Raw genomic sequence first — 532,650 nt, 5'->3', positions numbered from 1 at the left:
TTACCTCAGTATAATATATAACAACCAATCACAGCGCAGCTTTCATGTTACCTCAGCGGTATAATATATAGCAACCAATCACACTGCAGCTTTCATGTTATCTCAGCGGTATAATATATAACAACCAATCACAGCACAGCTTTCATGTTACCTCAGCGGTATAATATATAACAACCAATCGCAGCGCAGCTTTCATGTTACCTCAGTATAATATATAACAACCAATCACAGCGCAGCTTTCATGTTACCTCAGCGGTATAATATACAACAACCAATCACAGCACAGCTTTCATGTTACCTCAGTGGTATAATATATAACAACCAATCGCAGCGCAGCTTTCATGTTACCTCAGTATAATATACAACAACCAATCACAGCGCAGCTTTCATGTTACCTCAGCAGTATAATATATAACAACCAATCACAGAGCAGCTTTCATGTTACCTCAGCGGTTTAATATATAACAACCAATCACACCGCAGCTTTCATGTTATCTCAGCAGTATAATATATAGCAACCAATCACAGCGCAGCTTTCATGTTACCTCAGTATAATATATAACAACCAATCACAGCACAGCTTTCATGTTACCTCAGCGGTATAATATACAACAACTAATCACAGTGCAGCTTTCATGTTACCTCAGCAGTGTAATATATAACAACCAATCATAGCACAGCTTTCATGTTACCTCAGCAGTATAATATATAACAACCAATCACAGCGCAGCTTTCATGTTACCTCAGCGGTATAATATACAACAACTAATCACAGTGCAGCTTTCATGTTACCTCAGCGGTATAATATATAGCAACCAATCACAGCACAGCTTTCATGTTACCTAAGTATAATATATAACAACCAATCACAGCGCAGCTTTCATGTTACCTCAGCGGTATAATATATAACAACCAATCACAGCACAGCTTTCATGTTACCTCAGCAGTATAATATATAACAACCAATCCCAGCGCAGCTTTCATGTTACCTCAGTGGAATAATATATAACAACCAATCACAGTGCAGCTTTCATGTTACCTCAGCAGTATAATATATACCAACCAATCACAGCGCAGCTTTCATGTTACCTCAGCGGTATAATGTATAACAAGGCAGATGTTTCACAGTATTTAGAGCCACAAACATTTAGAGGCGCCCAACAGGGTACTAGAGCCCCCATACTCTCCCCACCCCACCCCCCACCCATATCACCAGCGGCAGATGTGTGATAACAAAGATCTTCCATGAGTGGCGGGATGATGCGGGCATTTAGATGCAATGTCTGCTGAAGTCACTGCCAGCACTCTCCTCGGAGTATGCCAGTAGTCGTCTGGCATCGCAGGCGGCCATATTCCTTCATACCCGCGTGCAGTTACACGTATGTCCGGGGGAATCTTCCACCACGCCCATCTGATATGTCGCTCCTCCAACACTTCATGAAGATATGGCAGACGGTTGTGATTAATGATGCCCAGAGTCTAATGGTCAATATACTGTAATGATATGGAATATCCTACCATCTTATAACGTCTACAGCGCCGTTATATCGCCTGACAGTTTATCAGCAGCCGCTCCCACGCATCAAGGGCCTATATAAACCCCCGCCTTCCTGCAGCGCCATTGTCACCACATAACCCATCTTCATCTGTCATTGGTTCTCATGTTACGGCCGGTCAGTATATATCTCACCCTCCAGAGCTCCGCAGACGTCTTCTAAGGACTTCTATAAGACGCCGACACTCATCTGATACCCAACAGAATTAGCGCCATATCTCTCTTTCGGGGTAGTTGGATGACTCTCCCGTCACACTGGATTCATAATGGTTAATTCTGCTCTCAGGAAATCCTCGGCCGCAGGAAGTTGGCTTTAGGTGTCCGGACAAAGGAGGCATTGATATCTGCTGATACATTGTAATGCCACTCGGTACTGATGAATGGGGCGGGGGCAGATTGTCCGCTGCAGCCGGACTGTGCCCAGAATATTACTCCTCCGAGGCCTACAGGATCCAGACATTGACTAATCCTTGCATCAGATACAACAGAAGCTCTAGAACTCGCCTTGTATCCCCGATGTCTGTGGCTCAGAGCTGAGGACACTCTGGTCAGCATTGGGACTTCTGGGCCCTCACAAACCTAAAAATGTGGTCAACTATTAGATGTTGGGTCAACGGGGATCGAATCCCTGGGGGTCTGCCATCTCCATGTCTCCCTCAGCGTTCTATGCACTTCATACATAGTAACATAGTATGTTAGGCTGAATGAGGGCAATGTCCATCTAGTTCAGCCTGTTTCAACATCCAGCCCCTTGTTGGTCCAGAGGAAGGCAACCCCCCCCCCCCCCCCCAAAAAAAAAACCCAATAAACCAATTTAGCTCATTTGGAGGAAAAAAAAACCTCCTTCCCGACTCCATAATGGCAGTCAGAATAATCCCTGGATCAACGTTTGAAAGTTTCTACCTGAATGTATGACCCGGATCAACAACCCCGCTGGTCACTTAAAGGGGTTGTCCCGCGCCGAAACGGGGGTTTTTTTTTTTCAATAGCCCCCCTGTTCGGCGCGAGACAAACCCGATGCATGTGTTGAAAAAAAAAACGGCTAGTACTTACCCGAATCCTCGCGCTCCGGTGACTTCTTACTTACCTTGCGAAGATGGCCGCCGGGATCTTCACCCTCGGTGGACCGCAGGTCTTCTGTGCGGTCCATTGCCGATTCCAGCCTCCTGATTGGCTGGAATCGGCACACGTGACGGGGCGGAGCTACGAGGAGCAGCTCTCCAGCACGAGCGGCCCCATTCAGCAAAGGAGAAGACCGGACTGCGCAAGCGCGTCTAATCGGGCGATTAGACACTGAAAATTAGACGGCACCATGGAGACGGGGACGCCAGCAACGGAACAGGTAAGTGAATAACTTCTGTATGGCTCATAATTAATGCACAATGTACATTACAAAGTGCATTAATATGGCCATACAGAAGTGTATAGACCCACTTTGTTTCGCGGGACAACCCCTTTAATGTCTATATCCTGTAATATCCTTCCGCTCGAGAAAGATATCTAATCCCCTCTTAAACTCCTCTATGGATTTTGCCATCACCACTTCCTCAGGCAGAGAGTTCCACAGTCTCACTGCTCTTACAGTAAGGAACCCCCTTCTGTGTCGGCTATGGAACCTGCTTTCTTCTAGACGTAGCAGATGCCCTCTTGTAACCGTCGCAGTCCTGGGTATAAACAGATCACGGGAGAGATCCTTGTATCGTCCCCTCATGTATTTATACATAGTTATTTGGTCGCCCCTTAGCTGTCTTTTTTCCAGGGTAAATAATCCCAGTTTTGGTGCCTCTCTGGGTATTCCAGTCCCCTCATTCCATGTATTAGTTTAGTTGCCCTTCTTTGAACCCCCTCCAGCACTGTAACATCCTTCCTGAGCACCGGTGTCCAGAATTGTACACAGTATTCCATGTGGGGCCTGACAAGTGCCTTATATAGTGGGAGGATAGTATTCTCGTCCCTCGCCCCTATACCTCTTTTAATGCACCCCAAGACTTTATTAGCTTTTGCAGCAGCTGACTGGCATTGGTTGCTCCAGTTAAGTCTACAGTCCACTAGTACCCCCCATATCACTTTTCAGTGTATATTGGTGACATCCGTTTCTCCTGCCCATGTGCAGAACCTTACATTTATCAACATTGAACTTCATTGCCCATTACCCCCCCCCCCCCCCCCCCAGCCCCCGGCTTATCTCGGTCTATTTGTAGCCGCACATTGTCCTCCGTTGTATTAATTACTTTGTATAGTTTTGTGTTGTCTGCAAATATACAACTCCTCTCATTGGGAGAACAGGCTGAAGTCATCCATTTAGCAATCAACGGGGATCTCAATGGTCACACAGTCACCCAGCCCACCTGTCCCATAAATATATGTTTTACACGAAGGTTGATAAAAGTATTACTCGGTTGGCAGATTTATCACCAACAGAACATGTCTGGGACCATCTGGGATGACAACTTCAGGAGTCTACAAGTTGGCACAATTTAGAGGATTATTTACAGTAAATGTAGAGTGGTATGCCACAGTATACCATACAGAACCTGTATGCCTCCATGCCGGCCCGTATCACATCGTGTATACAAGCTAGAGTCAGCCCAACAGGGTACTAGAACCTCCATGCCCCCCATATTACACCTTGTATCAAAGCTAGAGGCGGTACAACAGGGTACTAGAGCCTCCATGCCAGCCTGTATCACATCATGTATCCAAGCTAAAGGTGGCACAACAGGATACTAGAGCATCCATGCCTGCCTGTATCAGATCTTGTATCCAAGCTAGAGGCAGTACAACAGGGTACTAGAGCCTCCATGCCAGTCTGTATCACATCATGTATCCAAGCTAAAGGTGGCACAACAGGATACTAGAGCATCCATGCCTGCCTGTATCAGATCTTGTATCCAAGCTAGAGGCGGTACAACAGGGTACTAGAGCCTCCATGCCAGCCTGTATCACATCATGTATCCAAGCTAAAGGTGGCACAACAGGATACTAGAGCATCCATGCCTGCCTGTATCAGATCTTGTATCCAAGCTAGAGGCGGTACAACAGGGTACTAGAGCATCCATGCCCTCTGTATCACATCTTGTATCCAAGCTAGAGGTGGTACAACAGGGTACTAGAGCCTCCATGCCCACCTGTATCACATCTTGTATCCAAGCTAGAGGCGGTACAACAGGGTACTAGAGCATCCATGCCTGTCTGTATCAGATCTTGTATCCAAGCTAGAGGTGGTACAATAGGGTACTAGAGCCTCCATACCTGCGCGTATCACATCTTGTATCCAAGCTAGAAGCAGTACAACAGGGTACTAGAGCCTCCATGCCCGCCTGTATCACATCTTATATCCAAGCTAGAGGCAGTACAACAGGGTACTAGAGCCTCCATGGCCCCCGTATCACATCTTGTATCCAAGCTAGAGGCAGTACAACAGGGAACTAGAGCCTCCATGCCCCCCCTTATCACATCTTGTATCCAAGCTAGAGGCGGTACAACAGGGCACTAGAGTCTCTATGCCCCCCGTTATCACATCTTGTATCTAAGCTAGAGGCGGTACAACAGGGCACTAGAGTCTCTATGCCCCCCGTTATCACATCTTGTATCTAAGCTAGAGGTGGTACAACAGGGCACTAGAGTCTCTATGCCCCCCGTTATCACATCTTGTATCTAAGCTAGAGGCGGTACAACAGGGTAGGTGACAGTTTTTATGCGATGTGCATGCAATTTTGAAATTGTTACGTCCATTTTCTATCCGGATGTCTTTTCTGGGTCTCTTTATTTTATTTTAGTGTCCCCATCATTAGATGCATGAATACGGATCAAATCGCATCGTGATGTAATGCCCCAGAACATCATCCGGGTCCCTCCATAATTGTCATATGTCTGTCTTATGTGGATGCACTGTGCAAATCTGTCATGTCTATTTTCTGTATGTGTGTTGGACAGCTGCAGCATCTGAAGGGTTAACTCCATTAATATCATTGCCTGTCAGCTCTGCCGCATGCTGAATGTATCTATTCTTAGGCCTCCTGTCCACGGGTGTAGCAATATCCCATGGCGGATCTCCACCGCGGGAGCCGCCGCCGGGGAGCAGGGGAGAGCAGACAGTTCTCCGTGCTGAGCCTATCTGACAGATGGGCTCACTGCAGAGAATCGCGGCTAATCGCAGCATGCTGCGATTTAAAACCCATGATTGGAGAATCACTATGATTCTCCACTCATGGACAGCGGGGCTGTGCTTTCCATGATAGTCTACAGAAAGCGTTCAATGCATTTTCTGTGGCCGGATTATCGCCGCGGGAAACACAGTGAAGAATCGCCCATGGACAGGCAGCCTTACAGTGTCATGTGGTACAAGTGAGGTGATAAAAGTGAGTGTCTAAGAGCAGGAAGAGGGTCTTCTTCTTTCTGTGTTGGAGCAGAGTTCCATCTTACCTGCTGCTCGGAGCTAACACAGAGCCGCATGAGAGCACCTTTAGCTTCCATGTTGGTGAAGATGGAAGAGGAGAAAGGGAGAAAGGGAGAAAGGGAGAAAGGGAGAAAGGGAGAAAGGGAGAAAGGGAGAAAGGGAGAAAGGGAGAAAGGGAGAAAGGGAGAAAGAGAGAAAGAGAGAAAGAGAGAAAGAGAGAAAGAGAGAAAGAGAGAAAGAGAGAGAGAAAGAGAGAAAGAGAGAGAGAAAGAGAGAAAGAGAGAAAGAGAGAGAGAGAAAGAGAGAGAGAGAAAGAGAGAGAGAGAGAGAGAGAGAGAAAGAGAGAGAGAGAGAAAGAGAGAGAGAGAAAGAGAGAGAGAGAGAGAGAGATCCAAATTGCTACTGAACCAGGTACCGTTCACATTGCGGCACTTATTTTTCCTCTGTGACCGTCCGCCAATGGGATCACCCAAACAGAAGGACCTGATTTTCACACCCACGTGGATAATATGCGGGGTGCATTTAACCTCAAAGTCTTCTGCTAAGTAATTTTGTCTTGCCAGAGAGTATGTGGAGAGGATCTTGTCTTTTTGCCTCCTCCGGAGTATATATATGTGTAATGTCCGGGACCGGTGACATATAGATAACGTGGACCATAGGCTCCGGTGTATTTGTGCCTCCCAACCTCTGAGCCTCTGCCTATACCTGCTGCCGTGAATCTACCTGTAATTACCTGTTTTGAAAAGTTAAACTAAGTAAAACTAGTTTTACTGGGCCTCAACTGTTCCGGAGGACCCGAGGTATGATACACATGTCCACTGTTTATTAATCCGCTGTGTATGAATGCCGGTGTGTCATGAACTGACAACAACTCCCCCCTCATCCTGAGGACTACTGGCCCTATCCTCTGCTGCGGTACCTCCCTCCGGGACCAGGAGTTGGTAAGTGCCACCGTGACACGTCCCCAGACTGCACCCTTCCAACTCCAGCCTGGGTGTTGCAATGACATTTCAATCTGTTTTTTTAATCATCCATTTAGTTGTTTTGCGTCAGAATGTTGCACAAAAACTGGACATCAAATTTTTAAAAAACACGTAAATATCCCCTGAAATTAATGGGTTCTATCTTTGCGAATTCGCACACGCCTGCGTGAAGATACCCTTATACTATTCCCTTCCACCTGTGCACCAATCACAGCCTTCTTCAGATCGACGCCCGGGTTCGCCAACCGCCTTCGTTTTTCTAAACAGAACAGACGACCAACATTTTTTATGGACAAATTGGAAAACCGCAATGAATAGTGCCGATCAGAAGTAATCCGTGCGAATAGCTGTGCAGCGTGCCGATATACATCGTACATCCCGGGGCCTCACCCCCAGGTCAATGGCGCACAGGATCGGACATGCGTCTACTATATGCTGCTGGTGACAATGGCTCACTCAGTCCCAACTGAACACACGGACACTGGAGGATAAGTCCTCGGGTTTTACAGACTGTCCAGGAATTGGGGGTTGATGGGAGCGCCCGTTCACCACCTCATCCATTCTGTCTGTGGACATCGGTGGTCTCGGTGCGCCTGAATCCGGTCCAGTCTCTGAATAGTAATGTCCTCCTGGCCTGCAGCAATATATGAATAATTGAGGGGCAGATCCTTCCAAAATCCATCTCTAGCTGTCACTGTGACGGCCATGATCCTCGACGAGAGACAATGCCTGCTGTAGCTCCGGGGTACAGAACATTACTCGTGCGCCTATGAGAACATATACCGGTGTAGTCACCAACCCCGATCCGGCACCGTACCTCATACTGGGTCCTATAGTGAAATAACAGTAGTGTACCTGAATAGGAAGGTATGGATGTGCTACATGATGGTATGGCGCACGGCCCCTGGGGGGGGGGCCCGGGATATGGATTTAAATTTTGCTTTGTGGCCCCTGTAAAAGATGAGTAAAACCTAATTGCAGAATTGAAGAGCAGCGTGTGAGAGGCAGAAATCCACTTTCCGTGTCTCGCTAAGTTCGGTGGGACGGCTGCAGTGACTGAAGTACAGAAAGCATTCTGGAAGTGGCTCCTCCTGCTACGACACACGCATGGAGCCATTCCACAGTGAGTCCAGGGCCGACGCCATCATTGTGGGTCTGTGATACTGAAGGCGAAGCGCCATTCAGTGCAGATTACTAATAAGACCAATCAGAAGACAATGCATATTTCAGCATGAACGTGTGGGCTGGAGTTTGGCGCGGTTGCCTCGTCGGACCTGTGTTCCTTCCGAGGACTTAATGCGGATCGTACCTGAATCTCCTGCAGACGACGGCGAATGATGATCAGCCCCTGTTGTAGTAGGGGGAGACCACTTCCAGTACACTTTCCTTACTTCAGTCATCGCAGCAGCCGCACGGGACATAAAGAGACGCGAAAAGCAGATTTCTGCTTCTTACATTCCACTCTTCAACTTCACTATTTACTTTCTACCTCTTACAGGGGCCACAACACAAAACTAAGACCCATGTTTAGCCTTGCGCCATACCATTGTGTAGCGCAGTGTTTCCCAACTCCAGTCCTCAGGGACCCCCAACAGGTCCTGTTTTCAGGATATCCTATGGTAAGAACACCTGTGGCAATGTCTGAGGCTCCGACAATAATTATATCACCTGTGCAATACTGATAACATGGCCTGTTGGGCTCCCTGAGGACTGGAGTTGAGTGTAGCACCTCCATTCCTTCCTGTTTAGGTACACTATTGTTATATCCCTATAGGACCAGATTCGGGGCCCCAATGTAAAACCTGTAACAGGGCCCCCAACTATAATGCTTTATTCATAACACAGGGCTCCCTATATGCAGAAGGGTGGCCTTATGGGCCCCCTAAGGCTCCTGGGCCCGGGTGCAACCACATGCCCTGCATCCCCTATAGTCACGCCCCTGCCCAGTACTGAGATGGATGCTGGATCCGGGTTTTTGACTGCACCCTGTGGAATTACTTTACATCAGTGTTTCCCAACTCCAGTCCTCAGCGTCTCCAACAGGTCATGTTTTCAGGATATGCTGTAGTAAGAACACCTGTGGTACGCTGAATGCACACGGACGGAAATTCCGTGGCGGGATTTCCTGCAGAATTTCCGCCCGTGCCCGCTGCCATAGGATTGCATTAGATAATGCAATCCTATGCAGACAGCCACGATTTGACTGGAGGCCCGCACAGAAATGTCATTAGTGACGCGCCAGCCGTCTGAGGGACAGACAATAATTACATCACCTGTGCAATACTGAGGAAATCCTGAAAACACGGCCTGTTGGGGGTTCGTGAGGACCGGAGTTGGGGAACTGCACTATATAGAAAGTTTAATCGCATTGTAAATACACTGCATTACTGACCCGCAGTTGCAGCACCTCCTGCTTATTCAGTGGCTGCACAATGCTGCCTTGTGATTTGTGTCTGCTGTCTTTACTTCAGGCACCTATGTGCAGTAGGAAAAACTTTGGCCCAGTTCATTATTTAAAGAGGACCCATCCGCCCTCCTGATGTGTCTCTCTTAGTGCTTATATTCACCATTAAATCACAATTCTGCAGCATCTCTTCTTATTCTCTACATTTCGCCGTTCATCTATTATTCCTTCTTAAAAAAATGTTTGGCCCGGTGTGAGGCAGAAGAGCAAAGTGTGATTGTTCCCAGCAAGAGAAACCAAGTCATCTTGTAGATATGAGACCTTTTAATGGCAAAAATATGTGATGTTAATGCGAGCTTCCGAACCAACGCAGGGCTCTTCTTCAGGCTTAAATGAAATAGATCCGAAGAGGCATGAATATATATATATATATATATACACACACATACATACTTATGACAAGGCAGATACCACTGGATCTGCTTCAGCCCAACAGACAAAGAGGAACATCTATATCATCTTAAAAGGACATTTTTAAATCAGGGCTACCATCCTGCCTCAATTGATGAACAAATCACCAGAGCCACCAGGATACCCAGAAATCACCAGAGCCACCAGGACCTCCAGGAATCACCAGAACCACTAGGATACCCAGGAATCATCAGAGCCACCAGGATACCCAGAAATCACCAGAGCCACCAGGACCTCCAGGAATCACCAGAGCCACTAGGATACCCAGGAATCACCAGAGCCACCAGGATACCCAGAAATCACCAGAGCCTCCAGGACCCCCAGGAATCACCAGAGCCACTAGGATATCCAGACATCACCAGACCCACCAGGACCTCCAGGAATCACCAGAGCCACTAGGATACCCAGGAATCACCAGAGCCACCAGGACCTCCAGGAATCACCAGAGCCACTAGGATATCCAGACATCACCAGAGCCACCAGGACCCCCAGGAATCACCAGAGCCACTAGGATATCCAGACATCACCAGAGCCACAAGGACCCCCAGGAATCACCAGAGCCACCAGGACCCCCAGGAATCAACAGAGCCACCAGGACCCGCAGGAAGGAAACAATCGTGCATCACTAGTAGTGACCTACAATCCACAGCTAGAGGTACTAAGGAAAACCGCAAAGAAACTCCATCATACCTACACAAGGATGACCGTCTGACCACCATATTCCTGGACGCTCCCCTTCTGTGTTACAGGCAACCCCTAAACTTGAAGAACTTTATAATCAGGAGTGCATTGCCCTCCGACACACACAAAGTAACTTATCCCTGTAATGTAAGGAGCTGTAAGAGCTGCTGACATGTACGGACCGCAGACAGGATACAGATCCCCAACACACAGCAGGACTATAATATCCCGGGACATTCACATATTCCACGTCTGATGTTGTGTACCTGATCCGGGGCAGTAAGTGTCTTGTTGGGGACCTTTATGTTGGAGAAACAGGACAAAAACAGAGCCAGGATGAGATCTCATCACCACATGATTAAACAGAGAAAGACAAAATTCCCTGTGGCTGAGCACTTTTCTTGTCACTGACACAACATAGAAGATATGAACGTTATGATACTGAAAGGTGGTTTCAGGTCACAAAGCCATTGAAGAATTTAGGAATATAAATTTATAACAACTTTTGACACTTTCAATAGGAGGTTAAATTGTTCATGAGGATTCATGTGTGAATGGTAGGTATGAGAAATCTATAGCACAGATAAGACTGCTGGCCTGGTGACCCCCCAACACTAATTCAGGGCCTATAAAACTTTATCAGTGTCTAGTTAAAAATGTTTGTGTTTCTGTTGCAGTATTCCTTTAAGTGCGAACCAATCACATCTATGCCTTGTCATAAGTATGTGTGTGTGTGTATATATATGTGTATATACATGCCTCTTCGGATCTATTTCATTTAAGCCTGAAGAAGAGCCCTGCGTTGGTTCAGGAGCTCGCTATAACATCATGCATCTTTGTTAGCCATTAAAAGGTATCATATCTACAAGATGACTTGGTTTTCCTGCTGGGAACAGTCACATTTTCAAGCTTGAAAAAGACCCGGTCAGAGTTGAAACGTTGCTGACGCTTAGGACCATGGACTTAATAAAGTTCACATACTGATTATTTATCACTGTGCAGAGTGCTGCCTTTACCATCTATCTTTCCTGGAATCACATGGGATTTGGGATCCAGTCCCTCCTGAGGCGTGCACCAATTACTATATACGTATTTGGAAGTGTGGTGAGTGCTGTTGACAGAAGTACATTTTTGGAAATACTGTCCAAATTACTGGGTGAAAAAGTCCTGCATGCAGGATCCGTGGGGGCAGAGCCCTAATCAGATGAGTGAGTATACAGTGACCAACGGTCCTTTTAGTAGGGATTCTCTGGGATCAAGGGAAAAACAGGCAGAGGGGGAGGAAAGACATGAGACAACGACTAGTACCCACTAAATCCTCTGCTCCCTATCTTTTGTGCTGCAGTGATGATGTCACTTCTTGCTGTACACCGCTAAGACCAGTGATTGGCTGCAACAGTCATGTGTCCACGTGATGTCATTGCTGCAGTGTAAGGGGCGGAGTCTACATTGTTTTATACTGCAATCATTACTATGGAACAGAGATGTCCCACCAACTGCCCGCAGAACACACGCGGCCCAGGAGGGCTATGAATGCGGCCCAACACAAGGTTGTAAATTTACTCAAAACATTATGGGCTCAGAGGGGAGGGCGGCTCGCATGGGCTGAATCTGGAGGCGGCAAGGCCACAGGCAGTCCCTGGCGGCGGCAGGCTCATACAGATGACGAGGCACTGGGCGGCACTTGCAACTCTGTGACTGTCTGACTCACTCAGTCACTCCGGGTCCAGCCTGCGGCGGCCATTCTCCTTCCTGTTCTCCCAAATTCTGACTGTTTCTATCCATATGGCCTGGCCGTGGCAGGGGTTGTTTGGATGATGAAGGGGGTTGTTTGGGGGCACAGTGGAGGACAATGGGGGTTGTTTGGAGGACTGTAGAGGATGATGGGAGTTCTGTGGAGGATGATGGGAATTGTTTGGAGGCACAGTCGCACAGACCTTTTCTTTTGCTTATCAGCTTTCTTTAGTGTATATGTACTTAATGTGCGGCCCAAGACAGCTCTTCTTCCAATGTGGCCCATAGACACCAAAAGGTTGGACCCCGTGCTATACAACATGGATAGTGGAGTGTGTCTGTAGGAGGGGCGGATCAGAGGAATGAGCGTTTTGGGTTGTGAAGAAGCAGGAAGTGAATGTAAGACAGGAGTAACAAATTGTAGCTTCTCCCGGTACACCGCTGTGCGGCAATTGCGTTACTTGGTCCTCAGGATTGTTTGCCAATGAGACTGGAGGAAGAGGACAGTTCCATGCAGATGGCTAAGATGGAAAAAGGGACTTCTGTGTTTAAAGAATTATTGCCGTTACTTGGGGCCCGACCGCACCGTCTTCTGCACCATCTACCATCCATTTAACTCACGGAGGGCAGAAGTATGTGATGCTCCACATTTGGGTCCAGAGACCCACGGACTAGTCAGGACATTGTGGTCGGGTCCTAAGCAACAGCAATGATTCTTCACACACGGGAGTCCTGCTCCTACCGACATACTCTGGGCAACCGGGACCGCAAGTTTAAGTTCTGGTTTGTTAAGAACTGTTATGGCTATTTGCAGTAATTGGTTTATTGGTTTTCAATATGGTCTCATGTCCGGTGTAGGAAAGAATTCCCGACTCACCAGCGCCTTCTTCCTATGCTGGCCTCCGGCAGACTCGGCGTGGCCCGACCCGGTCTAGTGAAGATGAGACATCAGCGCTGCCTGCCACCAGCTCCTCTACAGTAAACAAAGACCAGCGGGGAGCACCAGAATGGGGGTCACGGAGCTGGCGATGGATTTAACAGGTAAGTAACAGTTCTTTTATTTTCTTATGACATTTCCTCCCATTTTTCCTACTTTTAGTTGATCCCTGACGACCCCTTTAGATGTTTTCATACACGATCTACTTAAAAAAAAAAGCCACAGCAGTTTTTAACGCATCTTTTACGCTGAATCCAGAAGTGGGTCAGGCAGCAGGAGAAGCAGACGTCCTTCTTTTGTATTTTCTATTCCTTTTCAATCCACTTTGGGCTTCGGCTCAAAAAATGACACCAAAAACGGTCATAAAATTGTGGTCCATTTTTTTTTTTCCCCCCAAAACCGTTATGCATTAACCCCCCCCCCCCAATGTAGTTCGAGGCAGCAGCTTCAGTCTGCAGCGACCGGACTTATTTATCCAACAGACACCATAAATCCATCCTAGTTTTGCCAGCCGGGTGACTGGACAAATCACACATTTTTGCAGTTTCTCATTCCCTGGATCGAGCAGCAGGGACTACAGGAGCGTGATGAGATTTTGGAACTTGAGCCTTTCCAAATGCTGTGAAGACGGGTTTGGGCTTTGTGCATCAGATGGACAGCAGCGGGATGAGGATTTGGAAGGAATTAGAGAACTTAGGCAAAAGTGCACCTGCATTCAGATACTGAAGAACCACATTGTGAGCAATTCCCTAATGCACTTCTATTGATCCAACTTGTTCCCTTAAAGGGATATCCCTAGCGATATACCATCGGGTATAGAGGAGAGCAACAGCAAGTTATCCACATATTGCCCATTATTGGATGATATTGATGGCAGCCTGGATTCTGCAAATGAAGCAAGCAGAGAGGTTGTGGGAGCAGAGCGCCGTCGGAGCGGCCCCTACTCTCTATAGACTACCAAGAGATCGACTCTCCTCTGTTATCCTCACTTCTTGCTTTCTAAGGGGGCTGATCAGGGTCATAGAAGTATATTAATTACCCACAATACATTTCCCGATTATACAACCTTCTCATCGCCACGTGCCGGGTCCGTGGTCTCCAACTTGTGGCTCTCCAGCTATTAAAAAACTACAACTCCCAGCTAAACAACTGTGGATTTATTTGTGGAACATAAGCCAGATGTTCATCAGATTCTACAACATGGATCTGCGGGTCCTTCCCACTGGAGATGACTACATCCTTCCCCTCTCCAGGGATCTGCAGAGAATTGTCATGTTCCCGCCAGCTGGGAAAAGAACTACAGGAGCATTTCACTGCCCGAGGCGGAAACTGAAGGGTCCCTATACATTCCCATATAGAACTGTTCCAAAATGTAGCGGTATAGCTGATCTCCCTTGTTTATCTTCTCTTTCTCCTCTCTCTTTTCTCTCCTACTCTCTCCTCTCTCTCTTCTTTCTCTCCTCTACTTTCTCTTCTCAACCACTTTCTCATCTTTATCTTCTCTCTCCTTTCTCCCTTGTGTCTCTTCTCCTCTCTATTCTTTCCCTTTTCTATCACTCCTCTCTATCTAATCTCTCTCCTCTCTCCCTTCTCTCTATCCATTATAGTCTTCTCTCTCTCTCATTTTACTCTCTCTCTCTTCTGTCTCTTTCTCCCTCTTGCTCCTTTCTCCCTTCTCTCCCTTTTTTTCTTCTCTATGTTCCTCTAGCTCTTTTCCCCCTTCTTTCTATTCTCTCTTTTCTCTTTCTATCTTCTCCTCTCTCCCTTCTGTCTCCTCTCTCTTTTCTCCTTTCTCTATCTATACTTCTCTCTCCTCTCTTCTTCTCTCTCCCTTCACTCTCTCTCTTCTTTCTCCCTTCTTTTTCTTCTCCTCTCTTTACCTTTCTTCTCTTTATCTTCTTTCCTTTCTCTTCTCTCTCTTCTTTGTATCTTATCTCTCTCTCTCTCTTCCCTGTTTTTTTTCTCTTCTTCTCTATCCCCTTTCTCCCTTCTCTCTGTTTTCCTCCCCTTCTCCCTTCTGTCTCTTCTCCTCCCTCTCCTTTCTCTTCTCTATACCTTCTCTTTCTCATCCTATCTCTTCTTTCTCTGCCTTCTCTCTCCTTTTTACCTTCTGTCTCTTCTCCTGTCTCTATCCTCTTTCTCTCTTTTTACTTTCTCTTTATCTTTTCTCTCTCCTCTCTCCCTTCTTTCTCCATCTTCTTCCCTCTCCTCTCTTTCTCCTTTCTCCTTTCTCTTTTCTCCTCTCTCTTCTCTCTCATTGTTAGAGCGCATTTACATGCGTGAGTGCAATATCTCACTTGCATATGTGCAACTTTTTATGCGAGTGCAACACATTTTGAGAGAAAAACACAATGCATTGCCGCACTTGCGGTTTTCGCACATGTGAAACAAGCGCATGCAAATAAACCTTCATTCCCTATTTCATATGGCAGTTGCATGAAACTTGCTTGTACATGCGAGCGTGATGCATTTTTTTCACATAGGGAATAGTGGGGGATTCTTAAACAGAATCACACAAAAACTGCAATCTTTCTCTCTTGCAATATGGCTCATGTAAATAGACCAATTTAAAATAATGGATTCTTTTCGCACACAATTTCTGTGCATCTCGCAATGCACAGAAATCATGGAAGAATATCACCCATATAAATGCACCCTTACACTGCAACAGCCATAAAATAACCCATTTATAGCCGAACTACTTGGAATTCGTAGTCCTGTTGCTTGTAGAGTAATTCCTGCATTACAGATAGTGGGATACTCGCATCTATCATAATAACCAGTAAAGTCATGCCCACCAGCTCCTTCTCAAGGGTCCACTGTGACCATTGTGACCACTACGCCTGTAAATAAAGCCCCCTGTACTTTTCCTTGTAGCCCCCTTTTTCATGCAATTTCTCTGATTTCAATGGACATCCTCAGGACACAGGGCTTCTAGAAAGACAGAAGTTCTTTGGTCAGTTGTCCAAGCCATGTATGATGAGAGACCCACCAAGGGGCATTGATTAGCTGACCATAGATGATGGTCATCACCGATAACTAGAGGGGATCCTAAAATCGGGCACATCTCCAGACAGAGACAAATAATTCAGATGCAGGTTTATTAGAAAGGCTTCCACCATTCCGGCATTCAGTCACAGTGACTTTACTACAATGATTGTCCCATGGGGAGATGTGGAAATCCCTGCAGCAGCAGCTCCGTCTTGAGGTCTTAGCATTTGTCTCGGCTTCTATAGTTTGCTTTAGTGATTGTATTATAAAGGTGAGACCCTCTCTAGGATGCCAGATATATACCCGCTGTACCCCGGACTGCAATATGGCACTGCAAGCTTCTGCATGGCCTGCGATGCATCCTGACCATACATGCTGGAACTTGTAGTCTTATAAAAGGCTAAAGAACAAGTAGGCTGCATATTGATACAAGGGTCACCCTAGAAAGACGCAATAGGATGATGCAAAATTGCATCTACTTCTTTGCCATTGCCTGGATTGGGAGTATACGATGCATTGGCTGTGTCTATAATATGGTGGAGCAACCCAAAATTCCTAACCCCAGAGATATGGAGATGTGTATTACAGGGGTGACTGGTTACAATGTATCACATTCTAGGCACTGGGAGTTCCTACATTACTCTTATATTATATGGACCCATCATCGCAGAGGAGATGTCCCCGGATCCGGGCAGATCTCATAGTTTTACAGCCTTCACAGTAATATTAGAGATCCCCACGTAATAGTTATTAGTCGCGAAGATCCATTTCAGCGGACACAATCACAAGTCTTCCATCCTGCTCTCTGGAATATTGTTGAGCTCCCGACCCATTAATTTCCATTTCCCCCCAATACAGGATGGTGGGATCTGCAAACCAAGACCCCGCCGGCCACAAAGACCAACATACTCCATAACACAATGTGACAACTTGTTTCAATGCTGTCAATAACTGTTGCTTATGTGCCAAAATCTGCGTTACCCATTACCATAGCCAAGCCATAGGGGGATTCCATAGGTGATGAGATTGAGAAAGGGGCATTATTTGTGCGGTTTACAGAGTTAGGGCTCATATACATAGGTGTATTCTCGGTCCGTTTTATGTGCATATGTTTTATGGACAGCATACCCCCAATTGACTTGCAGTGCGGTGCTCTCACATGCCTAAAAAAACTATGGACCAAAATCACCCATGCAAGTCTATGGGAGCGTTAATAATATGCAGTGAATATGCATATTATACATGTATATTGACTGCTGCTTATGCAGGAAGGCAGGAGAAATCAATCGGTTCTTCTTGCGTTTTTTTGGCGCTCGTGAAAAACGCTGTGAATGCGCACAAAAAAAACACAAGAAGGACCAAATATGTACAAATACACACAGTGAACACGCTGTGCATTTGGTGGGCTGTATACATATATATCCGAGTGAATGAGCCCTTATGGAATAAATCAATACTTCGCATAGGTCAATATTGGCTACAATAGAGAAAAAGTGCAGCAAGAAGAGTTGTAGACTTCTCCACTAGAGGGCAGTCTAAGACCAAGCAGACAATGTTGTATTGTAGCTTGTTGACAAGGGAGTAGTAATAGAGGAATATGGAATACATTGGGGTATATATATATGTGTGTGTCTCAGATCAGTGCAATCCCATTAGCCTGGGGCATGGGGGGTACTATGGAACGCCCAATGTCACCCTGTAAGCACTAGGGCAGTTGTGATGGCAGGTATATATATATGTGGTAAATACGCCAGGGTCAGGTCCTAACTGATATACACCGTATACTAACTTGTAGAGCATCAATGACTATCTGCATGCTCCTGATATAATGCACCTAGAGAGCTTTACAAAGACCCCCATACTGACACTTCAGGGTCTTACCTTCTAAGATGAAGTAGACTTTCTCCAGGATCATGATGCTGATGGGAAGATGATGATGAGGAGGGTTAATCCTGAATACTGATGAAGCTTGTAGGTAGAATGCCCGGTCAGAAATCCAATCTGAGGGGTCTTCCCATCACATCCACAGCAGGCAGAGGCTCAGGGGGTCTTGGATCTCTATAGGTTGGCTGTCAGATCCTTCAGCACCCTGGAGAGCTCCTTACAGCCCCTGCAAACTTGGACCCCTGGGCAGGCTGGGGGTCTGTGCTGGGCGACCCTCCTGGAGATCTGCAGCAATACACAAAGCTGCTCGGCAGCTCCCCAATCCATCAGGATCCCCTTCTTTCCTTATCCCTTTGCACCCCCAAAAGTAGATGTTGTCCAGGGGTCTCAGCTGTGCCCTGGGGATGGATGCTGGGGGTCCATGCTGCCAGGCAGGAAGGGAGATCTGGGTGCAGGAGCTCAGCAGGGTGGGCTCACAGCTCAAATGAAGAGTTGCCAACAATGAGGCTTATTTAGGATGAGGCTGAATGAGGAGCCAGTGCGCATGCGTCATTCCAACTCTCCATCCTACATAGGGAGCCTTCCCCTCCTCTGCCTGCATGTGCTTCATACCTGCATGCATGTGCAGACTAAATGGGGGCTCATATGGGGTGCACATGGGATGCTGCTGCCCCCCAATACCTGTAGAGCTGTGCAGCTCTGGATTAACCCCTTGCCCTCTGTGCATTCCGTGCTGAGGGATCGGGGTGTGCAGGAATGTGTGCAGCTGTAGATTAACCCATTGCATGCTTCAGTGCATAGATGCATCTCCCCTCCCCCCATGCACTTGTTGGGGGGTTGCTATTTCGGATCTGACATTCCCCATCCTGCTTTATTGGTGCAGATCTGTCTCTTGGCAGCAACTTGACCTGCACGTTAACCCCTTATAGTCACTATGTCATTGTGTAGCTCCAGCATCTCCATCCCTGTGCATTAACCCCCTCAGCGCTGGACTGCTGATTATGCACTGCACACATATCACCTCTTGGCTGGACACCCTATAGCTTTAAGAGGGATTAACCCATTCATCGCTACAGTAGATATCACTGAGGGCAGATCTGTTCCTCCATAGGAAGACGGGATGTAAAGACCTTCATCAGCTCCTATATTACACTGCAATCTATCATTCACCCTTGAGGGATTCTAGAAGACATAAACCATCTCTCACTTCATTAACTCCTTTGGAGCCGGAGGGAATCGCACTGACTGCCAGAAGAGGGGTAAAAAGCTGCAAGTATAAGTGATATTGTCTGTATACACATGGATGTAGCAGAGCTGATTCTGTGGTTTCATGGTGTCTTTTGTGTACATTAATGTAGCAGGTTTACCTATTTAAAACCCCAGATAATACATGCTTATGTCATGGTGAGTCCGGGTTGCTTTAGATAGAATGACTGTTGGACAAATAATTGCCTGAGAGAGTGACCGTCCACGAGAGTCTTTATTTGTAAACACCGCCAGTAACAATCAGACGAGCAATAAATCACTCACTAGTTGCTGCATTTCAGCTCACCAAAAAAATAGTCGTTGTTTGATCTAAACTTGCCCCCTGTCTCTGGATGGCAGATAATGAAACAGTTGGAGCTGCTTATGCTTGTAGGATGATCAGACGCTCCTCTCTACTGGTGGCCTGTAGGGGGCGTCCTGAGCCCAGTCACCTTGTGTGCCCCTGTCCACTGGTCCCAACACCTCCTAACAGTCTGGTCAGATGCTCCTCTCTACTGGTGGTCTGTATTGGGCGTCCTGAGCCCGGTCACCTTGTGTGCCCCCATCCACTGGTCCCAACACCTCCTAACAGTGTGGTCAGATGCTCCTCTCTACTGGTGGTCTGTAGGAGGCGTCCTGAACCCGGTCACCTTGTGTGCCCCTATCCACTGGTCCCAACACCTCCTAACAGTCTGGTCAGACGCTCCTCTCTACTGGTGGTCTGTAGGGGGCGTCCTGAGCCTGGTCGCCTTGTGTGCCCTCACACATCCACTAGTCCCAACACCTCCTAACAGTGTGGTCAGACGTTCCTCTCTACTGGTGGTCTGTATTGGGCGTCCTGAGCCCGGTCACCTTGTGTGCCCCCATCCACTGGTCCCAACACCTCCTAACAGTGTGGTCAAATGCTCCTCTCTACTGGTGGTCTGTCGAGTATTCTCAGCCCGGTCACCTTGTGTGCCCCAATCCACTGTTCCCAACACCTCCTGACAGTCTGGTCAGACAATCCTCTCTACTGGTGCTCTGTAGGGGGCGTCCTGAGCATGGTCACCTTGTGTGCCCCCATCCACTGGTCCTAACACCTCCTGACAGTCTGGTCAGGCGCTCCTCTCCACTCGTGGTCTGTAGGGGGCATCCTGAGCCCAGTCACCTTGTGTGTCCTCACACATCCACTGGTCCCAACACCTCCTAACAGTCTGGTCAGGTGCTCCTCTCCACTCGTGGTCTGTAGGGGGCATCCTGAGCCCAGTCACCTTGTGTGTCCTCACACATCCACTAGTCCCAACACCTCCTAACAGGCTGGTCAGACACTCCGCTCTACTGGTGGTCTGTAGGGGGCGTCCTGAGCCCAGTCATCTTGTGTGTCCTCACACATCCACTGGTCCAAACACCTCCTAACAGTCTGGTCAGACGCTCCTCTCTACTCGTGGTCTGTAGGGGGCATCCTGAGCCCGGTCACCTTGTGTGTCCTCACACATCCACTAGTCCTAACACCTCCTAACAGTCTGGTCAGATGCTCCTCTCTACTGGTGGTCTGTAGGGGGCGTCCTGAGCCCGGTCACCTTCTGTGCCCGCATCCACTGGTCCCAACACCCCCTAACAGTCTGGTCAGAACGGCTGGTGGGGGACAATTCATCGATACGACCATCCAGCTTGTCTCATCCCAATAATGCGCCCCTCTCAGACTCTGGTAACGGGGTGACATCTCTTCCCTACGTCGTAGAGGCGTATAGTGGTCAACAAGCTTTACAAGCAGGAGAAGAGGGAACTTTACACAAGGAGTCTCTGAGAGCCTCTTATAGACCAAGGGGGAAACCACTTTTATGGCCTCCGGTGACAGGACCGTCCATCTAATCACCACAACTCTCATCATTTACAGATCTGCCCTAGCGGGAACTGCAGGACGAGATTTGCTGCAATCCGACATCACTATCTGGGTGCATTATGTTATGTCCATGAATCTGTTTATCCACCCATCAATCCCGTGTGTCTTCCGGAACTGTCCTTTCAGCACCACATTCATGTTACAGTAATCAGATATCATCACTCCTTAGGGAGAGCACCAAGAAAGTGAGTGCGGAGACTTATAAGGCCATCCATGCTCCTCTGGGTAATAGGCAAATAAGGAAGAAGGAACAATACCTCTGCAGCGCCACCTATTGGATGCCAGCATTCCTTCCAATCAATGCTTGACGTTTTATACAGGTCTGTATCATTGTTCTACAGAACTGTATAAAGGGTCAAGTATTGATTTGAAGGAGTGCTGCCATCCATTAGTTGGCGCAGCAGAGGTTTTGTTCCTTCTTCCTTATTTACATGTAATTCTGTGCTGCTCCACTGGGGCCAGAATAGTGTTTTCTACAGTCCACTAGATGGCATGCAAGGAAGAGAGCTAATGATACCCGTACAGTAGGACGTCACTACTATTGGCTGGTGATCCACCGGAGACATTGCCATACCAAGGAGAACATTGCTATAATGGCATTATGGCGATGCTCTCATCACTCCCTGGCTATAGGCATTATTTGATAAAGAGCAACAGGCCCTTTCATTGTTCCTGCTATCTATGTGAGCCTGATGCTAACACCCATCTCATTCCACAAGCTGCCCTCACCTCCTCATCTACTTGTATCCCGGACAAAAGACCTCCATAATGTACAAGATGAGCAAACGTACAAGACAACCCTGCAGCAGCTCTAGGTAACCCCCTGAGTGCAAACGGCCAGAAGTGATATGTAATTAAAACTGTGAAATAGGGAATAATGCTGATAACGCAAAGAGTGGGACGGGAAGGTACTGCAAGTGGGGTACTCATTTTACCGGCAACGGGAGGATGGAAGGCCGAGTCAACCGTGAACGGGCTACCTGGCCCAAGTGGGGATTGAAACTGCAACCTTCAGGTTGTGAGCGAGAGCTTTGGATTGCATTCAGCTGCCTTAACACTCTGCGCCACACAAGGTGGAAAAAATACAATAGGGACAGTATTATAGTAGTTATATACTTGCACATAGGGGGCAGTATTATAGTAGTTATATTCTTGTACATAGGGGGCAGGATTATAGTAGTTATATTCTTGTACATAGGGGACAGTATGATAGTAGTTATATTCTTGTACATAGGAGGCAGTATTATAGTAGTTATATTCTTGTACATAGGGGGCAGTATTATAGTAGTTATATTCTTGTACATAGGGGCCAGTATTATAGTAGTTATATTCTTGTACATAGGGGGCAGTATTATAGTAGTTATATTCTTATACATAGAAGGCAGTATTATAGTAGTTATATTCTTATACATAGAAGGCAGTATTATAGTAGTTATATTCTTATACATAGAAGGCAGTATTATAGTAGTTATATTCTTGTACATAGGAGCAGTATTATAGTAGTTATATACTTGCACATAGGGGGCAGTATTATAGTAGTTATATTCTTGTACATAGGGGCCAGTATTATAGTAGTTATATTCTTGTACATAGGGGACAGTATTATAGTAGTTATATTCTTATACATAGAAGGCAGTATTATAGTAGTTATATTCTTATACATAGAAGGCAGTATTATAGTAGTTATATTCTTGTACATAGGAGCAGTATTATAGTAGTTATATACTTGCACATAGGGGGCAGTATTATAGTAGTTATATTCTTGTACATAGGAGCAGTACTATAGTAGTTATATTCTTGTACATAGGGGGCAGTATTATAGTAGTTATATTCTGGCACATAGGAGCAGTAGTATAGTAGTTATATTCTTGTACATAGAAAGCAGTATTATAGTAGTTATATTCTTGTACATAGGAAGCAGTATTATAGTAGTTATATTCTTGTACATTGGGGTAAGTATTATAGTAGTTATATTCTTGTACATAGGAGGCAGTATTATAGTAGTTATATTCTGGCACATAGGAGCAGTAGTATAGTAGTTATATTCTTGTACATGGCGGTCAGTAGTATAGTAGTTATATTCTTGTACATGGCGGTCAGTAGTATAGTAGTTATATTCTTGTACATGGCGGTCAGTAGTATAGTAGTTATATTCTTGTACATGGCGGTCAGTAGTATAGTAGTTATATTCTTGTACATAGGAGCAGTATTATAGTAGTTATATTCTTGTACATACAGGGGGCAGTATTATAGTAGTTATATTCTTGTACATAGGAGCAGTATTATAGTAGTTATATTCTTGTACATAGGGGGCAGTATTAGAATAGTTATATTATTGTACATAGGGGGCAGTATTATAGTAGTTATATTCTTGTACATAGGGGGAAGTATTATAGTAGTTATATTCTTGTACATAGGAGGCAGTATTATAGTAGTTATATTCTTCTACATAGTGGAGCAGTATTATAGTAGTTATATTCTTGTACATAGGGGGCAGTATTATAGTAGTTATATTCTTGTACATAGGGAGCAGTGTTATAGTAGTTATTCTTGTAATAGGGGGCAATGTCATAGTAGTTATATTCTTGTACATAGTGGCCAGTATTATAGTAGTTATACTCTTGGATATAGGAGGCAGTATTATAGTAGTTATATTCTTGTACATAGGGGCAGTATTATAGTAGTTATATTCTTGTACATAGGAGGCAGTATTATAGCAGTTATATTCTTGTACACAGGGGGCAGTATTAAAGTAGTTACATTCTTGTACATCAGGGGCAGTCTTACAGTAGTTATATTCTTGTACATAGAGGGCAGTATTATAGTAGTTATATTCTTGTACATAGAGGGCAGTATTATAGTAGATATATTCTTGTACAGCGAGGTCAGTGTTGTAGTAGTTATATTATTGTAAATAGGGGACAGCATTATAGTAGTTATATTCTTGTATATAGGAGCAGGAATATAGTAGTTATATTCCTGCACAGCGTGGGCAGTATTATAGTAGTTATTTTCTTGTACATAGGGGGCAGTATTATAGTAGTTATATTCTGGCACATAGGAGCAGTAGTATAGTAGTTAAATTCTTGTACATCGGGGGCAGTATTACAGTAGTTATATTCTTGTACATAGCGGTCAGTAGTATAGTAGTTACATTTTTGTACATAGGGGGCAGTATTATAGTAGTTATATTCTTGTACATAAGTGGGCAGTATTATAGTATATTCTTTTACATAGGAGCAGTATTATAGCTGTTATATTCTTGTACAGCGGGGACAGTATTATAGTAGTTATATTCTTGTACATTGGGGACAGTTTTAAAGTAGTTATATTCTTGCACTTAGGAGCAGTATTATAGTAGTTTTATTCTTGTACATAGGGGGCAGTATTATAGTAGTTATATTCTTGTACATAGGAGCAGTATTATAGTAGTTATATTCTTGTACATAGGAGGCAGTATTATAGTAGTTATATTCTTGTACATAGGGGGCAGTATTATAGTAGTTATATTCTTGTATTTAGGGGACAGTATTATAGTAGTTATATTCTTGTACATAGGAGCAGTATTATAATAGTTATATTCTTGTATATAGGAGCAGTATTATAGTAGTTATATTCTTGTAAATAGGGGGCAGTATTGTAGTAGTTATATTCTTGTAAACACGGGACAGTATTATAGTAGTTATATTTTTCAACATAGGGGCAGTATTATAGTAGTTATATTCTTGTACATAAGGGCAGTATTATAGTAGATATATTCTTGTACATGGGGGGCAGTATTATTGTAGTTATAATCTTGTACATAGAGGGCAGTATTATAGTAGTTCTATTCTTGTACATAGGGGGCAATATTATAGTAGTTATATTCTTGTACATAGGGGGCAATATTATAGTAGTTATATTCTTGTACATAGGAGCAGTAGTATAGTAGTTATATTCTTGTACATAGGAGCAGTAGTATAGTAGTTATATGCTTGTACAGAGGAGCAGTATTATAGTAGATATATTCTTGTACATAGGGAGCAGTATTATAGTAGTTATATTCTTGTACATAGGGGGCAGTATTATAGTAGTTATATTCTTGTACATAGGGGGCAGTATTATAGTAGTTATATTCTTGTACATAGCGGGCAGTATTATAGTAGTTATATTCTTGTACAGAGAAGCAGTATTATAGTAGTTATATTCTTGTACATAGGGAGCAGTATTATAGTACTTATGTTCTTCCACATAGGGGCAGTATTATAGTAGTTATGTTCTTGTACATAGGGGGCAGTATTATAGTAGTTATATTCTTGTACATAGGGGCAGTATTATAGTAGTTATATTCTTGTACATAGGGGGCAGTATTATAGTAGTTATATTCTTGTACATAGGGGGCAGTATTATAGTAGTTATATTCTTGTACATAGGAGCAGTATTATAGTAGTAATATTCTTGTACATAGGGGGCAGTATTATAGTAGTTATATTCTTGTACATAGGAGCAGTAGTATAGTAGTTATATTCTTGTACAGAGGAGCAGTATTATAGTAGTTATATTCTTGTACATAGGGAGCAGTATTATAGTAGTTATGTTCTTGTACATAGGGGGCAGTATTATAGAAGTTATATTCTTGTACATAGGGGGCAGTATTATAGTAGTTATATTCTTGTACATAGGGGGCAGTATTATAGTAGTTATATTCTTGTACATAGGAGCAGTATTATAGTAGTAATATTCTTGTACATAGGGGGCAGTATTATAGTAGTTATATTCTTGTACATAGGAGCAGTAGTATAGTAGTTATATTCTTGTACAGAGGAGCAGTATTATAGTAGTTATATTCTTGTACATAGGGAGCAGTATTATAGTAGTTATGTTCTTGTACATAGGGGCAGTATTATAGTAGTTATGTTCTTGTACATAGGGGGCAGTATTATAGTAGTCATATTCTTGTACATAGAGGGCAGTGGTATAGTAGTTATATTATTGTACAGAGGTACAGTATTATAGTAGTTATATTCATTAAATAGGGGGCAGTATTATAGTAGTTATATTCTTGTACATAGGGAGCAGGATTATAGTAGTTATATTCTTGTAAATAGGGGACAGTACTATAGTAGTTATATTCTTGTACAAAGGGGCAGTATTATAGTAGTTATATTCTTGTACATAGGGGCAGTATTATAGTAGTTATATTCTTGTACATAGGGGCAGTATTATAGTAGTTATATTCTTGTACATAGGGGAAGTATTATAGTAGTTATTATCTTGTACATAGGAGCAGTATTATAGTAGTTATATTCTTGTACAGAGGGGGCAGTATTATAGTAGTTATTATCTTGTATATAGGAGCAGTATTATAATAGTTATATTCTTCTACATAGGGGGCAGTATTATAGTAGTTATATTCTTGTACATAGGGGGCAGTATTATAGTAGTTATACTTTTGTACATAGGAGCAGTATTATAGTAGTTAAATTCTTGTACATAGGGGGCAGTATTATAGTAGTTATATTCTTGTACATAGGAAGTAGTATTATAGTAGATATATTCTTGTACATAGGAGGCAGTATTATAGTAGATATATTCTTGTACATAGGGGACAGTATTATAGTAGTTATATTCTTGTACATAGGGGGCAGTATTACTGTAGTTATAATCTTGTACATAGAGGGCAGTATTATAGTAGATATATTCTTGTACAGAGGAGCAGTTTTATAGTAGTTATATTCTTATACATAGGGAGCAGTATTGTAGTAGTTTTATTCTTGTACATAGGGGCAGTATTATAGTAGTCATATTCTTGTACATAGAGGCAGTATTATAGTAGTCATATTCTTGTACATAGAGGGCAGTAGTATAGTAGTTATATTCTTGTACAGAGGAACAGTATTATAGTAGTTATATTCATTAAATAGGGGGGCAGTATTATAGTAGTTATATTTTTGTCCATAGCGGGCAGTATTATAGTAGTTATATTCTTGTAAATAGGGGACAGTACTATAGTAGTTATATTCTTGTAGATAGGGAGCAGTATTATAGTAGCAATATTCTTGTACCTAGGATGCAGACTTATAGTATTTATATTCTTCTACATAGGGAGAAGTATTATAGTAGTTATATTCTTCTACATAGGAGGCCGTATTATAGTAGTTATATTCTTGGTCATAGGAGGCAGTATTATAGTAGTTATATTCTTGTACATAGGGGGCAGTATTATATTAGATATATATTGTACATAGGGGGCAGTATTATAGTAGTTATATTCTTGTACATAGGGAGCAGTATTATAGTAGCTATATTCTTGTACATAGGAGCATTATTATAGTAGTTATATTCTTGTACATAGGAGCAGTATTATAGTAGTTATATTCTTGTACATATGGGACAGAATTATAGTAGTGTTATTCTTGCACATAGGAGCAGTATTATAGTAGTTATATTCTTGTACATAGGGGGCAGTATTATAGTAGTTATATTCTTGTACATAGGGGCAGTATTATAGCAGCTATATTCTTGTACATAGGAGGCAGTATTATAGTAGCTATATTCTTGTACATAGGAGGCAGTATTATAGTAGTTATATTCTTCTACACAGGGAGCAGTATTATAGTAGTTATATTCTTGTACATAGGAGGCAGTATTATAGTAGCTATATTCTTGTACATAGGAGCAGTATTATAGTAGGTATATTCTTGTACATAGGGAGCAGTATTATAGTAGCTATATTCTTGTACATCGGAGCAGTATTATAGTAGTTATATTCTTGTACATCGGAGCAGTATTATAGTAGTTATATTCTTGTACATCGGAGCAGTATTATAGTAGTTAAATTCTTGTACATAGGGGGCAGTATTATAGTAGTTATATTCTTGTACATAGGGGGCAGTATTATAGTAGTTATATTCTTGTACATAGGGAGCAGCATTATAGTAGATATATTCATGTACATAGGAGGCAGTATTATAGTAGATATATTCTTGCACATAGGGGACAGTATTATAGTAGTTATATTCTTGTACATAGGGGGCAGTATTATTGTAGTTATAATCTTGTACATAGAGGGCAGTATTATTGTAGTTATAATCTTGTACATAGAGGGCAGTAGTATTGCAGTTATATTCTTGTACAGAGGAACAGTTTTATAGTAGTTATATTCTTGTAGATAGGGAGCAGTATTATAGTAGTTATATTCTTGTACATAGGGAGCAGTATTATAGTAGTTATATTCTTGTACACAGGGAGCAGTATTATAGTAGTTATATTCTTGTACATAGGGGGCAGTATTATATTAGATATATATTGTACATAGGGGGCAGTATTATAGTAGTTATATTCTTGTACATAGGAGTAGTATTATAGTAGTTATATTCATGTACATAGGGAGCAGTATTATAGTAGTTATATTCTTGAACATAGGGGCAATATTATAGTAGTTATATTCATTACATAGGGGGCAGTATTATAGTAGTTATATTCTTGTACATAGGGAGCAGTATTATAGTACTTATATTCTTGTACATAGGAGCAGTATTATAGTACTTATATTCTTGTACATAGGAGCAGTATTATAGTAGTTATATTCTTCTACATAAGGGCAGTATTATAGCAGTTATATTCTTGTACATAAGGGCAGTATTATGGTAGTTATATTCTTCTACATAGGGGGCAGTATTAGAGTAGTTATATTCTTCTACATAGGGGGCAGTATTATAGCAGTTATATTCTTGTACATACAGAGCAGTATTATAGTAGTTATATTCTTGTACATAGGGGCAGTATTATAGTAGTTATATTCTTGTACATAAGGGCAGTATTATAGTAGTTATATTCTTGTACATAGGGGGCAGTATTATAGTAGATATATTCTTGTACATAGGAGGCAGTATTATAGTAGTTATATTCTTGTACATAGGGAGCAGTATTATAGTAGTTATATTCTTGTACATGGGGCAGTATTATAGTAGTTATATTCTTGTACATAGGTGCAGTATTATAGTAGTTATATTCTTGTACATAGGGAGCAGTATTATAGTAGTTATATTCTTGTACATGGGGCAGTATTATAGTAGTTATATTCTTGTACATAGGGGCAGTATTATAGTAGTTAAATTCACTACATAGGGGGCAGTATTATAGTAGTTATATTCTTGTACATAGGGAGCAGTATTATAGTACTTATATTCTTGTACATAGGAGCAGTATTATAGTAGTTGTATTCTTGTACATAGAGAGCAGTATTATAGTAGTTATATTCTTCTACATAGGGGGCAGTATTATAGTAGTTATATTCTTCTACGACCGGGGCAGTATTATAGCAGTTATATTCTTGTACATAGGGGCAGTATTATGGTAGTTATATTCTTGTACATAGCAGCAGTATCAGAGTAGTTATTTTCTTGTACATATGGGGCAGTATTATAGTAGTTATATTCTTGTACATAAGGGACAGTATTATAGTAGTTATATTCTTGCACATAGGAGCACTATTATAGTAGTTATATTCTTGTACATAGGGGCAGTATTATAGTAGTTATATTCTTGTACATAGGAGCAGTATTATAGTCGTTATATTCCTTTACATAGAGGGCAGTATTATAGTAGTTATATTTTTCTACATAGGGGGCAGTTTTATAGTAGTTATATTCTTGTACATAGGGGGCAGTATTATAGTAGTTATATTCTTGTACATAGGAGCAGTATTACAGTAGTTATATTCTTGTACATAGAGAGCAGTATTATAGTAGTTATATTCTTCTACATAGGGGCAGTATTATAGTAGTTATGTTCTTCTACATAGGGGGCAGTATTATAGTAGTTATATTCTTGTACATAGGGGCAGTATTATGGTAGTTATATTCTTGTACATAGGGAGCAGTATTATAGTAGTTAAATTCTTGTACATAGGGGCAGTATTATAGTAGTTATATTCTTGTTCATAGGAGCAGTATTGTAGTAGTTAAATTCTTGTACATAGTGGGCAGTATTATAGTAGTTATATTCTTGTACATAGGGAGCAGTATTAGGCCTTAGTCACACGGGCGTTTTTTCACGCGATTTGCAGATCGCATGACGGATGCGCATCCGCAAATCGCGTGACCGGTGCGCGCAAATCGCCCGAAAATCTGCTCCTAGCCGCGTTTCATTAGAAACGGGCCGGAGCTGTCCAGCGCATTGCATTCAATGGACCCGGCAATACAGCCGGCTCCATTGAATGCAAGCGCTGCGGGCGAGTGTGGAATGAATTGTCGGGAAGGGGTTAAATATATAACCCCTTCCCTGCAATGCATCCTGAAATGTGAAAAAATTAAAAAAAAATGTATACTCACCTTTCCGCTGCAGCCGGAGTTCTGCCGCGGCCGTCGGCAGTTCTCCTGAACTGCTTCTGTATAGTATTCAGCAGCCGGGGGTTTAAAATCCCCGCCTGCTGAATGATCTGCCTCTAATTGGTCACAGCCTGACCAATCAGAGGCAGCCATAACTCACATACCCATTCATGAATTCATGAATGGGTGAGTGTCTGCTGCCTCTCATTGGCTCAGCGGGACCAATCAGATTGGTCCCTGCGCTGAGCCAATGAGAGGCAGCAGACACTCACCCATTCATGAATTCATGAATGGGTGTGTGAGTTATGGCTGCCTCTGATTGGTCAGGCTGTGACCAGTTAGAGGCAGATCATTCAGCAGGCGGGGATTTTAAACCCCCGGCTGCTGAATACTATACAGAAGCAGTTCAGGAGAACTGCCGACGGCCGCGGCAGAACTCCGGCTGCAGCGGAAAGGTGAGTATACATTTTTTTATTTTTTTTTCACATTTCAGGATGCATTGCAGGGAAGGGGTTATATATTTAACCCCTTCCCGACAATTCATCCCGCGCACGCCGGCAGCCCATTGCTTTCAATGGAGCGGCTGTATTGCCGCTCCATTGAATTCAATGGGCAAACATCGTTCTTCTCTGTCACAGCTGTTACAGCTGTGGCAGAGAAGAATGATTTGTCTTCTATATGTTCTCAATGGGGTCGGCACTGCTGCCGCCGGCCCCATTGAGCGCGTATACAGAAGAGAACAGGAATCGCAGATCTCAGATAGGTGCGATATGCGATTTTTTGTTCTATAATTTATCGGACGAGCGCATAAAAAGCGCTCATGTGTCCGATACCATTGCAAAGCAATGGTTTTAAAAAATCGGCGGACGCATGCGCCAGCGCAAATCGCGGCTAAAAACGCCCGTCTGACTAAGGCCTTATAGTAGTTATATTCTTGTACATAGGGGCAGTATTATAGTAGTTATATTCTTGTACATAGGAGGAAGTATTAAAGTAGTTATATTCTTGTACATAGGGGCAGTATTATAGTAGTTATTATCTTGTACATAGGAGCAGTATTTTAGTAGTTATATTCTTGTACATAGGGGCAGTATTATAGTAGTTATATTCTTGTACATAGGAGGAAGTATTAAAGTAGTTATATTCTTGTACATAGGGGCAGTATTATAGTAGTTATTATCTTGTACATAGGAGCAGTATTTTAGTAGTTATATTCTTGTACATAGGGGGCAGTATTATAGTAGTTATATTCTTGTACATAGAGAGCAATATTATAGTAGTTATATTCTTCTACATAGGGGGCAGTACTATCGTAGTTATATTCTTCTACATAGGAGCAGTATTATAGCAGTTATATTCTTGTACTTAGCGGCAGTATTATGGTAGTTATATTCTTGTACATAGGGAGCAGTATTATAGTAGTTATATTCTTGTACATAGGAGCAGTATCAGAGTAGTTATTTTCTTGTACATATGGAGCAGTATTATAGTAGTTATATTCTTGTACATAAGGGACAGTATTATAGTAGTTATATTCTTGCACATAGGAGCACTATTATAGTAGTTATATTCTTGTACATAGGGAGCAGTATTATATTAGTTATATTCTTGCACATAGGAGCAGTATTATGGTAGTTATATTCTTGTACATAGGGAGCAGTATTATAGTAGTTATATTCTTGTACATAGGAGCAGTATCAGAGTAGTTATTTTCTTGTACATATGGGGCAGTATTATAGTAGTTATATTCTTGTACATAAGGGACAGTATTATAGTAGTTATATTCTTGCACATAGGAGCACTATTATAGTAGTTATATTCTTGTACATAGGGAGCAGTATTATATTAGTTATATTCTTGTACATAGGAGCAGTATTATAGTAGTTATATTCCTTTACATAGAGGGCAGTATTATAGTAGTTATATTCTTCTACATAGGGGGCAGTATTATAGTAGTTATATTCTTGTACATAGGGAGCAGTATTATAGTAGTTATATTCTTGTGCAGAAGAGCAGTATTATAGCAGTTATATTCATTACATAGGGGGCAGTATTATAGTAGTTATATTCTTCTACATAGGGGCAGTATTATAGTAGTTATATTTATATTCTTGCACATAGGAGCAGTATTATAGTAGTTATATTCGGGTACATAGGGGGCAGTATTATAGTAGTTATATTCTTGTACATAGGAGGCAGTATTATAGTAGTTACATTCTTGTATATAGGAGCAGTATTATAGTAGTTATAGTCTTGTACATAGGATGCAGTATTATAGTATATTCTTGTACATAAAAGCAGTATTATAGTAGTTATATTCTTGTACATAGGGGGCAGTATTATAGTAGTCATATTCTTGTACATTGGAGGCAGTATTATAGTAGTTATATTCTTGTACATAAAAGCAGTATTATAGTAGTTATATTCTTGTACATAGGGGGCAGTATTATAGTAGTTATATTCTTGTATATAGGGGGCAGTATTATAGTAGTTATATTCTTTTACATAGGAGCCATATTATAGTAGTTATATTCTTGTACATAGGGGGCAGTATTATAGTAGTTATATTCTTGTACATAGGAGCAGTATTATAGTAGTTATATTCTTGTACTTAGGAGGCAGTATTATAGTAGTTATATTCTTGTACATACAGTAGGAGGCAGTATTATAGTAGTTATATTCTTGTACATAGGGGGCAGTATTATAGTAGTTATATTCTTGTACATAGGAGGCAGTATTATAGTAGTTATATTCTTGTACATAGGGGGCAGTATTATAGTAGTTATATTCTTGTACATAGGAGGTAGTATTACAGTAGCTATATTCTTGTACACAGGAGGCAGTATTATAGTAATTATATTCTTGTACATAGGAGGCAGTATTATAGTAGTTATATTCTTCTACATAGGGGGCAGTATTATAGTAGTTATATTCTTGTACATAGCCGGCAGTATTATAGTAGTTATATTTCTTGTGCATAGGTGTATTCTTTTTTTTCTTTCATTTTTTTTACCTTTAATATTATATTGTGACTTATCACTTCTAATCTTTCTCCTGATTGTACTCTGGTTGGAGTTCTGATGGTTTACAATGGCATAGGGTGCACATTTGGGTAATACAACATACTGTTAAGTACAGCTACTGCTTGAAATGCATTATATGCATAGACCTTTGTGTGGTTTTTACTCCTATTAGCTTTATAGAGCTTTTTCATATGATTCTTGATGCGCTGGCCTTTCTCCATGTAGGGGGCTATTTTATAGCTTTGTGTTTGTGTTGTAAAGATGTTAACAACTACTTGTTCTTTTAGCGCCCCAGCACTATCCTGGAATATAGGATGCTTCAGTGCCTGTCTTGGAGACTCTGAGTAACCAGTTTCCAGACGTGGGAGACGTCTCAGTAATTAGCAGCCGCACATTAATGCTCTTCTCAGATGAACCAGTAGAGTTTGATGCATGTTGGGATGAGATTTAGTGCAGAAGACTGGGCAGCCAAGGCGGTGAGGACTGAACCGACAACATGGGAGCCCGCTGCTCCATGGTTATGAATGAATCCGTATGTCCAAGTTCCGGATGGCTGGGCAGCATTGTTATGCCAGCGCGTTTTTAGCTCTGATTATTATTTTCTGGGGGATCTGTCCAACTCTATGAAATTGACAGAACTCTTTTATTGTCTGCCAGGATGAGGAATAATAGTATTGGCAGCGAACGGCAATTATCTGCAGATCATCACCGTTGTTAGTGTGTTCTGGAGATCCTTGTCAGGAATTGAATGCATTGTACCAGTTCTAGCCCAGCCTTGCCGATGATGAGAAGGAACAGTGCTGCCATTTATGTGGCATTTTACTGACTCTACTGCAGAAGATGAAGGTTTTTGCAATTGCTAAAAATCAACTTCACTTTTTTTTTTTTGGAAAAATTTTGCAGTTTTTTGAGCCAAACTCTGAAGCGATTTTCAAACGGAATTGGAAATATAAAGAAAGGATTGATATTACTTTTTTCTGGCTTTGCTTCTAAACACTGCAACAAAAAAACTGGAGTGCTGTTTTTTTTTAAAGAACGCTGCGTGAAATCACCCTAAAGGGGTTTTTTGCTTCCTTATGAGAATTGCAAGCTCAAAATTAATGATGTCCATAAAGTTACCATCCATTGTAATGATATATTACAGAAGAAAATACTATTTTGTGGTGGCTTTACCTGCTGCAGACTGATCTCACCTTCAAGTACCATCTCATTCCAGTCCAGGGGGGTCCACCCTTTTGGTGTCTCTTGGAAGAAGAGGAGTTGTCTTGTCATTAACGGCATGTGACATGTCAATTCTTGGCGGCAATCCATGCGGAAACATGTCGGAATTCTGCACGTGGATTTTGCTTATAGACAAGTCTAAATTCAGGTGTGGATCCACGGCGAAAACCACCTAAGAAAGCCATGGATTTGTCCCCAGTTTTTAGATACGAAATTTACATGGTTAATTTCAAACGTTCGCCCAAAGTTCAAATAATTAATACCCACCTGAGACACAAACTTAATGAAGTGGCTGGCCTAGATGTAGTGCGGGCCAAGACAGACGCAGTAATCTGAGGATGGGGGGGATTCACAGTGCCAGGTGCTTGCCGCTGCTCTACTGTGTATGTCCGGCCGATGCCTCCAGGCCAACAATGTCCCATGATCAGCACAGCCTGGAGTTGGACTACTAAGAGGTGAACCAATTAGGAGGTTCACTGGCTCAGACTCGGTCAGCAGCATGGCTCCATAGTGACTGGCCTGCTGGTGCCACCTACAGGAGGGAGCAGCTGCAGCTGAACACCAAGTCCACCTCACAGCTCCTTCTGCTTGAGTGTGAGTGCTGAACTCAAGTTAGTCAACTACAGTCAGTAGTTGGGCAAGCGGGATGGTGCGGTTCTTCTACACATAGCCCGCTGCATCTAGTTAAGTTGTCAATGACAGAGGATGGCCTCCACCCTTGTGGGCCACATTCATAGCCATTCAGTTCTGTATGCGGCCTGCGGGTTGGACACCCTTGTTCTATTCTATGGATGTCTTCTGTTCCCTTGGCCAGAGCCATGTGAATTATCGTGTGCTTGGTCTTGGATTTATTTGTCATCCATATGAGTCAATCCCTGGCCCACCGATTGGGTAAATACAGAGTAGGGATCATATGTTGTAAAAAGGAAATATCTAAATGAACTGTTTTCAGTGGATATAAAAAGTCTGCACCCCCCTGTAAAATGCCAGGTTATCATCATGTTAAATGGGAAATGATTCATCTTGATCAGAGTTTTTATTTCCACCTTCAGTGTGACCCGTTATCGGGACAATTCCAGTGGAAAACAAACAAATATTTTAGTGTGGAAAAATTAAAACAAACAAAAACTAAGATAAAGTGGTTGCATAAGTGTGAATACCCTAAAACTAATCCTCTGTTGATGTACCCTGTGACGTTAGGACGGCATTCAGTCTCTTTAGGTTGGCATCTATCAGCATGGCACATCGTGACTTGGCAATATTTTGCCCACTCTTCCTTGTGAAAACACTCCGAATCTGTCAGAGTGTGAGGGCATCTCATGTATAGCGCCCTCTTCAGGTCACACACAGATCTTCAATGGGATTCAGGTCTGGGCTCTGGCTGGTACATTCGAAAATGTTGATCTTCCTCTGGTGATTTGGCGGTCTGCTTTGGGTCGTCGTCACGCTGAAAAGTGACCTTCCTCTTCATCTTCAGCATTTTAGCTGATGCATGAAGGTTTTGGGCCAAAATGGACTGATATTTCGGACTGTTCGTAATTCTCTCCCCATTGACTAAAGCCCCAGTTCCAGCACCATAACAGTCCCCACATAATGCTCCTCCATCCTTTTCACCGTTGGTCCGGAGGTCTTCTGGTGATGGCAGTGTTGGCTTTACACCAAACATCCCTTCTGGAATTCTGGCCAACAAGTCCCTCTCGGTCTCATCAGACAGAACACGTTTCTCACAGACTTCTGGCAGATGGGATGGAGGTTTTGGCAAACCATGGCCGGGCTTGGATGTTCATCTTTGTTAGACAAGGCTTCCATCTTGCACTCCACCCCCACAGCACAGACACATGAAGAATACGGAAGATGGTTGTCACATGACCACACACCCAGGACTTGCCAGAAACTCCTGCAGCTCCTTTAATGTTGCTGTCGGCCTCTTGGCCTCCCGGACCAATCTTATTCTGGACATCTTATCAATTTTTGCGAGACATCCAGTTCTTGGTGATGTCACTGTTGGGCCATTAATCCCCTTCTTGTTGACGTCTTCACTGTGCCCCATGATGTATGTAATGTCTTGGAGATGTCTTGCTCCCCTCCTCCAGACTGACATCTTCCAACAATCAGATCCCTTTGATGTTCTGTAAGATCTTCACGGACCAACTAAGAAAATGTCAGGAAAATCCTCCTAGAAGAGACGAACTTTATATGGGGGGGGACCAAGAAACACTGTAGGCAGCGGAGTGCAGACTACTAGTTATCAGGAGGTTACATGTGATTGGCTAATGCTGAACACAACCGCACCCCCAATATAAGAGGGTGTGAACACTTATGCAACCCAATTATTGTAGCTTTTATATTTTTCCACCCTAAAATAGTTTGTTTTCCAGTGGGATTGTACAGATATCGGGTCACATGGAGGGGCAATAACATGACACAAACCTGGCGCTCTAAAGGGGTGTGCAGACTTTTTATATGCACTGACCATTTCTAGCTTCGGCATCTTCAGTGAAGCACCAGGTTGCGGCCCATTTCAGAGTGAAAATCTCATTGCTCAGAACAGTCGTTGGCAGCCGGCGCCCGGTGAAGCGCTGCCTCCGTCCAGCCGCCCGTGGCGATCACTTTGGCAGCAGTTTTCCTGGATGAAATCTTCAGATGTCTGTATTTTTCTGGAAGATGCGATTTAGAGGACTGCCGGACCGAGGTTAAGTGTCCATTTTTATGATGTGTTGTCGGCTGATAGATAAACAGTCCGAGCTCGCAGGAACTGCAGGAGACACGGGCCGCCCGCTCCAGATGCCTCCGCCGCGCCATTCTTCTCATGTCCTGCGCTTCCCACTACATTTGTTACTGTCAAACAAAGGCAGATTGTTGGAGCTCGATGACTAAAGTTCTGCAGTTTCTATAGAAATGCTGACACGTTCACATCCAGCTTCCCTTCTGTTCCTGGGGTGAGTTATTGCCCCCCTTTGTCATGTCTGACTCCCCTGCGTTGTTCTGCGAGCCGCTAGAAGTGTTTAATTGGCAGAATAAAAGTGACAAATCGTTATGGATCCTGATGACGGCACCTTCTCCTTGACAAGATCCTATTCACAGAGACTCGCTGCGAATGTCTTCTTTTTTATGTTAATTTTTATTTCAGAAGTGAATACTGTGCAGTTTTCAGCAGGTTGGAAGCGGCGGGGACGGACCGCGTGAACCGCGTAGACGCCTGTTGTAAGGCTTGTCGAAGTGTGTGGGTGGGGGAGGTCAGAAGACGTGCAGGTCTATTGTATATACCGCACCTCCAAGACATAATGAGGTTTCGGATCTGATTGTTCGCTTCAGATGTAGTTCATGCTACGTAGACCCCGCGCCAATTTAGCATAGCATTGAGGCCAATGGGAGTTTGTGCTGTAGTGCGTCGTGTGCAGATTGAAATTTGCATCACGTAAAAAAACAGACCTGTCAATCCTTAACATGGAATCGGTATCGGATAATGCGAACATCCGATAGTTCCGTGGAATGTGGGGGTGTCATGCGCACATGTGAACCGGCTCTGCGTGTGCACACAGATCTACTTCATCAAACTTGTACACTGTGCAAATACGTTGCGTTGAGGCATGTGTAATTGTGCATACAGTCATCTGAAGCTACCTTAAGGCTAACTGCAGACGGGTGAGTGCGATATGGGGCCGTGAATCCCGCCCCGATATTGCGCTCCCAACCATGTGAATTCCCCAGGGATGCGGCGTGTTTTCATGTAAAACCAGCCTCACATTACTTCGGGGATGCAGGGATCCTCCAGCACCGCTGTCACCGCTGCAGTAGAGGTTCATGGAGTTCTCCCATTGCTTTCAATGGGGCCGGCGATGCTGCTGCTGGGCCCATTGAGAACAGTGGGCGGTGCGATGCGAGAGCACGCGGGAAGATAGAACAAGCCGCAATTGGCTTCGCACATCACATCGTAGTGACCTGCAGGAAGCCATCGCTCGTGTATGACCCCATTCAAAAGATATTTGTGCATCTAGCAACACACAAATCTCGCGTGAGCTTATCGCCCTTGTGAAGCCGCCCTTAGCCGGCAGCTTTCTGACACAGATTTCCATTGAAACTCGCGCTGCATTTTTCCACTGTGGCTTTAATATGGTGACGGCGCCAAATCACATGCCAAATGCCAGTTTAATACAGTCACTGGAAGAGCCGTTAGCCAGGGTCCTCAAGTAGCAGCCAGTAATAGTCGGGATGAAGATGGAGGACCCAGTGAGGAGCCGAGGACCGGGGGCGCCGGAGGTCTTACAGATGACTTGGCATTGATTCTATACCAGCCTTCCTGTGAATGGGCCACGATAACGTGAAGAGATCCGCTTCAAAGTTCTGTGGAAAACCGCCTCAGAAATCCACAAATTTGCATTCCTAATTCACTGCAGACGTCGAGAAATTATGTGATGTCGCTTCATCTTATCTGCACGTCAATTTCAAATCCAGTTGCAGTAAAACAAAAACATATCGGCCCCATATAGACTACAGCGCACGTTGGCATTCCAATGAATGGGGCATCTAAAACGATCCTGCAAGACAAGACAAACCATGATGGCTACAGCAGCTGTACGACTACCCGATGCTTGCTGTGCGTTGGTAGTCTATGGCCTTACGTTCTGCTCTGATTGGCCAGGAATTCAGAGGTGGTCAGAGAAGCGATGCCGCCATCTTGGTTTGTCCAGGACTGGAGGGTCACTTTAAAAAAAAAAAAATTCTTTATTTAAAACTTTTTCAAGTACTGCATATGCCAAAGAAATCCCTCCTGTGGAGACAACAATAAGACAATCTTTGAACTAAGATTTTAAGTGTTAACATCTCTATTTTGGTCTAGTGTGAATGATGGTATAGGGGCGAGGGGCGAGAACATTATCCTCCCACTACATAAGGCACTTGTCAGGCCTCACATGGAATACTGCGCACAGTTCTGGTCACCGGGGCTCAGGAAAGATGTTACAGTGCTGGAGGGGGTTCAAAGAAGGGCAACTAAACTAATACATGGAATGACGGGACTGGAATACCCAGAGAGGCACCAAAACTGGGATTATTCACCCCGGAAAACAGACGGTTAAGGGGCGACCAAATAACTCTGTATAAATACATGAGGGGACAATACAAGGATCTCTCCCATGATCTGTTTATACCCAGGACTGCGACGGTAACAAGAGGGCATCCGCTACGTCTAGAGGAAAGCAGGTTTCATCACCAACACAGAATCGGTTCTTTACTGTAAGAGCAGTGAGACTGTGGAACTCTCTGCCCGAGGAAGTGGTGATGGCAAAATCCATAGAGGAGTTTAAGAGGGACTAGAGGTCTTTCTAGAGCGCTATGATATTACAGGATATAGACATTAGGTGAACAGCGGGTTGGTGATCTCAAATGTTGATCCTAGGATTACTCTAGCTGCCATTATGGAGTCAGGAAGGAATTATTTTCCTCCAAATGAGCTAAATGGCTGCTTGTTTGTTTTTCCGCCTTCCTCTGGATCAACTAGGGGTTAAAACAGGCTGAACTAGATGGACATTGTCTGCATTCAGCCTAACATACTATGTATTCCTCTGCAAGTTGCCCTTCCATAGTCCGAGGTTAGTCTGTCTGATTCACCGTCTGCTCCAGCGGGTCTCTTGCATGGACCATTATAATCACATCGAGCATCGCAAGGTTTCTTAACATTATAAACTCTTTGAGAAAAGGATAGAAGGTAGGGAGGAAAGAAGCGGTCATCCTACCCAAAACTGATTTTAGCGAGGAGGGGGGGGGGGGGGGGGGGGGGCGGACAACCAAAAATTTGACACACAGATTGTAGGGAAGGGAGGGGGAATGAATAAATAAGAAAAAAAAGGGTGTAGGGGAGAAGCCCAGATCCCATCCGGCCACCACAATAGTGTGCGAGTCTCTTTTGTGACCCGTCTTAATCCTCACTTCTTGCTACCATCACTTTCGCACTTTCCCAGATACGCTAACTGGGGTCCATGATTGCCCGGTGAAAACTAACCCATGGGGACCAGGCCTCATGTCGGACCTGAAGGGAGGCCGTGAGTTCCTCCAACCACTGGATCTTCTCTACCCTCTGCACCCATTAGGCAAGGGAGGGGGGTGTTGGGGACTTCCAGAGCACCGGGATTCCTGCACGTGCTGCGTTAATGTGGAGGGTCACTTTAAAGAGATTTAGTCTCCAGAATCTGAAAAATTAGCAGCTGCATAACAACTTCATAAAATGTCACTTTTATGTTTTGGTGCCCTTTATGCAAAATGACCCGCCTTGAGTCATAGAGGCAGGACATCAGCGCCTTGAGTCATGGAGGCGGGCCCTCAGCACCCCGAGTCATGGAGGCGGGCCCTCAGCACCCCGAGTCATGGAGGCGGGCCCTCAGCACCCCGAGTCATGGAGGCGGGCCCTCCGCACCCCGAGTCACATGGTTTTGCTTAGTTCACACCTTTCCCTTGCTCTGTCGCCTTCTCTAATTGCTGATGTCAGCATAAGTGGCTGTGATATACCACACTTGCTCAGTATGGCACACGACCCTAGGCAGGAGTGGACATGCACCCTCAACTTTAGTGATGCCTTGCACATGTGCCAGATCCTTTGGGAGAGAGCGCTCAAGGGAGCTGCACGGCACAGGCTTTCACTGCTGCTTGCGCTGGCGGTAGTGGCCATTGGAAGCGGCCGAGCAAAGGATTGGGCATGAACAAAGGCAGGACCATGTGACCTGGGGCTCTGGCAGCCCGCCTCTGTGACTCTAGACGGGTCTTTTACATAACTTTAAAAACTGACTTTTATGTTATTATCCAGCTTTCCCTCTTTACAGATACGTGCACGTTGTGAGCCGCCTGCTAATATACCGTATTGTGCTGACAGCATCCCTTTAACTGATGTGGATTTGATGCAGATTGCATGTCAGATCTGCAGCGAAATCCACCATGTGAACGGGGCCCAAGGGCTCATGCAAATTAATATATAATCACTCCATACAGGTTCCAAGACGTAAGCTGCCATAACATGGTCCTAGGAGAAATCTATCCCTTCATACGCCTACAGCCTCATATGGACGCCTCTGCTCATGGACTCATTCGGAATGTAAGAGAGAAGAATCCGTTGACCGGTCCGCCAGATGCCGTACTGCGGTGGTAATCTTCGCTAGAAGCACTGCGTTGAAAAAAATAACACACATGGGCATAAAGGCGCCGGTGCGAATGAAGATTTAGTTGTATCAAACTCTGTTCTGCTACATCTGTAAGTAAAAGCACGCTTGCATCTTCACTCCTGCCGAATCCCAGATCCCCCGGCTGTCAGTCAGCAGAGGTAGATCACGGATTTGAAAGGCTTGTATAGAAAAAGCTCGATCGATGCAAAGTCATCTGCAAAACCTCCGGCGCCCCCAGTCCCCGGCTCCTCACTGGATCCTTCCTCTTCATCCCGACTATTACTGGATGCTACTTGAGGATCCGAGCGACGCTATTCCAACGACTGCATTAAACTGGCATTTGGCATGTGATTTGGCGCCGTCAGCGGGACAGATGCAGCGAGCGGACGGCGCAGGAGGTTGTGGTTAGAAGCAGATCTGCTACATCCATTATCCAAGAATTAATTTCTATAGTGTTTTCTCAGGGTTTTTACTGCATCGGTTCGCGTATTCGGAAGGTCACATTTGGTTTGTTGTTGGTTTCGGTTTCAAAATGCCGAAAATGACCGCAGGCTTTAAAGTGCGAATCAAAGATCACTTTGGTCTCTTTGAAGAGGCTTTCATCCCCTTTTGTCTTTCTAGGTGGATAGAAAAGCAAACTCAACCCCTGTGTTCCTATTCTGCTGAGAGTTCAGGCCTGTAAACCAGCAGCTAGGCCGGGGCGGGCGTTCATCCGTATTACGGACACATATATACGCCTGTAATACGCTCAGCTTTACACGGAATTTCAACCCTTGAACCACCTTTTCTTTTTGCACACGGCGTCCCAAAATAAAGGAAATGCCCATATAAAGTGACATTGGCTTGGTGGATGCTGATTCAACTTTAGGCAGAACCTGTGGAGGAAGGGGGGAGCGGTTAGGCCAGCTCACCAACGTGACGACCATCTTGGATTCAACCTCCGTTTTCCAAATGTTAAGGCAGATGTGTGATATATCAAGCGGCTGGAGAACATCACCAGAAAGACAACGGTGCGCGGCGTGATAGCGGAACTTTGTTCATGTTTGTGTTGTAAAAGTGATTCTGCTTCTGTACAGGCGATGTGAATGCTGGCAGAAGGTGTGGAGATTAATCTCCGGTGAATGAAGCACACGTTTGGGTTGCATTGGGCGAAATTTTCTTTGATGACAAACTGCCTCCCATCATTCACAGCGCAGCTGCCAAATGTTGAGAATTATGTTCTGTCGCCAGTAAACCGAAAGCTGGATGACCCCAAACTGCTATAGATATGGCAAGAGCAACTGCTGATCTGGCCTCCTTCAGCAGGAACCCTCAGCGCTCGCACACAGGACGCAGAGACCGCGCTCGCGCACAGGACGCAGAGACCGCGCTCGCACACAGGACGCAGAGACCGCGCTCGCACGCAGGACGCAGAGACCGCGCTCGCACGCAGGACGCAGAGACCGCGCTCGCACGCAGGACGCAGAGACCCCGCTCGCACGCAGGACGCAGAGACCCCGCTCGCACGCAGGACGCAGAGACCCCGCTCGCACGCAGGACGCAGAGACCGCGCTCGCACGCAGGACGCAGAGACCACGCTCGCACGCAGGACGCAGAGACCCCGCTCGCACGCAGGACCCCGCTCGCACGCAGGACGCAGAGACCCCGCTCGCACGCAGGACGCAGAGACCCCGCTCGCACGCAGGACGCAGAGACCCCGCTCGCACGCAGGACGCAGAGACCCCGCTCGCACGCAGGACGCAGAGACCCCGCTCGCACACAGGACGCAGAGACCCCGCTCGCACACAGGACGCAGAGACCCCGCTCGCACACAGGACGCAGAGACCCCGCTCGCACACAGGACGCAGAGACCCCGCTCGCACACAGGACGCAGAGACCCCGCTCGCACACAGGACGCAGAGACCCCGCTCGCACACAGGACGCAGAGACCCCGCTCGCACACAGGACGCAGAGACCCCGCTCGCACACAGGACGCAGAGACCCCGCTCGCACACAGGACGCAGAGACCCCGCTCGCACACAGGACGCAGAGACCCCGCTCGCACACAGGACGCAGAGACCCCGCTCGCACACAGGACGCAGAGACCCCGCTCGCACACAGGACGCAGAGACCCCGCTCGCACACAGGACGCAGAGACCCCGCTCGCACACAGGACGCAGAGACCCCGCTCGCACACAGGACGCAGAGACCGCGCTCGCACACAGGACGCAGATTCTGAAAAGTCACCTCTTGTTTAATCACAGATCAGTTAGGAATACATGGTTTCATCAGTTCATGGGACAAGACACAGCAGTGTAGTGTTTGGCGGCATTATTTCTACTAGTGGTATTAACAGAACGAAGCAGAAACATCTTCCTGGAAATGACATCAAAGGCCGAGCAGAATAACCTCAACACATCTCAGGAGCCCACTGAGCAGCGTACAGGCCTTGTATGGGCCCCTCTATAGCAGCTGCAGGGAATTCTGGGAGTTGTAGTTTTGCAGCAGCTGGGGAAGCACAGGTTAGAGGTCATCGCTTTACATCATCACTGACTTGGAATAGCATTATAATGTACATCAGGCGCTGCTTCCCTGAATGAGCTGAATGCAGTGAACCCAACATTCAGGTCTTACAGCAGGGGGCAGTGCCCTCCTGTACTGCATTGGGGGGAGGGGGTGGAGGTTGCTAAAATATGGAGCTTATACTTAAAGGGGTTGTTCTGCCTCTAATGCTTTTGTTGCAGGAAGCAGATAGCTCCGCACAATGCATAGTGGCCTGGGTTCGTACTGCAGGCTGAGTCCTATTGAGGTGAATGAGACAGCCTGCAGTGCCAACACAGGCCACTATGCAATGTACAGAGCTGTCTGCTTCCTGCAACAAAACAGCTAGAAGTGGAAAAACACCTTTTACATTCGTAATCAAACATAACAACAAAACGTACCCATCAACCTGCAAAACCCTTCATTATCTGAAGCAAAAACGATGAACGATCCTTCCTGACGACCCGCAACGTAAGTGCAATTGCTGTAGGGAGTTTGTCAGTAACCAAGAGTTGTCAGAAATCAGCAGAGTTGGGGGTCCTTTTACAATTTTACCCATTACTTCGATGGAGTCCGCAGCACTCTGCAATTTTTCCTTCGCTCGCGAAAGACGCAATTAGTTTCCGTGAGTGTGAAGGAAAAGGCCAAAGTACATACCTTTCAATGTGCGCGATTTGCTGCAAATCCTCCGTGCGGATGCCAACCGCGGATTCCGCAATAAGAATCCGTTCGTGTGAAACCGGCCTAAGGCAGGTGCAAGAATGCAAGTTGCAACCTGATGGCGGTTGCGAGATGCTACGAGGCACGGTGGACCTTGCAGCCGCTCTGTGCAGTCACTTCGGGTAGTAGGACCCCCTTACCCCCTGATTGATGAGGTCCGCGGCGCCTCCGACCTCATGAGGCTTTCAGGAAGTTGCATTTATACATCTTTGTATAGGAAACGGATTCTGTAAAATCAAAGCTTTTCCAGCAACTAATTATCTCGCCCCAATAATGTCGCCGCCGCTTCCCCGCATCAACGTCATAAATAAAAAGTCCAGTTTATTTTCCGTCAATCTTGTGCAAAACATGCAAAATCACAGAAAAGTAACAGCGAAACCCTGGGAAACTCTCTAATGGATGATGGCAGTCACACGTAAACATGAAGGCTGCAGCCCGTGGCAACCAATCAATTAAGGAAAGGAAACAAAGTATCTGACTGGTTGCCGGGGCGACCGCGCCAGGATTCTAAATGCCCCCCCACTGAGCTTGTGATCACATAATCCCCGGACATTCACGTGATACGGTCCCTTCCAATAAATTATACAGCACAGGACATAACATACAGCGGCATCAGACGCCCTCGCGTTGGGTTCGCCGGATGTCCGTAAATCGTCGGGAGTTCAAGGCGCACCAATAAATTAAAACGGAATGCAATATATACAGAAACGTCATTTCCCTGTCGTCCTTCGGGATAAACGCGGCGTATCCAGTGAGCCGCTGGGAATCACATTGCGTCGAAATGGAAGCGATGAGCTTCTTGTCGCTTCTCCCGGTCGTCCGCTTTCTGAAACACAGAGAAGAGGGGGAGGGGCGGCGCGTGAGGAGGTCATTAGTGAGATCCCGGAAGCATCGCTCTATCATTCGCTAACAGCGTCCGGTATGGAACGGGAATAATTCCGTATTAATGACCCAAAATGTTCTATCCCTCCTGATCAAACAAGTCATTAACTGCTAACGAGCTGCGGCCTCGCTCTGCGCGCAGCTTCTGCGTTCGCGACCTCGCACTTAAATATGTGGAAAGAGAAACAACGTGTCCGCTGATATTTTATGGCCGCACAGCGATATTCATTCCTTCCGGATTCCAAATCAGTTAATGTGGATTTGTGGGCAAATACAATGTATATGGTTTCCAGGGCATCGCGCTCCCATTGGGTGTGGGAAAGACCCAAGTGCCTGATGGGCGGAGCCACTGCTGAAAGTGATCTGCGATGTCGGAGGAGTCTTATGCAAGAGAATAGGAGTTATGTACAAGACTCCTCAGGTGTTCTACAGTAGCCTCAGCATGTGATTGGACGGGAGAGCGACCTTACAGAGACTATTTAAATAACAGCGTACCCCATCTGTGGCAGTTTTTGTCATAAACCACTATTCTGCTTGTGGAGTCACTGTGTACATACATTACTTATACTGTACAGGATGTAACTCAGGAGCAGTACACGATAAGTAACGTATGTACACAATGACTCCACCAGCAGAATAGTGAGTGCAGCTCTGCAGTATAATACAAGATGTAACGAAGCATCAGTACAGGATAAGTAATGTCTGTACACAGTGACTCCACCAGCAGAATAGTGAGTGCAGCTCTGGGGTATAATACAGGATGTAACTCAGGATCAATAGAGGATAAGTAATGTATGTACACAGTGACTCCACCAGCAGAATAGTGAGTGCAGCTCTGGAGTATAATACAGGATGTAACTCAGGATCAATAGAGGATAAGTAATGTATGTACACAGTGACTCCAGCAGAATAGTGAGTGCAGCTCTGGAATATTATACAGGATGTAACTCAGGATCAGTACAGGATAAGTAATGTATGTACACAATGACTCCACAAGCAGAATAGTGAGTGCAGCTCTGGGGTATAATACAGGATGTAACTCAGGATCAGTACAGGATAAGTAATGTATGTACACAGTGACTCCACCAGCAGAATAGTGAGTGCAGCTCAGGGAGCAGTACAGGATAAGTAATGTATGTACACAGTGACTCCACCAGCAGAATAGTGAGTGCAGCTCTGGGGTATAATACAGGATGCAACTCAGGATCAGTACAGGATAAGTAATGTATGTACACAGTGACTCCACAAGCAGAATAGTGAGTGCAGCTCTGGAGTATAATACAGGATGTAACTCAGGATCAGTAAGGATAAGTAATGTATGTACACAGTGACTCCACCAGCAGAATAGTGAGTGCAGCTCTGGGGTATAATACAGGATGTAACTCAGGATCAGTACAGGATAAGTAATGTATGTACACAGTGACTCCACCAGCAGAATAGTGAGTGCAGCTCTGGGGTATAATACAGGATGTAACTCAGGATCAGTACAGGATAAGTAATGTATGTACACAGTGACTCCACCAGCAGAATAGTGAGTGCAGCTCTGGGGTATAATACAGGATGTAACTCAGAATCAGGATAAGCAATGAAATAGAGTATATTTTCCTCCGTAGAAATTAGAAAAAAAGAACAACTTGAAGAAGCGCTCTTGGTGCCCTAATTCTTAGCAATCTGATCATACTACCAAAATAGTCTGAGACCAGTCATGCCATCCAGGTATTTTAGTCTGAAGCAGCCTGCAGTCTCGCTGTTATCTGCCCTACTTTCCATGATGGTGAGTGTGGGGCAGCCTAAGGCTATAATCATCGTGAATGGGGGAAAAAATGGAGCAAACCAGACGAGCCGACGCTAGTAGAAATAAGAAGCTGCAGGAACCCTCCACCACCCTGTACATTCAGTCCGGGGCGAACGCGGTTTCTGGACCGCTGGATCCGTGCAGGCCTTCTGAATTACAAACGGCACCAACATTATCTGTATCTCAGCGCATGAAGCCGCTAAATGTCCGGCTCGGCGCCTGCGAACGGCCAACTATCTAGCGTGCAGGGGCTCTGCAAAAGAAAGAAATTGCTTTTTTGGCATAAAACTGCAGGAAGCCAAAACCTTATTACAGAAGAGACACGTTATTAACCCCGATGTCATAAAATCTCAGGATCCTTATTATTATGGACCCCGAGTCCTGCAGCCGCCTCTTATTACATGCAGACTGCTGCGAGGATGGCTGTCCCTGTATACGAGACCCTCCAGGGCCCTGCGCACAAATATCACCCAAATAGTCACTCGATAGAGCAAGTGCAAGCCACAGTACCGCGTAAACACGACCACCGACCGGGCGGCGAGTGAGAAGTTGTTCATTACTCGCTTCGTTTTTAGCTCACCTAAAAATAGTCGCTGGTTGACTAATTATTATCCGATGTAAACAGGTAATTGTTGTCTTTCAATGACTAGCCGACAACCTGGCAGGGCGGCGTGCGCTTGTTTGGCGCACACCCCGATTGACTTGAACCTTTTGCTCTCCCACTTAACGCTCATTGGTTCCCAAAACATGCCAATACATGCTGAACTTTGCAAGGACATGGACTGCTGCGGTCTCTTGCTGGTTTGTACTCCGATGGAACACTTAGTGCGGCGGCGCCTCGCAGGGCGCGTTCACTCGAAGACCGCTCACATGTATTTATGTCCGTTCAGTGGACTCGGAAACTAATGAACGTTCTACAGGATAGCGTAGCGGCCAACCCAAGCGCAGTATATTGGCCTCTATCCGGCTAATGGAGCGCCATGGGTAGGCTTAGTGTGTACAGAGCCAGGCCAGAAGTGTTATCTGTGCTATAGATGTCTCATACCTCCCCATTCACACATTAAAATAATTTAACCCTTTATTGAGTTAATATAAATTGATATTCCCACATTCTTTTATGGCTTTGTGACTTGAAACGCCTCTTCTGTATCATAACTCCCATATCTTCCATAAACGATTGTCTGGTAAACGAGTGTGTGATGTAGGTCCGATTTGCACTTGCCTAAGTGATCACAGCCTTACATGTGTGGCTGCGGGTGTAAGAGCCCAATGTACAGCATTGAAGGATCCCTATGATGCTGTGATTTCACCTCCGTAGACCCGCAATTGTCCGGGACGCTCGTCCATAATACAAGCGCACACATGTCCGTGTGATACAGTCATGTGAAACCGGCCTCTGCCTTGATAACCACAACAAAAAGTGCTCAAAAGCCGTGCGTGTAAACGCATCCTAAAGCCTAATTCACACAAGCGGTTTTACACGGCTAATTTAGCCGCATAAAAAACCCCGCAAGCATCTGAAGCATTTTATTCCGATGCGTTCGTTTAGATGAGCGATTTTCCAGTTGTGTAAAAACGTTGCGCCAAGAATTATAGGACGTCGTCAAACGAAAACGCTGACCGATTTTATACGCGGCTGGAAAAGATAGGTCTTGCCCTATCTTTGGCCGAGTTACGCTGGTGGCTCCCATAGACTCCTATGGGAGCTTGAAAAAAAAGTGAGTGGGAGGGAGTTTAGCCTCGTCCAACATGGGGAAAAGATTACAGGTTCCTCTATTTAACCATTACAGGTCATTGCGAGGATTTATGCCGACCAAGGGATTGCTGTGCTGCAGCGCTCATTTTTGGTAATAAATGGATGAGAAAATGCTAATTTTGGCCCCGATTCGATAGCAGCTTTTTCCATTTAACGCTTTATCTGCCCGCAATGTGGCCAGCATGAAAGTGCTATGTAGCAGGCCTTATGGTGTATACACGCGGGGTAACTGGACGCAGTTTACCCACAATCACAAAAATTATGACAGTGACTCCCATAACTGAGGATTCTGAGCCAACCGGAAATCAGTGAACTCTACGAAATATCCATCTACTCTACATATAATTCTTCCTTGCGTCCTGCGCTATTTAACTCCTGGCGCTTTCCACTATAGTCTGGCGCTGCCACGTTTACATAAGCTTTGGGGAACTCACCTTCTCTTGCCAGTGCAGGATGCCAATGATGGCCAGGATGAAGACGCACACCCCGATGAGGGCGATGGCGGTCAGCAGGACGATGTTACTGGGGGTCAGGTAGAGTTTGGCGCTCCAGCTGTGGGGGAACAAGATGGAAAGCAGTAAAGGGTTAAGCACTGAGTATTGCTGTGTGGGCCGATACATTGTATCTCCTGAGGAGTCATAAGGACACACAGCTGCCAGGTGTTACACTGTTGTGTCTGGAGGGTTCACAATAGGCAGCCGGAAACCATCGCTTTTGGGGCGCAATTACATGGTGGAAGGCTGATGACATCCCAGAGGGAGCGCCGCCCTCTGTGAACCCTTTACATGCCTCGATCAACATCGATTGTGGCATGTAAGGGGTTTACAGTCCCAGCGCCTCCTGCTGCGGATGGCACGGGTTTAGCTTCTGAGCCGACACCATCCACAGGACATAAATCTATGTTCATTTGTAAGAACTGCTTCCCACGCAGGGCGTACAGATACGTTCTGGGGTGGAAGGGCCTAAACATCTGTGGTAGGTGGGCTTCAAAAATGTGCGACACAATAGTACTACAAGTCTCAGCATTTCCATGACTACGGAAATCCGGCCTCTCCTCCTATGATTTGGTTTACAGAACACTCTGTATATGTGATCGTCGCGCTGTAAATGTAAGCGGGAGATATGGCGCTACCTCTCCGCGCCATGTGATATATCAGGAGCCTAAGTGCTTCTCGGGAGCCGAGCGACAGAACAGGAGATGCAAGATCTGATATTAGTAGGAAGATAAATGGAATGAGATGCTTCCTGTCGTCTTCCATATCCTGAAGAGAGAGAGAGACGATGACCCCGCCGCTGGCTAGAAATATCACCCGCCGCTGGCTAGAAATATCACCCGCCAATGCCTTTTTTTTATTGGCGTCAGGATAATGTAAAAATCCATATAAATCGCTGTTCGCACCTTTGTGTTTACCGGCCGCACTATTTACTCCTACACAGTGTTACAGAACTGGCATCCCGCTTTGGGGACCCCGCGCCCCCCCTCCCCCCTCCCCCCTAATAGCCCAATAAATAAGCGCTTGGATTCTGCCCCTGGGCAGTGTAAAAAAAAGTGCCAACCTCTGAACGCTGATTGACAACAGCGAGGGGCGATTAATTGACTGCCGGCTCCAGCAATTAATTTGTATGGAAACGCGGTATGATGAGTGACCCACATTTCAGCATCCGCAGCCGTCGCTGTCACTCCCGGCCTGCGGAGACTGATGGAAAACTGGCTCCTTGCTTGGCATTAATTTACCTGCAGCTTGCGGCTCGCAGCTTTACCGATGAAGTTTGTTGCAGTGGCTGAAGTGATCAGCTGGCACGCGGACGGGCGCACAGGCCGGGTGCCCACAAGTGAGGAGGCTATTTATACTCTGCAGATTAATGCAGCTCTTGGATAACCGTGACGAGGACTGTAGGCAGCACCACTGTATAGTCTGGGGTCACGCGGGGACTTCTGCCGGGCAGCATCACTGCGCCATTACCTGGTTGGGTGATGCCCACATGGGGAGGTTAAAGTAACTACTAACATCATAGCAATCAGAACAGGGCTGTACAGCTGCACATAATGGCGTCATACACAGATGTGCCAGAAGCTCTGGGATAGCGGTATGTGGATGATTATGAAGTGGCGTTACCTCGGGGGGCCGGCTGGGATCGCCCACACCTGTATGTTTGAGCTGTTATTGTGCGAGTGACATTGAACCCCGGCCAGCGCGCTCATGGCGAGGCGATGTGGATTATCGGAGTTGAAATGAGGCGTGATAGCGAGTGCCAGACGGATGGGACGATCCATTTCTGAACTTGTGCGGCATTTAACATTCCTAGATCCACAATCTTATGTGTACTGGGAATACATCATAGAAGGCCGCACCAGCCATAGTGGGCAGCGCAGGGGGCGCTGACGGGTACTTCATGATCGCAGCTGTGAGAACAGACAAGCAACTGCAGCGGAAATCAGATTCAGCGCAGGAGGCCGCACACGTATATCCTGCAGGTCAGCGCAAGAGGCCGTACACGTATATCCCGCAGATCAGCGCAGGAGGCCGCACACGTACATCCCGCAGGTCAGCGCAGGAGGCCGCACACGTATATCCCGCAGGTCAGCGCAGGAGGCCGCACACGTATATCCCGCAGGTCAGCGCAGGAGGCCGCACACGTATATCCCGCAGGTCAGCGCAGGAGGCCGCACACGTATATCCCGCAGGTCAGCGCCGGAGGCCGCAAACGTATATCCCGCAGGTCAGCGCAGGAGGCCGCACACGTATATTACGCAGGTCAGCGCTGGAGGCCGCACTCGTCTATCCCACAGGTCAGCGCAGGGGGCCGCACACGTCTATCCCGCAGGTCAGCGCAGGGGGATGCACACGTATATCCCGCAGGTCGCTGCACACGTATATCCCGCAGGTCAGCGCAAGAGGCCGTACACGTATATCCCGCAGATCAGCGCAGGAGGCCGCACACGTACATCCCGCAGGTCAGCGCAGGAGGCCGCACACGTATATCCCGCAGGTCAGCGCAGGAGGCCGCACACCGCCTTGAGGACCAACAACATGTGGCAAGGTCTGATGAGTTATGGACTCAATTGTTTTGGGTTTAGTTAGGGTTCATGTGTGAAGGAGACCCAATGAAGCCATGGACCCCAGTTGTCAACAAGACGCTCTGCAGGCCGTTTGCTGCTCCATGTGGGTGTGGGATTCTCAAGGCATGGGTTGGGTATTCCAGCAGGATAACGCTCCGTGCCATCTGGCCTAAGTTGTCCATAACTGGTTGGAGGAACATTATGCAGAGTTCCCATGAATGGAGCGGCCGGCACGATTACCCGACATGAGTCCAATCGACCATTTATGGCATGTGGTGGAGAGGTTCATTCGCACCTGAGGATACCCCAAGCTATGGGGGAAATCCAGATGGCTCAACAACCCTCCAGACATCTTCGTCCAGTTGTGGAATCGATGTCATGATGAGATGCTGGACTAGAGGGGTCCTACACAATATGACTTCCTGTCCCGTGACTTTTGGCACATCAGTGTATATGTGTCTCAGTGACTGGAGAAGGGATATCTAGAACCCCTGAAACGAATTATCCATTATACATGGACAACATGTATAATGCCTCAGTCGCTGCAGTGAACAGAAGCATTTAGTGGGCAGGCAAGAACACTGATAACTGGTGAGATCTGCCCGAGGAATAGGGGGTTGTAATGCTCGATCAGCAGAGTGGCACGTGAAGCAACAGGCAGCATATGGGGACTGCGGTTGTAGGGACTACCAAATTCCCTGGAGTTGCCCGTTACTATGCCAGCAGATGGGCTAACACTGACGGGTGGTGGGTGCCATGCTCCACATCTTGTTCTCACTTGGAGTAGGATCAGTTTCATAAATAGCAATTAATGGTGAAGAAAGTCCATGTTTAAAGGCACACACCCTAATGGTGCATATACAGGTAAGGGGTTACACAGAAACTCACTGGTTATAATGGCCGCAGGTCTAATCTCAGGGCTGATGATAATAGCAAAGCGCTGGCAGTAATAGAGGATTAGGCAGCACCCATGACCTGTAGCTGCAGGGACCGGCTCCCCCAAAGTGGAAAACGCCATAAAAGCCAAATAGTAATGCAATCAGTCACTGGCTGGGAATACTAAACCAGCAGCCGGTCTGGGGGAGGAAGGGTTAACACGGCGGCTGGATGTCAGTGCCGGGCTGCTGCTTGACGCATTACTGCTTGCAGGCAGAGGATTTCGCACACCCGCTTATTATCTGGTAGGAGAAAGGAGCGCACAATGACGGGGACCGTCCAACATTATTCCGCAGTGATTGCAGGAAAAGGAGAAGGTGTAATCTTCCGGCCATCTGTTGTTGTGTGTAATCCAGATGCACTCGGGAGACGCGTGGAACGGGGAGCTATCAACAGTTCTTCTTCGAAGTGGGTACTTGAGCGCAGTCACAAAGGCTTGTATGTGGGATAAACGCCTTCCACTGCTACATATCTTACCCACAGCAGAGAGGAAGACGAGTGCAAGAGGGATGCCAGTCCCTGCCAACATGTGTGCAAAGCATTCACTACACACCTATGAATGTCCCTCCAGGACACCTGTAGAAGGGTGTGCAGAAACTATATTGCCCACTAAGAGGAGCTTTTACTGATGCTCACAGTCGCCCCCTGCTGAGTAATGCACGAAAAAGCAAGAGCAAAAAGGAAAGGAAAGGAGAAATAAGACAGAAATATTATAATACTGCCCCCTATGTATAAGAATATAACTACTATAATACTGCCTCCTATGTACACGAATATAACTACTATAATACTGCCCCCTATGTACAAGAATATAACTACTATAATACTGCCTCCTATGTATAAGAATATAACTACTATAATACTGCCCGCTATGTACAAGAATATAACTACTATAATACTGCCCCCTCTGTACAAGAATATAACTACTATAATACTGCCCCCTCTGTACAAGAATATAACTACTATAATACTGCCCCCTCTGTACAAGAATATAACTACTATAATACTGCCCCCTCTGTACAAGAATATAACTACTATAATACTGCTCCTATGTACAAGAATATAACGACTATAATACTGCCCACTATGTACAAGAATATAACTACTATAAATACTGCCTCCTATGTACAAGAATATAACTACTATAATACTGCCCCCTATGTACAAGAATATAACTACTATAATACTGCACCCTATGCACAAGAATATAACTACTATAATACTGCCCCCTATGTACAAGAATATAACTACTATAATACTGCCTCCTATGTACAAGAATATAACTACTATAATACTGCCTCCTATGTACAAGAATATAACTACTATAATACTGCTCCTATGTACAAGAATATAACTACTATAATACTGCCCCCTATGTACAAGAATATAACTACTATAATACGGCCCCCTATGTACAAGAATATAACTACTATAACACTGCCCCCTATGTACAAGAAGATAACTACTATAATACTGCCCCTTATGTACAAGAATAGAACTACTATAATACTGCCCTCTATGTACAAGAATATAACTACTATAATACTGCCCTCTATGTACAAGAATATAACCACTATAATACTGCCCCCTATGTACAAGAAGAAAACTACTATAATACTGCCTCTATGTACAAGAATATAACTACTATAACACTGCCCCCTATGTACAAGAAGAAAACTACTATAATACTGCTCCTATGTACAAGAATATAACTACTATAATACTGCCCCTATGTACAAGAATATAACTACTATAATACTGCTCCCTATGTACAAGAATATAACTACTATAATACTGCTCCCTATGTACAAGAATATAACTACTATAATACTGCCCCCTGTGTACAAGAATATAACTACTATAATACTGCCCCCTATGTACAAGAATATAACTACTATAATACTGCCTCCTGTGTACAAGAATATAACTACTATAATACTGCCCCTATGTACAAGAATTTAACTACTATAATACTGCCTCCTATGTACAAGAATATAACTACTATAATACTGCCCTCTATGTTCCAAGATATAACTACTATAATACTGCTCCCTATGTACAAGAATATAACTACTATATTACTGCCCCCTATGTACAAGAATATAACTACTATAATACTGCCTCCTATGTACAAGAATATAACTACTATAATACTGCTTCCTATGTACAAGAATATAACTACTATGATACTGCCCCCTATGTACAAGAATATTACTATAATACTGCCCCCCTATGTACAATAATATAACTACTATAATACTGCCCCCTGTGTACAAGAATATAACTACTATAATACTGCCTCCTATGTACAGGAATATAACTACTATAATACTGCCTCCTATGTACAAGAATATAACTACTATGATACTGCCCCCTATGTACAAGAATATAACTACTATAATACTGCCCCCTATGTACAAGAATATAACTACTATAATACTGCCTCCTGTGTACAAGAATATAACTACTATAATACTGCCCCCTATGTACAAGAATATAACTACTATAATACTGCCTCCTGTGTACAAGAATATAACTACTATAATACTACCCCTATGTACAAGAATATAACTACTATAATACTGCCCCCTATGTACAAGAATATAGCTACTATAATACTGCCGCCTATGTACAAGGATATAACTACTATAATACTGCCCCTCTGTACAAGGATATAACTACTATATTACTGCCCCCTATGTACAAGAATATATCTACTATAATACTGCCCCTATGTACAAGAATATAACTACTATAATATTGTCCCCTATGTACAAGGATATAACTACTATAATACTGCTCCCTCTGTACAAGGATATACCTACTATAATACTGCCCTCTATGTACAAGAACATAACTACTATAATACCGCCCCCTCTGTACAAGAATATAACTACTATAATACCGCCCTCTATGTAGAAGAATATAACTACTATAATACCACCTCCTATGCACAAGAATATAACTACTATAATACTGCTCCTATGTACAAGAATATAACTACTATAATACTGCCCCCTACGTACAAGAATATAACTACTATAATACTGCCCCCTATGTACAAGAATATAACTACTATAATACTGCCCCTATGTACAAGAATATAACTACTATAATACTGCTCCCTATGTACAAGAATATAACTACTATAATACTGCTCCCTATGTACAAGAATATAACTACTATAATACTGCCCCCTGTGTACAAGAATATAACTACTATAATACTGCCCCCTATGTACAAGAATATAACTACTATAATACTGCCTCCTGTGTACAAGAATATAACTACTATAATACTGCCCCTATGTACAAGAATTTAACTACTATAATACTGCCTCCTATGTACAAGAATATAACTACTATAATACTGCCCCCTATGTACAAGAAGAAAACTACTATAATACTGCCTCTATGTACAAGAATATAACTACTATAATACTGCCCCCTATGTACAAGAATATAGCTACTATAATACTGCCGCCTATGTACAAGAAAATAACTACTATAAAACTGCCCCCTATGTACAAGGATATAACTACTATAATACTGCCCCTCTGTACAAGGATATGACTACTATATTACTGCCCCCTATGTACAAGAATATATCTACTATAATACTGCCAGTATGTACAAGAATATAACTACTATAATATTGTCCCCTATGTACAAGGATATAACTACTATAATACTGCTCCCTCTGTACAAGGATATACCTACTATAATACTGCCCTCTATGTACAAGAACATAACTACTATAATACCGCCCCCTCTGTACAAGAATATAACTACTATAAAACCGCCCTCTATGTACAAGAATATAACTACTATAATACCACCTCCTATGTACAAGAATATAACTACTATAATACTGCTCCTATGTACAAGAATATAACTACTATAATACTGCCCCCTACGTACAAGAATATAACTACTATAATACTGCCCCCTATGTACAAGAATATAACTACTATAATACTGCCCCCTATGTACAAGAATATAACTACTATAATACTGCCCCCTATGTACAAGAATACAACTACTATAATACTGCCCCCTATGTACAAGGATATAACTACTATAATACTGCCCCTCTGTACAAGGATATAACTACTATAATACTGCCCCCTATGTACAAGAATATAACTACTATAATATTGTCCCCTATGTACAAGGATATAGCTACTATAATACTGCCCCCTCTGTACAAGGATATACCTACTATAATACTGCCCCCTATGTACAAGAATATAACTACTATAATACTGCTCCTATGTACAAGAATATAACTACTATAATACTGCCCCTATGTACAAGAATATAACTACTATAATACTGCCTCCTGTGTACAAGAATATAACTACTATAATACTGCCCCTATGTACAAGAATGTAACTACTATAATACCGCCCTCTATGTACAAGAATATAACTATTATAATACTGCCCCTATGTACAAGAATATAACTACTATAATACTGCTCCCTATGTCCAAGAATATAACTACTATAATACCGCCCTCTATGTCCAAGAATATAACTACTATAATACCGCCCTCTATGTACAAGACTATAACTACTATAATACCGCCCTCTATGTACAAGAATATAACTACTATAATACCACCCTCTATGTACAAGAATATAACTACTATAATACTGCTCCTATGTACAAGAATATAACTACTATAATACCACCCCCTATGTACAAGAATATAACTACTATAATACCGCCCTCTATGTACAAGAATATAACTACTATAATACTGCCCCCTATGTACAAGGATATACCTACTATAATACTGCCCCCTATGTACAAGAATATAACTACTATAATACTGCTCCTATGTACAAGAATATAACTACTATAATACTGCCCCTATGTACAAGAATATAACTACTATAATACTGCCTCCTGTGTACAAGAATATAACTACTATAATACTGCCCCTATGTATAAGAATGTAACTACTATAATACCGCCCTCTATGTACAAGAATATAACTATTATAATACTGCCCCTATGTACAAGAATATAACTACTATAATACTGCTCCCTATGTCCAAGAATATAACTACTATAATACCGCCCTCTATGTCCAAGAATATAACTACTATAATACCGCCCTCTATGTACAAGACTATAACTACTATAATACCGCCCTCTATGTACAAGAATATAACTACTATAATACCACCCTCTATGTACAAGAATATAACTACTATAATACTGCTCCTATGTACAAGAATATAACTACTATAATACCACCCCCTATGTACAAGAATATAACTACTATATTACTGCCCCCTATGTACAAGAATATAACTACTATAATACTGCCTCCTATGTACAAGAATATAACTACTATAATACTGCTTCCTATGTACAAGAATATAACTACTATGATACTGCCCCCTATGTACAAGAATATTACTATAATACTGCCCCCCTATGTACAATAATATAACTACTATAATACTGCCCCCTGTGTACAAGAATATAACTACTATAATACTGCCTCCTATGTACAGGAATATAACTACTATAATACTGCCTCCTATGTACAAGAATATAACTACTATGATACTGCCCCCTATGTACAAGAATATAACTACTATAATACTGCCCCCTATGTACAAGAATATAACTACTATAATACTGCCTCCTGTGTACAAGAATATAACTACTATAATACTGCCCCCTATGTACAAGAATATAACTACTATAATACTGCCTCCTGTGTACAAGAATATAACTACTATAATACTACCCCTATGTACAAGAATATAACTACTATAATACTGCCCCCTATGTACAAGAATATAGCTACTATAATACTGCCGCCTATGTACAAGGATATAACTACTATAATACTGCCCCTCTGTACAAGGATATAACTACTATATTACTGCCCCCTATGTACAAGAATATATCTACTATAATACTGCCCCTATGTACAAGAATATAACTACTATAATATTGTCCCCTATGTACAAGGATATAACTACTATAATACTGCTCCCTCTGTACAAGGATATACCTACTATAATACTGCCCTCTATGTACAAGAACATAACTACTATAATACCGCCCCCTCTGTACAAGAATATAACTACTATAATACCGCCCTCTATGTACAAGAATATAACTACTATAATACCACCTCCTATGCACAAGAATATAACTACTATAATACTGCTCCTATGTACAAGAATATAACTACTATAATACTGCCCCCTACGTACAAGAATATAACTACTATAATACTGCCCCCTATGTACAAGAATATAACTACTATAATACTGCCCCTATGTACAAGAATATAACTACTATAATACTGCTCCCTATGTACAAGAATATAACTACTATAATACTGCTCCCTATGTACAAGAATATAACTACTATAATACTGCCCCCTGTGTACAAGAATATAACTACTATAATACTGCCCCCTATGTACAAGAATATAACTACTATAATACTGCCTCCTGTGTACAAGAATATAACTACTATAATACTGCCCCTATGTACAAGAATTTAACTACTATAATACTGCCTCCTATGTACAAGAATATAACTACTATAATACTGCCCCCTATGTACAAGAAGAAAACTACTATAATACTGCCTCTATGTACAAGAATATAACTACTATAATACTGCCCCCTATGTACAAGAATATAGCTACTATAATACTGCCGCCTATGTACAAGAAAATAACTACTATAAAACTGCCCCCTATGTACAAGGATATAACTACTATAATACTGCCCCTCTGTACAAGGATATGACTACTATATTACTGCCCCCTATGTACAAGAATATATCTACTATAATACTGCCAGTATGTACAAGAATATAACTACTATAATATTGTCCCCTATGTACAAGGATATAACTACTATAATACTGCTCCCTCTGTACAAGGATATACCTACTATAATACTGCCCTCTATGTACAAGAACATAACTACTATAATACCGCCCCCTCTGTACAAGAATATAACTACTATAAAACCGCCCTCTATGTACAAGAATATAACTACTATAATACCACCTCCTATGTACAAGAATATAACTACTATAATACTGCTCCTATGTACAAGAATATAACTACTATAATACTGCCCCCTACGTACAAGAATATAACTACTATAATACTGCCCCCTATGTACAAGAATATAACTACTATAATACTGCCCCCTATGTACAAGAATATAACTACAATAATACTGCCCCCTATGTACAAGAATACAACTACTATAATACTGCCCCCTATGTACAAGGATATAACTACTATAATACTGCCCCTCTGTACAAGGATATAACTACTATAATACTGCCCCCTATGTACAAGAATATAACTACTATAATATTGTCCCCTATGTACAAGGATATAGCTACTATAATACTGCCCCCTCTGTACAAGGATATACCTACTATAATACTGCCCCCTATGTACAAGAATATAACTACTATAATACTGCTCCTATGTACAAGAATATAACTACTATAATACTGCCCCTATGTACAAGAATATAACTACTATAATACTGCCTCCTGTGTACAAGAATATAACTACTATAATACTGCCCCTATGTACAAGAATGTAACTACTATAATACCGCCCTCTATGTACAAGAATATAACTATTATAATACTGCCCCTATGTACAAGAATATAACTACTATAATACTGCTCCCTATGTCCAAGAATATAACTACTATAATACCGCCCTCTATGTCCAAGAATATAACTACTATAATACCGCCCTCTATGTACAAGACTATAACTACTATAATACCGCCCTCTATGTACAAGAATATAACTACTATAATACCACCCTCTATGTACAAGAATATAACTACTATAATACTGCTCCTATGTACAAGAATATAACTACTATAATACCACCCCCTATGTACAAGAATATAACTACTATAATACCGCCCTCTATGTACAAGAATATAACTACTATAATACTGCCCCCTATGTACAAGAATATAACTACTATAATAGTGCTCCTCTGTACAAGAATATAACTACTATGATACTGCCCCCTATGTACAAGAATATAACTACTATAATACTGCCGCCTATGTACAAGAATATAACTACTATAATACTGCCCCCTATGTACAAGAATATAACTACTATAATAGTGCTCCTCTGTACAAGAATATAACTACTATGATACTGCCCCCTATGTACAAGAATATAACTACTATAATACTGCCCCCTATGTACAAGAATATAACTACTATAATACTGCTCCCTATGTACAAGAATATAACTACTATAATACTGCCCCCTCTGTACAAGAATAGAACTACTATAATACTGCCCCCTATGTACAAGAATATAACTACTATAATAGTGCTCCTCTGTACAAGAATATTACTACTATGATACTGCCCCCTATGTACAAGAATATAACTACTATAATACTGCTCCTATGTACAAGAATATAACTACTATAATACTGCTTCCTATGTACAAGAACATAACTACTATAATACTGCCCCCTATGTACAAGAATATAAATACTATAATACTGCTCCTATGTACAAGAATATAACTACTATAATACTGCCTCCTATATACAAGAACATAACTACTATAATACTGCCCCATATGTACAAGAATATAACTACTGTAATACTGCCCCTATGTAAAAGAATATAAGTACTATAATACTGCCTCCTATGTACAAGAATATAAATACTATAATACTGCCTCCTATGTACAAGAATATAACTACTATAATACTGCCCCCTATGTACAGAATATAACTACTATAATACTGCCCCCTATGTACAAGAATATAACTACTATAATACTGCCCCCTATGTACAAGAATATAACTACTATAATACTGCTCCTATGTGCAAGAATATAACTACTATAATACTGCCCCCTATGTACAAGAATATAACCACTATAATACTGCTCCTATGTACAAGAATATAACTACTATAATACTGCTCCCTATGTACAAGAATATAACCACTATAATACTGCTCCTATGTACAAGAATATAACTACTATAATACTGCCTCCTATGTACAAGAATATAACAACTATAATACTGCCCTCTATGTACAAGAATATAACTACTATACTACTGCATCCTATGTACAAGAATATAACTACTATAATACTGCTCCTATGTACAAGAATATAACTACTATAATACTGCCCCCTATGTAGAAGAATATAACTACTATAATACTGCCCCCTATATACAAGAATATAACTACTATAATACTGCCCCCTACGTACAAGGATATAACTACTATAATACTGCCCCTCTGTACAAGGATATAACTACTATAATACTGCCTCCTATGTACAAGAATATAACTACTATGATACTGACCCCTATGTACAAGAATATAACTACTATAATACTGCCCCCTATGTACAATAATATAACTACTATAACACTGCCCCCTGTCTACAAGAATATAACTACTATAATACTGCCTCCTATGTACAGGAATATAACTACTATAATACTGCTCCTATGTACAAGAATATAACTACTATAATACCGCCCCCTGTGTACAAGAATATAACTACTATAATACTGCCCCCTATGTACAAGAATATAGCTACTATAATACTGCTCCCTATGTATAAGAATATAAATACTATAATACCGTCCCCTCTGTACAAGAATATAACTACTATAATACTGCCTCCTATGTACAAGAATATAACTACTATAATACTGCCCTCTATGTACATGAATATAACTACTATAATACTGCCCCCTATGTACAAGAAGATAACTACTATACTACTGCATCCTATGTACAAGAATATAACTACTATAATACTGCTCCTATGTACAAGAATATAACTACTATAATACTGCCCCCTATGTACAAGAATATAACTACTATAATACTGCCCCCTATGTACAACAATATAACTACTATAATACTGCCCCCCTATGTACAAGAATATAACTACAATAATACTACCTCCTGTGTACAAGAATATAACTACTATAATACTGCCCCTATGTACAAGAATATAACTACTATAATACTGCCTCCTATGTACAAGAATATAACTACTATAATACTGCCCCTATGGACAAGAATATAACTACTATAATACCGCCTCCAATGTACAAGAATATAATTACTATAATACTGCCCTCTATGTACAAGAATATAACTACTATAATACTGTCCCCTATGTATAAGAAAATAACTACTATAATACTGCCCCCTATGTACAAGGATATAACTACTATAATACTGCCCCTCTGTACAAGAATATAACTACTATAATACCGCCTCCTATGTACAAGAATATAACTACTATAATACTTACCTCTATGTACAAGAATATAACTACTATAATACCGCCCTCTATGTACAATATAACTACTATAATACCGCCCTCTATGTACAAGAATATAATTACTATAATACTGCACCCTATGTACAAGAATATAACTACTATAATACTGTCCCCTATGTACAAGAATATAACTACTATAATACTGCTTCCTATGTACAAGAATATAACTACTATAATACCGCCCCCTCTGTACAAGAATATAACTACTATAAAACCGCCCTCTATGTACAAGAATATAACTACTATAATACCACCTCCTATGTACAAGAATATAACTACTATAATACTGCTCCTATGTACAAGAATATAACTACTATAATACTGCCCCCTACGTACAAGAATATAACTACTATAATACTGCCCCCTATGTACAAGAATATAACTACTATAATACTGCCCCCTATGTACAAGAATATAACTACTATAATACTGCCCCCTATGTACAAGAATATAATTACTATAATACTGCCCCCTATGTACAAGAATACAACTACTATAATACTGCCCCCTATGTACAAGGATATAACTACTATAATACTGCCCCTCTGTACAAGGATATAACTACTATAATACTGCCCCCTATGTACAAGAATATAACTACTATAATATTGTCCCCTATGTACAAGGATATAGCTACTATAATACTGCCCCCTCTGTACAAGGATATACCTACTATAATACTGCCCCCTATGTACAAGAATATAACTACTATAATACTGCTCCTATGTACAAGAATATAACTACTATAATACTGCCCCTATGTACAAGAATGTAACTACTATAATACCGCCCTCTATGTACAAGAATATAACTATTATAATACTGCCCCTATGTACAAGAATATAACTACTATAATACTGCTCCCTATGTCCAAGAATATAACTACTATAATACCGCCCTCTATGTCCAAGAATATAACTACTATAATACCGCCCTCTATGTACAAGAATATAACTACTATAATACCGCCCTCTATGTACAAGAATATAACTACTATAATACCACCCTCTATGTACAAGAATATAACTACTATAATACTGCTCCTATGTACAAGAATATAACTACTATAATACCACCCCCTATGTACAAGAATATAACTACTATAATACCGCCCTCTATGTACAAGAATATAACTACTATAATACTGCCCCCTATGTACAAGAATATAACTACTATAATACTGCCCCCTATGTACAAGAATATAACTACTATAATAGTGCTCCTCTGTACAAGAATATAACTACTATGATACTGCCCCCTATGTACAAGAATATAACTACTATAATACTGCCGCCTATGTACAAGAATATAACTACTATAATACTGCCCCCTATGTACAAGAATATAACTACTATAATAGTGCTCCTCTGTACAAGAATATAACTACTATGATACTGCCCCCTATGTACAAGAATATAACTACTATAATACTGCCCCCTATGTACAAGAATATAACTACTATAATACTGCTCCCTATGTACAAGAATATAACTACTATAATACTGCCCCCTCTGTACAAGAATAGAACTACTATAATACTGCCCCCTATGTACAAGAATATAACTACTATAATAGTGCTCCTCTGTACAAGAATATTACTACTATGATACTGCCCCCTATGTACAAGAATATAACTACTATAATACTGCTCCTATGTACAAGAATATAACTACTATAATACTGCTTCCTATGTACAAGAACATAACTACTATAATACTGCCCCCTATGTACAAGAATATAAATACTATAATACTGCTCCTATGTACAAGAATATAACTACTATAATACTGCCTCCTATATACAAGAACATAACTACTATAATACTGCCCCATATGTACAAGAATATAACTACTGTAATACTGCCCCTATGTAAAAGAATATAAGTACTATAATACTGCCTCCTATGTACAAGAATATAACTACAATAATACTACCTCCTGTGTACAAGAATATAACTACTATAATACTGCCCCTATGTACAAGAATATAACTACTATAATACTGCCTCCTATGTACAAGAATATAACTACTATAATACTGCCCCTATGGACAAGAATATAACTACTATAATACCGCCTCCAATGTACAAGAATATAATTACTATAATACTGCCCTCTATGTACAAGAATATAACTACTATAATACTGTCCCCTATGTATAAGAAAATAACTACTATAATACTGCCCCCTATGTACAAGGATATAACTACTATAATACTGCCCCTCTGTACAAGAATATAACTACTATAATACCGCCTCCTATGTACAAGAATATAACTACTATAATACTGCCCCTATGTACAAGAATGTAACTACTATAATACCGCCCTCTATGTACAAGAATATAACTATTATAATACTGCCCCTATGTACAAGAATATAACTACTATAATACTGCTCCCTATGTCCAAGAATATAACTACTATAATACTGTCCCCTATGTATAAGAAAATAACTACTATAATACTGCCCCCTATGTACAAGAATATAACTACTATAATACTGCCCCTCTGTACAAGAATATAACTACTATAATACCGCCTCCTATGTACAAGAATATAACTACTATAATACTTACCTCTATGTACAAGAATATAACTACTATAATACCGCCCTCTATGTACAATATAACTACTATAATACCGCCCTCTATGTACAATATAACTACTATAATACCGCCCTCTATGTACAAGAATATAACTACTATAATACTGCACCCTATGTACAAGAATATAACTACTATAATACTGTCCCCTATGTACAAGAATATAACTACTATAATACTGCTTCCTATGTACAAGAATATAACTACTGTAATACTGACCCCTATGTACAAGAATATAACTACTATAATACTGCCCCCTATGTACAAGAATATAACTACTATAATACTGCCCCCTATGTACAAGAATATAACTACTATAATACTGACCCCTATGTACAAGAATATAACTACTATAATACTGCCCCCTATGTACAAGAATATAACTACTATAATACTGCCCTCTATGTACAAGAATATAACTACTATAATACTGACCCCTATGTACAAGAATATAACTACTATAATACTGCCCCCTATGTACAAGAATATAACTACTATAATACTGCCCCCTATGTACAAGAATATAACTACTATAATACTGCCCCCTATGTACAAGAAAATAACTACTATAATACTGACCCCTGTGTACAAGAAAATAACTACTATAATATTGCCCCTATGTACAAGAATATAACTACTATAATACTGCCCCTATGTACAAGAATATAACTACTATAATACTGCCCCCTATGTACAAGAATATAACTACTATAATACTGCCCCCTATGTACAAGAATATAACTACTATAATACTGCCCCCTATGTACAAGAATATAACTACTATAATACTGCCCCCTATGTACAGGAATATAACTACTATAATACTGCCCCCTATGTACAAGAATATAACTACTATAATACTGCCCCCTATGTACAAGAATATAACTACTATAATACTGCCCCCTATGTACAAGAATATAACTACTATAATACTGCCCCTATGTACAAGAATATAACTACTATAATACTGCTCCCTATGTACAAGAATATAACTACTATAATACTGCCCCCTATGTACAAGAATATAACTACTATAATACTGCCTCCTATGTACAAGAATATAACTACTATAATACTTCCCCCTATGTACAAGAATATAACTACTATAATACTGCCCCCTATGTACAAGAATATAACTACTATAATACTGCCCCCTATGTACAAGAATATAACTACTATAATACTGCCTCCTATGTACAAGAATATAACTACTATAATACTGCCCCCTATGTACAAGAATATAACTACTATAATACTGCCCCCTATGTACAAGAATATAACTACTATAATACTGCCCCCTATGTACAGTATAATACTGCGACTTTGAACGCAGCGTTTTTACAGGCGCCGGTGTTAGGAGGGCCTTAAGGAGGGGATTCTCCCGTGTATCTGCAGTCGCTCCTTCTACATACACTGAGGCAGCCGGCGTGTAACAATGTGCGCTGCAGGGCTGCCGGCGGTTGTGTGCGCGTCGCCATCTATCTTCCTCCTCATCAGTAACAAAACCAATAACCACTTATTAATTGCTGCATTAGCAGACGCTGAACTCCGTCCTCTCCCCGATGGTGCAGCATCCGGCGAGGACGGCGACTAAACTGTCCTCCGTTATGATAAAGATTTACGGGCTAATTGCCGGCGCTCTGACTTCAGGCTTCCCCGTCTCATTCCCAAAATAACTTGGAACACACCGAAGAGTAAAATCGATAGCTCCTTATTAAGCCAGATACATTTGGAGAGAAAGTGCCGAGTTCCAGTAAGGGGAGCGCGGCGGGGGGCCTCTCCAACAAGATGGGTTAACCCTTCCCTATCTGGAGGAGGTTTGCTGTAGACTCAAAGATGGTTTTGAGCAGCAAGAACACTAAGAATGTCCTGAGCCGGGCGGACTATCGGGAACGGTGGCACGTGCCCACTGTGGGCGATGTCCCTGGCAGAGAGTTACCTTTTGGGGTTCTCGTGGGGGTGCGGGATGACAATGAGCTGGGAGTTGGGGATGATGGCGGTCCACTCCTGTCTCCGTATTTGCTGTAAAACAGAAGAAGATGCTGAGTAACGAGACATCAGTATGCGCCGCCACGCTCGCAGCTCGTTAATAATCCGCCGCGCCCGTCATTCCTAGGAAAATAAATTCATTTATAAATCTCTACTGTAATAGGATTCCTGACTGACCGTTTAGATGATTCATAAACGAGTGCAAGTCCTGACTAATGACTGACGGCGGGAGGAGATTTACAGCTCCAGCAGGCGAAGAGGGACCGGCGAGGGACGTATTTATGCACAACCGTGTATTTGTGGAGGTCTCGTTCCCCTCCGCTGCCCTAAAAGTGGCATCAGCAGGCAGCAGCACCATCTACGGCAGCCCGCATGCGCTCTCACCGTCCGCGGCGGGCCCGCACACTCTCAACGCCCACAGCAGTCTGTATTCTCTTCACAAACTGTACTGAGAGGCTATCCTACAGACTGCCACGGGGAGCGCCGGGGCACAGACTGCCACGGGGAGCGCCGGGGCACAGACTGCCACGGGGAGCGCCGGGGCACAGACTGCCACGGGGAGCGCCGGGCCACAGACTGCCACGGGGAGCGCCGGGCCACAGACTGCCACGGGGAGCGCCGGGCCACAGACTGCCACGGGGAGCGCCGGGCCACAGACTGCCACGGGGAGCGCCGGGCCACAGACTGCCACGGGGAGCGCCGGGCCACAGACTGCCACGGGGAGCGCCGGGCCACAGACTGCCACGGGGAGCGCCGGGCCACAGACTGCCACGGGGAGCGCCGGGCCACAGACTGCCACGGGGAGCGCCGGGCCACAGACTGCCACGGGGAGCGCCGGGCCACAGACTGCCACGGGGAGCGCCGGGCCACAGACTGCCACGGAGACTATCTTAGGGAGGAGATGTACATACATTATATTAGGCTTACTCAGTATTTGGCCAAGATGCCTGAATCATCCTGGGAAAGCAGAGGGGTGGGCACTCCAAGATTGCTCACTGCTGATTGGACCAGAGACAGTGCAAAGCAGCATGAAAAGTAAGGGCAAGGAAGTACAGGACAGTGAACTACTGACAGAATGCTAGACTTACTACATACTCCCTCACTGAAAGTGGATTGTAAACAGAAAAGCAAGAGAAAAATGGGACAGACCAACTGAAAATCAGAGCGTCCAGACAGGAAACACGGTGCAAACAGCAGCAAACAAGAGGGTAAGGAGAGCCTGGTCTATTACAGAAAACTTGGGTTAGCATTAATTGCTGGGCTGCACCTGCGCTTGCGTGGTCAACCCAGTAATTGCTGTAAAACCACGAGCGCTCATGAAATAGCAACCTTAGGAAGTGACTGTAAATCCATTACACTTGCGTTGGTATTAATGAAACAAGAGTGCCGGAGAGGTGACAGCAAGACACCCCAATTGGGAGACAATTTCTTTCTCCTTCTCCTTCCCTAGTTCTACATTTCGTTGGTGCCCTTGTCACTACCGGTACATGAGCCGCTACCTGCCGCCCAATCAGGTTGTAAAGGTAGTGCTGCTCCTCCAGGATGGCACATCCATACATACTGGAGCAAGGTGGTTTACTACTGTGCTTCCTAGCACAAGAGCATGGAGAGGGTACCAGGACATGGCCATTACACAAGGAGACCTGGACAGCAGGGCATCAACCCAACATGAGGACTGGAGGGACTAAGGGGAGGGGGCTGCGGGAGCCCTACAAAATGACCTCCAGCAGCAGCTGACCAACCTGTTCTACACAGGCTCCATGAGGGTCCGACACCCTGTAGTGGCACCTACCCTCACAGCCCAGCACTGGGCAGCTTCATTGGCATTCACCAGAGAGCACCAGAATTGGTAGGTAAGCCATTGGCACCCCATTCTCTTCCCTGACAAGAGCAGGTTCTCGCTGGGCATGTGTAACAGACAGGAAAACGTTTCGAGACCCTGTGGGGAATCTTGGGCTGCCACATCATAAAGCATGATCAGTTTGGCGGTGGGTCAGTGATGGTCCGGGGGGCATATCCTTGGAGGATCACACTCCACACAATGACTAACGGTACCCCAAATGCCGTTACATATCGGGATGAGATTCTCAGAGCCACTGGCAGACCATAGGCTGGTGTTGGGCCCTCGGTCCTTCCTAAGGCAGGACAATGTCCGAGCCCATGTGGTCAGCATGTGTAGGCATTTCCTGGTTGGGGAAGACATTGATGAGAGCTCACCATCTCCAGATCTCAATCAATATAGAACTGCAGGGACAATCTGTATGAGTGCATCCAACACTGCCAAGTCGTGCCACACACAGGAGCTCACCGATGCCCTGATCCAGGTCTGGGAGGAGATCCCCCCCCAAGGACGCCATCCGGCATCTCATCAGGACCTGCGGAAACGCTGAGCACACAGACAGGTGGAGGTCACGCGCCACAAAGTCACATGATCAGCTGCGGCGATTAAATTAACGCACGTTGATTATCTGCATGATTTGGATTCCTTCGGCTGGTTGATGATTTCGGTTTTCTTTGACCGTTGATGCTATATATGTATGTATGTCACACACAGACCCAGTAACATGCATGCTGTGCACATTGGGCAGCACTCACCTTCTCTCCGGGGGGTCGTGGGATTCCTACGTACAGATGATCAAGGAAGTTGGCGCTGCGCCCTAATCCCAGGACGTTGTACGGCAGCTGGAGCGCCATGTGTGCAGACTGACTCAGCTGCCCGGCTGAAATGGAAGAGACAATCCGTGTTACAAATACACAGCGGACACCACATAGGAGGATGCCGCAGCTAATCAGCGCGCCCTACAATATAGAATAACGTTTATGCACCATATACACAGAAGCCCCCCTGCAGACATACAGTATAGCCACACCGCCAGGCAATAAGTGCAGATTAGGCCCTGGGCCTGGGCATAGCCTTTACACTACAGCCCATGGCATCTATCATTAATATTAGACCGCCGGCATAGAGCCAACTAGCAGAGCAGAGTCCAGCTGCGGTCTGTCAGACACCATTGTCAGCTCTACACCTGGTGACATCCCCCCACCAGACCCCGTTGTCAGCTCTACATCTGGTGACATCCCCCAACCAGACCCTGTTGTCAGCTCTACACCTGGTGACATCCCACCACCAGACCCCGTTGTCAGCTCTACATCTGGTGACATTCTACCACCAGAGCCAGTTGTCAGCTCTACACCTGGTGACATGCCCCACCAGACCCCATTGTCAGGTCTTCACCTGGTAACATCCCACTGCTAGACCCCGTTGTCAGCTCTCCACCTGGTGACATTCCCCCCACCAGACCCCGTTGTCAGCTCTACACCTGGTGACATCCCCCCACCAGACCCCGTTGTCAGCTCTACACCTGGTGACATTCCCCCACCAGACCCAGTTGTCAGCTCTACACCTGGTGACATCCCCCCCACCAGACCCCGTTGTCAGCTCTACACCTGGTGACATTCCCCCACCAGACCCCGTTGTCAGCTCTACACCTGGTGACATTCCCCCACCAGACCCCGTTGTCCGCTCTACACCTGGTGACATCCCACTGCTAGACCCCGTTCTCAGCTCTACACCTGCTGACATCCCCCCACCAGACCCCATTGTCAGCTCTACACCTGGTGACCTCCATCAACCAGACCCCGTTATGAGATCCATACCTGGTGACATCCCACTGCTAGACCACGTTGTCAGCTCTACACCTGGTGACATCCCCCACCGGACCCCATTGTCAGCTCTACACCTGGTGACATCCCCACACCAGACCCCTTTGTCAAATCCACACCTGGTGACATCCCCCCCACCAGACCCCGTTGTCAGCTCTACACCTGGTGACATCCCCCCACTAGACCCCGTTGTCAGCTCTACACCTGGTGACATCCCGCCACCAGACCCCGTTGTCAGCTCTACACCTGGTGACATCCCGCCACCAGACCCCGTTGTCAGCTCTACACCTGGTGACATCCCGCCACCAGACCCCGTTGTCAGCTCTACACCTGGTGACATCCCGCCACCAGACCCCGTTGTCAGCTCTACACCTGGTGACATCCCGCCACCAGACCCCATTGTCAGGTCTACACCTGGTAACATCCCACTGCTAGATCCCGTTGTCAGCTCTCCACCTGGTGACATCCCACCACCAGACCCTGTAGTCAGCTCTCCACCTGGTGACATCCCACCACCAGACCCCGTAGTCAGCTCTCCACCTGGTGACATCCCACCACCAGACCCCGTAGTCAGCTCTACACCTGATGACATCCCCCCACCAGAACCCATTGTCAGCTCTACACCTGGTGACATCCCCCCACCACAACCCATTGTCAGCTCTCCACCTGGTGACATCCCCCCACCAGACCCCGTTGTCAGCTCTCCACCTGGTGACATCCCCCCACCAGACCCCGTTGTCAGCTCTCCACCTGGTGACATCCCACCACCAGACCCCGTTGTCAGCTCTACACCTGATGACATCCCCCCACCAGGACCCATTGTCAGCTCTACACCTGGTGACATCCCTCCACCAGACCCCGTTGTCAGCTCTCCACCTGGTGACATCCCACCACCAGACCCCGTAGTCAGCTCTACACCTGATGACATCCCCCCACCAGAACCCATTGTCAGCTCTACACCTGGTGACATACCCCCACCAGAACCCATTGTCAGCTCTACACCTGGTGACATCCCCCCACCAGATCCCGTTGTCAGCTCTCCACCTGGTGACATCCCACCACCAGACCCCGTTGTCAGCTCTACACCTGATGACATCCCCCCACCAGGACCCATTGTCAGCTCTACACCTGGTGACATCCCCCCACCAGAACCCATTGTCAGCTCTACACCTGGTGACATCCCCCACCAGACCCCATTGTCAGCTCTACACCTGGTGACATCCCCCCACCAGACCCCGTTGACAGCTCTACACCTGGTGACATTCCCTGACCAGATCCCGTTGTCAGCTCTACACCTGGTGACATTCCCCCACCAGACCCCGTTGTCAGCTCTACACCTGGTGAAATCCCACTGCTAGACCCCGTTGTCAGCTCTACACTTGGTGACATCCCACTGCTAGACCCCGTTGTCAGCTCTACACCTGGTGACATCCCATTGCTAGACCCCGTTGTCAGCTCTACACCTGCTGACATCCCCCCCACCAGACCCCATTGTCAGCTCTACACCTGGTGACCTCCATCAACCAGACCCCGTTATCAGATCCATACCTGGTGACATCCCACTGCTAGACCACGTTGTCAGCTCTACACCTGGTGACATCCCTCCCTCCCCACCAGACCCCTTTGTCAAATCTACACCTGGTGACATCCCCCCACCAGACCCCGTTGTCAGCTCTACACCTGGTGACATCCCGCCACCAGACCCCGTTGTCAGCTCTACACCTGGTGACATCCCGCCACCAGACCCCGTTGTCAGCTCTACACCTGGTGACATCCCGCCACCAGACCCCATTGTCAGGTCTACACCTGGTGACATCCCGCCACCAGACCCCATTGTCAGGTCTACACCTGGTAACATCCCACTGCTAGATCCCGTTGTCAGCTCTCCACCTGGTGACATCCCACCACCAGACCCTGTAGTCAGCTCTCCACCTGGTGACATCCCACCACCAGACCCCGTAGTCAGCTCTCCACCTGGTGACATCCCACCACCAGACCCCGTAGTCAGCTCTACACCTGATGACATCCCCCCACCAGAACCCATTGTCAGCTCTACACCTGGTGACATCCCCCCACCACAACCCATTGTCAGCTCTCCACCTGGTGACATCCCCCCACCAGACCCCGTTGTCAGCTCTCCACCTGGTGACATCCCCCCACCAGACCCCGTTGTCAGCTCTCCACCTGGTGACATCCCACCACCAGACCCCGTTGTCAGCTCTACACCTGATGACATCCCCCCACCAGGACCCATTGTCAGCTCTACACCTGGTGACATCCCTCCACCAGACCCCGTTGTCAGCTCTCCACCTGGTGACATCCCACCACCAGACCCCGTAGTCAGCTCTACACCTGATGACATCCCCCCACCAGAACCCATTGTCAGCTCTACACCTGGTGACATACCCCCACCAGAACCCATTGTCAGCTCTACACCTGGTGACATCCCCCCACCAGATCCCGTTGTCAGCTCTCCACCTGGTGACATCCCACCACCAGACCCCGTTGTCAGCTCTACACCTGATGACATCCCCCCACCAGGACCCATTGTCAGCTCTACACCTGGTGACATCCCCCCACCAGAACCCATTGTCAGCTCTACACCTGGTGACATCCCCCACCAGACCCCATTGTCAGCTCTACACCTGGTGACATCCCCCCACCAGACCCCGTTGACAGCTCTACACCTGGTGACATTCCCCGACCAGATCCCGTTGTCAGCTCTACACCTGGTGACATTCCCCCACCAGACCCCGTTGTCAGCTCTACACCTGGTGAAATCCCACTGCTAGACCCCGTTGTCAGCTCTACACTTGGTGACATCCCACTGCTAGACCCCGTTGTCAGCTCTACACCTGGTGACATCCCATTGCTAGACCCCGTTGTCAGCTCTACACCTGCTGACATCCCCCCCACCAGACCCCATTGTCAGCTCTACACCTGGTGACCTCCATCAACCAGACCCCGTTATCAGATCCATACCTGGTGACATCCCACTGCTAGACCACGTTGTCAGCTCTACACCTGGTGACATCCCTCCCTCCCCACCAGACCCCTTTGTCAAATCTACACCTGGTGACATCCCCCCACCAGACCCCGTTGTCAGCTCTACACCTGGTGACATCCCGCCACCAGACCCCGTTGTCAGCTCTACACATGGTGACATCCCACCACCAGACCCCATTGTCAGCTCTACACCTGGTGACATCCCGCCACCAGACCCCGTTGTCAGCTCTACACCTGGTGACATCCCCCCACCAGACCCCGTTGTCAGCTCTACACCTGGTGACATCCCGCCACCAGACCCCGTTGTCAGCTCTACACCTGGTGACATCCCGCCACCAGACCCCGTTGTCAGCTCTACACCTGGTGACATTCCCCCACCAGACCCCGTTGTCAGCTCTACACCTGGTGACCTCCCCCAACAGACCCCATTGTCAGCTCTACACCTGGTGACATCCCACCGCTAGACCCCGTTGTCAGCTCTACACCTGGTGACATCCCACCACCAGACCCCGTTGTCAGCTCTACACCTGGGGGCATCTGATTGTTTCTGTACTGGGGTCTCCTGTCTGACCCTCTCTCCTTTATACCTGAAGCTCCCACATCCCTGGACCGCACCGGACTGCTGGGGGGCCAATACTCCTGTCAGCATGGTGTACACCTATGCCCCTCAGAGGACAAATAATAGCAGAGTTCCCCTTTAAGAAAGGACAGACTTCAGTGCTGCAACCAAACAGATTTAATTCCTTCAGCCAAATCATCATCTATAAAACTAATAACACTTAAAAGGCTGATATCAGAGATCACCCGTCCGTCTCCCCCGATGTCCCCTGACGTCTTCTGTTCTGTCTGGGCTCAGAAGAAGCAATTATTTCTCTCTTTGTACTCGGTGATGCCAGCGCACGGCGGCGGGCCGGTTGGAGCATTCACTCTGCTCAGCTGTATACACACAGTATATAGGTGTGAGCCCCCCTACAGCGCTCCTCTGGGGGTCCGTCGCCAGTGACAGCAGAGGACACCATATTCGCTCTGGCTGCATTCGATCGTTAAGCAGCGGCCGCCGAGTGAAGCGAATGCTCCTTGGTGGGACATTATTTTTATGACTAGTTAATAGAGAAAACGGCGGCGGCGAACGGAAAGTCGTTATTTCCTGGCAATAGTTTGATTACAAAGAGACAAAAAATACAGAAGTGGCCGATTACAAGACGGCACTTAATACAAAAGAAATTGTAAAAACACTTAATGGGCCAGTAAAGCTAAAGTCCTGGAGCGTTATAGGAGGAGCGTCTGATATCAGTCACATATATGATACCCCTGGAGGTTATATCAGTACTGGAGCGTTATAGGAGGAGCGTCTGATATCAGTCACATATATGATACCCCTGGAGGTTATATTAGTACTGGAGCGTTATAGGAGGAGCGTCTGATATCAGTCACATATATGATACCCCTGGAGGTCATACCAGTACTGGAGCGTTATAGGAGGAGCGTCTGATATCAGTCACATATATGATACCCCTGGAGGTTATATCAGTACTGGAGCGTTATAGGAGGAGCGTCTGATATCAGTCACATATGATACCCCTGGAGGTTATATCAGTACTGGAGCGTTATAGGAGGAGCGTCTGATATCAGTCACATATATGATACCCCTGGAGGTTATATCAGTACTGGAGCGTTATAGGAGGAGCGTCTGATATCAGTCACATATATGATACCCCTGGAGGTTATATCAGTACTGGAGCGTTATAGGAGGAGCGTCTGATATCAGTCACATATATGATACCCCTGGAGGTCATATCAGTACTGGAGCGTTATAAGAGAAGCGTCTGATATCAGTCACATATATGATACCCCTGGAGGTTATATCAGTACTGGAGCGTTATAAGTGGAGCGGCTGATATCTGTCACATATATGATGTCTCTGGAGGTCGTATCAGTACTGGAGCGTTACAAGAGGAACCACTGATATCACCTCCAGTAATGTCCTATGTGAGTGATATCACTACTGGAGGGTTACAGATGGAGCGGCTGATATCTGTCACATATAGGATGTCTCTGGAGGTCATATCAGTACTGGAGCGTTATAAGAAGAACCACTGATATCAGTCACATATATGTCGTCTCCTCTGGAGATTATATCAGTACTGGAACATTATAAGACGACCAGCTGATATCAATCACATATATGACATCACTGGAGGTTATATCAATACTGGAATGTTATATGAAGAGCAAAAATGTTGTCTCTGGGGGTTATATTACTACTGTGATATCAGTCACAGATTATGTAAATGTCTGGTTATTATCAGTGCTGTTTGGTTATAAAAAGAGCAGCGGATATCAGTCACATATATGATATCACTGGAGGTTATATCACTACTGGAGGGTTATAAGTATAGTGTCTGGTATCAGTCACATATATGAGGTCTATGGAGGTTATATCAGTACTGGAGCATATAAGAGAAAACACTGATATCAGTCTCATATATGATGTCTCCTCTGGAGGTTATATCAGTATCGGAGCGTCATAAAAGGAGCAGTTAATATCAGTTACATATATGATACCCCTGAAGGTCATATCAGTACTGGAGCATTATAGGAGGAACCACTGATATCAGTCACATATATGTAGTCTCCTCTGGAGGTTATATCAGTACTGGAACGTTATAAGACGACCAGCTGATATCAGTCACATATATGATGTCTCTGGAGGCTATATCCGTGCTGTGATATCGGTCACAGATGATGTAAATGTCTGGTTATTCTATCAGTACTGGAGTGTTATAAGAGGAGCAGCTGATATTAGTCATGTATATAGTAACATAGTAACATAGTATGTAAGGCCGAATGAAGACATTGTCCATCTAGTCCAGCCTGTCTATCCTACTGTGTTGATCCAGAGGAAGGCAAAAAACCCCAAGGCCAGAAGTCAATTGGCTCTTTTGGGGAAAAAATTCCTTCCCGACTCCCTAATGGCAATCAGACTGTTCCCTGGATCAACCCCTAATAGTTCCTACCTGCCTATATACCAGGATTGACACTTAAACTAAAATTTATATCCTGTAATATCCTTCTCCAGAAAGACATCAAGTCCCCTTTTAAACTCCTCTATGGATTTTGCCATCACCACTTCCTCCGGTAGAGAGTTCCACAGTCTAACTGCTCTTACAGTAAAGAACCCCTTTCTGTGTTGGTGATGAAACCTACTTTCCTCTAATCGTAGCGGATGTCCTCTTGTTACCGTCGTGGTCCTGGGTGTAAACAGATCGCGGGAGAGATCCATGTGTTGTCCCCTCATGTACTTATACATGGTTATTTGGTCGCCTCTTAACCTTCTTTTTTCTAGAGTAAATAGTCCCAATTTGGACAGCCTCTCTGGGTATTCCAGTCCCGTCATTCCATGTATTAGTTTAGTTGCCCTTCTTTGAACCCCCTCAAGCACTGTAACATCTTTCCTGAGCACCGGTGTCCAGAATTGTATGCAGTATTCCATGTGAGGCCTGACAAGTGCCTTATATAATGGAAGGATAATGTTCTCGTCCTTCGCCCCTATACCTCTTTTAATGCACCCCAAGACTTTATTTGCCTTTGCAGCGGCTGACTTGCATTGGTTACTCCAGTTTAGTCTATTATCCACTAATACCCCCAGATCCTTTTCCATATCACTTTTCCCTAGTGGTACCCCATTAAAGTGAATATTTGTGACATCCGTTCCTCCTGCCCATGTGCATAGTCTTACATTTTTCAACATTGAACTTCATTTGCCATTTTTCTGCCCAAGCCCCCAGCTTATCCAGGTCCGTTTGTAGCCACACATTGTCCTCCGTTGCATTAATTATATTGTATAATTTTGTGTCATCTGCAAATATTGATATTTTGCTGTGCAGCCCCTCTATCAGGTCATTGATAAATATGTTGAACAGAGTGGGGCCCAATACTGAACCCTGTGGCACCCCGCTAGCGACTGTGGTCCAATCAGAGTACGAACCATTTATTACCACCCTCTGCTTTCTATCATTGAGCCAATGTTTTACCCACTTACACACGTTTTCGCCTAGTCCGAGCTGCCTCATTTTGTATATTAGCCTATTATGAGGCACGGTGTCAAAGGCTTTAGAGAAGTCCAGATATACAAGATCAATAGATTCTCCCTGGTCCAGCTTAGAGCTTACTTCATCGTAGAAACTGATCAGATTTGTCTGACATGAGCGACCCTTCATGAATCCATGTTGGTGAGGAGTTATTCCCTTAATCTCCTTGAGGTACTCATCGATGGCGTCTCTCAGAATCCCCTCGAAAATTTTTCCCGTTACTGAAGTGAGACTTACTGGCCTGTAGTTACCAGGCTCACTTTTGCTCCCTTTTTTGTAAATTGGGACCACGTTGGCAATGCGCCAGTCCAATGGTACTACTCCGGTCTTAATAGTGTCTAGAAATATTAGGTATAGCGGCCTAGCTATCTCGTCACTTAGTTCCTTTAGTATCCTTGGGTGTAATCCATCTGGGCCCGGTGATTTATCAATTTTAGTTTTCTTTAGACGCTTCCGCACCTCCTCCTGCGTTAGGTATGAGATATTTTGTGAGGGGTTCGTTTTATTCCCCTGCATCTCGTATGGCATTCTGATGTACATTTCCCTGGAAGTATCTGCAATAAGCCCTGGAGTAGTCGTAGACCACAGTATCTATGTATATCATGTATAATATGCGGCAAGGTGAGGTGTGAGGCCTCCGGTGATTATTAGTCACCGCGGCTCGCGCACCAGGACTCGGTCAGCATTTCCATTTTCTGTACTTGCAAAGTCAGCAGCTTTGTGGAATTCACCCTGAGAAGCAGCAGAACAAGAAGTATGGAGCCGCGGAAGGCCAGCAACCTCTCTATTGTGTCGTGGTCATTAGAGAAAGTAAGTGCCCCCCACGTCATTACCAGGGATATTACGGGGGTTTTCTGGTTCTGTCATCTGCTGGAAGGGATGATAGGATGGGTTCTCCGGCCCGGGACCCCTTCTAGTCGGAGCGGAGTTCAGCTGCAAAACAAGTTACTTTCCTGGCTTTGGTTCCTGAAAGAGGTGGGGGGGGGGAAGATATGGAAAAACAGCTCCCGGATATACAGACATATTAGAGAACTGCACCTCATCCCAAATGAGTGCTGGACCCGCTCATGTATCCATAACGCCCCCTTTATTAGATCCCCATCCCTCTCATGATTAGCTGCTCCCTGTATGGAAATTATCCCCGTGACCCCGGAGTGGAAAACATCCAGTGAAAGGGGATCATGTGGATGGAAACAGCTCATCACGGGAAGGGGTCGGAGGAGGTTGTCAGGAATCGTTCTGACCAACAGGCCGCACCGTCAGCTGAATACAACGCTGGAGCTCCATCTAACGCGTCCGAACGCACAACTCGCCGTTCCTCCGCACGGATGGGATATAACAGCAGACCAGTTCCAGCTCCATTGTGTCTAAGAGAAACAGAAAGACGAGACTCCAGTGGGCAAAAGAGCAGTCCAGATTTCTGTTGCCCCGTGCCGATAGGAGGTCATAATTTGGCGCAAGCAGCATGAATCGCTGACCCCTTCCTGTCAGCCGGTCAGGCATCACCATCTAATCTGCAGCAAGAAGAAGCTTCCTGTCCGCAGGGGCCGATATTCCTGCGGGACGATGTCATCACCGAGTGGAATCTACACCATGATGAATTACTGCAGATCTGAAGACCAGAGGAGCCCAACGCCAGTAGATGGGGGTCCTGGAGTATTAGACTGGTCCCTTTTGGCACGGAATTCGGACCCTCCTACCGCTGTGCGCCATGTAGTCAGCTGGACGTCTGGTGCAGCACAATGTCTCCGTAAGGTCTGACGATCCAGTATTACTTTGGTCCTAAGCCTGCCGGATCATTGGAATGTTTTTGTATGCTATGGGCCACATCTCCACTTTTCCTTTTGCGCACATTTGGCCCTCTTCGTATTGCGGTGAGCAATCTCCACCACCACTTTGCTGTCCGTGTTTTTCCTGTGCTCCATCACACGGAGTCATTAGCGGGGTGGATGGATTCGCCGCCGCAGCTTTTAATTGCTGGGCTATTAATAAACGCTAAAAGCCTGTGTGTCTCCTGTGGACCTTCAGCTGAGCACTCAGAATATGGCGGAGCATGCGAGCTTTCCCATCGGAGACGCGGTTTTCTGGAAGGTGTCCAGGACGCGCTCTGGTAACGAGGCATTTACAGGAGAAGAGATGAAATTACCCATGTGCGGGTCCTAACCCTGCGCGCACGCTGCCAGGCGGCCCGCCATGTCTAACATCTGCTTAGGCTATTAATTTGGCGGGAAGGAGGGGAAACTTTGCGGCTAAAAAGAGATATCCGGTCGTGGTGCGAGGCCTGACCACGCTGCTGCGCAGGGGACGGCGGAAACGTGTGAAGTCATTTAAATCTGTCTATTGAAGCAGGGACGGCGCTGCTATCTGGATACCAACTGCACCATGCGGTCGCACGTTATTAGCACGGACGCGGGCGGCGTTCTGTTTTTTCGACCGCGCTAGATGTCGATCTGCAGAGAACTTCACCCTATGACATTTCACAAGTTAAAATGGAAGCTGCGTGCGTCGCCTAATTACTGTCCCCTCCAGCCGGAACCGCTGTGGAGTCCGCAATGTAAGCGATGGCGCACGGCGATACAAATTAAAGTCTGTCAAGAACAACATGTAACGTTTATAGGAAGAGGTGGAAGATTTCGGGGGGAGATCCGTCCCTTATTATGGGATCACTTTATAACTCAAGGGATGCTGCGTTATTGGATTGGTTCAGACGCCTGCGGACGGCGTGAATAGGATTTCTCCACAAAGTCCGGTCTCATCTTGCAAGCCATTCACATCTCCTATTACGCCCCCTGCTGGTTCAGTGTCTGTAAAGAGCAGGCTGGATGTAATGCAGTGAGTTTAGGATCTTGCGGCACTGTGGAGGGTATGGTGGGTGATGCCAGGATCACGTCCCAGTATTGTCCTGCTGGTTCAGTATCTGTTAAGAGCATACTGCATTGTGGGAGATATAGCGGTGTACATCGGGCACATCTCCTATTACCCCCCCTGCTGGTTCAGTGTCTGTAAAGTATAGCGCCAACTTATTCCGCACACTTAATATATGGTATATCTTGACTTTAGTAAAGCAATTAACAAAGTATCTCAGACATCCATATTCCTCATATGGGACTGCCAAGGCCAGTGTTACGGCCCCTTACACGGGGCGATGATCGCTCAGACCACAGGGACGGCTTTGAGCGATTATTTTGCATAAACTATTAGGTAGCTACTCAATAGCTTATTAGCATGCAAATTAAGCCTTTAGCTTAATGCAGTTAATAGCCGGAGGGCTCTTCTCCCCATGAAGTTACCGATCAGCTAACAGCGCACGAGGGCCGCGCGTTTAGACGCAATGACTATCGCTTTTTAGCTATTTTTGAGCGATCATCGCTCTGTGTAAATAGGCCTTTAGGTGGCTTCACAACTGGCTGAGTGATCGTACTCAAATTAGGTCACCTCCAGACCCGCCAATGAAGTCACCTGCAGCCACACCCCCAATGAGGTCACCTCCAGCCACACCCCCAATGAGGTCACATCCAGACCCGCCAATGAAGTCCCCTCCAGCCACACCCCCAATGAGGTCACATCCAGACCCGCCAATGAAGTCACCTCCAGACCCGCCAATGAAGTCACCTCCAGCCACACCCCCAATGAGGTCACCTCCAGACCCGCCAATGAAGTCACCTCCAGACCCGCCAATGAAGTCACCTCCAGCCAAGCCCCCAATGAGGTCTCCTCCAGCCACACCCCCAATGAGGTCCCCTGTAGCCACACCCCCAATGAAGTCACCTCCAGCCACACCCCCAATGAGGTCACCTCCAGCCACACCCCCAATGAGGTCACCTCCAGCCACACCCCCAATGAGGTCACCTCCAGCCACACCCCCAATGAGGTCACCTCCAGCCACACCCCCAATGAGGTCACATCCAGACCCGCCAATGAAGTCACCTCCAGCACTGCCAATGAAGTCACCTCCAGCCACACCCCCAATGAAGTCACCTCCAGCCACACCCCCAATGAGGTCACCTCCAGACCCGCCAATGAAGTCACCTCCAGCCACACCCCCAATGAAGTCACCTCCAGCCACACCCTCAATGAGGTCACCTCCAGACCAGCCAATGAAGTCTCCTCCAGACCAGCCAATGAAGTCCCCTGCAGCCACACCCCCAATGAAGTCCCCTCCAGCCACACCCCCAATGAAGTCACCTCCAGCCACACCCCAATGAAGTCACCTCCAGCCACACCCCCAATGAGGTCACCTCCAGCCACACCCCCAATGAGGTCACCTCCAGCCACACCCCCAATGAAGTCACCTCCAGTCACACCCCCAATGAAGTCACCTCCAGTCACACCCCCAATGAAGTCACCTCCAGCCACACCCCCAATGAGGTCACCTCCAGACCCGCCAATGAAGTCACCTCCAGCCACACCCCCAATGAAGTCCCCTGCAGCCACACCCCCAATGAGGTTACCTCAAGCCCCTCCCACAGTAGCTTTAACATCCCCCCACATGCAGCGTCAGTAGTGCTCCGGGCTCTTCTGCCTTTCAGCTCAAGCAGCAAGAATCTTCATATGTTAAGAAGTAAACAATTATGTGCCCCCGACTCCAGCATTAAGCCCCTCCTCCTCCGCAGCGGCGCCCGTCTTGCTGCTAATGGCTTTGCCCTAGAAAGTGTCAACAGGTGCCAGGCTTAATCCAGATCGATCGTCCGAGTTCATTCTGCTCCCACGGCTGGTTACAGCGACCTCGGACGACCTCCTTCAAAGCGTTTAACTGGTCTGCGTGCGGAGATGAAACCGCACGGACCGATGCGACAGCTGACCCCGCATGGGAGGGGGCTGGGGTACCCAACTATCTATCCACTGCTACAATGTATCAGTGCAGGAAACATGCAGCTGCAGACTGGATACAAATGTAGCAAACACTCAGCTGCGAGGTGTATTTGATCTCTATCGCTTTTTGGTCCCTGCCTCTAAACCAAAAAGCTGCCATTCACTGACAGCAAGCAGAGACTATGAAAATGGTTAGAAATAGATCCACAAAGGATATTAAAAATGTTCGAACTTTTTATTACACAGAGATTAAAGGGATTTTATTACCAAAGACCTTTATCGGCAGGAGAGGGGGTAAATGTCTGACCGCTGGGACCCTCAGGGACCCCCCAGGTGCAGATCCATGTGCTTCACAATCTCTCTCTGTCCCACAGAAGTGAATGGGGTGTGGTAACATGCGGGCCACCGCTCTATTCCCGTGGGGCATTCAGGGGTATCTTTCCCAGGCTCGCTGGATTTCCCACTGGTCGGACCCCCAGCGATCAGACATTTACCCCCTATTCTGTGGATAGGGAATAAATGTTTCATAGGAAAACTCCTTTGTCCCCCATGAAGTACATAGATGTGACATGTGGGCGGGGTTAGCACGAAATGCCGGGAGCCAGCTGTGACTGTACAATGGCGGGGATCGGCAAGAACACCGATCCCCCCCATCCCTTTGTTAACACCTTACAAGCCACAATCAGTAGCATATATGTGGTTAATAGGGGGAAGCAGCTTCTTTTCTGATGTCATTGTGGATGGCCAATACATTGCCATGGCAACTAGAGGCCTAAACAGTAGCCCCCGATGTCGGTCATGGCAATCATTTGCATATAAATCACCTAATACACTGCAGTATAGAAATACTGCAGCGCATTATTTAGGCGATCAAAAAAGTCACAAGTTCAACAAAAAAAAAATTGAAAATGGCAAAAAAAAATTAAAAACCCCTTTTTGGTACATTTTACCTTTTAACATAAATAAATAACATGTTTGGCATCGTCGCATCCGGAACCGCTCATAGAATACATTAAACATACTTTCATCCTGTACGGCAAATGCTACAAAAAATCTGAGCCTAAACGCTTTTTTCGTTTCTTCGCCTCCCAAAAAACATGATGAAAGTTATCAAAAAAGTCACATGCATTCCAACAGGTGGAAAACTAGAGAGCTTGTACCAGAAAACACGAAACAAGCCCTCATACGGATGACGGATACATGGAGAGGCTTTGGATGCTGCGACGCCCAAAAACTATTTCCCAAAAAAGAGGATTTATATCGTACAAAAGGGGAAAAACGTAAACAAATGCTATCATTTTGGTGCTGCCCTGACTGTACCATAGAAAAGAGTTATGTCATGTATACCACACAGGGAATGGAGAAAAATGGAGGTATTCATGGATCTTGTTTCTCCCTGCTCTTCAAAAAAAAAAAGAAAGAAAGAAAGATATATAAAACAAGCCCTCGGACGGCCGCGTCAACGGAAAAAGAACGCTCTGGAAAAGTGCAGATGAAAATCCCCAAAAATTGTCATGTGCTTAAAGGGTTAAGTGCTACTTGCCCAAGACTGGATGACTCCCTTAGATAAACAGGCCTTAAGGCGGCTGTCCCACAAAAAGGTGTTATCAGATACGGTACAACTAATTGAATGGTGAGGGTCCAACTGCGGATCGTAAAAAAAGGTTCCCGAAGGGAGGGGGGGGGGATCCCCCATGCGCAGAACACTGCATTAATGGGAGTGTTGTAGAAGGCTGAGCGTTTGTTCTCCACTGTCTCCTGGACCCCCTGGAGGGAAGGGTTCAAGGGCCGCAGAGGCCTCTTTCCAATATCTCAAATAACTAAGCAGAGTTCCCTTTAACCCCTTCAGTGGTAGGTTTATTATTACCATTTCATGCCTCACAGGGCAGTTTTTTTAAATGAGTCAACAATGCAACAAAAACCCCAGAAGATTTCAGATGACAGCTCGGTGCTCTGCACATTTCAGCACTAGAGCTGTCCACAGAAATCTTCCAGGGTTTAACTGCATGTTCAGTGCACCAAGCCTCCGAGATTTTCCGGGCGTGCCACTACAGGGGTTGTCCAAGATTGGAAGCGCATGGCAGCTTTCTTTCTGAAACAGCGCCACCCCTGTCCATCAGGCTGCAATACCAGAAACAATCACAGACAAGGGTGGCGCTGTTTTCTCAGAAGCAAGCAGCTATGTTTATCTCCTTCTCGAGAATCCCTTTAAGATCAGGAGTTCCCAATCCTCATCTATATGGCTTCTTGCACCCAGCCAGTCCATCCTCTGCGGTTCCTAAGGAATGAATGTGCCCCCCATGTCACAACCCACGTCCCATGAACTAAACACGAGGGGTGAGTCTACGAGGTGGCGGCTCCTCCGGTGTGTAATGCAACTGGCTGCAATTAATCTTCCTAAAAAACTGTATATATTTTTGCTGGATCTCGCGGGGCACTAAATCCGGCCGTTTGCAATCTGCGCTCGCCGTGCGCCTGGCTCGTGGAGCGCTGCTGGAGGAAGAGGTTTTTTTCTTTTCTTGCTCGGATGAAGAATCATTCATTTGGCTGATGAAGCTGAAGTGCCACCGGACAAAAACAACAGCTTGTGAGGCGGCTGCAACGTCAGGGAGCGTTCACGACTTCTAGGCAAGTGCTGCCAGGGCGCCATCTACAGGTCATCAGCAGGAAGGCGGACGGAAGTGGGTGTGGGGCAGAAGAGGCAAACATATCAAACGTTATGTCGTATTGTAACTGCTGTGAAATGGAAGGGGTCTTGGGAGTTTATATTGATGACTGGTCCTGAGGATAGCTCATCAATATATGGGGGTCCGCCTCCCGGACCCCCGCCAATCAGCAGAAGAGGCTGCGGCACTCCGTTTGAGGCGGTGCCTGGTAGAGTGGCTCAATCCCATTCATTTGAATGGGATGGAGTTGTTGAAAGACCGCATAATGAATGAACATGGCGTCACGGACCTGGGGGGAGGCGGTGGGGTGGTCCCGCGGTCTCGTCATACAAACACTTGATTGGCGGGGCTTCCCCACTGATCCGATGTTGATAACCAACAGCTCCTCACATCTTACCTGCCTAGTGGCCCCTACAAGCAGCTCCCAGGGCTGCGGTGAGTACGGCTTGCGGAGAGTGGAGCAGGCGGTAATCCCCGGGCTGGCTGATATAACCCGCCAGGTGTCGTACACTGGCTACATTATGAGCTTCAGTGCAGGAATCCACAGCAGCTCATTATGTGAGTGTGACAGCGCCGGCAGACGAGCGGCCTCATCTGTCTCCGCGCCGCGGTAATGATGCCGCAGATTTCTGCTTTCACAGCAGTAGAAGAGAAATCAGTGCTGAGAGGCAACACCGGCGTGTCAGGGGCATCACCGCCAACGCCATCTCCAGTGCCACAAAGACATCTACCAGCTGTGTGTGCGACATCTTATCATGCCACTAACACGGGCGTCACCCAGCTCTCCTCCGGTGCTGAGCGCTGATCTGCCCAAGTGGATGACAGGATGCCGTGATGGAGGAGGTGCCCATACTGGTTGGCAGCTTGCTTTCCCAAAAGTAGCAGAGTAGACGGTGCTCAATGACTTGGCATATTTCGGGTTTATTCACATTGGGTGCCAAGCTGGGCAGTTCACATTTTCATTCCTTTAAAAGTCTAGTAACAAAATTCAGTACAAGAAGAGTCCAGGGGCAAATAGAGTGGGTGGCATCAGTGAGTCAGACCTGTGGGGGGGTGCCCTGTGCCCAGACACTGAGCCAGACGGGCAGCTTATTACACATGGAAAACATAAATGGTCCAAATATCAACTTCTGTGAGTCACATAGAGGGACTAGTACTCAAGAAGAGCAGCCAATGCCTGGGTGTAGTGATCAGAAGAGTGGGAGGTGCCCAGGTGTGGTGATGAGAAGGGCGGGCAGTGCCCGGGTGTGGTGATGAGAAGGGCGGGCAGTGCCCGGGTCTGGTGATGAGAAGGGCGGGCAGTGCCCGAGTGTGGTGATGAGAAGAGCAGCTGATGCCCAAGCGTGCTGATGAGAAGAGCAGGCAGTCCCCGGGTGGGGTGACGAGGAGAGCAGCTGATGCCCAAGTGTGCTGATGAGAAGAGCAGGCATTGCTCAGGTGTGGCGACAAGAGAAGCGTCCGATGCTTGAGTGTGGCGATGAAAAAAGCGAGCAATGCAAGTGTATGGTGACGAGAAGAACAGGCACTGCTCAGGTGTGGCGAAGAGTAGAGTGGCCGATGCCCGGGTGTAGCGACGAGAAGAGTGTCCGATGCCTGGGTGTGGTGATGAGAAGAAGAGCGTCTAGTGCCCGGGTGTGACAATAAGAAGAGCAGCCGATGCTTGGGTGTGGCGATGAGAAGAGCGGTGGGTGCCCGGATGTGGCGACGAGAAGAGTGGCCGGTGCTCAGGTGTGGCTACGAGAAGAGCAGGCAGTGCCCGGGTGTGGCTACGAGAAGAGCAGGCAGTGCCCGGGTGTGGCTACGAGAAGAGCAGGCAGTGCCCGGGTGTGGCTACGAGAAGAGCAGGCAGTGCCCGGGTGTGGCTACGAGAAGAGCAGGCAGTGCCCGGGTGTGGTGACAAGAAGAGCAGGCAGTGCCCGGGTGTGGTGACAAGAAGAGCAGGCAGTGCCCGGGTGTGGCTACGAGAAGAGCAGGCAGTGCCCAGGTGTGGCTACGAGAAGAGCAGGCAGTGCCCGGGTGTGGCTACGAGAAGAGCGGGCAGTGCCCAGGTGTGGCAACGAGAAGAGCGGGCAGTACCAGGACATGGTGACGCGAAGAGCGGGCAGTGCCCGGGTGTGGTGACAAGAAGAGCGAACAGTGCCAGGCTGTGGTGACAAGAAAAGCGAGCAGTGCCCGGGTGTGGTGACAAGAAAAACGAGCAGTGCCAGGCTGTGGTGACAAGAAGAGCGAGCAGTGCCAGGCTGTGGTGACAACAGTGGCTGATGCTCGGGTGTGGGAACGAGGAGCATATGTGGTGACCAGAGGAGCGGTCAGTGCCCGTACGTGGTGACAAAGAGTAGTGCACAGTGGGTTGCTTGGGTTTTGAGTCACATATCTGACAAGCAGCAGTAATGCTGTCTGTTTTCAGCAGACGTGTGGGAGCAGCTCTGGCTGTGAGTGGAGTACAGTAGACCTGTGATGGTTAATAAAGCCCGATTCCAGCAGCAGGAGTGCAGGAATAACCTGTATACCGCCAGCGCCTGGCGTACAAGCTGTGCCACTTCCCCGTCGGCCCCTTCTGCTCTGCGGTGCCTAGTTATTAGGATGGGACGACTCGCTCTGCCAGCAATCGCCGCTGTAAAGCGCTTACTCTTTAATCCTTCTACGCCTGGAGCAGGACTTTATCTGCAGGAGCTGCAAGATGTCGCTGCCTTTTCCCATGCTAATGAGCGCCATGACTGCGGGGCTTCCCCTCGCCGCCACGAGAAAGCAAAAAGCGGCTAAAAATCCCTTTTGAAATAAATAATAAGAGAAGAATGGCGGTTTGTGCGCGCGGCGGCGGCGTCGGGCTCATCCTACTGGGACAAGTGGCGGCCGCTGTGAAGTTCCCTGCCTTGTTCTCTAGGATCCGGGCCGACCTGTCAATCTCCGCCGTCTTCATCTCCTTCCACGGAGCAGAGTCTTGGAGAGTTGAGGAGGATTAAGGCGTGCGCAAGGGGCTTAGCTGAAATTATACAGCAACCGCCGCCTTTAACTCTTTCCGTCCCTGGGGGGTGAAAGGTTGTGCGTTGATCGCTGAGTGCCGACGCAACCGCCCTCTGCCAATCAGGGACAAGAGAGACGGAAGATCCTGCGCACTACTGAGGATCGCACATGCCTCTTATCTGCTAACAAACCCCCATCCTTTACACTGCAGCACCTTTTGCTTTGATTGAACATGTCAGATGGAAGGAGGTCCAACGTGCTACTATGTGGGGGGCTAATAAAGGGGCCGTTCAGTGGTATTGTAGTCTAGTATGGCACTATTATGTCTTCACACTATATGGTGGGATTACATGGGCATTATATGTGCCATTTACCTCCATCCAAAAGCCAGCCCCCAATATTGGCTCAGGGGTCTCCACAGGCCTCGTCCTGGACCCGAAACTGAGGCTTGAAAACAGGATGGGGTCGAAGCAATGAGACTGACGCTGGCTCTGCTGCAGTAGCAATACTGCCCCCCCATGAGTTCCACCGCCATAAACGCCTCTTCATCCTCCGTTTATCTCGGCCCCCATCATTCCTGAAGATGCATCCAATAAATCAATCTCCTTACAAGTGGTGGAGCAACATGACAGATATGGGGGGGGGGGTGGGGGGGATGTTATGTCGCAGCGCAGAATTAGGGTGGATGTCAGCTTTATGCAGAAGACATCTCATCAATCACAGCATTGACAATGAAGGGGAGCAGCAAGGGGAAAGCGGGAGAAATTATGGATTGGCGCGGCCGGTGATTATAATACAGTGACGCAGCACCGTTATTTCACTCATATAATATCACCCAGCAACTGCGCAAACGTGGTATGAAGCCGACTGGTAGAAGACGACTATTGTAATGCGAATGTATCCGGAGATGAGATGCAGATTAGGGTGGCTTAAAGGTATCTCCACACGGGCCGAATGTTGGGTTCATGACCGCCGACAGCCGTGGAACAGACTACCGCCGCTATCATTGCAGCGCTTATACGGGAGCGGAGGGCGGCGCAGTGATTGGTGCGGCGGAGCGGCCGGGGATCATCGTTCTCCGCAGTAAGCAGGAGTCGCTCCAACATGGCGGAGCTCCTGTATAGACGGCCGACAGCTGCTTGGCTTTCCCGCTTAGTGCGGCCGCTTGGACATGGGATGATTATCACCCGAAATGTCGCTGGAAAAGGCGAGGTACTTCTATGCGGAACAACTATCACCAAACAGCTGCTTGATGAGCGAATGTACGCGGCACGAGTTCCGTATAAACCAGGAACGGGAACCCGCTCATTAGTCGCTTCATTTCATCTAACTACAGAATAGTCGCTGCTCGCTTCATCATCGCCCGGCGTTAGCAGGTAGTCGCGGCCTCTCGTCAACCAGCCAGCGGCTTTGCAGGGATCTGCGCACTTCAGCGACCGCAAGCATGAGCAAGCGAACAATCGCTGCGTGTAACCGCAAACAAGCAGTCGTCCGTACAGCAACAACTCGCGGCGGCGACTATCATCGGGTCGTTAGTTGTCCGATGTCAGCCGGCTGATTGGCGGTTTTTAAGGCTGCGCTCACACATGCATGACAATCACCGTGCAAGAAAACCCCACGGTCATTATAAAAACACGAGTACAAATGAGGCCGTTTTCAGGAGCCGCGTTGTAAAAGGAAGCATTTTTAGACATTTCATACATTTTTTGTCCTGAAGTTCACAAACATTAAAGACGCATCTTAAAGAGACTGTTGGCGACCTCCAGCGCCATCAGCTGAGCCCACGGGCCGACAGCAGCTGACCCGCCGGGGAGGGAAGCTTTATACTCACTTTCCCCGATGTCGGCGCTCATACTGGCCACTGAATGCATCGAGATGTGAAAGTAGTCCTCCAGTGCATAGAGTAGGACGACTACTTCAAGCGCACCTCCATGTATTGCAGTGGCGATCTTGATCACTTACACTGGGTAACGGCGGGGAAGGTAAGTCTAAGGGCCGAGTACGGCACTGTGCAGGTTAGCAAATCCGACGAGCGCAGTGGGATTTTATTTTTTTTCTTCAAATTCCCTGGGAATGCGTACGCAATGCCTGCATACGGGCAGCCTATCCTACGGAGCCCATGGGGGGGCGGCGCATCCTACGGTGCCCATGGGGAGGCAGCGCATCCTACGGAGCCCATGGAGGGGCGGCGTATCCTACGGAGCCCATAGAGGGGCAGCGTATCCTACGGAGCCCATGGAGGGGCGGCGTATCCTACAGAGCCCATAGAGGGGCGGCGTATCTTACGGAGCCCATGGGGGGGCGGCGCATCCTACGGAGCCCATGGAGGGGCGGCGCATCCTACGGAGCCCATAGAGGGGCGGCGTATCCTACGGAGCCCACAGAGGGGCGGCGTATCCTACGGAGCCCATAGAAGGGCGGCGTATCCTACGTTTGAGTGCAGCCTTGGCTGCTGGTGTCTCCCCTGTACTTTACACTTCAGCTGATCTCCATCATGGTGATGCTATGATCGATACCCCCCACTTGGCGTCTACTGGGGTAGTCTGAGATCCTCCCTCTGAGCGCCTGTGCCACGTCCCTAATCCACCCCACTCGGCAGTGCGACCCCAGAAGCCGCAGTCAGGCCGCCATATAACGTGCACTTATATCCTACCTGATGCGTTCTTCAGGTAGCCATTCGCGTCCACCGTCATGTACATGATGTACGGGCCCGGCTGATTAACACCAAAAGGCTGAAACAGGAAGATGAGAAGGATTAATAACACTAATGATGGACGATGTAAAACCATGAAGTAGTTACACAGACAGAGCAACGTCCCACCGCAGCACAGAGTATTTCAGGAGAGCTGTGTGCTTGGACAGGCGGGGGGCCGTGACCATCTACCCCGTGATGATGCTCATGAGAAGAGAGCTACAGGTGACATGGGGGAGTCACGATGTGAAGTAGTGGGGTCCCCAGCAGCGCAGAGTATTTCAGGAGAGGACTGGCAGGGGGGACGCGATGTGTTCGTGTATGCGGCGATGTCTACGACAGGGGAAGCGTCCGCACGTGGAAATGGCGAGAAGTGAAAAAAAGGAGTTACTTAATAGATGGAGTAAATAGGGTAAATGTGTCATGAGTGCTGCTGCCGTTTTTCGGTTTCTGCATGTTGCAGCCGTGGTTTAACGGGCACCTATAGACTTCTATTGGGAAGTGCTGACCTATTTTATACTTTCCCCCTATCGGCGGGGTCCCAGCAGTCAAACCTCCAACCATCTATCTTGTTGCGGCTCCATCCATAATAAGACAATCTAATCCTCCTCGGTGATACAATATATCCTCATCCCGCCTGTGACTCTAGCTCTGCTGTCTGACAACCTCTGGAACCTCCTGAATGAGTTGTCTGGATGAGAGTGACGAGGCGGCAGGTCGCTGGCGCGCTGCGCGGCATTCGGATTACTTTTAGTTGTCAGCCCAGAAGCGTCACTCAGTGGTGCAGAAAATAAGAGCCGCTTCTCTTCATCCAGCGAATGTACATGGGATGGAGGGGAGGACGGGCTGATGGACGCAGACAGCCGCCGCCTGAAGGGACTTGATCGGTTCTGTCCGTCAATCTCACGGCTTTACGCGGACGGAACGCTGTGCCGCTCTAATGCCGTCGTTTGCTTGGCAGCATAACGCGCTGTAATCAGGGCTCTGTCATTAGAGGAGCGGCAGGAACACAGGTTGACCTTTGAGGCGTTGAAGGACGCTGCCGCTCCAGAAACGACGGCGGAGAATACACAATGTGCGCGGTTCTAAGCACAAAGCCATTGACTCTCTAACACGACGGAGACGAGGCAGTGCGCTGCCAGGAAGGTCATAATGAGGTGGAGAGACACGTGAAAGGACGGGCGACAACGTGGCACCCTGATCTGCTGCACCGACACCGCGATATAATACGTGCACCTCTACAGATGCAGCAATACAAATCTATAGATTTTTTCTTAAGATGCGACGACTGGGAAAAGGACTTTTTTTGAAATTTCTACTGAAGCCTGCTGGTTGAGACCCCAGCCAATCAGCTGATGGGCGCCTGCCGACAGCGCCGATATACACTGGGGTCGGTGCGTAAGCCACTGCTCCGGTTCCTGTGTAGTGGTCGACGCTTGTATTTGCAGGGACAGCTCCCATTTAGTTCAATGATTGTTGCAGCTGCAGTTACAAGCGCCGGCCTCTACCAATAGTATGTGAATGGAAAACACCTTTAACAGGCTGCCTATTAAAGACCTGACATAGTCCACAGGCACATCTTTAATAGGCAAATGATCATGGCAGCCTTCAGGCGGCCCCAGACTGTCATAACCCCTGGCCAGCACCCCACGATCTTATTGCGGGGAGGCCATTCGGGACATTTAAATGGGGCTATCAGAACTGACAGTGGCATTTAAAGGGTTAACAACTGCGATCAGAGTCATCACGGCTGTTGCGGGTGGGTGTTGGCTGTCAGAGACACCAAAACCCACTGTGTGTGGAGCGGGTTCAGCTCCTGACCCCGCTCCATGCATATCACGGGGCATGTGCAGTTAGGAAGTACATAGTCTGCCATGAAGAGTTAACTTGGCTCTTGGGAAGTTGAGTCTCAATGTAAAGCTTGCTGTGACTGTGAATTTAATTCATTAAATGTCAAGTTAGCGTTTGCTGCATCTGCGGTTCTGGCTTCACTCACGGCAGCCTGGAGAGGGACAACTACATGTCACCGAGGAATGTCTACACTGTAACAAACCTGCAGCTGTAGGACCCTGGAGTCCAAACCGGGAGACCCACACCGATGCTTCACCTCACCGAGGAATGTCTACACTGTAACAAACCTGCAGCTGTAGGAGCCCGGAGTCCGAGCCGGGAGACCTGCACCGATGCTTCACCTCACCGAGGAATGTCTACACTGTAACAAACCTGCAGCTGTAGGACCCTGGAGTCCAAACCGGGAGACCCGCACCGATGCTTCACCTCACCGAGGAATGTCTACACTGTAACAAAGCTGCAGCTGTAGGAGCCCGCAGTCCGAGCTGGGAGACCCGCACCCATGCTTCACCTCCCCGTGGAATGTCTACACTGTAACAAACCTGCAGCTGTAGGAGCCCGCAGTCCGAGCCGGGAGACCTGCACCGATGCTTCCCCTTGCCGACAAATGTCTACACTGTAACAAACCTGCAGCTGTAGGAGCCCGCAGTCCGAGCCGGGAGACCCACACCGATGCTTCACCTCACCGAGGAATGTCTACACTGTAACAAACCTGCAGCTGTAGGAGCCCGCAGTCCGAGCCGGGAGACCCGCACCGATGCTTCCCCTTGCCGACAAATGTCTACACTGTAACAAACCTGCAGCTGTAGGAGCCCGCAGTCCGAGCCGGGAGACCCGCACCGATGCCTCATCTCATCGAGGAATGTCTACACTGTAACAAACCTGCAGCTGTAGGAGCCCAGAGCCCGAGCCGGGAGACCCGCACCGATGCTTCACCTCGCCGAAGAATGTCTACACTGTAACAAACCTGCAGCTGTAGGAGCCCGCAGTCCGAGCCGCGAGACCCGCACCGATGCTTTATCTCACCGAGGAATGTCTACACTGTAACAAACCAGCAGCTGTAGGAGCCCGGAGTCCGAGCCGGGGGACCCGCACCGATGCTTCACCTTGCCGACAAATGTCTACACTGTAACAAACCTGCAGCTGTAGGAGCCCGAAGTGCGAGCCGGGAGACCCGCACCGATGCCTCATCTCATCGAGGAATGTCTACATTGTAACAAACCTGCAGCTGTAGGAGCCCGCAGTCCGAGCCGGGAGACCCACACCGATGCTTCACCTCGCCAAGGAATGTCTACACTGTAACAAACCTGCAGCGAATAGAGATGGCTGCGGGCCGCAGAGATCTCCCCATGAATGTCCCTGATGGAAGACCCGTACAAGTCGCCTCCGATGTATGCTAGAGACTCGCAGAACTTTCCACTACTTGTTATTTACGGAGTCCGGCCGCCCCCGCTGCGCCATTGTACAGCAGAAGCGAGTATCCTGCGGGGTGTGCGTGTTTTGCCTATTTCGGCCGCAGTTAATGAACGCGGTGGCGGAGGTCATCCTTCCCATCTAACGCTCCGCCGCTTATCACGCTGAAAATATTTGTGGATTGACGACTAAGAAAAGAAGGAAACTTCAAAAGCGCGCGGCTCGGCCTCCGAGCGCAGCGCGGCTTATGGCGGACACGCTTTTAAGAAAATCAATGGCTTGACGGCTTTGTAGAGCAGACCTCGGCGACATCCGCTGCACAAAGGAGGATTGCTGAAAGGAGACAGGAACAATACGCAGAGAGAGCGATGCAGATGAGGGGCGGTCACCGACACCGCTGATCCCGCTCCATACCCGCACGCTGCCCCGGGGGAGAAATGCTGCGGGGGTCAGTAATTCACGTCCTGTGTACTGACGTCACGGAGTGTCAGACTCACAAGATCTCCTTACCAGCAGCGGAACAGCATTATGGCGGATGTACATGAAATACACGGATGGATTATAAATGGCGCGGTTCTTACCTTTACGTGATTTGGGCAGTCGTTGGAGCAGATCCCACTGAGCACTAGAAGAAAAAGAGACAGCGAGTGAGCGCCGGTCGCGCTGCGCACATTTATCCGCTTACGTCACGATCTACATTCACGGAAGCTTTCTCCGCGCATACACCAGACTACCCGGGGGGCGCCATTCCCGGGACACGTTTTTAGCATGCGCCTGGGTCACTATATGCCAACACACCATACTGTATCAATAGCATCATTCTAGGTCACCTCTGCTGGCAGTCACTGACTACAGCCCTCTACCAGTCACAGCTGAGGGTTTGTTACAGCGTATCATGACAGGAGACTTGTGCTGCTGATGCCAAGCTCACTGGATACAACTGTGACAAACCCTCAGCTGTGAGCCTTGTTAGCTCTGTACACATGTTCAGCCTCCTGATAACTGACAGCAAGCAGAGATCTTTAGAATGAAGGCGGCTGGAAACAAAGTATAAAACTGCAGAACGATACAATGTTACACATTACAGAGGTGGCGTCATGTGACTCGCTCCACGCCGCGCCGGCCGCCTCGTATCTCCAGGCGCTCACTGATTTTTGGCTGGTCTCTTTAGCTCTGCTACATTAGCGCTGGTCTCTAATGAGTGGTGACAGAAAGCAGAGGTATTAACCTTTACTAAATCGTCCCGGTGAGGGTGACGTCTGTATAGCCGCAAAGCCAAAAACATCCCTTCACTCAGGCCCCAGCGATGACCTTCAAAATCTTCGCCACCTCTAATTTCAGGTTAATGAGGCGCCGTCATGGTAACGAGCGTTACCGAAATACCAAGGAGACAAAAAAATATACATTATCCCTAATTACCGTGGCGTGCGGCTCATTAATAGGAGGACGCGACGGACTGCGAGACGGCGGCGAAAACCATCCAAGACATTCTAGGAAGCAATTAGCAAAATGACGATGCGGAGGGCGTCCTTAACGGGCAGTTACCCATAATGCCCGGGAAATAAACCGCGTCGGTCAGAGGACTAAAAACAACGTTTAAGGGCGGAAGGGGGTAACTTAAAGAAACAGGCCGCACCCACCCCTTAACCCCTTACTGACGCGGCCTATTGTGGCCATAAGGGCGCGACAATTTGGGGGGGATTTTCATCTGCACTTTTCAAAAGCCGTAACTTTATTGTTTTTTCCCCGACGCGGCCGCGGGGGCGGTGTATCTGTTTGGCGCGCGGTCGGACTGTCTTTGGGGTCATATAATGTATAACTTTATTTTGGAGGACAGGAAGAAAAAACATCAATCCCACCACCCTGCAGCAGGAGCGACGGGATACGTGTTTTCTGCCAGTCGGTACAATTATGACTATATCAAAATTATAGATTTTTTTAGTTTTTTTCCACTTTGGCAAAATAAAAACGCTTTTCTTTTAAAAAAAAAATATTTTGCATTGTTTCATTCAAAGTCCCATAACTTTTTTTTTCTCCCATGGACGGCGCTCTGCGGCGGCTTTTTTTTTTTGCGCGACGAGCTTTAGTTTTTATTGGTACTGTTTTGGGGTACATGTGGCTTTTTAAATCACTTTTATTGTGTTTTTGTTGAGGAGGTGAAATGAACAAAAAAAAAAAAAAAAGCATTTTGGCTCAGTTTTTGAAAAACTTTTCCGAGCAGGAAAAAAAGTTTGTTTGACACTCTGCACGAGTCGTTATGGATGCGACGATACCAAATATGGTCTTTTGAATTAAAAAAAAAAATTCTAAACAAGTGGGGAAGTGCACAAAAAGTTTATTTTTCACTTTTTTTTTTAAGGACATTTTTATGTCCCAGTGGGGGACATGAACCTGCAATCCCATGATCGCTCTGAGAATACACTGCAATACTTCTGTACTGCAATGCATTATCACTTACCACAGCGAACACAGGCCATGGTAGACCCAGCCACTATTGATTGGCGTCCAGTTGCAATGTCAACCCATCGGCCCTCCACAGTTACGTGGCGGAGAGCCGATACCGTCACGGAGGAAGCACCCTGTCTCTCTGAACCTTTTACATACTGCAATCAATATTTATCGTGGCATGTAAGCAGTTAACAGCAGGGATCAGTGTTGTCACCGATCCCTGCTGTTGCTGTCTGAGCTGGCTCCCGCTAAGCGTGGTGTCACATGCACATACTTCTTCAGGGAGTGGGGCGACATCTGACCAGTGAATTATTTATTTTTTTTAGTCCCAGAGAACACTTTTAAACAGTCACATCCCTCTTCTTGCTTCTCTCTACTCATGTGTGTGTCAGTCTATACTGCTGTTTTTGCATTCCATTCACAACTCAAAGTATAGTTCTGCCGTTTCTAAGTGCTTTAGCACACTGACACACAGTAAGCTTAAAGCAGTCAATATAATGCTAACGCTCAGCCGAGCAGCGCCCTGATCGGGGCGAGCGCGCCGCTGCATTTGTAGGAAATCCCAGTATGTGGCGGGGTATTTACAGATGGCGGCACTTGGCCAGGACGGAGTTTGCAGCCGCTCCCTGCGTAAGAAATCCTTCTGCCTTTGAAGCGAATGTCAGAGCTTTACACGAGCGGATGACCAATTACCATGTCCCCGACTATTTCTCCAAGACCCCTTAATACTCGCAAACATCTGTTCAGAAGTGCAGTCATCCTCCTGCCAAGACGCGACGCTGCTGGCACGGGCGGAGAGCGGGCGGCGTGATTAAACGGAGCTCCCCTGTAAGTCGCTGCAGTCCCCCCCCCCCCCCCCCCCCCCCCGCCTTTTATATAAAAGCACCAAGTTTCCAAAGCTTTTTTTACCCCTTTTTTTTGTAACGAGGCGCGATGTGGAGCGGCTTCACGTATCCCCCGGAATGATTATAATTAATCCCGTGCGCTTCAATGAAGATGCTAAGCTGTCAAGAGAGCGCCCGCGAGATGAGAGAGTGCGAAATAGCAGGACGCCGAGCATGAGAGAGAGCAGGAGGAGGGGGGGGCTGAGCTAATAAAGACGTAAAGGGCAGCGAAGAGTCAAGGAGGAGGGCGCGCCCGTCGTCTGCCGCCGTCTATACGGAGGGGGTTATTTACTATTTCGCTCCCGGTTAGTTGTATGGCGCCAATTGTTAGGGGACGTTCACACGGAGGCCAAGTCTCCGAGTCCGCACAGATATACGGATTTAGCCTCAGTCAATGGGACAGATCCACGCGTGGCGCCCGACGCCGTTTACGCATCAACAACCGACGCATTAATTCTTCCACGTCCGGCATGTCAAAATCTGTCCCCGTACGAACTACAGTGCGGATCTCTATAGCGTTCAACTGAAACGGTGTGGATTTGGCGCAGAATCCACGCTGAAATACGCAGTGTGAACGGGCCCTTCAAGCTCACATCTGACCCCAGGAGCTCGCTATCTATTTTGCCCATCTTTAACAAAGTATTGCCAAAATCATAGGAAACCGATCAACTCAGTACGATTTTGGAATAGGAAACCCATAGAGGTGACACACTGCACTGTTTGTCCCCTATGCTTTACACTGCAGATCTGCTTGTTCAGAAGGAAGCCAGTACACAAAGAGACGATTTTAACTCCAGCAAGAACTACTGTGAGGGATAAGAGCCCCAATAAAAGAAGACTTAAAGCCAGAAGGGGCTGCATACTCTCCTGCAGTTTATTATTATTCTTCTTAAAGGGGTTCTCCACTTGTAAACTTCTGACGGTCTGTCAGCACGATAGGTCATCATCAGTAGATTGGCAGGGATCCACTGCCAGGAAACCCACTGATCAGCTGTTTGCTAAGCCTTGTGTACTTGGACACTGAGCCGATTTCAGCAGGAAGCAGAGAGCTCTGTTCTTACTGCAGTGGTGAGGCCTGGTATTGCAGGCATTGAAGTATATGGGAACTTTGCCTGTAATACCAAACCTGGCCACTGCAGCGAGAACAGAGCTGTCTCATTATATGAGCTATCTGACCCAGCAGACAACTAATTGGGGGGGCCCCATGTGGTAATCGATTATGGGTGACCTATCATGCAGATAGACCATCAATACTTTACAACTGGACAATCGCTTTAAGAGTATGACAGGCAATAAGTCCCTTTAAAAGAAGTCACAATTATCTTCTTTTTTAGAGCACAGCGACTGGTTGGCATAGAAACCGGCGTTCACACAGACATCATTGTGACAAAGTCTTCCCGGGACTGTGCAGGCTATACTATATACTATATATATTATCGGGGGTAGTGTGCACTCACCTATGACTTTAACAAAGTAAGCGTCAACTTCAAAGTTATTCATTAGGATGTTGATGGCGCCGTCCTCGGGGGTTCTCTTACTTATGACGATGATGTCCAGGATGCCCTGTAAGAACACAAGTCGGTGAGGGCGAGCAGCGCACAGAATCACCTGCATCAACACTTCAGTTCACATCTGCATTTGGGTTTCCGCTTCCGCCCCGCTCCCCTATGATGGGACCGCGCTGATCGGATGCCCCTGACTCTACTGGGCAGTAATGCAGCATGCTGTGCCATCGCATCCAGGGTTCTTGCATAGATCTGTGCTGGAAGAACTAAGGGTGCGGCAGGGATGTGAATGGCGCCCTATTTACTGAGCAGTGAGAAAGGGGCGTAGCTAAGATTTAAAGTGACCCTCCAGTTTTGGGACAGGAGGGGAGGTGTTGTATTACCTACCCTCCAATCCACTGGTTTTGGGCCCAGACATCCAAGATGATGGCCATTTAATAACTACCTAGTGCACACGGTGCACTGCTGTCTGATTGGCCAGCAATGATCCCGTGACCAGCTCTGGCCAATCAGAGAAAAGATATAGCGCATTGGTCACCTAACACTACCAATGCACTGCGGAGGATTAAGCAGCCTGAAAACTGCACCGGAAAAAAGGGACCTGGAACTGAAGGGTCGGAGGGAAGGCAGAAAAGAACAACTGAAGGCACCCTCCGCCGCCCCTTCTGGTTCCAGGGCAGACTTTTGGCTGCTTTAACCCTTTCCAATTCACTGTTTGACCTCTGAAGACATTATGATTTAAGGCTGTACAGCTCCAATGTTGGAAGACGTCCGTCGGGGTTCTCTTACTGTATATAGCCAGCCTGTCTGCTGTCTGTGTCTATCCAACGTGTAACCTCATGCAGTACTGGCTTTAGCCAGCAGATAGCGCCGTTGTATAACGGCAGAAAAAGAGTAAGCCCCCTAGGAAAACCAGAATACAAATTGGATTGGAAAGGGTTAAAATGCTCCAAATTCATTAAAGTAGTATGCCATTTTTTGGCCCAAAATATCAGTGCCCATATGCATACGAGACGTAAGTTGGGGAAAGAAGGAAATAAGTCTATGACTAGCCAACCATCACATATACATGATCCAGGAGAAGAAGGTGGCTACTTCCTCCCTTGCTGAGGTCACCGCTGAACTACACTTCCCAGAATTCCTTTTGAGCTGCACAATGAGGGAGGACAATCTGTGAGAGAGGACAGCCCCATGACGGTTTATATGGCCGACGACCACAGGAAGAGGCGGCGCCGGTCCTACACCGCACCTCGCTCATGATACACTGCCCCCCCACCCCCTGATGACCCCCCACCACTAACGAATCAATTATAATATATGGAATCTGATCAACTCCCCTAATAAACAGCGTAAATTGTTTCTCTGGCAGCAGATTAATCTTCGTTTTTTCCCACGCTCGCACGCTATTGCCAACATCAAAGTAATGAATTCGCCCAGACCGGCGCGGTAAATAATTTAAAATCAGATTTTATTAGAAGTTACACGGATGGGGCCGCGGGCCGGAGTCGCCGCTAATAAATTTATGGCATTAAATATTCACAAAAAACAAGACTTCAAAAAATGGATTCACTTAACCCCTTCCATGCTGCTGGTTATTTGGCCCAAAACTGCGCTGACCGCCGCTCTCCCCTGCCCTACAGGGATAGAGGGGCTCTCATGGCAGCCATATTGGTTCTCACCCAGCCTTCCTTAAGAAAAACATCTACTGGTGGGCGATTTTGTGGGGGTAATAGAAGCTGCGGTGGATCTAGCACAAGCTCGCTGTACTCCTACACGACCCCCAGGGGCACAACTGGCAGACTATGGTGTGAATCCGGACTGCCAGCTATTGGGACCCACAGACCGGCTGTCATAGATGTCTGTCCGCTGCAGAACTGCTATAGTGGATGACTGAATAGATCTTAGGTCTCTGTCCTGGGGGTCTCATTGACTTTATGGGCTGATCTGGGCTCTCGATTCATTTTAGGGGTATGAATAATTTTAGGGTTGAAGTGCAGCTCTCATTGAAATCACTGCGAGCCGTGCCTGCAGTTAGAAGCGCCGGCCACTACACAGACATCGGCGCAGAGACTTCCACTCTGACCTCTGTGTAATTGCAGAGTTGTCAATGATCGCTCAATCAGCTGATCAGTTAGGTCTTTAAAAAAAAACAAAAAGCTTCAGGGGTCTGGTTTGGGTGTCTAAATTCATTTTAAGTTTAAGTGAGTTTCTGATTTGGGGCCTGAATCCATTTTAGGGGTTTAGCTTGGTGTTTGGATTTTGGCATCTTCATCTGGGGTACGGATTCATTTTAGGGGCCTGGCCCGCAGTCTGAATAATTTTAGGGGCCTGGCCCGCAGTCTGAATAAGTTTAGGGGCCTGGCCCGCAGTCTGAATAAGTTTAGGGGCCTGGCCCGCAGTCTGAATAAGTTTAGGGGCCTGGCCCGCAGTCTGAATAAGTTTAGGGGCCTGGCCCGCAGTCTGAATAAGTTTAGGGGCCTGGCCCGCAGTCTGAATAAGTTTAGGGGCCTGGCCCGCAGTCTGAATAAGTTTAGGGGCCTGGCCCGCAGTCTGAATAAGTTTAGGGGCCTGGCCCGCAGTCTGAATAAGTTTAGGGGCCTGGCCCGCAGTCTGAATAAGTTTAGGGGCCTGGCCCGCAGTCTGAATAAGTTTAGGGGCCTGGCCCGCAGTCTGAATAAGTTTAGGGGCCTGGCCCGCAGTCTGAATAAGTTTAGGGGCCTGGCCCGCAGTCTGAATAAGTATAGGGGCCTGGCCCGCAGTCTGAATAAGTATAGGGGCCTGGCCCGCAGTCTGAATAAGTTTAGGGGCCTGGCCCGCAGTCTGAATAAGTTTAGGGGCCTGGCCCGCAGTCTGAATAAGTTTAGGGGCCTGGCCCGCAGTCTGAATAAGTTTAGGGGCCTGGCCCGCAGTCTGAATAAGTTTAGGGGCCTGGCCCGCAGTCTGAATAAGTTTAGGGGCCTGGCCCGCAGTCTGAATAAGTTTAGGGGCCTGGCCCGCAGTCTGAATAAGTTTAGGGGCCTGGCCCGCAGTCTGAATAAGTTTAGGGGCCTGGCCCGCAGTCTGAATAAGTTTAGGGGCCTGGCCCGCAGTCTGAATAAGTTTAGGGGCCTGGCCCGCAGTCTGAATAAGTTTAGGGGCCTGGCCCGCAGTCTGAATAAGTTTAGGGGCCTGGCCCGCAGTCTGAATAAGTTTAGGGGCCTGGCCCGCAGTCTGAATAAGTTTAGGGGCCTGGCCCGCAGTCTGAATAAGTTTAGGGGTCTGGCCCGCAGTCTGAATAAGTTTAGGGGTCTGGCCCGCAGTCTGAATAAGTTTAGGGGTCTGGCCCGCAGTCTGAATAAGTTTAGGGGTCTGGCCCGCAGTCTGAATAAGTTTAGGGGTCTGGCCCGCAGTCTGAATAAGTTTAGGGGTCTGGCCCGCAGTCTGAATAAGTTTAGGGGTCTGGCCCGCAGTCTGAATAAGTTTAGGGGTCTGGCCCGCAGTCTGAATAAGTTTAGGGGTCTGGCCCGCAGTCTGTAGTTATGGGGTCTGGCCCGCAGTCTGTAGTTATGGGGTCTGGTCCGCAGTCTGTAGTTATGGGGTCTGGCCCGCAGTCTGTAGTTATGGGGTCTGGCCCGCAGTCTGTAGTTATGGGGTCTGGCCCGCAGTCTGTAGTTATGGGGTCTGGCCCGCAGTCTGTAGTTATGGGGTCTGGCCCGCAGTCTGTAGTTATGGGGTCTGGCCCGCAGTCTGTAGTTATGGGGTCTGGCCCGCAGTCTGTAGTTATGGGGTCTGGCCCGCAGTCTGTAGTTATGGGGTCTGGCCCGCAGTCTGTAGTTATGGGGTCTGGCCCGCAGTCTGTAGTTATGGGGTCTGGCCCGCAGTCTGTAGTTATGGGTCTGGTTTGGGGGTCTGGACTGCAGTCTCAAGTAAGTTATGGGTCTGGTTTGGGGGTGTGGCCCGCAGTCTGAATGCGTTTAGGGCTGTGCTGTGCAGTCTGAAGTCACTTTTGTGGCCGGGCCCTGGCCTGTAGTCTGAAGGAAGTTATGGGTCTCGTTTGGGGGTCTGGCCTGCAATCTGAATGTGTTTAAGGCTCTACTGTGGAGTCTGAAGTCACTTTTGTGGCCGGGCCCAGAGTCTGAATGAGTTTAGGGGTCTGGCCTGTAGTCTGATGTAAGTTATGGGTCTGGACTGCAGTCTGAAGTTATGGGTCTGGTTTGGGGGTCTGGCCTGCAGTCTGAATGAGTTTAGGGGACTGGCCTGTAGTCTGAAGGAAGTTAAGGGTCTGGTTTGGGGGTCTGGACTGCAGTCTGAATGAGTTTAGGGGTCTGGCCTGTAGTCTGAAGGAAGTTAAAGGGGTTGTCTCGCGAAAGCAAGTGGGGTTAAGTACTTCTGTATGGCCATATTAATGCACTTTGTAATATACATCGTGCATTAAATATGAGCCATACAGAAGTTATTCACTTACCTGCTCCGTTGCTGGCGTCCCCGTCTCCATGGCTCCGTCTAATTTCGGGGTCTTCTTGCTTTTTTAGACGCGCTTGCGCAGATGGGTCTTCTCCCTTCGGCTTGGCTCGGCAGCACCGACGGGTTGGCTCCGCCCCTTGTACGCGTCATCGCGTAGCTCCGCCCCCGTCACATGTGCCGATTCCAGCCAATCAGGAGGCTGGAATCGGCACACATCATGGGGCGGAGCTACGCGATGACGCATACAAGGGGGCGGAGCCAAAACACCGCTGCTGCCGAGCCAAGCCGAAGGGAGAAGACCCAGTGACTATAAAGACAGCAGCAGCACTCACATGGATTCACTCTAGACCAGTCCCAGTCGTTCTGTTGCACAAAGTTCAGTGAAGAGCAGGTAGATGCAGCAGCCTAGCTTGGTCAGGATGACGACCCAATAATCAATAGGAATATACAGCAAAGACCAGGCAGCATCAGATGGATCTTCAATCTTTATTCCTCCAACAAAGGAAAAACCTGCGACGTTTCGGTCAATCGTGACCTTTCTCAAGCATGCTTGAGAAAGGTCACGATTGACCGAAACGTCGCAGGTTTTTCCTTTGTTGGAGGAATAAAGATTGGAAATTGTTTTGAAGATCCATCTGATGCTGCCTGGTCTTTGAAGGGAGAAGACCCATCTGTGCAAGCGCGTCTAAAAAAGCAAGACGACCCCGAAATTAGACGGAGCCATGGAGACGAGGACGCTAGCAACGGAGCAGGTAAGTGAATAACTTCTGTATGGCTCATAATTAATGCACAATGTACATTACAAAGTGCATTAATATGGCCATACAGAAGTGTATAACCCCACTTGCTGCCGCGGGACAACCCCTTTAACCCCTTGAGTGGCACGCCCGGAAATTTTCCAGGGACGAGCTCCACTGCTCATAGCGATACTGCCCGGAAGATTTCCGGGCTATGTATCACTATGGGAGCTGCAGAGCACAATGCCACAAGCTGTGACAGTGTGCTCTGCCTGCACAGACCCACACAGAGCAGTGCAAGGGCTTTGAAAAACCAGCAGAAGATATTGCAGACATGCCGGCAATCTCCTGCACTGGTTTGTTTACAGGTTGCCATAGAGACCATCGGCTTGTCAGAAGCAAGCCGATGGTCTCTGTGGCAGGGAGAGCTTGGCGCTTGGCTGTGAGAGGACAGCTAGGTACCTGCTCTTACAGCAGAGATCAGAGAAAACCTCCGATCTCTGCTGTGTTAACCCCTTACATGCTGCAGTCTATGTGACTGCAGAATGTAAAGGGCTGTCACCATCGGACCCCCGGAATGTGATCAGGGGTCCTGATGGGTCCCTGTGGAAGTCCCCTAAAGGGACAAAAAAAAAAAAAAATTAAAAAAAAAGTTAAAAAATTATAAAAAAAATAATAAAAACACTTGTCTCCCTTTACTTTGTAAAAAAATCAAAAATACAATCACACATGTGGTATCCATGCGTCGTAATGACCCAGAGAAGGAAGTTAATACATTATTTAACCCCTTAATGACATGGCCCCTTTTTTTCTTTTTTCCCCATTTCTTTTTTTCCTCCCCCGTTTAAAAAATCACAACTTGTCCCGCAAAAAACAAGCCCTCATATGGCCGTGTCAATGGAAAAATGAAAAAGTTATGGCTCTTGAGACGCAACTGCAAAATTAGTTGAAATTCAATGATTAGACCATTTTAAAAAACCTGCCCTGGTGGGCACGACAGGGTGGTAGGAAACCCGCCACTCAAGGGGTTAAGGGCCTAGTTTGGGAGTCCGGCCCGCAGTCTGGATGCGTTTATGGCTCTGCTGTGCAGTCTGAAGTCACTTTTGTGGCCGGGCCCAGAGTCTGAATAAGTTGGGGGGTCTATAAAATTCACACAACATTAACAAGACATCATTTTCACTGCTGGCCTTTAACTCGGATGCTCCCGACTGCAGACCTTCACTAAACCTAGCTGAGCACCCCTCTAACTAGCGAACCCGTGCAGATCTGCTTCCTACACCCTAAGAAGTCCTAGCGCTTGCGCTCTGAGCTGGGGCGTGTAGTGCGTCTGCGGCTCTATAACTCCTGCTGGCTCGGCCTCGGTGTCGCTGCCTAATTAAGTCGTTTGCCTTCATTATCTGCTGCGGGTCCTAAAATCTGACACCGGAGAGGAGCCGGCGCAGCGCGTTCAAAGGAAAGCGGCAATTAAAAGTAGCAAAAGCGTTCTCACATCTTCGTAAACGTCAAAGAAAGTCGCCACGGCCGCGTCTTTTATCTGATTGAGGTCGGCAATCTCCCAGTGGACGTCGAACATCCTGGAGCAGCTGCTGTTCTTGCAGGGGACGTTCTCCAGCAGGAAGGCCTGCTGGTTGCTGCGGAGAAACAAGAGACTCGTTAGAAGGCAAGAAGCGGCGGATGGGTCAGGTGCATGCAGCCTGCAATGAGCAGCTCATCCTGTAGGGGGCGCAGTCATGCCCCTGCCACTAACGTCCTGTCAGTCCGATATCAGGAAGGGCTCATTAACAGGGGTGCATGCAATTTCGGGCCTTGAAATGCAATGTTTTTACGAATATATGCGTATTTGGCGTGTTGCCTTTTGTTGCGCACGTATTCATCGCATTTGTCACGTACACAAAAACCACCCAAAAAGCAAGAAGGAACAATTGTAACCTTTTTTTTACATTGTCTTCAGGCTCCATGCATGTAATATGCAGTGAACACGCATGTAACGTGTATTCACTGCGTTTTTTTTTTACGCTCCCATATGGGAGCGTAAATGGGCGATTATGGTCCGTAATCCGGCTCCACATCCCGACTGCGTACCTACATGAGGAGGTTGTGAAACGGTTAATAAGAGAATATCGGGAATCATTTTCTAACATATTTGTGCTTAAATTTCTCACCATTTTCAAGACCTCTGCTTGCTGTCAATTAAATGAACGCATTCTTGTTTAAATCTACAGACTAAAAACCTATTCTGATCGGGTCACAAATGCGCGGCTCAATACAAGAGGCGGATGCTTCGTGTCGGGAGGTAAACAAGAACGCTTCCGTTCACTGACACCAAGCAGAAATATTGCAAATGGTGAGGAATGAAAACACAAGAAAACTAATAGCTTCCATTTTCCAAGACGGCAGCTTCATTGACATGCTACTCGTATGACGGAGCGTGGCGGCCTCCTCGCACACAACATATGCTGCAAGGTTACTGTGCAGCTTGGAAGGTAACCAGTGAAATGTGACATAATGTGATCAGGCCGCGTCGCAGCGCCACCAGACGACACGAACAGCGATTATTTACAATCCTCCTCCGGCTGACAGCTGCGCCGCGTGCAAATAAATCAGACCGCATCAGCGAGGCTGCAAATTCAATTAAATCACAATAATAAAAAAACATGAAGCGCAGCGACCCCAAACAAGGCGCCATCTACACCCGGCGGACGGTAAACGGGCGGATTGATGGGAGGGCGATCCACGGCAGATGAACACTAAGAAATAAGACAGAAGTGTAAGATTTCTGATGAGGCTCTGTATCTGCAGCTTCATTACGAGATGCCATCGTATCAGCCCGCAGGACACCGAGGAGTGCGACTCTGTGATACGCCGGTCTATAGCGCTGACATATTCCGCAACGCTGTACACAGAGTGTCACCACACAGCAATTCACTGCTCCATGGGGGCTTACAACGGAACTCCGAATCAATACGAGAGGCAGCGGCGCAACCCAACAACAGCTGAATACTACATACAGGAGTGTCCCCCCCAAGTGTCAGCGTGTTGTTATCCTGTCCCCCCTCAAGTGTCAGCGGGTCGTTATCCCGCCTCCCCAAGTGTCAGCGGGTCGTTATCCCGCCTCCCCAAGTGTCAGCGGGTCATTATTCAGTCCCCCAAGTGCCAGCGGGTCGTTATCCCGACCACCCTCAAGTGTCAGCAGGTCGTTATCCTGCCCCCCCCCCCCCAAGTGCCTGCGGGTCCTTATCCCGCCTCCCCCCAAGTGTCAGCGGGTCCGTATCCCCCCCCAAATGTCAGCGGGTCCTTAGCCCCCCCACCCCCACCCAAGTGTCAGCGGGTCCTTATCCCGCCCCCCCCAAGTGTCAGCGGGTCCTGATCCCGCCCCCCCAAGTGTCAGCGGGTCCTGATCCCGTCCCCCCCAAGTTTCAGCGGGTCCTGATCCCGTCCCCCCCAAGTGTCAGCGGGTCCTGATCCCGTCCCCCCCAAGTGTCAGCGGGTCCTGATCACGTCCCCCCCAAGTGTCAGCGTGTCGTTATCCCGTCCCCCCCAAGTGTCAGCGGGTCGTTATTCAGCCTCCCCAAGTGTCAGCGTGTCATTATCCCGTCCCCCCCAAGTGACAGCGTGTCATTATCCCGTCCCCCAAGTGTCAGCATGTCATTATCCTGTCCCCCCAAGTGTCAGTGTGTCATTATCCTGTCCCCCAAGTGTCAGCGTGTCATTATCCCGTCCCCCAAGTGTCAGCGTGTCATTATCCCGTCCCCCAAGTGTCAGAGTGTCATTATCCTGTCCCCCAAGTGTCAGAGTGTCATTATCCTGTCCCCCAAGTGTCAGCGTGTCATTATCCCATCCCCCCAAGTGTCAGCCTGTCATTATCCCATCCCCCCAAGTGTCAGCGTGTCATTATCCCGTCCCCCAAGTGTCAGCGTGTCATTATCCCGTCCCCCAAGTGTCAGCCTGCCATTATCCCGTCCCCCAAGTGTCAGTGTGTCATTATCCCGTCCCCCCAGTGTCAGTGTGTCATTATCCCGTCCCCCCAAGTGTCAGCGTGTCATTATCCCGTCCCCCAAGTGTCAGCCTGCCATTATCCCGTCCCCCAAGTGTCAGCGTGTCATTATCCCGTCCCCCAAGTGTCAGCGTGTCATTATCCCGTCCCCCAAGTGTCAGCGTGTCATTATCCCGTCCCCCAAGTGTCAGCGTGTCATTATCCCGTCCCCCAAGTGTCAGCGTGTCATTATCCCGTCCCCCCAGTGTCAGTGTGTCATTATCCCGTCCCCCCAAGTGTCAGCCTGTCATTATCCCGTCCCCCCAAGTGTCAGCCTGTCATTATCCCGTCCCCCAAGTGTCAGCCTGTCATTATCCTGTCCCCCAAGTGTCAGCGTGTCATTATCCTGTCCCCCAAGTGTCAGCGTGTCATTATCCCGTCCCCCCAAGTGTCAGCGTGTCATTATCTCGTCCCCCAAGTATCAGTGTGTCATTATCCTGTCCCCCAAGTGTCAGCGTGTCATTATCTTGTCCCCCAAGTGTCAGCGTGTCATTATCCCGTCCCCCAAGTGTCAGCGTGTCATTATCCTGTCCCCCAAGTGTCAGCGTGTCATTATCCTGTCCCCCAAGTATCAGCGTGTCATTATCCCGTCCCCCCAAGTGTCAGCGTGTCATTATCTTGTCCCCCAAGTGTCAGCGTGTCATTATCCCGTCCCCCCAAGTGTCAGCGTGTCATTATCTTGTCCCCCAAGTGTCAGCGTGTCATTATCTTGTCCCCCAAGTGTCAGCGTGTCATTATCCCGTCCCCCAAGTGTCAGCGTGTCATTATCCTGTCCCCCAAGTGTCAGCGTGTCATTATCCCGTCCCCCAAGTGTCAGCGTGTCATTATCCTGTCCCCCAAGTGTCAGCGTGTCATTATCCCGTCCCCCAAGTGTCAGCATGTCATTATCCCGTCCCCCAAGTGTCAGCCTGTCATTATCCCGTCCCCCAAGTGTCAGCATGTCATTATCCCGTCCCCCAAGTGTCAGCATGTCATTATCCCGTCCCCCAAGTATCAGCGTGTCATTATCCCATCCCCCCAAGTGTCAGCGTGTCATTATCCCGTCCCCCCAAGTGTCAGCGTGTCATTATCTTGTCCCCCAAGTGTCAGCGTGTCATTATCCTGTCCCCCAAGTATCAGCGTGTCATTATTCCGTCCCCCAAGTATCAGCATGTCATTATCCCATCCCCCTAGTGTCAGTGTGTCATTATCCTGTACCCCAAGTGTCAGCGTGTCATTATCTTGTCCCCCAAGTGTCAGCGTGTGATTATCCCGTCCCCCAAGTATCAGCGTGTCATTATCCTGTCCCCCAAGTGTCAGCGTGTCATTATCCTGTCCCCCAAGTATCAGTGTGTCATTATCCTGTCCCCCAAGTATCAGCGTGTCATTATCTTGTCCCCCCAAGTATCAGCGTGTCATTATCCCGTCCCCCCAAGTGTCAGTGTGTCATTATCTTGTCCCCCAAGTGTCAGCGTGTCATTATCTTGTCCCCCAAGTGTCAGCGTGTCATTATCCCGTCCCCCAAGTGTCAGCGTGTCATTATCCCGTCCCCCAAGTGTCAGCGTGTCATTATCCCGTCCCCCAGGTGTCAGCGTGTCATTATCCCGTCCCCCAAGTGTCAGCGTGTCATTATCCCGTCCCCCAAGTGTCAGCGTGTCATTATCCCGTCCCCCAGGTGTCAGCGTGTCATTATCCCGTCCCCCAAGTGTCAGCGTGTCATTATCCCGTCCCCCAAGTGTCAGCGTGTCATTATCCCGTCCCCCAGGTGTCAGCGTGTCATTATCCCATCCCCCAATTGTCAGCGCGTCATTATCCTGTCCCCCAAGTATCAGCGTGTCATTATCCCGTCCCCCAAGTGTCAGCGTGTCATTATCCCGTCCCCCAAGTGTCAGGGTGTCATTATCCCATCCCCCAATTGTCAGCGCGTCATTATCCTGTCCCCCAAGTATCAGCGTGTCATTATCCCGTCCCCCAAGTATCAGCGTGTCATTATCCCGTCCCCCAGGTGTCAGCGTGTCATTATCCCATCCCCCAAGTGTCAGCGTGTCATTATCCCGTCCCCCAAGTGTCAGCGTGTCATTATCCCGTCCCCCAAGTGTCAGGGTGTCATTATCCTGTCCCCCAAGTATCAGCGTGTCATTATCCCGTCCCCCAAGTGTCAGCGTGTCATTATCCCGTCCCCCCAAGTGTCAGGGTGTCATTATCCTGTCCCCCAAGTGTCAGCGTGTCATTATCCCGTCCCCCCAAGTGTCAGGGTGTCATTATCCTGTCCCCCAAGTGTCAGTGTGTCATTATCCCGCCCCCAAGTGTCAGCGGGTCATTATCCTGTCCCCCAAGCATCTGATTGCTGATTGTCATAGTCGGCAGTATCTTCTTGTGTTCCCTGTATTTGATCAATAAACCGCTGAGCGCCATTTCACTACTGGTCACATGACACCCCCCCCCCCCCTTCCTATTCCGACGGGGTTTCCCGCAGGGCGCAGAATGATGGAATCCACTCTGTACATTAGGAAGCTGCAGTTTCAATTCCAGCAGAACAATTTACAATGAAAGCTTTTCGCACATCGCCCCGGGAACGCGGCTCCATCTCCAGCCCCCCATGACGAGGGCAATCATCTCCCCCAGGTAACCCTCTCTGTCAGAGCGGGGGAGGGGCGCCGTATACAAACCTGTATATTGTACTTGCAGCCAATTATGTAACTGAAGCAGAAGGTGGAATGGTTCCTAATGTATCCTGTAAGGAGCCGCCTGGGGCGCAGGACACATTGTATCATCCATTACACCGACTATACACAGACAGGAGACCCTTCCTGAGACCATCTTAAAGGAGAACACACCTAATTCAAAGAGCTCTGGAGCTGATCATAATGCAGCAGAGAGACTGTGTGTCTCCATGGTAACAGACTACATACAAACCCTGTGTAGTCGGGTCCTGCAGTCCCCGCTGCCCCCTCTGCCACATGTAGATCAGCTGGAATAGTGTAACACATCAGACCATAAAGTGTTTGTATGTGGTCTATAACCTCAGGACGGCCTAGGAGCTGTGTACACAAAACGGTGGGGTGTCTTCTAACCACCTCAGGACTGCTAAATATACAAAAGTAAAGGAAAGGTGTATGAGCAGCGCCTTGTATAAATATGATAAAAAAGTGTATGTATATATATATGTATATATACACATACACACGCACGCACGCACGCACAGATAACGGTGCTAGGTGGGTTCACCCGCGCATTAGGGGAACCCGCAGCACCCAGAGTCCAGGTCTGTGTATCAATAAGAATCCCCTTCTTCGATCCATCGGTCCTGAAGAGAGGGACGGCTCACCAGAATCCGGGAGCTTCGCTAAAGGCAACCGGTGGAGAAGTAAAACATTTTTGCGTTCCGCGGGTCGGGAAAAAAGAGCAATTCTATCCCAGGGAGCTGCTGGCTATTCAGACCGCACCGCATGGTGACCAACAGCAACGCGTTTCGGCACCTTTTTAAAGCATAAAATTCTTTACGTTCCGCAAGTATATATAAACAGAAAGCTGCGCTTACATCACGCCATCCGCGCTGGACGCCGGCGTCGTGTATGATGACGTCATCTAATAGTGGGAGGGGCCACCTCCTCGTGAGGTTCACGTATCGCACATGATGTTGTGGAACGCAGCGTGCATTCCGCGTTAGGTTTCGGCCGTTTGGATATGATGTTTTCAATCTGAAAATCCCAAACCTTTCTTTTCTCCGTTATTGAATCGGGTTTTATGTATTCTGTGGGCGGGACTCACAATCCCCTAATATCGTGTGAACGCTGCAAAAAGTAAACCAACCAAAAATGGCGCAATTGCATTTTTTTTTTAAAGCTTTCCTGTACATTAAATGGTGCCATTAAAAATACAACTCATCCCATAATAAGCCCTCCTGCGGTCAATGGAAAATGAAAACGTTGCGGCTCTTCGACAAGGGAACGAAAAAACGATAAAAAATGTAAAATACATTTTTGAAAAAAAGATAAATTTCTAGTTGTGAAAGGGTTAAACAAGAGGTTATGCCAAATACTTCCTTCCTTCCTTGGGATGCTCCGCAGCAAAGTAAACACTGGTTGGAGACGTCTGCACGCCCTTTACATTGTAAACACTGCACGCCCTTTACAATGTAAACCAACTGCAAACATTCCATGCCTTTTTTCCGTCAGTCTATCCCTTACGATGTGATGAGCGTTGCGTTCCGTATGATGGCCGCCGCCGCGTCTCGCACTCCTATATAGAATGACCCCCAGTTCTTTACATCTCATAATTAATTCCATTACTCTGAGATCGACGCTATTGTGCTTGATGTGAACGGCCCCAGAGGGACTCATCTGTTGCCGTTAATCCGGACGGCGGCGCGGCTCTCAGGCAGTTCGCCATCAATTCTCTTCTCCTTGGAGGAGTCTCGGGAATTGTTTAAACAAACCGAGCTCTGAGAGCGAACGCAGATTATACCATGATGGAGTGAACTCAGGGCGACAAGACGGGGAATGGAGAGGATTAACCAGGTCGGCAGCACCAGCGGCGCTCCGCAGGATGAATGCGCCAGGGCCGCGGCCAGATACGGATTACTGCGCCCGCTTCTAAGACTCCAGCCAACATGCATTAATTCAAGTAAACACTTGAGAAATCTATAAGCTTTCTTATAGCAATTAAAGGGGATGTTAAATGTTAGGTTAGAAGTAAACTTCAGGCCTCTGCACTGCTTCCCCTCCATGATTTACACTCCAGCTACACTCCAATAGGGCACAGCTAGTGACCAGCGTAACCACAGAAGTCTGAAACCCATTTTTTGTATTGTTAAAGATGATGGTTCAGGGTTAGAAAAAAAAAGTCTGCTTTCTTCCTAAACCAGCGCCACCCCCATCTGCAGGTTATGTGTGGTATTACAGCCAAGCCCCATACACTTTAAAAAGGCTGTCCAAGGATGCTAAATACTTACACTGGATCACATGATATGCCCCTCTGTGCCCGTCGTATCATTGAGGGGGCTGGCTGTTCGGGCATATCTTCATAACTTAGCCGGCCCACTCAATGAACAGGCGGCCCCTTGATGATAATGATGTGGGGGATGATAATGATGTGGGGGATGATGGGCGTGTTGGACGCACTGATACAACGTTTCAGTTCGTCCCGCAGATGCTGGATGGGACTGAGATCCGGACATTGAGTGGCCAATGAAGTCTGCAGACGTCCTGCTCCCCCCACACTGCGTGCCATATGACATGGCACTCATCATGTTGGTGGAGACATGGAGCTGTACCAGAGTATTACCACAGGGGGGTGATGCCACATTGTCCGGGATGTCTCTGTACCCATTGGTATTGGACTTCACTATAACCAATGGCCCCAGTCCTTCTAGCAGATCCCCCCTTCCCAGACCATAATAGAACCTCCTCCAAATTTCACTGTTGGGGCGATGCGTCTCATAGACACTGTTCTCCAGCCAACCTCCACACCCAAGTACGCCCCTCCGATCAGAAGATGATGTCCTGTGATTCATCCACAGCACTTGCTTCCACTCACTTACAGTCCGTCGCTCCAAGCCCCATCGCAGGCGCCGCTGTGCATTCACTGCTGTGATGTTGGGTGCAGCCGCTTGTCCATGGTAACCCTTCAACATGCCGTTCCCTATGGAGGGTTCTGGTGCTAATGGATGACCCAATGGCCTGTGAAGGCAGACTGTATCTGTGATGTCTTCACAGATCCTACAAGGCTTCGCTGTCCACGTTCTGTCAGTTTACAGGGTCTCCCTGAACGTGGCGGCACCGCATACACCGGATGGGTTCTATCTCCCAATAACATGGCCAATAGGGGGCTCAGGAAGGTCCAGAAGCCGTGATGTCCCACACTGATTGGTTAGTGACACCCCCCGCAACACCCCGTTGTCAGCTCTATACCTGGTAACATCCCATCACCAGACCCTATTGTCAGCTCTACACCTGGTGACATCCCCCTACCAGACCCCGTTGTCAGCTCTACACCTGGTGACATCCCCCTACCAGACCCCGTTGTCAGCTCTACACCTGGTGACATCCCCCTACCAGACCCCGTTGTCAGCTCTACACCTGGTGACATCCCACCACCAGACCCCGTTGTCAGCTCTACACCTGGTGACATCCCTCCACCAGACCCCGTTGTCCGCTCCACACCTGGTGACATCCCCCTACCAGACCCTGTTGTGAGCTCTACACCTGGTGACATCCCCCCCACCAGACCCTGTTGTGAGCTCCACACCTGGTGACATCCCCCCACCAGACCCCGTTGTCCGCTCCACACCTGGTGACATCCCCCCAAGTTGTCAGCTCTACACCTGGTGACATCCGCCTACCAGACAACATTGTCAGCTCTACACCTGGTGACATCCCCCCACCAAACAACGTCGTCAGCTCTACACCTGATGACATCCCACCACCAGATCCCGTTGTCAGCTCTACACCTGGTGACATCCCACCGCCAGACCCGTTGTCAGTTCTACACCTGGTGACATCCCACCGCCAGACCTGTTGTCAGCTCTACACCTGGTGACATCCCCCCACCAGACCCCGTTGTCAGCTCTACACCTGGTGACATCCCCCCACCAGACCCCGTTGTCAGCTCTACACCTGGTGACATCCCCCCACCAGACCCCGTTGTCATCTCTACACCTGGTGACATCCCGCCCCAAGTTGTCAGCTACACACCTGGTGACATCCCCCCCCACCAGACAACGTTGTCAGCTCTATACCTGGTGACATCCCACCACCAGACCCCGTTGTCAGTTCTACACCTGGTGACATCCCAACACCAGACCCCGTTGACAGTTCTACACCATGTGACATCCCCCCACCAGACAACGTTGTCAGCTCTACACCTGGTGACATCCCCCCGCCACACTCCGTTGTCAGCTGTACACTTGGTGACATCCCACCACCAGACCTCGTTGTCGGCTCTACACCTGGTGACATTCCCCCACCAGACCCCGTTATCAGCTCTACACCTGGTGACATCCCTCCGCCAGACCCCGTTGTCCGCTCTACACCTGGTGACATCCCTCCGCCAGACCCCGTTGTCAGCTCTACACCTGGTGACATCCCTCCGCCAGACCCCGTTGTCAGCTCTACACCTGGTGACATCCCTCCGCCAGACCCCGTTGTCAGCTCTACACCTGGTGACATCCCTCCACCAGACCACGTTGTCAGCTCTACACCTGGTAACATCCCTCCACCAGATCCCATTGTCCGCTCTACACCTGGTGACATCCCCCACCAGAGCCCGTTGTCAACTCTACACCTGGTGACATCCCACCACCAGACCATGTTGTCCGCTCTACACCTGGTGACATCCCCCCACCGGAGCCCGTTGTCAGCTCTACACCTGGTGACATCCCCCCACCAGACCCCGTTGTCAGCTCTACACCTGGTGACATCCCCCCACCAGACCACGTTGTCAGATCTACACCTGGTAACATCCCTCCACCAGACCCCGTTGTCAGCTCTACACCTAGTGACATCTCCCCACCAGACCCCGTTGTCCGCTCTACACCTGGTGACATCCCCCCACCAGACCCCGTTGTTAGCTCTACACATAGTGACATACCCCTACCAGACCCCGTTGTCAGCTCTACACCTGGTGACATCCCTCCGCCAGACCCCGTTGTCAGCTCTACACCTGGTAACATCCCTCCGCCAGACCCCGTTGTCAGCTCTACACCTGGTGACATCCCCCCACCAGACCCCGTTGTTAGCTCTACACATAGTGACATACCCCTACCAGACCCCGTTGTCAGCTCTACACCTGGTGACATCCCTCCGCCAGACCCTGTTGTCAGCTCTACACCTGGTGACATCTGATGGTTTCTGTACTGGGATCTCCTGTGTGACCCTCTCCTTTATACCTGATGCTCACACATTCCCGGCCCGCACCGGACTGCTGGGGGGCCGATACTCCTGTCAGCATGGTGTATACAATAACTATGTAGCATGACGTTGGAGACTAGTCACTGAGATCTCAGGCAGGCATGAAGGGGTTACTGCTGATGAGTTCCTCCACTTATTACTTTATTAAGGCGGTATCATTTAATACTGCAGACAGACATATTTAAACCGTCCGTATTTATTGCCGCCGTATTGCTAATTTATCGGTTTCTGAGGATAATGGACATGAAAAGCACTCAACGTGGCAGAGCAATCCTGAGCTGCTGATGGAGATGAATCATCGTTGGCAGCAAGTCATGGCGAGCCGCACAATGCAGGGCGTAGTGATGGGGCGACTACCCTGCACCCCGCCTTATGGGACCCTCTGCAGCTCCTGGAACGGAACTCCCGACCGGGGGCTCCAGAACCACATGGGACATTAATGGAGTCGCCCCTAGCCGATTTCTTCTATAGCAAATAAGACACTCCCCTCCCAACCCCATATTAAAGGGGCTATCCAGTTGTAAGCTACTGCCAGCCTATATTCAGGATAGGTCATCAATAGTAGATCAGCGCAGGTTCATTGTCGGGACCAATCAGCTGTTCACGAGGTCGATGTCTCGTGGACTAAGCTGATTTATGGAGAAAGCAGACAGCTCCGTTCTCACTGCAGTGGCTAAGCTTGGTATTACAGACACTGCTTCTATTCGCTTCAATGTGAACTTAGCCTGCAATACCAACACTGGCCACTGCAGTGAGAACAAAGCCATCTTCCGAAATAAACTTAGTGCACATGAACAGCTGATTGGTGGGGATTGCCGGCGATGGACCTTTGCCGATCTACTACTGATGACCTATCCAGAGTGTAGGTCATTAATATTTAACAACTGGACGACTCCTTGAAGATTCCAAGCCCTATTAAAGTATCTATATAACAGCTCATCTGAGACAACCCCTTTAAAGGGGTTGTCCAGTTCTAAACAATAAATGACCTATCCATAACGATCAATCAGGATCTGCTGTATGGGACCTCCTGCCGATCAGCTCTTCACCAGGTCAGTGCGCTGAGCTGACTTGTGTAGGAGGCAGACAGCTGCATTCCTACTGCTGTGGTTAGGCTTGGTATTGCAGGCCATTCTCTTCAATGGGAACTATGACTGCAATACCAAGACCAGCCACTGCAATGAAAACAGGGCTGTCTGCTTCCTGTAGAAATCAGCTCAGTGCATGAACTCAATGATCTGGTGAACAGCTGATCGACAGGGGTCCCAGGAGATGGACCCCCGCTGATCTACTATTGATTAACTATCCTAAGGATAGGCCTTCCGTAGTTTACAACTGGAAACCCCTTTAATTGATATTTTCGGATCCCCCTTACTTTCCCACACTACATGGAAGCCAGTTTGCTCCTCATTTTTGCAATCTCTCTACCATGTAGTGACTTTCTGAAGACACAGCAGGCCTATAATGGGGTTATGTGCTGTCCGTGGACTAACGGTCCCGGATCCGGTGGGGTGCACATGGCCTAACATGCATTCTGCCCCCCCACCGCCGACAGTAAACTCGTAAGCTCCCGGGACGCTTAGGACAAACGATCAACGCTCAGCATATACTCCTTCACGACTGAAGAGAACGTGTCCTTGTCTCTAGTACACAGACGCCTATCACAGAGATTAGCAGTGCGATCCCCCGACCTCCGGCGCCGCGAGGAATGAAGTCACAAGGACGGGATGCCGCTTATCTCCTTCATCAAGACGATCAATCAGCGGAATGAGATCCAATGAACTTGGTTCAGGGATGGAGGAGGACATTAAACAGCCGTTCTGCCTGAAGGATCGCCGCGGCTCGCTGACATGACCATTACCTGCTGCAAACAGCTGCGCATAAATGGCGCCGACGGTCCTTACTGAAACACGAAGAATTAATGGTGGTGGAAAACCTGTGCTGCAACGCTGGGAGGCGGACAGCGCCGAGTGATAAGGCTGAAAATCTGTACAGACCGAAAACTTCTCACAGCTGGGGGTTCGCTACAGTTTAACAGTCTAGACCCGGGGTGCCAAACGCATTTTCACGGAGAGCCACATCAGAATTCTGGTTGCCATCAGAGGCCGTTTACAGGGGCTCATTCATACGGGCTTATCTGCGCTCCGCATTATGGCAAACCTTTTTTACGTGCGTGAAAAAAAGAATCGCAGTCCGTCCTTATTGGTCGCATTACGGACTGCGAATTGCCCATTAGAGTCAACGGATTTGCGTAAATACACAGTGGATATGCATGGAGGCGGGAGGAGTCTGTGGGACCTTCTGGCGGTTCTTGCACACATGAATACGTACATTTTCGGACAGTGAAAACGCTGCGTCCGCCGGTGTGAATGAGCCCTAAACGTAACTCCTCTTCCACGGCTCTGGGCACTAGGATGGGTTTCTCCCCTTCCACCTCCTTAGCTCAGAGCTTCCTACCGTGGCAGGTGGCTACGGTGCCCGGTAGGGGTGGCAGAACGGTGTGTAGGTGCTCTGGAGCTCAGAATCCAAGATGGCACCTGCTCGCTGTGCTGGCGTCACGTCCCCTTCTGCCAATCGCTGGCTGCGTCCTCTGCGGGTCCTTCTGCGCCCGGAGCTCATTGTGGGCCACATAAAAGTTTAACCTTTTAGTTTAACACATGTGGTCTAGACAATCCTGAAAGGTACATGTTACCTGCACTGATACATTGTAGCAAACTACTGGATCAGCTCAGGAGAGGGATATGTGCTGCCTAATTGTTTTAGGATGGTCTACACTGGATACAACTGTAACAAATCCTCAGCTGTGAGACCCATCAGGCTCTGCTTTCATCTGCATTTAGGGTTTCCATTTCCACAACCCGTCCCCGCTAACTACAATGTAATCCACCCGGCTTCGTCCTGCCCTCCAGCATTTTCCCAGCATGCTGCGCTATTTTATTCAGAGGGATCTGCGCCAAAAGCCCTAAAGCCGCTAGCCAATGAGAACGGAGCCGTAAATATACAGCTGTAGGCCAAACAAACCGCGGCATGTCCTAATTTTCTGCGGGGCACGCACTCACCCGGCCGCCGGCTCCGGGCTGCGCGGCAGCCGGCACATGAAAGAGCCGGGGCCGCCAGGTGCGGGCGAGTACGCGCTCGTCCCTGCAGGCGCTCGGGTCGGATCGCGCGGCGAGAATTCTCGCTGCCGGATCCGACCAGCTCGTCTGCAGGTGGCCTTATGCTGCGGGTTGCGCTTACATCACGGAGGCCTGTCTGCAGTGGATACATTGTAACAAACCCTCAGCTGTGAAAGTAGGTCGTTTATTAGCCGTAATTCTGGGTTTTTCATTCATCGTCACTTGGACAGACTCTTCAGGTTCGAGACCAAATTCTGTACTTGATCTTCTCCTCTGTTGCGCCATTTGTGGGTGGTCAAGAAGGCTGCCGCCATCTTCAGACTACCTGATAACCCATAGTGCATCGGTAGTGTCAGACTATCAATGCACTACACTTACTCTACGATTGGCCAGCGCTGGCCACATGATCATCCCTGACCAATCACAAATAGTGCGCAGTCGGCCACCTTGGTAGCCTGAACCACTACAACCGAGAGAAGGAGAAGAGAGCAGGTGACATACCGCCCTCGCCCTCCACGGACAGGAGGAAGGCCTTAGATTACCCGTTGTCCCGCCAGTTCTGGACCCCGTTTTCACTTGTCCAAGACGGCCTCCACAATCTTCTAACTTAATGCATCTTGTGCGTCAGTAGTCCAGGGCACTTTGCGTTTCTCTCTGATTGGCCGGCGTTGATCACGTGAGCAGCACTGATCAATCAGAGAACATGTGGTGCATCGGTAGTCCAATGCAGCGCCGGAATATTGTGGGGGGCCATCTTGGATGAGCGAAAAAGAGGCCTGGAACCTGTGGATGCACAGAACAATGATGGGTAAAACAGCGCCCCCTCCAGTCACTGGGCGGAACCAGAGAGTTGTCTTGAAAAGCTTTTCTGAGACATAAAAAAAAAGTATAAGAGGGCCCAAAATTATGAAAAAGTGGATACTCCCCGATCCCGCGCTCTAACCCTGGTGTCCACCGCATGGAATCTGGAAGAAGCGGTGGGCGGTCACAGGCGATTCGTCTATGGCCGCCAGAGCCTGTCCGCGCACAATGTATGGCACATACCGGGTTCGGTGCGGCAGCGCTGGATCGGGAGCCGGCAGGACAGGGGAATATTCTATTCCTTTTTATTATAAGTCCCAGAAGACGTCTTCAAGGCTCGAGAGCCTCTGAACGATCCCGGGTCCCGCAGCACATCGCGCCCTCGCAGCTCTGCAGGCGTTTGATGTCAACGATTTTCCGTCCTGACGCGCAGAGCTGTCACCGATCCCAGAGGAGGGCAGAGAAGGGTTAATCCGCGGGGCATCTCCAGGGAAGATAACAAGGAGTAATGACAGCGCTGGAGACATAATTGCATCTTATAAGCAGATAAATCGATAGCGAGAGCGGCGCGGCCGTGCGAACCGCGGGGAATCGGACGCCAAAGCTTCTTCAATTACAAATAGATATTGACCGCCTTATCGCCTAATTTCTGAGATCAGAGAGAGTAATTCCTTCCGAGACGTCCTGATTAGTTCTCTAGTTAGAGACCACCGAGAGCGGAGGGAGCTGGCCGGGGGGGCGCAAGACAAATACATCCGCTTGTGGGAAAGCTGGGTGAAGACCAATATGGCCACAGCAGCTGACATCTGGCATTCCCAGAGCCCTGAATGACAAGTTATAGGTAAGGGTTAACAACGCAAGATCTGTCATTCTGGAGCCTAGGAAAGCTGGGTGAAGACCAATATGGCCACCATTACAGCTAGTAGACCGGCACTGCCATCTAGCATCTCAGCACCCTGAATAGCAAGTTTACAGGAGGTTAAGGACACCTTATTTAGGCATGTTAGTCAATCTGGAGTCTAGGAAAGCTGGGTGAAGACCAATATGGCTGGCATTACAGCTAGTACACAGGCATTGCCACCCATCATAGCGATAACCCTGAATCACAAGTTACAGGAGGCCATTAATTACCTCGTATCTTGGCAGGTTAGTCATTCTGGACTGTAGGAAAGCTGGGTAGCCGCAGTGTTGGTTGTCACTCCTCTTTCCCAAGAGCAGATCAAACTACGAACCACGGAGAGAGGGCAGGTGAAGGACCTTCCCTGGTTTGGAGGGCGACGCAGGGAGGACATAAATCCCGGTAAGACGGAACGCAGAGAACACGATCTGCGATTGCATCTGCCTCCGCTGCGCAGCAGGAAGCGCTGGAATTGGCTCCTGCGGAAACGTTTCACTTGAAGTATCAGATATAAGAGCGCAGGCGGCGGAGACCTGGGACCGCCGGAATCACGGATTTCCAATTACAGACTCTCGCTCCGCAGCGCTCACCTCCTCCAGGTTCTTCTAATTAAAACAAGACAATTAAAAGTACATCGCCGGAGGTCTGAGGAACGTGGAGCGCGGCGGCGCCAAACATGGCGGCTCACAATTCAGCACCGCGGGCAGACCAAAACTCTCTCTGCTGCAACCTGCAAGGATATCTAGATGTATCTGTTCCTGGGAAAGCTGGGTAATCTCCAGCACAGACGTAATCACAGGAGGGATTCCGATGGTTTAGCTCTCGCTCTCTGGAAAAGCTGTGTGATAAACAATATGGCTGCCACTAAAGCTGCTTTCTAGTTCCATCTGTTACGAGGAAAGCTGGGTGAGATAAAGGGGCTACTCTCACAGCGCACTCAGAGGTATTCGCCACTCAGGCTTCTGGTAAAGCTGGGTGACATATCACAGCGCATACAGGGGGCATCACCCAGCAAACTACCAAGAGTGCTACCTGCAAAGTGTCCGCAGGGAGGTCACCCAGCTCTCTCAGGGTCCTGTACGGCAACTAGCTAAGCAATATAGGAGTATCAATGCCTCACTAGGATGACCCTTTAGGACGCCATGTGGACAATGTAAAGGTACTTATACTGGTTACAATCCAGCTTTCCCAGGAACAGACAGTCCTTACAAACGCCTATGAGAGCATCAAACATGCAGATGCAACAGACAGGATCTATTTACAAAGGAGTTGAAATTGCGCGAGTTCTGTGGATTTGCGTGAAACCCGCTCGATGTATTCAATGGGTTAATTTACGCAAACGGTTTTCCTCTCGCACCAGCGGTGTGAAACGGAAAACCGGAGCGCGTCCTGTATACGTGCGTTTCACGAGGACATATAATGTGCAGTGCGGGGTCTTGCACGTGGCACAGAAGGGGCGTCCGTGTTTTGTGCAATGCAAGCTTCCCCTCAGGTTCTCGGGCACAACTCACAACCGCCTGCGTAAATCCAGCCTTGTGTCTCGCCAGACGGGCGTTTTTATACGGGCGAGTTTCCCATGTTTTGTATATTACGGGACGTCCAAAACTTGCATGTAAACGGACCCCATTAATAATCGCACTGGCGTGTAGCTGCGGGCATCATGCGGACGCGAGGTGCTTTATACATCATCCTATTGGGAAAGTATGTGATAACTGAATGTGTAACGGCGCGATACGATTTTATTATAAGCCGCTCGGACTCGCATAGAAAATTGCACTTTCATAACGGACATCGCGCTCGCCCGTGCGAATCTATCCTCCGGCACCCGCCCATCTGCAGCCGCCATAACATCCAACTTCCCAACGCTCTACAATTATAGCCTATTAGGCAGCTGCGAGTAATTATGGCGGCAGCGCCAGTGAAGTGGGTGCTGATGAAACGTAGGCTATGTCACTTATCTGGAGGCGGGGCGCCAACACTTCGGCAACATGTGATTATTTGCATTAGATGTGACTAATATTAGACCGCACAGGGGAACGCTGGAGAGGACTGGGGGCGCGTCGGCGAAGTCAGGATGACGGGTGCAGCGGGACTCTGCTAAATATATTACTTACAATCTACCCAGAAACCCAACGCTACAGAGATGAAGGATGGGCACAATCCACCCAGAAACCCAACATTATAGAGATGAAGGATGGGCACAATCTACCCAGAACCCCAACATTATAGAGATGAAGGATGGGCACAATCCACTCAGGACCCCGACAGAGAGATGAAGGATGGGCACAATCCACCCAGGACCCCGACATTAGAGAGATGAAGGATGGGCACAATCTATCCAGAAACCCAACATTAGAGAGATGAAGGATGGGCACAATCTACCCAGAAACCCAACATTAGAGAGATGAAGGATGGGCACAATCTACCCAGAAACCCAACATTAGAGAGATGAAGGATGGGCACAGTCTACCCAGAAACCCAACATTATAGAGATGAAGGATGGGCACAGTCTACCCAGAACCTCAACATTATAGAGATGAAGGATAGACACAATCTACCCAGAAACCCAACATTAGAGAGATGAAGGATGGGCACAATCTACCCAGAAACCCAACATTAGAGAGATGAAGGATGGGCACAATCTACCCAGAAACCCAACATTATAGAGATGAAGGATGGGCACAATCTACCCAGAAAACCAACATTATAGAGATGAAGGATGGGCACAATCTACCTGGAACCCCAACATTATAGAGATGAAAAATGGGCACAATCTACCTGGAACACAAACATTATAGAGAAGAAGGATGGGCACAATCTATCCAGGACCCCAAAATTATAGAGATGAAGCATGAGCACAATCTACCTAGAACCCCAACATTATGGAGATGAAGGATGGGCACAATCTATCCAGGACCCCAAAATTATAGAGATGAAGGATGGGCACAATCTACCTAGAACCCCAACATTATAGAGATGAAGGATGGGCACAATCTACCCAGAACACCAACATTATAGAGAAGAAGGATGGGCACAATCTATCCAGGACCCCAAAATTAGAGAGATGAAGCATGAGCACAATCTACCTAGAACCCCAACATTATAGAGAAGAAGGATGGGCACAATCTATCCAGGACCCCAAAATTAGAGAGATGAAGCATGAGCACAATCTACCTAGAACCCCAACATTATAGAGATGAAGCATGAGCACAATCTATCCAGGACCCCAAAATTATAGAGATGAAGGATGGGCACGATCTACCTAGAACCCCAACGTTATGGAGATGAAGGATGGGCACAATCTATCCAGGACCCCAAAATTATAGAGATGAAGCATGAGCACAATCTACCTAGAACCCCAACATTATAGAGATGAAGGATGGGCACAATCTATCCAGGACCCCAAAATTAGAGAGATGAAGCATGAGCACAATCTACATAGAACCCCAACATTATAGAGAAGAAGGATGGGCACAATCTACCTAGAACCCCTACATTATAGAGATGAAGTTAGATTATAGGTTTGTATACCTCTGATAGTGAATTTATTTTGTGTGCTGCTGCCAATTTTGGTTTCTGCCTCTACTGTGTGTTGCAGCCATGGTTTAGCGTGCACCTATACATTTCTATTGGGATATATTTCCAATTTTTTTGGGTAGTGCTGACCCCCCCTTTTTTCTCTTTCTATACAAATATTGTGAAGCTTTGGCTGCCTTCACTGGGTCGTGCACACCTGCCGCCCATTTACCTCCTGTCCCTCCCATTGAAACATCTATATAGTATCCTACCCTCACCGGTTTTATTTGTAGGCTTAGTCCCAAGAGAGGAGCATTTTGAGAGGTAGGAACTCAGCTTTCCCAGGTTAAGATAGCCACCTGGTATTAATGTTAGGACCCATCTGAGAGCTTGGTCACCTGGACGTTGGTAGATGGGCCAATGTAATTTGATCAAATTATATACTAAGAACCTTGCATTATTTAATGTGGTTAGATTATAGGTTTGTATACCTCTGATAGTGAATTTATTTTGTGTGCTGCTGCCAATTTTGGTTTCTACCTAGAACCCCAAGGTTATGGAGATGAAGGATGGGCACAATCTACCCAGAACACCAACATTATAGAGATGAAGGATGGGCACAATCCACCCAGGACCCCAGCATTAGAAAGATGAAAAATGGACACAATCTACCTAGAACCCCAACATTATAGAGATGAAGGATGGGCACAATCTACCCGGAACACCAACATTATAGGGATGAAGCATGAGCACAATCTACTTGGAACACCAACATTTATAAAGGATGAAGGATGGGCACAACCTACCCAGAACCCCAACATTATAGAGATGAAGGATGGGCACAATCTACCTGGAACCCCAACATTATAAAGATGAAGGATGGGTACCATGCACCCAGGACCCCAACATTATAGAGATGAAGGATGGGCACAGTCTACCCAGAAACCCAACATTATAGAGATGAAGGGTGGTCACAATTTACCTGGAACCCCAACATTATAGAGATGAAGCATGAGCACAATCTACCCAGGACCCCAACATTATAGAAATGAAGCATGAGAACAATCTACTTGGAACCCCAACATTATAGAGATGAAGGATGAGCACAATCTACCTGGAACCCGAACATTATAGAGATGAAGGATGGGCACAATCTACCCAGAACCCCAACATTATAGAGATGAAGGATGGGCACAATCTACCCGGAACCCCAACATTATAGAGATGAAGGATGGGCACAATCTACCCAGAACCCCAACATTATAGAGATGAAGGATGGGCACAATCTACCCAGAACCCCAACATTATAGAGATGAAGGATGGGCACAATCTACCCGGAACCCCAACATTATAGAGATGAAGGATGGGCACAATCTACCCAGAACCCCAACATTATAGAGATGAAGGATGAGCACAATCTACCCGGAACCCCAACATTATAGAGATGAAGGATGGGCACAATCTACCCAGAACCCCAACATTATAGAGATGAAGGATGGGCACAATCTACCCAGAACCCCTACATTATAGAGATGAAGGATGGGCACAATCTACCCAGAACCCCTACATTATAGAAATGAAGGATGGGCACAATCTACCCGAAACCCAACATTATAGAGATGAAGCATGAGCACAATCCACCCGGAACCCCAACATTATAGAGATGAAGGATGGGCACAATCTACCCAGAACCCCAACATTATAGAGATGAAGCGTGAGCACAATCTACCCAGAACCCCAACATTATAGAGATGAAGCGTGAGCACAATCTACCCAGAACCCCAACATTATAGAGATGAAGCGTGAGCACAATCTACCCGAAACACCAACATTATAGAGATGAAGGATGAGCATAATCTACCCAGAACCCCAACATTATAGAGATGAAGGATGGGCACAATCTACCCGAAACACCAACATTATAGAGATGAAGGATGAGCACAATCTACCCAGAACCCCAACATTATAGAGATGAAGCGTGAGCACAATCTACCCAGAACCCCAACATTATAGAGATGAAGGATGGGCACGATCTACCCAGAAACCCTACATTATAGAGATGAGGCATAAGCACAATCTACCCAGAACCCCAACATTATAGAGATGAAGTATGGGCACAATCTACCCTGAACCCCAACATTATACAGATGAAGGATGGGCACAATCTACCCAGAACCCCAACATTATAGAGATGAAGCATGGGCACAATCTACCCGGAACACCAACATTATAGAGATGAAGCATGGGCACAATCTACCCGGAACACCAACATTATAGAGATGAAGCATGAGCACAATCTACCCAGATCCCCTACATTATAGAGATGAAGGATGGGCACAATCTACCCAGATCCCCTACATTATAGAGATGAAGGATGGGCACAATCTACCCAGATTCCCTACATTATAGAGATGAAGGATGGGCACAATCTACCCAGATCCCCTACATTATAGAGATGAAGGATGGGCACAATCTACCCAGATCCCCAACATTATAGAGATGAAGGATGGGCACAATCTACCCAGATCCCCTACATTATAGAGATGAAGGATGGGCACAATCTACCCAGATCCCCTACATTATAGAGATGAAGGATGGGCACAATCTACCCAGATCCCCTACATTATAGAGATGAAGGATGGGCACAATCTACCCAGAACCCTTACATTATAGAGATGAAGGATGGGCACAATCTACCCAGAACCCTTACATTATAGAGATGAAGGATGAGCACAATCTACCCAGATCCCCTACATTATAGAGATGAAGGATGGGCACAATCTACCCAGAACCCCAACATTATAGAGATGAAGGATGGGCACAATGTACCAGGAACACCAACATTATAGAGATGAAGGATGGGCACAATCTACCCAGATCCCCTACATTATAGAGATGAAGGATGGGCACAATCTACCCAGAACCCCAACATTATAGAGATGAAGGATGGGCACAAGGCATATGGTACAAGGTATCTCTAACGTGCATCATCCATTCAGGATCCCAATATACAGTGCTGGGACGTGTATCTCCCCCCATAAACCGCCACCGTCGCATCTAAAAGAAACAGGAATCCACCGCTGACTTACACCAGGCAGAAGCGATGGCTGTATTCCAAGTTTTCCTGCTTCCTTCCAGCACAAAATAAATATCAATTAGCATTCGTGCAGAACGTGACCGCTCGCCGGGGTCTTAAGAAATATATGCATGTCCTCAAGGAGAGCAACTTCTAAGAACATGAGAAAATAGCTGAGCGCAGTAAGAAGTCGTTTCTCGCTGCCCGAAATCCTGTTGTAACATTTTCTAAATGCTCTGTTGGCTGTGCGCCGGGCCCGGCGTCTACTAAAGCGCGACTGGCTGCTATCGGAGATGTGAAGGGGAGAACAGCGGGGATCGGGGATGAAAAACACAGCTGGGGCTCCTCTTTATTTTTTACTTTCAAGCTCCGACTAAAAAGCGCGGCAGCGTCTCCCTGACCGCACGGCCGCAGCCTCCTTGTACAATGCATTCAGGATTTTTTTCCTTTATAGATTGGCTATGGCGCGGCCCCTTGGAAGCAAACTCGCCAAAAAACGGTTATTTGCGTCGTTGCGATTAGGAGCTCCTGCCCGGCCACGACGCATTTCTGGAAGGAAAACAAGTTCCATGGAGTTTTTTTTTCCTTCCTTAGACTTTGTGTGGGTTTTACTTTCCGTCTCCCGCGGTCGTCTCCATCAACGGGCGTAAGTCCGTGCCGCGGGTAACAATTTTCTCTAAAAGGAAACGTATTTTCATGGTACTTAGAGTTGACCGTTCCCGTGCCAAAACCCCCACTAGTCCCCGAGTGTTCTTACAGCCCCCGGAACGCGGTCGGAAGAATCCGGAACAACAAACAGTTACGGCTTCATTATATTCCGCCGCAAATTGTCTGTGACATTTTGATTAAATAATTAGGGGGTAGAGACAATTGGCTGGCAGAACCCGACTGGCGGTGCCAACCAGGAGGAGAGGAATAATTACAGCTTCTGGGGAATTCTTTAAGACAGGCGGATAGTTTTTAGAATTGCGCTCACAAATAAATCCTTCAAGTATGAGAAACACAGATGGGGCTGGTGGAGAACGTGAAGCGCGGGAAGTGCGTCCGGCAGGAGACGGCGCAGCGGAAGCGTTCCTGTGCCATTAAAAGAATAGAACTTTACAGCTGAGGTTAGAACACATTTCATACGCCGCTCACATCCAAAGCTGTATGCAAGACTCTACAGTAGGTATCCCGCTTTACGTCCCCCTGCTGTATGGACAATGCTTCTATACTTCTTGCATAATACGGCATCCCAGGTGGAGAACCCTTTATGATCACCAACCTAATCAGGACCTCCACCAACCTGCACACCAGGCACAGCACCGTACACTTTGTAGTGGCCGTGCCTGGTGTAGCAGCTCATTCCCATTCACTCAAATGGGACAGAGCTGCTGAAAGGCCACAAGACTGAGGAACGTGATGTTTCTAGTCATGGCGTTCATCCAAGCGACAGCGCTTCTTCAATTAGCTGATCAGTAGGGGGTCCTAGAACGCGGACCCCACTGACTGGTACTGATGGCTAATCCTGAGAATAGGTCATCGATATCCTAGTCCCAGAAAACCCGCTTATAGATCTAAGTAATGTATGTGAATGGGATATTTTAAGTGCAGCTCTGGATGTGATTGGAGCATAAGGACTAATTTAATTGGTCCGAGATCACAGACTCTTCTTGGTCCCCAAGGGTGCTTATACACAGGATGACACGTCGGACGCAGACGCTTCATGGATCGCGCCGGCGATGATCCATTGCCTTTACACAAGAATGAACGTCGCTCGGTGAATGGAGGCGGAGCGGCGGGGATCATTCCCAGTGAACAGGCAGTCGCTCATAGAGGATGCTGCCTGTTTACATGAACGATCCGTCCTTCACTCTGAACAAGAAGAAACAATGAACATTCAGACTACATTGTAATCAGACTGAAGGACGCTTGATCAGATCTCCGCTGGATGTGGGATTCTGAACGATTTATCTGCCCCGGGGTCCTTAGGAAGGTGACGGAAGTCCATGTAGACGTATGACAGCTCCTTGGACACCACAGTAAGGCCGGGCTCACATTGGCGTAAGCGTAAACCGCCGCAGGGCTATCGCAACATTTTACAGCTGTGGAGCCGGCTGTGACCGTGCGTACGGCCATTAAATTGTACTGCTAATGACCGTTTACCGAAGCTAATGTGAGTGGAACTGTGTAAGACAATATACTTGATTGTTGTGCGCTACCGCATATCACACGGGCGTCCAGAGCCCGTATAATACGGCATTTAATATGGTCCGGTGCGCCCGGCCTCATGAACTATAACCCCTCCTCTCCATCTGTCCGTTATCCACAAAGCTACAGCAAGGTGTTCCGGTGTAAGGAGCTGCTCTCAATGTATTCGGGGTCCTGCACCAACGAGGGGCCCGATTACACCCCCCCTCCATAATTACTAACGAAGCATAGGGAAAAGATGGCTGCACCCCACCGTGCGCAAAATAAGCACAATCTACAAACACATCAAGAAATAGAGAGAAGAGACCAGCCTCGGTGTAAGAAACATCCGAGGAGATATCGATCCGGAGGCTGCAGTCCTGCCAGTTACCGCTCTCCTGGCGACTCATTAGACAAGCCAACGCTTCCGGCCATGTCCAAATCCCCACAATTGCTTGCAAAGAGAGATCAGCTGGAAGAGGAAGATAAGTAAGAGGACTGCGGTGCACTTACCTCCCCGATGTATTGCGCAGGATGACGAGGGCGTCCGGATAGCCATCCATGTTGTAATCCCCCATGTGGAGAGCGATCGGCAGAGACGGGAAGTGTGGAGAGTCCGGGAGCACAAAAGCCCAAAGCGTGTTGGCGTTGGTAAAATTCTCCAGTACTGGAACCCACTGCAAAGTAAGAGAGAAGCGGTGTCAGGGCGATCAGCGTCGGGTAGGAGGTCACCGCCTGCAAGGGGGCATCACAATAGGCGCGGATGATGAGACTCCGAATGGACCATATTGGCTTACTCTCTAGGCTACGGTTACGGGATGGTGGAACCAAAGAAGGTGAAGCGGCTCTAAGGGAGACGTCACCCCACCGATTGGGTACTGATGGCTATTATGGGGCAATGGCTGGTTTACGGATTAACTGTGAGAAGACACATATTATGCAAGTTGGATACGCCGTATTGACAAACGCCTCAATTACGGTCAACCAGCACCAGCGGTTGCAAGAGATTGACCGGTTGGTCTATCAACAACGACATGGATGCTGAACATGATGTCCAGTGTCGCATCAGGAAGGCGCGGGCGGCTTCCCAATGTCTGTGCCCTATATGGGCCAACGCCTCCCTGCCATTACAAACGAAGATACGACTTCTGATTATCATGATCCTGACTGCACTATACGCTCCGTTTTGCTGGACACATTCTACGCCTCCCTGAGACAAGACTGGCAAGAATCACATGGCATCCAATAAATGGGAAGCATCGGCGAGGAGAGCGAGAGATCACCTGGCGGGGTACATTCAGAGGACTTGTGTACCGCCAACCTTTCATTGGAACTCGCTGCCTTCGATGGCCAACAATAGCATTCTTTTGTCACCCAATGTGCTGAGCGGCGCGGGGAGACCCAAGCCTAAAGTAGTATGCCCTAAGGCTGCCATCCTACGAGCCCCGTTAATGCCTGTGTATTGGCACTAATTGCCGGGCTGCAGATGCATCCTGGCAATTTCAGGAAACCGCAAGCGCTCGTATGGCAGCCTAGTGGTCAGTTGTTAATGGCGGCTGGTTTACCAGTCAGTTATACAGTTACTCTATAGCAGAGCTGCACATTTCTGGCTCCTCCGTCCGCTGGAAGCGCTCCCACGGGATGCAGTAATGGCGGAGGCGTTTATGGCATATCACAAGTTGCTCGCCATAAATGTTCTACTTCACCGACTCCTACGGATCGATAGAACGAGCTTCCCATTCTGCCCCAGCAACACTCCGGCTCTCTCCATTGTAGATGATGGGTGTCGTAGCAGACTAGTATGTCACAAGTGCAGGGACGCAGGTTTTGCAGTGGGGTGGTCGCAGGTTCTGCACTGGGGGTGAGGGGATAGGACGCAGGTTCTGCAGCGGGTGAGGGGGCACAGGACACAGGTCCTGCAGTGGGGGAGCCGCAGGTTTTGAACGGGGAGGGGGGGACAGGTTCTGCAGTGGGGGAACTGCAGGCGCCGCACGGGAAGGGGGTGCAGGTTCTGCAGTGGAGGAGCCGCAGGTTCTGCACAGTGAGGGGGGGGGGGCGCAGGTTCTGCAGCGTGAGGAGGGGGGGGGGGGGCACAGGTTCTGCAGTGGAGGAGCCGCAGGTTCTGCACAGTGAGGGGGGGGGGGGGGGGGCGCAGGTTCTGCAGTGTGGGGGGGGGGGGGGGCGCAGGTTCTGCCCCCCTGCGATACAGTGAAGATAACCTTTGCTGGTTTACGGGTGATGTGAGCGGCTGAGGGTTTATTCTATATATGTTTTATTACTTTTACTAGAACTAGACGATCACCAGTGAACACCGCTCCTCGAATTGTCTTCTGTCATCAGGATGTCACTTCTGACCCGCAGTTCCATCAGCGCTTGTAGTGGACCTTTTTATTACATGACTTAGTATCCCCCTTATTACTCCCTCCTCTTAGTTGTTTTCATGTAGCTTTTCTGCCTTTGGCGTTATTGTATGTTATTGTGTATCTTGGCATTTCCTCCTTACAATCGGCGCGGCGCTCGCTACAATGGACGCCCTTGACTTGTTCTCTTCTTTTATGTTGTTTTGTTTTCGGCCGTGGATTTGTTATTTTTACGTAACTTGTCGCTACAATTGCATCTTATTGTAATAATTAGGATCTATGCACAGGGCTCTCTGGGCTTCACATGGTTGCCTTAGCAACTATGCCACCCAGCGTGCGGCAGCGTAGCTCCGTACCCGATGCCATATCTGGCACAAGAGTGGAATAGCATCTGAAGCGGCACTGTTTACCCTTGTGGAGAACACCAAGTTGTGCAATGCTCCCTGGGAAATACGATATGCAAATTAGAGCTGGTATAATGCCTCAGCAGCGCCACCTATTGCAAGACAGTATCCAGGCTTGTAACATGGCTAAGAATGTAAGTCAAACAAGAGCCTTCTCCAAAAAGGCAGCTGTTTTAGGGTTCATGCCCATCATTAGCCAACGGCCACATGCTAGTAATGTTGTCTGGCATTGGATGCCGTAGGTGGGCGGAGTTTGGAGCGCATGCGGTTACCGCAGTGTAGAATCCAAGCCTCAAGAGTCGCGTACCTGCGAGTTTATCACATGATCAGGACCTGGGAGTAATCAATGAAGGTTCCCATTGCAAGACAGCAAGCAGAGATCTTAAAGAACATAAAGAACTGATACAGAAAGCATATCAGAAAATATTGAATAATGCTTATGATGCAAGAAATACCGCTGATTCCCTAAAACTAGCGCCCGCCCCCTCCCCCCCCCCCCCCTGTCATGGACGCACACGAGGTGGACTTTTCCGCTGCAACCCAATTGCAGATTTCTACGCAGACCGGTCATGTATGTGGATTTCGCCTGCTACACATGTGGACACAATGTAACAATCTGCACCGTAATGCAATTCCCATACAAAGACGATCGGCAGCACGTAGATAAGATTAGTTCATATCTCGTCCACAAAACCAGCGGGGGATTGTCCGTGCGCAAATCTGCAGGGAAGATCTGGAACTCTTCGGGGACTTCTGCAGTTACAAGGCGCTGACAACCACACCAGTGAAGTCAGTGAGACTCCAACATCTCCGAGTGTCCCGATCGCTTCAGTCCGGTGAGGGTCCCAGCGCTCAGCCGCCATCTTGTCACATGACACTGCTGCAGAATACAACGGCGCAGTCTGCATAATGAGAGTTAAATGCAAACAGCCCAACGGATCAGGCGGAAGAACAACCCTCAATATCCGCACACGTTCTGCAGAATGTAAAGGACGACGCTGCGCAGCGGCGAATACATGAGAGTCGGTGGAAGGAGAACATCTCCTACATGAAGGACCTGAGCTCAAAACAAGCAAGGGCAGGAGGACCGCAGAGCACGTCCCCTCATTGTAACGCCGCGCACGCCCCCTCATTGTACCGCCGCGCACGCCCCCTCATTGTACCGCCGCGCACGCCCCCTCATTGTACCGCCGCGCACGCCCCCTCATTGTACCGCCGCGCACGCACCCTCATTGTAACGCTGCGCACGTCCCCTCATTGTAACGCCTCCCCACTGCTCCTCCCTCTCAAAACATGCACAGGGAGAGAAGCTACAGCTGCATCTCCTCTCCTCCCTATTAAGGACATTACTCCCCACTATTCCTCCCTCTCACAGCATGCACAGGAAGAGAAGCTAAAGCTGCATCCTCCTCCTCCCTATTAAGGAAATTATTCCTCACTGCTCCTCCCTCTCACAGCATGCACATAGAGAGAAGCTACAGCTGCATACCCCCTCCTCCATATTAAGGACATTACTCCCCCGCACTGCTCCTCCCTCTCACAGCATGCACAGCGAGAGAAGCTAAAGCTGCATCCTCATCTTCCTCCTCCTCCTCCCTACTAAGGACATTACTCCCCACTGCTCCTCCCTCTCACAACATGCACAGGGAGAGAAGCTAAAGCTGCATCCTCCTCCTCCCTATTAAGGACATTATTCCCCACTGCTCCTCCCTCTCACAGCATGCACAGGGAGGGAAGCTACAGCTGCATACCCCCTCCTCCCTATTAAGGACATTATTCCCCACTGCTCCTCCCTCTCACAGCATGCACAGGGAGGGAAGCTACAGCTGCATACCCCCTCCTCCCTATTAAGGACATTATTGCCCACTGCTCCTCCCTCTCACAGCATGCACAGGGAGGGAAGCTACAGCTGCATACCCCCTCCTCCCTATTAAGGACATTATTCCCCACTGCTCCTCCCTCTCACAGCATGCCCAGGGAGAGAAGCTACAGCTGCATACCCCCTCCTCCCTATTAAGGACATTATTCCCCACTGCTCCTCCCTCTCACAGCATGCACAGCGAGAGAAGCTAAAGCTGCATCTCCTCTCCTCCTTATTAAGGACATTACTCCCCACTGCTCCTCCCTCACAGCATAAGCAGAGAGAAGCTACAGTTGCATCCTCCTCCTCCCTAATAAGGACATTACTCCCCACACTGCTCCTGCTTCTCAAAACATGCACAGGGAGAGAAGCTACAGCTGCATCCCCCTCCTCCCCATTAAGGACATTACTCCCCACTGCTCCTCCCTCTCCTCTCTCACAGCATAAAAAGAGAGAAGCTATAGCTGCATCCCCCTCCTCCCCATTAAGGACATTACTCCCCACTGCTCCTCCCTCTCCTCTCTCACAGCATAAAAAGAGAGAAGCTATAGCTGCATCCCCCTCCTCCCCATTAGAGACAATACTCCCCACTGCTCCTCCCTCTCTTCTCTCACAGCATAAACCAAGAGAAGCTGCAGCTGCATCCTCCTCCTCCTCCTCGCTATTAACATTATTCCCCACTGCTCCTCACAGTATAAACAAAAAAAAAGCTGCAGCAGCATCCCCCTCCTCACTTTTATTAAATGTATTGCTCCCCACAGCTCATCCCTCACCCTCATCCCCCTCCTGTCCATTTTAACTACATTACTGCACACTGCTGCTCCTTGTCCCCTTTCACAGCATACAGAATGAGAGAGGCTGCAGCTGCATCCCCCTCCTCCCCGTGTATTATTAATTACTATACACAGATTTTGGGGGAACTGAAGAACTTTTCATACTTTTACAGAGAGGCTGCATGGAGGGAGAGCGGCAGGAAGTTGAGGACAATGACATTTTTAGGAAGGTTTCACGTCGTCATATGTTAGTAAATGCAAATGGCCATCATTACGGCTCCTACAGTGGTCGTCACCCAGCTGCCCTCAGACCCCGAATGACAGGGTTAAACAGAGATAACATTTTATCATGCGTCCCTCTTACTTATGCGCAACTATCAGTCTTCACTGTAGTTCTGCCATTCTATTCATGAAGCAGGCGGCTCAGGATGGACATTCTTGTATTAGTCATGAATTGATAGGGATGCTCGCAGCAACAAGCAGCAAAATAAAGAGCAAACTAGTCTAAGTTCAGGGAGTTGCAGATCTAGAGGTGAACAAATAGAGGCGGAGTTCCCCTTTAAGGGGCGACAGTGAAGTAGATCACAGGAAATTCATCCACAATGTTGAAGCAGCTAAATATAACCCGGGCTTAAATCTCACAAAGATATGGATGAAAATTCCTTCTTGACCTATTTTATTGCATCTTTAAGTCATAGTTTCAATGCAGCAGATACATGTAAGGAGGGCAGCCGGGCGCCCGCACCCCCAGCAGATACATGTAAGGAGGGCAGCCGGGCGCCCGCATCCCCAGCAGATACATGTAAGGAGGGCAGCCGGGCGCCCGCATCCCCCAGCAGATACATGTAAGGAGGGCAGCCGGGCGCCCGCACCCCCAACAGATACATGTAAGGAGGGCAGCCAGGCGCCCGCACTCCCAACAGATACATGTAAGGAGGGCAGCCGGGCGCCCACATCCACAGCAGATACATGTAAGGAGGGCAGCCGGGCGCCCGCATCCCCCAGCAGATACATGTAAGGAGGGCAGCCGGGCGCCCGCATCCCCCAGCAGATACATGTAAGGAGGGCAGCCGGGCGCCCGCATCCCCAGCAGATACATGTAAGGAGGGCAGCCGGGCGCCCGCATCCCCCAGCAGATACATGTAAGGAGGGCAGCCGGGCGGCCGCATCCCCCAACAGATACATGTAAGGAGGGCAGCCGGGCGGCCGCATCCCCCAGCAGATACATATAAGGAGGGCAGCCAGGCGCCCGCATTCCCCAGCAGATACATGTAAGGAGGGCAGCCGGGCGCCCGCATCCCCCAGCAGATACATGTAAGGAGGGCAGCCGGGCGCCCGCATCCCCCAGCAGATACATGTAAGGAGGGCAGCCGGGCGCCCACATCCTCCAGCAGATACATGTAAGGAGGGCAGCCGGGCGCCCACATCCCTCAACCTGGGCACTGCGATCAGTGACCTGGGTGTAAAGAAGAAGAAATAAGCCAAAAAGAATGAAGCGGCACACTCATCTGGAACGGACCAGAAAGCTGATGGAATTAAGCAGAATCTTAATTGGCAGCATATGTAAATTATCACTCGCTGATCTCGGGCCAAGAAGCCGCAATCATTTCTACACTAATTTCATACTTAAAGTAATGAATATAAAATGAGAAAAGTGGCACCGGTAATGCATCTATTATAAGTAACAGCCGCAGGCCGCCAGCGGGCAACTTATCAATGTTTCCACTCCATTAGAGGAAGCCTCCACGCAGTGGCTCGTGGTGAGCTAGAGGCCACGCTCACTAATATATACACATACACTGTACACTAGTCTAGAGAATACAGAGATGAGGAGGTGGAGATAGACCTGCAGCAGGTAACGGTTCACTGTGTGCTCACCTGTGTACACTGGAGACATACCTGTAGCAGGTAACTGTGCACTGTGTTCTCACCTCTGTACATTGGATATATACCTGCAGCAGGTAATGGAGCACTGTGTTCTCACCTGTGTACACTGGATATATACCTGCAGCAGGTAACGGTCTACTGTGATCTCACCTGTGTACACTGGAGACATACCTGTAGTAGGTAACTGTGCACTGTGTTCTCACCTGTGTACATTGGATATATACCTGCAGCAGGTAATGGAGCACTGTGTTCTCACATGTGTACACTGGATATATACCTGCAGCAGGTAACGATCTACTTTGTTCTCACCTGTGTATACTGGATATATACCTGCAGCAGGTAACAGTCCGCTGTGATCTCACCTGTGTACACTAGATATATACCTGCAGCAGGTAACAGTCCGCTGTGATCTCACATGTGTACACTGGAGACATACCTGTAGCAGGTAACTGTGCACTGTGTTTTTACCTGTGTACACTGGATATATACCTGCAGCAGGTAATGGAGCACTGTGTACACTGGATATATACCTACAGCAGGTAACGGTCTACTGTGTTCTCACCTGTGTACACTGGATACATAGCTGCAGCAGCTAACAGTTTACTGTGTTCTCACCTCTGTACACTGCAGACATACCTGCAGCAGGTAACTGTGCACGGTGTTCCCACCTGTGTACATTGGATATATACCTGCAGCAGGTAATGGAGCACTGTGTTCTCACCTGTGTACACTAGATATATACCTGCAGCAGGTAACGATCTACTGTGTTCTCACCTGTGTATACTGGATATATACCTGCAGCAGGTAACAGTCCACTGTGATCTCACCTGTGTACACTAGATATATACCTGCAGCAGGTAACAGTCCGCTGTGATCTCACGTGTGTACACTGGAGACATACCTGTAGCAGGTAACTGTGCACTGTGTTCTTACCTGTGTACACTGGATATATACCTGCAGCAGGTAATGGAGCACTGTGTACACTGGATATATACCTGCAGCAGGTAACGGTCTACTGTGTTCTCACCTGTGTATACTGGACATATACCTGCAGCACGTAAGGGTGCACTGTGTTCTCACCTGTGTACACTGGATACATAGCTGCAGCAGCTAACAGTTTACTGTGTTCTCACCTCTGTACACTGCAGACATACCTGCAGCAGGTAAAGGTGCACTGTGATCTCACCTGTATATACTGGAGATATATCTGTAGCAGCTAATGGTGCACTGTGTTCTCACCTGTGTACACGGGATATATACTTGCAGCAGGTATCGGTCTACTGTGTTCTCACCTGTGTATACTGGACATATACCTGCAGCAGGTAAGGGTGCACTGTGTTCTCACCTGTGTACACGGGATACATACCTGCAGCAGCTAACCATTTACTGTCTTCTCACCTGTGTATACTGGAGACATACCTGCAGCAGGTAAGGGTGCGCTTTGTTCTCACCTGTGTATACTGGATATATACCAGCAGCAGGTAATGGAGCACTATGATCCCACCTGTGTACCCTGGACATATAACTGCAGCAGGTAACAGAGAATTATGTTCTCACCTGTGTACACTGGATATATACCTGCAGCAGGTAACAGTCTGCTGTGTTCTCACCTGTGTATACTGGATACATACCTGCAGCAGGTAACAGTGCACTGTGATCTCACCTGTGTACAGTGGAGTTATACCTGCAGCAGGTAACAGTGCATTATGTTCTCACCTGTGTGGATCCGTTTTTCATGAGATAAATGACACTCTTCTGGCACTGCTCATCTTTGCAGACTGGCAGCAAATGGTCCTGTAAACCGTCTCCATCTACAAGACACAAAGGAATACGGCTCATCAACACTAGGAGCGCCATGTGCACAGCAGACGCCCCGTATCCTGATGCCAGGGGGATGCCTCCCCTACAAACTATAAGCCTATGCAAGGTTCCTCTCCCTGTGGCACCAGGGGACATATCCCCTCCAAGTCCTCATGTTTGGTGACGCTGCGCCCCCCATGTACCGCCATCAGGGCACCGTCTCTCCCAGCATGTAACTCCACTTAAGGTCACCTTCCTGTAGTTATGGTCTCCATCCCAGGTGCCCGTGGTTTACAGAAGTTGGGGGCACGTGCCCTCCACCTCTTGCACCATGGGACACCTTCCCACCAGCAGGCACAATACAGGCGCCTCGTCTTTGTACATAAGATACCGCGCCCTGCAGCCGTCTGTCCCGCCATTTAATGGGGCCCATTTCACAGTCTCCGAAAGCAGTGCCGTCACCCCTGAAAGGAAACCAATGAATCAATTATGTGCGGAATCCTGCGGATCTCTACTTCTGCTGTCAAGGATCCGCACGTGGATTTCAGCCCCGTGGCTCATTCACACCCGCGTATTCAGTTTCGGTCCGTGAATACGCTGCGGACTGAACGATGTGTATTTAGGCCTCCTGCCCACGGGCGACATTTCATTGCGTTATCCGCAGCAATAATCCGCACGCGGGCGACGCACGAAACGCTTTCATAGGATAACCATGGAAAGCGCAGCACAATGTACACGAGCGGAAAGCAGCCGCGATGTTCTGCTCTCGCGTATGATAGGTTCATGGGGGAAATGGCATTGACTTTAGTGTTCTCCCGTGGCGGAAATCCGCTGCATTAAAACGCAACGCCCGTGGACAGGCCGTCTTAGTGGGCATTTTGACCTTCCTGCATTTTTGCTGCGCGTGTAATAACTGCACATTTCCGTGTGCAAAAAAAAAACCAAGACGATCTAATAGATTTCTCCTTCTTTGACTTCAATGGTTTATTCCGGTCTGTAATACGGACCACAGTAGGGCAGGCTGCGGTTTTTTTTTTCACGCAGGTCTGAATATCCCAATGTAGATCAATGGGGTTTTAGCTTTAAGATAAGCTTGTGCGAATGAGCGCTTATCAGACGCGCCGGATCCGGGTAAGCCGATGGAATCCCCATCAATGACGGAGGCTGTACGCACACGGCGAGGGCGATTTTGGTCGATAAAAAAACGACCATTTCCCATGTGATTTTAGTGCGGCTTTCATCATTTTCATTAGCAGTTTTTCACACGTTTCAAAAATTAATTAATTTAAAAAATTGCAAGGTCCGGCTTCTTTTTCTCTGCGGTTCCCATAGTAACGTACATTAAAAACGGATTGCACTTGTATGATTTGAACGTGTGATCCATTTTTCAAGCTCTCCCGCAGATAATGAGCGATTCCTTGAAAGAATCACACAAAAATAGGACATGCGGAGATTTCCAACCTCAGACAATCGGTCCGAGCGAACAATCACGTGTGACCCATAAACACAGTCAGGCCAATGGACTCTTTCCGTGTGACTTCTGTCCATCTCACGTGCAAATCATCCGTGTGACTACAGGCTGATGCGCCACTTTGTCTCTCCATGACTTGGATGTAAAATCCACGCTGCATTCAAATTAATGGGACACTTTTTGCTGATTTGGCGCAGATTTTGTGTTACGTCTGTGGTGAAATGCACGGCGGGAACAGGATCAGAGGCTTTCTTAAAGGAGACCTCCACGTTATCTACGGACAAGGAATCAATAACAAGAGACCGCCGCTAACAACCCAACCCAAGAACATGCTACTCCACGAAGCGCCATCACATCATCAATTGTTTTGACATCAATGAAAGTTCATTCTTTGTTATGCTTCGTGAGCAGATTTTGGCCTGATCTCACGCGCCATTCTTATGTTACTCAGATGTGAGGACAAACATGGTGGACAGCAAATGCAACCGTTAGGGCTCATTCGCATGAGCGTAAATACGCAGATTACGCACATGCAAAACACAGAAAATGGAGTCAATGAAAGTACCAACAATGAAGACCGTTCTGAGAGACCTCCAGTGGGGACCGTTCCAGGAACTATAGACTCCACTCATGAGACGATTCTGGAAGATCATTCTGCGAGACCTCCAGTGGGGACCGTTCCAGGAACCATAGACGCTATTCATGACCCGATTCTGGAAGACCGTTCTGAGAGACCTCCAGTGGGGACCGTTCCAGAAACCATAGACTCCATCCATGACCCAATTCTGGAAGACCGTTCTGAGAGACCTCCAGTGGGGACCGTTCCAGAAACCATAGACTCCATCCATGACCCAATTCTGGAAGATCGTTCTGAGAGACCTCCAGTGAGGACCGTTCCAGAAACCATAGACATCATCCACGACCAGATTCTGGAAGATCGTTCTGAGAGACCTCCAGTGGGGACCGGTTCCAGGAACCACAGACACTATTGATGACCCGATCCTGGAAACTGACTGCCGAGGCTCTGAACATTGCCAGAGAGAGTAGGGCCATAATTCACGATCATCTGGACATCAGGAAGGTGTCTGCCAAGTAGGTCCCACAATGTTTGTCAGCAGGTCACAAATGTGCCGGAGTGCCAGCTTCCCAGGAAATCACGCAGTGCTCTCGGCCGGACGTTGAGGTGTTCCTGTCTCTCTACGGATGACTATGGATGGGAGGTGGATGTTCATTTATGATCTCACGTCAAAGAGCAGTCAAAAGAACACTGACACAGCGGCTCTCCGAGTCCAAAGAAGTTCAGAAGTTGTCATCCAAAGTGATGACAAAAATGGGATACGGCTTGTGAACAACCCATGGGGTCTACAATCTCGGCTGTGTATTACACAACACTACTGGATACACTAGAGGGGGCACTGAAGACAAAAAGGTGTGGAAAGTTAACCCGTCGTGTTCTTGCCTTGTCCCGCATAGCGGCCAAACCCCCCAAACTGGCAGACCTGGACTTCAAGGTGCTGGTCATCCTTCGTATCCACCTGATCTGGCATCCTCGGATCTATCATTTGTTTTCTACTTGAGGAACCCAATTTGCCTCCATTTTTGATGCACTGCAGGGGGCAACGTCTGGTTTGCTGCCCAACCAAAAGAATTCTATCTGGATGGGTTGAAAAAGTTGCAACACGGCAGTTGGAAATACATTGATGCCCAAGGGGACTAGGTAGAATAACTGCAATACTTCCTTGTTCTATATCAATCTTTTGAGGTCAAAGCCGAGGACTTATCAGCGCCCCCTTGTATGCTGTTAGGGGATTACCAATCACTGTGACCCTGGTCACCACAGCAGAGACACCCATAAACGAAGTAACAGAGGTGAAAGTGACTTCAGGGCGCATATATCTCTATTACTACCCAAATGCACACCATTCGCTACCTGATTGGTTGCTTGGATTTACTCATTCCCATTGGTTATTTGGGTTGCCCGATTCATGGTGATTGGTTGTTTAGGTTGGCTCGGGGAGTAAAAGTGGGGAGTAGAAGTGGGGAGCTTCGAACTCCACTGTGGAGGACAACCCCCACATTGTTTAGAGCAGTCATATCTACATAAAGTCCAGTGAGAGAAGAAATGGTGACGTGTCCCCTTTAAATGCCTTGATGTGAATGTATCCCGACTCGTACGAGACGCTACATGGATATTATGCCTCTTACATGACGTGAACCCCAATCCCCATAGAAACGCCAGCATGTGACGCGTTTCATGCAGGAGAGTGCTGGGAGAAGATCCGTGCCCGGAACCCCAAACATCTCGCTTTAATCACTCGCGCAGCTATTTACGGCAATTTCATGCGGCAGAGTCCGGGGAGGATGAAAGCTTCCTGCTAATGCATCAATGTGCCGCTTAAAACGCACTGCCAGGGAAAAGCTTTCATCAAAGTTGCTGCCAAACAAATATCTGCTGGCGGGGTGCGCAAAATTATGAAAGTGGAAGCGAGGAGGTGACTGCGGCCGCTGCGCATCCGATAATGTCATCCTCCCATTACACCGAAATGTGTTACCCTGAGTCTCAGAAGGATTAACCAGTTCTGTCCCGGCTCATTCCCCATCTCCAAACTAGATGCAACAGGAGAGGGGCAGCGACCGGACCACCGGTGAGGAGAGGAGGAGGGGGCCGCAGGTGACAGGAGAGGGGCAGCGACCGGACCACCAGTGAGGAGAGGAGGAGGGGGCCGCAGGTGACAGGAGAGGGGCAGTGACCGGACCACCGGTGAGGAGAGGAGGGGAGGGGGCCACTGGAGAGGGGCAGCGACCGGACCACCGGTGATAAGGAGGAGGGGGCCGCAGGTGACAGGAGAGGGGCAGTGACCGGACCACCGGTGAGGAGAGGAGGGGAGGGGGCCACTGGAGAGGGGCAGCGACCGGACCACCGGTGAGGAGAGGAGGGGAGGGGGCCACAGGAGAGGGGCAGTGACCGGACCACAGGTGATGAGAGGAGGAGGGGGGCCGCAGGTGACAGGACCACCGGTGATGGGAGGAGGGGGCCGCAAACGGCAGGAGTGGGGCAGCGACAGGACCACAGATGAGGATAGAGAGGAGGAGGTCGCAGGTGAGAGGAGGGGCCACAGGTGACAGGAGAGGGGCAGCGACCGGACCACCAGTGAGGAGAGGAGGGGGCCGCAGGTGACAGGAGAGGGGCAGTGACCGGACCACAGGTGAGGAGAGGAGGAGGGGGCCGCAGGTGACAGGACCACCGGTGATGGGAGGAGGGGGCCGCAAACGGCAGGAGTGGGGCAGCGACAGGGCCACAGATGAGGATAGAGAGGAGGAGGTCGCAGGTGAGAGGAGGGGCCACAGGTGACAGGAGAGGGGCAGCGACCGTACCACCGATGATAAGGAGGAGGGGGCCGCAGCTGACAGGAGAGGGGCAGTGACCGGACCACAGGTGATGGGAGGAGGGGGCCGCAAGCGGCAGGAGCGGGGCGATGACTGGACCACCGGTGACGAGAGGAGGGGGCCGCAAACAGCAGGAGAGGGGCAGCAACAGGACCACAGGTGATGAGAGGAGGGGGCCACAGACAACGTAATTCAATAATCTCAGGGCGGAATAATAAACAGGGACGTAGTTTTGCATCTTCAGGTGTGTGGAGGGTCTACAAGATGCTGCAGCAGGTTCTTCAGTAGTACTTGAGCTCCGCTGTACCGCCTGACATCGCAGACCGGACATCTCTGCACGCCTCTGTGCCGTCCGCCTCCACGACCTCCGCGCTTCCAGGTATTCACTGCCACAAAGTAGACTTAGGGAAATTCTCCTAAGACTTACTGCATGGCCTGAACTAATTATACGGCCGCCATTAATCAGCGAGATAAGGGGAAAGATGGCGGTGAAAATATTCCGCAGCCACAATTCACCATAAATAAAACGTTCCGGCGAGTGAGATGATATCTCCGGAGACCAGAAGGCAATCAGTGCCCTTCAGGATATCTCACCCGCTTCATAAATAACAGCAGCACAGAGGAAAGAGCAAGAAGTCACGTCGTCCGCAGAACCGCCTGCCACAAGTAAAAGGGCATCCATTCAGCGGTTTCTTATAATAATGTCCAGAAAAGCTGTGAGACAACCAACATGGCGGCTGCTGCGCTCATCACGGCCTTTCGCAGGTTCATGTCATGCCTACAACTGATGTGTCTGCTCTTCAGGACTCCAGAGAAGCTGGGTGGCGATGCCTGTATTACGCGGTAATGGCGGTCATAGCGTCACTCCCGCTGGAGTTTCACCTTTCTGTTTCCTAATGGTGCTAGAATTGGTTTTCCACTATTCTAGACCATTCCAGACATTTGCAGGATGGATGGAGGGAAATACCAGCTGAAGTGTCTCAGACATTAGTAGAAAGTAAGCAAAGGAGAGTATTCAATGTCATTAGGGCCAAGGGAGCCCCACTAAGCATCATCATATGGAGATAATGACTACTAATGATCCTTGCTCAGGTGACCAAGGGTGTATATGTGACTTATTATCCAATAGAGAACTAATGGCTGACTGAGGACATACTGTGTGTAAGGTCACATATATCAGACATCAGAGATCCCCCATTCGCTCGTGCAGCCATCGTCGGTCGCGTTCACACTGAACGATTATTGCTCGTTTAAACGACTTGTGGAATCGTTGCGTGTAAAAGAGCCTCATTGGAGACCTGAACTGGTTTAAGAACGGAGAAAGTTGCAATAATGTGGATTGCCATTAACCCCTTGCTCTCTGCTGAGTGTCATCTATTCCCTATAAATCTACGGACGCGTCTTTACGGAATGAATTCAACAATTCCCGAATTCGGAGACGCACGCACCTACAGACCGCGCCCATCGCCTGCTGCCACGGTGGGAGACCGACGGCTACAAGACAAGGTTTCCAAGTGGTGTCAATATTGCTGATGCGTCAGGATGAGAGCACATAAATACATGACCGTAACTTTTTTTTTGGCGAGTTTTCCGAGCGTTTTGCGCCGCGGCGGATAAATCTTCAGCTCTTAATAATCGGCACCTGAGGGCTTTATAATTACTTTTAGGATTTTTCTCGGCTGGCAGTGAGGATTCGGAGCGCGGCGCATACTGATGAATCTAATTGGGAATGTTATTAAGGGCCCGCCGCGCATATATTCAGATTTTACCATATAAATGGCGGCGGCGCTCACATCTCTTCTGTGTTATCGTCCTGATTGCTTCATACACGAAGCTCCGCCCACATGGCGCTTCGAAAAGTTTGGGGTTTTTCTGTTCAAAAATTACCTTGTCGACCATCCAATATCCATAAGTGATAAAGACTTGGGGGCGCTATGCCTAGACGGAAAGCTGCAAATGGCGGCGGTCCGGCTGTCGGGGGACTACAACTTCCAGCAAGTCCTATCTAGAGTTATAGGAAGATAAAGGCAAGACAGTAGGTGGAGGAGATGGTGCCTTGGGTGACCTGTGCCATATATGATGTCAATGAGGACAGCGGCCGTGTCAGAAAAAGGCTGTACCGACCCTGTGGGAACACACGGAAGAGGCGCCGCAGCAGCACCGAGCGTGGTGTTTCATATGAATCAATATCATGAAGCACAACACATGAGCAGCACTGAGGCCGGAGACGGGCACCACCGCCAATCCCAATGTGCAATTGTTTCCTCAATGTGCCGCGTAGGAGAGCGGCGAGGAATCAGACGGCGCTGATAACGGAGACATTGATTTTTTATTTTCGCTCATTCCAGGAGATGGATGGAGAGGAGTTCATCATCTGCAGCAATAAAGTGTAGGGTGTGCTTAATAACAGCCGCCATCTATCAGCGGCCGGGACCTCCGCTATGTTCTGCTCATACTTGTCAAGGTTCAGATTAAAATACAAGGAAGCCGCCATCCGCTGCGGGAGTCACACTTGTAAGTCACCAATGATGTAGTAAATGAAGGGCAGCAACACAGACGGACGGGAATTCAATTGTTACAATGGAGGCCGCAGAGACCGTAGTAATGACTTAAAGGGCACAAACACCAGAATACAGGGTACACATCAGTATATGCCAAGGAAGAACTGTGTACATACATTACGTATCCTGTACTGATCCTGAGTTACATCCTATATTATCCTCCAGAGCTGCACTCACTATTCTGCTGGTGGAGTCACTGTGTACATACATTACTTATCATGTACTGATCCTGAGTTACATCCTATATTATCCTCCAGAGCTGCACTCACTATTCTGCTGGTGGAGTCACTGTGTACATACATTACGTATCCTGTACTGATCCTGAGTTCCATTCTTTATTATACTCCAGAGCTGCACTCACTATTCTGCTGGTGGAGTCACTGTGTACATACATTACTTATCCTGTACTGATCCTGAGTTACATCCTGTATTATACTGCAGAGCTGCACTCACTATTCTGCTGGTGGAGTCACTGTGTACATACATTACTTATCCTGTACTGATCCCGAGTTACATCCTGTATTATACTCCAGAGCTGCACTCACTATTCTGCTGGTGGAGTCACTGTGTACATACATTACTTATCCTGTACTAATCCTGAGTTCCATCCTTTATTATACTCCAGAGCTGCACTCACTGTGTACATACATTACGTATCCTGTACTGATCCCGAGTTACATCCTGTATTATACTCCAGAGCTGCACTCACTATTCTGCTGGTGGAGTCACTGTGTACATACATTACTTATCCTGTACTGATCCTGAGTTACATCCTGTATTATACTCCAGAGCTGCACTCACTATTCTGCTGGTGGAGTCACTGTGTACATACATTACTTATCCTGTACTGATCCTGAGTTACATTCTGTATTATACTCCAGAGCTGCACTCACTATTCTGCTGGTGGAGTCACTGTATACATACATTACTTATCCTGTACTGATCCTGAGTTATATTCTGTATTATACTCCAGAGCTGCACTCACTATTCTGCTGGTGGAGTCACTGTGTACATACATTACTTATCCTGTACTGATGCTGAGTTACATCCTGTATTATACTGCAGAGCTGCACTCACTATTCTGCTGCTGGAGTCACTGTGTACATACATTACTTATCCTGTACTGATCCTGAGGTACATCCTGTATTATACTCCAGAGCTGCACTCACTATTCTGCTGCTGGTGGGGTCACTGTGTACATACATAACTTATCCTGTATTGATCCTGAGTTACATCCTGTGTTATACTCCAGAGCTGCACTCTCTATTCTGCTGGTGGTGGAGTCACTGTGTACATACATTACTTATCCTGTACTGACCCTTAGTTACATCCTGTATTATACTCCAGAGCGGCACTCACTATTCTGCTGGTGGAGTCACTGTGTACATACATTACTTATCCTGTACTGATGCTGAGTTACATCCTGTATTATTCTCCAGAGCTGCACTCACTATTCTGCTGATGGAGTCACTGTGTACACACATTACTTATCCTGTCCTGGTCCTGAGTTACATCCTGTATTATCCTCCAGAGCTGCACTCACTATTCTGCTGGTGGAGTCACTGTGTACATACATTACTTATCCTGTACTGATCCTGAGTTACATCCTGTATTATACTCCGGAGCTGCACTCACTATTCTGCTGGTGGAGTCACTGTGTACATACATTACTTATCCAGTACTGATGCTGAGTTACATCCTGTATTATACTCCAGAGCTGCACTCACTATTCTGCTGGTGGAGTCACTGTGTACATACATTACTTATCCTGTACTGATCCTGAGTTCCATCCTGTATTATACCCCAGAGCTGCACTCACTATTCTGCTGGTGGAGTCACTGTGTACATACATTACTTATCCTGTACTGATGCTGAGTTACATCCTGTATTATACTCCAGAGCTGCACTCACTATTCTGCTGGTGGAGTCGCTGTGTACATACATTACTTATCCTGACTCTGCATTACATCCTGTATTATCCTCTAGAGCTGCACTCACTATTCTGCTGGTGGAGTCACTGTGTACATACATTACTTATCCTGTACTGCTCCTGAGTTACATCCTGTATTATACCCCAGAGCTGCACTCACTATTCTGTTGGTGCTGATAACTGGCAAGGAGAATCCTGTAAAAACTAAACCCATCAAAAATGGCGCAATTGATTTTTTTTCATTTCTCCCCACATAAAACTTTTTTCCATAAATAAGTTAAGTACAACATTATAAAATCCATGTATAAACACCCCCCCCCCCCCCCCTTCCCCGCTCCGTAGAGAGCGAGACCTGGAGAGGAAAATGAAACCGCTATGGCGCTTGGAGGGCAAAGACGAAGAAAAAACAAAAAAAGAAGACTCTCTGGTCCTGAAGGGGTTAAGCACAAGATCGAGCGGGACACAGTGACCCTCAATCTACTCGATCCCCGGATTCCCGTAAGTCTCCTCCCACGACAACACTTCATTAAATAATCCACGCTCCGATATCTGCGCCAAAGATAAAGATCCACCTACCAAAATCGGCCATAACGGACTGTCCGACGATGCTGGCGTCCTTCGGCTTGGCAACGATGGATGTGGCTTCTGTGAAGTTCCCACCCTGAGAAAAGGGGACAGAACAAGGTATTAAAGAGGGAAGACGAGAAAGATGGCGGTCGGCTGACCCGCGTGTCGGTCCGCGGTAACTTCACGTGCAAATCCACAGCAGAGGCGAAACTACGTAAGAATGTATGATGCAGATTCCGACAGGAGAACAGGGCGAATCTGCATGTGGATCTGCCGCAACCGCACGTGAAAATCCACGGCAGAGTACCGCGGCGGCGGATCAGGGGGCGGAGCTTTACGACAAGAGAATATTCACAAGGTGGAATCACAGCACAATCCACATCTTGATTTTTTGGCGCACATTTGCACACGGATTCAGCCCCGTCAATACGGAAATGTACATGCGGAATTCCGACGCAGAAAGAAGTGTCGGCGTTGCGCTCACAGATTTTGCGCGCTGACGGGGCGGAAGCCGCACGCGGATCTGCACCAAAAACAGGGATACAAAGCCGTGGATTTTAACGCAGTTTTACAATTCCGCTGTTTGGACACAGCAGGGCCAATCCACACGGGGATCAGTAGGTAACACACGCGCAAATCCGTGCAGAAAAACGCAGATCGGCCGCCATTCCCTGCCACAGATTATAAGGGGTTTCCATGTCCGATTTTTCCAATGTGGATTCTGGCGTTTGGACTGAACCCCCAAAATCTGACTGGTGAACCCTGAAACTACTTCTGGCAGACTGGGCTGGAAGGCCTTGGTTGCGGTAACACTGCACAATATAGCTCATCTCACTCCCAGCTAGCGCCCTCTACTGTGCAGGGGCATTATAACCTGCCTCAGGGCAGCAAACACCGACGTGCCAAAAGTCATGGGACGGGAACTAATATCATATAGGAGCCCCTCTAGTCCAGCAACTCGATGTGGCACTGATTCCACAAGCGGACGGAAGACGTCTGGATGGATGTGGAGCCGTCTGTATGCCCCCCACAGCCACGGGGTATCTGTAGGGGCAGGATGCCAGGTGTGAACGGACCCTCATTCACATCCCATAAGTGCTGAAATATCCATCCTTGTGGGGGACATGAAGTCCACGAAGGGCTGAAAATAGTCACCAAGCAGTGAAACGTAGCGGGTTTAGGCAGACATGCCTAGGTGGACCAGTGTACCCAACCCATGCCATGAGAGTCGCCATCAGCCTGACAACTGGGGTCCGTGGCTTCATGGGGTCTGCGCCACGCACGAACCATCAGCCTGCCAACTGGGGTCCGAGGCTTCATAGGGTCTGCGCCACGCGTGAACCATCAGCCCGAAACTAGTGGTCCCGTAACTCATCAGACCTCGCCACATGTTGTTGGTCATCTAGGCGCCAGTTAGTAACCCCACAAGCCCAGGTGGGGCGCTGTGCCCGCTGGTGATAACAGAGGCTGCTGGTGTGTCTTCTGCTCCCGTATCCCATGGAAGGTAAAGACGGCTCCGCTGACCTGCGGGATATATACGAGCGCGGCCTCCTGCGCTGAATGTGATTTGCGCCAGAGTCCCTTGAGTATTCGCACAGTTATATACGGGCACTGCCCATTTGCGGTATCCATCCACCTCTTTCAGTGGTCGGCAGCCGCGTCTGACAACGTCTTCTTAGTGATGGAGGCGTCTTGCCGCTATACAAGGTGCTGCAATCACTTGAGTCTCGCAGCCTCCTCACGCTTCCCGCCGCCTGATTAGCGCTCATTCAATCAGGGCGATTCTCCAGAGCAGACGGCCGCGGGGCGACAACTGGTTTACAAGATGAAGTGGATCTTATAAGTGGCGCTGTGGCTTTAAGAAGAAATCTGCACGGCCGTAAGGTGCGTCGCGTGGAAGCAGAGCGCTGGCAGATGCGGCGGCGGCGCTCCCGGAACAGCTGACGCCTCAGCGGGGCCCCTGTTAACAGGAACATTAGGGCAGACTGATTGCCTTAATTGTCAGTCATAGCAACCTGCACGGCGGAATGGATGGCGGCGAGTTACGATTCCTTCAGCGAATCCCAAGAAAAGCAAAATTGGTCCAAAAAAAGACGACTTTAATAACGCAGAAAAACAACAATAATTGGACGGCGCTGGGGGTAAATCTCAGGCGTCGCTCAGAGCCGCACGCATTACACTATATTGTGACAACATTAAAAGAAATTCAGGAGAGGTGAAAAATTATGTTCTGCCGCAGAACTCTGGGGCACGTTATGAGGTTCTGCAGCAGCTGAGGTATATAGTATGATGTTCTGCGACAGCTGAGAAGTGAATTAAGAGGTTCTGTAGCAGCTGAGGTGTGAATTAAGAGGTTCTGTAGCAGCTGAGGTGCAAAATAAGAGGTTCTGTAGCAGCTGAGGTGCGAAATAAGAGGTTCTGCAGCAGCTGAGGTGCGAATTAAGAGGTACTGCAGCAGCTGAGGTATATATTATGATGTTCTGCAACAGCTGAGGTGTGAATTAAGACGTTCTGTAGCAGCTGAGGTGTGAATTAAGAGGTTCTGTAGCAGCTGAGGTGCGAATTAAGAGGTTCTGCAGCAGCTGAGGTATATAATATGATGTTCTGCAGCAGCTGAGGTGTGAATTAAGAGGTTCCGTAGCAGGTGAGGTGTGAATTAAGAGATTCTGTAGCAGCTGATGTGCGAAATAAGAGGTTCTGCAGCAGCTGAGGTGCGATTTAAGAGGTTCTGCAGCAGCTGAGGTGTGAATTTAGAGGTTCTGTAGCAGCTGAGGTGTGAATTTAGAGGTTCTGCAGCAGCTGAGATGCGCATTGAGAGGTCCTGCAGCAGCTGAGGTGTGTGCTTAGAGATCCCGCAGCATTTGAGGTACAAAGAGCTTCTGCAGCAGCTGGGGGTATTTATTATGAAGTTCTGCAACAGCTGAGGTGCATATTTAGAGGTTCTGGGTGTACTATAATGTTCTGCAGCAGCTTACGTGTGTACTAAGAGGTTATTCAGCAGCTGTGGTGTGTATGAAGAGGTTCTGCAGCAGCTGCAGTGTCGTATCACACATCTCCCTTGCTCACCTGATTCTTCCATGTCTCGAACTGAACGCTTTTATCCTCTGCCAGAGTCGTGAGGAACAGATCTGCAAGAGAAAACCAAGAGAACATTGAAGAGCAGAAGACAACAGACATAAGATACCAAGCGGGCTCTACGGATGGACGGAAGGAGCTCAGGAGACGTGTCAGTCTTTACTGCAATTTTGCATTCTATTCATGAATCAGGCTACTTGGGATGCTGCCAGAGACGTGGAGGACAGACAGCGATCAGATCACCAGCTCCCCGGATGACATCAGTAACGCCGCAGAAGGATGTTATATACGACTTGGCGCGGCGGCGCGAGATGAGCTGCTCTTTACAGCGGAGCCGGGTGGCCGCAGCCGGCGGGGGTCAGACGCTCCTCCTCACGGAATTCAATACATCAAAGGAAGCATTTTATTAAATGTACAAAAAAGTTAACTCCGCGTTACCACCTGACATTTGGAAATGTCAAGCAGAAGCTCATTGGAAGCGCAATAGCGGCCGGGCCCGCTGCGCACGAGAGGCGATCAATACATACAGTCACACCATCCATCAAAGCCTAGTTATAGGCAGCTGTGCCCATCAGGAGCCTGGGAAAGCTGGATGACAAGCCCATCTGTAGTCAGCAGGAGACCCAGAGCCTGCATCCCCCTACCGTACCTTAAACTGTAAGGCGGTCTGTATCAACCAAAGAGGTGTACCAAGTGACAAGCACAGCTCTGCTACATCAAAAGAATGGCTACAAACCTGCACAGCGTGTTTGGTTTAGAACATCAGTGGAAGGCGCCGCCTCTCACGGCGGGAGGAACTCTGCGCCTCGCCATTACCATAATAGAAACATAATAGCAATTTGGCTTAATGTAAGGAACGTAAATGAAACTTTCCAGGATGATAAGTGGCTCGGCGTGAATTTTAATGCCGCTTTAATCCTGCGCAATGTTTAATAAGAGGAAGTGAAGATCGGGATTAAGGAATCGGCGTTTGAAGGCTTCAAGAAAGCGGAACATTAATGAGAATCTGGCGTGAAGCGCGGCCGACGAGGCGAAAATCTTCCTCATCAAAGAATGAATTATCATATAGGATGCGAGGGGGAGGGGTCATCGCAGGAGCCGATCTGTTATAAAGGGCGGCGACTAACAGAATGGTATTCAACAAGGAGAAATGCAAAGTCCTTCATCTGGGCAAGAAAAATGAAAAAAGCAAATACAGAATGGGAGGAATTGGGCTAAGCAGCAGCACATGTGAAGAAGACTTGGGTATACTAATAGATCATAGACTGAACATGAGTCAACAATGTGATGCAGCAGCCAAAAAGGCAAACACAATTCTGGGATGTATTAAGAGAAGCATAGAGTCTAGATCACATGAGGTCATTATCCCCTCTACTCTTCCTTAGTCAGACCTCATCTGGAATACTGGGTCCAGTTCTGGGCACCCCACTTTATAACAGACATAGACAAACTGCAGCAAGTTCAGAGAAGAGTTACCAAGATGGTGAGCGGTCTGCAAATCATGTCCTATGAGGAACGGGTAAAGGATCTGGGAATGTTTAGCAGGAGAGAAGGCTGAGAGGAGACTTAATAGCGGTCTACAAATATCTGAAGGGCTGTCACAGTGCAGAGGGATCAGCCCTATTCTCATCTGCACAAGGAAAGACTAGAAGCAATGGGATGAAACTGAAAGGGAGGAGACACAGATTAGATATTAAACAGTGAGGGGGATCAATGAGTGGAACAGGTTGCCACGGGAGGTGGTGAGTTCTCCTACAATGGAAGTGTTCAAACAAAGGCTGGACAGACATCTGTCTGGGATGATTTAGTGAATCCCGCATTGAGCAGGGGGTCGGATCTGATGACCCCAGCGGTCCCTTCCAACTCTACCATTCTGTGTCATACTTCACTTCCTTCTATATATAAGCTTTCTGATATGTGCGACACTTAAAGGGAAACTCCACCATCAGCGCATTTAGTTTATCAACCATATTAATGGCTGGTAAAAAATAGTTTTCAGTTGTGAGCCGGACGGGCAGCGACCCCAAAAGCCATGTACTAACTGTCCACAGCTCGAGATGGGGGACCGCTGTGCTGCTATCAGTTTATGACCCCTGACCTTTCTCCCCAGCGCCTGCAGCTCTGCACACAGATGCCAGCCTGCATACAGCGAAGACGCCATGAAAAGAGGTCAGGGGCGCCCGTAGCCCCCCAAGTTGAGGAGGAGCTCTGCTCCTTCTGTAGGAGAAGGACATTACAGCGTAGGACGAACAGAGCTTACTCTACTTTAAATGGCTTTTGGTGACATTTTAAAGCCAAGATTCTTGTCAGCTGCCCTTACGGCCGCGGAGCTCCAGACATGACGTGTTCGGGAATACAGAACTTACAGCTGTCATTTCAGTGGTGCAGAGGAGAGATGGAGGGGAGATCAGCTGCAGCAGAGAAGATCTGTAATTCTCCTGTATGTCTCCTGTCCCAGAGGAGGGGGGACATTATTATCACCCCCCCAAATCAGAGAACAGACTTCCTCTCTGATTGTCCCATATTAGGTTTTTCCCAGAAAAAGTGAAATGAGAAAGACTTGCTGCGGACATAAGGCCAAAGTCTTACTTCTATATGCAACCCGGCGATCACGTAACCATTGGGTGCCTCCCTGGCACAGCAGAGCTGCAGGGTCCTAGCAGACCCTGATCATCTCTGCCAGTGACTACTGTCACATTAGGGGGAGGTTTTCCCTGTAACGGGGGCTCGTATGGATTTGGCTCCTATGGATGCCCCGGCTACAGGGGGAAAGTGTGAAAACAATGTACAATATGAATGACCCCACAGATGTCTTATATGACGTCAGATGGGACATCGATGGTAAAAAAATGGTTACAAAAATAAGTAAAAAAAAAAAAAAAAAAATACAGAATAAAAATATATATGTATATAGAAAAGAAAATAAACCAAATAAAATACACCATATGCGCCCTGTAATCCCAAACTATACAAAACGTCCGAAACTAAATAAGAACCGGTTCGCATACTTTATTTTAGCGTAAATATACTAATTTAATTTAAAAAAAATACAACTATAAATTTTAATTTTTTTTTAGCTTTTTGCCCCCAATAAAACTAAAAAAGTAAATTAAAAAAAGTGATAAAAAAAAAAAGAGATTTGAAATAATAGCCCTTCACGTCATGACAAAAAAATGCAGCAAAAAATAAAAAAAAAAAAAAAATAGGGCAGTAAAAACCACCAAATGGGTAAAATCCCTGAAAAGTATCTGGTCCCCGAGGTACAGAACAGCCTGGTGCTTAAGGGGTTAAAGGTCCCTGTCAGGCGCTCACGGACTAGCGGTCGTCTATCACTGCTGCGCTTTACACAGGCGCGGTAGTCGTTGGAGTGCACGGACGCGGAGGGGCGAGGACAGTTCCGGGCGCTCAGCTCCATACAATGTAAACATGAGTCACTCAAATATTGCGCGGCTCCTGTTTACACGGCGCCTCGGACAGGTCAGCCATTGGTCGCTCAGTGTCCCTTCAGTGGCCGCTTGGGATGATTATTGCTCGAATGCGCCGTTTCCAGCGAAAATCGCCCGTGTAAGGATCCTTGTAAGGGGCATTTATTTACTAAGTCATCGGCCCCTTTGGCGATCAGCCAACAGATGAGCAACCGCGTCTTCGTATTTCGTACCAGCATAATAACGCTCGCCGATCGACTTCACATCTCCGTAGAAGGGGAAGTCCTGCGCCGAATTATATCTGTACGCAGACGGACAACGATAGCGCCGGTCGCTCATCCCTGCGCTTGTGAGCGTCTGCCTGTGATAAAACGGTTTAACGAGCGCCGGACGACTCGCTACTTGTCTATCGGGCTCGTTACGACAGACGAGAATTGGTTGGTGTAATGGCGTCCTTAGGACGGCCCCGATAGTTAATAATACGGTCGTTCGTCTGATCTGGAGACGTAAATGACGCTGCTAACCCCGTCCCCGTATCTGCCGGCGGCCGCCGCGGGGGGGGGGGGGATTCCTGCAGGTTTTGCGCCCCGGTCATTCCAATTTCATAAAGAAATGTCCTGAGATTTCAGCTCCGGAGTGCCGGCGGTGGCGGTGAATCCGGCCGTGAAGGGATGAATGTGTTTAACCTGCTGCTCAGCGTCTCTTACAGGGAGAAGTCAGGAGGTTGAGCCGCAGAGACGCTTCATATATAATCCCTGATCCGGCGCGGAAACAAATGTACCGTCGGCGCCGAGCGACATCCAAGCAGCGCCAGACAGTACCGCCAAGTGACCGCCACCCCCATATAAGACACGGCGCTACCGATCTGTAATCGTCCTCCAGTGCCCAGCTGCTTATTATCTGTCTGGCTCTGGGAAAGCTGGGTGACCTCCAGTGTGACTCTCAATCCATCACCCAGCTTACCCAGAATCCTCAGCTGTGCAGCCAAACGTACTGAGTAGCATCTGCCCCCACAAGGGAATCGCATTAGAAAGGGTTAATACTTGCAAACCCCCTAAAATGGACCGGGAATGCCCAGTTGTCACATTAAAGATATATTTCCAGGAAGAGTAACAGAGGGACGGGGTAATGACAAGGAAAAGACGCTCCAGAATTGGTAGTTTGTGGGGAATGCAAGTATTTACTAAGTCAGACATGTTGGGGCAGTTGCTCCTCTGTAAGTATGAGGATTCTGGGAAAGCTGGGTGACAGACTTTGTGGCCGTAGCTACTTTATGGGCAACACCCAGGTAAAACCCTTCATGATTTAACCCTTTAGTGCAGAGGTGGGCTTATTATCATTATCTAGAGCGCAGGGTGAGACATTGCTGCATATCAGGGCTCCAGGAAAGCTGAGTGCCAACGCAAGGGGGTGGAGTCCTAGTAGTCGTACTGGAAGTCACCCAGCTTTCCTAGACTTTGGAATGACAAGTCTAGCCGGTAATGCAGTGATGAGAGTGCAGGGGGAGATGTCGCTGCATATCTGGGCTGCAGGAAAGCTGAGTGCCAACCCAAGAGGGCGGGCGGTGTCCTAGTAACCACACCGGACGTCACCCAGCTTTTCCAGATCTGGCACTGAGTTGTCTGTCATCAATTACCCGGACAGCAACGATCCTGACAAACCGCATTCAACATCCACATTACGGAGATGGTAATTTGAGGAGAATAATAGACGCGTTCGCGGCCCCCTCTAAGCTACGCCAATCCTAACGAGCAGACAGCTGGCGCCGCGCACGAAGCGGGCGGCAGTGATTTTATTTTGTTGTTGCACTGAATGGGAAAAGACATCAAATATGGAAAAAGTTCTGATCTCTTCACTTAAAACTGCTGCACCAGCTGGCGAACCGCTGCGCGATGACGGCGCCACAACACGGCGATGACGAGCGCGCCACAAACTGCCTTACATTCAATGTAATGACATACGGAAAAAACTGGCGGCGGCCGCCATGCTGAGTGGCGGAGCGCTAATCCCATCAGTCTAACAGGAATCACTAAGGCCGTATTCGCACCGGTGGTGGAGGTGCGGATAAAACCTTATCAAAATTGCGCCCCCCCCCAAAAAAAAATTGCATGCGATTTTGATGTGGGTTTCAAGACAAAACACATTTTGCGCGCATGCCAACCCCCCAGGGTGAATACTGGCCCAGGCACATGGGGACTTGGGTGAAAAAAGCCCAAAACGCCGTATAAAGGTACATAAATAACCATGGCAACCTGTAAATGTATCACTTCTCTAACCGTCTGTTGCATTATGTCTTGCACTCTAGTCACATCCAAACCTGCATTCAAAATTTTCTGGTTTCCTGTCTCAACAGAACTTTGGGACTCACTGCTGCCGCTACCCATAAATCACTAGTAGATTGGCAGGGCTCCATTACCCGGGACACCCTGCCGATCAACTGTTGGCCAGGCTGATGTGCTTGTGCACTGAACTGAATTCTGCAGGATACAGACAGCTCCATTCTTACTGCAGTGGCCAGGCTTGGTATTGCAGGCAAAGTTCCCATTCATTTCAACACCTGCAATACCAAGCTTGGCCACTGCAGTAAGAACAGAGCTGCTTGCTTCCTGCAGATTCAGTTCAGTAAGGGAGTGCACCAACCTGCAAACAGCTGATCGGCAAGGAGGTCTGGACAACTGACCCCCACCAATCTACTAGTGAGGACTTATCCTGAGAATAGGCCATCCAAAGTTTAAACCCCTTTAATAGCGAACAACTAGCGGTGACGTCACTTGCTTGTGCGCTCGTTTAAAAGAGAATCGTCCTGTGTAAAACGGGGTACAAGTCAGCTTAAAAAGCCTTCCCTTACTGCCAAATGAGGGAGCCAATTACACCGGTGGAGGACACCGATCTCATTATTGGCTCCCTCATGTGGCAGTATGGCTGCCTGCATGCTGAGGTGGTGCACATGTTTACCCCCCATGTCACTAAGTATATCACCATCTCAAGTGATTGTTTTTAGATTTCCCTCTCTGCGATATATTTATATTAGGGTAGGGACTCACAAAAAGTGAGGAGCCTTGACGACTGGCTTGTGAGCTTAAGTATTTTGGCCAAAATCCAACTAATATCTCGCATTTATTATGTATTATTCACATGCAGCGCGGCTTTTTAACATCAGGTGCAAATATAGTTACAGCAGGTTAGCACGGCGGGAGGCAGCTCAGCTCGCTGCAGGCGTGTATCCAGCAGCCAATCCAAAGCTGGGGGTGTTCCCTCTAGCTCCACCAGGCCAGCCCATATCTCCACCCATTACTCTGGTGGAGACAAGATACACCAGTACCGCTTGTCTACATGATGCACGACATGTATCAGGATGGTCTGACACTTTGTATCTACACCTGTGCAGGAGTATACACCAAGCAGCTACCCCCCTCTATATAGGAGGTTGTGTGAGTGGCGGTCTCATCGGTGTAACTGGCTCCCTCATTTGGCTGCCTGCATGCTGAGGTGGTGCACATGTTTGCTCTCCTGTGTTAGTAAGTATATGGCTCTTTTCAGTGATTGTTCGTTTTTATATTTCCCTTTCTGTCATGTCTTACACTCCATTCACATCTAGGTCTGCATTCAAAAATGTAATTGGCTGCTAATTGCAACCCATTAGCACCGTGTAACAGTTGAACCTCAATAAAGCACTGACATCTGCTTTCTGATACATCTCATTTAATGAATCACAGAAGAGAAAAAACTGTACTAGCCAGAAGGGGGCAGCAGAGAGCTCTGCATCCAGGGAGCTAGGCTCTAAATTCAGCTCTGGATGTGACTGGAGTATAAAGTATGGTGTGCTACACATGAGATGATGAGGAGGGGCACAAGGTGAAGACATGAAGTCCTGCACCCGGCTGCTTCATCAACCGATCATTTCATCGTCACGCGGGGAATTAGGCGACTCATCAGAGCGGAGATCAACCGGCGGCAGGAATTCAATCTCCGCAAGAAATGTTGAGAGGCCAACAAAAACTCCTCCACCGCTTCACCAGGGAGTCCAGGAGAGAACACGGACGCTCAAGGCTGTTCTCTGGGACAGAACAAATAAAGTTTATTGAGTGACAAAAGAATATGCTTAAAGGGGGGCTCCACCTATAATCCCCCCTCTTAGCATTGTTCTATTACCGCACAGCTATGATCAGGGAGTCCACCTTAGATAAATGTCTGATAGGCCTGTAGAGGGTCACACAACAGATCTGTTCCTCTCTCATGCTTTACACTGCAGCTCCACTTGCTCTGCGATTAAACACAATCGGAGGAGGAAGTCAAGACGCGTCGAGCGGATCGCTAATGCAGCAAGCAGAGAATATAAACTGCAAGCAACTAAGTCGAAGAGAAGACTGCTGCACACAGACCAAGCCGAGGTGCATGTGAAAGGGGAGGGGAAAGTGAGGGGGAGGAGCCAACGGAGCCACTGTATTTGCAGAATCCAAAAAAAAAAAGGAAAAGGGTTTTTGGATATCCAGAAAACATGCACCGGGGAAGTCAACGGCGTTACAAAAAATGACATCATTACCCAGTCCCTGCTGATACAGGAAGCGATAAAATAATGTTTAACCGCAGCAGCCAATCACTGGCCTCATGCCATTCACGCACACATGACCGCTAAGACCAGCGACTGGCTGCAATATGCCTTACAAGTTACAAGCGATGAACGTGACCTCATCACTTCCTGCATCATTGGGGACCAAAGTGTAGGGGAATGAGTAAGCGGTTGGCACATGGCTGCTAAGGCCAGCGAATGGCAGCAGTGGTCATGTGGGTAATGAACGTGGCGCCATCGCTTCCTGTCTTGGGGGGGGACTGGGTGAGCGGTTGGCATGTGTTTGCTGAGGCCAGTGATTGGCTGCAGCAGTCATGTGAGTGATGCAGGCTAAAACATCAACAGAGACCGATGCGGGGGGCCGGGTTGGCGGCGTTGGACCAGAAGCACCATGAAGAGCTGAGTGAGCGCCATCTTCATTTTTTATCTATTCTCTACCCAGGGAATTCAAAATTAGAAACAAATACACCCCCCCCCCATCTGTGGGCGTACCGTCATATTGCATTGTAGCCTCATTCGCTTATGAGGGGCTGAGCTGCAGTACCGCACACAACCTATGAAGAAGGGTGGCGCTATTTTAGTAGAAAACAGTCATGTTTTTGCAGTGTCATACAATCCCTTTAAATTAACGGCCTGCAGAGCTGCTCAGCTCACGGCCGATCCCAAAAGAGGTCCAAACTGGGCTATGTACAAAAACACCCAGAAATGGTAAGAATGGCGCTACAGAAAATGGAAAGTGTGAAAAGCCCATAAAACAAACCTAAAAATGTTTTTTTTAAAAATCGGCTTTTCCGCGGCGCCTCCTTCGCTTCCCTCCGCAGCGTGAGTGAGTGACACCCCGACCCGAAGAATAAAGGAGCAGCGAAGTAAAGGATAAACAGCCGTAGCCGCAGTGCTTTCCTTCCACTTGGCCTGGCGGTGCGGCTGCGACGGCTCCGCACATAATTGGGAGGGAAAAGTGATTCTCAGCAAGCTAATTACCCGCAATCGCTCAGCACAGCGGAGGCGACCAACGCCGCGCGTTTACTCTGCTCTGCGCAATTCAGCCAGAAGCTGAGAACTCGACTCCAGAGCGACAGAATAAAGAGAGGGGATTGTAGTAGTAAATCTCCGGCGTGGCGGGGCACTTAGAGAGCCGCTGCGGAGGAGTCCTAATGATTTACTGCAAGGAAACAAGTCCCAGCGCTCCTGCATCAGAAGAGGGAAAGTCACTTTACCGCGCACACGTCACCCCCAGCACAGCAGCCGCCGCCCGGTAGACTGGCGGACAGCTAAAGAAATACACCATTAACAGCTCACCAAACATGACAAATCGAGGAACTTGGGATTTAAAGGGGTTGTCGATTTAGAGATTCCATTTTCATACACCTACTAGTAGCAGGGAACCTACATGCAGATCCCAGTATCAGAGCGTAAAGCAGCTCTGGAGGACCCAACACATATGTGTATTCTCTAATATTTTGTAATACTTCATGTCACCTGCGGAGGCGCTGCAGGAATACGTGCTGCAGAGTTCATTTACAGAAAACACAGATTAATTATCAAAGCAATAAAGTGGCTAGAAAACGGGTTACAATAATAGTTATAATGCGACAAATGGAAATATGTTTAGGCCTGTGTGAAGGGGAAGTGAACATTTTTTTCACTACTTGAGTTTTTTTATGAAGCAAACTGGTATCCTTTGTTTTTAAAAAGGACACAAGATCCTCAGAGTCTAAAATAAATAAAATGTTTCACAAGATAAAAATATTTTACATGCAGTACCACTCCTGGCCATATGGTGTGCTGTTACGGAAAACAACACTCAACACAAAGCACTGTCCCTGCAGCTAAATGCCATCTAGTGGTGAAAACATTCAGTGCATTGAACTACACAGCGTAGCAGACATATTGTGAATCCCAGTTCATTCCTGTGTATTATAGTTCCTATTCCAGCATGACTGATGAAGGGACTCACCCCGAAACATGGCTTATTCCTGTTTTTTAATTATTCACAACTAACTCCAGACTCGTCCCTGGAGGTTTGTGCTGAGATGCTTCAGTCTTTACTTGACAACTACACTCACCTAGTTGAGCAGTCACCTGGTTAGCAGCACCTTTACTAGTAGTTATATTCTTACAGTTAAGACTTTTGCCCTGGGATGACGTCCGGGGCCTAGGCCTCTTTTCTCATCTTTAGACTGGCCCTACCGCCCTTTTTTTCTGCCACAAGACCCACAGAGTCTGATGAATACAAAATATTTCACAAAATAAAAATATTTTACATGCAGTACCACTCCTGGGCACATGGTGTGCTGTTACGGAGAGCTGCAGGTTGTACCATCTAGTAGTGAAAGCACTTAGTGCATTGAACCACACAGCTTAGCAGAATTATTGTGAATTCATGTGGATAAACCACAGACATGCAGGTTACATCTGCTACTAAGAAGCGCATCACATGTGTTACATGATGACGGAGGTACGAGTACACGCGACAAATGATTATATCATCAGCTGTATTTCCCTTTACAGGATTCAAATATCATGGCAGCTTCTTACAAAAAACAGCGCTACAGTTCACCAGAGGTTGTCCGTGGTATCACAGCTCCCTCCCATTCACTTCAATGGAGCCAAACTGCAACACCAGACACAATGGGGGGGGGGGGGGGGGGGGGGGCGTGGACTGGGGTAAAGTAGACATGTATTGCTTATTTTTAATAACCCCTTTAAAATGTACAGTCATATAGTGTTGTCTATAGGGGGCGGTACTGCAGCAGTGATAGTTGGACAACAGCTGTACGGCCTTAAAGGGGTTTTCAGTAAATAAACCTTATCCACTACCAAAAATCTACAGTTCTCCTACTCTATAACAGACTGAGCTTTTAAGTTCATCCCCATTTTCAGGTTCTCTGCTTGCTGTCAGGGAATATTCTTGTATACATTCAGAAGTAGTAACTGCTCACATCTGTAATTGGGTTTCAGAGAAGTAAAACGTAAGCCCTGCAGGGAATGGATCCGTCCTATGATGGAAGTAAACAGTCCCGAGCAGACCCTATTGAATATAATGGGGTCTATCGGGCTTCTGTCACGCCCTTTTGCATGAAAGAGTGCAATACGTAGTGCAAATTAATTTGTTTTGTTTTTTTATACACTTAGCCCTGAACAGAGCCTCTGGCGCAGATGTGATTCAAGTCCAAACTGTACATAGCTAGCCCTGCTCTCTGCTGAGAAGTAGATACAACTGTAGACAATGCTCTGTGAGCTCAGACTCCAGACTGACACACAGTACATTACTAGTTCTGCTCTCAGTTGATAATTGGATACAAATGTATCTAGTCTAGACAATACTCTGAGCTAAATAGGCCACAGTCCAGACCAATATATTGTACATACCTTAGTTAGCTCTGCGCTCAGCGAATAAGTGGATACAAATATATCAAGTCTACACAATGCTCTGTGAGCTAAACAGGCCAGACTGCAGAAAGATACATTGTACATGGCTGGTCCTGCTCTCAGCTGAGGGTTGGATGCGATTGTATCCAGTCTATATAATGCTCTATGAGCTCAACAGTCTAGAATCCAGGCTGATACATTGTAGCCAATTACCAGAGACATTTATACAGATGTCACTAATGTGTTTAGCTTACAGAGTATTGTCTAGACTGGCCACAATTGTATCCACTTTTCAGATGAAAGCAGGACTAGTTAAGTGCAGCGTATCAGTCTGGAGCCAGGGCTGTTTAGCTCACAGAGCATTGTCTATGCTGGATACAATCGCAACCACTTCTTATGTCTAATGTAGACAGGACGACAGATGTCTAAATGAGTGCACAAGTGCTGACGTCACCGCTAGCTTGTTAGCGCAATGTGAAGAGCGGAGCGTTTACATTCATGGAGAAGTCAGCGATCCGGCAAGCAGAGATGTTGAAATAGTAGAGGAATTGAAACACTCTCTAGAAAAAAAAGTTGTAGAACTTTTGATCTATACCTTGATTAAACTTTATTTACAAAGAACACCTATAAGGAATGGTGGACACTTCCTTTTCCCCACTCCCTTTGGCAGCTCCAACTGAAGCCGGTAATGCACCAGCAGGTGGTGACAAAGAGCTCGAGGGAAAGTGCCCCCAAATAAACATAGATGCATAATGGGAGGACATTAAAAATGGGTTTGGGATGAAACACAGAAATGACTCCTGTGCTGTGATAGTGATGGGGGTCCCCTTAAAAGAGGTTTCCAAAGTTTGAAACACATGGCTGCGTTCTTCCAAACAAGGCGCCACCCTTGTCCATAGAGCTGAGGATGGTACTGCAGCTTAGCTCAATTAAAATCAATGAGACCAGAGCTGCAATACCAGATACAACCCACGGGTATGGATGGAGCTGTGCTTGGAAGAAGGCAGCCACAAGATGTCAAGAAACAGGCGTGCCGGATCGGCCGATGACGGACCCCAATAACTATATACTGCAGACCGCTTGCTATTTTATTCGGCATTTTGACCCTGATCAGCACTGAAGACCTAGATGTGAGCAGAGCCCTACGGTGCGGCAACATACGAGGCGGCGCGGACGGAGGCGATGTATGAATGTTATTACAGGGATTTGTACACGGCTCACAACGAGACCAGATTACCAGACAATCCCCCCGCGCAGCGCCATACAGCAGGTAATGTTTAATGGGATTAAGGGGATGCAGCTTTGTAATCCCCATTTAACGCCTAGCCCGCCCCGACACTTAATCGATGTTCTGATAGACTTACAGGTTAATTAACCTTTTACAAGAGTATCATGAGCAGCCGGGAAGTGCAGCGCCGCCATAAGAAACACTATTTATAGAGCGCAGATTACTCGCCGCTCACGCCGCAATGTCAGGTTTGACCTTTCCGGTGAATGTCAAAGGTCTGTGCCGGAAAACCGAGCCCCATGTATGCAGCGCTCCATGCCAGGTACTTTGTCAATAGCTGTTTTGTATGAACAAGCAGCCTTTAGCTCTTATTAAGGATTCCTCGCACATATTCCGGGGAAATCCTCCAGCGAGGAGCTCTGCGAGACAGCAAATTAGGAATAAAAGGCTGCAAGCCTGTTTAACCTGTTCACTGCCCAACAAGAATAAACAGGGAGTCTACCGGCAAATGGGGAAACAATAGCAGCATGTAAATTACAAGAGGCTAAGTAAAAGATAGAGTATAACACTATACCAACTATAGTACTGCCTCCTATGTACAAGAATATAACTACTATAATACTGCTCCCTATGTACAAGAATATAACTACTATAATACTGCCCCCTATGTACAAGAATATAACTACTATAATACTGCCCCCTATGTACAAGAATATAACTACTATAATACTACCCCCTATATACAAGAATATAACTACTATAATACTGCCTCCTATGTACAAGAATATAACTACTATAATACTGCCCCCTATGTACAAGAATATAACTACTATAATACTACCTCCTATGTACAAGAATATAACTACTATAATACTGCCCCCTATGTACAAGAATATAACTACTATAATACTGCTCCTATGTACAAGAATATAACTACTATAATACTGCTCCTATGTACAAGAATATAACTACTGTAATACTGCCCCCTATGTACAAGAATATAACTACTATAATACTGCCCCCTATGTACAAGAATATAACTACTATAATACTGCCCCCTATGTATAAGAATATAACTACTATAATACTGCCCCCTATGTACAAGAATATAACTACTATAATACTGCCCCCTATGTACAAGAATATAACTACTATAATACTGCCCCCTATGTATAAGAATATAACTACTATAATACTGCCCCCTATGTACAAGAATATAACTACTATAATACTGCCCCCTATGTACAAGAATATAACTACTATAATACTGCCTCCTATGTACAAGAATATAACTACTATAATACTGCCCCCTATGTATAAGAATATAACTACTATAATACTGCCCCCTATGTACAAGAATATAACTACTATAATACTGCCCCCTATGTACAAGAATATAACTACTATAATACTGCCCCCTATGTACAAGAATATAACTACTATAATACTGCCCCCTATGTACAAGAACATAACTACTATAATACTGCCCTCTATGTACAAGAATATAACTACTATAATACTGCCCCCTATGTACAAGAATATAACTACTATAATACTGCCTCCTATGTACAAGAATATAACTACTATAATACTGCCCCTATGTACAAGAATATAACTACTATAATACTGCCCCTATGTACAAGAATATAACTACTATAATACTGCCCCCTATGTACAAGAACATAACTACTATAATACTGCCTCCTATGTACAAGAATATAACTACTATAATACTGCTCCTATGTACAAGAATATAACTACTATAATACTGCCCCCTATGTACAAGAATATAACTACTATAATACTGCCCCCTATGTACAAGAATATAACTACTATAATACTGCCCCCTGTATACAAGAATATAACTACTATAATACTGCACTCTATGTACAAGAATATAACTACTATAATACTGCCCCCTATGTACAAGAATATAACTACTATAATACTGCTCCTATGTACAAGAATATAACTACTATAATACTGCCCTCTATGTACAAGAATATAACTACTATAATACTGCCTCCTATGTACAAGACTATAACTACTATAATACTGCTTCCTATGTACAAGAATATACCTACTATAATACTGCCCCCTATGTACAAGAATATAACTACTATAATACTGCCCCCTATGTACAAGAATATAACTACTATAATACTGCCCCCTGTATACAAGAATATAACTACTATAATACTGCCTCCTATGTACAAGAATATAACTACTATAATACTGCCCCCTATGTACAAGAATATAACTACTATAATACTGCCCTCTATGTACAAGAATATAACTACTATAATACTGCCCCCTATGTACAAGAATATAACTACTATAATACTGCCCCCTATGTACAAGAATATAACTACTATAATACTGCCCCCCCTATGTACAAGAATATAACTATTATAATACTGCCCCTATGTACAAGAATATAACTACTATAATACTGCCCCCTATGTACAAGAATATAACTACTATAATACTGCTCCTATGTACAAGAATATATCTACTATAATACTGCTCCCTATATACAAGAATATAACTACTATAATACTGCCCCCTATGTACAAGAATATAACTACTATAATACTGCCCCCTATGTACAAGAATATAACTACTATAATACTGCCCCCTATGTACAAGAATATAACTACTATAATACTGCCCCCTGTATACAAGAATATAACTACTATAATACTGCCCCCTATGTACAAGAATATAACTACTATAATACTGCCCCCTATGTACAAGAATATAACTACTATAATACTGCCCCCTATGTACAAGAATATAACTACTATAATACTGCCCCCTATGTACAAGAATATAACTAGTATAATACTGCCCCCTGTGTACAAGAATATAACTACTATAATACTGCCCCCCATGTACAAGAATATAACTACTATAATACTGCCCCTATGTACAAGAATATACCTACTATAACCCTGCCCCCATATGTACAAGAATATAACTACTATAACACTGCCCCCTATGTACAAGTATATAACTACTATAATACTGCCTCCTATGTACAGGAATATAACTACTATAATACTGCCCCCTATGTACAAGAATATAACTACTATAATACTGCCCCCTATGTACAAGAATATAACTAGTATAATACTGCTCCCTATGTACAAGAATATAACTAGTATAATACTGCTCCCTATGTACAAGAATATAACTACTATAATACTGCTCCTATGTACAAGAATATAACTACTATAATACTGCCCTCTATGTACAAGAATATAACTACTATAATACTGCTCCTATGTACAAGAATATAACTACTATAATACTGCCCTCTATGTACAAGGATATAACTACTATAATACTGCCCCTATGTACAAGAATATAACTACTATAATACTGCCCCCTATGTACAGGAATATAACTACTATAATACTGCCCCCTATGTACAGGAATATAACTACTATAATACTGCCCCCTATGTACAGGAATATAACTACTATAATATTGCCCCCTATGTACAAGAATATAACTACTATAATACTGCCCCTATGTACAAGAATATAACTACTATAATACTGCCTCCTATGTACAAGAATATAACTACTATAATACTGCCCTTATGTATAAAAGGAAGTTTGACTACATATTTCCCCCCGCACAGATCTGGCTGTAGTATAACGGTAGGTTTTGTGGATGATTGATATGGAATTCCTAACATATGTCTGTAAATATTTCATAAGCCTCGGCTCGCACTCCTCGGTGATAACTCATGCAGACCTGCAAGCAAATCAATAAGTTTCGGCGTAAACCTGCAGTAAAGGAGTATAGATAGGCTACAGAGGGGCAGGTAGAAGCTCCCGGCCCCCGACCACTGCCTGCTGTATCTACTACTGCAGGCCTCCTATGTGCAAGCTGCCCCCGCTACGGCTACACCACTGTACAGCCATCACCTTTTAAAGGGGCAATCTGATTTAGATAACCTCTTTAAATGTCTTCACTTTTAAAGGGCATCAAGGACAATGTGGCATCTGATAACCGTTGCCATCCTTATACCCAGCTAGGCATGGAGATCCAGAACTGCTGGCACGCGGCTCGGCGATAACTGCATTTATTCCGGTATGAAGCCTTCGGAGATGAGACGTAATCTAATCAAACATGGCGGTGATGAATTCTCTCCAGGGGATAACTGCATTAGGTCTCTCTAGGAGTCAGGGATCAGTCAGCCCTTCCCATCTCACATCTTACTATCAGGAGGCCGCGCTGCATGCTTAATCCACCACTGCTGGCAGCATAGGGATTATTTACAGCCAGTGACAGCGGCGGGCAGCCACAGACCAAATGTAATCAAAGAAGCCCCTGGATGGCAGTAAATACAACCGATCTGTCCCCCTACAGGCAAAACCTACATAGAATGTAGAGTAACATTGCAAACGGTCTTCAGCTTGCATTGATTTGGTCATACTCCAGTCACATCCGAAGCTGCATTCAAAATGGCTTTCACTTACTCCCCTACCCTGTAAAACTAGAAGTCTTGTGGGAGCTTATGTCCTGCAGGCTGGAGGAGAAGGTATTTGTGCAGACACTGAGCCAGCAGGAGTCAGGTGAGAAGTGCGAGACCCTGCAGCTGAGGAAGCAGCAGAAAACTAAATACAGCTTTGGTTGTGACTAGAGTATAAGATACAATGTAACTGAAGATTGCTTCAAGGGGTTTACTACTGATGACTCATCCTCGGGATAGGGCATCAATAGGTGAGTAACTGGGGTCCGCTGTTTAGAATATGGGGCTCGCTGACCATGGGGATAGAGCGGAAAGCTGACAGCTCTATCCCCATTGCAGCAGCTTGGGTTGGTATTGCAGAAGCCGCTCCCATCAATGCAGGCTGCTGCACCAACTCCGCTTGCATTAGCAGCGTGCCCGATGGCTGATTGGCGGGGATCCTGACCGATGACCTGTCCTGAGGATACGTCATCAATAGTAGCAGTAAAGTCCTGGAAAACCCCTGAACCCCTCGGCGATCGGACGATTGTATGCCTTAAGGACCAGGCGAGTTTCATTATCGCACTGCAAGAGCCGTAAGTCGCTAAAAGTCGTATGAGGGCTGCTTGTTTTTGTGGGACAAGTTGTATCTTTCACTGGCCGCACCCCGGGGGCCGTGGGATGGGCTGGAAAACTTTTTTTATTTAATTTTTTTTTTTTTTTTAGAAGGGGACTGGGGTGGTGGGGTGGAAGAGAGGGGGGGAGGGGGAGATGGAACCCCCCCCACACACTTTCCCAGAAATTCCACCATTGTTTTGGGGTTTTATTTTAACAGCATTGAAGGGTCAGTAAAACTAACATCAACACTTTGTCTGATGAGAACAATTAGGCCGGCTGCATAGAACAGATATTAGCTGCGGACTCCGCGGTCGGCGTCCGGACCACAGATCCACAATAAATACAGGGCAGGGATATAAGTGATTGTTAGCGATTGTAGGAGGGGGGCGTGATGTACAGAAGCCCCTCCTAGTAGTAACCGCAGGCGTTAGGGCTTTGGCATCAGCTCCACGGAACAGACCGACCGACGACGCGTTTCTGCGCGGTCCAACGCACCTTTCCCAAGGCAACCCTAGTTTTTACAATTATGTTTACGACGTTCTTCGTGTGATATAGATAATATTACAAGCGTAGTGATATCTACTATGTGCGGCTTTTATAAACATTTTTTTGTATTTTAGCAAGGTTTTGTGTTGAAAAATGTGTTTTGCTCTTGTTCAAACTAGATTTTTTTTATTTCAATTAAGGTTTATTGAACTTTTTGAGCTCATTTTTTAGTCCCTGAAAGAGATTTGAAGATCATTCAATCGCCAGGATAATACACTGCATTACTCATGTAGTGCATTCTACTAGGATAATACACTGCATTACTCATGTAGTGCATTCTACCAGGATAATACACTGCATTACTCATGTAGGGCATTCCACTAGGATAATACACTGCATTACTCATGTTGTACATTCTACTAGGATAATACACTGCATTACTCATGTAGTGCATTCTACTAGGATAATACACTGCACTACTCATGTAGTGCATTCTACTAGGATAATACACTGCATTACTCATGTAGTGCATTCTACCAGGATAATACACTGCATTACTCATGTAGGGCATTCCACTAGGATAATACACTGCATTACTCATGTTGTACATTCTACTAGGATAATACACTGCATTACTCATGTAGTGCATTCTACTAGGATAATACACTGCATTACTCATGTAGTGCATTCTACTAGGATAATACACTGCATTACTCATGTAGTGCATTCTACTAGGATAATACACTGCATTACTCATGTAGTGTATTCTGCTAGGATAATACACTGCATTACTCATGTAGTGCATTCCACTAGGATAATACACTGCATTACTCATGTTGTACATTCTACTAGGATAATACACTGCATTACTCATGTAGTGCATTCTCCTAGGATAATACACTGCATTACTCATGTAGGGCATTCTACTAGGATAATACACTGCATTACTCATGTAGTGCATTCTACTAGTATAATACACTGCATTACTCAAGTAGTGCATTCTACTAGGATAATACACTGCATTATTCATGTAGCGCATTCTACTAGGATAATACACTGCATTACTCATGTAGCGCATTCTACTAGGATAATACACTGCATTACTCATGTAGCGCATTCTACTAGGATAATACACTGCATTACTCATGTAGGGCATTCTACTAGGATAATACACTGCATTACTCATGTAGTGAATTCTACTAGGATAATACTCTGCATTACTCGTGTAGTGCATTCCACTAGGATAATACACTGCATTACTCATGTAGTGCATTCTACTAGGATAATACACTGCATTACTCATGTAGTAGATTCTACTAGGATAATACACTGCATTACTCATGTAGTGCATTCTACTAGGATAATACACTGCATTACTCATGTAGTGCATTCTACTAGGATAATACACTGCATTACTCATGTAGGGCATTCTACTAGGATAATACACTGCATTACTCATGTAGTGAATTCTACTAGGATAATACACTGCATTACTCATGTAGTAGATTCTACTAGGATAATACACTGCATTACTCATGTAGTAGATTCTACTAGGATAATACACTGCATTACTCATGTAGTAGATTCTACTAGGATAATACACTGCATTACTCATGTAGTGAATTCTACTAGGATAATACACTGCATTACTCATGTAGGGCATTCTACTAGGATAATACACTGCATTACTCATGTATTAGCCTATGACAGCAATATACTAGACTGCGCCCAAGTCGGGGTCTAACAGGTGAATGCGGACCCTTCTACACAGACTGATGGGCTCAACCATATCGCTCAGCACACATGCACACACGAATCTGAACGCCCCATCAAGAATTTGTCCACTTCTCGTTAGTCTTCAGTTTCTGCATGCACAAAACTGAATGACGGATCAGTCTGTGTAAACAGGCAGTCGCTCACTTATGAACGACTGCCTGTTTATTGTGAATGGAGATGGGCAGACTGTAAAGACCCCCCGGTCCGCTCCACATCCATTGACAGAGCGATGCTTGCTCCTGTGTAAAAGCACAGGAACTACTATCGCTGGGCAACCTGTTAGACATCTGCGCCCGACAGACCGTCCCATGTAAAAGGGCTCACATGGCAGACATGGAGGGCTTTGTCAGGCCTCCAGCTGTCTCGCAACCCATTGGTATCTTGCAATCACACTGTCGGTCACCGATGGGTGAGCCCCCTCGCTGTCATCTGCTTACCGGCTGCAGGTGCCATTGGTTGTGGCATGCAGGGGGTTAATCTGCCAGGATCTGAGGTCTCTCCTGGTTAGAGCAGGAGCCTCGCTGTCAGTAGTCAGGCAATCCACTGCCTTAACAAGATGTATGTGCAGGTTGAAAGCCCATTAGTCACCACTGTAAGAAGGCACACTGGCCGTCACTACGGGGTTAATTGTTTGCGGAGTTACATTAGATATGAGTGGCAACCGCTAATTGTTACAATAATGTCACTCAGGACAGTGACTACCCAGCTTTCCAGAGACCCTGAGATGCAAATCAAGTCTGCATTAGGAGATACATTTCCCTCTGCTCCTCTCTCGTATCCATTTATACTGCAGTTCTTGCATTTTATTCATGAAGCAGGAAGCCCAGGATGACCTGCAGGAAGACGACTGACAACTATCCAGAGCGGTTTGTACTGCTGGAAGACAGAAGGAAGCGCTAATGAATCCGAAGCCGGTGGAGAAGAATCCTGGGAACGCGGCTCATCAATGATTAAACAGCCCTCGATACAACGCGGAGCGCGAGCGCTGCAGGCGGGGACATACCGCGTCTAGAACAAGGTCACAACACCCCAGCTAACCCAAATCTGGGGTCGCAGAGGACCAGGACGCATATCTTAAAAAGTACTTCACAGCGTCCAAGGAAATCTCAGAGCGACGCACTCAACTAAGTAGGCGAATCGCTACACGGAGAGATTGATTGCCCGCGTGTAGAGAACGCCGGGGATGGTCAACGAGACCAGAGCTGCAATACCAGATACAACCCACGGGTATGGGTGGCGCTGTGCTTGGAAGAAGGCAGCCATGTTCTTAAAACCCTGGAGAACCCCTTTAAGAGGGACATGCACAGTAGCCAAATGTTCCGGAAAGTCAAGATAAGGCCGGCTGCACACGAACAAGCCGGACTCAGCATGTGGGAGCCGCAGCGCATTCTGCACCTTTGACACGGGCCGATAAAGCGCCCAGCATGCCGTCCGCCTGAGCAATGAATGAAAACGTGTTCGCTTCTCATTCGTCATTCGGTTTCTGCATGCAGAAAACGGAACAACTTATCGGCTGTGTAAACAGGCAGTCCTCCATCTACGAACCACTGCCTGTTCACTGTGACTGGAGGCGGGCGGGTGTGAATGATCCCCGGGCCGCACCGCCTCCAATCACTAGCGATGATCGGTCCCGTGTAAAAGCAGAGGAACGATTCATTGGACGACTGGTTTGACATCAGCGTGCGACGGGTCATCCCGCGTAAAATGGCCTTACTAGCTGGAAACCATCAGCAATCAGGCTTGCTGCGGCCGATAAATCTGATTGCCACTTATTACTAATTGCCGTTGCTGGTGCGAATGATACCGGATCTGTATTAGTACATACAGCTAGACAGTCTGACTTATTTACACACTGAATGACCCCTTTATCAGAGCCCCCGGCCCTCTCGCAATTGGCGCTGCCCTGTATGGTAATTCTCCCCCGTGACCCCGGAGTGCGGCATAAAGTCACGGGACAAGTTTTCTGTGGATCAGTTTCAGTGTGAATCCACATTAGATGGAAAATCCAGCGATCGGAGCGACTTCCAGCGAGGCCGGTCATCGGTGCTGGACTAGCGGGGGCTCACTGCCCACTGCGGGGGATTTGTAACAGGGTGGAGAGTACACTGAGAATGGCGCGATCGAGGAAAACACCCAGCAGAAGGGGATCCTGCGGACGGAAACAACTCATCCCTGAAAGGGGTCAGAGGAGGATGTCAGGAATCGTTCTGACCAACAGGCTGCATAGTCAGCTGAATACAACGCTGGAGCTCCAACTAACGTGTCTGAACGCACAACTCGCCGTTCCTCCGCACGGATGGTATAACAGCGGGCGACCAGTTCCAGCGCCGTTGTGACTAAGGTGCAAGGTCCACACGTGGATTTTAATGATAAAATCCGCGTGTTTCTTCTGCGCGGGAAATCCGCAGCTCCAGAAGCCCACAGGGGTGCACTAGCATCAGCAGGGCTAATAAATGCATGCGCATGTGATTTTTTTTCCCCCCGGTGTGCAGGTTGCACGGTTGGGAAGAAATCGCAGCATGCTCAATTTTCCTGCGGATCTCCCGCATGAACGGCTCCAGCGCCTTCCAGTGAAGTCAATGGAAGCCGTCCGGATGTGCGGCACACACGCAGCTGTCATTGAGCTGTGCTGCGGAACCGTGGGAGAGCAGGAGATTTAACAAAAAAAAAGTGGGCATGCGCGCAGCACACTGCTGGCGTGCCGAGCACATCCACTGCGCAGAAGAAAGAAGATCCGGCCGCGATGGAGGGGAGACTCCAGCGGGTAAAAGAGCGCAACAAAATTGTATCACTGAGCAGCGGGAAAACATCCCCTGGTCAGATGGATCCAGATTTCTGTTGCTGATGGGAGGTCAGAATTTGGTGCAAGCAGCATGAATCAATGACCCCTTCCTGTCAGCCGGTCAGAACATATCAGTACCGCCATCGAATCTGCAGCAACTACTAGAAGCTTCCTGTCCGTGGGGGCCGATATTCCTGCAGGACGATGTCATCATCTTGCTGCTGTTCTACCAGATGGGGGTCGTTGGGGGTATACAGCACCTGCTTTGGGTATTAAAGCGTTAATAAGCCGAGCTGCAGGGGGTGATTAGGACTTAATAAGCCAATCAGTGGCATCACAATCAGAATGAGTCACTAATGCATAAATGTGCTAAACCAGGGACAATAAGAAGCAGCAGGTAACCTACTTGATGACTGTTTCCAGGTAACGGAAAATATTTTTCTACTTTGTGTAAAAGAAAAACAAAGTAAACATATAGCGTTACACAACAGCAGAGAGGAGGATACATTATGTTACAAGGATACCACATTGTACTTAATGAGGACTATGTCAGCGAACGGTAATGGAAGGCGGGGCTACAATTTAAAGGGGAACACCACCCATTATCAGTCTGATGCGTTGCCATCTGATATGCTACAAGTGAAATGAATGAAGGTCTCTGCAGTGCTCCTGCTTCACGTTGGGTACCAGTGGAAGGGGTTAAAAGTCAATGGATAAAGCCAAGTATGCGAGCTGGGATGATGGGGGTGGTAGTGTGACCTTAGGAGGGGGCGCCGAGGAACAGAAGAGATCGGGATTTAAAAAAAAATATTTAGGAAGTGAAAAGCGTCGCGCTCCCCGCTGATCAGACTGACTAGAAGAAAATCGTATCCGCGGCGCGAGGTGCTAATTTTCTGCTCCCTGCACACAGTCATTAAGAGCGAGAAGTTAACGGACGTCCGTGAATCCCCTTCACCCCGATCCTCCTGAGTGCGACGCGTTTCATTGTTCTCCGGAGTCACCGATACTTCAGATCAAATTACATTTTGATTTCCGTAAATGAGTCTGAATGAAGCGTCTGGAGCGGTGGACGCGCGCCCCGGCAAAGCCCGGACGGGAATTTCCTTCTAATCTGACAATCCGACTTGTTCTGTCGCCATGGGCAACAGAAAGTGCCAATTTGTGATCAGCAGGTATTTAAAACTCATTATTTTTATGTCTGGCGCGATGCGGGTGAGCTGCCATTGTAGGAGAGTAAATATAATAGAAGCGAGGATTTAACCCACACGGGGCGGGGGGGACGTGTCCGGGCGGCTCGGCGCCAAGGTCTTAAAGGGGACGCGCAGGACCACGGTGGAGTCTTGTTGGAGCCCTCGAATAAGAAACCGAAGTGCGTTCAGATGAGGAGCGGACGCGTCACTGAAGAGAACTGTTACATCATACGGCAAGTACACGTATGTTATATGTTCAACCAGCGAACACGTCTGATCACATCCATAGCATACACTAAACACCGAGCAGGCGCACAACACATGTGGAGAAAACAAGGTGCAGCTCCTCCTACCCCAAGGGGGCACAGTCGTTTCTGGTCTGAGGACTAGCGCCATATGTATGGCACTGCTGCCCCCACCCCCCCACCACCACACACAGACAGACACAATAGCGCCAAATAGACGGGGCCTCAGCCATACCATCACCAGCCATGCAATGCCTCTCCAATGTAATGGCACGATCTTCATATAATGGCGCCAGCCTCATGGAGCGCCCCCCATATAACGGCGCCAGTTACATGGTATTCTCCCCATATAACAGTGCCAGTTACATGGTATTCTCCATATATAACAGCGCCAGCCACACGGGCCGCTCCCCATATAACGGCGCCAGCCACACGGGCCGCTCCCCATATAACGGCGCCAGCCACACGGGCCGCTCCCCATATAACGGCGCCAGCCACACGGGCCGCTCCCCATATAACGGCGCCAGCCACACGGGCAACGCCCCATATATTAGCGCCAGCCACATGGTATTCTCCCCCTATAACGGTGCCAGCCACATGGCGCGCTCCCCATATAATGGCACCAGGCATGTGTAATTCTCCCCATATATGGGCGACAGGCACACGGGGTGCTCCCCAAATAATGCCAGGCACATGGTATTCTCCCTATATAACGGCGCCAGGTATGTGGGGTGCTCCCCATATAACAGCGCCAGCCATGCGGCGTGCTCCCCATATAACAGCCCCAGCCACATGGTGTGCTTCCCATATAATGGCGCGAGGCACATGGGCGCTCCCCACATAATGGCGCCAGGCACACGGGGCGCTCCCCATTACAACATTAGTCACACAGCATGCTCCCCATTACAGTTCTAGGGGTGGAGGCGTTGGGGTGGGGGGCGTTGAGACTTCTGTACCTCCGCAGTACCCTATATACTTTGATTCCACTCCATAAGGCCAAATAAGCATGAACACATAATTTGCTTTTGTCGCATCAGCAAAAAACGGACGCCTTTTCCCTCAGTGCGCGGCTCAGCGGGACACCAGTCTGTCCGCTTCTCACGGCTGTCTGCCACAGAATGTCCACAAAAGAAACACGGAGCAGGTCCCAATACAGGAAATACGGACGGCACCCAAATGGCGACCGTGTGCGGTCCGTTTTATGTTGCATCCCTGATGACCTGCATGGGAGGGTGTTGTCCGCATATCGGGGCAGAACGCGGCTCGCTGGATATCGCTCCAATGTGAATTACGTGTTCCGGTGAAGAACCGCGTGTGTGAATCGGCGCGCTGACTCAGACGGCACAAAGACCTGTTCTGGATCTACGGACACAAGGATGTTTGAGGGGATTTTCATCGGCACTTCGTAAGGCCTAATTCTCTCATCTCTCCCTGGCCGCGAGGGCCGGAGCGTCACACGACCTGCAGGTCTTATTGGATACATATAATGTATTGTGGAACTTTCAGGACTTTTTTTGGAGGTTCGGGAGAAAAAACCCATCAATTCTACCATATTTTTTTTCTTACATTGTTAGGGCTTATTCAACCATCCGTATATCGGCCGGGTTTTCACGCCCGGCCGATATACGCTGTCTCTGTAGGGGGAGGAGGCGGGCTGGGCTGGGAGCAATGCAATGAGCTCCAGCCCTCTCTCCACTATTTTAAATGGGAGAGGGTGGAGGCGGAACTTAGCTCCACCCCTCTGATTGCAGGAGCTCATTGGGCTGCTCCCGGCCCATCCCACCTTCTTGCCCTGCGGAGAGGGACAGCGTATATCTGCAGGGCATGAAAACTCGGCCGATATACGGATGGCTGAATAAGCCGTTAGTCTGGCAGCATAAATGGCCCGATGAGTCGGTAGGATTACAACAATACAAATATTATTTTACACCATAAAAACCCTTTTCTTGGTAAATATATCTTTCTTTTGCATTATTGCATTTCCAGGTACCACAGCTGTTTGCCTGATGAGCTGTAGTTTCTATTGGTATCACTCTGGTCACATATGGCTTTACTGATCACTTTTATTGAGTTTTTTGGGCGCTGAAACGAGAAAAACCCAAAAACTTTTTGGCTCTTTTTTTTTTTTTTTCTTAACTATTTTTAAACAAAGTGGGAGAATTTTTTTTATTTCCCATTTTCTTTTTTATGTCCCTGTAGGGGACTTGAACCTGCGATCGCTATGATAATACACTGAAGTACTTCTGTGTACTGCGCTGTATTATCACTAATAATAGTGATCACAAGCCATGGCAGACCAGGTCGCTGATGTCTGGTATTCGATTGTCATGGCAACCCATCATCCCTCTGCGATTATAGCGAAGGGCCAATGACGCCCCAGAGGGAGCACCCTCCCTCTCTGAATACTTTACATGGCATGATCAACATTGAATGAGTCATGTAAAGGGTTAACAGCAGGGATCAGTACTCTCCCTTGCAGCAGGAGCCCCGCTGTCAGTCACAGCCCGTCAGCTTCTGAGCCCACGCCATTCATAGGACATAAGCTTACATCCATTTGCAGGAACTGTTTCCCACCCAGGATGTAAGTTTATGTCCCGTGCTGGGTAGGGGTTAAAACTGGGGTATATAACGTCCTATATAATAACCGATCCAGGATGATATGAGCTGGTATTATATACACATCTGTCTCACTGTAGTCTGTGTCAGCAGGTACCTAGCAGGAAGCGCACACGCAGCACAAGAGGAGACGAGCCGCCCGATCTGCTCCGCCGGCCGCGCACACAGGACATTGATTGCGGCTGTAAAATCTAATGTTTGTAATAAAGCTGCCAGCGGGACGGCGAGCGATCCGGAGATGTAAATGATGGGAACATGATTTCTATAATTAACTTGTACTCGTCTTCGGTTCCTGCATCACCCGGGGAACACGGCGAGCGCCAGCAGCCGCAACGTATCTCTCCAGTAACGAACTGATAAGATGCAGAGCGGGAGGCGGCGATCAATGATTTCTTCTGGAGCGAAGGAATGTTATGGGACGGCATCGTACCACAAGGCGGAAAACGGACAAGGCGGATGACTGGCAGAGCGCAGAACTGGTCACAGATGCGACATTCCGTCCCCCGATCTGACCATAAAGACCTGCGGCAGTAAAGGGTTACTCCCAACTAAGGCCGGCGGCACATGGCATGCGGGAGTCCACAGCGTAATCCGTCTCTGACCGCGTCTGGCGATCCTCTGTACTCAATCTCCTGTATTGCAGATGACCGCGGACGCTCGCCGTTGGTCATGCGCAATACAATTTTTCTTTAATCTCTATTTTTCCCGCGCCGTCGCTAGGCGATGACGTAGGTACCCGTGGCCTGCCCGCAGTGTCACTTGTGGATGAGCTGTGGGTCGGACGGCTGACATCCCGCTGACGAATAGAACATGCTGCGATTTTAAATACGCTCGCAGATATCGTAATCGCTGTCCGCTCATACGAATGGTCTATTCCTTTAATGGGTGCCGAATACTGCGGATCGTCGGCACGAATGACGACCGCAGATCCCGCAATTTAAATCCGGTCGTGCGAAGTCGGCCTATTAAAGGGGTTGTCTGTTGCTGGGATAAGCCATCCCTTTAGGATCTGTGCAGGTCTGACCTCTGGGACCCCCACCGATCCCGGGATCCCCTTTACTATAGGGCACTCTTACATGGAATGACTGTCCAGCGATCATCGCTCCCTGAGCCTTTACACAAACGCGTTATCCCACACGGATGATGGCGGAGCGGCCGGAGATCTCTCCCCACCTCCATTCACCGTAAACAGGCCGTCATAGATGAATGTCCACCCATGTTTAAACGGGTGTCAGTCGATTCTCACCCGCTCGCCCTGTTGGGTCCCGTGTTTATATCGGGTGACAATCGTCCGTGATTGCTCATTGAGCGATTTTTCAGGCGACTTTTGGCCTCTGTAGATGGGTTCTCTGCGTGGCGGTGCCCGGCCTACCCGGTGCGGCTCCTGCAGGCGACTCTACCCGAGTGTATGGGACAGCTGGGCTGTCGGGGGGCGCTGTGCAGGGAAGGCTTAGAAGACAAGCATTCACTGATATGTGAATGTATCAGCAAACTATTGTTCAGGCTGCAGGAGCGATCGAGCGATCTCTGTCATAGTTCACTCGTGCGAATGATTCATCGCTCCATGTATAAGGAGCCCAAGGCGTGCTGCCCCTGTATTCTCGGGGGTGGTGGGGGTCCGAGGGGTCCGATCTGATCATATAGTGCGAGCAATATGTCATTACGTTACAAGACGGGACACGCATGTGGAAGGGGCGCGCTATATGTACACTGCATGTAAGACTTGTGGAGGACTGTGCTGGCAGCTAGCGTGTGAAATCATATGTACATATACTATAAATACACAAACACCTACAAACTACACCACATACCCACTATACAAAATATACCCACTATACATAATATACCCACTATATATAATATACCCACTATACATAATATACCCACTATACATAATATACCCACTATATATAATATACCCACTATACATAATATACCCACTATACATAATATACCCACTATATATAATATACCCACTATATATAATATACCCACTATACATAATATACCATACTAGGCAACCCACTACATATACAATATGTATCTTATCTGTACACCATGTTGTGTGCGTGTGGCAAATAATGTATCTATAGTCAATATGTGGTATAATATGTATATATAGTGAACATATAATAATGGTATGTAATTATATATATATTATATAGTGTATCTGTCTGTATGGTCGGTATGTAATACAGCATGTATAATATATAGTGTGTATGTATGTATGTATGTATGTATGTATGGTGATAGCTTACCGGCGGTGAAGTCTCCGGTGAGGTCTATGAAGGCATGAGAATGGGGCACAACCATGGGGCGTGTTTTACCCAGGCTGCTCGTCACCGTCAGATCCCTGCGGGAGAAGAAGGAAAGTCTCTAGTTTGGTCAAAGTAAGAACAACATATGGCTTTTATACAACATACAATGTATCAGGGAGGAGGCGCTCCTCATATCTACTCCACCCAACAACCCCTCACCACTGTCAGGACCTCCGCTTGCCCCGCACAGAAATAGAGCATGCCGCGGTTTGTTTGTCGCGCGAGATTTCGCACGGCCGTCTGCATAGGATTGCATTTGTTAACGCAATCCTATGGCAGCTTCCAGCGGCGGAAATCCCACCGCGGAATTTCCGCCCGTCTGCAGGGGGGCCAATGGCAGAGAAACTTTTGTCAACTAAACACATCAGAAGCAGAAACGTCTCTGCTGTGCTGATGGTTTGTTACAATGTATCAGCGCAGGAAACGTGTATCGCTCTGGAGTCCACAGAGGATTGTCTAGACTGGATACAAATGTAACAATCTCCTAACTGGAAGGTCAGTCTCTGCATATAAGCAAAACTGTTGCCATTCATTGACAGCAAGCAGGGGTTTTGAAAATGGTGCAGAACCGAACCACAAAGTATATTATAACACTGGAGAAACGTTCACTTCTTAATGATCCAGAATTATTTGCCTAACTGATGTCGTGGAACCCGTGGGTCAATACAACGCCACTGCGCCAATGTACGGGCGTTAATGCATGCGCAGTTGTACAGGTCAGCGCCGCCCCGCGCTGCCCGATCCCACGCTGACTGCCGCATTTTTAAAAACGCCGGATATAATTAAATAAAAAGGCTTTCTGGCGCTCCCCGGGCGGCTCTTCCCACAGACGCAGCATAATACCTCTATAATGAGCCGCTAACGAGCCGCTGCTTACATCCCCTCCTAGGAAGCGGAATCCCCTCCCGGCGACACACATTCTCTCTCGGAGACGCCGCCGCATGAACGGATTTGATTTATGCTCCGTGTATGGACGACTTCAAAAAGCGCCTCGTGCAGTAAATGTCCCATCAATCTGCGGGAAGAAAGCTTCAGGACGCGACCGGGAGAACAACAAAGCTGCGCGAAGAGCCGCGCCAAAGATGGAACAGGCGGAACCCGTCACAAAAACGTACAGCGCTCGCTCTGCATGAAACGTCAGGACGGGCGATCACTGGAGCCTGCGAACATAAAACGAGGAAGAAATGACAGCGAGGAGAGGGATCGGCAATGGCAGGGCGGCCACCATCCAAACGGACGGCAGAGGAGGGGGGTGCGGACATTCATGCCCTTAGGAAAGCTGGGTGACAAGTGCCATTATACTTAGCATAGGGGATGTCCACCATCTGCTGCAGACCTCTGACAGCTATGTAGCAATGTATCAGTACACTATTGGCATTCAGGAATGCAGAAAGCTGGGTGACAACCATCTATGGGAGCCATATTTAATACGGCAGCAATCAAAACATGTGACTGGGTAGATGAGACCTTCAGGAGTCTGGGAATGTTGGGTGACCCTTAATACATTATAGCAGTCACCCAAATTCTTCCCTGCTGTGTATTAACTAAGCAGATTTTTCAGTGTCTGGATGCTAAATGTGTAGACGATTTAGGCAGCTGAGCAACTAGGGAGATTTGCCATTCAGGAGCCTTAGAAAGCTGGGAGACAGTTGCACGAAATGTAATATGGATCATTCTAGATCCCAGGAAGCCTGTGGAATTGGCAAACTGCTTAGTAACACAGCAAGAAAGAAGCAGGGCATATATAACTATGCAGATCTGCCATTCAGGAACTGTAGAAAGATGGGTGTCAACTTCATGAGCTTTAGTAAAGAGTGCATTAGACTTCAGAAAGACTGCAGAATGGGAAAGCCATTTGTTTCTTTCTTGCATTTAACAAGGCAGATTCACCATTCAGGAGCCTTGGAAAGCTGAGTAGGAACTGCATGAGATATAACAAAGCATTCTGGATGTAAGGAAGACTTCCGAATGGGAAAATGGATTCATTATTTATATATATATATATATATATATACATATACACACACACACACACACACTTTACATCTTTCTTGCATCTTACTTGGCCAATTTGCCATTCAGAATCTTTAGAAAGCTGGATGACAAGTGTGAGCAGTACAACAGATGATATTAGCCATCAGGAAGACTGATGAGTGAAAAAACCTATAGTTAGACTGCAAGAGAGACTCAGGGCGAGTACAACTATGCAGATCTGCATTCAGGAACCTTAGCAAGCTGGGTGAGAAGTGTATGAGAAGTAACATGGAGTATATTAGATGCCAGCGGAATGCAAAAACTGCTTAGACAGACAGCAATAAAGAAGCAGGGCATGCATAACAAGGGAGATCTGCCATTCAGGAGCCTTAGAAAGATGGATGGCAATTATGGGAGCTATAGCACAGAGTCTACTAGACATCAGAAACACTGCTGAATAGGAAAACCGTTCCATTATATACACCTTGTTTCTTTATTGCATTTAACAAAGGATTTTTGCCATTCAGGAGCCTTAAAAAGCTGGGTGATAACTGTATGAGATGCAACATGAAGTATTCTAGATGTGAGGAGGACTGATGAATGGAAAAACTGTTTTGTTATATATGCTTTCCTTTTTATTGCCTGTAACTACGGTAGGTCAATTTGCCGTTCAGGAGCCTTAGAAAGCCGGGTGACAACTGTGTGGGCAGTATGACCGAGCATATAAGTCTTCAGCAATGCCATTTAGTTATATATGCTTTGCTTCGGTATTTCAGACTAACTAGGCAGATTTGCCATTCAGGAGCCTTAGAAAGCTGGATGCGATCTGCAGGCCCTTTAAATCAGAAGCACATCACATAATGTACGCAAAGAGCCTTGGATTGCCATCCTTGAGAGATCTGATTGACTCCTCAGCATCTAATCACCGCCGCAGTAACGAGAAGAAACAAGGGCCCAGGGGAAATATGGCAGACGAGGCGGCGTGTGTGAGCGCAGGACGGGCGGCTGCTGCATACATTATGGAGGAGCTGTCAGAGCGCTCGCGGCGCCCACGGAGCGCAGAACACGCCTCCTCGCTAGGAAAACATGCCGAAGTTAAATGGATTTGCTGGAATTTATTAGGAGAGACAAGCGGCGGCCAATATTCTGCTTATTCCAACAACAGGCGGAGCGCCACATGGCGCGGCGGGAGAACAGAGGAAGCGCGGGCAAACACGGGTAATTATGTCCCTGCGCGAAAAACATGGAGCCTAATCAGATGGAATGACATCCACAACACACACAACCGCCGTCATAACCCATGATCGGGTCTTCAAGGGGGTTTCCAGGTAGTGCCGGCTGTCAGCGCCGGGATACACCGGGGGCGGGCGAACTCCGCGGCTCCCTCAGCTGTGTAGTGGCCAATGCTTGTAATTGCAGGCGCAGATCCCATTTATTTCAATGAGAACCTTAATTACGAGCGCAAACCGATACTAGGGTCCGGCTCAAGTGTGTCCAAGTACTGAAGCGGGCACTGCCTGGAGAGACCCGTTAAAGGGACCTTCCCTCACGGGCGCATATTAAGGGAGCTTCTGAACTCGTGTAATACAAGGTCAATCACTGTATAAAGGAAAGTTCTGCAACATTCTAATATGTCATGTGTTTCCATTCCACAACTTCAGAGCTGAACTCACTGTTCTGCAGTGTTCAGAGCTCTATTTCTGTTAACAGTAACAAACAGCAGAATAGTGAGTGCAGCTCTGGGGTATAATACAGGATGTAAGTCAGGAGCAGTACAGGATCAGTAATGTATGTACACAGTGACTCCACCAGCAGAATAGTGAGTGCAGCTCTGGAGTATAATACAGGATGTAACTCGGGGTCAGTACAGGATAAGTAATGTATGTACACAGTGACTCCACTAGCAGAATAGTGAGTGCAGCTCTGGAGTATAATACAGGATGTAACTCAGGATCAGTACAGGATCAGTAATGTATGTACACAGTGACTCCACCAGCAGAATAGTGAGTGCAGCTCTGGGGTATAATACAGGATGTAACTCAGGAGCAGTACAGGATAAGTAATGTATGTACACAGTGACTCCACCAGCAGAATAGGGAGTGCAGCTCTGGAGTATAATACAGGATGTAACTCAGGATCAGTACAGGATAAGTAATGTATGTACACAGTGACTCCACTAGCAGAATAGTGAGTGCAGCTTCTGGAGTTGGGTGTGTGCTGGTTAAGCTCTGCAACTTCCAGGGTGTGGTCAGAGAAGGAGGTTCTGCTGAGTTTGGATCCCAGAGAAGGTGCACTTTTCTGGGCTTTGTTGGACATGGAGTACCGCACCTCCTCCCCCCGGGGCCACTTGGGGGGAGGGAGGGAAGTGATGGCAATGGCGGCATCAGAGTCTTCCGAAAAAACTTTGCCACGGGTGCCAGAAAAGCCAGCAGCCCGCAAGAAGACAGGAGCTGCTGGAGGTAAGAAGAGACTGGGTCCGGGCCGTGGCTGCAGCAGCGTGGCTCCGTTTGTCAGCACGGCAGCTTCTGACAGCACCGGGAGTGAGATGGTTACGCGCAGCCAGACCCGCAGGAGAGCAGGTGAGCCGCAGATACCGGTAAGCACGGGAATGTGGAGTGACAAAAAGAAGGAGGAATCCGTGATTGAGCTGGCCTCCCGGCTGGCTAAAAACATCACCGACTACAACTTTGCAGGGAAAATGTTGGTGGTACAAAAAGGGAAGCTCCGTGACGCCAAAATGTTACTGGAGCAAAAAGCTTCTAAAGACAAACAGGCAGAAGCCAGGTCAGCGATAAATAAGTGCAAAGACTGCATAAAGATGTGGGAAGCGGTGAGGGCAAAGATCCTGGAGGAGAGCGGGCCCTTTAAAGAAAAAATTCTGAACGACGACCGCTTTGCTAAGATGGCGGCAAGGTGCAGTGACCATGAGTCAAGTGATGGTGAAGCCTCAGATGAAGAGTTTGAGGATGTGCAGGAGTCCCTGGAGCAGCCTGTGTGCTCTCAAGACTTGGCACCAACGCCCAGAGGCACTACAAGTCCCAGAGGCAAGCTACCTGAAGAGATTGCGCTGCCTTCCACCTCAGGGGAATCTGAGGTGGAGGAAAGAACAGGGAGATTGCAGCTACAGAAGACCCCGCAGCCGGAAGCCTCTGTACATATGGAGGGCTTCATGTTTGGCGACGAGTTGCCAGAGCAAGGCACAAAGATAAAGAGAAAGAAAAAGAAACCGGAGAAGCTGCAGGAAAAGCTTGTGTTCGTTCCTGGGAGCTCTGGTCTGGCTGCAAAGTCGGATCAGAGTTCTGACCCCAAAAACCCCCCTGGCTCGGGCTCTGTGGTGGGCCTGGAGCGGGAAGTTGGGGAGAAAAGGGCCCAGCTGGTCAGACCCCCTGTCCCTGTGCTAGTTGGTAACAAGGGCAAGGAGATCAGTAAGAAAGGTGCAGTAAAGGCCAGTACAGATGCAGGTCGCGGTACCGGAAAGGAGGGTGGCAGCGGTGCCACTAATGCAGCAAGTGCTGCCTGTGATGCGGAGGGGGCTGTGGACCTAAAATCTGGGGTCTCCCATAATTTGGGAGCAAGTCAGGCCGGATCCCGCGCCTCCAGTGATGCGGAGGCAAAAAAGAAAAAAAGAAAAAGTAAAAACACAAGCAAAAATCCGGAGGTTTTACCATCTACCTCTGGAGAGGCCAGGACCCATGGACCACATGATCCAACGAAAAAAGTGGTAGATCCGGGGATGAATGTGCGAGAGCGTGCGGCAGATGTAAGGGACAAGGCCGAGGGTACACGTTCCTCTGCAGTTGCTGGGCCTCCGGGCACCTCGGGTACCCCTGGCGGCCAGGAATCTGGAGGCCCAGGGGATAAGGTAGTTAGGCCAGAGGGGTCATGGGGTCCAGTCGCCCCTCCGGCGGCGACAACACCTGGTAGGAGTTATGCCAGTGTCGCCGCTGGAGGGGAGGGGTCCTCCTTGTCTCCAGGCTCTAGGGAGGGCGTTTTGCAACAGCGTCTCCTGGAGGCTTTACGGAAGGGGGAGAGTACAATCACAGTTGGAGGAAGAGAGGTGGATCTATCTCTCTGGAAAGAGAGACATGGCTTGGGTGCCTTCCGAGAGCAAAGGGGGGAGACCGTATGGTCCCTACCGACACCCGGGCAGGACGCAGGTCGTAGGAATGTGGTCCGTCTTCGTTGGAGAGGCAATGATGCATGCCCCCCGAGGGCAAGGGTAGTGGAGCTTCTGCTGAAGATGGGCTTCAGGGCGGTTGACATCTTTGCCCTGATCCATCCCTACGGCACGTCTGAGTTTGACATCAGTTTCGTTCGCCCAGAGGGCCTAGAAATCTTCTGGGGGAATTACGAGCTGGTGAAAAACGAGCCCGGTTGGCGAGACTTTGCCATCCAGGTGGTGTCTCGCCAGAACGGTATCAAGAAGGTGACCGTTTTGACTCGTAATGAGTCACTTTCTTGCTTTGACATCATGACGTGGCTCAGTAGGTACGGAGAGGTGACGGAGATGCCCCAAAAGAACAGGGATGAGCACGGCATATGGTCTGGGGCCTGGACGTTCATGGTCAAGCTGAAGCGTTCAGGTAACTCAGTGGCACACATACCATCTGCAGCCTTCCTCGGCAGGGATCGTATCTTGGCCTTTTACCAGGGGCAGCCGAAGCTCTGCCACAGGTGCGGCGACCCCTCACACTTGAGCGCCGCTTGTAAGACCTTGAAGTGCGCTCTGTGTGGGGGTCTTGGTCATCTAGCCGCCTCCTGTGCAGAGATTAGGTGTAACCTGTGTGGTGACCTCGGTCACCCATTTAGTCGCTGTCCGCGCTCCTTTGCCAATGCGGTCTCAGCACCTACGGATGGGGGTCATGATGTGGCCTCCGGGGGTGAGGGGACCAGCAGAGGTGGAGGAGCTCAGGAGCCAGGGAAGAACCGGCAAAAGACGCCTGCAGAGCAGAGGCGTCAGGAGAAACGCAGACGGAGCAGGGAGCTGACAGGAGCACCCACAGCAGGTGGGTCGATGGTGGCCCCTGTTCCAGAAGCAAATCTCGCGGCTGAGGCTTTGAGGGACAGCGATTTAGATGAGGAGGACAGGAGGATCCAGAGGGAGGAGACCAACTCTGCAGATTCCTCCCACTGTGAAAGTGTGGATGGGGAAGGCAAGAGATGGCTAGAGAAACGGCGTAAGCTAGGTGCCACGAGGAGGAAACGAAGGGGGGATTCAAGATCTTCTCCCACCCCGGGCCAAGTACTGGAAGGAAAAGCCTGCTCACCTCCAGTTGGACTCTCCAATAGGTTCCGAGCCCTCCGAGACATCTCTTCCTCCTCTTCTGAGGGGGAGGCAGAGGGCAAGGTTCCTAGGGCAAAGAAAGGGTCAACAGGGGGCACTGAGTCTCCACCTCGTGAAGGCATAGTTCCTTCCGGGGTGGAGGCTACTCTGGAGCCTGGAAACAAGGACGACGGGGTCGGGGGATCCCTTGCTATGGACACATCTGTGTCCAAAAAAAGAGGCAAGGGGATTTCCTCTGACCCCGAGGAAGCGGGTGTGAGGAAGAAAGCCGTCTAATTTAATCACTCATGATGGCGGCACCCACTCCGCTGACTCTGGCATCAATTAACGTTGCCAGCATTAAGTCTGATACGGCTAGATTTGCGGCCTTTGATTTTCTCGGCCGCGTTGAAGCCGACATTTTATTTTTGCAGGAGACCAGGCTGTCCGATTTGGCAGCCATACATAAGGCAAAAAGGGAGTGGAGGTCAGGCCCTTCCTACTGGTCTCTTGCGGCCGAGCCGTATAGTGGAGTGGCGGTCCTTTTTACCGCAGCGGTTGAATGCCGACGAGTTATTGAATTAGAAATGGGAAGGTGCCTGATCTTAGATGTCCTCATGAAGGGACAAGAATTAAGACTTGTCAACATCTACGGTCCCCAGTCAAAAAAGGACAGGAAGAGTCTCTTTATGAGGATCAAGCCCTACCTTTTTACCAGCCGCCAAGTTGTCTTTGGAGGTGACTTTAATGCAGTCACGAGAGCCCGCGATAGGGGAGGCTCTGGAGACAGGCGGTTGACTTTTGACAGCGTCGCACTTAATAGCATAGCTAGCGAAGCTCGTCTGGTGGATGTCCACATCAGGCACACCCCAGGCCACGAGGGGTTCACCTATTATAGAGGTCAGAGCAGGTCTAGAATAGACAGGTTTTATTTGAAGGAGGAAGCCATCTCTTCACCAGTGTCCGTTGTTGAGGTGGAATTCTCCGATCACTGTCTAATATTGTTTTCTCTGAATGTTGCAGAGACCCCCCGGATGGGCAGAGGTTTTTGGAGACTGAATTCATCACTCCTGGAGGAAGCAGAGATAAGACAGTCCTTTGAGGATTTTCTGCAGAGCCAGGTACCATTACTGGATCTCTGTAGCAGTAAGTCAGAGTGGTGGGAGATGTTCAAGAGGAGGGCGGCAAGGTTCTTCCGAGAGCTCTCCAACCTCAGATGCCTGGACAGGTACCGCCTGTACAACGGCCTGAGGAGGAAACTCGAACATCTCGTTTCGACTGGAGGTAGCCGCGAGGAGATCTCCAGAGTGAAATCTTTGCTCAAGAAGTGCCAGTACGATAGACACGCATCCTTGGTTTTTGAGAGGGATTTCGGGAAGTACCGCTCGCCCGACCCTTACAGAAACTGTAGGATGTCAGTGAATAGTAAAGTGGTCACCGGACTGATCGATAGTACAGGATCCCTGAATCGATCCAGATCAGGGATTCTGGAGGTCGTCAGATCCTACTACTCGCAACTCTTGGGAAAGAGGGATCTAGATTCGGAAGTGATGTCGGCTTTCCTGGCTGAAACTGTCCCTGAGCCGGGGGTAGACACCTCTCTTGATGTTTTGACAGGAGAGATCAGAATAGAGGAAGTTAAACTGGCGATTGATGGGCTCCGGCTCAAAAAATCGCCAGGACCGGATGGACTAACATCCGAGTATTATAAGACCTTCAAGGACCTCTTGAGTCCCCTCTTGACGGAGGTATTAAATGAGTGTCTTTCCTCGGGCACTCTGCCAAAGTCAATGAGGAGGTCAGCTTTGATCCTTCTGGCAAAGGGTAAAGACTCGAGCCGTATTGAGAACTGGCGTCCCATAGCACTTCTCAATACGGACAGGAAGGTTCTGGCAAAAGTGCTGTTTAATCGGTTGGTCAAGTTTGCACCCCAGCTCCTCTCGGGGGCCCAGCATTGCTCTGTTCCAGGCCGTAGCACCTTTAGCGCTGTTCTTGGTGTCCGGGAGGCAGTGGAGCAGGGTAAGGCTGGTCACTGGGAGGGGTACTTGCTGTCCTTGGATCAGGCCAAAGCGTTTGATCGGGTTAATCACGAGTACCTCTGGTCAGTCCTTCTGAGATATGGCCTGCCAGTGGGGTTTGTTGATTGGCTGCGAACATTGTATGCAGGGGCTGAGACTTTCCCGCTGGTGAACGGTTGGCTTGGCCGCCCTTTTGAGGTGGGTTCCGGTGTCCGTCAGGGCTGTCCTCTAAGTCCCCTGTTGTATGTGTTTGCGATAGATCCCTTTCTTAGGAGGGTTGATCGTGGACCTATAGCAGGGGTCGGGATGGACCGGGCGGTGCCGGAGGCTACCCTGAGGGCAGTGGCATACGCCGATGATGTCACGCTCTTCGTATCCTCAAGGGAGGAGGCGGAGTTTGTGGTGTCGGAGGTGGATGCCTACTCAGAGGCATCCGGGTCCAGAGTCAACTGGGATAAGTGCGAAAGTCTCTGGTTAGGAAGGGGGGATCCTGTGTTTGATCTCCCGGACACTCTTCCGGTGCCCCAGACTTCAGCAAAAGTTCTTGGCATCAAATTTGGCCAGGGGGATTACCCCATGCAAAATTGGGTAGACAGGCTGGATGGTGCCACTCAGAAGGTAAACCAGTGGAAGGGTTGGTCTTTGACCCTTCGGGAAAGAGTTAGCCTGATCAAAACATACCTGCTCCCTTTATTCATCTACCTGGGCAGCGTATGCATTTTGCCAGAACCTCTCTGGACCCGGGTCTACAACTTGTTCTTCCTAATGTTGTGGGGGAACAGGTTGAACCTGATCAGGAGAGATGTTACATACCGCACGAGGAGACTAGGGGGGTTATCTATGGTCAACCCCGTGGTGTTTCTTGTAGACACCTTTTTTAAGATTAACATAGGCAACCTCTGGCAAGAAAGGGCTCCTCTGTGGGTCTACTCCTGCCGGGGATGGTTTCGGCCCTTCTTCCAGGAATGGGAGACAGGAGGGCGAGTGAAGGACCTTCGCACGCAGCATGGATATCTCCCGGCTTACGCTACCTTGGTTCTGAAGGTGATACGCCGGTGGGGTCTGGGGATGTGGGAGATCAGGACTCTGACGAGGAGGCTCCTCGACGAAAGAGTCCTGTTGACTCATTTCCAGAAGCCCCTGGCGCTCAAGGACTGCCCAAGTCGGGACCTGGAGGGAGGGTTACGTTTACTGAATTCAACCCGGGTCCCCTTGAAGTTTTGGGACTTGGCTTGGCGCTGCTTTCACGGGAGACTGTATGTAAGGGGTAACTTGAAGAGCAGGCCTCTGATTGACAGGGGTTGCCCCCGTCAGGAGTGCAGCGACGTGCTGGAAAGCATGGAGCATTTCCTGCTTCAGTGCCCCTTTAATACAGAGGTATACCAACGGGTAGGGGTCTCCATAGGCTGGCATCAGCTGGCACACCTCTCCTATGCGGAGTGGGCTTATGGAGCCTTCAGAGGCCTTGGTGGCAGGGACCGCTGCACTTTATTTCTAGTTAGCCTAGTGGTCAGGTTCCACATCTGGAGTGCACGGTGCCTGATTTCGACGGAACTGAAAGTCCTCCCCGTGGATACGGTATGTAGGAACATCCTGGGTGACCTGGTGAAGGTGCGTTCTTTGGAGTATGAGAGGCTGGGCACATCTAAGGCTTCTCTCCTATGGAGAGGGCTTGTATTTCGTTAGGGACAGTCTTTTCTTAATCTTCTAGGGGCAGAGTAGGGAGAGAATAGGGACAGGATAGGGAAAGAGGAGGGATAGGGCAGGGACAGTTTTCCATGAAGGGTCAGACTGAGGGGCAGACTAAGGACAGTCTAGGGCAAATTAGGGAGAGAATAGGGACACCTTTTTAAATTCAAGGGATAGAACATTGTGATGTCTGTGCCCGGCTTATCACCTCCAATCCCGGTGGGGGGCTGTGAGTGCACCATGAAGCTTTTTGTTTTGGTATGGGCAAAATGGAATGAAGTAGGGCTGCAGGAGAGCCGACCTTAGGCTTTCGGGTTATGTATATAGTATATATTATGTATGTTGGTTGGAGTGTATTATGCTTTTGTATATATTGTATATTGTATATATTCACGTTCTGGGTGGTAGGCAGGTTGGGTGGGGAGTTGGGGGGAGAGGGATTCACGCCTCGAGCCGTAGCCTGGCACGTCCCGAACATTGAACTCTGGGCACGGACTGGTGGAGCGGGCATGGCCCCCAGGCTGCGGCAGGCACAGTGTGCTATTTCTAAAAAAAAAAAAAAAAAAAAAAAACCCTGGTGTGGCTTGGCACATCCTGAACTAAGAACTCTGGGCATGGACTGGTGGAGCAGGCTTGGCCCCCAAGCTGCACTGGGGACCCAAAAAAAAAAAAAAAAACCAAGCATATTTTTAGTTAGTTATTTATGCCAGTTGGCTCGGTCTTTCTGTTTGAATTTGCTTATTTATGTTGCTATTTCAGTTATTTATGCTGTTTATGCTATTGCTTACATTTGTTTTGTGTGGGTACAGTGCGGCACGGCTGGACCTGGAGTTATAGTTTACAGGGTTTATGTAGTTATAGTTTCCTTAGTTTTATATTTTAGGTATATACCTGTATATTGTGTTATGGTTGTATATTGTGTTATATGCTGAGTGTGTATGTGTGTGGGTGTGTACGTCGGGGAGGAAACCCGGATATGGACATTTTACTTTGTTTATGGATCACGGACTGTGGGGGAAGGGCCTTATATTGCTTTATATGGTTATTCTTATTGTTACAGTTTGTCTTTGTTGTGTTTTTTACTTTTATAATAAAAGATCTACAGGATGTAACTCAGGATCAGTACAGGATCAGTAATGTATGTACACAGTGACTCCACCAGCAGAATAGTGAGTGCAGCTCTGGGGTATAATACAGGATGTAACTCAGGAGCAGTACAGGATAAGTAATGTATGTACACAGTGACTCCACCAGCAGAATAGGGAGTGCAGCTCTGGAGTATAATACAGGATGTAACTCAGGATCAGTACAGGATAAGTAATGTATGTACACAGTGACTCCACTAGCAGAATAGTGAGTGCAGCTCTGGAGTATAATACAGGATGTAACTCAGGATCAGTACAGGATAAGTAATGTATGTACACAGTGACTCCACCAGCAGAATAGTGAGTGCAGCTCTGGAGTATAATACGGGATGTAACTCAGGATCAGAACAGGATAAGTAATGTATGTACACAACGACTCCACCAGCAGAATAGTGAGTGCAGCTCTGCAGTATAATACAGGATGTAACTCAGGATCAGTACAGGATAAGTAATGTATATACACAGTGACCCCACCAGCAGAATAGTGAGTGCAGCTCTGCAGTATAATACAGGATGTAACTCAGGATCAGTACAGGATAAGTAATGTATGTACACAGTGACTCCACCAGCAGAATAGTGAGTGCAGCTCTGGAGTATAATACAGGATGTAACTCAGGATCAGTACAGGAGAAGTAATGTATGTACACAGTGACTCCACTAGCAGAATAGTGAGTGGAGCTCTGGAGTATAATACAGGATGTAACTCAGGATCAGTACAGGATAAGTAATGTATATACACAACGACTCCACCAGCAGAATAGTGAGTGCAGCTCTGGAGTATAATACAGGATGTAACTCAGGATCCGTACAGGATAAGTAATGTATGTACACAGAGACTCTACCAGCAGAATAGTGAGTGCAGCTCTGGAGTATAATACAGATGTAACTCAGGAGCAGTACTGGATACGTAATGTATGTACACAGTGACTCAACCAGCAGAATAGTGAGTACAGCTCTGGGGTATAATACAGGATATAAGTCAGGATCAGTAATGTGTGTACACAGTGACTCCACCAGCAGAATAGTGAGTGCAGCTCTGGAGTATAATACAGGATGTAACTCAGGAGCAGTACAGGATAAGTAATGTATGTACACAGTGACTCCACCAGCAGAATAGTGAGTAGTGAGTGCAGCTCTGGAGTATAATACAGATGTAACTCAGGAGCAGTACTGGATACGTAATGTATGTACACAGTGACTCAACCAGCAGAATAGTGAGTACAGCTCTGGGGTATAATACAGGATATAAGTCAGGATCAGTAATGTGTGTACACAGTGACTCCACCAGCAGAATAGTGAGTGCAGCTCTGGAGTATAATACTGGATGTAACTCAGGATCAGTACAGGATAAGTAATGTATGTACACAGTGACTCCACCAGCAGAATAGTGAGTGCTGCTCTGGAGTATAATACAGGATATAAGTCAGGATCAGTAATGTGTGTACACAGTGACTCTATGCAGATTACTTCTAGGTATATTATAGTAATGTAATTACAGTTCTGTTTAATCCGTCACAGTCCTTCGGTGCAGTGCAGCCCCCCCGTCCCCCCCCCCCCATCGTAGTCTTGGGGGTGGTTACATCTATTATGTATAAGTGGGGGATATGTCTTCCATTAAATAAGCTCAGCGGTGACATTAAATCCAAAGATCGCAGGTTTCTGTCCTGTTTGGCGCAGAAGAGGCTGAAAGCCGTGTTCGCCCTCGCTGCATTAAGATGTCACTTGCTGTCTGCGCTCTTACCCGCCATATGTGATTAGAGGCGTCAGGCTCCCAGCGGGAACGCCAAAGATATCAGGAACCAGGTCTCCATTAAAGCTGCACGAGGGAGAGACAAAAACAGGCTTTCAGGACATCAGGTAAATCCGACATGACTTACAGGCAAAACACTACTGATGACGCGACCGCAGGATGGGTCATCATTAGCTGATCGGATGGGGTCGTCACCCGGGACCCTGGACGATCAGCTGCTAGGGGGCCCACTGTCAGGGGGCGGAGTGGAAGCTGCTGCCCCGACCCGCTTAGTGGCTGGTGTTTGCAACTGCAGGCGGAGCTCTCATTGAAATCAATGTGAGTAGCACTTGCACTTACAAGCAGCGGCCACTATATGGGGGTCCGACCCCTGTGCTGCCGACAGCGGGTGCCTGATCAGCTGATTGGCCGGGGTCCTGAGCGGCAGACCCCATCTGATCTACTATTGATGACCAGTCCAGTATTTCTGAGCGACTACAATACACAGTCCTGCTAAGACCTCCAGAGCACGAGCTGCTCCTAGCATTGGCTCTAGATTAGAGTGTAAGCTCTTAGGACCAGGGTGTGTATTGTATATAAGGCCACTTTCAGTGAATGAAGGTGAACCGCGCCGAAGATCTCTTCCGCCTGACCGCCTCCATTCACTGTGACAGCGCAGACGGTCATAGAGGAACAACTTCATACTGAGTGAGAAAAGGCTCGACCAGTCGCTTCATTAGTGAGCTGAAACAAGCAGATAACGAGCAATTAACTACTCAGCGCCCTGCTGGGCCCCACTTGTACATGGGGCGACTATAGCTGGCTTACGGAAAGGCACCTTACAGCTTTCAGGACCAGTGCAGCCGGGGGGCCGAAGCTGGGGGGACACCCTAATCTCCCCATAGAAAACCCATGCAGACTCCGCCCAGCCCGTATATGTACCAGGGAGGTATAGGAACAGCTGAATAGTCGGCCCACAGCTAACAGAGCACATATACCCAAGGAGCAGGGTATTAGATTGTAAGCTCTTGGGAGCAGAGTATCTATTGTATATTAGATTGTAAACTCTTGGGCGCAGAGTATCTATTGTACATTAGATTGTAAGCTCTTGGGAGCAGAGTATCTATTGTACATTAGATTGTAAGCTCTTGGGAGCAGAGTATCTATTCTACATTAGATTGTAAGCTCCTAGGAGCAGAGTATCTATTGTATATTAGATTGTAAGCTCCTAGGAGCAGAGTATCTATTGTACATTAGATTGTAAGCTCTTGGGATCAGACTATCTATTGTACATTAGATTGTAAGCTCTTGGGCGCAGAGTATCTATTGTACATTAGATTGTAAGCTCTTGGGAGCAGAGTATCTATTCTACATTAGATTGTAAGCTCTTGGGCGCAGAGTATCTATTGTACATTAGATTGTCAGCTCTTGGGAGCAGAGTATCTATTGTACATTAGATTGTAAGATCCTAGGAGAAGAGTATCTATTGTGTATTAGATTGTTAGCTCTTGGGATCAGACTATCTATTGTACATTAGATTGTCAGCTCTTGGGATCAGGTTGTATGTGTCTTTGCAGCATCGGCTCTCTTGTGCCTGTAATTACATGCACATATATACAACAGGACAGATCCCATCCAGGGTGACAGCCGATTGCCACATCCGGGGTCCGGATGGAATTCTTTGCCCCCTGCAGTAGAACTCTCTAGGGAGTTTTTCGCCTTCCTCTGGCTCTTTGGGTTCAGCGGCTCTCACTGCTGGACTGGTCAGAAGGATAGCAGCAAGTCCTTTGGTCTCCACCGGTCCCCCCCAGAGTCGCTGTGATCATTGTGTCCTTAAAGGGCCGGTAGTATTTCCCTACAATGCTGCTTATTGCTCTTCTGATAAATAATGAATCCTATAATCTACATTGTTGGGTTGTCCGGATTGCTCCTCACATGGCGACCGTGATGAGCGCGATCGCTGCCGCCCAATATTCCACAAGTTATCCTGCACATAATACGGTGACAGCGGCTGCTGGACAGGATCTGCTCGTCATTCTGTCTGAGTGTAATCGGCCATTTACACGGGACGGTTATCGCTCAACCTTCATTCAAACAAACACATGTGAGCGATAATCGTGCCGTGTAAACGGGAAAAAAAATCACTTCGTATCCGTTCGCTGTTCGTTATCGCTGGACTGCAGGATTCTCGTTCCGTCTAAACGCTCCCCGCTTCACATAGAAGGTGAAGCACTGAGCGAGAAGCTGGCGATCCAGCGGTGAACGATGCCTGAACACTCTGCACGAGCGCTAACGACCTTAGCGGTGATCGCAGCGTTCAAGCAGCCATTTAGCCGACTGTCATCCCGTGTAAAAGAGCCATAACTGAAAGACGAGACTCCAGAGAGCAAAAGAGCGCAAAACTTCTATCACCGAGCAGCAGATAAACATCGCCTGTTCAGATGGATCCAGATTTCTGTTGCTGATGGGAGGTCAGAATTTGGCGCGAGCAGCATGAATCGCTGACCCCTTCCTGTCAGCCGGTCAGAACATGTCAGCACTGCCATCTAATCTGCAGCAACTACAAGAAGCTTCCTGTCCGCAGGCGCCGATTTTCCTGCAGAACAGTTTCATCACCTGTTGCTGCAGATCTGAAGGCCCAAGGAGTCCAACGCTACTAGATGGGGCTGATAAAGGGGCGGTCGGTGTATACTCGGAAGTAGACAGCGGATTACTTACTCCATGATGTGAGGCTCGTCGCTGTAGGTGTTATTAAGCTGCGACTTGTGATTGATACCTGGAAGATAAAACATACATGTAAATGTCTCGGCCCTGGAAATATGCAACAACTTATTGACTGGGGGGGGGGGGGGGTGGGTCTACACTTCCTATCACCTATTCCATCCGGGATCACTATAGTCACCCTCTCTCCTGCCTAAAACAGCTGGTAACAGGGAGCAGTAGAACGCATTCAACTGCACAGCAATGTGCACAGATATCCGCAGGCCTCCGATACGCCTCTGCTTCCCTGGGGCATAAAGTGAGCAGACTTGCTGTTTGGGGCCAAGAATACAACCAATATGGCCGCCATCAGACTTCTTACATTGACTGTTAGCTGGACGCCTTTACTGGAGGCTGACCTGGCAGCCTTTAAGGGGTCGTACCAAAACTGAAAGTTATCCCATATCCATAGGACAAGGAATAACTTGCTGATCAGTGGGGGGTCTTACTGCTGTGACCCCCACCAATCTACAGAACGGGACTCCTGTCGGCATGAAGGGTGCGCCATTTACTTCAAGGCGACTGATGGTCATCTCTGTGCAACCAGCTCTCCATCCAGTCTCCCCTCTCACTGCAGGAGGCGCTGTAACCCCACAGTGAGGAGGATGGGGACACAGAAACCCTGTTCTCGAGATCTGCAGGGGTCTCAGCTGGGAGACCCCCACGATCAGCAAGCTGCCCTGTGGATGTCGATAGGGGTAAACTTGCAATTCTGGCACAACGCCTTTAAGTCTTGAGTCAAATTTCTGCTCTTTAGCAACTTAAGGAAGTCTGTTTGTTAATCTTTGCAGAACTTTTGCTAAACTTTTTGTTATGTCGTGTGCAAACATTAGCTGCACGGGGCTGATTAGTCTGTGACTGGCGGTGCCGCGAGACGCTGATCCCTCCAGTCCAGTCAGCAGCACAGATGGCTCAGGCACATCCAAAGTCTCGCTCAAGCCTGCGGGTCAGGGAGGTGCGATTTACAAGCCATCCGGGCCAATCTGACTGCTAAGAGGGGCGCACATACAACTCAGACCTCCCAAACTGGCACTTACTGAGGGTCTGGTTCTGTCCCCAGTAGATAACGACAGACAGCGGGTGGTCCGCTCCATCTTTGGCGCTGGGTATGGTGGTCAGCAGAACGTCCATTTGGGAATCTCCATTGTAATCACCAGGTACCACGCTGGTAATAATCAAACCTTCGCTCCTAGGGGGGAAAGAATACAAAGATGAGCGACAGGAGGGAGAAATACCATAGCAGAGGCTTCCAGCATCACACAGGTCCACAGAACGCCGGGCGCCCACCATCACCCCTGGCAGGAGACGTGGGCGGAGATCATGTAGTAATGTATATCTATATTGGGGGGGCACAACTGGCGTCAGGGGCAGGGGGCTGGTTTTATGGGACCCCTAAATAGCATTATTTTAGAGAGACATCCCTGTAAATGGAACAGAGCGCCACCATTAGGCCTCCTTCCCACGAGCGTGACGGGCTCCGCAGCGTAATATTCCGCTGCGAAGCCCGTCACGGCGCCCCCCAGAGCCCCTATACTTACCTGCGGGAGATAGCGTGAAATCGCTTCCCCGCCCACCGCCGCGCGTCACCGCCCGTCACCGCCCACCGCCCTCGCGTCACCAGCCGTGTCACGTGCACGGCCGGCCGTGTCACGTGACGCGGCCGGACCGCGTCATTTGGCGTCATATGACGCTCGGCGGTGGGCGGGAAAGCGTTTTTTCACGCTATCTCCCGCTGGTTACAGCGGGAGATAGCGTGAATGGACGGCTTCCATTGACTGCAATGGAAGCCGTCAGTGCGTACAGCCCGTCCTCACCCGCAGAAAATAGAGCATGCTGCGGGTGAGGACGGGAGAAATCGCGGTGCGTAATTCCGCGGTGGAATTACGCATCGTGAGCATTGTGCTATTAGGTTCAATAGAACCTAATAGCTGCGGGCAACGCAGCGGATTTTCGCCGCGAATTACGCGGCGGAAATCCGTTCGTGGGAAGGAGGCCTTAGACGTGGCTGAACATAGATATCAGTGTGGCTGCTGTCAGAGAGAAGCGGCTCACCGCGTGGGGACAGGTGAGTGCTAATGGTGAGTTGTGGGGGTGCCACCGCCATGGGTGCAGCACTATGGTGGCACTAATTCTACAAACAGCGCCATAAGGAGCGGTACTGTGTGGACGGCATTGTCACAATAAGGGACACTGCATGGTTGGCAATACCGGGGAAGCGGGATGTGTTACTGGCACCATCATGAGGCACTGGGGCACACTGCATGGTTGGCACTACCAGGGAAGTGGGATGTGTTATGGTCACCATCATGAGGCACTGGGGTACACTGCATGGTTGGCACTACCAGGGAAGTGGGATGTGTTATGGTCACCATCATGAGGCACTGGAGGACAATCATGGTTGGCACTACCAGGGAAGTGGGATGTGTTACTGGCACTATCATGAGGCACTAGGGGACTAGTACTACCAGCTAGTCCTGTTATAGGGGTACTGTAATGAAGGCCACTGGGGGCAGCACTGTCGGGTCACCAATGCTATGGAATGGCACAGTGGGGAATGCCAATGCTACTGGACAGCAATTGGTGGATAACATTGTCATACTAGGAGACTCTGCCCAGCTGGCACACCTGAAGGGGGACTGTATGGCTGGCCCTGTTAAAGGGGCATTGTTATGAGGTCTACTGTCTAGATGGCATTGTCATAATAAGGGGACACCATGGGGTTAGGACTACTAAAAGGAGTGATATTGGCATTTTTTCATGCCAGCTTGTGGCTGGCATTACTGGTGGAGGCACTGTGGCTGGCATTATGAGGGGCACGGTCCACATCCCATCTCTGTACTCTCTTACGCGAGGACGTGTAAAGTTTGTGCCCCCCTGCTCTGTACATCGGACCTCTGGATGCCTTACATGAATAGGAATCAGACTGAAGTATTGCTATATTTTCCCAAAACACGACATTCTAGTACAGCGGCCCATCAGTCGCACCCCGCCGTCCGCAGCGAGCACTCGGCTCCATCGCCTACTTACTCTAATGATAGTTTGACTTTGGGGCTGAAATACGGCGTCGCCTTCAGGTCTGCCAAAAAGATTCTTAATTCATTACCTGAAAGGACAAAATGGTAAAAAGCCAAGTGAGAGAAGCTGCGGTGTAAATCAACTTTACGAGACAGATTTACTAAACTGGGACGTTTCTTGCACAAACTCGCAGACGCACTGTTATTCTTACAGTTTGATACAGAGTGACGGGGGGGGGGCTACAGGCGGACGGTGATCCCCCGGCGGACCAAAAGGCGGACGGTGATCTCCTGGCGGACGGGGGGGGGGGGGGGGCTACAGGCGGACGGTGATCCCCCGGCAGACCAAAAGGCGGACAGGGGGTGCCTATAGGCAGACGGTGATCTCCCGGCGGACAAAAAGGACAGACAGGGGGGCCTACAGGCGGACGGTGATCTCCCGGCGGACCAAAAGGCGGATGGTGATCCCCCGGCGGACCAAAAGGCGGACAGGGGGGCCTACAGGCGGACGGTGATCTCCCGGCAGACGGGTTCGTCTTCCAGATTTTAGTCTATTCGATGCTAGAAAACAGCAGCAAGCGGCCGCTAATAATCAAAGAGGCCGGACGCTCCCCACGCCTCAGGAAAGTGTTTGCTAAAAGCTTTTCCAGTTTGCTTAAGAGGTTTTCCCATCACGGAGGTTTATCCCATACCCACAATACAAGGGATATATGTGCGATTGTGGGGGTCCGATGACTGGGACCCCAAGAATAGCACCCCCGAAGGCCCTATGTGAATGAAGCAGCGGTGCATGTGGTTTACCATGACTTCATTCACTTCTATGGGATGGGATGGACTGCTAAATGCATTGACCCCTGCCTGTCCCATAGAAGTGAATGGAGGGGCGATCAGTTACACACAGCACCCCTCCGCTTACACGGTGCTATCGGAGGCACCATTTTCTGGATCACTGGAGGTTCTGATGCTCAAACCAGCAGGAATCAGACATTTATCCCCTAACCTGTAGATAAGGGATCAAGGTCTTGGTAGTAAAACCCCTTTAAGTGACAATAAGTCTTAAAGGGGTTATCCAGTTGTAAACTATTGATGCTATCTAAGGGCAGACCATCAATAGTAGATAAGCAGGGGTTCCTTGTTAAGGTCATCAGCTTATTTCTACAGGAAGTAGACAGCGCCATTCTTTCTGCGGTGGCCAGGCTTGGTATTACAGGCAAAGCTCCCGAGAAATGAATAAGAAATTGTCAACCAATTTAGCATTTAAGTTTGCAGATTATTGTCTGAACATCTGAAGGGATCTGCTGGGAGTTGAAGTGACTCAGTCACAAGCTGGAGATCCCTGCTTTGTGACGCTTCTTAGGGCCCTTTTACACGGAGCGATCACTGGTCAGATTCTTTCAGAACGACCAACCATAATTTGTTTGTGGTTCAATTTGTCGGGGTGCGACATGCTGGGGGCGACAGTGCCGCCGAGACACCCCCCCCCCCCCCCGGTGAGCGACCGCGGCACCGTCAGGCCGGGACACCCTGGGGGCGACCGCGGCACCGTCAGGCCGGGACACCCTGGGGGCGACCGCGGCACCGTCAGGCCGGGACACCCTGGGGGCGACCGCGGCACCGTCAGGCCAGGACACCCCGGGGGCGACCGCGGCACCGTCAGGCCGGGACACCCCGGGGGCGACCGCGGCACCGTTCTGCAGAGACCTGTACTGTTTGCTAAGAGCTGAAGGCTCGGTTTTCTATTCTATCAACCTCTGTAAAAGTAAACACTCCACCCCACGGCTGGCACTGAGATGGGCGCTGCAGGGTGTGTTGGGCACACAGAGAGCTGGCGCAGCCGATACAGACACCCTACAGCCAGCAGGAATATAAAAGTTGTCTAAGGCCGGGCTCACACGAACAGGTCGGACCCCAACATGTGGAAGACCTGCGATCATTCACGGGGAGTAACTGCGAAGGATCACGGATGTCAGCATTCTCCGCAGGATGTTCGCTATGCACAGCGTACCGTCCGCGCGGAAGAACGATCCCTCCTCTCCGGACGGCATTCTTATCTATTTTCCTCTGAAGCTGCGAGCGTTTCCGCCGCTCACACGCAATGTTAATAGTATATGGGCTAGGGGGCGCTCACACTCATTGACTTTAATGGGGGCTGTCAGCACGGAATCCGCGCTAAATTAAAGCACTCTGCGTGCTCTAACAATACGCAATTTCCTGCCTACGAACGGAAATCCATTGTGATTTTCCGCTTGCGGAGGAGAAATCGCAACATCCTGTGATTTTGTGCGGGCTACGTACGGCCGGTTTCCATTGAAGTCCATGGAAGCCGTTCGTCCCGCGGCCATTCTGCAGTCATCAGGGTCCGTGCGGCCGCTGCCGACTTCCTGCACAGGTACGCAGGGTCCTCAGCCGTGGGCAAGGTGGGATTCCGCTGTGGTCTCCCGCCTGCAGGATCCGACCCACCCGTGGACATTGCGCCTAAGGCCGCCCTCACGCATGGACGCGGTAAAGCGCTGAGATTCCAATTGCGGCACTTTGCTGTGGTTTTAATTTTGTTTTTTCACCGCAGCGCGTTTTGGAGCGTCCCATAATGGTGATGGATGATAAGGTGCGCTAAACGCAGAAAAATAGGGCAGACAGCGCTAGAAAATTGTGGCGCTGTTCCGCGCCGCGATCAAAAGCATGCTGGAGAAACAGGGCAAAAACTGAAGGCCAGGATGAGGTCCCTCCGGTATTTGGTGGAGCATTGCTCTAATCACGGACACAACAAAGAACAGATGAAAGTTATGATACTAAAGGGCAACTTCAAATCTCAGCGTCACAGAAGACGTCGGGAGCAGAAGAGCATAACAAGAGTACAAAGGCGGAAGCGACATCGGAAGCGGCTTCATGCAGGAGAATATGAGAAGAGCCTGGTGACCCCCGAACACCAGTCTACAGACCATAACACACCGCCTGGTGACCATAACACTGGCACATCCCACCCGTCACACCGAGTCACACATGGTGTCTGTATCAAAGTCACAACTATAGACAAACACAATGTAACTAATAACACACAGCTGTACCGCCCGTCATCCACAGTACAGGGGGAAAGTAAGTGACCCCCTATGTAATGTAACTAATAACACACAGCTTTACCGCCCATCATCCACAGTACAGGAGGAAAAGTAAGTGAACCCTTGAATGTAATAACCTGTAGATCTAATTTTGGACCCTTCCTCCCTGAAAGTGTGTTTTAGTTCATTAGTATTTCTGTAATGCCTTGTATACACTGTCCTCTTGACGTCCCCAGCATCTCCACAGGGTTAGAGTCAGGACTGTGACTTGGCCATTCCAAGGTACTGGTGCATCTTGTCTCCACCAGAACTATAGGTAGAGTTATAGGTGTGTCCTGGTGGAGTTTTAGGGAACGCCCAGATCTGCTGATTGGCTATCTTTGCTACGCCTCCGCCACAGCGCCAAGACCACGACCCCCCTCCAAAATAGCCCCAGACCACGACCCCCCTCCAAAATAGCCCCAGACCACGACCCCCCTCCAAAATAGCCCCAGACCACGACCCCCCTTCAAAATAGCCCCAGACCACGACCCCCCTCCAAAATAGCCCCAGACCACGACCCCCCTCCAAAATAGCCCCAGACCACGACCCCCCTCCAAAATAGCCCCAGACCACGACACCCCTCCAAAATAGCCCCAGACCACGACACCCCTCCAAAATAGCCCCAGACCACGACACCCCTCTACCATGATGCCCACTCCACCATACTGCCTCTCCATCAGGCTCCGCAGTTGGATGAGGTCTTAGTGTTGGTTCGCAGCACTCGTCTTCCTCCACGTTATACATTTGCACTAAAACCTTCCACTTTTGTGCCACGCGTCCCTAGAACACCCCCCAGAAGCATTGTGGGACATCCAGCTGGTCTCCGGATAACATGAGATGGCTGCAATGTATTTCTTGGCCAATAGCGGCTTTCTTGGAGTGATTCCAACAGAGCGCCAACTCCTAGAAGGAGCAGCAGAGGTGTAGCTACTGGTGGGGGCGTCTATCCCAGGACCAGCCCCATGGTGAAGTCTATCCAGAGCCCTGGTGAACTCTACACTCAACCATATGGGTGCCAGTAGAAACCTGTGGTCGAGGATGGCGCCACCCACAGGTTCTCATTCTACTACTCTCCGACCTATAGGACTAGCTGTGGCGGTACATCCTACAAGAAGCTAACACCACAGATAGGACCATCTTCCTCCCAGCGCCGGTCATGTGATGATGCCAGGCCGAGGGCAGGCTCTGCACCCATCACGGGGCGGCAAGAATAGTCTTCTATTAACCCATTAATATAAGTTATTGTTTGAGGACCTCAATTCTGCTTGTACCAAGATAGGTAGTCATCCCCATTCCATAAAGCTTTATGATCAGTCCAACCGCTGGGACCCCCATCGATCCTGAGAACGGGGGTCTTGTAGGTGCCCACATAGATGAAGTGGAGGACACATTCATTTCAATGGGAATGTCTGAGGTCGCCCAGTACAAGCGCTCCGCTATCGTTCCCTATGAATGGCGCGGCGGTGCGCATCCTCTGCTGCCTTTATGTGGGGACCTTCAGGACCCCTGTCCTCGGGATGAGTGGTGGCCCCAACGGTCGGACCCGCAGGGACTGTAAAGATATCCCCTATCCTTGGGTGGGGAGGCACGTTTATGGTATAGGCACACGGTAGAACCTGGGGCTAAAAACCATGGCAGAAACCACAGCTGAGCGGCGGCCATAAAGATGTAGGGCTGCAGATTGTCGCACTGTGCGGGCTGCGGCACGGATCGCCAACATACCGGACGCCACGCAGATCTGTCGCAGAATCAACGCGGATTTTAAGTCAAATTCTGCGGCAAAAACCCACCGTATTAACACATACAGCATAACCTGGCACAACCCTGCAGGGGGCACCATTACCACCACAGGGGCACAAGAGGCATTATAGAAGGCACAACCCTGCAGGGGGCACCATTACCATCACAGGGGCACAAGAGGCATTATGGAGGGCACAACCCTGCAGGGGGCACCATTACCACCACAGGGGCACAAGAGGCATTATAGAAGGCACAACCCTGCAGGGGGCACCATTACCATCACAGGGGCACAAGAGGCATTATGGAGGGCGCAACCCTGCAGGGGGCACCATTACCATCACAAGGGCACAAGAGGCATTATAGAAGGCACAACCCTGCAGGGGGCACCATTACCATCACAGGGGCACAAGAGGCATTATGGAGGGCACAACCCTGCAGGGGGCACCATTACCATCACAAGGGCACAAGAGGCATTATAGAAGGCACAACCCTGCAGGGGGCACCATTACCATCACAGGGGCACAAGAGGCATTATGGAGGGCACAACCCTGAGGGGGCAGCACCATTACCATCACAAGAGCACAATAGGCATTATAGAAGGCACAACCCTGCAGGGGGCAGCACCATTACCATCACAGGGGCACAAGAGGCATTATAGCGGGCACAACAGTGGGCATTATTTGGGGTTCACAAGGCGGCACTGCTAAGGTACGCTCACCCGGGGTATTCGTGGCTCTCCCACCGCAGCTCTAGTTAATGGGCAAAATCCCCATCCTGAATTCTGCCGTTTCCTCGTGGATTGCGGTCACGAAGCGGCGAGTAACTTGACGTCTCATCATGCCAGGACTCTGCAGGCGTATGGCGCCCGTTCTCAGGACTACATCCGGATGCGGAGCCGCGGCGAACACCAGCACAGAATTGTGCGGCAAAGGGGAATTGCGCATCGCCACCCTCAGGCCGGGCTCAGACGACCAGATCGTCCGAGCCGCCGGTATTATGCAGGTATTGGAAGGCATGCGGAGTCGAAGTTTCCTTCACACCTGCGGGAACGAACTGCGTATTCTGTGAGCGGAAGAAAAATGGCAGCATGTTGTATGTTAGCGCGGTTTGGCTCCATTGATGTCTGTGAATGTGTGCGAGCCGCAGCCCAGGCGCCATTTACATATACGTACGGGTGGCGGAATCACGGACAACCTGCTAGGAGACCGGGAAGGAGGAGAGAGGATATGTGCCCGCCGGGCCGTCGGACGGAGCAATATTCGGATGTCATACCCCGCGAACGAGCCGCTGTCCATGTGCGGAAAACCGCGTGCGACCATTCACAATTCATTACTGTGAGGCAGAATCTGACCTGTTCGTATGAGATCGGCCTTACAGTGTAGCGTTACTGCGCGGGCCACGCCACGGGCACCTCCACCGCACGCGCACCACACCAGGGGCACCGCTACTGCGCGCACGCTCCACGCCACGGGCACCGCTACTGCGAGCGCCACACCACGGGCACCTCTACTGCGAGCGCGGGCCACACCACGGGCACCTCTCCTGAGTACGGGCCACACCACGGGCACCTCTGCTGCGCCAGCGCCACCCCATGGGCACCTCTGCTGCGCCCGCGCCACCCCATGGGCACCCTTCTTTCCGGACCGCGGCACCCCATGGGCACCCTTCTTTCCGGGCCGCGGCACCCCATGGGCACCCTTCTTTCCGGGCCGCGGCACCCCATGGGCACCCTTCTTTCCGGCCGCGGCACCCCATGGGCACCCTTTTTTTTTGGGCCACAGCACCCCATGGGCACCCTTCTTTCCGGGCCACGGCACCCCATGGGCACCCTTCTTTCCGGGCCGCGGCACCCCATGGGTACCCTTCTTTCCGGGCCGCGGCACCCCATGGGTACCCTTCTTTCCGGGCCGCGGCACCCCATGGGTACCCTTCTTTCCGGGCCGCGGCACCCCATGGGCACCCTTCTTTCCGGGCCGCGGCACCCCATGGGCACCCTTCTTTCCGGGCCGCGGCACCCCATGGGCACCCTTCTTTCCGGGCCGTGGCACCCCATGGGCACCCTTCTTTCCGGGCCGTGGCACCCCATGGGTACCCTTCTTTCCGGGTTGTGGCACCCCATGGGCACCCTTCTTTCCGGGCTGTGGCACCCCATGGGCACCCTTCTTTCCGGGCTGTGGCACCCCATGGGCACCCTTCTTTCCGGGCTGTGGCACCCCATGGGCACCCTTCTTTCCAGGCTGTGGCACCCTTGTTTCCGGGCCACGGCACCCCATGGGCACCCTTCTTTCCGGACCGCGGCATCCCATGGGCACCCTTCTTTCCGGACCGCGGCACCCCATGGGCACCCTTCTTTCCGGACCGCGGCACCCCATGGGCACCCTTCTTTCCGGACCGCGGCACCCCATGGGCACCCTTCTTTCCGGACCGCGGCACCCCATGGGCACCCTTCTTTCCGGACCGCGGCACCCCATGGGCACCCTTCTTTCCGGACCGCGGCACCCCATGGGCACCCTTCTTTCCGGACCGCGGCACCCCATGGGCACCCTTCTTTCCGGACCGCAGCACCCCATGGGCGCCCTTCTTTCCGGACCGCGGCACTATTTCTGAGGCGTAATTCTGCGTGTAACACCAATATTGCGTAGCATCTAGAGGCGCAGTAACCAGGCTCTGGGTGCTTTGTGTAATGGGCACAGCGCTTTCTGAGCTCCATGCTGCCAGTTATCTCTTGGAGCAGTCATTACACTTCTGCACGGAGGGCTTGCCCCAAGAGCTGACAATCTCCTCCCCACCCCCCGCCTCTCTCACCGCTTGCCCCAAGAGCTGACACTCGGCCCCTCTCACCTCCTCTCACGATGAACAGATCCGTCTGTTTATCCGCGTTGAAGTCCCCGAAGGCCGCCAGCCAGCCCCGGGTCTCGGAGCCCAGCACTTCACCGGTGACGTTCTTCAGGGAGGCCCGGAGCGGAGACACAGCGGTGAGCAGGAGAACGAGCAGCGGCCCCGCCAGCGCCATCATCCCGGCTGTCAGCGGCGACACGTCCTGCGCGGCACTTCCGGGGTGTGACGTCACTGCGCGCCGCGGACGGCGGCCGAGAGCGGCCAGAATAGTAGCGCCGCAGAGCTGCCATGGCTCAGGTGCTGGCGGACGTGAGCTGGAAGGTGCTGGGGCTGCGGGCTCGGAACAGGCGTTCAGGTGCGGACTGTGTGCTGTGTGAGGGGCCCCAGCATGGTGGCCCCTGAGTGGGCAGAGCAGGGGTGCCTCCATGTGTGCCCGGCTCCCGGGGGCCCCTGTATGCCCGGCTCCCGGGGGCCCCTGTGTGCCCGGCTCCCGGGGGCCCCTGTGTGTCTTGCTGCCGTTTGGTGACATTTTGGTCCGTTTGACCGCATTATTTTCTCTAGTAGGAAGCGTTCCACAATTGGCGCGGTCACATGACTTCTGTAGATTCTGCAATGGCGGAGCTTATCGCCATAGAAACGTGTTACTGTGATGTCCGTCTCCGGTCCGCTGCGCAAAAACATGTCATATGCGCCGTACCCCCCCGTGGGAACCTGGCGGTCAACGTCTGGCTGCGGCTCCAGTTTTGCGCCAGCCGCAGTTCTTGACAGCGCGATGGCGGATGTTTTGCTGATGAGTTTTGCGCGGTGCTCTTGTCACGTGTAATACCGCGGCCGTTGTGCTCGCCATATTTTGGCGCTCCGCTGCTATGACACCGTAGCAGGAAGTTTGCGGTTTTTGCCGCGCTTCGAAGTCCCGTTTCATAGAGCGACGGCGCTATACGGACCCCCGTTACTGAGGACCCGCCATGTGGAGAGGCCCCCCGCGTCCCGGAGACCCCCTTACAGATCGGCGTATGACAGGCCAGCCTTCGTGAATCCCCCCCCCCCTCCCGGATGTATTCGCGCGCTGTTACATGTAAGGGCAGCGCAGACCCCGTTGTTTCCTGCGTCGGGCGGTCAGAACTGCGTTTGCACACGTGAAAAAAAATCGTGTTTTGGTCGGTATTACGGACTGCGCTGGCTCGTTAACCTCAGCGGGATCGTGTGGGTACGTGCGATACGTGAATATCCCCCCGGCGTATCTGCGCTGCCGATGGTGATCTCACAGAAGATACATTGTAACAAACCCTCAGCTGCGAGGAGTCTTAGGTCTGGGCAGGTTTCAGCCGCTGGATGTGCTGAAAGCAAGCAGAGATCTTATGAATAGTGATGGAGTGAAGCCCAAACGCCGCAGCCCTCGTCTCCGTACGCTGATTGCCCCGACCGGACGTAACTGGCGGGCCGCTCCGGTTTGGTTCCACCCCAAAGAAGATATTTGGAAACCTGTGTAGAGCGGTTTGGCGGTCCTGCAGAGGGCAGTGTCCATGCGGTGCGGCGGTCCACGTGGTGCAGCGGTCCTGCGGAGGGCAGTGTCCATGCGGTGCGGCGGTCCACGTGGTGTGGCGGTCCCATAGAGTGGCGGGCGTCCGCACCTCCTCCTGCCAGTAACGAAAATCTAAAACCCGATGTTTGGATTGTGTATCAGTGGCGACTGCTGTAGCCTCCCCCACCCCTCCATTGTTGTAGGTCCTTCTGTGGTGACCTCCACCCCACCCTGGGTAATCCCAGAGTACACACACAGGGGGCGCTTATCTCTGGCATACAATGAGGTCCTTGGGGCGCGTTCACACCCCGCCGATTAGCTGCAGAATGTCCACAGCTGAAAATCTGCATCAAAACCCACAAGATTTAGACATAGCCCCCTGACTGAGGAGAGGGAGGGGGGAGTCCCAGAGTAAATGGCCATAAAGTGGACAGGCTGCGGCGATAAATTGTTCATAGGATATCAATTTCCCACTTTGCTGCTTCGGTAAACACTGCGGGTCGTCCGTGCTGCGGGTCGTCCGTGCTGCGGGTCGTCCGTGCTGCGGGTCGTCCGTGCTGCGGGTCGTCCGTGCTGCGGGTCGTCCGTGCTGCGGGTCGTCCGTGCTGCGGGGGTCCGTGCTGCGGGTCGTCCGTGCTTCGGGGGTCCGTGCTGCGGGTCGTCCGTGCTTCGGGGGTCCGTGCTGCGGGTCGTCCGTGCTTCGGGGGTCCGTGCTGCGGGTCGTCCGTGCTTCGGGGGTCCGTGCTGCGGGTCGTCCGTGCTTCGGGGGTCCGTGCTGCGGGTCGTCCGTGCTTCGGGGGTCCGTGCTGCGGGTCGTCCGTGCTTCGGGGGTCCGTGCTGTGGGTCGTCCGTGCTGTGGGTCGTCCGTGCTTCGGGGGTCCGTGCTGCGGGGGGTCCGTGCTGCGGGTCGTCCGTGCTTCGGGGGTCCGTGCTGCGGGTCGTCCGTGCTTCGGGGGTCCGTGCTGCGGGCCGTCCGTGCTGCGGGGGTCCGCACAGATCCGCCGCCTGTGAACACGGCCTGAAGTTTATGTCTTCACTGAAAAGTTTTGCAACTTTCTATTGAACTTTGTGATTCGGTTTCTCCCATTTTTGAGCCCTCTGCTTGCTGTCATTGAATGAGAACATTCCTGCCTACATGCAGAGGCTTCACATCTGTGCAGACCCAATACTTCTCACAGCTGACCATCTGTTACAGTTGTATCGGGTCTAGACAATCCTCATTTCTCAGAAGTACAAGACAGTGAACCGTGATCAGCGCCCCAGAGGCTGGGTGTACTGGGAGCATAGGGGTGAAAAGAAGTACATAAAAGATGACCCGCCCGACGTTACCGGGCCGTGCTACGTCACCATCCAGGGTAGCGTGCAATCCCAGATCATATCTGGATAACAGAAGGTGATCCAAACCTCAGATATCATTGAAATTAGGCAAGAGTTGCATCGGTGAGTTAGAAGAGCCACAGGAAAGCGTCATGGGAGAATTCCAGAAGTGAAAAAAGTTCAACCACGGAATTGAGAGCGAAACCAAAGGATAAGGAGAAAATTACCAATAAGGGAGAAAACTAGCAAGATGTAACACTTAGGCTGGGTTCACACAGGGCAGATTTGCTGCGTGGAATTTCGCCGCGGCAAATCCGCCCGCGGCCGCTAATCTCGGGATTAGCCAGCCATGTGAACGAGATTTCTCAGAAATCTCGTCCACACGGGACGGCAAATCTAAGTCAGCCGCGGTTTCAGAATATGCAGCATGTCTGTTTATCTTTTCTTTTCATCGCGGCCGCGCTCTCCTCTATGGGAGCGCCGGCCGCTACGGAAAAGCTAGCGGCCGGGCCGCTTCAAAGCCGCTGGGCCGCTTCAAAGCTGCCGCGGGTTTTTCCGCGGCTGTTCTCCTGGCGGAAATCACGCGGTTTTTGCTCCGGCCAAACTGCAGGATTTCCAGCAGGAATACGCCCCGTGTGAACCCAGCCTAAGGCTGGGTTCACACAGGGCAGATTTGCTGCGGTTTTGCCGCGGATTGCCGTTGCAAAACCGCTGCGTTTGCAGTGCAATGCAGCACAAATAAGATTTGCCAAAAAGCTGTTCTCACACGACGGATTTTTTCCGCACAGCCGCAGTGCAGAAATGCAACTGAGTCGCGGTTTTAAAAGATGCAGCATGTTCATTCTTTGGTCTTTTCCGCAGCGCTTTTTTGTCCATAGACCTCTATGGACGCAGCCAAAACCGCACCAAATACGCGGCCAAAAGTAAAAAAGCGCTGCGGAAAAAAATGCGTGCGGATTTTTCCGCAGAAAAATCCGCAAGCCCAAATTAAGCTTTGAAGCGGTTTTGCCGCAGAAGCAGCTCTTTTGTGGCAAGACTGCAACGGAAAAACCATGGCAAATCTGCCCCGTGTGAACCCAGCCTTACTTTGCAGGGGTGCCGTATCACCTGGCACCCCTGAATCCCGGATGGCAGATAATGTAACGAGCGTGATTAAAACAGAAGTGTTTATTCATCCATAACACATAACATGCAACACGTTTCGGCTTACTTAAGAGCCTTTCTCAAGCAGCCTTGAGATCGGGGGGCCGGTATGGACCACTGGAAGTCCAAATGGGATTTCCGCCCTTCAGTAATATGGAATGTTAGGGGGGTCTTTGAGTCATCGAAGTCCGGTGACTCCAAAAATGGTTGCAGTCTTGCCCATCCTGTGCTCTCCGTCCAACCTGTTTGCCATGCCAGTACATCTCCCAGCCAATCTGGGAGTTGTAGTTCCACGACGGCCGGAGACCACCAGTCCAGATTACAGTGGGCACCTTTAGCGTCTTTAGGACCCCCTATGATGTGTTAGCGCTGCATAGTAGCAGTAAATGGTAAAAATTACTGAAATTGCTAATTGCCGCCATTTTGGTAACAAGAATTGCGCAGCCTTCAGACTGCAGAGAACCCTGAAGTGGCCGCGGAACGTTCCGGATTGTGTGTAATATTAGATCTGTCTTCTGTGAACCGTATTTTGTCATTAACACCAGTGATGTTTTTGCTTTTCTCCCCCCCTGCCGGCTTCTTCTGCTCCTCACTTTTGCGGATTTGCTCTCTAACGCAGCTGCTAACACCTTAATTTCACTGTAATTGCCCGTAACCGCTACTAACCAGTTGCCAGTTTGGTTGAGACGTCTGTGGTTGGTCCCAATGCAGTCAAGTAAAATGGCGCAGCTGGTCGACAAGACCGTATCCATGTCGCCCACGTTCTTGCGAATAGGTGAGTGCTGATAATTCATGTTTGTGCATGTGATACATTGTTGCATGTGATAATGTGATACAATACTGTGGCGTCTGATTCATTGTAACAATTGCCCATCACAGGTCAGTTTTTGGCTTTAGTCTCACCCACATAGGTCCCAATACAACTCACAGAAGGATACTCCAGAGCTGCACTCACTATTCTGCTGGTGGAGTCACTGTGTACATACATTACTTATCCTGTACTGCTCCTGAGTTACATCCTGTATTATACTCTAGAGCTGCACTTACTATTCTGCTGGTGGAGTCACTGTGTACATACATTACTTATCCTGTACTGATCCTGAGTTACATCCTGTATTATACTCCAGAGCTGCACTCACTATTCTGCTGGTGGAGTCACTGTGTACATACATTACTGATCCTGAGTTACATCCTGTATTATACTCCAGAGCTGCACTCACTATTTTGCTGGTGGACTCACTGTGTACATACATTACTTATCCTGTACTGCTCCTGAGTTACATCCTGCATTATACTGCAGAGCTGCACTCACTATTCTGCTGGTGGAGTCACTCTATACATACATTACTTATCCTGTACTGATCCTAAGTTACATCCTGTATTATCCTCCAGAGCTGCGCTCACTATTCTGCTGGTGGAGTCACTATGTACATACATTACTTATCCTGTACTGATCCTGAGTTACATCCTGTATTACACCCCAGAGCTGCACTCACTATTCTGCTGGTGGAGTCACTGTGTACATACATTACTTATCCTGTACTGATCCTGAGTTACATCTTGTATTATACTTCAGAGCTGCACTCAGTATTCTGCTGGCAGAGTCACTGTGTACATACATTACTTATCCTGTACTGATCCTGAGTTACATCTTGTATTATACTCCAGAGCTGCACTCACTATTCTGCTGGTGGAGTCCCTGTGTACATACATTACTTATCCTGTACTGATCCTGAGTTACATCTTGTATTATACTCCAGAGCTGCACTCAGTATTCTGCTGGCAGAGTCACTGTGTACATACATTATTTAAGCCCCATTTAAACGAGACGAATGTCAGGCAAACGATGTCTGACACACCTTTCCGCACATACACTCTCCCCCGCCCCTCTCCATTCACCTAACATAGCAGCCGTTTAGTACTGAATGACTGCTATAGAGGAGAGAAATCTGCTGCACTGCCCTGCCCCCTGCTGGCCACTCTGTAAGGGAGCCAGCACTACTAACTGCGGTACAGGAGGTGAGGACACACAGGGACAAGTGTTGGGCATCGTTTGCCTGACATTCGTCCCATAAACGTTCACATTACCGCATCCAATGGGATTCTGACCAATTATCACGCAGTGTAAAGGCACGCCCCGACTGAATGCTGACCGAGAATTCGATCGCTTCTTGGTCTTTGTTCAGTTTCTGCGTGCATAAAGCTGAACGACTTATCAGCCTGTGTGACTAGTCAGTCGTTCATCTGTGGCCGCCTGCCTGTTGTGAATGACCCCCGACCGCTCCGCCTCTATTGACTGAGCGATGCTCGTTCCCGTGGAAAAGTGGAGTAACAATCCTTGCTGGGACGACCGGTCTTGCATCTGTCCACAACAGGCCGTCCCGTGTACCGGGCCCTTAAAGGACCTCTTACCTGGGACGACCGTCGGGTGCAGGAGCGCCCTGCAGGACTTCTTTTGGGACTGCCGTTCAACGAGCATTCCTGTGCTTTACACAGGAGGGGAACGGCTGGGGATCGTTCCACCGCCCCGCCAGCCCGCCTCCATTCACAGTCATACGGTAAGTGGCTCCTGTTTACGCGGCCAACAGTCACCTGATGTTTGGTACTGCTACCCAGCCCTATTCAAACGAATGAGCCTCAACTGCAGTCCCGCACACCACCTGTGGGTAAGAGCGGCGCTGTTCTGGCCATGTTTTCTTTCCGCTGCGGTTTGTGATGTGTTTAGTGCCTGCAGACCACCCGCCCGTGCGGACCCCCTATACGGTTTGCGCTGCTCTCCTCTGCTGAGGATGTTCAGTCTGTGACTATTTCTGCGCTTCGGACCTCTCATTAATGACGCGTTTCGCTGACGGTCGCTGCTGGTCTTTGATCTCTTCGGCTTGTTTCCTGCTCCTGGGGTCTTCTCGGCCCCCCGGGGTTGATGTCTCGGTGTTATATTAAGCCGCCGTGTTTACATGTCAGTCTGCAGATCAGGAACAGCCAAAAGATCAATATCCTAAAAATAACCCGTGTGAAGTTACAGCGGCCCCCCCGGCCAGCCGGCGAGGAGCGGGGGATGGGGTCTGCACGCAGGGCAGCGCCGCACGGACTGCCATCCATCTCCGACCGCTGGCATCCTTGTTCTCTTCTAGAGCCAAAGTTCACCGTTCCTGCTAGTAATTAGTTTCCTGCGCCGTGCGATCGCGTCCTCCAGGACCGTTCCTAGAAAAGAAGGAAAAATGGCGCAGCCCGCCGCAGTACGTGTTAGTAGTGGCGGTGTGTATAACGTACACTGCGCAACAAAGATTAATGAACACGGATATCGCAGCCTAACATTCGCCGTGGCGTCGCCATTCGCAGTGAACAGGCAGCGCTTCATAAATGGACCGCCTGTTCTCCCGGCCGATCCGTGGCTAAGTGTTCTACATGCAAAAAACTGACCGAATGAGAAGTTAACTAATTCTCGTTCGTCTTTTAGTCGCGGCGTGCGTTTACACTTGACGATTTATCGTGATTTAACAGTAAATGCACGCCTGTCCAAACATCGGCCGACGACGGGACGGATGACGCGGCGCGAGGGGTTTATAACGCGCTACTTTGGGGATCGCATGGAAAAAAAACAACAAGGAAATGTGAAGCGGTGGAAAACGGCGCACACGGAGCATCGCGAAAACGCGTGAAAAATCGCACGCAACCGTGTGAAGATCACCTAAAGCCTTTGTCATTTTCGCGCGCCTCCGCACATCTCTTTTGTGCACTGAATGAGCCTTTTTTGCGCACGTGTCGGCATATATCACAGTACTTTTCCCCCGCAGGGCGTGTTCACTTGTGCACGCGGCAAACAAACGCACCGCTGGAAACGCCTAATCCATGTAATGCGCTCCAGATGTGTTCTTCTTCCAGCAGAATCACGCATATATTAATCACGTATCTGCTGGCGTTTGCGCACTTCTTCATTAACCTCTATGTAGCCTTTTTGCGCAGTTGTGTTACAGTAGAGCGTGTCGTGGTCTTGTTTTTGCGCAACGGAAATGTGCGCCTAAAATACGGAAATGTAAAGGAGCCCATTGAATTAAATGGGTTCTGTTCTCTGCGTATTGTGCGCACGAATACGCCCGTGTGACGGCGGTCCGGGGGGGGGGGGGCAGATACACGCCAGCATTCCTCTACCTATAAACGCAGGGGGGGAAACGCCGTCCGGAACAGAGACTCATAACGGAGGTCGCACTGCCGAGGGGAGCTGCTCAGTGTAGTCACACCCGCGGGGCTCGTGTCCACGGATGCATAAAGCGCTGCGCTGATCATGGGAACCGGCGGTGAGCCGGCTATCTCCACGTACGGCAGCGGTGGCGGCGTATCTCACGCACACTGTCCTGCTCGGTCTCATGGCGGCGTTGCGATGTATTGCGTATGGACAGAGCTGAACACACTACCTGTAGAGAACAATGCGAATGGCTCTATGATCCCGCTCATGGACTGAGCCCTTAGGTTACTTGCACATGGGTGAGCCGATATCGCGCCCGCCAACGTGCGTTTTCACGCCAATGCGAGTTTTTTTTTGGCAAAATATACCTGCCTCCCATCACTTCTTTTAGGCGACTATCGGCCCTTGTACATGACGCATCGTACGCTCGGCTCTGCTACATCTGAGCTGCTCTGTCTATCCTTGTGTACTTCCACATATCGGGGTGTTGTACTTCTCCTTTAAGAGTTGGCGCCTCATACGTTATTCTATAAATTGCGCTGTGTTGCATCCCTGAAGGTCCCGCGTCCGCTCCCCGGGGACTCGTGTCCATTTCTGGGGTAGGCTAATCAGGGCAGGATGTTCTGGCGCTCTCTGCCCGCCGGTGATGTGCGGCTTATAGTAATTACCAGCGAGGAGTTGGCGGTCCGGGCGCACGTGGCGCGGCGTTCACCACACATGACTAAAGTACTTTTGAGCAATTACCGGTTTGCAGACAGTTTCCTGGATTTCGTTAGTTTCCTGTTCTGTTAATGTGCGTTAGTATAATAAGGGGGTCTCTAGTAGCCCGATACCCCAAGGGCAGCCCCGCCTCATGGTGGGTGAATGTGTAATTCAGTGCCCAGCCGGGCTCTTAAAGGGGCCAGGTGACGGTTTGCATCGCTCGTATTCCTGGGCGCGGGTCACATGCATTGAGTTCTGCGATTTTAGTTGATATGACTTTGGCGTAAATTAAAGGGACGCTGCACCTTATTACCTCCATTTACTGGGCCGTTTGAATAGAATCTGCAGAACTCCCATTGACCCCCGAATTGGCTGATAACAGGGAGCAATAAACAACGTAGCACAGTGAGCGGAAAAGGCGTAGCACACTTCGCTGTTGAGTAATGCCCGTTGACTTCTATGGAGTTACGGATAGACCAGCCGCACTCGGCTCTTCCCGTCCTCCAACCACCTCGGAATCAGCAGTGTTCCTATTGCAGCCATCTCTGTCCGAATTGGGCACATCCCTTTAAATCCAGTAATCCAGAAATGCTGATAATCTGTCACTTGGGGACAGTACGGAAAATAGAAGGGGGGCAACCCAAAACGAGAAGAGAAGGTGTGAGCTGCATCCAAGGGGAGGGGGTCGGGATTTACTCTTGAAGGCAGAAAGTCTTTATCTCTCTATAGCGGGTGAAGCCGACCGCAATGACCGACGCAACGTCAAGGCCGGACGCGGGCGGTAGATATCACAGCAGGCAAAAAGGGTAAGTATATAGTGGAAAGCTTAACCTCTCTTCTTATTGTGTAACCAGTGTGTATATATATATATATATATATATATATATATATATATATATATATATATGTATATGTATAGATATATTCTCCAACCCACATCCCCAGCAGATACTGAGGAAGAGGCTTGGGGCCTCGAAACGTTGACACATGCTGGTTGTGCAATAAATGCAGAAGTTAGGTGAACTCTCACTATTTGCATCGAATACCCGACCTTTTGCCTGATTTGATCTCCTCGCATATCTGGGGAATTCAGCAGCGATTCCTCTGCATGATTAATGGAAGCCGCGGAGCTAAACCGCTTTCCAGGGGCACCCAAATCCTGAGTCCCTCTCCGCAGAGGGGGAGGATAACAGGAGAAAACCAGAATGCTGTCCAAAAAAACAGTAAAATGTTTGGGGAGTCATTTTATTAGGGTTTAAACTATGAATTATTGGTAAAAATTGGACTTTCTCGCGTCGCCCCCGGTTGGCCGCGGGCCGCTCTGGCGGTGGCCCCCGGTTGGCCGCGGGCCGCTCTGGCGGTGGCCCCCGGTTGGCCGCGGGCCGCTTTGGCGGTGGCCCCCGGTTGGCCGCGGGCCGCTCTGGCGGTGGCCCCCGGTTGGCCGCGGGCCGCTCTGGCGGTGGCCCCCGGTTGGCCGCGGGCCGCTTTGGCGGCGGCCCCCGGTTGGCCGCGGGCCGCTCTGGCGGTGGCCCCCGGTTGGCCGCGGGCCGCTCTGGCGGCGGCCCCCGGTTGGCCGCGGGCCGCTCTGGCGGCGGCCCCCGGTTGGCCGCGGGCCGCTCTGGCGGCGGCCCCCGGTTGGCCGCGGGCCGCTCTGGCGGCGGCCCCCGGTTGGCCGCGGGCCGCTCTGGCGGCGGCCCCCGGTTGGCCGCGGGCCGCTCTGGCGGCGGCCCCCGGTTGGCCGCGGGCCGCTCTGGCGGCGGCCCCCGGTTGGCCGCGGGCCGCTCTGGCGGCGGCCCCCGGTTGGCCGCGGGCCGCTCTGGCGGCGGCCCCCGGTTGGCCGCGGGCCGCTCTGGCGGCGGCCCCCGGTTGGAAGCGGGCCGCTCTGGCGGCGGCCCCCGGGCTCGCCGCGGGCCGCTCTGGCTGTGGCCTCCGGGCTCGCCGCGGGCCGCTCTGGCTGCCGCCCGCTCACACCAGCTCTTCGGACTACACATTCAATTCCTGTTCCTTATTTTATCGACTTACAGCCCATTGACTCCTCTTACCTAATAATGGCCGTGAAGCGGCGCCCTGATAGGGGGCGCGGGGTCCAGGTGAAGCCATTAATCTGCCGCGCTCCTTGGGTCACCCCGCCATGACATCCCGTATTACGCTGCCATCGCAGAATCTGCTTGCTCAGGGAAATGAGGAAATTGTAAGATTCATGGGACTCGGGATGCTGAAGGTGAAGGAGGGAGAGGAAAGTGCAATTTACTCGTCCTCCGTTCATCACTCCGCTCCAGAGTCTGTAAGGTCACTCAGCTTTCCCAGACTCCTGAATGGCAGGTCTGCCTAGTTGGCTAGTAATGTATCTCATTCACTGACAGCAAGCAGAGCATGAGGTGTTCATTACCGTACACTCCTGTCCCCCCGCATTGTCTGCCTATCAGCAATGAGAGCAGATCTAAGGGGTCTCAGCAGCGGAAGCCTCTAATGAGGGGAGGCCGTGCTTCAAGGGGCTATTCCATCGCTGCTTGTCTATCCACATGATGGGTGATAAATGTAAGACCCCCCCGGGGGTCCGACCACTGGGACTCCGAGTAATGCACCCGAGTCATGACCAGCACTCCATTCACTGCCTATGGAGATGGTCACGCATGCAACTGCCCCTCCGTTCACTAGGGGGCGCCGGCGTGAGCTGTTCTACTGATCCCTGGCGGTCCCTGAGGTTGGACCCTTCCAGCGATCATAAATGTGTCACCTGCGGAAAAATGATACGATGGTCGTGGGATAATTACTTTATATCAGACGCATTGTAAACATCCCCTTTAACAGCCCGTCATGGACATTAAATTAAAGGGGTTTTACTATCCACAGGACAGGGAATAAATGTCTAATCGCTGGGGGCCCGACCTTAGGACCCTCGGAGCCCCCGACGTACCCCAATGCCCCATGTGAATGCAGTGGCGCTGCGGATGTGTGACCGCCATTCACTTCTGTGGTTGGTGATCGCTGAGCCGTTGATCTCCTCCTCTCTCGTAGAAGTGAATGGTGCTGCAGTCCGGCAGTCGGACCCCCACTGCATTCACCGGGGGGCATTGGTCTCAGGATTGCCGAATGATAGGATACCCTATCATGTGGGTACAGGATATGTGTGCTTATTGGAAAAAGCCCTTTAAGTTGCACAATCCTTTACCCTGCAGCTCCACTCTAGGGGGAATCCCTCCAATATGGGGAGCAGCACGCCTTGCAATGTCGGGCATGCTGGGAATTGTAGTTTTGCAGCAGCAGATTTCCCTTTTAAAGGGTTTGTTCGGCATTATAAGTGTTTTTTATTCCTAAGAACGGCACCACTCCTGACCGCAGGTTGCATTCGGTATTGCAGCTGAACTCAAATCAATGCAGTGCAGCCATGGGACAGGTATGGTGCTGTTTCTGGCAGAAGGCAGCCATGTTTAAAGATGGAGATTGCCCAGCAATGTCCGTTATCTCAGCCGCTATATAATGACCCGTACAGATTTTAACCCTTTGCTCGCTCAGAGAATCCTTCATTTGACGGCTGGCGGTGGAGTTCCCCTTTAAGTGTCATCGCTGTACAGTGATACACTGTGTATGATCTGCATCCTATGATGATGGAGGGCAGAACCCTTTGACATCAGCTGGTGTGGTTCTCCACCTTTCGGGGGTCACGGCCCCCCCATGACCTCTTGCGCCCCCTTCTGGCTCCATCACTTCCGCCCTCCCTCATTATGAAACCGTCCGGAACCCAAAGTATCTTCCGAAAATCACCTTTTAGCCGACAACAAAGCAATTATGTGGAGTAAATCCTCGCGCTGACAGGAGATGCGGATCGCGGCGGGCGCACGGGGAAGCGGGGATTAGATGACATTCAATTAGACCGGCGACCTCGCCGCTCGGATGGTTAATAAAGCCGGTGAGTGAGGCTGCGCCGTGCTGCCCGTCATCCCGCGGCCCATCACATTCCTATTATACTCGCACGTTCACCGAGGAAGCCGTCGCAAAATCTGATTTGCATAAATTAGAATTTTTAAAGGGACGGAACGTCAACTTTTTTTGCCCTCAAACGCTGTTGTGTTCTATTATTATTTATGGCCGTTTGAGTTCGGCTTCTGCTTCGCAGCTCCACATCCTCGGCGCGGGTAAAGGGGGCTCATTCACACGGGCGAGCGCAGACTCCGTTCCGTGAATGTGCAGCATAGTCACAGACCGAAGCACTGCGTTTTCTGCGCATGTTTTTCACGCACGCAAAACAAAGCGCAACAACCCCATTGTTCTCCTGCGTGTACCATGTGATCACTGCGGACTGACGTTAAAGGGGTTGTCCATTTGTAGACTATTGTTGGCCTATTCCCAGGGTAGGCCATCAATGGTAGATCAGCGGGGTCTGCCACCTCCACTGATCCGTTCTTCACCAGGCTGCTGTGTTTCGTGCACTGAGCTGATTACTGCAGGAAGTAGACAGCTCTGTTCCCGCTGCAGTGGTAAGGCTTGGTATTACAGGGTATGTTCCTATTCACTTCAATGGCAACTTGGCCTGCAATACTACATCTGGCCACTACAGTGGAAACAGAGCTGTTTACTTCCTGCAGAAATCAGCTCAGGGCATTGGCCTGGCTATCAGTGGAGGTCTCACTGATCTACTATTGATGGCCTATTCTGTGGGTAGAGCAATATAGTTTTCAACTGGACAACCCTCCTAAAAGGGTTGTCTAGGGTCAGAAAAACATGGCTGCTTTCTTCCAAACACAGCGCCACTCTTGTCTGTGGGTTGTGTCTGGTATTGCAGCTCCCCTTCTATTCCCTTCAGTGGAGCTGAGCTGCAGTACAACGCATAACCCACAGACAAGGGTGGCGCTGTGTTTGGAAGAAAGTAGCCATGTTTTTCTAACTCTGAACAACCCCTTTTAAAGGGATTTTTTTAGGACGTAACTATTAGTGGTCAATCCATAGGAGAGTTGATCGGTGGGATCTGCCGCCCCCGGGCCATGCAAAGATAGTGTGTTGCTGGAACCCACAGCTCCGTACACATTGCAGTGGCCTGTGATGGTATTGCAGGCATATTTCCCCTTCAAGTGTTTCCAGCAACCCATTGGCCCCTCAGACTAGCGGACATTTGGCGGTGTTCCCAGGCGATGGGTCCCTTCTGATAACTCTTCTGTCCTCAGGACAGAGATCAGTATTTCAGGCCTGGAAGTCCCTTTAAAGGTGTTACTTTACAGTTGACTTGTGCGGCCAATCAGGAGTAGAGGGGTCTTGTGCCCCCCTTACTTCACCCCCTGCAGTGATGAGGAACTTCAGTGCCGCAGCGGTCAGCGATGCTCATGCGCGGCTGCTGTTATCCCCACTTAAAGATGCAACAGACCCCCGTTTTGGGATTAATTTGGGATCGGGGATCACGTTTTATCCTGGCCCCACCCCTTTAAGTCGAGGCCCTCATTTGGTCGCCTCCTCTCTCTTCATGTCGGTTGTCGCTGTGACTGATGGACAAACATAACTTTTCTTCCATATTTACTACTCCCGTGTCTCTGTGAGCGATGACTCTGTGTTGGTGAAGTGAGCGCCGCGCCGCGTCTCTGCGGGGAGCTGATAATAACTGTTTTATCTCTGTGTGTTTCACGATTCGGGCTTTTCTCATGCATTGAGATGAATAGTCCGTGCTTAGGTGCAGGCTGCTGGGGGGATGCTGCGCGGTCACATGATCCGGCGCCGGCCGCTGCTCTCACCCGAATACTGGAACCTCAGAGCGGTGAAATGTGCTGCAGGAGCTGTAATCTAATGGCGGATCTGTGTGCATCAACTCCAATCTCGGACTGATGCTGAGTTAAAACGTATATGGTGCTTCATAGCTGCATTCATAATTCTGCAACTTCACAGCTGAAATCTCCCAGCCAGCTCTGGAAAGCCATGAAGTCTAATACAGGTTGTAACTCGGCATCCGTACAACTCAGGAGCAGTACAGGATACGTAATGTATGTACACAGTGACTCCACCAGCAGAATAGTGAGTGCAGCTCTGGGGTATAATACAGGATGTAACTCAGGATCACTACAGGATAAATAATGTATGTACACAGTGACTCCACCAGCAGAATAGTGAGTGCAGCTCTGGGGTATAATACAGGATGTAACTCAGGGTCAGTACAGGATAAGTAATGTATGTACACAGTGACTCCACCAGCAGAATAGTGAGTGCAGCTCTGGAGTATAATACAGGATGTAAGTCAGGATCAGTACAGGATAAGTAATGTATGTACACAGTGACTCCACCAGCAGAATAGTGAGTGCAGCTCTGGGGTATAATACAGGCTGTAACTCAGGATCAGTACAGGATAAGTAATGTATGTACACAGTGACTCCACCGGCAGAATAGTGAGTGCAGCTCTGGAGTATAATACAGGATGTAACTCAGGATCAGCACAGGATACGTAATGTATGTACACAGTGACTCCACCAGCAGAATAGTGAGTGCAGCTCTGGGGTATAATACAGGATGTAACTCAGGATCAGCACAGGATACGTAATGTATGTACAGTGACTCCACCAGCAGAATAGTGAGTGCAGCTCTGGAGTATAATACAGGATGTAACTCAGGATCAGTACAGGATAAGTAATGTATGTACACAGTGACTCCACCAGCAGAATAGTAAGTGCAGCTCTGGAGTATAATACAGGATGTAACTCAGGAGCTTTACAAGATAAGTAATGTATGTACACAGTGACTCCACCAGCAGAATAGTGAGTGCAGCTCTGGAGTATAATACAGGATGTAACTCAGGAGCTTTACAAGATAAGTAATGTATGTACACAGTGACTCCACCAGCAGAATAGTGAGTGCAACTCTGGGGTATAACACATGATGTAACTCAGGATCAGTACAGGGTAAGTAATGTGTGTACACAGTGACCCCACCAGCAGAATAGTGAGTGCAGCTCTGGGGTATAATACAGGATGTAACTCAGGATCAGCACAGGATACGTAATGTATGTACACAGTGACTCCACCAGCAGAATAGTGAGTGCAGCTCTGGAGTATAATACAGGATATAACTCAGGATCAATACAGGATAAGTAATGTATGTACAGTGACTCCACCAGCAGAATAGTGAGTGCAGCTCTGGAGTATAATACAGGATGTAACTCAGGAGCTTTACAAGATAAGTAATGTATGTACACAGTGACTCCACCACCAGCAGAATAGTGAGTGCAGCTCTGGAGTATAATACAGGATGTAGCTCAGGATCAGTACAGGATAAGTAATGTATGTACACAGTGACTGCAGCAGCAGAATAGTGAGTGCAGCTCTGGAGTATAATACAGGATGTAACTCAGGATCAGTACAGGATAAGTAATGTATGTACACAGTGACTCCACCAGCAGAATAGTGAGTGCAGCTCTGGAGTATAATACAGCATGTTAGTCAGGATCAGTACAGGATAAGTAATGTATTTTTTCCCTGTAGCAGGATAGTGTGCAGTGTAATTCCCACATCTTCCACACTTTGGTATGAGCACATCATGTCAATCTTTCCTTCAGTCGTTGGAATGTAGTTGCCAAATCAAATCGATTCATCGGAAACATTACATTGTAAAAGGTTGACCTCCTACATGCGGCTCTCCAGCTATGAGATGTGGGGTTTTTTGTAAACTTGGGCCTGCAGCTTTAGCTGTGACTTGAGTATAAGACGCACTACATGGAGCTGCAGCTATTTACAGGCGTCCTCCTTTGGGATGTAGATGGATGTGGAGGACGTGGCAACCGGTTGGCGGAGCTGCTGTAATCCCCCCGGCCGCGCGGTGCTCGGCGCGGTGGAGAGTCGCGGCCGCCCTCTATACCTTGTTGAATTAGTTCCAGGCTTTTTGCCGTCAGCCGGGCGCGGAGTCAAGTTTACTTTAAGCCCTCAGATGTTTGTTGCTAGGAAGCCTGTCTGCGATTTGTGCAGAAATTAAAAAGGCAATTAAAATATTAATAGAAAGGCTTTAATTCCTTCACAGCTAATGAAGCGCCGCATTTTTATTAGGCGAGCGTCTCGGCGAAGGAATATTAATTCACTCCGAGCAGCGAGCGCAGATTTCCCGTACAAATTGAAACAGAAATGTTCTTTACATCATCGGTGGAGGGAAATCATTCCCCGCGTCTCACCGCCACCGCCGCGGGGCGTTTGTTGTTTTTGGTGTTGATACTTTTTTTTTTTTTTCTCTTGCGCTGAGCACTTTTATACTCTAGTCACATCCAGAGCTGCATCCAGGGTTTTGCAGCTCTTCAGTTGCTGGTTTGGCTAATAATATATTGTGGAGGCATTTAGTTCTCACCTCCTTTCTCACAATGGTCTCTAATTTAAACACTATATCACTATGTAATATATCTATCATTAGATTATGGTGAGGCAAAAGTCTGGACACACCCGTTTAACTGGTGGGATAATGGGCAAGTAGACTTCCAATGTGATAAAGTATTAATTTGGAGGGAGGCTGCATTTTTTTTGGTGAAGGATATGCCTTTAATGGCCTTTTTTTGAAGTATGCCATATTGAATACAGCCCCCACCCCTCCTCCAGTGCCGCCATCACACACTTGTACCCCCTGCTGCTTCAGAAGCTGCACAGAGTGTACTTTGTTATGTTACATCCTAAGAGATGTAGTGGAGACAAGCTGCTGTCTGTTTCCCAGGGCAACCAGCAGAATTATGATTTCAGCTCTGGATCAATGAAAGAAGAAAAACCTAAAAATTACTTCAAATTGCTGCAAAAAATAGTGCAGCTTTCTGTGTGGAATTACTTGTAGGGTCCTTGTAACCTGTAAGGGGGGCCGCAGCTTACTAATCTGTGTCTTACTCCGTCTCTTCTCACTTCATCTCCCGCTTCTCATTTCAGGCTCCGTTTATGAACCCATAAAGAGCAGCGACCTCCCGCGGCCGGACAATGAGAGCCTGTGGGACAAGCTGGACCGCTGGTACCGGATCGGTGAGTGGCACTCCTACTTGGGCCTACCAATTAGATATACAGCGGAATTCCGATAATCCGGCACAGAATTGCCCTGTTTTGCAAGGCCTGGAGCGGGCAATGAACAGGGACAACCAATCGGGGGATGGATGGACAGATTTCAGGTTACGTAGATTGTCCGATGAAGGCGCCTCCGTCTGTATACCTTATTAGGGAGAAATTGGGAACCCCGGAGAGACCCCGCATACGGAGCTCCAGTTGTGGCGGACCCCAGACTTGCAGTTCTGCGGCCGGTCTCCTCTGAGAGGCTCTGACGTAATGTTAGGTTTCCTCTGGCCGCAGCTTTCTGTATGACAATTTGCTGTTTGCCAGAATTGGGACTACAGATTTTTTTAAATGTTTTTTTTTTTTTCCGTGTCGTTGCGAATTTCCCCCGTGTGACCGTTCGCTAAGGGGGATGTCTGTGATCAGAAAGCCATGGCTGCTCTCTTCCGAAAATGACTTTCCTCCAAATCGCGGAGAAATAGAACACGCTGCGATATTTGTATCTCACAACATCGCTGCAAGAGCGAGATCGCACATGTGAACGAGCTCCGTGAAAACAATGGGGTCTGCTTCCCTGCGTCTCGCCATGCACAAAACTCGCACGGGACAATTACCCAAGTAAACACGGCCTTAGGCTGCAGGAATACCGACCAGCGTGATATGGCGCTAGTGAAATGGTGTTTTTGTTTTTTTTTTATTCTATGCAAGTGAGGAAACTTTAAGAATCGCACTTGGCTGAAAAGCGCCTATACATACGGGCGCCGCGCCATTTTTAAGTCTCCCAAGGGAAATAATGGGTGAGTTTTCTGTAAAATCTCTGCAGAATAGCAATATCACGCCGGCCCTATCGCATAGCATCGCTGCGAGAGAAAAAGCGTGCGTGTAAATATGCCTATTGAAAACAACGGGCTCGTTTTTTCGTGCGTTTCGCAACACACAAAACTCGCACGGGACACTTGTCCGTGTAAACACGCCCTCAAAGAGAGCAGTTAGTGGGGAGACTCATACGGCCATGCATGGTCCTCTGGGAAATATGCAAATATGGAGCAATGCCTCTACAGCGCCACCTATTGGAAGGCAGCATTACTGCAAGTCAATGTTGGACCTTTTAACGAGACTGTGAATATGAGACGACGCCGGAGACTTAAGGTGAAGATCATTATGTACAGGCAAACCCTTTTGGAGTTTGTGGCCCTCATCAGAGTGCAGCCGGGTGCTGACGTGGGTCCATGCCCGCTCCTCTGCCTGGCACGCTCCGCTTACAATGGCCGTTGCTGCAGGACTCTACGGGGGGCTCCGCCGCGCACAGACCGCCTGTTACTTACAAAGTTTGGCGGCAGTGATAGAAGGCCGCCGAGGTCGTTTGTGACTTTGCAGAAGACAATCCATCAGCGCCCATCTGACGGCACCTGGCACTTTAGCGCGGCAGCCTCTCATTTTCTGCTCAGCACTGAAATTGCCTTTTTATCCTTGGGGTCAGCGTGTTCTGCGGTCACATCGCTCATCGGCGGGCACATTAAATAAATGCATGATTACTATCCCCCAGTAGTTCTGCTCCTCCGCTGAGCGCCGCGCACAACAAATCATTCCCACAAATAAAAATGCATCTTGAAGTGTAATTTCACCTGCCGGTTACTGATGGGCTGCGAGGGCGGGCGGCGCTCGGGCGGATTACTGTCGCTGACCCCAGTGACTGGCAGCTGGTCACTTGTAGGGCCGCTCCACTGATGGCGTAATACGGATTTATCATTAGGCATTGGCCAATTCTGCACGCATTTAATGTTTCCACCAGCTTTAAGGGCTCTGCTTGCTGTCAGTGAATGGAAGATGTAGTCCTGCTGATGGCTTGTTAGAATGTATCTTTGTAGGTGATGTGTTCCCAGATGATTGGCTAGACTGGATAGAAAAAAAGTGTCTGTAGCAACAAATGTGTATTATGAGGTTCTGCAGCAGCTGAGGTGTGTAGTATAAGCCACTGTAGCAATTGAATAAAGTCATATCACAGATTCTGCAGGTGGTGTGTTAGTATGAGGTACTGCAGCAGCTAAGGTGCGTTAGTATGAGGCTCTGCAGCAGCTGAGGGGGTGGATATGAGGTTCTGCAGCAGCTGAAGGGTCTGTGGTATGAGGTTCTGCAGCAGCTGAAGGGTCTGTGGTATGAGGTTCTGCAACAGCTGAAGGGTCTGTGGTATGAGGTTCTTTAGCAGCTGAGGGGTCTGTTGTGTGAGGTTCCGCAGCAGCTGGGGAGTGTATCATGATGATTTGCAGCAGCTGGGCCACACTGCTTTATAATACACCCCACAGCTGCTGAAGAACCTCTTTATATAAATAGAGGGAGCGCTTCTTAACAGGCAGTTATGGTTGGTGTAGTGTGATGAGATGTATCAGTCAGGGATAAGCGGTGACTGGGTGGCGCTGCTCGTCTCTGTGTGATCCTGACAGCAGAATGTGATGCCTATACAGTTAAGGGCGTATTACCCAATGATTGGGGTATCCCTTGATGAGCAGGAGGCCTGTGTATCGTGCCCCCTAAGGAGGCCACACACCCTCCCCCCAAGGGAGTATACAATATAGCCCCTGTGAGGAAGGATGCCGTGTCGCCAGGGTAAGCGGGCACACGCCACGTCCCCCTGTATTTTGCTGTTAGATTGGCGCTGCCTCTAATATCCCTTACATTTAGGGGCGCCTCATGCCTCGCCCCCACTCCCCCGGCCGCGGCTCGCTGCTCGTAAACAAGGCTCTGCCGTCTGGTTAATAACCTGCCTTGCGGTCGGCCTGCAATCAGCGCACATTGTCAGAGTCGCGGGGTTGGCGCTTTAGCTCATTTTGACAACTCATTATCTAGAATTATAAACTGCAATTAAGAACTAATTTGAAGATCGCTCCGTCTTCCCCGCGTTCGGGCCGGCCGCCATGTAAAGCTATAATTGTCGGTTTATTATAATTGTGTTTAAGGGGAAGAGAACGTATCGTGTGTTCCTTGGGGGGCGGGCGTGTAGCGGGTCATCGCCACGGGTCATGTGACGCCGCCTCTTTAAGGGGAAGAGAACGTATCGTGTGTTCCTGGGGGGGGCGGGCGTGTAGCGGGTCATCGCCGCCGGTCATGTGACGCTGCCTCTTTAAGGGGAAGAGAACGTATCGTGTGTTCCTTGGGGGGCGGGTGTGTAGCGGGTCATCGCCGCGGGTCATGTGACGCTGCCTCTTTAAGGGGAAGAGAACGTATCGTGTGTTCCTTGGGGGCGGGCGTGTAGCGGGTCATCGCCGCAGGTCATGTGACGCCGCCTCTTTAAGGGGAAGAGAACGTGTCGTGTGTTCCTTGGGGGGCGGGCGTGTAGCGGGTCATCGCCGCGGGTCATGTGACGCCGCCTCTTTCATCTTCATGACTGAGGGTGGCTTTACGTGGGACAACTATCGCTTGAATAGTCGCTCGAAATAGTCATGGCAACGTACGGACGACTATTGCTGGCGCGCTTTTATGCGGAGCGATTGTTTGCAGTCGCTGAAGCGCACAATTTACCGCGAAGTTATTGACTGGTCGTTAAAAGACAGACGATTACCTGTGTGCAGCGGCGATAATTAGTCAACTAGCGACAATTTGTAGGTGAACTGAAGCAAAGCGACCAGTGAACGAGCTCTTCATGCGGTTGGTGGCCATGATTACACGGAACAAGTGTCGCTTTCATTCACTCTGTCGAACGACTATTTCGACTGTCGTTCCCTGCATTAATCCACCCTAAATCTGCGCCCCTCCAGCCGCACAGTGATGCCCACCAACGTAACAGGGAGGGTCTATATACTGGGGCGTCTAATGCCGACCGAAAAAGAAGTATTTAGAGTTGTCTGAGCATCTGCATCAAGCTCTTAATCGGCATCCCTTTAAGGGGCTGTCCAGGTGTAACGACTGATGGCCTATGTACAGGATACGTCATCAATGTTAGATAAGCAGGGGTCCTCGCTGAGCCATTTTCCTTATGTGCACTGAGCTGATTTCTTCAGGAAACGGACGGCTCCATTCTCATTGCAGTGGTCAGTTTTGGTATTACAAGCAATGATCCAATTGAAGTGAATGGTAATTACCTGTAATACCAACCTTGGCCACCGCAATGAGAATGAAGAGATCAGCTCAGTTCATGAGGACAGTGGGCCAGTGAACAGCTGATCAGAGGGGGTCCCAGGTGTCAGACCCCGCTAATGTACTATCCTGCACATAGGCCATCAGTAGTTTACACCTGGACATCCCCTTTAAGTCCTCTGTCTCTGGCAGATAATCCCCCTTCCGCTGTGTTGGGGAGTGTTCGCAGTTCTGTGTAATTGACAGCCAATCTGCTTTCCGCTCAGTGGGACTCCGTAAGGGACTTGTGGCTCCATGTGGGATCTGCAGATTCTGCACCGGGATGTTCCTGACGGACGAGGGTTGAATCCGCGTGACGTCCGCAGCACAGAGAGCGGCGAATACGCATCTTGGCCGCGAATCTGTGCCGTGGTTTTTGTGACAGAATCTGCCCAAAGAATATCCAACGCATATTCCCCCATATGAACCCCCCCCAACACTCGGTCCGGGACCTCCTACGAGATCTGATCATGTGGCTTCTTACAGACTTGGTGCAGCGGGGAGGACCAGCTCCTTCCTCCTTGTGGCTTCTTACAGACTTGGTGCAGCGAGGAGGACCAGCTCCTTCCTCCCTGTGGCTTCTTACAGACTTGGTGCAGCGGGGAGGACCAGCTCCTTCCTCCGTGTGGCTGTCCGTGTGGCTGTCTGTGTCATTACTGCAATGCTCTGTAAAGGTCCCACCAACGTGACTGCAGGGAGAGACGGGACGCTGGCGCCGCCGCGCTTCAGAAGCCACCAAATTACTACAACAATCAGCTTCAACTTCTCCTTTATTTTGTGATTTAGACAGCCAGCGTTTCGGGATGAGACCCCTTCTTGGATTACATACAGTCCGGACCGCGAGGTCCCGACCCGCAGGAATGAATCCCGGTTTTAATGTCTGAAAAAGGAGAAATTGAACCTAAAGTTGTAGTAATTTGATCGCTTTTGGGTCGCGGCGCCATCCGTTTTTTGTCACTCCATTCACCCACTAATGTGCAGCAGTATCTGGTCGGCAGCACCTCCATAATAACTTGTACACTTCCAATCCAGATACGCTTGCTGTTTCTTTGGGCCACTCATTGTTTTGTTCCCCCTGTTTTTCTGTTCGGCTGGGGTGTGCGTGCGGCTCTGTCTGATCCTCCTGTCTGTCTGTGTGTGCAGACGTTCTGCGGCTCCGCTGTCTGTATGTGTCCGAGTGTGTGTGTGTGTGTGTGTGTGTGTGTGTGTGTGTGTGTGCGCGCTCGCGCGCCACCCTGTGTGTGTGTGTGTACACGCGGCTCTGTCTGTCCGTCCGTCTGTCTGTGTGTGAGCGCAGCCCTGTGTGTGTGTGTGCGCACGGCTCTTTCTTTGTCCGTGTGTGTGCACGTGCGAAACTGTGTGTGGGAGAGAGACAGAGCCACGCAGTGACACACACACTGACGGAGCCGCGCACAGCTCTGTCTGCTTGTCCGTGTGTGTGGGGCTCCAAATGTCTGTCCTTGTGTGTGCGTGTGCGCGCTCTCGCACACGCAGTGGGCTCTGCGTGTGTGTCTGTGTGTGTGCACGCGGCTGTGTCTGTGTGTGCGAGCAGCTTTGTCTCTGTCCGTGTGTGTGTGTCCGCGTGCCTCTGTCTGTCTGTGTCCGCGCAGTTCTGTGTGTCTGTTTGTGTCTGTCCGTGTGTGTGTGTGTCCACGCGGCTCTGTCTGTCCGTACGCAGCTGTGTGTGTGTGCGCGGCTCTGTCTGTGTCCGCGTGGCTCTGTCTTGGTCGGTCCGTCCGTCCGTCTGTCCGTCCGTGTGTGGCTCTGTCGCTGTCCGTCTGTGCATTCGCGGCTCTGTTTGTCTGTCTATGTGCGGCTCTGTCTGTGTGTATGTGCACGCTGCTCTGTGCGTCCGCGTGGCTCTGTCTCTGTGTCTGTCTGTGTGTGTCTGTCTGTGTGTGTGTGTGTGTGTGTGTGTGTGTGTGTGTGTGTGTGTGTGTGTGTGTCCGCGTGGCTCTGTCTTGGTCCGTCCGTCCATGTGTGTGTGGCTCTGTTGCTGTCCGTCTGTGTGCGCGCGGCTCTGTTAGAAGTGGAATGTGCTTGTCTCATAGGAGGTCACGGAGTGTTGCGGGTTGTTCACATGGTGGAATATGCGTTAGATTTTTTTTTCGTGCAGATTCTGTCACAAATTGCGGCAGAGCTTCGCAGCGACAATTGGTGTTCGCCGCCGTCTGCACGTGCGTCTCTGTCTGTCTCTGGGTGTTCGCCGCTGTCTGCACGTGCGACTCTGTCTCTGGGTGTTCGCCGCTGTCTGTCTGCACGTGCGTCTCTGTCTGTCTCTGGGTGTTCGCCGCCGTCTGCATGTGCGTCTCTGTCTGTCTTTGGGTGTTCGCCGCTGTCTGTACGTGCGTCTCTGTCCCTGGGTGTTCGCCGCTGTCTGCACGTGCGTCTGTCTGTCTGTCTCTGGGTGTTCGCCGCTGTCTGCACGTGCGTCTCTGTCTGTCTCTGGGTGTTCGCCGCCGTCTGCACGTGCGTCTCTGGGTGTTCGCCGCCGTCTGCACGTGCGTCTCTGTCTGTCTCTGGGTGTTCGCCGCTGTCTGCACGTGCGTCTCTGTCCCTGGGTGTTCGCCGCTGTCTGCACGTGCGTCTGTCTGTCTCTGGGTGTTCGCCGCCGTCTGCACGTGCGTCTCTGTCTGTCTCTGGGTGTTCGCCGCCGTCTGCACGTGCGTCTCTGTCTGTCTCTGGGTGTTCGCCGCCGTCTGCACGTGCGTCTCTGTCTGTCTCTGGGTGTTCGCCGCTGTCTGCACGTGCGTCTCTGTCTGTCTCTGGGTGTTCGCCGCTGTCTGCACGTGCGTCTCTGTCTGTCTCTGGGTGTTCGCCGCCGTTTGCACGTGCGTCTCTGTCTGTCTCTGGGTGTTCGCCGCCGTCTGCACGTGCGTCTCTGTCTGTCTCTGGGTGTTCGCCGCCGTCTGCACGTGCGTCTCTGTCTGTCTCTGGGTGTTCGCCGCCGTCTGCACGTGCGTCTCTGTCTGTCTCTGGGTGTTCGCCGCCGTCTGCACGTGCGTCTCTGTCTGTCTCTGGGTGTTCGCCGCCGTCTGCACGTGCGTCTCTGTCTGTCTCTGGGTGTTCGCCGCCGTCTGCACGTGCGTCTCTGTCTGTCTCTGGGTGTTCGCCGCCGTCTGCACGTGCCTCTCTGTCTGTCTCTGGGTGTTCGCCGCCGTCTGCACGTGCCTCTCTGTCTGTCTCTGGGTGTTCGCCGCCGTCTGCACGTGCGTCTCTGTCTGTCTCTGGGTGTTCGCCGCCGTCTGCACGTGCGTCTGTCTGTCTCTGGGTGTTCGCCGCCGTCTGCACGTGCGTCTCTGTCTGTCTCTGGGTGTTCGCCGCCGTCTGCACGTGCGTCTCTGTCTGTCTCTGGGTGTTCGCCGCCGTCTGCACGTGCGTCTCTGTACATTTGTCTTCCTCACAATGCAGCACCTACTGAGCAGTGACGGCGCGGTGTAGGATCACACAAACAGCGCTCGTTGGCACGCTAACAACTCGCTGCAGCAACTCTTCGGACGTTGGTCATCCAGCATAAAGCCGCTTTAAGAAGGGACGATGTCAGCTGCCAGAGGGGAAAGGACACTGATTCTCCAGAGTTGCTCCCAGCGACATCAAGGGGGACACATGGAAGCAGAATCTTGCTGAATACTATATATTATGCTATTAACCCTTCGGGACCTCTGGTATGAGAATGATACGGGGTGAACCCCATTAATTGTGACAGTTGTCTGCAGACGATGTATCCCAGCAGTGACACAATGTGGCGGTGACATACGGCTCGTTAATGTCTGAAATAACGAGCTGAGCGGATGGCGTACCGCCGCCTTACTCCACCTGTCAGGAACCTCTTGTCTTACATCAACCTTTTCAGCTTTTCCAGTCGTCTGCGAGGTTTGAAGGACGGGAACTTAAGAAATAATTACATTCATACAGCGCATTAATTTGTTAATCAGCAAGATTGGGACGACCTAATGAAAGCCGTCGAGATGCGATCGTAACGAGGCGCTAATTACCGTGATTAACATTTATTTTTATCTGACACTCCAAATCCTGTTGACTTGTGACAGATCGCGGCCGGCGGCTCCCAGGTGACGTTTATTTACTGTCCCCCCGTAATTTGGGTAGATTGAGAGGCGGAAATTAAACTGTTGAGAAAGTTACTTTGTGATTGACACAAGACGCGGGAAGAATCAGAAGTGCCTGCAGACCCGTGTGCCCCCCCCCATGGCTCCTGCTCAGGGTTGGGCTTGTACCTCTACATGTAGACTACCGCTAGACGGTGTTGTAGACGTACAGGAGTGCGACTCGCCACATCACATTATCCGTACACCCCCTGTGACCATCACATGACCTGGCAGGGAGGTTATCCATTGGAGGTAAGGAATGAAGGCTTCCATTGTATGACAGCAAGCAGAGATTTTGAAATGGCAAGGAATTAATACAGACAGCATAATAAGAATTGATCAGCAGTGATGCGATACAAAGAGCTGTACTGATTGGGTGGATCCGGAGTGAGTACCTCTGTAACCCCTCCTGGAAGCAGCTCTTTCTCCAGCCGTGTTAGCCTCTTGTGGCTCTCGCACGTTCGCTCTTTACAGAAGGGCAGCGGGACACGACGCGTTTTGCTCACAAAGTGCTGACTGTTTTTCCGGCTAATGTTCCCTCCTAAATCTGCAATCTGTTTCTTCTCCAGTTATTCGCACAACGCAAGTTTCCTGCAGGGTGAAGTTTTGGTGTATTATGATTTATGGTGCGGACTGCCCTAGAGGAGGGGAAAACTGACAGGACAATGACGTGCTAACAGTTAGGGGGGACAGGACAATGACGTGCTAACAGTTAGGGGGGACAGGACAATGACGTGCTAACAGTTAGGGGGGACAGGACAATGACGTGCTAACAGTTAGGGGGGACAGGACAATAACATGCTGACACTTAGGGGGGACAGGACAATAACATGCTGACACTTAGGGGGGACAGGACAATAACATGCTGACACTTAGGGGGGACAGGACAATAACATGCTGACACTTAGGGGGGACAGGACAATAACATGCTGACACTTAGGGGGGACAGGACAATAACATGCTGACACTTAGGGGGGACAGGACAATAACATGCTGACACTTAGGGGGGACAGGACAATAACATGCTGACACTTAGGGGGGACAGGACAATGACATGCTGACACTTAGGGGGGACAGGACAATGACATGCTGACACTTAGGGGGGACAGGACAATGACATGCTGACACTTAGGGGGGACAGGACAATGACATGCTGACACTGGGGGGGACAGGACAATGATATGCTAACACTTAGGGGGGACAGGACAATGACCTGCTGACACTTGGGGGGGGGGGGCAGAATAATGGCATACCGACACTTGAGGGGGCAGGATAATGGCATGCTGACACTTAGGGAGGCGACAGGACAATGGACAATGACATACTGGCACTTGGGAGAGACAGGACAATGTCTTGCTGACACTTGGGGGGGGGGGGGTGCAGGACCAAGACATGCTGGCACTTGGGGGGGGGGGCAGGACAATGACATGCTGGCACTTGGGGGGGGGGGGCAGGACAATGACATGCTGGCACTTGGGGAGGGGGCCAAGACAATGACATGCTGGCACTTGGGGAGGGGGCCAAGACAATGACATGCTGGCACTTGGGGAGGGGGCCAAGACAATGACATGCTGGCACTTGGGGAGGGGGCCAAGACAATGACATGCTGGCACTTGGGGAGGGGGCCAAGACAATGACATGCTGGCACTTGGGAGGGACAGGACAATAACATGCTAGCACTTGGCGGGTAGGAGGGACAGGACAATGACATGCTGGCACTTGGCGGGTAGGAGGGACAGGACAATGACATGCTGGCACTTGGCGGGTAGGAGGGACAGGACAATGACATGCTGACACTTGGGGAGGGGACAGGACAATGGACAATGACATGCTGGCACTTGGGGGGGGCAGGGCAATGACATGCTTGCGCTTAGGGGGGGCACAGGACAATGACATGCTGGCACTTGAGGGGGGAGCATAATGATACAGTGAGACTTAGGGGAACAGGACAATGACACACCAACACTTTGGGGGGGAGGGATAATGAGACGTCGACAGTTTAGGGAATGGACTTTGAAACAACACTCGGTGGGGACGTGGCAGCGACTCGCTGGGGATTCAGGTCATTGACGCGCGGACATTAGGGGACAAGATGGCGACCTAGTGACATGGGGGGGTCAGGCGGACAATACACGGACACAACGGCCCTCCCAGTGCAGAACATGGTGCGGATTATCCCCCATGATGGCTGATAACGAGGTGATGATTCACGGCTGTATCTTCCCTTTCACCTGCTGACATTTCGGAGCAGCTTTCGGGCCTCTGTGTCGGTCTGTCTGGCGGTAGACGCGTCTCGCCTGGAGAGCGCATAGAGACGGCGTTTTTTGAAGACAGAGCGGAATAATTAGTGCGTTCACGGCTCAGTAAGCGGCACGAGCTCCCATGACTGATGCCTGAGAGTTGTGCTGAGAGGATGTCTGCAGCCTGGTGGAAGCTTCGGAGCGGCCGCCGCACGGACGGAATACTAATTAAGTGCGTGTCTGCCGCCGATAAATGAGCTGTGATAGCAGTGAACTTTATAATACTCTATTAGCGCAGGCGGCGGATCATCGAGACGCGGAAAGTTTTGCATCTTGTGTGTTTGTGCGGCGCCTTTCTTCTGGGCATCTTGTAAATTAAGCGGCTGACCCCGAGATCCTCGCCGAGCCCTTGAGTCGTCCTCTCGCTGCTTTACACGGATCGCCTGCTCTGGTTCGGAAAAGGCGATGACCAGATACAGCGGCTGGCATCCAGTTTTAGGGGCGAGGAGCTCCTACACGGCTGCCTTGCTGCAGGGTGACCCAATATAAGAGGGGTCTATGGGGTGATACTTTAACCCCTTCATGGCCACTATACGCCTTTTTACTGACCTACCTTGTGGGCTGTAAACCGGCACATGCATCTTCTTAATACGGTGGCTTGACTAACAGCCGGGCTCCTGCTCTAACCGCTAGTAGCGGAGAAGCCTTCGATCCTGGCAGTTTAACCCCTTAAGGCCCATTTACACGTAACAATTGTCTTGCAAACTTCTTCTAAAGAATGAAAATACGCGATAATCGTTACGTCTAAATACAAAGCCGCTGTTAACTATTCGTTTACTTTTCGTGTGCCGTCCGTTTCAGCCAGCATAAAAATCATCGCTGGTTCGCTCACTTCGCGCTGCGCCTAAACGCTCCCCGCTCCGTGTATACATAGAAAGCCAGTTTAAAAAAAATGAAGGGGTTGAATGGCTCCAGTCCTGTCTGCTGGTTGTACCTGGTATTGCATCTTGGCTTCATTGAAGTGAATGAGGCAGTTGCAGTACCAGACACAACCTACAGACAAGTGTAGCGCTGTTTAAAGAACCCTGCCGCCATGTTTTCTGCACCACCCTCTACTAAACCTCCATCCTGCAAGCTGATTTGCAGAAATTGTTGATTAATTTTCCATTTTTCATTTTTTTCTTCTTCTCCACAGTGAAAATCACCGTTCTGAACTTCCAGAGTCCGACCACCGGGTTGTTCCCAACCGAGACAGTTGGCGACTGTAAGCAGGCTAAGATTCATGACAGTCTGTACTGCGCGGCTAGCGCCTGGGCTTTGGCTCTCGCCTACAGGTAAATGCCCTTCCTGAACGACCTTCACCCGAATGTCCATCACCTGATCATTGGCGCGTGCCGCCGTAACAGTCATCGTTGGTAGCACATCTTCCCGTGCAAATGGTGATGAAATGTAATGGGGGTCGGGCGGTTTGCATCGGACTGTGAGAGGCCAGTTAAAGGGGTTTACCACGAAAATACTATGGATGACATATCCTCAGACTAGGTCATCAATAATCCATTGGCTGGGCCCCACCCCCCCACTTGGTGATCGGGTGTCCAATGTCAGTGCCCGTATATGAGGTCAGAGCCGAAGCCGCTGCTCCAACCCCTGTGTAGTGGCCGGTACTTGTAACTGCAGCGCTCATTGAAATAAGTGTTGATCTCCAGCTGATCAAGTATTGATGACCTATGCTAAGGATAGGATTTTTGTGAAAAAGCCCTGTGATGGGACCAAATCCTCCAAGGGATCTACGCCAAAAACCGCTGCAGAAAGACATGGTTTTTAGTGCAAAAATTCTACGGCGACTTTTGCTGTGTCAACATACCCTAAATGAGGAAGGAGAGTTCACAGAGAGGAGTATAGGAGGGTAGAGGGCCCACCGGGGTCATTCTAGAGATGAAGGGGTCCCACCGGGGTCATTCTAGAGATGAAGGGGTCCCACCGGGGTCATTCTAGAGATGAAGGGGTCCCACCGGGGTCATTCTAGAGATGAAGGGGTCCCACCGGGGTCATTCTAGAGATGAAGGGGTCCCACCGGGGTCATTCTAGGGATGAAGGGGTCCCACCGGGGTCATTCTAGGGATGAAGGGGTCCCACCGGGGTCATTCTAGGGATGAAGGGGTCCCACCGGGGTCATTCTAGGGATGAAGGGGTCCCACCGGGGTCATTCTAGGGATGAAGGGGTCCCCCTCAGGATCTTTTACGGGTTTGAAGGGGTCCACCCTGCAGGATCTTTTATACGGTTGAAGGCGTGTGTTTACCCCCCCCCCCCCCAAGATCTTTTATAGGGTTGAAGGGGTCTCTTTTATAGGGTTGAAGGGGTCCCCCAGGATCTTTTATAGGGTTGAAGGGGTCCCCCCCCAGGATCTTTTATAGGGTTGAAGGGCCCCTCCCCCCCAGGTTCAGTATGAGGATAAACAACAAGATCGGTGTGATGGGAGGACGAGGGGGCCGAGCAAGCTCGGTATAGACTCCTGAGTGCAGAATATAAGTGTATTCCTGGGTAACCATATTCATGAGCCGCTGCCTGATAACTGCAACAGTGTGACCTTGTAGTTCAGGTCCAAAGCTGAGCTTTTGCTGCACTGTACTAGGATTGGTTGCAGATCTGTAATTAAGGTTTATACAAATGTGTGTTTTAATAATCCTCCAGAGCGCCACCTATTGGTTGCGTGCAGTCACTTATTTGCATGTATTTTTCCCAGGGAGCATTGCATGACCTGTAAGGCTCCCTGAACCCTTGTGGTGCTCTCCACAAGGAGACGCCTTACCGGCTGCTCTCTGCTTGACTCTAGTAATCTGTTGCATCAGTGAGACGTTGGCTCTTCAATCTTATTTTATTTGCTGCCTCCCTCTCTGGGGACGCTGCAGCCGCTACTCCTGCTCCTCTGTGAGCGGCGCCGAGGAGATAAACAGCCAACATTATCATAGGAGATGGAAGGATAAATGAGGATGTCAGTACAGGAGCGCTACTTATCTGGGAGTAATGTATGTACACAGCGACTCCAGTAACAGAATAGTGAGCGCAGCTCTGGAGGATATTACAGGATGTAACGCAGGATCAGTACAGGATAAGTAATGTATGTACACAGTGACTCCACCAGCAGAATAGTGAGTGCAGCTCTGGAGTATAATACAGGATGTAACTCAGGATCAGTACAGGATAAGTAATGTATGTACACAGTGACTCCACCAGCAGAATAGTGAGTGCAGCTCTGGAGGATATTACAGGATGTAACTCAGGATCAGTACAGGATAAGTAATGTATGTACACAATGACTCCACCAGCAGAATAGTGAGTGCAGCTCTGGAGTATAACATAGGATGTAACTCAGGATCAGCACAGGATAAGTAATGTATGTACACACTGACTCCACCAGCAGAATAGTGAGTGCAGCTCTGGAGGATAATATGGGATGTAACTCAGGATCAGTACAGGATAAGTAATGTATGTACACAGTGACTCCACCAGCAGAATAGTGAGTGCAGCTCTGGAGTATAACGTAGGATGTAACTCAGGATCAACACAGGATAAGTAAAGTATGTACACAGTGACTCCACCAGCAGAATAGGGAGTGCAGCTCTGGAGTATAATACAGGATATAACTCAGGATCAGTACAGGATAAGTAATGTATGTACACAGTGACTCCACCAGCAGCAGAATAGTGAGTGCAGCTCTGGGGTATAATACAGGATGTAACTCAGGATCAGTACAGGATCAGTAATGTATGTATACAGTGACTCCACCAGCAGAATAGTGAGTGCAGCTCTGGAGTATAATACAGGATATAACTCAGGATCAGTACAGGATAAGTAATGTATGTACACAGTGACTCCACCAGCAGAATAGTGAGTGCAGCTCTGGAGTATAATACTGGATGTAACTCAGGATCAGTACAGGATCAGTAATGTATGTATACAGGGACTCCACCAGCAGAATAGTGAGTGCAGCTCTGGAGTATAATACAGGATATAACTCAGGATCAGTACAGGATAAGTAATGTATGTACACAGTGACTCCACCAGCAGAATAGTGAGTGCAGCTCTGGAGTATAATACAGGATGTAACTCAGGATCAGTACAGGATAAGTAATGTATGTACACAGTGACTCCACCAGCAGAATTAGTTCAGCTCTGGAGGATAATACAGGATGTAACTCAGGATCAGTACAGGATAAGTAATGTATGTACACACTGACTCCACCAGCAGAATAGTGAGTGCAGCTCTGGAGTATAATACAGGATATAACTCAGGATCAGTACAGGATAAGTAATGTATGTACACAGTGACTCCACCAGCAGAATAGTGAGTGCAGCTCTGGAGTATAATACAGGATGTAACTCAGGATCAGTACAGGATAAGTAATGTATGTACACAGTGACTCCACCAGCAGAATTAGTTCAGCTCTGGAGGATAATACAGGATGTAACTCAGGATCAGTACAGGATAAGTAATGTATGTACACACTGACTCCACCAGCAGAATAGTGAGTGCAGCTCTGGAGTATAATACAGGATATAACTCAGGATCAGTACAGGATAAGTAATGTATGTACACAGTGACTCCACCAGCAGAATAGTGAGTGCAGCTCTGGAGTATAATACAGGATGTAACTCAGGATCAGTACAGGATAAGTAATGTATGTACACAGTGACTCCACCAGCAGAATAGTGAGTTCAGCTCTGGAGGACAATACACGATGTAGGTTACATACATATATCCTGTAAAATGATTTAAAGGTGAGGTAGCTTTTCATTCTGGGATTATTTGTGATGCTTGTTTTGAGTATATTTGTTCTTTTCCTTTCCTGCCTCTTTAGTGCATTTTATCTGGGTGGCGTTTTTCATGGTTCGCCGTCCGTTGTCATATCCTGGCAGAACACGCTGCTGGCGCCCCCTTGCTGGTGGAGCTGCGGTTATTGATCCGGCCTGTCTGATGGCTCTCGGAGGCTTCAGCCTTCATTAGGACTGATCTGGTGTTTTTCTGGCAGCGGATAGAAGTGAGGCGTAGTTAGGAGCGTTGAGCCGCGGGCGCCGTCATGTGTCACATTACAATAATGTGTTATGTCGCTGCTGACAATGAAATGTTCGGCTCTTCTATCACGCTCGGTGACATAAGGAATTGTCTCGCTCCTGGGAACGCGGGGAAAAGTCATGCAAAGGCGAAACCAGTAATCAGCTGCGGAGATCTGGATCGCATGCCTTCATGACCAATTTAGTGTCCTTCAGGACGAGGAGATCCTCTCTGTACAACACATACAGCTAAGCAGATGGGCCATCATGTACTGGGTGGGGGCAAGCTGCATAACTATGCATCGGCACTGCCTTAGGAGATGATGGCCGATTTTGTATCCTTCCTGGTAAGAGGTGATCCGACTCCCGCCAATCCCAAGAAGGAGGTTGAAGGCCACAGTGCTGCTTTATCACTATAGCACCTCCATCGGGTGCTCCTGGCCACTCGCTGTAGGGGACGTCTGAGAATGAGGCCGGGCGCTAGTTCACTGTGCAGATAAAACCTTTTAAAGGGGCCACATCACAAAAGCAGCGTCATTTGCTTTTAATTCTCAGGATCAGTGCGTGCCTTGCGGGTCTGACACCGGAGCAGGACTCACAAGTAGTAGGTATTTCCATATTTTAATACTTAGTGGGGCTCTTTTGGCCCTAATGACATCGGATACTCTCTGTGGTATATTTCTACTAATGTCTGATACACTTCAGCTGGTATTTCCCTCCATTCATCCTGCAAACCTCTAGTGAGTTCTGTCAAAGAAGATGGACATTGTTCATATTTCCTGACCTGACTTTCCAGATGTTCAGGTCAGGACTCTGTGCAGCCGGCCCAATCGTGGAACATCCATATCCTCAAACCAACCTAAAACAGCGTGGGATGTGTGACAAGGGGCGTTGTCTTGTTGGAAGTATGGCCGACCATTCCCAGAGTATTGCCACATTGTCAGCAGCACATTATTATCTCCTCCGTGTTCAGGGTTCTTACCACTATAGCCAACGGACCAAGACCATGCCACGTAACACATCCTCAGACCATAACGAAACCTCCGCCGTACAACACTCAGGCAGGCGGCGTTCCCCAGAATCCTCCACACCCGGGTACATCCATCTGATGTAAAGATGGAGTAATGTGATCCATCACTCCATAGAACATTCTTCCATCGCTCAGCTGCCCAATGACGACGCTGCTTGCACCAGTGTAGACCGGCCGATGCATGGCGCTTCATGATGGATGGCCTGCTTGCAGCGATAACCTGTATGTCCCATACTTTACAGCTCCCATCACAGACTATGGCTGACCCCTCCGAGGCTCAGCATCCTATGTAGCATGGTTTAGGATATGAGACATGCTAATAAGGCACGATCCATTCTACTGATGGGGGGAGTCCAAATACCTTTGGTAGGATATTGTATATTAAAGTGGTTCGAACTTAGATAAACATGGCCGCATTCTTCCAAGAACAGTCCTGCACATGCCCATGCTGTTTTTTGGACATCTACTCCATTGAAGGGTTAAAGCAGCTGTCCAGGTATAAACTATTCATTATAGTAGATCAGTGGAAGTCTGCCGCCCAGGACCCCCACCGCTCAGCTGTTTACTTGGCACCGAGCTGATGTGTGCAGGAAGCAGACAACTCTGTTCTTACCGCAGTGGCCAGGATTGGAATTGCATGCCAATTACATCAATGGAAACATTGCCTGTAATATCAAGTCTTGCCACCCCAAAGAGAATGGAGCTGTCTATTTCCTGTAACACATCAGCTCCATATGCTGACAGAGGGGCTCAGCAGACAGCTCATCACAGGGGTCCCGGGTGGCAGACTCCTGCTGATCTACTGAGGATAGCTAGTCTTGGCAACTGCTACTGAGCGCCACAACCAGCGTTCATGTGATGCCACTGCTGCATCACATGACTGGTGGCGCTCAGTAGGAGTTGCCGGTGTACGTTGCAATCTGGGTACTGCAGCACAATATGAGGAGGTGAGCGGAGCCGATCTGCAGCTGATTCTTCCAGGGTTTGCGCTCCGTGTGAACATCTCCTAAGGCTCATCACTATTGTGCTTCCTAGCTTGGATGCCAGTGTAGATTACCAGGGGATTCACCGGTTGTATTACACATTTTATGCAATTTTGAGCATTTTTAAGCAAATCTGTTATTTCTTGCCTCTGTCTTCTCTTCGTGGAGGATGATTACTACTTGGAAAGTCTATAATTTTGCTGTATATTTTAGAGTCTTGCGTGAATACATTGTCATCCTCTTCGCCTCTAAATGCCGTTTACCTTAATCGACGAGTAGGTGTTCTTGTATCCGACGCCGACTGGGACCGTGCAACCGCACTTTATATGTTGGAACTTTAAATTCAAGCAATTCTTTCACTTGTCTTACAGGGGTTTTCCAGGCAGCATCGACTGTCCTTGTTGGGATATACCAGGGGTCGGAATGGAAGCCGCTGCTCCGTCCCCTGTGTAGTGGTCGGCACTTGTAACTGCATTCGCAGCTGCTATTGATTTCAATGAGACCCCAGCGTGCAATGACGAGCGCCGGCCACTACTCGGAGGTCGGAGCAGCTGCTTCTATTCCGACCCTGGTATATCCCAGCACTGACGTCACACTCTTCCCTGAAAGCCCCTTTAAGTGCCTTTACTGTAATCCATGAGAAAGCGATGTTCTGCGGCTGCCCAGCAATTACCGCCTTTAACACGAATGTGACTTATTACCATATTACGCCAATTCTTCCTGCTTGCGATGATGGCTTATGGGAAATGTAAAGCGGCGAGGAAGGAGTCTAACCTCGGATCTCCTGTGGTGCCATACCTACGAGGAAAGGATACATCGCATTAGAGGTAGCAGTAATGACCGGTAGGGACCGCGCATTAGGAATCTCTTCATTGGTCACATGGATAAAAAGCTTTCCGACCGTACGTACGGATACAAGCCACTCAATGAGGACTACTACTCCCATCATGGATGTGTCTTCATGAAGATGAGGATAAGGCCTCATTCACACGGGCACATTTGCTCTCTGTATATTGCGCACATTTCTTTACACGTGTCGTACGGACAGCATGAATCCCATTGACTTACATAGGACTGTACAGACAGACAGACACGCACGAGCGTGAAGAAAAATCGCAGCTTGGCCTATTTTGGTTCATAATACAAACCGAAATTACCCATTAAGTCAACGGGATCCCATAAAGACGCGGGATGCGTGCGCACTTAGCGTGTATTTATGCCTGAAGGCGGCGTATATCAGTGGCACCTTCCCATGTTTTTTATGCGCGTGTGAAAAATGCTGTGAAAATGTGCAAAAAAAACCCCAACAAGGACCAAAACGCCGTAAGTACCAGGCCAGAGCAGATATACGGAGGACAGCCGTTCTGTAGGGCGGCCTCATGTATCCGCGCTTCTCGTGTATCCGCGCTTCTCGTGTATCCGCGCTTCTCGTGTATCCGCGCTTCTCGTGTATCCGCACTTCTCGTGTATCCGCACTTCTCATGTTTGTCATGTAGAAAAAGTTCCTTTATTCTGGCATCGCCCGTAAAAAAGTGTCAATTTGAGGCAAAAAATGTATTCTATCTATATAGCGGCAGATATATACTGGCTGACCCCTTTATTACCGCACCCGGCCCTCTCATGATTGGCGCTGCCCTGGATGGTAATTCTCCCCGTGACCCCGCAGCGCAGCATAAAATCACGTGACAAGTTTTCCGTGGATCAGTTTCAGTGTGAATCCACATTAGATGGAAAAATCCAGCGATCGGAGCGACTTCCAACGAGGCCGGTCATCGGTGCTACACTAGCCGGGGGCTCACTGCCGGGCACAGGGCGTTTTATCGTGTAACGGTGTGGAGAGTCTACAGAGAATGGCGCGATGGAGGAAAACATCCAGCGAAAGGGGATCCTGTGGACGGAAACAGCTCATCACTGAAAGGGGTCGGAGGAGGATGTCAGGAATCGCTCTGACCAACAGGCTGCACAGTCAGCTGAATACAACGCTGGAGCTCCAACTAACGTGTCGAACGCACAACTCGCCGTTCCTCCGCACGGATGGGATAACAGCAGACGACCAGTTCCAGCGCCATTGTGTCTAAGAGAAACAGAAAGACGCCAGCGAGCAAAAAAGCGCAAAACTTATATCACCGAGCAGCGGGAAAACCTTGTCCAATCAGATGGATCTTGATTTCTGTTGCCCGGTGCTGATGGGAGGTCAGAATTTGGCGCAAGCAGCATTAATCGTTGACCCCTTCCTGTCAGCCGGTCAGAACATGTCAGCACCGCCATCTAATCTGCGGCAACTGCAAGAAGCTTCCTGTCCGCAGGGGCCGATATTTCTACATGATATCATCACCCAGTGGAATCTCTACACCACGATGAACGGCTGCGGTGCTGAAGACCAAATGAGTCCAACGCTACTAGATGGGGGCTGATGAAGGGGCGGTCGGGGTACCGGTGCTTCTGGGTTCCTGTGGCTCCTACCATCGTGGTCTTTGGGCTTGTACAATTAGTTGTGTTGGGGAATTGTCCCTCATGTTGTCCCTGACTGCGGGGACCCCGCGGACGGCGCTCGCCGTATATATTTGTGAACCCTTTAGAAGTATGAGACGAGCGTCTTTAGGAGGTGTGGGGGGGTTATAGTCGAAGTGTGATGGCTTGTTTGTGGAGCGGCCTGGGGGGGATCGGGGCGTTGGTTTGGGGCGTGGATCGGTGCGGGGGGGGCCGTGTCGTAGAAGGCAGACTTCTATGTACTTCATGCCACGTGGAAGGAACAGAACGGAGAAAGATGGAGGGCATTCTGTATTCCGTTGGCTTCCTAGTGCAGGAACAGAGGAGGGTGGGGGGCTCAGGTCTCCCCCATCCCCCAGCTTTAAGGAGACGCTTGCGGTTCGCTCACGGACGCATGCAGGTGCTCCAGCTTATGATGTGCTGTAGAGGAGAGAACGGCGGCGGCTGATGAATTATTTACAGCCTATTGACAGACTCTATAATACATTGAGATGATAATCGCTCTTCCCTTGCACAAATCTTGCGGCTGCAGGAATGTCGCTTTTCTGCCGCCACAGAACGCCTAATTAGAATGCATTGAATACAGAATATATATTTTCCTTCCTGCTATATAGGAGATTTCTCCCCCTGATAATTGGCGCTGAACGTGCACCTCGGTGGCTGCTTGCATAGCGGGACCGCAGCCGTCACGTAGGTGCCTTAAACAATCCGGGTGTAATAAGCTATATACATCTATATACATGTATCGGGGGTGATGAGCTGTATACAGGTATCGGGGGTGATGAGCTGTATACAGGTATATACAGGTATTGGGGGTGATGAGCTATATACATGTATCAGGGGTGATGGGCTATATACAGGTATCGGGGGTGATGAGCTATATACATGTATCAGGGGTGATGAGCTATATACATATACAGGTATCGGGAGGTGGTGAGCTATATACATCTATATACAGGTATTGGGAGGTGGTGAGTTATGTACATCTATATACATGTATCGGGGGTGATGAGCTATATACATATACAGGTATCGGGAGGTGGTGAGCTATATACATCTATATACAGGTATTGGGAGGTGGTGAGTTATGTACATCTATATACATGTATCGGGGGTGATGAGCTATATACATCTATATACAGGTATCGGGGGGTGATGCGCTGTATACGTCTACATACATGTATCCTGTACTGATCCTGAGTTGCCTCCTGTATTATACTCCACAGCTGCACTCACTATTCTGCTGGTGGAGTCACTGTGTACATGAATTACACATCCTGTATTATACTGCAGAGCTGCACTCATTATTCTGCTGGTGGAGTCACTGTGTACATACATTACTTATCCTGTACTGACCCTGAGTTACATCCTGTATTATACTCCAGAGCTGCACTCACTGTTCTGCTGGTGGGATCACTGTGTACATACATTACTTATCATGCGCTGATCCTGAGTTATATCCTGGTTAATACTGCAGAGCTGCACTCACTATTCTGCTCCTGGAGTCACTGTGTACATACATTACTTATCCTATACCGATCCTGAGTTACATCCTGTATTATACTCCAGAGCTGCACTCACTATTCTGCTGGTGGAGTCACTGTCTACATACATTACTTATCCTATACCGATCCTGAGTTACATCCTGTATTATACTCCAGAGCTGCACTCACTATTCTGCTGGTGGAGTCACTGTCTACATACATTACTTATCCTATACCAATCCTGAGTTATATCCTATATTATACTCCAGAGCTGCGCTCACAATTCTGCTGGTGGAGTCACTGTGTACATACATTACTTATCCTGTACTGATCCTCAGTTACATCCTGTATTATACTCCAGAGCTGCACTCACTATTCTGCTGGTGGAGTCACTGTGTACATGAATTACTAATCCTGTACTGATCCTGAGTTACATCCTGTATTATACTGCAGAGCTGCACTTATTATTCTGCTGGTGGAGTCACTGTGTACATACATTACTTATCCTGTACGTACCCTGAGTTACATCCTGTATTATACTCCAGAGCTGCACTCACTATTCTGCTGGTGGAGTCACTGTGTACATACATTACTGATCCTGAGTTACATCCTGTATTATACTGCAGAGCTGCACTCACTATTCTGCTGGTGGAGTCACTGTGTACATACATTACTTATCCTGTACGTACCCTGAGTTAGATCATGTATTGTACTCCAGAGCTGCACTCACTATTCTGCTGGTGGAGTCACTGTGTACATACATTACTGATCCTGAGTTACATCCTGTATTATACTGCAGAGCTGCACTCACTATTCTGCTGGTGGAGTCACTGTGTACATACATTACTTATCCTGTACTGCTCCTGAGTTACATCCTGTATTATACTCCAGAGCTGCACTCACTATTCTGCTGGTGGAGTCACTGTGTACATACATTACTTATCCTGTACTGATCCTGAGTTACATCCAGTATTATACTCCAGAGCTGTACTCACTATTCTGCTGGTGGAGTCACTGTGTACATACATTACTTATCCTGTACTGATCCTGAGTTACATCCTGTATTATACTCCAGAGCTGCACTCACTATTCTGCTGGTGGAGTCACTGTGTACATACATTACTTATCCTGTACTGATCCTGAGTTAGATCCTGTATTATACCCCAGAGCTGCACTCACTATTCTGCTGGTGGAGTCACTGTGTACATACATTACTTATCCTGTACTGCTCCTGAGTTACATCCTGTATTATACTCCAGAGCTGCACTCACTATTCTGCTGGTGGAATCACTGTGTGTATATACATTACTTATCCTGTACTGATCCTGAGTTACATCCTGTATTATACCCCAGAGCTGCACTCACTATTCTGCTAGTGGAGCCAGATTCTCCACCCATTCAGGTTGTAGTTGTTTTGCATCCTGGAAAATGGCATCTAGAAAAATAAAGTGCCCCTGCTGTAGGATCTTGACATAACCTGCTTTTTAAAAAGTAGCAGAATTGTGAGTGCTGCTCTGGAGTATAAATATAATAACCGTTCTGATACTTTATCCCCACATCAGGTTATATTTTGGCCAGTTCTCCGCAGGTCGCCGCTGCCTTGGTCTTAGCGTTTTCTTCCTACAAGGGTTTATCTGATCCTGCGAGCGGCGCAGATTTCCCAGTGTTTATGGTAATGGCCGCCGCTCCAGCTGGTTGTAGCGGAGCGTTGTTGTGTCTGTACGGTTCCGCAGCACTGCGCCATTCTTCTGACTCTCCAGTTCTTCTGTTTTTCATCACCTCGTAATAATTTTTTTTCCTGTCTCTCTTTATCTCGGCGCTCCAGGCGCGTTGACGATGACAAGGGACGGACGCACGAGCTGGAGCACTCCGCCATCAAGTGCATGAGAGGCATCCTGTACTGCTACATGCGGCAGGCTGATAAGGTAAGTCGTGGCGCTCACTGACCCGGACCGTCAGTCGCCCCTTTTGGGAAGCTGTTTTTAGGTTTATTTGCTTCGGAGAAAGCTCAGTGACAACCAACATGGCCGCCGTTAATGCTGCCACCCAGCTTTCCCCGAACCCTGACGTGGCACCTGGGAGCTGGAGAGCCGTATCACGGTCTGTGTTGGATAACGAGTTGGAGCTTTCCACCCTCTAAGTGCAGAGTGGAATTGCGCAGCCCGTCAGCTGGCCGCGTTCCAGGCCCGAGAGCCGTTTCCATAATGTATTTTTGTATTTCCCTTTGTTTTGCCTATTTTTTGTTCTCCCGCAGCATGCCCCATTAATCAGCACAAGCGGCGCCCGGCGGCCTCCTGAGTGCAGCGCAAATTTGTTGCTCATAAAAGCTACAAAAAGACAAACGGTTCCTGCGCCCCCCCGCCCCTTGTTAACTCCGCGCCTCCCTGCTGCGGGAGAACTGCTGACTCGCATTGTGCGGCTGGCGCTCACAGTTGTTCTTTAGCCGATTCTTAGTGTTGTGTTGCTTCGTGCCGCCATTACGCTTCCGACGGGTTGTCGCCCCCTTTCTCCAATTCCGGATTGTCGAATCTGCTTAGTTTTTTGTCATCGGCCCGCGGGTCTCTTCTGTCCAGTTGTGGGTTGGTTGTCATTCAGCTTTTCTGGGATCCGAACGGCAACCGTTCCTGTTCATGCTGCTGTATGAGGCGGAATTAATCGCCCGCCGTATGTCAGTCATATGGCAAACTATAGCGCTTTGGGGAAAGCCGCTGTATGTGGGTGGGGAGTGCGCTCAGGAGATGAAGGTGTTCCGTATGTAACAGGTGATATCTTTGCTACGCAGTCGGGAAACTCTGATCCCGGGGGCCTGCCCTGATCGCCCGGGGGCCTGCCCTGATCGCCCGGGGGCCTGCCCTGATCGCCCGGGGGCCTGCCCTGATCGCCCGGGGGCCTGCCCTGATCGCCCGGGGGCCTGCCCTGATCGCCCGGGGGCCGGCCCTGATCGCCCGGGGGCCGGCCCTGATCGCCCGGGGGCCAGCCCTGATAAAAATCACTGTGGGCTCATTCGCTTATCGTTCGGTTTAAATGGCGCTCATTCAGTCCCTCTCATTCGCAAATACAAGGACTTTACGATTCTCGTTTGAACGCGCCAGCGATGCCTCTGCCTGTCTGAACGGGCTGCACGAGAGCGAGCAATTAGCGATGACGTCATTCGCTGGTTGGCTCATTCAAACAAGAATCGGCTCGTCTAAAAAGACCCTCAGGAAGCTCCGCTTGTCGCCTCATCAGTTCCCCGTCACATGATCAACAGATGCCAAGGCGCGGTCGTGGGGGGCTTCATCAAGGGCTCCTTCACACGGCCTTTGCATATTCCACCATTACATATTTACTGCATGTGTATCGCGGTATTGCAGTGTATTTGGGTAGCGGTTTTCAGCATGCTTTCTGCGTAAGCACTGCGGTATATTTTCACACACGCCAAAATAAAACACAAGGAGGTTCAGTTGATTTCACTATTTCTTCTTAAACAATGACTGCATAAAGCGCAGCGATCCCATGCGACCGTATATATGCTGCATGTTTAGGTGACTCTGTAGACCTTCATGGACGCTTCCGGTACGTGAATGCGCGCAAAAAGAGGACGTGCTGCGGCCAAAAGCCACGCGGACAAATGTATGCTTGTCTAAATGCTCCAAGAGGCCATGGAGCTCGCCCGAGCAGCCGATCGTGGGGGTCCCCTTCAGTCGGATATTGGAGGCCCATCCTAGTTGTAGCCAATCAGTGTTGTAGCCCTTTAAACCCTTTACAGGCACGGCTGTTGGCCAAACCGTTCAGTGTAAACATGGCGGCCACCCGGTGAGAAGTGAGAATCTGCTCACTAGTCACTTTGTTTCAGCTCACCTAAAAATAGTCGCTGGGCGATTTAATAATCGGCTGGTGTCGTCCGGTGATCGTTGTCTTCCAGTTCACATCGCTGCGTGTGAAGCGCACATACAACAGTCGGCACGCTTCAGCGACTATTTTGGGTGACTGTTCAGATGGCGTCGTCCCATGTACTGCCACCCTAACACTGAGGGGCTACAACAGAAGCAGAAGTCCCGAAGTGTTTAAAAAAAAAAGTTTTTAGTAAAATCTTTCAAAATATAGAAAGTATCTAGGATTACTTAACCCCTTAGTGACTGCCAATGCACAAGGGGTTGCCAGGTCTGAAATGGTTGATGAGCTGTCCTCAGGATAGGGCTCCACTGCCGCCGTCGGTGTGGACAGAGCAGTAATCTGACGGCTCCATCCACATTGCAGCAGCCCAGGTTGATATTGCTTTGAATTCCATGGGAGCTGCACCTGTAATACCAACCTGGGCCACTGCAGTGTGTACGGAGCTGTCTGCTTCCTGCTCTGCCCACCATGACAGCCCTGATCAGTGGGGATCCTGAGCGATGGGCTCCCACTGATAAAGTATTGATGACTTACCATAGGGCTAGCCCATCAATGGTTCAGTCACAGATAATCCCTTTAATAGTGGCATGTAAATGTGTAGAAGTGGCCATCACCTGACTTTCCCAGACTTCTGAATGGCGCAGCAGCGCGGATACACAACTACAGTCATTAACGAGGTTTAACCTGATCCTTTGTAACTCCTGATATCTTGTCTTTCAGGTGGAGCAGTTTAAGCAGGACCCCAGCCCCCAGAAATGTCTGCACTCCATCTTCCACTTGGACACGGGGGACGAGATCCTGTCCTATGGGGATTACAGCCACATCCAGGTACGATGCATCGTAGGACTCTGCAGGGGACCACCGCTAGGGCCCCTGTACCATCCATCTGTATCCAGGGACCCATCCAGTGTATATTAAAGGGCCAGTAAGCCTGATGTCATCCACTTATAATAGTGCTGGAGCATTATAAGAGACGTACATGACTCTGGAGGGTCTCGGTGCCAGAACTATGGGACATAAAGTAGTGTTGATGGGAGGTTACTACACTTCCTGACACTCAGCGCACTAAAGAACACTACATGCAGCCTCCCTCCTGATAACAGGGAGCAATAGAATGCACACAGATGCACTGCAAATGGAGAAGAGTTTTCCATCTTGTGTAGGCCGTAGATGGGATCCCTTATAGGCTTTGTGTTTCCGTTCTTAAACCCATCCCGTTACCAGTTTGGCGCCAGTTAAACCAACGGCGGCTACAGAACGCGAGGTTAGAGAGATCTTCAGCTTTTCTTGTTGCAGCGTCTGACGCCATCAGACCTTCTAAAAATGAGGGTTTTTTTTTCTTCATTTCTGCGCTGCTGAAGGATCTTGTGAGTCGGCTGGACATCTTCAGCCCACTGGGCGCTCTAATCCCCGGCCGCTCTCTCTGCGAGGGATGTGGATGAGGTCTCTTTTGTCTTCCTCGGTCCTCTCCAAATCTGTGCCGCACCACAGAGCGGTGGGTGTGCAGAAGAACCAGACGATCCCGCCTGTAATATGGCTAAACGTGCTGCGTGTGCACCAGTCCACGGTTGGGGATGATTTAGGGGACATCATCCACATCACTTAGAGAGTAAATGGCCAGGGATTGGATCACACGGTGGGCAGCAGAACACGTCTGGCCCCGCCCACCGGACCCCTCCAGACTGATTACCATACGGTGCAGCAATGAATAAAAGTCCTTTTTACAAGGTCTGATGGCGTTGGGCACGGCAACAAGAAAGGCTGTGGAATGCACTCTGATGTTTTCTTCTGTAGCTGCCATTGGTTGAATTAGCTCCAAAATGGTGACCGGGTCCTGTTTAACTATTTTTAAGATTTGTGCTTGTTGTCAGTGAATGTCAACCTTTTTGATCACCTCTGGCCCCAATGCACATGAGTGTATTTGCACTGCGGGATCCGGAGCGGGCATTCGCTTTTGGTTCCCACAGCAAATACTGACTATAGACATGCTATGCAAAACACTTTTACATTCCCACTAGCGGAAATCTACTGCGATTTTCCGCTCGCGCTGGGAAATTGCAGCATGTCGTATTCTAGTGTGGGCGTCGCACGGACGGCTTCCATTGCAGTCAGTGGAACCCGTCTGTCCCGCAGTGATCCTGAATTGTCAATGTCTAAATCGCTGCATATCCGCGTCACTGCTGGCGCGACGGCGTGTCATTATCTGCACTGCGCATGTGCGGCGATACGCCAGCCGACACATCCACAGCACAGAAAAGAAGACATCGCACAGGTACGCAGGGGGCTCCACCGGGGCGCAGGGTCTGATTCTGCTGCGGGATCTCGCGGTCGGAATCCGACCAAGTCGTGCGCATTCAGCGAGCATGTCCTGACCCGAAATTACTCCCAGCTGAGAGTTTTGTTACATTTTCAGTTCTTCTTTCCATCCGCCCTGGAGACATTGGGATTTGGGTTGGGAACTTTCTGCGTGGTAGGAAATCCCGCTGTGGGGTTGCAGAAATCTTCTGCCCATTTGAAAGACCTTTTATAGAGGTTTGACAGATCGTTTCTCCTGTAAAGCACGGCTCCCCCTGCCGTAAAACAACGGATATATATTCACCTCTCCCCCTGCGTGCCGCCGCTCGCTCCCACTGTTTGTTTACAGTCTCGCCTCTGCAGCCAATGACAGAGCTCAGCGACTGATCACACAGCTCTGTCATTGGCCGTAGCAGCAGGTGACGTCCATGTGACGTTAGAGGGGAGACCCAGAGCTGGATACAGCGGGGAGCCAGGAGAGAGTATATACCGATGTGTTGTGTCATGGCAGAGGGAGCTGTGCTTCGTAGAGTCTCACATAACCCGTTTAAGGTTTTCGGCCTCCAGCGATAAACAAGAATGTTTCTGAATTACTGCACACATCTGAGGCTCTGTTACAGTTGCATGCAGTCTGTGAGGTAGATACAGCAGCACTATATGAATCTCCGTACTGTGTGGGTTATTAGAAAGCTCTAGAAAGGCATCCACAGTGGGAGCAGGATTAGTTCTTCCATTCACTTATAGTAAGCAGAGGTCTTGAAAATGATAAAACACAAAGTGCAGATTTACTAGTACGAACAGTCACTACAAACTGAGGGCCCTTCTACATGGAATAATCAGTGTAAACGGGTCAACGATGGATGATTCATTCGCTTACCGCTTACCGTTCATTTTATGCAGGTGTAAATACCCAACACTTATCCATGTATGAAGAACTCCCCGCTTACTCCCCATGGGGCCGGCGGCTGAGACCCCTGCTGCACTCCGCCTCCATTCACCGAGCAATAATCCTGGGGGCGATTGTTGAGCGCTTAAAGGGCTTGTCCAACTAAAAAAAAATATTGTTTAAACAAGTGGCGCAGTTATAAAAAAACAAGATAAACCAAACACAGGAAACTCTGCAGGGCGTCCCGCGGTACTGCTGGTCATGTGACTGCTGCAACCAATCAGAAGCCGCAGCATCACTGTTAGTTCTCCTGGCATCAGTGCTCACATCCTGGGCACCATGATGCCAGGAGTTGTGAACGGTGACGCTGGGGCCTCTGGCTGCAGTAGTCACATGACTTCTGCTATCAGTATAGACCGGCATTGTCGTGGGACCCGCTGCAGCGTTTCCTGGGGGTAGAATCGGGGCGAGTACAGTTTATTTTGTTATTTCAGAACATGGCCACTTGTTTGACCAAAAAATAATACTTATATTTTGTTCAGACGACCCTTTTTAAGCGCCCGACGGCCGTCGCGTGTAAGGGGATCTTTGGACGAACAGTCTTAAGACGTCTCGCTGTAGCTCTGTCGATGAGACGTCTGGAGTATCTGTAAGCCGTCTAGCATCACTTTATACCACCTATTAGTTAGGCCAAACTTTTGGTGCAGTTTTTGGCGCACAATGTTCCATTTAGACCACAACCCTTTTTTGCGAAGCCACACCCCTTTGTCAGACCTGATGTAAAAAGCCTCTAAACACATCATAAATGTGGCGCGAACCACAAAAGACCGTTTTCTGGAACATTTTGCACCAGAAAACTGGCAAATTTTCAGTAGTAAATCTGCTCTGTAGTCGAAGTTGTGAAGCCGTTGATTCTAGATGCGGCCGGACGAGGCCTGCAATAGTCATGGGGAAGCGTCCGTCTAGCGGTCTCGCTTCGTCCGTCTCCTGTGCGGTCTCGCTCTCTAGACTGTTTGCTGACATTAGACAGCCCCTTGTTATCCCACCCACATGAACGTGTTAACTACGCACGACCGCCAGACATAATCTGATCGGAGCCGCAGCCGCACCTTTTATCCGCCCCGGCAGGGGACTCGTCGGCTGTCAGCGGTGAGAACGCACCGCGCCGTTCCCAGGTACCCGGCTCATTGTCTGAGCCATTATTCAAATTGCTCCAGCAGCGTTCTTGCCAGCTCCGCTGTCATTTAGATAAATGGGAGCAGCGCAGGAGTGTTGTGATGTAATTACCTGCAGATCTCGTCCTCGTCTCCATGCTAACGACAAAGATTCAGTCTTCTCTTCTGCATCCAAAAGTTTGTGTTAATGGGAAATCAGATGCGTGGTAAAAGGAATTGTCAGGTTTTGTAGAGCGGAGCAGTCCGTACCTGCCCCCGTACCTGCCCCCGTACCTGCCCCCGTACCTGCCCCCGCACCTGCCCCCGCACCTGCCCCCGCACCTGCCCCCGCACCTGCCCCCGCACCTGCCCCCGCACCTGCCCGTACCTGCCCCCGCACCTGCCCGTACCTGGGCCGCACCTGCCCTGCCGCCCACATGGGACGGAGGAGGAATTTTATGTTTTGAAAAAATCTGCAACTTTATAATATACTTTGTGTATCAGTTCAGCAGCATTTTCAAGATCTCTGCTTGCTGTCAGTTAATGGGAAAATGCTGATTTACATAAAGACGTAATAATTTTCCCAGCTGAAGCTGCAATTCTATCCAGTCTAGGCCATCCTCTGTGTGCTGCACACACCACCATAAGTGCCAGTGTGTCTCATGGCAGGATAAGTTGCTACAATGTATCGGTCCGAGTAGACTGGATACATTTATAGGCACCTGTCAGCTGAGAATGGGGCTAGCTGTCTACAGGTTTGCTGTTTAGGATATTTCTGGAGGTCCCACTGAAATGCATGGAGCGGTATTGCACATGTGTGACCGTTGCCACCTTCTTTAAAGGATGCTCCAGACCCCAATTTGCACGATCTTTGGGGGTCCCAGCAGTTGGACCGCCACTGATCCAGCAAGCTGTTCCCTATCCTGTGAATAAATCCCTTAAAGTGCATATAGGTCCGTGTATATGTGTGTGCTGTGACTATGAATCCCTCTAGGGGTCTTTTACACACGACGGAACTATTTCGCAACACGCACCAAAATCAGTTTGTCTAAATGTGGCAACGCTGGCAGAATGAAGCCATTGTCAATTAGGCATCAAAATATGCGCGTTTAGACATGCAGAGTTTGGTGAGTGATGTTCTGTTATGTGCGACGTCACATTCTGCTGCCAGTTTCCTCCTCTATGAGAAAATCCTTCAGTGATCACCTCCAGTTTTGCAAATACACTATGCTGATGGAAGTATCACCCACAGCAGTCCGGTGCGCTCAGGTGATGTGTGAGCATCAGGTATAAAGGAGGGGATCACACAGGAGACCCCAGTACAGAAACCATCAGATGTCAACAGGTGTAGAGCCAACAACGGGGTCTGGTGGGGGGATGTCACCGGGTGTAGAGCTGACAACGGGGTCTGGTGGGGGGATGTCACCAGGTGTAGAGCTGACAACGGGGTCTGGTGGGGGGATGTCACCAGGTGTAGAGCTGACAACGGGGTCTGGCAGTGGGATGTCACCAGGTGTAGAGCTGACAACGGGGTCTGGTGGGGGGATGTCACCAGGTGTAGAGCTGACAACGGGGTCTGGTGGGGGGATGTCACCAGGTGTAGAGCTGACAACGGGGTCTGGTGTTGGGATGTCACCAGGTGTAGAGCTGACAACGGGGTCTGGTGGGGGGGATGTCACCAGGTGTAGAGCTGACAATGGGGTCTGGTGGGGGGATGTCACCGGGTGTAGAGCTGACAACGGGGTCTGGTTTTGGGATGTCACCGGGTGTAGAGCTGACAACGGGGTCTGGTAGGGGGATGTCACCGGGTGTAGAGCTGACAACAGGGTCTGGTGGGGGGATGTCACCGGGTGTAGAGCTGACAACGGGGTCTGGTGGGGGGATGTCACCGGGTGTAGAGCTGACAACGGGGTCTGGTGGGGGGATGTCACTGGGTGTAGAGCTGACAACGGGGTCTGGTGGGGGGATGTCACCGGGTGTAGAGCTGACAACGGGGTCTGGTGGGGGGATGTCACTGGGTGTAGAGCTGACAACGGGGTCTGGTGGGGGGATGTCACCGGGTGTAGAGCTGACAACGGGGTCTGGTGGGGGGATGTCACCGGGTGTAGAGCTGACAACGGGGTCTGGTGGGAGGATGTCACCAGGTGTAGAGCTGACAACGGGGTGTGGTGGTGGGGATGTCACCGGATGTAGAGCTGACAACGGGGTCTGGTGGGGGGATGTCACCAGGTGTAGAGCTGACAACGGGGTCTGGTGGGGGGATGTCAGCAGGTGTAGAGCTGACAACGGGGTCTGGTGGGGGGATGTCACCAGGTGTAGAGCTGACAACGGGGTCTAGTGGTGGGATGTCACCAGGTGTATAGCTGACAACGGGGTCTAGTGGGGGGATGTCACCAGGTGTAGAGCTGACAACGGGGTCTGGTGGGGGGGATGTCACCGGGTGTAGAGCTGACAACGGGGTCTGGTGGGGGGATGTCAGCAACCAATCAGTATTGACATTGCATCTTCTGGACCTTCCAGTGGCCACTGTTGGCCATGTTATTGGGAGATAGAACCCATCCAGTGTGTGCGGTGCCGCCACGTTCAGAGAGACTCAGTAAACTGACAGAACAGGGACAATGAAGCCTTGTAGGAGCTGTGAAGACATCCCACACATCGTCTGCCCGCGCTCAGGGGGTCTTACAGGCCATTTGGACATCCATTTGCACCAGAACCCTCCGTAGGGCCGGCATGTGAAGGGTTACCATGGACAAGTGGCTGCACACAACATCCCAGCAGTGAATGCACAGCGGCGCCTGTGATGGGGCTTGGAGCGACGGACTGTAAGTGAGTGGAAGCAAGTGTTGTGGATGAATCGCAGGACACCATCTTCCAATCGGATGGGTGTACTTGGGTGTGGTGGTTGCCTGGAGAACAGATTCTACATGACTGCTGCGTCCCAACAGTAAGGTGTGGAGGAGGTTCTGTTATGGTGGGAGGAGGGTTCTGCTGGGAAGGACTAGGGCCATTGGTTATAGTGAAGTCCACCCTCCACGCCAATGGGTACAGAGACATTTTAGCCAATGTGGCATCACCTTCCTGTGGTAATACTCTGGTACAGCTCTGTGTCTCCACCAACATGACCGAGCGCCATGTCATGCGGCACGCAGTGTGTGGGGGAGCAGAATGTGTGAAAACTTCATTGGTCGCCCAAAGTCCGGAACTCAATGCCATCCAGTGGGATGAACTAGAATGCTGTATTCGTGGACGCCCAACACGCCCATTATTCCCCCCATCACTATCTGAAGCTCCTTGAGGAATGAAGGCAAATCTATGGGAATTTGGTGGGAAGCGGGCGTGGAGGGTGACTGCAGCCATTGAGGCCAAAGGCGACCAACACTGGGGGAGAAATGTAAGAAACTCCAATTTTATCCCCTTTTATGGGCCATCCAATACTTGTGTCAGCATGGCGTACTTGGTAAAGTGCGGAGAGGGACCTTGTTTGCCCCTGAGACTGACCACATGGGCCGCCGCCCCCTGTTGGCGCCTCCAGGTAAGGTTAGCGGATGAAAGGTAATTACTGATGACCTTCTGCTTCTCCCCCAGATTAACGCGGTGTCGCTCTTCCTCCTCTACCTGGTGGAGATGATTTCCTCCGGCCTGCAGATCATCTACAATACAGACGAGGTACGCCGCACCTAACATTTCCATTATCCTTGATCAATATTTTTTTTAATTAATTCTCTCCCCCACCGCTTTGCTTCTTAATTATATTTCTGCATAAAGCCAATACTCATCAAGCCGCATGAACGCCGACTCTGATGTATAATTACCAGATAGAAGGGAAATGGATCGGCGGGAGGGAAAATTCTCATTTGCTGTCAGTATAAAAATAATTATCCGGCTCCTTGGAGAATCTGTAGAGACTTGAAGGGTTAATCCAGTCCTAGACCTTATAGAACCGTTTGCAAGCTGCCGCTCCACAGGTATAGTGAAACTGCAAGGCATGCTGGGAGTTGTAGTTTCACAGCACTTGGACAGCCGCAGGTTGCTGGCCGTTGACATGAAGCAGAGTTCCGCTCCGTTTTCATGTTGGGTCGTTTGCCATTTGTATCGTCTTTGAGCGACATCTCATCCATTGCGGCATCCATTATTGCATCGGCCCATTCTGGATCGGTCCCTCTCTGCACTGCGTAGTCGGGATTGTGCGCCAACACTCTGACCCACAATGCACTGCTGGCTGCTAGCAGGAAATCAAAGAAAACTGTGAAAGCAGCTTTGTATGTGACTAGAGAAGAAAATGTAAGGCTGGTCACCCGTCGCTGTATTGCGGACGACCGCTGCGGTTTTAACCTAAAAAGGCATGATTTTAAAATTGCTTGTTGATGGCCGCACGGTTTTGCACGTAAAACTCCTCTTCGCCTGCAAAAGCTTACAGCCATTAAAAATAAGACTTGGAAACCGCGCCGTTTTGGATGAAACATATGGCTGGCCTAGCGTGGGGTGAAGCGCCGCGTGTACGAGGGGGCGCCGATAAGTATTGAGCCTTACCCAGAAAACACTGAGCCAGGAAGCTGAACCTGCCGCACTATTCTGCATATCCCCCAGGATGCACCTGTGACGTCTCTCCCGCAGCTTTTTAAGTCTCTGCAAATAGAATTCCTCGGACTGCCGGTCAAACTCCTCATTTGCAGCATTACTTGCCACCCAAACCCTCCCAAACCGTTGGCCCTTTAGGTGACGGAGTCTGGCGGGTAGGGTTGATGGGGCATCAGATGAAAGCCTAAGGAGGTCATTTTTGCACTACTGGCCCCTGCAGTGTGTGACGGGCATGGCCCTGCAGTGTGTGACGGGCATGGCCCTGCAGCAGGATGGCACCTTTAGAGATTTCCTTGATGTGTTTCCTTATTATTTAGTCTCAGGTTTGTCCAGTAATATGCTGCATCGATGGATGAACCCTTTGGGAGGTCCGCGAGCAGAACTCCCTTCTTATCCCAAAAAATGGTTACCATTTGCTTCTGCGCTGACCTTTGCAAACGGAACGTCTTTGGCCGGGGGAACCGCTGCGCCTCCATGCCTTAGACCGTCCAGTCTGTTCTTGCAGAATGCTCCACAGCAGCCACCGACGTCTCCTCTTCTATCCGGATCCACTTTCCTGTAGGTTTTCTCCTTCCCCAGTTGTTGTAGATAACGGCCCCAGCTCTCTGATATCCCCAGATATGTAGCCATACTTCGGCGGTCCTCCGTGATCCCCTCACGGGTGGCGCTCACATTTGCAGGCACAGAGACGCAGACCGGCCTTCGCTGGGTTATCACTTGCAACACAAAATGGCCAGTTTTAACATTTCCAGCCTAACGTTTACCTGTTGCCTATGAAGGGCCGTCATCACCCGAGGCTTGTGACATTCATCGTGGATCTGCTTCCCCCCTTACCTTGGAGAAGCAGGAACGTCATTACGGCCCCCTGCTCTCCCCCAGAGATGTCGCCGCGGTCACTTGGGACTGGAAAAAAAAACCCGTTAAAATCCTAGGAAGTTGATATTTCCATCATTGAATCTAGACCAATAGACGAGGCACCCGGCAAGTTACAGCCTCCGGGCTCAATCCTTCTCAGCACCCCCTCGTATAACGCAGCGTCTACCACTGTGTGAGACAATGTATTTCCGCACATTACGGCGATTGTTTTCACTATGGATGACAGCGTATCTCACGCACGTGCGGATTATACTCCATGAATATACACAAGTGGGAATGGGTCAATGAACATCAATCTCCTTTTATTGACTCCATTCACAGCGTGTAATACGCAATGCAATTACGCTCGTGTGAGTCAGGCCTCTGTTGGCGCAGATTGCGTATGTCGTAAATGGCACCTCTGGCTCAGTGAACGAGGAGTCCACGATTTCCTACTTGCCATATATAGTGCTTTAGTGGAGACGAGGCGGCACGCAAACGCCATTGATGTGTATGAATACAGCAGCGGTCTGGAAGCAGGAATTCCTTGCGGGTAGCTGTAAGGTGGAGCCCCATAAGGAACGGTTCTGGTGGGCTTTGGGCTCCCAGTCCGACACCATCGGGATGTGCAAAGGTGCAGCCGAAAACCACAACCTGAGTGCAGTTCTCTTAAGCGGATTATGAGGCGCATCCACAACCGCCGGCTCGTAAATTGATCTATAAGCACTGTTGATCCCGCCTTGACGTCCGTCAGGGCCGCGTTTGGCGTCTTCATAATAACAACTTTCTTGCTAAATATTTAATTTGTGTTCTTTACATTTTTTGCATTTTTTTGTGATTTGCTTTTCTTGTTTCCCGTCGCGATGTTCGGTGACCCGAGCGCTCGGCTTTATCATGGTTGTTTTTCACTTATTTAGCCCATAAATGATTCAGCGCTTCCCCGTTCCTCTCCGCTCGTCCCTGCTGCACCCATTCTTACTAATTTATCTCCGAGTTATTTGAATGGACAATTAACTTACAAAATGCGCGGGTCCCGAGTGGCGGCAGGAAGCTTTGTCTTGTATTATCAATATTACATGCAGGTTATTCGCGGCTTCCACGTGAGGCGAGCCTTTTTTTCTTCTCCTCATTAGCTCTTGAGCAGACGCTGACACGTTGCAGACTTTTCTTCATTTCTTTCCTTTTTTTTCTAAGTTTCAGACGTGATGTTCTGTATGGGAAATGTAACTCATCTCCATGGTGACGCCGAATAAAGACTATAAAGGGTAATTAATTTTTAACGCTTAGAAGAAACCCACTGATAGTAGCGCAGATCCGCTCCGTCCGCGTGACGGTGGTAGAGCTGGAGCGATGTTGTTTTTTGCCTTGAGCGATGGCCTACATAGAGACGGCTGGAACATTCTCCGGTACAATTGCATCCTTCAGTCGTCTTCTTGCAAGGGGTTAAAACTTCCTCTTATTTCGGGGTAATCTAGGCGATGGCTCCAGATCGCACCGGAGGGGCCGCCGGGTTTCCTTTCAGGGTGTTGTGTCTAAATAAAAAGTCACTGAATAAATCAAACATTTCACAAGTTTTTTTAATATACTTGATGTGCGGATTCATCACTGTGTTCAAGATCTCTGATTGCTTTCTTTGATGGAAACTCCCTCCTTCCCCAAAGGCAAACCTTTTCCTGCCCTCACATGAGAGGTAGATTACAGTTAAATACAGTCTTGGCAATGCTTTGTGAGCTGGACATCTATCTGGTAGTTTGCTGCAATGTATCAGTTTGGAGACCAGCCCGTTCAGCTCACAGAGCGTTGTCTACACTGGATAGTTGTATCCACTTCTCATCCAAGAGTGGCGCTAGTTATGTACAATGTATCAGTCATGAGTTCAGGCTATTGAGCTCACAGAGCGTTGTCTACACTGGATACAGTTGTATCCACTTCTCATCCAAGAGCAGCACTGGTTATGTACAATGTATTAGTCAGGAGACCAGCCCGTTCAGCTCACAGAGCGTTGACTATACTGGATACAGTTGTGTCCACTTCTCATTCAAGAGTGGCACTGGTTATGTACAATGTATCCGTCTGGAGTTGGGGCCATTGAGCTCACAGAGCGTTGTCTATACTGGATAGAGTTGTATCCACTTCTCATCCAAGAGCGGAGCTAGTTATGTACAATGTATCTGCCTGGAGTTCAGGCTATTGAGCTCACAGAGCGTTGTCTACACTGGATACAGTTGTATCCACTTCTCATCCAAGAGCGGCACTAGTTATGTACAATGTATCCGTCAGGAGTTCGGGCTATTGAGCTCACAGAGCGTTGTCTACACTGGATACAGTTGTATCCACTTCTCAGCTGAGAGCAGGACTTGCTGTAGACCATATTACTGCCTCTGGATGTAAACAAGAGTGTCCTCATTCACTGACAGCTTGCAGACATCTTGAATGTGGTGGCGAACTGAAACATGAAGGGGCAGATTTTCTGGCATTCTATATGCTGGTCTCAGTAAAGACAGTGCTGTTGTGAAGTGTGGCACTTGGCACATCTCCGGGCCATCCTTGTGCTAGATCAGACATCTGCCATAGATTTCAGCTATAATTTATGCCAGTTTCTTGCATAAATTATAGTAAATGGGATGAACCGGGGAGGCCACGCCCTTTTTTTGCAGAGCTTTGCCCTTTTTCTTACCGCTCTAGCGTTGAGAAGTGGCACACAGTATGCCATGCAGATGTGTAACTTTTATATGCCAACTTGGGCTCAGTGGTTCAATAAATGTGCCCAAAAGGGTCTTTTCTAGAAGTTGTAGAACTTTGCTTTCATAGAGAGATTAAAGACATGACCAGCCTTAGCGATGGGCAACCCACGCAGCCACAAAGGGCGCCGACCACCAGCTTGTAAGGGATGGGGGGCACCTGGTGATGTAGGATACAGGCAATATCCTGCTTGGGTCCGCCCGGCCAAATGATCTTCGTCCTCTGTGCAGCATCTTGGGGGGCTACAGAACTCATGGTCCTCCTGGCTTCATTTCCTTCCCTCTGATGTTCTGAGGGCTACTGTCAGCCCATCGGCACCCTCACAACGCAATTGTTTAGCTCTGCTACTGTACTTATAAATGGAGCTTAATTCTGTTGCTGTATTTATGTTATAAGCTTGGTTCTGTTGCTGTATTTATGTTATAAGCTTGGTTTTGTTGCTTTATTTATGTTAGAAGCTTGGTTTTGGTGCTGTATTTATGTTAGAAGCTTGGTTTTGGTGCTGTATTTATGTTAGAAGCTTGGTTTTGGTGCTGTATTTATGTTAGAAGCTTGGTTTTTAGTGCTGTATTTATGTTAGAAGCTTGGTTTTGGTGCTGTATTTATGTTAGAAGCTTGGTTTTGGTGCTGTATTTATGTTAGAAGCTTGGTTTTTAGTGCTGTATTTATGTTAGAAGCTTGGTTTTGGTGCTGTATTTATGTTAGAAGCTTGGTTTTTAGTGCTGTATTTATGTTAGAAGCTTGGTTTTGGTGCTGTATTTATGTTAGAAGCTTGGTTTTTAGTGCTGTATTTATGTTAGAAGCTTGGTTTTGGTGCTGTATTTATGTTAGAAGCTTGGTTTTGGTGCTGTATGTATGTTAGAAGCTTGGTTTTGGTGCTGTATGTATGTTAGAAGCTTGGTTTTGGTGCTGTATGTATGTTAGAAGCTTGGTTTTGGTGCTGTATTTATGTTAGAAGCTTGGTTCTGGTGCTGTATTTATGTTAGAAGCTTGGTTCTGGTGCTGTATTTATGTTAGAAGCTTGGTTCTGGTGCTGTATTTATGTTAGAAGCTTGGTTCTGGTGCTGTATTTATGTACTGAGTTTGGTCTGGTGCTGTGTTTACCTTATGAGCTTGGTTCTAGTTTGAAAGAGGTTTATTCAGGACTAGAAAAAAGGGTCTGCGGTGTTTACAGACGCAACGACATGTCCGTCCGTGGGCGGTGTCTGGTGGTCAAGTGAAAGGACCTAAACTGCACTACCGCACGTGGCCTGAGGACAAGTGTGGTGCTGCTTCTAGAAACACAGCAGACCCCTTTTTTAAGTCCTGGACAAACCCCCTTTAATTCACATGGAACTAGAAACCCCCCTTTATCCTAATCTGTCTGATTACACGGAGGCACCAGTGATAAGTTCCCTCTTGCAGCTGTAATGGTCACCATTTTGGTTGTCATATAACTACAGACATTTGGTAGATTTATAATTTGAGCTTCACTAAAGGGTTTTTTTGTCGTCTTTTTTTGTAATTCAAACTTTACTGAGCAATTGTCGAGTTTACAAAAACTTTGCTCCTGACAAGTATTGGGTGAGTAAGTCCCCGACATCCCAGCGATCATCGCTGCTGCACCTACAAACAGGAGCGACAGCCGTTCTGTGACTGGAGGTGGAGCGCGCCAAAGATCGGTCCCAGCATCCCGCCTCCATTCGTAGGTAAACGACCGCCAGTTTACACCGGCCGATAATCATTTGGTTTTTAGCTGATTTAATAACCCAAGCGACTGACAAGTGAGCCATTCGTCGCTCAGTGCCCTGTTGACGGCTACGATTATATGGGCGACTAGTGCCCAAATTCTCGGTTTCCAGCGATTTATTTAGGCAGCAATCGCCCCAATTTAAAAAAAGTTACCTTTAAGAGGAGGTGGTAGGAGTGCCACCGTACCATTCACTTAAGTGAGACCGCCAAAAATTGCCGAGCGCTTGAACTACTTGGCGGTCTCCAACAGTTTTCTTTTGAAGCGCATGAGCGACTACTACTGTCAATATTCAGGGATGTGTTCAGGACTTGTTCTGCTTCGGTGGGGGTCCCAGCAGCAGACCCCCACAGACTGGCGACTAATCCTTTGTGGATAGAGCGTAGCTTTCCAAGATGGGAATACCCCTCTAAGCTGCCCATAAAATCTCACTTCTCTGCAGAAAAGCCGTTTCGTTGCCGTTTCTGGCCTCATCGTGGCAAGAGGATTAGTAGAGGTGCGGCAGGACGTGTTCATGAATTATCGGACGGACGGCTCCTGCGGGCTCTCCAGCAGTACATTTATCAAAGTCGGAGAGTGGCGTTTGTGAACCGTCCCGCAGAGTTGTGCTCGGTTCCTGCGGTGCGCTAAGCAGCTGCTGTACGGAATAATCCAGGAGGGGCTGCTCCGTCCTACATTAGTAGCACCTGACCTCACTCTTCATCCCGTAGGAGACCCGATTACCGCTTGTCCCTGCGAGCGTTCCTGGCAGCGTGATGTCATCAGTTGGCCGCGGCCCCAATATTTGCTTTTAGTTAGGATCTGTACATAATATCCAGGGCACATTTCGCTCTGCCTACAGTCGGACATAAGCTGAAATGCGCCAATTCTGCATGTTTCCACCTGAAATTACATACGTAGCAACTAATTCTGGGTGACAACCGCTAAAAACCTTCATTACAGAATTCAAAAAGACCTTCACTAGTTATTCTACAAAGGAGTTTTCATTTTGCTGCAGAACTTGGCATCTCGGGCAGATATACAAATGATTAGATGAACGGTCTCGTCACCGGAGACCCTAAAAGTGGTTCCCCCCTTGGCCTATAAGAGGCTCTCGGAGGCTCCTTGTGTGTAGTGACCTCTTCTTCCACTTGTAGAGCTTGTTGACCACTAGATGCCTCTACAACTCAGGGAAGAGACTTCACCGTTACCAGAGTCCGAGAGGGGCACACAGGATGCCCCCCCTACAGACCACCAGTAAAGAGGAGCGTCTGACCAGACTCTTAGGAGGTATTGGGACCAGTGGATGTGTGAGGGCACACAAGGTGACCGGGCTCAGGACGCCCCCTACAGACCACCAGTAGAGAGGAGCGTCTGACCAGACTCTTAGGAGGTGTTGAGACCAGTGGATGGGGGCACACAAGGTGACTGGGCTCAAGACCCCCCTACAGACCACCAGTAGAGAGGAGTGTCTGACCAGACTGTTAGGAGGTGTTGGGATCAGTGGATGTGTGAGGGTACACAAGGTGACCGGGCTCGGAACGCCCCCCACAGACCACCAGTAGAGAGGAGCGTCTGATCGTCCTACCAGCATCGTCAGCTCCAACTGTTCAGTTGTCCACCATCCAGAGACAGGGGGCGCCATCGTTACACCCCTGTGTCTACCGGGACCATTTCCAGGCACTTGGCTGAAGGACATTTGGTCTCACGGCGCTCAATACGTCTACGGCCTCTCACCCCCACCATCGCTTCTGTTTGCAGTGGTGTCATGAAGGATAAAACTGGACACTAAGGAGGGGAACTAGGTTGTTTTGAGCGACAAGTCCAGGTTAATTTTGAGCACTGACAACAGATGTATTCGTGTCTGGAGACCTAGGAGTGACTTCCTCAATGCTACCTTTGCTGTGCAGCGGCGCACTGCCCACTGTTGATGTGATGTCTAGGGGGCCATTGCATACAACCGTCTTGTATCTAAGCTAGAAGTGGTACAGCAGGGTACTAAAGTCTCTATGCCTGCCCATATCCCATCTTGTATCCAAGCTAGAGGTGGTGTAACAGGTTACTAGAGCTTCCATGCCCCCCGTATCACATCTTGTATCCAAGCTAGAGACAGCCCAACAGGGAACTAGAGCCTCTATGCTCTGTACCACATCTTGTATACAAGCTAAAGGCAGTACATTAGGGTAGTAGCTCCTCTATTGTTACCTGTATCACATCAGGTATCCAAGCTAGAGGTGGTACAACATGGTACTAGAGCCTCCATAGTTACCTGTATCACATCTTGTATCCAAGCTAGAGGCGGTTCAACAGGGTACTAGAGCCTCCATGCCCACTTGTATCACATCTTGTAGCCAAGCTAGAGGCGGTACAACATGGTACTAGAGTCTCCATGCCTGCCCATATCACATCTTGTAGCCAAGCTAGAGGCGGTTCAACAGGGTACTAGAGCCTCCATGCCTGCTTGTATCACATCTTGTATCCAAGCTAGAGGCGGTACAACAGGGTACTAGAGCCTCCATGCCCTCCAGTATCACATCTTGTATCCAAGCTAGAGGCGGTACAACAGGGTACTAGAGCCTCCATGCCTGCCCATATCACATCTTGTATCCAAGCTAGAGGCGGTTCAACCGGGTACTAGAACCTACATGCCTGCCTGTATCACATCCTGTATCCAAGTTAGAGGCGGTACAACAGGGTACTAGAACCTCCATGCCCCCTGTATCACATCTTATATCCAAGCTAGAGTCGGTACAAAATGGGTACTAGAGCCTCCATGCCCGCCCGTATCACATCTTGTAGCCAAGCTAGAGGCGGTACAACATGGTACTAGAGCCTCCATAGTTACCTGTATCACATCTTGTATCCAAGCTAGAGGCGGTTCAACAGGGTACTAGAGCCTCCATGCCTGCTTGTATCACATCTTGTATCCAAGCTAGAGGCGGTACAACAGGGTACTAGAGCCTCCATGCCCCCGTATCACATCTTGTATCCAAGCTAGAGGCGGTACAACAGGGTACTAGAGCCTCCATGCCCCCCGTATCACATCTTGTATCCAAGCTAGAGGTGGTACAACAGGGTACTAGAGCCTCCATGCCCCCCGTATTACATCTTGTATCCAAGCTAGACGCGGTACAACAGGGTACTAGAGTCTCCATGCCCCCCGTATCACATCTTGTATCCAAGCTAGAGGCGGTACAACAGGGTACTAGAGCCTCCATGCCCCCCCCGTATTACATCTTGTATCCAAGCTAGAGGTGGTACAACAGGGTACTAGAGTCTCCCTACGAGGGGTCGGTTCTCCACAATAAATGATCATTTTGCTCTGATATGTAATCACTTCTATCAGCGTTACAATCACACAGGAAGTTTCCTCCCTCTGACAACTTCTAGGGGGGGGGGGGTTGGTTGTAACCAGGAGTGTTCTGGGTTTCTGTACCTGTTCTCCCCATGCCTTGCACCGTAGCGGACGCCATGCCCTCCTGCCATTCATCACTTCTATACTGTTTCTTGGTTCCATTATCATCTTGCTGCTTCCTGGTATCGGCCATTACAGGCCGGTCTTGTTTATGCATTTGCTTCGCTCGCTACTTATTACCGTTAATAAAGATTACCGCTGAGACCGTCATAAAGTTTTATGGAGAGGGAAAAGCACATTTTTTGACTCTCGGTGGACCGTAAACCTGCAGGAATTAAGGACACGTTCATAAGCATGAATCTACATCCAGCCATGGAGTTCGCTGTGAAGATGGGGGTGCGGAGTCGGGGAGACGGCCGGAGAAAAGAGTAAGACCCGATGGCAGCAGGAGTCCACAAGGAGCTGGTTACACAGAAGATACAGCGGGCTGTTACAAGTGCCAGGCTTGGCGGGACGCAGCGTGGCATCGGGGCTCTCTCTGTGGCCTTATGAGGGCCCTTTTACACGGGCCAATGAATCTTTCGGGGTAAATGCCCAGACTGAACAACCAACCAGAATCTGTTCGCTGTTCAGTTTGTGCATGCAGAAAAACTTATATTTGCTCAAATGAAAGCTTGCAAAAAGCTTTGTAGATGATTGCGCTACATCGGGAACACGCATTTTTTTCCTTCAGCTACCAAATTTTTTTTTTGTTTCAGATTGTTTTTCTGATATATTCATAATATATAAAATGTATTTATTTATATATTTTTTTTACCATCTCTGTCCCCCATGACCTCGTATAAGACCTCTTGGGAACATGCACCCTGACATTTTTTTCCTGTTTCACACTTTTCCACTGTAGCTGGGGCGTCCATAGGAGCCGCATCCATAGGAGCCGCATCCATAGGAGCCCCAGTTACAGGGAAAACCTCCCCCTGTAGTGATGATAGCAGACCCATATCAGACCTGACAGACCCTGTAGCTCTGCTGTGCCAGGAGGGCAACCGGCAATCACGTGATCATCTGCTTTCTCCAGTCACTACATGGCACTCAGTGAGCACTACACAAAAGAGAAGGCTACTCCTCCGGGTCCTCGGCTGTCACTGACCTCTGAACTCCCGACCTACTTCTCCTTGATTGGACCCCAATTGATCAACTATTGATGACCTATCCTCAGGAGAGGTTGTTAGTAGAAATTGGCCGGAAGTCTAACTGTAGTTCTTCAATTCCAGGAGGTAATTTGTGATGATCTGCCTGTGTTTAGACTGGATCAGCCGCTGTGGGTTAAGAAGTTGGAAGTGCAATATAAAGGGATTTTCCAGCTCTTAAAAATCGATGACCAATCCTTGGCAATCCTGCCCACTTTAGTGGGAACTATGCCTGCAATACCTTGCCCAGCCACTTCCCAGTGTACGGAGCTAGCTGCTTCCTGCTTTGTACAAGGGAACAATGACCTGTGAACAGATGATCCACTGGGGCTCTGGGCGGCCATCCCCTGCAAATCAGCTACTGATCGCCCATCCTGTGGATAGGTCCTCAATTTTGAAGAGCTGGAGAATGCTTTTAACTTACATGTTGGAGATTCTCTTATAAATCGTTATGGATTTTTTTGAGAAATTCTCGATATATTGATGTTTTTAAAAATTTCTTGGGGTTAACAAAGGGTGGAGCAGTGGGCAATTGGCGGCTGAGGGCAGCACCTCCAGTTTTCTTCTCCCCTGGTTATTACACTTGTGGCTCTTCAGTTCCTTATAATACTCCCCCCCCCCCCCCCCCCCACTTACCTACCTACCTGCCTGCCTACTGCTCCGCTCCTGAGGGCCACTTCTCCATTATAAACCCCAGTCAGTGCTGACTGCGTTCATACCGCCGCCATCCTCGCTTTTCTCCGTTCCGACCTAATTCCTTCTATTCTCTTCCCTCTCTGTATCACTTCTGTGTTCCGCGGTAAACGACTCGGAGAAGAGAAATCCGATTTTGTTTTTGTGTCTTTTATTGAGTGGCGATTACAATTTCATTTCATTTTCCGTCTGGGTTTCTGTTCTTATATGTTTAGAAATGTATTTCCTCGGCGTCGCCGGCAGACAGGCTATTACCGGGAGATTGGCCCCGGCTTTCTTCACCTTATCGTTCACAAGCAACTGCATCTCCGTCTTGTTCCTAAATCCATATTCTGACTGTGGGACTCGCTAAGCAGCGAGCTGATTATATACCGCCAGTCGGCTTTGACTTATAAACAGCTCCTTTTACTTTGGCGCTCGCCTTCTGAAGCCGGCATTATTATAATGGCGTTCTGCGCCCGCCGCCGCCGCTCACGTATCCTCCTCCCGCTGTGGCTTTTATTTAACTGCAGCCTCTTATTGGAGTTAATGAATCTTTCAATATTTACATTACATTTATATCGCTATTGTGTAAATGGAATCTAAGTCGCTCCGAGATGAACTTCAGTGTCAGCGTTGGCGGTCATTTCCTCGTCTGGTCTTTCGGCGGTAACCGTAGAAACGACATTTTCCATTTAGTTCAGATTTTTGCTTCTAATTTTTTTTTTTTTTTTCAAGAAAAGCGGAAACTAATAAAGGATCATTCCAAGATTCTTTTTTTTCTCTTATGTCTTATTCAGTTTATAACACCACCCCTTTTTGTGTCCGCTGTCTGCATCCTGTATTATACTCCAGAGCTGCACTCACTATTCTGCTGATGGAGTCACTGTGTACATACATTACTGATCCTGAGTTACATCCTGTATTATACTGCAGAGCTGTACTCACTATTCTGCTGGTGGAGTCACTGTGTACATACATTACTTATCCTGTACTGATCCTCAGTTACATCCTGTATTATACTGCAGAGCTGCACTCACTATTCTGCTGGTGAAGTCACTGTGTACATACATTACTTATCCTGTACTGCTCCTGAGTTACATCCTGTATTATATCCCAGAGCTGCACTCACTATTCTGCTGGTGGAGTCACTGTGTACATACATTACTTATCCTGTACTGCTCCTGAGTTACATCCTGTATTATATCCCAGAGCTGCACTCACTATTCTGCTGGTGGAGTCACTGTGTACATACATTACTTATCCTGTACTGCTCCTGAGTTACATCCTGTATTATATCCCAGAGCTGCACTCACTATTTTGCTGGTGAAGTCACTGTGTACATACATTACCTATCCTGTACTGATCCTGAGTTACATCCTGTATTATATCCCACAGCTGCACTCACTATTCTGCTGGTGGAGTCACTGTGTACATACATTACTTATCCTGTACTGCTCCTGAGTTACATCCTGTATTATACTGCAGAGCTGCACTCACTATTCTGCTGGTGGAGTCACTGTGTACATACATTACTTATCCTGTACTGATCCTGAGTTACATCCTGTATTATACTCCAGAGCTGCACTCACTATTCTGCTGGTGGAGTCACTGTGTACATACATTACTTATCCTGTACTGATCCGGAGTTACATCCTGTATTATACTCCAGAGCTGCACTCACTATTCTGCTGGTGGAGTCACTGTGTACATACATTACTGATCCTGAGTTACATCCTGTATTATACCCCAGAGCTGCACTCACTATTCTGCTAGTGGAGTCACTGTGTATATACATTACTTATCCTGTACTGATCCTGATTTACATCCTGTATTATACTGCAGAGCTGCACTCACTATTCTGCTGGTGGAGTCACTGTGTACATACATTACTTATCCTGTACTGATCCCGAGTTACATCCTGTATTATACCCCAGAGCTGCACTCACTATTCTGCTTGTGGTGTCACTGTGTACATACATTACTTATCCTTTACTGATCCTGAGTTACATCCTGTATTATACTCCAGAGCTGCACTCACTATTCTGCTGGTGGAGTCACTGTGTACATACATTACTGATCCTGAGTTACATCCTGTATTATACTCCAGAGCTGCACTCACTATTCTGCTGGTGGAGTCACTGTGTACATACATTACTGATCCTGAGTTACATCCTGTATTATACTCCAGAGCTGCACTCACTATTCTGCTGGTGGAGTCACTGTGTACATACATTACTTATCCTGTACTGCTCCTGAGTTACATCCTGTATTATACTCCAGAGCTGCACTCACTATTCTGCTGGTGGAGTCACTGTGTACATACATTACTGATCCTGTACTGATCCCGAGTTACATCCTGTATTATACCCCAGAGCTGCACTCACTATTCTGCTTGTGGTGTCACTGTGTACATACATTACTTATCCTGTACTGATCCTGAGTTACATCCTGTATTATACTCCAGAGCTGCACTCACTATTCTGCTGGTGGAGTCACTGTGTACATACATTACTTATCCTGTACTGCTCCTGAGTTACATCCTGTATTATACTCCAGAGCTGCACTCACTATTCTGCTGGTGGAGTCACTGTGTACATACATTACTGATCCTGTACTGATCCTGAGTTACATCCTGTATTATACCCCAGAGCTGCACTCACTATTCTGCTGGTGGAGTCACTGTGTACATACATTACTGATCCTGAGTTACATCCTGTATTATACCCCAGAGCTGCACTCACTATTCTGCTGGTGGAGTCACTGTGTACATACATTACTGATCCTGAGTTACATCCTGTATTCTACCCCAGAGCTGCACTCACTATTCTGCTGGTGGAGTCACTGTGTACATACATTACTTATCCTGTACTGATCCTGAGTTACATCCTGTATTATACTCCAGAGCTGCACTCACTATTCTGCTGGTGGAGTCACTGTGTACAGACATTACTTATCCTGTACTGATCCTGAGTTACATCCTGTATTATACCCCAGAGCTGCACTCACTATTCTGCTGGTGGAGTCACTGTGTACATACATTACTGATCCTGAGTTACGTCCTGTATTATACCCCAGAGCTGCACTCACTATTCTGCTAGTGGAGTCACTGTGTACATACATTACTGATCCTGAGTTACATCCTGTATTATACCCCAGAGCTGCACTCACTATTCTGCTAGTGGAGTCACTGTGTACATACATTACTGATCCTGAGTTACATCCTGTATTATACTCCAGAGCTGCACTCACTATTCTGCTGGTGGAGTCACTGTGTACATACATTACTTATCCTGTACTGATCCTGAGTTACATCCTGTATTATACTCCAGAGCTGCACTCACTATTCTGCTGGTTGCCATTGGACACCATCTGCGATGTTGTTGACAGACACACTTCTTTCGAAGTGAACTATTATAGCACATGTGTAAATTAATGGGACTCACCAAATTCCCTTCTCCAGGGTCGGACACTGCTGCATGGAACAGGGCAATGGGTGCTGTGTTACTCTTTATACACCAATGTGCCAGAAGTCATGGGACAGAAATGAATATTGTGTAGGGACCTTTCCAGCCTGGCAAAATGTAGAACTTATGCCACATTGAATTACTTCAAGTGGACAGAAGAGGTCTAGATGCCCCCACAGCTCAGGGGTTTTTGCAGGTGCAGGATCTCGGGGCTAAATGGACCTTTCCACCACATCCCATAAGTGCTCAGGGGGGCTCATGTCGGGTGAATGTGCCCCCACTAGTATGGAGCCGCCACCTGCCTGCACAGTGCATTGTGGACAATTGGGGTACCTGGCTTCATGGGGTCTGTGCCATATAGAAACCACATGCTGCCCGTCCTCTAGACACAAGCTAATAACCCCATGAGCCCTGATGTGATGCTGTGTGTCCTGTGTTGTAGTGATAAGAGGCGCTCTGGGGGGGTCTTCTGCCCCTATATCCCATAGAAGGTAAAGAACGCTCCGCTGACCTGCGGGATATACGCGTGCGGCCTCCGGCTCCGACCTGCAGGATAAATGTGTGCGACCTCCCGCTCCGACCTGCGGGATATACTCGTGCGGCCTCCCGCGCCGGCCCACGGGATATATACATGTGCGGCCTCCCGCGCCGGCCCACGGGATATATACCTGTGCGGCCTCCTGTGCTGAATGTGGATGTGATTTCTGCCGTAGTCGCTTGTGTGTTCGCATGGACAGTTTTAGGCAGACTCTCCTGGTGATGATCATTAAGCACCCGTCGGCGCCCCCTGCGCTGTCCGCCCCGGGTCATGCCTTCTATAATGTATTTCTGGTACGCACATGACACTGCATCGAGGAGTGGATCTTGGGAGACGAAGCTTGCCGTGAGCACGCCAGCCGATGTCCAACCTCACTGACACGACTGCACCTCACTACCTATACAGGTGGGGGCGCTCCTGAGCCGCCTCCTGCAGTGAGAACTTGCTCTATAGCATCCACTAATTCCCGGAGTGCTTGTGGCACCTCTCACTCTCTACAATTTGGGCACCTGTCAAGAAGGATCCCCCAGCATGCATGCCCGGGCGAGTGGCAGCACCTACAGCCTCCTGCCTATGGAGAAGCGTGTGGTTGTCGCGGCAGACTCCCGCTCGCACACCGCAGGTGACATAAGACGCCGCTGCTCTTTGATCAGTTTCCACTTCACTTAATTACACAGGAATGCTGTTCGGATACGTGGAGGTTGGCGTTCTGCGCCTCCATCCCCTCGCCCCGCTCTCCAGCACGCTCGCCCTTTGATCTTCCAATCATGTTCTGCTTTGTCTTTCGATCTTTGTTAGTTCCATCCAGTCTCTTCATTTCTATTCTCTCCGTCTCGCAGTTTTTCCGGTATTGCGCATTTCACAGCTGAGCCGCTCGTGTCAGTGTGACAGATCTTCCAACTGCAGTGTTGCTAATTGACTCCCATGATGCAGTTGAGGTTGTAGGGAGACGCTCAGACCGGTCTGCCCCAGGAAGGGGCATTTGTCTCCATTACTCCTGGTACCTGCGGTTGTCCTGGTGATGTCGGGGTTTGTCGGGTCCGACATCCTACAATGTTTGTGGTTATCTATTTTTGTGTCCCTCCTATTCTTCCATTGCTTGCTGTTTTTCTCGTACTCGCTGGTCGCGTGGATGTAGCAGAAGCGAGCGAGCGCAGGGGAGAGCTGAGTGGTCAGGCTGATAGTGAGGTTGCTCTCCCGCTCGCCCTCTCCTGCCCCCCCCCTCCATTGTGCACTCCCCTCTGTAGTGTCTTGTGCACTTACCCGTATGTTTACACAGGGAAAGTACCTTTGTTTTCTGGGCGCCGTTCATTAGGGCCAGTTAATTGACCAATAAACACAAAAATATGAGGGCAAGTCAAGTACTGACCCCATTAGTTGGGGCTAGTGAACCGCGCCCAGTTACTTGACCAATGTAAACCAGGCCTTACTCTTGGTTCACTTGGTCAGTCCATTTCTGGCCTGTCTGCCCCATTGCTTTTTGTTTATGGTCTATTTCCCCCACCTATTAGGTTTGTCCCTGTTGTAGTCTGCCTGTGGTCCCTCCATGTTTCCATCCCTTCTGTCTTGTTGCCCATCTGCTCTATTGCTCAGTGCTGCCAGCCCATCACATCCCACTTTATCTCTTTATCCTCCTCACCACGCTATCTGCCCCATCTGATTCCTTGTCCCAGTTCTTGGTGCTATTGGCCCATTACATCTCACTATCCTGGCCCTTTATCTTCCTCTTCCTCACCACTGTGTCCGCCTATCTGGTTCCCATTGCTTGGTGCTACTGGCCCATCACTTTCCTGGCCCTTTATCTTCATCCTCTTCACCACTGTGTGTCAATCCCATCTGATTCCCCCTGCTTGGTGCTACCAGTCCATCACTTTCCTGGCCCTTTATCTCTTTTTCCTCCTCACCACCCTTACCTGTCCCACCTGGTTCCTTGTCCCAGTTCTTGGTGCTATTGGCTTATTACATCTCACTATCCTGGCCCTTTATCTATTTTTCCTCCTCACCACCCTACCTGCCCCATCTGGTTCCTTGTCCCATTGCTCAGTGCCACCTGCCCATCACATCTCACTTTCTTGGCCCTTTATCATCTTCCTCCTCACTACCCTACCTGCCCCATCTGGTTCCTTGTCCCATTGCTCAGTTTTATTGGCTTATTACATCTCACTATCCTGGCCCTTTATCTATTTTTCCTCCTCACCACCCTACCTGCCCCATCTGGTTCCTTGTCCCATTGCTCAGTGCTACCTGCCCATCTGATCTCACTTTCCTGGCCCTTTACCATCTTCCTCCTCACCACCCTACCTGCCCCATCTGGTTCCTTGTCCCATTGCTCAGTTTTATTGGCTTATTACATCTCACTATCCTGGCCCTTTATCTATTTTTCCTCCTCACCACCCTACCTGCCCCATATGCTTCCTTGTCCCATTGCTTGGTGCTACCTGCCCATCACATCTCACTATCCTGGCCCTTTATCTTCTTCCTCACCACTGTGTGTGCCCGTCTGGTTCCCGTTACTTGGTGCTACCGACCAATCACCTGCCACTTTCCTTCTTCCTCACCAACTTGCTTGTCTCCCTCTTTGGCCCCTCACTTGCCCCTGGCCGTGTTTTGCATGCAGTAATCGCCCCCTGTGACCCTTCTCCTCTTCCCCGTATTTTCATAACTCTTTCTCGTTCCAGGTGTCCTTCATCCAGAACCTGGTCTTCTGCGTGGAGCGAGCGTACCGAGTGCCAGACTTTGGGATCTGGGAGAGAGGCAGCAAATACAACAACGGCAGCACAGAATTACATTCAAGGTATTTGCGCACAGCGCGTTTCATTATTTCTTCACATTGATGAGCTAATTAAGTCGCAGCCCCATTTGATTTGCCTATTATTCCTTATGGCAAGCTTTATGGAGGTTCTGTATAAATAGATTGGATTAGCAGAGCCGAGTAATGAGTGCGCACGGCTAAGTGATGCTGCTCCAGCTTAGGGGAACAATGTGTTTCTGCTTTATTCCATTTGTGTTTAGTTTTATGATTGTGTCTAGGACACGGCATCGGTCTCATCAGCCGGACCGCTCAGAGCCATATATCTAAGTGCAGGAATTAAAGGGGAAGCGGCACTCGTCAGTCTACAATGCGCTCGGTGGCTCTCGGTGTCCAGGAAGGCTTCTAAAGTTTACAGCTTGGCTTCCTGTATGTAAAGGGTGACATCCTGATTCCGCCCTGTGAGAGGTTTGTCATTGGCTGTACCCATAATTGAGGGTAAGGGGTTGATGTGATAATGGATAGGGCCAATGACTGAGACCCCCTCTGACTACCAGAATGGGCGCCTTCAGTCCTTCTCAGCAGCACAGACTTGCTGCGCAGATACCACCTGTTGTGCTCCTGGCTGTTCACGGGGCTCATCCATATTGGATTCTTCTGACACGGATCCGCCTAATAATCTTCATTTGTATAGCGCCAACATATTCCGCAGCGCTTACATAGACAGGGGGAATACAGAAAGACAGAAGTACAAACATTACAGAACCACGGTTACATAGTAATCAGCTGATGGAAACAATAGGGGTGAGGGTCCTGCTCCAAGGAGCTTACATACTACAAGTAATGGGGTGATACAGAAGGTAAAGGTGCTGGAGATGTGCGCGGTATGGAGAGGTGGAGATGTGCACGGTATGGCGGGGTGGAGATGTGAGGGATGCTATACACATAGACAATGGTCAGACATTTAGCCGTGTGACGGCAGAAACAGTATGACTGCAGGAGCGGTTTATGATGGCTAGCAGGGATTGCAGTCAGTAGGTCAGGGAGCATGTTATCAGGCGGAGTACAGAGGGGTTTGTTTAGGGGATGCGATATGCCTCCCTGAAGAGGTGCGTTTTTTAGTGAACGCCTGAAGTTCTGCGAGTCCTGGATTGCTCGGGTAGCCTTTGGTAGTGCATTCTAGAGGACCGGTGCTGCTCTGGAGAAGTCTTGGGGGCGGGAATGAGAAGTTCGAATTAAAGGGGCGCTCAGTCTGGTTTTGTTAGCAGAGCGGGGTGATGGTTTGAGATGAGGGAGGCGATATAGGGGGGCGCTGCGCTGTGGAGGGCTTTGTGGATGAAGGTGGCGAGTTTAAATTGAATTCTATATTTAACGGGCAGCCAGTGCAGTGACCGGCACAGGGCAGAGGCGTCCGAGTAGCGGCTGGACAGGAAGATGAGCTTGGCTGCCGCATTCTGGATGGATTGGAGAGGGTAGAGTCTGGTGCAGGGGAGGCCGATCAGCAGTAGGTTGTAATAATCGAGCCGGGAGTGGATGAGGGCGACAGTGAGCGTTTTTAACGTGTCCACAGTGAGAAAAGAGCGGATTCTTGCGATGTTCTTGAGGTGCGGCTGACACGTTCGGGCGAGAGATTGGATGTAGGGGTGAAGAAGAGATTGAAGTTGGATATGACCCCAAGGCAGCGGGCATGTTGTCTAGGAGTTATGGTGGTGCCACACTCTGAGATGGAGATGCCAGGATGAGGTCGGTTAGTGGAAGGAAGAAACACCAGCAGGTCAGTTTTAGAGAGGTTTAGTTTTAGGTAGAGAGAGGACATGGTGTTAGAGACAGCGGACAGACAGTTAGTGATATTTTGGAGGAATGGTCCAGAGATGTCATGGGAAGAGGTGTATAGCTGGGTGTCGTCAGCGTACAGGTGGTATTGGAGGCCTGGGGGACCCCAACAGCAAGGGGAAGAGGAGGGGAGGTAGAGCCAGCAAAGGAGACGCTGAATGAGTGGTCAGATAGGTAGGAGGAGAACCAGGAGAGGGCAGTGTCCTTTAGGCCAATGGAGCGTAGCATACTGAGGAGGAGTTTGCGGTCAACAGTGTCAAATGCTGCGGAGAGGTTGAGGAGGATCAGTAGGGAGTACTCGCTCCTCGATTTGGCTGTCAGGAGGTCGTTTGACACCCTTGTAAGGGCAGTTTCTGTCGAGTGTTGGGGTCGGAAGCCAGCCTTTCCATTACAGATTTGCACCCGCAGATCTGCATGTGAATTTGACGGATTTTCTGACGTGGGTTCTGCATCGAAAAGCGACACATCTCTACTTTTTCTTATTAAAAAAAAAATGTTACTTTTAGACACACGAATATCAAATGTGCAAGTGGAAAATATTTGCAGCACCGGTCGTCGTCTGATTTTTATGCCTGCAGAAACTGAACGACAAACGCGTTATCATCCGCCGTTCAGTCGCTGGCGGCATTTACACGGAATGATCTTTATTCAGATTCCAGCGAGAATCAGAACGATTATTGTTTAATGTAAAAGGGACCTAAGGCACTACACCGGCCTTCATTGGCCAATGCTGCTCACATGATCAGGGCCGGCCAGTCAGAACAGTGTGCACCAGGCAGTCAGAGGAGCCGTCCGGCCATCTTTGCTTGTCCCGGCCGGAGGGTCACTTTAAGGGCTCCATTCCAGTCTCTGTTTTCCTTCTCCGTTATGAGAGGAAGAAGACATAATCTTTGCTTGAATGGATTCACCCTATGACTGAACCAAATGGTAACAAACTGACCCCATCGACTATAATGGGTCCATCCGGCTATCCTGACAACCCCAAAATCCATGTCCAAGACAGAACTGCAAAGATTATCCTTAAAGTGTTTCTTAAAAAATTACACATATAATAAAAACATTTAAAAAACAGAACATGAAGGAAATGCAGCATCAATCCAAGGTAAAATATCACCAAGGTCACAGAAAGAAAACCCTGCTTATATCAGCCTACAAAAGGCGCAACCAAGCGCATAATAACATGTTGCCATGTGACCGAGGATCTGGAAACCCCTGCGCCCCGACGCACGTTTCGCCCTGACCTCCGTCCAGGGGGTCTTGCTATGCTGTCCAGCATTTCCTAGCTGAAGGAGCGCCATCTGCTGTGCTCTTTCGGACAGGTTTTTGCAACAATCCGCAATTGGGCTTTTGGTGTGGATGTGATGGAGCCGAAAACTTTTTGTCTCACCCTCAAATGGCTCCCCAGTTAGGAAATAAGTTTTTCCATCCCCTCTGCTCCACTATTTATACGCGTTTTATGAGGATATCGCATGACTGCGGCGGACACATATTTGCCGCTGACGTCGTACGGGATAGTTTTTTTGATGCCAGGAATGATAGCGGCCTGTGCCTGACAGTCGAGATATCTTCCTCCGCCCCATGTAAAATGTGCCTAGCGCAAAACTTTTACAACCGTAGACACAGCTATGTTAGCCCTTGGTTTAGCAGGAGTTTACACCGTGGTAGTTGGAGATCGCGTTCCGTTGGTAGAAAACAACTCAAATCATGCAAAAGTTTTTAGTGCACTTTAAGTCACATGACCCACCAAGGACCGTAATGGCATACCCAAGGTACTGAAAGGTAACCCCACGGGGGCGCGGTGTAACATGGCGGTTAAGCGGCTCGCTGTGATTTACGCTGCATTGTTTTATTTTCCCTTCCTCCTTACAAAGTAAATGGAGCTGCTGCTGATTGTTGATGGCGCTGCGTGACGGACGCGCGTTCATCGCCCAGATATTAAGCATCATAATTAAGCAATGAAGGCTGATGAAACGTCAGCTGGGAGCGAGGCAGACGAGTTAATCATGGCGCTCCCTCCACCATCCCATGTATTAGGATGTCAGCGCTGATAGATGTACACGGAACCAGTCACATTAGCGCCGTCGTAATTCATTCCACTCACTCAAGTATACAGACGCTTCCGTCTCTCTGCCCCGTGCGTCCTTCTATAGTACAACTCGCAAATGCAGGGGAGCGGAATTTGGCACGCATGGCGATATCCGTAGCTGCGGTTTTACATAGGACTGCAGGTGATGGCAAATCACGTGTTAAAACCCTTATACATGGGACAATCTGCTGTGCGCCATCAGGTGGACCCAGTGATATCGTTCTCTGCTTTTATACAGGAACGATCATCACTCAGTGAATGGAGGTGGAGCCGCCGGGGATCGTTCTGGCTGTCCACCTCCATTCACAGTGAGCAGGCAGTCGTTCATAGATGGTACTAGTAATTATTAGGTAATTTGTAGCACCAGTGTTTCTGGTGGCACAATGCTCCACACAGCTCTGCTACATGCACGTCACACACACAGCTCTGCTACATGCATGTCACACACACACAGCTCTGCTTACATGTACATCCCATACAGCTCTGCTACATGCAGGTCACACACACACACAGCTCTGCTACATGTACTTTTCATCCCATACAACAGAGATCACAACCAGCACAGCAGAGTCCTCCACACCCTGAACACCCCCTGGTGATGTCACCATTGACTTCTCCCACACAGGTGACTGATAACATGACGATGACATCACAGGTGTTGTAAGCACACGGCTGCTGTCCGGCACTGCAGGTTTTTAATAAAGTGAAGGACCTGGGATGATGTCACCATCATGTGATCAGGGGTGGAGCTCAGAGCCCCGGTGACTGATCCCATGACTGTGACATCTTCACATGTAACTCAGTCACTCACTTACATACAGGGGGTCGTTGGTATTCCATAGCAACTGAGGCCGCGGGGGTTTGTAGGGGATGTAGTCGACCCGTAATCCGCACAGGGACGAAGGACCTGTGATGATGTCACTGTCATGGGATCATGGGCAGAGCATGTAACTCACAGACACAGACCCCAGATGGCCGATCACATGATGGTGACCTCATCCCAGGGTCCTGTAAGGCTCTGTTTTAGGACCTTTAATGACGTCGCCATCATGTGATCAGGGGTGGAGCATGTAACTCACGGACGGACAGGTGGTCGTTAGTATTTTAACTGCCTGTTTACATGGAACGCCGATCGAGAAGTGAATGGATTCTCATTTGTCGTTCGTTCCGGGCATCGCACTGAGAGAATTGTTCAGATTCTTACTGGATGCGGGAATCTCACCAATTTATCAGCCCCGTGTAAGGGCCCTTAGAGTAATGGCGCACTCGCCATGCACAGTGTACATCAGGTAGTCAGAGAAGCCGTTCAGCCTTCTTTGTTTGTCCAGGAGGGTCCCTTTAACACGGCCCAGACTGAGATGTGATACATTGTAGCAAACTGTGAAAACAGAATGTTTAGACCAGATCCAATTGTAACAGACCCTCAGCCGTTCCCTTGTTACGCCTTTCGCTCCTCCAGTCTGGAGATTACGGACTCTTGGACCTCACAGACATAAATCTATCAGAGCGGTATAAGCTTCACTCAATGATTTCAAGCCCAGGTTCTGCAGCAATGGGATTATCTTGTATCTTTACAGGAACGTCAGACCCAAAGTCAATTATTTTTACAGCGAGCAAATTGACTTAGTGCATTGGATACGGCTCCGCGTTGCGGCTTTGCTGTACTAGAGCCGTATACACGGCAACAATTAGGATCTTTTCAGAAGTCGAGAGGCTTCTGTCGGAGACCGGTCTTCAGCATCGGGAGCTTAATTGGTTAATAGCAAATCATGTTACAATTCAAATCTGCCAATCCCATCACAGTCACATAAAAGGATTTGTTTTACCCATCTACTGCTGCAGTCACATCCAGAGCTGCACCTAATCTTGGTGGTTGAGAGCCTTTTGGTTTGTAGCATGCACTCGAACACACTGCACATTGGCATAATACCACAATACGTATGCATGCTCTGTAAAGACACTGAACCAGCAGCGGGCATCTGTAAGATGGGACCACCTGGAAGCTGAAAGCCATTAGGAAGTCAGCCAATGATAAAGCTGCTGGAGAGCTCCCATAAAAAGTGCCCAAAGTGGTGGCAGAGAACTAGTCCTGTCGTGACAAGTAGTCTTCTGAGTGGTGGCTTTGTTGTCAGACAGAGGAGGAAGGAGATAATGACAGCGCCGCCCCCAGACTCAGCACCCCAAACCCCCATGAGCCCATAGTTTTAATGTTTGGGGCTTCTAGGAGCTGGCTGTCCCTTTTTTTAAATAAGGGGCCTTCAGAGAGAGAGAAATCTCCCAGCATGCATTGTATAGCAGTTTGCACTGCAGAAGACCTTTGCAAATTTTTTTTATGCATCTTTGGATGTGTTTGGAGTAGAAGACATGATGTTGAAAAAGCTCATTACTGATGAACTATGCATCTAGTTAGACCGGTTGGTAAATGCATGATGAGTAATGCCTTGCTGATTCCCTGCTAGCTCCACAACTCCCTGCTGATTCAGCATCTTTGCAGCATGTGCTGGTGAAGTGCATTGCAGCAGATGTTACCTTGAGAAAGAGAAACCTCCCAGAATGTTTGCATTACACTAAAGGATTTCTGCAATGATTCTATGCAGCTTTGGGTGGGATTGGAGTAGAACACATGATGTTACAGAAAATCAGTACAGATAAGTAAAGTTTGCACCCATCTACTTTGTTGTTTCCGGATATTGGATCCAGTTGGGTAATGCATGATGGGATATATCTTGCTGACTGTCTGTAAGTCCTCAGTCTCCAGAGCTCACAACTCCCTTCTAGTAGAGCATATACAGTCTATGCTGTTGCATTGCAGGATATGTTGTGCTTAAGTAACGTATCTAGAGAAAGAGAAAGCTCCCAAAACTGTGCAGCAGTTTGCCCTACATTAGAGGTTTTCAACAAACTTTTTGTGCAGCTTTGGTTGGGATTGGAGTAGAAGACCGTATATTGCACAAAGTCAGTAGAGATAAGTAAACTCTGTGGTTTGCTAGCTCCTTGGTTCCTAAGATTGGATCTACTTGGTAAAGGCATGATGGGAAATTTCTTGGTAACTCCCTGTAAGTTCTTAGTCTCCAGAGCTCAACTCCTCCCTTCTGGTTCAGCATATACAGTCTATGTTGTTGCATTGCATTGTGGGATATTTTTTGAATTAAATAAGACACCAAGGGAAAGAAAAACCTCCCCGAATACACTGTGCAGAAGTTTGCACTACATTAGAAGACATCTGCAATGTTGAATGCAGCTTTGGATGGGATTGGAGTAGAAGACGGTACATTACTAGAGGTCAGTACTGATAGGTATAGTCTATGGCTGGCTGCTTTGTTGTTTCCTGATAATGGATTCGGCCGGTAAGTGCATGTTGGGAAATCTCTGCTCTCCCAGGATGAATTTTAATTCTTCACGTGAGCAGCTTGGAGCCGGGGATGTGAGGAGCGCGGAGCTGCTTTGGGCTCTTGATGTATCTGTCTGCAGATAAGCTGCAGGTCTTAGAGCGTTGGCTACGATGTAATGAGACTGAATGGCTTGTAATAGTCACTTTACAGCCGAGTTGTATCTGTTTTCTGATTACAACGGAACATCTCATCGCCGTCACCGGCAGCCGCATATAATACATTTAAATGTCATTTCTGCTTCATTAGCCGCAGAGTCAGTTTGCTGCGAAACTGTTAGATGAGGTTTTAATGTCTCCACATGAGGAAGAGAAAGTTTTGTAAAGAGGAAAAAATACTCTCAGCCAATCCACATGCTGAATCTTAAAGGGACGGTACACAAAAATGAGGAGACCCTGAAAACAAACAGCCATCTGTCAATCCTGCTTACATACTTGGCATCCACCGCTTCCGGAGGTCCTCCATTTACCATAGGAAGTGATCAGAGGGCGAGATTTATTGGAATGGGGAATATGTCTATAGAAGACACAAAATAATGTCACGTCAAATTATCACCACAAACAGCAATATGGTAAAGAAATTATCCTCAGTGTGCCCTATAATTATAGTTCTGTTTTCACATGTAGAGGATGTTTTAAGAGGGTATGTTGACATTGATTATGTTGTCATAGGCACTGGATGTCTGTGATCTGCTGATCTTGCATTACATCCTTATACTCAAGAGCTGCACTCACTATTCTGCTGCTGGTGGGGTCACTGTGTACATAGATTACTTATCCTGTACTGATCCTGAGTTACATCCTGTATTATACCCCAGAGCTGCACTCACTGTTCTGCTGGTGGAGTCACTGTGTACATACATTACTTATCCTGTACTGATCCTGAGTTACATCCTGTATTATACTCCAGAGCTGCACTCACTATTCTGCAGGTGGAGTCACTGTGTACATACATTACTTATCCTGTACTACCCCTGAGTTACATCCTGTATTATACTCCAGAGCTGCACTCCCTATTCTGCTGCTGGAGTCACTGTGTACATACATTACTTATCCTGTACTAATCCTGAGTTACATCCTGTATTATACTCCAGAGCTGCACTCCCTATTCTGCTGGTGGAGTCACTGTGTACATACATTACTTATCCTGTACTACTCCTGAGTTACATCCTCTATTATACCCCAGAGCTGCACTCAGTATTCTGCTGGTGGAGTCACTGTGTACATACATTACTTATCCTGTATTGATCCTGAGTTACATCCTGTATTATACCCCAGAGCTGTACTCAGTATTCTGCTGGTGGAGTCACTGTGTACATACATTACTTATCCTGTACTGATCCTGAGTTACATCCTGTATTATACTCCAGAGCTGCACTCACTATTCTGCTGGTGGAGTCACTGTGTACATACATTACTTATCCTGTACTGCTCCTGAGTTACATCCTGTATTATACTCCAGAGCTGCACTCACTATTCTGCTGGTGGAGTCACTGTGTACATACATTACTTATCCTGTACTGATCCTGAGTTACATCCTGTATTATACTCCAGAGCTGCACTCCCTATTCTGCTGGTGGAGTCACTGTGTACATACATTACTTATCCTGTACTACTCCTGAGTTACATTCTGTATTATACTGCAGAGCTGCACTCCCTATTCTGCTGGTGGAGTCACTGTGTACATACATTACTTTTCTGTACTGATCCTGAGTTACATCCTGTCTTATACTCCAGAGCTGCACTCTCTATTCTGCTGGTGGAGTCACTGTGTACACACATTACTTATCCTGTACTGATCCTGAGTTACATCCTGTATTATACTGCAGAGCTGCACTCCCTATTCTGCTGGTGGAGTCACTGTGTACATACATTACTTATCCTGTACTACTCCTGAGTTACATCCTGTAGATCTTTTATTATAAAAGTAAAAAACACAACAAAGACAAACTGTAACAATGAGAATAACCATATAAAGCAATATAAGGCCCTTCCCCCACAGTCCGTGATCCATAAACAAAGTTAATGTCCATATCCGGGTTTCCTCCCCACCGTACACACCCACACACATACACACTCTACATATAACACAATATACAGGTATATACCTAAAATACAAAACTAAGGAAACTATAACTACATAAACCCTGTAACTACACCTCCAGGTCCAGCCGTGCCGCACTGCACCCACACAACACAAAGCAAAGCAATAACATAAACACAATGTAAATAACCAAATATAAACAGAAAGACCGAGCCAAACTGGCATAAAAACTAACTAAAAATATTCTTTTTTTTTTTTTTTTTTTTTTTTTTGGGTCCCCAGTGCAGCTTGGGGGCCAAGCCTGCTCCAACAGTCCGTGCCCAGAGTTCTTAGTTCAGGACGTGCCAAGCCACACCAGGGTTCTTTTATTAATACCACACTGTGCCCGCCGCAGCCTGGGGGCCATGCCCGCTCCACCAGTCCGTGCCCAGAGTTCATTGTTCGAGACGTGCCAGGCTACGGCTCAAGGCGTGAATCCCACTCCCCCCCAACTCCCCCACCCAACCTACCTACCACCCAAAACGTGAATATATACAATATATACAAAACCATAACACACTCCAATAAACCAACCTACATAATATATACTATATACTATATACATAACCCGAAAGCCTAAGGTCGGCTCTCCTGCAGCCCTACTTCATTCCATTTTGCCCAAATCAAAACAAAAAGCTTCATGGTGCACTCACAGCCCCCCACCGGGATTGGAGGTGATAAGCCAGACACAGATATCACAAAGTACTATCCCTCTTTTTTTTTATTTAAAAAAAGGTCTCCCTATACTCTTCCTAATTTGCCCTAGACTGTCCTTAGTCTGCCCCTCAGTCTGACCCTTCATGGAAAACTGTCCCTGCCCTATCCCTCCTCTCTCCCTATCCTGTCCCTCCTCTCTCCCTACTCTGCCCCTAGAAAATTAAGAAAACACTGTCCCTAACGAAATACAAGCCCTCTCCATAGGAGAGAAGTCTTAGATGTGCCCAGCCTCTCATACTCCAAAGAACGCACCTTCACCAGGTCACCCTGGATGTTCCTACATACCGTATCCACGGGGAGGACTTTCAGCTCCGTCGAGATTAAACACCGTGCACTCCAGATGTGGAACCTGACCACTAGGCTAACTAGGAATAAAGTGCAGCGGTCCCTGCCACCAAGACCTCTGAAGGCTCCATAAGCCCACTCCGCATAGGAGAGGTGTGCCAGCTGAGGCCAGCCTATGGAGACCCCTACCCGTTGGTATACCTCTGTATTAAAGGGGCACTCAAGCAGGAAATGCTCCATGCTTTCCAGCACGTCGCTGCACTCCTGGCGGGGGCAACCCCTGTCAATCAGAGGCCTGGTCTTCAAGTTACCCCTTACATACAGTCTCCCGTGAAAGCAGCGCCAAGCCAAGTCCCAAAACTTCAAGGGGACCCGGGTTGAATTCAGTAAACGTAACCCTCCCTCCAGGTCCCGACTTGGGCAGTCCTTGAGCGCCAGGGGCTTCTGGAAATGGGTCAACAGGACTCTTTCGTCGAGGAGCCTCCTCGTCAGAGTCCTGATTTCCCACATCCCCAGACCCCACCGGCGTATCACCTTCAGAACCAAGGTAGCGTAAGCCGGGAGATATCCGTGCTGCGTGCGAAGGTCCTTCACTCGCCCTCCTGTCTCCCATTCCTGGAAGAAGGGCCGAAACCATCCCCGGCAGGAGTAGACCCACGGAGGAGCCCTCTCTTGCCAGAGGTTGCCTATGTTGATCTTAAAAAAGGTGTCTACAAGAAACACCACGGGGTTGACCATAGACAACCCCCCTAGTCTCCTCGTGCGGTATGTAACATCTCTCCTGATCAGGTTCAACCTGTTCCCCCACAACATTAGGAAGAACAGGTTGTAGACCCGGGTCCAGAGAGGCTCTGGCAAAATGCATACGCTGCCCAGGTAGATGAATAAAGGGAGCAGGTATGTTTTAATCAGGCTAACTCTTTCCCGAAGGGTCAAAGACCAACCCTTCCACTGGTTTACCTTCTGAGTGGCACCATCCAGCCTGTCTACCCAATTTTGCATGGGGTAATCCCCCTGGCCGAATTTGATGCCAAGTACTTTTGCTGAAGTTTGGGGCACCGGAAGGGTGTCCGGGAGATCAAACGTAGGATCCCCCCTTCCTAACCAGAGACTTTCACACTTATCCCAGTTGACCATAGACCCGGAAGCTTCCGAGTAGCGGTCCACCTCCGACACCACAAACTCCGCCTCCTCTCTTGAGGACACGAAGAGCGTGACATCATCGGCATATGCCACTGCCCTCAGGGTAGCCTCCGGCACCGCCCGGTCCATCCCGACCCCTGCTATAGGTCCACAATCAACCCTCCTAAGGAAGGGATCTATCGCAAACACATACAACAGGGGACTTAGAGGACAGCCCTGACGGACACCGGACCCCACCTCAAAAGGGCGGCCAAGCCAACCGTTCACCAGCGGGAAAGTCTCAGCCCCTGCATACAATATTCGCAGCCAATCAACAAACCCCACTGGCAGGCCGTATCTCAGAAGGACTGACCAGAGGTACTCGTGGTTAACCCGATCAAACGCTTTGGCCTGATCCAAGGACAGCAAGTACCCCTCCCAGTGACCAGCCCTACCCTGCTCCACTGCCTCCCGGACACCAAGAACAGCGCTAAAGGTGCTACGGCCTGGAACAGAGCAATGCTGCGCCCCCGAGAGGAGCCGGGGTGCAAACTTGACCAACCGATTAAACAGCACTTTTGCCAGAACCTTCCTGTCCGTATTGAGAAGTGCTATGGGACGCCAGTTCTCAATACGGCTCGAGTCTTTACCCTTTGACAGAAGGATCAAAGCTGACCTCCTCATTGACTTTGGCAGAGTGCCCAAGGAAAGACACTCATTTAATACCTCCGTCAAGAGGGGACTCAAGAGGTCCTTGAAGGTCTTATAATACTCGGACGTTAGTCCATCCGGTCCTGGCGATTTTTTGGGCCGGAGCCCATCAATCGCCAGTTTAACTTCCTCTGTTCTGATCTCTCCTGTCAAAACATCAAGAGAGGTGTCTACCCCCGGCTCAGGGACAGTTTCAGCCAGGAAAGCCGACACCACTTCCGAATCTAGATCCCTCTTTCCCAAGAGTTGCGAGTAGTAGGATCTGACGACCTCCAGAATCCCTGATCTGGATCGATTCAGGGACCCCGTACTGTCAATCAGTCCAGTGACCACTTTACTATTTACTGACATCCTACAGTTTCTGTAAGGGTCGGGCGAGCGGTACTTCCCGAAATCCCTCTCAAAAACCAAGGATGCGTGTCTATCGTACTGGCACTTCTTGAGCAAAGATTTCACTCTGGAGATCTCCTCGCGGCTACCTCCAGTCGAAACGAGATGTTCGAGTTTCCTCCTCAGGCCGTTGTACAGGCGGTACCTGTCCAGGCATCTGAGGTTGGAGAGCTCACGGAAGAACCTCGCCGCCCTCCTCTTGAACATCTCCCACCACTCTGACTTACTGCTACAGAGATCCAGTAATGGTACCTGGCTCTGCAGAAAATCCTCAAAGGACTGTCTTATCTCTGCTTCCTCCAGGAGTGATGAATTCAGTCTCCAAAAACCTCTGCCCATGCGGGGGGTCTCTGCAACATTCAGAGAAAACAATATTAAACAGTGGTCGGAGAATTCCACCTCCACAACGGACACTGGTGAAGAGATGGCTTCCTCCTTCAAATAAAACCTGTCTATTCTAGACCTGCTCTGACCTCTATAATAGGTGAACCCCTCGTGGCCTGGGGTGTGCCGGATGTGGACATCCACCAGGCGAGCCTCGCTAGCTATACTATTAAGTGCGACGCTGTCAAAAGTCAACCGCCTGTCTCCAGAGCCTCCCCTATCGCGGGCTCTTGTGACTGCATTAAAGTCACCTCCAAAGACAACTTGGCGGCTGGTAAAAAGGTAGGGCTTGATCCTCATAAAGAGACTCTTCCTGTCCTTTTTTGACTGGGGACCGTAGATGTTGACAAGTCTTAATTCTTGTCCCTTCATGAGGACATCTAAGATCAGGCACCTTCCCATTTCTAATTCAATAACTCGTCGGCATTCAACCGCTGCGGTAAAAAGGACCGCCACTCCGCTATACGGCTCGGCCGCAAGAGACCAGTAGGAGGGGCCTGACCTCCACTCCCTTTTTGCCTTATGTAAGGCTGCCAAATCAGACAGCCTGGTCTCCTGCAAAAATAAAATGTCGGCTTCAACGCGGCCGAGAAAATCAAAGGCCGCAAATCTAGCCGTATCTGACTTAATGCTGGCAACGTTAATTGATGCCAGAGTCAGCGGAGTGGGTGCCGCCATCATGAGTGATTAAATTAGACGGCTTTCTTCCTCACACCCGCTTCCTCGGGGTCAGAGGAAAGCCCCTTGCCTCTTTTTTTGGACACAGATGTGTCCATAGCAGGGGATCCTCTGACCCCGTCGTCCTTGTTTCCAGGTTCTAGGGTAGCCTCCACCCCGGAAGGAACTATGCCTTCACGAGGTGGAGACTCAGCGCCCCCTGTAGACCCTTCCTTTGCCCTAGGAACCTTGCCCTCCGCCTCCCCCTCAGAAGAGGAGGAAGAGATGTCTCGGAGGGCTCGGAACCTATTGGAGAGTCCAACTGGAGGTGAGCAGGCTTTTCCTTCCAGTACTTGGTCCGGGGTGGTAGAAGATCTTGAATCCCCCCTTCGTTTCCTCCTCGTGGCACCTAGCTTACGCCGTTTTTCTAGCCACCTCTTGCCTTCCCCATCCACACTTTCACAGTGGGAGGAATCTGCAGAGTTGGTCTCCTCCCTCTGGATCCTCCTGTCCTCCTCATCTAAATCGCTGTCCCTCAAAGCCTCAGCCGCGAGATTTGCTTCTGGAACAGGGGCCACCATCGACCCACCTGCTGTGGGCGCTCCTGTCAGCTCCCTGCTCCGTCTGCGTTTCTCCTGACGCCTCTGCTGAGCAGGCGTCTTTTGCCGGTTCTTCCCTGGCTCCTGAGCTCCTCCACCTCTGCTAGTCCCCTCACCCCCGGAGGCCACATCATGACCCCCATCCGTAGGTGCTGAGACCGCATTGGCAAAGGAGCGCGGACAGCGACTAAATGGGTGACCGAGGTCACCACACAGGTTACACCTAATCTCCGCACAGGAGGCGGCTAGATGACCCAGACCCCCACACAGAGCGCACTTCAAGGTCTTACAAGCGGCGCTCAAGTGTGAGGGGTCGCCGCACCTGTGGCAGAGCTTCGGCTGCCCCTGGTAAAAGGACAAGATACGATCCCTGCCGAGGAAGGCTGCAGATGGTATGTGTGCCACTGAGTTACCTGAACGCTTCAGCTTGACCATGAACGTCCAGGCCCCAGACCATATGCCGTGCTCATCCCTGTTCTTTTGGGGCATCTCCGTCACCTCTCCGTACCTACTGAGCCACGTCATGATGTCAAAGCAAGAAAGTGACTCGTTACGAGTCAAAACGGTCACCTTCTTGATACCGTTCTGGCGAGACACCACCTGGATGGCAAAGTCTCGCCAGCCGGGCTCGTTTTTCACCAGCTCGTAATTCCCCCAGAAGATTTCTAGGCCCTCTGGGCGAACGAAGCTGATGTCAAACTCAGACGTGCCGTAGGGATGGATCAGGGCAAAGATGTCAACCGCCCTGAAGCCCATCTTCAGCAGAAGCTCCACTACCCTTGCCCTCGGGGGGCATGTATCATTGCCTCTCCAACGAAGACGGACCACATTCCTACGACCTGCGTCCTGCCCGGGTGTTGGTAGGGACCATACGGTCTCCCCCCTTTGCTCTCGGAAGGCACCCAAGCCATGTCTCTCTTTCCAGAGAGATAGATCCACCTCTCTTCCTCCAACTGTGATTGTACTCTCCCCCTTCCGTAAAGCCTCCAGGAGACGCTGTTGCAAAACGCCCTCCCTAGAGCCTGGAGACAAGGAGGACCCACTCCCTCCAGCGGCGACACTGGCATAACTCCTACCAGTTGTTGTCGCCGCTGGAGGGGCGACTGGAACCTGTAACCCCTCTTGCCTTACTGCAGTAATATCCTTTGAACCTCCACCCAAACCAGCATCCACTTGTGTGGCATCACTGTTGCCAGATGTACCTGGGATGCCCGCAGACACAGCAAGAGCAGAGGTACAACCAGCACCCCCAGCATCCTCTCTCCCATCACCAGCATTCTCTCTCACATTCACTCCTTTAGCTGGATCTGGACTTTGGGTCTTGGCCTTTCCAGAGGTAATTGGAAGCACCTCATCAGTTTTGTTTTTATTCTTTTTCTTGTTTTTCGCTTTTTTCTTTTTGGCCTCCACATCGCTGGAAGCCCGAGATCCTGCTTGGCCAGGAGCCCCCTCCGCATCACAGGCCCCACTTGCAATGTTGCCTGTGGCACCGCTGCCACTCTCCTTTCTGTCACCTCGGTCACCTCCAGCTGTACTGGCCTTTCCTGCGCCATTCTTTCTGACCTCTCTGTCCCGATTACCAACTAATACAGAGACAGGGGGTCTGACCAGCTCAGCGCTTTTCTTCCCAACGCCCCGCTCCTGGCCCACCTCAGAGCCTGAGTTAGGGGGGTTCTTGGGGTCAGAGCCCTGATCCGACTTTTCAGCTGGACCAGTGCTCTCAGGGACTGACACAAACACCAGCCTCTCCTGCACCTTCTCTGGTTTCTTCTGCTGCCTTCTTTTATGAACTACAGAGTCCTTTTCTGGCAAATCATTGCCAAACATGAAGCCCCCCATATCTGGAGGGGCTTCCAGCTGTGGGGTCTTCTGCACTTGTAGTGCTCCTGTTTTTCTTTTCCCCTCCACCTCAGACTCCTCTGATGTCGGTGGCAGTTCTACCTCCTCAGGCTGGAGACTTCTGGCACTTGTGGTGCTGCTCTGGGTCAGTGATTGCTCACCAGAGCACACAGGCTGCTCCCCCAGACTCTCCCGCACATCCTCATACTCCTCTTCATCCGAGCTCTCACCATCACTTGATGTGTCAGTTTGCGCATGGCCACTGCGCCCTGCCGCCATTTTTGCAAACCGATCGTCATTCATCAGTTTCTCCTTAAAGGGGCCGCTCTCCTCCAAGATCTTCTCTCTGACTTCCTGCCACATTTTAATACAGTCTTTGCAGTCTCTTATTGCCCTCCTGGCCACTGCTTTGTCCTCCTTGGATGACTTCTGCTCCTTCATCATCCTTGCAGATTGCAGTTTTCCCTTCTGCAGGACAATCATTTTCCCTGCAGTCTGGTAATCCTGCATGTATTTTGCCAACCTGGAGGCCAGGTCTATCACAGATTCCTCCTCCCGTCTGTCACTCCATTTAGACAGTTTTGCCTCTGTCTGTGGCTCACATTTTATCCTGCGGGCCTGACTGCGGGTCACAACCTCACCTGCTGCGATGTCCATTGTGGCCGCGCTGTCAACCCGGGCCGTGTCACTGCACCCACGCCCAGAGCCCGCTCTCCTCACCGTATTGCTTGTAGATCCAAGCCTCCTCTTTGCTGCCGGTATCGCTGGTTTCTCTGGCACATGTAGCGAAGATGTTGCTGTCGCTGATGCCGCCGCCATCACTGCCCTCCCTCCCTCCGACCGAGATCGGAGGGAGGAGGTGCGCGACTCCATAACAAGCACGCACCCAAGAGAGTGCACTCTTCCTGGGATCCCAGCTAGATCTTCACCTGGGACTCCTGACCACACCCTGGTTCCAGCAGAGCTCTCCAAGACACAACCTACTCCTGAGATGCACTCACTATTCTGCTGGTGGAGTCATTGTGTACATACATTACTTATCCTGTACTGATCCTGAGTTACATCCTGTATTATACTGCAGAGCTGCACTCACTATTCTGCTGGTGGAGTCACTGTGTACATACATTACTTATCCTGTATTGATCCTGAGTTACATCCTGTATTATACCCCAGAGCTGTACTCAGTATTCTGCTGGTGGAGTCACTGTCTACATACATTACTTATCCTATACTGATCCTGAGTTACATCCTGTATTATACCCCAGAGCTGCACTCACTGTTCTGCTGGTGGAGTCACTGTGTACATACATTACTTATCCTGTACTGATCCTGAGTTACATCCTGTATTATACTCCAGAGCTGCACTCACTATTCTGCTGTGGAGTCACTGTGTACCTACATTACTTATCCTGTACTGATCCTGAATTACATCCTGTATTATACTCCAGAGCTGCACTCACTATACTGCTGGTGGAGTCACAGTGTACATACATTACTTATCCTGTACTACTCCTGAGTTACATCCTGTATTATACTCCAGAGCTGCACTCACTATTCTGCTGGCGGAGTCCTTGTGTACATACATTACTTATCCTGTACTGACCCTGAGTTACACTCTGTATTATACTCCAGAGCTGCACTCACTGTTCTGCTGGTGGAGTCACTGTGTACATACATTAGTTATCCTGTACTGCTCCTGGGTTACATCCTGTATTATACTCCAGAGCTGCACTCACTATTCTGCTGGTGGAGTCACTGTGTACATACATTACTTATCCTGTAATGATCCTGAGTTACATCCTGTATTATACTCCAGAGCTGCACTCACTATTCTGCTGGTGGAGTCACTGTGTACATACATTACTTATCCTGTACTGATCCTGAGTTACATCCTGTATTATACTCCAGAGCTGCACTCACTATTCTGCTGGTGGAGTCACTGTGTACATACATTACTTATCCTGTACTGATCCTGAGTTACATCCTGTATTATACTCCAGAGCTGCACTCACTATTCTGCTGGGGGAGTCACTGTGTACATACATGACTTCTCCCGTGCTGCCCCTAAGTTACCCTTGTACAGTGATGTGTAGACATGGATGTATTCCGTACCCTTTGCTCTATGAGTTGCCCCTTTAGGGATGGGTTTCTTGTTGTGAGCTCCTTCTCAGCTCTGGGTTATCCTGGCCTGTATTCTCACAGTGTGATTGTTCTCAGTGAGAGAAATACATGATGTTACAGCGAGCTTTTGAAGGGGTTGATATCCTGAAAGCTCGCTGTAACATCATGTATGTTTGTAGCCATTATAAGGTCTCCTATCCACAGGATGACTCGGTCTCTCTGACTGAGGACAATCACACTTTGCTTTGTTGGTGACACCGGGCCAAACCTATCTTCATGTATTCTTACAATATCACAGAGTTTTCTGGAAGGATGAGCCCAATGAGAGGGGGGGGGGGGGGGGGGGGGGGCAGCTCAGTCAGTGTGCCCTACCTTATTTTAGTAGCATCCCATGACTGTCCTTGTAGTTGGGGGGACTATACCACAGGAGGGGGGTCTCTCTAACTACTTTAGGACCAGAGATGTATCACCTCTTTTTTGTTTTTTCATTTCTGCCTTGTAAGAGCCATAACTCTGATTCTTACATTGACCTGGCCGTACGACGGCTTGTACTTTGTGGGACGAGTGTTATGAGGCGAAGGGGGGTGATTTTTTTAAATATTTCTTTTATTTCTTAACTGTTAAAACACTTAACACTAGAAAAGCGTAAAAAAGATTTTTTTATTTTTTTTTTAAAGTGCCAACAGGGGACTTGAACTTGTGATCGTTCGCTTGCTTGTAGTATATGCTGCAGTACTTCAGTTTTGCAGTATATAGTGATTGTTGATGTTGATTCAGGCAGGTCTTGAATGGCATCCATGCGTGGCAGCCCTGGGAACCTTCCATAGGCTCCCGACTGCCGTGCCAGCCCTTCGGCACAATCTGATTGGGTTGTAGGGGATCCCCACTGACTGTTTGACCACAGCATATAAACAGTTAACTGCCGCCATCAGAACGACCTCTGGTCACTGCAGTAACCGTCAGCTATCGGAGACAGCGGTGTGGAGTGGACCCGGCTCTGGACATACATCGGGCCGCAGGACGCTTGTATTTAGTGGCCTTGAAGTGGTTAAAGTGTAACTAGGATGTTGTGTGCAGCGGCTTCTTATAATGGTCCGGCAGCGCACTTCATATTACGCCCCGCACTACCTGCAGACCTGTTAATACTGCAGCACTCCGGTAAATGAAACGCCACATCTGTCGCGCCGTCTATTTAAAGCCACAAGAAATATGGCGCCTGTTGCCTTTTATTTTCGTAAGCCGGGCGCTGAATAGCGAGCAGCTGGGAGATAATAAATAGGATACGGGGAGAAGCGCGTCGGCTTATTAATTGATGGCAGCTTTGTGCTGACGCTCGCTCGGCGCAGTCCCAGGTAAACAGAAAACATTGTTACCGCTGTCATTTATATTAATGGAGTCTCCAAACCTATGAAAGCAAAACCGGATAAAGTAATGGGCTCTGCGCTCCGGGACCGGCGGCCATTATTACTCTTCTTGGTGGCGATGGTGTCACATAACGATCCCGCGCGCATCGCTATTAGTAACACGACTTAGAATTGATCGATGTCTAGCGGGTTGTGTCTCTACGACGGATGAACCGAGCCCCTCCGATACAACTAGCCGGAGATTGCAGTTGGTTGTAGGTAGGTCCCTTCTGGCACCACTTACCTAATGGATTAACAAACCCTCAGGTCCATCCTGTGCCCCGGCAGCGGCTCTCACCCCCTGGGGAGGTAGTTGTTGCTGACTATTGGGGGGTGGAGGGGGGGTTTAGCCTGTGGTTTTTGACGACAGCTGATTTGGTCTTCTGATCTGGTTAGTTATGGTTGCAGTTATCGGCTGCTGTTCCTTTCTGGTTGTGGTTGTTGGTTGCGGTTCCTTTCTGGTTGCGGTTGTTGGTTGCGGTTCCTTTCTGGTTGTGGTTGTTGGTTGCGGTTCCTTTCTGGTTGCGGTTGTTGGTTGCGGTTCCTTTCTGGTTGCGGTTATTGCTTGCGGTTCCTTTCTGGTTGCGGTTGTTGGTTGCGGTTCCTTTCTGGTTGCGGTTATTGGTTGCGGTTCCTTTCTGGTTGCGGTTATTGGTTGCGGTTCCTTTCTGGTTGCGGATGTTGGTTGCGGTTCCTTTCTGGTTGCGGTTGTTGGTTGCGGTTCCTTTTTGGTTGCGGTTGTTGGTTGCGGTTCCTTTTTGGTTGCGGTTGTTGGTTGCGGTTCCTTTTTGGTTGCGGTTATTGGTTGCGGTTCCTTTCTGGTTGCGGTTATTGGTTGCGGTTCCTTTCTGGTTGCGGTTATTGGTTGCGGTTCCTTTCTGGTTGCGGTTGTTGGTTGCGGTTCCTTTCTGGTTGCGGTTGTTGGTTGCGGTTCCTTTCTGGTTGCGGTTCCTTTCTGGTTGCGGTTTTTGTCTTTGGATGTTTACTAGTTCTGGTTGGTTATTGTGCTTGGCTGTGATTGGGTATGGTTTATGGTTGATTGTGATTTGCGGCTGGTTATTGGTTATGGATAGTGGTGATTGGCTGTTTAGATTTTTTGCCTAGTTGTTGGTGTTTGTTGTGATTGGTTACTGGTTGTTGTTCTTGGTTGCTGTTTGGTGCGGTTTCTGGTTTATTGCTTCTCATGAATGATAGTGGGTGGTTGTATCTAGTTACTAGAGTTTTAGTTGCTGGGCATGGGTTTTGGCTGTAACTGGTTACTGGTTGTGGATGTTGATTGCAGGTTGTGGTTCGTTATTGGTTATGGATAGCAGTGGTTCTTGTAGCTAGTTTTTGGGTTTGTTTTTGATTTTGTGTTTTAGGCTGAAGTTGCAGTTTGGTGTTTGTTACTTGCCATGGATGGTAGTGGTTGGCTGCAGCTGGTTACTGTGGTGTGTTTCAGTTGTTGGTAGGGGCTTTGGCTGCGGGTGTTTGCTGGTTGTTTCCGGCACTGTGGTGGTTTACAAATTGTGATTCAGTACGGTTCGTGTCTTGTTGCTGGGTATGGATGTAGCTGGTGCTTGTAGATGATACTTGTGGTTTTAGTTGTTGGTTATGGTTCTAAGGCTTCGATTGTTGATTTCTATCTTGTGGTTTGTTGCTGGTGGGGATGGTTGGGCTTGGTTGGAACATGTTGTTGTGGTCTGTTTTAGTTTTTGGTTGTGGATGGAGCTGTGGTTGATTGCAGATTTGTTATTCAGTAGTATTTTGGGCTTGTTGCTGGTTATGGAGGATTGTAACTTGTTTTGGTTTGTTTTAGTTGTTGGTTACCGGTTGTGGTTGGCTGCGGGCTCTTGGCAGTGGTTGGTCATGGGTTGTGCTGTATGTGGTTTGCTGCTGGTTATGGATGGTTACCGGTTGTGGTTGGCTGCGGGCTCTGGGCAGTGGTTGGTCATGGGTTGTGCTGTATGTGGTTTGCTGCTGGTTATGGATGGTTACCGGTTGTGGTTGGCTGCGGGCTCTGGGCAGTGGTTGGTCATGGATTGTGCTATATGTGGTCCGCTGCTGGTTATGGATGGCTACCGGTTGTGGTTGGCTGCGGGCTCTTGGCAGTGGTTGGTCATGGGTTGTGCTGTATGTGGCTTGTTGCTGGTTATGGATGGTTACCGGTTGTGGTTGGCTGCGGGCTCTGGGCAGTGGTTGGTCATGGGTTTTGCTGTATGTGGTCTGCTGCGGGTTATGGATGGTTACCGGTTGTGGTTGGCTGCGGGCTCTGGGCAGTGGTTGGTCATGGGTTGTGCTGTATGTGGTCTGCTGCTGGTTATGGGTGGTTACCGGTTGTGGTTGGCTGCGGGCTCTTGGCAGTAGTTGGTCATGGGTTGTGCTGTATGTGGTTTGCTACTGGTTATGCATGGTTACCGGTTGTGGTCGGCTGCGGGCTCTGGGCAGTGGTTGGTCATGGGTTGTGCTGTATGTGGTTTGCTACTGGTTATGGATGGTTACCGGTTGTGGTTGGCTGCGGGCTCTGGGCAGTGGTTGGTCATGGGTTGTGCTGTATGTGGTTTGCTGCTGGTTATGGATGGTTACCGGTTGTGGTTGGCTGCGGGCTCTGGGCAGTGGTTGGTCATGGGTTTTGCTGTATGTGGTCTGCTGCGGGTTATGGATGGTTACCGGTTATGGTTAGTTGTGGGCTCTGGGCAGTGGTTGGTCATGGGTTGTGCTGTATATGGTTTGCTGCGGGTTATGGATGGTTACCGGTTGTGGTTGGCTGCGGGCTCTGGGCAGTGGTTGGTCATGGGTGGGTGCTGTATGTGGTTTGCTGCTGGTTATGGATGGTTACCGGTTGTGGTTGGTTGCGGGCTCTTGGCAGTGGTTGGTCATGGGTTGTGCTGTATGTGGTTTCCTGCTGGTTATGGATGGTTACCGCTTGTGGTTGGCTGCGGGCTCTTGGCAGTGGTTGGTCATGCCTTGTGCTGTATGTGGTTTGCTGCTGGTTATGGATGGTTACTTGTTATGGTTGGCTGCGGGCTCTGGGCAGTGGTTGGTCATGGGTTGTGCTGTATGTGGTTTGCTGCTGGTTATTGATGGTTACCGGTTGTGGTTGGCTGCGGGCTCTGGGCAGTGGTTGGTCATGGGTTGTGCTGTATGTGGTTTGCTGCTGGTTATGGATGGTTACCGGTTGTGGTTGGCTGCGGGCTCTGGGCAGTGGTTGGTCATGGGTTGTGCTGTATGTGGTTTGCTGCTGGTTATGGATGGTTACCGGTTGTGGTTGGTTGCGGGCTCTTGGCAGTGGTTGGTCATGGGTTGTGCTGTATGTGGTTTCCTGCTGGTTATGGATGGTTACCGCTTGTGGTTGGCTGCGGGCTCTTGGCAGTGGTTGGTCATGCCTTGTGCTGTATGTGGTTTGCTGCTGGTTATGGATGGTTACTTGTTATGGTTGGCTGCGGGCTCTGGGCAGTGGTTGGTCATGGGTTGTGCTGTATGTGGTTTGCTGCTGGTTATTGATGGTTACCGGTTGTGGTTGGCTGCGGGCTCTGGGCAGTGGTTGGTCATGGGTTGTGCTGTATGTGGTTTGCTGCTGGTTATGGATGGTTACCGGTTGTGGTTGGCTGCGGGCTCTTGGCAGTGGTTGGTCATGGGTTGTGCTGTATGTGGTTTGCTGCTGGTTATGGATGGTTACCGGTTGTGGTTGGCTGCGGGCTCTGGGCAGTGGTTGGTCATGGGTTGTGCTGTATGTGGTTTGCTGCTGGTTATGGATGGTTACCAGTTGTGGTTGGCTGCGGGCTCTGGGCAGTGGTTGGTCATGGGTTGTGCTGTATGTGGTTTGCTGCTGGTTATGGATGGTTACCAGTTGTGGTTGGCTGCGGGCTCTGGGCAGTGGTTGGTCATGGGTTGTGCTGTATGTGGTTTGCTGCTGGTTATGGATGGTTACCGGTTGTGGTTGGCTGCGGGCTCTGGGCAGTGGTTGGTCATGGGTTGTGCTGTATGTGGTTTGCTGCGGGTTATGGATGGTTACCAGTTGTGGTTGGCTGCGGGCTCTGGGCAGTGGTTGGCTGCGGGCTCTGGGCAGTGGTTGGCTGCGGGCTCTGGGCAGTGGTTGGCTGCGGGCTCTGGGCAGTGGTTGGTCATGAGTGGGTGCTGTATGTGGTCTGCTGCTGGTTATGGATGGTTACCAGTTGTGGTTGGCTGCGGGCTCTGGGCAGTGGTTGGCTGCGGGCTCTGGGCAGTGGTTGGCTGCGGGCTCTGGGCAGTGGTTGGTCATGAGTGGGTGCTGTATGTGGTCTGCTGCTGGTTATGGATGGTTACCAGTTGTGGTTGGCTGCGGGCTCTGGGCAGTGGTTGGCTGCGGGCTCTGGGCAGTGGTTGGCCATCAGTTGTGCTGTTTGTGTTCGGTAGTGGCTGTTGTATGTCGTTGCAGTGTTTGCTTCCTGTTTGCCGCTGTCTTGTGTTATCACCTCGATGATGATTACCTTTTATTTCCTCTACATTGATCAGTAGATGAGATGGAAGTTTGTAGCTGCTCCTTTGTCACCAGAATCCCCCCCCCTCCTCCAGCCGCCGCACATTGCTGGGAGCCGGTTGGGTCTACCAGCCGATCTGCACAACACACGGAAGCTGCCAAGTAGAATATTAATCCGCCCCAATCCGTCCCGCAGCCACAGAACGCGCCGCTCATTACTATTTCAGCACCGCCAAGAGGATTATTTATTAAAATTAAAAAGCAGTGTTGACACATTAATGATTTATCGCCTTATAACCGGCCGCCGCCGCGCTCTGCGCCGGATGAATATCTCATAGCTGCTGCCGTGCACCTACCGTCCTGCCGCCTCCTGATTGGCTGCGGATGTGGATGGAATTTTTAAGCCTCTCGTTGAGGCTGTCGCCGAGTATTGATGCATCTAATCACCGCGGATGGGAAGTAATGGCGCCATTTGTGGATGAAATACGGCGGCCGTGTTCCTCCATAGAGATACTGGAGCCGATCATGAGCTGATAGATGGATGGAGACGTTTAGCCCCGGCACGGCCTGTCAGATACAGATATATATATATATATGCCTCCGGTTACAGGCGGAGATGTCACGGACAATAAGCGGGGCTTCTCAGTTGCGATAAAATCACGCGATGCGATAGTGAAAACGCAGAATTATGAAACCAATGATTGTCCGCGGGATCTTTGACATTTGCGATGTTTTCTCTCATGCAATGTGGAGTGAGGAAAAAAATCGCGGTGTGTCCGATCGGTCTGCGTTTTTTTTCGTCCTTTTTATGAATCTGCTTGTTTCCCTACGGAGCCTCCTTTTATCGCTTCGCGTTTGTGCGTTTTTGTTTTTTTTTATGCAATGTGTTTTTAACATTACAAACTCCTATTGACTTTTGCGTGATAAGATCGTGGCGGCAGCGATGCGATGAGAGATTATTCTCAGGACGAAGGATCGCTTCTACTTATTTTCTCGCGGCAAAATCGTCAGTGTGAAGGAGCCAATAGGAAGAGCCGAATACCGGGAGCCCGCAGACACGGCCGTACGATTTCTTCTGTCACATTGATAAAAGTTAATTTCAGCCTGTAGTTGTTTCGTATCTGGTCCTAGGAAAGCTGGGTGACAACCAATATGGCGGCCGTTGCCAGGGCTGTCACTCAGATATGGGAATGATTCCACTGCTGTATACCTACCTCTCCCTTCTCACTGTGTCAGTAGGTAGATTTACCTTTCAAGGGCCTTTGAGTAGTGTAGAGCTCGGGTAGCAGTACTCTGCCTTTATTGTATGGGACTAATATGTAGGCACAGTTGGCATACTTCATTGGATGGCACTATTATGTAGGCACAGTTGGCAGTGCTTCATTGTATGGCACTATTATGTAGGCACAGTTGGCAGTACTTCATTGTATGGCACTATTATGTAGGCACAGTTGGCAGTACTTCATTGGATGGCACTATTATGTAGGCACAGTTGGCAGTACTTCATTATATGGCACTATTATGTAGGTACAGTTGGCAGTACTTCATTGTATGGCACTATTATGTAGGCACAGTTGGCAGTACTTCATTGTATGGCACTATTATGTAGGTACAGTTGGCAGTACTTCATTGTATGGCACTATTATGTAGGCACAGTTGGCAGTACTTCATTGTATGGCACTATTATGTAGGCACAGTTGGCAGTACTTCATTGTATGGCACTATTATGTAGGCACAGTTGGCAGTACTTCATTATATGGCACTATTATGTAGGCACAGTTGGCAGTACTTCATTGTATGGCACTATTATGTAGGCACAGTTGGCAGTACTTCATTATATGGCACTATTATGTAGGCACAGTTGGCAGTACTTCATTGTATGGCACTAGTATGTAGGCACAGTTGGCAGTACTTCATTGTATGGCACTATTATGTAGGTACAGTTGGCAGTACTTCATTGTATGGCACTATTATGTAGGCACAGTTGGCAGTTCTTCGTTGTATGGCACTATTATGTAGGTACAGTTGGCAGTACTTCATTGTATGGCACTATTATGTAGGCACTGTTGGCAGTTCTTCGTTGTATGGCACTAGTATGTAGGCACAGTTGGCAGTACTTCATTGTATGGCACTATAATGTAGGCACAGTTGGCAGTACTTCATTGTATGGCACTATAATGTAGGCACAGTTGGCAGTACTTCATTGTATGGCACTATTATGTAGGCACAGTTGGCAGTACTTCATTGTATGGCACTATTATGTAGGCACAGTTGGCAGTACTTCATTGGATGGCACTAGTATGTAGGCACAGTTGGCAGTACTTCATTGGATGGCACTATAATGTAGGCACAGTTGGCAGTACTTCATTGTATGGCACTATTATGTAGGCACAGTTGGCAGTACTTTGTATGGCACTAGTATGTAGGCACAGTTGGCAGTACTTCATTGTATGGCACTATTATGTAGGCACAGTTGGCAGTACTTCATTGTATGGCACTATAATGTAGGCACAGTTGGCAGTACTTCATTGTATGGCACTATTATGTAGGCACAGTTGGCAGTACTTCATTGTATGGCACTATTATGTAGGCACAGTTGGCAGTACTTAATTGTATGGCACTATTATGTAGGCACAGTTGGCAGTACTTCATTGGATGGCACTATTATGTAGGCACAGTTGGCAGTACTTTATTGTATGGCACTATTATGTAGGTACAGTTGGCAGTGCTTCATTGTATGGCACTATTATGTAGGTACAGTTGGCAGCACTTCATTGTATGGCACTATTATGTAGGCACAGTTGGCAGTACTTCGTTGTATGGCACTATTATGTAGGCACAGTTGGCAGTACTTTATTGTATGGCACTATAATGCAGGCACAGTTGGCAGTACTTCATTGTATGGCAGTATTATGTAGGCACAGTTGGCAGTACTTCGTTGTATGGCAGTATTATGTAGGCACAGTTGGCAGTACTTCATTGGATGGCACTATTATGTAGGCACAGTTGGCAGTACTTTATTGGATGGCACTATTATGTAGGCACAGTTGGCAGTACTTCATTGGATGGCACTATTATGTAGGCACAGTTGGCAGTACTTCATTGGATGGCACTATTATGTAGGCACAGTTGGCAGTACTTCGTTGTATGGCACTATTATGTAGGCACAGTTGGCAGTACTTCATTGTATGGCACTATTATGTAGGCACAATTGGCAGTACTTCATTGTATGGCACTATTATGTAGGCACAATTGGCAGTACTTCATTGTATGGCACTATTATGTAGGCACAATTGGCAGTACTTCATTGTATGGCACTAGTATGTAGGCACAATTGGCAGTACTTCATTGTATGGCACTATTATGTAGGCACAGTTGGCGGTACTTCATTGTATGGCACTATTATGTAGGCAGAATTGGCAGTACTTCATTGTATGGCACTATTATGTAGGCACAGTTGGCAGTACTTCATTGTATGGCACTATTATGTAGGCACAGTTGGCAGTACTTTATTGTATGGCACTATTATGTAGGCACAGTTGGCAGTACTTTATTGTATGCCACTATTATGTAGGTACAGTTGCCAGCACTTCATTGTATGGCACTATTATGTAGGTACAGTTGGCAGTACTTCATTGTATGGCACTATTATGTAGGCACAGTTGGCAGTACTTTATTGTATGGCACTATTATGTAGGCACAGTTGGCAGTACTTTATTGTATGGCACTATAATGCAGGCACGGATGGCAGCACTTCATTGTATGGCACTATTATGTAGGCACAGTTGGCAGTACTTCATTGTATGGCACTATTATGTAGGCACAGTTGGCAGCACTTCATTGTATGGCACTATTATGTAGGCACAGTTGGCAGTACTTTATTGTATGCCACTATTATGTAGGCACAGTTGGCAGTACTTTATTGTATGGCACTATTATGTAGGCACAGTTGGCAGTACTTTATTGTATGGCACTATTATGTAGGCGCAGTTGGCAGTACTTCATTGTATGGCACTATTATGTAGGCACAGTTGGCAGTACTTTATTGTATGGCACTATAATGCAGGCACAGTTGGCAGTACTTTATTGGATGGCACTAGTATGTAGGCACAGTTGGCAGTACTTTATTGTATGGCACTGTTATGTAGGCACAGTTGGCATACTTCATTGTATGGCACTGTTATGTAGGCACAGTTGGCAGTACTTTATTGTATGCCACTATTATGTAGGCACAGTTGGCAGTACTTTATTGTATGGCACTATTATGTAGGCACAGTTGGCAGTACTTTATTGTATGGCACTATTATGTAGGCGCAGTTGGCAGTACTTCATTGTATGGCACTATTATGTAGGCACAGTTGGCAGTACTTTATTGTATGGCACTATAATGCAGGCACAGTTGGCAGTACTTTATTGGATGGCACTAGTATGTAGGCACAGTTGGCAGTACTTTATTGTATGGCACTGTTATGTAGGCACAGTTGGCATACTTCATTGTATGGCACTGTTACGTAGGCACAGTTGGCAGTACTGTGAGTTTAGCACTATATAGCAGTATTATATTGTACTGAATGCCCGTTGCTTTACGGTAGTATCACTGCAGCACTGGACTGTTATCCTGGCGGCACTGTGACATTAATACTGTTCTGTGCCTTCAAACAAAGTCTCCCATCACGTTTCCACAGGGTCTCCACTGTCAGCCTTGACTGCAGTGTCTGCTGAACAGTAAAGGGTTTCCATTCACTGACAGCACACAGGTTTTGCAGTTTGGACAGGTGACCCCCGTGGTCCTGTCTGATCCACACAAGCCCCGCTGCCAAGAGCCTCATCAAGCAGTGGTGAGCGTGCGTGGCGCCCACGGCGGCCCCCGCTTATCATCGCCACCTGGGCTGTGAGATTCCGTGTTACAATCGCCTGCTGCCGATCGCGCTCTGCAAGGAAGGCGCCCGCCAGAATCCATGGTGATGGTGCTGCAGCTGTCCTCCTGTCAGCGCCTCATAAATACACCGTACGCCCGCAGTTATATTTAAACAGCGCATCATCTGCGCAGCCATCTGCACCTCCAGATCCTGACAGCTAGCAGCTTACTAGACACACACTGTACCTGTAGCTTCCTCCCGATCTGCGTGCCGCGGGGTCACATGGTACAACGGGGAGCGACCAAACTGCGGCAAACAAATACTGCAATGCTAACGAAAACTTCTGCAACTTTCTGTAGGCTTTGTTTGTCCGTTCTTTACCATTATTGATATCTCTGTTTGCTTTCATTGAATAGGAGCATTTGTTTTACATTCAAAAACTTATATTGATCGAATACTTTGCTGACAGCAAGCAGAGATCTTGAAAATAGAGGAGACTGCACGCATTTTTATCCTGAGTTTGCTGCAATGTGTGAGTGCAGGTTAAATGCAGGTTTAACTCCAAAGCATTGTCTAGACTGGATACAACTGTGGCAAAGCTTCAGCTGTGAGAAGTACAAGGTCTGCATGGGCTGTAAACATCTGAATGGGAACTTTTCACTTCCTGAACAAAACAATCTGCTTGCTGTCAGTGAATGCACGTCGTCTTACATCCATGCACTGAACTTCTACACAGACCTAAGATTTACCCAAGCAGAGAGTTTGTTACAGTCGCATCTGGTTTAGACCATATTCTGTGAGCTGTAGAGAATATCTCTCTGGTCCTGCAGGTTTGTTACAATGTATCAGTGCAGCTAACTTGTATCAGTCTGCATTTCACGATGTTTACCTCCTAGAGGATTGGCTGGACTGGATACAATTGTAACAGTCTCTCTGCTTTGACAAATCTTAAGGTACATTTACACCAGAAATGTCCCAAATAAGGTCCGCTGGCCAAATCCGTCCCACCACCTCATTTTATGTGGCCCTTGAGGGCCGCTGCATGGAAGAACATGAATCGGGTTTCTGCATTCGGCGCCTCAGCAGCGGAACCTCCAAGTTTGACAGGGGACATGACCTACTTACTGGGGGCATCTATGTAATTGAAGTGGGGGTTACCTACTTAATATGGTGGGGGTGGGATTAGAAGACGTGCAGGCTTGCAGATCCTGGACTCAAAAAATGAATGCTTTCACAGACAGCAAGCAGGGCTATGAAAACACAGAATACAGCCCAAACTTATCTCGATAGTTCGTTACAATGTATCAGTGCAGGTAAAATGCAGTCCAAGTTATTTTAGCTGACAGAAGTCTGTGTGGACTGGACACATGGAGTCATGGGGGCGCCGCCACAGCGGTCTTTGCCCACTTGCATCATGAAGAGTGACAGCCCTCTCCTTATCAACAAGCAGGGATAGAGCCATCCCTCTAGGCAGCCAACCCCCAACTCCCCATTAGGTAGGGGCCCCCAGTAGGCAGGTAATCCACACTCCATTAATTACATGCCCCCAGTAGGTACCCCCCCCCCCCTTCATTAGGTAGATGCCCCCAGTAGGTGGGTACTTCCCCTCCTCCTATCCTGTCTAGACTGCAAGCCAAATGTAGCAGGAGCTTTAGTGTATCAGTGTACAGTAAGTACATTGTGTCATTCTGGAGTGCTGGTTGTCCACACTAGATACGACCGTGACAAACCCTCAGCTGTGAAGAAGTTTCAGATTTTCCCTAGTTTTCAGCCTCTGGATGCTAACACGAATGTTCCTACTCACTGACAGGAAGCAGAGATCCTGAGAATGGTGAAACACTGAACCAGATTCTACTAGAAAGTTTCAGAAGTTTTGCTTGCGCCTGTGTGCCTGCAGTGTACTGTATTACGGTGTACCGTCACCCATGATGCAGAGGTGTCGCTCAGCTTGGCACCTTCTCCGGAGATCTCGGCTTTCTTGTCAGGCAGCTGCATTATAGGCTTCATATAAATTACACACTCGCTAACAGCAGCACTTCATCCTTCACCGCCATCATCTCCCGAGACGCAGCAAGAAAGTATCAAGTGGGCAGAATGTCACTTCAACCTGACCATGACACAAACCAACGCCTGGCGCTCTGTCATCCTCCGCTCCGCTATATTTAAGATGTCACTGATCTAAGTGCCCGGGTGGAGACGGCACATCATCAGCCAACCACGGCCCAGCATTTATGTTATATATCATCTCCTGTACAGTGATAGAATGTTGGTATAACCTGGGTATCTCCTGTATATAGTTATATATGTACAGCTGGTATAACCTGGGTATCTCCTGTATATAGTGATATGGAGCATGCTGGTATAAGTTATACATCCTGTATATAGTGATATGGAGCATGCTGGTATAACCTGGGTATCTCCTGTATATAATTATATATGTACAGCTGGTATAAGTTATACATCTCCTGTATATAGGGATATGGAGCATGCTGGTATAACCTGGGTATCTCCTGTATATAATAATAATAATATAATAATCTTTATTTGTATAGCGCCAACATATTCCGCAGCGCTTACATAGACAGGGGGATACAGAAAGACAAAATACAAACATTACAGAACCACGGTTACATAGTAATCAGTTGATGGAAACAATAGGGGTGAGGGTCCGACTCCAACGAGCTTACATACTACAAGTAATGGGGGGATACAGAAGGTAAAGGGCTGGAGATGTGCACGGTATGGCGGGGTGGAGATGTGCGCGGTATGGCGAGGTGGAGAGTGAGCGATGCTATACACATAGGCAATGGTCAGACATTTAGCCGTGTGACGGCAGAGACGGTGTGACTGCAGGAGCGGTTTATGATGGCTAGCAGGGATTGCAGTCAGTAGGGCAGAGAGCATGTTATCAGGCGGAGTACAGAGGGGTTTGTTTAGGGAATGCGGTATGCATCCCTGAAGAGGTGCGTTTTTAGAGCACGCCTGAAGTTCTGCGAGTCCTGGATTGCTCGGGTAGCCTTTGGTAGTGCGTTCCAGAGGACCGGTGCTGCTCTGGAGAAGTCTTGGAGGCGGGAGTGAGAAGTTCGAATGAAAGGGGCACTCAGTCTGGTTTCATTAGCAGAGCGGAGAGCCCGGGCTGGGTGATGGATTGAGATGAGGGAGGCAATATAGGGGGGCGCTGCACTGTGGAGGGCTTTGTGGATGAAGGTAGTGAGTTTAAATTGAATTCTGTATTTAACGGGCAGCCAGTGCAGTGACCGGCACAGGGCAGAGGCGTCCGAGTAGCGGCTGGACAGGAACATGAGCCTGGCTGCTGCATTCAGGATGGATTGCAGAGGGTAGAGTCTGGTGCAGGGGAGGCCGATCAGCAACGAGTTGCAATAATCGAGCCGGGAGTGGATGAGGGCAACAGTGAGCGTTTTTAGCGTGTCCACAGTGAGAAAAGAGCGGATTCTTGCGATGTTCTTGAGGTGCAGCTGACATGTTCGGGCCAGAGAATTGTATATGTACAGCTGGTATAAGTTATACATCTCCCTGTATATAGTGATATGGAGCATGCTGGTATAACCTGGGTATCTCCTGTATATAATTATATATGTGCAGCTGGTATAAGTTATACATCTCCTGTATATAGTGATATAGACCATGCTGGTATAACCTGGATATCTCCTGTATCTAATTATATATGTACTAATGGTATAAGTTATACATCCCCTCTATACAGTGATATATGGACCGGTTTGGCCTACCACCAGCTTCATTATGTTAACCCCCTCTTTCTCTTTTTTGCAGCTCGGTTGGTTTGGCTAAAGCCGCTCTGGAAGCCATCGATGGGTTCAACCTCTTTGGAAACCAGGTAGCGTTATGTATATCATTGTTGTATACCACTGACCAGCAGCGGGTACCCATGTCTGGGGGCGCACATGCCCACCTGTACTCTCCCGGCACATTTTCTTCTACCCACCAGAATATTCCCATTATTAGGGGATGTATAGCACCACTGATTCTTACCTTCCTGATCATGAACAGAATGCTAGGACTACAGTGCAGACCGGCCTCCCCCAACCATTCCCTCCCTGTTGGTAAGAATTAGGGCCAAGATCGCAGATCCCCTTGTTTTCTCTTCGACCTTCTGGAAGATACAGTTGTCGGTGAGCAACGCTGCGCACGTTTCCTTCCTGAAATCCTCTGCGCCGCTGAGGACTCTGACTCGATGATACGGTTATTACGATCCCGCACTGCCCTCCTAATGACTGTTCATCTCTCCAGCCCATTTCATGTTCTCCGCTCCCCTGACACCGGCGCGCAGGTAAAGCAGCGTTTGCAGTGATTAGGAAACCTATGAGCCTCTTTGATTTCGGAGATGAAGCAGAGCCGACTCAGCGCTATAATGCGCAGTATGGATTTCTTCCTGAGCTCGTACCTTAGATCGTCCCAGTTGCACCAGGAATCACATTCAAACACTTGTTGCTTTCAAAGCCGCATCTCGCCCCCTTTGAAGCCCGTTATTCGTGTCTGCTGGAGATGACAGCTCTTTCATTCGGCTCGGGGTTTTAAATTTCGGCTTAGAAGCCGGCCCGGCGCATTACATTATCTGTCACGAAGGGAAGTTTAGGGGAAGCTGCTGATTATGCAACGACTTTTGTTTGTGTGGGCACAGCATGTTTCCAGGAGAGAAAGTCGCGTTTTATCTTTTTGTTTTAATGGCCTCCACAGCTGGCGCCTCGCGGTCCCCGCTATATATATATTTCATACGCCAGAATTACCCATGCGCAACTCCTAATACCCAAACCAAAGCAGTCGCCTCGCATCATTCAAGGTCACAAAGGATGTGCTCATCAGATGGAGTATTCTGCAGCCTCAAGGCAGCAAAAGCTGTAAAACCGCGGCAAATACTGCAGCGCTAACACGGGGCTCCGTCTTCCATCGCGGTAGAAAAACGCGCAATTTTGTTTTTGTATTCCTATATTATTGGTTAACGGGAATTTACCACATTTATCCTTTATCTACAGGATGGGGTAAATGTGTGATCGCTGGAGGTCCGACCGCTGCGGCGCCCAGTGATCCTGAGATCGGTGCTCCTGAATGCCCCATGTGAATGGCGCAGCAGTGCACATGCTTAGCCGCTGTAGGATGAAGGAAGATTGATGCACCTAACAGTCAAGAACATGCACCACTGCTCCATGCCCATTGGGGTCTTAGGGTGTGCCGGTCTCAGGATCACTGGGGGTCTGACTGCTGAAACCACTGTGAATGGGGAAATAAATGTCTTATCGCTGGGGGTCCCACCGCCAGCAATCCTGAGAATGTTGCTCCCTAATACCTGTGCGAGTGGATCGGTGGTGCGCATGTGCAATCACTACTCCATTCACTTCTATGGGATGGAGGGGGATTGATGCACTCGGCTCTCTCCTTCCATCCCATAGAAGTGAATAGAGTGGCAGTTGCACATGGGGCATTCAGATGTGCCATTCTTGGGTTTCCAGTAGGTCCGACTGCTGGGGCTGCTGTGGGGAGGGCATAAATGTCTTTGATGGTAAAAACTGAAAAATTAAAGTGAGGATTGTGATTTGTTTATGGTGGGAGGGGTTTAGCGGAGTCTTCATATTGGCTAGACTGTAGACTATAATGTGCGTTAACCCACCTATAGTCAAGTAGCCCCCACATTGGCCATCATGTACTGCATAGAGAATGGGTATATTCTATTTACATATATGCTGGGGTGTAGCTACAGTGAGGGCCGGGGTCACAGTCACTACCGGGTCCTGGAGCCTCAAGGAGCCAAAAGGTCCCTCTATCTCATAAGAAGACAGCAGTGTTATAAGCAGCACATTGTAGGTAGGGGGCGCTGTTAAAGCTCTTGCAGCGGGGCGCTGGAGTTTTCTGGTTACGCCTCTGCTTATATGTAATCCCAGGTCCCAACCAAGAACCACCCCGGATCTGCAGAAGGTCACACAGTGAAGTCATTAGGTATATGTGGGGTAATCTATAGATGAGTTATACACTCGCTCCAACCGGCTGACCCCCTTCATGGTGTTGGATGTCCTACTCTACCATCAGTCTATGCTAGCTGGACGCTTCTCCTTCCTATGGACTAATCAGTGCAACAACATATGGAAGGCGTACTAAAGAACGGCGAGTTGTGCGTTTGCACGTGTTAGTTGGCGCTCCAGCGTTGTAGCCGTCTGACTGTGCAGCCTGTTGGTCAGAACGATTCCTGACATCCTCCTCCGACCCCTTCCAGTGATGAGTTGTTTCTGTCCACAGGATCCCCTTTCACTGGACGTTTTTTCTCGATTGCGCCATTCTCAGTATACACTACACTGTTGCACGAGAAACCCCCCACGGTTGGCAGTGAGCCCCTGGCTAGTCTAGCACTGATGACCGGCCTCGCTGGAAGTCGCTCCGATCGCTGGATTTTCCATCTAATGTGGATTCACACTAAAACTGATCCACGGAAAACTTGTCACGTGACTTTGTGCCGCACTCCGTGGTCACGGGGGGAATTACCATCCAGGAGAGCGCCAATTATGACAGGGCCGGGGGCTCCAATAAAATGATCATTCTGCGTATTTCCCATGATGCCTTTCTGAGGCTGGAGAGGGGTCACCAGATATCACATTTATCAGAACTTATATACTGTAGATAATCATAAATTGTGTGCTGGAGAGCCACAGATGTACAACGGGAAGGAGTGCAGTGAGACCGCCGTGGTAGATGGCACAGGCGGTGTCTAACCGCTCTCTGCAGGAAGGGGCCAACCTGATTGGTTGGCAGAAGTGTTGCATCATAAGTGCCAATAGCAGAATACACGGGGTTAAGCAGACGTGTAGGCATCTCTTGGCCACATATGACGCCACATTGATCCCCATCTGTCCTGCTCCACCCCATACATGAGGCAGCACCACCCTCTTGGTTGTACATGTACACTATGTTGACAGAAGGATGCGACGGACTGTAAGTGAGGGGAAGCAAGTGTTGTGGACTGATGAATCACAGTAACCATCTTCCAATTGGGTGGCGCACTTGGGTGTGGCGGTTGTCTGGAGAGTGGTTTCTGGGAGACTGTAACGCCAACGGGTACAGAGACGTCCCGGACAATATGGCATCACCTCCCCTGTGGTAATACTCTGGTATAGCTCCATGTCTCCACCAAGATGATGAGCGCCATGTCATACAGCACGCAAGGTGGGGGAGCAGAACGTCTGCAGACTTCATTGGCCGCCCAAAATCCAGATCTCAGCTGCATCGAACAACTGTGGGACGAACTAGAATGCCGTATCCGTGCGCCCAACATACCCATCATACCACCCATCACTATCTGAGGCTCCTGGAGGAATGGAGGCAAATCCCCCCACATCCATGGGGATTTGGTGGTAGGCAGCCGCGGAGGGGGACTGCAGTCATGTAGGGCAACACCGAAAATGTCCTCCCTTCTCTGTGTGTCGGCACGGTGTATCTGTATCACTCAGTTACAGGCTTGTGTGTGTTGTGATGGTAATTTGCCGCTCGGCACCCTCCTCGCTCGGTGACCGTGTGACCTCTCCGCTCGGCGGGGCCTTCCCTCCTAACGTTCGCATTAACTTGCCTAATTTGCTATCTTGTCAGCAGCAATGAATCGTATTGATCCCGCCGATGACTGCAGGCGACCGCTGACTGCCGCTTACTAATTGACTTGTGCGCCAGCCACGCGTTTCATTGGTTGTTGTCTCCCCGTGTCCGCAGGGCTGCTCCTGGTCTGTCATATTCGTGGATCTGGATGCGCACAACCGGAACAGACAGACGCTGTGCTCCCTGCTGCCCCGAGAGTCGCGCTCCCATGTAAGGTTAATCACAAGAGGAAGGTATTGTGTGAATGGCCCCTCCTGGTTCTCCAGTGAATAAAGCCGAATCCTCCTACAATGCCACATTCTGCAACTTTCTAACAGTCTGCTCTACTATTTCATCATTTTCAAGATTCCTTCCTTGCTGGCAGTGAATAGAAACCTTCTTGCTTAAAAGCAGACACTACAATCCTGTCCCGATCTATTTCTTCTTACAGCTGGGTGTTCGTTACAATTGTATCCAGTCTAGACAAACCTCTATGAGCTCAATAGTCTAGAGGTCACACAGATACATTACCTGCACTGATACATTGTAACGATCTTGTACTGCTGATGGTTGTCTAGTCTGAATACAACTGTAGCAACCCCACAGCTGTGAGAAGTAACAGGTCTCTACAGGTTTCCAACCTCAGGATATAAACATTCACTGACGGCCAGCAGAGATCTTGAAGGTGTAGCGAAACATATTAAGACGCTGAAGACTATTTGCTACATGACTATTAATGATACCTAGGGCAGATAAAGTCTAGATCTTGTGGATTAAGGCTGGCGTTTCGTGCCCCTCTCAGCTCGTTCCTGCGCCAAAGACAAGAAACCTATGCCAGCTATGAGCTGCTGTAGATTTTGACAATAAATTATAATTAATGCAATAGGCTTTGACCACGCCCCCTGCTCTAAGCCACACCCTTTTATTTAACGTAAAAGTGTCAAAGTGGTGTAAAAAAAGAAAGTTGCAGATTTTTGGGCAAAATAGCAGTGTACAAAATTTGCCACTGTTTAACCCAGGTGTCTGGCACAGAGACAGTTACTAGTCGCATCTATAGGTGGCCACACTTTTCTCCTATAGCATTTGCTGGTATTACATGGCGATGTATGGCAACCATATCGTACATAGTGGCACCAGGTTCTCCAGAACAGGAGCTGCTCCGCCCCCTCAGTGATGTCATATGTCCAAATACTGAGATCATTTTAACGAATGTCATGCGATTGTAAAGGCCGTATGGAGCTCGGGGGGAGCGCGGTCCACTCCATACCTGGTGGGTATCAACTGTTTTTGATAGTTGACAACCAGCAGCCGCAACTGGAGCTGGCGATTTGGAGTTTAGTATTTGTGTGTCGTGGTCAAATCTGACCGCATGTCTGAGCGTCCAATTGGATGTGAATGCAGGGTGCAATGGGCTAACATGTCAGTCCAGAATCTAAAAAAAAATAAATAGATAGATGCCTATTAAGCCCTTAATAGGCTGCACTAAAAACCACAATATACTGCAATACTTAAAGTACTGCAGTATGTAGTACAAGTGCAATAGTTTTTTTTTTTTCTTTTTCACCCCACCTAGAAAAGTTTTAACATTTTTTTCAGTACATTATATGATACCATTAAAATTTATAACTCGTCCCACAAAAAACAAGCTGTCATGCAGCAAAGTCTTAGAAAAAAATGTAAAAAATTTTAGTTTTTGTAAGGAGAGGATGAAAAAGTGAAAATTGAAAAAAAAAACTTTCTAGTCTTGAAGGGGTTAATGCTTTGTTCCAGTCCACATTCAAAGAATCTTCTGAGACCATCTTTCTTTTGTTTTCAGAACACGGACGCCGCCCTCCTCACCTGCATCAGCTACCCGGCGTTCGCTGTGGACGATGACGCCTTGTTTCACCAGGCCATGGACAAGATTGTGCGCAAGCTGAAGGGAAAATACGGATTTAAGCGTTTTCTTAGGGACGGTTTTCGGACGGCTCTAGAAGATGAAAATCGGCGCTACTACAAGCCTGCTGAGATCAAGGTATAATCAGAAGTATACGGACAGTCACTGTGTCCCACAGCTAGGGGGAGCTATCGAGCAAGGATTTAGTTAAGAGGGGATCGTTGACCTCTAGGGGGCAGATGTACGACCCGCAGTGGATAATGGGCATCCATGCTCTTGTGTCCTGTTAGGGCACTGTTAGGAGGATGCTCCAGGCATCCCTATGCAGCCAACGGCTGCTGAACCTAGGTTAACACTTGATGGTTATCCACCCTGTTCTCCAGTGAGCGACATTCATCCCCTGCCCATAGGATAGAGAATATATTTCTGAACACTAGGGGTCCGACTGAGACGGGGACAGGGGAAGATCGATGCACTCAGCATTCCCTCTGTCCATATAAATTACGTGGAGCAGAGGTCGGGCATGTGCCACCTCCCCATTTACATGGGGCTTTCGGGTGCACCATTCTCGGGATTGCTGGAGGACTCAGCGGCTGGTCTGGTAGCATTAAGACATTGACCCCCTATTCTGTGGATGGGGATCAGTGTCTTTAATGAGAAAACTGCTCTAACCACTTGGAGACCGCCGACCGCATATATGCATCCTTAGGTCCTGAAGTGTGTATGTGGTGGGCTTGGGAGTCCACGCCATACCCGGTGGCTGTCAGTTTTTTCTGACAGCCACCGGTAATCCTGCGATCAGAGCTGGCCCTGAACATGGCAGCTAACTGTTTAGATGCTTGGTCAGCTTTGACTGCCACATCTAAACGATCAGAGGGTATGGGGACACCTTAACGCACCCCATTGGCCCTCCCCTGTAGTATGATTGGGAGGGCCTGAAGGGCTAGCATAGCAGCCCAGAGCCTACTGAAGGCTCCCAGGGCTAGCACACAGATAAGCAGACAACATCAAAAATCACAATCTACTGCAATAATGAAGTACTGCAGTGCAAACGCCCCACGAGGACTAAAGAAAAGGGCGAAAAAAAGGTTTAGCAGTTTTTTTTATTAATTAAAAAAAATGAGAGGAAAAAAGATGCTTCATCTCCCATTGTCATAAAAAAAAAAACCTTCAAAAACCCCGCATATTTGGTATTGGCGCCGACATAAAAGTCCGAAATATTAAAGTGTCACAATATTTATCCTGCAGAGTGAAGGCCATAAAAACAAAATAAGATGGAATGCCAGAATCAATCTTTGTTCCTGGCTCCCCCAATTTTTTTTTTTTTTTATTAAAAGTGATCAAAAAGATGTGCGCACCCTAAAACGGTGCTAATAAAAACTGCAGCTCACTGCGCGAAAAACGCGCCCGCGCACAACAAAAGGATTTTTTTTTTTTTTAAGTTACAAACAGAAAGCAGTTTTTTTTTTTTTATTTACTTTCTAAAAAGAGAAAAACATTAAAAAAAACTATAAATTTGGTATCACCCTAATGGCACTGACCCATGGAAGAAAGTTCATTTCATTTTTACCGCACTGTGAATTCCATAAAAAAAGCAAAATAGCGCAATTGCCCCGAAAAAGAGTGCAATATCCGTAATCAGAGAGGTTTTACGAAGATGCTCAACATTGTAGGTAGATTTGCAGAACATAGTCCGCAATATCACTGATAATTTTTTTTAAATAGCGCCACCCTTGTCTGCAGGCCGTGTCCGGTATTGCAGCTCGTTCACTTGAATGGGTCTGCGTTGCTCGCGGCTCTGACATCTTTCAGCTTCGAGGTTTTTTTTTTACAATTAACATCCACAGACAAGTTTCTCGGGTGAGGGGAGCAGTTCATCATCGCGCGGTTGAATTTCACAGCTCGCTACAAGTTTACACAGGAACCCAAATGACGGTGGCGGAGCGACGGCCGTCTGCCATACATAACATTATCTTCATATTACAATCACAATGGCCTATTTACTAGCACATTGAGCTCCATCCGTCTCCTCCGCTCTTCGCCGCACCTGTCACCGCGCCGTTCTCCGCTCTCAATCTTACTCATTCTTCTCTATTTGCAGCTGTTTGACGGCATCGAGTGCGAATTTCCGGTGTTCTTTGTCTACATGATCATAGATGGTAAGTCTATGTAGGTTAGGCCTTTAATCAGTCACCCCCTACGTATTAGGCTGCGAATACCAGCAACGAGTTTTGCGCCAGACAGATGGTTGGATCGTAATTACATCCTGATCAGGATCTGGGCTTGCTATTTACATAATGGTTTCCTTTTTACTGCATTGTAGCTTTAAAGGGTTTTTTAAGTTATTTCTATTGATGGCTTGTCCTCAGGATAGGTCATCAATAGACGATCGGCGGGGTCTGCCGTTTGGGATCCCCGGCGATCAGCTGATCCCTGTTACTACAGACCGTACAGGAAGCAGAAAGCGCTGACTGATGGGAACTGCGCCGGCTGCTGCACTATGATAAGCGCTTCTGCTTCCTGCACTGTCCATACTGACAGTAGCGCCGCGAATCAGCTGACCACTGAGGATCCCAAGTGGCAGACCCCTGCTGATCATCTTTTGATGACCTGTCCTCCAGGTAGGTCATCTACCCAAACAACCCCTTTAATTATGGATATTCAGCCAACGTAGTAAATACACAAAATTAAAGGGGAACTCCACCTGGAAGATCGGCTTTGGGTGAAGCCTTAAAAGGCCTCCAAACATTGTTTCGCCTACACTTGTATTTTCCGTGGTGCCGCCACCATTGATGGGAGGGTCTTTTCTTCATTGGCTGTCCTCTGGGCTTTAACTGTGAGGATGGAGTCATTGGGATAAAAGGGCCTCTTCCACCGAAGTGTTGATAGAACAAGTGTTGCACCAACACGGATTTGCCCGTGATATTGGTTCAGTTTGATCCTCCCATTTTGGTGGATCAGACTATCTGAACTTGGTTTAGCAGCCAAAATCCAAGATGGCGGACTCAGCTGATAGCCTTCACCTGGGTGGTCCAATTACAGCCACATTGGTGCTGGTAGCGGCCCTGTTCTTACTATGGCTATGAATGCTGGGAGATCGCCTGACTAGTCACCAATCACAGATCAAGTCAGCTTAGTTTTGCAAATCTTAGATGAGAAAATGTTGGTGCAAAACTTCCTCCAAATGTTTCCAAGTCGGCCGCTAATAAGAATTAATGCCAAACTGGTCTCCAACATCACAAGCAGATACTCCGCTGTATCCACCATAGATGGCCGGGGCGGCCGGAGCGATCAAAGCGATCATCTTGGCAGACCCAGTGCAAAATACAAGATGCAGCAACTGAATCAAAAAATCCGCCTATTACCGAACCCCGAAGTACAGATAACGATTGGCGCTGGGCGCCTCTCTGGGGTGTAATATTACAGGTTATATCACTGCTTACTCAGAAGGATCGGTGATCTGGATTGGAATCGGGAAGGAATTTTTTTTCTCCTAAAAAATGAGAAAAATTGGCTTCTATCGCCTTGGGGGCTCTTTTTTTTGCCTTCCTCTGGATCAACATTGGGGGTAATAGGCTGGACTGGATGGACATGGGGCTCTTTCCAGCCTTACACACTATGTTGCTAAGTTACTCTGCAGCAAACTTTTAATTCTCCTGCAGTGACCCCACAGTCACTTACAGTCCGTCGCTCCAAGCCTCATCGCAGGTGCCGCTGTGCATTCACTGCTGGGATGTTGTGTGCTGCTGCTCGTCCGTGGTAACTCTTCACATGCCGTTCCCTACGGTGGGACCCCCTGAGCGAGGGCAGACTATGCTTAGGATGCCTTCACAGCTCCTACAAGGCTTCGCTGTCCCCGTTCTGTCAGTTTACAGGATCTCCCTGAACGTGGCAGCACCGCATACACCGGATGGGTTCCATCTCCCAATAACATGGCCAACAGTGGACTCTGAAAGGTCCAGAATGTGTGATGCCCATACTGATTGGTTGGTGACATCCCACCACCAGAGCCCGTTGTCACCTCTACACCTGGTGACATCCCACCACTAGACTCTGTTGTCAGCTCTACACATGGTGACATCCCACCACCAGACCTTGTTGTCACCTCTACACATGGTGACATCCCACCACCAGACCCCGTTGTCAGCTCTTCCCCCCAGTGACATCCCCCCACCAGACCCCGTTGTCAGCTCTACTCCTGGTGACATCCCCCACCAGACCCCGTTGTCATCTCTACACATGGTGAGATCCCCCCACCAGATCCCGTTGTCAGCTCTACACATGGTGAGATCCCACCACCAGACCCCGTTGTCAGCTCTACACCTGGTGACATACCCCCACCACTACCCGTTGTCGGCTCTACACCTGGTGACATCCCCCCACCAGACCCCGTTGTCAGCTCTACACCTGGTGACATCCCCCCACCAGACCCCGTTGTCAGCTCTACACCTGGTGACATCCCTCACCGGACCCCGTTGTCAGCTCTAGACCTCGTGACATCCCCCCGCCAGACCCCGTTGTCGGCTCTACACCTGGTGACATCCCACCACCACTACCCGTTGTCGGCTCTACACCTGGTGACATCCCACGCAGACCCCGTTGTCAGCTCTACACCTCGTGACATCCCCCGCCAGACCCAGTTGTCAGCTCTACACCTAGAGACATCTCCCCACCAGACCCAGTTGTCAGCTCTACACCTAGAGACATTCCCCCCCCCCCCCCACCGGACCCCGTTGTCGGCTCTACACCTGGTGACACCCCCCCCCCCCCCACCAGACCCAGTTGTCAGCCCCACACCTGGTGACATCCCACCACCACTCCCCGTTGTCGGCTCTACACCTGGTGAAATCCCCCCACCAGACCCAGTTGTCAGCTCTACACCTGGTGACATCCCCCCACCAGACCCCGTTGTCAGCTCTACACCCGGTGACATCCCCCCCACCGGACCCCGTTGTCGGCTCTACACCCGGTGACATCCCCCCACCAGACCCCGTTGTCGGCTCTACACCCGGTGACATCCCCCCACCAGACCCCGTTGTCGGCTCTACACCTGGTGACATCCCACCACCAGACCCTATTGTCGGCTCTACACCTGGTGACATCCCCCACCAGACCCCGTTGTCAGCTCTACACCTGGTGACATCCCCCACCAGACCCCGTTGTCAGCTCTACACCTGGTGAGATCCCCCCCACCAGATCCTGTTGTCAGCTCTACACCTGGTGACATTCCCCCACCAGACCCCATTGTCAGCTCTACACCTGGTGACATCCCCCCACCAGACCCCGTTGTCAGCTCTACACCTGGTGACATCCCCCCGCCAGACCCCGTTGTCAGCTCTAGACCTCGTGACATCCCCCCGCCAGACCCCGTTGTCGGCACTACACCTGGTGACATCCTACCACCACTACCCGTTGTCAGCTCTACACCTGGTGACATCCCACACCGGACCCCGTTGTCAGCTCTAGACTTCGTGACATCCCCCCGCCAGACCCCGTTGTCGGCTCTACACCTGGTGACATCCCACCACCACTACCTGTTGTCGGCTCTACACCTGGTGACATCCCACCACCACTACCCGTTGTCGGCTCTACACCTGGTGACATCCCACCACCACTACCCGTTGTCAGCTCTACACCTGGTGACATCTCACCACCAGACCCAGTTGTCAGCTCTACACCTAGAGACATCCCCCCACCGGACCCCGTTGTCGGCTCTACACCTGGTGACATCCCCCCCCCCCTCCCCCCCACCAGACCCAGTTGTCGGCTCCACACCTGGTGACATCCCACCACCACTCCCCGTTGTCAGCTCTACACCTGGTGACATCCCCCGCCAGACCCAGTTGTCAGCTCTACACCTGGTGACATCCCCCCACCAGACCCCGTTGTCAGCTCTACACCTAGAGACATCCCCCCCACCGGACCCCGTTGTCGGCTCTACACTCGGTGACATCCCCCCACCAGACCCCGTTGTCAGCTCTACACCTGGTGACATCCCCCCACCAGACCCCGTTGTCAGCTCTACACCTGGTGACATCCCCCCACCAGACCCCGTTGTCAGCTCTACACCTGGTGACATCCCACCACCAGACCCTATTGTCAGCTCTACACCCGGTGACATCCCCCACCAGACCCCGTTGTCAGCTCTACACCTGGTGACATCCCACCACCAGACCCCGTTGTCAGCTCTACACCTGGTGACATCCCCCCACCAGACCCCGCTGTCAGCTCTACACCTGGTGACATCCCCCTACCAGACCCCGTTGTCAGCTCTACACCTGGTGACATCCCCCTACCAGACCCCGTTGTCAGCTCTACACCTGGTGACATCCCCCACCAGACCCCGTTGTCAGCTCTACACCTGGTGACATCCCCCCACCAGACCCCGTTGTCAGCTCTACACCTGGTAACATCCCTCCCCACCAGACCCCGTTGTCAGCTCTACACCTGGTGACATCCCCCCACCAGACCCCGTTGTCAGCTCTACACCTGGTGACATCCCCCCACCAGACTTCGTTGTCAGCTCTACACCTGGTGACATCCCACCACCAGACCCTATTGTCAGCTCTACACCCGGTGACATCCCCCACCAGACCCCGTTGTCAGCTCTACACCTGGTGACATCCCCCACCAGACCCCGTTGTCAGCTCTACACCTGGTGACATCCCCCCACCAGACCCCGTTGTCAGCTCTACACCTGGTGACATCCCACCACCAGACCCTATTGTCAGCTCTACACCCGGTGACATCCCCCACCAGACCCCGTTGTCAGCTCTACACCTGGTGACATCCCACCACCAGACCCCGTTGTCAGCTCTACACCTGGTGACATCCCACCACCAGACCCCGTTGTCAGCTCTACACCTGGGGGCATCTGATGGTTTCTGTACTGGGATCTCCTGTGTGATCCTCTCCTTTATCCTAACACTTCACCGGACTGCTGGGGGGCCGACTCTTCTGTCTGCATAGTATGTGTTGCGGGGTCCTCCCGAACAAGGGATGCTTTTAGTTGCCGCTCCCCACTATTAATAAAGAACACCCTAATAGGGTCTAGTGGGTTTTGTGAACCAGACACCCCCCCCCCCCCCCCCATGTCGGCGGAGGTTGCGACCGATTACCGGAACGAAGATGCCGCTTACATGAAGGGCCCTCGGTGTTGGCGCTTTATGACCCCCAACTTGTTGCTCATCTCAGGGGATATTAACCGTCGGCCGTCGCTGCGGCTGAACGCCGTCTCCTGCACGGATGAGCAGCCACTTCTGATGGTAATGAGCTCGTTTGCAGGTCCTTATTTAGTTACAGCAGAGAATGATTGATTAGAAGGTGATAATATCCCGCTCCATCTGTTTCCAGCAAAGCTCGACAATGTATAATGTGTAAACAGCGCCGCCGCTACTCCCCCCGCCAAACAGACGCCCCCGTCCTGTGCCGCGCGCCTTCACCACATGGCTCCTTAATATATGGAAATTAATGGAGCATTGTAGGACGGCAGAAAATGCAGCAGAGCCGTGTGCGCGCATTCATCGTATAGCGAGAAGCGCAAGCTTGTCATATATCTGTGTGCTCATTTCACGTGTTTTTCAATACCTCTGCTTGCTGTCATTGAATGAGAACCCCATTATTATTCTGAGAGCTGAAAGTCCATGTTGGTCATGCGATGGGCATGTAGGAGCTCAGGTCATTATAAGCCGCAGCTCTTGGGGCTCATTTACACGAGCATCCTCAATGGGCTGCAGGAGACGGTGGAGCGCTTGTACTGTTAACACCAGCCCCATGGAAATGATTGGAGAGGCAGCGCACATGCACGATCGCAGGTCTATTAAATGTCATCCTCGCTGTGGGGGATGAAGGACATGGACCTCCATTCTCAGGATTTGTGGGGGTCCCAGTGGTGAGGCCCCCACCGATAAATTACCTCTCATATGGCTAGTTGATACGTTGATTGTGCTACAACCCCTTTAATGTTTGCATTCAGTGACTTGAAGCAGAGATCTTGAGCTCAGTGAGGCATTGCTGCCCTGATGGCAGATTGTGTAACCTTTCACCATCCAGTTATTATGCTGTATTGCGATAACCAGAAGGGGGCGGGGTCTTCCAGCACCGTTAATATAGCGGTCGCAGTTCCGGTCGCCGTAGTCCTGATTTTCGTTACATCTGTCATCGGGTTGAGCTGAAATCGTTCACTAAAAATAAGTCAATGAATAAACATGATGGCGCTGCCATATGCTCGGCACACGCTGCTCACACGCATCGCGTCACACGTGTTCTCGACATCTGTTTCTTCTGCTCTTTAAAGGGCTCACAGGTTTGGAGCAGCAAATACGATGGATGGGGGAGATGATATCCTGCGCACGGGGGACTTCCTGTCCGGAAATCTGCTTCCGAGTTTATTCATTGCACAAGGAAAACTTCTGCAACTTCGTTTCAATACCTTATTATTTTATACTTCCTCCTTGCTGTCAGTGAATGGAAATATTCATTATTTACAGAGCCTGCAAAGCTGTCCTGAGAATAGACATCCAATCAAGTGCAGGGCTCGTTGGGGCTCATTCACACTGACCCATTACAGTCAATGGGACTATTCAGGCATTGGGTTTTGGGGGAAAGGGGGGGTTACACGGACCAAAAAAATGGTAGCCCGTCCTATTCTAGTCCAATTACTGGGATGACAGTCATCAAGTCAACAGGTGTTCAAAAAATGGCGCGCACATTAATTGGCATCCACGTTCCCTCCTTCACCTATGCTTGATAAGAGATGCTAGGTAAAAAAAAACGGACGGCCTTCCTTACTTTTTTTCTGCATACAAGAAAAATGGATGACAAACAGAAGTAAAAACTGTGCGCACACGTGTAACACGTCATGTACACGGATTAAAGGTGGTCTTTTTCTTTTCGTGTATAAATTTCCTGACCCCTGGGGTCACCGCTGCAGCGTCGGCCTCCAGTGAGATGGAAGCCCATTATAGTCAGTGGCATCCGTTCGTCGCTGCTCACTTCCGTGGTCGGACAGACCCAGTATTCCATTTTGCTGCTCCCATGACGCTGGCGTGCACACAGATTGGGCTCCTTTAAATGGATCGACCAAATTTGCGTTCGTCGTTCGGTCCGGGCGGACATTAAGACTGAAGGAAAAATATTCCGATTCCTGATGGATGCGAGAATGTAAGCGATTTATCGGCCGTGTAAAAGGCGCTTAAAGTCTCACAAGAACGAGATTCTTTGTGGCGAGCTGCCGCTGTATCTTTTGCGCATGTTGTCCTCCGCTTGCGTCCGTGTAGGCGAGTGCAGAATCTCAGACCGATGGCATGCTTGTGAAATTGTAACGTTCACTGCAAGACTGTTGCGAGTTTTGCTTGTCTAGCAGCGCACAAAACTCGCTCGTGCGAATGCATTAAAATGGAGACAATGTTATACGCATGGGCAAGAAAATCGTGTACGTTTTGTACGTTGCGAGTTGCACAAACCTTGTGCCAAATACAACCAATGGATGTATTTAGATGAGCAGTTGTTCTCGCGCAGCGATGCTGAAGGGGTCGCAGCATGTTCTGGTTTTGTGTGTTTTGCGCGAGGATAGAACCTGCCGATGTGCGGCACACAAATGGGGTGTCCATGTGCAATGCCAGTCGCTCCTGAGAATGTCACCCGCGTGAATGTACCCTTAGGCTAACTACACACGGGTGAACGCGATATCCGGCCGTGAATCCCACCCCCATATTGCGCTCCCCATGGATGCGAGGCGGTTTCATATGAAATTGCTGCCACGGCTGTCGCCCAGGATCGCGGATAGAACAAGCTGCGGTTTGTGTCCTGCTTCGCATCGCCATGCGGGGAAACATCGCTCATATGCACAAATCTCGTGCAATTTTATCGCCCGTAGAAGCCGGCCTTGAAGTGAAAACGCCCCAAACCCCACCCACACGTGTCGGCGGGTGACCACATGAGTCATTGGTTTAGTGGCCATTGGCCACCGCTGTTGGTTTGATTTGGCTGTCTGCGGGCAGCTGCACTTTTTGGTACACAAGACTGTTTTTGCCGGACAGGAGGTAGCCGTCGCTGTCGGCCATATTGGCTCCCATTCAGCTGCTTTCCCTGTCACATGGTCACAGAGGCTCCTTCCTGTTTCAGGTTGGAATAGCATGCTGGGAAATGTAGTCACATGAGCGAGGAACAAAGCCACTAACGTAACTTTCTCATCATCCCTGGGAGCGGCATTATATCTCGCCATCGGGGAGTAGAATTATTTTACTTTTGGTAACTTTTTATTTTCTTATTATTCTAGGAGTCTTCAGAGGAAACTCGGAACAAGTCAAGGAGTTTGAGGCCCTCCTGGATCCGCTGCTTTTTGTCGCATTCGATGGTAGGTGGGATCTCTCCATATGACGCTATGAAATGTGTCCAGGACAAGGAAGGTACAGATGGTGCCGACGGGACTCTGGGGCGGTCAGACTTGGTTGCTGAGGTTCTCCAGAGTAGAGGTATCCAAGCTGGGCCACAGCGGTTCAGGTCATATGCAGAAGGCCATTGCCCTCCTATGTAGGGAACAGCTGGAGCCCCCTGCCATCTCAGTGCTGTCAGGTTACAAGACTGCAGTCTGCAGGACCTCAGAAGGGCAGCAGGTTGCCATCTCCTTGGTAATTATTTTTCACCAGCCATTAATGGCTGGCAAAAAAGATTTGCCGGCTGGCCAGGTAGCAACCCGACAAGCAGGCTGCAGCCACTGCTGCTGTGACCCCTGACCTCACCTCTGCCCTTTTGTAAGCAGACACCTACCTGCAAGCAGTGCTGACAGAGAAGAGAGGTCAGGGCGGTAGCCTAGGTGAGGGAATTGCTTGTCAGATTGTTGCCAAGTGGATCACTATAACTACTGGGCCCACTAATTGGATCAGTATTACTACTGGGACTACTGTGGGGGGTCAGTATTACTACTGGGACTACTGTGGGGGGTCAGTATTACTACTGGGACTACTGTGGGGGGTCAGTATTACTACTGGGACTACTGTGGGGGGTCAGTATTACTACTGGGACTACTGTGGGGGGTCAGTATTACTACTGGGACTACTGTGGGGGGTCAGTATTACTACTGGGACTACTGTGGGGGGTCAGTATTACTACTGGGACTACTGTGGGGGGTCAGTATTACTACTGGGACTACTGTGGGGGGTCAGTATTACTACTGGGACTACTGTGGGGGGTCAGTATTACTACTGGGACTACTGTGGGGGGTCAGTATTACTACTGGGACTACTGTGGGGGGTCAGTATTACTACTGGGACTGCTGTGGGGGGGGGGTCAGTATTACTACTGGGACTGCTGTGGGGGGGGGGTCAGTATTACTACTGGGACTGCTGTGGGGGGGGGGGGGTCAGTATTACTACTGGGACTGCTGTGGGGGGGGTCAGTATTACTACTGGGACTGCTGTGGGGGGGGGTCAGTATTACTACTGGGACTACTGTGGGGGGTCACTATTACTACTGGGACTACTGTGGGTGTCAATATTACTACTGGGGCCACTAACCGGGTCAGTATTACTACCAGGACTACTATGGGGGTCAGTATTAGTAATGGGATCGCTATAACTACTGGGGCCACTAAAAGGGACTATTTTACAATGAGCCTCAGTCGGCATAACATCTTGGGCCCCCCCTTTGTGTATATGGAGAGAGCGGTCGGTCTCTATGCTGCCGGCGTGGCCCCCTCCGTGACTCTGAGCTCACCCCGTTTTACTGGTTTCTTCTGATCTTCATGTTTTTCCTCCATGCACATCCAAAGCTGCCTCCAACATTCTATGGTCGCCCTTGGACACAACTGTTAAGCTTCACTGCGGTGACCCAACTGTGTAACTGCCACATCAGCCCCCATGATGCACTGCTCTTGAGTCGGATTCGGTTTGCAGCTTTGGAGATGAGCGGAGTAGAAGGCCTATAAATCTATAGAGTGAAGTCTTTACAGAGTCGCTGCACGTTTTCCGATACGATGAGGGGGAGGGGCGGCGTGATGCTGAGATCCCCTGTATACAGACACTGATTGTATGGATAACTACATAATTGGTACGTTGGCTATCACAATGGCGCGCTGACGCCGCAGGCGGTCCGCAGCTTCGCCTCGTGTGCCGGATTCCTACTACTTTCCCTGTTTTTCATTCCTGCGCTGTGAAAATTACAGAATCCGAGGCCAAAATGTTCCGAATGTTTTGTGGCTTTTGTTACAATTCATAAATGTGGCCATTAGAGATAGAAAATTACGCCGGCGAGGTGCGGGTGGCATGAAAGAGCCGGGCACCAGCCACTGTGCAGCTGTGAGTGGCATTGATAAGATGGGCGCTCCCTGGCACCTCTCTGAGAACACACGACCTTTCCTTTATACGCGGCGCGGGGGAGCGAGCCGTTCTCTGGCGCAGCGTCAATCATCGGAGCCCAGGACTGTACATATGGGCATCGCTGGCGGTGCGCTGGGCATGGACAGTGCGTATCATCATTTATTCCTATGGTGTCGGGCAGCGCACTGCGCCAGGAGGGGTTGTAGAGGATGCTTCTCCAGCCGTTCCCCGCTGATTGTTCAGCCTTTGAGGCCTTTTGTGGCGCCATCCAACTGGATACATATTGTTACATTGTTGCTGGTTGTAAACAGGGTGGTCTGGGAGATGGAAGGGAGGGCCCCGCCTGCCCTCCGGGGGCTCTGGGGGAGCTAGTCTTCACCTCCAGAGAATTAAAAACCATTAAAGGGTTTTTTGAGACTTCTCCTTTAAATAGAACTTTCCAAACGTTTTTTATCCTCTGTTACAGATTCTGTGCGCAGCCGGTTAAGGGGGTTCTTTACACGGACGATTCTACTCGCGATTGCGTTGCAATATACTAGAAAAACGTATCGCTGCGGCGGGGGGATTTTCGGACACGTAAAAATTGCATGTAGTACTAATGGCAGAAAAGGGGGGAAAAAATGCGTCGCACCGCGTGGGAATCACATTTACGTACGAGGGATGCCTTTTTTTTTTTTCCTTTTGGCTCCAAAGGGGATTAATGGGCGATTCTCACTCCTTACTATAAGACGCGCGGCGACGCTTCTCTCACCTCTGATGGACACCTGATAACGCAATAGTCGCTGTTAGGGCCCCCGCCGCCACCTTCCAGGCCCCTGTGCTCTGAGTTAACCCCTTTGCTGCCAGGGAAAGGGATGTACAGCGGTGTATAAAACTGATAGAACTGGCCTATCGCGGCGAACGATCTAATGCTCTACATTAACCCTTTGCTGCCAGAGAGGTATTCACAGCCGTTTGGTAATACGGCTACATTCACACGGCCGAGAAGCTCTGCCCGATAACGTGTTGCCAGTGTGCGCGCTTTTCACGCCAAGGCGAGACGTTTTTCATTTAAAAATGCCTGGCATTGCTCCTGTGAGGCGGACGATCGCACGTGTTTCCCATTGATTTGCGAACGTCAAGCGATGTCTTTAAGGTCACATTGAACCGAATGGGCGCGGCGTTTGGAGGGAACGCCCAAAGATGGAACGTGCTGCCACTTTTACCCGTGCAGCATCACTATAGGATAAAAAATGGCCATCCAAAAGAATGGTCATCATATTTGCGCACATTTTGTGCATCCCATGAGATTCTCACCGGTGTGAGTGCAGGCGAATGGCGCCTTCACACGGCGTATTCGTCATCAGTAGGGGGGGTCCAAAATACAGAAGAGATGCCAATCTTCCCATTCTGCTCCCTCTCTCTACGCTCCAATCCTGGTTTTGGCTCCGGCGCCCGCAGACCGATAGGACGGTCCCATCGCGGACGTGGATCTAGTGCTCTACAATCTGCCAGAGAGACTGATAATGGGGAACAGCCCCTCCTCTATCGCAGAGAGTGATACCGCTACATAGTAACCAGTTCTGCGGTTAACCCTTCGTCTGCCACAGTGAATGTTATGTCATATATTAAGCTATAAAGCTGTGAATTAACCCTTCGTCTATCGGTCGATGATATAATCAGCATTAACCTTTCATTTTTCTTTGTATGTGAGTGATATAATGCCGTATATTAACCCTTTTTGGTTTTGACATTGTATGATAGGGCTTTATATTAACCCTCTGTATATCACGGAGTACTGTAATATCTTAGATTAACAGTAGATATGATCTATATTAATGCTTTGTCCTTCGCAGTGACTGATATGCCGTATATTAACCCTTTGACAGTCAGTAATAACTCTTTATATTAATCCTTTGTATATCACAGTGAGTGATATATTGCTGTATATTAGATCTTTGTCTATCAGTGTTATAATTCCCTATATTAACCCTTTGTGACAGTGGATATGATTTATATTAACCTTTTTTTTACACTGAGTGATATGTTGTATATTAACTTTATTATTTGCTAAAGTGACATCACAGTGCTCTGTATTAACAATTAGTCTCACAATAGATGACATATGAGGCTGCGCATTAACCCTTTATCGCAGTGAGTGATATGAGGCTGCGCATTAACCCTTTATCGCAGTGAGTGATATGAGGCTGCGCATTAACCCTTTATCGCAGTGAGTGATATGAGGCTGCGCATTAACCCTTTATCGCAGTGAGTGATATGAGGCTGTGCATTAACCCTTTATCGCAGTGAGTGATATGAGGCTGCGCATTAACCCTTTATCGCAGTGAGTGATATGAGGCTGTGCATTAACCCTTTATCGCAGTGAGTGATATGAGGCTGCGCATTAACCCTTTATCGCAGTGAGTGATATGAGGCTGCGCATTAACCCTTTATCGCAGTGAGTGATATGAGGCTGCGCATTAACCCTTTATCGCAGTGAGTGATATGAGGCTGCACATTAACCCTTTATCGCAGTGGGTGATATGAGGCTGTGTATTAGGAGGAGGTATATATTACACATGATTGTGTAATATATCAAGTAAGCGCTGTGGAATATCTTGGCACTATACAAATAAAGATTATTATTATTATTGCCTCCTCTGACAGATGATGATGTATATTGATGAAATAATGTGTTTGTCACTCAAAGTAAAGCTACCTAACGCTGGCGTCCCCCGGGGACCGGCGCTCCGTTGCTTGGACTATATTCTAAGATTGAAATGAAGACTAGAAATCTACAGATTGTCTGTGCCGTGTAGAGAACAGGAAGAGCTGACCGGCAGGGAGGCGGAGGTCCAACTATAGGTGGCCCCTTATATGGGGGCCAACATCAGAGAAGTCACCCAACTAAAGTGTAATGTCATAATGTCGGCCCACACAGCCGTGGCTCTCCAGCTCTTGTGGGACTGTAACTCCCAGCATGCCTGAATATCCCGCCAGGCTGTCGGCACATTGACAGTTGTAGTATCCCAACCTTTGGCTATACAAGCTGCCAGATGCCCATCCATGTGGGTAACCGGGTGTCTCTCCGCAGGCTGCCCCGTTATCCCGGAGTATTACCACGTTCCCGCTGACTTTGTTGATGCGGAGAAGCTGAACCCCAACAGTCAGAAGAGGTTTCCCAGTAACTGCGGCCGGGACGGCAAGATCTTCCTGTGGGGACAAGCGCTGTACATCATCTGCAAGCTCCTGGGTAAGCCGCCGCGCCAATCACCAAATATCAACTTGTCCATAAATAATCGTTTATTCCTAAAAGCGTTCCAATGAAGACCTAATACATGTTTTGTGTCGCACTGATTGTGTCTGCATTGTGCCGTCCTTCTGTTACTTCTACTGGAAGAGCACAAATTAATTAACAACTGGGGTGTTAAGATCCCCTCATCTGTGGGGTACATCTACTCACACTGTCCAATCAGTGCTACGGGACACATTTAGTGATGAGAGGAATGGTAACACCCAGGTGTCAGTCTATTCCTGCATTTCCAGGAGGAATAACAGAGGGAAGGCACAAGTTCTAAGAAAGGGTGTCCCAAAATAGTTACTAGGTATTTTCTACAAGACATCAGACAAGTCTTTAGTTCTGGCATTCCATTCACGAAACACAAGGCCTCACCCTGAGCCTTATGTTTCATGAATGAAATGCCAGAACTGAAGTGAAGACTGACACACAAACGGAGCAGTGAAGTACATTCCTTACTGAAATGTACAGCTGTGACAGTTGTCCACTTTAGTCGGGAGGGGTATCATCACTCCTTAGGGAGAGCACCTAGAAGGTGTGAGGAGACTTATAAGGTCATGCATGCTCCTCTGGGTAATATGCAACTAAGGAAGAAGGAACAATACCTCTACAGCTCCACCTATTGGAAGGCAGCATTTCTGCAAATCAATGTCTGATCCTTTTCCATTCCCAATCATTGTTCCAAAGACGTGTATAAAGACTCAGACGTTGATTTGAAGGAATGCTGCCAACCAATAGGTGGCGCTGCAGAGGTATTGTTCCATCTTCCTTATTTGCATAAGTTGTCCATTTAGTAATAGACGAAGGACTGTACATAGGAGGATGTCCGGTTCCTTGTAGAGTCTTGTGCTGATTAGCTGGTTCCTGGAGCATGATGCACCATTGGTGTGCTGCCCGTCTCCACCGCGCCAGTCTTCGGTGTCGTAGCTTGTGCAGCGGCAGGACCGATCCCCGGCCGGTGCGCTCAGTAATGTGTCTCGCTCAGTCATCCTGTCATCCTAAACGTCTCTCCGCGCGCTCACAACTCAGGTCTCCTTCACCGGGGGAGTTGTTTAGCAAACAGTTCATCGTTTCATACAGAACTCAAGTGTCATTGCTACTTCTCCATAAAACGGCAAAGATTTATAACTCAGCCTTAAATTACCCTTCTCTCCGGCGGGACGTGAGATATGGCTGCTGGCCCCGCGCCGACGAGGAGGAATCGAGCGCCATTCTTCATCATTTGTTTAAAATGCAATATTTTGGGCGGCCAGGGTTCAGCAGCCGCTATGAGGGGGATATGGGATGGCTGCATCGAGACAGCCGCCCCTCCCACAATACTCCGTGTACCCGCGGCCGCCAACGGGGCGCTGGGTGAGAAATCGCCCACTTGGCGGCGCTGCTTGGTGTGTAGCCGAGTTAAAAACCAAGTAACTATTGGCAGTGTAAGATGACCCACGGCCTGTTTGCAGTGTATGGTGGCCGGTGGCCAGAGAGATCTTCATGCTCCGCCTCCATTCTCCGAATGACTAGCGCTCCTGTGTGAAAGTGCTGGAAATGATAGTCGGCGGGACAGCTGTTGGGCGCTGATGCACCCGACAGTCATTCCTCATAAAGGGACCTTAAGATGTTTGCACTTAAAGGGATTTTCCAATTTCTAAAAAAAATAAAAAAATCTTGCCCTCCTGGATAGGGTGTGGCATAAAAAAATCAAATAGTCATTACTCATCCGTCCACGGCACCTCCGTTGGAACAGGAAGCCATCATGTTATGTCCATCGCTCACATTACTGCTGCAGCAAATCCCTAGCTTCTGTAGTGGTCATGTGACCATAAACAGCATGTGACAACTGAGGCCTGTGATTGGCTGCAGTGGTCATGTGAGTGATGAACTTGATGTCATGGCTTCCTGTTTCAGTTGAGACTTGAGTGGAGGGGACCGTGGAAGGGGGAGGAATGGCCATATTATTATCTTTATGCCATTCCATATAAGGAATAACTTTTTGGGGTTTTTTTGCTTGTTTTTTTTAAATGGGTCAGAAAACCACTTAAATTTTTTGTCACCTTGTAGTGGAGGAATTAATAAGCCCGAAGGACATTGATCCCCTGCACCGTTACGTCCACCGAAGCGACCAGAGGAATATCTGCATGAGATACTCCAACCAGGTAAGTGTCCCTGGAAGGTTAGCATGAATTTATGGTAAATGTAACTCTTTTCTGGCCACACCCCCTTGGTAAGTTCCACCCATCATGCTTGGTCATTGCAGTTTACTTACTAATACTATCTAAGACTAGGGGACGCAATGGGATTTGGGATTGCTGCTAACATTCTAGCCTATGAGGCCCGTGGAAGCGACTCCAGCCCACTGCGCCTCCATTCACTGAGCGATGCCAGCGCAGGGACGATGATCGCTGGGACGGCTGTGGCTTTGTGTGTAAAAACACTCACTTTATAATTAGTTGGCAGTTTTCGTGCACGATTCGTTCCTCGCTCAATTCTAGTTTTCTAGAATTGAGCAATGAACTCTTATCAGCGGTGCAGGCTGTTAACACAGTCAGCAGCGCTGATAAGATTCTTTCAGCTCATGTTCACAGCAGGAAGCGAGCTTTAAGCACAGAGAAGAATGCAGGTTGACCAGTCCTTGACAGATGTCTGTGAGTTTTCAAAAAGTGGACTGCCAAGAACTACATTTAAGATAGTGGGGCATTATTGGGGTCTGATGTAGTCTTAAAGGGGATTTTCAGTTGCAAACTATTGATGGACCTATCTGCAGGATAAGCCATCAATAGTAGATCAGCAAAGTTCCTAGGAAGCAGAACCCGACCAATAAGCTGTTTTTTGGGTTGGTGTGCTTTTGTACTGAACTGATGTGTGCAGGAAGCAGACAGCTCTGTTCCCACTGCAGTGGCCAGGCTTGGAATTACAGGAAATGTTCCTATTCATGTCAATGGAAACTTGGCCTGTAATACCAAACCTGGCCACTGCCGTGGGAATGGAGCTGTCTGCTTCCTGCACACATCAGCTCAGTACAAACGCATACCAACCCAAAAAACAGCTGACCGGTAGGAATTCTGGGTGGCAGACCACAACTGATCTGCTGTTGATGACCCATCCAACAGATAGGCCCAACAGAGTTTTTTTTTTGTGGACAGCCCCTTTAAATCTACCTTCTGACTCATCTGCAGCTTAGGCTTCTGCTGTTACCTTCTCCATGTTTTACACTGCAGCTCTGCTCCATTAGGTCACAAGGATGACCAGTGATTCTAGCTCAGCTGCATTGTTTATTGGACTATAAAATAGTGTGAGCCGCATCTCCTCTTTTAAGAGCCTCAGGCTGCTGCTCCGTCTCTCCCTCATGCTTTACACTGCAGTATTCCTTGTGTGTTATGTCAGCAGTACATGGAGAGCTGATAACTATTACCTTAAGGACAGAATGATCATAAATTGCAAAAGTGAATATAGAATGATCAGGTAACGGCTGCTTAGAGAGGAGGAGCCTCAGTGTGGGGGAGGGGCCTGAAGTGAGGGGATGTCTTATTGCATTTCTATTATTTTCTCTCCTGCGGTTCCTTTTTCATCTGTGTATGAAGTATATTTGGCAGGAAAGCTGAGCGGACGCTACAATCTGCCAGCCACAAAGTCTCCCGAGAGTAAGTGGACCGGGAAATAATAGCGCGGCGTCTGATAAAACACTTCATCAGGTGCAGCCGCCCGTGAAATTCCACTGCAAGTACAGCGGCTCAAAGCCGAGCCGGAAATTCATTTCTCCAGTCTTCGACAGTCTTGTCTTGGCGTCTGAACCCGACATTCATCCTGCCTGTGATAGAGACCCAAGACTGGAAGAAGGAAAGTAATCAGAGGGGAGCGGGGCCCAAGACCTGGAAGAAGTAATGACAGGAGCGGGGCCCCGGACCCCAAACTGGAAGAGGTAATGACAGGAGCCGGACCCTGCACCTGGACTGGAAGTAAGAAGATGAGCAGGACACCAGACCCTGAACTGGAAGAGGTAATGACAGGAGCCGGACCCTGAACCCCGAACTGGAAGAAGGAATGTAATGAGAGGTGCGGGGCCCAAAACCTGAAAGAAGTAATGAAAGGAGCGGGACCCTGAACCCCGAACTGGAAGAAGGCATGTAATGAGAGGACCGGGCCCAAAACCTGGAAGAAGTAATGAAAGGAGTGGGACCCCAGACCCTGAACTGGAAGAGGTAATGACAGGAGCGGGACCCTGGACTGGATGTAAGAAGATGAGCAGGACACCAGACCCAGAACTGGAAGAGGTAATGAGAGGAGCCGGACCCTGAACCCCGAACTGGAAGAAGGCATGTAATGAGAGGACCGGGCCCAAAACCTGGAAGAAGTAATGAAAGGAGTGGGACCCCAGACCCTGAACTGGAAGAAGTAATGACAGGAGCGGGACCCTGGACTGGATGTAAGAAGATGAGCAGGACACCAGACCCAGAACGGGAAGAAGTAATGACAGGAGCCGGACCCTGAACCCCGAACTGGAAGAAGGAATGTAATGAGAGGTGCGGGGCCCAAAACCTGAAAGAAGTAATGAAAGGAGCGGGACCCCAGACCCTGAACTGGAAGAAGTAATGACAGGAGCGGGGCCCTGGACTGGATGTAAGAAGATGAACGGGAAGAAATAATGACAGGAGCCGGATCCTGAACCCCGAACTGGAAGAAGGAATGTAATGAGAGAAGCAGGGCCCAAAACCTGGAAGAAGTAATGAAAGGAGCGGGACCCTAGACTGGAAAAAGTAATGACAGGGGGAAGAGGGGGGCACTTATTTTTTCCATTGAAGAGTTTAACAGCCAGCCTCTCCCTTGGTGGAATGACTGATCATTGAGCAATAGCTTATATTCGGCCTCTTCCTAACCTGGAATGGCTGATAACATCAAGCAGTAGCTTCCATGCAGCTGCCCAGTCTCCGGGGCTGGTGTCCCGAAGATCGCCCCCTCGGGCTCTTTTCGTCGCTCTCGTTCTCCAGCCTCCTCGCCGGTTATTATTACTCAGCCACATATTATTCATTAATACCGCTCTCTGTCATTTCTGTTCGCGTTGCAGAATCTGAACTCGTAGGATGAATCCCGACCCCCCCCCCCCCCCCCTCCTCCCACGAGGCTGCTGCTCGGCCCCCAGGAGCCCCGCCGCTGTCCGGGAGATTAATGGTTCTTGGTCCTGGTGTAAAGAAATGCATTAGCAGTGAAATAGTCTGAGCCCGCGTGCTCGCTTTATTTAATTAAGGACATTGTGGCTGCCGCCGCCTGGAACGCCGCTCGCCATCCGGCCATCTTACCACTGCTGTAGATCATCTCCCCGTGATGAAGACATTATTTGCACGGCTCGTACATTATTAATAGAAGTGATCACTCTCCAATGTTGGGACTGAATCTAATATGCATGCACTCCCGGCGAGGAGGGCGGAAAATGGCGCGTAAAAAGAAGGCATCGTGAGCAACCATACTGAAGGAGACCGTGATATCCCTGCAAACCATCACAGGATATTGTACATTAAAAGGCAACTTATTCTAAGCACAAGCCCGTACTAAGGCCACACCCCCTACTGAGGCTCCTCCCTCTTCATAGATCTTTCAATTTCTGGAGGATTCTAATCATTATGTTCTCACTTCAGTGGTAATCCCCTTTCCATGCACTGCTGAGGTTGTGCTTATATACAGGAGCCAACATGAACAAGTAGTACTGCAGTGTAAAGCATGGTGGAAGGCAGAGCAACAGGCTATGCCTGTAATAAAGCAGGAGGGAACATGGTTTGGAAGGCTGAAAAAAGACCCGTCTATACAGTTCAGCCTATTATCCTGCAAGGTACTCCAATAGACAGTGCACTCACTCAAGAAAGTCATCAGCAAGCTGCTGTTGACAGATCTTTTAAAGGGGCTTTCCAGGCAGCGCCTGCTGTCATTTCTAGGATACACCTGGGTCACAATGGAAGCCGTTACTCCGACCCCTGTGTAGTGGCCGGCACTCGTAATTGCAGGCTGGGATTTCATTGAAATAAATATGAGCTGCACCTGCAATTACAAGTGCCGACCACTACACAGGGGTCGGAGCAGTGACTTCCACTCCAACCCAGGTGTATAGTGGCACTGACAACGCCGCTCCTGGAAAACCCCTTTAACCTTTATTATTTCGAGTCTATGATGGTGTCCTGCGGAGTCCGAGCTGAGGCCTAACATTTAGTAGGAGTACGAGCTCGTTTAGATTGCTGTAGTGTGGACACATTTAGGCATAAGTAGGGCGTTGACAAGTTCCGACCGGACTGCAGCTCTAAGGACCTAACGTAACGGTATCGTCATGATGAATAGCCAGTGGTGGTATGTAATTGGCCTATATCAATATTTATCTGTTCATGGTTACCATATGCTTGACCTAATAACCCTGAGCCGTTCTGAGTATTAATATAGTAGCAGCCAGCTTGTTGATGGTTTCCAGGTGCCAACAATGTCGCTCCAATGTTGGTTAAAGGTGGAACTTCATTAAATGAGCTTTACCAGGCTAATACTATTGATGACCTATTGTCATGAATAGTTAATCCCCAGGGATCAGCTGATCGTCCGGTCTGCTGGGATTGTCCGAGGTCAGAGCAAGAAGTCCAATAGCGGCTTTGCTGTCATTGATGTCATTGGGAATGAAGCCATCTATTAGATTTCCTGCTTGGATACAGATGACAACTTCCATCCACACTGCACTAATAGTGGGCCGGCCGATCAGCTGATCGACGGAGATCCTGAGCGGTGGATCCCCAATTATTAACTATTGATGACGTATCCTGAGGGTAGTTCATAAGCAGTATTTGCCCAGAAAACCCCTTTAACCCCTTGAGTGGCAGGTTTCCTACCACCCTGTCGTGCCCACCAGGGCAGGTTTTTTAAAATGGTCTAATCATTGAATTTCAACTAATTTTGCAGTTGCGTCTCAAGAGCCATAACTTTTTCATTTTTCCATTGACATGGCCATATGAGGGCTTTTTTTTTACGGGACAAGTTGTGATTTTTTAAACAGGGGGGAGGAAAAAAAGAAATGGGGAAAAAAGAAAAAAAGGGGCCATGTCATTAAGGGGTTAAATAATGTATTAACTTCCTTCTCTGGGTCATTACGACGCACACAGATACCACATGTGTGATTGTATTTTTGATTTTTTACAAAGTAAAGGGAGACGAGTGTTTTTTTTATTTTTTTAATAATTTTTTTCCTTTTTTTTTTTCATTTTTTTTAAATTTTTTTTTTTTTTTGTCCCTTTAGGGGACTTCCACAGGGACCCATCAGGATCACATTCCAGGGGTCCGATGGTGACAGCCCTTTACATGCTGCAGTGACAGCCCTTTACATGCTGCAGTCACATAGACTGCAGCATGTAAAGGGTTAACACAGCAGAGATCGGAGGTTTTCTCTGATCTCTGCTGTAAGAGCTGGTACCTAGCTGTCCTCTGACAGCTAACAACCAGCTCTCCCTGCCACAGAGACCATCGGCTTGCTTCTGACAAGCCGATGGTCTCTATGGCAACTTGTAAACAAAGCAGGACATTGCCGACATGTCGGCAATATCTTCTGCTGGTTTTTCAAAGCCCTTGCACTGCTCTGTGTGGGTCTGTGCAGGCAGAGTACACTGTCACAGCTTGTAGCACTGTGCTCTGCAGCTCCCATAGTGATACATAGCCCGTAAATCTTCCGGGCTATGTTGCTATGAGCAGTGGAGCTCGTCCCCGGAACTTTTCCGGGCGTGCCACTCAAGGGGTTAATGAATCCGTATTTGTTCCTGCACCTTCTCACACTATTGCCCAATTTTGTTTTTCAGGGCCCCCTGGACAATGACACAGTGATACACGTGGCCCTAATAGCAGAGAGCCAGCGGTGAGTCTGTTAGTAATACATGGCTTCTTCCATTAATATTATACTTGTCTATCTGACAGTCTGCAGTTCACACCTCAATAAAGCAATAACTTGTCTTAGAAAATTGTCTGCAAGGATTTTTATCTTCCTGTTGCTGAGAAACCTGTTAAAAATCTCCTCTGAAGGCGCCGGTGTGATCTCAATCTGTGAAGTTTCACGCCTGAAAATGAATTCAGTAACAGGTGTTTATAGAATTTTACCATCTCAGATAAATATACATTCAAGAGGACCCAATTCTAGGACAAGATATACTCGGCACCACCAAATACAACTATATGTATATACTACACAGCTCAGCTGTAACCACTGTCACTAATATACTGCCCCCTATATACAAGAATATAACTGCTATAATACTGCCCCCTATGTACAAGAATACAACCACTATAATACTGCCCTCTATGTACAAGAATATAACTACTATAATACTGCCCTCTATGTACAAGAATATAACTACTATAATACTGCCCTCTATGTACAAGAATATAACTACTATAATACTGCCCCTATGTACAAGAATATAACTAATATAATACTGCCCCCTATGTACAAGAATATAACTACTATAATACTGCCTCCTATGTACAAGAATATAACTACTATAATACTGCCCTCTATGTACAAGAATATAACTACTATAATACTGCCCCTATGTACAAGAATATAACTAATATAATACTGCCCCCTATGTACAAGAATATAACTACTATAATACTGCCCCTATGTACAAGAATATAACTACTATAATACTGCCCCCTATGTACAAGAATATAACTACTATAATACTGCCCCCTATGTGCAAGAATATAACTATTATACTGCTCCTATGTACAAGAATATAACTACTATAATACTGCTCCTATGTACAAGAATATAACTACTATAATACTGCCTCCTATGTACAAGAATATAACTACTATAATACTGCCCCCTATGTACAAGAATAGAACTACTATAATACTGCTCCTATGTACAAGAATATAACTACTATAATACTGCTCCTATGTACAAGAATATAACTACTATAATACTGCCTCCTATGTACAAGAATATAATTACTATAATACTGCCCCTATGTACAAGAATATAACTACTATAATACTGCCCCCTATGTACAAGAATATAACTATAATACTGCCCCCTATGTACAAGAATATAACTACTATAATACTGCCCCCTATGTACAAGAATATAACTACTATAATACTGCCCCCTATGTACAAGAATATAACTACTATAATACTGCCCCCTATGTACAAGAATATAACTACTGTAATACTGCCCCCTATGTACAAGAATATATCTACTATAATACTGCCCCCTATGTACAAGAATATAACTACTATAATACTGCCCCCTATGTACAAAAATACAACTACTATAATACTGCTCCTATGTACAAGAATACCACTACTATAATACTGCCCCCTATGTACAAGAATATAACTACTAGAATACTGCCCCCTATGTACAAGAATATAACTACTATAATACTGCCTCCTATGTACAAGAATAGAACTACTATAATACTGCCTCCTATGTACAAGAATAGAACTACTATAATACTGCCTCCTATGTACAAGAATATATCTACTATAATACTGCCCCCTATGTACAAGAATATAACTACTATAATACTGCCCCCTATGTACAAGAATACAACTACTATAATACTGCCCCCTATGTACAAGAATATAACTACTATAATACTGCCCCCTATGTACAAGAATATAACTACTATAATACTGCCTCCTATGTACAAGAATATAACTACTATAATACTGCCCCCTATGTACAAGAATATAACTACTATAATACTGCCTCCTATGTATAAGAATATAACTACTACAATACTGCCCCCTATGTATAAGAATATAACTACTATAATACTGCCTCCTATGTACAAGAATAGAACTACTATAATACTGCCCCCTATGTACAAGAATATAACTACTATAATACTGCCCCCTATGTACATGAATATAACTACTATAATACTGCCCCCTATGTACATGAATATAACTACTATAATACTGCCCCCTATGTACATAAATATAACTACTATAATACTGCCCCCTATGTACAAGAATACAACTACTATAATACTGCCCCTATGTACAAGAATACAACTACTATAATACTGCCCCCTATGTACAAGAATACAACTACTATAATACTGCCCCCTATGTACAAGAATACAACTATTATAATACTGCCCCCTATGTACAAGAATATAACTACTATAATACTGCCCCCTATGTACAAGAATATAACTACTATAATACTGCCCCCTATGTACAAGAATTTAACTACTATAATACTGCCCCCTATGTACAAGATAACTACTATAATACTGCCCCCTATTTACAAGAATATAACTACTATAATACTGCTCCTATGTACAAGAATATAACTGCTATAATATTGCTCCCTATGTACAAGAATATAACTACTATAATACTGCTCCCTATGTACAAGAATATAACTACTATAATACTGCTCCCTATGTAAAAGGATATAACTACTATAATACCGCCCCCTATGTACAAGAATATAACTGCTATAATACCGCCCCCTATGTACAAGAATATAACTACTATAATACTGCCCCCTATGTACAAGAATTTAACTACTATAATACTGCCCCCTATGTACAAGATAATAACTACTATAATACTGCCCCCTATGTACAAGAATATAACTACTATAATACTGCCCCCTATGTACAAGAATACAACTACTATAATACTGCCCCCTATGTACAAGAATACAACTACTATAATACTGCCCCCTATGTACAAGAATACAACTACTATAATACTGCCCCCTATGTACAAGAATACAACTACTATAATACTGCCCCCTATGTACAAGAATACAACTACTATAATACTGCCCCCTATGTACAAGAATACAGCTACTATAATACTGCCCCCTATGTACAAGAATACAACTACTATAATACTGCCCCCTATGTACAAGAATACAACTATAATACTGCCCCCTATGTACAAGAATATAACTACTATAATACTGCCCCCTATGTACAAGAATATAACTACTATAATACCGCCCCCTATGTACAAGAATTTAACTACTATAATACCGCCCCCTATGTACAAGAATATAACTACTATAATACCGCCCCCTATGTACAAGAATATAACTACTATAATACCGCTCCCTATGTACAAGAATATAACTACTATAATACCGCCCCGTATGTACAAGAATATAACTACTATAATACCGCCCCCTATGTACAAGAATATAACTACTATAATACTGCACCCTATGTACAAGAATATAACTACTATAATACTGCCTCCTATGTACAAGAATATAACTACTATAATACTGCTCCTATGTACAAGAATATAACTACTATAATACTGCCCCCTATGTACAAGAATATAACTACTATAATACCGCCCCCTATGTACAAGAATATAACTACTATAATACCGCCCCCTATGTACAAGAATATAACTACTATAATACTGCCCCCTATGTACAAGAATATAACTACTATAATACTGCCCCCTATGTACAAGAATATAACTACTATAATACCGCTCCCTATGTACAAGAATATAACTACTATAATACCGCCCCCTATGTACAAGAATATAACTACTATAATACCGCCCCCTATGTACAAGAATATAACTACTATAATACTGCCCCCTATGTACAAGAATATATCTACTATAATACTGTCCCCTTATGTACAAGAATATAACTACTATAATACTGCCCCCTATGTACAAGAATATAACTACTATAATACTGCACCCTATGTACAAGAATATAACTACTATAATACTGCCTCCTATGTACAAGAATATAACTACTATAATACTGCCCCCATGTACAAGAATATAACTACTATATGATACTGCCTCCTATATGCTTGCATCGAACTATTATAATACTGCTCCTGCTCTTCTGTAGTGACGGTTTCTCTCTTGCTCTCAGGTTGCAGGTGTTTTTGAACACTTACGGTATTCAGACTCAGACGCCACAACAGGTGGAGCCCATCCAGATTTGGCCACAGCAGGAGTTGGTGAAGGTGAGTTACTTAGCAGCTGTTACATTGTATCACTGACCCCTGTGCTGGCGAGGAAGACGTGCGGCTCTCCCGGGGCGGTCACCTCCAGTCAGCCTGCACTGATTTGCGCTCGTTATGTTGACATCTTGGAGTCTTAATGTAATTAGTGAGAGAGTCATTGTTATAATATAGAGACATAATTTGGCGCTTTGTCTCGGCCAGTCGATGAATGGAGGAGACGGCGAATCTTATGCTGAAGTCGCATCTTGTAAGTCTGCAGTAATTCAGTCTGCAGTGGGCACAGGTACTGTGCGGGCACCTCTGCCAGCGATGAGCAGAGGAAGTATCAGTGTTTATACTTAATTACGGCACAGAGGAGGCTTTGTGTACTCGTTAATAGAGGCTGTGCCAGTCAGAGTTGGCAGCAGGTTGAGCTGTAAGACATGGCCTTACTCTTTACCTGCGGGTGCCAGGCAAGCTGGCTGTCTCCAGGCCGAGGCAATGAGATCCATAATGATGAGCTGCATACAATGCCATCGGTGTTATTGTACGGTGGCATTCTTGTAACTCAGAGTATCCAGATAATCCTGCTGTTTGCTTGCCATGAAGATAATTCACTGTTCCTCTCCGAGGGTCGAGGGCTGAGATGCCGCTTGGCTCTGTATCTTAGGATGCCCACAGAGACCGGGAAAGAGCCGCAATTGGTGGAGAGTATGGCCACCGCTACAGCTTACAGGACTCCCAAATGGCAAGTGTTACTAAATCACGTGGCCACCCAAGGTAATTACTGACTGCCTATCCCGGGATCTGATGCCAGGCTGAACATACGTGCGGTGGATTAACATGTTCTCTGGGTCAGAATGCCCAAGATTTCTCATGAAGTGGAATCTCTGCCTAAGCTGCCACCTGAATGCTTAACCTGGGGTCAGTTGACTCTCAGACTGGGCGCCGCTTGTTTACAGCCTTCCCCCTCTCATAATCAACGTCTAGAATGTTACATTCGTAGCCAGCGCAGCCAATCCTATAACACAATTCAGTCATTGTCTGAACCTTAATAAATCAAAGTTTGACTGCTTGGTACAGCTGTCAGTAAGGAGTGTGCCCACCCTGAGCCCCCCCGGTACAGGTGTCAGTAAGGAGTGTGCCCACCCTGAGCCCCCCCGGTACAGGTGTCAGTAAGGAGTGTGCCCACCCTGAGCCCCCCCGGTACAGGTGTCAGTAAGGAGTGTGCCCACCCTGAGCCCCCCCGGTACAGGTGTCAGTAAGGAGTGTGCCCACCCTGAGCCCCCCCGGTACAGGTGTCAGTAAGGAGTGTGCCCACCCTGAGCCCCCCCGGTACAGGTGTCAGTAAGGAGTGTGCCCACCCTGAGCCCCCCCGGTACAGGTGTCAGTAAGGAGTGTGCCCACCCTGAGCCCTCCCGGTACAGGTGTCAGTAAGGAGTGTGCCCACCCTGAGCCCCCCGGTACAGGTGTCAGTAGAAAGTATACCCACCCTGAGCCCCCCGGTACAGGTGTCAGTAGAAAGTATACCCACCCTGAGCCTCCCGGTACAGGTGTCCGTAGAAAGTATACCCACCCTGAGCCCCCCGGTACAGGTGTCAGTAGAAAGTATACCCACCCTGAGCCTCCCGGTACAGGTGTCCGTAGAAAGTATACCCACCCTGAGCCTCCCGGTACAGGTGTCAGTAGAAAGTATACCCACCCTGAGCCCCCCTCGGTACAGGTGTCAGTAGAAAGTATACCCACCTTGAGCCTCCCGGTACAGGTGTCAGTAGAAAGTATACCCACCCTGAGCCTCCCGGTACAGGTGTCAGTAGAAAGTATACCCACCCTGAGTTCCCCGGTACATGTGTCAGTAAGTAGTATGCCCACCCTGAGCCCCCCAATGCATGTGTCAGTAAGTAGTATGCCCACCCTGAGCCCCCCAATGCATGTGTCAGTAAGTAGTATGCCCACCCTGAGCCCCCCAATGCATGTGTCAGTAAAAAGTATGTCCACCCTGAGCCTCCCGGTACAGGTGTCAGTAGAAAGTATACCCACCCTGAGCCCCCCTCGGTACAGGTGTCAGTAGAAAGTATACCCACCCTGAGCCTCCCGGTACAGGTGTCCGTAGAAAGTATACCCACCCTGAGCCTCCCGGTACAGGTGTCAGTAGAAAGTATACCCACCCTGAGCCCCCCTCGGTACAGGTGTCAGTAGAAAGTATACCCACCCTCAGCCTCCCGGTACAGGTGTCAGTAGAAAGTATACCCACCCTGAGCCTCCCGGTACAGGTGTCAGTAGAAAGTATACCCACCCTGAGTCCCCCGGTACATGTGTCAGTAAGTAGTATGCCCACCCTGAGCCCCCCAATGCATGTGTCAGTAAGTAGTATGCCCACCCTGAGCCCCCCAATGCATGTGTCAGTAAGTAGTATGCCCACCCTGAGCCCCCCAATGCATGTGTCAGTAAGTAGTATGCCCACCCTGAGCCCCCCAATGCATGTGTCAGTAAAAAGTATGTCCACCCTGAGATCCCCGGTGCAGGTGTCAGTAGAAAGTATACCCACCCTGAGCCCCCTGGTACATGTGTCAGTAAGAAGTATGCCCACCCGGAGCCCATTGGTACAAGTGTCGGTAAGAAGTGTGCCCACCCTGAGCCCCCTGGTACAAGTGTCGGTAAGAAGTGTGCCCACCCTGAGCACCTAAGCACTTTTGGATCTTTGCAGGCATTGAATTAATAAGTGTTGGGCTAACTTGTTGGGGCTCTGCATGCTGCATGACTTGTGCAGTCAGTTGCTGTACAGTTTATGGTGGGTGTCCATGTGACGTAATGCATCTACCTATGGCATTCCAGACACACACTATTGAGGATAAATCTGGGGATTATGTGGGCCAATCTATGTTTGTAACGCCTTGCAAGGTGTGTCTTGTGACGGCTGCGTTATGTGGACGGGCATTACCTTGTTGGAAGATACCATTTTGGATGGTAGTCATGAAGGGTATGACACCAGGGTATTCCACTCTTTACACATACAGGCGGGTAATCATTGTGCCTTCAACAACCGCCAACTCAGCCGTGCCCCCCAAACCATGACTGTAGGGCTGAAATCTCCAAAATGCTGACTGATATGTTTACGATTATCACTAGCCTGAGACAGAATCGGGACTTGCCACAAAACACAACTGTTCTCCATTCATGTATCCAGTTGCGTCTAGCAGTACACCTGGATAGTTATTGCTGGCAGTCAAATCGGGTTAATGGAGCGCACTGCGTGGGGGTCCGACAATGCAACCTAACTTCAATCTGTGACTCTAAAGGCCCTTTTACACACAAAGCTAATCGCTCAATCTGCCGCACAACCGAAGAACCTCAAGAGAGCAGCCAACATTCTTGAATAACAAAATAATTGCTGTAATCATGTGGGTTTTCCTCCACAAGTTGTTTGCTCAGCTGGGCGGGTGTTTAGGCGATTGTTACTGAACAAACACTTCACCCAGCTGAGCAAACATCTGGCATTCACATTCCATTGTTCTCCTCCTGGCTGGTAAACACTGCACTGAATATGCAAAGCAAAACTAAGCCGTCTCTGGCTGCTGGAAACACTGAACTGCATGCAAACAATGGATTTTAAGCCAGCCTGAAAACCTTGGCTAATGATTGAACGATTAGTGCACGGCTGCCTGTGTTTACATGTAACGATTATCACTCATTTACATCTGTTTGAACAGATTTTGAGCAATATTCGTTGCGTGTAAAGGGGCCTTTCTTCCACCCAATGCTCAGATCTGGGATGTTTATCAGCAAGTGCCATCCACACAATTTGGAAATCTTCAGGTGAAGTTGTCTTTCTGCTTGGACCTGTGCCAGGTCTTCGAAGTACTGGAGCCTTCCTGTGCCCACAGAGTAAGACTGAGTTCTCACGGGGCGTAATTGCTGCAGATTTGCCGCGTTTTCCCATTGCAGATCCGCAGGATGGAAAAATCGCTGCGTTTGGAGTAGAAGCCAAAGTTAATGTGTTTTGGCAAAAAGCTGTTCTCACAGTGTGGAATTTTTCCGCTCTGCCGCAGTTTGGAAATGTTGTTGCGTTGCGGTTTTTGAAGACGCAGCATGTCATTTCTTTGGACATTTCCGTGTCGGTTTTTTGTCCATAGACCTCAATGTAAGTAGCAAAAACTGCGGCTGAAAAAGCTGGAAATACTGTGACAGCGCTGCGGATTTCATAACCTGCGGAAATTCCATGCAGAAAAACCGCATATAATACGCAACAATAAATGCGGTAACAAATTACGCTTGTCAGCGGTTTTACCACATAAGCAGAAATTCTACGGCAATTCTGCCCCGTGTGAACCCAGCCTAACCGCTCTCTGTACTGACCTTGCACTATGGCCAGTCCTGCAGGAGATTTCACAACGTGAGGCTCCAATTGTCAGACCTCTCAGAGTACAAATGCCACCATTTGACTCACCAGATCACCAACCATCTATTGACAGAAAAGGCCCATCTCAAGGCCCATTTACATGTAAAGACAATCTTTCAAACAATTGAAAGATTAGCGATCTTTTTGCATAAAGTACTAATGGGCACTAATGCCCATTAGTACTTTAGCAGCTTCATTTGAGTGCAAATGAGCCTCCAGAGCCACTTGCAGAACTCAGCAAGTGGTCTGAACTCTGCAATTAGCTTCATTGTTCAGCCACAGGCTGCTAAGAGAATACAATGTAATCTCTAGCTCACGTGGAGATAACAGCCTGTGGTCTGTTTTCTCTCATGGGCTGCAGAGAGAATACAATGTAATCTCCTGCTTCCGTGGAGAACACAGCGTGCAGTCTTAATGATGGATTTTAAACTCGCCTAAAATTCATTGTGCAGACGAAAAGGGCACGATGGTAGCATTTACACACGACGACTATCACTCAAAAGCCATCGTTTTAACAAATTTTGAGTGATAATTGTTGCATGTAAATGGGCCTTTAGATAGCGCACTTCATAATTTATAAGATAAAACAATGTCATTGTTTGCATACAAATACACTAATTTCATCCAAATCTTCAATTCCCTTTATATAGAGAGACTGTAATCCAAGCTTCATGGATTCCCTGGGTGTATAAAGGGATATAAGATTAGAAGAAAAAGTCTGCCCCTGCCCCCCATCCAAATAGCGGCATTCTTAAAAGGTGGCTGTGGTCTGTAATGTATTTGAATGCCATGGACAACGGTGGCGCTATTTCTGGAGAAGCGGATCCTTCCTTCTATTCTCATGCAAACCCTTTAAGTCATTATTTCTGTTACCCTGATGGTGGTTGTGAGTGGGAGGAGCTCTTCTTGGTGTGATGTCATCACTGTGCTGTGAGCTCTGACCCAATGGGATACCTACCCTCCTGCTGCTCCCGCTGTGCCCCTGAATCTGCAGCTGCATCCCCCTCCTCTCCCTCCTCCTAGTGCTGCTGTTGATGGGGTTTTAGTTGGATCATTGATTGCAAAGGAGACTCATGCAGCAAAAACAGTCCTGACATCAGTAATGGCTGAAGGGCTGCCATAAACCGCTGGTCTCGTTGCCATTGTTGTATCCTAAGCGCCTTTAGATTTAGCGCGTGTCTCTGAGTACCCGCACGGCTCCCCCCTCCACCTCTCATCGGCCATTATTACCTCTCCAGTGTTTTCTTTTTCCCTTGAAATGATATTACATTTATTTGCAATTCCGTTTTCTGTAAGATTAATGTCTCTGCTTTGTCGTCTACCACGCAGCGGCCATTAATCACCGGCAAGCGTTTGTCTTCTGGAGCGAACGCTTAATGGCGTCTGCTTCGGCAATCGCTGTTGTCTGCTTTTAATCTGTTACAAATAAAGAGTTTGGGAAAACTCAGCGCCTGCAGATGAGAGGCGGCTTCCTCCCCTGCGCTCGCTGCCAGCAGCACAATGCGGTGAGATATCGAGGTGGTCAGTGTGTCGGCGGTTCCTCTATGGCATATATGGCGCAATTTATGTGGGACTTGGGCCAAAATCACTAATGTGATGCACAGGCATGTTACATGCAAAGTCTGCTCTGTGCTGAATCCATCCGCCGCGCACTTCTCTCTCCTGTCCTGTTTGCTACAATGTATCAGTGCAGGTAACGGATCAGCCTGCAGTCCGGAGCGTTTTTGTAGCATCCACTCCGAGAAGTATTAGGTTTGTTCTCTGGCTGTAAACAAGAATATTACCATTCACTGAAAGCAATCAGAGATCTTGAAACCCACAAGGAAGTGATACACAAAGCCTGCTAGACAGTTGCAAACATTTCATTGTGCAGTAATTTCCCTTCTTTTCCATACATGTGCGGGATACATGGAGCTTTACCACATGTGTTTAGTGGATTCCTTCCTCCATGGACTGTCGCTCTTTGTCCGACTCGCGTAATACGGGATTATCTGCCCGTTATGGATTAGCTGCTAATATGCAGATTACAGGGTAATGCGATGAACGTTTATATTCCATAATTACAATGTATCCAGATGGACGTGATATGAGATCAGAACATTCCAGAAGATGCAGCTTCCTTTTATCTGTTTTGTTTTTACAAAGTATCAGTTGTGTGGCCCATATCTGTGGTCTCCACCGGTGACTGGGCGATAACTTTCCAGTATGTGCATCATATATGTAACTGATATCGGCTGCTCCTCTTATAACGCTCCAGTACCAATATAATCTCTAAAGACATCATATATGTAACTGATCTCAGCTGCTTCTCTTATAATGCTCCAGTACTGATATAACCTCCAGAGACATCATATACGTGACTGATATCAGCTGCTCCTCTTATAACGCTCCAGTACCGATATAACCTCCAGAGACCTCATATATGTGACTGATATCAGCTGCTCCTCTTATAACGCTCCAGTACTGATATAACCTCCAGAGACCTCATATATGTGACTGATATCAGCTGCTCCTCTTATAACGCTCCAGTACTGATATAACCTCCAGAGACCTCATATATGTGACTAATATCAGCTGCTCCTCGTATAACGCTCCAGTACCGATATAACCTCCAGAGACCTCATATATGTGACTGATTATCAGCTGCTCCTCTTATAACGCTCCATTACTGATATAACCTCCAGAGACATCATATATGTGACTGATATTAACTGTTTCTCTTATAACGCTCCAGTACTGATATAACCCCCAGAGACATCATGTATGTGACTGATAGCCACTGCTTCACTTAAAACGCTCCAGCACTGATATAACCTCCAGAGACGTCATATATGTGACTGATATCAGCCGCCCCTCTTATAATGCTCCAGTACTGATATTCCATTCATAGATATTTACATCATGCATGTAATATGAGCGGCTCCCCTTATAATGTTCTATACCACATGCGTCAAACACAAGGCCCGTGGGCTGAATCCAGGCCGCTGCCTCATGTTTTGTGGCCCGCGGCGTGCCGATGACCACTCAACACTGAAGCGATTACTAGCTGGGGTGCCGTGGCTCCCCGCTGGTATTCACGCTGTTAGCGCTGATGCCGGCGCACACTCTGACGTCAGTGTGCAATCGGGATCCTCCTCCCCTGAGTCCCTGCTCCTTGGTTCTGCAAGAGAGGACTCGGGGAGGAAGCGCGCAGGGCGCACACACTGTCGTCAGTGCGAGCAGAGGGGGAGCGGCGCTGACAGCAAGGAGGAGGTAAATATATGGGTTGGGGGGGGAAACTATTATTACTGAGGGGGGGGTAATTATTACTGAGGGGAGGGTTAATATTGCTATGGGGGGTTAATATTGCTATGGGGGGGTTAATCTTACTGACGGGGATAATATTACTACTCGGGGGTTAATATGACTATGGTGGGCTTAATATTGCTGAGGGGGATAATATTACTGTGGGGGTCGCTATTACTACTGGGGCCACTGTGGGGTGCCCTGTTACTACTGGGGCCACTGTGGGGTGCCCTGTTACTACTGGGGCCACTGTGGGGTGCCCTGTTACTACTGGGGCCACTGTGGGGTGCCCTGTTACTACTGGGGCCACTGAGGGATGCCCTGTTACTACTGGGGCCACTGTGGGATGCCCTGTTACTACTGGGGCCACTGTGGGATGCCCTGTTACTACTGGGGCCACTGTGGGGTGCCCTGTTACTTCTGGGGCCACTGTTAGAATCTATACTGTTTTATAAGCTGCTGATTTTTGTCCACTGCCCTCATTAACCTCTCGTGTGCTTGTTTACAGGCCTATCTTCATCTGGGAGTCCATGAGAAGTTGGGTTTGTCAGGAAGACCTGATCGACCCATCGGTTGCCTCGGGACATCAAAGGTCAGCGGAGGGACATGTTTCGTCGTGTGCTTTGGGGTTTCACGTGTTTCTCTGCGGCCGTTACACGCTGTGTATTCCTATAAATTGCACACATTTGGCCATATATCGGCCAGGCTCACATCAGGCCTGTCCCCAGGAGCTGACAATCTAACCTCATGCTGCTTTAACCTGTAGAAATAATCAGACACACCCTCCTTAAAGGGGTTTTCCATCTATGAAGCCTGTGACAGAGCATGTGCAGCCAGCGATTGATTGGACAGAGATAACTTCTATGTATATATGGCCAGGCCCTATACAGATGTAGCAGAGCTGAGCTGTTGCGATATCCTTGGCACTGTGCAGTGCATCGCTGTAGGGAAACCTGTTCTCACCATAGCAGCGAGCCTCAAAATATACTAATTACTGGGGCACCCTACTGTCAGAGCAGGGATTACCAAAGACCGACTCAGTTCTGCTACATCTATAAGGTATATATGGCATCCATTATGCTCTATACAGATACGGCATCTTTGATCTTCCTGACAAACCCCTCCCCCGTCTTAAAGAGCCCATTCTTGTATTTTTCCCCTCTGCAGATTTACCGCATTCTCGGGAAGACGGTCGTCTGTTACCCCATCGTGTTTGACCTGAGCGACTTCTACATGTCGCAGGACGTCATGCTGCTGATTGACGACATTCAGGTGGTTCTCGCAGGATTCTTGCTGCTTTAGTCGTCGCTTCACATAAACTCCTGCTAATCCGGCATGTAACAATAGACTGATGGTCAAACCATAGTGGCCCAATGGTATCCGAACTTCCAGTGGTCTGGAATCTCCTTTTATCTGGCACTAGGCAGCCCAGAGTCTACTAGGTTTTATGACTTTCTGGGTTAGTGTTTATTTTGCATCCCTTGTTTTGCACTGATCCGTGGTTACATCATCTGTTAGACTCCAGTCACAGCCAAAGCTGTGCACGCATAGTTCTGATTTCCTGCAAGCTGTCATGCTTCTGGCTCACTGAACGCTCCGCTGTGGGATACAGAGTTTGTATTTATTAGTATACAGCACCAGGCTTGTACCATTGGGCAGTAGGAGTCGGTCACCACTCATAGTGCCGTGCAGCACTAAGGAGAGATCAGATTGCAGCTTTGGATGTGACTAGAGTATAAGACCCGATCAAACATTTGGAAGCAGCAGAACATCGTTGATAATCTCGTGATGGATTATAAAGTCCACAGAATGGATGGTTCTCTGCATCGTTCCGACCAATGATTAACGTGTTCGCGCCACATGGACTCTGCCGTAACGCCAGCCAGGACTCATAGACTCGTAGATCAATCAGCAATTTCTGAATTAGTGAAGAGAAAAACGTGCTGGGTGCAGGCGCAGCTGACCGAGATCTAAAGTGCAGTGCAGTATAAGAAGTAAGCGCAGCTGACCGAGATCTAAAGTGCAGTGCAGTATAAGAAGTAAGCGCAGCTGCTCCGGTTTATTTTATGCCAGCATATAATGACGCGTTTCGGGGGCAGCGCCCCTTCCTCAGTTATAGCTGGGCAGAGAGGCAGAGCTGATACACCATGCACATGCCAACAGCTAACACAAGGCTTCTCCCCAGCTATCCCCATCGCCGGGGGCGAGGAGGGGCACTTTCCGCCCCGCCGGGGGCGAGGAGGGGCACTTTCCGCCCCGCCGGGGGCGAGGAGGGGCACTTTCCGCCCCGCCGGGGGCGAGGAGGGGCACTTTCCGCCCCGCCGGGGGCGAGGAGGGGCACTTTCCGCCCCGCCGGGGGCGAGGAGGGGCACTTTCCGCCCCGCCGGGGGCGAGGAGGGGCACTTTCCGCCCCGCCGGGGGCGAGGAGGGGCGCACTTTCTGCCCCGCCGGGGGCGAGCAGGAGTAAGTTCCGCCGCACTACACCTTAGCTCTGTTTCTTGGAAAGCTTGGGGAAAACCAATGCGGCATTTATCACTCGGCTTTCCGGGACTTCGACAAGTCTTGACATCCACCTCCCATTTTGTTGACAATTTAGACAGTTGTCAGTCAGTAAAGCGGGGTGATCGCCCTGTGTATGCAGTGTGACAGCCGATGTAGTGCTGCAGTTCATGACTCTGGGGGGCGCTGTAATGCTGGCCATATAGAAATAGATGAACTCCTATCAATGAGCAGTAGTTACCCCGGTACGCAGCCAGCGTCCACTATACTTTGTGCCCACCGCAGTGTTGCACCCGGGACACTCTGACGCCATCGGCTGTACTTCAGGTTCCTATGTAATAAGCTACTTCTGCCCCTCCCCCATCAGATTAATTCCACACTCATTGCCTCCATTCCGCCTGCAACACAAATTGACGTTTTTAGGGAAATGTAGCCGAGAACGATTTCAATTAGTGGGATTAATAGAGTAAATTGGACTGGGCTGGAAATGCGTGGCATAAATGTCTGGGAAGAGTTTAACTATCTCCAGCTCTTAAAGGAGAACTCCACCCCATAACTTGTATGTAGTATCCCCCCACTCCTAGAAGGAGGATATATCTAACGTCCTCTGTGTGATTGTAACGCTGATAGAAGTGATTACATATCGGAGCAAAAGGGTCATTTATTGTGGAGAACCGACCTATTGTAGGGAGGCTCTAGTACCATGTTGTACCACCTCTAGCTTGGATACAAGATGTGATACAGGCAGGCATGGAGGCTCTAGTACCTTGTTGTACCGCCTCTAGCTGGGATACAAGATGTGATACGGGCGGGCATGACGCCTGTCGCAGTTGGCATCCCAGATGGTCCCATACATGTCCTATTGGTGATAAATCTGGCGACCGGGCGGCCACAGAAGTGTGACAATGCTGTGGGGGCTTCCTGTGACCCCCTTGTGTGTGCGGCTGAGCATTATCCTGCTGCCTCTTGGAAGCCGCCATGAGAGGAACACATGTCTGCAGGCTGTCCTGAGCATATGGCTGAGCTGTCATTGTCCCTCGTACCACTACTAGGGGATACAGACTGTTGTATTAGATGGCCCCCTAGAACATCACACCAGCAGGGGGCAGTGTGCCGCTACACAACAAAGGTAGAATTGTGGCACTCACCCCGAGGTCTCCAGACACAAACACGGCCGTCGTCCGCACCCAAACTAAACCTGGATTCATCACTTAAGACAACCCGGTTCCACTTTGTAGAGTCCAGTTTCATCGTTCACGACATCACTGCAAACGGAGGCGACGGTGGGGGTCACAGGCCGTACATGTAATGGGGGCTGTGAGACCAAATGTCCTTCAGCCAAGCACCTGGGAATCGTTCGGCTAGGCACAGCGGTGTAATGATAGCGCCCCCTGTCTCTGGATGGTGGACAACTGAACAGTTGGAGCTGCTGGTGCTTGTAGGACGAACAGACGCTCCTCTCTACTGGTGGTCTGTAGGGGGCGTCCTGAGCCTGGTCACTTTGTGTGCCCCCATCCACTGGTTCCAACACCTCCTAACAGCCTGGACAGAATGGCCGGTGGGGGACAATTCATGGATACGACCATCCAGCTTCTCACACCCCATTAATGCGCCCCCCTCTGGTAACGGGGTGAAATCTCTTCTCTGCGTCGTAGAGGCGTCTAGTGGTCAACAAGCTCTACAAGCGGAAGAAGAGGTCACTACACACAAGGGGCCTCCGAGAGCCTCTTATAGGTCAAGGGGGGGAACCACCTTTAGGGCCTCAGGTGACAAGACCGTCCATCTAATCACCACAACTCTCATCATTTGTATATCTGCCTGAGATGGAACCGCAGGACGAGACTTGCAGTAAAATGACAACTTCTTTAGGGGGGCAGATTGTTTTGTTTTTTTAGAAAGGGTGTATGAAGGTGATGGGTTGTCCCCCAAGATCGGAGGTAGAAGTCCTTTAGGTTGGAGTGATGCATCATCCTCCTACATCTTGACCCGGAGCGGTAGGAGTTACAGGAATATAGCTGAGGGAGTGGAGTTGCTGGGACTTTTAGTTCCAGGCAGTGTTGGTGATGTCTGGATCTCGTCCCTTTTGCAGAACGCTCTGCAGTTCATCCGGCAGTACTGGAAGATGAAGGGGCGCCCGCTGTTCCTGGTTCTGATTCGGGAGGATAACATCCGGTACAGTACGGGGGGGCGTTACATTTCAGATTATTGAAGTCTGTGCCGCGGCCTTTGTAACCCCTTCCTCCCACTTCTGTCTTCCAGGGGGAGCCGATTTATCCCCATTCTGGACATGCTGGCCTCCTTTAAGAATGGAAATGTGGCAGGTGTCAAAGTTCACGTGGACAGACTGCAGGTAAGCTTATATCTCGGGGGTATAATAATGGAGCTCTCCAATATCTGCGGAGACTAGTGGTGACCTCAGGAACTGCAGCTACAGTGGAGTGTCGATTTATATACAGCGCCGTAAGGACACCTACCTTGTATTCAGCTGTTCTATCTGGTTCTGGTAAAGCTGGGTGATGACCAGTATGACCACCATTACACCCCTGCACACCTACCCGCTCGGGGGTGGTCATTAACCGATTCACGACCACCTAATGTAAATTAACATCCGGCAGTTGTAAACTGTGTACGGAGTGGGCACAGGAGCCGAGCTCCGTAGCCATCAGCTGTTTCTGATAGCCGACAGCTCCCAGTACCTGACGCCTTCCCAGTTGGCTCTGAGCGCAGCAGTTAACTCTTTAGATGCCACGTTCAGGATGTCCTGAACAAGTTGCTGACCCTGCGTCTAAGTAGTCACCGTAGGGCGGGCTCCTAAAGGCTCCCAGGACTGCCGTGCATAGATGCCTATCAAACCCTGCCTATGACGGGACTTGATAGGCAACATCAAAAGTTGTTTCCTACTGCCATACTGAAGTAGATCTGCTTAGATACAGGAGCGCAGACCCTCAGGACTCCTAGAAAGTGCGATGAGAACTTCTGTGCCTGCTGTAATGGCCGCCATATTTACCACGCAGCATTTTTGGGCACCGAATGAAGAATGGGCATAATGGGGCATCCACTGACACCTCGAGGAGTCCAGTGACCGCGGCCATATGCATCATTGCCCAACTGTTAAGCTCTGCTACATCCACAGATCTGCTGCCTTGGTGGCATGACCCTGTCGCATAGCAGAGCTGAACTTGCTATTGACATGTTTGTTCCTGGGCTGTAGTTGATACATTGGGTGCTACAGATGTAGCAGAGCGGAGTTCCTTACATATTAGTTGCACAGGTATGAAGCTAATGGTTTATTTGCAGTCCTATGTAAATCTACAGATGAGGCGGTGATACTGCTATGAGTGAAAGGACGAGCTCAGCTCTGCTACATCGGCTGCGTGGATGCGCCGCTGCAGAGCGGAGTCATTCTGAATAATTGACAGGATTGTGTTTCCTACAATCGTTGCGCTTTTAGCTCTGTTTACTTATTTATAGACCCGCGAATCGCTCCAAACCTTCATCTTTACTTTAATCTCACGTCAGTGACAAGTCGATGGCGGTAATTCCCTCCGCTGCCGCTTCCTGCCAGTTCATTGGCGGCTCTCACAAGAACAGCAGAAAAAAGACAAGTTTAATTTTAATTTCGTTAAATTTTAATTGTTTTTTGTATTTCTGTTTTTCTGTTACAAATACAAACCGTAAATTAGAACAGCCCTCCCCCCTCCCCGCCCCCGTCTCCCCCCCACCCCCCTCACCCCTGTTGTGTGTATATTGCCACTTGATCTGAGTTATGTTCCGTACTTCTGACTTTTCTCTGCAGATGTAGCAGCTCAACGAGATATTATCATTATTGCTGATTTACATAGGACTGCAGATAAATCTGTTGCTTTAACCCCTCAGTGACCGGCCTATTTTGTGCCTTGGGGACAGAGCGATTTTCATCGTCGCATTACAAGAGCCGTAACTCGCTGACAGCCGTAGGAGGGCCGGTATTTTGGGAAGAGTTGTATATTTTAATGGCCGCACTCCGGGGTCCATATAATCTGTTGTAGAACTTTTATTACATTTTTGGAGGAAGATGGAAAACCTGTTAGAAGATCAGCCATTGTTCTTCGTTTTGTTTTACGGCGTTCACCATTCAGTAAAAGTACCATAACTTCCCTCTCTGATCGGCAACAAGTTTATATACATTTTTTATTTGTTACTTTTGAACAATCAAAACACATTTTTAAAGAAAAAAAAAAGCCCGACTCGGCATCGCCGCATTCTGATACAATGCTTTCATTGTCTGAGTCGTTGTGAACCTGATAATGCCGATTATGTGCTTATTAAAAATAATGTATTTTACCAATTTAACATTCTGTGGGAAAAAATGTGTTGTGTTTTTTTTTTGTTTTTTTAACTAAAGTTCTACTAAACTTTTTTTGACACCATTTTTACTCTCTGAAGGGGACTTAAAGATGTGATTGATTGCTAGGATAATACACTGCAATACTCATACAGTGCAGTCTACTAAGCCTATGAAAGCAGCCTATTAGACTGCAGGAGGCGGGGTCTAATAGGCTGCATTACATGGCAGACATGTTTGTTGGGCTTTTGGCTGCCATGGGAACACACTGGTACCTTGTAATCACATTGTGGGGTGCCAATGAATGACAGAAGGAGCCCCTTACATACCGCAGTTACCAATCATTGTGGGGTGTAAGGGGTTAGACTGCCAGGATCTGAGGTTTCTCCGTTCCTGGCAGTTAGAGCAGGAGCCCCGCTGTCAGTCAGTTAAGCCACCACCTTAATGCAATATATGTGCAGGTTTAAAGCCCATTAGTGAGACCAGTAGCAGGAGGTATTGCAGTCCCCAAGGGGTTTGGCTAGGGCTACACGTCCGCACCCTGGGGGGTGATGGGGGCGTCGCGCCTGCTGCAGGTACGTTTATATCTCGGGAGTTATATATTGGTGATTTCATCTCCTGTAAGTGTAAGAAGAAACATTTTCCAACAGGTACAGACTTCATCTCCGGATGTTTTGGGCTTTTTTCCTCCACTTCCTCAGATACTGGATGGGTTTTTCTTCTCGCAGCGCCCCTCCCCCTTCCAACCACTTAAATTAATGACGAAGCTTTAAGAAAGTGGAGAAGAACCATTAAAATAATTGCACATTTTTAAAATGCTCTCTAGTGGCGGCCAATGCAGTGATTTACCTCCAACAGCTCTGAGCTTTTGCCAAATAATTCGGATTTCATCTTTTTACAGGAAAGATTCCAAAAAAGCTTTATTTTCCCAGCGCCATAAACTAAGGGGTGGGGGGATGGGGGCAAAGCGTAAAGTTACTTCTGGAGCGATGACAATTAGGAGACGACTATTTAAAGGGGATATCCAGGCGGTGGCTGCCGGGAAACACCGGGGTTGCAGCAAAAGCACTGCGGCCGGTCGGTGGTCGTAATTGCAAGTGCAGCTTTTGTTGATTTCAATGGAAGCTGCACTTACAACCGCCAGCCGCTGCACAGGGGTTGGGGCAGCCCTTCCGCTTCAGCCGATGCCTGCATAACCCCTTTAATTTCAGATTCAAACCCTACCAAATACAAACTGTGCCCTACTGCTAAGCTTTCAGAGCTATGAATGTAGCTTTGGTTTTGACTTGAGTATAAACACATCATTCTAGGTTACTTAAAGGGGTTGTCGAATTGTAAACTACTGGTGGACTGTCAGCAGGATAAGCGATCAATAATAGATCAGTGGGGGTCTGCCACCTGGGACCCACGCCCATCAGCTGTTTGCTGGGTTTGTGTGTTTATACAATGAACTGATTTCTGCAGGAAGCAGACAGCTCCATTCTCACTGCAGTGGCCAGGCTTGGTATTGCAGGCCAAGTTCCTATTCATTTCAATGCGAGCTGAGCCTGCAATACCAAGGTTGGCCACTTTAATGGGAATAGAGCTGTCAGTTTCCTGCAGAAATTGTCTGAATGCAAAAACACAGCCTGAGCAAATTGCTGACTGGTGGGGGTCTCTGACAACTGAACTCCATTCATCTACTATGGATGACCTATACTGCCGATGGGCCATCAATAGTTTACACCTAGAAAACCCCTTTACGTCTAACAATGGATATTAATGCACTACTTACAAATCAGGGTGTTTAGACCCTTGAGCAGACCCCAATGATGTTGCCAGTACACGGCACTAGTGGCCGCCGCTTGCGCTCTACCGATGATTACTGCGCTAAACTTGCAGGTGGAGGTGCAGCCCGCCAATTAGAAGTAAATCACAAGAGTAATAGCGCCCGAAGGGTCAGGATCTGTGCACAGATCTGGGCCAGGCGCCGCTTATTACTGGATCCGGGGGTTTCCACCTGCTCACTGCATGCGTTTTCTCTTGCAGACTCTAATATCCGGAGCAATGGTGGAGCAACTGGACTTCCTGAGGATCAATGAATCAGAAGTGTAAGTCATCCTGTCCCGTGGGCGCTCTGACTGCGCCGCCCGTGGGCGCTCTGACTGCGCCGCCCGTGGGCGCTCTGACTGCGCCGCCCGTGGGCGCTCTGACTGCGCCGCCCGTGGGCGCTCTGACTGCGCCGCCCGTGGGCGCTCTGACTGCGCCGCCCGTGGGCGCTCTGACTGCGCCGCCCGTGGGCGCTCTGACTGCGCCGCCCGTGGGCGCTCTGACTGCGCCGCCCGTGGGCGCTCTGACTGCGCCGCCCGTGGGCGCTCTGACTGCGCCGCCCGTGGGCGCTCTGACTGCGCCGCCCGTGGGCGCTCTGACCGCGCTGTCCATCTTTTCCCAGGATCCCGGAGTTCCACAGCTTCGAGGAGCTTGAAGTGCCAAAACACTCAAAGGTCAACAGGCAGTCCAGCATCCCAATCGCCGACCGTGAGAAACTGCCTGAAATCAACATAGCGGAATGGAAAGCCCGTCCCACCTACGAGATCCTGCAGAAACTGAATGTGAGCCCCCCGAGCCGCTCATCTCCGGTGATGGCTTGTATTTGGCGTCCATTAACCCTTTTCCCCCTATCCCCTCTGTAGGACTGCACCTGCCTGGCCTCTCAGGCCATGCTGCTCAGCGTCCTGATTAAGAGGGAAGGGCCAAATTTTATCACGAAGGAAGGTGAGTAACAACTTTATTAAGTGTCGTTAACCCCTGTGTATCAGGATCAGAAATACAAACCCTCCCCTGATGTTGGGTGACAATACTGTTATGGCTTTCCATAGAACTGACACCCAACTTTCCCAGGATCCTGCATAACGATCAATGTCTACCTATGTAGCGAGCCATAATATGCCACTCAGCTTTCCCAGGATCTTGCATAACGATCAATGTCTGCCTATGTAGCGAGCCATAATATGCACCCTACTGGTTGCCACCCAGCTTTCCCACCAATGGATAATGATCCTGTCTCTTTAATGTGCCGTCGGGTTGCTGTACCCTCCTGGAGAGTAAGGGTTAATCCTCCCATTACACGGATCGGCAGACACCTGCTTCCTCCTGGATGTTTTTCTATGTACTTCTGCATTTTTGGCCTCAGAGCAATTAAATGTTGAAAAACTCTGATTCCTGCGAGCGCGATTAATCTTAACGAGTCTGAGCTGCTAATTAAGAGGTGGAAACTGAGGGTTGTGTTCTCATCTCCTCAATTTTTCTTTGGGGACGACCAGAAAGGGAAATTATAAGTTAATAATGAGAATCACTTATCCTTAAACTAGCCGGGAGGCTCCATGCCATTGTGCTGCAAACATTACATCCCTGCATCCCCGCTAATGGGGTTAACCCTTCCAGGGACAGACCAAATGCATCCTCCGTCCTCCTGTATGTCTGCGTCTGTCCGATGTAATGTCACATCCTCAGGCTTTATAGTCCCGGTCATCAGCAGCGCTCGCCATACGCCCTTTAAATGCACACCCCACAAGGGGTAAAATGCAGACCCCAGAATGTAGAATTTTCAAAAAGGTGAAGGGTAGCAGATTAGAGGTGCAAAACAGAGACCCTCTTAAAGGGATGTATTTTTATTCTTTCACCGACATAAAGCACGACGTTTCCATTACTCTCTGTAGTCGAAACGTCGTTCTTTATGTTTTGCACCACTAATCTGCTGCCTTTCGCCTTTTTTGAAAATTCTGTGTTCTCAGGCTTTGTGCAGACCACAACATTTCTGGGATACTGAAGGGTTAAAAGGGGTTTTCTGACCTTTTTAAAAAAAAAAAAAGGAAAAAAAGCTTGTCCCCAGTAGGGAGTGGCATAAAAAAAATGACATGGCCATTACTGGCTCTTCCACGGTGCCGTCAACCCAGTCCAATTCACTCCAGACCCCTCTGTGATGCAAGAAGCAATGTTGTCAGGTGTATCGCTCACATGACCTCTGTGGCCAATCGCTGCTGTCAGCATTATATGTGCATAAATGGCATGTGGCCACTGAGGCCAGCAGTCCTGTGAGCGGTGAACATCATGTCATCACTTCCTGCCTCAGCATGGATCAGACTGGCTGCGCTGGGCGACAGGTGAGTAATGGTTGTTTGGGGGGGGGGGGGTTGTCACTTCCTGCCCAGGCAGGTTTGTTTGTGTTTTTCTATTTTAAGGTTGAAAAATTCCTTTAAATGGCCCATCCTACATGCAATTTCAAGATCTCTGCTTGCTGTCCTTACGTCTAAAGGCTTAAATGTTTTTTTTTGTTTCCGGAACTACAGTATTGATGTATTCCCAAGTAGGTCATCAATAGTTGATTGGCTGGGGTCAGGAATCAGCTGATTGAACAGGCCGCTGTACTCAGGTGACACCACAGCCTCTTCTCAGTCCTGTGAGAACCTGTTCTTCAATCATATGGCCGGAGAACAGCTCAGTCCTATTCAGATGAATGGGATTGAGCTGCAGTACCAGGCACCGCCACTATACGGTGTTGTCACTACATTCAGCTGATCGATGGGGATGCAGCTATCACCATTTTAAGAGCGGCTAGCCGCCCCCTCGTCACACAGTAGTAGCGATCCCTGCAGGAGAGATAAGAGCGCGTTCATCTGATTCTGAATTTTTGGCTGTCCATTCAGATATACAGCATCATTTTTTATAGAGGCGATATAAACCATGGCTGCCACGTAGAGCCACGCGGTGCACCGCACACGTCTCGTAGTGTTTTATTATCAGGTTCCAATAGAAATAATGTAGTAAAACAATCTGAACTGGTGTTTTCTACCGCGTTCAGCAGCAATTTTGCAGCGATAAGGAGTATTTTTTATGAATATCTCCCCATTCTCCCACAAGATGACACCGGCGTGAATTACTGCGGTGTTGTGGTGTCGCCGTCTTGCTAAGCGCAGTAGAACCTTGGCCAGCATGTTGTCACCCAGTGAATTTAAGTCTCCGTCCAGACATGAAATACGGGCTGTCAATGCGAGGCTTCCATGCTGCGATGTAGGTGGATATGCAGACAAGCGCCGCAGCTTTTCTTCCAGCGACCGCTCGAACACGTTTAGTATGAAGCGACTTTTGAACAGCGATTTACATTACGTTATTTACATAGTTACATGCAGACTTTGGTATTTAATGTATGTGGGACGCGCTATACGGGGGCGGAAGGCCAGAATCTCCGAACACTTGTCATTTATGAACGTCCGCCTGTTTACACGGTCCGACACCTCGTTCAGTTTTCTGCATGCATAAACTGAAGAACGAATGACAAGCGAATGAATTATCATTCATCGTTCAGTTGGGCGTGCATTTACTCTTAGGAATAAGATTTTTGCTGGACGTTGGAATCTGAACAGTATCAGTCCATGTAAAAGAATCATTCAGATTCCCGCAGATGATCCTCCCGTGTAAACGCATGCAGCAACTGATTGAGATTGTTCAGTCGTTCAGTTTCTGCATGCGGAATATTGAATGGCGTGTTATTCAGTGTAAACAGCAGTATCGCTTCTGGATGATCGTCCGCTTACTGCAAATGGGGCAGGAGGAGGGGAGAACGATCACCGACCCGATCCACCTCTATTCCGGCAGCGCTGGGAGCCATACTCACTTCTGTGATGCTCATTTCCATGCTGTTACACTAGGACGAGTGGCGGGCATCACTTGCCCTACAGCTTGTCCCGTCTAAAAGGACCATAAGTCTCTTTGCTGTTACGGGGTCACGCCCTTTTTTTAATACATCATTCTGATTGGTCCTCATGGTTTTAAATACAATTGGCTTTTCATTTTCTGCATGCTGTGATAAACAACAGGTGTACAGCTCGAAACGCGTAAGCTTCTTACTGTGCTATGGACTGTCAACTGATGATGATATAATAAAGGAGATTCCGTTTTTATGGAAGTGCTGGGCTTTCCTCTTCCTTGTTACATGTGAGGATGGGTCATAGTTTACTCTTGGAAAAAACCCTTTAAACCCCATCCTGACCTAACGCTACTTCGAGCTTAAGGTTTGTTACAGTGTATCCTCTGCGCGAGAAACACATCATTACAGAATTCCTCCTCCTGTCCTGATATCGGTGCAAGAGAAAAGGTAACTAGATACCAGTCTGGAGTCTTGGAGGATTGTTTGAACTAGATGCATTTGTAGCAAACACTCAACTGTGAGAAGTATTAGGCCAGGAGAGATTTTCTGCCTCTGGAAGGTTCTATTCACAGACAGCAAGCATACATCTTGAAAACCGTAAGGTAAAATACTTAAAAAGTTGCAGAATTTTCCGAACTACATTTCTGCAAATCTGGATGAGCCCTTTAAATCCTGACATCCCAGGAGATGTACGCGGGTGTCCTGGTAGATTTGGGGGTCTCCCTCCCCGTCCTTTGATGATATGAAGCAGAACGCTCTTGCTCTCTTGTTCTTTGAACTGTGCAATGTGTAAATAGCGTGTAATAAATATTCCGGCGCGGTGTGCCGCCCGGCCCCAGAGGCTACCAATAATTAAACATTCTCCGTGTGGAGGCGACGCTGCGGTCTCGTTGGAAACCTATTACACGCCACATGTTAGTGTTGTTAGCCGCCTCCCCCCTCTTCCCCTCATACCTGCAGTGATGTAAACTTCAGCTCTAAAACTTTTTTCCCCCTCTGACAGGCATAGCGTCTGACTTCATGGAGCGGATCTACAGGAAAGCAGGCAGCAACAAGCTCTGGTAAGTCCTACATCGTCTGTGGCTTACTGACCGGCGGTTCTAATGGCGAGCGTTTAGACACAAAATAGTGTTTTCTGTAAGTGATTTGAGAGAATAAGAATGGAATCTGCAGTTGCATATGCATATGCTTCTACTCCAGTCACAATGCTGCTAGATGCTACAGACCACACAGGCCGGTTTAGGATCTAAGCAGGTTTTTCCCAACCTTTTTCGGCTCGTGGCATAAATTGTCAAAAAAATTTTAGCCCTTACCACCCCTGCAAAAAAAATCTTTTTTGCCTCTTCTCACTCTCTCCCCTTTTTGCTCCTGCTCCCTCGCTCCTCTTTTTGCTGCTGCTGCTCCCTCGCTCCTCTTTTTGCTGCTGCTGCTCCCTCGCTCCCCATTTAGCTGCTGCTCCCTCGCTCCCCATTTAGCTGCTGCTCCCTCGCTCCCCATTTAGCTGCTGCTCCCTCGCTCCCCATTTAGCTGCTGCTCCCTCGCTCCCCATTTAGCTGCTGGTCCCTCGCTCCCCATTTAGCTGCTGGTCCCTCGCTCCCCTTTTAGCTGCTGCTCCCTCGCTCCCCTTTTAGCTGCTGCTCCCTCGCTCCCCTTTTAGCTGCTGCTCCCTCGCTCCCCTTTTAGCTGCTGCTCCCTCGCTCCCCTTTTAGCTGCTGCTCCCTCGCTCCCCTTTTAGCTGCCGCTGCTCCCTCGCTCCCCTTTTAGCTGCCGCTGCTCCCTCGCTCCCCTTTTAGCTGCCGCTGCTCCCTCGCTCCCCTTTTAGCTGCCGCTGCTCCCTCGCTCCCCTTTTAGCTGCCGCTGCTCCCTCGCTCCCCTTTGAGCTGCCGCTGCTCCCTCGCTCCCCTTTGAGCTGCCGCTGCTCCCTCGCTCCCCTTTGAGCTGCCGCTGCTCCCTCGCTCCCCTTTGAGCTGCCGCTGCTCCCTCGCTCCCCTTTGAGCTGCCGCTGCTCCCTCGCTCCCCTTTGAGCTGCCGCTGCTCCCTCGCTCCCCTTTGAGCTGCCGCTGCTCCCTCGCTCCCCTTTGAGCTGCCGCTGCTCCCTCGCTCCCCTTTGAGCTGCCGCTGCTCCCTCGCTCCCCTTTGAGCTGCCGCTGCTCCCTCGCTCCCCTTTGAGCTGCCGCTGCTCCCTCGCTCCCCTTTGAGCTGCCGCTGCTCCCTCGCTCCCCTTTGAGCTGCCGCTGCTCCCTCGCTCCCCTTTGAGCTGCCGCTGCTCCCTCGCTCCCCTTTGAGCTGCCGCTGCTCCCTCGCTCCCCTTTGAGCTGCCGCTGCTCCCTCGCTCCCCTTTGAGCTGCCGCTGCTCCCTCGCTCCCCTTTGAGCTGCCGCTGCTCCCTCGCTCCCCTTTGAGCTGCCGCTGCTCCCTCGCTCCCCTTTGAGCTGCCGCTGCTCCCTCGCTCCCCTTTGAGCTGCCGCTGCTCCCTCGCTCCCCTTTGAGCTGCCGCTGCTCCCTCGCTCCCCTTTGAGCTGCCGCTGCTCCCTCGCTCCCCTTTGAGCTGCCGCTGCTCCCTCGCTCCCCTTTGAGCTGCCGCTGCTCCCTCGCTCCCCTTTGAGCTGCCGCTGCTCCCTCGCTCCCCTTTGAGCTGCCGCTGCTCCCTCGCTCCCCTTTGAGCTGCCGCTGCTCCCTCGCTCCCCTTTGAGCTGCCGCTGCTCCCTCGCTCCCCTTTGAGCTGCCGCTGCTCCCTCGCTCCCCTTTGAGCTGCCGCTGCTCCCTCGCTCCCCTTTGAGCTGCCGCTGCTCCCTCGCTCCCCTTTGAGCTGCCGCTGCTCCCTCGCTCCCCTTTGAGCTGCCGCTGCTCCCTCGCTCCCCTTTGAGCTGCCGCTGCTCCCTCGCTCCCCTTTGAGCTGCCGCTGCTCCCTCGCTCCCCTTTGAGCTGCCGCTGCTCCCTCGCTCCCCTTTGAGCTGCCGCTGCTCCCTCGCTCCCCTTTGAGCTGCCGCTGCTCCCTCGCTCCCCTTTGAGCTGCCGCTGCTCCCTCGCTCCCCTTTGAGCTGCCGCTGCTCCCTCGCTCCCCTTTGAGCTGCCGCTGCTCCCTCGCTCCCCTTTGAGCTGCCGCTCCTCCCTCGCTCCCCTTTGAGCTGCCGCTCCTCCCTCGCTCCCCTTTGAGCTGCTGCCCTCCTGCTCCACTTTTTGCTCTTTCTCTGAAGTGTTTTAAGCACTTGGCTCTACTTGTGAAACTGTCAACTGAGCTCCCAAAGTACAGCACTTAAACTAAGAGTGCAGCTTTGGTGGTGACTGGAGTATTCCACATAGTGTACAGTAATGAGAGATCAGTAGCAGAAGGAGTACAAAGTTACTGCCCATTCTGTGTAGTGGAAATTAGGCACAAACATTATGTACGTTCTACTATTAGGATGCACCCTAGTAACCTCCCTGCCCCCCCCCCCCCCCCCCCCCCCATCATCACTGTGCTGTCATCCTGCTATAAACCTAACACCATTCAGTCCCTGCATGCTTCATCACATTGTAACCATCCTCTAATACTAGTCCTTACTAGCTTTCCTCTAATAATGGGTACACGAGTGGGTGGCAGTGCCCAGTGGGGTCTTGTGATCTCTGGAGGGTCACCCCATTGGGATTTTCATAATTTCCCCCAGTATTGCCTTATAGTCGGCTGTATGAGAGGGGATCCTCCCACTGGGGAAGCACCATTGAAGTGACGCTTCACATATTTGCTCGTCCTTATTTATGACCGGTGGAGCGATGCTCTGCAGGGTTGAAGCAGTAAGTGGGATCCTGTTTGCATAGTTGGGAGGTCATCTGTGAGCTGAATGGTACATTTTGTAAGGGGCCTGTCCTTTATAATGGGGGCACTGTCCATGGTGCTGAATGGTAGGTTCATAGTATGGGGCGCTGTCCATGGTACTGATGCATATGGTTCATAGTGGGGGCACTGTCCATGGTGCTGATGTGTATGGGTCATAAGGGGGGCACTGTCCATGGTGCTGAATGGTAGGTTCATAGTAGGGGCGCTGTCCATGGTACTGATGCATATGGTTCATAGTGGGGGCACTGTCCATGGTACTGATGCATATGGTTCATAGTGTGGGCGCTGTCCATGGTGCTGAATAGTAGGTTCATAGTAGGGGGCACTCTCTCTACTACCAGTCTAGTTGGTGCTAAAATAGTATGTTTCTTGGGGCGGGGGGTCTTTGTGCCAAATTGGTAGCTTTTGTAGATAGAGGGGCACGCTTTGTTAAACTCTCTGCGGTACTTTCATAGTGGGGGTCTCGCTGAATGGATGGTACTTTCATAGTAGTGGGCACTCTTCAAGGTGCTGAATAGTATTTTTATAGTTCGGGGGTTGCACACTTTGTAGTGTTGAATGGATGGTAGGTTGACAGCAGGGGGCACTCTTCATGGTACTGAATGGTGGTTTTTATGGTGAGGGTAGCAGTCTCCTTGGTGCTGGATAGTTTGTTCCTAGTGTGGGGTTGGACTCTTCATGCCAAATAGTAACTTTTATAGTGAGGGGGGCTCTCCATGGCACATTTATAGTGGAGGGGGGCACTCTGTGGTACATAGTGGGGGGCACTCTCTATGGTGCTGAACACATGGTATGTTCCTGTGGAGTGCGGTTCTTGATGCCAAAAGACATTTTCAAGATCTGTGTGTGCTTTCATTGAATGAGAACCTTCTTTTCTGCTGGCGTCCGGCTGCAGGGAATGGAGTCTGCGCTCTCTTGTACAGCAGTTTGTGCTGCAGCTATTTTCAGAACCAGCCGCCTGCTTGTGGATGGAAGTAAGAATATATCCACTCACTGACAGCAAGCAGAGATCTTGAAGATTGTGAAGGAGAGCTAGAAAGCTGCAGAACTTGTCATTGTGCAGTGATGACGCTTTATAAATGTGGATATAGAAGACAGAAATGAGGTTTTACTACTTATTATCACACTAATGGTGTAAGTAGTTCATAGAATATCTCACACACATACAGCGGAGCACCTCAATGGCTTGTCCTGTTCTAGGGACACATCATTATTATAGTCACATCCAGAGCTGCAGCTAACCATTAGTACATGTCAGCTAGACGGCATCAAAATTGTGACAACAGCTTTAGCTGTGACTGGAGTAGAAGACAGAATAACTCTGTTAGTATTTGATAATTAAAGCAAAGTGTTCCCATGGCTACTCCACTTTGTATGCAAATTATCTCGAAAGGTTATGGGTAAACTCCTGGGTAAAGGTGGAACTGCACTTTGGTTCATATGAACCCTCATGCAATTTTAGCATCACACATTGCACCCCAGTATATGTAGGAGGTGATTGTATAGAATGTCTGAAGGACAACAGGAAGATGAGGAAGTCGGGGTTTCTTAAAAAAGGACTGCCAACCTCCCAAACATCCGCCACACCCTCCCTGCACCCCCAGCCGCACCCTCCCTCCACCCCACCGCCGCACCCTCCCTCCCTCCACCCTACTGCCGCACCCTCCCTACACCCCACCGCCGCATCCTTCCTCAACCCCACCATGACTGGCATCTGTTGTCGCACGCAGGTTTGTGGTCCGTTACACCTCTGCCTTCTCTCAGAGGTTATGCTCATCCATAGCGCCACATATCACCAGCATCCTGGTACACGGGAAGCAGGTAAAAAGCCGCTTGCGTTGTCGGCTTTTACTGGAGCAGCCATTGCTTGCTTTGCGCTTGGCACTACCAGAAAAAAAAATTAATCAACATTTTCACGTATTTGAGATTAACAGGCATGAACTAACCGGTGGCGGCTGAGAGACCGTAGGGATTTTTGTGCAAGTGGCTTTTGTGGCTCCTTTCATGCATTCAGATGTAGCAGAGCTGAATTTGCTGAAAATCGCGGTTAATACAAGCAGGGCCGGATGGGCAGTGTTTCAGTGCATGAACATTCACAGCGCATTCACAGATCAAAAACTACATACACCCATGTGAATGAGCCCTAAAAATAATTCAGGGGGGGTTTCCTGCAGTCCTATGTAAATATACCAGCCGCAGCTGTGTTTGTGCAATTAACAAACTTAACTCTGCTACATCTACATACATGTTCAATCCTGCAGCTTATTATTACGCAAGGGGCATAAATAAAGTGTAATACAAGTATCAGGTCTTTAGTTTCTGCAGGGGTTGTGCCAGGTGACAAGCTCAGCTCTGCTGCACCTGTGGATGAGACTCCAGGGAACAGGTCGCTCAGCTTTATCAGTGCGGTAACATCCTGAAGTCCTCGCAGTTAATTAGCGGCTTCCCAATACTCCAGACCAGCCCATCACTTTACGACTATTAATGACGCTGCAGCCAGACTCGCGGTTACTTTTACCTGGCAGCGGCCCATTAACAGCAGCGCGGACCGGACTAAAAGCTCCATTATCAGCTATTAGCAGCTCCCCGACACATTATACAGGGCGACTTCATGACGTTCGTTATCCTAATTGCATGGAGTTCTGGGGAGTAAAACCCAAAGCGACTGCAGCAGAAAATAACCACCAATTAAGTGTCAGCGCCCTGGCTGATCCCCGGTGGACGCAGACAGGACTAGACTACGCTGTTAATGAGCTATAGGACAGCGGATAATGCGGATACCTGGAGACGCCTCTGTACTGCCCCTCGTTGGATCAGGAGAGACGGAGAGCAGAAGAGATGAGACTCATGGCTGATTTATAACCGTGTTTAAAGTGAACTGCGCAGAAGGGATCCGGAGCGTTTTCTTAATTCCCTTGATGGGGGGTCATATTAGTAGAACTTTGTCCCTCTGTTCTCTTGAAAGCTTTATGAATTGTGCCAAGATTTAAAGTTCTCCCCAGTCCATGGGATAGGGTATAAGGACATGTTCAACTTTTAACTATTGGTCTCTGCTCATGATGGGTCATCAATAATAGATAGGCGAGTGTCTACTGCCCAGGATCCCAGCTGTTTGACGGGTTGATTTCTGCAGGGAGCAGGCAGCTCCGTTTTTACAGCGGTGGCCAGACTTGGTATTGCAGGCAAAGTTTGCATATACTTCAATGTCTGAAATACCAAACCTGGTCACTGCAGTGGAAACGGAGCTGTCTGCTTCCTGCAGAAATCGGCTGCTTGCATGGACATGTCAGCCCAGCAAACAACTGACTAGTGCGAGTCCTGCATGGCAGACCCCCACTGATCTACTCTTGGTGGTCTATTCTGAGAATAAGAGCATAAATCATTTAAAGCAGGAAAACTTGTTTAGGTGTCTGATCGGTGGGGACCTGACCGCTGGGACCTCCACTGCTTAAAGCAGAGGCAGTTAAGGAGTGTGCTTCTGCTCCATTCATTTATGTGGGACTGCCGGATATTGTTGAACTTGGCTATATCCAGCAGTCCCATCCGGCATCGCACATTCCATTCGCACTGCTTTACATGATCAGTGTATGTGCGTAACGAGGCTTTTTGGGATTTGTATCGTCTTTCTGTAGCAAATCACAATTCATTGCAAAAAAAGCATTATGGGAGCAGTTTAACCCCTTCCCACTGTGGCCTTTTTACGTCTTCTAACTCCGTCCCCACAAAATACCTCTTTCCGGTTACACAAGGGCTTATTGTTTGCGGGACGCGTTGTGTTCCTCAGTGGTGCCCTTTAATGTCCCATATAATGTCCTGGAGAACTTAAACATTTCTAAGTGAGAAAATGGGAAAAAAATGTATGTGCGCAATTTTTGGCGATCGTTTGCTTTTACAACATTCTCAGCGCAGTAAAAATAACATGTTCTCCTTATTCTGCGGGTTCATACAATTACGGCGATACCAAATTTATATAGTGGGGTTTGTACACAATATAATTTCAAATATATATATATTTTTGTCTTTTGATGAGCGAACTGGGGAAAGGATTTGAAAAAAATACTTTTACTACTTTTTTATTTTTTTCTAATATTTAATAAATTTTATTTACTCAATTTCCAATTTTTAGTCTCCACGGGGGATCTGAACTTGCGATCGTTTGATCGCTCATACAATACAACATAATATTGCATTACAGTATGCCGCGTTCTAACAGACAGTTTATTAAGACCTGCCACCGCCACTCCTTGAAAGGCATTCTTTCATGGCAGCCCTGGGAGCCTTGGATGCCATGACAACTGAACTGCACCCCCCATCTCCCTTGATTGCACGGTCGGAGGGGGCGTTCAAAACTGCCAAACCCTGATCGGGGCATTAAGATGCCACTGTCATAATTGACAGCATTTAAAGGGTTAACATGCAATCTGCATGATCCCAGATTGCAGCTGTTGCTGCGGCGGGTGTCAGCTGTCATAGATTGCTGACACCTGCCATGCATGTTGCAGGATCGGCTCCCAGGCCCGCTCTATATGCTGACAACTAATATGTACAGTGCACATCAGGAAGGGGTTAATATGCAGTTGTCGGCACACAATGCTAATGTATCCCAAGAAAGCCCGTAGAATGGTGGCAGCGCCTCCTAGATGTAACAAGTGGGGTTGCTTCATTGTATCTAGATGGAACCTTCTTAGGGTGGGTGTCAGCGGCCCCCGCGTTCTGATGCACAAGATAGATACTGACCCCCTTTTCCATAATTTCACCTCGTTCCCATCATTTCCTGCATGTTTCATCTCCATTAATTGCCTTCTGTAGTTCGTTAGTGTGACGGATGATTTTAATACAATCGCGACGGATCACCTGCCGCACTCCGCTAATGGAGACTGTCTCATGTAATATGCAGATAGTGATGTAAGGGGGGTCTCTGCCTCCAGACTGATATTGTGCTGCCGCTGCTCTGCCATGTGCATGTATGACCGGTGGAGTGGATCTGCTCTGTTTTCTGCTTACAGGTCTGTTGTGCGTCTCGCTGCCAGTCTATTAGGTAAAATAGTGGACAGCCTGGCCCCGTCTATAACTAACGCATTAGTGCAGGGCAAGCAGGTGAGTACTCCGACCGCCATTGTATCACCAGAGGTGTATATGTGTCCAATCATAACCATATATGATGGTGAGTCAGATGTCAGGAACCTGCCCCCCTCTGCAGTATTAGGGGGTCCTCGCTGCACCTCACTGTTGGTGTAATGGGGATCAATCCAACGCTAAGAGCTGCGGACACTTCTGGGGAAAAAACAAAAAACTTGTAAGTAATTAAGATCGTATAGAGAATATGTACGCCATGTTGACAAAAGTATCGGCCCCCCAACAGTCCCATGCGGCCTGGTGATGTGTGAGCATTAGATATAAAGGAGAGGTTCACACAGGAGACCCCAGTACAGAAACCATCAGATGCCCGCAAGTGTAGAGCTGACAACGGGGTCTGGTGGGGGGATGTCACCAGGTGTAGAGCTGACAACGGGGTCTGGTGGAGGGATGTCACCAGGTGTAGAGCTGACAACGGGGCCTGGTGGAGGGATGTCACCAGGTGTAGAGCTGACAACGGAGTCTGATCGTGGGATGTCACCGGGTGTAGAGCTGACAACGGGGTCTGGTGGGGGATGTCACCAGGTGTAGAGCTGACAACGGGGTCTGGTGGGGGGGATGCCCCCAGGTGTAGAGCTGACAATGGGGTCTGGTGGGGGGATGTCACCAAGTGTAGAGCTAACAATGGGATCTGGTGGAGGGATGTCGCCAGGTGTAGAGCTGACAACGGGGTCTGGTGGGGGGATGTCACCAGGTGCAGGGCTGACAACGGGGTCTGGTGGGGGGATGTCACCAGGTGTAGAGCTGACAACGGGGTCTGGTGGGGGGATGTCACCAGGTACAGGGCTGACACGGGGTCTGGTGGAGGGATGTCACCAGGTGTAGAGCTGACAATGGGGTCTGCTGGGGGGATGTCACCAGATGTAGAGCTGACAACGGGGTCTGGTGGGGGGATGTCACCAGGTTTAGAGCTGACAACGGGGTCTGGTGGGGGGATGTCACTGGGTGTAGAGCTGATGACAGGGTCTGGTGGGGGGGATGTCACTAACCCATCAGTATGGACATCACATCTTCTGGACCATCCAGAGTCCACTGTTGACTATGTTATTGGGAGATGAAAGCCATCCGGTGTATGCGGTGCCGCCATGTTCAGGGAGACCCCGTAAGCTGACAGAATGTGGACAACAAAGCCTTGTAGGAGCTGTGAAGACATCACAGACAGCATTAGCTGAAACACTCACACCGGGGGGCTTGCATGCCATTGGGACATCCATTAGCACCAGAACCCTCCATAGGGAACGGCATGTGAAGGGTTACCATGGACGAGCGGCTGCCCACAACATCCCAGCAGTGAATGCACAGCGGTGCCTGTGATGGAGCTTGGAGCGACAGGCTCTAAGTGAGTGTAGCCAAGCGTTGTGGATGAATCACCGGACACAGTCTTCCGATCAAATGGGCGCACTTGGGTGTGGCAGTTGGCTGGAGTGCAGTTTCTACGTGACGCATCATCCCAACAGTGAGGTTTGGAGGAGGTTCTGTTATGGTGGGAGGGGTGGGGGTTCTGCTGGGAAGGACCAGGGCCATTGGTTATAGTGAAGTTCAACCCCAACACCAATGGGTACAGAGACATCCCGGACAATGTGGCATTACCTCCCCTGTGGTAATACACCAACATGACTGAGCGCCATGTCATACGGCACGCAGTGTGGGGGAGCAGCACATGTGAAAACTTCATTGGCCACCCAAAGTCCGGATCTCAATCCCATCAAGCATCTTTGGGACGAACTAGAATGCCGTATCCGTGCGCCCAACATAACCATCATCCCCTCATCACTATCTAAAGCTCCTCGAGGAATGAAGACAAATCCCTCCACACATCTATGGGGATTCGGTGGAAGGTGGCAGCGAAGGGTGACTGCAGTCATGGAGGCCAACAGAGGCCCAACACCGGATCGAAAATGTGGGGGGGAAATCCAATTCCATGCCCTTCTATGTGCGTCCCAATATTTGTGTCAACATGGTGTATATAAACAATTACGCATGAAGTCCCGCGCTAGTATTTGTCTTTAGTCATGTGACCTAACCCTATGACCGCTTCATTTGGTCGTGTGAATTTAAGAAGTGGAATACATTTTTTTTCTTGTTTTTAAACTCCTTCCAGAATAGTCGGGCGGTTCTTGACTTCTGACTCACCTTGTCTATAATTACATACACCTATATAAGCTAAAGGAGGACAACAAGGCTCATCCGCAGAGCTCACTGTAAGGGACTGATAGGTGGGGGTCCTAGAGGAAGAATGAGGGTCCCCTTTGCAGCAAGTCAATACAGCTATATAGTGGGGATCACTAAATGCATTGGCGCCCCAACGCCATGCATAGACTTTAATGGTGAGCACCACCAACATGGATAAGGCCGCCTCCGCATTTAAAGGGGTTGTACCAAAATTGATTTATCACCTAGGTAAATTCTTGAATGGTGAAGATCTCCCCACTGGAACCATCACTGACCTGAGAATGGGGGTCTCCGTCTCCTTCTCACTGTGGATTTACTGCACCCCCCCACATTGAGGAGGTGATTGAATGGAGTGACGGTCGCACATGAGCGGTGCTGCTCTATTCATCTTCATTGGGACACTGGAGATAGCGGAGCGCTTGTACTCGGCTACTTCCATCGCTCCCATTGAAATGAATGGCGCGGCACCGCACTTCTGCGAACACTGCTCTGTTCAGTCTCCGCACTGTAGGGGGTGCAGTGATCTCACCGTGTAGAGAAGAAGGGGACATGGGAGTCCTGTTCACAGGATTGGTGGGCTTCTCAGCGATGAGACCCCTACTAATAAGACTCTTATCACCCGTCCTGTGGATAGAAGTTAGTTTTGGTGCATCCGCTTTAATCTCCTCTGCTTGCCATAATGCCCCTCTGTCTCTTCATACGCAGTTAGGCCCCCTGTCCACGGCAGTGATTTCACGCCGGCCGACACTTCCCATAGCATTGCTATGGAAAGCGCCAGCACCTGTCCACGAGTGACCATCGGAGATTCGGCGGCGGCTCCTGCGGCGGAGCTTCGCCGCGGGATACTGCATTGCCCGTGGACAGCCGGCCTTATAGTCAAGAAATTTTAAGATCTCTGATTCTTGTCAGGGACTGCTGACATTCTTTTATACATTGAGACTGAAAAAAATAAAAATCCTGACATGATACTTCTCACAGCTGAGGGATTGTTACAGTGTATCAGTGCAGACAATCCTCTTCTCCTGTCCTGTTACTTTGCTACAATGTATCACTGCAGGTAACATGTAAACAACCTGGACTCCAGACTGATTCATCAGAGGATTGCATGTAACTGTAGCAAACCCCTGGCTGGAGGAAGTATTAGGTCTTTTATGGTTTTCTGCCTCTGGAATGCTCCTATTCACTGACAGCAAGCAGACTTCTTGAAAATAGCTATTGAATGTATATTAGGAAGTTTCATACAGAAGACTCCTCAGTACTAATCCGGCCCCGTGATTCAGCTAGCAGACTGACCTGTTGCTGCCGCTGACATTTATCATCCACTTACTTAGATTATGCAAATCAGTGTCGGAGTTGCTGCATTAAGGGTTAATAACGGGTGACTGTTCGCTGCTCGGTCTCTGGGCTTTGCATGTGCACCTTGGGCATTGTGTAGGGCAGATATATGCCCATTTTGCGCCATGATGTGCTTACTGTTTTTAGGTTACTCTTGGCGTTTTCGGCCACGAGGAAGCGGTTATCTCCAACCCGCTGTCACCCGGGGTGATAAAGGATATCCTCTACAGCAAGTGCAGTCCATACGATGACCGGGAGGCCGTCCTGCAGCAAGAACTGGTCATTCACATCGGGTGGATCGTCTCCAACACTCCTCAGCTGTTCAGCGGCATGCTAAAGATACGTGTGGGGTGAGTAAGCGCCCAGAAATGGGTCAGCGTTTGCCCCCGCACACACCCAAATCCAATTAAAGGGATATTCCCAAGACAGGTGATAAAAGTCTGATCAGTAGAGTTCCCACCACTGACACCCTCTCTGATCCTAAGAATGGGGGGTCCCGTTACACCCTTTCCTCCTTGCTGCATGCATGCACCACACCCATAATGGGGAGGAGATAAAATGGAGCTGTGGTTGAGCATGTGCCATGCCCCTTCCGTCAGCTTCAATGGGGTTGATGGAGATAGCGAAGCGCCTGTACTCAGACATTTCTGTCATCCCTATTGACATTAATGGAGCTGCACAGCACATACGCAACCGCCCCTCTATCCAGTCTTTCATCACTAGGGGTGGGTGCAGCAAACCCTCAATGACAAGAAGAGGGGGTCACATGATCAGCGAGGGTCTCAGCAGTGAGATACTCACCTTTCAGACTTTTATCACCTACCTTGGGAATACACCTTTAAAGGGGTTGTCTCATTGGCTACCTCTGACCGTTTTCAGATGCTCGTAAATAGGAATGTTTTCATTCACTGACAGCAAGCACCCCAAAAAAATGACTAAACTGTCTTCAGGAATGCAGCACTCGGTGCCCTGCACTGCGGGGTTAATCGCCGTCATCCACTTTGGCGCTCTGGCAAGTAGAGTGAGGCCTCCTGCGCCGAGCGCTTTCAATTCTGGATTTGATTTAGAGCTTCACTATTGATTTCTGCTCGGCCGCTCCTGTTGAAATAGAACAAGCGCTTGACAGAACCATTACTGGAGAGACCTGAGCTCACCTGCGCGCCGCTCACACCAGGGCGGGGGACCGCTGCTCCCTGGCTGTGCACGTACTACAAGTCCCAGCTGGAAATGCCATGTTGAAATTGAGACTATGAAAACTATTACTTAGACCAGTGATCTCACACCGGGGTGATATTGCAACGCTCAGCGTGGCCTGACTGCTGCAGTGCATGCTGGGAGTGGTAGTTTCACAGATTGGAGACCCTAATATAAAGCAGCCTTAGGCTGGTCTCACACAACTGGATTTCAATTGAAAAATCCGTGATCGTCACCCGTGCGGACGATCCGCGGTATTCCACGCAAATGGAAAGTCTAGAACATTGGCGTGTCCGCTCAGACGAGCGCATAGCGGTTGCGATTTACGGGAGCAGATTTAAAACCGCAGCATGTTCTATTTTTGTTCAGAATCAGCACAGAAGTCAATGGAAGTCGTCCGACCCGCAGCCCATCCGCGCACTCTGGGCATGTAACCCCCCCCCCAGTACCAGCCATCACGGTCAGCGGGCTGTGATCTGTCCCTCCCTATTAAGTGGATTCTTGGCGAACATTCACAGGTCATGGTTATCTTTGCACTGCGCAAAAATCTTTTTCACACCAAATGTGTGAAAACTGTGCAATTTTTTAACGGATCTGGATTTTTGCGACACCAAATCATTTACTGAGCCATCAGAGGGAGAAAAACGGCTTTTACGGTTGGGGCTTAACATTATAAGCAAGGTTGCCGCTGCAGCTCTTGGCTGTAATGTGCAGAGCCATCTCCGCAGATGAATGTCTGTAGATGGAAGCGGCGAGGTGATTAGGGAAATGGCGATTATTGGGCTCGTTAGCTCGATCTGTCAGCCTCACCCCTTCCTGCTTATGCATCAGCAAAGAATAGCGCCACCTGCAGACGACACCTGATGCTCTGCAGGATCAGCCGGCAGTCTAGTGGTTGTCAGACACACTAGCGTCAGTCGTGACACCATGTGGCAGCCTCTAAATGTCTTCTAACACAGAAATAGGCCCCCGCTGTCATGATGCCTTACAGGGGTTGGTACCCAGCTTTCTTGCTGTCCAGAAAAGCAAATCTACTGAAAGTGGTTCTTCTCCCGGACTTTTCCTATTAGTGACCTCTCTTCCGAATTGGTTATCAATAGTTGATCAAAGGAGGTCCGCCACTCAGGATCCCTGGCGATCAGTTGGTTCTCAGCACCACTGGCATTGCAGACAGCACTGTTGGTATTGCAGTAGCCCAGGCTGATACTGCAGGCATAGCTGCCATTTAATTCAATGCGTATGGACAGCGCTGTCTGCTTCCAGTGCTGTCCTCAATGACAGCTGTGCTGGAAATCAACGAATCAGTGGGGAATTCCTAGAGCGGACCCCCAATAATACATTATTGATGACTGAGGATAGGTCATCAATAGTAAAAGCACAGACAACCCCTTTAATGGGACATGCCATGCTATGGGCTCTTGGCTGTTAGAGCAGGAGCCTGGTTGTCAGTAGTCAGCCAAACCACCGCCATACAAAGATGTGTGTGCAGGTTTAAAGCCCATTAGTGAGGTCCGTAAATAAAAAGGCGTCTTGCGGTCACTAAGTGGTTAATATAAATGTACAGCTCGAGAGAAAAATATAATGGTGTTACTGGGTTACCGTGCCTTTAAATAACGAACAATGATCATTTATTGTGGTTTTAGTCCCTCCTGTTGCTAATCATATAAGACCAGCATAAGGGGCCCCAAATAGAGGGGGGGGGGGGGATATTCCAGTTATTGCTCCTCCCGCTCTGAACTCTTTTCTGTTCCAGATGGATTATTCACGCCATGAGATACGAACTTCAGATCCGCAGCGGGGATCAGCCGGAGACGGACATCTACCAGCTATCACCCAGTGAGATCAAACAGCTTCTCCTGTGTATCCTGCAGCCGCAGCAGTCCGGGAGGTGAGGAGCAGCTCTGGAGTGAAACGCGTCATGTCTGTGCCCCCCCTTCACGAGGAGGCGGCTGCGCGGCTCGAGGTGCGATCAGCACTTCACCCCAAGACAAAATGTATGGCGATGCCGTATTTAATACACGGACCCACAATGGCCAGCGAGGCTTTCTCTTTACATGGATCCGTATGTCGTGTTCTCATCCGTTTCCATGCGACATGCGGGGGCCGTGAACATCGGACCGCCTACAAACGGCGTCTGTGTGCTGTCCGATCTGTTGTGCACCCAGTTGTCATGGGCATTACGTGGCTGTGTGAATGTAGCCTAATGCTGCGTAGCTTCACCCTTGGATTTCATCATGTCTTGAGCTCTAGTCACAACCAAAGCTGCATCCACAATTTTTTTTAGAAGCAGGTCATTGTGGTAGCTTGGGTAAATGGGCTACATAGTAAGATCTAAGTCCTGCGTCTGTTCTATAGAGGATGATCTCTGTAGTACATTGTGAGAGATGGGAGTAATGGCATCTCTACATGCTACACACTGCAAGGAATCGGAGTCCATTATTGTAAAGGAGGGCGGCTCGCCTGATGGAGATGGTTCTTACAGCAGGACAGTGAGTGCAGCTCTGGCTGTGTTTGGAGTAAAAGGCAATGAAGATCATCAGACTTGGTCAGAAGATGTAAAGCGGTTTCTCATCTTGACTTTTATTGCATATCATCGGGATCTGGGGTATGCTATAAGAGGATGTGCTCCCACTTACCTTGACTTGTGCCCTACCCCCCCCCCCCCCCCCCCCCCCCCCGGTGCCCGTGGCTTGGTGGACACCAGGAATTATGGAAACACTTACCGATGCGCAACACTGTTTCCGTAGCGCCCATAGAAGTGAATGTCCGTTGTGGACCGGTCATAGCGCCACGAGCTGCACTGTTTCTGTTTCACTTCCATGGGGGTTACAGATACCGTGTAGCTCGGGTGTCTCCAGCCTCCGCCCCTCCCATCCACATTACTGACTGTTTCCCTTTTTAATACCGAATACCTGCCGTCTGTGTTGTGACTTGGACCCTCCATCCCTGCGCAGGTGCTGGCTGAACCGCAGGCAGATAGACGGCTCTCTGAACAGGAATCCGTCCGGATTCTACGACCGCGTGTGGCAGATTCTGGAGCGGACACCCAGCGGGATCATAGTAGCCGGAAACTTCCTCCCTCAGGTACATATTATAGGATGGGGGTCCGCCATGATGATTTCATGCTCTGTGATTGTGGTAGATCAAAGTGCGACATTTTGTACCATCACCACTAATGATATGCGGGCGGATCACATGACTTCGCTGCAAAAACTGCGAACACGTCGCCTACATCACTTGGGATTTAACCCTTTGTCCCTTTCCTGTACAGCAACCCACCCTGTCTGACATGACCATGTACGAGATGAACTTCTCCCTACTGGTGGAGGACATGCTGCGGAACATCTCGCAGCCTGAATACCGGCAGATCATCGTTGAGGTAACTAGTTGGATTGGTTATGTTTATGGTGTGTTCACACGGAGCAGAAATGGTGCGAAACGGAAAATCGGAACCAAAATTGCATAAAAGATGCACCATTGTGGATTTTGATGCGGCTTTGATGCAGATTTTTCCACTGTGGAACCGTGTGAACATACCCTGAAGGGCGATTGGCGTTTGCAGCAGTGGTATGTCCTATCTTTGCTGCCGTTTCCCAAAACCACTATATGTGGACGCAGTCTGACGCTGCAGGTGACACGCGTATATTTGGGGTCACCTTCATGGACAGCGGTCACAGTTGGGGATCATTCACACCAGCGTATACAGTTTGGGTCCGTGAATATGCATCATTTTCATGGACCAAAGCGCTGCGTGTTCCCTGTGTTTCTGGCCCTGCTTGCATTTCTAGCGTCCGTATTGATAGCGTTTATGACACGCACAAAAAAAAAAAAACGTAAGCAGGTCCATTGATTCCAAGAAATGCATATGTCTCATGCGTATTTGCACACTGCCATTGACTTTAATGGGCTGTTGCTGTCTATAATACAGACCAAAGTAGGACATATTGGAGTTTTTTTCCATGCTCGTAAATGCCAATCAGTGGGGATTCATCGCTGCTTATTACACAGCGTGTGTGTGTGTATGTATATGTGTATATATATATATATATGCCTGTATAAATGGGCCCTTATAGTTCCTGCAGTAAAATATGGGAAATTAGTTAAGGGGGTTGCAAAAATAAATCCCCCCCCATTATGCTGTCACTGATCCTGACCCCTCATCCTTCCCCAGCTGCTGATGGTCGTCTCCGTAATCCTGGAGAGAAACCCCGAGTTCGAATTTCAAGAGAAGGTCGATTTGGACAATCTGGTGAAAGAGGCGTTCAGTTATTTTCAGCGTGACCAGAGCCGACTGCTAGGAGCAGAAAAGCAGGTGAGGCGGGACGCCGGCCCCGGCTGAAGGTCACCTCACAAGACGGCTGATCGTAATCTACACAAACATAGCCCAGCGCTTCAAATTAAATCCAGACAGTCACCGGAGCGGCGCGGCCGAGAGCGGAGGTCAGATGGGGCCGAAGCCTGCAGTCCCATGAGAGAGGTGCAGGGGCCTACCATATAGAAGAGGGGTTACCTTAATCAATGTAGAAATGTCAGTTTCTACAACTTTCTAATTCACCTCTTCTTCACCATTTAATACATTTGCTTGCTGTCAGTGAATGAGAACACTATGGCTTCCAACTGGAGCTGTAAACCTGCACATGGCTAGTCCTGCTGTCACTTGAGAGGTAGATACAATCGTATCAAGTCTAGACAATGCTCTGTGAGCTAAACAGCAAAGACTCCAGACAGACACATTGTAGCAAACTACCAGCGACATTTGTGCAGCTCTTGAGCAGTAGAGTTGGGGCTGTTTAGCTTACAGAGCATTGTCTAGACTGGATATAGCTGAGAGCATGACTAGCTCTGTACAATGTGTCAGTCTGATGTCCGGGCTGTTTAGCACACAGAGTATTGTGCAGACTGGATAAATTGTATCTACTTCTCAGCAGAGAATAGGACTAGCTATGTACAATGTTTGTCTGGAGTTCCAGCTGTTCAGCTCACAGAGCATTGTCTAGACTGGATACAATTGCACCCTCTTCTTACCGGAGAGGAGGACTAGATTTGTAGAGTTTGCAGCTTCTGAATGTAAAAATAGTTGTTATTCACTGACAGCAAGCAGAGATCTTGAAAAGTATATTAAAAAGTTGTAGATCTCTTCGTCATGCAGTAATCAAGCTTTATTTATAGAAAACCCTTTTCATCGGTGTAGAATGAAAAGTTTTGCAACTTTCTGCTACACTTTGTTTCAGTTCCTCGCCATTTTTAGGATCTCCACTTCCTGTCACTGAAATGGAACATTCTTGTTTAGCTCTAAAAACTGAGAAGCTGCACAGATCTGAAGGCCCATTTACACGTAATGATAATCACTCAAAATTTGTCTAAATGAACGGATTTGAGCTATAATCATTCAGTGCGAATACGAAAAAAAATCGCTCAGTTGTCGTTCGCAGTTATTTAAGCTGACTTTTCTCGGCTCGCTGGCTTCCCGTTCCGTGTAAATGCTCCCCGCACAGCGCTTCCTATAGGAGGTGAAGCACTGAGCGAGAAGCGGACGAGCGGGCGGCATGACTTTCAGTTTAAATGCTCTGCCCAAGCGCCGCCGACCTGTAGCGGTGACATCCGCGTTCGGGCAGTCGTTTAGAAGACTGTCGGTCCGTGTAAAGGGGCCTTTATACTTCTCACAGCTGAGGGTTTGTTACCATTGTATGCAGTCTAGACAATCCTCTGTGAGATAAACACATCAACAGCACAAATCTGATTTCCTCCTTCGCAGAGAACATCTGAGGTCCCCGCTCCTCCGTGTTTTCCACCACGGCGCACACCCGCCCGCGCTGCAGCATGTAGTGTTGTATAAACAAGCAGATGATGCCTTGTGATCCCAGCGGCTTTCGATAATCCTGCTAACGCTCTGTGCTCTCTCTACAGGATGACATGTCCGCTTTCTACAACACTCCCCCACTGGGCAAGAGAGGGACCTGTAGCTACCTGACAAAAGCCGTCATGAACCTGCTGCTGGAAACTGAAGTCAAGCCAAGCAGCGATGACCCGTGCAGCATCAGCTAAAGACGTTCAGCGGCGGCACGCGGCGAGCGCAGCCCCTGCATCCATCACTGACTCGTCGCACCGCGCACATCTTACACGAGGCTTGGCTTCTGTTTTGCATTGCAATAAACACGGACGTGTACATCATACCGGCGACCCACGGCAGCGGCGGAAAACTGCGCAAAAGGCAAAACAGCATAGATTGTCACTCAACTCTTCTCTGTTTTCAGGTCCTGCGATTGCTGTCAGTGGCTGGAAATATTCTCATTTACAGACGTAGCAGATCTTAACCTGCGTGGCGCGATGCGTAGTTGGAGCGCACCTATGCTATTTGCGTAGCCGGGTCTCGGTAGAAGACGATGGGCTACGCAAATAGTGTAAGTTTACATAGTGCATTAAACGGATTTGGTGCTCCGAACATTCAGTTGGCACCTATCCCTATTTACATCCAGAAGATGAAAACCAGTAGATGCTGAAGAATGTCTCACAGCTGAGGGTTTGTTACAGTTGTATCCAGTCTGGACAGTCCTGTGTGATGTAAACAGCCCGACTCCTGACTGATACATTGTAACAAACTGTATTTGTCAATAGAGGTCTCTAACTGGTGCTTCTCCAACTGTTGTAAGACTACAACTCCCCGCATTCCCTGACAGTCTGTGCATGCTGCGACTTGTAGTCTTCCAGCAGCTGGGGAGCAACCAATTAGAGACCTCTGTCAGTATCCTCTAGATCGGATACAGTCATAGTGAACGCTCAGCTCTGAGAAGCGTTGGGGTTATACAGGTTTTCATAGTCTGCAAACATTATTCTTTACTTCCAGTCACTGACAGCAAGCAGAGGTCTTGAAAATAGGGAGGAATTGAAGAAAAATGTATGGTAGAAAATAGCAGAACTTGTCATTAGGTGTTGATTATGCTTCAGGGTAGCGGCCCGCGGGGTGGAATGGCTGCGGGTTACAGTACGGCATGCGAATGAGAGGTCAGCGACTCGTCCACACACGAAGTTTGACCTGCGGTGCGGTTTGTCGCTGCGTGTCTCAGCCTTCACAGGATGAATGCTGGAGGTGTAACCTCTCCGCCCCGCGTGCAGCCGCTTTCATAATCTGCATTTATGCCTCCGTGATATTGGACTGGTGTCCCAGCCCGAATACTGGTCTACTAAGGGCTCATTCACACATAGATGGGCTGATAATCGCCTGTTCATAGCATCGTTGGTCCGTGCTTTCAACTTTTTTGCGTACTGCGTATTTACACACAAAAAATGATCAGCTGATGGACGGGGGGTCCCAAGTGGTGGACCCCCATCCATCAACTACTGCTGGCCTATTCTGAGGACAGGTCATCAGTTAAAGAGTCCAGAAAATCCCTTTAAATCATTGTTCACAGTTATCAAGCATGAGTGTAGTGTTCTTCAATAGGATGAGTGACCGGAAGCGTAGAATCGTCCCTGCTCACCATGACGACTACTGCCGCCCAGACATTTACATCCATATATATGATTTCAGCCGCTACTATTCTAAGCAGTTCATGGGTGATGCCGGCTTGTGGCGAGGCCAACCGTTCGTGAATAAGATGGACCGAGGCTTAGAGATTTCTGAATAAGATGGGCCTCTGATTCTTGCACTGTATATGTATAAGCTGCTGCTCTATATAGTATATTCCTGCTCATTCACTTTACGGTTTCTTGAGCTTTAGGATGCCCGTCTGCCATGAAGATCTCCTCCGATTGGCACCTAAACTCAACTCGACGAGTCCCGGTGCCACTCTGCAATCGCCTGCGGTTGCAGCGGGATCGGCAGTGGGTATGGGCTCCCTTACATAGCTATATCTTACTGTTTTCCAAAAAGAGAGGATGTCCTTAAAGGAAAACTTCTTCAATCCTGTTACCCATTATGAGTTTTATGCTCCAGTCACAACCAAAGCCGTATCGGCAATTCTGCTTGCTCGTTGCCAGAAACTAGTGCATTGTGGGAGCTCAGGTAACGGTTATACAATCAGCGCTTAGCTGATAGGTCATATGACTGAGTAGTGTGGATAATGAACAGTTTCAGTGCAGCTTTGGAGGTGAATGGAGTGGAATAATACATGTAACCTCTTGTGTGATGTGAATTGCCTGCGTTGAGAGGCCAGTGAAGGGAGTGTGTGTGTCTTTTAATGAATGTTTGTTTTTTATACCCCGGACGAGTTCTCATCTGCAATGTCCTCGGCAGTCCATAATTTACCAATACGCCCCGCTCACAACCAATGTCTGCAGCCGCGCCAATTAGCGTTTTTATGACTTGAAAGAATAATTAAATAAAGAGGCTTGGAGGAGTGATTTACATTTCTTGCCGTCTTTTTATTTCTTGCTTTTATACTAATTGCTGTTCCGGGGTGATATTTGTACTATAATGTATTTATTTACTGTGATTCATGATCCGCAGAAAACAGTCCTTGCGCCTTTTTTTAGTTTTAAGATCTAAATAAAAATCCCTCAAGGAATCGCGGAGTCAGCCACAAAGTATCATTACACCCTCACGAGACGCGGGCAATGGCTAAATAGGGATTAAAATGCATATATAGTTTCCAAACTCCATCCTGCTTCATTTTATGGTGTGTTTTTATAGCGGGCGGTGCTTCGGTTTCCTGATACAGAGCTCCAAATCTCTTGCATAGATGTAAATGATGCAGTTCTGGCTGCCTGAGATCACCACTAGGTGGAGCTCAGGAGTTCTTGGAATACAAATTTATTGATTGGCCAACTGGTGGTATATAAATTCATATGAACTGAGCTGCCCCTGGTGTTGGATGTATAACTCCAATGTAGCTTGCTGTGGGACAGAACGCAGGGGTTTTGGAGCTTTGTATCAGAATTGAGTTTCGAGCTCCAACCAGTAGCGTAACTATCGCAGGTTGCGTCCGGGCAAATAGCAGGCCCGCCCAGCTGCCCTGTGCAAGCACCACTTTCAGTACATCGATCCAGTTGAAGACCATGGCGGACCAGTAAGCTATGTGCTCCATGCCACTTACTCCGGTACGCTGCTTTAAGCATATGGCCTTCCAGAGATCCAGGCACACTGAGCATATTGGGATGCAGGTGGCACAAGGGCATTACTGCATTGCTATATATGGGGGGGGTGGAGAATTACAATATATGAGGGCTACATAAGGAGGGCATTATTACTATCAATGGGGAGCAGCCCTACTGTGAGACAGCACTAGTACTATATGGGCACAAGGAGGAATACTATCACTGTGTAGGGCATGGGGGAGGGCATTAATATGGTCTATGGCACTATAGCTGGAGTATTTGCAGAGATAGGGGAAAAGCGGAACAGATACTGGAAAAGCGAGGAGCCAAAGGTGTCTGTGTTAAATTCTGCAAAGACTAGTTCTGACTGGAAGAAATCTGTATGGCAGTCTGGACCGAATGGAGAAGAAAAGGGAACAATGTAACGAGAGGATGTCACATGTGATCACTGATACGGTCTGCAAAGCTCCTCCGGTATGTACGATTAAATGGTCCCTGTTTGGGGGTAACATTGGTCTATATATGAGGGCTGTATACAGTAGTACAATGGTGCTGGTATCCAGTCATTATGTAGTGTTTATTACATTGATCATGATGTTGTGATTTCATTTGGCTTATATCGTTGTACCATTGGCCACGGTATAGTCGGCTTTGTTCAGTAACCGTATGGAGGTTATATGTGTTACTTGTTACATATATGGCTGTATTATTCATAGGTATAGCTACGTAGAAATTGTTGTATCGCTACCTTGTCTAGTGTTTTGGGTTTGGTTTTTTTTGTAGGGGGCATATATCTTTGGAGAATGGGGGGCCCCAAGTCCAAAATTTTCCCTGGAGCCCATAAGACACCAGTTTTGCCCCTGACTCCAACCACTATAAAAAAAAAAATTACTGTATATTGTAACAACGGTATACACAGGATATGAAATCTGCCCTCAATGGGTTAATGAAAGAGCGTAGGAAGGATCCAATGGCTGGATGTTCTTAAGGACAGAAATGTCCAATAAGGTCGGGAAATATTGTGAAATGAGATTCTCAAAAGAAGGAAGAATAGGAAGCATTTAAGAGACCCGGATAGATAAACGCAGAACCTGCACACATTCCCCCTTTTTCCATTTGATAAACATATTTGTCTTCCTTTTTTAGCATATCTAAAGAGGAATATAATACGGTCTGCAGAAACTGTAGGGCAAGTGTCAGAAGAGCTAAAGCTGATAATGAAGAGAGGCTTACAACAGAGGCCAAAAGCAATAAAAAGGATTTGGGGGTCAAAAGCAAAAGAAAAATCAAAGATGCCATTGGATACTTACAAGATGCAAATGGTGAATTGGTTAAGAATGATGTTAAGAAGGCCCAAGTTTTAAATTCCTATTTTGTATCTGTTTTCTATCAGTTGATATTACCGTGTTTCCCCGAAAGTAAGACCGTGTCTTACTTTCTTTTTATCCCCAAAAGCCCCACTATGTCTTACTTTTGGGGTATGTCTTATATTGGACCTATACCGCGAAAGCAATTGTGTCTATACACTTCTGTATGGCCATATTAATGCACTTTGTAATGTACATTGTGCATTAATTATGAGCCATACAGAAGTTATAAGAAGTTTTTCACTTACCTGCTCCGTTGCTAGCGTCCTCGTTTCCATGGAGCCGGCGCAGTCCGGGTCTTCTGCTTTCTTCAATGGAGCCGCTCGTGCTGGATGCCGGCTCCGTGTAGCTCCGCCCCGTCACGTGCCGATTCCAGCCAATCAGGAGGCTGGAATCGGCAATGGACCGAGAGAGAAGATCCCGGCGGCTATCTTCAGCAGGTGAGTATGAAGACGCCGGGATTCGGGTAAGTGACAAGTGCAGGGGACGGCGCGGTGACGTATGGAGAGGGGGGCGGCACGGAAGTGGGCAGGAGGCGGCGCGCAGCAACGGTAGATGAGAGGGAGGCGGCAATACCCCCCGTGTTTCCCCGAAAGTAAGACATATGTCTTACTTTCGGGGTACGGCTTATATTAGCCGACCCCCCTGAAACCCCCGATACGTCTTACAATCGGGGGTGTCTTACTATCGGGGAAACACGGTACATTAACTTTCTTATCTTCCCTGTGCTATTGGAAGAATAAAAGAATGCAGACTATCTATAAGCAGAGATATGGTGAGGGAACATTTAGCTAACTTACAGAAATAAAAGGCCCAAGGTCCAGATGAATTACATCCTAGGATACTGAAGGAAGCAGCGGAGGTAATTGCTGAACCACTCGCCATAATCTTTGAAAATTCCTGGAAAACAGGAGAAGTCCCAGAAGATAGGGACAACATTTGCCCTTTTTCTATCTTCAGAAAAGGGAAGAAGGTGGATCCAGGAAACTACAGGCCTGTGAGCCTGACTTCTGTATTGGGAAAGATCTTTGAACAAATTATTAAACAGCATGTATGTAAGTACTTGGATGAGAATGGAGTAATTAACCAGAGCCAGCATGGATTTGTAACAAACAAGTCATGCCGGACTAATCTAATTTCCTTCTATGACAGAATCACCGACTGAGTTGATCAGGGGACTGCAGTGGATATAGTATATCTTGACTTTAGTAAAACATTTGATAAAGTATCTCATACCATACTTATTGAAAAAATGACCAAATATGGGATTTCAAAAAGATCTAGACAAGCTTGCACAGGGGGCAGGGACTAACAGAATGGTATTTAACAAGGAGAAATGCAAAGTCCTACATCTGGGCAAGAAAAATGAAAAAGCACATACAGAATGGGAGGAATTGGGCTAAGCAGCACGTGTGAAAAAGACTTGGGTATACTAATAGATTATAGACTGAACATGAGTCAACAATGTGATGCAGCAGCCCAAAAGGCAAACACAATTCTGGGATGTATTAAGAGAAGTATAGAGTCTAGATCACGTGAGGTCATTATCCCCCTCTACTCTTCCTGAAGGCCCATTTACACTTAAAGATAATGGCTCAAAAATCGCTCAAACGACAATGTGAGTGACAGTTTTGAGCGATCATCTTTGCATAACTCTAGCTAGTTAGCTACTTAAGAGTTAATGCAGGCAGAGCGGGATACCGCCGCGATAGCACCGAGAACAAAAGCAACTGTTTTGTATATGCAAACAGCTGCATTGTTCTCAGAGCTTTCAGCTGGTGTCCCGCTGAGAACTGCCAATGGGATACCAGCTAAAAGAATACTATCAGCACTGTCCATGGAGAAAATCAGTGTGTGGTGCTGATAAGAGTCATTGGTGTTTGAAATCACTGATGAACGAATAGTGCACGATAGCAGTGTGTTTAGACAGAGCGATATCGGTCAAAAGATGGCTTTTGAGCGATAATCGTTGTGTCTAAATGGGCCTTTAGTCAGACCTCATCTGGAATACTGTGTCCAGTTTTGGGCACCCTAATTTAAAAAAGACATAGACAAACTGGAGCAAGTTCAAAAAAGAGATACCAGGACGGTGAGCGGTCTGCAAATCATGTCCTATGAGGAACTGTTAAAGGATCTGGGAATGTTTAGCTTGTAGAAGAGAAGGCTGAGAGGAGACTTAATAGCCGTCTACAAATATCTGAAGGGCTGTCACAGTGCAGAGGGATCAGCCCTATTCTCATCTGCACAAGGAAAGACTAGAAGCAATGGGATGAAGCTGAAAGGGGGGGAGACACAGATTAGATATTAGACAGTGAGGGGATCAATGCGTGGAACAGGTTGCCACGGGAGATGGGGAGTTCTCCTTCAATGGAAGTCTTCAGAGGTGGACAAACATCTGTGTGGGATAATTTAGTGATCCTGCCTGCATTGACCAGGGGGTTGGACCTGATGGCTCGGGAAGCATTCCTTCCAATTCTATGGGAGGAGATGGCAGCAGCAAGCTACAGCTGGAGAGGAAACAACCTGCCCTACAATGGGGCATCCAACCACTACTGCTGCTGCAAAACCATCACATGAACATTTCCTAAAGGCTACACCCCCTACTATGGGGCAGAAAGGCTCCCTGGTCTTACTGTTTGGTCAGTATTAGGCCGGCTGCACACGAGCAGATTTGAATTGCGAAAAATGCAATAGTCATTCCACATTCATTACAAAAACGGAACATTCGCGCGTCCGCTCACGCCAGAGGACCGCTATTGGGATTCCTTTCACGGAAATTAAATCACAGCATGTTCTTTTTTTTTTTTTTTTTTGTCCGGATTCCGCCTAGCGACGGCGCAGGAAAGACTTTTGAAAAAGAAAATTTTGTACTATGCATGTCCTTGCCGCAGCCATCCGCAATACAGATTAATACAGGTACGCCTAGTCGCCAACCGGGCACAGGGCCAGATTCTACTGCAGGCTCTGACCCATTATAGCACCATTACACAAGCACCACTACTGCCCACTATTTCATCGTTCTGCCACTCTGCATCGGCATTTGCAAGTTTAATTTGGCGATTATCAGCAAAAAATGAGCGCCAACGGAGACCTGTAGAACTCGTATAATAGCACCCCTAATTTACCTTGGGCAAGCTGATTTGGCATGTTTGCAATTTGTTTTTGGCTGATCAGCCTGTACACACCTGATACTTCTCACAGCTGAGGGTTTGCTTCAGTTATATTTAGTCTTTAGAGGGAAGCGGTCACAAGATTTTCCCCTTCTGAACCCCATGCCACACTATATCACTCATTAAAGTGACCCTCCTAGTTTTGGGTCAATGTTCTGCCCTAGGCTTGGAGGGGGCAAGCATTTATTACCTGCAGTTGTCTTTCCCCATCGCGCCTTAGATCCGCCGCTTCCATGTTCTGTTCTCAGCCATCCAAGATGGCGGCTGCAACCTTCAAACTACCTAAACCTTACAGAGTATTGGTAATGTTAGACTACCAATAGCTATACTCGTTCATGTTCTCTGCTTAGCCAGAGTTGTTCACATGGGCAGCACTAGCCAATCAGAGGGCGGTGCGCAGTATCTAGATAGAAAACTGTAGCAGACATTTTGGACGACTGACAATAGCGCCCAAAACTTGAATCAGAGGGCTGGCAGAGAACTGGTGCCAGTAATGTACCCTCCAGTCCCAGGCCAGACTTTTATCCTGAAACCGGAGAGACGCTTTAATGAAGATTCCTAAACATGTCTCATTTAATGCCCATAACCTGATGTGCCAGCCCACAGCAGGGCAAAACCAACTGCGCCTGCACTGTTCCCAGGATGTGCAAAGCAAGCTGGAGTTTTGGAGAGGCATGTGGATGACAAATAGACATCCGCATCAATAAAAACAAGAGCGGTCTGTCTATGGAAGAGATCCTGGGTGTCTGGGATGCTTTGGGTTTGCCCGCCAGACTGCTTGGAACTAGCAGTAGTAGATCAGCAGGTGTCTGCAGTTCGGGACCCCTCATGATCAGCTGATAATCAGGCCGATGCACTAGCATGCTGAGCTGATTTCTGCAGAAAGCAGACAGCGCCGTTCTCACTGCAGTGGCCAGGCTTGGTATTCCAGGAAAAGTTCACGTTCACTTCAATGCCTGTAATAGCAAGCCTGGCCACTGCAGTGAGAACAGAGCTGTCTGCTTCCTGCACAAATCAGCTCAGTGCAGGCATATACCAGCTTGGCAAACAGCTGGTCAGCAAGTTTCCCTGGTGCTGGGCCTCTGCTGATCTACTATTGATGACCTATCCTAAGCATAGGCCAGCCATGGTTTAGAAGTGGACAACCCCTTTAAAAGAAACATGTCTAGAAAAGTTCATTAATATCAGATATAATGCTGCACAGAAAGGAAAAACCTGGTGACCAGTTCCCTTTATCGGGCTTAGAGTCTAGGTTGATACATTGTTTCAAACTCAGGATTTAAAAAAAAAACCTTGCTGCTGATGTGTCGGCGCACAGAGTTCGGATACAATTGGGACGACTCTGAGTTGTACTAAATTACAGCTTTTTAGCTGCGTGACATTAACATGAAAGTGTCCATTCACTGACAGCAAGCAGAATATTTGAAAACTGCAAGGAATTGGAACACAAATTCTACTTTTTTTTTACATTAAACAAATCCTTTTAGATGATACATCGAAAAAAGTGGGAATTCAGCTCTGCTCCACGAGTATCTTGTAACCTTGTGCCTGGCAGGTACCCGCCGTGTATCAGCGAGAGCAGCGCGGAGCCCACAGGGATGATCGTCCTGTCAGCACTACTCGGATTCTGCCTGAAAGGAGGCTTCCTTTATTGACAGGCCCCGAGAGCCGGGCTGGAAAGGGCGCCAGACGTTCTGCATTTTCAAGTAATCTGACAAAAACCATCCTGGCGCGGTGATTGATGCGCAGGAGCTCTTTATCCCGGCCGGCTGATGTCTCATGATGTCTCGGGCCCCTGCCACGGATTCAAATTTCGTGCTTACTAATATGAGACGACAAGATTTACAGGAAGCGAATGTGACTGCGGCACGGGGAAGTTAGGAAAGGCTATTTTCACCATACGGTTACAAAGTGAATAGAATAGTAAATGGAGAAATGGGGGTCCGGGAGGCAACCCTAACACTGCGAAAAGGGGGAGTCTTGTCTATGGGGTTTAGGAAGGCTGCAATGGGGCCATATAGGGGATCATATCGGCTTTCTATAAACTATTATAACTAAGGGATACTCTAGTGTCGTTCTTATTCCGTAGTCTGCTTCTGCCCACACGGGCGGCCTTCCATCGCTACACGATGACTGATACTTCGCTATTTGCCAATTCCACGAACGCAGGAAGAATCGTGTTTTATAACAAATAATCTTCTCTCTTTCGCTTCTCAAAAATGTTGGAAAATATTAATATATGAAAGTCGCCTCGCGGGCCGCGTTCAATTACACAGAAACACGCGGTGTGAATCATGCCATGCTGGCACAGCGATGAGTCACACAGCAGATGTGGGCAGCGCTGAGACCTGGGATCCATTAAAGGGGCCTTAATTACAGCTCCGAGAAGAATAAGCTGACATTTGCGCAGGAAGGACCCGAGTGACGCTGCGGCTTTGTGTGCAGCCGGGGGATCGGACAGATGAAATGTCACAACATGTCGCTTCCTGGGCAACCTAAAGCGAAGCCAGCTGGCGCCGGGTGAGGGGGGCACTGAAAGCACCCCGACGTCCAACTGTTCATCCGAAAAACAAAGGGAGGAGTGTCTCTTACTGCAGGGTTATTTACCCACGATTAAAGCAGTTCCACAAGAGTGCAGCACTGTAAGGGTTAAGTCCGTCACATGTTTCTACTTGCTGTCAGTGAATGGAAAACCTGAACAGATTTAATGCTTCACACAGCTAAGACTGGGCACACATGAGCAGGATGCCTGCATGTGGAATCCGACCTGCGGACCTCACTTAACGGTACTGCGGATGATCGCGGACACTCGCATGCGGCCATGCACGCTACGTTTTTTTTAATTTGTATTTCTGCGCCGTCGCTTAGCACTGTCGCGGGTAGAGCCTATACGCAATGCTAGTTGTGTATAGGCTGCAGGTGTATAGGCTGTGTATAATGCATCCGGTCTGTTACAATGTATCAGTGCAGGTAAGGCTGGTGACTCACGACCGGAATCGCATTGCAGACTCCGCGATCGGCGTCTGCACCACGGATCCGCAGCAAATACCATTCAGAACATGCTCTGCAAAATCCCTTTTTCCTACACACGTAAACAAATTGCTATTTCCACGAGCTGAGGAAAAAATCGCAGCGTGTTCTATTTTTGTGCGGTTGCCACATAGACGGCTTCCATTGAAGTTAATAGAAGCCTTGCGACCCTTGGCCCAACCGCAATTAACATTGCGGACAGGTTGCAGGTACTTGCATGTGTTTTTCCCGCATCATCGCCTAGCAGCAGCGTGGGAAAAACACAAATGAAAAAAGAAAAATCTGTACTGAACATGTCCGACGATGAGCCGCCGGAGCCATCCGCAATACTGATATTCAAGGGTACGCGGGGTTGCCAGCTGGGCACAGGGATGGATTCTTCTGCGGGCTTACGCATTACAGAATCCGACCCATTCGTGTGCTGCCAGCCTAAGGTCTATCAAACTATCAGCATATGAGAGAGGTTTGTGCTGCTGATGTGTTTACCAACAGAGGATTGCCTGCACTGATACATTGTATCGGATCGGGGGGCCTATGTATCAGTGTGGCATCCAGAATCTCAGAGCTCACAGAGGATTGCCTGAACTGATACATTGTAACAAACTATTAGAACAGCAGAGACAATGTATCAGTGGGGGCTTGTTGCAGCTTTTAATACATTTGTCCGATGCAATTTACTTTACCGAAGTGTGAAATGTTGGTCTACGTAAATGCGCCCCATTGTCTCTTCTACCCTAATAGTTTGTTTCAATGTATCAGTTTACATATATAACCGAAAACTGCTCTTCATGCAGTTTCCTATGTGTTGTCTCATTTCAAGGTGGTTTGCTACAGCTCCATACATTGTGCAGTGGCTAGGGCTAGTACTGCAGGCCCTGTTGGAAGTAAATGAGACTCAGCCTGCAGTACCAACCCCGGCCACTGCGCTTTGGATGGAGCTGCAGCAAAAGAGCACAAAGTGGGACAACCCCTTTAGGATTAACTCTATAGAACCCAATGAGGTTAATTCATTTTTTTAATCCTGTTCACAATGGCTACATTTCACCCCCTCCTGGTTCCTCCAGCCATGATGCCCCAAGGTGAGGCTGCACACCTTGCCAGTCACCTGCAGTGCCCCCTGGGTTCTGTCCTCCCAGTATATGACAGCAGTAGGACTGGCACAGTAGCCTTGTGATAGAATACTGCGGACAGCTGCCACATCCCTGACATCTCCATTCCGTAAATCTATACGCGCCGTGGGAGAGCTGTCACCGGGCTGCCGCAGATCTCAGCGCCTGGAGACACCGATAACTTGGCTCCGGTGGTGATAAATAGCATTACTGGCGGTAACAGAATGTAATTAAACAAGTTGTTGGTCCTTAGGTCGGAGAGATGGAGACAGGGCATCACAATGAGATGGGGTGGGCACTCACTACCAGTCTGTGGACAGCCTGCCCTATGTGCACCTTGGGTACCCAGTACTGGCACTACAGGGGGCGCAGCCAGGTCTTGGTGCCTGAGAGGAGCTGGAGTCTAAAGGCCCATTTAGACGGGACGAATGTCAGGCAAACGATGCCCAACACTCATCCCTGTGAGTCCTTGTTCCTGTGCTGCTGCTACTCAGAGCAGCCACCAGGAGGGCAGGGCGGCTGTGGCAGAGTTCCCAATCACTTGTGTTCAGCGTCCTTAGGATAGATTTACACACAGCAGATTCGCTGTAGTAATTTCTGCTGCTGTCCCACACGGCTGACTGTGGCAGAAATAACTGCATTCAGATGAATGGAAGCGACTTCAGATTACAGAGATTTCTGATTTCTGCAGCAAATCTGCTGCATGTCAATTTATGCAGCGAACGTGCGAATCTAATCTTGATCCGCGTCATTATGGGCGCTGAACATCCTAAGGGTCATTTGTCCAGGGTTAGAAAAACATGACTGCATTCTTTGAAACATAGCGCCACCCCTGTCCATAGGGTTGAGTCTGGTATTGCAGCTTATTGAGGTGAATAGGAGCTGATCTGCAATACCAGACACAACCTACTGACAAAGGTGGTGCTGAGTTTGGAAGAAAGCAGCCATGTTTTTAAACCCTGGACAGCCCTTTGAAAAACTGGTTTTCCCATTAAAGACATTTATGCTCTTTCCACAAGCAATAGACTGCTGGGAATTCAACGACCAAAGATACTGAGGCCAGCGAACCCAAATACCTCATGTGCATGCAGCGATGGTGCAAATACACACTGGCTCTAGCTTGGATACAAGATGTAATACGGACAGGCATGGAGGCTCTAGTACCCTGTTGTACTGCCTCTAGCTTGGATACAAGATGTGATACGGGTGGGCATGGAGGCTCTAGTACTCTGTTGTACTGCCTCTAGCTTGGATACAAGATGTGATACGGGTGGGCATGGAGGCTCTAGTACCCTGTTGTACCGCCTCTAGCTTGGATACAAGATGTGATACGGGTAGGCATGGAGGCTCTAGTACCCTGTTGTACCACCTCTAGCTTGGATAACTGATGCAATACAGGTAAAAATTGAGGCTCTAGTACCCTGTTGTACCGCCTCTAGCTTGGATACAAGATGTGATACGAACAGGCATGGAGGCTCTAATACCCTGTTGTACCGCCTCTAGCTTGGATACAAGATGTGATACAGTCAGGCATGGAGGCTCTAGTACCCTGTTGTACCGCCTCTAGCTTGGATACAAGATGTGATACAGGTAACCATTGAGGCTCTCTTACCCTGTTGTACCGCCTCTAGCTTGGATACAAGATGTGATACAGGGGGGCATGGAGACTCTAGTACCCTGTTGTACTGCCTCTAGCTTGGATACAAGATGTGATACAGGTAACTATGGAAGCTCTAGTACCCTGTTGTACCGCCTATAGCTTGGATACAAGATGTAATACGTTGGCAGGGAGGCTCTAGTACCCTGTTGTACCGCCTCTAGCTTGGATACAAGATGTGATACAGGTAACCATGGAGGCTCTAGTACCCTGTTGTACCGCCTCTAGCTTGGATACAAGATGTGATACAGGTAACTATGGAAGCTCTAGTACCCTGTTGTACCGCCTATAGCTTGGATACAAGATGTAATACGTTGGCAGGGAGGCTCTAGTACCCTGTTGTACCGCCTCTAGCTTGGATACAAGATGTGATACAGGTAACCATGGAGGCTCTAGTACCCTGTTGTACCGCCTCTAGCTTGGATACAAGATGTCGTAATGATGCAGATTTTAACACTGTTTTTGGTGTGGATTTTCAACTGCAGAGAATCTGCACCAATTCGCACCCTGGAGGTCAGTAAATGGCGCCGCGGGGATCTTCACATGGATGAATTCACTGTGGAAAAATTCATGCAAATTCTGTCTCTAAAATCTACATCAAAATCCCCGTCTTTTTGACGCAGTTTTTCACGCGATCAGTATGCTGACTTTGCCCTTTCCGTGGCCAAAATGCACATGTGGAATTTCAAAGTGAAAACGTTGCGGAAAAAAAGAAGCATCAGTTCTTGATGTGGAAATGCACCGAAACAATATTTTCTGCATCGAAATGCCGCAAGCAGATTTTGGCCATTGTCGGGGCAAATTCTGCATACGGTTCCACTTGAAAAAACTCTTCAAAAAGACGTGCATTGTGACACTGATTTTACGGTGAATTCCGTGGCGTGAACAGAGCCTCAGTCGCCAGTAAACAGCGCCTCCTAGTGGAATTGGTTATGATCATGATCGCAGTAACCAACTTCCAGTAATTGCAGCGTCCATGACAAAGCGTGCGGAGTAACAAAGCACGCTGTAACCCACACGATACAAGGACTCTCATCTACTGACAGACAACAACACGTCTCCATCACGTGCGTCATCGGCGCTCGCCACTTCTCCTTCAGATTCTCCGCACATTTCCTAGACACCAGGGATACAAAACACAACGAAGAACACAAGAAACCTCAGGAACATGTGCAAACCAGGAGCCAAAAACAAAATCGCACCCCGGATGCCTGGCGAGGATTATATCACTGCGCTGTGTAATGCGAGGCGGTACGATCCCTCCAGGAGTAATGGACGATCCCTCCTGTAATGCAGATTTACTTACATCTACTTACTCTGAGCCCCGGGGCCGTCCGGCCTGCAAGAACAATTTGTGGAAAAATAAATCTGCTGGTATGTAGGCGACTACATGTGACTTACCGCACACTGTAACAAAACACCAGCACTTCTACAGGTCAGAAGGGACTAAACCTGAAGCTCTTGGGCCCCTATGCAAAACCAACCTACCCTGTGCCTTTTGTGGTAGAGATGCCTAGGGTCCTCCAGTGCAAGACGTACGCTACATGACACCTTGTGTGGAACTTTTTGGGGCAACCCCTCCCCCCCCCCCAAAAAAAAAAAATTATATATATATATATATATATATATATATAGAGCTGTCGGCCTGTATTCTGCTTATGCAGAAAGCAAGCAAATGGCAGCAAACAGCTCAGATTAGATACTGTGTCAAAACTAAGCTCAGTACATAAATACAACACCAGACTCCTATCATAAATACAGCAACAGAACCAAGCTCATATTATAAATTCAGCAAAAACTAGCCTCAGGGTACATAGATACAATACGAGAATACCATACCCATAACATAAATACAGTACCAGCACCAAGCTCAGTACAAAAATACAACCCCAGAACCAACCTCAGTACATATAGTACTAGAACCAAGCTCATAACATAAATACAGCACCAAAATCATAACAAATACTGCACCAGAACCAAGTTCATATCATAAATGCAGCAAAACCCAACCTTGTGGTATAGATACAATACTAGAACCTAACTCATAACATAAATACAGCACCCGCACCAAGCTCAGTACAAAAAAATACAACCTCAGAACCAAACTCAGTACATATAGTACCAGAACCAAGCTCATAACATAAATACAGCACCAGAACCAAGTTCATATTATAAATACAGCAAAAACCAACCTTGGTACATAGATACAATACCAGAACCAAGCTCATAACATAAATACAGCACCAGGACCAAGCTCAGTACAAAATACAACCCCAAAACCAACCTCAGTACATATAGTATCGAAACCAAGCTCATAATATAAATGCAGCACCAGCACCAGAACCAAGTTCATATCATAAATACAGCAAAAAACAACCTTGTGGTATAGATACAATACCAGAAGCAAACTCATAACATGAACACAGCACCAGGCTCAGTACAAAAATACAACCCTAGAACCAACCTCAGTACATATAGTACCACAACCAAACTCATAACATAAATATAGAACAAGAAAAAACTTCATATCATAAATACAGCACTAAAGAACCTTGTGGCATAGATACAATACCAGAACCAAGCTCATATTATAAATACAGCACAAACCAACCTCGGTGCATAGATACAATACCTGAACCAATCAAATTCATATTATAAATACAGCACAAACCAAACTCGATACATAGCTACAAAACCAGAACCAAGCGTGTAACATTTTTACAGCATCAGAACCCAGCTCAATATATATATAAATACGACACCAGAAGCAAGCTTTGTATATAAATGCAGCTTCAAGTATCAAGTTTGGTACAAAACTACAGTCCTCAAAACGCCCTTAGTACATATAGTACCAGAACCTAGCTTATAACATAAATACAGCACCAGAACCTAGCTTATAACATAAATACAGTACCAAAACTAAGCAATTGTGTTGCAGGGGGGGTGCAGATAAGCTGGCAGCAGCACTTCATATTATCAGAGTGGAGGAGACATAATGATATCTATGAAACAGCTGCTGCATGGAGGAAAATCATCATCTGGTCAGGTGGGCCTAAGTAGAGCAATTGTGCCCAGCCTCATCCGCCTGGTGCACTTCCACAAGCTGGTGACCAGTAATTTAAAGGCATTGTCCAGGGTTGCGGAATCCTAACACGAGCCTACAGTGTTGGAACTTCTGCTAATGGCCTGGTTCCAATGCTAGGTCATGTGGTATGGACCCTCGTTGTGCCATTCCCATCATAGAAGGGGGGGCTATTCCACACATCGTAATAAGTCAGCCAGCACCAGCTGAACAGTTAGCCAGCTCTGATGACAAGAACAGAGAGAGTCCAAACCATGTGATCCGGTGTCTGAACCAGTACGGAATTGGAGGTTCCAACACCGTAGATGTGGGAAAGGATTTCATCTCCCTGGACCATCCCTTTAAATCTCCCACAATCCCATGTACTTCAATACTCTTCTATGTGTATTATTCCTCCTGCGCTTCCTGGTATACAAGTCAGAACGGCGGTCCGGTAGTCACACAACGGAGGGGAGCAGATGAAGAGTTAAGCCGACGAAGGGCAGGATCATATTTGGGCACAGACAACCCTCCTGAGCCGTCGGATCAGTCTGTATTTTCCATTTAGTTGCCCTTTAAATCCCCACGAACAGTTCTCAGAGCGGTTTACGCCTTTTCCCTCATGGCGTCCTTTCAGCGGTTACGCTGGGATGATAGATGCCGCTCCTCTCACCGCCTGACACCAGAGCGCTCCAAATTAATTTTAAATCACTTTGTAAACACGATTAGCGGAGAATTGCCGGGGATTTCTGGTAAAGAACCTTTAATTGCACAGACGTGAGGACATATTCAGGTTTTGTATCAAAGTGCAGGGAGCTCTTAAAGAGACAGTGCACAGTATATGGACAATGACTCGATCAGTAGCGGCTCCAGTGTGATAAAACCATAACTTTCCTCAGGACTGCAGCAGAAATGCTTAATGCTAATGTCATCCTGGCCTTTCCTCTGTCTAGCCTTGTCCATGTACATCCGCATCCCATGGTTACATTCACTGCCTAGGTTAGATGGAACCTCAGGACATAACTACAGCCCTAGAACCAAGCTCAGTACAGAGATACAATACCAGAACCAAGCCTAGCACATAAATGCAACATCAGCACCAAGCTCAGTATCAGAACCAGGCATATAACATAATTACAGCACAAACCAACCTCAGTTCTTAGACACAATACTAGAACCAAGCTCAGTTCATAAATACAGCACCAGATCCAAGCTCATAATGTAAATACAAGATGAACCCCTCATGAACCCATGCTGATGAAGAGTTATACTGTTGTTTTCCTAGAGGTAATCTAGGATGGCATCTCTCAGAACCCCTTGAATATTTTTCCAATTATTAAAGTAAGACTTACCGGCCTGTAGTTACCAGGCTCACTTTTAGACCCCTTTTTGTATATTGGAATCAGATGGGCAATGCGCCAATCCAATGGTACAAACCCGGTATCAATAGTGTCCATAAATATAAGAAATAGCGGTCTACCTATCACATCACTTAGTTCCCTTAGAACCCTTGGGTGTATTCCACCTGGGCTTGGCGATTTATCGATTTTAATCCTTTTTTACCGACTCTGCACTTCCTCCTCTGTTAGGCATGCAATATTTACCCGGGGGTTAATTTTATTCCCCTGCATCTCGTGAATACACTAGTTCGTGAATACACTTGTGGAAAAACTGTTTAATAGATTTGCCTTCCCCTTATCATCTTCTATGCTTTCTCCTGCATTATTTGTTAGAGGGCCAGCGCTCTCAGTGCAGATCCTTTTACTGTTAATATAATTGAAGAATAGATTAGGGTTATATTTGCTCTCTTTGGCGATCAGTCTTTCTGCCTCCTCCTTGACAGTTTTCATCTTTTCTTTACATTATTAGTTTTTTCCCCTGCATGATTTTAGCGCTTCTTTGCTGCCTTCTTGCTTTAGTAGTTTGAACGCTTTCTTTTTTTCGTTTATTGCCCCTCTTACCGTCTTGTCGAGCCACATTGGTTTCCTTCTAATTGTAGTTCTTTTATTTTTAAAGGGAATGAACTGCTCACATGAGGTGATTAGGATGCTTTTATACTTTTCCCATTTGTCCTCTGCACTGATATTTTTGAGGATGCTGTCCCAATTAATGTTAATTAATGCTAGTAGTTCTGAGCTGATCAAATTTTGCTTTACTAAAGTTTACTTTTTTGTCACTCCCTGATAAGGTTTCTGATTGAAGGACAGGTGGAAATTAATTATATTGTGGTCACTATTTCCCAAGTGCCCATCAACCTGCACCCCCTGATTCTGTCCTGTTTGTTAGTTAATAGTAAGTCCAGAGTGGCCCTCCCTATAATTGGCTCCTGCACAAGTTGGGTAAGGTAGTTCTCTTTAATTATTCTCAAGAACTTATCACCCCTGTGAGATTTGCAGGTTTTGCCTTTCCAAATTATATCCGGATAATTAAAGTCTCCCATAATAATGACTTCATTGCGGTTCGACGCCTCTTCTATCTGCCTTAATAATAGGATTTCAGTTTCTCCCTGTATTTCTAACCACAGAGATTTCACATGTTCATCTCCTACACCTATATCTTCTCGTAGCCTCGGCAATAAGTACGAGGTTCCTAAGGTTCAGTTCATGAATACAGCACCAGAATCAAGCTTATAACATAAATACAAGTTGAACCAATCTCAGTATATAGATACAATACTAGAACCAAGCTTAACACATAAATTATAGAGCCCCAGAGCCAAACCCATAACATAAATACAGCCTCAAAACCAAGTCGCCAGTCTACATCTGCCTGATCCCCATCATTCTCCACCCTTCAGACCTCATAGTAACAGCATGGGTGGCCTCTATGGTACGTAGTGCATGTGGTCCCAACTGCACACAAGACCTTGTTGCTACACAGTAGAAGATCTTGTCTGACCGCTGTTATCACATTAAATATGGCCGGTAGAGCACTCTATATTTCCATCAGTCCCGTAGAGATTGAATACTGCGGCAGGGCACATGGTCTGTGGTGTGGAGGCTCCGGACCCCTGCTCTAATGATCAGTGAGGGTCCTAGCAATTAAACAGTTATCGCTTGACCTGTGGACTGCTAATAAATTTGGTTCATGGGATAACCCCGTTAACAAGCCATTTTAGCAAAGACTCCTCTAGACCTTCTCTCCCCTCTGACCGGCGCAGTGAGGAGCCGCTGAACGCCATCGATGTCAATTTCAACTTTTCTCCTCATTAAAATCCTATTTCTTGAGCTGATTAAATGAGCATCGCACAAATCCGATCACGTCGAGTTCTGGTGGGTGCAAAGCTCAACTCGTTATGTGGAGATCAGTCACTCTTAATGGATGTAAATGAAGGTTTATTGCCGGAATCGCTTATCTGAGAAGACAGGGAGCTGCAATCAAGACAGACACCATTGTAATTCATATCTATCATCCATGATGAAGCCGAACATCTATGGTCTACAGGAGTGCTCTACACCCTGAGCCTCTCCAGGGGCTGCAGAAATACTACTCCTAGCATGCCACGGCAGCAATTACTGGGAGTTGTAGTTCTGCAAAGGCTGGAGACCACTGGTTAATGGGAAGATGGTCAATGTTAACGGAGGTTGATGAGAGGATGATGAGGAGCAGGTGGAGGATGAGAAGATGGCAGACGAGGAAGAAGGGGAGGGGATGGAGATGGCGGACGAGAAGGAGGGGATGGAGATGGCGGACGAGAAGGAGGGGATGGAGATGGCGGACGAGAAGGAGGGGATGGAGATGGCGGACGAGAAGGAGGGGATGGAGATGGCGGACGAGAAGGAGGGGATGGAGATGGCGGACGAGAAGGAGGGGATGGAGATGGCGGACGAGAAGGAGGGGATGGAGATGGCGGACGAGAAGGAGGCGATGGAGAAGGAGGGGATGGAGATGGCGGACGAGAAGGAGGGGATGGAGATGGCGGACGAGAAGGAGGGGATGGAGATGGCGGACGAGAAGGAGGGGATGGAGATGGCGGACGAGAAGGAGGGGATGGAGATGGCGGACGAGAAGGAGGGGATGGAGATGGCGGACGAGAAGGAGGGGATGGAGATGGCGGACGAGAAGGAGGGGATGGAGATGGCGGACGAGAAGGAGGGGATGGAGATGGCGGACGAGAAGGAGGAGATGGAGATGGCGGACGAGAAGGAGGGGATGGAGATGGCAAACGAGAAGGAGGGGATGGAGATGGCAAACGAGAAGGAGGGGATGGAGATGGCAAACGAGAAGGAGGGGATGGAGATGGCGGACGAGAAGGAGGAGATGGAGATGGCGGACGAGAAGGAGGAGATGGAGATGGCGGACGAGAAGGAGGAGATGGAGATGGCGGACGAGAAGGAGGAGATGGAGATGGCGGACGAGAAGGAGGGGATGGAGATGGCGGACGAGAAGGAGGGGATGGAGATGGCAAACGAGAAGGAGGGGATGGAGATGGCAAACGAGAAGGAGGGGATGGAGATGGCAAACGAGAAGGAGGGGATGGAGATGGCAAACGAGAAGGAGGGGATGGAGATGGCGGACGAGAAGGAGGAGATGGAGATGGCGGACGAGAAGGAGGAGATGGAGATGGCGGACGAGAAGGAGGAGATGGAGATGGCGGACGAGAAGGAGGCGATGGAGATGGCGGACGAGAAGGAGGCGATGGAGATGGCGGACGAGAAGGAGGAGATGGAGATGGCGGACGAGAAGGAGGAGATGGAGATGGCGGACGAGAAGGAGGAGATGGAGATGGGTGACGAGAAGGAGGAGATGGAGATGGGTGACGAGAAGGAGGGGATGGAGATGGGTGACGAGAAGGAGGGGATGGAGATGGGTGACGAGAAGGAGGGGATGGAGATGGGTGACGAGAAGGAGGGGATGGAGATGGCAAACGAGAAGGAGGGGATGGAGATGGCAAACGAGAAGGAGGGGATGGAGATGGCAAACGAGAAGGAGGGGATGGAGATGGCAAACGAGAAGGAGGGGATGGAGATGGCGGACGAGAAGGAGGAGATGGAGATGGCGGACGAGAAGGAGGGGATGGAGATGGCGGACGAGAAGGAGGGGATGGAGATGGCGGACGAGAAGGAGGGGATGGAGATGGCGGACGAGAAGGAGGGGATGGAGATGGCGGACGAGAAGGAGGGGATGGAGATGGCGGACGAGAAGGAGGGGATGGAGATGGGCGGACGAGAAGGAGGCGATGGAGATGGCGGACGAGAAGGAGGCGATGGAGATGGCGGACGAGAAGGAGGCGATGGAGATGGCGGACGAGAAGGAGGCGATGGAGAAGGAGGCGATGGAGATGGCGGACGAGAAGGAGGCGATGGAGATGGCGGACGAGAAGGAGGCGATGGAGATGGCGGACGAGAAGGAGGCGATGGAGATGGCGGACGAGAAGGAGGGAATGGAGATGGCGGACGAGAAGGAGGGGATGGAGATGGCGGACGAGAAGGAGGGGATGGAGATGGCGGACGAGAAGGAGGGGATGGAGATGGCGGACGAGAAGGAGGGGATGGAGATGGCGGACGAGAAGGAGATGGCGGACAAGGGGAAGGTGATGGAGATGGCAGAGGAGAAGCAGGAAATGGAGATGGCGGGCGAGAAGGAGGCGATGGAGATGGCGGACGAGAAGGAGGCGATGGAGATGGCGGACGAGAAGGAGGCGATGGAGATGGCAAACGAGAAGGAGGCGATGGAGATGGCGGACGAGAAGGAGGCGATGGAGATGGCGGACGAGAAGGAGGGGATGGAGATGGCGGACGAGAAGGAGGGGATGGAGATGGCGGACGAGAAGGAGGGGATGGAGATGGCGGACGAGAAGGAGGGGATGGAGATGGCGGACGAGAAGGAGGGGATGGAGATGGCGGACGAGAAGGAGGGGATGGAGATGGCGGACGAGAAGGAGGGGATGGAGATGGCGGACGAGAAGGAGGGGATGGAGATGGCGGACGAGAAGGAGATGGCGGACAAGGGGAAGGTGATGGAGATGGCAGAGGAGAAGCAGGAAATGGAGATGAAGAACAAGGGGGAGGGGATGGAAGAGAAAAAGGAGGGGGAAGAAAAGGAGGAAGTAGATGAGGAAAAGAACAGAAGAGAAGGACAACAAGAGTGAGGAGGCCAATAAGGAAAGGAAGGAGGACAAGGACAAGGCAAACGAAAAGGAGGAATCTATCTTGGACCTCCCACACAGTAGCATTTTTTCATCTCCTGTGTCATACATTAAAAGAACGCACGGCACACAGGCGGCATATGGACCCATATTGTTCTATGGACCGCACACACTACTGAGTTTTTTCATGCAGACACGGACTATGTGAAAAGACTCATTGCATGTCCTTATTCTAGTCACAGACAAGACTAAAGGACATGCCAATGCCTGTGAATGTGCGGGCAGTAGATGTAGCGGACAGGTGTCTATGTGGTGTCTGATGCGAGTCGCGTCTGTACCTCTTGGGCACAACTTACACACAAGGCATCTGTGTCGGAAGCCTTAGAAACCTAGAAGTCTGTTAAGGATTTCAGCTGCAAGTTGCACCAAAACAACTGCCCATCTGCCCAGCCTTTACAGACTCTTTACATATAACCATGTTACATTTGCGCCCCCTAGTGCCGATAAGGGCATCATATGGATAGGCTTAATCAATAGGAAACTTACTCAGGGAACACTTTCCCTTTAAGAATATTGTCTCTGCAGTTGGCAGCAGCATTTGGCACTTTCCAAGACTCCGACAGGATTCCTTAGAACTTTTTCAATTACCTGCTCCATTACACATTAACCAAGTGCGTTCCCCAGAGCCGCCGCTCACTGGTGTCCCAGAAACTTGTAAACTGAACATGAAATACATCCGCCAGAGGACATAAAAGTGAGAAAAAGCCTAAAAGTGTAAAAATTCAGAACATTGACCTAAAGTCTGCAAGTGCTCCGTGGACATAAAAAGAGAAGATCTCCATCTTTGCTTTGTCTCAGCGGTTTACAGCCCGGCTGAGGTCGGGGCTCTTTGCTTTTAATGCTCTTCGCAAAGTGTTTTTTAATTTGGTGCATCTTGTATTTTTGCATACGCATAACTGCACATTCTATCAGAGGTCTGACTGCTCCACAAGATGGGAGAAGCTGGAGCCTCCTGCCACTTTCATTGCCTTTCTCTAGCTGAGTGGTTTCCAACCCGGGTCTCTATAGCTGCTGCAAAACTACAACTCCCAGCATGCTCTGAAAGCCGAAGGCTAAATAGCTTGAAGACACTTTGGGGGTCACAGTGCTGACAACCACTTGCCTGGACCATAAATGAACTCGGGATAGGTGTCACATCCCTTCCCCCACTTCTCTTGAAAGCTTCTTGCTCAGAAGGGGGCAGCAATGAGCACAGGGGACACTCTGGGATGAGCTATAGGAAATCTGCTGCAGCGTCCCGTAGGGTGACCCCGGACACATGGCATACACTGAGGAGTTGTGAGGGCAAGATGCTAGCTTGTCACGGCGGCACTTAACACGCTCCCTCCCAGTGGGACGCACACAGCCAAGGCCAGGGCAGCACTACGCCTCTTCCAGACAACCCCGGCATAGGGATGCGCAATAGATGGAGGAACAGGGATTGCGGTTGTCACGGGTGACACCACCATTCCGGCATCCACCAGCATGAACATCGGCGGTGAATAACTGAGCCATAGACAGGAATAGAGTACCTCAGGTTCCTGGGACCAACAATACAAGACAAAAATAGACAGTATTTCAAGTGCAGGTAGAGTTATAGATATACACAGACAGACTTGAAGATAAGTACCTCCACACAGAGGTCCCAGACTTCAGGACGCCCGTAGGTGTGACATTTGTAGAAGCATACCTCTACCCAGCAGTCCCAGACTTCAGGACACTTGGGTGTGAACAATTGAAGAAAAGACAGAGTACCTCTGCACTGGGCCTTGAGAAAGTCTTACTTACTAGTTGCTCACTCTCTCTCTCTTGGGGACTCACTCCATCATCATCACAGAAACAGGCACTCCAGGAAACCTCTCCTCCTCTTCCATCTTCAACACATGAGGGCTGAAGGTACCCCCATGTACCTCTCTGGTTTGCTCTCTCAGCTGGAACTCAAGATGGAAGCTCCGGACTGAACCCTTTCCCACTCTCAATCACTCTCATGCCACATGACAGGACATAAATTGATACATTTACAGACAGTTAGCACACTTTGCAGACATTAACCTCTTTCGCTGAAGCTGTGCAATACACACAACAGAATGACAAGACAGTTGTGCACAGAGCATCTACATAAGACAGACATGTATGACATTTATGGAGGGGGCCTGGAAAACGTACTGGGCCACTACACTGTGGTGGAACAGAGGACATACATAAAGGTAAGGGGGCCTTCATAACAAAGATTAAAATGAGACCCCCCTCGTGTGCTGGTTAGCATCAGCCCAACCCTAACCACCTAGGACAGGAGGATTTAGGCTTATTTGCCACCTATCTTCTTTGCATGATCCTTAGGTAGCGCCTGGGAGAAGAGACCCAGCACACATTCCTACCACCATTGAAAATAAGAGGTGCAACTAGCCTGAACTGAATCGGGTCTCCTCAAGGGCCCCATAGCAGCTGCATGGGTTGCCACTTGGTTGATGTGGTTGGTGCCTTCTGTGGAACCTTCTATTGGTTGAAGGATGAGGAGATGGCAGATGAGGAGGAAGAAAGAGGAGGAGGAGGAGAAGGAGGAGGAGGAGAAGGAGGAGAAGGAAGAGGATGAGGAGGAAGGGGAGGAGGAAGACGATGAGGACCCCTTCCATTGAGTTGTATCATATACTGCCCAAACATCAAAAACATATCGTACCCAAATATCATTGCCAAAAGGCACCTAAAACTACAGAAAGTAGATGCATCTGATTCAGACGGGATCCAACATGCCAGCTATAGGTACTCACTCCAGAGGGACCACTATTTGCCCCCTACAGTATAAGCAGGTAATGTTCTCTGTGCAACCTCTAATGCTGTCCCTACTAAGCCAATTAGAGAGAGAAAGTCTTTAACACACGTATTATACAATTGATGCTGATTTCTAGAAACTCTCTAAATATATAAGTGCATCAACCATCCCTGCAAGAGTCATGGACATATCTACAGCCCTGAAGGTCACCATACCGCCCCCATCAGCCCAGTACTAGCATATTAATAGGCCAATATAAACTACACTTTGCACATAGTAATGGGGGCGGCCGCCTTACAAGCCCATCTTGCAGAGTGCACAATCCATGGAAATCATTCATGTACAATGTAGTTATAACCGTCTTGCTGTGGACAGAGAGATCTCCCTCTCGGGCCTATAATTGTCTTGTTTGAAGGCTGTTACCCTGCCTCGTATTGTGAGTTCTTCCATTATTCATTCCTCACAGCTGTCCACATTTTCTATTCCTGGAAAAACAAAATCCCACGGATGAGAGCCCGGGCCCGCCACCGCTCCTGACAGACAGATGTTCATGTCAAAGCAGTGATAAATTCAGGCTAATTCTGTTTCCGCAATATGTCATGTTGGGGAAGCCTCAGTACCCAGACGCCAAGGAACATTATCGAGTAGTAATTAAATAAGAGGTACGATGGTGCAGAGGTTTATAAATTCTGCACTAAGCACATCATGCGTGGTGGAACATGATAGACGTGGCTCTGGGCGTCCTGCATGTGCAGGATAGACAGGACCGGCATATTAAATATTGATGCTCTCCTTCAGCTTATTCAAGAAAATATGTCCTCCACCATTGTGTAACGCTGGGTCAGGCAATGCCAAGGACAAATGTAGGGTCAGACTGAGGAACATCTAATAATCTGAATCATGGAATCCTAGAATGGTGGAGTTGAAAGGGACCTCCAGAGTCATCGGGTCTTCCAGGGTCATCGGGACCTCCAGGGTCATCTAGTCCAACCCCCTGCTCAATGCAGGATTCACTAAATCATCCCAGACAGATGTCTGTCCGGCCTCTGAAGATTTTCACTGAAGAACTCCCCACCTCCCGTGGCAACCTGTTCCACTCATTGATCCCCCTCACTGTCTAATATCTAATCTGTGTCTCCTCCCTTTCAGTTTCATCCCATTGCTTCTAGTCTTTTCTTGTGCAGATGAGAATAGGGCTGATCCCTCTGCAGTGTGACAGCCCTTCAGATATTTGTAGACCGCTATTAAGTCTCCTCTCAGCCTTCTCTTCTGCATTCCCAGATCCTTTAACCGTTCCTCATAGGACATGATTTGCAGACCGCTCACCATCTTGGTAACTCTTCTCTACTGGACACAGTATACCAGATGAGGTCTGACTAAGGAAGAGTAGAGGGGGATAATGACCTCACGTGATCTAGACTCATTGATCTACCCAGTCGGTGATTCTGTCATAGAAGGAAATTAGATTTGTCTGGCATGACTTGTTTGTTACAAACCCATGCTGGCTCTGGTTAATTACTCCATTCTTATCCAAGTACTTGCATACATACTGTTTAATAATCTGTTCAAAAGATCTTTCCCAGTATAGAAGTCAGGCTCACAGGCCTGTAGTTTCCTGGATCCACCTTCTTCCCTTTTTTGTAGATAGGGACAACATTTGCCCTTTTCCAATCTTCTGGGACTTCTCCTGTTCTCCAGGAATTTTCAAAGATTATGGCGAGTGGTTCAGCAATTACCTCTTCTGCTTCCTTTAGTATCCTAGGATGTAATTCATCTGGACCTTGAGACTTGAATTCATTTAAGTTAGCTAAGTGTTCCCTCACCATCTCTCTGCTTATAGATAGCCTGCATTCTTTTATTCCCCCAATATCACAGGGAAGATCAGTTGATGTTCCATCTAGTTTCTGAGAAAACACATACAAAAAAGGAATGTAAACGTTTGTCCTCAACATTATTCTTAACCAATTCACCATTTTCATCTTGTAAGCATCCAATAATATCTTTGACTTTTCTTTTGCCTTTGACCCCCAAAATCCTTTTTTTTATTGCTTTTGGCCTCTGTTACAAGCCTCAATTCATTATCTGCTTTAACTTTTCTGACACTTGCCCTACAGTTTCTGCAGACCGCATTACATTCTTCTTTAGATTTTCTCCCCTCTTTCCATTTGATAAACATATTTTTCTTCCTTTTTAACATATGTATAAGTTCTGTGTTCACCCATCCTGGTCTCTTTAAATGCTTCCGATTCTTCCTTCTTTTAGGGATTGTTAACGATTGTGCTTTGAGAATCTCATTTCACAATATTTCCCAACCTTCTTGGACATTTCTGTCCTTAAGAACATCCAGCCATTGGATTCTTCCTCTCCTCTTTCTGAGTTCATTAAAATCTGCCTTTCTGAAATCCAACCTTGAGGTCTGAGTCTTCTCAGGTCTTCCTCCCATTGTTATCCAACATCCAAGGATATCATGATCACTGCCTCCTAAGGTCCCAGCCACCCTTACTTCCTCAACCATTCCCTCCCTGTTGGTAAGAATTAGGTCCAAGATAGCAGATCCCCTTGTTTTCTCTTCTACCTTTTGGAAGGTAAATTTGTCAGCAAGTGCGGATAAGAATCTGTTGGATCCATTACTTTTACCTGAGATTCCCAACAAATGTCTGGATAGGAAAAATCTTCCAGATCACTATGTTGGGCTTCTTTGAGAGCTTGGCCATCTGATGTAGAAAGAGTTCCCCCATATCTTCTGCTTGTTCAGGCGGCCTATAGTAAATGCCTACAATGGTGTTCTTTCTGTTCTCTCCTTGTATTCTTACCCAAACAGTTTCTACAGAACTCCCAGCTCTGAAGCTTGAATCTCCGTGGAGATGAAGGTTTTCCTAACATACAATAGAATACCACTTCTTTTATTATAGGTCCATTTGTTATAAAAGGTTGTATCCTTCAAGACTTGTATTCTATTTGTGTGTATCAAGTTTCTGTGATGCCTATGACATCATATTTCTCCTCCCCATCCTGAATAAGACTATTAATGCTCACCCTATAATTATAAACTACTATAGGGTTCTTCATAAACTTCAGAAGAACATAACTCATATACCGTTAGCATGAATACATTGACCAAATATATAGTAATCACCAGAGGATGCATTGAAGTCAAGAATCAAACCAGATTCTTGTGACTTCTTCTTAGAGATCTTCTCTTGACTTCCAGATCCTTAAGGGTATCTCTTGTCGGGCCCAAGTCATTATGGTGGGCTTTCTGGATGATACTCAAGCTGCATCTTCTAAAAAAGGTTCAGCTCATGATGGCCCTTTCCTTCTCTCAATGTCCGTTTATCATTGTTTGTGGTTTCAGTCGTGTTCATTCAAACTCCAAGCCATGATGGTTCCACAGAAAATCACGGTTCTGTTCTTTCCCATTCTGGAGTTCCAAATCATGATGGTTATTCTCCTCGAGATTCATGGTAACTTTTCTTAAGATTTTATACTTCTCCATCTCATGATTGGTGTGGCTCTTTCGAAGGAACATAGTCCACATACAGGTAAAATGAAGAATATTGACCAAGTGTAGAGCAATCACTAAAGAATACATTGAATTTGATAGTCAAGTTGGGTTCTCTTGAGCTCCAAAACTCTTGTTAGGGCCCAAGCAAGTCATCTTGCTGGGCTTTCTTGATGACATTCAAGGTGCATCTTCTAAAAAGATCCACCCCATCATGGCTCTTTTCTCTTCTCAAAGTCAATTCATCATTGTTTGTGGTCTCAGAAATGATCATTCAAGCTCCAAGCCATCATGGTTCTTCTCCAAGTCCTGGTTCTCCTCTTTTCCATTGTGGAGTTCCAAGTCATCATGCTTTTTCGCCTCAAGATTCATGGTAACTCATCTTCAGATCTTACTTCTCATGCTTTACCATCTCATGGTACTCGTGGTTCTTTCCCTTCCATCCTAGGTCTTATTTTTACTCTTCTCAAGGTCCAAGTCATCAAAGTTCTCTCTCCTTAGTCTCAGTGGCCAATACTCCTTGATTTATGAGCAGGTACTAGATTTTCTTTTACATGTTTAAGACCCTTTCTTTTTCGTCATTACAATACATGCCTTTCTCTTTAGGTTATAGACCACTGAAGACCACATTTTTATAAAGCAACACTGATGATTCAATGGAGTACAATTTGTTTGTATAGAATTTTGGTTAGTTTAATACTAGATTGGCTGCCTTCATAGCAAGACGCAGGTATGGGAGTAAGACATTGTAGATGAGGTGTAACACTATGGTCAAAATATCCATGAGAGGTTGGTGGTTTGTCGGATACCCATCAGCCCATCCACATACCAGTAGGGGCCGCATTTGCGACCTGGCCCCTTAGCAAACTGGGGCTCACTGACCCCTCGCCATATACTGTATCACTGCTGCTGCCTGCAGGCCAACTTTGGGTGGCACTCAGGCAGGGTAAGGCCGTTACCCAGGGCAGACGGCAGCCAATTCCATGCTGTAGGCTTCCCAGGTGTTTGGTCCTGCCTTCCACTGAGAGACTGCAGCTGGGATTGCTTACCCCTTGCTTCAGAGAGACTTATCTATGCCAGGTACCAAGACATGAATACACTAAAGATAAAATACCTTACTCCAATCTTAACCCCATTAACCTTACCACATGGATGCACTTCATACATGTTCAGTCCTATTTTATAAACTATGAGATGGGGCATAAACTGCTCACAATGCCTCTATAGTCATCCATTAAATTCCAAACCCTAAAGATAAAAAAACCTCCCAGGACAACAGTCCCATTCCAACATCAGGGTATCAGACCTGTTTTGAAAAAAGGACAACAGGCCCATTAGAACACCTTTGGTAACCACTTCTAAAATGGGATTTATCTACCAGCTTTAAAGGCAAGAACTCCACATACAAACTAAACTAAGCATGAAGTCAAGACAACAGACCCACCACAACATCCTTAGTAACCACCTTCATAGGCAAATAGTCTACATACAAACTAGACTAAACATGACACCAAGACAACAGTCTTGTAACTCCAGAACAGCAGCAGTCCCGTTATGAAACCAGGACAATGGGCCCAACAAAACACACTTGGTAACTACTTACTAAGGCAACCACTCTGCAGGCAAACTAGAATAAACATGATGCCAAGGCAATAGTCCCGTTAGAACGCCAGGAAAACAGGCCATTGGTAACCACCTTCAAAGGCAACTACTATACCCGCAAACTAACCTGAGCACAAAACAGGACAATAGTACCATTATGACACGAGAGTAACCGTCCCTCTACGGCACCGAGACAAAACACTTCTAAAATAGGATATACAAGCATTGTAAAAAAAAAAACGGCCCCAAGAAGCGTATACAAGACCGCCACCGCATGTCCTACATCTTACATACAAGACCGGCACCGCACGTCCTACATCTTACATACAAGACCGCCACCGCACGTCCTACATCTTACATACAAGACTGCCATCGCACGTCCTACATCTTACATACAAGACCGCCACCGCACATCCTACATCTTACATACAAGACCGCCACCGCACGTCCTACATCTTACATACAAGACCGCCACCGCACGTCCTTCATCTTACATACAAGACCGCCACCGCACGTCCTTCATCTTACATACAAGACCGCCACCGCACGTCCTACATCTTACATACAAGACCGCCACCGCACGTCCTACATCTTACATACAAGACCGCCACCGCATGTCCTACATCTTACATACAAGACCGCCACCGCACGTCCTACATCTTACATACAAGACCGCCACCGCACGTCCTACATCTTACATACAAGACCGCCACCGCACGTCCTACATCTTACATACAAGACCGCCACCGCACGTCCTACATCTTACATACAAGACCGCCACCGCACGTCCTTCATCTTACATACAAGACCGCCACCGCACGTCCTTCATCTTACATACAAGACCGCCACCGCACGTCCTTCATCTTACATACAAGACCGCCACCGCACGTCCTACATCTTACATGCAAGACCGCCACCGCACGTCCTACATCTTACATGCAAGACCGCCACCGCACGTCCTTCATCTTACATACAAGACCGCCACCGCACGTCCTACATCTTACATACAAGACCGCCACCGCACGTCCTTCATCTTACATACAAGACCGCCACCGCACGTCCTTCATCTTACATACAAGACCGCCACCGCACGTCCTTCATCTTACATACAAGACCGCCACCGCACGTCCTACATCTTACATGCAAGACCGCCACCGCACGTCCTACATCTTACATGCAAGACCGCCACCGCACGTCCTACATCTTACATGCAAGACCGCCACCGCACGTCCTACATCTTACATGCAAGACCGCCACCGCACGTCCTACATCTTACATGCAAGACCGCCACCGCACGTCCTACATCTTACATGCAAGACCGCCACCGCACGTCCTACATCTTACATGCAAGACCGCCACCGCACGTCCTTCATCTTACATACAAGACCGCCACCGCACGTCCTTCATCTTACATACAAGACCGCCACCGCACGTCCTTCATCTTACATACAAGACCGCCACCGCACGTCCTTCATCTTACATATGAGATTGGCATTGCACATATTACAACACGTGTCTGTCTGAACCATTTCCAAGTGCTTGCCTGAAGGACATTTGGTTTCACAACATCCATTACATGTTCTGCTTTTAATACCCACCATCGCCACATGCTTCGCCCACCTGTATCACATGTTCTATCCAAGCTAGAGACGGTACAACAGGGTACTAGAGCCTCCATGCCCACCCGTATCACATCTTGTATCCAAGCTAGAGGCGGTACAACAGGGTACTAGAGCCTCCATGCCTGACCGTATCACATCTTGTATCCAAACTAGAGACGGTATAACAGGGTACTGGAGCCTCCATGCCCGGACGTATCACATGTTCTATCCAAGCTAGAGACGGTACAACAGGGTACTAGAGCCCCGATGCCCACCTGTATCATTTCTTGTATCCAAGCTAGAGGTGGTATAACAGGGTACTAGAGCCTGTATCACATTTTGTATATAAGCTAGAGACAGCCCAACAGGGTAGTAGAGCCTCCATGCCTGCCTGTATCATATCTTGTATCCAAGCTAGAGGCAGTACATTAGTGTACTAGAGCCTCCATGGCTGCCCATATCACATCTTGTATCGAAGCTAGAGATGGTACAACAGGGTACTAGAGCCTCCATGCCTGACTGTATCACATCTTGTATCTAAGCTAAAGGGGGTACAGCAGGGTACTAGAGCCTCCATGCCCACCCGTATCACATCTTGTATCCAAACTAGAGACGGTATAACAGGGTACTGGAGCCTCCATGCCCGGACGTATCACATGTTCTATCCAAGCTAGAGACGGTACAACAGGGTACTAGAGCCCCGATGCCCACCTGTATCATTTCTTGTATCCAAGCTAGAGGTGGTATAACAGGGTACTAGAGCCTGTATCACATTTTGTATATAAGCTAGACACAGCCCAACAGGGTAGTAGAGCCTCCATGCCTGCCTGTATCATATCTTGTATCCAAGCTAGAGGCAGTACATTAGTGTACTAGAGCCTCCATTGCTGCCCATATCACATCTTGTATCGAAGCTAGAGATGGTACAACAGGGTACTAGAGCCTCCATGCCTGACTGTATCACATCTTGTATCTAAGCTAAAGGGGGTACAGCAGGGTACTAGAGCCTCCATGCCCACCCGTATCACATCTTGTATCCAAACTAGAGACGGTATAACAGGGTACTGGAGCCTCCATGCCCGGACGTATCACATGTTCTATCCAAGCTAGAGACGGTACAACAGGGTACTAGAGCCCCGATGCCCACCTGTATCATTTCTTGTATCCAAGCTAGAGGTGGTATAACAGGGTACTAGAGCCTGTATCAAATTTTGTATATAAGCTAGAGACAGCCCAACAGGGTAGTAGAGCCTCCATGCCTGCCTGTATCATATCTTGTATCCAAGCTAGAGGCAGTACATTAGTGTACTAGAGCCTCCATGGCTGCCCATATCACATCTTGTATCGAAGCTAGAGATGGTACAACAGGGTACTAGAGCCTCCATGCCTGACTGTATCACATCTTGTATCTAAGCTAAAGGGGGTACAGCAGGGTACTAGAGCCTCCATGCCCACCCGTATCACATCTTGTATCTAAGCTAGAGGTGGTACAGCAGGGTACTAGAGCCTCCATGCCCCCCGTATCACATCTTGTATCCAAGCTAGAGGTGGTATAACAGGGTACTAGAGCCTCGATGCCCGCCTGTATCACATTTTGTATATAAGCTAGAGGCAGTACAACAGGGTACTAGAGCCTCCATGCCCGCTTGTACCACATCTTGTATCCAAGCTAGAGGTGGTACAACAGGGTACTAGAGCCTCCATGCCCATCTGTATCACATCTTATATACAAGCTAGAGACAACCCAACAGGGTAGTAGAGCCCCCGTGCCCACCCATATCACATATTGTATCCAAGCTAGAGGTGGTACAACAGGGTACTAGAGCCTCCATGCCCACCCGTATCACATCTTGTATCCAAGCTAGAGGTGGTACAACAGGGTACTAGAGCCTCCATGCCTGTCCATATCACATCTTGTATCCAAGCTAGAGGCGGCCGCTTCCACAAGCAAGATGTATCTAACACGTTCTGCTGTACATACAATCTAACCAAGAAGTGCAGATAAGTCAATAAGTTTTAGGAAGTGAACTTGTAGAAGCATCACATTGTAACTGCATGTGACTCATTATCTCCAATGGGGAAAGGGTAGACATATTGCTAAGGAAGTCCACTACTGTCCAAATATACAGCCTCTACCGGTACCTCACCACTAGGGGGCAGCCCTTTGGAAGATATACAGTGCATTTTTGAGGCTAGCAGTGATGTTAATGTAGGGGTGCGGTGGCAGCATCTTACTTGTTTCTCTGACTAGTTCCATAATAACATTCTTCTTATTTTGACTTCTGCACTTAGCCCATTCCCATAGACACCTAATGGCAAGCGCCGCACACCGCGCTCCGCCGCTCACACTGCAATGTCTGGTGCATGGAGAGACTCCATCAATAACGCGCCTTCCTGCAGTCGTCTCTCCAAGGTTCGCTATCATAGTCTCTTGCTATTTCCTGAGCCTTCGCTTTTCTCCCAATGGATCCCAGTTAATGTGGTGCGACTTTGGAGAACGTAGAGTTAATGAAGCCGTTAAAACAATTCACATGCACAGTGTTCCCTGGACCATTAGCCATGTATTAGATTAACCCGTCTCAGTACACGATATCACGCCCCCCCCCCCCCCCCCCACCGCCGACGCTCCGTCTACTCCCATATAAAGAGACGCAGCGCTTCAAATGGAGAGCAGGAGGCGCCGGCCATCTCTAATGCCAATTATACAGAAATGTCCGGGGATAAATGTCCTCATATTTCCCTATCGCTGCAACAAGGTGAGAAATATTCCGTCCTCCCCTCCAGGGGTCTCATGGTGTCACAATCATTATACGGCGCTGAGCCATGGATCGTGCGAGTCGTCAGCCACAGGCAGCGCATATTTACAACACGATGCATAAGGGAGCGCTCCGTCCTCGGGCCGTACAGGCGAAGCTGAAAGGAGATAAACTGCTGTGCTATGGTAAGGGGACGGCACGGGGTGTGCGGGGCATCCCTGATAGACTCCTGCGGGGGAGGGGGGCCGATACAGAGCCTAATGGAGAAGAGCCTGGGCCCAGCCTATCACCGAAAACCCATCCATTATAGGGGACAATTAAGATCCGAATAAGACCAAACTTCAGGGTCATCCACAGCCAGACTACACATGGGTTATGATATGCTCTAATTATGAGGAGTAGGGACCACCCCCGCTACTACTGACCCTCCCCCGAGGAGCTGAACCTGAGAGCCAGGAGAACAAGTAGTACACAAAAATAATGTAGGACTGAGAGACAGAAGGGGGCAAGGACAACCTGAAACATGGGGAGGGAGGACAGTAACATCCTGACACTTAGGGGGGTGGGATAATGACACGCTGTCACTTGGGGGATGGGATAATGGCACACTAACACTTGGGGGGGCAAGATAAGGACACGCTGACACTTGGGGGACGGGATAATGACTTTCTGACAATTGGGGGGACAGGATAATGACAAACACACTTAAGGGGGGACAGGATAATTACACGCCGACACTTGGGGGGGACAGGATATGTTGTCCTTTGTGTCATGCTATTTCTCCTAGCCTCTCAGCTTTGTTTGGGAAGGTTGAGAAAGGCATGCAGCCCATGTTCCTCCTGTTCCTCCTGTGCCTCCTATTCCCCGTGCCCCCTGCTCCCCCTTTCCCCCTTGTGCCCCGTTCCCCATGCCCCTGTGCCTCCCGTTCCCTGTGCCTCCCGTTCCCCGTGCCTCCTGTCCCCCTTGTGCCTCCTGTGCCTCCTGCTCCCCCTGTGCCTCCTGTCCCCCTTGTGCCCCCTGTTCCCCGTGCCTCCTGTGCCCCATTCCCTGTATTGTCCCAATCCTCATGCTTTCTCCTCCATTCACACCCAGAGCTGCTTTCATAATCCTGCTAGTTGCCCTTAGAAACAGACAATAGTTTAGTTCCACCTTGTGGAAGACACATGACCAAACAGTTGAATTCCCACAATGCACCGCTTAGTGGTAATAGGAAACGATCTGCATTGTGACTGCAGCTTTGGATGTAACTGGAGTAGAAGACACAGAGTGACTGGAAATCAAACACCAGAGAAGTGACTTCTGCCTGAAATGTTGAGTTTTCCGATCTTAGGGTAACTCGCTGTTGGACATGAAGTTCTGTTGATGGCGTCCACCAATTTACAAATGTGATGAAAGGACGGAGCGCGGTCTGTAAATCATCCCAATTATATGGAATATTAATCCTCTTCCCATGAAGGAATCAATAAGCGACGCAGCGGGGACGGCTTCACTAATTAACGTCCCGCTCTGTGATGAAGTATTATTGGTGGGGGGGCTGCGGCCTCGGCTCAGATTAACCTTTACGTTACGTCTTTACCGGAATATTTGGAGGCGCGAGGCGCAGATCTTAATTAAAGGTGACGTTTATATACAGATTTGATGAATGAACTTGTCCTCCTTTAATGATGTGTCATAAGCATCGTTTCCTAATAAATGTGAAGGAGAAATTACAGAGCCGCCTCATTAGGGGCGACGCTGCCAGGAAGCGACTAACGGCGTCCGACGGAGTATTGCTGCGGTCAGCAACTCGAGGCCAAATGAAGTGGACAATTGGGGGCTCCGTGCAACGGCCGCAGATATGAAGGGCAAGCGAAGCGGCAGAACAGGATCACGGATTTCCTTGCAACACCAAGTGCAGGGGGTATATATAGGTGCGGGATATATATAGGTACGGAGTATATATATAGGTACGGAGTATATATATAGGTACGGAGTATATATATAGGTACGGGGTATATATAGGTACGGGGTATATATATAGGTACGGAGTATATATATAGGTACGGAGTATATATATAGGTACGGGGTATATATATAGGTACGGGGTATATATAGGTACGGGGTATATATAGGTACGGGGTATATTTGTAGAAGCTATGCCCCATAGCAAAAATTACAAAAAGGCCAATACTCGCCATCCGCTGTACTTGCCCACCGCTGCACTCGCCATCTTGGCGCCGCCGGATTTAATGCTTTCTGGATGTCGGACGACAGAATAATACGTACAATCCGACCTCAAGCAAGACTATGGGGACGGCTGTTTTCCTTGCCTGGGTAGGCGGGCAGGAAAAGGATGCCCCTTCCTTGTGTGACGGACAGCAAATGAGTCATGAAGTCCTACTTTCACCTGGGGCAAATTTTCAGTTTGCTGCCCCAGCCCGATATAATACCCCGGCCATGAGAGGTCAAAATTGAGTGGAATGAAGCTGCCATTAAATGGCATTACAGGGAAAGGAGCTGCAACTCTATAGGGCATAGGGCTGCCACCGTCAGGTGACATCACAGGGCATAAGGCTGCCTCTGTCAGGTGACATCACAGGGCATAGGGCTGCCTCTGTCAGGTGACATCACAGGGCATAGGGCTGCCTCTGTCAGGTGACATCACAGGGCATGGGGCTGCCTCTGTCAGGTGACATCACAGGGCAGGGGGCTGCCTCTGTCAGGTGACATCACAGGGCAGGGGGCTGCCTCTGTCAGGTGACATCACAGGGCATAGGGTTGCCTCTGTCAGGTGACATCACCTGGGATGGGGCTGTGCAGCATCCGAGCAGTGTTCCCCAGCTTATGAGACAGCGGGTAGAGTTTGGGCCTTGTCACGGTGGCTCTACCGTCTCCCACCCAGAGGGTAATCAGTGACACGGGCCGAGGGAAGGATATTAAACAGGGAAACCCAATGATGGATTACCTTAGTCCTTTATGTCATGCGTTCCATCCTCTGCGGTGAATCCAGTTGTTGGTAATAAGGACTCCACACACAGGGAGTTCACTTTCCAAACATTCAGCTCACATACCAGACACTTAACTCTTTCAGTGCTGCAGCTATGCAATACACATCATTCATGCAACACAGAAGATACTGACATTACATCGACAAATGCATGCATACAATTATGGAGGGGCTCCATTACTGCGAGCCACTACAGCTGCCGCCGTCAGGTGACATCACAGGGCATAGGGCTGCATCTGTCAGGTGACATCACAGGGCATAGGGCTGCATCTGTCAGGTGACATCACATGGGATGGGGCTGCATCTGTCAGGTGACATCACAAGCAATAAAGCTGCTGCTGTCAGGTGACATCACAAGGAATGGCACTACTTTCACATGCAAGCACCTCCTTCCCATCACTCCCGCCGGCTCGCGGTGGTTGTGCTCCGCCCTCAGCCGACCATCTTACATCGTTTTATGGATATTTAACTATTTAATTTAAAAAAGTAAAGCCGAGAGAATATTTCTAGAAAACATGTGAAAACTCGCCCTCGGAGAGCCTTCAGATGCCGCAGGCGGGTCACCCCGGGGCTCGGAGAGACTCTGCACTTTCCGATCAGGCAGGTGATGAGACGCTTACAGATTCCAGAAGTGTCAGACAAATTCGCCGGCTCAGCAGAAGTTCCTGAGTTAGGGAAACGCGGCCGTCAGCCTTTAATTAGCGGTTGGCGTCCAGTTTTATTGATCCCGGAGCCCATTTCAGGTGCTATATTTGACTTTCTAGCACTCTGCTTCATTGCTGCTGTGCATTTAATTTGGGGCTTGTGGAGACCGCAGCAGACGGCATGAAATCCGCGCATATCTCACATGTCCTTGAAATAGATCTCAAAGCAATTTACGGAGCCAAAATTGATTTCACAAATTCTCTTTTAAATGCATTCCACATCGCATCACAACGCCGCAACCCGGCAGCCTCCATGCAGACTAAATAGCCACCCCTCCCCCGCACTTACAATATCTGATGAAGAGTATTTATAGCTTTGAAATGGTAAAAGGCGGCGATTTACAGGACGCGACCAAAGCGAAGGAAGGTTAGGAACATGAAAGAACATACAGAGCGAGAGAGTGTCAGAGACTGCAAGAGAGTGAGAGCGCCAGGGATCAAGGGCGAGAGAAAGAGAGGGGAAGAGAGCACGCAAAAGAGAGTGAGAGGGAGCCAGAGCGATAAAGGGTCAGAGCTAGGAATCACCAGATAGCAAGAGTGAGTGAGAGACCGCCAGAGTGAGTGAGAGACCGCCATAGCGAGGAAGCGACCGCCAAAGAGTGACCACCAGAGAGCGAGGGAGTGATCGCCAGAGAGTGAGTGAGAGACCGCCAGAGTGAGCAAGCGAACACCAGAGCAAGCATAGGACCGCCAGAGCGAGGGAGCGGCCGCCAGAGCGGGGGACCGGCCGCCAAAGAGTGACCACCAGAGAGTGAGTGAGAGACCGCCAGAGTGAGCGAGCGACCTCCAGAGCAAGCATACGACCGCCAGAGTGAGAGAGTGACCGCCAGAGAGTGAGGGAGCGATCGCTGGAGCAAAGGAGCGACCACCAGAACAGGAGATTGGGAGAGTGAGCAAGAAAGACAGGGAAAAAAAGAGATAAAGAGTAAGAGAAAGTGAGGGGAAGATAGCATGCAAAAGAGAGGGAGAGAGAAACCAACCGCCAGAAAGCCTGAGCAAGTGAGAGAAAGAGAGCCCGAGTTAGAGAGCGACCGTCAGAGAGAGAGAGAGCGAAGCTAAGAGAGCAAGAAATAGAAAGAATAAGAGAGCACAAGGCAGCCTAGAGTCTAAAGGGCTGGATGAGATCAGTGATGTGCAGAAGGCACCCCTAAACTCCGGGCACCTCTGTGGTTCTGCCACATATTTTTGCCACAGATCCACATGCACATTCAGTCCTATCGATGGGCAAAACCCATTTGTGGAAATTTAAATGCATTTCTGCACAAATCCACTTAAAGAAGTGACAGTATCACAAATGACAGGCTTAGATACAGCAGCTCAAGAGATAGTAACACATTATGGATATAATGTCTCAGCAGACTGTATCACATGACAGGATTGGATACATTATCTCAGCAGACTGTATCACATGACAGGATTGGATACATTATCTCAGCAGACTGTATCACATGACAGGATTGGATACATTATCTCAGCAGACTGTATCACATGACAGGATTGGATACATTATCTCAGCAGACTGTATCACATGACAGGATTGGATACATTATCTCAGCAGTCAGTACCAGACATCATAGGCTTGAATATATAGTAACGTAATAAAATAAAAAAAACAATAGGTATAACTCACCGGGACCGCGTGTGGTACAGAGTGTTAAGGCAGCAGTATGCAGTCCTAAGCTCTCACTCAAGACCTGAAGGTCGCAGGTTCACTCATGGTTCAGGTAGTTGACTCCTCCTAAGGTCGGTAAAATGAGTACCCAACTTGGTGGGGGGTAATATATAAATTACCTGAAAGCGCTGTGGAATAGGTTTTGAGCCTTACTCATCACAGATGTGAAGATTATATAGATGTACAAGGATATGGCCTAAGCTTAAGAGTATACGCAACCCATTAAGATCATGTAGGAAAAAAGCACAACATGATGCGCCTCATGGCTTGAGAAAGATCAGATGGTGTGATCGAAACATTGCTTTTAATGGAGGAATAAAGGTGCTTTTTTACTCCAAAAATGGCACTTTTGTATGCTGCTAGAGAGCGACTTGAATCTAACTATGCTTATAGTGTGTGTCACACACACACACACAACTCTGCTGATGCGCGCCACACACAGCTCTGCTGCGTGCGGCACACAGCTCCAATATGTACATTGTTCATCGGCCTCTGCTGGTTTACGATCTGTGATGACATCACCATCATGATGGTGACATCATCACAGGTGCTGTCAGCATGCGACTGCTGCCTGGCTCTGCAGGTTTTTAATAAAGTGAAGGACTTGTGATGATGTCACCATCATGTGATATGGGGCAGAGGTCAGAGCCCAGGTGACTGATCACATAATGGTGCCATCATCACAGGTCCTGTCAGCACACGGCTGCTGTCAGGCTCTGCATGTTTTCTGCTTTAGGACCTGCGATGACATCACCGTCATGTGATCAGGGGCGGAGCATGTAACACACTCATTCACGGACAAGTGGTGGTTAACACTTGAAAAATCTGCTTTGTGGTTTAAGCCTCCAGAAAATCTCACATTCAGTTTTAAAACCTCTGTGAGCAGGCTGATAACCTTAGGAGATGATGTATATGCCACATAGACTTCTAAAAAATGGTGGACGGCGCCTGAAAGAACGCAATTATTTGAATTTTTATCACATGCAGAAATGGACAAGATATGTTCAGCTGTGTGTACCTTTAACCGCCATGATGTCCACCCAACATACTGTAATTGGCCATTGTGGCAGAATATCACGTAACAATGTAATGAGAGTTATAGTATGAAAACTTGTGGAACTGTTACAGGAGTGGAAATCTTTGGTTTGTATGGTTCTTAAACATGATTTACATCTATTGCATCCACAACGGAAACATCTCTGACAACTAAGCCAGTTCTTACTGGCAGGAGGGCAAGCACACAGATTCGGAGAAACTCTATGCCAACAGTGCAAGCCTTCCTGGCAACAAGTCTTACACCTGAATCAAGAATGCCGGATAATGAATCATCCTGATATAGTGGAGACAAAACTATGGGTAATTGTAGAAATAGATGGACAATTAACACTATAGGGAGTGGAGAATAGAATCGACATCCCAAATCGTTAGTACAACAGATAAATAAAAAACTCTCCATCTACCATCAGTGATAGACTTGGCTCGATTTATAAGACCGCCGGCATAACCTTTCCTTCTAAAGCTTGAAGAGCTACATTTGGATTCTGAACCCTAATCATTAAGCAGTGAGGAGCTCCTTTCACCCTGACAAACAGGTAGATTAATAATGAAATGGGGGCCTAGTACCTCATGGAATATAACAGCCTGCTGCCTGCACTCGGTTTCCTGAATAATTTAGCATTTATTCTTTTTGTACTCAGATCCCTTGAAAGCCAAAAATCCAAAAAATGAAGTAGAGTTGGTCCGATCTTCAAGAGATAACATTGTATTATCATTATTACTGTTAATGTAATTGGAAAAATCCCAAACTGACAGAGGTATAGACTGTCAGATCAGGAGGACGTCATCTATATACCTCCCATACCATCCAATATTAGTTATGAGCAGTATATAGTGTAGCAAGGGGGTACTCTTGCCTCGGGATCAATGACCTCTCGTACCAGAAATGATGCCCCACACGGGTAACATGGCTCAGGACTACAGTATCTCTTTGTCTGGCTTCTGCTAACATTTATTCCACAGCACAGCATATCACATCACATCATGTCCATAAGCATCCCAACTTGGGTGGGAGTCCAGGGGCGTCCCCTGTTGGACTCTTGCCTTTTCAGGCCACCAGCCTGCAACCCCTTCCTGGGCTGCGCTGGTCCTCTCTCAGGTGTTGAGGTTAGGGGCGTCACCCTGTCAACCTCTGGCCTTCTTGGTCTGCACCAGACCCTGGGCTAGCAGCCCTCCCAACTCCACTGAGCTGTCTCTCTTCCTCTTGTCTTTGGCAGGAACCACCTTTTATCTGGTTCCTGCTCCACCCCTTGGTTAAGCCTCGCACCAGGAGTCCTGTCTCTGGCCCTCTACAGGCCACCCTGTGCACTGCACTGCTACAATAGATAACAATCCTCCCACCAGGCCATATACAGATTAGCTAAAGAAAAATAGACCCCAAAGGGCATCTACAGACCAGCAAATAAAACAGTTGTTAAAAATAACATAAAATGTGAGTCAAAAGTAAAAAAATCTCTAAAAGAATCTATTCCTTCAGATGCTCTTCGCTGTATTTATCCAATTGATGGCCCAAAGCAACTAATGCTCTATCATGTGGAATCATAGAATAAAGGGATTGAATATGGCATGTAATCCATGCTGAATTATATATCCAACGGAGTTTGTTCATAATCTGTAGTAATAACTTAGTAACCTTGATGTATCCTGACACCAGTGTCACAAGAGGCGTAATAAATCATCCAACCATTTAGATAACCTTTCTAATAAAGAGCCATTACCAGCTATGAGGGGTCAGAGTGCAGGAGGCAAACAAGATTGGTGAAGCTTAGGTAGGGCATTGAATATAAGGCATATTGGAAATTCAACCCTAAATAATTCTATTTGGTTCTCGCTAATAATGACTAACGAGCAGCCCCCTTGTGGCCACTGGTGTGGTGAGATCCTAACATGGCATTGGATGGTATGGGAGGTATATAGATGACGTCCTCCTGATCCGGCAGTCTTTGCAATGACATTAAAAATAATGGTGATAATTTAATATTTCCTCCTGAACATCCTACCCACCAGCTCCTTTTTTGGATATTTGGCTTTCAGGGGATTAGAGTGCAAAGAGATTAGATACTAAATTATTTAGGACTCCAGGTGCAGGCAGCACGCTCTTCTATTCGAGGGGTTGCTCTGCCCCCATTTTATTATTAATTCACCTGCTCACTGGTTAATGATTAGGATTCAGAATCCCAAATGATCTTTTCAAGGTTTAGAAGGAAAGGTTATTCTAGTGTTCTAGAATAATTCGAGCCAAGTCTATCACTGATGGTAGATCCAGGGATTTGTATTTAACCCTTTCCAATCCACTGTCTGACCTCTGAAGACATTATGACTTAAATGGGTTGTCCCGCGCCGAAACGGGTTGTTTTTTTTTCAACCCCCTTCCCCCCCCCCCGTTCGGCGCGAGACAACCCCGATGCAGGGGTTAAAAAAGAACACTGGAGAGCGCTTACCTTAATCCCCGCGCTCCGGTGACTTCTTACTTACCCGGTGAAGATGGCCGCGGGGATCTTCTTCCTCGGTGGACCACAGGGCTTCTGTGCGGTCCATTGCCGATTCCAGCCTCCTGATTGGCTGGAATCGGCACGTGACGGGGCGGAGCTACACGGAGCTACATGGAGCCCCATTGAGAAGAGCAGAAGACCCGGACTGCGCAAGCACGTCTAATTTGGCCATTAGACGGCGAAAATTAGACGGCAACCATGGAGACGAGGACGCCAGCAACGGAACAGGTAAGTGAAAAACTTTTTATAACTTCTGTATGGCTCATAATTAATGCACAATGTACATTACAAAGTGCATTAATATGGCCATACAGAAGTGTATAGACCCACTTGCTGCCGCGGGACAACCCCTTTAAGGCTGTACAGCTCTGATGTTGGAAGATGTCCGTCGGGGTTCTCTTACTGTATATTACCAGTCTCTCTGCTGTCGGAGCCTATCCAACGTGTCACCTCATGCAGTACTGGCTTTAGCCAGCAGATAGCGCCGTTATATAACGGCAGAAAAAGAGTAAGCCCCCTAGGAAAATCTGGATACAAATCGGATTGGAAAGGGTTAACTGTTGTAAAAATAAAGATAGGGGATGTCAGTTGTATTCTCCATTCCCTATAGTGTTAATTTTCCATCCATTTCTACAATCACACCTAGTAATTGGTCTCCACTATATCAGGGTGATTCATCAGCCCTGATTCTTGATTCAGGTGTATGATTTGTTGCCAGGAAGGCTTGTACCATTGGCACCATTGGCACCATTGGCACCATTGGCACCATTGGCAATAGAGTTTCCCTGAATCTGTATGCTTGCCATCCTGCCGGTAAGAACTGGCTTCGTTGTCAGAGATGTTTCCGTTGATGCAATAAATGTAATTTATGTTCCAGAATCCTACAAACCAAAGATTTCCACTCCTGTAATAGTTACACAAGGTTTCGTACTCAGTCATTTACCAACTGCAACTCTCATTAAATTGTTACTTAACCCTTTCCAATCCACTATCTGACATCTAAAGACATTATGATTTAAGGCTGTACAGCTCCGATGTTAGAAGAAATCCGTCAGGGTTCTCTTACTGTATATTGCCAGCCTCTCTGCTGTCGGAGGCTATCCAACGTGTCACCTCATGCAGTACTGGCTTTAGCCAGCAGATAGCGCCATTTTATAATGGCAGAAAAAGTGTAAACCCCCTAGGAAAACCAGAATACAAATTGGACGGCCAATTACAGTATGTTGGGTGGACGGAGGTTAGAGTTCTGCACAGCTGAACAGGTCTCGTCCATTTCTGTGTGCCATAGAAATTCAAATAAACGCTCTTTCTCGTGCCGCCCACCATCTTCTTGAATTCCATGTTGGGGCACATAATCTCTTAAGGTTATCGGCCGGCTCATGGAGGGGATCGGTTCTAAAAGCTTCTTGCAAGGGAAGCTTTTTGGTTTTTAAAACTGAATACGAGATTTCACGAGACTTAAACCACAGAGCGGATCTCCAATAGTTCTATGGACCAATCGGATGAAACGTGTCATGTTGTGCTTTTCCTATATGATCTTATTTGCATATTTTGGGGGGTGGCTTATACTCTTAAGCTTCCGTTATATCCTTGCACATCTATATAATGCTCACATTTGCTATGAGTAATACACAAAACACATAAGAGGATAATTCTTCTTCATGCGCACATTGGATTGTTAATGCATTTTCCATAAAGGATTGGTGCTGGAATTCATCTGCTGCGTTTACCATCTGGAATACATTGTCTCCATAGACAGTATTGTGGAAGAGGTTTAGATACATTGTCTCAATAGACAGTATTGTGGAAGAGGTTTAGATACATTGTCTCCATAGACAGTATTGTGGGAGAGGTTTGGATACATTGTCTCCATAGACAGTATTGTGGAAGAGGTTTAGATACATTGTCTCCATAGACAGTATTGTGGGAGAGGTTTAGATACATTGTCTCCATAGATAGTATTGTGGGAGAGGTTTAGATACATTGTCTCCATAGATAGTATTGTGGGAGAGGCTTAGATACATTGTCTCCATAGACAGTATTGCAGGAGAGGTTTAGATACATTGTCTCCATAGACAGTATTGTGGGAGAGGTTTAGATACATTGTCTCCATAGACAGTATTGTGGGAGAGGTTTAGATACATTGTCTCCATAGACAGTATTGTGGGAGAGGTTTAGATACATTGTCTCCATAGACAGTATTGCGGGAGAGGTTTAGATACATTGTCTCCATAGACAGTATTGTGGGAGAGGTTTAGATACATTGTCTCCATAGACAGTATTGTGGGAGAGGTTTAGATACATTGTCTCCATAGACAGTATTGTGGAAGAGGTTTAGATACATTGTCTCCATAGACAGTATTGTGGGAGAGGTTTAGATACATTGTCTCCATAGACAGTATTGTGGAAGAGGTTTAGATACATTGTCTCCATAGACAGTATTGTGGAAGAGGTTTAGATACATTGTCTCAATAGACAGTATTGTGGAAGAGGTTTAGATACATTGTCTCCATAGACAGTATTGTGGAAGAGGTTTAGATACATTGTCTCAATAGACAGTATTGTGGGAGAGGTTTAGATACATTGTCTCCATAGACAGTATTGTGGGAGAGGTTTAGATACATTGTCTCCATAGACAGTATTGTGGAAGAGGTTTAGATACATTGTCTCCATAGACAGTATTGTGGAAGAGGTTTAGATACATTTTCTCAATAGACAGTATTGTGGGAGAGGTTTAGATACATTGTCTCCATAGACAGTATTGTGGGAGAGGTTTAGATACATTGTCTCCATAGACAGTATTGTGGAAGAGGTTTAGATACATTGTCTCCATAGACAGTATTGCGGAAGAGGTTTAGATACATTGTCTCCATAGACAGTATTGTGGGAGAGGTTTAGATACATTGTCTCCATAGACAGTATTGTGGAAGAGGTTTAGATACATTGTCTCCATAGACAGTATTGTGGAAGAGGTTTAGATACATTTTCTCAATAGACAGTATTGTGGGAGAGGTTTAGATACATTGTCTCCATAGACAGTATTGTGGGAGAGGTTTAGATACATTGTCTCCATAGACAGTATTGCGGGAGAGGTTTAGATACATTGTCTCCATAGACAGTATTGTGGAAGAGGTTTAGATACATTGTCTCCATAGACAGTATTGCGGGAGAGGTTTAGATACATTGTCTCCATAGACAGTATTGCGGGAGAGGTTTAGATACATTGTCTCAATAGACAGTATTGTGGGAGAGGTTTAGATACATTGTCTCCATAGACAGTATTGTGGAAGAGGTTTAGATACATTGTCTCCATAGACAGTACTGCGGGAGAGGTTTAGATACATTGTCTCCATAGACAGTATTGTGGAAGAGGTTTAGATACATTGTCTCCATAGACAGTATTGTGGAAGAGGTTTAGATACATTGTCTCAATAGACAGTATTGCAGGAGAGGTTTAGATACATTGTCTCCATAGACAGTATTGTGGGAGAGGTTTAGATACATTGTCTCCATAGACAGTATTGTGGAAGAGGTTTAGATACATTGTCTCAATAGACAGTATTGTGGGAGAGGTTTAGATACATTGTCTCCATAGACAGTATTGCGGGAGAGGTTTAGATACATTGTCTCCATAGACAGTATTGCGGGAGAGGTTTAGATACATTGTCTCAATAGACAGTATTGCAGGAGAGGTTTAGATACATTGTCTCCATAGACAGTATTGTGGGAGAGGTTTAGATACATTGTCTCAATAGACAGTATTGCAGGAGAGGTTTAGATACATTGTCTCCATAGACAGTATTGTGGGAGAGGTTTAGATACATTGTTTCCATAGACAGTATTGTGGGAGAGGTTTAGATACATTGTCTCCATAGACAGTATTGCGGGAGAGGTTTAGATACATTGTTTCCATAGACAGTATTGCGGGAGAGGTTTAGATACATTGTCTCCATAGACAGTATTGTGGGACAGGTTTAGATACATTGTCTCCATAGACAGTATTGTGGGAGAGGTTTAGATACATTGTCTCCATAGACAGTATTGTGGGACAGGTTTAGATACATTGTCTCCATAGACAGTATTGTGGAAGAGGTTTAGATACATTGTCTCCATAGACAGTATTGTGGAAGAGGTTTAGATACATTGTCTCCATAGACAGTATTGCGGGAGAGGTTTAGATACATTGGCTCAATAGACAGTATTGCGGGAGAGGTTTAGATACATTGTCTCCATAGACAGTATTGCGGGAGGGGTTTAGATACATTGTCTCCATAGACAGTATTGTGGGAGAGGTTTAGATACATTGTCTCCATAGACAGTATTGTGGGAGAGGTTTAGATACATTGTCTCCATAGACAGTATTGTGGAAGAGGTTTAGATACATTGTCTCCATAGACAGTATTGTGGGAGAGGTTTAGATACATTGTCTCCATAGACAGTATTGTGGAAGAGGTTTAGATACATTGTCTCCATAGACAGTATTGTAGAAGAGGTTTAGATACATTGTCTCCATAGACAGTATTGTGGAAGAGGTTTAGATACATTGTCTCAATAGACAGTATTGTGGAAGAGGTTTAGATACATTGTCTCCATAGACAGTATTGCGGGAGAGGTTTAGATACATTGTTTCCATAGACAGTATTGTGGGAGAGGTTTAGATACATTGTCTCAATAGACAGTATTGCAGGAGAGGTTTAGATACATTGTCTCAATAGACAGTATTGTGGAAGAGGTTTAGATACATTGTCTCCATAGACAGTATTGCAGGAGAGGTTTAGATACATTGTCTCCATAGACAGTATTGTGGAAGAGGTTTAGATACATTGTCTCCATAGACAGTATTGTGGGAGAGGTTTAGATACATTGTCTCCATAGACAGTATTGTGGAAGAGGTTTAGATACATTGTCTCCATAGACAGTATTGTGGGAGAGGTTTAGATACATTGTCTCCATAGACAGTATTGTGGAAGAGGTTTAGATACATTGTCTCCATAGACAGTATTGCGGGAGAGGTTTAGATACATTGTCTCAATAGACAGTATTGTGGGAGAGGTTTAGATACATTGTCTCCATAGACAGTATTGTGGGAGAGGTTTAGATACATTGTCTCAATAGACAGTATTGTGGGAGAGGTTTAGATACATTGTCTCCATAGACCGTATTGCAGGAGAGGTTTAGATACATTGTCTCCATAGACAGTATTGCGGAAGAGGTTTAGATACATTGTCTCCATAGACAGTATTGTGGGAGAGGTTTAGATACATTGTCTCCATAGACAGTATTGTGGGAGAGGTTTAGATACATTGTCTCAATAGACAGTATTGTGGGAGAGGTTTAGATACATTGTCTCCATAGACAGTATTGTGGAAGAGGTTTAGATACATTGTCTCCATAGACAGTATTGCGGGAGAGGTTTAGATACATTGTCTCCATAGACAGTATTGTGGAAGAGGTTTAGATACATTGTCTCAATAGACAGTATTGTGGGAGAGGTTTAGATACATTGTCTCCATAGACAGTATTGTGGGAGAGGTTTAGATACATTGTCTCCATAGACAGTATTGCGGGAGAGGTTTAGATACATTGTCTCCATAGACAGTATTGTGGAAGAGGTTTAGATACATTGTCTCCATAGACAGTATTGTGGGAGAGGTTTAGATACATTGTCTCCATAGACAGTATTGTGGGAGAGGTTTAGATACATTGTCTCCATAGACAGTATTGTGGAAGAGGTTTAGATACATTGTCTCCATAGACAGTATTGTGGAAGAGGTTTAGATACATTGTCTCCATACACAGTATTGTGGAAGAGGTTTAGATACATTGTCTCCATAGACAGTATTGTGGAGAGGTTTAGATACATTGTCTCCATAGACAGTATTGTGGGAGAGGTTTAGATACATTGTCTCCATAGACAGTATTGTGGGAGAGGTTTAGATACATTGTCTCCATAGACAGTATTGCGGGAGAGGTTTAGATACATTGTCTCCATAGACAGTATTGTGGAAGAGGTTTAGATACATTGTCTCCATAGACAGTATTGTGGGAGAGGTTTAGATACATTGTCTCCATAGACAGTATTGTGGAGAGGTTTAGATACATTGTCTCCATAGACAGTATTGTGGGAGAGGTTTAGATACATTGTCTCCATAGACAGTATTGTGGGAGAGGTTTAGATACATTGTCTCCATAGACAGTATTGCGGGAGAGGTTTAGATACATTGTCTCCATAGACAGTATTGTAGAAGAGGTTTAGATACATTGTCTCCATAGACAGTATTGTGGGAGAGGTTTAGATACATTGTCTCAATAGACAGTATTGTGGAAGAGGTTTAGATACATTGTCTCCATAGACAGTATTGTGGAAGAGGTTTAGATACATTGTCTCCATAGACAGTATTGTGGAAGAGGTTTAGATACATTGTCTCCATAGACAGTATTGTGGGAGAGGTTTAGATACATTGTCTCCATAGACAGTATTGTGGGAGAGGTTTAGATACATTGTCTCCATAGACAGTATTGTGGAAGAGGTTTAGATACATTGTCTCCATAGACAGTATTGTGGGAGAGGTTTAGATACATTGTCTCCATAGACAGTATTGTGGAAGAGGTTTAGATACATTGTCTCCATAGACAGTATTGTAGAAGAGGTTTAGATACATTGTCTCCATAGACAGTATTGTGGAAGAGGTTTAGATACATTGTCTCAATAGACAGTATTGTGGAAGAGGTTTAGATACATTGTCTCCATAGACAGTATTGCGGGAGAGGTTTAGATACATTGTTTCCATAGACAGTATTGTGGGAGAGGTTTAGATACATTGTCTCAATAGACAGTATTGCAGGAGAGGTTTAGATACATTGTCTCAATAGACAGTATTGTGGAAGAGGTTTAGATACATTGTCTCCATAGACAGTATTGCAGGAGAGGTTTAGATACATTGTCTCCATAGACAGTATTGTGGAAGAGGTTTAGATACATTGTCTCCATAGACAGTATTGTGGGAGAGGTTTAGATACATTGTCTCCATAGACAGTATTGTGGAAGAGGTTTAGATACATTGTCTCCATAGACAGTATTGTGGGAGAGGTTTAGATACATTGTCTCCATAGACAGTATTGTGGAAGAGGTTTAGATACATTGTCTCCATAGACAGTATTGCGGGAGAGGTTTAGATACATTGTCTCAATAGACAGTATTGTGGGAGAGGTTTAGATACATTGTCTCCATAGACAGTATTGTGGGAGAGGTTTAGATACATTGTCTCAATAGACAGTATTGTGGGAGAGGTTTAGATACATTGTCTCCATAGACCGTATTGCAGGAGAGGTTTAGATACATTGTCTCCATAGACAGTATTGCGGAAGAGGTTTAGATACATTGTCTCCATAGACAGTATTGTGGGAGAGGTTTAGATACATTGTCTCCATAGACAGTATTGTGGGAGAGGTTTAGATACATTGTCTCCATAGACAGTATTGTGGGAGAGGTTTAGATACATTGTCTCCATAGACAGTATTGTGGGAGAGGTTTAGATACATTGTCTCCATAGACAGTATTGCGGGAGAGGTTTAGATACATTGTCTCCATAGACAGTATTGTGGGAGAGGTTTAGATACATTGTCTCAATAGACAGTATTGTGGGAGAGGTTTAGATACATTGTCTCCATAGACAGTATTGTGGGAGAGGTTTAGATACATTGTCTCCATAGACCGTATTGCGGGAGAGGTTTAGATACATTGTCTCAATAGACAGTATTGCAGGAGAGGTTTAGATACAGTCTCCATAGACCGTATTGCAGGAGAGGTTTAGATACATTGTCTCCATAGACAGTATTGTGGACGAGGTTTAGATACATTGCTTCCATAGACAGTATTGCAGGAGAGGTTTAGATACATTGTCTCAATAGACAGTATTGCGGGAGAGGTTTAGATACATTGTCTCCATAGACAGTATTGTGGAAGAGGTTTAGATACATTGTCTCAATAGACCGTATTGCAGGAGAGGTTTAGATACATTGTCTCCATAGACAGTATTGTGGGAGAGGTTTAGATACATTGTCTCAATAGACAGTATTGTGGGAGAGGTTTAGATACATTGTCTCAATAGACAGTATTGTGGGAGAGGTTTAGATACATTGTTTCCATAGACAGTATTGCAGGAGAGGCTTAGATACATTGTCTCCATAGACAGTATTGTGGAAGAGGTTTAGATACATTGTCTCAATAGACAGTATTGTGGGAGAGGTTTAGATACATTGTTTCCATAGACACTATTGTGGGAGAGGTTTAGATACATTGTCTCAATAGACAGTATTGCGGGAAAAGTTTAGATACATTGTCTCAGTAGTATCACACATGATTAAGCTTAGATACATTGACTCAGCAGTACTCCTGGAGCTTAGATAATATATGTGTGATTCCTGATGGTTTTCTGTTCTTTCGCCCAGTTGGATGATATAGAATATACGGTAGCGCCAATTGTGCATTAATTACGCATTTTCTAGTCGCTGCGGCCTCATCAGCGGACGACATGTCGGATCGCAGAACCTCCGTCTTTTTATCCTCTTGTAGGGATAATTTTTTAATGATGCTTTGCTCCTTAAACCTCTTAATTTAGAGTGAGCTGTTACTGCAGCCTGGTGCGAGGATGATGTACGGCGCTATTATCACACATTACATCTTACAAATTACCTCCTCTAAGAACCAGACGAGCAGCCACCCACCGCGGCGTCACCACAGCGAAGAGTCACGGGGAAACTAGAACGCGTGAGAATAGTCTTATGGCATGATGAAAAGCTCTGATCTATGGGGTTCAACACTACAGCACCACCCCCCCACCACATGTAGCAGTTCTCTTTACATTAAGCCATGCCACTAACCCTGTCCATTTCCCTTCAAACAGTGCCATTCTGTTCCCCCTCAAACTAATACCACTCTGTGCCATAGTGCCTCTCTATGCCCCCTACAACTTTTAGGATATGACTGTGCTATAGTGCCAGTCTGTGCCCACTCAAAATTATAGTGCCACTCTGTTCACCCTCCAACTATTATAGGACTCTGCGCAATAGTGCCACTTTGTGCCCCTCAAAATAATAGTAACACTCTGCACCCCCTAAAAATAACAGTGGTACTCAATGCCCTCTCAAAGTAATAGTGCTACTCTGTGCTATAGTACCACTGTGCCCCTACAAAATAGTGCCAGTCTATTTCCCCTTAATACTAATACCACTATGCACTATAGTACCACTCTGTGCCCCTACAAAACAATAGTGCCACTCTGTTCCCCCTCCAACTATTATACGACTATGTGCTATAATAGCTCTTTGTGGCGGTCAAATAAATAGTGCTACTCTGTGCCCCCTCAAAATAATAGTGCTGCTCTATGTGCCCTCAAAGAAATAGTGCTACTATGTGCCTGCTTAACATAATAGTGCCGAAGTAACAGTGCTCCTCAAAATAACAATGCCACTATGTGCTCCTATAAAGTAATAGTTCCTCAAAGGAATAGTGCTATCTCTGGATCGCTACAAAGTAATAGGATCAATCTGTACCTCTACAAAAAATAATGTATGTACACAGTGACTCCACCAGCAGAATAGTGAGTGCAGCTCTGGAGTATAATACAGGATGTAACTCAGGAGCAGTACAGGATAAGTAATGTATGTACACAGTGATTCTACCAGCAGAATAGTGAGTGCAGCTCTGGAGTATAATACAGGATGTAACTCAGTATAAGTAATGTATGTAGACAGTGACTCCTCTAGCAGAATAGTGAGTGCAGCTCTGGAGCATAATACAGGATGTAACTCAGGATCAGTACAGGATAAGTAATGTATGTACACAGTGACTCCACCAGCAGAATAGTGAGTGCAGCTCTGGAGTATAATACAGGATATAGCTCAGGATCAGGACAGCATAAGTAATGTATGTACACAGTGACTCCACCAGCAGAATAGTGAGTGCAGCTCTGGGGTATAATACAGGATGTAACTCAGGATCAGTACAGGATAAGTAATGTATGTACACAGTGACTCCACTGGCAGAATAGTGAGTGCAGCTCTGGAGTATAATACAGGATGTAACTCAGGATCATTACAAGATAATTAATGTATGTACACAGTGACTCCACCAACAGAATAGTGAGTGCAGCTCTGGAGTATATTACAGGATGTAACTCAGGATCAGTACAGGATAAGTAATGTCTGTACACATGACTCCACCAGCAGTATAGTGAGTGCAGCTCTGGAGTATAATACAGGATGTAACTCAGGAGCAGTACAGGATAAGTAATCTATGTACACACTGACTCCACCAGCAGAATAGTGAGTGCAGCTCTGGAGTATAATACAGGATGTAACTCAGGCTAAGTAATGTATGTACACACTGACTCCACCAGCAGAATAGTGAGTGCTGCTCTGGAGTATAATACAGGATGTAACTCAGGAGCAGTACAGGATAAGTAATGTATGTACACAGTGACTCCACCAGCAGAATAGTAAGTGAAGCTCTGGAGTATAATACAGGATATAACTCCGGATCAGTATAGGATAAGTAATGTATGCACACATTAATCCACCAGCAGAATAGTGAGTGCAGCTCTGGAGTATAATACAGGATGTAACTCAGGAGCAGTACAGGATAAGTAATGTATATACACACTGACTCCGCCAGCAGAATAGTGAGTGCAGCTCTGGGGTATAATACAGGCTGTAAATCAGGATCAGTACAGGATAAGTGATGTATGTACACAGTGACTCCACCAGCAGAATAGTGAGTGCAGCTCTGGAGTATAATACAGGATGTAACTCAGGATCAGTACAGGATAAGTAATGTATGTACACAGTGACTCCAGTAACAGAATAGTGAGTGCAGCTCTGGAGTATAATACAGGATGTAACTCAGGATCAGTACAGGATAAGTAATGTATGTACACAGTGACTCCACCAGCAGAATAGTGAGTGCAGTTCTGGAGCATAATACAGGATGTAACTCAGGATCAGTACGGGATAAGTAATGTATGTACACAGTGACTCCACCAGCAGAATAGTGAGTGCAGCTCTGGAGTATAATACAGGATATAGCTCAGGATCAGGACAGCATAAGTAATGTATGTACACAGTGACTCCACCAGCAGAATAGTGAGTGCAGCTCTGGGGTATAATACAGGATGTAACTCAGGATCAGTACAGGATAAGTAATGTATGTACACAGTGACTCCACTGGCAGAATAGTGAGTGCAGCTCTGGAGTATAATACAGGATGTAACTCAGGATCAGTACAGGATAAGTAATGTATGTACACAGTGACTCCACCAGCAGAATAGTGAGTGCAGCTCTGGAGTATAATACAGGATGTAACTCAGGATCATTACAAGATAATTAATGTATGTACACAGTGACTCCACCAACAGAATAGTGAGTGCAGCTCTGGAGTATATTACAGGATGTAACTCAGGATCAGTACAGGATAAGTAATGTCTGTACACATGACTCCACCAGCAGTATAGTGAGTGCAGCTCTGGAGTATAATACAGGATGTAACTCAGGAGCAGTACAGGATAAGTAATCTATGTACACACTGACTCCACCAGCAGAATAGTGAGTGCAGCTCTGGAGTATAATACAGGATGTAACTCAGGCTAAGTAATGTATGTACACACTGACTCCACCAGCAGAATAGTGAGTGCTGCTCTGGAGTATAAGACAGGATGTAACTCAGGATCAGTACAGCAGGATAAGTAATGTATGTACACAGTGACTCCACCAGCAGAATAGTAAGTGAAGCTCTGGAGTATAATACAGGATATAACTCCGGATCAGTATAGGATAAGTAATGTATGCACACATTAATCCACCAGCAGAATAGTGAGTGCAGCTCTGGAGTATAATACAGGATGTAACTCAGGAGCAGTACAGGATAAGTAATGTATATACACACTGACTCCGCCAGCAGAATAGTGAGTGCAGCTCTGGGGTATAATACAGGCTGTAAATCAGGATCAGTACAGGATAAGTGATGTATGTACACAGGGACTCCACCAGCAGAATAGTGAGTGCAGCTCTGGAGTATAATACAGGATGTAACTCAGGATCAGTACAGGATAAGTAATGTATGTACACAGTGACTCCAGTAACAGAATAGTGAGTGCAGCTCTGGAGTATAATACAGGATGTAACTCAGGATCAGTACAGGATAAGTAATGTATGTACACAGTGACTCCACCAGCAGAATAGTGAGTGCAGTTCTGGAGCATAATACAGGATGTAACTCAGGATCAGTACGGGATAAGTAATGTATGTACACAGTGACTCCACCAGCAGAATAGTGAGTGCAGCTCTGGAGGATAATACAGCATATAACTCAGGATCAGTACAGGATAAGTAATGTATATACACAGTGATTCCACCAGCAGAATAGTGAGTGCAGCTCTAGAGGATAATACAAGATGTAACTCAGGATCAGTAAAGGATAAGTAATGTATGTACACAGTGACTCCACTAGCAGAATAGTGAATGCAGCTCTGGAGTATAATACAGGATGTAACTCAGGAGCAGTACAGGATAAGTAATGTATGTACACAGTGACTCCACCAGCAGAATAGTGAGTGCAGCTCTGGAGTATAATACAGAATATAACTTAAGATCAGTAAAGGACACACAAAGTAAAGTATTTGTAAAGTTGCTGAACATTTCATTTAGACTTCACCTGTAATACTTGGATCAGGATTTCACCTCTTGCGACATCTAATCTGAAGAGACAGCAGGCTCCATGCAGCAAATGGAATTTTTATGATCCCAATGACTGGGGTTTGTACGGTTCATGTGCAGGTCTATGAAACAATCAGTCCTGCGGAGCGCCAGGTATCTCCAGGGCGGCTGACTGCGATTGTTCAGCTTCACGCACAAACACAATTTCTAAACAAAATCAAGATGCCTGATGAGCACTAAACCCAGGATTAGAAAAGCAGCGCCACTCCTGCCTACAGGTTGTGTCTGGTATTGCAGCTATTGAAGTCGAAAGAATTGAGCTGCAATACTAGATATAACCTGTGGACTGGTGGGGCATTACTTTTGGAAGAAAGCAGCCACATCTATGAGCCTCCAGCTGAGATGACGCTACAACTCTGAGCTGGGCATGCTGGGAGTTGCAGCGTCGCAGCATCTGGAGAGCCACAGGTTGTAGACTATTACTAATCAGGCTGCGTGCCCAATGACCCCACTCCAAGGGTTCAGTCGCACGGGCAGAAGTGTATTTCAGTCCATGAATTCACAGCATATTCACGGAACGAAAAATCCCTATTCTCTGCATATTTCCTATTTTTGGTGCAAAAATATGCATAAGGGTCCATTGCTTTAATGCGCAAATGTTTCCTGTGTATTTATGCGTATTTGCGTCGCCCCATTCATATATGGTCTATATTGTTGCATCATACACACCAAAGTAGGGCGTACTGCATGTTTTTCACGCAACCGAAAATCATGTGAAAAATACATCATTGTGTTACATGAGGCGCCGTTACACTCGTGTGAATGAGCCCTACGGGTATATTCACACCTACCAGTCATATCACTCTTGTCAAACTGCAACATTTTACAATAGTCTCTTCAAAGAAATTGCAAGAAGAACACTTTGTCTGACTATCCTAAGGCGTCAATCGCTCCCTGCACGCCCTTAAAGGGGAAGTCCACCTTTACCTATCATCTAAATGAAGCAGCCATAGAGCTCCATAGGCTCCTTTGGGTCTTGTGTGAGAGTTTCATGCATGCAATTAAGGGATATGGAACAATATCTCTCAGCGCCATCTATTGGAAGGCAGCATTCCTGCAAGTCAATGTTAGAGTCTTTATATAGTGTTTCTGAGTTTCCAGCAGCTACAAGAGGGTTCAGGTCCCTTACTGCGACTTATGGACCCTTCATATCAATTATAAGGGGTCCCAGCTCAAAGACAACCAACAACCGTCCATATGACATAGATAAGTATTGGAGCAGTTCCCCTTTAAACGAACAGGTCGGGGTCCCAATAATATCACAGCGCTCCTTGCAAATTCCTTGCCCATTGAACCAAAGCAGCAGATGAGCCATAATATCATCATCACAAGGATTCTCATTGAGGCGGAGTAGAAACAATCGGACCACCGGCGTCACCGAGTGCAGGAACGACAATGAGAGGAAATTGAAAAATGCTCCCAGTGGAAAGCGGCGCGGCGGAGGGGGGGGGGGGTCCTGTGCCGAGCAGCCGCCATTATCTCCAATGTTTTAATTAACAGACAGAGATTGCTAATTAATTTCCTTTTGTTCCTCGGCACAAATACAGATTTACAAGACACAAAAACATCTTTTCAAGGCAACTTGCAGCTCCCCCACCGGAGCCCCCGAACGTGTGACACGTGGAGCGGAGGGTTTTACAGCGCGCTCCTACATGAAAGTGTTCTAGATTGTAAAGTAATTAGTTTGCAAAAGAGTCTGAACCCTGCTGCCGCGCCACTACAATGCAGTAATTAAAATCGAATCTGTAACATTCGCCCCGGTTTTGTTTTTTAATATTTCAAGAACTCCCCTCCCCTCCCCCTCCTCCTCCTCCTCTTTGAGCACCGCTCGCTCTATTTCTGAAGGATAATCGTAATGGCTGCAGGGTAAGACGGCGCATCCAGCCCCGAAACTGCAATGGATCTGTGGTAACTGGGCAAAATAATGCAAAAATAATAGTTTTTTGTTTGCTGTCAGTGAATAGAAACATTAAAGCGGTTTTTCGGCCCTAAACTATTCATGACCTATCCGCAGGTGGGGGTCCATCGCTCGTGATGACCACCGATCAGCTTTTTCAAGTGACAGTAGCATTCGAGTGAGCGCCGCTGTCACTTCATTCCATACCAAGCACAGCGCCGTTCTTTGTAGAGTGACTGTGCCTGGTATTGCAGCTCCATCCCATTCACTTGAATGGAAAGGAGATGCTCTCAGGCCACGTGACCAATGAACATGACGCGGTCTCTTTAATCGGCTGATCGACAGCGATCAAAAGCAATGGATCCCCACCGATCAACTATTGATGACCCATCTTAGGGACGGGTCATCTGAATTTAAAGCTGGAAAACCCCTTTAACTCATCCCTGTGTGTTTAAAGGGGTTGTGCCAAGATTACAGGTTATGGAATATCTACAGGATATCCACTTGATGGGGGATAACTTGCTGATCAGTGGGGGTCTCACTGTTGAGATCTCCACCAATCTCAAGAACGGTGGTCTCGTGTGCATCAGCTTGTACTCGGCTATTTTCGTTAGCCCCATTGAAAGGAATGGCACAGCACATGTACAACAGCCGCTTCATTCAATCTCCATGTCACTGTGGAGGAGTGCAGTGAGGAATAGAGGGGGACACAGTACCCTTTTCCCATTGGGTAGGCCATCAGTAGTTGATGGACGGGGGTCCACCTCTCAGGACCCTGATCCATCAACTGAACATGAGCAGATAAAATCTCCATTCTGTGGCAGAATCCTGGAGCTAATGCACATAATTCCAAAGGGTTCATTTACTTTTCCCCCTAACTACATATATATTATATATCCTCCTGTATGCAGAACTCCGCACGCCCCACAGTCTGATAGGAATGTAATCCTTCATGTATCTGCAAATGAGTTTTGCTAGCATAGTTCACGCTGCTATATTAATGATGCGGTGTGGTGGGACATGGTGGCAGCGACTGGTGGCAGATGTCAGGGGTCCTGTGTGATGGAGGCAGAACATCGCCCGCGGAGACCCCTCATCCATCCATCTCTCCACAGCGCAGCAGTTTCTGCTGCTCGCTGGTGATTGATAAGAATTACTGCGGCCGGAGGTTTGATCTCCAGCGCCATCACATTTATAACGGGAGGCTAATGAGCTCACAGCGCTATTATGTATGGAAACACGGGTCATTTTTTGCCTTTTTTAGTTTAAAGGAGATGTCCCGAGGCAGCAAGTGGGTCTATACACTTCTGTATGGCCATAATAATGCACTTTGTAATGTACATTGTGCATTAATTATGAGCCATACAGAAGTTATAAAAAGTTTTATACTTACCTGCTCCGTTGCTGGCGTCCTCGTCTCCATGGTGCCGACTAATTTTCGCCCTCCGATGGCCAAATTAGCCGCGCTTGCGCAGTCCGGGTCTTCTCCTCTTCTCTATGGGGCTCCGTGTAGCTCCATGTAGCTCCGCCCCGTCACGTGCCGATTCCAGCCAATCAGGAGGCTGGAATCGGCAATGGACCGCACAGAAGCCCTGCGGTCCATGAAGACAGAGGATCCCGGCGGCCATCTTCAGCAGGTGAGTATGAAGACGCCGGACCGCCGGGATTCAGGTAAGCGCTGTGCGGGTGGTTTTTTTAACCCCTGCATCGGGGTTGTCTCGCGCCGAACGGGGGGGGGGTTTAAAAAAAAAAAAACCCGTTTCGGCGCGGGACATCTCCTTTAATATGTTAAAAAAAGGACATTTTCAGCGCAGTTCTGGGTTCTTCTGTCTTTGAGGTCATGGTGAGCTCAGAGGACCGTCAGCTGTGATAACCATGGGGTCGGTAATTGTTTTCCCATACCTTCCAACTTTTGAGCAATGAAAAGAGGCCCTGCACAATGTTTGGTGTGCCTTCATGGTGATAGTGCCTCTCAGTAATCACCTCAAAGTTATGGTGCCCCTCAGTGTGCCCCTTCACAGTAATAATGCCTTTCAGTGACCCTTACACAGCAATAGTGCCCCTCAGTGACTCCCTCACAGTAAAAGTGCCGCTCAGTGATGTCCTCACAGTAACAGTCCCTCCTTCAGTGACCCCGTCATAGTAACAGTGCCCCTCAGTGACTCCATCATAATAGTGCCTCTCAGTAACTACCTAACAGTAACAGTGCCCCTCAGTGATCCTCACGTTAATACTACCCCTTAGTAACACTCTCCCTGTAACAGTGCTCCTTTTAGTGACACCCTCACAGTAATAATACCCTTCAGTAACCTACTCAGAGTAACAGTGCCCCCTTCAGTGACCCTTCACAATAATAGTGCCCCTCAGAGACCCCTCACAGTAACAGCACCCATCAGGGATTCCATTCCAGTATTGGTCCCCCTAAGTCACCTCTTCACAGTAATAGTGCCCATCAGTGACCTAGTTACAGTAAGAATTCCTCTCAGTGACCTCCTCACTGTATAATTGCCACTCAGTGACCCCCTCACAGCAATAGTGTTCCTCAGAGACCTCCTCATAGTAATAGTGCCCTTCAGTAACCCCTCACACTAATAGTGCCCCTCAGTTACCTCCTCACACTAATAGTGACCCTCAGTGACCCGCTTACAGTAATAGTGCCCCTCAGTAACCTCCTCACAGTAATAGTGCCCCTCAGTGACGACCTCACACTAATAGTGCCCCTCAGTGACCTCCTCACACTAATAGTGCCCCTCAGTGACCTCCTCACACTAATAGTGCCCCTCAGTGACCTCCTCACACTAATAGTGCCCCTCAGTGACCTCCTCACACTAATAGTGCCCCTCAGTGACCTCCTCACACTAATAGTGCCCCTCAGTGACCTCCTCACACTAATAGTGCCCCTCAGTGACCTCCTCACACTAATAGTGCCCCTCAGTGACCTCCTCACACTAATAGTGCCCCTCAGTGACCCCCCTCACAGTAATAGTGCCTCTCAGTGACCTCCTCACAGTAATAGTGCCTCTCAGTGACCTCCTCACACTAATAGTGCCCCTCAGTGACCTCCTCACACTAACAGTGCCTCTCAGTGACCCCCTCACAGTAATAGTGCTCCCCAGGGACCTCCTTACGGTAACAATGCCCTTCAGTAACCCCTCAGAGTAATAGCACCTATCAGTGATTTCTTCACAGTAATAGTACCTTGTTATACTCCATTCCTGGAAGCACAGTATTCTTCTGTAGCAGACATGGGTATTTAATTCTGGGTGTGAACAAGAAAGTTCCCCTTCACTGACAGGAAGCAGAGATCTTCAAAATGGTAAGGAAACAAAACAGAATGCTCATCACAGAGTAAAAAATTAGAGATCATACATCTATATAACAAGAGGTCATCATACATGTGGCAGGTGATGCCACTGACTAGTGCCAGGGGGCAGTTAGTAGGTAACCGCTCTTATGGGGGCCCCTACAACTGGGAGCCCAAAGCCCTTTGTTATATGCGATGGGACTGAAGGAACTGACATGAAGCCCTCCCCTGCCATTTATAGGGCTGCACAACCTGAAATAGCGGTATGCGTTGTACACCTCAGCACTCTGTGGGTTAAACAGCTCCGTTTTTCTGTACGCTGCAGTTTCTTGTGTATTGTTTAACAGCCAACAGGATATTTCCCCCAGTCAATGTGATTAATCCATCAACCATATTTCCACTTATTTAAAACATAATCAAAGAGCCATCTGGCGCCAATGAAATTTATTAGCAGCAAGAACGCCGATTTTACGAAGCACCTTATTTCGCCTTCTCCTCTCCTGAGACACCAAGCAGTGGAAATTACCATAAAGACGAACGCAACATATGGGAGGTTTATTCTTCCCCTCGTACCAAAAGGAAAGCAACAGGGTTATTAGAGAAAAAAGCGATTCTGTACCGCGAATATTCTCATTAGTGACAGCGACAATCTGTCATCAAAGGGGGAAAGTGTCTGTACTGTCCTCTATACCGCACATCAATAGGAGAGTCACATCAAGGAAAGACGGGAGAAACTCCAAGACTGAGAGTAAGAAAAGACTGCGAATCTCCTGTACGTTATGCTACACTGTGCAGTATTATAGTAGTTATATTCTTGTACATAGGGGGCAGTATTATAGTAGTTATATTCTTGTACATAGGGGGCCGTATTATAGTAGTTATATTCTTGTACATAGGGGGCAGTATTATAGTAGTTATATTCTTGTACATAGGGGGCAGTATTAGAGTAGTTATATTCTTGTACATAGGGGGCAGTATTATAGTAGTTATATTCTTGTACATAGGGAGCAGTATTATAGTAGTTATATTCTTGTACATAGGGAGCAGTATTATAGTAGTTATATTCTTGTACATAGGGGGCAGTATAATAGTAGTTATATTCTTGTACATAGGTAGCAGTATTATAGTAGTTATATTCTTGTACATAGGGGGCCGTATTATAGTAGTTATATTCTTGTACACAGGGGGCAGTATTATAGTAGTTATATTCTTGTACATAGGGGGCAGTATTATAGTAGTTATATTCTTGTACATAGGGGGCAGTATTATAGTAGTTATATTCTTGTACATAGGGGGCAGTATTATAGTAGTTATATTCTTGTACATAGGGAGCAGTATTATAGTAGTTATATTCTTGTACATAGGGGGCAGTATTATAGTAGTTATATTCTTGTACATAGGGGGCAGTGTTATAGTAGTTATATTCTTGTACATAGGAGCAGTACTATAGTAGTTATATTCTTGCACATAGGGGGCAGTATTATAGTAGTTATATTCTTGTACATAGGGGGCAGTATTATAGTAGTTATATTCTTATACATAGGGGGCAGTATTATAGTAGTTATATTCTTGTACATAGGGGGCAGTATTAGGCCTCCTTCCCACGAGCGTGACGGGGTCCGCCGTGTAATATTACGCAGTGAAGCCCGTCACGGCGCCCCCCAGAGCCCCTATACTTACCTGCGGGAGATAGCGTGAAATTGCTTCCCCGCCCACCGCCGCCGCGTCACCGCCCGTCACCGCCCACCGCCGCCGCGTCACCGGCCGTGTCACGTGCACGGCCGGCCGTGTCACGTGACGCGGCCGGCCGCGTCATATGGCGTCATATGACGTGCGGCGGTGGGCGGGAAAGCGTTTTTTCACGCTATCTCCCGCTGGTTACAGCGGGAGATAGCGTGAACGGACGGCTTCCATTGACTGCAATGGAAGCCGTCAGTGCGTACAGCCCGTCCTCACCCGCAGAAAATAGAGCATGCTGCGGGTGAGGACGGGAGAAATCGCGGTGCGTAATTCCGCGGTGGAATTACGCACCGTGAGCATTGTGCTATTCGGTTCAATAGAACCTAATAGCTGCGGTCAACGCAGCGGATTTTCGCCGCAAATTACGCGGCGGAAATCCGTTCGTGGGAAGGAGGCCTTATAGTAGTTATATTCTTGTACATAGGAGGCAGCATTATAGTACTTATATTCTTGTACATAGGGGGCAGTATTATAGTAGTTATATTCTTGTACATAGGAGGCAGTATTATAGTAGTTATATTCTTGTATATAGGAGGCAGTATTATAGTACTTATATTCTTGTATATAGGAGGCAGTATTATAGTACTTATATTCTTGTACACAGGGGGCAGTATTATAGTAGTTATATTCTTGTACAAAGGGGGCAGTATTATAGTAGTTATATTCTTGTACATAGCAGGCAGTATTATAGTAGTTATATTCTTGTACATAGGAGGCAGTATTATAGTAGTTATATTCTTGTACATAGGAGTAGTATTATAGTAGTTATATTCTTGTATATAAGGAGCAGTATTATAGTACTTATATTCTTGTACATAGGGGGCAGTATTATAGTAGTTATATTCTTGTACATAGGAGGCAGTATTATAGTAGTTATATTCTTGTATATAGGGGGCAGTATTATAGTACTTATATTCTTGTACATAGCGGGCAGTATTATAGTAGTTATATTCTTGTATATAGGAGGCAGTATTATAGTAGTTATATTCTTGTACATAGGGGGCAGTATTATAGTAGTTATATTCTTGTATATAGGAGGCAGTATTATAGTAGTTATATTCTTGTACATAGAGGGCAGTATTATAGTAGTTATATTCTTGTACATAGGAGGCAGTATTATAGTAGTTATATTCTTGTACATAGGAGGCAGTATTATAGTAGTTATATTCTTGTACATAGGGGGCAGTATTATAGTACTTATATTCTTGTACATAGCGGGCAGTATTATAGTAGTTATATTCTTGTACATAGGAGCAGTATTATAGTAGTTATATTCTTGTACATAGGGGGCAGTATTATAGTTGTTATATTCTTGTACATAGGAGGCAGTATTATAGTAGTTATATTCTTGTACATAGGAGCAGTATAATAGTAGTTATATTCTTGTACATAGGGGGCAGTATTATAGTAGTTATATTCTTGTACATAGGGGGCAGTATTATAGTAGTTATATTCTTGTACATAGGAGCAGTATTATAGTTGTTATATTCTTGTACATAGGAGGCAGTATTATAGTAGTTATATTCTTGTACATAGGAGCAGTATAATAGTAGTTATATTCTTGTACATAGGAGCAGTATTATAGTAGTTATATTCTTGTACATAGGGGGGCAGTATTATAGTAGTTATATTCTTGTACATAGGAGCAGTATAATAGTAGTTATATTCTTGTACATAGGGGGCAGTATTATAGTTGTTATATTCTTGTACATAGGAGGCAGTATTATAGTAGTTATATTCTTGTACATAGGAGGCAGTATTATAGTAGTTATATTCTTGTACATAGGGGGCAGTATTATAGCAGTTATATTCTTGTACATAGGAGGCAGTATTATAGTAGTTATATTCTTGTACATAGGAGGCAGCATTATAGCAGTTATATTCTTGTACATAGGAGGCAGTATTATAGTAGTTATATTCTTGTACATAGGAGCAGTATAATAGTAGTTATATTCTTGTACATAGGAGCAGTATTATAGTAGTTATATTCTTGTACATAGGAGGCACTATTATAGTAGTTATATTCTTGTACATAGGAGCAGTATAATAGTAGTTATATTCTTGTACATAGGGGGCAGTATTATAGTTGTTATATTCTTGTACATAGGAGGCAGCATTATAGCAGTTATATTCTTGTACATAGGAGGCAGTATTATAGTAGTTATATTCTTGTACATAGGAGCAGTATTATAGTAGTTATATTCTTGTACATAGGAGCAGTATTATAGTAGTTATATTCTTGTACATAGGAGGCAGTATTATAGTAGTTATATTCTTGTACATAGGGGGCAGTATTATAGTAGTTATATTCTTGTACATAGGGGGCAGTATTATAGTAGTTATATTCTTGTACATAGGAGGCAGCATTATAGCAGTTATATTCTTGTACATAGGAGGCAGTATTATAGTAGTTATATTCTTGTACATAGGAGCAGTATTATAGTAGTTATATTCTTGTACATAGGGGGCAGTATTATAGTAGTTATATTCTTGTACATAGGGGCAGTGTTATAGTAGTTATATTCTTGTACATAGGGGGCAGTATTATAGTAGTTATATTCTTGTACATAGAGAGCAGTATTATAGTAGTTATATTCTTGTACACAGGGGGCAGTATTATAGTAGTTATATTCTTGTACATAGGAGGGCAGCATTATAGCAGTTATATTCTTGTACATAGGAGGCAGTATTATAGTAGTTATATTCTTGTACATAGGAGCAGTATTATAGTAGTTATATTCTTGTACATAGGGGGCAGTATTATAGTAGTTATATTCTTGTACATAGGGGCAGTGTTATAGTAGTTATATTCTTGTACATAGGGGGCAGTATTATAGTAGTTATATTCTTGTACATAGGGGGCAGTATTATAGTAGTTATATTCTTGTACATAGGGAGCAGTATTATAGTAGTTATATTCTTGTACATAGGGGACAGTATTATAGTAGTTATATTCTTGTACATAGGGGGCAGTATTATAGTAGTTATATTCTTGTACATAGGGGGCAGTATTATAGTAGTTATATTCTTGTACATAGGAGGCAGCATTATAGCAGTTATATTCTTGTACATAGGAGGCAGTATTATAGTAGTTATATTCTTGTACATAGGAGCAGTATTATAGTAGTTATATTCTTGTACATAGTGGGCAGTATTATAGTAGTTATATTCTTGTACATAGGCAGCAGTATTATAGTAGTTATATTCTTGTACATAGGGGGCAGTATTATAGTAGTTATATTCTTGTACATAGCGGGCAGTATTATAGTAGTTATATTCTCGTACATAGGAGGCAGTATTATAGTAGTTATATTCTTATACATAGGGAGCAGTATTATAGTAGTTATATTCTTGTACATAGGGGGCAGTATTATAGTAGTTATATTCTTGTACATAGGGGACAGTATTATAGTAGTTATATTCTTGTACATAGGGGGCAGTGTTATAGTAGTTTTATGCTTGTACATAGGGGGCAGTATTATAGTAGTTATATTCTTTCACATAGGGAGCAGTATTATAGTAGTTATATTCTTGTACATAGGGGGCAGTATTATAGTAGTTATATTCTTGTACATAGGGGGCAGTATTATAGTAGTTATATTCTTGTACATAGGGGGCAGTATTATAGTAGTTATATTCTTGTACATAGGGGGCAGTATTATAGTAGTTATATTCTTGTACATAGGGAGCAGTATTATAGTAGTTATATTCTTGTACATAGGGGGCAGTATTATAGTAGTTATATTCTTGTACATAGAGAGCAGTATTATAGTAGTTATATTCTTGTACACAGGGGGCAGTATTATAGTAGTTATATTCTTGTACATAGGGGGCAGTATTATAGTAAATATATTCTTGTACAGAGGAGCAGTATTATAGTAGTTATATTCTTGTACATAGGAGCAGTATTATAGTAGTTATATTCTTGTACACAGGGGGCAGTATTATAGTAGTTATATTCTTGTACACAGGGGGCAGTATTATAGTAGTTATATTCTTGTACACAGGGGACAGTATTATAGTAGTTATATTCTTGTACATAGGAGGCAGTATTATAGTAGTTATATTCTTGTACATAGGAGCAGTATTATAGTAGTTATATTCTTGTACACAGGGGGCAGTATTATAGTAGTTATATTCTTGTACATAGGGGGCAGTATTATAGTAGTTATATTCTTGTACATAGGAGCAGTATTATAGTAGTTATATTCTTGTACATAGGGAGCAGTATTATAGTAATTGTATTCTTGTACATAGGGGGCAGTATTATAGTAGTTATATTCTTGTACATAGGGGGCAGTATTACAGTAGTTATATTCTTGTACATAGGAGCGGTATTATAGTAGTTATATTCTTGTACATAGGGAGCAGTATTATAGTAGTTATATTCTTGTATATAGGGGCAGTATTATAGTAGATTTAGCAAACTATATATTAGTATTTCCCAACTCCAGTCCTTGGGGACCCCCACCAGGTCATGTTTTCTAGATTTCCTCAGTTTTTCACAGGTGATGTAATAATTGCCATAGGTGTTTCTCATATAAGATATCGTGAGAACATGACCTGCTCTGGCGCCTTGAGGACTGGAGTTGTGAAGTGTAAATATCATGGGATATATTTACCTTTCCTGCTGCTGGACACACTCGGATACTGTACATTTCATTTGATGCATTGGCTTTAGTAGGGTTGGGAGGACTCAGTGATATGAGAGGAATCATTGGTTTTGACTCCTGCCGCTGCCACTTTCCTATTACAAACCCTAAAAATAATCCCGGCAGCTCTCGTCCGCATCACTTGTCTCCGATGCAGAGTGAAGTCGACCCACTATAATGCACATATTCAGGACGTCAGGCGGCCGGTGGATCTTGTACTGGCAGGCAGGCCGGGTGACAGGGGATGGAGTATTTCTGACGGATCAGCACCACCGCAGTCCCCAGTCTGGGGCGGCCATGAGATTTGTCACTCTGAGTAGGTCAATCTCCGCCTCACTCACGGACACGTCCACCTCTCGCCTTCTCTGTGAAATAGACCCGGTCATCACATTGCAGAGTCCCCAACTATCGATCACTGTCTGAAAACATCACAAGCGGAATTTTATATTTAGTCAGGTCAATGCTGTCACTGACAACAGTCGATTAATCATCGTCACTCGCCGTCCCTTACGCATTTCCGAATGTCTTGTATATGTGAGAAGCAGATGCAGCAGCTTAGACCACATGTAAGTGATTACCTGGAGTCATACATGAAATATTCGTTATGAAAGACTCGTACCTACTATAGTACTGCCTTAAAGAGCAGTCCCACTAAAAATCAGACATGGTTACCCAGCTTTTCCAGATTCCTGAATTTGCATTAGTGGAAAAGTTTGGTGACCACCGCATTGGCAGCCATATTAGTTGTTATGGAGCTTTCCCACCAACAGATATACTAAAAACTTTCAATTTTCCAAATCTCTGCTTGCTTCCAGTGAATGAAAATATCCTTATTCACATTTGAACACTGAAAACCTTTGATGACCTCACCCATCTATCAGCTGATGGCAGGAGCGTAGCTGAAGGGGATGCCACCCCTATGTCCAGTGCCGGAGAGGGCCGAAAGAACCCACTAATTCACCAATGACACCATAGTAGGTGGTGGGCCATGTTACAGATTCTGTATTGCAGGCCTCCCTATCATCCCCATTTGTGTTGGACAGGCCTGATTTTTGAGCGCCTTTACGGGAGGCATGCAGGGTGTCCCAATTTTGATAGTGTTTGCATCTTCAGGACACGGTTGACTACAGTGATGGTGCACAAAAGGGCAGAGGACAAACTTTAACTTGTACAGCTGCAGGTCACATTGCTGATCAGTGCAGCACAGGGACTGACGTCTCCCCCATCTCCTGCTCTCAGTACTAGAGAGCAGGAGACAGGGAAGGAGACAGCTCTATACTGCATGGTGCAGTAATCTGACCTGCAGCAGTATGAGTAAGGAAGTTTCTCCTCTGCCAGCTGCAGTTTCGTGGCAGGGAAAACTGTGGACTGCAGGGGGCATAAAGTGTCACTATTATTTTCAAGGGTCACAGAGGGGCATTGATATTTTCAAAGACTCAAAGTGGCACTATTTAGGAGGCACAGAATGGCACTATTAGTTTGAGGGAGCAAAGAGGGGCATTACATCAAAGGCTCCAAGTGGCACTTTTACTTTTGAGGGCACTATTACTTTTTGGAGGCACAAACAGCCACTGTTACTCTGAGAGGCATAGAATGCACTAAGTTTGAGGTGGCACAGAATGGCACTATTACTGTGGGGAAGCTAGGAGGGGTATTATTACCTTGAGGGACACAGAGTGACATTATTATCTTGAGGGGTGACAGAGGGTCATTACTATTTGGAAAGGCTCAAAGTGACACTTTTTGAGGGCACAGGGGGGCACTATTACTTTAAGCGAGCTCTGAGTTCAATACGATTTAGGGGGCCCAAAATGGCACTGTTCCTTTGAGGGAGCACAGGGGGCACTTTAGCATAGAGAGGCACTATTTACTTTGAGGAAGCGCAGCTGGGTATTATTATTTTGAGGGGCTAAAAAGGGCACTAATAATTTGATAGGCCAAAGAGGGTCTTTACTAATAAAAGTGGGCACAGAGAGGCACTATAGCGCATAAGGGGGCACAGAGAGGCACTATAGCGCATAAGGGGGCACAGAGAGGCACTATAGCGCATAAGGGGGCACAGAGAGGCACTATAGCACATAAGGGGGCATAGAGAGGCACTATAGCACATAAGGGGGCACTATAGCGCAGAGGCACTATTACTTTGAGGGGGCATAGAAGAACATTATTATTTCAAGAAAATACAGAGGGTTTCTGTTACAGAGGGCCCTTGTTACATTGAGGTGCATAGAGGTGTGACTTCATGTTAAAAAGTATTCTAGCGTAGGGATTTTAGCTCTTTACTTATTTTGAGAGTTGGCAGGTATTTGGGCATTAGTGCCAGTGAACTTCAAATTCCGCCGCTGCCTGGTGGGTCTGCTGCAATGCATCAGCATAGTTATCAGCCTGGAGCTCAGAAGAGAAATTTGTTATTCAATTTGTTACAATGTATCAGTGTAGAAATACCTCTGAGGCAAATGGCACAAATTGCTGGGACATTGTAACGAACTCATCAGCTGTGTGACCAGAACATATTAGGAATATACTGATACAACGGATGCGTCGGGCACAAGGTGAAGGTAAATCACAGATGTAACAGTGCAGCAAGTAATCCCGTCCTGTGAGCTTTACATACCGCCAGTATCCATCCTCGCCGATCCGCTGACACCTAAGATCACGCGGGTGCTCGCCGCATTACATTAACACGTCAGGAAGAGATTATCTGCCATTTCATTAGGCGTAGAAAGCAAAATGCTCCTGGATAAGAGATAAAAATGATATTTATGCAGGAAATGATGCTAATAATTGCCATTAGTGTCGGCAGCCTGATGCATGGACCTCATCTACACAGGACGGGATTAACCCCTTCACAGCCCACTGAGTGGAGGACAAATCATTTCAACAGGAGACACAAAATTAAAAGGCTTCTGCAAGATGGCTGTTTTGTTTAAATCAAAAAACAGCCCCACTCCTGTCCACAGGTTGTATCTGGTATTGCATATCAGCTGCACTGAAGTGAATAGGGTGGATCTGCAATACCACATACAACCTATGGACAGGCGTGGCGCTAATTTTGAAAGAGAGAAACCATATTTTTTTTATTTCTTTACGGTCTTGGAAATCATCTCTCTGTGTATGGACTTCCTGCTGAGCTTGTGCATATACATAGCAGACAACCTGAACAGGCAGAGCTGTAGTGTAAAGCATAGGGGAAGGAAAAGAGCAGCAGCCAGAGTTTGTGAATATTGAAGCCCTCCCAACCATCCTGGATTTTGGGGGCTGTCCCGCCATGCCAGAAGGCATACAACGCTCCCACCCAGCACCACCCGTTCCCACTCCAGTCTTTATCTTCCCGTTTGACACAGTGCACAGTATAACCGGACTCCTCTCCCAGCTCCTGCTCCAAGTACAGTGTTTCCAGAGCCAATGTCATTAACTTGGTAGTCAATGGAATAGATAGTAGAGTAGAGCTGCACTGTAAATCATGGAAAAGAAACAGTGCTACAGCATAAACCTCTGACCAAAGAGGAAGTGGATTTCTAGACTACCTCATACTCCAATGGACAATGCAGCTAAGATGAAGTCTCTGATCATAGACCTGACCTAAAGGAGCAAAGCTGCACTCTAAATCATGGGGGAGGCATACTGTAGCAGCACTGTAAGGGGAGTGAGCAGTCCCCCGCACCCCTTTTATATATGAGCAGGAACTGAACTCCCGCCCCATCCCCGCCCCTCACCACTATTTGCAATGGGAGGGGTGGGACAGGGCGGAGCTAAGTGCCGGGACTTAGCTCCGCCCCTGTCTCACCCCCTCCTATTGCAAATAGTGGCAAGGGGCAGAGAGTGGGCGGGAGCTCAGTTCCTGCTCCTGGCTCTTCCATCCTCCACCCCTCTGTAGACAAGGATACCGTATATTGGCTCGGCGTGAAAACCGAGCCGATATACGGTCGTCTAAATAAGCCCGAAGGCAGGAGAAATCTATGGGGTTTTCCTACGTTTTTTTTTTGCACATGTGGAAGACACAATGAATACATGCGCAAAAAAAAAAAAAAATACAAGAAGATCCAAATACAAAGTGAATCGGCACAGTTTCGGTCAGTGAAAACACTGCGTATTTCACAGACAAACACTGCATCCGCCTGTGTGAATGAGCCCTTAATGCAGCTGCTCTTTACTATGACGTTGGAGCTCTGTGCGCTATGATGGGTTTCTCCTCTTTCACACTGAGCTTCCTACCTTGGAGGGTGGCTAGGGTGCTGGGTTGGGCTGGGAGAGCTGTGCCACCACCGGGGAGTGGTGTGTATGTGTGCCCTCTCTGCCAAGCGCAGGCTGTGTCCTCCGAAAAAAGTAGAAAGCTGGTCCTTCTGCATCAAACTTTGTTGCGGTGCACTGGACACAATGTCATATATTGAGCTGAGAGTCCCTGGTATGTTTCTGGATTAGCGGGACGTCACCTCCAGTCCAGCGAGTAAATGCATGAAATCATGTAATCCCCTGATCCTCGTACCTGTGCAGCCGCGAGGGTCATGTGAACTCACCATGCTTTAATGTAATGTTCTGCGTGCAATGTACACAAGCTATTCCCTCTAATGGAGTGCGTCGGGATGAGCAGTTATCGCACGCCACATTAGATATCATGTATTTTTAAAGCACAGACTTTACTCCGTGGTTTTAAATATGATCGTCCTGCATGGAAAAGAAAGTTTAGAAGGCTTAATGGGGTTCACTCTGGGTGAGCACAATTTATGATCGCAGTCACATCCACAGAAGATTTGCATCTCCCAATAGTTGGCCTCATGCTGGACAAGATCAATGTCTGCGGATGCCCCAGGATGAACATTTACAGGGCCCCCTCCCTTCTGGAAAGATAAAAGAACTGGAGAATATTACAAAAATAGCATAACAGTGCAAAACTACTGCTGGTACTGGTGTATCTTGTCTCCACCAGAACTGTGGGTGCAAATACTACTAATGAATCATAGAAGCATAGAATGATAGAGTTGGAAGCGCCCTCCGGGGTCATCGGGTCCAACCCCCTGCTCACTGCAGGATTCACTAAATCATCCCACACAGATGTCTGTCCGGCCTTTGTTTGAACACTTCTATTGAAGGAGAACTCACCACCTCCTGTGGCAACCTGTTCCACTCATTGATCCCTCTCACTGTCTAATATCTAATCGGTGTCTCCTCCCTTTCAGCTTCATGCTATTGCTTCAAGTTTTTCCTTGTGCAAATGAGAATAGGGCTGATCCCTTTGCACTGTGACAGCCCTTCAGATATTTGTAGACAGCTATTAAGTCTCCTCTCAGCCTTCTCTTCTGCAAGCTGAACATTCCCAAATCCTTTAACTGTTCCTCATAGGACATGATTTGCAGACTGCTCACCATCTTGGTAACTTGTCTCTAAACTTTCTCCAGTTAGTCTATGTCTTTTTTAAACTGGACCCAGTTTTCTAGATGAGATCTGAGTAAGGAAGAGTAGAGGGGGATAATGACCTCACGTGATCTAGACTCTCTGCTTCTCTTAATACATCCCAGAATTGTGTTTGCCTTTTTGGCTGCTGCATCACATTGTTGACTCATGTTCAGTCTGTGATCTATTAGTATACCCAGGTCTTTTTCACATGTGCTGCTGCTTACCCCAATTCCTCCCATTCTGTATGTGCTTTTTTCATTTTTCTTGCCCAGATGTAGGACTTTGTATTTCTCCTTGTTAAATACCATTCTGTTAGTCACCGCCCACTGTTCAAGCTTTTCTAGATCTTTTTGAATCCTCTCTCTTCCCTAGTGTTAGCTATCCCTCCTAGCTTTGTGTTGTCAGCAAATTTGATCAGTTTCCCATCAATTTCCTCCTCCGGATCATTTATAACAATGTTGACCAACACTGGGCCCAGGACAGAGCCTTGTGGTCCCCACTTGATACATTCTTCCACTTGGATGTGCAGCCATTTATGACCACTCTTTCTTAACCAATTCACCATTTTCATCCTTTAAGCATCGAATAGCACCTTTGACTTTTCTTTGACATACCCCCAAAATCCTTGTTTATTGCTTTTGGCCTCTCTTACAAGCCTCAATTCATTATTAGCTTTAGCTTTTCTGATACTTGCCCTACAGTTTCTGCAGACCCCATTATATTCTTCTTTAGATATTCCCCCTCTTTCCATTTGCTAAACATATTTTTCTTCCTCTTTAACATGTGGGCAAGTTCTGCATTCATCCATCCGGGTCTCTTTAAATGCTTCCCATTCTTCCTTCTTTTAGGGATTGTTAACGATTGTGCTCTGAGAATCTCATTTTGCAATATTTCCCATAATGTAATGTTTGTAAATAATAGGTCCATAACTGTAACATAATAGAAAAGTAACATAACAGTAACAGAATGTGCCCAAATAATACCATAATGTACAAATAAAAGTGCCATACATAATGTCTACATATATAACCCAAATGACAATGCCTAGCAGTACATATAGTGATGAAAATGCATCCATACAGCACTCAATTAGTGCTATACAGTACCCAAATAATACCTTCTTACAGTACCCAGCTAATATCTTCATATAATACATACTAGTCCAACACAGTACTAAAAATGCTTCCATACAGCACCCTACTAATGGTATGCAGTGCCCAACTAATACCTTTATAGAGTACCCAAATAACACTAGTTAATAGTGCCACAGTATAAAAAAGTCTCCATACAGCACCCAACTAGTACCTTCATACAGTACCAAACAAATACTGTTATATAGTACCCAAATAACAGTAAACTATAGTGCCACATAGTGCTAAAAGTGTCTCCATTAGAGATGAGCGAGCATACTCGCTAAGGGCAATTACTCGATCGAGCATTGTCCTTAGCGAGTACCTGCCCGCTCAGAAGAAAAGGTTTGGCTGCCGGCGGCAGGCGGGGAGCGGCGGAGGAGAGTCGGGAGGAACGGAGGGGAGATCTCTCTCTCCCCTCCACTCCCCCCTGCCGCAACTCACATCTCACCCGCGCCGGCAGCCGAACCTTTTCTTCCGAGCGGTCAGGTACTCGCTAAGGACAATGCTCGATCGAGTAATTGCCCTTAGCGAGTATGCTCACTCATCTCTAGTCTCCATGCAACCCCAACTAGTGCTATTCTGAAGCCAACTCTTACATTCGTGTGAGCAAATAAGCACCAGGCCCACACGAACATGACCAAAGGACTCGGGTCTTTGGGACAACTGGCCCTGTGCTGCAGGGAAGATAACAGGGCCCTACCTAACAAGTGGAGAAATGGCCTCTACAAAGGCGGCCCCACGCTGGATTCTCGGCCCTGCTCTCCCTGAAAGGGTGATAGTCGCAACCAGGCAGAACTGACACATTAAATGCACAAACTCACCACACAACCTCGCACACTAAAGCAGATGGAAAAGCTGAATATAAAAGCGAGGGAACTTAAGCTGCAAGGCCCCCGACAAGGCTCCTCATGTCTTGCAGTCCCTACTCTAGCAAGACACTAAACAGGCAGCACAGGACATCAAACTTCTAGCAAGCTGCAAGCTGACCTGACACTACTCACACAGCAAGCTGCAAGCTGACCAAACACTACTCACACAGCAGACAAGACTGAGGAAATGCAGCTTCCTCTTGCAGAGGGGTCGGGGTATATATCTACACCCAGACCCAGGAGATTGGCTGACCTAAGAAACCACACCCAGCCAGCTGAATTAACCCTCACCTGTGCAGGTGTACTCCTGGAACCGAGTAGAACAACAAACTCCAGCAGCACAACCTAACACCAACTAAGGGTTCATTAACATTTACGGTTCCATTCGGAACCTCCAGCTCAGATCTTGCAGAGAATCCCAGAAATATAAGCACAGCATGCTGCACTATTTCTTCCAGTAAAATGCCAGTTGGAAGCTGCACGGACCCTATTATGGTCAATGGGCACAGTTTGGCTACGACGTGCCGGATCTGGCAGTTCGGGTATTTTCATTGTTTGTCGCTAAGGACAGAAACAAACAATGGAAATAACCCAGAGTCCAACACAGCTGTGAACAGGGCCTTATATCTTCATACAGCAGCCAAATAAGGGAAGTCTTCATTCTTCCTCCCCACTCCTGGAAACCAACTGTGTTTCCGCAAGTGGAGCAAAAATCACACCATGCTCCATTTTTCCACGGATTCCACATAGACAACTTCCATTGAAGTCAATGGAAGCCGTCTGATCCACGGCCCTTCCGCAGATTCCGCGGAAAAACAGCATTTAAAAAAAAAAAATCTATGTACTGCACATGTCTGACGGCTCGCTATGCGGACCATCCGCAGTACAGAAGACAGCAGGTAAGCGTGGATGCTGCTGCTCCCAGGGCTGGATTGCACTGTGGGACTCTGCATGTGGAATCCAGCCCCGCCGTGTGCAGCCAACGAGTGCTAAAAATGTCTCCACACACCCCCAACTAGTGCAATGCATTGCTCTACTAATACCTTCATATAGCACCCAAATAACAGTGTCTAATTGTGCCAAGCACTGGGAGCCGGCCAAGCCACAACCCAACAGGTATTTCACGCACACCGCCTCTTTAGCTCCAGTCCGTCAGTGGCCACCATTGTTGAGTCTCTAACCCCTGACTTCTAAATGCTGGTCTGTACACAGCACAGACGCTTGGGGGAATAAGTCAGGGGTCACAGACTCAACTGCGGACTGAGTGAATGAAATGCCTGTTGGGTTGCTACCCAGCTGGAGGTCCTGGGACACTATTGCTATTGAGGCCACTATTAATACTGGGACCACTAATGGGGCACACCAATTACTGGGGCCACTATGGAGGCACTATTACTATTGGGACCACTATGGAGGCACTATTACTACTGGGGTCCCTAACAGGGTCACTATTACTGCTGGGACCACTAACAGGGTCCCTATTACTACTGGGGCAATCACAGGTTCACTATAACTACTGGGGCCATAAAGGGGATCACTATTTCTATTGGGGCCACTAAGAGTGGCACTATTACTAGTGGGACCAATATTGGGGGCCACTATACTCTGTCACTTCAGACAGGTTTCAAATATATGTACGGTATCTTGTGTGCTGGCACTTTCAATGCCTGTTAAATAAGTGTTTTTTTGCGGTTGAAGGGGGGTTTAACATACCTCGCCTCAGGCAGCATAAAGGCTATGGGCATCCCTGAACACACGGTGACAGCGGAGGTGGAGCTGAACATAATTTGCTCTATAATAGGACTGGGGAGCCTTTCCTTCGTATAACCGGACGGTCGCAGTTTCAGGGGTGGAAAGGCCAATCCATACATTTCCCCGTCAGAAATTGCATCTTCTCTAGTGATCAATATCTCTGTCATCATCACAGGCAGGGATCGGAGACTTGAAGGAGCACAATTAGCTAGAGGTTTTACAGTCTACATTACAAGGAGCCGGCGGTGGAGGAAGAACGCTCGGAAGATGGAAAATTGCAAACAATGACACTCGAGGGCAGAATTTATACATATATTATGGAAGCCGCGCAGTAATCTCACAAGTGCCGGTGGCACAAGAGGGCAGGCTGTCGCAGAATTAACGAAGCACATGACAGATGGTCCTGGTGGTATGGCAATGAAGATAAACCCGCAGGTCTCACTTCAAAGAGATCGCTCGCAGAGATATCCCTTATGTGAAGGTGACATTGATACACGTGACAGACTTGCCACAGCATCACTGTAAGAAGGATGTCATAATGGAAAGGCCGCTATGATAGTGCCACCACTACTACTACTACCGGCATCTGGAAAGAGAGGCTTTAATTCTTCACTGCTCATAGGCAGTGCCAGCCTTAGGCTAGATGGCACTGGATGTGGAATGTTTGTGGCGCCCCCTCCCTCAATTCAAATTTTAAAAAACTCTCTATATATATTGCACTGGTAGGTAGTGTGCCTGTATTCTGCAGCAGCGTCTGAGGAGCGGGCCCACAGCTGAGGAGATGGCGGGCTAGATCAGGATGAATGTCACTGTGGCTCTACCATCCCCTCCCCTGGGGGTAGCTCGGGCGCTGGGGGAGGTCATAGGGAAAGTGTAACCGATGGTGACCTGAAATCTTCTTGTCACTCATGACGCCACTGTTCCATCCTCTGTGGTGAATCTTGGAGTTGTGATACTTGTGAACTTTCAGGACAAACCGGGAATGTCCGTTTACTGTAACTTGAATAACATCCACGGTACAACAGTAGATTGGTATAGATACAGCAGGAGAAGAAGGTGTGATAGGGAGGACTCTCGGGGTAATCTGGATAATCCACAGTCCCAGTTATCTTTGGGATCCCGCTCCCGGCGACTCTCTTTCTGGCTTTTACTCTCTACCGGTACACACTCCTGCTTGCTGTGCCTTCATTCGCCAAGCAACGATCCGTTGCTCCCTCAGTACCTAGTGGGAGCACTAGCACATCCCAGGTAGAATAGACCCAGGGCAAGCAGTAGGGAATCGCTCAGCTCCTTCCATTCTCCCCCTCACAGACCAATCTGTGTCTGTGTGCCAACTTGCAGACTTAGACTGTTCTCTACTGCTAACTTGTCAGAAAGCTTTGCAGAAGAGCACTCACTCCACTTTTGCAAGAAGAACCTTGCACTACACCTTGCAAAAACATATATATGATGTGATCACATGACATACAACAAGATACATTTCTCAGACATAACCCAGCCATTAACCCATTCAGTGCTGCAGAAGTGCAATACACATCAAAGGCACACTACATAGAAGACACTGACAATACCATTGCAGAAGACAAACACATAACATTAGGGGGGGGGGGGCGCTAATTCTGGGCCACTACACTGCCTGTGCAAAAAGCAGCAAGATAGCAGCATATTTTTACCAGAACAGCTCAGTGAATAAATACATTACCAGAACCAAGCTCCGTAAATATGTACAGTACCAGAACCAATCTTGGTACATAAATATAGCACCAGAACCAAGCTCAGTATGTAAATACAGCACCAGAACCAAGCTCAGTCCATAACTACAGTAGCAAAACTAAGAAATTGTGTTGTAGGGCGGTGATGGGCTGATAATGGCACTTTGGGACATCAGTTGGAAAGAGATAGAGCCGGAGGAGGATGATACATGTAGCTATGTAGAATGGATACAGAGAGTATCCCCTGTATAGATAAGCAGAGTATACGTGCCGAGTATACAAAGATTCACATAAACACCTAAACCAAAGTAGCATTATAATAGGCGGTATAATAGTATAACAGGCGGCGTACAGACCTCCGTCTGGCATCCCCAACACACGTGTAGTTGGTTTGGGAAGTGTTCTCCTGAACCGCTTGGGAAATGGATGTAACATGTGCCAGCAGCATTAGCTGGAGGGTCTGTGCACCGCCTCTTATACTGGATGTTACTGGATTATAATGCTACTTCGATTCAGGTGTTTATGTAATTCTTTGTATACTCTGTTTATATGAAGTCCGTTACCTACACATGACCTAGTAACCCAATGTACTGTTATGTAAGCGCTGTTACAAGGAACCCAGCCTTACCTGATCTTCCTGCTAAAACCCACCCACTTTCTTGCTGATTGACACCTCCAGCTCTTCGCAGTGGAGAAGTCATGCGTTCCACCCCATTTGTGTTGCACTGACGATGGCGCAAGTGTGTGACGTCAGTCCAACCTGAGAACAAGTCTCTGCGCATGTGCCTGACCAGGGGCGTAACTATAGAGGGTGCAGGGGATGCGGTTGCACCCGGGCCCAGGAGCCTTAGGGGACCCATAAGGCCTCTGTTCTCCATATAGGGAGCCCAGTATTATGAATAAAGCATTATAATTGGGGGCCCTGTTACAGGTTTTGCATTGGGGCCCAGAAACTTCAAGTTATGTCTCTGTGCAGCATGGTTTAGGTATGGGTACGGGTACAGATAGAGATAGAGGGGGGGCCCAGATCACATTTTGCATCAGGGCCCCTGAGCCTTTAGTTACGCGCCTGCGCCCGACCACTTGATGCGGCGCAGGCGTATTCCACCTCCGATGTTAATCCTTAACTTTAATCCCTCTAAACGCTGCTGTCAATTCTGACAGGGACATTTAAATGCCCCGTAAGCGTCAGCGATCTAAACTGTTTTATAGAAATTATTTCTTTGGGTTATTAGAGTTTTACTTAGACTTGTGAAATCAGTTGAAAAGAGGAAGAGCCTCCAGACTGAACTGTGTTTGACCTGTCTGAGTTTAGTTGCCAAGCAAAAGGAAAATCTCCGGGGTTAAGGCATTACTATTAGAGATGAGCGAGCATACTCGCTAAGGGCAATTGCTCGCTCATCACTAATTACTATATATCGTTATATATATATATATACAGTATATATATATATATATATATATATATATACGGTATATATAAATATAGTATTATCCTTCAAAATGATCCGCTGACAGCAATGCCATATATGTTGTCAATCAGTGATAGGATAGTTATCGGGTGTCGTCAGACACGGATTGGTTATTGTTATTTCTTATTTAACCTATAAATGCTAAAAGAAAAGTTCTTTACAGGAGAGTCATGAGCTGTGACTCAGCCACTTCTGCATTGTGTCCAAGTTTTTCTCCAGTGCACTGTATAGATAATTAGACATACCCGATTGATAAGGCAATGATACCTTTTGAGCATTATCCAAATTGAACCAAATGCACTAACATTTCTGGTGGAGGATGCGGGCAATTGGAATGTTCTGAGGACTGTTGGAGTCAATGAGTGTATTCTGTGTGAATGAATAGACGATGTCCGGACCGTGTGTAGTGTTCATTTGCTACAAAGGCAAGATCAAAAGATTCTTAAAGTCATATATAACAGTCCGATACTTCCCCATGGTGATATTGTTACAGAATTTAGAAACACCTTTACAATATTAACTTTACACACTGTGCATCTTCTGATGGCATTAAATTGTGACCTAGTATATCAGAAGGCTCAACCTCTGCATTGTGTCCAAGTTCTTTTCCAGTGCCAGTAGTAGCCGTGATGTAGTGTGTACATGCAGCAGCAGTGTGCAGCAGAGATCACAGCAGCCTTAAAATGGTGACTACTGCTTCCTGGAGGGGCAGGTGTAGCGGCAGTTTACTTATGCTGGAGAGCTTCAAGAAAGAGAGAGTGACACAATTAGAAGGTCCTGATGATCCAGGGGCCGAAGATGGAGGACCGGGCAGACTACTGGGGTGAAAGACCTCACAGTGCATGAGAGGAGAGGGAGTCTTCTTCCCTGTCATTGCCGGACACCAAAGTGTTGGTGTCGAAGTGCAACACAACCATTGGTGTGGAAGAGAAAGACCAGTACAATGGAGAGGCAGATACTCGGCAAAGCAGATGTCGTGGGGATGCAAGTAAAAAATGTAAAATGAGTGAACAATACCAGCCCTGCAGGGAGTATAACCATAGTAGTAAAGAAGTTGGTCAACTTACTTTACAGGGGGGTCTCCGTTGAGAACTTCCCCTTAATCCTGGTCTGCAATACGGCACAATGATGTTTAAAGAGGCTCAGAATCCATGATCTAGAATGGGGCTCAGTGAACATCGCTGTGACATATCGCAGACCAGGATTAACCCCTTTAGTGACACGCCCTGAAAATCTCCAGAGCTTGCTGCAATGACCATGTAGTTAAGCCCCGTAAGATTTCCGTGGACAGCTCTAGTGCTGAAATGTGCAGAGCACTGAGCTGTCATTTGAAATCTTCCGGAGTTTTTACTCCATACTCAGCGCAGCAAGCCCCGGAGATTTCCCTGCCATAATACCAACTTTATAATGTATTATTTCATTACGAAAAAATGTTGCAATGTGATTGTTGGATTCATTAATTAATGCTTGTAAGGTTAAGTTACATTGTTGACTCATTTAAAAAACCTGCCCTGTGAGGCATGACATGGTAATAATACGCCTGCCACTGAAGGGGTTAAGGGGATGTTCTCAATGGAGACCCACCTGTAAAGTAAGTTCACCAACTTCTTTATTTTTATGGCTATATTCCCTGTAGCTCATTTTAAGTTTTATATGTCACATGACCGAGCCGTAAATCGGGATCTTATTGATGCTCTCCACCTGTGGATGTCTTTATGACAAGGGAATTCCGTGGCCCCTCCATACTGAAAAGCCACCAGGAGGGTCAGCCCTTTCTCGGGTGATATGGTCACACCAGGTAAGTCACTCCCCACTATTACTTGTACATCTTCACTTCTCAACCCTTCGGAGCACTACCTTGGTTTATAATTGGGTAGATATAAGTGGACTTGTTCCCCCGGACTCTATTCCTGCCCAGAGAGGGGATCGTATCGGGAACCTCTGTCTCAAATACTGTCAGAATTACCAGAGAAAATAGTGCAGCATGCAACCTGATGGAACCCGACAGACCCCATTATACGCCTATGGGGTCTGCTGGGCATCGTTGGCATCAGCCCTGTGACAGATCTTGCACACGATGTAGATGTGAACAGCGCCCCATTGATTCCGTACTCCACTGCGGATTTTACCCTCAGCATTTACCCTTACACCCCCAGAAGATGCCGGAAGGAATCTTAGGAGGGATCTCGATAGAAACATAATAACTCATCACAGCGACAATCAGGTTTCTTCAGTAATTAAAGCAATTAATGCAGCCAAAGCCGGAATATAAAGTAGAAGACTAAATCCCAAACCTCTCCGGTGTAATCCCAATTGGAGCATCATGTACATAGCGAGGATGAAATAATAAACTCACGGGGAACAGGGGACTTTACGCCACTTACTGACACTAAGCTCTCGACTATTCCTGCAGTCCTCCAACTACATCTGCAGAATAATAATAAAGGCAGATTAAAGGCAAAATATTCCAGGCTGAGCCTTATCCATCCAGACACTAATCCCGTGTACTCAGGAGAGGGGGATATTAAAGGGCCGCTAACCATAAAGTCCAGCAGAGTTATAACCAGTAGCGTTATAAGTGGAGCGGCTGATATCAGTCACATATATGATGTCTCCGGAGGTTATATCAGTACTGGAGCGTTATAAGAGGAGCAGCAGATATTAGTCACATATATAATGTCTCCGGAGGTTATATCAGTACTGGAGTGTTATAAGAGGAACGGCTGATATTAGTCACATATGTGATGTCTCTGGAGGTTATATCAGTACTGGAGCATTATAAGAGGAGCGCTAATATCAGTCACATATGTGATGTCTCTGGAGGTTATATCAGTACTGGAGCGTTATAAGAAAAAGCGGATAATATCAGTGACATATATGATGTCTCTGGAGGTTATATCAGTACTGAATCATTATAAGTGGAGCGGCTGATATCAGTCACATATATGATGTCTATGGATGTTTTTTCAGTACTGGAGCATTATAGGAGGAGCAGCTGATATTGGTCACATATATGATGTCTCTGGAGGTTATATCGGTAGTGGAGCGTTATAAGAGGAGCTGCTAATATCTGTCACATATATGATGTCTATGGATGTTTTTTCGGTACTGGAGCGTTATAAGAGGAGTGACTGATATCAGTCACATATACGATGTCTCTGGAGGTTATATCAGTACTCGAGCGTTATAAGAAGAACGGCTGATATCAGTCGCATATATGATGTCTCTGGAGGTTATAATGGTACTGGAGCATTATAGGAGGAGCGGCTGATATCAGTCACATATGTGATGCCTCTGGAGGTTATATCAGTGCTGGGGTGTTATAAGAGGAGCAGCTGATATCAGTCACATATATGATATATTCGGAGGTTATATCAGTACTGGGGCGTTAAAGGAGGAGCAGCTGATATCAGTCACATATATGACATCACTGGGGGATATATCAGTGCAGAAGATGTGACAATGTTGTTATCATGTAGGTTTGTATACTTTCTATCATTTTTGTCTGCAGTCAGACGCCTGTACTCTAAAATGGGTGATACCAGGGAGCAATAGATTGCATTCAACTGCACAGCAAATGCTTGGTGTGAGGTCCTTTCATTTTCTACTCCGTCGTTTGTTTTTTAAACTACCGTGCCTACAGGGGGGGGCCAGCGTTGCATAGACCCCAACCAGCATGTAAACTAGCATTTATAAACACAGTATAACACAGTATAACATCACCCCCTGCCCGCAACCCCCTACTGCACTTTATCTGCAGCTGGCAGTCTTCACTGTCATTTTGCATTGTATTCGTGCACCAGGAAGCCCAGGATGATATACTGCAGCCCCTGGCCCTGTGATGGATCAGACAGCAATCTGGATGGGACCATGAATATGATATTGGAGCGGTCATGACCTGCAGCTGCAGCGCACGCCTCTCCTCACAATATTACCCTGACGGCCGGCACCGGCAATACTGGAAATGGCATTTTAAATAGCAAAAAACGGAATTGAAATGGATGCGCGAAGAGAAAAAGCGAGCGGCCGCGGCTAAGTGCTCCATAAATGCACTTGTAATCTTGTTTGGACATTTAATATTTGCCCTCGGCTGTCGGATGACTCTGCAAATAACCAGATCTCACAGCTGCTAATTTCCTGCATTCAGAATCCGAACGCCTCCAAGCGGAGGTCAAGAGGGTGAAAAGGTACGTGAAACCGCGTTCAGGCCGTATTTACACCGGCGATGTTCCCCATGGGTGAAGTTCACATATACAGCGATGTGGAGGGACGTTCCCGCAAATCGCATCACAGGCACATAAAAATAATAAAATCACAGCTTTACTAGCATTGTCCGCGTGAATGCATCCGGAGGGAGATTTCCCTGCGCAATTTCTGTGTGTTGCGAGATGCACGGGAAACGAAGCCATTGTTTTTAAAGGGGTCATTTACTGCAGCATGTCCTATTTTGGGGCGATTCTGTTTAATTGGGGGTCCAAAATACAGAAGGAATGCGAATCTTCCCATTCTACTGTCTCTAGGTTCCACTCCGGGTTTTGGCTCACAAAAACACTGATGAAGCATACGCCCGTGATGGCGCCCAAAGAATCACGCAATCATTCCTATGGGAGGAAAACAAAAACTGCATCCCGCTCACACGAACATGTGAGTTTCATGCCACTGCCATGACTTTTTTTTTGCTCCCATAGGGAATAATTGGCGATCTTCACACATTTTTCACGCGCGTGAAAAAGTGCCGCGATGCGAGCGGGATGCGGTTTTCTTGCAAAACGCTTCTCACTTGCATAAAAAATTGTACAATATTGGTTAGATTTCTTGGACAGGTGTTGCAGTCGCCCGTGTAAATACGCCATTAGGCTACTTGCACACGGACGGATTTTAAGTTGCACCTGACATTGTTGGGTATAACTCGCAAATAAACGGGCGCTACTTCTGTCCGATTTTTGGACCAATCTTTTCCGGAAACAAACCCATTGAAAACGATAAGTCTTGCGATTCTCTGCAACGCCCAAAACTGCACATGCAGCTCATCCGTGTGCGGGCGCATCCACGCAGGCGAGCGCAATGTTGTTCCAGAAAACTCAGACTGCTATCATATTTGCCAAAGTTTTAATGCAAGTGCGGTTCACGCTGAAGAAGAAGGCCTCGCCCTCGCACGCAGCACTTGTGGTTTTCTTGCGTGTGAAAAACACCCATTATTCCCTAAGGGAGAAAAAAAAATCACATAGCAGCCGCAGAAACTCGCAAGTACATGCAAACGTGATTTTTTTTTTAAGCTCCCATAGGGAAGAATGGGTGGTATCGCCCAAACTGTCCAATTTTTTAAGCAATGTTTTACAGAAAGTCACATGCCGGCTTTACTAATGAATGTCTGCCCATGTCATGTAGAGCGGCTCTCCACCGTAGCTCATAGAGAGGGACCTGAGGAAGGGCAACAACCCCTATAAAGCATACCGCCTAAGCTGTGAACAATAAAAAGAGGGTCAATTCTTTTGTAAAGCAAATTTTTTCGTTAGGCCCCACCCTCCTTATACTAAGCCACACCTTTCAGATCCCTTTCAGTAATAGTGATCCTCTGTGGCCCTTCCTAGTAATAGTGCCCCCTCAATGACACCCCTCACAGGGGTAATGTCCTTCAGTGACACCCTTACAGTAATAATGACCTTCTCACAGTAATAATACCTCTCAGTGACCCCCCCCCCACACACACACACACACATAGGAATTGTGCCTCTGAGTGACTGTCTCATGGTAAAAGTGCCCCTCAGTGAACCACGTGAATACGACTGGGCCTAGTGCAGAGGTACTATATGATTATTTTTCCCACGCGGCAGTCCTGAAATCTGGGATCCCCGCGTAGAGGTACACCCATTTGTTTTCACATCCGGCCATCCTGAATCTGGGATCACCCAGTGGAGGTACTCTCAAGTCTGCTACTTTACCTGCACTGCCAATTTCTGTAAACTGTACCATCTGCTGGAACAAATGTTAAGTAGTTTTGCCAGGCCCTGACTGTTCCCAGGGACCTAAGGTACGTTACTTTTGTCTGTGGCTCCATTATTTACCGCTGAGGGTCATACCGGTGGGTAACAGAACAGTGGCATCACCCGTGACATCTGCTATCCCTGTTCTCCAGTTTATTGCACATCCCTATCCTCGGGGTGTCCGGAAGAGGTCCAGTGCTGCTCTGGCCGAGGCTACGTGTGTCCCTCTGGGAGGGAGTCTAGTAAGTGCCACCGTTACAAGTGACCACTCTATCCTCCCAGCTCCTCAACATGTGCCTTGTGTTTGGGGTCATCCTACGGGACGCTCAGTGCCCTTCAGTGCCCCCCCCTCACAGTAACAGTGCCCCTCTTAAAGCAACAGTGCCCCCCCTCTCACAATAATATGCCCCTTAATGCCCCCACTCAGTAATGCCCCCTTTCACTCCCCTGCCGCTCTGATCTGCACCAACCGTGTCCAGATTATGCAATCACTGCAGCCATCCCCAGTGTTGGTACAGATGAGGCCAGTGAGTTTTTTTATTTATGCAATTCCCAGCTGCCCTGGTGGTACGTCCATCCCTGAGGGTCCTGCCTCCTGGGCTGGCGGAACTGCCCCCAAAATCCAGGACTGTCCCACTGAGTCCAAGACAGTTGGGAGATAAGTGTTGTTAGCGATGCCAGTCAGAGGGTGTCCAGGGTCGCTACGGTAGTACTGATCAGTATTTAATAAACCGGTTTCTTTCGCTTTAACGAAAAAAATGTGTCGAGTTCATAAAAACCGGATCAGAACTTAAAACAAGCGGGCAGGTGAATTATGTATTCATGGCGGAGGTGCGATTCAATAATCCCAACATCCTGTCTGACGGCCAGAGTGTAATTTCCATGTATTTGATTGATGGTGAAATGAGATAATCCTCATAACACCTCTGGGAGACGATGCCGTCGATGTGAGCGCACGTCCTCATACTTATCATCTCATGAAATGCAGACAAAACACAAATCTCCTCGTCAGTCTCAGAAGGACAGGAAAAGAATCTCTCGAAAAGATTTAGAATAATGAGACAAGGCTGAAGATTCCTCAGTCCGCTGCAAGTTATCATCAGGATGATGTGCTGTGAGTAATTGACTCCTGTGTGAAGAGACCTCGGGAGAAGAAGAGACTACTGAGGGCGAAAACAGAGAGACTGAGACCGCTTGACCCTTGTGCTCAGGACTTGTGATGTCATAATGTCCTCTAGTGACATTTAAAAGAAATGCGCCATCAGAATAGGATGATATTCAATGTTTTTGCTTTTTTGTGTGTCTATGCATATCAAAAAACCTAAAATTTTCACAGGGCCACTGCAGAGACACACACAGTATGCTCATATTTCCTGTTTTAGCTTTACTGTGTAGAGTGAGACAAGGTCAGCAGGGTCATCTCATTGACATTAGAGGGTGGGATCAAGGAAAGTTATGTCATCATTAGAAGGTGGGGTCAAGGAGGGTCATATCATTACAGGATGGGGTCAATCAGAGTCATCTCATTATTAAAGAATGGGGTCAAGGAGAGTCACCTCATCATTAGAGGGAAGGGTCAAGCAAAGTCATCTCATTATTAATAGAGGTTGGGGTCAGAAGAGTTATCTGATTACCATTAGATTGTGTGATTAAGCAGAGTCCTATTATCATTAGAAGGTAGAGTTAGAAAAGTTACCACTTTAGCCACAGAGTGCTGAGTTAGCAGGATTACCTTATATCAGGGCTGTGTATTGACTGTTATTACCTATCCACAGGATAGCATGAATGCAGGAGTGGTCGAACATGCGTGATAGTACAGCGACCGAGGCGCAGGGCACACCACTGAGAAGATGGAGGGGTAGCTGTTAGGGATGTCACGGTGGCACTACCAACTCCTCCCATGAGGGACGCATCCAACCCTTTGCTACGGCTCTGACGGGCCTCTCCAGGCAATGCTGGTGTAGCGGTTACCTGAATAAACTTGAGTAACTGAACTTCAGATTTTGTCACGGATGACGCCACTGTTCCTTACTCCGCAGTGTATCCGATGTGAAATAATAGTCCACACACGGTTAACTTGATAACACTTAGTTGCCGGGAATGGTCAGCAACCGGAACTTTACTTATAGAAGACACCTTGACACGGGATTACAGTCTGTAGACTAATTCACACGCCAGTGCAGGAAAACAATTCAGGTGGTCAGGGAGGAAAACACAGGATGAAATCGGGCCTACAGTCCAAGTTGTCTCCACTCCTAGACCCACACACTCCAGAGGAGGAGAAGAACACTCCACTGAACACTCACTCGCTGGGCAGGGACCTCCAGCATACCTCTCTTCAGCTTTCATTCTTCAGCAGATGAGGGTTGAAGGTACCCCCATGTGGCTGGCACTCACTCTCCAACTGCAACTCTACCAGACTAGTGAGGAAGGACTCACATTTGTACCTTGTAATCACATATATCTTTTATACTCACATGACGACATTGGATACATGAGAATGGTTACATTTCCAGACATATCCCAGACATTCATAGACATTAACCTCTTCCAATGCACATAACTAGTGACAAGACGATTTGCACAGAGCATCCACACTGAAGAGATGACAATTAAAACGATTATGGAGCGGCCAGATATATGCACTTCGGTTCACTACAATAGTACTTCAATCATTTTCAATGCGACTGCAGGAGTAAGTGGAGTGCTTCTACTCAGCTATTTCCGTCAGCCCCATTGAAATGAAAGGAGTGCTCTACACAAGCTGGGAGGGAGGAGTACACTGACCCCATTCTTGGGATTGGTTGGTGACTCAGCGGGGAGATCCAACCAAACAAACTTCTATCACCTATCTTATGGATAGGTGACGAAAGTCAATCTTGGTACACCCCCTTTAATTACAGATAACGACTCTATTGTACACTAGAGGCCTATATGGGGCACTATAGACACAGATAAGGTTCTGTATACAACTCTCCTGTTTTTCCCCGATCTCTGGAGGAAGTGAGATACCTGCAATGGACTTGGGTGCCTAGGGCCCACCAGTAAAACTAATTCTGGGTGGGCTGTCACTAAACAAGTACATGCAAATATCACCTGTATATGTAATCTACATCCATATGTAGTGCAGTGGGTGTACTGTGCCATGCACCATTCAAGTAGTGAATGGGGATTTGGGGTCCCCCTCTTAGCGTAGGGCCCACCAGGGGATACACACAGAGATGCACAGCAGTTACATTTTTGTACAACATTAGCATCATAGAACTCAATGGGGATCAACTTGAGCAACTTATTACCTTCTTCATCCATAACAAGGAGCTCTAGTTGGGTATGATGCGGGCGCCATTTTTCCAGTTTCCCCTCCCCCATTAATCTTCCCTCTTTTCATGGCTCCCCTTCTACTCATCGTTTCGTATTACACTTTGCTCCCCGCTATTTATCACCGTCCTTCCTCTCTATATCTGCATTGGCCGGGTCCAGCTATTTCTAGTATTATTGGAGCGCTCTGATTAAACAGACAGCGGCGCGGTAAGTGAAGGTCAGCGGGGCGAACAGGAAGAGTATTTATTGCAAGTAAATGTCAGCACTATTAGAGCTTTTTGCTTTTTCTCGCTCAGATCTTAAACCAGAATAGATTTTTCTTTGCTGATGTAAATGTCCTAAAAGCCGTTCGGTAAATGTTCTGAGCCAAATAAAAAGTGGTGATCTATAAGAGCGCGGCGGGTTAGTGCTCAGAAAATGTAGATACTGAGGGGCCGCGGAAAACAGTCAATTAAAGGGGCCGCCTTGTCTCGACAACTGCTTTCTATATGGTCTGTGAGGGCACTGGAGTATTATAGAGGGGTCCTAAGTGGAGACCCTCCCTTTATGATCCAGTATGGAGAGCCACTAACCATCAGCAGATGGCACACTAACAAATTACATGGATGACCGTTCCTTTAGCCACATACAATACTGCATTTGCCATATACTGGCCGCCGATGGTACCCAGAAACCATTACTGTTGTAGGAGACTACCATCATAACTGATCACTCATAGCATTAAAACGGGAGACGTGCGGAATATGGCGCCTGTCCGAGTGGGGATAAAGCAGGCAGTGAGTTCACAGTCAATTACTGAATCCGTAGAAAAATAAAGTTTCACCACAGCACTCACTTAATCCCCTGTTACTCTCATTCGGGGAAGGAGATCAGTTTTCAAAAGCTCTCATTCCTTTAGGCCTCATGTCCATGGGGAAAATCAGGCTCGCTACGGATTCTCCATGGAGAATCCGTAGCGGGTCCCTCCTGCCCCGCGGACATGAGGCATTAAACTAAGAATAAACTCACCTGCTCTAGACGATGCGGATCTTCCCTTCTTCGCGGCCGGATCTCCTTTCTTCGGCTCGGCGGATGTGCTCAGCACGCCGGCAGCGTGCTGTGCGCATGCGCTGGGCACATCTGCTGGGCCGCAGAAAGAAGATCCTGCTGCGAAGGAAGGAAGATCTGCATCGCCCGTAGCAGGTGAGTTTAATTCAGGTGCGGGTCACCTGCGGATCCGGACGGCTTCCATAGGCTTCCATAGAAGCCTGCGGGAGACCCGCACCTAAATGGAGCATGTTCGGTTTTTTTCATGCTTCAGAAATTTTTTAATTCACTTTTATTGACCATCCGCGGGTATTTATCTACCCACGGGTGGTCAATGCATCCCTATGGGGCGCGAATCCGCGTGTGGATTTTAATTCTTCTTTTCCCCGTAGACATGAGGCCTTAGAGTATGCAAAGACAACTTCAGGGTCTTGGACATGTACCCATCTTGCAATTCATCGGAGACATAGAAGAAGTGGCAGCATGATTCCGGACCATGAATGCTATGTCTTGTTTCAGTAGCTAGTGGCTTGAAAAAGACCTAATAAGGTCGAAACGTTGTCTATTTTAAAACAATGAAACAATAAAGATGTTCCTTTGAATTAAGAATTGGGTGTTGCACCTTTCATGCTGCCACTTCTTCTATGTCTCAAATGGCAGTCAATTATTGAAGTTGATGTGTTAGAAGCTGGAAAAAAAATGGAGAAGTGTGCGGATCTAAGCAACTGTGACACCCATCTTGTGATAACGAGATGATTCTGCTTGACCCCACCCTCTATTGATGACATGCCTCTCCTTGATCCCATCCTCTAATGTTAGTGAGATGACTCTGCTGACTCTGTCCCACTCTACACAGCAAAGCTAAAACAGGACATATTAGCGTATGGTGTGTCTCTCCAGTAGCCCTGTGTAAACTGCATTGTTTGAGATTTTTTGAAATGCACAGACACACAAAAAAAGCAAAAAACATTATCACCCAATTCTCATAATTCTCATGACAGTGGTTAGCACATACCAAAAGAGGTTCAAGGAGTGATGGATGTTCAGGTGTAGTGGGGATCCGGTAACCTCTTAATGTTCATGATTGTTTCTGAAAAAGGTTTTCTTTATTGCAAATTTTTTTTCAAAACTACTGATCCTTTAAGGAGACGATATCACCAGAATGTTTTTGTATTAATTAAAACCAGATATAGAAAAATGGTAGGTAGACCCCTGATCCCCAGAGTCTACACCATCTATGAGCTAATCCCAATCCTGGGGAGCTGGACACTGCCGCGCAGCAGCCTTTCCATAGCCACAGATCTCTGTCAACTGCTGGTACTGCTTACAATGGGCACATGAGCATCAGAACTGGACTACGAAGCAATGGAAGGAGGCGCCTGGTCTGATGAATTACCCTTTACATGTGAATGGCCGGGTGCGTTACTTACCTGGGGAAGAGATGCACCAGGATGCCGTATGACAAGAAGACTAGCCGGTGGAGACAGCGTGATAGTCAATGTTCTGCTAAGTATTTGGGTTCCAGCATCAAGGAGATGTAATATGTACCACCTACCTAACATTGTACAGACAAGTACCCCCTTCATGGCTGTGGGACTTACTAATGGCAGCGCTCTTAGCAGTATGATGCAGCGGCTGCACTGCAGAAACTGCCCAGGAATACGACAAAGATGAAGATGATGACTTCTCCAAACACCCAGATTTCCATCCAATGGAGAGAAACAAGTCTGATCCTTGGAGGCCACACTGAGCCAATTGCAGGACGCAAAGGATCTACTGCTAATGTTGGATACCACAGGAGACATTAGAGGTCTTGTGGAGTCCACACCTCAATGCTCAGACCATGAGGGAGACCTACCTACACAATACTAGCCAAGTGGTTTTACAGTTGAGGCTAATCGGTGTACATGTTGTTGTTAGTCTTTTAGTCATTCTCAACCCTTGGTGACCCTACAGGCGAGCTCCCTCCATGTTTTTTTTTAGTTGGTTGATATCCACGCCAGTATCAGCTTTGACAGTATCTTAACTCCATGTAACAATTGCCAGGTTTGTGCTGCTGGAGTCTGTTGTCTTACAGGGTTCCAGGAGCACACCTTCACAGGTGAGGGATAGTTTAGCTGGCTGGGTGTGGTTTGCTCTTGCCAGCCAATCCCCAGGGCCTGAGCTCATATATAAATAAAGGCCCCTGTCAGTGTCTGTTTGGTGTCCAAGGTGAGCAGTCATGTTTCCTTCTGTGTTGCAGCTTGCTGTGGGACTTGTGTCCTGTCCCTTTTGTGTGGCAGCTTGCTGTGTGATTTGTGTTCTGTTACCTTCGTGTTGCTACTTACTGTATGAACTGTGTCCTGTGTTGCTGGATCATATGTCTCATTAAAGTAGGGACCGTGAGACACGAGGACCCTTGATTGCTGGGCTCGCGGCTTAAGTGACTTGGCAAATTCACAAACTAATCCCTCGTCTTTATATTACAGCAATTCCATCTGCTTTAGCATGCGGAGATGTTTGGTGAGTGTGTTGGTTGTTTTTCAGTTCTATGTAATGTCTGTCTGAGTCTAGTCCGCAGTATGCAGTTCTTGGTCCAGTCTGAAATCCGTTTTAGGTCTCTGTGTTTGTGTTATCCCCGTCTTGGGCACGTTTGTGTGGGCCTGGTGCTTATTTGCTCACGCGAACGTAACAACCATGTAGATATACAGTACTGGCTATTCTGGGTCAGTGGAACGCTGGGTGGCATCCACGAAGGACATTGCAGTGGCTGCTAGGAACCAAGAAACACCTTCATCGAATGGGAGACTTCTTACATGAAGACAGCTCCTACTTTCCGAGGGGCGGGAGGCGCTCTTTAATGTACAGACTCCTCATCTTCGCGCCTCAGTAAGACTTTCCTAACATCCCAGAAGAATGAGATGCGGCCGACGGGGCGGTGTGAGGGGGGGGTTGGTGGCCGGGGGGCTCTGTTAGCTGTACCTGACTATTAAACCCTGGATGTAGAACATTTGTAACAATTCCAAGTGTCTTTATGTTCGCAGAATTCATCTTTTAGAAAATGACTTTTCATCGCCTCTCTGAGCACTTGGAAGCTCCGCGCAGCACTAAACAATTATGGCGCGTCTCAGTCTGTGTCAGCCGAAGCAAAGTGTTTCCAGAAAAAGCCGAGGTGATAAAACGAGAGACCGCCGTAAAAAGAGAACGGGAGATAATGACCCGGCCCCGTGGAGGTGACACAACTTAAAGGGGTCTCTACGGGATATTTCATGAAAACCAGGGGGGCCTCGTCCCTAAAAATATAGGGGGCCTCGTTCCAGACCGCTCCATAGGCAGAGGTTTACCGTTAAGTGTCTCCCTGTCTTTAACCCCTTAGTGATGCGCCTGTTTTGCGCCTAATGTTTTTTTGGGGGATTTTCATCTCCACTTTTCAAAAGCCATAACTTCAGTTGCAATAAAAACTGCACCGAAAAGTGCATCGGTTAAACCACGTGTGCGGCGAAAAAACGCACGCAGCTTTGCAAATGCACATTTTGGCGCAGTTTTTATTGCAACCGAACTTCCCCGTGTGAATGGAGCCTAATTGTGCACACAAAAAGTCCCAGGAGCGGGTGAAATACACATGGTTGCGTTAATACGCGGCTTATTTATGCAACCCAAGCCCGCATACACCAGTGTGAATGAGCCCTAGAAGAGGGTTTCCCATTAGACATATTTATCCCATGTCCATAGGATAGGGGGCAAATGTCTAATCACTGGGGAATAGACTGCTGATGCCACCAGAGATCCATGTGAATAAAGTGGCGGCACACATGTTTGACCACTGCTACATACACTTCTATGGGACAGGCGGGCGGACATTGATGCGCCTGACAATCTCGCCTCTCCCCCAGAAGTGAATAGAGCAATGGCTGAGAATGCATCACTTCATTCACATGGGACATTCAGGTGAGCCAGTCTTGTGATCACTGAGGGACCCCCAGCGATCAGACATATATCCCCTTTCCTGTGCATAGGGGGTACATACCTATAAGAGGAAATTATTTTTCATTACTGGATAACAATAAGGTTCGGCAGCTTCTGTGGTGGGAATTCATAAACATGTTTATACCGGAATTTTGGAAGTTCCCACTTGCACAAAAGATTTGCAACTTTTCTGCTTTTTACACCACCCTCCCACTTTGTAAAGTGGCGTACAGCTGACCTCTTATTGCATTTGGTGCATCTTACTTTCATTACTTATCTAAGAACAGTATGTAAAACACCAGGTTGGCCCTGTTTTTAGTTCCTGACCATTTAAAAGATCTCTGCTTGCAGTCAGTGCATGGAAACATTCACTGGCTGAAAACCAATACAGACCCTGAGAGTTTGCTACAATTGTATCTAGCCTAAAGATCAGCAGCACAAATTTCTGTCCTGTCCTGATAGCTTGTTACATTGTATCAGGGCAGGTAACATGTATCAACTTGCCTAGACTGTGTGAGGGGTAATATGTATTAAGTCCCCAATATTGGGCAAGATATGGCACCCTGCTAGCATAAGCAGCAGCTAAATAGTTAAAGTGTTTTATATTATCTGCTTGTGTGTGCACTAAAGGTTCTTCTATTTACCCCCACGCTTCCTTCTCATGGAAAAACTCTCTCTCTGCCTTCTTCTGACAGCAGTTTCACCCCTCCCTTTTTTTAAGAAGGCGAGCTGCTATAGTGACCCAAAGTTACCGGGGTCCCTCCATAATGTATGAATGCATTTGTCTTGTGCCTATGTGTTCTTATTTTTTTGTGTGTTGAATGAATATGATGTGTATTGCCTAGCTGCAGCACTGAATGAGTTAACTGTCTGGTATGTGAGATGTCTGGAAAATGCATCTTGTTGTTTGTCATGTGATCGTGCTATGTATTTGTGATTGCAAGGTATTTGCAAGAGAGTTCCAGTTTGGTCTTGCAAGAGAGAGGTTGGAGTTCTGCAAGTGAGCCACATAGACACCATCTGCTGTGTGTGGTCTGGAATGGAAGAGGCTGAAAGGTTTCCACCAGCCTTCCCTGGGCCTGCTGTACAAAGGAGATAACAGAGTTACCCCTAAAAAACACTGTGTGTGAGGAGAGAGAGGAACCGCCAAGCAGCGCTGAGTGCTTTCTACTTCCAAATGTGAGTGTTGACTGGTAGAGAGCTAGAGAGTGAAGAAGAGTGACCAGGAACAGAACCCCGCAGATAGCCTAAGACTGTGGATTCTTCTAATGTCCTGTGAATTCCTCCCTGTCACACCACTTTGTGTTTGTGCGCCATTCCCTGCTAGCATGTATCTATCTATGGTTTGGACTGTAAATAACTGTTCAAGTAAACGAGCACTGCCGACCGTTCCTGGCTTTGCTTTTTAAACATTTCCCTGAGTGTGTGGACCACTCTTTTTATCATCTGTATTCACTGTGGAGGAAGGAACAGTGGCGTCACGAGTGACAAGACTTTCAAGTTAAACCATATACTGGGTTATCCCCGTTAAACTCCCCCAGCGGTAACTTGGACGGGTCCCATGCTACCCTCAGTGGAGGAGATGGTAGAGCTGCGTGACAAGGCCCAAATCTACCCCGCTGTCTCCTCGGCTGTGGGCCTGCTCTTCGGACGCTGCACTGTAACCCCCCTCCCTTCCTTGCATTCTTTGTCAGAAATAATAGTACAACTTTTCTGCTAGTTTCTGTATGTAGTTTTGTTCTCCATTTCTTAGAAATCATGTGCCTGAAAAGTAGCATCCCCTTAAGGCTTAAACACATGTAAATCATTAGAGTTACAACCTACAGTATGTTGAATACTTATGACTTTTAAGGGTATGTGTCTTCGCTGTTATGTCACTTTTTGTACATAAGCAACCCAATACTATGAATATATTAGAGAACCATTTTGATACCAACAAGACACTGGTGTCTCTCTTTGTTTATCTCCAAGCTCATTAAAACTTATTATAGTGCAGCGTCCCGTAAGGTGACCCTGGACACATGGCATACGCTGAAGAGCTGGGAGGGCAAGACGCTGGCTTGTCACGGTGGCACTTACCCTGCTCCCTGCCAGAGGGACGTATTCAGCCAAGGCCAGGGCACTGCCTGTTAAAGACACCCCCGACATTCCCAATAAACTAGGGAACAGGGGTCATGGTTGTCAGGGGTGACATCACCGTTCCAGTACGCCACAGCTTGAACATCGGCGGAGAAATAAATGAGCCACAAACAGTAGTATAGTACCTTAGGTCCCCAGGAACCGTCAGGGCCTGTAATACCTTTTACTTGAAAAATAACTATAGCAATACAAGGCACAAATGACAGGCTTGAAAAGTGCAGGAATTAGAGAAACTAGAGTACCTCCACTCAGCGGGACCCAGACCTCAGGGCGGTTGAGTGTGAACAATGACTGTATAGTACCTCCACCAGGCGGTCCTAGACTTCAGGAGCTCGCGGTCGTGAAAAAATAATTGAATACACTTAACAGAATGACAAGACAGTTTTGCATAGACATAAGACAGACATGTATGACATTATGGAGGAGGCCAGGAAAGCATGTACTGGGCCACTACAGTTCCCCCCCCATTAAAAATAAGCCCACCCTGGCACCTCTAAAACAGTGTGTATGAATCTGGAGTCGTGCTATCTTCAATGTCTGTCACTTCCAATCTACCCGAGAAGCCTCTGCGCAGTCACAAAGTGTGCAAGGTGAAACCTGTAAACACAGCTCTTACCCCCGGTTGCCTATGTGAAAGGTTAACCCACCCCAAGTGTACTGTGACTACAAGAAGTGTCATTTCTGGGTAAGGTTTTGTTTAATGATAGCGTGTCAGGGACATGACTTGCAAGTACATTAGAACTACTACTAGGCTGAACAGATTTCAGGAACACTAGTATTGCAATGGAGCACATTCATGACTCTTCTCTCTAAAGACAAGAGAATTGAGATAAGTGGAGTGACCATCACTTTCTCTATTAAGGATGAAACACACTGTGACCAAACAACAAAAATATGAGAGGGCGACCGGCAGGAAAAAGAACAAGAGACGAGTGGAATGACCATCACTCTCACTGTAAAAAGTAGAACTAGGTGAGAGGAAGGTCCCGCCTGCTGGGACAGACCAGACCGACAGCTAGCATTGAGACGCAACATGGGGGACTCAAGAAACCTCCAGTCATACACATAAATCATACATACCATACACAGGGGTTCATGCACACAGTGGCATTTCTAAGCTAAAATACATTAAGGCATTTACTGACTTTAGAGGGAGATTACTTAGAAAAAATATAGAGCGTGAGCACGTAAGAAAAATAACAAACACATTTATATTACTCTCTCCTGCACAAGACTTGAATGTTGCAAAACATTTCAAACTTTTCAATATGAAAAACACATTTGTCATGTAACTGTGAAATGGGATTACTTTAAAGCCCTTTTTTTAAAGGGCTTAACTGGGAGAAGCAATGTCTCTTACATAAAGAGTCTTTAGAAAATAGAGTCCACATTAGGCTGGATTCAGACGAACGTATATCGGCTCGGTTTTCACGCCCAGCCAATATACGTCGTCTCTCGCTCTGCAGGGGGGAGCCTGGAAGAGCCAGGAGCAGTGCTCTGAGCTCCTGCCCCCTCTCTACCTCCTCTCCGCCCCTCTGCACTATTTGCAATGGGGAGAGGCGGGACTAATTCTCGGAACTTAGCCTCACCCCGTCCTGCCTTCTTTCATTGCAAATAGTGCAGATTGGCGGAGAGGGTGTGGAGAGGAGGCAGAGAGGGGGTGGGAGCTCAGTTCCTGCTCCTGGCTCTTCCATCCTCCCCCCCCCCCTGCAGATGAGGACACCGTATATCGGCTGGGCGTGAAAACCGAGCCGATATACGTTCATCTGAATCTAGCCTTGCGGGCAGTGAAAATTATTGGCAGACATCAAGATTCTACCAAGTGCGACCCTCCTACTCTCCTTGCTGTTAGAGTCCGACACTGTAATGACAGACGGGGATCGGGTACTTACTGGCACCTTTACCACAAGCCTTCGAACAAACTGCGGCATAAACTGGAACCAATCTTTTCACCGCTCTCAGAAATTACAGTCATAGAGGTAGAGACTTGTGCAGAACTTCCCTCCGAGGATGTAGAATCCAGGATGGTGATTGGAGATGTGGCATGTCTGCTCAGAGGTGGGCGCGCAGATAGGCCAGGCACGGCCTCCCACAAACTGGAACATAAAATTGGAGTCTTCAAACTCCAGAACAAACGACCTTAGCAGCTCCGGAATGTATTCTCTCACAAGGGTATTGCAGAGGTGAATGAGTATGCATGGTGGGTACTCCACCTGAGCAGTCACGTTGTCCCTCCGGAAGGTATACAGAGGGTGCGGGGGTTCTGCGGCTTCTCCGGTGCCCATTTCAGATGGCAGAACTGTAGCCGAAACACTGATGGGTAACCAGGTTTACTGGTGATATGTCTCGAAATGTCTTCTAAGGGACTATCCAATGACAGTCCCTGGCATAGGGCAAAGTCGTAGGTGTCTGCCCACTGGATCCATCTTGCTCAGTTGAAGCTCATTTAGGGTTTGACATAGGGAGTCCGCAGCGGCAGATAACTCCTCCCCTTTTGGGTAGATTTTTACTAGAGTCCTTTTGGTGGGGGTAGTCCTCCCCCTACTTTACATACAGTCGGGATGTGGTTCTTTTTGCGCCAAAACCTTGGCGGGAATGAGTGAGCTTGAGAGGGGTTTAGACGATTGACCGCCATTTTGGATAGTCCTGCTTGGAACATAGGGTGAAAACACTTGAAACTTGTTAAAACATTTCTTCTTCTTATGTGGCACAGAGGATTTCATCTTGTTTCCAGTGACACCAAAAAGGAGTAGACTGCAGCATCCTGTAAGGTGACCCCGGACACATGGCATACGCTAAGGAGCTGGGAGGGCAAGATGCTGGCTTACAACGCTCCCTCCCAGAAGGACGCACATAGCCAAGGCCAGGGTAGAGCTGGGCCTCTTCTGGACACCCCCCAAGATGGGGATTTCCAATAAACTGGGGAACAGAAGTTGTTTTTGTCACGGGTGACGCCACTGTTCCGGTACCCCCATATTTAACATCGGCGGGGGAATAAATGAGCCACAAACAGTAGTATAGTCCCTCAGGTCGCCGGGAATGGTCAGAGCCTGGAAATAACTTTTACTTGAAAAATAACTATAGTGATACAAGGCACGAATGACAGGCTTGAAAAGTGCAGGAATTAGAGAAACTAGCGTACCTCCACTCAGCGGGACCCTGACCTCGGGGCGCTTGAGTGTGAACAATGACCATATAGTATCTCCACCGGGCGGTCCCAGACTTCAGGAGCTCGCAGGCGTGAAACAAATAATTGAGTACCTCTACACTGGGCCTTGAAAGACTGCACTTGCTCACTCTCTCTCCAGGGGCTCACTCCATTGTCATTCCTTAAACACGCACTCCGGGAAATCCCTCTTCCTCTTCCATTCTTCACTACATAAGGGCTGAAGGTGCCCCCGTAGAGCTGGTACTCTTTGACAGGAACCCAGAAGACATGGATCTCTTCCTGCTCTCAGGCACTCAGTTTTATAACCTCTCTCATACCAGGATAGAATGGATACATTTACAGACAGTCAGCTCACTCTTTGCAGACATTAACCCATCACACGCTGCAGCTGTGCAATACACGTAACAGAATGACAAGACAGTTGTGCACAGAGCATCTACATAAGACATACATGTATGACATTATGGAGGGGGCCAGGAAAGCATATACTGGGCCACTACAATAGTACCAATTTGGAATCAGAGGCTTAAGGCTATTTCCTATGGCCAAATATGCACTGCACGTACCTAATAACTCCACAGCGTGTAATGAACCGCCGCATGTTCTAAATGCCGTGGGAATACGTGTGGCTGGCTTCCATTGTAGTCAATGGAAGCCAGCCGTCCCGCTATACTTCTACTGCAGTACAGCGTTGTACTGTGCATGCGCACCGGCCCTCCATGAGGGACGCATATGGCGGATCCGGAGTTGGAAGTATGGGGGTTTTTGGGGCGCCATGGCGGACTTAGTCACGGCCATGGGCATGAGCCCTTAAGGACTTATTGGTCCAACGACAACCGGATACAATTGGAACACTCTCTGGGTTGTAAATAATTGGCTGCCTTCATCCCTGCGTTAGGGTCAGTTCAGCGTTTCCATCTCTCTGCGCTCTAGAGGAGAGAAACTAATGAAAAACTGAAATAGACGGATCAGTTTTTTCCTATTGATTTCAATGGGTTAAGAAAAAAATGAGTCCTTTCAGTTTGCTTCAGCTACATTATATGTTCCAGTAAAAGAAACCGAAGCAAACTGCAAGCATTCCGTTTTTTCTTAACCCATTGAAATCAGTAGGAAAAACCCCGATCCGTCTATTTCAGTTTTTCATCAGTTTCTCTTCTCCAAAAATGGAGCAGAGAGACGGAAACCCTGAACAGACCCCAACGCAGGCGTAAGAGCAGCCTTAGGCTAATTTCACACTGGCGAGTGCGATACAGGGCCGTGAAGGTCTGTTTGATATCGCGCTCGCCGACATGCGATGTTCCCTCGGATGCGAGGTGTCTTTGTGTTAAGAACGCCTTGCGTCACGTCAGGGAAGTAGCGATCCTCCTAAGAGGGTCACAGAGTATTTCCCATTGAAATGCATTGCACTCTGATGCATTGCCAGCCCCATGGCAAACAATGGGCAATGTGACGCGAGGCGTTGTGACGGAACGCCCAAAGATAGGACATGCCGTGATTTTTTTCCCGTGCTGTGATGCAGGGGGTAAAATAAACTCTCATGTGTATGACCCCATCCCAGAGAAAGGCGATTTTCTCGGCCGTGTAAAAATGGCCTCAGGGCTCTATAACATGACCGTACGCATTTTTATGTTTGGCGTATGTGATGTAAAATCTCATGAATGAAGAGTAGCCCCGATCAAGTGCCGGTCTTTACCCGTGTATTTTCTGCCCTCCAGACGGCGGCTGCAGCACGGAAATCTCTGATTGGCTGAAATCCTCGGAATGACTGCAAATGTTTAGATAGAGCCAGCTGTCTTCTTCCCCAGCGTTGGACGCAGCTAAAGTCCCTCCCTCCCTTTCTTTTCAGCTCCCATAGGACTCTATGGGAGCTTCCTGCGTAACTCGACTAAGCATAGAGCAAGACCTATCTTAAGACACAGTGTATAAAACCCGCGACCAAAACCGGCCACCGATGTTGTATGTTTGCTGGCGCAATTTTTTTAATGCTGCTAAAAATCGCTTATGTGAACCCAATGTTCAGATGGTCGCGATTTTTGGATGAGCTACATCGCGGCGTATATACGGTTGTGTGGATAATACCTTAGGTTGGGTTTGTTCCTCTTTACTGAAAGCAAGTAGAGATGTTAAAAAAAGTCTATTCCAAGAAAGTTGCCGGACGTTTCATGTTGTTTGTTGGACGCTGCCGTTTTCCTACAGACCCAGCGGTCTCGGCAGCGCTCTAATACGAGACTCCACTGTAACAGAATTAGAAGCGCCGTTTGTTAAACCCCTCCTTAGCGTATTAAGTCCGACCGCTGCAACATCGGCATAAATCAGATTACAGTAATTACCTTCGAGGACAGTGTAAGAACAAATTGGTTAATCTAAAGCACCACAAATAGTTTGTCGCTACAGCAGGCATTTTAATTATGATGCTTTAATTAGGCACAAAATTAATTCAGTCTCCATACAGCTGTCATAAGCAGCCCAGAATAGCAGGAGGAAGAGAAATCATCTCACATAGCGGGGCTGTGTCAGCCGCCGGGCAAGCCAGGAGGACAGAGGAATCGCCAGCAATGCAACGTCTCATGCAGGAGTGGGAGCAGTCGGTCAATCGGCAGCACAGAGGATTTCAGGAGAAGATAGGGGAGCAGTGACCTGCCTACTCATGCGATGTGAGGACAAGGACAGCGTCATGATGTGAAGAGGGGCATAAAGAGACAAGTGGAAAGTCACAGACTGAGGGCTTAAACATAACGGGACGAAATGAAACTATTGATTTCAATGATTTGGTTTCCACTATCGGGATTCCCGCGTATTAATGCTACGTGTCAGAAACATAAGGCAAGGCTCATCTTCCTGATGTTTTGTGCACTAGCGCAGAGTTTAAATAGTCAAAAAAAACCAACCCTGGTTCATGCATTAATATGCTCCGTAGAGGCGAGTGTATTGGCGCATGCGCCCATGCACATAGCATGAGGAGTATGGGTGTAACTACCAGGGTAGCAGACATGACCGCTACTATAGGGCTAAAACTAAGGGTCCCATTTCCATTCAGGCATAATATTCAGTTAGTGATGACTATGGATGATGGAAGGCGGCAGGGAAAATTGAATGTTGTCTTGTTCTAGGTTTTGCTCATGGCTATCCCTGCTGTGTGCGCCATTCCTTCTCTGCTCTGTGAGATCATGTGTATCACATCTGCTTGTGATGTACATTTTATCTCCTGTACTGTGATGTCACAGATACAGTACAAGGTAACTTTTTGGGTGCATTATAGGTATATTACCCTTTTATCGTGACACCACTGTGAGCATTACCCAATATTGTGACATCACTGTGTGTACTATCCCTGTATGGTGACATCATTGTGTACATTTTCCCTTTATCGTGATGTCACTGAGTATATTACCCTTTTATTATGACATCCCTGGGAGCATTAACGCTGTATTGTGACATCACTATATACACTATCCTTTAATCATGACATCACTATGAGCATTAACCCTCTACTGTGATATCCCTGTGTGCATTATGCTGGTACTATATAAATACAGCACCAGAACCAACTTCAGTGAATAGATACAATACCAGAATCAAGCTAAGAACATAAATACAGCACCAGAGCCAATGTTATGGCCGCTGGGTCCAACATGCCTCAGCAAGGACGCACTAGTTACGAAACCGGAAATACTGTGCAAATTCGTACACGGAACACTAAGGGACAGTAAACTGGGAACAGGACTCACGGACAGACATAAATCATGACAGACAAATGCTCAAAACACTCACCAGCATACCTGCACACATAGCCAGATGGAATAATTATAGACTGTATGAGGTATTAGTTTGTGGATTGGCCAAGATACTTAAGCCTGCAAGCCCACTTCAAGGGTCCTCATTGTCTCGCAGGTCCCTACTCCAATGAGACAACTAACCCCAGAAAACTTGCCTGCAAGCAGGGTGATCATCCCGACAAGGACGGCCCCATGCTGGAACCTAAGAACCTAACTAGCCCAGAGATGGTAAATGGTGCGAAGCAGGACAGGACACAGTTCACACCACCAAACTAGGAATTGCATGCAACATAGAACAGAGCTGTTCATAGCACATGTCTGTCCACCTGTACAGACCCAGCCAAGAGAACACATCACTGTTCACACACATATACATTGAACATGACTGTTCACACATAACAGGCATGCAAGAAAACCAGAGAGACCGGTATATATATATGCAGCAGCCCAGTGGAGATCGGCTGGCTGGAGAGCACCACACCCTGCCAGTACAATTATTCCACACCTGTAGAACAACAGATCCCAGCAGCACAACCTAACAGCCAAGCTCATAAAACAAATACGGCCCAAGTTTATAACATAAAATACAGCACTAGAATCAACCTCATCACACGAATGCAACGGCAGTACAAGCTCAGTACATACATACAGCTGAAACAGCCTCAGCTCATAGATACAGTACCAGAACCAATCTCATAGCCTAAATACAATAGCAAAACTTAGTGATCGTGAGGTGGGAACACCGATGGGCTGTCAGTGGCAGCTAGGGACATCAGAGGGGAGAAGAGTGACCCAGGAGGGGGATTCATGAAGCTCCACAAGACGCTGCTGCACAGAGGAATAACATTATTTGGCCAGGTGGTCCTAAGTGGGCGATCGCCCCCCAACCCTAAATAGAAAAAAAATCTTGTTATTTGTATAGCGCCAATTTATTTCGCAGTGCTTTCAGGTAATTTATTTATTACGCCCCACCAAGCTGTGTACTCATTTTACCGATCTCGGAAGGATGGAAGGCTGAGTCAACCTTGAGCCGGCTACCTGAACCACGCAGGAATTGAACTCGCAACCTTCAGGTCGTGAGCAGGAGCTTAGGACTAAATACTCTCTGCACCTGTCTGGTGACCTCCTACAGCCTGGTGGCCGGCACCCTGTATAACCACAGTTATTTTGCCTAAAGCCAGCGATGGTCTTATAGTGAGACCCCCTGTAATCAGCGTATCACTCCTTACAACCAAGAGGGCTGTCTAAAGTGGACAGCCCCATTAATTACCACCCAGTAACTTAGAACTGCTGGGCTTAACAATCTTTCATGTTTTTGGGTCGCACATAAAACTAAAATGAGACAAGGACTGTGATGCAAAAAAAATGAAACAGAGCCGACATCTATAGGAGAGGACATTGGCGCGGCCGGTCTCCCTCAAGCTTGGTGCGTAGGACGTCGGTTCCTTCGTGGAGGCTGCAGAGTAACGTGTGGTCAGCAAGTTCTGCCAATAAAACCTTCTGAAGGATTCCTATTAGCAATCTGCCGAGAACGACTTCTAATCCATTTCACGCTCAGTTTCTTCCAGGTTCTAATAAAGAGGCGAGACTATTTCATATGCGCGCCGGGGTTTGTACGAACATCAAAAAATATATACAAAACCGGAGAGTGGAATTGTATGCAGCGGGCTGTTAACATTCGCTGCCGCCTGCTAATGAAAAATGACAGAAGCGCCGCAAAATTAAGTCCCGAGTGTCTCTTTCTTCTTAAAAAATGAATTTTTGCTTCAAGCACAGTTTCTCGGAGCCTCGGCGCCATTTATCACAACGACAGCGTGGAAGAGAAAAAAAATGCATTATAGAGTGAAATAGCTGATGTGTTAATGAACAAGCACAAAAACTAACACGAGCTACTAGAGGGGGCGCAGAGTTTGGCAACACATTTTTTCAGTTGCTCTGATGTAACTTTGTAAAGTTTTATGTTCACAGCTTCCGTGCACATCTCTGCGTCTCCATGGTTACAGACTACAAACAGACACTGTGTAGTCAGATCTCACAGCCATGCAGGAAGGGTGCCCAAGCATATATGCTGCCTGAAATGGCGCCCCCAACACCCGTAAAAGTAAAAACACTAATTTTACAGGCAATAAAAGCCCCAATACACAAGATACCCAACATATATTTGAAACACTGAGACTTGTCTGAAGTGACAGAGTAATAGTACCCCCAGAAGGGGCCCCAATGGGAATAGTAATCCCTTTAGTGGTCCTGGTAGTAATAGTGACCACATTAATGACTGCAGTAGTAATAGTAACTTCATTAGTGTCCCCAGTAGTAATAGTGGCAACATTAGTGGCCCCACTGGCAATAGTGACCCAATTAGTGGCCCCACTAGCAATAGTGACCCAATTAGTGGCCCCACTGGCAATAGTGAGCCAATTAGTGGCCCCACTGGCAATAGTGAGCCAATTAGTTGCCCCACTGGCAACAGTGACCCAATTAGTGGCCCCACTAGCAATAGTGACCCAATTAGTGGCCCCACTGGCAATAGTGAGCCAATTAGTGGCCCCACTGGCAATAGTGAGCCAATTAGTGGCCCCACTGGCAATAGTGAGCCAATTAGTTGCCCCACTGGCAATAGTGAGCCAATTAGTTGCCCCACTGGCAATAGTGAGCCAATTAGTGGCCCCACTGGCAATAGCGAGCCAATTAGTGGCCCCACTAGCAATAGTGACCCAATTAGTGGCCCCACTAGCAATAGTGAGCCAATTAGTGGCCCCACTGGCAATAGTAAGCCAATTAGTGGCCCCACTGGCAATAGTGACCCAATTACTGGCCCCACTGGCAATAGTGACCCAATTACTGGCCCCACTGGCAATAGTGACCCAATTACTGGCCCCACTGGCAATAGTGACCCAATTAGTGGCCCCACTGGCAATAGTGACCCAATTAGTGGCCCCACTGGCAATAGTGAGCCAATTAGTTGCCCCACTGGCAATAGTGAGCCAATTAGTGGCGCCAGTAGTAAAATTGACAATCTTAGTGGCTACAGTACTGATAATGATCGCGTTAGAGAATGGAAAAAAGGGTTTTACATTCTGCTATTCTGTTAGAGGAGCAGAAAAACAGTGAAAAAAACACTGTTCCATTTTACTTCCCATTGATTTTAATGGGATTTTCGGAGCTTTATTTTGCTGATCTTGGATTTTTTTGTCTGCTTTCCATTTAATGAAAAAATAGCGCAGATTGTAGCCCGGCTTTTTGCTTAAAAAAGAATTAAAGCGAATGGAAAGACACGTTTTTTATATCATAGTCAAAGGGTGACGGACGTGAGTGGAAACACTTCTATTAGGTTCCATTTTTGTTGTCTGTTAAATGGATCCACTTTTAAATGAGCGAAGAAGGAAGAGTCCAAAACGTATCCAGTAGCAAATGGACCGCAATGGAAATAAAACTCGTAGGAATAGGGGTTTTACAGATCTGTCTATCAAATCCATTAATAACAATGGATACTTAGGTTTCCATTTGGTTCCGTTATCATTTGATTAAAAAAAAAAAAGATCTGTTACAAACAAAGTAAAAAACGGATGTGAACGAGCCCCCGGGGGGGGGGGGGGGTGCGATGAGAAGTAGTGCTAGGGGCCGAGTGCTGCAAAGCAACAGGGCTATGGAAGAGGAAGAAGACGGGGCCGAAGACAGGGGAGAAGACGAAGACGAAAAAGGGGGAGAAGACGAAGACGAAAAAGGGGGAGAAGACGAAGACGAAAAAGAGTAAGAAGACGAAGACGAAAAAGAGGAAGACGACGGAGACGAAAAAGAGGAAGACGACGGAGACGAAAAAGAGGAAGACGACGAAGACGAAAAAGAGGAAGAAGACGAAGACGAAAAAGAGGAAGACGACGAAGACGAAAAAGAGGAAGAAGACGAAGACGAAAAAGAGGAAGAAGACGAAGACGAAAAAGAGGAAGAAGACGAAGACGAAAAAGAGGAAGAAGACGAAGACGAAAAAGAGGAAGAAGACGAAGACGAAAAAGAGGAAGAAGACGAAGACGAAAAAGAGGAAGAAGACGAAGACGAAAAAGAAGACGAAGACGAAAAAGAGGAAGAAGACGAAGACGAAAAAGAAGACGAAGACGAAAAAGAGGAAGAAGACGAAGACGAAAAAGAGGTAGAAGACGAAGACGAAAAAGAGGTAGAAGACAAAGAAAAGAAGAAGGAGAATGACTTTTAAGGCTCTTAGACACTTTTTACACCAGTTTCAGGGGAATTAGTGGGGGTTTGGTTTAAATTAAATCACACCGAACTGAAATTTGGTGAACCGGCCAAAACAAACTTTTCGAAGTTTCACTCAACATTAATGATACATTTGAATTTAGACAAGTCCCAGCGTCCCGCCATCAGGGTCTACAGGAGGTAGCTTTTTGAAATGCGATAGAACACGGTCTCCCCTTCCCCCTCTGGTGTGTCCTACTGTGAATAAAATGGTTTTATAAGATTCGCCAATTATTGCATTCTTTTCTCTTTACATTGTACACAGCGGCGCAGCTTGGAATTGGAGTTGAGAAAAATTTGCGCATGTAACAAACCCTTCAGCTGCATAAGAAAGTAATCAGGAAGGTTTCCATTCACTGACAGGAAGCTTTTCATTATACAACAATTCTTGGACAGGGGGCCGCCGTGTCTGGGGATGTGATTAGTGTACTCCCCTGCCTCATTAATCGCTCATTTTCCATCCTTTGCATTGAGCGTACTTCCTCTCTGTGCTCACGCTCCATAATGAGGAGCAGGACGCTCAATGCACCAGGTGTCAGCTTTGCGGTCGGACAGCAAGAGATCAAGGAGGCAGAAAGTATAAAACTGCCACCCCTGGACTCAGCGGCTTCGTCCGCTCAGCCTATAACTTTACGAGGATCACAAGACGCGACCGCTTCCCTTTAGGGCTTATTCACACGGACTATTTTATGCGGCCGGAAAATTGCCACTGTGTGAAGCATTTGACTCCAATGTATCGATCCACATGGGTGATTTTCGGGTGCGTGAAAAAAACTGCAACATCAAACCGTGACGTTGGGGACCATTTTCAGTCGCCATTTTTTCTCACTGTGTGAAACGGTAGGTCTTGAACCTATCTTTTGCCAAAAAATACAGGAACCTCCCATAGACTCCTATGGGAGCTGGAAAGAAAAGGGAGGGAGTTTACCTGCGTCCGGTGCTCGGAAATGATTACAGCTGGCTCTATTTAAGCTATTGGAGGTATTCGAAGGCATTCTGAGGATTTCTGCCGGCTAAAGAATTTCTGCGCTGCAGCGTATTTTTGCAGTGTGAATGGATGAGAAAACCCTAATTAAGCTCAGGAGTGGATCGCGACTATTTTTCATAAATGCAATTTTACAGTGCGTGCCGTAAGAACGCATACGCTCCCGTGAATGGGGCCTTAAGGTTCATTTCCTGCACTGGCCCTTTAAGACTTTGTTGAGGAGTCAGTGGATGTGTCATTCCAACTATGTGTATGTTTGCCAAAAAATAATTCAAAGTCACAGCCCGGTCAGGATAATGCAGAGCGAGGCGCACAAATGCCGCCTTCTCCGGGATTATTCAGACAGGACGAGCTTATCTCCCCCATTCAGACTCGTTATGGAGAGAATTCTCCACTTTCAAGGAGACGACACACTGGAGGATTGGGCGATTATGACCACAATCAGCTCTTATTAAAAGGCCAAACTGGGAACTAATCTGGACGCAGTTCAATAACTTTTCAGCGTAATTACAGGAAGTTTTTTGGACTTTAACTCTTGCATTTCCAGCCTTTGATGGGTCTACATACCCTTTACAGCTCAAACCTAGATAAACGTTACATGATGACTTACTGGCTAATAATCAGCTTTTCTCATATTGTACTGATCCTGTATATCATCCTGACTTATACTCAAGTCACAGCCAAAGCTGCATCAAGATGTTTAACCCTTTCCAATCCAATTTGTATCCTGGTTTTCCTAGGGGAACTTACTCTTTTTCTGTCGTTATACAACGGCGCTATCTGCTGGCTAAAGCCAGTACTGCATGAGGTGACACGTTGGATAGGCTCCGACAGCAGAGAGGCTGGCAATATACAGTAAGAGAACCCCGATGGACGTCTTGCAACATCAGAGCTGTACAGCCTTAAATCATAATGTCTTAAGACGACAGACAGTGGATTGGAAAGGGTTAAGGGCTGCATTACGTATTATGGGTTCTGTCAATATATTATACACTATAGCATCTATAGTGGAATAGACCAGCCCTTACAGGACTGTATTTGGTTTGAGTATCTGCATTAGACTGTTATAAACACCACATCTCCCACAATGCACCACAGCAGACCATGTTGTACACAAGCAAGGAGATGGGGACAAGATGATATGAGGCTCTGTGACCTGAGAACAAATCAGCAGACTCTTGAATGCTGCTTTGGTTGTGACTATAGTATGAGATATAATGTAAATCCAGACCAGACTGGTGTGGACACTACATCTCCCACAATGCACCACAGCAGATCATCTTATGCATAGACAAGGAGGAAGAGGAATGAACATGTGAGGTTCTGTGACCTGAGAGCTAAGAGGAAGCCAGAATACCTTTGAATGCAGCTTTGAATGTAACTGGAGTATATTACATAATGTGAAGCAAGGCCAGCAGTTATAAAATGATGCTCAGAATGGAGCGCAGCTTTAAAGCGAAATGATTGTCCACCTTAACTAGAACCTTGCGTCGTAATGAATCCTTACTGGAGCAGCTGTCTCCTGAAAGGGTTAATTCTGCGCATTTCAGGCTGCGGGTCTATAGAGAAGAACATACAGAGTCGGATTCTGTTTTGTCTTCATCTGTCAGAGAAGAAGACTGTTAAATATTACAAGATATTCTGGCTTCAAAGAGAATGTGACAGAGCGGCGAAGTGTCTCTCCGCAGGATGGGCTTTATTTGCTGTGAAATTACACGTACAGCAAAAAGATGATTGAATGTCAGATGATGGCGAGAACCTCACCCATCACACCCCAGACTCCGGCGAACACAACACTGCCAACTCCTGTACCAACTACACCATGCCCCTCGTGTCTACATATAGAAAGCTGCTCCTCACACCCCGCAAGATGCTTCTTAGCAAACAAATCAATAGTGAGCTATATAAAAAGTCACTGTGTACATACATTACTTATCCTGTATTATACTCCAGAGCTGCACTCACTATTCTGCTGGTGGAGTCACTGTGTACATACATTACTTATCCTGTACTGATCCTGAGTTACATCCGGTATTATACTCCAGAGCTGCACTCACTATTCTGCTGCTGGAGTCACTGTGTACATACATTACTTATCCTGTACTGATCCCGAGTTACATCCTGTATTATACTCCAGAGCTGCACTCACTATTCTGCTGGTGGAGTCACTGTGTACATACATTACTTATCCTGTACTGATCCTGAGTTACATCCTGTATTATACTCCAGAGCTGCACTCACTATTCTGCTGGTGGAGTCACTGTGTACATACATTACTTATCCTGTACTGATCCTGAGTTACATCCTGTATTATACTCCAGAGCTGCGCTCACTATTCTGCTGGTGGAAGTATAAAACAAGAGCCCTGCAGCACTCCAATCTCCCACTCCAGTGGTTGGATCAAATATATAGGAATGCACCAGCGCAATGGAGCCAGACCGTCTCCAAAATCTTGTGTCGACAGTTTATAGCAAATAAGGCAGCATCCAAAGGTGCAGAAAAATAAAACAGCCTTTTATTCTCCCATAATAAAAAAGACAGCGACGTTTCGGTCAACAATTAGACCTTTGACAATATGGCTCGAGTCTTTACCCTTTGACAGAATGATCAAGGCTGACCTCCTCATTGGCTTTGGCAGAGTGCCCGAGGAAAGACACTCATTGAATACCTCAGTCAAGAGGGGACTCAAGAGGTCCTTGAAGGTCTTATAATACTCGGATGTTAATCCATCAGGACCTGGTGACTTTTTGAGCCGAAGCCCATCAATCGCCAGTCTAACTTCCTCTACTCTGATCTCTTCTGTCAAAACACCAAGAGAGGTGTCTACCCTCGGCTCAGGGACAGTTTCAGCCAAGAAAGCTGACATCACATCCCAATCAAGATCCCTCCTGCCCAAAAGATGCGAGCAAAACGATCTGACGACCTCCAGGATCCCTGATCTGGACCTATTCAGGGATCCTGTACTGTTAATCAGTCCCGTGACAACCTTACGATTCACTGACGTCTTGCAGTTTCTGTAGGATCCGGGCGAGTGGTACTTCCCGAAATCCCTCTCAAAAACTAAAGACGCGTGCCTATTATACTGGCACCCTTTGAGCAAAGATTTCACTCTGGAGATCTCCTCTCGGCTACCTCCAGTCGAGATGAGATGTTCGAGTTTCCTCCTCAGGCCCTGATAAAGACGGTACTTACTCAGGCTCCTGAGGCTAGAGAGCTGGCGGAAGAACCTCGCAGCCCTGATCTTGAGCATCTCCCTCCACTCTGACTTACTGCTACAGAGATCCAGTAATGGTACCTGGCTCTGCAGAAAATCCTCAAAGGACTGTCTTATCTCTGCTTCCTCCAGGAGTGATGAATTCAGCCTCCATAAGCCTCTACCCATCCGGGGGGTCTCTGCAACATTTAGAGAAAACAATATTAGACAGTGGTCGGAGAACTCCACCTCAACAACGGACACTGGTGAAGAGATGGCTTCCTCCTTCAATAAAACCTGTCTATTCTAGACCTGCTCTGACCTCTATAATAGGTGAACCCCTCGTGGCCTGGGGTGTGCCGGATGTGGACATCCACCAGGCGAGCTTCGCTAGCTATGCTATTAAGTGCGACGCTATAGTAAGCCAGCCGATCTAGGGAGCCTCCCCTGTTACGGGTCCTCGTGATGGTATTAAAGTCACCCCCAAAGATCACCTGCCGGCTGGTAAAAAGGTACAGCTTGATCCTCATAAAGAAATCTTTGCGGTCCCGTGGGTTTTGGGGACCATAGATGTTAACCAACCGTAGCTCTTGTCCCTTCATGAGGACATCTAAGATCAGGCACCTCCCTATTTCTAACTCACAGAGGCAGTAGTCTATTCTTAAAGTAAGGCCTTTCACAGTGTTGACTATTTTTACAGTAAACTAGATTTAATTTCCAAATATTAAAATCCCGCCATGTGGGGGCGCACCAACAAAAACAAACAACATATAAATAAAGCCCTTTATAGGGGACTAAATCAAGACCAGGTTACCCCTTTAATGAGGAAACAATGGGGGAGCCTACCAGTGGTACTATTGGTTGTTGCGTTATAAACCAGATATGATGGTTAGCGCCGCCCCACTGGTTGTAAGAAGATTTGGATGAGTATAAAACACACCTTTACTATTACTCTATGAGGCCTGATGGTGCCTGTCTCATTTATAGCTTTCAGTTAGTGTGTTGATGCTTCAGAAAACCGAATAGGATGCACATGTACCTACCTTCATAACTAAATAAAAGATCGAACATAAATGAACTACAGATACTAATCCTCATGAGACAAGTGCATCAACACTAACTGAAAGCTATAAATCAGGCAGCCTGGTCTCTTGCAAAAACAAAATGTTGGCTTCAATGCGGCCGAGAAAATCAAAGGCCGCAAATCTCACCATATCTGACCTAATGCTGGCAACGTTAATGGATGCCAGAGTCAGCGGAGTGGGTGCCGCCATCTTTGATGATTGAGTTAAATGGCTTTCTTCTTCCCACCCCTTTTCATTTCAGGGTCTGAGGAAGACCCCCTGCCACGTTTTTTTTGACACAGAAAGGTCCATGGCAAGGGGCTCTTCAACCTCGTCGTCCTTGTCACCGGGCCAGCCCTACCCTTGGAGGGAGGAGGGGAGAGAGGAGAGGAGAGGAGAGAAGAGGGAGGGAGGGGAGAGGGGAGAGGAGAGAAGAGGGGAGAGGGGAGAGAGGAGAGAAGAGGAGAGGGGACAGAAGAGGGAGGGAGGGGAGAGGGGAGAGAAGAAGGATGGAGGGGAGAGGGGAGAGAAGAGGGAGGGAGGGAAGAGGGGAGAGAAGAGGGAGGGAGGGAAGAGGGGAGAGAAGAGGGAGGGAGGGAAGAGGGGAGAGAAGAGGGAGGGAGGGAAGAGAACAGGGAGAGAAGAGGGAGGGAGGGGAGAGAAGAGGGAGAGAGGGGAGAGGGGAGAGAAGAGGAAGGGAGGGGAGAGAGGAGGAGGACTCACTATTCTGCTGGTTGAGTCACTATGTACATGCATTACTTATCCTGTACTGATCCTGAGTTACATCCTGTATTATACCCCAGAGCTGCACTCACTATTCTGCTGGTGGAGTCACTGTGTACATACATTACTTATCCTTTACTGATCCTGAGTTACATCCTGTATTATACTCCAGAGCTGCACTCACTATTCTGCTGGTGGAGTTATTGTGTACATACATTACTTACCATGTACTGATCCAGACTTCCATCCTGTATTATACTCCAGAGCTGCACTCACTATTCTGCTGGTGGAGCCACTGTGTACATACATTACTTATCCTTTACTGATCCTGAGTTACATCCTGTATTATACTCCAGAGCTGCACTCACTATTCTGCTGGTGGAGTCACTGTGTGCATACATTACTTATCCTGTACTGATCCTGAGTTAGATCCTGTATTGTACTCCAGAGCTGCACTCACTATTCTGCTGGTGGAGTCACTGTGTACATACATTACTTATCCTGTACTGCTCCTGAGCTACATCCTGTATTGTACCCCAGAGCTGCACTCACTATTCTGCTGGTGGAGTCACTGTGTACATACATTACTTATCCTGTACTGCTCCTGAGTTACATCCAGTATTATACTCCAGAGCTGCACTCACTATTCTGCTGGTGGAGTCACTGTGTACATACATTACTTATCCTGTACTGATCCTGAGTTAGATCCTGTATTGTACTCCAGAGCTGCACTCACTATTCTGCTGGTGGAGTCACTGTGTACATACATTACTTATCCTGTACTGCTCCTGAGTTACATCCAGTATTATACTCCAGAGCTGCACTCACTATTCTGCTGGTGGAGTCACTGTGTACATACATTACTTATCCTGTACTGATCTGAGGTACATCCTGTATTATACTCCAGAGCTGTACTCACTATTCTGCTGGTGGAGTCACTGTGTACACACATTACTTATCCTGTACTGATCCTGAGTTACATCCTGTATTATACTCCAGAGCTGTGCTCACTATTCTGCTGCTGGAGTCACTGTGTACATACATTACTTATCCTGTAGTGCTCCTGAGTTACATCCAGTATTATACTCCAGAGCTGCACTCACTATTCTGCTGGTGGAGTCACTGTGTACATACATTACTTATCCTGTACTGCTCCTGAGTTACATCCAGTATTATACTCCAGAGCTGCACTCACTATTCTGCTGGTGGAGTCACTGTGTACATACATTACTTATCCTGTACTGATCCTGAGTTAGATCCTGTATTGTACTCCAGAGCTGCACTCACTATTCTGCTGGTGGAGTCACTGTGTACATACATTACTTATCCTGTACTGCTCCTGAGTTACATCCAGTATTATACTCCAGAGCTGCACTCACTATTCTGCTGGTGGAGTCACTGTGTACATACATTACTTATCCTGTACTGATCTGAGGTACATCCTGTATTATACTCCAGAGCTGTACTCACTATTCTGCTGGTGGAGTCACTGTGTACACACATTACTTATCCTGTACTGATCCTGAGTTACATCCTGTATTATACTCCAGAGCTGTGCTCACTATTCTGCTGCTGGAGTCACTGTGTACATACATTACTTATCCTGTAGTGCTCCTGAGTTACATCCAGTATTATACTCCAGAGCTGCACTCACTATTCTGCTGGTGGAGTCACTGTGTACATACATTACTTATCCTGTACTGCTCCTGAGTTACATCCAGTATTATACTCCAGAGCTGCACTCACTATTCTGCTGGTGGAGTCACTGTGTACATACATTACTTATCCTGTACTGATCCTGAGTTAGATCCTGTATTGTACTCCAGAGCTGCACTCACTATTCTGCTGGTGGAGTCACTGTGTACATACATTACTTATCCTGTACTGCTCCTGAGTTACATCCAGTATTATACTCCAGAGCTGCACTCACTATTCTGCTGGTGGAGTCACTGTGTACATACATTACTTATCCTGTACTGATCTGAGGTACATCCTGTATTATACTCCAGAGCTGTACTCACTATTCTGCTGGTGGAGTCACTGTGTACACACATTACTTATCCTGTACTGATCCTGAGTTACATCCTGTATTATACTCCAGAGCTGTGCTCACTATTCTGCTGCTGGAGTCACTGTGTACATACATTACTTATCCTGTAGTGCTCCTGAGTTACATCCAGTATTATACTCCAGAGCTGCACTCACTATTCTGCTGGTGGAGTCACTGTGTACATACATTACTTATCCTGTACTGCTCCTGAGTTACATCCTGTATTATACTCCAGAGCTGCACTCACTATTCTTGAGTGAACTAAAGAAAAGAGCAGCAGATATAATAAATTGCGCCTTAGAAGAGCACAAGCTACGTACAGTGAATATATTCCTGCATGGCATGTATAAATAACCCTTGCTGTCCCTTTAATGGAGTTACGTCTATGACAATATTACAAAGCGCAATATTCACACTGTAATTCATGGACCCGCCGCGCCAATAAATCTTGAGGAGAAGGAACGTATTTTTCTTGAAAAGCTGCCAGAAACAGCAAAAGCATAAATAAAAGGGGATCCAGGCGGCTCTAATTGAGCGTGTATCTCTAGTTGTTATCCACAAACCTCAGATGTATACAGCGCAATCTACAGGAAAAAGGTCAGCGAGCCGCGTGTTGGCGCATGCAGAATGCAGAAAGGTAATTTAATTTCGGACACTGAGGGCGCCCAACAGGCAAGCGGGAGCCGGCAGGGGAGGCAGGTAAGCCTAGAAGCCCAAAGCACTCATAGGGCCCCATACAGGTCTCTCAACTGTCCAAGGTTCTTGGGGACCGTACCCCCATCCCGGGAGGCAGGGGACGTCTCCCGCAGGGGCCAGCAGGAATGGAGTACAATGAGCAACAGCCTGTACTCCCCCCTTACATTCCACCACACTTCAGTCCCCCACTCCATTCTAGTTAGCACGTGGTTGTTGCAGCCAGTCATTGGCCTCATCCGTATCATAGCTGAGGCTGCAGACTAGGCACAGCGATCACGTGATCGCAGGGGACCAGAGGGGTGTCGTCTATACTGCTGAGGGGGAAACAAAAGGGCATAAGTCATTTGTTATAGTACTGCCTAAAAAGGGGCATGATTACTGAGGGGGTCATATGAAGGCACGATAACCGCGAGAGGGTCGCTAAGGGGCACTATTTCTGCTAGAAATGGCTGAGGAGTACTATTACTGTGAAGAGGACGCAGAGGGGCACTATTACTGAGAAGGGATCACCAAGGGACAGTCTTGCTGAAAGAGGATCACTGAGGGGTACTATAACTGCAAGAGGGTTACTGAGGGTCACTATTACTGTAAGAGGGTCACTGAGGGGTACTATAACTGCAAGAGGGTTACTGAGGGTCACTATTACTGTAAGAGGGTCACTGAGGGGCACTATTACTGCAAGATGGTCACTATTACTGCAAAAGGGTCACTGAGGGGCACTACTACTTCTAGATAGTTACTATAGGGCACTATTGCTGCGAGAATGTCACTAGGTCACTGAGGGGCACTATTACTGCAATAGGGTCACTGAGGGGCACTATTACTGCAAGAGGGTCACTGAGGGGTACTATTACTGCAAGAGGGTTACTAAGGAGCATTATTACTGCAAGAGGGTCACTTAGGGGCACTATTACTGCAAAAGGGTTACTGAGGAGCATTATTACTGCAAGAGGGTTACTAAGGAGCATTATTACTGCAAGAGGGTTACTGAGGAGCATTATTACTGCAAGAGGGTCACTGGGGGGCACTATTACTATTACTTCTAGAGAGTTACTATGGGGCACTATTGTTGTGAGAGGGTTACCATGTCACTATGGAGAGAAGCAAAGGAAGGAGCTGGAGCAAACCAAAAGGAATGTCAGAGGCGTAAGACCAGGACTCAAAACAGCCTTGAGGAAGGTTACAGAAAGTTGGTTGTGGAGATGCTGCCAGTCAGGTGAGCCCACCAACGGGGGGTAGATTACATATGCCGAAAACGAAGCTGGTGTTTTGGCACAACTCTCCAATAGAAGTTGTGAGACAATAAGATGGAATATCCAAGTTCTCTTTTATTTGGTGAATTAACATGTTTCAGGGTGAAGCCCTTCATCAGGCAGCTGGGAGAAACTAACCTATAGAAGGGTAGATGCAACATACGTTATGTATATTGTGACGGGGGAGGGGAGTGTAAAAAAGAGGGAAAACATAAACCAAATATATATATAAATACACAGCAAGCAACAAATAAGAATATTACATTGTACGATCGGACGGAGGAACGTAAAGCAAGAGGTAACGGAACACACAAGGATTCCTCGCGGTAACAATCAGAGACATTCGGGCAATATCAGGTTTTGTTATAACTCTTGCCATCCACCATTCGGACATGTTTTGCTTATTTATTGAGTTTACTTATTGTTTTCCTCGTTTCATGCCAGCACCCAGACATGTGGTTTTATTTTGCTTTATCATCATTTTATGTGTTATGAATTCTATTTTATCTTATTTATACTCATACATAAACGTGTATTTGGAATCTTATATTGGCCGAGGGTCTTTGTTTGTTGCTGGGGGGAATATGTGTGTTTTTTAGAGATGAGCGAGTAGTGCCTTAGCCGAGTATCTCCCCGCTTGTCTCTAAAGATTCGGGGGCCGGCGCGGGTGACAGGTGAGTGGCGGCGGGGAGCGGGGGGGAGAGAGGGAGAGAGAGGGAGAGAGAGATCTCCCCTCCGTTCCTCCCCGCTCTCCCCTGCCGACCCCCGAATCTTTAGAGACGAGCGGGGAGATACTCAGCTAAGGCACTACTCGCTCATCTCTAGTGTTTTTTATCTCTTGCCTTACATCCCTCCATCCAATCATACGATGTAATATTGCTCTTTATCGTTAATTGCTTGCTGTGTATTTATGTATATTTTTTGGTTTATGTTTTCCCTCTTTTTTACACTCTCCTCCCTCTTCACAATCTACATTACAGATGTTGCATCTACCCTTCTAAATATTAGTTTCTCCCAGCTGACCGAGGAAGTGGATTCAATTCAGTAAATAAAAGTTGGATATTTCATCCTATTTTCTCACATTTATTGGAGGGTTGTATGAAAGCACCATCTAGGTGACTGTGGGCACTATTACTATGAGAGAATGACTGAGGGACACTATTACAGTGAGTGGGTCATTAAGGGGCACTATTAGTGCAAGAGAGTCACTGAGGAACACTATTACTGAAAAAGGGTCTCTGAGGGGCACTATTACTTCTATAGAGTTACTATGGGGCACTATTGCTGCGAAAGGGTCACTAAGGGGCACTACTACTGCTAGAGGGTCAAGTGGGGGCACTATTACTACTAGAGAATTACTAAGAGGCACTAGTGCTGTGAGAGGGTCACTAGGTCACAAAAAGTCACTATTACTACAAAATGATTACTAAGGGGCAGTATTACTATGAGTCCATCACTAAGGAGCACTGTTCCTGCGAGAGGGACACAGAGGGGCACTGTTCCTGCGAGAGGGACACAGAGGGGCACTGTTCCTGCAAGAGGGACACAGAGGGGCACTGTTCCTGTGAGAGGGACACAGAGGGGCACTGTTCCTGCGAGAGGGACACAGAGGGGCACTGTTCCTGCGAGAGGGACACAGAGGGGCACTGTTCCTGCAAGAGGGACACAGAGGGGCACTGTTCCTGTGAGAGGGACACAGAGGGGCACTGTTCCTGTGAGAGGGACACAGAGGGGCACTGTTCCTGCGAGAGGGACACAGAGGGGCACTGTTCCTGCGAGAGGAACACAGAGGGGCACTGTTCCTGCGAGAGACACAAAAGAGCACTGTTCCTGCGAGAGGGACACAAAGGGGGACTGTTCCTGTGAGAGGGACACAAAGGGGGACTGTTCCTGTGAGAGGGACACAAAGGGGCACTGTTCCTGCGAGAGGGACACAGAGGGGCGCTGTTCCTGCGAGAAAGTCAATAAGGGGCACTATTACTTCTATAGAGTTATTATGGGGCACTATTGCTGTAAAAGGGTCACTAAGGGGCACTACTACTGCTAGAGGGTCAAGTGGGGGCACTATTACTACTAGAGAATTACTAAGGAGCACTATTACTACTAGAGAATTACTACAGGGCACTAGTGCTATGAGAGGGTCACTAAGAGGCACTATTACTGTGACAAGGTCACAGAGGGGCATTATTACTGCTAGAGAGTCATATTGGACACTATTACTATGAGAGGATTACTAAAGGACAGCATTATTGGAATCGGATCACTAAGTGTCACTGTTACTTCAAGATGGTCACTATAACTGTGAATGGGCACAACAGGGCATAGCCTAATGTAAAAAAAAATGAAAACGTTATTTTGAGTCACAATAGGGTTGCAAAAATCATCCCTCTTTTCATTGGTCAAAAATTGCAATGTATGCCCAACATATTCTCTACTGCCTGCACAAATCTATATAGGAGGGGTCTGAGCAGAGGAGGGGCACAGTTCTCTATATGGGTGAGGCCTCTAGTGGGGCGCATGACACCACCTCTTGCTGGGCTTTATGATGGAGTTCCCCTTAAGTGAAGTCACTAGCCTAACTTTGGGAAGTCTGATATGGCTTTGGGGACATCCAAGGGGTGAAAACCCACAGAGAACACAGCATTGCCAGCCACAAAGAGAAGGACACCATCCCAGAAAGCACCATCAATATGTGCGTTACTGGGATACAGCAGGGATTCCCAAGTAGACTTCACCTTTAAGAAAAGCCAGTCTTACACCTGAGGGGCTTTTTAGTTAGCAGGACACGTTTTATATGAACATAGAGAAGCAGGGAAACTGCAAAATTCAAGGCTCCTTCTGACTTCAAGTCATCCTTTGAATGCTACAATTAATCCTGGGAGATTGACTGTACTATCGGAGATGAAGGAGCGAAAGCGGCGACACATTCCGTCTGGAAACAGAAAATTAGTCTTGCACAAGAGAAGAAAAAATCTGGAGGATGACATTAATAGAGTGAACCGGAGGTTAGGATGGTGGATATGCAGAGTACAAGGAGGGAGCGGAGGCGGCACTGCAGAGATGTGCAAGATGAAAGCGCAGAATGGCCTCATCCCATTGTTATTATTCTTAGTTCTTCTTCTCTTCATTTCAGGTCAAAGTCATTTTCAGAATAAGAAAAGTTATATGATAACCAGATCGGCCGCGGCAAATGATAGACAGCGCCATACCTGTCTGGGGGTTGTGTCTGGGATTATGGCTCAGCTTCACGTGAATAAGGGCTGAACTGCAGTACCACACACAACCTGTGGATGCTTGTGGCGCTGTTAGTGAAAAGCAGATATGTTTTTCTAATCCTGTGATTAGTGATATCGCTTCTGTGTTATGTGTGATAGCGCTGCGTTTTCTCGCGGCGATATCATGATTTTGTGTTGCTACAAAGTCGCTCAACTTTGTACAGCTCTTGTGCCAGGATTTTCAGCAATCACTGCAGAGCTTGATGAACCAATCACAGCCATTCAATGCGATGGCTGTGATTGGGTCTTCTAGCGCTGCAGTGATTGGCTGAGCCCCGGTGCTCGAAAACCAATCAGAGGCAGCACTTCCTGGAGGCAGGGATTTTAAAATCCCTGACCAGGAAGCGCTGGCTGAAGACTACAAACAAGTACTGAAGCTGCAGAGGAGACATGCAGCGGAGCGGACAGCGCCTCTTAGGTGATGTATTGTTTTTTGTTTTTTTTTTCATGCAGTTAGTGCGGATTTTAAGGACAAACAGTAGGATTCTCTACTGTAAAATGTTGCATTGCATAAAAACCATGTTTTCATGTGATGCGATTAGAGATGAGCGGCATACTCGCTAAGGGCAATTACTCAAGCGAGCATTGTCCTTAGCGAGTACCTGCCCGCTCGGAAGAAAAGATTCGGGTGCCCGCGGGGGGTGGGGGGGGGGGGGACGACGACAGAGGAGCGATTTCTCTTCCCCCCCCCCCCCCCCCGCCCCTGGCGGGCACCCGAATCTTTTCTTCCGAGCGGGCAGGTACTCGCTAAGGACAATGCTCGCTCGAGTAATTGCCCTTAGCGAGTATGCCCGCTCATCTCTAGATGCGGTGTTACAGAAAGGAAGGCTCCATAGGGAAACATGGGCTACAAAATATTGCAAGTCGCAGCAGTATACAGCATGATGCGATTTTGTATTCTCGCAATGTCGCAGGCTACAAAACATCGCTCATGTGTAAGAACCCATAGGAAAGCATGGGCCTCACATACATGTGATTCGTAGTGATACTGGATTGTGAGAAAATCGCGTGATTTTGTAACCCGTGTGAAACCGGCCTTACTGATATACTAATATAAGAGGGCAGTCAACACACCACATCCCTCAACATGCAGAGAGCCAGACTGCCACATGGAGGCGCCACCACACAGGAGAAGGTGCTGATGAACAACCACTCACACACTTCCTTATATCGAGGGGCGGCTGCCCAGTTCTACTAGATGGACCGGTCGTTACATGAACATAAAATCTTTGGAAAAATCGTTGTAAACGTTTTGAGAACTGTTGAGGTGATGAAATCGTCCTGCAGGAATACCGGCCCCTGCGGACAGGAAGCTTCTTGTAGAGGCTGCAGATTAGATGGAGGTGCTGACATGTTCTGATCAGCTGACAGGAAGGGGTCAGTGATTCATGCTGCTTGTGCCAAATTCTGACCTCCCATCAGTACGGTGCAAAAGAATCTGGATCCATCTGACCTAGCGGTGTTTGGCCGCTGTGCAGTGCAAGAACTGCAGCCCTTTTTGCTCCCCGGAGTCTCACCTTTCTGTTTCTCTTAGACACAATGGCGGTGGAACTGGTTGACTCCTGTTATAGCCCATCTGTGCGGAGGAACGGCGAGTTGTGCATTCGGACACGTAAGTAAAGCCTCCCTCACACAGATGTTGCTGCGGCGTGGCTGAATGCGCCGCAATTTAGCACTCCTTATCATTGATGAGGAACGTTAAACGCACAAAAAGAGAACATGCACTGCTCGAAAACTGCGGCGGTGAAAAGCACCACGATGGAGTGGCTGTCTGAGGCTGTCTAAGTGGAGCCATTAAAAAAATTGGGAGTGTTTTACTGCAATTAGCACGGTGCTGAAAGCACCGTACAAATTGCGACAAAATGTGCCTTTGTGAGGGGGGGGGGGGGGGCCTTAGAACACCAGCGCTGTATTCGGCTGACTGTGCAGCACCTATTGGGAGAATGATTCCTGACATCCTCCTCCGACCCCTACCGGTGATCAATTGTTTCTGTTAATAGGATCCTCATTCGTAGGATGTCTTTCTTCGATCATGCCTCATTGGAAGTCGCTCCAATTGCAGGATTTTCCCATCTTATGTGGATTCACACTGAAAATGATCCACATAAAATTTTGGACAGGGCAGAGCTTGTTGTGCTAAACTCCCTCCCATCCCTCCCCAGCCTATGGGAGCTGCCGGCAAGGGGAGGAGGAGGGACTTTAGCAGCGCGAGCCGTTTCTAAACTCTCTCCTCCTTCCCTTTTCTAATGCTTCTCATAGGCTCCCATCGGAGTCTATGGGAACAGCTGACGTATTCTGGCAAAAGATAGGGCAAGACCTATCTGTTCCGTCTGGCGTAAAAGCGGCCGGACAGAATGCGCTTTGTGTGCGCTATCTTTTCCGGGCGGACGATTTTACGTACCAGAATATCACCCATCTGAACAAATGCATTTGAATCCAATGCTTCAGATAGTTTCGATGTTCGGACGGCGTTTTATCACGGCAAAATCGCCACGATCAAACGCTCATGTGCAACTAGCGTAAAGGAGTCGCTGATCCCTTGTTTATCAGACTCGGACGGTGCCAACAGCCCAGTGCTGCAGTGTGGCATCGCTGCCATGTACTGCGCCAGCAGGGATGAGCGGAGAAGGCTCTGCTTCATTCCCTACTTCACTGTCTGGAATCAAAGCATCTGACTGCAAGAGCTTTTGACATAATACAGATCACATCTGCTCCCGGCTTTTGAAGTAACGCGAACACAATGCAGCGCTCAGAACTACCTCGTTTCATTTAATCTGCCGCTTGTGCATGAGAGGTGCAGCCGCTGAGTAAACGGGTTCGTTTTTATTCTCGTCATGCAAAACAGAACCTTCCAATCTGCTGCGCGCCGCCGTCCTGTCTCCCAGTGTTTAATCAAAAGGACTCTGATCGTGGCAAGATGTTAGAGTAAAATGCGGAGATATGTTCTAATTAGAATGACCCTCGTCGGGAGGTTTTCATATGAATACAAATCTATCGCTGTTGGAATCGACGGCAATTATGTCATTAGCAAACTCGTCTGGGCCTTGTACAAATGTGCCGGTCCTCACCTAGACTCCAGATGCTGATTAAGACTTATCTAGTGGCTGTGCCAGGGGCATGGTTAAAGGGGAAGGACCAGAAGATGTGCCCGTCTGGCTGTTGGGAAACTAAAATCCCCAGCATGCCCTGAAAGCCTTCGGCTCTGCCTTTGTCACAGCAGGCTTCTCTCTCGAGCTGACTTACAATGCAACAATGTTGCAGTGTTTACTAATATTTTATGCAACAATGTTTCTCTCTGTTTGACTTTGTTGTAAGACTTCGGCCTCTCCAGAGTTCTCGTAGCAGGATGCGAGCCGTGCCCCTGCACTGATCACCGCGGCTCACCTGCTCCGCCGTCTCCTCCGCTCTGCTATGTACCGGCTGCCGCCCAGCCGACACATGTGCAGAGCAGAGCCGGAGCGTGAGCCGTGACATTTCTGTGCCGGGCTATTCGAGGCTCGCACAGAAATAAGACATGCCGCAATTTGTTACCGCTCGCGCGGCCAAATCACGGCTGACTGCATAGGATTGCGTTATGTAATGCAATCGTATAGCAGCGGGCACGGGCGGAAATTCTGCGGTAAATCCCACCAGCTCACTGAAGTTGGGGTTGTAATAAATCAATTACCTGAAAGCACTGCAGAATAAGTTGGCACTATACAAATCCCTTCTTGAGTGCATTATGGTGCCAAGTGAGAACCATTACAGCCAGTGGGGTCCATTCAGTGCTGTTGGGGTCCAGAATGCATTGGATCTGGCACTTCCACATTTGCAGTTTTTTGGCTCCTAGGATGAAGATGAGCAATGGAACTGTTTGTCAATAGTGTGAAAGAGCTAACAACACCGCTAACTTTCTGCACCTCCCCCTGATAGGACAGGGTTGATCTGCGGAATATGATGGCGCTATACAAATAAAGATTATTATTATTATATATGCTGAATCGCGGCCGTCTGCCTAGGATTGCGTTTTCTAACGCAATCCTAGGGCAGCTTCCACGGGCGAAAATTCAGCGGGAAATCCCGCCGCGGAATTTCCACCTGTGTGCAGGGGGCCAAAGTGTAGGATGGAAACAACTTGTCATAATAATTACTATAACGATTAGAGATGAGTGAGTATCGTCCTTACCGAGTACCTGCCTACTCGCCTGCAAAGATTCAGGTGCCGGCGGGGGTGAGCGCTGTGTTGCGGGAGTGGGGTGGAGAGAGAGAGATCTCCCTCCCGTTCCCCTCCGCTCTCCCCCGCCGCTCCCCGCCCTTTGCGGGCAAGCAGGCAGGTACTCGGTAAGGACGATACTCACTCGAGTAGCTGTCCTTACCGAGTACGCTCGCTCAGCTCTAATAATGATCTTTATTTGTATAGCACCAACATATTCTGCAGCGTTTAGGAAAACGGGGGGGATACAGAAAGACAAAAGTACAAAAATAACGGTTGCATGTAGTAATCAATTGAGAAAAACAGTACGGGTGGCGGGGCTCCAATGAGCTTATATACTACAGATTATGGGGGGATACGGAAGGTAGAGGGCTGCAGATGTGCACAGTATGGGGAGGTGCAGAGTGAGGGACGCTATACACATAGACACTGGTCAGACTTAGGACTCCTGCACACAGGGTTGTATTTGCATTGCGGACTCCGCAGCAAATACAGCCCAAAACTCAGCAAAACGCCATTTCATCTCCACGAGCGGAAATCGATTGCAATTTTCTGCTTGCAGAGAATAAATCACAGCATGCTGCGATTGTGTGCGGGTTATGCACAGCCGGCTTCCATTGAAGTCAATGGAAGTCAATGGGAGCCATCTGTTCTGCGGTACTTCCACAGTGAGCACTGCAGAAGTATCGCGGGATACGCGTCACGCCCCAGCGCCAGCAGCTACTGCACATATGTGGCAGAGTGCCAGCCGGCACATCCGCAGTTTGTACAGAAGCCCCTGGACAGGTAAGCTGCGGTCACCAGCTGGGCACCCTGTCAAACTCCACTGCGGGAACCCTGCATGCAGGGTCCGACCCGCCCGTGTGAAGGAGGCCTTAAGCCGTATGGTAGCTGAATCGGTATGACTACAGGTGGTGGTTGATTATGGCTAGCAGGGATTGCAGTCACTAGAACAGGTAGCATGTTATCAGTCAAAGTACAGAGGGTTAGGTTTGGGAGATGTGGTATGCCTCCCCGAAGAGGTGTGTTTTTAGAGCACGCCTGAAGTTTTGTGTGTCAGGGGTTTGCCTGGATAGTTTGGGGGTAGCGCGTTCCAGAGGACTGGTGCTGCTCTGGAGAAGTCTTGGAGACGGGGATGAGAGGTTCCAGCTGGGTGGTGGATTGAGATGAGGGAGGCGATATAGGGGGGCACTGAGCTGTGGAGGGCTTTATGGATGAGGGTAGCGAGTTTAAATTGAATTCTGTATTTAACGGGCAGCCAGTGCAGTGACCGGCACAGGGCAGAGGCATCTGAGTAGCGGCTGGACAGGAAGATGAGCCTGGCTGCCGCATTCAGGATGGATTGGAGAGGGGAGTCCGAGGAGGATGTAAGGAATCATTCTGACCAACGAGCGCTGCATGATGAGGGGCAACCAACACAATGCTGGTTCTCCATCTAACGTGTCCGAACGCACAACTTATTGTTCCTTAGCACAGATGGACTATAACAGCAGAGGACCAGTTCCAGCGCCAATATGTCTATGACAGTGCTTACTAGTCTTGTTGGAGGTACTGAACCCCGCAAGCTTCATAACCCAACCCTTCGTAATTGGAAAAATAAATTATGATTTTTTGAAATTCAGAACATAGGTTTATGTTTTATTAGTGCCCAAAATGACCCGCGGGTCAGTCGTACGCAGCGAACCCAATGAGCCTTTACTGCAAGTCAATGTTACGTTTGCTGTTGCCTTTCACAGACAAGTTCGGAAATGCGCGGCTTCACCTTGGCGAGTGCCTCTCATATCATTCTCGCAGCACAGGCTTTTCCTTTCTTCGTTTTTATGTCTATCATTCTCGAAAGGGATTGCTCACAACGATACCTTGTAACAGACAGTAAGAGTATCTCAAGGGCTTTCTTAGCAATAAGAGGGCGCTCTACTATTAGGTGACACCAAAACGTTGAGAGCGTTGTTGTTCTGTTGAACCTGGCTCTGCTGAAGTCCAATTGTGCTGCTGACATCTACCGAACCCCTGAGACTGACTCACTGAACCCCTGGGGTTCAATCAAACCTAGGTTATGAACCACTGGTCCAAGAGAAACGGAAAGACGAGACTCCAGCAGGCAAGAGAGCGTAAAACTCGTATCACTGAACAGCGGGAAAACATCTCCTGGTCAGATGGATCCAAATTTCTGTTGCCCTGCGCTGATGGAAAATCAAAATTTGGCACAAGCAGCATGAATCGCTGAACCCTTCCTGTCAGCCGGTCAGAACATGTCAGCACCACCATCTAATCTGCAGCAACTACAAGAAGCTTCCTGTCCGCGGGGGCCGATATTCCTGCAGAACCATTTCATCACCCAGTGGAGCCTACACCATGAAGAATTTCAACGGTTCCGAAGGCCAGAGGAGGGGCAAGTCCAATGCGCTACTAGATGGGGGTCTCTAACAAAGGGGGTTCAGCGTGAAATAACCAGTGTAGACCATTTGCAGAGCTCCATTTGATCCTACATGACTTTATACATTTTCTCCTCCTCCCAAAATATAGGGTGTAAATATTGTCTACAGACGGCGCCGTGTAACACTCAACGCGAACTACATCACAAGTAGGTACTTATAGGCAGAACTGGTAATTTCCACTATTGTCTTGTGATTTGTTGTAGGGATTATGGAGATTATAATAATTATAAGAGGGCGTCCTTATCTTATTGCTGAAGAGCAAAACGGAGCAGCAGATCGGAAGAGAAGCACTTTAGTTTGCTTTGCTTTTTCAGCAGCCGTTCATCATTTCCATCAGAAGTGCAGGCAAATAATAACTGTGTGCCGCCGCGCCGGAGGAGAGGGAGCGTAGTCAGGGAGTATAGAGAGCTCGAGCCTCCAGAACACTCAGATCAACCCGATAGGAAGTCTAATCTGAGCAACGTATTCTGTCCCGCATCTGCTTTACCACCATGGAAGGTGATTTCATATTGCGAGGATATAGCATCACTTTCTCATAGGTGGGTCCGGCTATCAGGGCCTCAATGATCCTCAGAATAAAGGACATCAGTGCAGACGCTGCTGGCCATCTACTGTACGGCCCGATTCACTTGAGGAGAGTGATCTTACGGTTTTCTACACCATGACGCTCCAGAAGAACTTCCATCCTTTGTTCTCCGCAGAGGACCAAGAAGTCAGACTCCCATCAATCATATGATTAGAGCAAATCCTAGTGAGATACCATAACAGCAGAAGATGGGAACCCCTCTCCCCTATAGTAGTATCCAAGTAGCTGTAGGATAGAGACTAAGGAGTCCATGGATGTGCTTTTTATGCATACGTGGCTCTCCATGCCCTCCCTGCATGGGCGCCTTTACCATGAGTCCACCTGACACTACCGCCTCAGGTGACCGTCTGCAGGATCTCAGAGGGGCGACGCTAGGATTTATGTTGCTATTTATTTTTTTAGCAGTCATATTAATGACTGTTAAAAAATAGTTGCAACCAGTGAGCACCTCCAGCTACAAGGACTTAACTCACTTGCTCTGTAGTTCAGTTCTGGTCCGGTAGCGACCGCTGCTGTAATCCGACTGCGAGCTCTGACCTGCCCCTCGGCATCTGCGGAACTGAACTAAAGGCCACGTGAGATGAGTGGTTCCTGCCCACCTATACTATGGTGGTCACTATTAATACTGGGGCCACAACATGTGATACGAGTTGGCATAGAGCCTCTAGTACCCTGTTGTACCGCCTCTAGCTTGGATACCAGATGTGATACGGGTGGGCATAGAGGCTCTAGTACCCTGTTGTACCGCCTCTAGCTTGGATACAAGATGTGATACAGGGGGACAAGGAGGCATACTGGTTCTGTATGGTATCCTGCGGCATACCACTCTTCAATGGCTGTAAGTGAGAGTCTAGATCCTGCAAACTCATAAGCTCCTGAAGTTGGCATCCCAGATGGTCCCATAAATGTTCTTTTAGTGATGTATCTGGTAATCAGACCGCCACAGAAGTGTGACAGTGTTGTGGGGGCTCCTGTGACCCCCTTGTGTGTGCGGCTGAGCATTAGCCTGCTGGAAGCCGCCATGAGAAGAACACATGTGGCTGCAGGATGTCCTGAACATATTGCTGAGCTTCACGTTAGCCAGGTGCCCAGGGCCCCCCTCTGGGGAGTTGCATGCCCTCACACATCCACTGATCCCAACACCTCCTAACAATCTGATCACACACTCCTCTCTACTGGTGTTCTGCAGGGGGGTCCTGAGCCCGGTCACCTTGTGTGCCCTCACACATCCACTGGTCCCAACACCTCCTTACAGTCTGATCACACACTTCTGTCTATTGCTGGTCTGTAGGGGGCGTCCTGAGCCCAGTCAGCTTGTGTGCCCCCATCCACTGGTCCCAACACCTCCTAACAGTCTGGTCGAGCGCTCGTCTCTACTGGTGGTCTGTCGGGGGTCCTGAGCCCGGTCACCTTGTGTGCCCTCACACATCCACTGGTCCCAACACCTCCTAACAGTCTGGTCAGATGCTCCTCTCTACTGGTGGTCCGTAGAGGGCGTCCTGAGCCCAGTCACCTTGTGTGCCCCCATCCACTGGTCCCAACACCCCCTAACAGTCTGGTCGAGTGCTCGTCTCTACTGGTGGTCTGTGGGGGGCGGCCTGAGCCCGGTCACCTTGTGTGCCCTCACGCAGCCACTGGCCCTAACACCTCCTAACAGTCTGGTTGAGCGCTCGTCTCTACTGCTGGTCTGTAGGGGTCCTGAGCCCGGTCACCTTGTATGCCCTCACACATCCACTGGTCCCAACACCTCCTAACAGTCTGGTCAGATGCTCCTCTCTACTGGTGGTCTGTCGGTGGTCCTGAGCCTGGTCACCTTGTGTGCCCCCATACACTGGTCCCAACACCTCCTAACAGTCTGATCACACACTGCTGTCTACTGGTGGTCTGTAGGGGGTGTCCTGAGCCCAGTCACCTTGTGTGCTCCCATCCACTGGTCCCAACACACCCTAACAGTCTGGTCAGACGCTCCTCTCTACTGGTGGTCTGTGGGGGGCGGCCTAAGCCCGGTCACCTTGTGTGCCCCCATCCACGGGTCCCAACACCTCCTAACAGTCTGATCACACACTGCTGTCTACTGGTGGTCTGTAGGGGGCATCCTGAGCCTAGTCACCTTGTGTGCCCTCACACATCCACTGGTCCCAACACCTCCTAACAGTCTGGTCAGATGCTCCTCTCTACTGGTGGTCTGTAGGGGGCATCCTGAGCCCCGTCACCTTGTGTACCCTCACACATCCACTGGTCCCAAGACCTCCTAACAGTCTTGTCAGAACGTCCGGTGGGGACCAATTCATTGATACAACCATACAGCTTCTCACATCCCAATAATGCGCCCCCTCTGGTAACGGGGTGAAATCTCTTCTCTGCGTCGTAGAGGCGACTAGTGGTCAACAAGCTCTACACAAGCGGAAGAAGAAGTCACTACACACAATGAGCCTCCGAGAGCCTCTTATAGGCCAAGGGGAGAACCACTTTTAGGGCCTCCAGTGGCAATCTAACCACCACAACTCTCATCATTTACAGATCTGCCTGAGACGGAACTGCAGGACGAGTTTTGAAAAGCAACAACAACGTCTAGGGTTTGGATTGTTTTTGACAAAGACTGTACACTGTTTTCTATGGGTGCGCAGGGTGCGCACTGACTACAGGCATGAGTTCAATGCACGGACCAAACACTGGTTCCCGGGGCTGACAATAAGGAAATAGGTAGCTGAGGGAGTATGACAAGCACATTGTGGACTCCTCAGCCCTGTCCTATAAGCCCATAAACCTGCCTATTTTCCAGACCTCAGTTTACAGTCAGTGAATACTGTTATGAATACAAGATTTATGTGACCAACACTCACCAACCAGCGGTCTGCCCCGTGCGCTGTACGTCAGAGGTTGATGATTGCCCAACCCGCGCTCAAAATTTTGCTTGTGGGTGTCCGTGATGGAAGAGCCAACACTCTGCGGATCCCAAGCATGGGACTAATATCTCCCCTGTAGAGCAGGCCATGGATTAAGTTCCAAGAGATACAGGCAGCACCAGCTCTCAGAAGGACTTGGACTTATCTGGACGAAGACGACCTACCGTATCATTTCATCACAAATGCAAAAATTCTTGTTTATGTCCTGAGGCCGAAAGCGTCTACAGTCCTCGTCTTCCTCATGGTTGAGAAGTGGTTACAGTTGTATACAGCCTGCACAATTCTCTGTGAGCTAAACAGCATGCAGGCCAGCTGTAGTGGCCCAGCGGGTCCTACAGAACACTAGCAGCACAATTGTCCTGTCTCCCTGGATACAGAAGATCCCGTCTGTGGGAGAGACCCTGTGTCTCCCCTTCTGCTCTAAGCTAGAGCTCCTTACTGACGTCAGCTGGCCTCTCATTGGCTGACAGTCAGGTTTAATCTCATTGGTGCAGAGACCCAAGGGCGGGAAACAAACATAAAAGTCCCTATGGAAGTGGGCGGGTAGTGAGAGAGGTGATATAAGGAAGTGATGCAGAGCAGTTAGCAGACTCAGCCAGGAGAGTGTGAGGAGAGGTTGCAGTTCCATAGTCAGAGAGGAGGAGTATTCAGCGAGTTATCCTAGCCAAGGTAGAGTGTGGTGCACAACCCGCTCCCTTGCTATTCTACAGCAGAGTTCTAGAAGACCCTTTCAGAGGTGCATCAAACAGTGAGATACAGCTACCCGGTGAAATCACAGCCAGGATCAGCATATAGTCACTAGTCTCTCTGCTTCACAAATATACCTTCAGTTAAAGAAAACTCAAATCTGTTCAACTAACTTCACAAGTGGGGAAAATGGTCTAGGAAATCAGTCTTCAGCTAAATGATAGAGAGAGCGTTGAAAACCAGCGAATCATCAAATCCATCTTACTGTATCTTGTCTGTCCTACATTGCATCCCTGTTCACCTGAGACAAAGCCCTCCACAGAAAGTTGTAAAGTTTACCTGTTGTTTACCGATACTAAAGTTAGTAAAATTGCTCACTCTCAGTTTACTAAACTATACTGGACTCGTCTCTGTTATTTCTGAGTCATCATCATCCGGAGTGTCCAAAGAGAGTGTGGCGTCACTGTGACAACAAAAGGCCTCTGGCCATACCAATGGTAAGTGTATTGGGGTGTTACACAGACAGATACATTTTCCCTGCACTGACACTCTCTAGACTTGCCAATTTAGGCAGGACAGTTTCATTTTGGGACCCTGTGTCTTGCTGTCCCCAGGCTACCTAAGCAGGACAATTTTTGTCCCACTTTCAGGATGTCAAGTCACTATGAAGGTGATTACCAGTGGGGTGTTGCGGCTCCCCGGCTGGTAATCGCTCAGCGGTGCTGCTACGGATACATACACTGACGGCACCCAGAATCCTCCTCCCCTGACCTCTATTACTTGTTTCCGCAGGAGGAGAGTAGAAGGGAGGAGGTGTCCGGGTGCACATGCTTCACCCTCAAAGCAGCGCTGAGCAAAGGAGCAGCGCTTTGAAGACAAGGAGGAGGTAAGTCTATCTCATCTCAGGAGGGCTACTGTGGGGGGGTCACTATTAATACTGTGGCCGATATAGCGGATACTATTAGTAACAGCATCCCCTACTGGGGCCAAAATAAGGGTCACTATTACTACTGAGGCCAATACAGGGGACAGTATTACATTGCCAAAACACATGAGTCTGAACCCGGTCATCTCGCCCTCTAGTGATATATCGGGTCTTATACGATTCAGGACTTCTCCGTTTGTTACTCTCGCCGTCCAGGGCATACACAGCAGCTTTCACCAGCCTCACAGCTCAAACGCATCAATCCTCCTTCTATCAGCTTCCCTCACAGTCCAGCTTTCCCATCCATACATGGCTCTGGGGATAATGGTGGTTTGTACTATCCTGCGTTTAGCTGCTATACCGATATCCCTACTTTTCCAGATTTTGTCCTTGTTTCGTTTCGCCCCAATGTTATCCAGGACCTCATCATTGATGGACAGTTCAGCATAGTCCCTGCATGGAACAGAGGTCAATGGAACCACGAGTGTTCCCCGCATTCACCCCAAACTTCCAAGATAGTCACAACAAAGACGTAGGACAGGTGTGAGAAGGTCAACATGATAGACTGCGCAAAATGATCATGACCTCCAATGCTTCGCTAACAGTCGGTAACAAGCCAGGATGTTTTATGACTGCCTGTGACTGCCGCTCCGGAGGTAGAACATCAGCAGCGCAGCCTGTATTCTGCAGGGTGATGGAGGAGAGCATGACACCTACGAAGACAAACCAACCCATAATGATCTCTACCTGATCCGGTAATAACACCTCCCTAGGTAATAGTTCTATAATATATACAGACAGACTCCCCAAGGACTGCGAGCGGCCATAACACCGCGCCATCTACACTGACAGCGCAGACCGCAGCCACTATAAATCCAGCAGTGACCACACTGAACTGTCACTGGCAGCTTTAGATCAGCCATAAATATCTATCCCCTCTGGTAGGACATCTCAGTGCTGACTAAGGGGAAAGCGAAGCGTCTGAACCGCCAACTGCGAGGAATATTACCTCTGCGAGTAAGAGCCGCCATCACTGTATTATAAATATCACGTACCCAGAATCCCTCACTGTCACTTATGTCATTACACCAACATGTACACCATTCATTACGTATCGCTATCTACTTAGGCCGCCTGCACACCAAGGGGTCGGATACCGCATGCAGGAACCCGCAGTGGAATCCGACCCTGTGCCCAACCGGCGTCCGCACATACTTCTATTGCTCTACACTGCTGATGGTCTGGACGGCTCGCCATCAGGCACACACAGTACAGGTTTGGTTTTTTAAACCCTGCCCTTCCCGCGCCGTCGCTAGGCGATAACGCAGAATCCGTCACATTTCCACAGTGCCAATGATGGAAGGATTGTGGGTCGGGCGGCTTCCATTGACTTCAATGAAAGTCGTCTGTGCAGAATCCTCGTGAAAATAGCACAAGCTGCAAATTTTCCTCTGCGAACAGAAATCACAATTGCTTTCTGGTTGTGTGCAGGAAACAGCATGTTATGAACGGTAATTGTTGTGGATCCGTGGTTCAGACATTGACCAAAGACTCTGCAATGCAATTCCATTCGTGTGCAGCCGGCTTTAGTGGTATGACAAGCGTCCAGTCACAGTACATACTGCCACCTATAATCCTGTTCATAGGAGCAGGGGGCAGTATTATAGTAGTTATATTCTTGTACATAGGGGACAGTATTATAGAAGTTATATTCTTGTACATAGGGGTCAGTATTATAGTAGTTATATTCTTGTACATAGGGGGCAGTATTATAGTAGTTATATTCTTGTACATAGGGGGCAGTATTATAGTAGTTATATTCTTGTACATAGGGGGCAGTATTATAGTACTTATATTCTTCTACATAGGGGGCAGTATTATAGTAGTTATATTCTTGTACATAGGGGGCAGTATTATAGTAGTTATATTCTTGTACATAGGGGGCAGTATTATAGTAGTTATATTCTTGTACATAAGGCGCAGTATTATAGTAGTTATATTCTTGTACATAGGAGGCAGTATTATAGTAGTTGTATTCTTGTACATAGGGAGCAGTATTATAGTAGTTATATTCTTGTACATAGCAGACAGTATTATAGTAGTTATATTCTTGTACATAGGGAGCAGTATTATAGTGGTTATTTTCTTGTACATAGGGGGCAGTATTATAGTAGTTATATTCTTGTACATAGGGGGCAGTATTATAATAGTTATATACTTGTACATAGGGGGCAGTATTATAGTAATTATATTCTTGTACATAGGAGCAGTATTACAGTAGTTATATTCTTGTACATAGGGGCAGTATTATAGTAGTTATATTCTTGTACATAGAGGGCAGTATTATAGTAGTTATATTCTTGGACATAGGGGGCAGTATTATAGTAGTTATATTCTTGTACATAGGGGGCAGTATTATAGTAGTTATATTCTTGTACGTAGGAGGCAGTATTATAGTAGTTATAGTCTTGTACATAGGGGCAGCATTGTAGTAGTTATATTCTTGTACATGGGGGCAGCATTATAGTAGTTATATTCTTGCACATAGGGGGCAGTATTATAGTAGTTATATTCTTGTACATGGGGGCAGCATTATAGTAGTTATATTCTTGCACATAGGGGGCAGTATTAGAGTAGTTATGTTCTTGTACATAGGGGGGCAGTATTATAGTAGTTATATTCTTGTACATAGCGGGCAATATTATAGTAGTTATATTCTTGTACATAGCGGGCAATATTATAGTAGTTATATTCTTGTACATAGGGAGCAGTATTATAGTAGTTATATTCTTGTACATAGGAGGCGGTATTATAGTAGTTATATTCTTGTACATAGGGGGCAGTATTATAGTAGTTATATTCTTGTACATAGGGGGCAGCATTATTGTTGTTATATTTTTGTACATGGGGGCAATAATATAGCAGTTATATTCTTGTACATAGGGGGCAGTATTATAGTAGTTATATTTTTGTACATAGGAGCAGTATTATAGTAGTTATATTCTTGTACATAGGGGCAGTATTATAGTAGTTATATTCTTGTACATAGGGGCAGTATTATAGTAGTTATATTCTTGTATATAGGGGGCAATATTATAGTAGTTATATTCTTGTATATAGCAGTATTATAGTAGTTATAGTCTTGTACATAGGAGCAGTATTATAGTAGTTATATTCTTGTACATAGGAGCAGTATTATAGTAGTTATATTCTTCTACATAAAGAGCAGTGTTATAGTTGTTATAATTTGGAGATAGGTGGCGGTATTATAGTAGTTCTAATGTTGTCCACTGGAGGGCAGTTTTATGCTACTTCTATTCTAGTGCATATATTTCTATCTCACATATAAATGTGATATTGTCTTGTACCAAAATTGAAATACACTTTTAATTCCTAAAGGTAGCAATAGGTTGTAACACTGGGACAATATACAGTACAAGCTTAATAGAGAACGTACCTTTCTATGAAGCAGATGAAACAAGCCCCATGACAAGAGCAGAAATCATTCACCGAACAGGAAAATGCACTTAAGGGGCATTCTGTAGACTTGTAAACTCTGCACTAAAGTGCGGTACCTGAGAAATCATAAACACATGCGGGGATCGTTAATCTCTTCCTGAGTTAGACAAGTACCATTCATTACTTCTGAAAGGACACACTGACCCCGGTTACACAGAAATATTATATATTGTATATACACTTATATACATACATCCTAGAAGACGGCTGGGGCTATCATTTAATAATGCAGCATTTCATTATTCTATATTTTACTACATGCTGGTTATATATTGTGGCACAAAGGTGTAACTTGAAAGTGAAAGTGTTTTTTTTCTCGAAGTGACACACCACCCGAGTTATGCTCGGTTTTTTGGCGAATTTTGACACACCGAGCTCAAAAGGGTGCCCATCACTGCCCTAGTGTGACAGTAGTCACTGACAGAGCTGATCTGGGTGTGCTAGGAGCCTGTGGCTCTGCTGTAACAGGATCTCTTCCACTTTCACTTTTTACTACATAGAGCTCATTGAATGCTATGTAGCCGGGAAAGGAGAAGGCAAAACCATTACAAACTGATTCTCCCTTCTCCTTTCTGTCTTTAGCGGTGACTAACAGCTGAGAGCCCGACCTGCTCCTGCTTGTCTCGGCTGTATTTTTGCTATCAGACGAGATCGAAGCCCAGGACCAAACACCGTATATTTACAGTGCTGGGTCCTTAAGGGGTTAAGCAGTACTAAAAAAAAATTGGACCACCTTCCGTTTGTTCTGCATGTGAGAAAAAAAACGGGGGACATACGGAGGGAGAAAAAGGATACAACACATACAGATACAACATGGACATGCAGAAGGATTAAAATTAGTTTGTTTATCGGATATGCTCATCTGAATAAGTCTTGAAAGAGGTTGTGCAAAGCTATAAAGTTATCCCATACACAGGTGGATATAGTAGAGCTTGACTTCAGTAAAACATTAGACAAAGTATCTCATACCATACTTATGGAGAAAAGGACCAAATATGGGATTGACAAGGCAACTGTTAGGTGGAAGAATGTATCAAGTGGGGTACCACAAGGCTCTGTCCTGGGCCCAGGGGTGGCCAACATTTTTATTAATGATCTGGAGGAGGAAATTGATGGGAAACTGATCAAATTTGCTGATGACACAAAGCTAGGAGGGATAGCTAACACTAGGGAAGAGAGAGAGGATTCAAAAAGATCTAGGCAAGCTTGCACAGTGGGCAGCGACTAACAGAATGGTATTTAACAAGGAGAAATGCAAAGTCCTACATCTGGGCAAGAAAAATGAAGAAAGCAAATACAGAATGGGAGGAATTGGGCTAAGCAGCAGTACATGTGAAAAAGACTTGGGTATACTAATAGATCATAGACTGAACATGAGTCAACAATGTGATGCAGCAGCCAAAAAGGCAAACACAATTCTGGGATGTATTAAGAGAAGCATAGAGTCTAGATCATGTGAGGTCATTATCCCCCTCTACTCTTCCTTAGTCAGACCTCATCTGGAATACTGGGTCCAGTTCTGGGCACCCCACTTTAAAAAAAGACATAGACAAACTGCAGCAAGTTCAGGGAATAGTTACCAAGATGGTGAGCGGTCTGCAAATCATGTCCTATGAGGAACGGTTAAAGGATCTAGGAATGTTTAGCAGAAGAGAAGGCTGAGAGGAGACTTAATAGTGGTCTACAAATATCTGAAGGGCTGTCACAGTGCAGAGGGATCAGCCCTATTCTCATCTGTACAAGGAAAGACTAGAAGCAATGGGATGAAACTGAAAGGGAGGAGACACAGATTAGATATTAGACAGTGAGGGGGATCAATGAGTGGAACAGGTTACCACGGGAGGTGGTAAGTTCTCCTTCAATGGAAGTCTTCAGAGGCCGCACAGACATCTGGGATGATTTAGTGATCCTGCAGTGAGCAGGGGGTTGGACCCGATGACCCTGGAGGTCCCTTCCAACTCTACCATTCTACAATTCACAGGATATCTTTATGATTGGTGGTCATCTGACCGCTGGGACCCCCCCAATCCCAATATCAGGGTCCGGTTGCTCCTTGAGTGAATGCTCTGGAGGTGGCACAGGTGCATTGCTGCTCCATTCACTACAGTGATTGCACCAGAAATTACAGAGTTCAAAAACGTTGCCAATCTCTGGTGTTCTCATTCAAGTCAATGGAGCAGCAGCTCTGTTCACCTGGAGTCTAACCGGACCCCATTCTCGGAATCACTGGAGGTGCCAAGAGTTGGATTCCCACTAATCATAAAGTTATAGCCTATCCTGTGGATAGCGGATAACGGTATAACTTGGCACAACCCCTTTCAAGCTATAGCTTACCCTCCTGAGTAAACTAAAAGGAACTGTATACAGCGCCACACCTGCCTGCAGGCTGTGTATGGTACTGCAATCAGCCACATTCTTATCAATAGAGCTGAGCTGCAGTACCGGACACAACCCATGGACAGATATGGCGCTGTTTTTCTAAACCTTGACATCCCCTTTAAGCCATCACATACTGAGTAGCCTCTTGCACGCTGTATTACATCCACTTAGTTCTACAGATCCCATTGTTATCCTGTTGCACGAGGTGAATTGTACTTGAGATGTAACGCGTGTTACAATGGCAGGTCACCCCTCCCCCGCTGACTCCACCGCCCCACACCGGATATTATATTTTTATTATAAGTATCACTTGGCATTGTTGGGCTCGCTCGCCGGTGATTGAGTAGAGCAGCGACATATGGTGCAGCCGCTCCTAAATCCCGCAGATATCATTCAGCTTTCAGCGTTATGTGTCATTGTTGTGCCAGCGCCGTCTGCCGCGCTCCCCAGCGGCTGCACAATCTCACATTGTTTCCCGCGACTTGTCACACTGAAACAATGTAATTGCTGGAACAGAAACCCGAATGTGTAAAGAAGCCGATCCGGACGCATCACAGAGCAGGCTGGAGCCGGGATCAGCGTCGTACGGCCGCGGCGCCGGGCTGTTACTTTCTATCAGGGGTGACAGGATGACCCTCTGAAGGCCAGCCGGCGGTTTGGGCATTTCTGGTGCCCTCCTATTTACAACTCCAAGGCCGGATTCATACGGGCGAGCGCAATATCGGACTTGCCAATGTGCATTGTGAGGGGAACGACTGGCATTGTGTCTGTGACGTTGCGATCCTCCGGCGGGGGTTTCATCAGAGAATCACAAGTGTTTCCCATTGATTTCAATAGGAAATCGCAGGCACATCACACGGTATGCGAGCGCGGGTGATACATTTAAAGGGCCCATTGTAAACAACGGGCGAGGGAACATCCAAAGATAAAACGTGCGGCCATGTTTAACCTCTTGGCATCTCTGCAAGGGAAAGGTGGCTCAGGGGAAGAACGCAGAACAATGGAGTTCATATTCACACTCGCTGGTATGAGCCCGGCCTAAATCAGATGTTTCCATGGTTACTGGAGTACAATTAGAAGAATTTCATAAGTTTTTACATTTTATTGACAAACACATCAGATACATTTTGGTTAATCCCTTAAAGAGACAGGATGTACATTTACTGCAAGAAGGAGGATCTGGAGCCAATCCAGCGCCATACAATGCGGGTGCCGGCCGTGACCCACCGGCAGCAGCCACGACCAGCAGTAATGCTGTTAACCCTGTAAATGCCGCTGTCTGTTCTGATAGGAGCATTTAAATTCCCCCAATACATTTTGCGGGGTCCCGAACAGTGAAGCGAACAGAGCCACCATCGCTGCCTGCCTGTGGCTTGGTATAATGTAACACTATGCCATTATATTATACTACTTCACCAAGTTCATCACGACATTATATGGTACATAGCATTGAAAAATACAACTCGGCCCGCAGAAACCACAAGTGCGCAGACAGCGACACCGATGGGGGAATAAACGAGTTAGGATTTTTTGAAAGTGGGGAAGAAAAACTGAAAATGAAAAAAAAAAAAGGGGGCTGGACCTTAAGGGGTTAATAAAGTGGCTTAGATTTGCGCTACAATTTGCATGCAGTAATTATACCAAATCTGCCAAACCATGGCAGGCCACGCCCCTTCTGCTAAGCCACACCCACAGATGTTAAGCATAGCATAAAAGGGAAAAAAAGTCAAAAATATTCGCACGACTGCAGCATCTGCCAAAATATACAAATTTTTCACATCAGAATTTGGGTGCAGATGCATAAAATTTCCTCTTTGGGTCCTTTTTTTGTGGATTTTTGGCCTGGAGTAATGAGCGCTGATCGACAAATCACTCATTTGTAAATGGGCGGAGAGCTGCCGGTACGCATTGTTCATCCCTCGTACATCCAGGCACGACAAACGAGCGCCGATCTCATTTATTGGTGCTTGTTACACAACTCCAGTTGAGCTGTTTCACGCGAACCGGAATTGGCGCAGTTGTGTTTTCTGTCAAATAAATCCGGCTTTGTGGCATTTTTAATTTAGGAACACATTTTACGTCACTTTCTCTTCTCTTCTTTTCTGTTTTTTTTTTTTGTGGAATTACATCTCTTCTGTATGTAACAAATGCGCAACAACCATTCCGCAAGACGCGGCATTGTGGGTGATGGGAGGTCCGGTTGGGTGGTGTAGATTGAAATCTGCGGTGATGGCACGTGTGCTTTGTTCGCCTGACATAACGATGATCTCAGCTTGTTCCGCTTCAGACAACGCCATCATTCACGTCGCCTGTAATGCAGAAACATCCCTGTGTTAACGTGAGAACGGATAAAGTTACGATAAAATGAAGCGCGCCGTTGTCTTCCTGGTGAAATTCTCCGCCAGTCTGATATATCACACACCGACCTTCCCGTGGAAGAAATCAGAGTTGAATCCAAAATGGCGTATTCAAAATGGCCGCCATTATGGCGCCATGGCCAACAGGCTTCACCTTATCCCTGCAGCTTGTATGCAAAATAGCATCACCGTGCGCCAAATCATTTTCCCCTGTAGAAAAAAAACGTACGGATTAGAAACTCTGCGGATTTCAAGCCCCACAGGATAACATACGGCTACGAATTTGTGGATGCTTCCGGTACGCGAGCGCCCTAACCGGACCGCAACGCACGGCAAAATAGAAGTTGTAACTAAATAATTGATCGGCTTCTATTTATTGGGCTCCTGTTTACTATTTACCAACAGGCGACCGATGGCGATGGCGCCATTTTACTCCGTCCACTGACAGGCAGATTTCGCTGTCGCCCCTCTTCTGACCGTGTTCGCGTTTTCCGTTGCCGTCTATTATCGGGCGGTCAGGGCGGTCCCGGGGGCGAGCGGACTCTTATCAGTCTTTCTGTTTCATCCTCTCCGTTTACAGGAGACGCTCTTCTTTATTCTCCCGACAACAGAATGGGGAATGCGCTCACGGAGCGGCGCCGCTTCACTGGGGCCGGTTACCATGGCAACAAAGGTTAGACGATACTTTGAAGCTTCTACATAATTATGCAATATTAAGTTATAAGGAAAAGGTGCTGCAATTTCCTCCCGATGATCCCTTAAATTACAGACGCGCTCGCCATCTGGAGCCTCGTCCGCATAATTGTGGGCCATTACCTAGAATATCAAGCGGCTGATATTTACCTGTTAATCCGCGCTCCCCTGATTTCGCCATCGCCTCATTATGGGGAAATTACAGCCGATGAACTGTGAAATACAAGGATCAAATATCAGGTCCTCCGACTCAGACCTGTAAGTAACCATCAGGGGCGGCGGAGGAGGCGACGCCTTTTAGGTTTACTTTTCAATTTTTATTTTAAATAGTTTGATTCGAAGAAATATGCAGGCGTTTCCAGCTGTATCACCATCACTGACTGCCAGGAAGAACTAAGAGAGGGAGGATTCTATAAATGACTGCCAGGAGGAATTGAGAAAGGAAGGATTGTATGTATGACTGCCAGGAAGGACTAAGAGAGGGAGGATTCTATAAATGACTGCCAGGAGGAATTGAGAAAGGAAGGATTGTATGTATGACTGCCAGGAAGGACTAAGAGAGGGAGGATTCTATAAATGACTGCCAGGAGGAATTGAGAAAGAAAGGATTGTATGTATGACTGCCAGGAAGAACTAAGGGAGGGAGGATTCTATAAATGACTGCCAGGAGGAATTGAGAAAAGAAGGATTGTATATATGACTGCCAGGAGGAATTGAGAAAGGAAGGATTGTATGTATGACTGCCAGGAAGGACTAAGAGAGGGAGGATTCTATAAATGACTGCCATGAGGAATTGAGAAAGGTAGGATTGTATGTATGACTGCCAGGAAGAACTAAGAGAGGGAGGATTCTATAAATGACTGCCAGGAGGAATTAAGAAAGGAAGGATTGTATGTATGACTGCTAGGAAGACCTAATAGAGGGAGGAGTCTATAAATGACTGCCAGGAGGAATTGAGAAAGGAAGGATTCTATAAATGACTGCCAGGAGGAATTGAGAAAGGAAGGATTGTATGTATGACTGCCAGGAAGATCTAAGAGAGGGAGGAGTCTATAAATGACTGCCAGGAGGAATTGAGAAAGGAAGGATTGTATGTATGAATAACTAAGAGAGGGAGGATTCTATAATTGACTGCCAGGAAGAACAGGGAGAGGGAGGATTCTATCAATGACTGTCAGGAGGAATTGAGAAAGGAAGGATTGTGTGTATGACTGCCAGGAAGAACTAACAGAGGGAGGATTCTATAATTGACTGCCAGGAAGAACAGGGAGAGGGAGGATTCTATCAATGACTGCCAGGAGGAATTGAGAAAGGAAGGATTGTATGTATGACTGCCAGGAAGGACTAAGAGAGGGAGGATTCTACAAATGACTGCCAGGAGGAATTGAGAAAGGGAGGATTCTATCAATGACTGTCAGGAGGAATTGAGAAAGGAAGGATTGTGTGTATGACTGCCAGGAAGAACTAACAGAGGGAGGATTCTATAATTGACTGCCAGGAAGAACAGGGAGAGGGAGGATTCTATCAATGACTGCCAGGAGGAATTGAGAAAGGAAGGATTGTATGTATGACTGCCAGGAAGACCTAAGAGAGGGAGGAGTCTATAAATGACTGCCAGGAGGAATTGAGAAAGGGAGGATTCTATAAATGACTGCCAGGAGGAATTGAGAAAGGAAGGATTGTATGTATGACTGCCAGGAAGAACTAAGAGAGGGAGGAGTCTATAAATGACTGCCAGGAGGAATTGAGAAAGGAAGGATTCTATAAATGACTGCCAGGAGGAATTGAGAAAGGAAGGATTGTATGTATGACTGCCAGGAAGAACTAAGAGAGGGAGGATTCTATCAATGACTGCCAGGAGGAATTGAGAAAGGAAGGATTGTATGTATGACTGCCAGGAAGAACTAACAGAGGGAGGATTCTATAATTGACTGCCAGGAAGAACAGGGAGAGGGAGGATTCTATCAATGACTGTCAGGAGGAATTGAGAAAGGAAGGATTGTGTGTATGACTGCCAGGAAGAACTAACAGAGGGAGGATTCTATAATTGACTGCCAGGAAGAAAAGGGAGAGGGAGGATTCTATCAATGGCTGCCAGGAGGAATTGAGAAAGGAAGGATTGTATGTATGACTGCCAGGAAGAATTGAGAGGAAAAATGATATGTATGACTGCCAGGAAGAATTGAAATTATTCTTCTCTGAATGATTGTCAGGAAGAACTAGGAAAGGAAGACAGAGGGTTCTATGATTAACTGCCAAGAAGAACAAAAGAGAAAGGGGAACACTTTCCAAATGGCTGCCAGGAAGAACTTAAAGAAGAAGTGGGAAGATTCTATGAATGACTGTCATAGAGAACTGAAAGAAGGGAGAATATTCCCTGAATAGCTGCCTGGAAGAATTGAGAGGAATGGGAAGATTCTATGAATAAATGGCTGCCAGGGAGAACTGAGAGAGGAAGGCGGAGGATTCATCGAATGGCTGCCAGGGAAATCCGAGAAGAAATGAGAAGATTTTCTGATTAACTGCTAGAGAGAACTGATGAAGGAATATTTTATGAATGAGTGCCAGGGAGAACTTACAGAGGAGCAGAAAAGATTCTGTAAATTGCTGCTAGGAAGAACTTAGAGAGGAAGTAGGAGGATCCTGTGAATGACTGCCAGGGAGAACTGAGAGAGGAAGAGAGAAGATTCTCTGAATGACTGCCAGGGAGAACTCACAGAGGAAGGGGGAAGATTCTCAGAATGAATATTAAGAAGAACTGAGATACAATCAGGAAGAGGGACAATTCTATAAATGTCTGCCGGGAAGAACTGAAAGAGGAAGAAGGGTGCATCCCTGAAAGAAATGAGACGCATAGGAAGACTCTCTGAATGACTGCCAGGGAGAACTGAGAGAAAAGTGAGGCGGGCTGTCTGACTGCCAGGCAGAGCTATGGGAGGAGGGAAAAGACTCTGCAGGTGACAATGCAACTGGCCTCATGTTCTAACATACCGGGAATATAGAAACCTCAAATATTGGCAGTTTAACCCCTTACACACTACAATCTATAGCAAATGAAGCATGTAAGCAGATGACATGTAAGCTCCTCCTGTCACCCATCAGCATCCTGCAGCCACAAAGTACCAATGGGTTCCCAGGACAGCCAGAAGCCTGACCAGAGCCGCCATGTCTGCCATACGAGTCAGCTTATTAGACCCCGCCTCCAGCAGAGTGTAATAGGCTGATGTTATAGGCTAAGTAGACTGCACTACATAAATAATGCAGTGTACAATCCTAGTGATTGAACTCTTTAGGGACTTGAAAATAGTGTCAAAAAAGTTCCATAAAGTTTAATTAAAAAAAAAAGTTATTAAAAAAATACACATTTTTTCCCACTAAACCCTTTTCATTGGCTAAAATACCCCCCAAAAATGTAAAAAAATAAAATAAAAATAAGTAGCCCATAATAGGCATTACGTTGCTTTAAATGACCTGGATGATTGAAGTATTATTTTTATTGCATATGGTGAACACCGGAAAATAACTTACCAATAAAACTACAAAACACGAGCCCCCCCTGAGCCCCGCTGCCGGAAGGGTAACCACGTTCTGCAGAGTCGGGGGTTTTATTTATAAAAGTGTTTTTTGCTTTGTAGAAGTAGTGAAAAATCAAACCTCTAGAAACCTATGGCAGTAAATGTATCGCGCCGATGAGATAAGGAAGTTATCAGGTTATTTTACCGAATGGTGAACGTCGTAAAAGCAAAACCCCAAAACAATGGTGGGATTTCTGACAGGCTTGCACCCCCCCCCCCCCCACCCCTAAAAGTTCTACAAGTTAAATGACAGCCGCCCTCATCCGACCAGTTGTGGCTCTTGCAATGCAACAATGAAAATCACTTGGTCTTTAAGGCACAAATAGGCCGTCACAGTGTTCCCGGAGGCCCCGGTTGACGGCCCCCAAACGGGCCTATTTTAAAACCCGGCTCTCTCCTGAACCAATGTGGCCATAACTGGGTCCCTCGAATCTCCAGTATCCACACAGGAAGAGAGAGAGACCATGAGCTCTGTCATGGAGCTCGCAGCTCAAGAGTCAGGATCGCTCTACACCTGCCATGCTGACTTCAACCCGGAAAACCTTAAAAACCCCAAATCCGCTGCCTGCGGTCCCTTACACGACTTCTCTTCTTTGCTGGAACATTCACATTGTAAGATCTGACTTTGGCTTGAAGGAATACTGCCTTCCAATAGGTGGCACTGTGGAGGTATTATTCCATCTCCCTTATTTGCATATTACCCAGAGGAGCATGAATGGCCTTTTGAGTCTCCTTACTCACCGTCTAGGTGCTCTCCCTAAGGGGAAAATATAACGTTTCTGACCCTTGTCCCAGGCCTCTCCCTAGCAAAGCCAGACTCCTACTGTACACTGATGAAGGGCAAATACCCTGAAACAGCTGTCTGTGCATGGAGTCTGGCTTTGCTTTTAATTCCAAGTCATTGTTACAAGGCTTGTATAAAGAGTCTAACTTTGGCTTGAAGTAATGCTGCCTTCCAATAGGTGGCGCTGTGGAGGAGTTATTTCATCTCCCTTATTTGCATCTACAGCAACTACACAGTGGAGTCACATTATTACGACCACCTCCTACTTTCAACGTCGGCAGCCTGTAGCCCATGAATGAAATGTGGTCTCAGTAGGTATATAAGGTGTGCGATGGGCCGTATGGTCACATACCACTCAGTGTCATGGTTAAAAAGGGCACTTAATCAGAGTTGGGATGATACTTGGCTGTGAGGCCATGGGTGGCGCTATTTCTCAAACAGCGCATTTTGTGAACGGTTGGCCTGCTGCTGTGGTGAAGGTATATCATGAGCCGACAAATGGCACCATTAAGAATAACCACTGTGGAAAATGTGGAGCACCACAGGCCACTGACGTGAAAGGTGAACGCTGCTATGAAGGAGCGTGAGGGCCGACCGATACTCTACAGTGGAGCCGCTCACCAGGACAATGAATGAACCAGGGGGCTACCAGAAGTGTCTAAAACAGATCGGCAAAGCATACTGCGCATGGGACTCTGAAGCAGATGGATACTCATTAGAGCCCTGTGTGCCGCAGAGTACCAAGGCAGCAGAAATGCAGTCCCAAGCTCCTGCTCAGGACCTGAAGGTTGCAAGTTCAATCCCCATGTGGTTCAGGTAGCCAAATCAAGATTGACTCAGCCTTTCATCCTTCCGAGGTCGGTAAAACGAGTACCCAGCTTGGTGGGGGTAATAAATAAATTACCTGAAAGCGCTGCAGAATAAGTTGGCGCTATACAAATAACAAGATTTATTTTCATTGCACTGAAACCGACAAAGGTGCATCGGAAGAAAAGGCTCCAATTTGCATGGCAGTATCTGAATTGGACCCCCGCTGATTGGCAAAGGGTTGTCTCCTCCGATAATATTTTCTGCTTCATCAAAATGACGGACGTTGGCGTGTCCGTCGAGAAACATCAGAGAACAAACTCCTTGCAACCACTGCTGGAAGAAGAACACAAGCCGGCGGCAGCAGCGTTCTGGTCAGGGGATCTTTTTGTTGCGTTCTCCAGGCCGCTCATCCATGTAGAAGGCACTTTGAACTGATTTAGTTATGGATCCACCCTTGCAATTTGACTCGTCACATGGCTAAAAATGTCCAACAGTGGTTGGAAGAGCGCGGCCAAGACTTCCAAGCACTTTACTGGCCCTCTAATTCCCCAGACTCTATGGATCTTCCCCCACAACCCTCCATCAACTGTAGTATCGACTGCCATCAGCATGGTTCCAGATACCTGAGACCACCTACCAGCACCTTATCGAGTCCCTCCCGACCCGTCTAGCACACGGCAATTACTCTAGATATTAGCTGGCGGTCATAATAATGTGACTTGACTCTGTAATTATACACCGAGTCTCATTAGTGTCTGGAATTATGCA

At 47.9% G+C, this 532,650-nt stretch overlaps 4 protein-coding genes across 6 annotated transcripts in view; 2 read left to right on the top strand and 2 right to left on the bottom strand.

Moving 5' to 3' along the window:
* The window catches only part of NETO2 (neuropilin and tolloid like 2), a 45,022-nt gene extending 26,514 nt beyond the window's left edge, over positions 1-18,508 (bottom strand). The window contains exon 1 of the mRNA XM_066582183.1: positions 18,037-18,508. Within this exon, the coding sequence (XP_066438280.1) occupies positions 18,037-18,070 (34 nt within the window). The 5' untranslated portion in view covers positions 18,071-18,508. The remainder of the gene's footprint in view (positions 1-18,036) is intronic.
* A 26,908-nt stretch (positions 18,509-45,416) lies between these two features.
* On the bottom strand, positions 45,417-209,845 carry ITFG1 (integrin alpha FG-GAP repeat containing 1). Its single transcript, XM_066583997.1, has 18 exons — positions 209,622-209,845; positions 201,956-202,031; positions 199,966-200,117; positions 198,887-198,944; positions 196,181-196,255; positions 182,291-182,385; positions 153,251-153,312; positions 150,194-150,278; positions 140,185-140,279; positions 131,697-131,860; positions 107,175-107,316; positions 100,458-100,563; positions 96,250-96,293; positions 92,366-92,444; positions 71,106-71,230; positions 68,461-68,543; positions 49,980-50,097; positions 45,417-45,938 (listed from the first exon to the last, which is right to left on the bottom strand). Exons 1-18 carry the CDS (start codon positions 209,794-209,796, stop codon positions 45,879-45,881), a joined length of 1,794 nt encoding a protein of 597 aa, XP_066440094.1. The 5' UTR covers positions 209,797-209,845; the 3' UTR covers positions 45,417-45,878.
* Positions 209,846-209,857: 12 nt separating this feature from the next.
* PHKB (phosphorylase kinase regulatory subunit beta) lies at positions 209,858-387,130 on the top strand. 3 transcript variants are annotated; one of them, XM_066583993.1, is made up of 32 exons: positions 209,858-209,973; positions 214,220-214,375; positions 227,350-227,439; positions 239,115-239,253; positions 250,785-250,884; positions 253,556-253,663; positions 260,756-260,836; positions 278,954-279,069; positions 311,732-311,795; positions 315,665-315,760; positions 317,346-317,543; positions 319,507-319,564; positions 327,685-327,762; positions 332,796-332,954; positions 335,049-335,143; positions 340,799-340,854; positions 344,872-344,965; positions 353,137-353,220; positions 353,796-353,900; positions 357,217-357,299; positions 357,387-357,477; positions 361,480-361,541; positions 361,883-362,042; positions 362,124-362,205; positions 366,141-366,198; positions 373,960-374,050; positions 377,744-377,946; positions 380,544-380,678; positions 381,745-381,874; positions 382,062-382,169; positions 382,962-383,102; positions 384,698-387,130. In XM_066583993.1, the coding sequence occupies exons 2-32, from the start codon at positions 214,306-214,308 to the stop codon at positions 384,833-384,835; spliced, it is 3,273 nt and encodes a 1,090-aa protein (XP_066440090.1). In that variant the 5' UTR covers positions 209,858-209,973; positions 214,220-214,305; the 3' UTR covers positions 384,836-387,130. The 3 variants fall into 3 exon arrangements, with proteins under 3 accessions (XP_066440090.1, XP_066440092.1, XP_066440093.1); XM_066583995.1 differs by lacking the exon at positions 373,960-374,050 and adding an exon at positions 370,684-370,774; XM_066583996.1 differs by lacking the exon at positions 214,220-214,375 and having other exon boundaries at positions 209,866-209,973.
* A 17,711-nt stretch (positions 387,131-404,841) lies between these two features.
* LOC136582673 (axoneme-associated protein mst101(2)-like) lies at positions 404,842-409,980 on the top strand. The gene is made up of 3 exons (XM_066583855.1): positions 404,842-406,350; positions 406,394-407,304; positions 409,854-409,980. Exons 1-3 carry the CDS (start codon positions 404,842-404,844, stop codon positions 409,978-409,980), a joined length of 2,547 nt encoding a protein of 848 aa, XP_066439952.1.
* The last annotated feature ends 122,670 nt before the right edge of the window (positions 409,981-532,650 follow it).

The sequence above is a fragment of the Eleutherodactylus coqui genome, chromosome 11, assembly GCF_035609145.1.
Source record: "Eleutherodactylus coqui strain aEleCoq1 chromosome 11, aEleCoq1.hap1, whole genome shotgun sequence".
Classification (NCBI taxonomy): Eukaryota; Metazoa; Chordata; class Amphibia; order Anura; family Eleutherodactylidae; genus Eleutherodactylus; species Eleutherodactylus coqui.
This window is presented reverse-complemented; position numbering and strand designations above follow the sequence as displayed.

What these genes read in the sequence shown, in the direction of transcription:
- PHKB (XM_066583993.1), top strand. Translation starts at nt 214,306, where the DNA reads ATGCAGTCAAGTAAAATGGCGCAGCTGGTCGACAAGACCGTATCCATG. An exon ending in CACAGCAGGAGTTGGTGAAG is followed by an intron (nt 344,966 to 353,136) that starts GTGAGTTACTTA and finishes GCTTGTTTACAG; the next exon opens with GCCTATCTTCATCTGGGAGT. An exon ending in TGCTGATTGACGACATTCAG is followed by an intron (nt 353,901 to 357,216) that starts GTGGTTCTCGCA and finishes TCCCTTTTGCAG; the next exon opens with AACGCTCTGCAGTTCATCCG.
- LOC136582673 (XM_066583855.1), top strand. Translation starts at nt 404,842, where the DNA reads ATGGCAGACGAGGAAGAAGGGGAGGGGATGGAGATGGCGGACGAGAAG. An exon ending in AGAAGGAGGGGATGGAGATG is followed by an intron (nt 406,351 to 406,393) that starts GCGGACGAGAAG and finishes GACGAGAAGGAG; the next exon opens with GCGATGGAGATGGCGGACGA. An exon ending in AGAAGAGAAGGACAACAAGA is followed by an intron (nt 407,305 to 409,853) that starts GTGAGGAGGCCA and finishes TATTGGTTGAAG; the next exon opens with GATGAGGAGATGGCAGATGA.
- ITFG1 (XM_066583997.1), bottom strand. Translation starts at nt 209,796, where the DNA reads ATGATGGCGCTGGCGGGGCCGCTGCTCGTTCTCCTGCTCACCGCTGTG. An exon ending in TCTTTGACGTTTACGAAGAT is followed by an intron (nt 100,564 to 107,174) that starts GTGAGAACGCTT and finishes GTGTTCTTACAG; the next exon opens with GGCATCCTGGACATCATCGT. An exon ending in CACGACCCCCCGGAGAGAAG is followed by an intron (nt 68,544 to 71,105) that starts GTGAGTGCTGCC and finishes TCTGTTTTACAG; the next exon opens with CAAATACGGAGACAGGAGTG.